The sequence below is a fragment of the Scardinius erythrophthalmus genome (assembly GCF_964197995.2).
Source record: "Scardinius erythrophthalmus genome assembly, chromosome: 24".
NCBI classification, from domain to species: domain Eukaryota; kingdom Metazoa; phylum Chordata; class Actinopteri; order Cypriniformes; family Leuciscidae; genus Scardinius; species Scardinius erythrophthalmus.
This window is the reverse complement of record NC_138244.1, coordinates 20,479,651-21,046,912: the sequence shown is the minus strand read 5'-3', so window position 1 is coordinate 21,046,912 and position 567,262 is coordinate 20,479,651. Positions and strand designations below refer to the sequence as shown.

Genomic DNA, 567,262 nt, shown 5'->3' with positions numbered 1-567,262 from the left:
AGACTATCTGTATCTCCTTGACTGCTTAATCTACAAAATAAATATTAATGTCCAAAATAATATAAGAATATATAGAAATTTCTATATATATAATAAAAAACTATATTTTACCAGAGTGGTAAAACATTTGTACTGCTAAGCCCTGCTGCCAGCAAGAACAAACATAAGCAGCAACCAGTCTATTCGAGAGCAGTTTGTGTGTGTGTGTGTGTGTGTGTGTGTGTGTGTGTGTGTGTGTGTGTGTGTGTGTGTGTGTGTGTGTGTGTGTGTGTGTGTGTGTGTGTGTGTGTGTGTGTGTGTGTGTGTGTGTGTGTGTGTGTGTGTGTGTGTGTGTGTGTGTGTGTGTGTGTGTGTGTGTGTGAATCACAACAAACAGTAGGCTACACAGCAAAGTGTAGTTCGATTCTCGAATAACCGACTCTTCTGAAATGTTTTTTTTAATGAACCGTTTAAAATGCCTACGAACTCACGACCAGTTTGAATCATTCTGAGGAATTTTTCAAAGAATAAAAACGCTGCATTATGGGAACTTGTTTAGCTACGCCACGGAATCAAAAATGAAAAAGATAATTGCAACGTTTTATCTCACAATTGGGAGTTTAGATCTTGCAATTCTGACTTCTTTTCTCAGAATTGTGAGATATAGCCTAATATAGAGTTTAGGCTATATCACAATTCTGATTTTATAACTTGTTGTCATTATAATTATGTGATAAAGTCGCAATTGCGTGTTATAAAGTCAGAATTGCGAGAAAAAGATCTGAAGATTTCATGATTTCTATTTCATGATTTCGAGATCATGCAATTATGAGAATTTATATCACGCAATTCTGAGGAAAAAAGTCTTAATTGCAAGATATAAACTCGCAATTGTGAGTTATAAAGTCAGAATTGTATCATATAAAGTCGCAATTGCATGTTATAAACTCAGAATTGCGTGATATAAAGTCGCAATTGTGAGTTAAAGTCAGAATTGCTGATATAAAGAAGCAATTGCGAGTTATAAAGTCAGAATTACGTGATATAAAGAAGCAATTGCGAGTTGTAAAGTCAGAATTCCGTGATATAAAGTCAGAATTGCGTGATATAAAGTCAGAATTGCGTGATATAAAGTCAGAATTGCGTGATACAAAGTCAGAATTGCGTGATATAAAGTCAGAATTGCGAGCTGTAAAGTCAGAATTGCGTGATATAAAGTCGCAATTGTGAGTTAAAGTCAGAATTGCGTGATATAGCCTAAAGCAAATGTGAGTTATAAAGTCAAAATTACGTGATATAAAGAAGCAATTGCGAGTTATAAAGTCAAAATTGCGTGATATAAAGTCAGAATTGCGAGATATAAAGTCAGAATTGCGTGATATAAAGTCAGAATTGCGTGATATAAAGTCAGAATTGCGAGTTGTAAAGTCAGAATTGCGTGATATAAAGTCAGAATTGCGTGATGTAAAGTCAGAATTGGGTGATGTAAAGTCAGAATTGCGTGATACAAAGTCAGAATTGCGTGATATAAAGTCAGAATTGCGAGCTGTAAAGTCAGAATTGCGTGATATAAAGTCGCAATTGTGAGTTAAAGTCAGAATTGCGTGATATAGCCTAAAGCAAATGTGAGTTATAAAGTCAAAATTACGTGATATAAAGAAGCAATTGCGAGTTATAAAGTCAAAATTGCGTGATATAAAGTCAGAATTGCGAGATATAAAGTCAGAATTGCGTGATATAAAGTCAGAATTGCGTGATATAAAGTCAGAATTGCGAGTTGTAAAGTCAGAATTGCGTGATATAAAGTCAGAATTGCGTGATATAAAGTCAGAATTGCGTGATATAAAGTCAGAATTGCGTGATACAAAGTCAGAATTGCGTGATATAAAGTCAGAATTGCGAGCTGTAAAGTCAGAATTGCGTGATATAAAGTCGCAATTGTGAGTTAAAGTCAGAATTGCGTGATATAGCCTAAAGCAAATGTGAGTTATAAAGTCAAAATTACGTGATATAAAGAAGCAATTGCGAGTTATAAAGTCAAAATTGCGTGATATAAAGTCAGAATTGCGAGATATAAAGTCAGAATTGCGTGATATAAAGTCAGAATTGCGTGATATAAAGTCAGAATTGCGAGTTGTAAAGTCAGAATTGCGTGATATAAAGTCAGAATTGCGTGATGTAAAGTCAGAATTGGGTGATGTAAAGTCAGAATTGCGTGATGTAAAGTCAGAATTGGGTGATGTAAAGTCAGAATTGCGTGATGTAAAGTCAGAATTGCGTGATGTAAAGTCAGAATTGCATGATAAATTCGCAATGCGTGATATAAAGTCAGAATTATTGCGTGATATAAAGTCAGAATTGGGTGATGTAAAGTCAGAATTGCATGATAAATTCGCAATGCTTGATATAAAGTCGCAATTGCGAGTTGTAAAGTCAGAATTGCGTGATATAAAGTCAGAATTGCGTGATGTAAAGTCAAAATTGCGTGATATGTGCAATTGCAAGTTGTAAAGTCAGAATTGCGTGATGTAGCCTAAAGCCTGTGGGTAAAAGGGCCATAAATTAATATTCCCATTCAATGCAATGTACACTGTGTCTAATTTGCACATTAATGTGTTCTTGGAGCAACATTTAATGAAAAAAGAAGTGTAATAATTGGCAACATTTTAATAATAATATCTAATATTTCATAGGAATATTGATGTATAATTTATTTCCATATTCTCTTGTTGTGTCTCCCAAAATGCCTGATAAACATGATTTAAGTCCTGGTGTCCTCTACAGTGGACATGTATGAAATCAATGCCCTGTTCTGAAACAGAAAGTAATTTTTTTTTTTTTTTTTGAAACCCCATAACATTTTCCTGAGATGTTGGTTTATGAAATACAATTTGAAAAGTAGTCATAATTACAATATATTATCATATTTCCTACATTTGATCACTACATTAATGTCAGACATTTTTAAAGACCAAGGAGAAGTTGTTTTCATGGTAAAACCTCCAAACATTTGGTATCTCTGAAAAGCCCTGAATGTGCTCTTTACAAGACACTCAAGTTGGGACATGGGACATGTACAGTGTCAGAGAAATTCACTAAAATATAATGTCCACTACAGTGGACAAAAGTCTATTCCTGGGTCCCAGGAGCATAAGCCTATACTGCATCATCCATATAGGTGTGGTTACTGAATCAACATCTGACTCACTTGAAAGCCTAGTTATATATACCCTACTTTGGAAATAAAGCAAGTTTCTGCTCTTGCCAAATCGGTATCATGACTATTTATATGACAGCGTGGAAAGATGCAGCTTTTTAATTATAGGTAGCCTATTTTAATAAAGCAAAAGCTGATTCGCCTGATGCTGTGCCGCTCCGCAGCGCGAGGCGGCGGCGGGTGACAGTAACACACTGAATGTTGAAACACACACCAGTTACAGAACAATACAGCTGTGTGCTGCTGGCGGGAAGCACATACACTCACATTTCACTTTTTAATTACGTAATTTCAAACATCTTTTATAAGTGTCCATGTAATGCTAAATTACATGCAGGTTTGTTTTGTTTTTGTTGACGTTACGGTCGTAAGATTTTCTTCACTTCCGCATCTGTTAACGTAGGCGAAGGACGTATGTTTTGAAGGGAATGGAGGATAACAAGGTAAAGTCAGAAGTTAACACACTGTCCGCTAGTGAGAGCTGCAGTAATCGACGTAACTTCATAATGCGCTTAATTTACACTAACTCATGGCTTAATCTACTCTGTTTCTACAGATTTGCACAGGTCCTCTTATGATTGCGCTGCAATATAATGACCTATTTGACTTGAACAAACTCTCAACGTCCACTAACACAGATGCACTACCCAAAGGCGGAGCATTCACGTTTATTAAGGTATTTAATAATAATACAGTAATTGGATACTGTACATGGCCATACTCAGATGAGATTTATCATGATTTTGAAATGTTTGCTGTAAATAGGCTGTGCAAACAGTGAATGAGAGACTTGTGGACCAGAACGAGACTGAATCTTTGCTTTTTGAAGTGATTCTCATTGCAAAGGAGTGTTCAGAAGAATTCAAAATTAAGATAGTTGAGAGTGTAAAGCATTATGGTAAGTTCACTTTGGCAATGCAATTTTAATATGGCACTTACATAGGCCTATAAAATTATTCTATTTTCCCTGTTTCCTAATTTTTGGTGGAACTAAACATGTGTAATATTTAATATTACTCAGCCTTGCTATTTGTACGGGAAAAAAATATGAGATGGGAGAAAAAAATATTTGTCAATGCTTTTGCGTTCTTGTAAATGTTGTGCGTTCCCCTGAGAATTGAGAAACTTCGCTCGCAAAAAAGAAATTATTATCACATTTTCATGCTATTTTTATGTTGTGTAATTTATCGGCATATCTAAGATGTCTCATAAAATAATAATAAAAACATGGGATTTGTGCAGTTAATACTTTAAAAATGTATATTTTTACACCCTCTTATGCAATTTCTGTTCAAATATATGCTTATTTCTTATGCTATATGCTAATATTGCCTTGCTTTTTTCTATCACTAGGTCTAGAAATAGGCAAATTTTACTTTTGCAAAAAGGAAGAACTCATAAATACTCTTCAATCAAACAAAGTAAAGCTGTTCGTCTCTACTGACAGGGATGATGTCTATAATGCTCTGCATACTGGTAGATCACCTCGTGATGCATGAACATTTAACACATTATTTTTTAAAGTTATTGCAGGATTATTTACATTAATGTTTGCACATTGTGTTGAGTTTAGGAATTCCAGCTGCTTTGCTGTATGATCAGGCTGATCATCACATCCTCAATAAGCTGAAAGTCATTTTCTCAGGTGATGTTATCGGTTTCTCTGAGGACACACTTGATAGTCTTTCAGATTTTGGAATCAGTGAAACCCAAATAGAGACCTTCAAAGCAGCAAAGGTAAATCGTGTAATTTTTGTATTTCTACAACGTAATATGTCATATTTTTTGCTCTAATACTATGTTGACCATTAGTCTTATTAACCTAGTCTTATGTTATCAGATCTGTATGGAGGAGTTTGCCGTTCTGATTGGTCATATGAGGAGGAGGTTCGGGCATGAGAACAGCCCTCTCTGCACCTGTGTCTTAACCGTGTGGGGCTCTCGAAACATCTGTGCCACTGCCCTAAAAACTCTTCGTGAATGGGGTCTTGATGCGGACGAGGCGTTTTGTCTTGCTGGAGCTCCTTGCAGCCCCATTTTGGCTGTAGTTAAACCTCACATACTGTTGGACGGTGGCCTTCACAAAATGTGGGACTTTTCCTCCCATTCCTGAGAGTTCAGTAGCACTAGGCTGGACACACAAGTGTGGCTTTCCTTTTTATTTTAATCAGGTGCCAATTCTGTTCTCTTGCTGTTACACTTGACTTTGTATTTATTACTCAAAAGGATTATGTTGTAAAATAAGGAGCATTCATACGAGGTGATTTGGCTTTAATAGTGATTCACATCGCTATATATAGATGTTCAGGGGTTTATATCAACTGTTTACAAAAAATATATATAGTAAATGGTTGACAATTAGCAAACTCCACATACTGTAGGAAACAATTTAAAACAAGTTTAGATACCCCCAAACTCTACTGAAATCAAATGCAGCCATAAGTACAAGACAACATGTAAGCAAAATTTGAGCATTAAACATAACAGATTTTATATATATATATACTGAAAATACCAAAATCTAATTCACAGATTTAACATGCTTGCACCATCATTAAACATGATCCTAACATGGCTTCGGTTGAATTTCAGTAAGGCACTACGGTCAGCTAAATAGCTGTGATTTCATTTTTTGGCTGAAACAAATTATGTAAAACATATGTAATAATAGATATAGTTGACTCAAAATGAAGTCTCAAAACACTGATACATATATTTCTAAATGTCTCCTTTTGTGTTCGACAGATGACAGAAAGTCATATAAGTTTGGAATGACACTAGGGTGAGAATTTTCATTTTGGGCCAACTATCCCTTTAAGAGTAAAAGTACATTTCAAGCAATAATACTTGTGCATTTCTCAACATCAGTAACATTTTATGCATATGAAGAGTTCAGATGCAAAAGCCTCTAAGTGCCATCTGAAATTTTCTTCTAGAATGATCATTTTTATTAAGCTCGTTAATTTAAGTTCAGTAATTTCACTTAAATGACAATAAATAGGTAATTTTCATTGCCATTTAAGTGAAATTACTGATCTTAAATATACGAGCTTGATAAAAATGATCATTCTAGAAGAAAATTTCAGATGGCACTTAGAGGCTTTTGCATCTGAACTCTTCATATATTGACAATAATGACATTGGTTAAAGTAAAACAAGGAGTATGAAATTTTGCAGTAACATATTGCAACTAAAATAGGTGATTGTTCTTTGGCTCAACATAGTAAAACACAGATTGATAAACATACAAATCAACCACAGTATGAAATGTATAAAAACAAAACAATAAATGTAAATATCACAGGTTTGAAATCATAGATCTCTACTACTTAACAGTAAACACAATTGTGAAAGTTGCACATTCATACAAACATTTTCAGAGGCTAAAATAATAATACAAAAATATATTTAAGCTTCCAAAGTAATTCATCCTTCATCTGATAGTTTCTGTGTGACAAGGCTACAAGTACCACTTTCAAATAGTAGACACTGCAGTGATCAGAATACTTTTGTTTGTATTTGCACTGGTATACAGTTCTTTGTGATCAAGTATTGAAAAACTACTTGAAAGGGGTTTTACCACTGGTTCTCCTTTATGCTGAGAATATCTGCTGTAGCTAAGAATAAAAATAATTCAGCCGAAAACATATAGGGAGAGGTTTTTAAAAATCTGAAGTGATTTATGGTGCTCAAACGTAGATGCCTTCAGGATTCAAACCTGAGGAGACTGGACTATGCAGACCACGGATGCTGCCAACCACAGGATAAGATAAACCCGGTCGTTTCAGCGAGCCAGTTAATGCAGCGAAGTCTGGGAAATGAAATAAATTACATATTATTAAAGAATGTTGTCTAATATCTCATTTCACTAACAGGGATCTTAAGAATATTAAGTATAATCAAGGTCAAATGGGAAATTTGAAGAATGGACTAACTAAAAAAAATATATATAGTGCCCCTTTTCTGAGTACATGAAATATGCAAATACAACAGGGCACATTGAGTGAAATACAGTACCCCACAATGCAATGTACTTGATACATTTCCAGTGTGACAAATGACTCATCGTTTGATCAGATAGCAAAAAGGAGTATGCAGGCTAATATTTCATTCCTATGTAGCCAAGCCTTTGGATAGTGTAAACCAATGGTGTCCAATCCGGTTCCTGGAGATCTACCTATCTGCAGAGTTCAGATCCAACTGTATTTATCAAGTGCTCCTGGAGATATTAATTTGCTGGTTCAGTTGTGTTAGAGCTGGGTAACTCTACAGGAACAGGATTGGGCACCATTGATGTAAACTGTTTGGCCATGACTGAAGGAATAACACTTACAATACAATCTTCAACCACAAGGGGGCACTTTGGATTAGTAATATAAACAAAACAAAAAGGAATCACTTTGAACTTAGTGACATCTACAAACAGAAAGCTTGCAACTTTAATGTTTTTCCCTCCGTCCAGGATTGACGTCATTAAAGTTAAAAAGAAATAACCGTTTTTTTGTACTAGACAGAGTAAATAACAGAGGTAGGACTGTTGAGTCAATCATTGCAACTATAATCTGTCACGGCACAACTCTCAGCAGTGCTTTTGAATCGCCCTCAGCCTTATACGGTTTACAGGGAAAAAAAACATTTAGCTGTCCTACCCACAAAACCCATTATTTTTTTATTTTTTTAAAAGCAGATATCACAAGGGCCTGCAGTTTTGCCACTGCACTAAATTGAAACCAGATGTGGTCTTGCTATTAATGACACTTGTAAAACGCACTCATTACTCATTATGGTTGAGGTATTGTCGTCATTCATGCTGAAAACTAACAGTATCCATTCTGTATGGTATGGAAGCTTGTTTCCGCCACAAAATAAAACATTTTAAAGGATAATTGCGACTTTTTATCTCACAATTGCGAGTTTACATCTCGCAATTCTGACTTTATTTCTCAGAATTTCGAGATATAAAGTCAGAATTGCGTGTTATAAAGTCAGAATTCTGACTTTTTTTCTCGCAATTGCGACTTCATATCTCGCAATTCTGACATCTTTTCTCACAATTGTGAGATACAGTATAAAGTCCAATTCTAAGGAAAAAAAATACTTTTATATCTCCCAATTGCGACTTTATTTCTCAGAATTGTGACTTTATATCTCCCAATTGCGACTTTATTTCTCAGAATTGCGACTCTATATCGAGCAATTCTGACTTTATATCTCGCAATTGCGACTTTATTTCTCAGAATTGCAACTTTATATCTCCCAATTGCGACTTTATTTCTCAGAATTGCGACTTTATATCTCCCAATTGCGACTTTATTTCTCAGAATTGCGACTCTATATCAAGCAATTCTGACTTTATATCTCCCAATTGCGACTTTATTTCTCAGAATTGCGACTTTATATCTCCCAATTGCGACTTTAATTCTCAGAATTGTGACTTTATTTCTCACAATTCTGACTTCATATCTCGCAATTCTGAGAAAAAAAAGTCACAATTCTGACTTGATATATCGCAATTGTGAGAAAAAAAAGTCAGAATTGTGACATAAAAAGTTGCAATTATTATTAATTATTTATTATTCAGTGGCGGAAACAAGCTTCCAAATGGAGCAATTCTGAACCACAGACTATTTGGTTCTGATACGGGGCTTTGGATATGTTGTCAGTAAAACAGATACCTTTATCTTCTCTTGTGTTGCTAGAGTCCTCATCGCCAGGCTCCACGGGCAGAACCGTGACTTTGGTGCCTGTTTGTTGAATAAACTGCTGTAGGTTTACCTGCCTCAACTCTTTAGTCAGCTGCTCCAGCTCATAGTGACTCTCCTGGTGGAAAGAGGGAGGAGAGGGTACTAATGAAATGTCTGTGTAGTGTTGCAACTGGCATTCAGCCTGCAGCAATGCAATAACAACTGGCTAGTAACAATTCTCCAATGCACTTCCACAAAATTATCTCAAGAATCCAAACACATGCGTCATTTTTGTATTTACAGCAATCACAATTTTAGACAGAACCCTGCTGATAAGAGCAGCTAAGACCAGCATGCATTTCTATGCTAGTTAGTACCAGATTGGTGTTAGTCTAGCTCACCATTTATTGAAGCCAGTCAACCAGCATGAATATTTAGCTGGTTTAATTACTTGTGAAGCCTGATGGGGGACACTAATAAGTCAAGGTTTGGCTGGTTAGCCTGGTCCAGTTAGTCCCTGCTGGTAGATGCAGATATTTTTTTGGATGGCTCTTAAAAGTGTTAAGTAGAAATGTTCCCTGCTGCCTTTGACATCACAGCTCAGGCTAGTCGCTAATGAAAGACTTTGTTTGCGTGTTCTTGTGGAGCCTTCAGATAATGCTATGAAACACCATTGTTAACATGTTTAAAGGGTTATTTCACCCAAAATTGAAAATTCTGTCATCATTTACTCACTCTCATGTCGTTCCAAACCCGTAAGTCTTTCGTTCATCTTCGGAACACAAATTAAGATATTCTTTATGAAATCTAAGCGATTTCTGTCCCTCCATTGACAGCTACGCAACTACCACTTTGACTCTTTAAAAAGTTCATAAAGAGATCGTAGAAATAATATGAGTTGAGCGATTTAGTCAAACTTTTCTGCAGAGATCCGATCACTTATAAGATTAACAGATTAATTTTAGGCTTTTATTCACATATAAACAGCGAACATAAACATCTCGCAGAAGCTCAAATGTGCTGTGTAACGAGAATGAACCTCATTGGTGTGTGTGAGTTGTTGAATGTTTATATGGGAATAAAAGCCTAAATTCAATATGTTCATCATATAAAGCGATCGTTTCTCTTCAGAAAATTTGGACTAAGCAGCTCAATTCATATGGATTAGTTTTACAAACTGTATGAACTTTTTGAGCAATCTAAGTGGTAGTTGCGTAGCTGTCAATGGAGGGACAGAAATATCTCAGATTTCATAAAAATATCTTCATTTGTGTTCCGAAGATGAATGAAAGTCTTACGGGTTTGAACAACATGAGGGTGAGTAAAATTATGACCGAATTAAAAATTTTTACTGAACTAAATACATCACCTGACTTTTAAAACCGAGATTTTAAAATACAAGGCATCATACACTTGCTGACTTGGTAAATGGTTACAGAGAAAAACTACACTAATAACTTACTCTCTAATACACTAAACAAGGTGAGATTCACACACTACCAGACTTTCGGGTCATTCCAACACAACAAACTCACACAGAAAATGCACTTCATTGCTATGCTTCATACGCATGATAAATGAAAAAAAATGTGTTCTAAAATTGGCTAAAAACATGTTTGATATCCTCCGATTGGATGGATTCATAGTCTGGAGCTAAAAAATCAGCAAAATCTGACATTCGGCAGCTAGCATCGACTCAGCCAGACTGCAAATTGAGGTAAAACTCTGGGCAAAAGTTGTGTAGTGAATTCCAGCTTTTGTGCCCATGAGCAAAGATGGCTGGGGGATCCTGCCCCAGCTGAACAACTGTCACTAACCCGAACGGAAATCAAAAATAGTTTAATCCAGGTATTGTAGACTTCCTTGCAGCCAGAATGCAACGTACACTAATGAAAAGCAATGCTAATCTTTATAGCAGAAATCAGAAGCACAAGACCATTGATTACCATTGCGCTCTTCAACTTTATATTTAAAATTTCATATGGATTACTACATTATTTTGAGTTAACCTTGACGTACCTGCATTCTCTTGCACGACTCAGCCAGTGAGCGGTCCACAGCTCTTGAGCTGTTTTCAAGCTGGGCCGTGTGTTGAGCCTGAGCCTTGAGTTCTGCTTTCACTCTCTGAAGTCTAGCCTTCACTTCCCCTTCACTGGCCTGCTGGGTCTCTCTGGTCTCCTTACGCTGCCTTTGAGCCTCTATCCCTGCCTGTACACCCTGCAGAGACACCAGCCGCTGATCCAGATCCAACTCACAACTGCGCAGCCGACTGCTCAACTCCTGGATTCGTTCCTGCAGCTGCCTCTCGCTCTCCCGCTCAATCTGGAGCTCAGTTGCCCAGAATTCCTCTTCCTCGATCTCTACCTTGTTCCTTCGCACCTGCTTTTCCAACCTTGAAACCTCCTCTGTCATCTTCACATACAATTCACCATCCTGTAGTCCAACTCTTTTCTCAGTCAACATCCGAAGCTCTCCCTCGTATGCATCCATCCTGCTGTCTAGAACGGAAAGAGTCTCCCTTTGCAGCCTCACCAGTTGGGAAAGATCCTCCATTCGGTTGCCTGATAAGCGAGGGGACATTGACGGCGAATTGTGGGCACTTCTCACTAAAACCTCTCGTTGTTTGGCACTACTGTCGCCGAGCCTGCCTCCACTCAGGATGTCCCTCAGACTGCGGGGCACGCCGGTGAAGGTCAGAGATTTGCGCCGTGGCTCGCGCCGACGGAGGGAACGGTCACCTGGAGCTCGGAGCTTGGCCATCAGTGGAAGGCTCTGCCGATGCAAGCCTCGCTCTGGGCCCCGAGGAGTCAGACCTTCAGTTGTGGGGTACTCGTTGAGAGAGGGGCCCGTGCGGTGTAGGATAAACTGCACGTCACCGGCATACTGCCCCCACGTGTTCAGAGAGGCCACCGGACTCTCGTGAGGAACAAGATGCCGCTCGGTGTCCCTCCATTTTTCAATCAGTGTGTAGCGTCCTGTGCGACCTATAAAAAAATAATAAAGTTTGCATTGCTGAGTAAGACTAAGATTGGAACCACAGATATGAAAGTTGCACTCAGTAATTTGTTGCGCTGACTAATGACTTATTTTATTATCTAGTGGTGTCAGTGTTGTTATTGTACAAAATAGTAACGTATAGCTCAAAAGTCGGAAAATTCCTCTTTATTTTATCTGCTGTCAGACATACTGAGACTTTGTTGCCATAATGCTTTGCTACAGATTTGCATCTTGCTTCAGGCTTGACTGACAGATGGGCATTCTGACAACGCTTGTTTGCTAACCACAATTCACTCTTTTTTTGTTGTTGTTGTAATTAATCTGCTCACTGTAAAAGTAAAATAGGCTACAAGGAGTTTATGTCAGTAGTTGCATGTTCAAAACTGTGACCACACAGTCTATTTACAAAAGCGATCGAGAACCGTGCAACCATTTATGGCTCTCTCAGGGTTTGCTAGTGTGTCGATTCAATTAAAAATCCACATTTTACATATTTACAAATATTACATAATTCATTGATGCCCATTTGTCATGTATAATACAACCAATCGTGATGTGGAAAAACAAGCTAAAATTTCATTGGACAATATGAAGGGGGGTCATTTCTTGGTCTTATTTATAGATCGGTTAAAAACTACATAGACACCGTCTTTTTTCAGTTTTTTTTTTTAAAGGGGACATATCATTAAAATCTGACTTTTTCTGTGTTTAAGTGCTATAATCGGGTCCCCGGTGCATCTACCAACCCAGGAAACGTGAAAAGTGACTACCCAGTAACTTTGTTTTGGTAAGCTTTTCTCTGCAAGCATGTAAAAAAATAAGACGATCAGATTTTGCTCCCCTTCTGATGTAGGAAGGGGATCTTATTATAATATTACCTATAATATTATATGACGGGACATGCAAGTTGATGACGCGATGAGATGAATCAATGTAACTCCACAACTACATAAATATATCCACTAACCATTCAGAAACGTCTCTCTGTAAGGCTGCACTCCGCTACTGTTATTTTTTAAATTTGCGTGTTTTGTTATTGCCGGAGTATCCGAAGCTTGTGTAAAGGATCGCCCGTCTCCTGAACAGGGGCGGGGAGCAGCAGCTCATTTGCATTTAAAGAGACACAGACACACACAAAATCGGCGCGTTTTTGCTCACAAAGGGGCAACTTTGACAAGCTATAATAAATGATCTGGGGGGTATTTTGAGCTGAATTTTCACAGACACATTCTGGGGACACCATAGATTTATATTACATCTTGTGAAAAGGAGCATAATATGTCACCTTTAAACAAAGGTGAAATAGCTAAAAGAAACAAAAAGACAAGAAAGGAACTATTTGCATTTGTGGAGCAATCTGGATCTGCGGTTTATCTCTTTTTACAATTTACAGTGCTATGCATAAGTTTAGACACCCATGCTAAAGTTGACTAAAAACAGGAATAAAAAAATCATCTTTTGGAAATTGAACTTAATGCCTTAATTAAAAAAATTAGGAAAAATCCAACCTTTAAGGACACCAATTTTCTTTGTGAATGAATAATGTATCGTAAATAAATAAATGTTCTTCCTTAAAATACAGGGTGCATAAGTTTGGACACCCCTATGTTAAATTCCCATAGAGGCAGGCAGATTTTTATTTTTTAAGGCCAGTTACTTCATGGATCCAGGATACTATGCATCCTGATAAAGTTCCCTTGGCCTCTGGAATTAAAATAGCCCCACATCATCACATAGCCTTCACCGTACCTAGAGATTGGCATGGTTTTATTTCAGTTAGCCTAAATAGCTGGTTTGATTTGCATTGAGAGATGATCTTATGGAAAGTACCCCATGCCAATCTCTAGGTATGGTGAAGGCTATGTGATGATGTGGGACTATTTTAATTCCAGAGGCCAAGGGAACTTTATCAGGATGCATAGTATCCTGGATCCATGAAGTAACTGGCCTTAAAAAATAAAAATCTGCCTGCCTCTATGGGAATTTAACATAGGGGTGTCCAAACTTATGCACCCTGTATTTTAAGGAAGAACATTTATTTATTTACGATACATTATTCATTCACAAAGAAAATTGGTGTCCTTAAAGGTTGGACTTTTCCTAATTTTTTTAATTAAGGCATTAAGTTCAATTTCCAAAAGATGATTTTTTATTCCTCTTTTTAGTCAACTTTAGCATGGGTGTCTAAACTTATGCATAGCACTGTAAATTGCGTCGCTTAAAAATCGGATGTAAATTGACTACAAAGCACTTCGCAAAACCTTGCAGAACTAGAAGTCACATTTATTTTAACCAGTGTTCATTTACTCTTATTTATGTGCTGAATATTGATTTACTATTTGATGAAACTATCCTAGTTGGTAATATTAAATCAAAGTGCCATCTACAGGCCTATTATGTGAAAAGTAGGCCGTTAGGTCAAGAACACAAAATGGTGACGCAGAATTACGTATAAATATATAATTATACTGATAGATTCCCCCTTTTTATATCTGAGCCCCTGAACTCTCTGCACGTCTCTGCTCCACTACCATATAATTTGCTACTTGGCAAAACAACCAAATCATTTATCTTAATATGGTTAGAGCACTTTATTTGAATATATACTGTGTTTGAAATAGTGAGCAATTCATTTTTGTACTATTTACCCCCTGTAAAAACATTATTCCCAAAACTGTGAAAGAGGATCGAGGTGTTCTTGAGAGTTTTTTCTTTCAGTAGAATGAGTCAGATTTTCCATGTCAGCGGGCACTTTGGTTGCGCCAGCGCGTTTCACACTAATACAAGAGGGGGCCCTTAGATTATACCAGTCTGAGTGCAGCTGAAAATAGAATCAAATGGTGACGTCGACTAGACAGGTTTAAATCAAAAACAAATTGCTTTGGGTCCCACTGGTGATGTAATTAACTGAAATCAACATTTGTGCCTCTCCTTAAACTCCTTAAAATATGTCTGATGTCTTTAGACAAGCTGTTCAACTAGTCTCAAGCCAATACAAATCTCCTATACTTAATCTTCTTTTCAATTATAAAATGGATGATGATCAACCTGGATGCCAGATGGTTTCAGCATCACTGAGAATTTATGGCATCTGTGTCAGCAATATAGTCTTCCATTCCACTGTTGGGGAGTAGTTTTTTTGGTAGTAAAAGCTCTTTTCCAGTAATGACCTATTTTTTCAACAAATAGCAGTAGCATGACAGAATTCTTTATCACTCTTTTAATGTCATATTGTGCTACTCCTGTGTTTTGGGAAGCCTTATTCATTTTGGTGAATCAGTTTTTTCAGATGATTCATTTCATTGAACTATTCGTTTGAAGGCTTGTCACATTTGGCACTCTAAGCCATCACTTTAGTCCACACTTCAGTGATGTAAGGCCGCTTTTGACTGTTAGGTAGACGTCTGCTTAGCAGAAGTGTGCAGACTTTCAAGAGTACTTATTTGTTGCAAAATAAATATTTAGTTAAATACTGCTTCTTTTAACTATGGCTTCCATTACCTTTCAAATTGTGCAAATTGAAATTACGAATTGAAAATACGAATTGTAAATCAAAATTGAAGAAGTCAATTTTGCAAAAACTCCATATATTGAAAATTTTTTATTCTCGCATGAGGTGGTTTTTCAAGCAATTTGAAAAAGGAATGTTTCGCAAAACTACAATGGAAACAGTTTTTACGCATTTACAGGTCATCTGGCGTACGTAACAGTCGATCATTCTTTAAAGATGACGTGGTACAGAGATCTTCATTAAACTCATTAAAAACAAAAGACTTGGGGCTTTCCTTGCCATTAATGCTTGGATAACACGTCTACGTCTCCATTGATTAAAAATTATTGGCTAGTGCGGTGCCATGTTTTTTGGAATGACATCGGTAAATGGAAATGCCGTCATTTCAGTCAATAGTTTATCGACATTTAGAAGAAGAAAAAATAAATAAATCGCTAAAGTTTTGTGCAAATCTGTAATGAAACCAGGCTTATGTTTCCAATCATGAATATCAATTAGGTTAAATCAGTTTTATTATTTGTTTCATGTAACTTTAAGTGTTCAAGTTTGATAATGTCCAGTTTGTTAAGCCATACAAGTTTGGAACGACAATGAGGGTGAATAAATGATGAAAGTTCTCAATCAATGATACTACTATTGGGTTTTTTTAGAGATTAGAGCAGATTTGAATTTTGTTTGCATCGTTGATGCTAATTTTCCTGTTTATCACTGTAAAAGCCGCTTTGAAACAATCTGTATAGTAAAAAGCGCTAAATATATATAATGCTTTGAATGTTCCATACAACTTCTTAAAACATGAAAGACTATATTAAAGGAGCAATTGAGGCTCCTTACCGATGGCTTGAGCCAGAGCAATGACCACTTCCTGGCACGTTGTGGTCTCTGTGACCCCACAGACCACGCGCTGAACTCCATCGACCCACACCTTCAGCTCCATCCCGGGTCAAACTCTGCAGGGTCTGGGGTTGCTGGTCTGTGAGGTCATTCCGTTCTGCTCCAAGGGTCCAGCGCTACAGCTGTCAGCCCCTCACGGCAACTCTGCAAATGTACAACAAGGGTTAGGAAACACCTGGTAAGATATGTATACCTCACTGCCTTAGGGGTTGTTTACACGACACCGTTTTCAACTAAAAACAGAAGACTTTTTATGCGTTTTGGTGGCCTGAAAATGGGTTTCAAAGTTTTTGAAAATGACACCCTTATCATCGTGTAAACTACAAAAATGTGAATCTGTTAAAACGATGACGTCATCCACGTCTATTACGTGTTTAGTCTATAGGCTTTTTTTTTTCTTTTTTGCAAATGAAAGTATACAGAATTACACAAATCAAAACAATACAACATTTTGTCATGAAAAATTAAAAGTTCCTTACAACAGACTCAAGGATGTGATATGTTTTCGAAGCCTTCGAGTTCAAAGGTTTTGTTTAAGATTTTCTTAAAGAAATTAAAAAGGGACTTTATATCAGAGGAGGACATTCTAAAATTGGGATTGCAGAGAATGGTTCTGGCTTTGTGAAGATGAAATCTGTTCATTTTTAAACAGGATCTAATATGCTTTTTTTTTTACATTCTCAGCTTTCTTTAGTGTGTAATGTTGCTGTCTGCAAAAAGATCTGAAAAGTTACAAAGCACAAAGTCACTCCAAAGGGAGTTATTTCCTATATCAGTGCGCGCTGGTTCTGAACTCCCTGAAACGCCTCCATTGCAATCTTGAGTTTTCCTCTGGGAACGAACGCATCAAAATAGGCCTATCCCTCATAAATAATTCCCACCCAAGGCATACACAAAAATAGAGGTGAGGCTTGGTTGAGTTGCGTTAGTAGTGTGTTGAAACTTGTGGTTATGGTCAGGGGGGTGACATTTCCCAAACACACACAAAACACTTGGCCAATCACAACCAAGGGCCGATCCAGCCGACCAATAAGAGCGCATTGTGCTTTTCGGAAGAAGGGGCTTCATAGAGACAAGAACTAAACAAAGCATTACTGACAGACTGGGAAGAGAGGAACTGCAACAATGTAAAATGTGTGGAAAATTATGTTTTTTTTTTAACATTCAAGCATGAAAACCTATTCTAGTAGACCCCAAAACCAAAATCAAGACTTTGTAAAAGGGCACAATATGGCCTCTTCAAGTCAAAGACACCATGTTGACTGGTATTTCATCATTAGCAAGTCTGTTCATCACACAAATCTTTTGTAAGGCACCAGAGTACTTGAAAAACACAACACATATTGTATACTTATATAGTGTAATTTCTTTTAACATAACAGCAAAAGAAATTCAAATGGGTTTGGAACGACATGAGGGTAAATAAATGATGACAAAACAATCATTTTTGGGTGAGCTACCACTTTAACGCTATTCTTTTGCTGATTATTTTCTTTTACGATTGATTCCCAACAAAAGTTCAGTAGGCTACTTACTCTCTGTTCTCAACTGAATGTTTACTTTTAATAAAGTATCAAAGTGGCATTTTGTGGTTAGAAAGAAATGGAAAGAACTTTCACAATTTTCTAACCTTTTTTGTTTACTAAAATATATAATATCCATTAACTTTACAAATCTGAAAAGCATCTGGCTAGGAACAAAGATGAGTTTTATAAAGAGAGCCTTTCCTAATCAGGAAACCTTTGTAAAAGGAAACGACTGTGCTGTTAGCAGGAGACCTCTGTGCTTCCAGATGGACACATTTCCTTCCTCAGATTTTGGACTAGTTTTCATCAGCTCTTTTTTTTTTTTTTTTTTTTTTACAAGAGACTGCTGTCTACAAAATGATTCAGTCTTTTTGAAACAACAACTCACACGTTCCTAAAATAGCATATTTTCCAAGAAATGAATTGGCCATGAATCCGCGTTTTTTGTGGAGGTGTGCCGAGGGTGCGAAAAGAAGGAGGAGGATAGCATGAAAAACAGTTGGCCGCAGTGTGGACGTCCCGCTGGATACAGTGAGACCAGCTGGACCTGACATTATGTTCCTCCTACTTCTGCGAACAGGTACAATTTTAGGACGATGGATTGGCAAACATGCACGCCTGAGCAGATCTTCAGCTTTGCAGAGAAAATTCAGTTTATTTTCTTAGCAAAGAAAACGTTTCACATCTGGGACTGGCGTAAGATCCATTTGGAGATTTACTGAAGCAGTGCTGTTAATAAGACAAGGCAAACAGTTACAAAGTCGTTCAATGTAAATCAAGCTTCACAAATCAGAAAGGCACAAGAAGAGTGGAATCAAAAGAATGAATTGAGAGGACACACCAATAGTGCAATAACACAACTAGAATATATTAGCCCAATTTGTCTCCAAATGAAAAATAAATTGAGACACACAATCTCAGTGCAGGCAAGGGAAGAGGAGTAGAGGATCAAAATCACAGAGATTTACAAAACCCAAAAAATGCAGTCAAGGCGGCAAGAATCAACGTAGCTTCATTTAATCAAAGACAATAGAGTGGTGCTGTTACACCTACCGAAGCCTCAAAGCTTTTGTTGAGAACATCGACAATAAGATGTGTCAAACCCCCTCTCGAACTCGAGGGTTGCCAGTAGTTGGAGACAGTGAGTTGGAGTGTTCGGTTTGCTATAGTTCACGAACTACACTACAACAACTACAGTAGACATGGAGCCAGCTAGAAAGAGAAGGTGTTCACCCTTTTGGGAGTTTTTTAATTGTTCTCTAAGGTACGAGTTTGTAGGTTGACTTCTCTGTCATGTCATTAGCCTAATTACTGTGTTATTTCATGGTGTCAAAGCTGGAGAGATCATATTAAAAAAGAGGAATCGATTCAGCCCGATGACAGTGGAACAAATATCGTTTTTTAAACACAAATTAAGGTTTTCCCTCTCGTGTTACACAAACACTTCCACTGCCCTCTGTTCAGTCCACTTTCATCTTTTATCCAGTCTAAAGAACTTCATCTCGCCACCACTACTACAAAGAACTACTACACTACTACTTGCTATAACCCAAGGTCACTTACAGAAACAGTAGCTAGTGATTAAATAATTATAATAAAAAAAAAATATATATATATATATTTTTTTAACACTGTAACACATAAAATTAATGTTAAATCGACAGCACCAGATTTATAGGCTATTAGAATTGGAAAAATATAAAAATCTAATAAAATTCACCAGCTGTTTCATTTGGTGCCACTAGGTGCAGATATACTTTTTTTGCATTTAGTCTATTTGTTTGAAAAGCTGCTGCTTTGTTTTTTAACTCCCCTTATTAATATTTTAAAAAACCTGTTATACATCTCAAGCAATTCTTTTGTTAACATGCCAAAATGGCAAGATTACACAGTCTACTTTCAAACAATTATGTCTTTCGCTCTCCCTATTTCTTTGAAGAAGTTCTAAAATCAATACAAATCTGTTTTTTTTTTTTTTCATTCGTTCATTATGTTTATAGAGCTTTGAGTTTGGCTCCAGAGGAGGGACAGGGACGATTTACAGACTCTATGGGGCACTGCACTGGAAAGTAAAGCACTGCAGTAGCCAAAAACCACAGTTTCAAGACAGAGCAACTCTCTGAATGAAATACTACACCCGTCCTGCACTAATAAAATCTGCAAGCACACAAAATTTTTTTTTTGCACACAAACTTAAGTCTTCAGTTGAAGATTCTTTGTAATTGAAAAATCGAATTTTTTTGTTTGTTTATAGTTTAAAGGGGGGGTGAAATGCTCATTTTAACTCAATCTCCTGTTAATCTTGACTACCTATAGAGTAGTATTGCATCCTTCATATCTCCAAAAAGTCTTTAGTTTTATTATATTTATAAAAGAAAGATAGGCTGTAACGAGTCTTTCCGGAAAAACCCGAGAGGCTGGAGGCGTGCTGTGTGGGCGGAGCTAAAGCTGTGCTGACGCGCCGAGCTAACAACACAGAGACATTTGAAGCAGTTTTACTCACCGCCCGGTTCCAACCACGACCGCGAACCTTTATCATTGTGATTGCTCCATCCTTAAGCATTAGACGATCTGCAAATCCGTCGATCTGGGCTTTGTTTATAAAACAATCATCGTCGAAATGCAGGGAACAACAGTCTTACACAACTCCGTTGATGATGCTCTGAAAAAACAAACTCCATCCACGGGTTCCTTAACGCTGGGTTCTTTGGGAATCTGTGCAGGGTTGTCTTGCCCTGGCAACCAAAAACCCACTTCTTTGGTGACATTGACTTCCTAAAGCCGAGCATAGAGCTTTGATGGCGAACTGCTTTCGCTCCCTTGCTCTGGTCTACGAGTGCGCGCGCACGTGGCTTTCCGGCAGAAGTGCCCTTAGGACCCATATAAGGAAATTCCGCCCCAACTGACCCATACGCGAAAAAAACTTTCCAAAACTTGTGACAAACCGGAAGGACAATTTTGGGCACAGAAATACTCCTTCAAACATACAATTTAATTTTTGAAACTTTGTCCATGTTTAGCATGGGAATCCAACTCTTTAACAGTGTAAAAAACTCAGTATGCATGAAATAGCATTTCACCCCCCCTTTAACGCCATGCCATCTACCCCAGTTATATTCATGGAGAGAAAGATAATTTAAAAAAAGAATGATTAAAATATTGTTAATATAATAAAATAAATGAATTTAATGGTTTGCAATTACGAGGTTAAAAGGTGTTTTTGGAGTGGGATACATTTCTTTTTTATGAGATTACTTCCTCTTCTTGGCCGGGTTATGTTTCTCCATGTCGTAAACTCTAGGGGTGATGCTTCATAACCTGATATGACATTTATTAACGTACGGTCATTCGTACAATGGGATTGGCAGCATACGAATGTTTCATGAAACACATGTGAACCTTGCCGTAAGGTGATTTCTGCACATTTAAACTTTGGTTTAGTTCTGTTCCTGTTTCCCTGTGTTCCCAATCCTTGTTTCTTTATGTATTTCAGCCCTTAGTTATCTTTGTTCAGTGTTCAGTCACTTCTATATTGAACATAGTTTTGGTATGCATCTCCTGAGTTTCTCCTACGTGTTATCAATTGGATTTATGATTAAGGAACTGTCTGTTTCTCTGAATCTCTATTGTCTTGCTTTGACTATGACCAAACCTGACAATGACATTTGTCTTTTTTTAAAGGTTTGTATAACTTGAACATATAATTCATAATTAATCTTAAAAATAGCTAATTTAGCTTGAGATTGAAAAACAAAACTGCTTTTATCCAAAGCAGCTTACAGTTTTTATCATCAGTATACATTTTATCACTACGTGTTTCCTAGGAATCAAACCTATGACCTTGCTATCGCCATGCTCTACCATTTCTGCTACAGTAACCCGATCATTTACATACAAGATATAATAATTTTGTGTTACTTTGCATTAAAATAATCAAGCCAATATTATATATGCACAAATACATGCACTACCCAAAAGACAACAAAGTGCCTTCTCAAGTAAAAGAGGCAGTACATTGAATGTCTCTGGTTTAGTGAAGAGACATATGGTGCGGTGGAACCCCCATAAGAGCTCTTCTGTCTGAGCCAAAATGTAAAAAATATGTTTTATTACAACTGGAGCCATGGGGTTCTTGCCAAATTTCTAATTTTTGATTTATACAGGGCTTGGAATAGTTCCGAATCCAGACTGCCAAATGCGAGGACGTTCAAATCACATTTTATATTGGGCCATAAATTTATACAAAAATGTCCCACTTGGAATTGTCATGTAGAATTTGCCATTTCTTCATCACTATTTAGGAGTGAGATACTCAACAAATGTCAAAGATGCAACATTTGTTGCATGCTGCATATAATTTTCCTTCCATTTTGCCCTTCGGTGAGCAGATAAGTACTTTGTCCTTCATTTTTACTGCCCTTTAGCGTCCACGACAACAGATGGAGTCCTGCAGCCAATAGTCAGATGCATTGTGGGGCCATTTTGTGTTATTTTCCTGCTAATGCAAAAGTGGCCTGCAGCCCGCTGTATTTTGACATTTTTCCAGGAGCGATCACTGAGGCAAGGAAGCCCAGTTAACAGATGACTTCACGTCTGCTGCATATATGTTTGACTACAAAATCACAAGGGAACCGAGGTCGTCAGTACAAGATGTGACATCAAAATGTGTGTCATTTAAAAATTGACCTCTGTAACAATGACACCTCAGTAACAATAAATGAGATCACAAGACCACATGAGATCATGTGTTGTCTTTTTCACAGTACAAGATCAGAATAAAAAGAAAAAGCCAAGAACCTGAAACACAGAGCTTGGTAAGGCTAAGAGCCACAGTCGTCCAATGAAGCAGATGTCTGAACAGACAAAGTTTGTCTGTTAAAAGTGACAAATTATGATAAATTATAACCCAATCTCTGCCCTAAATTCTAGGAGATGTCATGAAAACACAAGCATGTGTCTACGTCAAGTGTTGAAATTGAGAACTACACTGGGCATTTTGAACTGTTTTGTTCAGGTCACCGATCTTAATCAAGAGACTGTGTTAAATTTGATTGCCGCCCCACCACAAGCACTCCATTCAAACATCTGCACATCAAGCTGAGCACAAGTGATCACTTAGTCGGTCTAAAATGAGCCCTGCAGAAGTCAATCAAGCACCATTTGTGAACGTCATAATGAAGCACTAGAGTAAACGACTGTCCATTTGGTGACTGCACTGCTCGATCCAACTCTGACTTCATCATGATGACAACATCCCACATGAAGGCTAAACTGAGCTTGACTGATACAATGCCAAAACAGCATATATTTATAGTGTTCAATAGGACAAAGAATTGTGAACATCTCAGGATATCACAATAATAAACCACTAATGTCTATTTCTTTTATCTATACTGTAGTTGCTTTCAGACCATTAGTACGGAGTGAAGGAAACGCTGGCAGTGATTTTGTATGGTCTCTAAGGCTAACTGAACTGCACATCTCAAATTAACTCAACTGAGTAATATCCTCTTATCATTGCTCATACTTTCAGGAATTTTCATATGATTCAGGCATTCACATTTTCCCAAGGGGAATCACTCAAGTAAGATACCCAATGGTTTCCTGCCAATTTAACTATAATCCTTGTCCAATTTTGTGTGTAAATATAAACAACACACTTCATTTCAACCTGCTTATTAAAAGCATTTGGCAAGCATTTTTCTCTTCAGCTTTGTCCATGATTTAGAGAATAATTTGAGGTGCTTGCTAATAAAAACAGAACTTATTATAGCTCATATGTGTTAGTGATTTGAACAAACTTGTAACCCAAAACTAAATTTAGGATTGGATATTTTGTACGGGAGCTCACATTTTCTTCTTCAACTGCATAAAGGCTAATAAAGAAATATACCCTCCAAATATTCCTTCATATGGGAAGTTAACTTTACATACGTGTTATGAAACCTTACTTTTGGTTGTTAGGAATCAATTGAGCTAAACCATAAGGTGAGGAAAGGATCAAATTAAAAACAAATGACACAAGATTCAAGCATCAGTATTAGTGTCTATCCAAAACCAGAGAGAATGAGCTAAATTCTCGAGGAATGATAGTGTATCACTACTATTGCTGAGCTATTTTGGATTAACCTTTTATTCTGCTTGTGCTTGCATTAGCTGCCATGCTACATGTAATTACTAGCAATTTATGCACTCTCCCATAATTAGTTGCAGGCCTCGGCTGAAACCATTCAAAGAGTGAAAACACTCGGAGAAATATCGACAGGGATGCCTGGACGGAGATAGAGAAGGATGGATGGTATGAAAAAGGGATGGATGGATGGATGGATGGATGGATGGATGGATGGATGGATGGATGGATGGATGGATGGATGGATGGATGGATGGATGGATGGATGGATGGATGGATGGATGGATGGATGGATGGATGGATGGATGGATGGATGGATGGATGGATGGATGGATGGATGGATGGATGGATGGATGGATGGATGGATGGATGGATGGATGGATGGATGGATGGATGGATGGATGGATGGATGGATGGATGGATGGATGGATGGATGGATGGATGGATGGATGGATGGATGGATGGAAAAGAGAAAAATGAGAAGAAAGAGAAGGCATGGATGGATGGCATGAGAAAAGATTAGCTGGATGGATGGAATGAGAAAGCGATGGATGAATGCTTGGATAGATGGATGGAGAAAGAGAAGGAGGAATGGCATGAGAAAGGAATGGATGGATGGCATGAGTAAAGGATGGATGGATGGATGGATGGATGGATGGATGGATGGATGGATGGATGGATGGATGGAGAAAACAAAGGATGGATGTATGGAGAAAGAGAAAAATGAGAAGAATGAGAAGGCATGAGAAAGGAGTGGATGGATGGCATGAGAAAAGATCAGCTGGATGGATGGATGGATGGAATGAGAAAGCGATGGATGAATGGCTTGGATAGATGGATGGAGAAAGAGGAGGAATGGCATGAGAAAGGAATGGATGGATGGCATGAGGAAGGGATGGATGGATGGATGGATGGATGGATGGATGGATGGATGGATGGATGGATGGATGGATGGATGGATGGATGGATGGCACGAGAAAGGATTGGATGGATGGATGGATGGATGGATGGATGGCACGAGAAAGGAATGGATGGATGGATGGCATGAGACATGGATGGATGGATGGATGGATGATGGATGGAATGAGAAAGCGATGGATGAATGCTTGGATAGATGGATGGAGAAAGAGAAGGAGGAATGGCATGAGAAAAGAATGGATGGATGGCATGAGAAAAGGATGGACGGATGGATGGATGGATGGCACGAGAAAGGAATGGATGGATGGATGGATGCACGAGAAAAGGATGGATGGATGGATGGATGGCATGAGAAAAGGATAGATAGATAGATAGATAGATAGATAGATAGATAGATAGATAGATAGATAGATAGACAGACAGACAGACAGACAGACAGACAGACAGACAGACAGACAGACAGACAGACAGACAGACAGACAGATAGATAGATAGATAGATAGATAGATAGATAGATAGCATCTAAGATAGATGAAAACTTTCAAGGTCCAAAAAGGACATACAAGTAGCATGAAATTAATCCAGACTTGATACTCAAATTGTTCTGAAGTTACACAATCACTTAATATGATTGAACAGATCAAATTGAATGTCAAACCTCAACGTACGTGACCAAAGAAGACATTTAGGTATGAGGTTGATCAATGTTTTGATTTGATGTGTGAGTGATTTAAGCCTTACATTTTGATCTGTTCTTCATAGAAAGGGATCATGCTGCTTTCAACTAAGTATATCTCAGCCGAGTCCTTCGGATTACCTTCATCCTACCTTTGAGCCATTATTGAAGCTTGGAGGTTTTTGGGTCCAATTGACTTTCAAAATATGTACATAAACAGCTGAAACATTCTTCAAAATATCTTCCATTACGTTCCAGAGACGAATGAAAGTCATAAAGGGTTGGAATGACATGAGGTGAGTAAATAATGACAGAGTTTTCTATTTGTGGGTGAACTAGGCTATCCCTTTAAGCGTCTAATACTGTATAGTGAAGTTACTAAAAAGATTGGCAAGTGACTAAGCCATTGTGGAGCATTGAAGGCATGCAGGTGGTTATCTGAAGACTTGGGCCTTGATTTGACACCATGGAAACTGATAAGAGTGAGGTTACACATTCCACACAGCTGGCCACTGAAGGAGATAAGACGTTTCTAGTTCCCTCTCGCTCTCTCTAATACACACATGAAGTTATGTTCATCTTACATAAGTTATATGGCTAAGACATTTTGATACTAAAGGTATAGTTGTTTTTCCCCCTGGTATTCTCTTATATGAGCTACAACAGAGTATGGATACATATTTAAACCTCGTGTTTTGAATCTTGTTGCTTCCCGAGGGAAAAAAAAGGTGCAAAACAAACCCAAAGTAGAGAAACAACACAATCAAACTGGACCTTGAAAGACCTCCAATCTGCCAAACACAGAGGAGAACTGTGTCCTCACTGAATCTCCCATCTGGGACGACGGAGGAAGAAAAACAAACCTTTTTCCCCACCCCAGTAAAACAATAACCTGAGGGTTTAGAAGAAAGTGAGAGAATTCACAGTGAAATCTCCAAATCTTACTCCTAAATCCCACGGGTTTCCTAAAGTATACTTCGCTATGCTCGATTCCTTCATGTAGTTTGGCACATTTAGCCTGTAAGAGTAAAAACAATGAGGTGCTTTCATGGAAGGTAACAGGAAAACAAAGCTTTCGAAGGGAATAAACCATGCCAGGTTTTAAACAAAGTGCTTCTCTAAGGACGTTAGATGGCAAGAAAAGTCCACCAAGTGTGGTATTTAACTACAAACCAGCAAGAGTTTGTTGAGTCTCAGCTGAGACTGCTTTAATAAACTTGAGAATATCCATCGACCCCCCTCCGCACCCACAGCTAGGACGTCGAGAATCGCTAACATCTGGATGGCACGTTTAGCTGGATATAATACTGCCTTTGTTCTTTTGCCATGCTTGTGATCAGCAGGCTAGCTTTGAAGGACCAGCCAAAAACTGAGTTACGGGGTACTAGATGAAGTGTCAACGTGACTAAGTGGTTTATTAATAATCTCTCATCGTACCACTTTCAATAAAGTAGTTACACACTGTGAAGCATTTGCATACTTGAGGGAAACATAAAAAGTGCACTAAAGAAACTGAATGAGTATTTTGCGGTCAATATATAAGACAAATAACCAAATGATGAATGAACCATTGAACTTTCAATATACTAAGGATATTACATGTTTAATTAGCTAGATTACAGGCTGATTTGGTCCAGAAATAATATTGTCAAATAAACAAGGTGAAAAAGTCCTACAAATATTGATGTTCTGAAGCAGACTGATTCTTCAAATATTAATAATCAGACATAATTATGTGGCAAAAAGCTGAAAACAACAAAAGTAGGTAAATAATATAACCACATGTATGTAGGTATACTGGTTAACAAACCACTGAATCCACATATAAAGGACTTATAAATACTAAATAGGATGTCTTGCAGTATTAAAACCTGAGCTCATAATGTAAACTCGCGTTTTGTGTTTATGTTAATGGATATGATGCTTTTGTATCGAGAATACTAAAGACGTGCTGTTTTAATACTGTTTTTAGTTAAATAACAACGAATTTACAATACAAGCCATAATCCGCTGATAAAAATTTAGATCAAATTTAATACTTCAGCTGTACACTGTAAATATTTAAGGTTGTGATGCTGAATGCGCATGATGGACAGACCACAAACTAGGCTATAACTACTATATTTTCATTCACATTTATTAATATTAAATTGTTCCGCATGCGAAATCTTCTTACCTTTTTTTGCCTAAATGTAGAAAAATATTATCCACTTTTTGTCCGAGACGATTACATTGACCAAAGTTTGTGCAATAATTTAAAGGACACTAATGTTCAGGTTTTTGTCCTGTGTTAAGTCTTACTATAAAGCTCTGTGAATATAAATGAAATGCTCTTGTATTTTGTCTTTGTTCACAGCGCAAAAGTCTGAGAAAAAAAGCGGATTTCATCCGTTGGGATCGCCGCCCCACAGGAAAAAGTTTCCTCGCTGTGCTTCAGCTCCATCCGTGCTAGTATGTGGAAAACACGACCATCTGATCTCACTCGCCGTATTCTCTCAAGTCCCGCCCTCAATTTGATCATTGTTTGCTATGATTGGTACGTCTTGCTAATGTCCCATTATCTGTCCAATCAGAGACAGCTATTGAGGGGCTCCTATTGGCTCATTCTGTCGCAGGAGGTGGGACTTGTGTGAATACTGGTGGGCGGCTGCTCTTCCTCAAGAGGGCGCCTGACGTCCGACGATCTGATTTAAACTTTTTTTGTTTAATTGTATTTATTTGCATACTAATCTACATAATTTAAATTCAAATAATTCCAAACGGAAATAGAAATAGAAATCAACCCACGGAACCTCCATTTAAAAGAATTCCTTAATATCACGCGGTGATTGGGCCATTCTGCAGTGCTGAGAAAAGTATTTTGCAACACGTGACAATGACGTCAACGAGTTGCTTTTTTTAAACTCTTTTTTTTAGCTTTAATAGAAGTATATATTAATGCCACGAACCAGAACAATACAATGATACATAATCATTCAAAGTAAAAATACAAAGTAACTAAAGTAATATAAAACAGTGCCAGAGGACGTGTACAAGATTATAACAAACAACAGAAAAAGGATGCTACTTTATACAACATCATACCTGCTTACAATGCTATAAGCTCTAATTGCCTTTTTACTTGTGCAATTACACAAAACAGAACAATAAAGCTTGAAATCATTTTTAAAGCAAGAGTCAATGAGTTTCAGAAGCGGGTTGAATAATAATTTACAGCTTTAAAATAATAATAATAATAATAATAATTTACAGCTTTTCTTTTTCTGTTATTATTATTATTATTATTATTATTATTATTATTATTATTATTCCTTTTAGTTTTTTTTACTTTCATTATTTATTTTAAATTTAATACTGCATATTTTCTTTTTCTACTTGTCTGAATTTGTTCAATATTGTAAACGACTATTGTCATGTTCATTGTTTGTAATGTGACTGGCATTTAAATAATTCATTAAATAAACAAATAAATAATTGTAGTAATAATTTACAGCAGAATAATGAAACAAAATCTATTTAAAAGTTTGGATACAGCTAAAACAACTTTATACAAACAAATCCATAGATATACTGACCCCTTGTGTCTTTTGTTTTAATTGTTTCACCTAAAATAAAAATTCCTAAAACTAAAACATTTCTTTGTAAGCTGTAAATACACCAATATTTTGCTCTTCGCATTTTTTTATTTTATTTTTTATTATAAAATAAGTGAATCATTGATCATTATATAAATACAATACGTGTTTTGTTGTTGGATCCCCCCCCATACCTTACTTTGAGTTTTATTTTCCAATTTTGTGTATCAGTGGACTATATTTTCATTAAAGTTATTGAAGAAGAAAAAATGTATAGAGTGAAGTATCGAGTCAAACAATAAATAGGCGGGTAATTTGTATTATTCGATAATCATAGACGATTGGCTCTTGCACGCCGTATGCAAATAATCTAATCGTGACTGACAAGTGATACATCCAATAAGAATGCAGATACGCGCTGACGTAAGCACGTACACGTTCCGGTTATATTTAGGGCCTATATAAGCACCAAGCCAGTCCATACCAATACTGCCCTAGAGCTTGTTGTCAAAAGCCGGTCATTGCCTAGTATCGAATATGTGATAGCACATTCTCGTGTGCTATTACACTAAAATTAAAGTGCATTAATTATCCGTCGTATAACCATATTTAGACTGGACTCGTCAGTGTTGATTATCGGCTAGTTATTGATCAAGCCCTACACAACATCTCACTGAAACAAGGACACCGATGTGGATTATTTGTATCTACAGATGTTTCGTCTACTATAATGCAAGATGCATGCTGGTGCTCGGAAAAGGCTGCTCGACTGCTTAATACTTGTCCTTTTAACCGCCTCCACCTACTGAAAATAACCGTAAACCGCTGAAAATCGTTGATATTTTGTGGTAAGTGATGATTTAGCAACAGTGTGTCCGCCCATATTTGTGTATAACAGCCTCCGAGCGCAGGCCATGTCGCCCAGAAAAAGCATAATTTATCTGTTTAACGTGTGGTATTGTTGGGTTTCAATCCTTTAAACACTTTGACGGGATTGTCAATGGACATTTGAGGCTTTATACACGTTTTTTAAATGGATAATAGCATTATTGCAAGGTCATGATAAACGTTGAGAGTCAATAGAGGCTTTTCAGACGCGGAACTTACTGCAAACCCAGAGGTAAAACATAATAGAAAAGCTGTTAACATGTATGTTTACCGTGGCGATTAATTATACAAAAGTACGTGAGCGAATTTGTTTAATGTGAGCTTTGTGTATATTTATTTATTCCATTGTATTTGTATTATTTGTCATATCACGCCCAAGTGAAATTCGGGCCCTGCGATATTATGGCGCTTAACTATAACTTACTTCTTAACACTGAACTTGTCTTAACTTGATTTAAAATCTAAATCACTTTGTTTTGTTGGCTTAAGTCCCTCTAAACTGAAATGTTGCGTTTAAGGTTTAACGGATTCAGGTTCGTGGTAACGTTAGCCTGCTTTTGAATCGACTCGTCTTAAATTAAACGAACACGATTTTTTACAAATATTTGGTTAAGTTTGTTTTTTGTGGACCGGGTGTTGTTAAAATATATTGTGCATTTACTAATCCCCTATTCACTATAACTTACAGATATTGCTACAATCTCGAATGATGCCAGATAGTTGTATTCTAGTCAGTTTCAGGTAATCTGTTTAAGTTACCGAGTAATTTATATGAGTTATAAATACTACAACAAAAAAAGTTGATGTAAAAAGCTTTGTAACATTTTAGATGGTACTAGCATATAGATGAATAACTTGAAATTGTTACATTTGTGGACTCTGCTATAGTGTAATGTCTGTTGAATTGATTCTGTTTACTGTAGATTAATCGGTTATGAGTTAAAGTAACGAAAATTAATTCAAAACTGTTATTCTATAATCAGTTGAATTAGTTTAATTGGTTTCTTTTAGTTGTATTAACAAAGTGATTGAACAAAAATATACTGTAAAAATAATACAGCATGAGGTAACATTAAAGATGACATAGAGTAATAATATATAGGTATGTAACTTCTATAGGTGTTAACAAAATTTATATATACTTATGTATTTAGGGGTGTGTGTGTGTATATATATATATATATTTATTTATTTATATTTGCAAACTGTAGTGAATTGTGGTTTTCTGTTGTGGATCTATTGATTCAGTTACATATTATTGATTAATCTGTTTTAGTTATATTTTTAGCTTTAGGGTTGTTTACACGACACCGCTTTCAACTGGAAACGGAAGACTTTCTATGCGTTTTGGCCGTTCATTTGCACGACATCTCTGTTTTGGGGTCCTGACAACGCAAACTTTTGAAAACGGGTCTCTAAGTGCACGTTTTTGAAAAACGATTTCTTCTCCTTGTAAACGAAATAGGCCCTGTCCCAAATGGCACCCTAAAGTAAATACTCGTGATCTTCCTACGAGTCTGCACTTTCGTGACGTAATGCCGCTATGACTGTCGGGAAGAAGTCTACTGCGGATGCGGGCTCCCAAAAGTGCGCATCGAGGGCGCATATCGGCCATAAACGGGGCGCTCGCAAGCACCCTTCTGAAACCTAAAATGACAAATGGGACACCCTACGGTCTAGTGGACTAAATGGACACGTGCACGAGGCTGCCATTGTAAGTCCACAAGATCGAAAGTGCATATGAAGTGTGCCATTTGGGACGGGGCCATATAGGTGAATTTGTGAAATTGGTGATGGGCGTATTATGTGTTCGCGGGGTATTTCTTGAAAAAGTGACACTGCCAACTACTGGCCTGGCATGCATAATACAGCCTTTTTGAGTAATTTTCGCATGTGAATTGGGATTGCTTTGACAATGTTGTCATCTGTTTTTAGTACATCGTTGTCGTGTAAACATACCCATAGTTATTAATATGGTAATGCCGAAAGAAGAGAGTATAGCTTATGCTTTTATAATAGTGTTTAAATTCTCTCGTTATGTTGGGTCAGTTCAGTAGACCTGACCTTTTAAGTGTAAATGAGATGTAAACCTTTAGTCTTGCCTAATTGTATGATGTTGTAGTTTAAGGTTGAACAGAAAGGTTGTAGGTTCAAATCCTAAATGGCTTTATTAACGAACTATCACTGTTGTGCCCTTGCGCAAAGATTGTTAGACTAACACAGGGTTATTATATGTGCAAGCTATACTAAGAAAGACATTTTGGCTAAATTAACTGCTCATTGATTTTCACCATGTTGTTTTCCTGCTGCAGGTGAAGAATGACAGAATATAAGCTTGTGGTGGTGGGTGCTGGAGGCGTGGGCAAGAGCGCTCTCACCATCCAACTCATCCAGAACCACTTTGTGGATGAATACGACCCAACCATAGAGGTGAGCCATGGGTACCGCTGTCAGGACGCTCACTTTCTACTGCCACACAAAGCTGTGAAACTCACCCTTATGTTACTTTGCATCCACAAAAAAAAGTACTGTTAAATGTTCAAGAGTGCTATCCGGTTATTCTGGTTTTAAAAGAAGGTGGTTACCAGGTGGAATGCCTTTGTGTTTCTTCCTTTTTAGTTTTCTGGCATAGCGTCATTTTTAAACCTCTGGCCAAAGTGTAGTTTGTATGGTTTGTAGATGTTAGTTTTAGTTGTAATTTTGGATATTTTGTTTTGTAGAGACATATCCTTTGGAATAATGAACGAATTGGCCAAAATAAGACCAGGTGCATGCATTTCGTTCACCTATACACCCATTTTGCTAGAATAAATGAACACTTTAAGGGGCCGTTTACACAAGACCGTTTTCAACAAAAAACTGAAAACTTTGTACTTTTTACAAAAAAGTTTTTTGAAGTGATATCATGCATATTGTGTGTTCAGTCTATAGGTGCATAGTTTTTCTTCACACAGTGACATCGCCATCTACTGGCCAGGTGTAATTAATACAGCGTTTGTCATTTGTTTGTCAGACGGACTCTGGGCGGTCCTTGGCCAATCACAGTTTGTTTTGTTCCGCGTCATGTTTAGGGGCGAAAAGATGTAACAATGTCCCTACAATAACAGACCGGTGTGTAAAACTTCTTTTAAACAGTCTATGCTGTGAACTTCACATACTTTTGATAATCCAGCATTTAGTTGATCCTAATAAGCGCTCCTTGTCGCAGTTGGAAACACGACAGCATTCTTCTTCCATGAGGGGGTTTGGCATCACGATGACGTTTTTTCCCAGGTTAAAGAACGCGACACAATTTCACCCTGAAATCCTGTAGAATTCAGATAACTTTGAAACGCTTGAGTCATTTCCAATTGTATGTGTCATACGCATCAGACGTTCAGCTCAGGGTCATGGGCTTGACGCCTGAGGCTGAGACTAGAGTTTGGCAGTGTTATATTGCTCAACATGCTCGATGTCATGTCACTTGTGCAGGACTCCTACAGGAAGCAGGTGGTGATTGACGGGGAGACGTGTCTTCTGGACATCTTGGACACTGCAGGTCAGGAGGAGTACAGTGCCATGAGGGACCAGTACATGAGGACAGGGGAGGGATTTCTTTGTGTCTTTGCCATCAATAACACCAAGTCCTTCGAGGACATTCACCACTACAGGTGAGCTAGAAACTGAATACTGTGCAGATTCAGGTCTGTAAAGCACTAAAACACCTCACGAAGTTGTAGATGTGTAATATTCTCGGTGTGCTTTTGCAGAGAGCAGATAAAGCGAGTAAAGGACTCTGAGGACGTCCCAATGGTCCTGGTGGGGAATAAGTGTGATCTTCCTTCCCGCAGTGTGGACACCAAGCAGGCTCAGGATTTAGCACGTAGCTACGGCATTCCATTCATAGAGACCTCAGCAAAAACGAGACAGGTATGGAAAACATGGACGGATGTGTATTGAATACAAGCGTGTTGGACAAATCGATGAAAATAAAACTGAAGTTTTGACAGTGACTTGGTTTACATGTGCACCAATAATGTATTATTTCAAAATAATGCGTGTTTCAATGTTATGAATATGCGCTAAGAATTTGTTATTAGCCATTATTCGCATTCCCCAGTGCACAGCACAAATAATGAAATTGCATACAGTAGGTGTTACTGGCCACAAAATGCATTTATATGGACATATTGGATTTTTTTTTTTCTGGGTGACCCACCTAAAAATGTCTTCATGCCAACTTTTTCGACAATATACTAATTAATATATTAATATACATTATATTCACGTCACGCAACGTTGTCTATTTGCCAGTTTTTTTTTTTTCATCACCCCATAAATGTAATGCTTTCTTTAATGCTATGTTTACATAGCTGCGCATGACAAAGTCATCACTGATTAAAGTGCTTTCAATGCATGTTTATTGCAATTTTAAAATTTGCATATGCCACAGTTCACTATGATTATGAGCTTGATCACATCAGTTTGATTTGGAGCTGCACGATTCTGGATAAAATGAAAATCACAAAGAAATATTCAAATGGATCACGATTCTCCCACGATTCTGAATGGGCAACTAAACAAAATAACATGTAATTTACTAGAGGTTCTGACAAAATGTTAATTGCTATTTAAAATGTTTAATTAATCTGAATGGGGGGGGGGAAGTTTGAATGATTCAATGACTCACTCACACATACTTCACTTGTTTCATTACTCGATGAATCTGTTTTTGAACGTATCCCTTGAATGAGTGATTTCATGACAAAAATATTTTTTTAATCATTACTTGTCGCCATCATTTTTTAAGCGCCAAGTTACTTTCAAAAAGATGATTTACTCCATTTTGATCACTTCCATAGACATCAGTGTTTATCGAACTATAAACTTCAATCCCAGAACTTGTTTTTTTTTATTTAATTTTTTTTTTATATGAATATTTGTAATATAAATATTGACACTGTGTGGTTGGAAAGACTGTTTGTGAAGCAGTTTCAACCCTGCACATGAGACCTGCTCTCTGGGTAAACGACAGCGGCAACACGGCTAACAATGTTCTGGTGTGATTTGTCAAAGGTTTAATAGACACCGGTGAATCGTTTACTTTTAGGAGATTGTGATCTTTTAACGATAATTGTGCAGCTCTAGTGTGATTTGAAATATTGTTTACATAAGTAAAGTTAAATCGCAATATTGCCTAAATCTCATAATCGCATTACGAGGGTGCATGTAAACCTGGCCATTGCAAGACTTTTTTTTTTTTTTACCAATTTAAAGCTGTTTTAAAGACAACATGAAATCAAAATCAACAAATGTCTGTGATCGTATTGTGCACCATTCATCATCATTATTAAAAAAAATTAAAATTATATAATCAATTTCCTCATCTTTTCTCCACCTCTACTACAACCTTTATGCTGATGCAACCAAGGCCACAATTAAAATGAACCTATAATTTGACAGTACAACGTGCTATTCGATCAAATTCCGATGGATAAAATTACTCAGCCCTACATCTATATTACTTTGCTCAGAAATGCATCATAATGGAAGTTAAATGAATTTTGAAAGCTATTTCATGCTGTCTTTAATACCATGTTAATATATTGTGGTGTCAAATGTGATTTGAAATCTCATTTATAATCAAATCTATAATCGGTCGACAAAAACAATATAGAATGAGTTTCTCTTTCAAGAACATGTCTGGGTCCCATTTCACCCGCAATGAAAGGGAAGAAATTAGCTTTTTTTTTTTTTTTTTTTAGCACATTTAATGTACTTTGATTTAAATACATCTAGATGTAGGCCTATACTGTACATCATTGTAGCATTTCTTGTACTACTACCTTTTTTCTTTTTTTTTTTTTCTTTTTTTTAAGGTAACTATGACCTGGACTTTGTTTTGTTACATTCACACATCAGATTTGCAGTTTGAATGTGTAGAATTGTAGGAAAGTTGTTAAAATGGGGTGTGTGCTGTTGTTTTACACTGGCTTCATGCATGAGTTTCTGACTAGCTTTATGAATAATTAATCAGGTGCACACATCACAGAACACAACTGATCTGGCTCTGGGTTTGTGCCTGGTCTCTCTCGTGCATTTATTATCATTTGTCTGTGTTTGATTTCACCTTAAGATAAATTAATCCTTTAATGACTAAGAATGCAGATTGGATTGATTTGATCAAGGGTTCAATCACTATAAATCAACTGGGGATATTGAACTGCTCTGTCTGTCGTGTTTAAAAATCAGGGCAGACGCTCTGTTCCTCCCTCTGCAGTGCTCAAATCACAACTCCTTGTGGTGCTGGGGAATAATAAAGGCTTCTGAATTCATTTTTCTCTCTGTTTCGAGCCACACATGCTACCCGCTGGTACCATACTGCATAATTCTTTATTTTAAATCCAGTGGTGTTCAGGGACACAACTAAGGGTACGTTTACACGACAACAATAGCCGCTTTCCGACCGGAGGAACCTTTTCACAGTTCCTAGAACTATTGGCTATAGCACCCGGATGTCGGCGTGTTCGCACCGCAGGAACTAGGAACGATTTTAGTTCTAGGAACTCCATTTGTAGGAACTAATTTAGGTCCTACTTCAGAGTAGGGTCTAAACCAGCACTATAGGAATTATCCGTGACGTTAGTGTACGCTGATTGACCGAACGCACGCAGAACACCAGCACCCGCCATTTTTAAAACCGCTAGAATGTAAACACACAGATTATAGCCTATATTTACTCCATAAACTAACTATACAAACATGGAAAACAGTGATAGGTGGGTCTCTAAACCTTAAATGCTGAAGAGAAAATCCAACGCAATTTTGAGGGGACCAAGCCAAACATGATTATGTAGGCTAATAACCTTTTTTCATATACTGTCTACTTTCTATAACAGTTATATCTAATAAGATATTAAACAGTACTGTTAGACAGATCGCTAACTAATAAACACAGAGAATGCGAGCATTGTTTGCTCTGGCGTTCTCAGCGCCGCCAAAATAAAGGTCCGTCGCGCCGTCAAAATAAGTCGCCGTGCTTGCGTCACTCCCTTACGCCTCCTACCAGTTCCTATGGCCACTTGGCCAGTGCGAACGCAAACAGCAAAACCGAGTTTGGGGGAGAGTAGTTCTTAGAACTGTTTAGAAGTGGACAGTTCCTGTAACTAAGTTCCTAGAACTACTTGGTCGGAAAGCGGCTAATGAACTTAATGTACTACGTAAGGTTTTTTGTTTTTTTTTGCATTTATGAAGTCTCATGTATAGACGATAACGTTGTCAAAACGGTCCCAGTTCACACGGATCCGCGAGAACGACTAAACGTTATTCACATCAGGCCAGTAGATGGCGATGTCACTTTGTAAAGAAACACTACCTGCCTATAGACTGAACACGTAATACGCATGTCACGGTTTTCACAAATTTGCGTTTTTGTAGTTTAAATGGAGACGATACAGGTTTATTTACTTTTTCAGGCCCCCAAAATGCTATTTTCATAACTGACCAGAAAAACGCATAGTGTTCTGGTTTTATTTGAAAACTGTCGTGTAAACGTCCCCTAATTGAGTAACTCTTCTACAATAGTGCGACGATGCTGCATGCCATCAAATAACCTGGCTTTTTTTTGTGGAAAGTTGATCTAAAAACCTAACTATGCCAGATTCCCTTTAAATTTCCAGAAATATGGGGTAAAAATGATGCCAGCACTATGTGGGAAAACTTTTTATAGTTTCAGTGGATTCCTGAAATCCAGTCCCGTCTCAGCAATGATGGCTGTGCGTTCCTTAACACTGAAGGGAGTTGTGTTTTGCACTGCAGAGAGTGGAAGATGCCTTTTATACTCTGGTACGGGAGATCAGGCAATACCGGCTAAGAAAACTCTGTAAAGAAGAAAAGACGACACAATGCATCAAGCTTAAAAAATGTGTTTTGATGTGAGGGGTAAGTTTGAAGCGCTGCCCATCTGCAGTCCAGGTGTTGGGTTCGACATCTGCTGTACACTTTTCACTTGTTCTTGGGTGAATCTCACGAAAACGGTCAGAGAAATAGCCAGGTCATATTTTACCCCAAAATTATGCCATTTCATTAGGGGCATTTTGCCTGAAAATTTAAATGGTCATTTACTTGCACTCATGTCGTTCCAAACCCATAAGTTTCATTTTCGAAACACAAATTCATTTTTTTTTTTTATGAAATCTGAGAAGATTTTTGTCCTTCCATTGACGGTCTATGCAACTACCAATTTGATGCTGCAAAAAGTTCATAAATAGATCGTAAAACTAATCCACATGAATTGAGCGGTTTAGTGAAATTTCTGAAGAGACTCTGCTTTTATTCACATTTATTTACTGATTGATTGGAATTGTTGCACTGAATTTAATGCAAATTTTAAATACATTTCCAGATTTATAAAAAATATTTGGTCCTGAATTGAATTTAAAATTTTCAGGAATTTATTCATTTGCATTATCTATTTATTTTTTGACCCGAATTTAATGAAAGCAAATTAATACATTCCTGACAATTTTATCTGTATTATTTTGTACTGAATTTAATTTAAATTTTAAAATGTAATTATTCAGAGGAATTTCAATTGTATATATTCATTTGTACTGCGCTGAATTTTATTTATGCTATTTGTAATATTTATTTAAATGATTATTTGAGGGCAATGTGTGCTTGACTGACTATCATAAATGTCACAATGCAAAAAAAGAAAATCCTCTAAACGTATTTTTTTATCAAAATATAATGTATCATTTTTGGGATGAAATATGACAGTTTCTTTGAGATTCACACTCTTTATTTAAAACCATCACTTAATTTCTTTTACTTTTTTCACTGTTCTTTCAGGAAGGGTTCGGTGAACACGGTCTTATTAACACTGACATGAGACCAGTTTTAATATTGTTATTGTGTCTAATGTGTGAAATATGGCTGCACAAAGTTGGGCATAGATCTGTGAAATCTCTTTGCTGTAATTCTTTACATAATCACCTGAAGTTCTCGTTTTCCCTTTTGTTTTGAAGGGCGTGGACGACGCGTTTTATACTTTAGTCCGAGAAATCCGGAAACACAAGGAGAAGATGAGCAAAGAGGGCAAGAAGAAAAAGAAGAAATCCAAAACAAAATGTGTATTAATGTGAAACAAGCCTTTCCTGTCATTATAGACTCAAAAAGAAAGAAAACAAAACAAGTTCCACAACTGCATTTTGTACATTACACTAAATTATTAGCCTCTTCTGAATACAGAATGGATCCATATTCTACTGGCTTTCTTAAATGAAATAAGCTTTACTTCTCGTTCGGTGCCAGTTGCCCCAAAGTGTTGGTCCCTTGACACCTTGAATGGCTTATTTTATCGGGTGGGCTGTCAGAACTGGTTTTTATTTTGCAGTTGGTTTTTCTAGAGTAGTTTTATAAAGGTGTGGATTTCAAAGCACTCTTTTTGGTGTGCTGAACAAGAACTAGCCGTGTAGCGGTTTAGACAGGAACTTTGCATGTGAGTCGCTTGATTTTACAGGAACTGAAACTTTGAGGAATTATTTTTGAGGACCAACACTTCCTGGGTGGTGTTTTGATACATTATCACTGTGTATGACCCTGCCTTTGGATGTCCCAAACTTCCAAAAAAAAAAACACCTGCATGTGAACTTCCATTTTAGTCGGATTAACGCCCTCTCTAAAGCCATGGTAATGTGTATATATGGTGAAATCTTAACCACGTTAACCTTATTTCCCTGTTTGCATGCTGTGTTCTGTTCTTTAAACTTCCAGGGAACGGTAATGCGTTGAATACTGTATAATAACCACTGTTGTGCAGAGAGGATTCTCTCAGCTGGTCCGAACTGGCCATTATTAATTTTTCTGATATTTTCCATTCTTAAAATCTTCTTTAAATAAAATGACCTCAGTTGGTTTAGAGACCATGTGGTGATAGCAAATCAATCTAAAATCTACAATAATTTCTCATTTTGGTGCACAAGATTGTGTTAAGGGATGATGTAAAGTAACAAAAAAAATGGTGATTTAGGCTCTAGATGCCAAATATGTAAGAAGAAAGAAATTGCAGCAAAATAAGACATGAAATTGTTAATTACACTATCAATCACTACAGAAATGCAAAGCTGCAGTTGACCAATCAGAATCAAGTATTCCAGAGAGTGCGTAATAATGATTCGAACCTTTCTTTTCTGTAAAGATCTACACTAGTGAAAGCCTCACTTCTGCATTCAGAGGAGGATTTTTATTATGTATGAACATTTCCCCTCTTGTGCCCAGCCAAACTGCGCCTTAGAAGTCTGAATCATTACATTGAAATGTTTTTTTTTTGCTAAGGGGGCCGTTTACACGACACTTTTTATGCGTTTCGGACAACGACAGTGGCGTTTTGGGAACACATTTTTGAAAACGATACCGTTATAGTCTCCGTGTAAACTACGAAAACGCAAATTTGTAAAATCGGTGACGTCGTTCGCATGCGTATTACGTGTTCCGTCTATAAGTGCGTGGTTTTTCTTTACAAAGTGGCATCGCCATCTACTGGCCTGGCATGAATAATACAGCGTTTTCAGTCGAATTCGCGGATCCTTGTGAACGGGGATCGTTTTGACAACTTTTCTTGCCTGTAAGGAAAAACGTTTCTCAGTTTGTAGTGCGTTGTCGTGTAAACGTACCCTAATTTGAGATCGGCGAACATCACTCCGTATTAGTTATTCTGATGCAAATGTATGTGGAAAAATGATTCAAACAAATGCCTTGTTGGTTTCTGCTGCCATCAACCATCATTACTCTGTTGGTTCTACAAGCCCAGTTATAATTGATTCAAAGCTTTCCGTTTCAAAGAGGCAGTCGTGGTCCAGTTTACCATGGTAACATGTGGTTATAGCTAGGAGGGCATATTTTCAGCCATCACTCAAACCAAAGAGAGTGATATAAAGACTTCTTTTCTGTGGCAATACTTGTGATGTCATTTATAGGAGATTTACAATACACAAGCAGAATCTTGCTTTGAAACCTTTTACCATGCGTTCTTAACCGTCACTAGTTTTGCTTTTCTGATAATTTGACTGTATGACTAATACCGAGAAATCGAAATGCTCAGTAAATCAGGATGTCCGCTTTTATGCAAAGTTCAAAGGATTTGAAGTGATTTCTGTTCCCTTTAAGTCATTCATTTTTAATAGCAGCCTGTAACGCAAGTAGCAAAGTCATTAGATATTTTTTGAATCATTTCTGAAATGTTCTCTGTCTGTTTCTGTGCCAATTGCAAATGTTGATAAAATGGTTCATGTATATACTGTATGGACCTTGTTTTAACAGCCTTTGTACGGTTGTGATAAAGATGAATATTTTGTAAAGTGTGCTTATTTTTCGGTTTAATGAATTGAATGACGCTTAATTGTAATTAAGGGTCACGTGCTAACGGTTGAGAAAGTGCCGGTCTAAGGTCATCTTCTGGCTCTCCTGTTTTCAGTGAATGTGATTATTAGGAAGGAAGAAGCTGTTCTCAGATCAGCACAGTTTTATAAATACAAACCCAATCTTGTTTTCCCCCATTAATCTTACCAGTCTTATTTAATGTGTAATTAAAAGAAGTACATCAAACCCACAAGAGAGTCTCTGTGTTTTTTTTTTTGGTTTTTGTTTAATAATTAATGCTTTATAAAATGATACAGAATACCGACTATGCTAATAGTCTGAAATGGATTTAAAAGTTAATTTGGCTGTGTAACTTTTTTTTCTTTTTGTGGGCAAATCTCATAAAACCTCATTTAAAAACGTCCAAATAATATTTCACCATAAATTAAATTTTGTTTAGCAATTTTGATTGCACTTTATCTTGAGGTAACAGTACAGTGGCTATTTTAGTAAATGCAATGTAACTTGAGTACTTACTATATAGAGTTACGGTCAGGGTTTGGTTTAGTGTTAGTTACTTGTAATAATGCATAATTTACTCTTTATTACTATTAAGTACATATCGTAATGTGTAAACCGTGAAGTCTTACCGCAATTTATTTTCTGCATTATAACGTTTTCTTGTCAATCAACTATTTCCTTTTCCACCCAAATTCTCAGTAACTGTTGGAATGTATTATATATATTTTTTTTAATAAGTCTCTTATGCTCTCCAAACTGGCATTTATTTTATATATAAAAAATACAGTAAAAATAGTAATACTGTGAAATATTTTTACAATTTAAAATAACAGCTTTCTATTTGAATATATTTTAAAATGTAATTTATTCCTGTGATAGCAAAGCTGAATTTTCAGCATCATTCCTCCAGTCTTCAGTGTCACATGATCCTTCAGAAATCACTCTAATATGATGCTTTGCTGCTCAAGAAACATTTATTATTATTAATGTATAAAACAATTGTGCTGCTTTGATCAATGTAAAGTTAAAAGAACAATCGAAACCCTTTCTAACACTGTAGATGTCTTTGTCACCTTTGACCAATTTATTGCATGCTTGATGAGTAAAAGTATCCATATCTTTCAAAAATGTTACTGATTCTAAACCATTGAACAGCAGTGTATATATTTAGTTGAAGCATTCTTCATGAGGTTCGCTCATATAGCTCTGTGTGCATGTCTCTTCTGTGCCACAAAGTGGCAGTATTCTCTCATGCTATACCATATAATAGTTTCTCAGAAGGTTCTTCTGTAATGTCATCCTAACAGAATTAAAATTACAGGCACTCTCAATAACTCCCTGATTTAATCCAGGGCACGATATCATTCCTTCGGCGTAATTACATTCACCACGTGAAATTAAATATCGAGCTTGCTGTGGATTGGAAACCTACCTTTGTCTCTGGTGCCAAGATGAATAGGTTGTTCCATATTAGTTTAGCTGCAGGCGAAAAGGACACGTTTCATAGGATAAGCCATTAATAATGCAATTTTTAAATGTGATTGCAGTGTTCGGACGTCATCTCTGGTGTCTTGGACACAGTTTTACAAGGAGAACCAAATTATACATGAATGTGCAGAAAACCTATAGAAATCTCAATAAAACTGCATAGCTGGACAGTCAATTAATTTTTGTTTTTTAAAATGTTGTTTTTGACCCTGTTAATCCTGTCACTGCAAGTTTTCGTTCATATTAATAGATAATGATTTTTGGCAACGCTTTATTAGGTTTCATTTGTTAACTGTATTAACTAATAATAAACATTTTTACAGCATTTATTCATCTTAAATCAATGGTAATTTTAAAATCCAAATTTGTATATTTGTACGTGAACAAACAATAAACAATTATATTTTTTCTGATGTTAAAAAATATTAATAAATGCTTTAATATATATATATATATATATATATATATATATATATATATATATATATATATATATATATATATATATATATATATATATATATATTGGCTCATTGTCAGTTCTTGTTAGCTAAAATTTATGACTTTATTGTAAAGAAGATTCCATTTTCATGTCAGGTACTATTATTTTGAATTTAGATATTTTAATGATTTTACTTATTAGTATGGAATTCCATTTCTGTCATATAAGAAAAAAAAACAAAGTTATAGTTATAGCTATAAACAGTAATAGTTCTGACATAAAAATTCAAGATTATGACATACTGTCATAATTATGAGACAGTTATTGACATAAAATGTTTAAATTATGAGAATATTATGACAATTTTCACTTTTTATGACATCGTGACATTATGAATTTGTGATTTTTATCTCAGTTCTGACTTAATGTCATAATTCTGACTTTTTTTATATCATAATTTTAACTGACTACTTGTGTCATATTTCTTTTGTCATAATTCTGACTTTTTATCTTATAGCCTAATTATTTCTAAGTATGTCATATTTCTTTTTTCATAATTTTGACTTTTAATCTCATAATTATGACTTAGTATGTCATTGATTTTGTCATCATTTGGACTTTTAATCTCATAATTATGATTTTTGTCAAATTGCTTTTGTCATCATTTTGACTTCTTATCTCATATGACTTGCTATCTCATAAACATGTCATAATTATGACTTTATCTTATGATTTACTAAAGCCTGATTTTTCTTATGGCAGAAATGGGCTTCAAAATATTTGTGAACAAATGTCTCCAAAAAGGCCATTGATGGATGGAATGATGACTGACAACACAAGCACTCGCAGCTGATGAAATCTTTTTTTCTTTCTAGAAATTTTCACAAAGAGAAAAACTTTTAGCGAAAAGCGCTACAAATTGTGTTGGCTTTGGAGTGTATTAGTGTTTGTCCAAATGTTTTGGGGCCAAAATGGCAAAGCCCAAGTATATAATTCAGTCCACAGCTAAATGTTGATCGTCCCTCCCCTTCAACTCTGAACTAATCGTGTCCCGACTCCTGAAAAATGTGTCTGTGACCACAGTTGTTCATTTTACATCCTTGTCTTAGTGGACAAGCAGGTCACCTTAATACTCAATCACTGTCTTCTGGCTCTCAGGGTCTCAGAGACGGTTTTCAACCAAGGACCACTTTGTTTTCATTCAGTTCCAAACTCTCTCCGAAACCCAATTTATGTTTGTTAAGGAAAGAATACGTCTTGTTAACCTTTAATATAGGAACAACGATGGCACCACCATTCTAGCAAAGAGCACAAATAGTAAGAGAAAATGGGAGACTCCATTAAATTATGCAGAAACGGGCTATTTCTACACTGTATCATAGACTTGAGCCCTGACAGGAGAGAATGGAGAGGAAAATACTCGCTGAAGCAGTCACTGTAAATTCTCCTCTTGATTCTCCTGGGTGCACCTTAGGCCAGTTTCTGTCAGTCAAACCTCCTCCACAACTGTAATCTCTGGCCAACAATGAGGGTCGGTGTGTCTGATAAAACTGCTGAAACTGAGCGATCCTCATTCTCACTACCTCTGTTGGGCTGAGAGGACAGTGAAACGGTGGATGTTCAAAAGCTGACAGATTCATAACTCCCTAACACATATCTGTAACCACCCCGCCCCCCCCCAAACTGGGACAAAGATATCTGTTAACGTTGCGAAATGTTCCTGGATACAAAGTGAATTTTGAACGGTCTCTTCAGAAGTCGTTACCTTCTCGCATTGTTGAGTAGACAGTAATGAGTCCAGTAAGGAGATAGTAAGAATAGTAAGGACCAGAACACACACACACACATGTCTGGTTCACTATCTTTGTGGGGACTCTCCATAGACTTAATGCTTTTTATACTGTACAAACTGTATATTCTATCTCCTTACACTAAACCTACCCATCACAGAAAACTTTCTGCATTTTTACATTTTCAAAAAAATATAATGTAGTTTGTTTATTAACCCATTTCCCTCATGGGGACCGCTGGCTGGTCCCCACAATGGATGTGATCTCTGGTTTTACTATCCTTGTGGGGACATTTGGTTCCCACAATGTAATATAAACCAAACGCACACATTACACACACACACAGATATGTTGGGTTTCCATGTTTTATGGGGACTTATATAGACGTAATAATTTTTATACTGTACAAACTGTATATTCTGTCCCCTAACCCTAAACTTACCCATTACAGAAAACTTTCTGCATTTTTATATGTCCAAAAATACCAATCTGTCAAATTTATAACCTATTTTCTTAATGGAGAAATGTCTCCACAAGGTCAAAAATGACTGCTATTAGCCTACTATGTTTGTGGACACACACACACACACACACACACACATATATAGTATACAATATCAAAAAAACATTTTAGGGTCAGTAAGACTTATGCTCACTAAGGCTGTCTTTATTTGATAATAAAAAGATACACACTCTCTCTCACACACACACACAGTATATAGCCTACCTACAATATCATTAAAACATTTTAGGGTCAGTAATATGTTCACTAAAGGCCTGTTCACACCGGGACGAATTTCGCGCGCGATATTCGCCGACGTTTAACGCCTCGTAACTAAACAAAGGGCGCCAATGTGAGTGTGCACACCGACGCGAAAAACGCCACGCGTAAAAGTGTCATTTTTTTAAAAAACGCCTCGGGTTCGTTTTTTTTTGGTTTGACGCGCCACGTCAAAAACTGTCCGACCAATGAGATTGGCGCTTTTGCTCACGTGTCTGGAGCTTCTGAAGTTACAGTAAAACACAACTTGGGGGCGCTCAAACACAAAACGGTCTTGCCGAGCACACATACGTAACGGCGAAGAAGATATACGCCGAGTAGCGTCTAAACACTGCCGGGAAGAAATAAGACGAGGAAGATGCAAGGCAAGATGAATGTAGAGCTGCTGCTCTCGTTGGTGTCGGAACAAAAAGAACTATGACAAACGCGACGGCGACTACAAAAATCTTGATAAAAGAGAACTGTTATGGAGTGGTATTAAGCGCCATCTAATGTCAGGGAATGAATTTGCATGTTCACTCGGCTCATCGTCAGCGAAAATCGCTTGGGTGTGAACACAAAAAACGCGTTGAAAAACGCTGGCGAATAACGCGCGCCGATATTCGTCCCGGTGTGTACGGGCCTTAAGGCTGTCTTTATTTGATTTTAAAAAAAAAAACACTCTCACACACACACGCGCGCACACACACTATATAGGCTACTGTATAAATACATACCTAGTACTTTTTTACAGACATATTTTTTCTTATGTTTTTAGCATGTTATGTTTGGCAACAGTTCTTCTAACCCTAAATGACGGAGTGTGTAGCTTTTCATTTCTTAAACAAGCATGTAGGAAGACACATCATGGCCATATTCCAGCATGGCAATGTCAAGATTCATCATACTCAAACTGTGAAAGAATGGTTGGGAGGAGCATGAAGAGTCACTTTCACACGTGATTTGGCACCTGTGAGTCCAGACCTTAAATTCATTGAACGTCTTTGGGTTGTGCTGGAGGAGACTTTACAGAGTGCTGGACTCTTGCATTCTATCACAACTGAAATATCTGAAATATCATCACAACATTTATTTCCATCAATAGGTGCATACATTTTTTTGGCCTATTATTAGTGAGCATAAGTATAAATAGTCCGTGCGAAGCCAGTTCTTTGGCATCAGAGGCTTTTAACCCTTTCACGCATAGTGGTCACTACAGTGGACAGCTATTAAAAATGCATTTTCTTGAATTTGCACGGGTTTTTATGGCAAAGTTGCACATCAATCTCTTCATTGGACCCTTGTGCATCATCCTATAAATTGCAATCAAGTGGCAAGCCTTTGTGTTTCGATTTCCCCCCCCTCCAAACTAAGATGGCCAAGGGTCAGTCAGACATGCCAAGTTGCTCCGGAATATCCACCCATTCCTTCTAATCTAGGAGACTCTTGTAGGTAAAAAAAATATTGCAGCATCAAGCAATATCTAATGAGTCATATCACAGTAAAATTTTCCAAGTTTTGATTTTTTAGATTGAGAGAAAACTCTGATTAATCACATGTCCACTGTAGTGGACGTCATGCATCAACTGCTATATTTCAGCTACAATTCATAATTATAATGTGAATATTGTTTTTGAAATTTAAAACTTAAAAACTTAATCTGCAATGACTTTTTTACTGTAAATAAATGTACTTGTATTATTAGAGAGTAATTTTCATTGACATTGAAAAAAGTCATGTGATTACATATGTATGACACTTGTAATGCATTACTTTATTTGTTAGATCAAAAAGTAATCTGATTTCATAATGCACGTTATTGTAATGTGTTTTTTTACTCATAACATCAAAAAGTAATCTGATTACATAATGCATGTTACTTGTAATGCGTTTCCTTACTCATAACATCAAAAAGTAATCTGATTATGTAATATGCATTATTCTAATGCGTTTCTTTACTCATAACATCACAAAGTAATCTGATTACGTAATGCATGTTACTTGTAATGTGTTTCTTTACTTGTTACATAAAAAAGTAATCTGATTAGGTAATGCACATTACTTGTAGTTAATTACCTGTTAGATCAAAAAGTAATCTGATTAGGTAATGCATGTTACTTGTAACACATTACTTTACTTGTAACATGAAAAAAGTTATCTGAATGCGTTATGCATGTTAGTTGTAGTGCGTTACCCTCAACACTGATCATTTCAGATGAGATTGAAAAAACGTATCGCTAGGTTTTCTCAGAGGAGGGCTATGATAGAAATGTCTTGAACATAATCAGAATTATCAGCTAATAAGGGTAAATCTCCATACTCTGGTGCACTGGAGGGAGCATCTGAGTGGTTTCCACAGTTGTACCTTGACAGACTGTAGAAAAATCTGATGGAATCACGTCCTCATGTTCTGATATCAAAGATACGCGAAGTGCAACTTGTATGAAGCTGTATGAAGCCTTTGCAATATTTTGCATTTCGATTTTTTGTATATATTTTATAGTTTTCACATGATTTGATATAATTGTATTGATTAGTTCGTTAAATTCACATACTTTATGTGTTTGATTATTGTCTTATATTAAATCTAGTATATCTTAAGTTTAAACCAAACGCATGCTGTCCACTCAGGTGGACATCTGAAGATCTCTTTGAAAATTTTGTAAAAAAATAAAATAAAAATCAATTCTTGTTTTTCATGCCCTAAGAGCAATAAAAACACATAGGAAAAAAATCCTGACTGAGGATATCATAATTCATGCATGAAAGGGTTAATTCAGTTCCCATCACTGAAGGTTGTACAGGTCTCTGAGTTTAATGGATAGTGATAATATTTCCAGAGGCAAAAAAGTATTGACAAATGGAGTGTTTTGAGTGTTCTCGAGGGGACGTATGGAAGGTAGAACAAAAATATACTAGTAGTTTAGCTGTTAAACAACTAGAAGAGTAGAGGAGCAGAGTTGTGGATGAGGGAGAGCATACATTTTATCATAGAGCATAAAGCAGCAGGACAGGGCAGTCATCAGAACAGGATCCACAACAAAAACACCAGAGGTGGACAAAGTACACAACTCCATTACTTGAGAGAACGTATAGATACCCCTGCTGGTTCATATGAATCCAGCATTACTGGTAAGCAGCATATGGTATGTTTTGCATGCTGGGTCCCAGCATGGGATGCTGATTGCTGGTTTGCTGGTCCCCAACATGAGAACTGTGTACTGGTGGACCAGCATAAGGTATGTTTTGCACGCTGGGATACTGGTTGCGGGTGGACCAGCATATGTTGTCTTTTGGGTGCTGATATGATTCCAGCAAGACCACAACAAATCGTGTGTATGTGTTAAAAGTTGTTGAAGTCTGTTTGAAGTCACCATTATGGTGATTGGTGTTTCACTGTGTGACTTTTAGTTGAGCACTTGGCCCTTTACTCTGGTTGAATTCATTTTCTTTCAGCAATTGTCGAAAGTGCATGCTATTACTATTGACTGCAATATTCTCTTGACTGCAATGACATACCTTTTTTTATGTACACTTTTTGTGATCAGTGAACAGCTGGATTTTGACATGGGAGTTCTGAAATAACCATTAAAGTCTTTAAAGTCCATCTTGATGGACAAAAAGTGTATGAATTTTGAAGCCTAAATGCAGTCGCTAGAAGTAAAAAGCTAAAGGGAGGCTTTAAACTAACGTAAACCATGATCCCACGACTTCAACAGCACAATCATTAAGCTTATGAAATCTAAAAAACATTTTCCGTAATATTGATGTATTTTGTTGAAGAATAACAAGTATTGAAAGTGAAAGTATATGAAAGTATATTGAGCTTGTGTTCACCAGAGACCTTATTTCAGCCATTTAACCAAAAACCCATTGACTGGGACGATGGAACCGGAAGAGCTAAAATGACAACTCGGTTCCGTGTTTTGGCCTGCAAATTTACATCATACCTGCACCACTGATTTGCGATCGTGCTGTGCTTATTACATTCAATCGTGTATCATATCGTACAATGTTTCAATTATTTAAATATATATATCAAATAGTATAGAACGTGTGTAAGTTACTCTTACAAGCTCTGATTTCTTAGAGACTGACGGAGAGCCAACAGCAATGCAGTTTTTTCTCCTCTCCACCTAAAGCTGGTGTGTGGTGAGCGCACTGGTGGTGGTTGAGGAGAGATTCCCTGATGCAGTTGTAAAGCGCTTTGGGTGTACACTGTACAGTAGGACATATGAAAGTGCTATAAAAATAATAAGTAAGTTCCAGTGAAATATCTTCATAATCCCCTATGATGTCTTTACGTCCTTCATTATGTGTGTATCCAGAGCAGTTTCTCTCTGCAGATGATGAGGTTATGATACGTGACAACATCTGAAATACACAATCGAGTTTAGACTTACATTGTGTCTCTTCCACTTGATTATGTAAAAACAAATGTTCATGAAGGCCAAAATTAGCAAAAATAGACAGCATGAGCCCTTCACTGTGTTAGAAGAAAAAAGTGAAATAAAGTCATGGGATAGCTTTAATGTTTTTCTTAGGCATAACGTAATAATAATAAATAAATAATATATATATATATATATATATATATATATATATATATATATATATGGATCATAAATTCCATATCTCTGTTACTTTTTGGAGAAGAAATGATGAGTATCCTTAACTGAACAGATTTGCTCACACTTACAGGTTCAGTTAAACTAAAAAGAGAAAGTTGGTAGGAAACCAGTAACAATTTTTAAAGTTATAATTTATAGACATTTTAAGAAAATAATAATTTACCTGTTGAGAGTATGTTGACAGTCTGTGTATAGTTGTATTGTATAGTTCTGGAGCTGAGCTCCAGTAATGAGGAGTCTTACAGATTTGAAAAACAAAAAGGCAGGGGTAAAGAACCCTAAACTCCAACACAAAGAACCATTTCAGCATATAAATGGTTCTTCAGGACGCTACGGTTCTAAATGACAGTATCCAGTTGAAAAGAAATCCAAAGCAATTTCATCACAGAGGGAACAGAGAAATAGCATGAGAGAAATTAAAATCAATGATGACTCAGCTCACTTTAAGAAGTTTTTATTAAAACTGCATCAGAAATAACAAATGTGTTATTCAAAACAGTAAGCCTGAAACATTATAGACTTGTACTATGTTTGTACTGTAAAGACTTCTAAAGTTTATTGAGTAATGGGAGCTGCTTTGTGATTGAAGGGATCAGGACTTATTTTATTCAGATCCTCTATGACGGTTTCATACTCTTTTTTTCCATTCCTCTGGTGTCAGTGCAGATGGGCTGGTCTCCAGGAACTTATACGCATCTTTAGTCTGCAAGCTAAAGATTCTCCTTGCATTCAGACAGGATTCACCGAAGGCCTTCCAATGCTGAAAGATTTGAGGTACAAAATCAATCACAGAAAAAAGAATACAGTCAAGGTGAAAACAATTTATGTAATCCTGCAACTGAACATTTTCTCAATGTCTAAGTTAACCCTTGTGCTGTAGTAATAGAGTCCAGAAAGATCTCCTTCAATTCAATCTCCTCGATGAAGTGTTCATTAGCAAAAGTCTCGTCTTTGAGAGCCTCCAGTATTACACCCACTGATTCCCAGAACTTCTGAAGCTTAACCAGAATCGTTTGGATTTGGGAAAGGCATTTTTGGACGTCATTCAGATGAACAGGGTCGGGTATTGAACCTTTAGAAATAATATGAAGCAGACATTAATTATGAGAGATCACTCTGAGGCTTCTGGTGTAAATCCAACACAGTCTCACCCCCAAACGTCACATACTGACGCGTCTTGACCAAACGGCAATATACGACGAAAAGGGTACCCCTAAAACGTCCGTATGTGACTATTCGGGTTATGGGTAGGTTTAGGTATGCGTTAGGGTACCGCTAAGAGGCGCTGCTGGTGCGCTTATGTCTTCGTCTCATATGGACGTTTTAGGGGTACCCTTTTCGTCGTATGTTGCCGTTTGGTCAAGACGTGTCAGTATGTGACGTTTTGGGGTGAGACCGGGCTGGTAAATCAGGGAATGTTTCAAGCACAGTTGGAAACTCCTTAAGTGAAAGAATCTTACCATTTTCTATTTTTTTACTTGCCAACTTCAGCTGCATATCCGTCAACCTGACATCGGTGCTCCACTCAATATTTTTCAGGCTTGACTTCTCAATGGAGAGTTGAGTCAATTCGCAGAGAGAAGTTGGGTTTTCGCAGCTGCTTCAGGGCCAGTTTTAGCATCATGAATTGATTTAACAATGGGTCCAACAAATGGTATAAGGGCATAAGATTCTCAGACCATTACTTTTGCTAGAAGAATCTTTGACATGATTATAGAGCTCTTGGTTTTTCTGTGCAATCTTTGCCTCAATTTGTCCAACTTCTTCATTGTTTTTCTTCAGTTTATCAGTGAGCTCTGCCACCGCCTTCTCCTGGGCCTCTATCTCCTTAGAAGTGCGTTGCTGCTTTTTTTCTGTCTCAGCCTTTTCAAGAATGACATCACTTGTGCAGGAAGCCACACTGCAAAATAATAAAAAAAAGAAATTGCGGTACCTGGACAGATTTCTTTACTGGTATTTCAATTTATTTTATAAGTTAGTTTCATATCTTTTGTAATCTGTATGATGATTATCTTTCGGTCAAGTGGTAGTACACTCTTAAAAATAAAGGTTCTTTATTGGCATTTATGGTTCCATGAAGAACCTTACATACATGGAAACTTCCCACATTGCACAAAAGGTTATTTTTAGTGGAAACAGATTCAATAGATTTTTTTAAATGTTCTTTACATGTTTCTGTTTACTCAAAGGTTCTTTGGGGAACCAAATAAGGTTCTTCAGTGGCAAAGCCTTTCAAAAGCCTTTTGAAACCTTTATTTTTAAGAGTGTCATTGGATGCAGGTTGCAACAACAGAAGTGCCTGAAAAACATTGACTTTACCTTCAGCAGAAGAGCCTCAGAAGATACAAAGAGAAGCTGAGTTTCAACAGCACGCTCTCGGAGAACCCTCTCCAACTTGGGGAACTTAGCCAAACAGAGGTAAGAGAGATGGTAGAGCAGAGCTGTCCGCTGAGCAGATGGAAGAAGCTCCGTGACAAAGTCAGGGCTACTTGTGACCTCAATTTCTGTAGAGTTACAAATGTGAAAGATGCTACAAGATTGTTTTGCACAGACTTGTGTCAATTATTAACATCATTTGTTAGATTTTAAAAATGTATTTTTAATGTTTACTACCTTTGCTGTTTGACATTTTTGTCTGTGAAGGAATTACCTCTAAGTGCCTGAAAAAAAACACTGAAAAACAACAACAAAATCACCATAATGAGACAAGAATCATTAAACACATTGATGAGAGAGGAAGGCAAAAGTTACCTGTAAGATGAATGAACCTCTAATCAATTTAGTTGACTGCATCAGCATGAGGATATTTATACTCTACACCTAAAACTGATAACAACTGCCATGAAACAGGAGTGTCAGATAACAACTTCCACAGAACCTTTAGAAGGGCTTTGTGTTCACAAAATTTGTCTAGCAAAATCATAAAAGTGTGAGATAAACTGTAAGTATGAGTAGATAAAAATGTAATATTTGACACATGGTTTTATGATAGAAATGTTTTAAAGACCAACAGAAACAATCAGGGATGTAAACATCATAAACCTTTTTTTGTCTAATTTGGCCATATGAATTAAAAATACATCATTTACGTGATTCATGTAATCTAATATTGTAACTGTCAATGTGACGAGACAAGAAACATTGACAAAGCGGTTTTCATCATATTAGGCATAAGATCAAAAAGGAATGTGCACATATTGTAAATGAAGTTACTTATTTGCCTATCTTTCCTGGTAGCCTTCAGTAAATTTATTTGCCTAAGAATGATTGATAAAACATGCATATCAGTTCACCTTATGTTTACTTTCTTCACTGACAGGTGAACTGGAGGGTGATATATTTTTTTGCAGTGCTGTTTTATAGAGGAAATTACCTCATTTAATAGTTGATGGTCTTTACAATGAAACTGTTTCAAGTCAAGTCACCTTTATTTATATAGCGCTTTTTACAATACAGATTGTTTCAAAGCAGCTTTACAGGAAAATAATGCAACAAAGTTTGTTTCCAGAGGGAAATAGCATCACAGTCCAGCTTAAGTAAGCTCAGTGATGTTTTTAATTTTTGTTTTAAAAAAGTTATTCATTTAGTTCAAAACTGTGAAAACCGTGATGTCATCGTTTTCAACCCTGTTTTGTTTTTAGGCAGTTATATAAACCTTATATAAAGTTTTATATATAAAGTAGCCTAGCCTACAGTACAAATGTTACTGCCACTTGTCACAACGAAACCAGACCGTCCCATTGAATAGCTCCTGGTACACAGCTAGCAACAATTTGTTAATGTGACAAATGTGAAATACATTTTTGTTACTTTCATTTTCTAAATAACCAGTGGTGGAATGTAACAACATACATTTACTCTGAATTAAAGTATAATTTTGAAGTAGACTGTTATTCAACTCCACTTCATCTCAGAGACAAATATTGTACTTTTTATGAAAAACTGACTTTTTACACATGGATATTAGATATTGTTTAAAAAACTATGAACAGTATATAATAGAAACACTAAAAATATGTCCTGGAGGGCTGCTGTCTTTTGAGTATGTGAGTTGATTTATTTTATTCCTCCTCTTTCTGAGAAGATCTCAGTGACTGGCAGCCGTCGACTGAGTCAGCCCTGCAAACCTGTTGGTGGACAGTGGAAATATGCACTGATCCCAGATGATGTCCCTCCAGCAGAGGCTTTACCAGCATCTCTATTGTGCAGCTCATCCAGGATCTCCTGCTCAGCTCAATAAGAGTCTACAGAAAAAATATTTTCTTACAATCTGTTTTATGTATACTGTTAATTTAAACTTTTATTTTGTTTTTCGTATTTTAAATGTAACTTATCTTGTAAAAAGTACTGTAAGTAAAAATGTATAGAACAATTTATTTTCTATCAAAAGTACAAATTCATTCATTGACAAGAAAATTACAGAATCATTTCTTTATTACATTTACAAGTCATAATTTGCATTACAAAAATAAACAATGCACATAAAATATTTTAATAAAAATATAGTACATAAAAATAATGCATACGATTTACAATAAGCAAAAGTTTATTTAATCTGTCAAGAAGAGAAAACAATCTGTGCATTCTCTCCCTGCTCTCCTGTGATCTCTCCCTGCTCTCCTGTGCAACAAAAGTAGCCCAAAAAAACAGGGGGGTAATCTTTCAGAAAAAACTGAAGCTTCCCTGGGGGCTGCCATTGATTAGCAGACCATCACCTGCTGTTAGCATTCCATTGATTCATTTTGCCGTCACTTTGACAGCAAATAACTTTACATCTGAGGCATTTAAAGACTCAATTTGTCCATTATTTATTTCTAAAGAAACACGACAATGTATAAAAGGCTCCATTACCTTGTATCTTACGTTATGGCCCCGTAGAATCTGTTTTTGTAAAAATAGGCTAATGATTGCGCCATAGAGAGATTACCGTATGGACGGGAGGAGAAGCTCGCGTGCAATCGGGGGGACGAGGAGGCAAAATGATAAAATAATTCATCAGAATACTTCGCAAAAGTTGCTCCTAGCTCATGGACACCTCCTACTCACACTCTCCGTCTCTGCAAGTTTCGGAAGGGAATGATTCAGATTTCTCTTGGCACAGCTACTAGAAGACAGACAGGTTGCTCACATCACATCTACGTCGTCAAGCTCAGTTTGAGTCTGCGCAGTACGCTCAGCTATCAGGAAGTGAATGCTTCTAATTGACTTCACTTTTCTCCGATGAATCCAATGGGGTCGATGTGTCCATTTCTTTTACTGTCTATGCAAAAAACCTTACTTACAGGGGTGGAAATCACCCCTACTGCGGCAACAACTTAAAAGTATCCCAATTCCGTAGGAAAACCTCTGACTTGGAAACACTGACGGTTTCCCGCATTAGAATGATCCTTCGAATTGGGACAGTCTTCATCGCGCCGCTGTGACGCAATCGGCCTTCAAATGTGGCCTTAGGAGGATGCAGCCCCTGAATTGGGACAGCTAGTAGGCTTGTTCGACTTCATGTAGCTCTGCGCAGACCAATTGGCAGCTGACTTGAAGTAGTGCATGCCGGTTAGAAATTTTGTCCAACTTGATACAGCGCTGACGCCACGTGACTGTGACGTATGCCATCAAAGTACCGCGAGAGCGATTCGAGAGTAGCTGGAGAACGTCTCGGTTACGTATGTAACCCGTACGTATGTAATGTTACGTATGGGGTTTCGCTTAGAAATCCTATCATCTTCGAGTATATAAAACGAGCCAATGGCAATGAAATGCCATGGGTCTGCGGAATTTGCATAGCGTAACTCCGCCCCACCCTGGGGGTATATAAGGAAGTGCGCTGGCAACATGCAGATATGTCTTCGCTGAGGAGCCGAGACTGAACTCAGGCGTTCCAGCGGTACAGCGGAAGTGGCAGGGAGACGTAACGTCTCCGTTCCCTACTCAGGGAATGAGGGTTACCTACGTAACCGAGACATTCCCTTTCGTTGTCACTCCGAGTTACATCAGATGACGACGAATGGGGTTCCCAGTGTAATCACGCCACCTCTCGACTGTCTTCCAGTGCCCTGCGTAAGTCTGAGCTCCCTGTCGTGAGACTAGCACGGACGAAGGAGTCCTACTTAACACAGGAATACCAAGGTACACTGGGAAGCATATCCAGTGGAAATATGCAATCATGCCCAACCCGAAGGGGGGGACTTGGAATACACATATGACCCCGAAGGGCTGCATACGGAATAACACTGGGGGTTTCCAGCCGCAGGTGGAATATTTGAACCCCAGGGGTGGCAAGGTGGCTTGCCAAGGGAAAGACAAATGCTCAAAGAGGTTTACAGTGGAAATACACATGTGGGGGTCGCCCAGAGGGGAACCATGCACATGGAGGCACCTAGCCAAGCGCGAAAGCTGCCGGTGGCATAACTCTGGCGTTGACGTCGTCAGTGCTGGAGGAGACTCAGGGCTTATTAGGCTCATCTGAGGAAAATATCGCACGTATCCCGTCCGTGGAGAGGAATGGCGAGCAAGCGAAGACACCTGAGTAGAATCTCTTACCGGCTAGTTGAAGCGAGTACATGAGAAGAAACTGGCTCCACTCGGAGATTATAGAATCTCGCGAATGTGTTAGGTGTCACCCAGCCTGCAGCTCTGCAGATGTCTGTTAGCGAGGCGCCATGCGCTTGAGCCCAAGAGGATGCCACACTCCGGGTGGAGTGGGCCGTCACACCAAGGGGGCATGGTCAACCTTGCTGCTGGTATGCCAAAGCAATGGCGTCCACTATCCAGTGAGACAACCTTTGCTTGGAGAGAGCCTTTCCCTTCAGCTTCCCACCATGACAGACAAAGAGCTGGTCTGAGGTCCTGAAACACTGCGTTCTGTCTACGTAAGCACGGAGTGCACGTACTGGACAGAGCAGTGCCAAGGCTGGGTCTGCCTCCTCCAAAGGCAGCGCTTGCAGGTTCACCACCTGGTCTCGAAAGGGTGTGGTGGGAACCTTGGGCACATATCCAGGCTGGGGTCTCAGAATCACGTGAGAGTTAGCCGGTCCGAATTCCAGGCACGCTTCGTCAACCGAAAATGCCTGCAGGTCCCCTACCCTCTTGATGGAGGCCAATGCAACCAGGAGCGCATTTCCTGTCTTCATTGACAGGAACTTAAGCTCCACTGATTGCAGAGGCTCAAAGGGAGCACTCTGCAGGGCAGTTAAAACCACTGAGAGGTCCCAAGAGGGTACGAGGGGAGGACGAGGAGGATTCAGTCTCCTGGCTCCCCTCAGGAACCTGACGATCAGGTCGTGCTTCCCTAAGGACTTACCATCAACTGCGTCGTGATGTGCGGCAATGGCGGCAACATACACTTTCAGGGTGGAGGGAGACAGCCTTCGCTCCAACCCTTCTTGCAGGAAGGAAAGCACGACACTGATGGGGCATTTCGTGGGTTCTAGATTTTTAGAAGAACACCAGTTGACGAAGAGGTTCCACTTCAACGCATAGGCATGTCTCGTGGACAATGCTCTTGCGGAAGTGATGGTAGCCACCACCGCTGGTGGTAGGGTACTCAAACCTGCCTCATCCCGTCCAGGAGCCACACGTGGAGGTTCCAAAGATCGGGACGAGGGTGCCATAAGGTGCCCCGTTACTGAGAAAGCAGGTCCTTCCTCAGAGGAATTGGCCAGGGAGGTGCTGTTGCGAGGAGTACTAGTTCTGAGAACCAGGTGCGGTTGGGCCAATACGGGGCAACCAAAATTACCTGCTCCTCATCCTCCCTGATCTTGCGCAAGGTCTGCGCAAGAAGGCTCACTGGGGGAAACGCATACTTGCGGAGGCCCCGCGGCCAGCTGTGCGCCAGTGCATCCGTGCCGAGGGTGCCCTCGGTCAGGGAATAATACAGGTCGCAGTGGGACGAGTCGTGGGAGGCAAACAGGTTTACCTGTGCGTCCCCAAACTGATCCCAAACCAGCTGAACCGTCTGGGGATGGAGTCGCCAATCTCCAGCGAGAGGCTGAAGCCGAGACAGCTCGTCGGCCGCCTGGTTCAGGTCTCCCGGGATATAAATGGCACGAAGCGACCTCAGATGCTTCTGACTCCATATGAGGAGGTGGCGGGCGAGTTGTGACATACGGCGGGAGCGCAGACCACCTTGACGGTTGATGTACGCTACAGTCGCGGTATTGTCCGATCGGACTAGTAGGTGTTGACCCCTGAGCAATGCATGGAAGCGGTGCAGGGCAAGACGTACAGCCAACAACTCGAGGCAATTGACATGCCAAAGGTGTCCAGGAGCCCGCGGCAGCATGTCCATTGCACATGGCACCCCAACCCGTGGTGGAGGCATCTGTTGACACAACAACATGCCTGGACACTCGTTCCAAGGGCACTCCGGCCCGAAGAAAACTGAGGTTCGCCCACGGGGTGAAGGTCTGACGGCAGGTCGGAGTCACTGGAACTCGGAGCGTACCGTGGTGCCATGCCCACCTCGGGACTCGATCGCAAAGCCAAAGCTGAAGTGGTCTCATATGAAGCAACCCGAGCGGCGTGACAGCCGCTGCGGATGCCATATGCCCCAGGAGCCTCTGAAATAGTTTCAGTGGGACCACACTCTTGCCCTCGAACTGACGAAGACAAGTCAGCAGTGATTGCGCGCGCTCGCTCGTAAGCTGTGCGCACATGGCAACCGAGTCGTTCTCCATACCGAGAAAGAGATCCTCTGCACGGGGCAGAGTTTGCTCTTCTCCCAGTTGACCCGAAGGCCCAGACGAGCTAGGTGCCGGAGCACAAGGTCCCTGTGTTCGCAAACCTGGTCTCGAGAGTGAGCTAGGATCAGCCAGTCGTCGAGATAGTTCAGGATGCGAACCCCGTGTTCCCGAAGGGGAACAAGGGCTGCCTCGACGACCTTCGTAAAGACGCGAGGAGACAGGGCTAGTCTGAAAGGGAGAACCGCGTACTGGTATGCCTGCCCCTCGAAAGCAAACCGTAGAAACGGTCTGTGTCGAGGAAGAATGGAGACATGAAAGTAGGTGTCCTTCAGGTCGATCGCTGCAAACCAATCCTGCGGCCATATGCACTCGAAAATGCACTTGGCCGTTAGCATCTTGAACGGCATCCTGTGAAGGGAGCGGTTCAAGACTCGCAAGTCGAGGATTGGCCGTAACCCACCGGATTTCTTCGGTACAATGAAGTAAGGGCTGTAAAAGCCGGACCTCATTTTGGCTGGAGCGACAGTCTCGATCGCACCCTTTGCCAGTAAGGTAGCGACCTCCGCTCTCATAACCGGGGCATTGCCACCGACCATAGTGAAGCGGACTCCCTTGAAGCGGGGAGGAGAGCGCGCGAACTGAATCGCGTAGCCGAGCCTGATGGAAGAGAACCTACAGGCTTTGGAGGGGTGCTTTGGGTCGCCACGGGAAGAAGCACTCTGAGGACACAATTGCATCGCAACAGAGCGTTCAACCTGGGGAACCCCAGTGTACCCTTTGGCGGCCGCCTGATCGAGAGGAGGCAGGGCGGAGGAGGTCGCCGAGCTGACGAGGATCAGCGGCGGCACCCAAAAACCAATCATCCAGCCGCGAGCGCACCGGACCAGGTGGCGGGGACCACTCAAGCCCAATGGCCGCGGCTGCCCGGGAAAGCATGGCAGTCATCTCGGGATCCGACTCGGGCAATGCTGGCACACCCGAAGGTGGCAGCACAGCCGAATCCTCACTTCCCAAGGACTCTTGCCCACCCTGTGATGCAGCGATCGACATCGAATCTTCCTCTGGAGCGCCAAATGAGACCCGCGGCAAGTCAGAGGACTGTACTGCGGGCTCATTTGAACCACTCGTGGGTTGCACGGCGCTAGAGGACGGTGTGGAGCGTGGAATAGTCGCCGCTTTGTCCCACACCGTAATCCTCAGGTCACCCTGGCCGCCAACCGAAGTACTAGCTCTCGCGGAGCCCGTAGATCGGGGTGCGGATGAGGGGACTCTACCATGAAGGCCATTGAGTCTAGACCGCAACCGTGCGATGGGCATGTTCCCGCAATGGGAACATGACTCATCCACAAACGCTGCCTTAGCGTGCTCGATACCCAGACACACAAGACAGCGATTGTGCCCATCAGAGTCAGAAACGAGAAGACCGCAACCAGAAGTGCACGGGCGAGGCATCTTTAAAAAGACGTGCCGCGTGCAAGCTCTTTTAGAAAGGAGATTTCTCCACAAATGCTGAAGCGACCAGGGAGAGAACACACAAACACTGGCAAATGACTGCACAGATAAGCAGGGAATGTGCACTCGCTGGAACTCGCTGTCACACCAACACTTGGAGAGAGGCTCATCTCGAAGAGAAGTGAAGAGATGAATCTCAGGATTGGCTGTGGAGTGAAGTACATCAACTTGGCTCCGAAGCGAAAACATATCTGCATGTTGCCAGCGCACTTCCTTATATACCCCCAGGGTGGGGCGGAGTTACGCTATGCAAATTCCGCAGACCCATGGCATTTCATTGCCATTGGCTCGTTTTATATACTCGAAGATGATAGGATTTCTAAGCAAAACCCCATTCGTCGTCATCCGACGTAACTCGGAGTGACAATGAAAGGGAACTCAGCCAGCAAGGCTGCACTGGGCTGCACGAGCTCTGATGATGACACAGCTGTTCCACGATTGGCCGGATTCACCGCATGACAACGATAACGTGTGTTTCGTGTTTATTCGAACACCTTTAGTTCCTCTAAAGCTCACAAATCAGTTTTTTTTATGACAGTAAACACTCTTTTCATGTAGTTGCGATGTTATATTGTGTCATGTTTATCAAAATAAAACTGATTTAAAAAAACGTAGACTGCACTTCATTGATAGCAGCTTATTTTGAACTTTATTCTTGTTCAAACAGACGCTGTGTATGAAGCAGTACATAAAGTATTGAATGAAAATGTCTCTGAAACATCTGTGTATTATTTGGCAAATATTGCATTTATTTCACTTCAGCTGTGGTAAAGTATGCAAACACCACGTGAGCGGTCACTACGGGAACCAGAAAGTGTCCGACTTCCCGTCCCCAGCAGCCGATGTCGAACCATAAACAGTAAAAGAAATGGACACAGCGACCCCATTGGATTCAACGGAGACAAAGTGAAGTCAATTAGAAACTCTTACTTCCTGGGGGTCGAGCGTACTCATAGACAGTAAAAGAAATGGACACAGCGACCCCATTGGAACTCAATTGGAGACAAGTGAAGCCCATTTTTAGCGATTTCTTAGCACTTCCTTTCCTGACGCGCAGACTCAAACCGAGCAAAGCGTTACACGGACCACGTGAGCAACCCGTCTGTCTTCTAGTAGCTGTGCCAAGAGAAATCTGAATCATTCCCTTCCGAATCTTGCAGAGACGGAGAGTGTGAGTAGGAATTGTCCATGAGCTTGGAGCAGGAGCAACTTTTGCTAGGTATTCTGATTAATTATATTGTCATTTTGCCTCTACTTCCCCCCGATTGCCCGCGAGCTTCTCCTCCCGTCCATACGGTAATTTCTCTACTGTGCGACAGAGAGTCGCTTGGTTATGACGCAATCGTTAGCCTACTTTTACAAAAACTGCTTCTATGTGGCCATAACATAAGCTACAAGGTAATGGAGCATTTTATACATTGTCGTGTTTCTTTAGAAATAAATAATGGACAAATGGAGTCTTCAAACGCCTCAGATGTAAAGTTATTTGCTGTCAAAGTGACGCCAAAATGAATGGGAGTCAATGGGATGCTAACTGCAGGTGAAGTTCTGCTACAAGATGGTGGCACGCGGTCGGCTTCAACTTCCGGTCGACTTCCTTCCCGCCTGAGCGTACTGCACAGACTCAAACTGAGCTTGACGATGTAGATGTGACCTGAGCAACCTGTCTGTCTTCTAGTAGCTGTGCCAAGAGAAATCTGAATCATTTCCTTCCGAAACTTGCAGAGACAGAGAGTGTGAGTAGGAGCTGTCCATGAGCTAGGAGCAGGAGCAACGTTTGCTATGTATTCTGATTAATTATTTTGTCACTTTGCCTCCACGTCCCCCCGATTGCGCGCGAGCTTCTCCTCCTGCCCATACGGTAATTCTCTCTAATGACGCCTTTTATGCATTTTCGTGTTTCTTTAGAAATAAATAATGGACAAATGGAGTCTTTAAACGCCTCAGATGTGAAGTTATTCGCTGTCAAAGTGACGCCAAAATGAATGGGAGTCAATGGGATGCTAACAGCAGGTGGGGGTCCGCTAGCCAATGGCGGGATCAAAATAATAGAAAACCCTGCCCCCCTGTGTCAACACACCTAATATCTTATCTCATCTCCTCCAGAACAACCACTCACGTTACACAAAACACCAGTGAGGGCGGGACTTAATTCACATAAACCAATAAAATAATGAAACACCTAACTGTTTGTTAATGCCACGTTTTTCAGATGTAGCCTACAGCAATCAAACTTGAAATAGGAGCGACGTTCTTAAAGGTCGAACCATAGACGCCCCTTTGCTCTCTTCCATTGGTGAGAACTGAAGCCGCCAGAGTCCCGATATGACGCTGACATATTGGAACTTGAGTCTGCGCAGTAGCGATTTCGGGACCAGACCTGCGCAGTAGCGAGCAGGAAGTAAAGCCGCGAAATCAAGGCTCCACCAGAGCTCCACCCTCACTCTCGCAGGGAAAGTGCATTCTGCACAAGCGTGCCGCACAAGCCCTGAAAAGTGAAGCCAAAACGTCTCGATCGCCCCCCAGTGACTGGTCCTAGTATAGGTCATAAGTCCCGCCTCCCCGTGTTATTCAATGGGACGTGAGACCAACTAAACAATTAAATTACACTTCAAATATCTTTTTTCCAAATGCGGTTTCTTTCATTTGCTGTCGTTTTTATCACGCTGATGTAAGTTCAAGTGTCTGTTTCAAAAATAAGTTGTTTTTTAGTTAGTTACGTGATGCGGTGGTGTAACGTCATGATTGACAGCTGTGATTGACAGGTTCTCTGAGCGTAGTAGTCACTGAAGCACCAACGGACATTTTTTTCGGGATCTTCGGAGGACTGAGGAGATTGTATTTAATTTATTTTAACAAGCCTCTTGTCGTACTGCAATCAATTTTTAAAAAAGTGTGCAGAATCCACTCTCCCTGAGTGTATTCTGCGAGAGTGAGGGCGGAGCGCTGATTTCGCGGCCTTACTTCCTGCTCGCCACGGCGCAGGTCTGGTCCCGAGATCGCTAGTGCGCAGACTCAAGTTCCAATATGTCAGCGCCATATCGGGACGCTGGCGGCTTCAGTTCTCATCAATGGAAGAGAGCGAAGGGGCGTCGTCCATCTTTTTTTACAGTCTATGATTCTGCACACTTTTTAAAAAGTTGATTGCAGTACGACAAGAGGTTTGTTAAAATAAAGTAAATACAATCTCCTCAGTCCTCCGAAGATCCCGAAAAAAATGTCCGTTGGTGCTTCAGTGACGTTACACCACCTCATCACGTAACTAACTAAAAACCAACTTATTTTGGAAACAGACACTTGAACTTACATCAGCGTGATAAAAACGACAGCAAATGAAAGAAACCACCTTTGGAAAAAAGATATTTGAAGTGTAATTTAATTGTTTAGTTGGTCTCGCGTCCCGTTGAATAGCATGGGGAGGCGGGGCTTATGACCTATACTAGGACCAGTCACTGGGGGGCGATCGAGACGTTTTGGCTTCACTTTTCAGGGCTTGTGCGAGAAGGGTCTGACTGCAGAGCAGCAGAGCCACAGTTTCACCCCAGCAGTTTCACCCCAGCAGTTTTACCCCGCTCATGCGCAGTTTTGGTTTATATTGATATTCAAATATATTAAAAAAGACCTATATTTTTGTGAATTGGTGAATTTCGTGGCCACGAATTAATAATACCTCAACAGGTTATACTAATTTGTTCCCTCGTTTTACTATATTGTGGCCACGTTGTAATTCGTTAAATCAAAATGAGGGAGGGATTTAGTTGAACGTGTCCACGATTTATTAAAACGAGGGAACAAATAAGTCAGGGCACATAAAAGAACAAGCAGAGAGAGGATTTTTTTCCCCAGGATGGTAGGGGAAGACTCATGAATATTCATTACCCCTAACCCCACCCCTAAACCTACCCATCACTGGGGTCTATGTGATGACCTACCCCAACCCCGCCCCTAAACCTACCCGTCACTGGGGTTAAGACCAATCAGGGATGACTTTCCTAATGAATATCATGAGTATTCCCCTACCATCCTGGGAAAAAAAAAATATCGCGCCCCGGACGCGCGCGCGCAGCCCGCGCACTGCCTTCAAACAACCATAGACAGTATAAACAAACAACACGAGCGCTGTATTGCTCTCTCCCTCGCGCTGTCGCTCATATAGTAAAAGGTCGGAAGACCGATTATGTTTTATAGATTAGTAGTTTGTTCATAAAGTGTTTGGTCATAAAGTGTTTGATTAGAAGTTCAGGAAATCTGAAACTGCGCATGCGCGGGTAAAACTGCTGGGGTGAAACTGCTGGGGTAAAACTGTGGCTCTGCGGCTCTGCAGACAGATATTATTGGCTTGTGCGGCACGCTTGGGTCGAACACACATACAACACCACCCCACTATATTGAGATGTTTCATTCACATGATTCACATTTTAGCTCTGGATTAACCAAAAAAAAAATTATAATAATAATAATTGAGATAACCCATTACCTGAAGAATTGTATTCTACTGGGTTACATACAGTATGTTTCTTTTTCACTTTCAGAGATTTTTTTGCACTAATGTATCATAACTGAGGCAAAGTAGGCTATTATGTAATTTAATCAATGCAATTTCTGTGTATTTTATATTTCGGAGAATGAGAATGATGGGAAATGTAGTTTGGTGGCGCAACATCACCCCATAAAACATCTAAATGAGTATTGTGTTTGTGTCAAGCTTTATCGTTATTCTTTACCTACAGTATCCTGAACAAATGCATACAAACTAAACTGTACTGTTTAGCTTTAAAAAATTTCCTTCATGATTCTGCAATTGACACGCCCGCTTCCCACCAATCATCATTCAAACAACGCACGAGGCAGCCGTGAGAGAAAAAGATACACACAAGCACTGACGTTAGACGTGCTTTGTGTTCATAACAGGGTTAATGTGCCATAAATAATGTATATTACAGTGAATGAGTTCGTGAAAAGAAGTTTTGGTAAGTTGAAACGCAAACCCAAACTATGTTAACCGCTGTTTTGGTCTTTTCATGCGATAAATGTGCTGCATTTTACGTTCATTCGTTATGTTTAGAATTTAATACGCCGATTTTGTTGTGGATAAAAGAGAGTACTAGCTAAGTTGTTGTTGCTTTTCATTCTGAGAATATGTGTGCATGTAGTAGATATAAAATAGCATTGATATAAGAGAAATTGTTGCTGAGAGTGTGATATAATCAGTATTTCTGTTAATGTTATTGCCTGGTAAGATCCTGACCTGAGCAGCCTCTGTCTTATGAATGCAGGTCAGGTTTTATGGTAACCCCATCCATTTTGAGAAGAAGTTATTCAGTTCACGGATGTTTTATTGATGTCGAGCCACCCAACTAAGCCTGAAGATGCTTCACATTGAGAAAAGAAGATTCATAGCTCTGGAATAACACCTGCATCTCAAGACCTGTGGTAAGGTAGGACTTTATCATCCTCTCATTATGCAACTCTCTTGTTGTTTATCTTGACAGATATAAAGCTCTTGTGAAAAAGATTGCAAATAAGCATTGTTTTTTTTTTCTTTCTTTTTTTTCTTCTATTTCTACAAGGCTTTAGCCTTGAGAGAGGGCAGAGAGATTACCAGTAGTTGATGGATTTTTAGCATTGTTTGAGTATTGCATATTGAGTATGGTTTTGCTGCCTATATGAATACCTTTCAGCTTTTCAAAGTCCTTTCACTTTTTTGCTGAATTGGCAATATTGCAAAACCAGTGGCGTTTAAGTCTTGATTCTGACTGATTCACATTCAAAAATGTTGATTAATTTTTGTAACTGCAGTTGATATCACATTCACAATATCACTTTGTCATGTTCTTTTCTAATTGCAACAAAAGTTAAAATGAACTTCAAAGAGATATGCCTATAGCAAATAAACCAGACACTGGGCAAGCAAATCTGATAAAATTGACAAATTGGGCAAAAGCTGAAAGGGGCGACTGTCTAGCCAAAAATTGAATGTACATATTTAATATGTACACATTTAATAACCTGCATCAGTGCATGTGTGAATTGAATATAAGAACAGTCGGGGAGACTGGAGTTGGTTTGGAACAGGGTTCATTTCATGTTTATAATTGGATGCTGTCACAAAAATATGAATTTTTGCCCTCTTGATCAACACTTACTGATTCTATCATGATATTAGAAGATTAAAACCTGTCAAGCTCAAGACAACTTTTCAAATTTGTAATGTCAAAACAAAAATGAACCCCCCTCGGCTAAAAATCTTAGATAGTGTGTGAAATTATGGAGATAGGTACCAGTGATAAGTGTGTGTCTTACATAATTTATGAATTATGTCTAATATAAGACTATTCACATTAGCACAATATTCACTTTTTTAAAATATTATTTTTGGTCCATAATGTGGATGATGTGGTGAGAAATTCAACTGGAGGAACAAAAAATATCTGAAGTGTCCCTATTGGCTATTTAATGGGAAAAAGGGCTAAAACATTAGAAATATTCATTAGCATTGTATTAAAAAAAAAAAAAAAAAAAAATGATACATTCAACTTGTGTTTTATTTCAGTTAGTTACCAAACAATATTTCTAATTGTCATTTAGCCTACTTTTTTTAAGTTAAAGTTTTGGTAACACTTTACGATAAGGTTTCATTACTACTTTAGTTAACATGAACTACTAATGAACCACTTCTACAGCATTTATTAATCTTTGTTCATGTTAATTTCAACATTTACTAATACATTATTCAAATCAAATGATGTATTTGTTAACATTAGTTAATGCACTAACATGAACAAACAATGAACAGCTGTTAACAAAGATGAACAAATACAGTAACACATGTATTGCCCATGGTTAATTCATGTTAGTTAATATATTATCTAATTTTAACAAATACTTATTGTAAAGTGTTACCAAAGTTTTTAATCTCATACTTGCATTTCATTTCATTATGTTAGCTTTATACAGTATCAATCAACAGAATTATTTTGATAGATTTAATTTTATTTAACAATAGCAACACTAGTCAAGATAATAGCTTTGTGTGAGAAACAGAATTAGTTTCAATTATTCCTTTTTTTAATCATTTATTCATAAACTTTTTTTAAAGCATTAACAGAAAGTTTCATACAATTTAAGTTATAGCTTTTCCCCCCTTTATAACCCTTTCCACCAAAATAATTAACCATACATTACATAAAGGTTAAGACAATAATAATACTAATAATATCAATTTAAAAAAAAAAATATATATATATATATATAATAACAATTGGAAATCAACATTTTGTGTAGTAGGCACGATGGAGGACTTTAAGTTGTATAAGGCTGAGGCGTGCACAAGAGGTTGATCCATTTACTCTATTAAGAGCCTCATCCCAAATTTCATCAGGTATTTCATTTCCTATGTCTTTTACCCACTCACCTCTTATTCTGTAAATTAAAACATCATTTGAGGACTTAACCATCTTATATATTGCTGCAATTTGACCTTTAAGAAAAGTAGGAGATTAGAATTTTATCCAATAGTGAAGTAGGTGGCAAGTCAGGAAAAGCTAAGCTCTGAGATTGAACAAAATGTCGGACTTGAAAGTAACGGAATAGGTTGGACTGTGACAATTGGAATTTCTCTGAGAGGTCATTAAAACTGGCAAATGTGTTGTTTATATAAAAATCACTACACCTGGCCAAGCCTACCCTCTGCCATTGTGCATACGTGAGATCTATTTTACCAGCAGGAAACAAATGGTTATTACAGAGAGGGAGTTATTACAGAATAGAAGAGTTGCTGAGTTCATGCCTTTGTCTAAACTGTGACCATATTTTAAGTGTAGAACGTACAACTGGATTCTGAGTATTTAGAGGGAGGGAATGGTAGCTTCATTGTTATTAGAGCAGAAAGCGATGTAGAAATACAAGTATTTGCCTCCGCCTTACACCAACCAACCTCAGGGGAAGTATACCATCAAATAATTTTTTGAATATTTGCAGCCCAGTAGTAGCCCATACAATTAGGAAGAGCTAAGCTTCCCTAGGGCCTTTGCCTTTCGAGGAGCTCCTTACGAATTCTAGGTTTCCTTCCCCGCCACAAGAATGATAGTATGGGTTTATTTACGGAACGGAAAAATGTTTTCGGGAGAAAAACTGGAAGTGACTGAAATAAGTATAAGAATCTAGGTAAGATATTCATTTTTGTACAATTTACTCTGCCTGCTAGAGACAAGTGCAATGCATCCCATCTCTGAAGATCAGACTTAATATCACTAATGAGTGGTAGAACATTTTTTGCATATAAACCTGAGAAAGTACGAGTAATATGAACTCCCAAATATGTAAAACCAAATTGAGAGATGCGAAATGGGAGGGATGCAGCATTAATTTGTAAAGCAAGAGGGTTAATAAGTTTGTATCCTGAAAAACTGCCAAAAATGGATAGTTTCCGCACTATTTTTGGGACGTTTTCAACTGGATTTGAAATGTATAACAAAAGGTCATCTGCATATAAAGAAACCTTGTGTTCCATCCCCATTCGATCAATGCCCTATATAGACTGCAAGGATTTAAGCATAATGGAAAGTGGCTCTATCGCTAATGCAAAAAGAAGAGGGCTTAAAGGGCAACCCTGTCTTGTGCCCCTTAGTATTGGAAAAAATTGTGAACGTATTTTGTTTGTTATAACAGATACTTTAGGGTTAAAATACAGCAATTGGACCCAGAATATACATTTTGGGCCAAAACCAAATTTTTCCAATACTGTGAATAGATAGCTCCACTCCACTCCACTCTATCAAATGCCTTCTCTGCAACCAGGGATACCACCACCTATGGGACCTCCCTGGATGCAGGAGAATACAAAATACCAAGAAGCCTCCTTAAGTTGGTAAATGAGTGGCGACCGCTAATAAAGCCTGTCTGATCTGGGGATATTATTTCTGGTATAACAGTATCTATTCTAGAGGCCAACAATTTGGCAAGAATTTTAACATCAACATTTAGCAAAGAGATTGGCCTGTAGGAATTCTAGGCACTCTAGTGGATCTTTTCCAGGCTTCAGAATGAGTGTAAGAAATGCTTTTGTGAGAGACTGTGGCAATTCTGTATTATTTAAAGAATTCTCAAACATTCTCAGGAGAAGCAGGGCTAATTTGGGAGCAAAAGCTTTTAAAATTCGACAAGATAACCGTCGGGGCCAGGGGTTTTGCCATTTTGCATTGCATTAATAGAATCTAAAATCTCTGGCAACTCAATTGGTTGTTCTAATCTTTCTTTATGATCTGGATTAATAGTCTGGATATTCAGGTCATTCAAAAAGGTTGACATGCCTGATATATCCCCACAAAATTCTGAAGTATATAAATTTGAATAAAATGTTTTAAAAGTTTCATTAATTTCTCTAGGATCCACTGTCAGTTGTTGTGATGTGTTGCGAATCTGTGGAATTAACCTGGAAGCTGATCGACACTTTATCTGATGCGATAATAAACTGCCCACTTTTTCCCCATGTTCATAAAAATTCCCTTTAGACCAAAGCAGATTTTGCAAAGCAGAGTTTTTTCAATTGATATCTGATCATATTGTGCTTTAATTTCCACTCTCTTTTTAAGCAGTTCTTCAGAAGGGGATAGAGAGAGTTGTTGATCTAATTTTTCTACCGATTCAATTAGTTGTTGTAGTTTTGCATTTCTCTTTTTATCACTGGATACAGAATAAGATATAATTTCACCTCTGATGACAACTTTAAATGTCTCCCATAAAGTCAGTGGTGATACCATTTCTGAATCATTTGTGAGCAAGAAGTTATCTATCGCCACTGATATATATATCTGTGGAAATTTTTATCTGCCAACAGTGTAGAGTTTCACGAGTTCACATGTTAATGAAATCTGATGTAATATTATAATGCGTATTTGGCTTGCTGTCTGGGGGGAGGGCTCCGAGCTTGGATTTCGCCCCGTCCCGAGTACTCCCCCCTATGAATGTATAGGTCATATATCTATGAGCAGACCCAGCCGAGTGCGAGGTGATGGGGTGGTGGCGGGATGCTGAGAAATTTGTCATGAGACAGGAGGTAAGGGAAGGCTTTATTTACACTGGCTTCTTCTTGTGCTGATTGGATGATTACCTGAACATGCTCCTCCCGAACTTTGTTACATAAAACTTCATTTAATCGCCAAGTAGGGCGCTGTGTACAATGCTGAATAAAACGTAGGTCAAGAAGTAATGGTGTGTGATCTGATATTATAATTGCTGAATATTGAGTATTTTCCACTGAAGGAAGTATTGTTTTATCTATAAAAAAATATATATATTCTTGAGTATGAAGAATGGACAGGGGGAAAATAAGAGAAGCCCGTTTGTGCCATGAAAGTAGAGAGAGCTTGGGACATTTTAGACTGGAGCATGGTTTTTGGATTCGAACGATCTAGAATTGGGTTAATAACACAATTCAGATCCCCGCCAAAAATTAATCGATGTGAGTTTAAGTTGGGTAAAAGTGAGATCATTTTATAAATGAAATTATAACATCATTAACATCATCCCAATTGGGGGCGTAGACACATACCAGGGCAACAGGGGTGTGAAACAAATCACCTGTTACAATAACAAAACGACCCTGAGGATCTGAAACACATTTGGAAGGATAAAACTGTACTTTCTTATGTATTAAAATCGCTGTTCCTCTTGCTTTACTGTTGAAGTGGGAATGAAAGACTTGACTAATCAATGTTTTTTTGAGACTCATATGATCTGCTACCTGTAAATGCGTTTCTTGCAGAAATGCTATTTCAGTATTCAATTTGTTAAGATGAGCAAATATACAAGCTCTTTTATTTGGCCCTTTCATACCTTTAATGTTCCAGCTTGTGAACCGAATGGTAGACCCTCCTGTACTATTTGAATCACACATTAATCAATCGTTAGGTTATAAAAGAATAATGAATAAGACCACGTCTCCGATGCATGACGGGCAAGTAAAGAGAGAGAGAGAGAGAAAAAAGAGAAAAAAAAGAGAAAAAAACTTTGGCGGTTATCATCCCAACCTAGAAGAAACTGAACTTTTCCTATATTTGCCTCAAGAACAAAGACAAATTGCAGGCCCCTATTATCAAACCCCCAGTAATCCCTCAACTGACTTAAAACCATTCCAACCTCTAGGGAGCAACCCAACCTTTACCCTTATGAAACATTCTCAGTGTTTAAAACGCTTTTGTGAATAAAGTCTTAACTCAGTGGAGTATCAGTCTGTCACAGAACCATCAGCTTGTTTGAGTTAGGTTTAGAACAACAAACTATTTTCGAAGCCACAAAAAATGAAAGTGTTTATACCTTTTTCAACCGTATCAAGAAAAAATAAAATAATTATCCGTCATCCTTCACTCAAAAGGGAGACATTGAACGTGAAATAAATAAATAAATGATCCAAATCCTAAACATTGATACGTTGATTGTAGAACTGTTTCGCCTCCTCCGGTAAGTTGAATATGAAAGTTTCTTCATTAAAAGTCACTCTCAGACGAGCCGGGTAGAGCAATTGAAATCGAATGCTCCTCTGGTAGAGTGATTGCTTAATGCCATTGTAAGACGCGCGTTTCCTTGACAGGATAGCGCTGAGATCTGGGTAGATTCTGACTGGATTCCCCTTGTATTTCGCCTCATGCCGCCTTGCCCATCGTAGTAATTGCTCCTTTTCTTGGAACCTGTGAAAGCACACCACAAATGGACGTGGTTTATGGCCATCAGCAGGCTTTTGACCGGGTGATCGATGCGCTCTCTCAAGTGCTGGTGGCTTGTCGAAGACCTCCGTGCCCGTCATCTCTAGCAGCATCTCGGCAATGAACGTAAAGGGATCTTGACCGCTTTCGCTCCCTTCCGGAACGTTCACAATCAGGGTCCGAAATTAACACCCGCCAAGCGCCAAATGCGGGTAGATTTTCCGTTTGGCGAGTATATCTCAAAAGGCTATCCGCCACAGTGGCGGGTGAATGTTCATACCAAAATAATAAAATTGTCAGCGCGCACGCGCTCTTCTGCCTCCGAGCAGAGAGAGAGAGAGAGAGAGAGCGCGCGCGAGTGAATGAGCCCCGGCCGCGTGCGCGCACTCACTATTCAGAGCGGACAAGCGTCAAGCTTTCCTGTACTTTTTGACAGAGCTTCTTTGCAGCTCAAGTCGGCGGTGGTGTGTACGTACAGTTAACGCTCTATCTGTTGACGGCGCTGAGGAAAAAGGATATGTGAAGCTGCCGCCACTGGAAGAAGCGGTCGCCCCAAAAAAGCCGTGCAGAGCGTCTTCAGCACTCGCGGATCGTGCATACTCCGCCGCTGGCCAGGCTGCTTCTGCTTTAAGTTACATTTTGGCCGTTCTTTTCTCGATAAAATTAGTTTTCTCATAGCGTTTGCAACGCAATACTCGTTCCCTTATCTCTCATGGAACCGAGGTTACGTAAGTAACTTAACCGAGGACGTTCTGCCTTCCCTTCCACATGAGTCAGGAAACAAAACTGACAAAAAAAAAAAATAATAATTATTTTACCCCAATGATAGTAATATTTCATATATTTTGATCAATATATATAGTTTTTTTATTTTTTTATTATACATTTCAAATTTTGCTCTGGACAATTTTTTACGTTTGTATTCAACATAATTTGCCTACCTTATAATCTCAATTAAAAGTACTTGAATGAATGTATATGTGACAAAAAAAAAAGGCTGTTTATTATTTTGGCCGGTAAAAAATATGCTTGGCTGGTGGATTTTTTCATCTACCAGTCCCCGTGGCAGGTGAGCCAAAAAGTTAATTTCGGACCCTGTTCACAATCCTCAGGTTAGACCTTCGCGATCTATTCTCCAAATCTTCAATGCGGTCAAGGAGAGATGTGTTCTGCGCTTGCAAAGTTTTTATTGTATTTTTGGCCACTGTCAGCTTTTCGAAATTCTCCCCAACCAGGGATTCTGTCGTGGCCAAACGGCTTTGAAAGCCATCCACAGTCTCTCTCAGTGCATTTACAGAGCTTTGTAAAGGACCGATAGATTCCCGAATCAAGTCAGAAATGTCTTCCCTGATACTAATGCGCTGATTAGTTAATTCAGAAATCAACTGGTCCATGGAGACAGATTCAAAAGTTTCTGTCATGGCCTGTTTTTCGAGATTGGAGGTAGAGGCAATGGCTGCCAACTTACCGGCAATGCTAGCAGTAGCTCTCGTGGTCGGTGGGGCTGAGGGGTGCGGTTGCTTCTGCTTAGTGTGACTCATAATTCACCAAGAGATGTTCTAAACGCGTATATCAACGATGACTGACGCTATATGGCGTGTAACAAGTTTAGTTTGAAAATGTAGGTCGGGAGCCTTTCTTCCTTCGATCTCACACCTTCATGACTATACCGGAAGTCCCCAATTATTCCTTTTTAATAATCTACCACAGTACTCATATCTCATTGATGTATATTTAAACATAACACATCGAGATGCGTCACAGCAGGCTTGACGGCAGCGATGCCAAACATTATAGGATCAAATTTTGTATTATGTACGCACCTATGGTGGAAACAAATTTCCTCTCGAGGACAAATAAAAAGAAATCAATCAATCAAATTAATCTGTCGTAAGCACTTGAAATTTGTATATTTTAATCCTGCAAATCAGACTTGAGAGTTACAGTGAAATTAAATTTTGGTCATGTTGTTCACACTTTGTGTGAATATATTAAGCCTGGTGCACACGGGACGATTTTCCAAACCTGAGAGACCCCACACACGGCGATAAAAAATCACGGGTCTAACAGTTTTGGTCGTACAGTGTGTGGTGCGCAGCCACACGGCAAAATCAACACATCACACATGAACCGATCTGACTCCCGAGCATTCCCAGGTCAGACGGGAAATCTCGCAAAATCCCTCGAGATCAAACGTAATTTAATACTGTGCTTACGAGGATACTTGACAAAGTGAACATTTTGGCATACTTTTGTGTGTTTTTGTCCGTTCAAGCGTGAAAGAGAACTCAATGCGGCAGCGCACTGTCTGAATTGCGGCATTCTGTGCGCCTGAGTCCTGTGTGTGTGTGTGTGTTCATCACACAGAGAGGAGATTTACAGACAGCACGCCGCCAGTACAGATTTAAATTCTTTTTTGCGTTTTATCGCGCTTGAATTGTTTCTTAGCACTTGAATGAATGATAGCGTGATAAAATACTATAGTATAGAGCAGCCAATGGATGAAAGAAAAATCTACACGCCACAGTCCACAGGCTGCGTGCTCGTTTGTCCCCGGGGGAAACCACACACAAGGAGAAATCGGGCCAAAACAATCCAACATGTTGGATATCCCTGATTTGAGATCGGAGCGGTCCCGAAGTCCTTCCGAGCAGACGAGAGCTGTCTTAACACACCACACACGGCAGGAATATCTGATCAGATTATTTCACGATATCGGAGCATCCTTAAGATTGTCGGAAGGGGCCTAAATCGGCCTAATTATCCTGCCGTGTGAACCAGGCTTTAGTCATATGGACCACTTTTATTGTGCTTTTTTGATCAAATTTGTATAGTTAGCCCTATTCACCATTACCTTTCATTGTATGGAAGAGTACACTATTCGCACTCTAGCAAACATTTCCTTTTATGGTCCACAGAAGAAAGAAGAAAATCACACTTGCTTGGAAAACTGTGAGGGTGAATAAACGATGAGATGAACCATTTCTTTACGCGGTCATTTGCACTTTGTTGGATTGTCGTAATGTTTGTTCCACCAGAGAAGAATGAAAATTGTGCCAGCCAATTCCAGTCTCCCCTACAGATATTGCCTTAAAAATACAGCATTGCTTTCCCCCATGTTTGCCGTCTGTTTAGAGTAGTCAATCATGACTAATGTCAAAACACTTCAAAACAAAACCAACATAACTAGAAGTCCCATCACCATCATTTCACACAGACCAGAATGATGATTGTCTGGTTGTTGGTGTCTTCTCTTTTAAACCTCATTGTTTTGTATGACAGTTCTGCTCTGCTGCTTTGTGGAAGTCATGACAAGTTTGTGTGTGCGTTTCATTGTATTTGTGTGCCCGAGGGGGGCAGGGCTGGCCTCTGCATCTTTCTCTTGCTCCGTACAGCCTCAGATGGGTGATTCATACTGGTTCCTGGCTTGTAACAGGAGGGACATCCAGCTCTTTATTACCCTCATCCGTCACCATCAGTTCATCAATCCAAAGACCGGCGACTCTGACCGGTGGCTGTTCGTCCTCAGTCCCTCGTCGCCTCTTTCTGCGATGAATGGGAAATTTATGCTGCCTTAGATGCACACAAACATGGAGGCAGAGACCAGTCAGTCTCAAGACTGTGTCAGGGATGAGGTCCCTCGAGATTTGAGTGTGAAGATGCTGCCTGTTTCTTGCTCTCTTGTTTTCAATGTCCCTATTTCCTCCCACGTCAATTTGTTATCTTTGGGTTTAGTTTTAGAAGTATCACTGTTGCCAAATATTGCAAACTTGAGTAATTTTGTACACCACCATTTAGAAGTTTAGGAAGGTGTTTTTTATTAAAGAAAGTAATCGCGATTTTAAAATGTGATGACATTTCTCGTCGAGGTGAAAAGCTATCTCGCAATATCGCCATGACTGAGGGTGAAATAAGCATAGAAGATGCCACCGCTACGTTTACATCCACTGTCGGTTTGCTTTTTTTTTTATAGAAATAAAAACAATTTATTTTAGTTGGATAACGTTTTGTAAACTATTGTAACCATCTGCTCTGCTCATCCAGCACTAGCTGCAGAGTCGCACATAGTGCAGCAGGGATCACAGTTCACTGATCACGTGACGAGTTAAGTGAGATGACTGACAAGACCATGCCGGAGGATTCGTCTTAACTTGGAGAACGTGCAATCGCAAATTCGAGAGTAAAACGCGCTCGCCCTGATGCGCGCAAATTAGGCTACATACAAATAGTCTCCCAGTATGAATCCTATTTTAGGCTGGGCTGTGTAGTTGTAACCACCTCTTAGCTCTGGTCTCTGTTTTGGTCTCTTTTTGCACTTTGAATATTGAGAGTGTACTTTAATTATGATTTTATCTCTTTTTGTATCTCTTTATGATCTCTTAAGACTAATAAAATAGTTATTAACTGTTTTTTTTTGTTGTTAGATATACTATGTTCAATTTGTGGAAAGGAGTTCAGTTAGGAGGTAACACAAGTTCTGGAAGCTCATAAATCATGCACAGTAAGTTCTGAAGAAGCTCATGTGAAATCATACAGGAGAGAAGCCAGTCAGTTGAGTTTGTGGCAAAACCTTTTTCAGTGCTTGTATATTGTTGTCTTTCAATGCATATGATAATTCATACTCAGAAAGTAATCTATCCTGATTATATAACAGTTCAGTTTCAGCAGCGAAAATAGTTCCAAACATCTCACAGGAACACTAACCACGTTTTTATTACTTCATGATTCAATTGCCTATTCATAAACAACTGCCTCATCATGTATCATGTAGGCCTACATGAAAAGTATCATTCTTTTCAAAAATTCTTATTCGTATATTATTATTATTTTCCAAACATCTCATAATCTCATTTAATACGGTTTAATTGTTCAGTGTAAATTATTTAATTTGATTGGTTACAGCCATATAGTGCCTTATTATTCTAATTGAATTTCAGATTTAAGAATTTGAAATAAAATATAAAGCATACATTTAATAAAATTAGGGGGGAAATGCCCTTTGTAAGGGTAAAAAAAAAAAAAAAAAACTAAAAATCTAAAAATGGAGTGTTTTCCAACAGTGATGTAATGAAACAGTGACAATTTAAGTTTGAAGGGAGTAAAGCCTCTGTTTAGGCTATTAAGGATATGTAATTTTGCCAAAAGAATTAATTTTAACCATATCATATCCATGTTACCATATCATATCCGTGTTACCATATCATATCCGTGTTACCATAACATCATGCTTAACACTTGAGAATTTGAATAATTGTAATGTGATGATCAGGTGCAGATATCTAAATTAGAGAATATCATGTTTGAGAGGTTGGCGTGTGGATGATTAATTTTTAACAGTGGATTCAGGTGAAGTTACATCTGATCTGCACATCTCTAGCGCACAAGCCCTAGAGCCCCCATTTAGTTCAGGTACAAGTCAATAAACAGACTTCCTTTGTTCAATTTGCGCACTGAGCATGGGTTGGAGCTCTTAATTTTGAACTCTCAAAGTGCTCTAGATTAATGAATTTATCTTTAAAATGTACAAAATTTTCTTTCAGAGGGGCTTGACCACCCCCCGCCCCCCTAGAGGTACCACGGTCCACCAACGCAAATAATGTGGGAAAGACAATATGAAAGTCATCCAAAATTAAAAATCGAACTACTACAGTATCTCACAAAAGTGAGTACACCCCTCACATTTCAGCAAACATTTAGTATATCTACTCAAGGGACAATACTATATAAATGAAACTTGGATATATTTTAGAGTAGTCAATGCGCTTCTTGTATAGCAGTATATATTTACTGTCTCCTGAAAATAACTCAACATACAGCCATTAGTGTCAAAATAGCTGGCAACAAAAGTGAGTACACCCTAAGTGAACATGTCAAAACTGTGTCCAAAGTGTCAATATTTTGTGTCAGCACCATTGTTATCTAGCACTGCCTTAATCCTCCTGGGCATGGAGTTCACCAGAGCTGCACAGGTTGTTGCTGGGATCCTCATACACTCCTCCATAATGACATCATGGAGCTGCTGGATGTCAGACACATGGCGCCTCTCCACCTTCTGCTTGAGGATCACCACAGGTGCTCAATAGGTTTCAGGTCTGGAGAAATATTTGGCCACTCCATCACTTTCATCTTCAGCTTCCTCAGCAATGCAGTTGTCATCTTGGCGGTGTGTTTGGGGTCGTTATCATGCAGTTTGGCCCAGTTTCTGAAGGGAGGGCATCATGTTCTGCTTCAGAATGTCACAGTACATGTTGGAATCCATGTTTCCCTCAATGAAGCGCAGCTCCCCAGTACCAGCAGCACTCATGCAGCCCCAGACCATGATGCTACCAACAACATGCGCGACTGTAGGCAAGACACAGTTTTCTTGGTACTCCTCACCAGGACGTTGCACGCCAACCGCTCAAACATGATATTCTCTGATTTAGATATCTGCACCTGGGGTGCGTTTCCCGAAAGCATCGTTGGCCAACTATGGTCGCAAGTTCATCGCAATGTCCATTGAACTCTATTGGTAACGACGGAACTTGCGACCATAGTTGGCCAACGATGCTTTCGGGAAACGCACCCCAGATCATCACATTACAATTATTCAAATTCTCAGTGTTAAGCATGATGTTATGGTAACACATCACACTGAAGTAGGCTGCTTTAAAATTAAAATTTATTTAAAATAAAGGTTCTTTTGGCAAAATTACGTTTCCTTAATAGCCTAAACAGAGGCTTTACTCCCTTCAAACATAAGTTGTCACTGTTTCATTACATCACTGTTGGAAAACACTCTTATCGCAGTTTTACCACCTCCGCCTTGTTTTGAGCCAGGAAAACCCCTGATACGTATCACGATACAGGGGTTATGATACTATACATTGTGATACTGTAAGAAAGGCGATATATTGCTTTTTCTTTAGGAAGAGAATCTATTTTTAGAAAAACTGCCATATAAAATTCACCACAATATGCATATGGGATCTGCATTTGCATTTAAATCACTTATCACTATTTTGTGCAATCCAAGTAAAGGGAAAATGGTGCTTGCAGGATTCTTTAGGTATACCTAAACATGAGAGTGCTTTATATTTATAGGCACTTCAAACAAAAGCATTAGCATTACTGCATCTTGCACTGTCGTGCTTAGACAGATGGGTGTGCTATTTAAAGGGGTCCAATTATGATTTTATTATGTTTTAATATTTAGACCACTTCTAATATTGATTGCTATCAGAATGTGAAGAGAGTTTCAATCGGGATGTCAATTAACACAAATTCCATGATCTAAAACCTGACAACTAAACCAAAATTTGTTCACAACAATTTTATTACTATAGTGTTCTCCTTATAATGTTATGTAATATGACAGTCCCAATCATAGTCTGTATATATCAATCATGCTGTATGAGCAGCACGCTGAATGAACACCATGGTAAACTGAAGCCCTTTGCTAGCACGTTATTTAACTCAATGAAACACATCCTATACAAGATTAATCAGATATATACAAATTATATCTGCACAAAATGAGGCGACTGCACAAGTGAACTTGAACTAGTTACCTGCTAGTCAGAATGTCTAGTGGATGTGCTCTTCCTGGAGCAACGTGCTTAAACCCAAAGATTTAACAACATTTTATTACAATACAGTTCTGTTTACAATGTTATGTAATATGACAGTCCCAAGTATAATTATTATTAGTCGTGCATTGCTGTTCGAGGTACATGCACTGAAGATGATCGCCGGCGCGCTTTATACAGTGTTAATTCTTGCATCCTATATGAGATAAATCATATATAGGCCTACACAAAATAAAAACCATATTACAACTTAAATTTGCACAAAACAAAATTCTACGAATGCACATGCAAACTTATAGTCATGAAGATGTAGGCTAACTCTAGCCTTTTAACGTAAAATGGTCCCAAACATAACATATCGCTTCATTTTTGCTTGTGTCTGCTTTATGTGTTTCGCGGTTGAGCAGCACGCATGCGCATGACCTTGCTTAATCAACGCTTAATAAGCTTTATCGATTAAATGATCACACTCAATTAATCGATCATCGATTAATTTTAACCAGAATGACAAAAAACAGTAAAACAAACCCTACTTTTAACACTTAAAGGTTGGTTTCTGAAGGACTACACGCCTGCGCACACATATATATTCAAAACACGTCCTATAGACTACACATGTGATGCGCATGTCCACGCCGTCTGCGTTTTCGTGGGTTCACGTTTTTTGAGGTTTGCGCAGATAACGTTTTTTTCAAAAAATTTCAAGGCTTGCACCTTGGAATCTATTTCAGGGTTTGCGTTCTCGAGCCACCAGGCACTGTTTTGTACGGATGAGCAGGCCAGAGCGCATTGAGTGTTTTCTGTTAGAACGGTGTCGTGTTAGTGGCCCTAAGTTAATAACTAATGATCTTTGCAACGGAAGTAAATCAATCAATCAAAACTAACTTTAGCTGGACAATAACTTTATTCTAGAGCTGCTGTAAAGCCAAAACAATCTCTGTTTCTGTAATTTTCTTATCACTGTAAAGCTGCTTTGAAATAATCTTGTTAAAAGCGCTATAGACTTGACTTAAATTAACACGTAATTACATTAAAGATGATTGCAAATGTATGTATAAACTGAGCTGTCAGACTAATTGGGTATCTGAATGCTAAGCTAGCACATAAGCTAACTTAGGGCGCTTTCACACTGGCAGTTTAGTGCGGACCGGGGAACGGTTCGCATGAAAAATCGCTAATGTGAACGCTGTCATCGGACCCGGGTGCGCACTAGAGTACCGAACCCGAGACTACCTGGAGGAGGTGGTCTGAGCTCGGTTGCTCCCGAACCGTGGTGTGGTTCGCGTTAATGTGCAAGCAACACGGACTCGGGTGCGCGCTTGTTCAGGAAGTATAGTATCCCGCGCATGCGTATCACTGTCAATATCATTGTTTCCTCACACAAGACAACCAAAATAAAATAATTTAAATCGCGTTCATGTTTGAATGCCTTCTATTTGTGATGCAAAAGACTATGCGCGCTAACCGTTACCATAGTAAACATAGTAAACGCTTGAAGATACACATATTAAAAAAAAACATAGCGAACGCTTGAAGAAATCAGACCAATCTTAAAGGCTATCACAGTCATGTTTTTATTTTTTAAATGAGTGGCAGGGGAACGTTGTGGGACACTGAAGAGGTGAGGTGCCTCATTCAAATTCATACAAATCTCATTAAAAAAACATTCCTCATTCAAAAAAATCTTCTACGAGCAGCAGAAACACGGCGTCCCCTGGATATATGCTGAATTACACCATGTAATGCACATAAACGTAGTTGTCTCTCACTATGTTGTGCATAATAGCACCAAAAAAACCCGACAAATAACAGCTATGCTCAGTCGAGTTGTATTCTCCATGCGTTTTCCGTGTGCGTTTGCGATGACGTAAGATCACTGCAAACGCACCTGGGTTCGATACAACTAATTGAGTGTGAAACCAGACCAACGCTGCGGGGGGCGCCGGGAACTAGCGCACTCGGGTTCGGACCGCAGCAAACGAACCCAGTGGAAAAACGCCCTAATACAGACATTAAAGAGTTTGTTGTAAAGAGAGTAGCTATTAAAAGTAATTTGAGCCAATGGGATAGCTTTGACTCCTAACAGAGACCCAATTTCGAGTGAGAACCTGATTTGTCATCCCATCAGCATAATTCTATTGTCTTGTGAGCTGGGTTTGCTCATGCTAATGCTAAAGAGGCACCCTTGGGCTTCTCCATGTCAGTTTAGGTTCTGAGGTAACACTGCCATCTAGCAGTCAGGTTTAAACCGAAGACAAAGCCACTGGCATGAATCTTGGATGTCAACAAATAAATAAATATCGATGTAGTGTTTTTGAGAATCAATATTTACGTGCATCGATATTTTCTTACACCCCTAAAAAATACTGTAATTCATGATATCAGATATATTTTCATCAGCCAGTTTCTGAAACCACTGATGCAACTAATTATGCATTTGGTAAGACAAGAGCTAATAAGATAAATCAGCTGCAGTTACTGAGGTAAATACCTGAAGGACACCAAATCCTTGAGACAAATTAGTTCTTCACAAACATTTCCATCATCTTGTGACATTCTTGTGACCTGAGCTAACTGACTGGAATAATGCAAACATTGTTTCTATAAAACATGTTCTGTGTTAGAGAATCCAACATACTACTCTGTTTTATTGTTTCCTCCTGGTCAATTTTAAGAAGTTCTGGTTTTCTCAAAACAATATGCACATTATCATAAATTGCATAGCCACAATGTTTCGTTTTTGCAATGCAATTTTTTTTTTCCCAATGCAGGATATGGTAATGAGTTCCCACTACAGGTTCAGCCTCAAAAAAAGGTTAGTGGAAATATAAACATTTATTTTAATGTGTAAATTGTGGATGGTGCTGCTGACTACTGCATAAATCCAGATAAAATTGTCACCAACAATGCATCAAGGACTTTGAAAACAAGTCTGAATTTGAACATTGAGCCAATCTCACCAGATAAAGCTCATTGCAGGCATTCATTTCAGAAAAAGAAATGTTAAAGATCATGAAAACAATAGGCAAGTAAGCTGATTTTGTTTTTGTTTCACCATTTTGTTTTTGTCCTGTAAAATGCCAACAGGCTACTTTAAATTCACATTCGTTTCTATTGCTCTCAACTGATTGACTCAAGTGAACACAAATTAAATAGGTAAAATGAGGATACAAATCACGGGACCCAAAGTTTCAATCATTAGCTTCTGAATTTGTAATTCATAAGCTCCTATAAATGGATGGATTCTGCCACAGTTTTGCCACTAATTGTTCATAAGGGGATCTATCCATGGAGACCACCGTGTAGCAGCGCACTAGACTGAATGTATAAATTAGTAGCTGCATCATGTTTACTCAACTGAAAGGCTAGTGGGGGCAGAGCCAGAGTGTGTATCCGCCAATGTTCCCTCATGAGGAAAAAATATGCTTTTAAAGCAAGTGACAGCGAGAGGAGAGTGTATTTGTGGGTACTGGTGGTTACCTTAGCGACAACACTGACTGCAAACACACGTATAGACTATTGCTCAACTGTGGTCTAAAAGGTTGTTTTTGGAAGAGCTATCAATTTAGTGTTCATTTAGTGCAATTAATTTTCTATTTAAAAAGCAGGCTAAATGAACACATTTAACTATGACCTGTACACTATTACAGGTAGTTCGACTCACCAAAGCACACATACCGAGATCAGGCATCACATAATGAGTAGAGCTGTTCACACAAGATCGGTTTTAACAGTTGAACTGTTTTATAAAGACACACGTCTTAATGCTGCTGTGCCCATTATGCGAGATGCTTGAAAAAAATGCAAAACGTCAAACTAGCATAGAATACAGTGTTTTCCACAGGATTTTTGTTAAACTGTGGTGGGTGGTCCTCTGTCCCTCGGGGAATCTCCAACCCATATTCACTGTGCATTGCAACTTGAACAAAGCCAGTGCATTGACTTGTACCTGAACTTTAACGGGGACTCAAACCAGGGCTGGACTGGGACAAAAAATCGGCCCGGGCATTTTGGCCCAGACCGGCCCACTATATGATCATAAACACCACCCATCTTTGCACACCCTTAATTATATGCATACCAACTCCTATTCATTAAAACCACTAATGCCATGTAATGAGTGAGTATAGGAACGAGTGAGAGTTAACAGATGAAATAAGTAAAAATTTGACATTTATTAATACAGTTGAACTATACAACACAGTGATGAATCCTGAAACAAGCTATAAGCTGCATTGGCATAGCAATACAAGTGTTTCTTACAGGATTTTTGTTAAAACTATGGTGGTGGGACCTCGGTCCTTCTAGGGGGGTTTGGGGGCATGCCCCCCCTGTGATAAAATCTTGTGCATTTTAATGTTAAATTCATCAATCTGGTGCACTTTGAGAGTTCAAAATTAAAAGCTCCAACCCATATTCAGTGTGCAAATTAAACAAAGAAAAATTCAAACCTTTTTTAGTTACAGTGTCTATTTACATTACACCTACTACATAATAATAGTTATAATATGAATCCAATGACAGTAATAGCCATATTTTGTAAAACAAATGCACTAAAAAATAATGGAAACTTTCATTGGTGTTGTACCAATTTCTATACTTGAAAGAGATAAGCACATGATCTTTTATTTTGACTCAAACTGCATCAAGCTTTTATTTTGGCAGAAAACATGGTTTACAAACGCCTCTCATTAAATTTCTAGTGAATTGCGGTAATCGTCAACTATGCAGATGTGGAAATAATCTGTAACTGGGTTATGGGTTCCTACACTCATGACATAGCCTAAGTGTTTTGAAAGTAGTTCTGCTTACCGCAGGCTCTACACTTTCTCATCTCTCTCCTGATCCTCCGCACTATCCTTATCTGCCACAGGAGCTGATGAAGGTCAGAAAACATATATTTTGACACAGTTTACAGTGTCTGCTTTAAGGGCCTGTTTCTATTTTTTCACGCTATTTCTCTGCACATTCCTTGCGTTTCTTCTCCATCTCGCTGACTATTTTGACAGATACACACTGACACTGCTGCACGCTCGCTCACTCGTTTAAAGTTGTGATTGGGCCAGCCCAATGTCAATCAAGAAAAGAGCCAATGGGCCGCTGATCTACGTGTTTCAGGGGCTGGTCTGTCAGAAAAAAAAAAAAAAAACTAACACTGACTTTTTTTGACCAATGCATTACACCGGCACAAACCCAGCGCCGCCAATTAAGCAAAACAAAATAAAACGAATGGGCCGCCTATGTAAAAAAAATAAAATAATAAAAAGTATGTATGAGTATGAGATGTATCGGCCCAAAAAGCACGTCGGCCCACCGGGAAAATGCCCGGTATGCCCAATAGCCAGTCCAGCCATGACTCAAACCTCTTTTTAGTTGTGATATAGTGTCTCAGCCTACATTAAACTACATACTACTACTACTACTACTACTACTATTACTACTACTAATACTACTACTACTAATATAATATTATTAATCAGCGTCGGCGCTGTGGTGGGGCATTCGAGGGGCGTGCCCCCCCTAGCGGTTATTGATGCCCCTCCTACCCATACCTGTCAACCCTACTGTTTTTCCCGGGATTCTCCCGTATTATACCTTACTATCCCGCTATCATCCCGTTTAAATATTTCCCTGAATTTCTCCCGTATTTTTAATCTTTCTATAAAAATATTTTTAAAAAATCCCACTGGGCGCAAACCAGTTAAGCAGAAATCCCGCCCTGCAGCTTATTTCATTGGTTAAGGTTACAATGACGGGTAGTTTTAGGGATCAGTGTTTGGTGTATTCAAACAGCAGTTTGTTTGACAGGCGATCTGACCAATCATAGTAGATTAACATGAGGATTTGAACTTGAAAAACGGAGGGTAGGCAACAAACGTCGTTCCATGGTCAAAACAACATTCCTTTTTATATTCATTCATGTTTATTTGACGCTATAAATATAAATTAACTAGAAGGTAGAGATGGTTGGTTCACGAGCAGCTTTAACTGAGGCTCTACTGCGATCTGTCCGACACATTCAAGAGCCACAAAACGGTTTACTTTTCTTTAAAAAATTACCAAATTTGAAAGTTGAAGTGTTTGAAATTACCAAATGAGACTTTGTTTCATATCAAAAGCTGGTCTGTCTTGTCTGCCAGCGAGTTGTTAACGTTAGTGTCCTCTGAAGTAGTTTTGGGGAATAAAAAAATTTGCACGAAGAAGAACAGCAGAGATGGTATTGGAGACTATGTATGTAATGTAGTATGTATGTAATACAGAGATTATGTATTTATTTATGTTAATATCTGCGCAATTAATGTGTAGTAATATCTGCATTTGTGTATCCTTGGCTGCCTTTAAGAAGATATGTAAGGGATCATGTAGAGCGAGGCGGTTGTATTACATGGCTACCAACAAAATAAATCAATAATTTGACACAAAATATTGATTTAAAAAGGAGTTTATTTATTTAAAAACTATTGTATTGCTTCCGCTAAAGAAAATAATCCGTTCCGTCTCTACGGTTAAGTCCTGCGTCCATAGCAACGCTCTGTTTTTCATGGCAATGGTGTGTTAACGTTATACTTAGCAGCGGCTGTTATCAAGAAATAACAGACCGCGTTATATATTAGAATTCAACCAAGCCATGTAATTGTAATAATAATAATAATTATAATAAACGTGTTTAGTTTTATATAGCATTTGTGCTGTGTTGGACTATGATGTCGCCACTGCGTCATAATATTTGTCAAACGTCAGTGCCCCCCCGCCGATGACCCAATGCCCCTCCAGTAGATCTGCCCTGGCGCCGACTCTGTTATTAATTCATATGACCATAATAGCCATGTATTGTAAAACAAATCCACTGAAAAATAAATTAAACTTTCATAATTCGTTATTTCTGTACATAAGGGTATAGGGTAGCAATGGGATAAACCCGTGAGCTTTTTTTTTGACGAAAAATGCAGTCAAGCTCTTATTTTGGCCGAAAACAAGTTTACAAATGCGTCTCATTACAAATCTAGTGAAATGCTGTAATCGCCAACTATGCAAATGTGAAAGTAATGCGTAACTGCGTTGCCAAATGCACACTAAACTCAGCACATGCACAGATGGAGTTCACTGCATTTAGTCACTGTGAACGGAGACGCGGAGCTGATCTTGTGCTGATGGAGTGATCGAAATGCGCACTTCTCTTTGTGCAGCGCAAACAGACAGTCTTTTGAGAAGGACACAGCCTTATCGCGCTTTCGATTTTAGTTTGTTTGACAGCAATAGTGCAAAACATGACATTAAAGAGGTTTATGTTATTATGAGAAGTTTAAATATATTTTCGCGCCGCCACAGTTAATGAATGGGAAGCACTAAAATCTATTTGGGGTGGTCAGTGTTGGACAGTGTTTCTTTTTTCACTTTCTTTTATTCTCGTAATTATAACTTTATTCTCAATCTTAGTCGAGTCTGAGGATGAAGTGGCGGGGGAAACAACTCTCCAATATGTAGAATTTGGACCGCAGTACAAACTTCAACCACTAGCTGTCAATATTATATGCACCTTTAGGCTAATATTTGAATTATTTGTGACTGCTTTGACAGATTATTCAGCAGATGTAATTCAATTATTTATTTCATTTTTTGTCAATTTGACAGTCCTAGTGTTTGTACTCTCATTTTGTATGCCTTAAAAATGGAGGATTTTATCATTTTTTTTAGCCATACCAATGACATTTTGTGATCTACCTCAAATTACAGCACATGTCTTTTGGTATGCAGTGCAGCCTCATTCTTAATGCAGGGAATGGTAATGGATTTTATTTCTCAAGTGTATTCCCACAGACTTCTCTCAACAACTGTACTGTGGGCAATTTATTTTATTTCACGTGTGTTGGGTTTTTGTGTGTTCGTACCCGTGTATGTGCACAGCAATCTCTTCCTCATTCAAGTCATGTCACAGGCTAGACACTCCATTGTCAAAAGATGCTTTCATCTGTTGGCTTCAAATATGGCTGTCATCCAGTCCAATTATACACAGAGAAATAGGTACCGTTACGCCTAAAGGATTGATTGAAGACAGAATAGAAGGGAAGAAAGAAATGCCGACATTGATTCAAGGACACACACAGCTAAGGAAAATCAAGTGCTCTACAAAAGTCCTAATTTGTTTGGGAATTTAGGGCGTATCTGCATTTCAGATAGCTGATATGATGATCAATTGAAGGACTTCACTATGGCTAATTTCCAGAACCTTTAATGCAATGAATCCACAGGCGTTACAGATGGCAATAAGCCATAGTGTAACTATGTTTGAAAGCAAATAGTGTGTAGTATGATTGGTATGCTAATACTGGATCACCTACTGCTACATTTGCCAGAGTATATTTTGTAGAGTACTGCATTTCACAATGAAAAGCTCTTAATTTGACCTTTATGACAGCTTACTTATTTCATCTTAAAAGAAATTTTTACATAAAATAAAAAATACAAAACCAAGATGACTTTATTCACTGAATTAAACATTACATTTAGTGATCGGACATGTAACAACATTGTAGTATACAGCAGTTTGAAACCTTTATAATTTTAGACTAGCTAGGGGAGGGTGATATAGCCTACTGGTAAAGACGATGATAAACTAGTAGAAATTTGTCAGCTGTTCGAGATTTTTGGATTATTTGGCTCTATCGCACACACTACGGAAACGCGTACATAAAGCTGTTGCTCATAGTACTGAATGACCGTGAGTACTGAACAGTTCTTTTTGGCGTCTTATTGGGCTTGAACAGTCAAATACACACACTTATGTGCCAAAATGACTGTCTGTGATTATCCTCATACACAGTCATTTATGTCTTAAAGGTGGTATCAGCGATTTCAGGCCCAAACATAAATGATCACATTCATCTAATATTTCGCTAGCTGCACGCCCCATAAGCATGCTGTCAAAAAACCGCGTCTCTCTAGGTAGCCTAGGCTCTGAGATCTGCACACATAAACAGTTGGTATCAACATCACTCAAAACCAAAATAAATAGTGTTCCAACCAATCATCGACAGGGGCGGGTGTTGTGAGGTTTTGCGTTCGTGCACGGCTGCCTATGACGGCTGCACGCGAAAATCTCACAACACCCGCCCCTGTCGATGATTGGTTGGAACACTATTTGTTTGGGTTTTGATTGTTTGGCCAAACAGACTGAAAACAGCTGTTTTTGTGTGCAGATCTCAGAGCCTAGGCTACCTAGAGAGACGCGTTTTTTTGACAGCATGCTTATGGGGCGTGCAGCTAGCGAAATATTAGATGAATGTGATCATTTATGTTTGGGCCTGAAATCGCTGATACCACCTTTAAGTGGACGTAAACAGTTGAGAAAGAAAACACGTGTAACAGTATATTAGATCCGTGCATTTGACAGCGTCCTAATAATCCTGCTGCAGTCTGTCAATGTTAAACAACAAAAGACAACGAGAAAATCACAGGCTCTTGACTCAATAACTTTTGTAACTTTAATAAATTAAGACTATGACCAGATTTCAGCAACACACCAGCATGAGAACCAGCACCATTTTGGTGGAAAGAAATGTCAATCTCATTCTCAAAGAGAATTTCAATTCAAACACCCCCACACTTTTATTCCTAAATGAAAACGATTCGGCTGTCTATTTAACCTTTGACAAGTACAATCGCTGTGAACATTCAAATAAGCGTTTGTCCTGCTGCTGAGAGAGTAGTTAGTATGAAACAGCTTGTCATTTCAGCATATGTATTATTATTTCTGTTGCAGTAATTCAAATGATCACAGAAGTACTGGGAATAAAACTTTATAATTCAGATGAAAACACTGATAAAGTAATTTGACGCCTCAAATAATGATTGTATCGATTTCATCGTTACTCCTCAAGGTGGCGACAAGTGACTGTTAACCCTCAGAGGTCGGAGATCACGCCGGCGTGATCTGCTCGCTTTTTTCCTTATGAGTTGAATTGAGACCCCAAATACTCTTTTGACTTTGATTTTATAAAACAAGTTTCATACATCAATCGATTCTGTTAAATGTGTATTATTTTTGTGTATACTCACAATAAAAACAAAATGTTGTGCTTTTTGCCAAATAAAGAAAAATAATCACGAAGCGAGTTCTGCCTTCTCTCTGTCCGTGTAGTCCATTCTGAAACGCGTCCGAAAATGAATCATAACTCAGCGAATACTTCTCACACAGGCACGTGAGATATGTCTTTATGAAGCTTGAAATCTCCTCTTTTAAATGAAGTAATTTATATAAAAAACAAATGTTTTTAACTCATGTAATCCCTTTGAAAGCAAGGAGAGGTACCGTTTTTCCTTCTCCCTTCATTATCTCTAAATGAGCTGCAGCCGCCCCGCCCCCGGCGCGATTCACATGTAAATAGTTTACCTGATCTAGTATGCATCGCATACGCCCCCCGATCAATGCCATAAAAACACAGTTTGTTCATCAGACTTCAGACTGATAGTTCATCGCGTTTTGAGTATGACACGCTTCTCCGGTAATAAAGACTCCCTTCAGATGATTCTGGACAGCGAGGAAGAATGCACCTTTTCCTCAGAGGACGAACGGCAGCATTTTGAAGAGCGAATTCCGCCGAGAACACAATTTCAGAGTAAGTTTTACTTAAAAGTCTTTTGTCTTTTATTTTTCGTGTTCGCATTTATGAGGAAAAAACAATATTACGTGACAGTTCTCCATTATGGACGCGAGCGCTCTAAAAAAAGCACTAAAAGACTTTCAAACTTTCACAGAGACCTCAAAACAGAAAGTACAAATCCTTTCTTTAAAACGAATTTCGTTTTGTATCAATTGTATCTTAATTTTAATAATTTTTTCATTAACAAATTTCCTGGATTTAAAGTAAATATAGGCTAGCAATCACAACATAAGGTGCTTGAACTGGAGATCATCATGAACCAGACCGTAGCCTATACTCGCCTCACATGTCTAAAAAATGTGAAATATATTTACAGAAAGCTGGTTCTAAACAAACCATCCAAAACACTAGCCTACTGCGAAGATCGCGAGTCAATAGCCTATCGTCAACTTCATCTTTGCCAGAAGTTAAATTTAAATCGCGTGTGTGAATGAATGATGATGTTTTAGCAAACTGAATTGCTACTGAGATGAGTAAAAATCGACTGAAATATGAATACATAGATAAAATGTAGGCCTATAATCTTTTTTTTTTTTTACAAAGAAAGAGTACACTTGAAATATTGTTGAAATTGTAATTATTGTTGTAATTGTAACCTTTTTAATAAAATAGCAAAACATATTTACAAGATAGATGTAAGCAAAATCTTAAATGGTCAATATAAGTCTTCTAAATATATCTGTTGTTCTTGTATTGTGGCTCAGTCAGTTTCACACCTGAGTGAATGGCTCATCATTATGCAAAGTGGGTGGGACACTGTAATCTAAGGTGTAAACTACTCCTCCCCCTCGCATATTGGCTTTCCAAGCAAAACCTGTTTTACATCAATTTAAATCAATGTATGGTTTTATGTGAACGATAAAGCAAGACTATTTTCACATAATTTTGAAGAAAAAACACTAGGCGAGGACATCCATTTGTCAAAAGTCTTATTGACACTTATTTACTATGTGTTTTGTGGCCTTATTTCAGAATTTTTATTTTTTATTTTTTTCAATAACCACGCATAAACATTATTCTCTCAAAAATGAAAACATGTACATACACATGGCTCACATATTATGGTAGCCCTGTTTGTGCTTTATAGAGTGAATTTACACCTTTGCCATTAATATGTTTATAAGCAACTGAAAAAAGCACAAATGTCAGGGCATGTCAGAACATCTCAAGGGCCCCAAAAACAGCCCAGACCCCAGAGGGTTAAATGTATTTGTTATTGAATCATTCATTCAAGAGATTTGTTCAAAAACACTGATTCATCCAGTAGTGAAAAAAGGGAAGTCTTTATGAGTCACTGAATCATTCATTCAAACTGGCTTTTTAAAATAGACTGCAGCAATTAACATTTTGTCAGAACCTCAAATAAATTACCTTATTTTGTTTAGTTGTCTATTCAAAATCGTGATCTCTATTAAAAACAAAAAACAAAAACGTGATTATCAATTTATCCAGAATCATGCAGCTCTACTAATATGAGGTAAATAATAAGCTAGTATTCCTTTAAAAATTCACTAGCATTAATCAACCTATTATGCTGGGTTAAATAAACAACCCAGCATATTGGCCAAAATAACCCACGTTAGGTTTGTCCATATACTGTATGACCCAGCAGTTATTTTATTTTCAACCCAATGGATTTTAGAGTGTAGGCTAGCACTTTTTTTTCTTTTTGTGATGTTGAAATTGGTAATTATGAAATGATATAAAAAATGTTGATATCATAAAAACATTATTTAAAGCAAAACAAACTATTGTGATATTGTTATCAATGCAAACAGACGGGAAATAAAATTACTCGTATTGTGATAGGATTTTGATCATATCACCCACCGGCCTGTACTAGCTATGTTTGAAACCGAATACTGTTATTCTGCACTTATTTCTGTGGTAAATAGTATGCATACTGTGCACGTAATGGGAAATTGTTGGATGACATTCTGCGCTTCGGAAAACAGTATCCCGCAATGCCCTTAGACATTTTTTTGGACTTGTTGACTGGAATGTTCACAGATTTTTTTCACCAAATAGATCAAACTGGACATCACTTGCTGAATTAAGCAATGTACAAAGTCATCTTGCAACATCGTACAATACTTTTAATACTTACTTTACTTTTTTTGATATATTTAATGAAACATTACCTAATGTGTTCTGTTTCACATACTACTAATAGTACTATGTCTACAGTATGTGCTGTGCAGTATTCAGCAAGTAAATATAACCAGCTTTAGAGAGTTCCTTATTTAACTCTGAACTAAAGATGTTGTTACAAATCATTTAATGACACCAGAAGATACACTATACTCATCACTTGTGGCCATTTATAATCATCCCAGACCTGTCACTCGCTGGATTTAGCGTGTAATTGGCATGAAACAAACCCATTTGAGCTGATTTAGTGGCTTGGCATGAAAGAACAAATCCATTCATAAAGTCTCCATCAAAACCCCAGTGTTTTTATCCCTGACATCCTTAGACCTCCTTGTTTGTCTTGCAGTGATCGAGTACTTCCATCTACCACCCACTAGTCTGGATAGCAGACACTTTTGGGTTTGTAATAGGTTCACATTTTCTGCTGAGATCTGCATTGATTGCAGACGTGGGGGACTCAGGTTACGACTTGAGTTGCGAATTAAAGGGATACTTCAGGATTTAGCATTAAGCTTTGTATTAGTAGAAAACCTGTAGTATTTTCGAATTACCGTGCTTTCCTCCCTCATATCCCCCTGAGATGAGAGATTTATGTATTTTTTGTCTGGAAAAAATTCTCCGATGACGCAAAAATCGTCATTTCGTCATCAATCGTCAGGCTAGAGACTACAGCCAGTAGGAGGAGCTGTCCCGCATGTGTTCAACCCGCCCATAGGAGGTGGGATCTCACTCACAGAATGTACACATAGTATCAGCCGTCTTTCTTTGGAAGCTAAGCTAGCAGGCTCTTGTTCTGTGGAGAAAGCTGAGTAGTAGAGGTTACCATCCTCTTTTTCCCGGACATGTCCGGCCGTCGAGATCGTCCAAAATGTCCGGGATTCGGCTTTTGCGTTCTGCAGTCGCCATTCATTGTTTACATGCACACCTTTTGTTTCAATCTAACTGAATTCATTCTGATTGGTGAATCTGAATGTAGTGTTTACATGAACACTAAAAAAGTGATCGGTTGATGTGCGTTTTAACATTGCTAAGAAAATTCCCGCTCCTCCGTGAGAGATACGAGACCGGCGCGTCTCAGTAATGACGCCACCGGCCTCGCGCCGTTCTCCCGCGGCCCTCAGCCTCGTCCTGCTCGCCACAGTAAACATAATGAATGAATGGCGACTGTAGAACGCAAAAGCCGAATCCCGGACATTTTGGTGATCTCGAAATCCTGGGCAAACTCGTCACGGAGTCTCACTAGTAGCCTAGCCTTGTTGTTTTCAACTGCACTCTCTTACCGGTAGGCGTGGCCTCGTAGGGCAGCGAAGCAAGTGCATTCTGGGAGTTGTTGTCTTTCATCCACATAAGCCAAAAATACATTTTCTGGATTTTCTCAGTCTAGAAAGCTCCAAATTCAAAAATAATTTCACATTTCTTCTACATAAATGACCTATTTTAAATACACATTCATCTTTCCAGAGGTGAAGTACCCCTTTAAAGGGCTTGTGACTTGATTGACTAAATAAAGAAAAAGACTTTGGTACCAATGACTCGAGACTTGACTTGGACTTGAACTGCATGACTCGACAATGACTTCATAACTACAGTAATTATTATTTTATGATGGATAGATGCACTTTTATGGACTTCAAAACAGAGACGGCCATTCACTGCCATTATAAAGCTTGGAAGAGCAGGACATTTTTTTAATATTACTCCGATTGTATTCGTCTGAAAGAAGAGTGTCATATACACCTAGGATGACTTGAGGGGGAGTAAATCATGGGCTAATTTTAATTTTTGGGTGAACTAACACTTTAAATTCAGCATCAGACATGACTGTCACAACTTTAAACTGCATTCACCAATTTAAAAAAGGAAAGGTTTATGTCTCTGCAAGAGGTAGAAATGTGCAAACAAAATTATATTTTAAATGTTTAGCAATTTTGTGGACATCTCCTTTGCCATCATTGAATTATATACAGTATGTTGGCATTACATTGGCCATCGGCCATTCTGCTTTCTAGATATAGTCAGTGGTGTAAAATAGTAACAGCCAACACAGACTACCGTTTCATTTTAATTGGATGTCAGATGTAACATGAGCCCAGGTTTTTACAGATTTTTTTTACTTTTAAGTTGTTTAGCATTTCCCCGCTCAGATCTTTTTAGCACAGCACATTAATAATGAATTGAGTTTTACCCCCAGGCTTTACACTTTTCAGCTGATCTTTTTATGAGAACAATTTAAGAGCTCATCATTAGACCTCCTTGTTTGACTGAGGTGATCGAGCACCTCCATCTACCACCCACTGGTCTGGGAAGCAGATAATAGGTTTGCAGTTTCCACTGAGAGAGGAAGTTGAAGTTACTCTGTGCTTTGTTTCTTTATACTACAGTATTTCATGCTGTAATGCTCTACAGATTTAAATTGTTTGGTGGATGGTGTTTAAAAGTGTGCATTTCCCTCTTTTTTTTGATGTGGCTTTTTTCAGTCAGATTGTAATCATGCAGATTTTACAGGGTGATTTAATTATGCCCCAAGATGAAAAATAATAGTAACAGCCTGTTAATGAACTGCGTTTAATTGTACACACAGTAATTAACACCAGCGAACGCTCCTCGCTGCGAAACGTCTATCCACGGCGACGCATAGTGCACATGCTTATACAAAGGAGGAAAAAGTGTCACTATGGAAACAAGAGAAGGAATTCTGAATGCAAGTCTCCTGAGAAACTGAAGTGGAGATAAAAACACAACCAAAAAAAAAAACAGGCCAAGCTTAGTAGTGTCTGCCACACTGGCAGTGTAATTTACAATGTCATCTTCATTTCTGGCTCTGTCTACGGCATAAACAACTGGAGAAAACACACCTAACCGGCTGTCATATTTTTCTCCGTTTAATTCCTTTCGGGGAATACTGATGCTCCATATGTTTATAGCACATGAGTCCATATTTACAGTATACAAATTCAGGCAGCCATATATGCGGCTCTCAACGCAACCCGCATTATGCCGTTTTAGCAGAGGCAATCTATTTTAATAACAGCTGCCACAGTCTTACCTTACAATGATAAATGAAAATCTAAATGACTTGGGACAGGAAAATTCCAGCGGGAGGGAGAGGTGATAGAGATAAGTGCGTGTTCGCGTGTGCTTGCGCATTGACAAACGTGGCTCTCGAGCGAGTTCCTCTCTGTAAGAGTGTCTCCTGGTCACCGGTCTCTAATAACCTATGGCAGAAGCGTGGACAAGCACGCTTGTGACCGCCTCACACTTTGAGTTCTCAAACCTGTGGCTGCAGGGAATGCTAATGCTACTTGATCCCACAGCACACACCGTGTTAGGAGACTTTGAATATAAAGCAGATTTGCTGCGCAAACAGCCGAGGCGAGTGAAATCGCTCCTTATTTTCTGTAACCAATGTATTTCGTTTATGAGGAAGGGCTCGGGGAAGTGGGGAAGTGGGGGCATGGGGAGGGGGGGAAATGGAGAGCGAGCGAGAGAGAGAGAGAGAGAGAGAGAGAGAGAGAGACTACGGGAGGGGTAAACGTGCGGTCTTGTAAGGATGATGTCAGTTTCTGCAGCTGAGCCCCAATCTGTACCTCACTGAGCCGAAGACTCACCAACTCATTCCTTATCTCAGATGGAGAGAGAGAGAGCGAGTAAGGGAGAGAGAGAGAGTGCGAGAGGGGGGATGAAAGACAGAGGAAAGACACAGATGGAAGGCGAGTGGTGATGGTGGATGGCACAGGTGTGTATCAAAGGTCCCTTTTTTACTTCTCAGTGAGTTGATGCTGTAATGTAAATCAGTGACTAGATGTAGTTCATCTGTGTTGTCTATTCTGAATCATGTATGTCTGCAGGTGGTTGAGGTCCTTAATATTTATTTCAAAATATGAAAAGGTTGTTTATTTAATTTTATTGCTAAATATATTCTATGTCTGTATATATGTATATATATATATATATGTCTGTAGTTTCAGTGGTGTGTTTAGTGAGTACTGTCTTTGTGTATGTGTGAAACTAAAAGTGATGTAATATGGTTTTGGTAAGTTTCTGTGGCTGTTTTTGGTATAGTTAATCGTAAAATAGTGATACTACATCTGATACTAATGGTTGAACAGAAAGGCCTGGTTTTAATAGGTATTATTATTATTATTATTATAATACAACTCTTGAATATATATGTAATGTAAATACAATGCTATATATACACGCAAAACTGTTCATAGTCGGTCTCCAGGTATGTCCAGCAGTGCCTTAGAGAATTGTGCACTCCAGTAATCTCACTGGAGTATAGAGACGAGATCAACACGCAAACAATGAATTTAATACATTGGTAACTGTGAGCTGGGTGTTACATTTCAATATTTTATATACAGCCTTGACTAGCCCCAGTGTGCTAACAGGATTTAACATTTAAAAGAAAAAATGTAAAAACATGAATTTGGGGATATATATATATATATATATATATATATATATATATATATATATATATATATATATATATTTATATATTTATATTTATATATTTAAATTTTAATATTTTGAATATTTATAAAGTACATTTGAAATAAATGTTATAATCTTTTCATATATTCATGTATTTATATGTATATATTTATATATTTGTAAGATTTATAATAAAACTGTGTATCATACGTATTATATATACATTAAAAAATCATATATACGTATATGATATATTATTATTCATTTTTACATACCGGTATTTACAATTTTTACATAATATATTTGTTATATTATATTTAAGTCTAGAAAAAGTGAAAAGATTGATGTGAATCAATGGATGCATGTTGTTGTTGTTTTTTACCTCCAGTTATGGACTGTTTATCTAGCATGTCGAATTTGTTGCTAATCTGAGCCGGCGGTGTTTGTTCATCAGAAGCTGCTCATTCACTCTAGAATTCTCAATTTTGTAATTGATGTAATTAAAAGTCAGCCTGTCTTCAGTAGTTTGGCGTGTACCCTGAATCACATCGCTAATCTGAGTGAGTCACAACCAGCACTGGGATTTACCGTCAAATATGCCACCGCCACGGCCGTGTCACTTCTGAGCTGCCTGACAGTTGGATTTCCTGACATTTTAAGTTGTCTATTAGTGGGCTATACCCTTGTCAATTGCGATCTCACACATGCGCACACACACACACACACACACATGTTCACGCTCAGACACATGCAATGCTAGTGCAAACCGCTCTAGAGGGGGGAGGGGGGACGCCTAAGGGGAATGACAGTTAAGGAGAGGATGTAGCAGTGTTGAAACATGAATAGTTGCACTGTTTCAGGCTATGTCTATTAAGAATTAATGAAGTATGACATATTACCTCTGGGAAGAGAATAAACCGCACTGCTAACAAGCCAAAAATGTCTGATGGCCCTAAACGGCCATTTTTCCAATTGCAAATTAATCTTGTGCCGCTATAACTCAAACCTTTCAAATTGAGTTTTTAATTGTATTCCAAATCACCGAGAACCCAAGCGGAGGTATTATTTTAGCTTTGAGGTGTTTAGCATTTCCCTTTGAGTCTTATCCTGTTCTTTATGACACACCACATTAATAATTAATTGAGTTTTACCCCCAGGCTTAAGACTTGTTTTCCACTGAACTTTTCACAGGAACAATTTGAGAGCTCATCAACTCGTACCTTGGCCAATCTAAATGTGCAACCGATGCTGGATGATGGTGTCAGGGGCGGCAGCTCATTACAGAGACGGTGCTCGCTGTCTACTTTGCAGTCACCCCAATCTCAGAGGTCACGCGGCCTGATACACACCGCAATCATTTGAAAATCTATGTAGAACTTTAAACCAAGACCTTGAGTGAACTGTGTGCCACTGCATGGTCTCTTCAACTGCATGTTTTGAAATGAAAGACATGCATTCAAGTTCTCTTGCTCTGCTTCAAGAGGATCAAGGACTCTGTTTACCTTGGTTTGTTGCAGCGAGTGCTGACAGCAGGTCTAATGCGACCTGCGAGACTACTCAAGATGTGCCTTTCAAAGCCCTGTGATGCATACGCAGCTTCTCAAAGCTTCAAGGAAACATTGAGGAATAGTTTGACTGCGCAGTCTGTTGAGGGGCCGTCTCTTTTGTTGTCTTTACCACAGTCGTGTCTTTAAAGTGTTCTCCTCATGATGACAGGTGAATCTAAAACTCATGAAGCCTGGAGGATCAGATTGGTAGAGCTGTGACATGGAGCTTTGAAAACAATCTTTGGTCATACTTTCTATGAAGACTGCTTATGTTTTGAAGCATTATACTGTTTTAAGTAGAAATTATACTGTTTTCATACTGATAAGTACCATAATAACACAAGTGGTAAAGCAATTCATCTTAAGTGGCCTGTCAATAAAACACGGCCAATACTCGCATATAGATGGTGCACATGGTCAAAACTTGATGTAAAAAACCTTTCATTGTAAATTATGTGGTAATTATTTTTTTTTTTTACTTGCAAAATCCACATAATGTTATAATGGATGATTAAAAGTTTTACTGTAGCATTTTTACAGTTTAAAAATTAGTTTGTAATTTTCAAAAAATGTTATATTGAATTAACACATGAAGACTTTTTAATGAAACTGACAGCAGTGTAATGTAAAATGCATTACTTGCTACTAATTATGCACTACTTATCGTATGCACTAATTATAATGGTCTGTTTTGAATTTTGAAGTGAGTATTGCATTCAAATGTTATATTAGTTTCAGGAATTTTGTTTCACTTACCATTAAATTATTAGATATAAATATTTATATTATACCATTATCCATTGGAAAAATATAATATGGGTTATCTGGGTTAATTTACCAGAACATGCAAATGATTAAGTACATTATTAGGCATTATTAAGCATTACGAATAGTTTTCTATGCAGTCGTCATAAAAAGTGTTATCCAATTCTTTTTTTTGTTCCATATTCATAAAACAGTAATGGGTTGGAAATAAAACCCACTTAAATGCTGAAGTAGGACTGATTTAGATTTTTAAGGCTGTCCTTTGTTTGGTATTATGATGAAGTGCTGGGGGCCTGCGGTGATGGCTTTTCATTCATGCCTTTATCCTGACAATCATAACTCATGCTGGTTTACACATGGGCATCCTCCATTGAAGGCATTACCTGTGTTGCATTTCCTGTTTTCCAGCACTGGGGAACCATCTCATCACATCATCTTTACTCGTTATGATGTAAATGGATGACAGCCTGGTATTATCCCCCAAATGAGTCATAAATTAACAGCAAAATGACTCACCCCATCCCCATCCCCCCCACCATGATTAAATATTGTGTTGTGGCAATAGGGAGCTGAAAGCTCTCCCCGAACCAAATAGTCACATTTATCATTTTTCCTCCCGCTGTCACTCTCCATCTCTGACATTGGGGCAATGTGATGGAATTCCTAGTAATTTTCCATCAGTGCCAAAGCCGTGAGTGGCACTATACGCTGCTGAATGGGGACTGAGGGTTGCTGGGATTGAAAGGTGAGATTGAAGATGGCCTCTGTTCCCTTTAGACTCCATGTCATTACCGCTGACCAGTCGCCCATTTCTATCTGGCCCTGATCTTCAGCCCTCTGTGAGTGGCAGTATGGCGAAACTGATGCTATTTTCAGGGCCAGCCAGTGATAATGTCACTCCACTTCAAAGAGCAAAGCTGTGCTGTCTCCCAGGAGATTTTGCTCAAAGATGAAATGATCAGAACAGCCATGACAAGGAGATGTACAATTATTGCTTGGCACCAACAAACAGCACTGGGAGAAAATGCAATAAAGTTTTTTTTTTTTCCTTGAGTGATTGTCAATCATGCAAATCATCTGCCCTGACCATTTGCGATTTCTTTTTTTTAATTATTTTTTTTTATTCTGCATATAAATTCACCCATTAGTAATCAGTTACTGTAGTTTAATGAGCACCTTGCATTGTGGTAAAATTTGCTCAGAATAATTGAACTAATCACTGTTTGCATAATTAAATTAACATTTAATCATGATTTTCGCTGCATTTTTGTTTAAACCCAAAAGAGTAATCAGTGGCAATTACAAGATTCACGGCTACAGAAGCTTTTTTGTGTATCACATGGTATGATTGATTGATTAATGCATTAGACCTCACTGAAATATAGCTGTCTTGGAAATGCTTCGCTTTTGACGCTTACTGAGACACATTATGAATGCCTCTATGATAGCTAAGATCATAATATCAATTTCACACTATAATATCTATCTTTCTGCCTGCTTAGCTTTGTCATCTCCTTTTTAAAGTTATCAATCCTTTTCCTTCCTCTCTTTCTTCTACCAGGTGCCTCCAATACGGCCCCTACATCTTTGTTGAAAGCCAGGGAGTTCCCTCACTGCGGCGCTCCCATTACAGCTGTTGTGTCTTATGGCTTTTTATTCCTATGTGAAGGTGAATAAGGCTCATGTAGGGATACAAGCCACTAAACACACAGTGATAAATCAGCTTGAAAGGACTTGTCTGTTAGTCCTTTTCTGACCAACAAATAAGTTCATTAAACAGCCAAACTTTATTCCCTGTTGTTTGTGATGTGCGTTTGCTTAAACAGTAGAAAATCGTATTTGGGTAATTATTGTGCATAAATGATTATGGAATGATGTGCCATTGTTTTTGAGCAAAGTCAGTAATGTTTACTCTAATTCTGAATAACTGGGTTTTTTACTGTCTAGAGTTATTGTCAGGGAATTTTTTTTTTTTTTTTTACGAATTAATAGATTTAGGAATACAAATTTGCATAAAAACAGTGGGGTTCAAAAGTCAGACCATACTGAAAAATTAGGATTCAAAATCTAATTTAAACTTGGAAATAATCAAGGTTTAGGATTTTGAGATACTTTACAAAAAAAAAAAAAAAAATGAGTGAAACAATATTAACAATTTGAGATACTAAGATACTATTCTCAACATTCTCAAATCATGCTGGATAACATGATCATCAGGTGTTACAACAAACTTACGCAGTTCACATAAGCTTGAGTTTTTCACTCTAATTGTTATGCTTATGGTATCATTTGAAATGGAAAAGAAGCATTTTTACTAGTGGTCTTTGTTTTGGACCCCACTATCCACTTTATTTTTCAGGTAAGAGATTTGTTACACAATTGCTTTTGAAAACGTCTCGTCTTTGTCCGGATCAAAGCTGTCATTCTCCCTACTAAAAACAGGTTGTCAACCCTTGATGGCTCTATGATCTTCACATTTTCATTGTGAATGTCAATTTAAAGTGATCATTAAATGTGAATTCAAAGGATACATTGCAGTTCTTGACTGGTTAAAAAAAAAATTTGTACTCGCCTATTGCACACTTCACACAGTTCATTCTTTCACATTGCATTGTGATAAGTTATAAGCACACTTTCATTTTGACAGATCCACAGCATGAAATAAGGAAATCACCAGAATGACAAAGAAACAAAAGACTTGATGCAAAAAAATTTAATAACCAAGTTTATATGATGCACTTTGATCCACTCATAAGCCTTTAGTAGGCTTTGTATTTTGCTTTCTTTTTTTTTTCTCTTCATCTTTTGCACATTATTAAAATAGAACTTTGACATTATGCATTGCACTGGAAATAATCAACCTACAATATTATACAATATAAGATACATATAAACATGACAAAGCACCGATGATCGTGTGGGGTTTGTGTATGGTAACATCAGTGCATGGGAAGAATTCTTAAGGGTTTCATGCGCAATAATAGCACCTGAGTTCATATTATAGATGAAATCAAACTAAATACAGTTTTGGAAAAGGCTTTTCCCTTGCCCTCCTCTGAACAGATCAAATTAGGACACAACTAAACCCTTTCTTTTTGATTGATCTTACACAGTATGTTTGTGTAATTTCCTCTAAAACTTAGTACCAGCAATGATTGAATGAGTGTAATTGCTACATGTTCCCTTCAGTTATAAGACATTGTGTTCACATTACACAAAATATAATAATAAAATAACATAGCACCAATTAGTGATGATACAAAAGCTAATACTAATGAGTGTCTCCGCAATACAGTAAAGTAAAAGAGTATGAAGGAGTAATTCTCTGAAGCATATAAAATAAAGCACATTGACATGATTCAGACTTAGGATGTCTTTTGGTCCTGTTGCTAGGAAAACATCTAAGACCATGTAATGTTAAAGTGTCATGCATTATTTGGAAAACAAATATTCTCAGTTCATTTTCAAGTAAATTCTTTCCCAAAAACCTTTACTTTGTTGCTGCTGAAATACAGTCTCTTAGAGATAATGCTCCGCTATAAAATAGAGAAAATAAATTTGTAACCAACATATTCATCCTATATTCATACATTTTGTTGTTGGTCTTCACATATATGTAAATACACATTTACAAGAGGAATGCAATAAAGTGACTAAACAAGGAGTTAAATTATTTCACAGAGGAGGGCCATACAATCCAAGTATCATGAATACACTGCCTTAACTTAATCACATGCCTAGTGGATCACTTAATTACCTCCTCGTTAATAGCATTCATTTAATCCTTAATTGATTCAGAAGTGTCCTTCCTTAAAGGAATTTTAAAGCTAGTTAGTCTTTGGCCAAACAGCTGGCTGAGGAGGTTGTTCTGTGACTCTGCAGTACGGTATGAGTGAGTCTCTATGGATCTGACCCCTGGCTTGGACCGTGATTTGTTAAATGAATTGTTCATGGTGGAGATCCTGGAAGAAGGGGAATGGATGGGTCTCCTAGGAATGTTCTTTTTCCCTTTGCAATCTCCGGTGAAGTGACGTACAATCTCAACCTTTTTTGGTGAGAAACTATCTACAGAACCTTTCTTCAGGTGAAGGCCCAGATTAGATGACCCTATTTTATGCTTGGAGATTATTTTGTTACTGACTGTGTCATCCTTTACTGATGTAAGCACTGGATAGTCATTGGGAAGTTCATTTTTCCTTTGTCCATCAATATTTTCAAACCTGCTGGGTCTGAACTTCTTTTTGGCCCTTGGGTCAATCCCCAAATTTTCCCTTGCAGTTGGAGATTGCGTTCTCTGAGAGCTGAGAGGTGTCTTAAGATCTTTCCTCTTCTTCTGTTGCCTGGTTGAATCCTTGTCTTCACATGTATTAGAGCTGTTGGTGTGATGTGCAGAATCAGTGGTACTTAGGTTATTTTCAAGACTTTGTTTCATAGTTTCCTCAGATTTGACCATAGTTATGTGCTTAGTCAGAGCAGTAGTCAGCTGTTCACTGTGGTGAGTCTGAAAATCTTGTTTATTTTGATCCTGCTTCACAGATGCGAGTTCAAAGCCATTACAAGATGAGAGCCCTTGCATGCCTTGTTTTGGTAAATTTATGTCTGTTTGACCGCTCAATTGAATGGTGCATTGACTTGAGTGCCTTATTTCCCCTTGTTCACTTGCATTTTCAAGACTTAATGAAGTGTTTGTCTCCACCGTGTCTTCGTTAAGTTTGGTAATGCTCGAAATGTCAATCTCGGAAACTAACAATGTTGTTGGAATGGTGCAACAGTCATCTTCTATTTTGACATCACAAATCTCTGTCAGAGCTCCTTTGTCTGTTGCAATGACCTCCCTGGGCTCATCTGCTTGTATTTCATAAGATGGAGAAGGGCTTTCATTTTCTTCCTTCAGCTCTGTTGATGGAAGACTCTGTTCCACAGAATCTGTTTGCACTGTACACTCAATAATATCCCTGGCAGGGAAGTCCTCAGCCTCATCTTCAATTTTCACACTGGTATTGTTTGTTTGCGTTGAATGTTCCTCAGTACAGTTCTTTACAGTGTCATCTATGATGGGCAACACTGATTTGATGCCTTGCATATGTGACACTGTGATGTCTAAGCTGCTCTCAGTTGCTTTCCTTTTCTTGCTTGATGGTGTGTCAGATTTATCATCTTTTGAATTAAAAGGCTTGCAAGGTCTCACAACTCCCTTGAACTTGAAGATCTTGTTCCCTCCAGTTAGGTGTTTCTCCATGTGACGATCAAATTGTTCCTTTTTTGAAAAAGTGTAGTTGCAGGTACTGCAGATGAACGACTTCTTGATTACATGCATGACATCAGCACAGAGTTCACAAGTATATAGTGTGGTGTGCTTTGAGTCTGGCTCATCTGTCTCGTCATGTTCATTTTTAAGGTGGTCTTTAAGCTCCTTTGCCTCTTGGTAGGACACTGGGCATTTGTGACAAAGATAAATCTTTTGCAAGCTGTGGACCACTAAATGGCGCTGGAGCTTGAAAGGCTTTGGAAACTGCTTGCCACAGTGGTGACAGTCCCTTGAAGGGTCCTTGCAGTTAGGATGCATCTCAGCATTTTTAGAAGAAGTCTCTGCTTTAGATAGAACCTCAAGCGTTGTCAGTGCGCAGTGCTTATTTCCTCCCCCAATACTCGTTTTAGTCTTCAGAATTGTGGAAGACTCCTCTGGAACCTTTGGCTCTTGTCCATTAACATCAAAAGATGTCCTTCTCTCTTCCTTAGATGATGGTTTAACATTGTCTCTTGCAGGTCTGCTGTGCCGATGCTGCATTATTGAAGATATGAAGTTCTTCACAGCATTTTCTTGCATGAAACACCCAGGCATGTCCAAGAGGGAACTCTGAGACTGCCCTCTTCGCGCAAACTGTGTGGCATGCTCACGCAAGTGTTCATTGTACATCCAGACATCTGAAATTTCTTTCAAACACATCCCACAGGTCCAAACACCTGCTTTGTTTTTGGCGTGTTTCTCCCTGAGATGGTCCCTAAGCTGTTCCCGGGAGGTAAACTTGCGCTGGACACACATATAGCAAGTTGGGGGAGGTGATGGATTGTGAGAGAGCTTGTGAAAGTCGAGCTCACCTAAGGTGAGAAACCATGTGAAACACACCTTGCATTTGTACTGCTTATCCTTTGGTTTGAGTCCAGGTTCTATGCGTTTCCTACACTTCCTCTCCATAGGTTTTTTGCAAGGTCTTACAGGGTCTTTCAGTTCTGTGCTTGCAATTGTCGCAACCAAAGGCACATCTTTCTCAGGCTCAAAAAAGGATACAGGAATCTGAATTGTAGTGTCATGGTTTGGTATCTCAATGCTTGGTGAACAAGAGTCATTTTCTTGAACACAGACTAGTTGGAGAGGGCAAGCTGTATCAGGAACCTCTGGTTTACAATCTTCCTGAGGAACTGATGACACTGTGTTTTCTGGCACAGCGCAATCATGTGAATCATCCTGGTGCTCTAAGGATTGTCTAATTGTGCCATCATTCTCACATAAGAATTCTTTAATGCCAGTTGCTGCATTTTCCTCGTAATCAGCCTGGTGATCCATTAGGCCATCTTTTGAATGACAAGCGTTCTCTGTAGAGCTGTTTACTAAGCTTTTGGGAGTCGCTGCATGCATGTTATCATTGTCGATTGATATGGTTTCATATTCACATGGGTCATTTGTGCCGTTGGTGAACATATGTCCCAACTTGTTTTCTTTAGACTCTGCATACTTGTCAATAAAGGCACCAGTGGGAGGACAGTCTAAAACTAAACAGGACAGTTGTTTTTGCTTTTTGTTGCTTTTACCATAGACCCTTGCACATTTCTTTCTTTTCCTGTCATCATTTCTTGGGAATAACTGAGAAAAAGTATTTTCATCATCAAAGAAAGTCTTAAGATCAGGTCCCATTCCTAAAGTACCAGTAAGCATATGACTGTCTTCTGTGGGAGAAGAGGTGTTCTCACGCTTAATATCCACAGAAGAATCCCCAAGTGGATAGTGGATATCTTCTGTCAGAGCATATTTTGGGTTATCACAATACTTAACAACATCGTCAATGTCATGTGTGTTCCCTTTCTTATGCAAATTGGAAGTCTCTGTGGAAGAAATTGTTTCTTCCTTTTGCTCTTCAGTGCTGATAGTTATCATGCTGTTCTGTTCCTCTCTCACATTGACTTCATGATAGCTGTGACTGCTACCCGGAATCTGTTTTTCAGGTGACTTAGGAGAGTTTTGTTGCACCATTGAGGGGGAATCTAGAGATATAGCCTGCAACATATCTGTTTTAAGAGTACTGAGTATTTCATCTGAAAAAGTGTCTTGCTTTACCAATTTTGAAGAAAACATTTCACTGCGTGTGTCCATGGTATTGATACCGTTATTTGCCCTTTCATTAGCAAGAGTTGTCTGATCAGTATCACAACTTTCTGGGATCTTTGACATATCAGAATCACTTGCAATCCCTTCGAAGATCAAATGTGCATCTGTTTTCTGTCCTTGTCCATCTGAGATTTCATTTCTGTTTAAATGTGAGAGAACTGCTGGACCCATAACATCCATGTTATCTTTCAGTGCTTTTTCTGTTGGGTGTGACATATTATAAATGGGCTTAGACACTTGACTACTCATATTTACATTTTCATTAGGTGAAATCCCTTCAGTCTTTACTACATGCTTGATGGCTTTATGTCTTTTAAGTCCAGGATGTGTACGAAAGAACATTGCACATATTTCACACTGAAATTTCCCATGAATTGCATTCTGTGTACCACCCTTTTTAGGTGAGGATTTTGTCTCACTTGACTTTAGACTCTGTCCTTCATTTTGGACAGATGTGCATGCAAGACCCACAGATACTGCTTTTTCACAAGGTATCAGAGGTTTAGATGTCTCCTTAACATCTAACAATGACCTTTGCATTGCATCATGCTCATTGGTGATCATCTGATTGTCCATCTTCTCAGAATCTACTTTCTTCAGAAGTGTGAGTTGCAGATCCGTGTAATCAACAGTTTCACGTGGAACATGAGTACCATTAACATGAGTACCATTCATGTAACTCTGGTTAAGGTTTGAGACTTGTTCAGAGTGAATTGTAGTGACATCCTCAACATAATTACTGCAGGAAGCTGATACATTTGAATATTTAATATCATTTTGGATGTTTTCATTTATAGAGTTTTTGGCTATTTCAAGTCCAATCAGGTGGCCCTGGATATTTGGCTCTGGTTCATTTGCATTATACGGTATTATACTGGATGACAAAGGTTTATCAAGAGAGAAAGCACAGGCATTGAGGATGTAATTGTCTGTGGAGTTTGATTTTACATCAGACTGGTCATTTCCTTTGTTTAAACATTTAGAGGTGAAGTTGTAGTCATTGAAGCATGTTTCACTGTAATTCAGGGGGCTGAGTTTCAAATCATATAGTGCACCTGTATCCTGAGAGCCATCCAATGGCCTAGAATGCAGAGAAGTCTCACCAAAAATTTGTTTTGAGATTATGTCCTCCACAGCAGAGCTAGAAGTTTTACTCTCTGTGATTTTTACTAAATCCTGATGGGGAACAAGTGAATTATCTAATTCTGGTGTTGCGGAATCAGAAGTATCTACTGACCCACCAATATTTTTGTGATCTGAGTTTTTGTCTTCCAGGTCTTGTCCATTTTTGCTCAGTACAGGGGTAACTGTGCCTGGTAGTGAACCATTATCTCTCAGTTCACAAGGGCTTTGGATAGAGTTGTGAGAAAACTGTGGTGCTTGAGTCACAGTATAAAGTTGAGGACTTTGCTCAATGTTCTTCTGTTGATTCTCTTCACATTCTGATTGCACAGGAAATGTCATATCAGGCATGGCTCTCTCCACACTCTCTGTACAGTCATGTTCATTTTGAACTACAGGACGATGTTTAGGAGAAACCACCCTTTGTCTATTATTTAATTGTGAATGGGTTGACAAAGTGGCTTGACAAAGAGGAGACTTGATGTTTGAAAGGGGTGGTTGGACGTTTATATGAGAGGGACAGTCTGTTGCTCCACCTGTTTTGTCAGATGCCTGCCTGTTGCCTTTAGAAATGAGTTCTGGCTTCGCAATTAGAGCTGAATCTTCATCACATTTCTGTGTTTTTTCAACACACAGCATGTTTTTGTCTTTTGGTATGGCTGGGGATGTTGAAAAGTGTGATATTTTGGAGAAGTCTGGACTATTGGTAATATACAGTGAGTCTTTAAAGTCAAACTGTGCATCACACTCAGCATTCTCGGTTTGGCTGACAGATGACTCACGCTTGTGCTCATATCTAGACACTGAAGACTTCACTGATTCAATTTCATTTGAGTTCACACAACATTCAGTTTGTGGACTCGTAAAGGAGCTCTCAGCAAACTGTTGTTCATTAGCTACTAAATCTTCATTATGAAGTGTGTCATTACTACTCTCATTTAGGCTGGCTTTTGTTTCATTTTCTGACTCTGAAATGTCACTGGTTTTCTCTTCTAGTTTATCTGAAAATGCAGTTGTCTCCACTGAGAACTTTGTGAGCTCTGCTTCTGTGTTTCTAAATTCTACATATTCAGACTCAATGTGTTCTGAGTATTCATTGTCTTGTTTTTCATGTTCCTCAGGAACCACACACTCTTGATTAGGAGATGACTGAGGTGATGTAAAACCTGAAGACAAAGAATCTGAGATTACTTCCAGGCTCTTCATCAGATTTTCTGTGTAGATTTCATGTTCAAGCATCTCTTCTGACTTATCCAAGCACTCATTATTTTCTGTTTTGTCTTCTTGGTGCAGAGGTGAACTGTTTTCTGTGTTCAAATCAGTGAGCCCCATGCTGCCCTTTATATCCAAATGTTCATGTCCTGAATCAGTTGGTGTGTTGATAGTAGATGAATGTGTTGGTGTATGAAGACCTTGCTGTCCACACATCAATCCAAATGAGAGTGGACTAGACCATGGTAAGTCAGGTTCTGAGAACAGTGCTGAATTTGAGTCTACTGGTCTGGCAATATCCAGGTTCTCTGAGGAACAGTTTATCTGTAAGCGACTGCCCTCATCTTCACTTTCAGGGTCAAGTCTCAGTGGAGAGAATTTGCTCATAGTAAGCTGTTTTGTTAGCTCACTGTCTAATGGTGGAGGGCTGCTGAGCTTGGCTGTTTGCAGCTGACTCTCAAGCTCTGTAACAATTCTTTTTATTTCCAGATCATCAACTGACACGCTGTTGAGATTAGGAGTGTAGTCTGTTAATTTCTCTGACAAAGCAAATGGGACATAGTTAAAATTGGTCTTATTCTCATTTGAGTCAGAGTCCTCTTTGTACTGAGAAATCTCATCTGGTAGTACAGGACTAACATTAACCATCAGATTCCAGTCTCTCTGTTCTAAGAATGGTGAGAATGACGACTCAAAAAGTTCCTTCTTATCTGTTGTGGTTTCCAGAGGACTGAAGCTCTCTTTGGCAAGCTGAATATCTGGATAAAGATTGTTCTCAAAACCTCCCACAGAAAGGTCGCCAAACATTGACGTTGTGTCAAAAGAAAGAGGTGATTTTATAAGACTTTGATCATGTTCCGAAGGATAGGGAATGAGACATTGCACATCCTTTTGAGCTGCATCATGGACTTTTGAAGGTGATAAGCAGACTTTGTCCACAAGTGAAGTGCAAAAAGGTGGGGGTTCAGAGAATAGATAATTTGAGCTTCTGTTAGCTTCTTCACTTGATGTGGTGTTATTGATGGCTTTCTCAAAAATGGGTGCTGAAAATTCAGAACGGTTTGTTCTCTTGTGGGATTTACCCTTTGATGCAACAGCATCTTTTGTAAAAACATGGCTAGAATCTCTATTGTTTGTCGTTTCCATTGGACTCAGTGTTATGCCAGACCCTCTTGGTGATGTGATATTTTTTGGGTAATCTTTTTTGAATGGCTCTTCCGTGGTTGCAAGAATTCCTGCCTCAAAACCATAGTGGTCCCCTTTTCCCTCTATTTCCACTCTGGTGGTTTTGAATCTTGCGAGGCTGACAGTACTTTTAGTCATTGTACGCTCAGATGCAGTCTCTTCAGTCTTACAGATAATGCTTGCACATTTTGAAGTAGTGAATTGATCCTTGTGCTCAGTGAGTAGTATCTTATCAGTGCTGTACCTTTTGGTATTTTTTGTGAAGGTCAAAGCAAGTGATGTGCTAGACTCTTTTATCCTTGGTGGGGATTCCTTGTACAGATTCTGCTCAAGCGTGTCTTGATCTTTCCTCTGTACTTCTGTTCTTTTCTCAGAGTCTGAATCTGTATGATCAATACTTTTTGGGCTGCCAATACTATCGCTACAAATACTTATTGATGTGCTGAGTTCACTGCTTGTGGAAGACCTACTGCTCCGTCTTCGTAGCCTTTTGTGACCAGGATTGTCTTTCATCAAGGATGGAGAGACGTCAAAATCTTTCTTGGCATCAAAGGACTCATTTTTGTTTTGTTTCCATGAACTTTCCCGGCTCTTGTCAGCACAAATCCTCCCCTTACACTCTTTAGTGTATGTGTACTTGCAGCGAATGCTCTGGCTGAGACGTCCTTGACTGGCTATCTTTACAGGCTCACAGTCGTCATCTGAGTCAGAAACGTAATCATATTCCCTGAAAGTAGGGTTCTGCACTGCGGGAGTCACTCTCTCCATCACAAGTGAAAACTGCATGTTTTTAGTGCCCTTTACATGGAGTTTATGCAACTTGTTCTTTTGTTGAACAATTTTGTGAATAAGCTCTTTACTCCAGCTTCCACCTGTCCTTTTCCTTTTTCCTTCTGTTGCTATTGGTTTCTGAGCCGTTGGAATTTTGTTACCACAGGTGGATCTGGGACATGTTGTTTTAACTAAAGCTGTGCTGCTTTGCAGGCTTTTAAGCCCACATCTTGTAGAAAAATTGCTTGATAAAAGAAACTTAGAACTGTAATCATTTTTGTGTTCTGTTTGTTCTGACTTTCTTGCTTCCCACTCCATTTGTGTGCAATTTGACTCCTGTGACTCTGTTGGAGAGGATTCTGCTTTAAGGCCTTCCTTTTGTATCAACTCGTGTTGGTTTTCTTTGTAAGGGATATCTGTGTGTTTGCTGTCTAAACTAAGGCTGTCTAAGTCTGAGTCAAAAGGATATTTGCAGTGAGTTTGAGATCTCTCACTAGATGTTGATTCATTGTTAGTTCTACCTTCAAATATCGTGGAGTCTTTGGTAGTCAAAGCCTGTCTTGTTGATGTACATTTAGTAGTGGTGAGGTCATCATCAACAAATGCATCAATAAAGCTGCTATCAATTTCTGCGTTGTCTGACTGATAGCCTAGTCCATTCAAAGCCTCTGTGATAAGGCTATCCAATTTGGGATCCTCCATTTCTAAATCTGGCAAGGGTGCAGATGGTAGCATCAGTTTCATTGAATCATCTTTTATATCTCCTTTGGTTTCATTATCTGGCACTATTTCCCCATTCTTGTTCAGTCCAAGCAGAGACAGATGCAAATCTGAAGAACTTCGCAAAATTGCATAACTGGATCCAGATGACATGGCTTTTGTGTGGTCCGTCTGAAACTTCCTTATTTCTTCCACTTTTGGCACATCTTTTAAGTCATTTTGTGCAAATGTATGCTGTCCACAGTATTGCTTATGGTCAAGAAAAGAGACAAGGTTATTAAAATTTTGATCACATTGCTTGCATGTCAGAAGCACATCCAGTTGATCAAGGTTTGCTGAGACTAACGATGTGGCGAGTTGGTGGGCAGAGTATGGAGGTGGGGGATGGTTTTCTGTTCTGTAGGTCTCCAAACAACCTTTTCCATTGTCCATGTTGGACTTTGAATGCCTGTTATGTGGCATGAAACTTGTCGTGTTTTCTTTGGTTCGCTCTTGTTTATAGTGCAAGTCTCTGGAAGCTTCTGAATGGTAAAGATGCTGGTTAGTGTTCATGTTATTAGATGATATCAATACCTTATCCTGTTGCTGCTGAAAAAACTGAGGGGACAGAACCTTTGAAATTTGACTGTCATCAGAGTTACTGTTGACAGAGTTTGTAGAGGCTGGGGAGAGTGATGAACATGTACTGCTAGATGCTGGATTTTGAGTGGGTGAACGTGAAGGAGAGTCATATGGTGACACCATCTTCAGCCCTAAGGGTGCTACATGTAATGGATGGTAGCTACAGTTTCTTGATGTCACTGGCACTGGGTGATTAATACCAAAGTATAATGACTTATTCTTGGCATCACCCACCTGGCCTTGATTTGTATCCACCTTATTTGTAAAATGACTGGGTGGAATTGTGTTGCAGCCTTGTTTGACACTGTCCTGCTTTTGGTTTGAGAAACCATCATTTATCTTTTTGTTGAGAAAATTGTTAGAATCTTTATGGTTGATGTTTTTGTGTGGCTTATTGTCATCTTGCCAATCTGATGGGCCTATCAAAAAAGTAAGCTGCTGATTGCTCAACTGCCTGGAGAGATCAATCCTATTTTGGTTTGGCATTGCAGTTGTGAAGCGTATCTGCTGCCAAGGCATACGGCCATTGATGCCAGTGTTTTGTCTTTGTTCTGGTGCAGTTTGGTACTGAAAGGGGTAAGGCGTGGAGGTCTGGTCTATGAGTGGTGGTGGAAAGGTTTTGTTTGTGCCTTCCCATGGGTGTGATACCCTGACGTGGTGTTTACTGGCACTTTTGTCAAGAGGCCCTGGGCTGATGTGAATACCATTATGTGGGGGGCTAATTACGTGTACTTGTGAACTTGAACCTTGTGCAATATTTCTAATATGATGAACACTGCCTTGAATAAGAACTCTCTGGCTGGGAGTGCCATTTTTAAGATGACAGCCTCTCTTGCCCACTACTGTGAAACCTGTGTCCCTGCTGTCTATTGGACTAAAAGACTCAGATTTATCTGAAACACTCTTACTCTGCTCTGTTTGCCGAGTACTTGATGCTGAGCTCTCGTCATTGCTGGGAACAGAAGATGACATACCATGTGGCGTCTGCATGTACTGGGGTGGTTTATGGTGTAACTTGTATGACTGCCTGTCCTCTACCTGGTCATTACCAAACTGTGCACTAGTTTGCATGGCCTCATGGCCCTCTGAAGAGGACGGAAAGGAGAATGAATTATGGGAAACCTGGTTAGGGACAAGAGAAATATCATTGTAATCTTGAGACGGTGTATTCCGATCACTGGGAAAGGAATCAGAGGCTGACTCCTCTAACAATGGGTATCCATACTGAAATGGCACAGGCATAAAATTTCCATTGGTCTTGTTCAAGTCCACAAGGTTGTTTGGCTTTTGTGAAGTAAGGGAAAAATTTGTGTTTCTGAAAGTCCTATCTGGAGACTGCCACGTGTCTGTTTTACTCAGCTGAAAGTCAGGGAATAAAGTTTCATTGGCAGGTTGTGTACTGTTGCTCTCGATTGGGCTGGGCTTCTTTTGCGGAATAGATGGTGGATTCTGGTGAGCAGGTCCTCCAGAGGTGGCACCAACAGCCTGTGAGGTAAAACTTTGGGAAGTAAGGTTAGGTGAGCCCTCATGGAAGCATCTGAACTGTAGTTCTTCCTGCTGCAATTCGGCCTCTCGCTCTGGAATACTTGGCACATGGAAGCGGTAGCTGCCTGAGACAGGACCTCTGTTGGACTCAAGCTTCTTTGGAAGTGAGACTTTCTGCTGGGGATAGGCTATCCCAATTGTGGGATTTGAACGTGGGTTAGTAATACTCAATCTGTACAACTGCTGTGGGTTGCCACGCTCTTTCCCCGGCTTTCTACTCTTGTCTTTATTGCGACTCTTTCCACTTGGCGACTGAGGGCTGTCCTTGCCGCTGGGCCATGTCCTGTTGCTATTGAATGAATGATTCTGCAGTGACTTAAAATCAATCTTTCCAGCCTGCTGTGGGCGAATTACAGCCTCACGTTGCTGCGTGTTGTCCCTCTCTTTTTCGGAAAACTTAGCAATATTGTTCACAGCCTGTGGCTCCAGACTCACATTTTGAAAGTGCTCAGGGGACTCTATTAAGCTTTTGTGCTCCACAGCCCCCTTATCCTGTTTTTTGGACTCATTATCCAGCTCTTTGGCAGCCAAGGACTGTTTAGTCTCTTCAGTCATGATGCCAATGTGGCTAGTTCAGCACGCTGGTCCTTATCTGCACAGGCTGTGACATGGACACATTGTGTTTCAGTCAGAATCAATAGATCTGCAGGAACAGAAGCTTGATGTACAGGATTATATCCTCTCTCTCTTATTTCTTCATTTCCCCAATGATGGAATGTTCATGTCATTTTTGTGATCTGAAAATAGAAGAGAAAGGATAAGAAAATGTTATTCTCACTTTAATTTTCACATTAGGTAATACTGCTTTACAAATATGTAATACACGTAATGCTACAGAGAAATGTTATATTAACAAAAATACTATACAATTCAATCATTATAAATAATTGTGAACTGTAATTGCATTTGAATGCAGAAATTTCACTCAGGTGGTAAAATGTTTATTTTTTAGCATCGGGATATAAACTGAGACAAGCAATTCCACTTCTCACCTGAAGAGGGCAGAATTGCATCAGTTTTTGCATGTGGTCTACATCTCATTCACATAAATCAACAAGAATAGCAATTTAAAACATGAAACTGTAAACAAAATGTACTGCACTAGAAACTACTTCATAAAAGATTCAGTTCAAATACTTTTAATTGTGTATGACCTTCTTTGGGTGCTCCAGACTTTGCTTATATTCAGGTTTACTTTGGCTAAGAGTGTTTTGGTAGTGGCCAGACTATAAGCAGCTGAGAGTTTGGCAGAAAATTGTAATTTCTCTGCTTGGAAAATCTGTACATACGGTGCTTTTCAACTGCGCACTTTCAGCATCTGACACTATAAAAAAAGTTACAAGTCCAGGGAGACTAGAAGTGCTTTTTGCTTTAAGACCATTTGGGGATGGAGGAATAGATAATCACAGGTCAATACTTTGCTTTCTTTCCCTCGGTTACACATATCCACAAAAGTAAAAGTAGTCAAAAATAAGTTTATTTTTTATTGGATTTTTTTTCTTCTGTAATGTCCTAGAGGCGACAAATTCTGAAATAAAACTCACAACATGATTGTTTGATTCTTTTCCCTGTGCACCCAGCATTCATAATTGCATGGTACAGGCTAGGGATGTCACGGTGAGGAAATTTTCACACCGGTATATCATATGTTAAATCACTTTTCACTTTCGCTGTTGAATTTGCAATCATGCCTACTCTGTCCACGCCTATAACTTGTGGACATCAGGGAGCTGCTATCTATATGCGGGGTATTGAATCACTTTTGAATGCACACTTGCTTTTCACTTTCGAATTCGTGATCATGAGTAATCTGGATACAGGGAGCAGTGGTACTGACCGCACATTTTACAAGATGTCAATGATGCTCTGCAGCTCGTGCTGATAAGTGCACAAATAAGTGCACTGCTGTATGCAATTCAGAGATGGTTTGTACGAACATTTGCATGTGACAAAAAAGGCTTTAGGGAACTGTGTAAAACTTCTTGACATCTATTTACTTCCATCATTTTAGATGTCAGTACATTACCTTTAGCCTCTCACACAGTTTTTTGAAACTCTTTCAATTTTATTCAAATTGAATATGCTCTGTGTATGCAGTGCAATCAGCTTGTGTTTCCTTGACATGGCCACGGGCTACAGAGCTGGACTCATCTCTCATTAAAATGGCCAGAATTGCGCATGCATATATATATATATATATATATATATATATATATATATATATATATATATATATATATATATATATATATATATTTGCATGCATATACCCGCACACACCACACTTATTGACTCCCAAGAGCAACTGATCTTAGTATCCCGTTGGCAGAAAGACCTGGAAATGACAGACCATGTAAACCAGTCAATCTCCACTGATTCACCACTGAGAAAGGACATTTAGAGAAGGTTGCTCTTGTCTAAGTATGTCAGTCTCTGACATAGCATAAATAATAAGCCCATTTAAGAATATTGAAGATGGTAAAGGAGTGAAGCTTGTAACGAACACCTAATGTTACATACTGTTCATGACATGAATGTTGATGTGCCTGTAAGATGACGACTTCTATGATTTACATTATTTTATGCATGCTGTTATCCTTTTCTTTTCCTGTTTTATACTCGCTCTTTTACATGTATGTGAGGAGTGTGCAAACCATCTATAAAGACTCATGGGGCTACCAATTTATTTGCTTCTGGTTTTCCTTCTCGCCTCGCCTTGTAGCCTATTTCATCTGGGCAGACTTCAAACCCTCTGAAAGAAGTCACAAGCTGTCCAAATAAGCACCTGCAAATTTCTGAAACAACTGGAACTGTGACTATTCTGTGATTTTGGCTGCTTCAGGACTATCCTTACCTTATGCACCAGAAAACTTGAGGCTTAATATCTCAAAATTAACATACCTGTTTCTTTCTTTTTTCTTTGCTCAAGAAAGGATTAATGTCCGTCTTAATATTTCAAGCAGTAACTTAGCTGAACCCAAGGTTGATTTTGGAAGGAATGCATTTTAGGATTCAGCTAAATTCTGATCTGATCTTATCTAAACTCTGAAAATGATAGAATCAGTTCAAAACCTTGTTTCAGATGTGTTTTGTGACAGTGCATCAAGGTAGAGTAAAAAAAAAAAAACCGTTGAAAGAATGATTCTCTGAACTATTCATATGACCTATTCCTTTAAGGCTGCTGTTAAGCTCAACAGCTACGTTTTCTTCAGTGAATCGCTCTGCATTCAGTGTCACGCTTCTCAAAGGCTTTATCTCTTCCATCCTGTCGTCCACCTCGCTCAGGTATTTAGCAGGTTGGTCTGGAGTCCAAGCCCTGCCTGGGTTTGGATAGGACTGTGAAAAGTCACATCCCCCCTTCAGCTCCTGTCATAGTCAAAGCTAGTGTGTCTGTTCGTTTCCCTGCAGCCTGAGGGATGACTCAACTCCACTCAACTGCTGGGAGCACCCTGCAGAGGCTAAGCTTGATCTGGCTGGGAGCCATACATCACGTCTCCCTTGGTGTTTGCCCAGGCCGGCCAGCCCCCTGGAACGGCCACAGAGGGAAACACAAGCTGACTGTGACAACAAAGACCACAGTTGCAGGAATCGCGGGGGCCTACTAGAAGTATCACCAAAGCCAGAGCTGTCAGCGTACAAAGAATGCAGGGTCATTTATATCCTCACAACTGTTAGTTTGACTTCCCAACTCTATCTACACTATTCCTGTAGGCAGTCTTCACCACACGCAGGCCATGGATTAATGCCCTTATCCATATGCTATTTAAAGTGCATATTTAGTGACACTTTATCTCTCTGGTTAGCCAACTTTTTTTTTTTTTTTAAGTTTATGAGAACTTGGCCAGGAAAATAAAGTGTGCCCATCACACATTTCATTACAAACTATGACTTGATATGAAATCCCGTGAGAGTTGTCTGAAAATGGCTCCATAAAACAGCATTTTAGGCACTTTTATAAGTCAATTAAGGCAAGCTTGTGTGTTCCACAGCCCTGGTGTCAAATCAGCCTGCCCACACACTACCAAAAGCTCCATATGGTTGAATCACATGCAGCTCAGGGCAGAGGGAGGGTTCATTTTTGTTTGTGCATCAAATTATATGCATAAATATTTCTTGGCACGTGAACACAATCTCAAATATTAACATTTTGGTGTGTCTTAGCTAAACAGGTTAAATGTCTGTGAGAGGACCTTAATTTCCTGGGATATCTTTTTTCCTCCCATGCAGGATATACTGGTCTGAGCCACAATAAAACATTACATTTATACCTCTGAGAAAATATCCTGTCAGTTATCATCTCCAATTAAACCTCCATTAGTTCTCTTCTGTCTTTTTCCCCTGGCCATCCTTCTATTTATTACGGCATATGGCGCCCAAGCAATTACCTGTCCATTACTTCGACGTAAATTAATTATAAATCATATCTATAACCTTCAAGTGTGAACTCCAGGGACCTGGAATGATTTGTTTGTTACTAATGGTATTGATTTTACTCCTGTGTGTAACTAAATTCTGATAAATGTACACATGATTCACACCTGATTGCACCCTGATTTCCTAGCCAGCACTTATGAACAATATGTTACAGGAAGCCAAAACTATCATTTCCTTTCCACTGAGAAGGAAAACACTGGCTTTAGCTAAAGTCTCACACAAAAGACAAAGACATGTTTAACAAAATTAAAAGCTTGTAATAACAACGTCCATCTTTTATGCTGTCACACAATCACATTCTAGACTTATTTCCGCACATAAGTACCTCCACACACACTCCATTCCAAAACCTGGTGTGCTGCCTACATAGACAGGTTTGACTTTGGTTTGATTTGAAATGCTCTAAAAAGGTAGGAAATCTGTGCATCATACTTGACATAAATGGCTCTCTTCACGTGAAGCACATGATCGACTCAACACTGCTATGCTAATGATGCAGCACTTTAATAATTCAGCATGCCATTTCATTCACTGAGCTCTGTGCATTGCATTATGGGATTGCTGTTATTCTGTGAAGGATATATGAGTGAATTTGATCAGGTGGTTGTGGCTACCTTCTGAAACAGCTTTTACAGTGGGATTGTGCCCATGATGCCTTAAAATGCCCCATATATAGGTAGCTCCTTGGTTTTGGATCCGAGCCATACACTCTAAGTATGTCTTTGCCATTTACAGGGAGCTCTACATGGGTTCAACTGGCATTTGTAGGAATGGTGAGCAAGATTCCAGACAAAGCTCCAAAAACAAAGAAGGGTCCATCTGGGACAGCTCTGTTAAAGATGGCACATCCTCTAGATCCCTGCACCTTTAAACACAAAGGCTCCTTGTATCTCCCTGTAAGCCAATAAGGAGTGTTGGTTGGCCTCCCTGACACTGCTGGCTTTTTCCAGATGCTCACTGTGGCAAAAGATCTTCTCAAAGACAAGAGAAGGAGAGAGACAAAGACAACAGAAAGAGAGAATCTGAAGGGCTTGGAGGATTATGATAGACCCGCATGGGATAATGGGACTGCCTCTCTTCTCTCAGGTAGCAGTTAAATCGCTTTAAAGGGCATATTGCAGGTTAAGAGCACCCAGTGAGTCAATGTATAGAAAAATAATGTAGGAACTAGATTTAAATATAAATATATACTTATAAAACGCTATTAAGGCTTCTAGAGTCGTTTTTGTGAGAATTTTACTTCCGCATCTGAAAACTGCTAGAGAAAGAGGAACTTTATAAATACTTTGAATGACCCCGTTTTGGTGACAATGAATAAAAACATAATCAAAATCACAACTGTCTTACTGTATAAAAACTTTTTATGTAGAAACAGCCAACACAAACATTAAAGTGGTTTTGTACAGATTGAAAATGATTATAGAACTATTTATGATAATAATACGTTTCGGCTGCAGACTAATAACATACACATAAATGCATTACATTACAAGTTTATGTAGGATATGTTCATGAATTAAATTAAGACAAGGCACATTTTGTAAAACAGATGTACAATGAGTGATCTCTGACGGATCCGTGACCATCATGTTTCCTGGAGGCGCCCGAACCACATTCTGACGACGGCTGTGACAGTCTGCACATATCGCCGTCATCATATAACTCCATCATATCGCAGGGATTATAATCATCCGGTCTATAGTGAACGCTACACACTACTGTGTTTTTCGAAGCAGATGCAGAACTGAAGTCCTGTCTGTAAGCTGGCTATGATTAAACCGCTTGTTAAAAAAATGCAACTTGATCCTACAGAATCAGCCAATTACAGGCCAATCTCGAATCTACCTTTTCTGTCAAAGATATTAGAAAAAGCAGTGTCTTCACAACTGTGTTCCTTTCTTGAAAGAAAAGATATCTGCGAGGATTTTCAGTCCGGATTTAGACCGTACCATAGTACTGAGACAGCTCTCGTTAGAGTCACAAATGATTTGCTCTTATCATCCGATCGTGGTTGTATATCGCTATTAGTGTTACTTGATCTTAGTGCTGCATTTGACACTATTGACCACAACTATTTTTAAATAGACTAGAAAACTATGTTGGCATTAGTGGAATTGCATTAGCATGGTTTAAATCATACTTATCTGACCGTTATCAGTTTGTAGCAGTAAATGAAGAGATGTCTTATCGATCACAAGTTCAGTATGGCGTACCACAAGGCTCAGTACTAGGACGATTGCTGTTCACTCTGTACATGCTACCATTAGGAGATATCATTAGGAAACATGGAATTAGTTTTCACTGTTATGCTGACGATACTCAGCTGTATATTTCTTCAAAACCTAACGAAACTTACCAATTCACAAAATTAACGGAATGCATAGCTGATATAAAAAATTGGATGACTCGTAATTTCCTACTTCTAAATTCTGAAAAAACAGAGATTCTAATTATTGGACAAAAAACTTCCTCACGTAATAACCTAGAATACTGTCTAACACTTGATGGCTGCTCTGTTAAGTCTTCGTCGTCGGTTAGGAACCTGGGTGTGCTCTTTGATACCAACCTTTCATTTGAAAGTCACGTGTCTAGTATTTGTAAAACCACATTTTTCCATCTTAAAAATATATCTAAATTACGCCATATGCTCTCAATGACAAATGCAGAACAGTTAGTTCATGCGTTCATGACCTCAAGGCTAGATTATTGTAATGCTCTAATGGGTGGTCGCCCTGCACACTTAATAAACAAACTACAGCTAGTTCAAAACCCAGCAGCTCGAGTTCTTACCAGAACCAGGAAGTATGACCATATTAGCCCAGTTGTGTCAACACTGCACTAGCTGCCTATTAAACATCGTATAAATTTTAAAATATTGCTGAATACTTACAAAGCACTAAATGGTTTAGCTCCGCAGTACTTGAGCGAGCTCTTAACGCATTATAGTCCTTCACGTCTATTGCGATCTCAAAATTCCGGCCAGTTGATAATACCTAGAATATCAAAATCGACCGCTAGCGGTAGATCCTTTTCCTATTTAGCACCAAAACTTTGGAACAGTCTTCCTACCATTGTCCGGGAAGCAGACACACTCTGTCAGTTCAAAGCAAGATCAAAGACACATCTCTTTGACCTAGCATTCACATAATACATTATAGACTTCTATAATTCAATGTTAGTCTGCATAGATTAGGTCAGCCGGAACCGGGAACACTTCCCATAAATCCTGATGTACTCGTTACATCATAAGAAGAATGGCATCTACGCTAATTTTAGTGTCTGTGTTTATCCCGGGGTTTTCCCGCAGCCTGCCAGATCCAGGCCATATCCAGATCTGACGAAGGACCTTCGCCTGGACCCGATCCAACGCAGTGCTGAAGTGCCAACTAGTCTCTCCCTATGGAGGATCCCTTTACCACTCTACAGAAAGCGTTTTCGGGAAATTCGTTTCGTGTTCCTACCCCGAAGTGATAAAATAAAATAAAATTCTGTATCAAAATTTATAAGGAAAGACCAGTACTTTGTTTAGGCTTGGTTTGTAGAGAATTACAAACCTGCGCACATATATTCAAACGCACATAACTATAGAACCAATTCTTAATGCGCATGTGAACGCCATCAGCGTTTCTCACAGGTTCGCGTTTAAAGTCTGTGTAGAGAGAATGGTGTCGTCTTAGCGGCTCCTAATTTACTAACAAATGATCGTTGCGATGGAAGCGAATCAATCAAAACTAACCTTAGCTGGAAAATACCTTTATTAAGGAACCAGTATAAAGCCAAAACAAATCTCTGTTACCTTAAATTATACGTTTATTTCTGTAAAGCTACTTTGAAACAATCTACATTGTTAAAAGCGCTATATAAATGAAGATGACTTGACATGACGTGATGATGAAAAAAAGAAGTGGTTTTTCAACACAGTCAAGGAAACTGTCACCTACCAAATTTGTGCCCTTATGTCTTGCAAAACAATTTTAAATCATGCATTAACTTTTCATATGGTATTTTCATATAAGTTTATATATTAATAAAAAATAAATAAAAAAAACCTGCAATATGCCCTTTTAAGTCTGCACTGTTCACGCCAAAAACACAGCGACTGGCTAACGGAGTGCCAGCTTTTACGCCCACACACCTGGTGTTCTGCCAGAGAAGGGGACTATTAGCCAGACCAACCTTCAAAAGAATCAGCTCTTTTTATATTATTTAAATATATCTATTATTTAAGCAATTTGCTTGAGTTTTTAGACACAAGCTAAAGTCAACAATGAGAGACTGCACTTTTCAGTGATCTGAATTAACCAATAATTTGTTGTGACATTTAAAAATAACTCCCATTTTATCAAATTGATGTGTGTGATTTGCAGATATTTAAGAACGTTAATAGTAGCTTGGAAAGTAAACACAGCTGCAGTAGCTCGCAAAACCATTTATTTTTAGCTTTTGCCATGCACAATAGCTAACGGGTACCAGAAGGAAGTATGCAAGATTTTGTTCCGCTCTCAATTCAGGGAGGGTTTTTAAAGGTTATATTTCAGGATGCTCCAAGATTGCTGACATTTGTGCTAGACGGTTACCTCATAACCGTCCTTTCCAGAAATGTGCTGAGCAGTGTGGTGAAGAATTTTAGATAGGATGCATTTGTGCATGTCTGTGTTGTGGGGGTAGACCAGAGCATAATACCAGAAGCTCCCCCTATTGCCCCCCTCCAAACTTTCCCTTTCCACCCCAGACCAGACCATTTTTACTATGTAATTTCTGACCTAGTCTGTTTCCATATTGCTAACCACAGCATTCCATAAACATGATGGAATCTTTGTTGCAGGCAGTTTAAAAAGAGATTTTCCCCATTTTTGACACAATTTCCCGTAGGCCTACAAGGATATGGAACATTACTCATGAGTCGTGCAGCAAGCTAGTGAAAAAATGTCTTGCGTGAACAATAGATGTTTAAACTAACGGGACATTAATAAGTTGAGAAGGGGGTCAGGCTCCTGTTCCCTTATGAACCTGTTAACCTTGAACATTATTAGCACTAATTAAGCTCTTTAAAATATCAACCTCCACTGCTCTTTCCTCTTCCAGACTGGAGGAGTTTGTCACTGTTCAGAATCAGCTTTATTTTATTAACCGTAAAATGAACTTCATCAAGGACAAAGGAAGAAAGTGATACATGATCGCCGCTAATGACCAAAATGTCCCCAAATGCTCTGAACTGGATACAATAACTTCACTTAGTTCAGTCACAAAGGTATAAAGGCATCCATTTGCGCCTTGCGTGAGATTATATTTATTCATTAATATGTTACAGCTATTTCATTCATATATAGTGTGTATATTCTCCACCTCTTCAACTCCACTTCTTAATAGACCTTTGTTTTCAGAGGAAATTCTCTTAATAGTTGATCATTTATTACACCGAAACCCTCTTCAAATAAAGCTAAAATCAGACTTATCCATTGTGATGATTGGCTTTCAGCCTAAGATCTTGCTTAGAGAGATTGAGGTAAAACACTGGCCAGTGGACATGATTCTAGAAGCTTCGCTGAAGCCAAAGATAAGTGAGTTCTAGAAGTTTGGCAATGATTGCCGTTTACTTCCACTTTTCTTTCATATCCTCTCAGCAGCTCTCAAAGACGTAGGACAACCCAGCGCCACATGAGCTTAACTCCCTTACTCTTCGGCTCAGTGCCTGTATCAACTGAAACGCTGTATGTTCAACTGACGTTGAGGTTCAGTTAGGGCCAAACGGAGGGAGAGTGGCAGGGCAAATCACTCAGCACCTAAAAGGGGAATTACCTTTCCTCAAAATAAAACCACAATTATAAGCAGTCACATTACATCACTGTAAAGGATGTAAAAAAAAAAAAAAAATCAGACCCTTTATTTGAGCTTTTCTCTCTTTATTGGACGGGTTCTATTAGACAAGGAGGAACGGGATTGAAGGGAAGAGTGGAGGAAGGGGATTGATATATGTCAACGGCCAGATTTAAACCCGTGTTTTCCCACATGAACACCACAGCTCAACACATCAAGTGAACAGCTTAAATGCTACACTATGGCTTCAACAGTTTTTATCTTTTAGCACATATTTCAGCCTTACTATCATGAGAGCAATAAAATATGATTGTCAAAGTTTACAACTGAGTTTTGTGGCTTGTTGCTTTGTGGTTGCTAAGGTGTTCTAAAGGGCTTTAACCTGTTGCTATGTGGTTGCTTAGTGGGTTTTAGCATTGTTATGAACTAGCTAAGGTGTTTGGGGTTGCTGCTGAAAAAAAATATTTTAATATTGTTAATATTGTAGCGTTATGTTTGAACTTGTATGCAATCACAAATGTATTGTATAGAGCAGGGGTAGGCAACGTAGGTCCTGGAGAGCCACTGTCCTGCAGAGTTTAGCCTCCAACCATAATCAAAACACCTGAACGAGCTAATTAGTGTCTTCAGGATTATTGAGGCTACAGGCAGGTGATTTTATTTTAGGGTTGGACTTAAACTCTGCAGGACAGTGCCTCTCAAGGACCTGCCTACCCCTGGTATAGAGATACAAGGTAAAGGGCTCCAGTGAAGAATGTAGAAATTTCACTGTTCCAAACCCGTAAGACTTTCGTTCATCTTCGAAACACAAATTAAGATATTTTAAATGAAATCTGAGAGATTTCTGTCTCTCAATTGACAGTCTATGCAACTGCCATTTTGTAACATCAAAAAGTTCTGAAGAGACATGATCACTTTATATGATGAACAAATTTAGGCTTTTTATCACATAAACATTTATCAGTGAAAATAAACAGAAGCTCAACCGTACTTGTTTAACATGCAAGGTTCATTGGTTCTTGCAGAAGTGCTGTGTAACACAAGAATGAACCTCATTGGTTCTCGAACATCAGGCAAGCATGGTTGAGCTTCCGCTTACCACAACTGTGTGCGTTGATCAATGTTTATATGTGAATAAAAGCCTAAATTCAATCTGTTCATCATACAAAGCGATCGTGTCTCTTCATAAAATTGGGACAAAAGCGCAATTCACATTTAGTTTTACGATCTGTACAATCTCTATAACTTTTTTTAAGCGTCAAAGTGGTAGTTGCGTAGCTGTCAATGGAGGGACAGAAATCTCTCAGATTTCATAAAAATGGTATGAGGGTGAATAAATGATCACAGAAATGTAATTTTTGGGTGAACCTACACCTATATAGTTAGACAGGACAGATGTCTAGTGAATGACTATCTGTAGTCTGTATGTGCCTTTGATTTTCACAATTTTCTCAATATCCGGCGCATCAGTGCATATATTTTTGTTGGAAAGAGTGTAAGCATGAGATCTTTGTTCTCTGAGTTTTAATAGATGCATGTTTACAGTATTGGCTAAATTATTCTGATGCATATATGGCTTAATCCTTCACAATTGTTATTTAGTGAAGTCTGAAATTAAACAAAACAACTCAACATATTACAATGCACATAACACAGCTCCTCAACACACATACAGTACGCATGCATGTAAACGCAGCATAATGAGTAATGCATTCAGATTTGATGCCTTTCCTATAGTACCTGAAAGGATTGATGAACAGGAAGTCAGACATTTCCTATAAAGTCAGCACCAACAACTCTGATTAATGATGTGGGAAGAGGGGACAGGTAGTGAAAAAAAGTCTCTTTCAATAATCCTAAAGTATACATAGTATTTCCATATTATGGCTTCTGTTGAAAGTTACAATCCTTCATGTCAGCTGTTGACAATATAAAAGAGTGCTACCTAATTACTGTACAACTTTGCTAAACACCATCTCTCCTTATCAGAATATTGGCTGATATTTTAAAGCACAATTTACAAGCAACAAAAGTGTAAAGACATTTTAATTAGCTCAGCAGTGGCTTTCTATTAAACTTTCATACTTTTTCCATCTAAAAGCAGTAATTCCTACCCCAGGAGGTAGTATGCAGGTCTCAGAGTGGATACATGGAAAGATTTTGAATTTACTTTAATAACAATAGATTAAAACTAAAAAGACTAATCTTCTTTCTTTAAGTCAAGAAAACAAAATACATTTCATACATTTGCATGGATGACAGTTGTTTTATCTAAAATGAAATTTCAGCGACTTTAATTGTTAATCATAATGCTAATCAATATTGAATATAAATTTGAGTTTGTAGAAACACATTTCTAGTTTGTGTAGATGTAAGGGTTTGAGCTCTACTGATCGGGCCGTGGGGATGCAAAAAGGTTGTGAAACACTGATCGAACTTTGTGAAAATAACACCACATGTTAGTTTTATGTGGATTGGCTACTTTTGTGTTTACTTTTAAATAAAGAATGGCACCTTTTAGGGCCTTTTGATTGAATTAAAAAAATTCCCAGACTCACTAGATGTTACAAAAGGATTTCTTTCAATTCTGTGAGACTTAGCTCAGTAAAGGTGGTCTTGAGTGTATGGGTCTTGGGAGGGGGAAGGGGTGGGGTGTTTGTGGCTTTAGGCAGGTCAAGTTCATTATTTCCTCACAGGACAGTTTAAGTACAATTCAGTATCAAAACTATGGCATGCAGCAATGTACTTGCTGTTAAAAGTTTAAATGAAAGGGGAAGGGAGTGAAGTTTAAGGTGAGGCCTGAAGGTGAATGCTTGAAAAATATGGGCCGTTAGGGAGAGGGATTTAATTTTGTAATTTTGTAAAAATTCCAGGCCTGCCACTAAAGCAGCTTCTGACTCCTTAAAATAAAGGATGGGCGTCAGTGTGACGAGAGCCTCATTTAACCACTTGTCATTATTCAATTTTTGTTGTTCCTACAGGCCAAAGAACATTAGTCGACTAGCCAACAGTAGAAGGGAATTCCAGGCAATGAATGGGTGAGTCAGTTTGTACCCACATTTTCCTTAAGCATGCCTCCTTTAAATAGTCTAAGGAAATGTCCAAATGACCTAATTACAGCTCAGCCTTTTCTAAGTATACCAGTCAGTGTGTGATGCTTTATAGGAAGAAGATGACAAAAAAAGTGCTATGCAGCCACCTAATACAATTTATTATAGTTAATTTTGGAACGACGGATCACTGAAAAGTTTATGAGTGCTTTTCTGTCTGAAACAGTGTCTTATAGTGGTGAAAGCTTTGACTTTTTGAAAGCTTTGGTGGTCTTTGAACTGTGAGAGCTGCTGAATTGAATAGCAAATCTCAATTTGGGCACAGACAAACATGTAATATGTGAATATACGCACAAACCCACATGTACATATTCGATAAAAGAAGCACAAAGCACCTCAGACGAATGTTGTTGGCCACTACTAGAAACAATAACATGCTTTAAACGGCTTAGTCATACTGCAACTATGGAATTTTGCAAAGTGTTGAGCTGGGGACCATTTTTATACATTCATAGCTGCACAGCTTTCCAGTCTGGATAAATACAAAGAGGCAATGGAGAAACACAGTTATGAGACTTTCAAACCTATACGTCTAGTCTGAGTAAAAGACAAACATTCAGCTTGTGACAATGTCATTTCTTTCTCAAAAAAGTGGTAGTTATGCTGTATACTTCGAAGACTGAGTTTGCCAGCTCTACTGCTGAATGGCTCTCTCTCACATGTTGAGTCTTTTGAGGCTGGCGGTGGGGTGCTGGTGCATGCTGGGATGTCCCTGGTGTGAGCTGCTGTTTATGTGGCCTGAGGACTGCCTGATGTGTCGCTGCGATGGAGTGAGAGACCACTGTTGAAAAGAGTCTCTGTGCAGTGCTGCAAGATCACCTTACACAGCCACTTCCTGCTTCCGCCCCCTTTCCTCACAAGCAGCCCAGTGTACCCACTTGGCCAGTGAGAAAAAAAAAGTCAAAACAGAGGGGTTCAGTACGCCCGGCAGTGCAGCACAGGACCCCATTCATCTTCCTCCACTGCTCCAGGATGACTTTATTTTTCAAATTCACAAATATTTCCCTGTGAAAGCCCCTGAGGTTCAGGAGCAAGCATGTGCTTGACTTTCCTCTGTCTCTGATCTGAGGCCTCTGAGGCACCGCTTGGCTCCTCAGTGTGCGTGTTATAAAAATCCTGTCATGAGGGTGATGTGCAGTGTCAGTCACTGTGAGGGGTCTTGAAGGGACTATGAAGGTCTATCAAGATGTCGCCTTTCCCAACAAAGTGGATACTTCAATCAAGTCACTCCAGACCTGTTGGTCTTTTGGGGTGAATGGGTGGTCACTAAAAAGTGGGGGTGGTAGGATAGGTATGGTAACAGAGTTTGGTAGAAGGGGTATTGCTATTTCTGGAATTACAGAGCACCATCTGGGCCCAACCACAGTTTCAGAGACAAGACTGTGATAGTGGGGCACACCTTATTTATGCAGAGGCCCTTGTCCAGGTGGAACAGGGAGTCAGGGGTGTTTAAGATTCCTGGGGAAATGGCAAAGTGGGTGAATAACTGGGAACATAAACAAACCTAGGGGCATTAATGACGAGGCTGGCGAGAGCCTGGATGTTTTTCCTTCTCTACTTAGCTCATCTAATGAGAGTAAGAGAGAAAGTGGGAGCTTTGAGAAAGAACTGATTTTTTTTTCTCCTTCACTACAGTTGCCATACTTTCCGTCAATGGACACAGCTTAGATTTCTTAAAGCTTAAGACACATTTACACAAAACAGCACCCGATACGGCTGCTCCTGATGGGGGGGATAGGAAAATATTCACCCGGCACTGCTGGCTTCCTCCCTGGGCTACCCCTTGGATGTCAGCCCCACATCACTGAGAGAAGAATGACGCTCTGTACAGTGGCTGCATGGGGCCATTCATAGCTGTGAGTCTGGCCACAGACAGCATGTACGACCAACTGAGATCTTCTGGAACAGAACTGGTACTGATCCACTCTCTGTAGCACAGAACTGGTATTGATGGTCCACTTAACACAGACAGACCCAGTAGTCATTCTCACACGCTGGTCTAGGGTCAGCAGGGTCCAAGTTTGCTGGCAGAGGCCTCATTCAGGTGGGCTGTTCTGGGGTCAGTCATGAGTGGACCTGTTTATTGACAGAGTGACTGGATTGATCAGATCCCATTAAAACTCCCATCATTCTCAGTTCTCTGTTTGGCTTAACCAAATATTTATCCCCATTATGCTAATAGCATAAAGTACTATGAATATAAAAATACTCTCTTTTGGAGAAGTCCAAGGTAGCAATAATCTCATGTAATGAGGAGATGTGTTGTGGTTCAAAAATGAAGCAAACAAAATAGATCAGTGAATCAAAACAGAATTTTCAAATGCTAATCACCCCAGCCATGGGACCAGGGATGAGCAACTTCTCACTGGAGGGCCACTTTCTTGCAGAGTTTAGCTCCATACTAATGGGGTGAACATGGCACGTTCCGAACCGTAACGAAACCGTGACCCTAAAACCGTGATAAAAAACCAAACTGTGAGTAATTTGAACCGTTACACCCCTAATACCTATTCAAACACACCTGCCTGCAATATTCAAGTAATCCTGACGACTTTGGTTAGATTGATTAGGTATGGAGCTAAACTCTATAGAATAGTGGCCTTCAGTTGCGTCTTCCTGGGTTAGACACAATACAATGGGCTAGTTAAGCATAGACGCTAATGATCAAGACTAGTCAGCTGAAGGCTGACATAAGCTATTACCATGGTTCCTTGATCAAGACACTTCAGGAGGATGATCCTTTTAATAGGTGTACTGTATGTGGTTTCAGATAAAAGCTTCTTGTAAAGAGGTACTCACTTAACATGTCTAACGTCAAAGAAATGTTGCACTAATTCACCAGATCTGTGTTACTTTTCCTTCCCATATTAGAACAAATTTCAGGCAGCATTACTTGTCCGAGCCTAGGTGCCCAGAGGTGAGTCTATGTCTGTGCCCCCCCCTCCTGCGTGGGCAGCTTTGGCTCATTTTAGGTATAGTGAGTATGAACATGATGCCCAGCTGCAACAAGTGTCCTCTGTCTATTAGACCACTGTAGACTTTTGGTGGTTCAAGAAAAGCAGCCAAACCAAAGCAAGGCCTGGAGCTAGATTGAACGTAGAAATAGTTACTAATTCATAGTTTTAATGTTATGCATGCCACAAATAGTGCACAGTCTTAAGCATCACATGGTCTAGTGGCCTGTAGGGGTTGGAGAGAAAAAAAAACGATTCTCCAATGCATCGCAATCCAGAATCGATTATGAGTTTAGTTAACAGCAGATACACAATGGCACTTTGTGTGCTTTAGAAACAGCCGTAGTCTGCTTGCTTTCAATTCCACACACAAACACAAAAACCCTCGAACCATCCATAAAATAGTGTTCCATTAAGTTAAGCGAATTACAAGGGTAATCGCGGGATTTATTGCAGTTTTCCAGTATTTTCTTTTTTCAAATGCTCTACAAAGGCATTGTTTTTATCGTTTGGAATGCAGTAAGCCTATTTCTATACATGCAACTCACTTACTGACAGCTGCTTTCGCGAAGAGCGCACGCGGCTTTGTGCTCTAAGTAGTTAAGTGCACTTGCATCTCAAAATGCTTTTATGATGCTTAATTAATGTAAACACAGTAAGTTATGTCTTAAGGGATTAAACAGACAGGACAAAACATCTGAATTCAGCCTATTAGATCTGCCGCTGTATATGATGTCATCAGTAATAGTCAAACTACTCTTGACTGGAAAGTGTTCAGAAACTTGAAGCACTCTTTGTTTATTACTTGTAATTTCTTTGTTCTGCTTTATTATTTACTTTTTGCTTGTCTTTTTTAAAGCTATTTAGTCTGAAGCCAGGAAGCTCTTTACAATAAAATTTTTAATTATTTTTTAAAAAGCTCTTAAAATGAGTAGTTAAATAAGAAAAGTACAGAAACATGTAACATTTAAAGTCTAATTAAACTAATTCATAAGAAAAAAAAAATATTGATCAAGAATTGTTTTGGAATTGGATCGTGACTCGAAATCGGATTAGATCGTGAGGTGCTTAAAGATTCACACCCCTAATGGTCTAGGCTGGTAACTGAAAGTTACTGAAACCTCACAAAGCGCCATCTGGGAAATGTGCACTGGAGCAAGGCACTTTATTACAGGTTTCTACAAAACTGTCTCTGTAATAGATTACTGTAAATTGTAAAATAATTTGTGTAAATTTGTGTTTAGTTGCTTCCCAAATACCCATACATATAGTCAACCCTTACAAGGCATTATTTTTTACCATTCCAGAAAACAATGAACAAAGCACACAATAGTATTCTTAATAAACACTGTGACCAATTGATTAATTCTGCCACAATTACAAAACCTACTTTTTCACAAGCCTGGAAGTAACATTTAGTTTCCATGCAGGAGTGAGTAGTAGTCCAGGCAGCTGTTTGCTGATAAGGACTCTAGGGCCTCAGGTGAGAGTCAAGAGACCCTTCTTACAACAAAAATGTCTGCACAGCAGGTTGTAATCCTGTTCCACTGGACATTATTCATACTAGATACTTTCCCTTTCTTTTTATGCCTGTTTTTATAGCTGGACACTACACTAATCTGTTCAAGCCCTTGACTCCAGTGGATATCAACGGATGTTTCATAACTTCCCATTTTCTTCCCTCATAGTCCAGACCAGCTGCCCACGATGACAAAATCAAAGTTCCTCCTACCTACACCTACAGCTGGTTAAATGCTTCCATATATGGCAGTGTGAAAACAATCAGTCAATCTGGGGAAAAACCTCTACAACTCAAATAAAAATACAAGGTCTCAAGTCAAGATATTTACAGCCGGTACTGATATGTTGATGAACTTTTGGATAAAGGTTGCCTGTCGGGCTGCCAAGCTCCAAGCCCTGCTCCAACCCCAAATCTTTACCAGCCTGTATATATTTAAAATCTATTGAAAGACATTTTATATAGAAAGTATCCTGTTAATCAACAACACATACTCATTTTTTTAATGTGGCATACTAGGAGCTAATGTTTATAATCAGGCAGTATTATCCTTACATTCTTTCTCAATCTCTCCATCTACTGCATAGCACCAGAACAAAGGAAAAGAAAGATATAAGGGAAAGTGAGCATGCTGAAAATGTTATCCAATGCGAAAGATGAACAGTCAGGATGGGGTCATAAGGTTAAAGGGCTGGCATAAAAAACACAAATGGTCAACCCAGTAAAAAATGCTGTAAACATCGCAAAGACATATGGATCTCATCAAGTTAGTTGACAATCTTTATTACTCTATTTATAAAATCATTATTGCAGCTAGTTATGGTCAGGATCAACTTTGTTATTAGAATTCTGCAATGTTCTTGCAAGTCTCAAGAGTCGTTATGTTAAGGTTTATGTGCAGGTTCCTTACGAAATAAATCTTCTGAAAGACAAACAGATCAGCTATCCATCCAATCAAAAGTGAGAAGTGAGGAATGCAGGGCATAAATTATGTATCACCTCTCCATGTGAGCAAAGCACGCAGCGATTGCACCCTGGAGCGCCTCTGATGAATAAACCATTTGCCTTGAGGGCCACTGAGGAAACGCTGTCACAGGCCATTACAGGGCTCAGCAGCAAGGACAAACTAGGGTCTGTGATTACACTGCTCTCACTTTCCCTTCTTTCATTTTGTGTATCCCTACCTCTCCATCCAGGTCAAGAAGTCACCCTTGTCCCGCAGCTGCTTTTGTGCCTCTCTTTTTTGCTTCTACCCACGTTCTGCCATTCCCGAAGTCTGCTATAGCGTTGGCAGGATCGGAATCCCACGGCAATAAAGTTGTATACCAACTACAGTTAATTGGTTGAGGGTGGGGCCAGTGCTGGGCCAGCTAAAGGCCAACAGTCAGGCCCAAATCCAGAATAGATCCTTTTCATGTCTCTGCCCCTCAAATTTTCTACATTTTTCCTTACCTCAGTTGGACAAACAGCTTTAACTTCACATGCAAATATAGTTGCAGTCTGGGTACAGTAAGAAGTACACTACAAATTCAAACCTCTTGTTCAAAGCTAATTTGACTTGAAAATGTGCAGAACAAGTTTGTCTATTTCTGTACTCTTTTTAAGAAGGGAGTAATATGAGTGGAAAAAAGGCTTTTAAGAATCCAATTTCTAGGGGAGTGACCCAACTAAAGTCTCAGTTGTCTATCAGGCACTCTGACTCCAAATGGGAAGGTGATTAAAATGATATACTAGCTCGTAACATTTTTTGAGAAGTTTCTGAAATGTTAAAAGTGTCCAGCCACCCTGCAGTAAGAATAAGAGTACCTTCCCCAAAGGCTCCTAAAAAAGGGACAGGAAAAACTGCTTCATAAGATACTGGTATGAGCTTTTATCTCTGCTGTGGGGTTTGGGTGGTTTGCAGGGGGTTGTTTATATTCTGTAAAAAAATATTTCACTTTGGTTTGATGAATGTTACAACATATAGTCTTTTAAAAGCTGGGCCTGGATCTGTTCTCTGCAACTTTGTCAAGGAATTTGTGAAACCGCGTCTGAGCAAGTCATTCACTGCCAGTCAGCTCTGTAATTCCTCCCCACCTGTGATGCGGTTGATCCGTTCGGATGGTATTCCGTTTTCAAAAAAACCCACATTCTTATGGTGGGAAGAATTACACTCCACCGTTATGAAAGTGCCACCTATGACCTGCGCGTCTGGAAGGCAAGGAGTGTTAGCATAGCACACGTACTTTGCGTTAATGCCATTAAACACATTTATCAGCTAAGCAATGCTATGTTAGGCTAAGTCAGGCTATGCACGGTAATTGCATCCTCTGTAATCGAGTCCTTGGCAGGCGATGCACTGCTCTTTAAGTCTAAGCAGACGTCTGAGGCCAATGTAATTGCTGGCAATTGCAGCACCACACAGAGGACAGTGAGGAGGGGGAAGAGAGAGAGAGAGTGAGGAAATGAGGAGTCCTCACCTCAGCAGCTCCTGTTGAGGCTGGAATGTTGGGCTTGGTGCAAGAGAGGCTGCCAGCACTGCTATGCAGGTCAGTGGGAAGGAGAGGGAGGGAGGGAGAGACCTGGGTAGATCCAGTGTTCCTTCTCTCAAAATTTCTTTCCACTCTCTGTCTTTATCTGTGTCCCTCTCAAAATAGAGTCAAAAAAGTTTTATTGGTGTATTGCTGGAATATAGTGCCAAGCCATTTAAGGTACTTATGAAATACAAATTTACTAAATAAATAAAATAAAATAAAAAAGTTAAAGAGTTAAATGATGGGGATATTACAAAAATATTCTTTTATTTTTTGTACATTTTCAAGAAAAAAAAAATTGTTTTGTGCTTCACCACAAATAGTTTTTGGATTGCTTAGTCTGTAAATGGTCATGGTTTGTCTTGCCCTGGTATTTCCAATTGTAATGAGATACTTTGCCAATTAATCTTCTCATTTTAGGCTCCAGCAGAACTTAACATTTCTTTGGTTTAAACTGTCTTGGTTTTATTTCCCGTGTTCCATGTGCTTCTAGGTAGTTTCAGGGCGTCAGACTGTGACTAAATGGTATAGTATTAACAACTTTTGTTATATTATTAGTTTAGACGTGCATTAAATGTATCAAAAGATTTTTTGCACATTTGTATTCATACTACTTTTTTTTCATAACAAATAACAGAATCCATATACAGTGCAATGCATAAGTGAATACACCCATGCTAAAGTTGACTAAAAAGAGGAATAAAAAATCATATTTTGGAAATTGAACTTAATGCCTTAATTTAAAAAATTAGGAAAAATCCAACCTTTAAGGACACCAATTTTCTTTGTGAATGAATAATGTATCGTAAATAAATAAATGTTCTTCCTTAAAATACATGGTGCATAAGTGAGTACACCCCTATGTTAAATTCCCATAGACGAAGGCAGATTTTTATTTTTAAGTATTTTTTTTTAGGATACTATGCATCCTGATAAAGTTCCCTTGGCCTTTGGAATTAAAATAGCCCCACATCATCACATAGCCTTCACCATACCTAGAGATTGGCATGGGGTACTTTCCATAAGATCATCTCTCAATGCAAATCAAACCAGCTATTAGGCTTACTGAAATAAAACCATGCCAATCTCTAGGTATGGTGTATGCTATGTGATGATGTGGGGCTATTTTAATTCAAAAGGCCAAGGGAACTTTATCAGGATGCATAGTATCCTAAAATAAAATAAAAAAAATACTTAAAAATAAAAATCTGCCTGCCTCTATGGGAATTTAACATAGGGGTGTACTCACTTATGCACCATGTATTTTAAGGAAGAACATTTATTTATTTACGATACATTATTCATTCACAAAGAAAATTGGTGTCCTTAAAGGTTGGATTTTTCCTAATTTTTTAAATTAAGGCATTAAGTTCAATTTCCAAAATATGATTTTTTATTCCTCTTTTTAGTCAACTTTAGCATGGGTGTATTCACTTATGCATTGCACTGTAGTTTTTACCATGGCATTGAGGTGCCATGCATGGTTTTACATGTGGTTATCATGATCTACAAATGTATGATGCAATGGAAGACTAATTTTAATAAGAAATTTCATTAACAATTTCAATTTTGTTAATGAAAAATACATTTACATCTACATCCCAGCTCAAGCTACTGGTAGTGTCAATTTAAGTTACTGTAAAACGTGCATTTCCAAGAGACAAAACATGTTATATTATTAACAACTCTGCTACCCCAGTGCTACCAAATCAGGTGCTGTTGCCACCATCTGTAGAACACTAGTGCCACTGCTCTCAAATGTTGTAGCAGTGTGACTTAAGGGTCTCTTTCTATTCTCCCTAGTTTCTTTTCATTCTATTGAAACATTTTGAATAGGCTGGCAAAATGAGCTCTTGACTCCTACAGAGGTCAGGGCATTTGCTAGATTTCAAAACCCAAATTAATCATCATCTATGGTGTGCTATTTTTAACCATATCATTTTTGATATCATTGGGGCCATTGGCTTCTTCAGAATTTAAAGTTTTGTGATAGTTGTTGATGGGTAACGGGAAATTTACTCAGTTCTGGCTGAGTATTCAAAGTTACAGAATACTTACAGAGTATTCTGAGGAGCTTTAGTTTTTGTGTGATGTGGTCATGGTTTGAATTCAGGTCTTTCATGGGATCTGTGTAAATTGATTTTCAAAGTGCCTTTTTAAGATATCATTTTTTTGGATCAACAAGTCTTGTAGTGCATTTATGTCCCCTCCAGGCTTCTCTAACTAGCCTGACCAGAAGGACTTTCATAGTCAACCAGCTTCATAAGAAAGACAATGCTGGCTGATCATGGCTATTACAACATGATCAGCACCTAACCAGGACTAACTAGCCTAAACCAGCATGAGAATTAGTTTCTGTTTCACTTTACAGCTGATAGGTGAAGGTCTTCTCTCTTTTACTCACCACAATTCAATGTCACCATCTGTGCTTATAGTTTCTGGTTTTCTTCTGGAACTTTTCTCAGGACTTTTGAGTAGTTTGTTGACAGAGTTGGTCTCCCTCTATAATAGGGTTGCACGGTATACTGACACTTTATAAAAAAAAAAATAAAAAAGAAAGAAAGAAAAGGACTGTATAACGTCAAAGGGTTGGTATCGATCCAACCCTACTCTAAATCATCTCTGAGCTACTGGACAGAAGTGGAGGTGGTGAGAAGTTTAGGCTTGGGGAAGAAGATCAGATTACCTTTCATTTTTTTGCCATCTATGTACATAGTGTGCAAAAAGAATATCTCTGGATTTGCAATTACATATTCATTATGCCTGCTTGCTCTTGCTGGAAACTCAACTTCCTGGATTTATTCTAAGGCCCTCGTCGTAGCGGCAAAATGCTTTTTTTCATGAGAGAGTTTCAATGCATATGCTAGATAAAACTAGGCCCAACTAACCTAATTCATAACTTACAAATCCAAAACTTAGAGGTTTTCTGGCTTAATTCAGGCCATTAAACTTTGTAGATGCTGATGGTTGCTGCTTGGCAGCTGCTAGTTTATTAGCAATTCAAGTGTAATAAAATCGTTGTGATCTTTAATCAAAATGTAATAATTTGCTATTTCTCTAAAATAATGTTTATTTTCTGTTAAGACTGTGCTGGCTTATCATGTAGCCACTGTTCTAGCAGATATCCTGTATCATTGCAAATACGTCATATTGTGGAAAAAATTACGCAAAGTTCGCAATTCAACAGAAATTCACAATGACCTTACAGTTAATTAGTCAACTAATCATTTAGCCAACCCACTGACTAGTTGATTTTAAGTCTGAAGTCTATTATTGTGCTTCAATAAGCTACAATCAAGGTAGCACTTCGTCTCACTTTACGGTCAAAATGTCATCCAGATCATTATCTTGTTGTCTGCTATTTTTCTTCTCCTGTCTCTGTTTTTCTTTCTATCTGTCTTTATCTTCCTCCAGATACTAGCCCTGGGGGCCGGCCATGTTTATGCCTGTACAGGGTCCTGAGCTTTTGGATGTGTGACCTCAGATTTTCACAAAGGTCTATGAGCCAATTCAATGCTTAAAATGCTTGGCTAGAGGGCAGAAACAATGTGACATGTATTCCAAAGGTGTTCTTCAGTATCTTAAAGATAGGTGAAAATTGTTGGTGGGGAGTGAAAGAAAAAGTAAACAAGAGAGGAGAGAGAAAAGAGACACATGGCTTGTAGTAAATTAAACAGACGGAGGGAAAACCGAGTGGCCTAAGATTCATAGCTACTTAGGGATGTACGAAATGGGAGGTTGAGGGAGATAGAGAGAAAAATGGTTATGCCATTGGGTCTAATAAAACTGTGTCTGTTATTGCATGTTTCTAAGCACTAGGTGCTTTTACAAGAGTATAAAGACTCACAAAAATCAGGTCAAAAGAAATGGTGTAATGGTGACTAATAATGATATTGGTTACAAACTATCAAGCTTTGACTCTACACTACCCGAAAAATGATCTTACTATTATTTGTATATTATAAAGAGATGAACATGTTTGATTATTGCATGCTGTAAATGTGTGGAAAAATAATGCAAAAATTGCTTGTTGGAGAAAGTAGCAATGCTACTAGAATAGGTAGACTGTTTTGAAAACAGCTGAGCCACTGTCATGCTAATGAAAAATGTTTAGTTGGCTTCTCCCCTACACTGGCACACAGACACCATACAGACGCTTGATCAGAGAGACCAGACTTTAATAGGCATGCCAGTGGGCAGCTGGCACAGAGCAGGGTGGCTATTTTTAGACTGAATGGAGATTAATTTACGCAGAAAAATAACTTTCTTTCTTTTTCTCATTCACTCTGTCTGTTTCTGCCTTTGCGATCAGGGCCTCTGTGGTGGTTCTCACGTTTCCCTTTCCCTTTCTTTCTGCCTCTGTCTCTTATCCACTTTCTTTCCATATTTTCCACACATTCCTGTTTTCCTCCCTCTCTCTCCTTACTCAGCCCCTTTAAATCTGATGTAATGCTTACCCCCAGATACCCTCATACTCCGCTCGGCGCGAACCAGCTGCCAAGACCCCTGCTTGCATCTGTCGAGTGATCTGTATCCCTTCTTCGTCACACATAACACGAACGAGAGAGAAAATAATCTCTAAGGTGGTCAGAATATGCATAATGTTCTGGCCGGTTGCCAGGGAATTGCTATGGTTTTCTGGGTGGCTGCTAGGTGATTACTTGCTAACCCCCGGCAAATTTCTACTCTGTTGTTACCCTTAGGTAGGGGTGGGCAATATGACCCAAATTCTTATTTCACGATAATGATATATTTCACAATATAGTTATTTTTGCTTTAAATAATAATAATCAAAATTTTTGAGATCATTAGGCTTGCTGCGATAGTCAGTGTTACCGTTGTTCAGCCGCAACATCGGTTACATCATTCGCCCACTATGGCACCACCCCCCACTGTCCTTTTGATTATTTATAGTAATAAAAATAAATTAGTTCAGTTAGAGAACAGACACTACAACTGAACGTGTCTGCTCAATACAGCGTGAGTCGCAGCACAGATCAGTAGCAGATGTCAGGTTTCATTTATCATTCATTTATATCAAAGCGAAATGTAATAGTGCCTATTTGGCAATATATTGGATTTAAACCCAATGCTAATAGGGAACCTGCAAAAAATGTGTTGTGTTTTTCTAGTTCTTCATTAAAAATTATAATAAATCCATCATTCAAGCAATTGCCACACGAATTGGCGCTAATTTAAAACGGGTGTCCACTGGCATGGAGCGTTTTCGGTTGATTCCTACGGAAGCTCAACTTTCATAGGAATTAATTGAAAACGCTTGCTCTGCTCCGCACCGCTATGAATACCCGTGTGGCATTTCGAATTAGCGATTTAAAAGCGAAGTGCAAAAGAGGCTGGGTTCAGTACTCATGCACTCTATGAGCAGAAGCATGCTCTTAGACAGCGATGAGTTCTCTTTTGCTGCTTATTGCATTTCAACGGTTTAAAATCAATGCTTAAACGCATGCAAATGATAACGTCACATTAGCGTAACCGTGGTAGAGTCAATAGTTCGATTTCTACCGGTTAACCGTGCCTACTGGTATATCGCGCCCAACCCCTACGCATGGCTTTACATTTGTAATAATAATAATACGGTAATACATTTCTTCTCTACTTTGGCCTCAAATTATCTATCGTAAAAACAGTGTACTAATCAAAACATACGGGACCCTGTTAACAGGACCAGTACAATTTTAACACTATAGAACTTTATACTTTGTGTTTGTGCAAGCTTAGGCCTGCTCATATTGCCATTTGCCACACTAAGAACAGAAAGTGATGACGAAGCTGACTTCTGCATTCGCACACACATGCCATCATCTCACAAAACTCCTGTCCCAGGTGCTGCAACAGGGGAAACACGCTCCTTTGCCTTTTACAGGGCTCTTTCGCCCTGACCCGTGACACTTTATTGGGACACAGACTGCAGCTACTGTAGCAGTGCTTACTGGCTCAGTAGAGCCGAGCGAGCTGCCCTATGATTCACAACCGCCAACGATAACCTGCCAATCACAATCAACTTCTGCACGAAAAGTAGGGGTCGAAACTCAACTCAATGCAAATAATTGAAAGCACATGTTGTCTTTTTTTTTTTACCACTGCAATTATTTGGGAATGAGCCGCAATATTTTGCTGAGTGCAACACACAGAGCTCCCCACTCCCCGGGAGAGAGTGGAAAACTCCGCCTCAGCAGTACCGGTGAATATCTCTTATAATGATAGGGGCAGGATAAAATAGACGACTGCTAGCATGCTATTTAATAACCAGAGGGAGGATAGAGTCAGGGGCGTAACAGCCATTATAATGGCCCCCCACCCCCCACATTTTGGGAGATAACAGCTGAGTTTTGCTTTGCTGCAGTGCAAATAATAAACTAGGTGGCCACTTAAATGACAGCTTTAAGACTAAGCAGACGTCTGATACACCCAGACTGCAGTGGCAGTCGATCAAGCAAATAATCAGTAAGCGATAATTCTAATGGCCACTTACTTGGCCAACACTGTGCAAAAGTTATGTCATCAAAATAACATTAATGTGTCATGCTGAGAAGTTTTATAATGTATCCCCCTATATAAAGTCTAATATGGGTTCCTGAAGCATGTTCTGAAGGAACTGGCTTTGTCATAGCAAGCAGCAGTAGAGAAACCAATAATGACCCTTTTTTTCTGTCACCACCATCTTTTAGTCTGTCACAGAGACTGAGTATTGTGTGGATTCAAAGTAATGGAGGGCAGAAGAGACAGATAACGGGAGATTTCTCTGTGTAATGAATCCGATCTTCAAGCAAAATTAACTGGATGAATATTTTAATGCTACCGATCCTAAGCTGAATTTTGACTCACACCATGTTCGTTCGTCGGCCAGAGAAGGACTGGCACCCCGATTGAGCCTGGTTTCTCCATAAGTTTTTTTCTACATTCTCTCACCTGATGGAGTTTGGGTTCCTTGCCACTGTCACCTCTGGCTTGCTTAGTTGGGGACTCTTAATATTCAACAATATCATTGATCTGACAGAACTGCTTTATAGATTAAATAATTGATGATCTTTACAATGAAACTGAATCAACAACACTGAACTGACTTCAGCCGAAATGCATCATTTTCCATTTATCACTGTAAAGCTTTTTTGAAACAATCTGTTTTGTATAAAGCACTATATAAATAAAGGTGCCTTGACTTTCTAACATACTCGGCGTGTGTAAGAGTATACTGTGTACGTGTTAGATATAACCGAATAACACACCCCTGCTCAGGTGCATCATGGCAGCTGACACAACACAAAACCTTTTAAGCATGCTTAAGCATTCCTATTAGAGGTGTCACATATAGAGCCGTTTGTGAACAAAACAATTCCATTGTCGAGGGAACTATGTCTAAGGTGTTTCACCTTTCTGGCTGTGTTTAAGGCACTTATGTAGTTAGCATTCTTGGAGATCTGTTTCCCACATAGCATATGCTACCTTAAAGAAGTTTTGAGGACTTCTTGTATGCCTTTTTTCCCCTTTGATGTAAATTGACAAATATAGCTGTAACTATAAACTAGCCTAAATTGCATTAGGCCTATACCTCTATGGATCCTGGAAAAAATTCAAAGGTCAACAAATATATGATTATGCTGTTCAAATGAGATGATTTAATTATAGTAGGTAAACATCTTCCCTTCCTAGGTTACCATAAATGGTCATCTTAGCAATGTGTCTTTGGGACTAATCTTAATGTCCCGTCTCAGAGAACAGCTAAAGGCAAACACACTCCACTCACATGGACACCCACATACACAAGACTGTGGGACAACCGCAATCATCAACTCATCACTTTGGACTGTCAAAAGACCTAAGTGTAGATTGATGTCTGATCAGATGTTGAGGGTTCACAAATTAAAGTGTTTATTCGGTGGCAGAAGCCTCTAGACAGCTATTAAGTTTTCATACCAACATCACATGATGGGGAAGTTTTGATGCCCATGTGTGTCCGGAAGAATCCCGTTCTTTTATCCTGAGCCATCTGTGTTGAGAAGTCACAGATGGTTCATATAACAAAGGCTTTTCCCCTCATATCCTTGGTTATTTAAAGCCACACATTTGATAGGAAATCAGACTTCTAGGGATTGTATGGAGATTGAACATTAAAAGGTCTTGACCTTAACAAGAACCAAGATTATGCTAAATGTTAAATATTTTCAATACAGATCACAGATAGAGTCTTGGTATGGGATGTACAAGAATGTACAGCCTAAAAAGAATGGGAAGCCTAAAGTTTTAACTTTGAAAGTTTGAATGAACGTTGAGGCCAGAAAGATACTCTACACAAGTATGCAAAGTTCTTTGCAAAGTTATTTGCCATGGCAATAGTTGACCTAAAAGCGAACTGACCATAGAGAAAGATGCACACTATATCTCCACTTGCGGCAGAGCAGAGAATGTAATGTTATTCTGTGACTTTTGTTCAATGTTATGGTAACATTGTATTCCAGAATTACTATCCTTAATAAGTCGCCTTGGAAAACAGAAACTGCCCCATGAATGAAAGTAAACAGAAAAAAGCCAACAGAAACTGTTCATCTCATCTTCCCTATTGCGATGTACATCCAAGTTAAACAAAAATGTATGGCGGCACTTTATTTTATCCATCGGGAATTGATTGGATTGTCACTCACTGCAATCTCATGTGAGTGACAGGATAAAAGAAAGGGATTATTGTCTAACTGGCGAACACGTCATCAGTGAAGAGATGTTGCAGGGGGAAGAAAGTTATTTTTATTAAAGTTTATAAGGGCATGTGATGATTTTTTTTAAACGATGATGTGCACAGCTAAATAATTTATAATAACCACTGCTTTATTCCATAAAATGTGTCCATTTTGATTTCATTGTGAGCAAGAAGTAGAAGAGTGAAGAATCACACTCCTTGACCTTATGACCTGGTCAGTCTACCTCAGGACATTCCACATATGGGACTTTAATATGTGGGCTTTTCCAAAGAAGAACCTGTTAGTACTGGTCATAAAAGCATCTAGGGGTGCACATTAGCCTGAGGTAAAAGAGAAAGTGGCACGTGTGGCCGCCACTCCCTCCCTCTGCTGTTAACCTTCCCTCTTACAATTTCACCCCTCCCTCCCCTAGGATTCTACCCATCAGACCTGTTCACTTTGTCCCTCTCCTCTTTTTTTCTCTTGCTCCCACCACCTGTTCCTCCTTTTCTACACCTGCAATGTCATAAAAACAGGCATGGAAAGAAAACGAGTTTACATAGCTATTTATTTCAGCTTGCACACAGCTGGAGCATCTCCAGTCGCATCTTCATGTCGTTAATGTCCTTAACACATTCCAGATCCTGTATCTGTTCCATCCATTGGGCGGCAAATACTGTTGACCAGTAACTGTTTTCTATAACCTCAAGTGGGTCATTGGTGTCTTACAAATCCCAAGACATTCATTTTGATATGTCAATATGTATATGTCAATATACAAGTGTGGTGAGCAGGACGAGGCAGAGGGCCGTGAGGCCGGTGGCGTGATTGATAATGAGCGACACCTGCGCGACGCACCGGTCTCGTATCTCTCACGGAGGAGCGACGACAGTGAAGATTGAGAGAGGCTAGGCCTGGATTTTGTTTGTGTTTTGCTATATGTGACAGCAGTGGTCTGTGAGGTTTGTATTTATTTATTTTATTATTAAAATCTGTTGAATGTTCGCCGGTTCCCGCCGCCTCCTTCCCACAATAACGAACTTTGCTACAATAAGTAACTTACATACCTGAGAAAGAATATAGTAAGAAAGAAACTTCTTGCCATGAAATTGAAAATAAGCAATGAAGCTGCTGGAAGCAATTTCTGCAGCACTAGTGGGATGAAAAGGTAATCCAAAAACCCTAATCAAACAATTTAACCAGTTAATCAAAGTCTTAAGAATTACTGGAAAATTCCAGGCAGGTGTGTTGGAGCAGGATTGGTGTACAGCAACTCTCAGGCACTCAGGTAGGACACACACAGGACAGGTGGATGCATGAATAAAAGTAGTGATGGACAGATGAAACAGCATTGAGATGGAGGTGCAAAAACAGAGTTGAAAAGAGAGGGAAGTCCGGGCTTGAGTCTTTCCCGCAAAATCACTGGCGCTGATGTATGAAGCATGCTACACTGACGCTCCAAATTTACCACCTAAGTCATAGACGCATGATTCACTTCAGCCAAGAATCTGCATTTATGAATGATTGAATTGTGTGTGACTGTTAGAATATACCTCTTTGCATACTTGTATCTCAGAAAGCCTCTGATAGTCTGCTCTCATGTGAGTGAGTCTTTTGAAAAATTAGCTTTAAGTGGGCAGTCCACATTAAAGTGTATTCTGGCCAGGGAAAACCTACTTACACACAAAGTGACAATCACATTTTGTTTATTTCTGCAATATCTACTCTGGTATATCTGACATTGGCAATTCCTCAAACAATGAATCTACATTTGTGCTCAAGGACATCTCATTAACTTGCTACTGAATGTCTCGAATGACATTTGGACAACTCTGTGTCAAAATTCGGTGTGTAACTTGTCCTGCACATCAAACCATGAGGCTTGTTGAGGAGTCTGCAATTACTTTTCTAAGCAATCAGACTTACCATTTCAATCGGCAAACAATGTAATAGCAAAAAAACAAAAATCTAGAGGAATATCAAAGACTTGGGGATGGGCTTGTTTTGACTTGAGCAGGTAAGTAAAGCACCAAAATAGCACTCAGAATACCCTAGCAACCACTCAGACCACCTTAGCAACTGCATGTGGCTGTGTTTTCTTTACAGGCAAATTTCACTGTTTTCTTCCAAAAATGTGAAAATCTAATTCGAATTATTCTATAATACAGTTACTGACCTTTGTAGATGTGAGACATTGTATAATGCCTTTTACTCGCCTTTGATTCCTTGTGGGAAGAGAATCAAAGTGGTGGTTCGCTATGCATCAAGGGACGTTTTCAAAGATTTTCTCTTCACACAACCCCTTGCTTCCTCACGGACTGTGTGAATGTTTATGAATGAGAGCTGCTCGAGGGTGTGTACAGGATTTGCCAAAATGGCTATGTGGTGCACATTTGTCTTGTTTGGTGTGTGCCAGTGTTTACACAGCCTCATAAACAAAGACGACCATCCGGAAGTGCTCAGCATAGATATGCCTGACCTCTTTCACCAGCTAACTAAGCCGTTAAGAGCCACATGCTATCTTTAACCCTTACTGATGCCTGTGTGTGTGTGTGTGTGTGGCAAAAAAAAAAAAAGTGCAGTGCCTCGGACACAACCAGCTGTCTGATACATTTAAGCACCGGTAACATCAAGAAGACCACATACATAGTGCACATCAGATAAACCAACATGTTTATCTAAACTAGACACACTCCATTTGCTTTTGACAGACAATATACACAGACGTATTACAATTCTTGCAATTCAATTCAAGCACACTTTGAAAAAGACACGCAAATAGAAACTGATGACATAGCACTACTAGTACTGTGAAACCAGACATATTAGCTTTTTCTGAAGCTCAAGGTCAAGAACGTGACGTGGGCTTCTGGATCACAGACAGTAAGCTAACTAGCTATCAATATTGTATCTAATTTAGCTAATTTTTTTAGATGTTTCTCACTACAACTTCCTTTTCCAAGCACTTAACAGTCCTCTGAATAACCATATTGATCTTTGCATAGAAAAAAGTCTCATTTCCCACGAATCACTCCTGAATAAGCCGTTTGAACCGGTTATGCTTACTCTGACCCAGCAAACATGGGTGTTTGAGGCACAAACACTGCAGCGTCTGGGCGCACCCATGGGGAATGTGACATCAGGGCCTGACTATAGCAGCTGGGCTCCATGCAGCATTTACAGGTTAAAACAGTGCCACAGTGGTTTCCCCACATCTAAGAACTGCCCTGGTGGCACAGACAAGGCCAGATTCAGGTCACTGAACAGGACAGAGGCACTATAATGGATTCAAGTGTGGATACAGGCAAAACCCTGTTCCAAAACCTAGTGACCTCAAGTGACCAGTACATAGACAGCTTGCTTCTATATCACCATCTAAATGAAACCTCTTATGTCACTGATTTAAAAAGCCTCTTCATCAACAGCAACTCATTCATCCAGAAATGGAAATTGTCATCATTTGTCATTGTCAACATGGAGATATATTTTCTTAAATGACTTTTTTTTTTTTGGTGTGTGTGTGTGTGTGTGTGTGTGTGTGTGTGTTCCACAGAGGTCATTCAGGTTTGTAATGACATGAGGGTGTAAATGATGACAGTTTTCATTTTTGGGAAGCAAAAAGCCCTTCCACAAAGCTATTAGCAAAGTGTACAGATGATGGTCATTTAAAGCAAGTCATTTTGCCATCTTTAATCATATTATCCTGGGATATATTTTCTCAAAATCTTATGTGGGATTTTAAAACGTTTAATTGTACATCCAAGGAATATCAGCAGACAATATTCCTTAAATATTTATGTTCAGTTATGTTCAGTATTCCACACAGACACAGTATGCAAGTTGAAATAAGTAGGGCTGATAGGTGATGCCCATCTTCATATAGAATTTGCCAAAGTGTGTTTGTCACAATACATGAAGGATACATGTCATTTTGTCCAAAATTGAAGGCAGCATCACAAGACAAAAGTTAACTACAGCTAAGAGAGAGAAAGAGAGATAGATGTTAAAAAGTAGCTACAAACAATGAAGTTGGTAGCAAAAAAGAATGCCAAAGATTTGTTTAGACTAAATATAAATTACGCTTATGCAATCTAACAAACAAGTGCTCTCCAAGAAATATGAAAGAATGTGCAAACACATCATTGAATAGTGAATTAAGTGTTTGCATAGTCTGTACAAACACAAACATCCATTCAAACTAAACCACATTCCTCTGAAGTGTGAGGTGTTGGGCTCAGTACAGTACAGTAGTTTGAGACAGGCAAAGTGTCTCAAAGTACAGTTATTACAGTTAAAATCCTTATGGAATAGCCATACGTTAACTCCTTCCCCGCCATTGACGGAAATTTCCGGTTTTCTGTGTTTTCACTGTTATACTGTAGGGTGTGTTATTACGCATCTTCTGAAAGAGTAACTGAATCTCCTGATCAAAATACATGTGAAGAAGAACCAGAAACAAGAGATAGCATATGTAAGCAGATGCATATGTAAAATAACACAATCATCAACATTAAACAGCAAAAGTGCCTAACGTTACCGAATGAAATGTCGACCCAGGACGAGGTCTCGATGGACTCGATCTACTCCATCTCCATCGTTCTGAATCCGATCTGGATATAGTCTTTGACAAAACACGCTTTTCTCAGCTTTTTGCTCAAAATGTTGCTTTTTTATGAAACTTAACCAAATTCAAGTGTTGATAAAATAAAGAATGCATTAAGCTAGAATAAGCTAAAAAATAAAATAAAATTAAAAGCAGAGGGTCTGTTCTTTCTTTTGATATATATTGCATGTTTAGATATTAATACAACTAAATAATTTGGGGGCCATGAAAATTTGGTGAAAATGCTAGCGGTGGCAGGCAACTTAAAAAATAAATACAAATTAAAAATCAAATAAAAACCCTGGCGGGCAAAGAGGCTCATGGATTTGCTCCTTTTGGGGTTGGATCTTTAACATTCCAGTTACCAGCTCAGATCTATTCCACATATTCTTTTAGCCAATCAGAATCGCTCATCAGCCATTTCCACAGGTCTGCTGGTCTTGAAAAAGAAAATCTATTTTCCCCCACGAAAGACATGACAGTGAGTCCTCTAAAGAGCTCATGGTTTTCTTCTTTGAATAGATCATGACATCAGCTTTGGGCAGGTCAGCTGTCTGCCTGAGCAAAACAAACGTGTCTAAACAATGCCACATCTGGAGATGGAGAAGGGTGATTGAGAGAGAGGAAAGAGTATGGAAAAGAAAAAAAAAACAGGGGGAGGGAGAGAAAGTAGAGGAGGAATGTGGCGGAAGAGAGTGGAAATGAAAAAAAGGGGAAGCAGCCAGCTGTTTTGGACATGTGCCAGAGTGTCTGGGGATGTGCAAAGCTCTAGTTTACGGGAGATTCCCTCACACAGACCTTTCTGAACGTTTAAACCCCCAGCCATGTGCATGAGCGAAAGAAATAGCATCTTGTCTACCTCACTCTCTAAGTCATCATTGACACACTGCAAATAGTAACACACACACACACACACACACACACACACACACACACACACACACACACACACACACACACACACACACACACACACACACACACACACACACACACACACACACACACACACACACACACACACACACACACACACACACACTAAATTACCTCAAACAGTTCAGATTTTGACAATTCTACTGTTCTGGTACTGGTATAAATCTACACACTCGCACTTCATTTATCCATCTAAATTAATTATTTAATCCCAATCTGAATTTTAAGGCACTATAATCTTTTTGCACAGAATAACCTCTTGTCATGAGTTGCTAGCAGGTCCTGAATGGTTGCTAGGGCATTGCTAGATGGTTGAAAGTACACCTCCAAGTCTAGATATTGCTCAGGTCCATTTTTATTCTGTTTACGGAATTCTTTAAACTATTTATCATTCACCATTTTGAATGCTTAGAAAAGTAATAAAACACTCCTCAATAAGCGACACCATTTTAAATTGAATTCATGTCTGTAGCACAAACTTTATATCTTAGCAAACACTACTAATTAATTACCAATTATTCATGAAGCTGACACATTTTCAAAGCAGTCCTATCTGACGTAAAAATGTGATTGTGTGTTTGTATTTCTGCTTGGGTTTAAATGTGGCAGCATATGTGTTTAACTGACTGCAGACACAATTCTCTCTCTCTCTCTCTCTCTCTCTCTGTGGCTCGGTAAACCCTACATTATGGGGACAAAATGTCCCCACAGAGATGGCAATATACGAAATCCTTTTCCTTGTGGGGACATTTTTTGGTCATAATGAGGAAAACTGCTTATAAATCATTATAAGTGGTGTTTTTTGAAAATGTAAAAATGCAGAAAGTTTTCTGTGATGGGTAGGTTTAGAGAGAGAGAGAGAGAGAGAGAGAGAGAGAGAGAGAGAGAGAGAGAGAGAGAGAGAGAGAGAGAGAGAGAGAGAGAGAGAGAGAGAGAGAGAGAGAGAGAGAGAGAGAGAGAGAGAGAGAGAGAGAGAGAGAGAGAGAGAGAGAGAGAGAGAGAGAGAGAGAGAGAGAGAGAGAGAGAGAGAGAGAGAGAGAGAGAGAGAGAGAGAGAGAGAGAGAGAGAGAGAGAGAGAGAGAGAGAGAGAGAGAGAGAGAGAGAGAGAGAGAGAGAGAGAGAGAGAGAGAGAGAGAGAGAGAGAGAGAGAGAGAGAGAGAGAGAGAGAGAGAGAGAGAGAGATCCTTTATTCTACATTTATTCTACATACTTTTTACAACCCCTTTATTCTACATAAAAAATGTGAATATACATTATTCCTTCACATTCACATTAAACGCACATTTAAAAAAATAAAAATAAACATGTATTCCATGTTCTTAACACATTCAATTATAATTCACCCATTAAAAAATTTCATTACCAATTAAAACCCAACCCCCCATACTCATTCACTGTAACCAGTGCTTCCTTAACACCCCATCTCCATTTAAAGAAAATAACATTATTAATATGCTTATGTAATATGTATATTCTATAACCACTCGTGCTTCCACTAAGGATTTGAATAAAGCCACCATACAAATGTCTCTTCCTGCATTTTTTTCCTGATGAGATTTCAAAATTGCTAATTCAGCTTGACCTATGACAAAATTAGCAATTACACATTGTACTTGTAAACATTTCCTATAACAACAGCCCAATATAAATAACAGAGAGAGAGAGAGAGAGAGAGAGAGAGAGAGAGAGAGAGAGAGAGAGAGAGAGAGAGATCTTTGTGCTTAAATCTTTGGCATAACTGAGCAAAACTGGTACCACAACTTTCACACGTCCACACATAAACACACTCAGCAAGAGGCCAAATCCCTAAACTGTCATTTCATGTGCACACTACTCTAAACACACATCCCTGATTATAATGCCATGTTAAACATTTAGAAAGCAGATTTCCCACAATGCTTTTCTACTATAGTCATGCTCTACCATATCTCTTGTCACAACAAATATCTTGGCCAAAATCATCTACAAAACAAAATACACTTCAAAGGCCTATATCAGGAATCGGTCAACTTCAGACATTTATCCAAGGAATACTCTTTCCTGTATAACCCTTCATTTGCTTTATCAATTTTACTGTCTCTCTGACATACTCAATCAACATTACTTCAATTGATTCTGAAGAGGTGGATTTCTCTCAGGTCACCCTCAAGTCTATTGGATTATTTTGCTCACTTTATCATCCGACAGTTGAAAAGGATAAGTTTGATCACTTGCAAAAAGTTACTTTGTGAAGCATAATACTTAGGAGTTAAGAATTTGTTCAAATGACTAACTGCAAGTTTGAACAATCGTAATGATAATAATGCTTGCCTTCATGACACAAGCCTAATCCGCAAATTGTTTCTTTGGAAGGTTTTCTAATCACATTAAATCAAGACCGGTTTTATAAGGCTCACCACTTGAGTTAATAGAGGATAAAATACTATTAGAGCCTAATGTTTTCCAAATTCGAATAGGGAGCATGCAATTTTTATTTGTTTTAAGGGAATGATGCATTGGTAACTGCGGATCTCCTGAGCAGTTAAAGTTAAGAGCTCTGCTGCTGGTTCCATTACGGCTCAGAGTTTGTATGTGTTTGCACGTGCACAAATGCAATGGCTTCAGGAATCCTCACGGGATAGGGTTAGAGTTACAAATCGTTAGGCAGTGGTCAAAAGGTTGACTAGATTGTTACGCCTCACCCAACTGTAGACCCCCGGTAGCAGTGTTAACAAGGAATGTGTGAAACAAACAATCATATGCACCAGGAATACAGACAGAGAACAGTAGACACTGTTGGACAGGGGTCTCCCTAACCCCCCGTTGTTTTGTTTGGGATGATACTCTATATAGATTTCAACAAAACAGAACAGGAGACAAAGAATCTCTGTTGGATGTAGCCCAAGAGACTGCTTGGCATTTTGCAGTTAAGATACCACAAATCCTATATAAGCCTATGGAAGACGGTGGACCATGTCTGGACAGGCTGGATTGACTCTGGTATGTTCTGCATTGCAGTGACCTGGCGTTTGGGGCCATTGGGAAGTCGGAAATGCTTAATGGTTTGGTTTGGATGGGCGGATTGACTCCAGAAAAAATTTACTACAGTTTTTACTGGTATCTAGTGGGGCTTAGTAACCAAATACCACTTCTTCTCTCCAGTGTTCTGGACAGGAACTTCTTTACTTGATGAAGACACATTATCCAGACTATAGTGAGTTTCTCTCAGCTGCTGTCAGTAATACAGTTAGGCAGGAGACACTGGGACAGGAAGAACCAGCTATGGTTAAAGCTTTCATGATGCATCCCTTGGTCCATATGTACCTTTATCTCACAGTCCTTCTATTATGTCCATACATCCCTTTATCCTTGCATCTCTATGTCCCTGTGTCCCTCAAGTGAAACTACCAAAACTTTACCAGCCAAACACAACCATGAATCTCCCCCTCTTTCTCTCCACCTCCACTGCCAGCTCTGGAAAGTTCATTTGTGACAGTAGGTCCGTCTCCTTCGCTCTGCACGTGTTTTTTCAATTAGCCAAGGCTCCTGTACACTATTCAGAAGAACATTTGGGAAACCATAATTCTCATGGCCCTGCACAAAAAACTAATGGAAACTCGCTTAAGATTTTTCCGGGGGTGGTTTCAAAAAGAGCCATTACCCCAAGAGGGGAGCGGGGGGTTTGTTGTATTCATCCCAGAGATGAAGGGATGAACTGGCCAGAAGATTAGACAGACGAACGGATGGGTGGAGTGATGGACGGATGCATTACGAGTGAGAGGTCAAGCTGGCCTTTCTAAAGGTAAAAAGAAGTCAGACAGACGTAGAGATACTCAGAACGGAGGTGAACGAGTGCACGGATGGAGAGATTTTCCTCAGAATGCGGATGAAAGCTGGCCGGTCCGGATCTGGAGCGGGCCGCAGGGAGAAGGGACATGTCCAGAGGACTCAGATCAAAGGAGAGAGGCGGCTGAGAGACAGATGACGGGCCATCCCCTCCCCTCCATCCCAGAGTCTCTATTTACACAGATGAGTTTGAAAAGCCTTCAGCAAGATTCTGACCTTCAGCACAGCAAATAAACACACACACACGCACTCATATAAACATGCTAATGCAAATTCATTCACACACACCTGACGGTGTATCAATACTCACAAATGTTTACATGTGCACGTGTGTTAAGCCACACTCACACTCACATGAACATTCTCCACATTTTGTGTACACACATACCTAAAATATACATATCATCTTTGTACTTCAAGTTAGCTAAAACTCCTACAATTGCACACTTAACATACTTCTGTCTACTAAAGTCCTTTACATAAAGTAAACCTCAGCATTGATACATGGAAATCAATTTCTTCTCTAGGCTGTCACAACCATAAATAAAGTCATTAGTATTGCTCCTATTTTCATAGATCTTGACATGAAATGGTTTTGTAGGAAGAAAATAGTTTAAAAGGCTGCCTAAAAGTGCACAGTAAGTGTGTGTGTTAGTATGTGTCAGTGTGTGAGGACACAGACCCCCCATGCTGACAGACAGACAGACAGACAGACAGTCAGACAGTCAGACAGCCAGACAGACAAATGTCTACTTTCAATAATAACATTAGCATTGGCATTACAATGACAGCAGCAACTCTTACCTACATGCTTGTGAAGTCTGGGAAAGTGAGAGGTTCATATCTGCCGCTGCAGTTCCTGTGCTGCACGTTTAGACCCAGAGGAGAGGGAGAGAGAGAGATAGGAGAGAGAAAAAGAGAGAGAGAAAGAGAGAGAGTGCAATGGAGCAGCGCAGCCCCCAGTCCCGGCACTCCAATTCTACGTTCTGAGGATGAAAAGAGAAGTCTTCATTACCAGCTGGAGACCACGCCTCCACCTCTCCCCTCTTCCCTCCCCGCCGCTTCCCTCTCCCTCCCAGCCAGTAGCAGGACGCAAAGTTTGTCCCAGCCAAGAGAAGGCCAGTGATCTGCCAAAGCAAACCTTCAACCACAACCAACTGCCAGTACAGTGAGAGAGAAGGCTATGACAGATCCAGTCGAAGGGAGCACAGTAAAGGGGCTAGACGCACTTTTTGATCAGTGTTGTTGAACTCATTTTAATTAAGGCTTGCTGTAGGAAACGGGACATCAAACAGACTGTCGGTTTATGGGAAGGCACAGCTCGGAGCGCATACACATTTGTGCGTGTGCCAATGTCCTCTTTCATGCAGCACTGGTGCAAAAAAAGAGGATATTTTGCATTACTTATGAGTCAACTTTGAGTTTCCCCTCTCCCTCTTGTCATCTGTCTCTTGCTTTCCACCGTTGCCAAAGTGAATGTTATCCATGGCAGTCAAGAAAATCACTCTTTTTAGGAGAGCTGCATGCCGTCTGTAATTATAAGTGGGGTTGGGCATGAAGTCTGCCTACAATCCCAGCTCCGATGCCACAACACACACACACATTTATACACGCCCTAATGGGAGTGTGAGCCAAACCAAGCCAGTGTGCTCGCACTCCTCCACTCTGAAGCACAGCATGACAGTTGAGACTATATTTTTAGCATATCCAAAACCTTTTTTATTCATATTGAAATTTTCATAGGAGAAATTATGTTTGCCTTGAAAAGACACAATCAATGGAAGCATTCATGGCAAACGGAATAAAAAAAAAACCCTCATAGACGCTCCTTTTCCCAATTATTTCTGTGTGCATGCATTACAGGGCTATTTTAAAGTGAACGTTTAAACTTCTGGGATTGTCCTAATTGAGTTACCGGTATGTAAATGAAGTCTGGGGTTGAAATGAAAGCTAATGTTCTGCTACCGTGATGTGTCAGTTCTGTGGCTGTGCCTTGCAAAACGCTCTTTTCATCCTACAGTAAATACACGCAACTGTTTGTTTGCATCGCTGTCATGGAAATGAAAATTAAATCAAGTCGTATAACTTTTTAGAATAAAAGAGAGACATGAATTCAGAGCCAATTTGAAGGGAGAGATATAATTATGATTTATGTTCTGTTTTATTATCTGAAAGATTTGTCAGTGTTCTGTTTATAGTTGTTGCACATACAGTGAAATTTGAATGAGATGAACAAAACCCGAGAATGGTGAGAAAACATGGAGAGAATTAAAGGACCAGTTTAACAAAGCTTTACAATATAAAATTGTTCTTCACAAATAAGGCTTCAAGCGGAATCACATCTTATGTCTGTACTTCCTTTAATAAAGCAAGAATCCTGCATGTAATTCCTCTCCTCACCACAAGAGGACCACTTGAGCAGCTTGTACATTTATAATCCTGCAGGAAAGACTTTCAGTCAAACTGTTTGCAGTGCAAGTTTCAGGGATGGCAGTGAAAGATAAAACAAAGCGAATACACAAAAAGATTAAAGATTACCAAACCACCTTAGTCTTGACCAAAAAAGTCTGCATAATGAAAAACCTATATATACTTATCACATTTATGTTTCATAGTTTATGTTTACATAATAAATACTGCAAAATAACTTGCAGAGATAAGATTCTGCCAGGGATTGATGATTATTTTATACCTACCAGTATCTGAATAGCTGATTCTGGCTGTAACTTTAAGTGTGAAGTCTGGGGACAGTTGCAAAAACTGCAAAAAAAAAAAAAAAACTCTTTAAGACTGGACATAACTTTATGTCAGTCAGGTATACATAAAAACGTAGACTGGTCAAATTTGATACCGAAAAGTAAGACTGAATACCCCTAACTGACTGCTAGTTGTTTTTACTAGTTCTTAAGCCACAGTCTTAACATAATGGCTATGTTCATGCAACTGGCCCCATGTCTTCAAATTAATTCCCTTGATTTTGCTTGGATCTGCCTTTTTGAGTATAATAATATGCTAACTGACAGTGTTGGGTGTAGTAATGCAGTTATGTAATCAGAGTACTTTTTTTTTAACTAGTAAAGTAACAGATTTAAATTTACAGCAAAATATCTGAGATACTTTTTCAAATAACACAAGTTACTTAGTTTTCCCATTTATTGACCGACAGCTCTCCTGTCCCCATGTTGAGAGAAATGGGGAGTAAGTGCAGAGGCGTTGTGTGTGAACATGATGGTTATTGTAGTCCTAGACTAAATGTGAGCAGGCATTTACTCACCTCACTTGCACTAAAGATTCAGTATTCCTCAAAATGAACAAAATGCAAACTGTGAATATTACGAAAACCTGCAATAATTAAAGGTTAAATTACACAAATATACTTTATGCATTTAATCTCACTTTATTAACCAGTGTCTTAGCTGCTGACCTTCGATGACAATTCAATCATACTAATAAGCTAGAAATGACTTTTGATAAACATTTTTTTTTTATTATTATTGTTGATGTAAGAGTGTAGAACTAACTCCTTCTGCGATATAGAACAGCAGAACAGATGAAAGGTTTGTTTTGAGCTGCGCCATCTACTGTACAGGAGCGAATTTCCATTTCCTTCAGCCTGAGGCTTATTCATTTCACTTTTGTGTCAAAGGGCCTTCAAATTTCCCAAAATGTTTTTTTTTTTTTATATAAAAAAAAAAACAAGCAAGCCAAGCCCAGATTAGAAAGTAATGCAAAAGTAACGTAACACATTACTTTCATTAAAATGTAACTAAGTAACAATTAGGGAGTAATTTTTTAAAGTAACATTCCCTAGCACTGCTAACTGATATGAGAGCTGGGGTTGAGTTATGGTATGTCTTTCTGAAACAGACGGATGTAGACAGAAAAACTAGTGGTTGATTTATGCTGTTATAAACTGTGATTGAGGTGAATTGTGACATTTTTCCCTCTAACGCCACTGAGTTTTAAGAGAATGATGATTTGACCATGTGTGCTGCATGACTCATGCCAGATTACTAGCAGTGTGCACGTGTGTATAGAGTGTAAAAGATAAAAGAAAAAAAAAGATAAGTAGATAAGTCCAGCAAGGCTCACGTGTGACAAAAAGCTATCAATACATTTGGATTCGCAGTCTACAAATTTCTGCAGTTTTATCAACATCTGGGCCAGTTCTTCAAAGAAGAATATGTGTGTGCGTCATGTGACTTATTTCCTGTGCGTTATTCTCAAAGGTCTGTTATAGTGTGTATAAACAGATGATAGTAAGTTATGGATGGTTTTGGAGGTATTGAGATTAAACTAAGGCCCTGTCCCAAAAGGCTTCACTTACGGTCATGTGGACTTAAAATGGCCGCCGCGTGTGCGTGATTGTGAAGTCCACAAGATCGTAGGGTGTCCCATTTGTCATTTCAGGTTTCAAGACAAGTCACCTTTATTTATATAGTGCTTTGTCCAATACAGATTGTTTCAAAGCAGCTTTGCAGTGATAACAGGAAAATAATGCAACAAAGTTTGTTTTGGCTGTACAGATATACATGTACAGTAGAAGAAAATACTGTCATTGTCCAGCTCAAGTATGTTCAGTGTTCCTCAAAATTCAGAAGGGTCGATATTCACCCTCAAAAGCGCACTTTTGCTGAGCCCGCACTGGAGCAAGCTTCGCAGCAGACTTCTACTCAACAGTCAAAGCGGAGCTACGTCACGAAAGTAGGAAGACCGCTAGTGTTTAGGGTGCCATTTGGGACTGGGCCTAAGTGTTACGGTAGACTGAGCTATGCCCTGAGGAAAGCCATAACTAAGCTGTCATTTTTGAGGTGTTTCAGAGTCAGGAAGGCCACTGGCCAAGTGGGGAATAGATTGCCCATTTCACCCAGTAGTCCCATTTCTGTTCCCTGAGGGGATTTATTTTCCTGCAAGCATGCTCAAGGGGTGGTATAAGACATGCGAAGTGTAAAAAACTGGGGAGTTGTGTCAAAACAAACATTTTAGTTAGTTTTTCAGCTGACACTTTTATTCATGTAACCAAGTACAGTCACTCTGTAGGTTGGACACATAAACTTTTAGTTACCAGCCATGATCTTTAACCACTAGCGTTCACCAAGATCAGTTATTAGCTTGAAATACACAGATGAAGGGCACTTAGTTGACCTGGTCTTGACTGTAGCGAGCTGCAACTAGACTAACAACTAAACAACTAAAAACTGCTGCGCATCACATTACAGAGACCTAGCAAAAGCAACGCTGAACACTGGGGACAATACTAGAGCAAATTTGGCAGTTTCTATAAAGGGACTGCAGACAAATGCTATACAAATATTTTTGAAAAAAATGTATATGTCGTACAAGTTTAAAAGCCAGGCTCATTTCAAGATTGTTGCTTGTGCACTGTGCGACATCAAGTATCTTTTATACCAGACTATACGATTCACATAATTGCCTTGATTATGATCCCAAGTTTCCTGTTGAAATCTTGTAGGAGGAGTCACACTGCAGTGTTCCGCTCCATCTCGCACAGCACCTTGGATGGACATGTTCGACACATGCATAGTACAGTTGCTTTTTTTACTCTACCAGATGTCAGAGGGCAGCACTGAGTTATTTCATTTACAGGACATTCGCTGGGATGGACAAAACTAGACAAGTAGTGGATCCGCCATTGCATGCAAAGTTTAGAACAAAAACACACTCTCTTTGACTACTGCGCAGTACATCACACCTAGTCGTGGGTTTTCAAACCTGTCTTGGAGGACCCCCAGTATGTATCCCTTATCTAACACACCTGATTCAACTCATCAGTTGAGTCAACTCATTAGTAGAGACTGCAAGACCTGAGTTGGGTGTGTCAGATAGGGGAGACATTCAAACTGTGCAGAGCTGGAGGTTCTCCAGGACAGGTTTGAAAACTCAAGACCTAGTAGACTCTTCTTTCTCAACATTAACATTAACAATCGTCCACGTGGTAACACAAATCGGCCTGTTGAAGGGCAAAATCTGCAGTCTTAGTGTGACGTTCACCAACTGTTGCAATCAACCTTTGCCATTAAATTATACTTTAGCTGTTCACATTCTGCAACAATCCACGTGCTGTCCGTGTGATGTAATTTTCGTCAACGGGAGGGTCTGTGGACGGTGTCTTTAATAAGGTAACTTCTTAAGTGTGGCATTTTCATACTGAATCCACTATTAAATGTGTTGCTATGCTTCTCAGAAGAATGCAGCACATTACTTCATTATTCCTTAATTGCCTTTAGTCTCTAGGCTTTGGAAAGTGAACAAAAGCTGTAGGGGATCCCAACAAACAAGCCCATGACCATTGTTAGTAGTAGGTACTTCTGTCTTGCAAGGGGAAAAAATATGATATTTGCCCAAAACCCCTTAAATCAATGCAAGTTGTAACCAGTATAATGTCAGGAGAAAAGAATCTCTCTCAGCAGGTCATTACTCTCTGTGTGAATAAATCTAACAGGACACTCATGACATCAACAGAGACACCCTGATGTGAGAGAGATTACGAGCACAATCAGTCAAGATCTTTTTCAGATACCAGTGTGTCAGAAAAGAACAAATTGTCAGGAGTCTCGGATAGACTGTAACGCTTTGTTGGTGGATATTCTTTTGAATTTCTTGTATAAGCTAAAGTTCAAAATGTTATTTCACAAGTACAATATTGAGCCCATCTTGATGACACTACACTGGCTGCCTATACAAGCTTGTATAAACGACACAATTCTTTCGCTTGTTAACAAAACTCGAAAGACCTAGTGTCACAACATCTGAAAGATCTCTCAACACTTTTTTGTCCATAATATCATCTACGCCCACGGGATCCAAGTATATTATTCCAAGTACAAATTTAGGAATGACAATTGAATTCCAATGAGCAGAAATCAGAAACACTCTGAAAATTTAAGCCAAATGAATAACTTTTCCTGCATTTGGTTAATGTGACTCTTGCACAACCGTAATTACTCTCTACACTCAGAGAAGAACAGCTGTATTAGTATCCAAAGAAACAATCTGTCAACCTGACTCTGACTCGAGTTTGTTAACCGTGTTATGGTGGGTTGCTATGGTCTCAGGGAGTTGCCCCCTGCCTCAAATATTTGCCAGCTTGACATAATTAGGTCTGCTGGAGTTGTCCTGGTGCACGGCTGGAGACCCAAACTAATTAATTGTCTTGCAGTGTAATTACCTAAATATCTCATCAAATCTCCTCCCTTGCCTTTGGGAAACTTGCCCTTGAGGCCTATCCAACCTCACACAGCTGGCTGCGCCAGTAACATCAAGTGTGTTTGAGTTTACTTCTTTATGCCAGCACCCCACACATGAACTTTCTAGCTAGTTTACTCGATACTTGCACCATCTGGAGCTACCAAACTCCACACAAATAGACTAAATAGCAAATGGCTCAACAGAGTTATTCATACAATGAAATGTAAATAAACCCCAAATCCAATTACTATAACCAATGACCCTTAAACTAGCTATAACTAAAACGCAACAAATACTGAACACTCCACTACCTATGATACTTACTGTGATTTTACATATACTTTAGTGTGTGAAATATATCTGGAAACAATATCTGGAAAGTTACAAAGCACAAAGACCACGACAAAGGGAGTGAATCGCTCCAACAGATTGCCTGAGAAATGGCTGCCATTCATTTCTGTGACGTAGCTACGTCACCGTGTAACACTTTACACAGCCTAATGGCTGCCTGCTGGCTACTTTGGCTCGCCCTCAAACAAAGGTAATTATAAGGCAGGTCAGTGTGTATTGCAGAGGCATAAACTAGCTTATTCGCTAAACCATTTGACTGCATCTTTTGTGAAAAAGAATAACAATATCAGATTCCAAGAAATCATCCCTCCTAAAAAAAAACAGCATTGCTGGTCACCAGCATAAAGTATGTTTTGCATGCTGGGACCAGCATGGGATGCTTGTTTGTTGGTCCCCAGAATGGGAAGCGGAAAAGCTGGTGGATTATCAAGCCAGCTCAGTTTTGCTTGAGAACAGCATGACTGCTAGTCCACCAGGACTACACCAGCTCTAATCAACATAAACCAGCCTGGACCAACATGGAATTAATGCTGGATTTTTCAGAATGGATATTCCTATTGTAGATGATCATTACCCCAAAAGTACATTACCACATAATACAGGTGACCTCCAGGCTAACAGACATGAGATAAAAATATCTAATTTTGCTTTCCTGTTGTTTTTAAGAATACCTTAGATATTATTCTCACATGCCTCATTAAATACAAATGAGTAATAGTATAAGGAAAGGTGAAGCTTTATTGACATTCTAGAGGCTCTTCGTAGGCGTGAAAAAAATCAAAACAAGATTGAAGAGAGAATGATCCTGTGCATATACACATACTGAAATTCCACCTTAATCTCCAGCTAAAGTTTGAGAAGGTTTTACCTAACCCACTAAAACAAACATGTTTTTCTAATGAAAATAAGAATTAAGAGCTGACATAGAATTCAATGATCATGCGGCTGAAGTGCAGGTACAACAATTCTGCACATTTTACTTTCTCACACTAATGGAACTCTGACACTTCAGTTTAATTAAAATTTTGCACATTTGAGTGGAAAACCAGGACCTTTAATACAAAGTAATGATTTGGTTTGGCCAGTGCCAAAACTGCCCAGCTTGTTTTGGCAAGAGTTGATGCAAACCAAATGCATTATTGATGCAGTCCAAGTAAAATCAATATTAAAGTTAATAAGCCATGAATTTTGCTCTATTAGAGAGATTACTCTGGATTTTCATTTTTTCAAGTATTAGAGGGTATAAACCACTGGACGTCTTGACATGCATCATTTAAACTTAACCAGGGCATTTCCATTCCACAACAGTACAGTGTTTTTTAGGGTAATTTACATGTTAGCATATTGAGAGAGAGAGAGAGAGAGAGAGAGAGAGAGAGAGAGAGAGAGAGAGAGAGAGAGAGAGAGAGAGAGAGAGCTAGGAAAGAGTGTTGAGTCAACACTGCCCCCTCTAAAAGAGCCCATTCATGACAGACCATCTTGCATTCTGCTGCTATTTACAACAGTCCGGGGTTTCTTTTAACTCCTGTCTTCACTGGCGTTTTCATAGTAACCTCACCCGACAGCAAACTCACTCCAGAGCATTCTGCACACACACACACACACACACACACACACACACACACACACACACACACACACACACACACACACACACACACACACACACACACTGCACTATTTCCATACAGGATCAGTTTAGTCTCAGTAGTGTGGATATTAGACTTAACCAAACCGTAATGTCAATAATGCTTAGAGGAGACAGACCCACTCTCTTTACTACCCATAATTCCATCGCATTATTGGAAAAATTTCACTCAAGCGTGACTCAAATAGAAACACTCTCTACGAAGCCTGTATATTTAATGCATTCTAAAGGTTGTATTCACCAAGGTCTTGGTGATGGACATTGCAGTCTGCTCATGGATAAACACTTAAGATAGATTAATTATTTGTTAACGTTACATAAAGCAAATAGTTTGTCGCAGCTAGGAACCAAGATTTGCTAACTGCTACTACTAATCGGCAGCTGAGTTATTAGGGGGAGGGACTCCCCTAGGTTATTAGGATTTCATTCTTGGCAGCATTTGGTTGGACGGCAATTTGGACATACCCATGAGTGCAGAATGAGTCAACCTACCATTTAAATACATATAAATGCTAAAATACATTTCAAGTTTTAGGAGTACACTAGCATACAGACCTCAAAGCTACTACACATGGACAAAAACCCACAAAAGTCAATGCATTATATATACAGTACTTGCTCTAAAAAAGTGCTTCCTATTTCCACTTGCAAATGAAAAAGATGATATGGAAAGGTGGATATAATTCATTGTCATAATTCTGAAGGCATTTCACGTTTCCAATACCCCAAAAAGATCAAGCTACAGCAGTATCTACAGTGGCTCGCAGGTCAAGCATTGTAACCAATCATTCAGAGTTCAAATCATTTCAACTTTGACCCAGTTGTTGCTATGCTTTGCTGTGACCTTTCAAAGCACAACAATTACTGGATAATTTACTTGATGTAACAATTTGTGAGCAGTAAATAATGGAAAATTTTATTTTTGAATTGGATTATTTTCATTCATGCTGGTCTGTAACATTATTACATCAACTGGATGGGGATCTGGGAGTGCAAAACATACATCCATACATTGTTCTCCTTACTAAAGTTCTGTCCATGACAATGATAATGAACAACGATGCATTCTTTAACTCCTTCAGTCTCGTTTAGTGGAGTCAAGGCTGCATCATCTGTGTGAAACAATTACTACTTGAGATTTCAGGATAATTTTAAGCAGTTTGGTTCTTATTTTGGGCTTGTAAAAGCTGCTAATCTTAGCTCTGTAAACTGCAGATGTGTGTGTGGCCTAACATGCAAAGAGAAAGAAAGGGATTTGTGAGCAATAAGCCAGGAGCCTGTTAACCTTTGGATCTGTTTCAAGTTTTCTTGGATTTATTAGAGCCCACGGAAATAATAGACACACAGTGTGTCTTTGAATACCACCACACCCACTGCAGTCAAATCAAGAGTGTGCCTTCACAAGAGGAAAAAAATTTCTGAATGACAGACAAGTACACATACACACCCAAATATACATACCCCAAAAATGTATTGAGCCAATTTGGCATCTGTTGTACTCACAAGTCAGTGGGTGAAAAGAAACAGCCTGTTGTTGGGAGTGAGCTTATGGACAAGACAACAGATCCATTCAACAATTACACACTGAGTGGAAGAGCTGCAAATGTGTACTTAGGTCTGATATTTTTTTATTGCAAAAAGATTGTTTTTTGTAAGATTTTTTAAACTCTAGATAAATATGTTCAACTTACTTATAAAATAGTGCATTTGCTCCAAGTCTTGTCGACAATATGTGAGTAATACTGTGACATCACACCTGGTAATGTCAGAGTGATTGACAGATTCATTGTGACCTCATGCTCCCGAAAAACTTCATAAAGTATATAGATGTGAATCCTACAGGATGTGTATGAACTCACACACACCGCCTCCAGTAGGTCTGTGTGTGGGTATGTGGTAACAATGGTCTGTGGGTTACTGCCGGCAGCTTTACCTCGTCATCCATATAAACCTTTAATATGAGACCTTTAAGCTGCAATCTACCATCTGAAGTCACTGCACCCTGTAATTGACCTTAAAATACTTTCTGAAGAGGTCGGAGGCAATGTCATTGGCCAAAGGCCCATGCAGTGGCTGCCTTGCCAGAGCCCAGAGGAGCCTGGGAAGGCATAGGAGTGTATATTTAGTGCCCTGTCCTTTGAATGGGAACAAGAGACGTACAAATAATGCCCGTTTGTGCATAAAACCGCCGTGTTCTTCCTGAATTGTCCCGTATGAGACACACTTGTGTTTCTCCCAGGGGGCACCACGTCTGTAGTTAAATTCATCAAACCGTTGAAAATGGCCTTGAGTTATCATAAGTCAACCCTTCATTTCAATAGACGACTATTCATTTCTCACGGGCACTGGAGGCAATGTAAAGGTCAGTTCAAGTCTCATATCTCTTTCGCGGCATGTGTGAACGAGACACCTCATATTTGTGAGAGACAAAATGGTCTTTAACTTTCCATCGCGCAAGAAAGGCCTTAAACCGCACCTTAAATTCCACAGCTTCTCTGTCAGGCCGTTATATTATTCTCCATTACATAATTTGTGGAACAGCTTATAAATTTAAAATTGGAAGCACATCACTATGTAAAAGTAGGATTTAATAACTGGGTGAATCTCATGCAACCTGTCAAGTAAGCAGGCCTGGGTCATATTTCACACCAAAATTAAATTCACACTTAAATATATTTTTTAAAGAAAATGAAGCCCCTTTACAGCCCCTAAGACAAGACACTACTGGCAACACAGTTGTAGTTTATTTTTCATTCCTGTTCGCCATTGTACATACTATGTACTTATAGTAATTACAATAAACTATGTACTAACCCTGAACCTACCCCTATACCTAACCTTAACCCATGTAGTTAACTTAAATTACTCAGTACTTTCAAAGGGTAAGCACTGTAAGTGTGTGCCAACCATTGGGGTTGTTTTATGCTCTGGTCAATTTTGTGCCATTTTTCTTGTATAACATCTTTCAGACCTGTCTAAAGAAAACATTCAAAATACACATTTAAGTGTTTATTTTATTGATATCTATTAGTTTAAAGTTTTGCCCTATTCACCTGTGGTCCCAACTTTAGATGAAGTGGCTTTAACTACTATGTACTAAGATTTAAATAAAAAATTGGGTTACACTTTATTTTAAGGTGTGATTGTTACAGTGTAATTATATATTTAAGTACTGAGTAATATTAATTAACTACATGTACTTACTATAGGGTTAGGGTAGGATTAGGGTTTGGTTGAGGGTTAGTTGCATGTAATTATGCATAATTTACTGTTATTACTATGGTTAGTACATGTAACATATGTAACAAGGACAGTGTAAAATAAAGTGTTACCAAAAATTGTATACAATGCACTTAGCATGTTTTTATGTTGTGCTTATATTTTTAAAAAGCCTACATGTAATTATATGTCTAAGTAATTTCTGTAATGACATCTATAATTACATTGTTGACCCTTCCCTTACACCTCAACCCACCATTAAACCTACCCATACCACCAAACCTTTCCCTAAACTTACCTGTAATCCCACCTTGATGGCAGAAAAGTGTTTTGCAATACAGCATGAAGACAATAAGTACATTGTACCTAACAATTGTTTTTATGCAAGTACATAATAGTTAAAGACATCTAATATAAAAAGTTACCTTTTTCATTACATTAAACATACTGTATTCCCCCATTTGATTATCTTTATGCCAGGATAAACCAGACTCAAAGACAAAACAGTTGTTTATTGAACAGATGGATGAATGGCACAATTCAGGTGAGTAAATGGCACATAAACAGTTCCTGAATGAATGCTGGTGGATAACTTGCTTTTTTTTTTTCTTTTTTTTTTGTAGGTTGTGAACATGGATGATGATGGGGGAACTGGATAAAGTGCACAATTCATTACGAGAGTAGTGAGTATACAGGTAAACTAAATCCACAGCTTTCAGGCACGAAGACGAAGGAGATTATTGGAGAGATAAAAAAGACTCACAAAGGAGTCAACAAAGGAGTTAATGGGATAGTTCACCCAAAAAAATGAAAATTCTGTCATTTTTTACTCACCCTCAACTTGTTCCAAACCTATATGAACTTCTTTCCTCTTTTGAACACAAAGGAAGAACCAAACATTTGATGGACCCCATAGTATTTTTTTTTCATACTATGAAAGTCAATGTAATATTATTATTAATTAATTATTAATATTGTAAAATTATGGTGGGCCCATAAACTGTTTGGTTACCGACATTCTTCAAAATATATTATTTTGTCTACAGCACAATAATTACAATGAATCAGTGCCATTATAGTGTTTCTATAGTACTTCCTTTAATTCATACTAATTTTTTATATTTATTTTTTATATTAAAATTATTTTCATTTAGTGACATAAAGGTGAAATTTTTTTGAGATTCATCCACACATACTCTCGAATGTCATAATAAATAACTGACATCATGTGTAATTACTGCTCATAACAATGCCATCATTTGATTGGGTTAAAATAACACCTCTAGTGTTGACACAACATGAAAAGTGATAGCAGATATTATTTACTTGCGAGAAATTTTGTGAAATCATCTGGAAAATGCCCAAGTTACACTACCCTTAAGGCCACATGAAACGACAACAACCGAAACGTTCTTTTCTTTGACTTCGATCCTTTCCAAACGGGGAAAGAATCCCAGCATTTCCCAAAGCATTGCTGCAGGTTTTCCACGCTCTCTGGCGACAGTTTCAGTGGACGGCACATCCTTGCCCAGATGGGCCGAATGAGGCTGTCTGCCCGTTCGTAGAGGACACCGAGTTCAACTCTATAATTTGGTTCAGATGAGGTAAAGCAATATTTCTAGATTAATACAAGCCATATCCCTGTAGAAACTATTCCCTTTTTCTCCCCTCTTCCCTGTTTTTTTCCTCTTCTCCCCCTTCATCTTACATGTCCAAAGACTTTCTTTGGCTCAGGATGAAAGGTAGGACAGAGATTGCGACCAAGAGAGAAAGAAAAGAGACGAACACTGGTCTTTTTGAAGGTTACACAACACATCCTGGTCACAACTATTACTGCTCTCATCAAAATACTCTAACCGTGATTATTCTAATATCTCAGTTGGCAGCTAGCATTATGACAGCATGCATCAATGTTAAACCACTTAAATGCAATCATGTTTTGCACATTATCACTTTGCACTGCACCCTTGTGCGGTTATCACACAAGAAACCCATTATCTGCACTGTTTTACTCTACTAACATGTTCTGTTTAGAGACTCCAATGCCTTTTCTTTCAGTAGCTCAAACACATACATCACTGGAGTTACTGGCTCCTCAAAAGTGAAATTCATCAGCGCATGAGGGTTAGTTAGCCTCATATTTGTAACTCACTGTTAACTTGTTTACTGTTTAATCTAGAGGCAGATGCTATTGATGTAGTTCAGAAACTATTTGTTGTGGTTTACATTACATTTGGCCCGTAATGAAAGCGTGAATGCGAGCAGTGTTGAGAATCAATTGGCCAGACTAAAGTAATAATTGAATCCACTGCTTAGCTTGACATGATCCTTCCTGACTGATACAGCATGTGAAGTTTTCTCAGATTGTGTGTCAATTATATCTGATGAGCTATTGAAAGGACAAAAGGCAGACAAAATATGCAACATAAATCATTTTTTGAGAATATAAGCTTGACGGAGCTGTGGTCTAGCAGTTAATGCAAGCAAAACACACTGAACTCATGTGGGTCATGCGATTTTGAATAGTTCCCAGATCCTGCACCTTTCTGCAAAGATTTGTCTCTTGTGTTGAAAAAAGAACAGTGGTGGGGTTGGGAAAGACATGAGGGTGAGTAAATAGCATCAGAGTTTTCTCATTGGGTGATGTATCATCTTAAAGGGGTGATATAATGCCCTTTTCACAAGATGTCAAGTAAGTCTTTGATGTGTGTATGTTTAGTTTTAGCTCAAAATACCCTACAGATATTTTTATATAGCTTGTTAAAATCGTCCATTTTTGAGGGTGAGCAAAAACGCACCATTTTGTGTCTGTACCTTTAAACGCAAATGAGCTGCTGCTCCCGGCACAGAGGGCAGAGCTTCAAGAGCTTGTGTGTTAGCAGCTCCAATTACTTCACACAGACATGCACTGAAAATTTCAAAAACTTTTAGCCTTTTATGTTCAAAGCATATTCAGACAATAATGGAGAGACTCGAGAAGAAGTGACAACATGTAGAAGCAAGCAACAGGACATTTCTAAATGGTTAGTTGATGAATTTATGTAGCTTATGTGTAGTTATCTTCTAGTCACTGATTAGCATATTCTGTCTTGATAATTTATAAATCGTGTTCGGGGGCGGAGTTTATGTAAATTTTAGGGTTGGTGATGTCACTAACCCTGGAGGAATGCCATGTAGTCCCTACCAGCCGTTTGTTGTAGTCCTTAAAAAGCGATTTCTTTAAAAGCAAATATCTCCCTTTGCTTTGAACTTTGAGCGTTGTAACTTTGCAGATGTTGTTTATGCTCAAACAGCAACATTACACACTAACTAATGTTAGACAAGTTAAATCATAATCAACCACCCCTTTAAATGGCGTCCACCTTATACCTTTGAGGACAAAATAGCTCTTTGTGCCATGTGAAATAGTCCTTAAAAATCCATTTTCCCTGAAGATCTGCCATGTTGAGCTAACTGGCGAGAGCGTCTTTTCTTCTGCCCTTTCAGCACGGTCTCGGGCCAGACCCGAGCTGTCGATTCATCTGCCCGTGATAAACGAATATAACAAGAACTTTCCTATGGCCCTTCATATTTTCACTAGTGCTCCATCAACTTGTAGCACATTTTTTGTAGCTCCGTCCGACCCCATAGCAGGGCTGTGACATCAGGTTTGGGTCTCCTCATTGGATAAGGTCTCTCACCCACAACTCGAACTGCAACCAAAAGAACTTTGTCTTTTAAATGGGAACATGAAATTAGAGGTGAATCAGCGCTGGCAACCATGTTATTATATACTTTTCTTCCCCCTTTTCACCAAAATGATTTCAATTGATCTACATTTCCATGAAATCAAACCAAAGTCTGGAATATATGGCTCCACATCTTAAAGACAGGATATCTAACTTACCATCTAACAAAATTTGAGGCCTCAGATTTTTTTCCCTCAGTCTGTCTCTCTTTGGTGGTAAAGCTGTAATTTTTCAGATGCACATCCCACAAAATTGCATGGAGAGATGTTCCCATTTTTTGGTCCGCTGGAAAGACATATTAAGCATTAGACATCTAAAAACATCTTCTAAAAGACAGCCATAGTGTTCATGCTGACTTGTACATTAGATGTGACCTAGAAGATGTAACATTTGTCCACTTCGGCTTATACCAGCTGAGGTTTGAAAACAATAAAGTATTTGTTCACGCTAAATTTGCGGAGCCCTATCATCATACTGTAGATAATATTTTACAGATGGCTAGCAGACTTGTTCATTCATCTGAACCTCATCTCCTGCCAAAACAACAATTACGTTTCTGACTTAAATGTTCATAAGCTTTCAAAATTATTAAAAAATATTTCACGTTGGAGAACATAATTTGTTGTGTCATTGACTTTCAGTTACTGCGAACAAAACATTGTTTTATAGTTTATTTCATTTGAATCCTCAATAGACATTGCCTAACTACAGACTCCAGATGGAAAATCTCTCCATGTCATTTAACTTTGGGTATTAATGATTTAAAAGTTGAATCTCAGTGGCAGTTTCCTGGTTGGCGCAGGACCACACAGTATAAAATTTGAAAGTTTTTGAATCAATCAACTAAATCAAAAATGCCATGTGACTAATCACTCCAAAAGCACAGGAAAATGACTTAATGACATCTCCCGATTCTCCAAAGAATGCCAGAAATCCTTTACTACATCAACGGCCCCAATAACTACATTTCACACTTTTAAGAGGCCTACACAAAAAGCAGGAGCTTGTAAATATCTTTGATAATTAAATGAATTACTTGCAAACAGATAGAGATTTCTGAAAATCCATCAAAGGCATTTGCGTGGATCATTTTTGTGAATATGGTATACTATCAATGTACACCTGCTTCAACACAGAGACTATTGGGTTGCAAAGGCAAATGGTTTTCAGAATATAAGGAGTAAGAAAAGGCCTGGAATGAATCAGACCTGTTAGGAGATAAAGGCAGCATCATTGGCAGGAATGAAGACTCATGTTAACTGTTGACTCAGTGTACTAACATAATGCTTTCACTTAATCCTCGTTTAAACTGCATAATCGCTGCTTAATCTCATCAGGAATCAAACCCAGAAACTGCTTCGGCTTGTTTGATTGTATCAGGTTTTATTACAAACATTGTATCAAACAATCTAGTTTTCTTTTCTTCTCTGCAAATGTCTGCAGTTAATTCAGATATTAATAAAGCGCTTAAACTTGGTTTTGTAATAAAATTTCAGCATCACACCATGTACTAACCACTAGGGCAGGAAGCGATTCTTTGAGACGTTCAGGGGATTTAAGGGCCTGTTTACAGGACACTGTTTTTAACTAAAAACGGAAACTTTTTTTTTGCATTTTGGTCGTTCACTTACACAACAACAGCGTTTTGGGGGCGTGAAAATGCCAACTTTTGAAAATGAGTTTCAAAGTGAACGTTTTTTGAAACTGATACAGTAAAAAAGCAAATTTGTGAAAACGGTGACATCATATGCATGCATATTGCGTGTTCAGTCTATAGGTGTGTAGTTTTTCTTTACAAAATGTCATCACCAACTACTGGCCTGGCAACATAATACAGTGTTTTTAAGTATTAGATCACTATAACATACAGATAGAGACTTTTTGGAGAAAATGAACACACGATTGCGACAATGTATGGTTGAGTTAATATAGTTAGTGAGTTATTTAAAACACTCTACTTACAGTAGGTTAAAAAGTAAGTTTGGAGCAAAAACATGGTTTTAATCTCATGAATTGTCGTGTATTGATGGTGTGGTAGGCTAACATGCTAGCTAGCCCTAAGATGCACCTGAGCAAATATGTTATTTTTATGAATATGTTTGAATAATAAAGCTTTTTACTATTACTAGCAACTATTACTATTTTACTAGCAAGAAGAGCATTTGATACAGTTTCAAAGAAGTGAGAAGTTTGATTAAAGAAATAAGGGATTAAAATAGTGTGAATAGAAAGTCGTCAGTGATTATAATGAAGACAAAAAAGAATAATTAGAGCCATAACCAGACCGGAGAGGTGTGTATGTGTGCAGGAAAGACTGAAACTGAATGTGGACTGAATTTGCACCACAAAACAATAGAGACAATTCACTGAACGGATATGCTTAGAAGATTACGTAAACATCTGATAGCATTTTAGAGTCTTCTCAAAATAAAATCACATGACATGACCTTGAAACTCAAGAGTTTTAGACTTATCATCTTCCGATTTGAAATACAACATGGTCAGGCATGTGGCTTTAGCTGCAGTGCATTTCTAGATTAAAACAATGGCAACTTCAATTTTATTTTCATAAATATATATATTTTTTAAAAATCTAATAACTTCACAAAGCTTTGAAGCTATATATTAGAATTTTTTTCATTATGACAATAATTAATTCTGATTTTACAATAAACTGCCATGTGTCTGCTTTCAAATGAGAAAACATTTGTGCTTTTAGTGCAAAGGGTTCATGAACTGTCTCTGTTTTAGTTTGGGTATGCCATTTCATGGGATTTTTTCAAAAGATGGGGTTGCAGACTAACAGGTTAAAAATCTTTAAAAACCATATATTTCCTATGGTAAATTGCCTGAATTGGCTGTAAATGGTCTTTTCCTTCTAAGATTTAAGCGGTTACATGCTTTCTAAAAAAAAAAAAAAAAATGGATGCATGTGCTTAAAGGCTTTAATACGCTTGAACCTCGATAATTGCTGCCCGCAGCTAGGCTATATTTATAATTGTCTCTGCGTTATAAACTAGAAGAAAAGCTATTTGAAAAACTTTAACACAGTTTTTTTTTCCCCTCAGGAAAGAGCTGTTAAGTTGGAAAGGAAAAGTTGCAGGATGTGGAACACGGCCAGTGTGTCTATTTCAATTAACCGATTACAATCACCAACACAGATCCATCTTAAGATACAGATATCACCTAACCGTATACATAGAAGAGTTGTACTGATACTGATCTACAATACAAAAGTAATGGGAAACCACAGCACAAAAAAGCTCAGGCGTGATTTGTGGCCAGCACAACAGGAGACGGTTGATGCACAGACACATATGTGCGCACATGCTCTCAGGAATCCGCTGGCACGCTGTCATTATGGCTGGATATGTGTGTAAACATGTGGCAGCGGGGAGAGTGTCAGTACCGACAGGAACATCTGAGCTGTCAACAGAGGCTCCCGATCACTGAGAGCGAGATAGAGAGAGAAACAAAACAGCTGGCATTATTACGCCATTGTCAAAACAGAAGTGCTCGCGGGAGGACTGCCAGCAGCCATCAGTGCGCTGCAGGAAAACCCAAATCATCCGCACACTCTCGCTGGAGGAAAGGGTGATGACCGGTGACCCCCCGGTGTGTGTGTGGTTGAGGAGGAGGGTGAATGGTGTGGCAGAGCAGCAGAGGGTTTGGCTGGGTGTGGGGTGTGTGTGTGTGTGTGGGGGGGGGGGGGGGGGGATAAAGAAATTAAATTTAAACCAAGGATGGGTTTAAGAATCATTTGATGTTCCACAAAGAACTTTTTTTATTCTCTAGTTTTTCAGAAATAGAAATAACCCAAATACTCTGATACACAATAGTCCAAAACACTGATCTGAAGAAACGATCATGTGACCTAGAATAGACAACTTCTAAACTGGAAAAACAAAGAAAAAAATTACACTCAAGAACCCTACAAAGTATAATAAATAAAAAAAACTGATCTTATTTTAAATGATTCCATGGTCTTTGTGCAGGAAAGCAAGACCAGACTAGGGATGCTAACGATTAATCAACGATCGATCAATTTTCGATTATAATTGAATCGAAAAAACGTATCGATCATCGATTAAGCAAGGTCATGTGCATGCTTGCTCCTCAACCGGGAAACTAAAAACCCTTTTCATTCATTTAGTGAGGAACATGGGTTTTGAGCAGCATTTACACACCCTGTCATGCAGTAATACTGTGAAATGATATTAGAATTGAAATTAACTGTTTTCTATTTGAATATATTTTAAAATTTATTCCTGGGATGTCAAAGCTGAATTTTCAGCATCATAACTTAACATGATCCTTCAGAAATCATTCTAATATGATGATTTGCTGCTCAAGAAACATTTATTAATATTATTAATGTTGAAAACAGTTGTGCTGCTTAATATTTTAAGACCATTTGATGAATAGAAAGTTCAAAAGAACAGAATTTATTTTAAATAGAAATCTTTTGTAACATTATAAATGTATTTACTGTCCCTTTTGATCAATATCCTTAAAAAAAAAAAAAAACATTAAAAAACTCATCTAAACTAAACTTCATATATTAATATCAATCTACAATACAAAAGTAAAGGGAAATAGCTTTTAGTATACAGAGCACATTATATTATTATTTTATTCGTTTATATTTATTGTCTGATCTTATTGCATAAGTGGGTATATTGGTAAACCAGAGCACAGTCTGAGACATTGAGATCTCTTCTGAAACTCTAGAGGAGACACGTGTGAGATGACCTGAGCATTTTCTCAGGAGAAAAATCTAAGTAGACAACTCCATTAAAGATCTAATTAGTGATTTTTCAGTGCTATGAGTACAAACGAGTAAAGCACATTTGTGGTGAGGGATCCTCGCACGTTCAGACCAGCGGAATGTGACCTTGCATTGTTGAGCGCATCTGAGATTTATGGATCTGCTGCAGGGGTTTGCATGTGGCAAACAGATGGGGGCATCGTGATCTTCTTTTCTCCTCTCTTTCTCACACAGTGTCTCTTTTTGGCAACTGACTGATTCTAAGTCACCGGTTCACCTCCCCCAACAAAACATGTCACTCAGCTACAGTATCAACACACACACTTGATCCAGCACTCCTCACTCAACCCTCCTTTTGTCTATTAAACAGCATCTTCCATAAGCACTACCCTCAGTGAACTCCTCAAACAATCCCTGTCACCTTCTCGCTCTCCTGTGGCTCATCCAACCACGCCACACACTGTGTAACCTTTCAGTCAACCTCTCAACGAAGTCAATTTCTCACTGATCCCTGCGTCGGTTTCCAGCTTTCTTGCCCATTTCAAACAAACGATCTGTGATCTACAGAAAACAGCGTAAATTTGACGGCGACTGTCTAAAACGCTTTCCTTCCTGTACACATCTCCCGTAATTGTCTGTGAAAGGGTTTGACATTTGTTTAATGACAAAAAGTGAGACGAGTCGTTTGTGGTCGTGCAAATCAGGCTGTTCAGGCTTCAATGCTTTTGGTTACTTAAATATCTGTTATCTTTACAGTGAGTCTAAGTGCTGAAGATGGACAGACCCACCCAAACGCATTCAGAGCACCTTCTGATTCCAATTTAGCGCCGTTCTTTTCCCATTAGACACGGCGACCTAAAGGCTAAGACATGCGGCACGCACCCAGGCACGCATGAGCGCGCGCACACACATTATGAAATGGTCCAGCATATTTACATTCCTTTTATTAGTTTGGTCATTTCTCAAGATATTTCACTTGAAAAGATTTTCAATTGTTTTTGGAACTGGGGGTTCATTGAAGTGAAACCAAAATTGCAATATGTTTTTAACATTAACATTTTAAAATTAAGACAGCTAGATTTGTCAAAATACTGACTTCGGTACCAAGTCAGTACTGAAAGTTTTCAAAATGTGACAATACCAGTATTTCCCTCTAGCATTTTGAAGGCTCTTGAATAGATTCTTAAACACTTCTGATTGGCCATTGTGTCGAAGCACTCAACATATATGTCTGTGATTGACTACAATGATCAACGCTTCAAAAACATGTTGTCTTTGACGCTCTTCACAGATACAAGCGGATCTGTCTATCAACGGATATATTAGGGATCCGCTGATAGACGCCTGCTTTTAAACGCTCCCGTGTGTATCTGTGTAAGCGCTCGGTTAAGAGCGTCAAAGATGTCATTGATATACATATATGTTCAATCAGATACATATATGTTGAGCGCATCGAAAAGTTTTGGCGAAATTGTGCAGCCCTACAGAAAAATCCCAATTCATAACATAACATAAAACACTGAATTTAAGATGAAGTGCAATGCTCTTCTAGGTGACCAGATTTACAATTTTCAACTGCAAGGCAATAAAACGGCCAGAGAAAAACATTCATTCATTAACACATTCAAGCCCCGGCCATATCTAGAGGTCAAAATGTCATGGAGACTTACTTTTTTGTACCTTAGCGCTCATGTTACCTTCAGAAAAGATAAAGATCTGGTTTGTTATTACTTAAACTTCACACACACATAGCCTATATTTAAACTAAATATGGTTCCAACCAGAGACTCTCAAACACACATACACAACGATTTTGAAAAAAGTAAGGATGAAGACAGACAAAACAGCACAATCTCCCTTCTCAACCAAGCATCACAGAATTACGGAGGGTCACTCAGGCCAGACCAAAATGGAAACAAGACCGGTACAGGCTGGAAAACATTACATTAGCCATTCTCCATGGCGACCGCACTCAGCCGAGTGAAGCTGTCCGTCCATCAAAGGTAAAGTCGTGGGATCAGGGTACAGTATTCTATACGTCTAAACCTCACAGGTCCTTGACATGTTTACAAGCGTGCAGATTCAATCTGGGTTTAATTCAGATAAAGACACAATGTTCCTCATGAGTGCACATGGAAAGCACATCCCAGATGGAACCAGGAGCCATTTCCATTTTCTCTCATAACAAAAGCGTCAGGGAGGTTAGTGTGTGGTGGACCATGGTGAAAGAGAGTGGACCTCAATGCCTACTCTCAAATGTGTGATTTATTGTCAGCCATAGTTTCATGAAAACAACTAAATTCACTTATAAATAAAATAACCAATGAACAAACTATGAAAGCAAGCAAGCAACTTTATGTATAGCACATTTACAAACAACAGACGTTGTCCCAAAATGCAAAACTAAGATTTAAAATTACATGATACATGACAAACACAACTAGTTCAAAAAGCTAAATAAAATAAATACATTTTTAAATAAGACTTAAAAGTGGCAATTGATGAAGCTGACCTCACGTGGAATGGGAGACTATTCCAGAGTTTGGGAGCTACCACAGAAAAAACACAATCTCCTTTCGATTTAAAAGTACAGCGAGGGACCTTTAAAAGCAGTTGATCCGAACACCTGGGAGCTCTAGAAGGAGAGAGTAGGGAGTAAGAGGATCACTAATACACCGGGGGCAAGATCTAATAGTGCCTTGTAAACATACAGGAGAATTATGAAATCAATCCTGAATTTAACAGGATGCCAGTACAGGGGTAACATGGTCCCTCTTTCTTGCTCCCGTTAAAAACCTTGCGGCTGCATTTTGCACCAACTGCAGGCGGGCTAATGCAGTCTGGGGGAGATCAATATATAAAGAATTACAGTAATCTATCCTTGATGAAATAAGGGAATGAACCACAATTTACAAATCCTCCCTGGAAAGAAAGTGCTTAACTTTAGCAATTGATCTCAGGTTAAACAAGCTACCTCTAATAATGGCAGTTAAGTGATGAGTCCATAATTACCCCTATACATGTTCTTCAGGCTTTAAGGACAGGGAACCTAGCTGACCAGCAAAGGTAGGTGACATGGGAGAACCTACAATAAAACCTAAGTTTTACTCTCATTTAATTGGAGAAAGTTGTTAGAGAGCCAGAGCTTAATGTAACTGTGACATTCATGTACTTTGTCCAGAAAACATGTTTTATCGAGGAAAATAACATCACATCATCGGCATAACAATTGTATAACAAAACAAAAAAACTATACTTAGCTCGGAGGAAGCACTATCATTCTTAGTGAATCCCCCTCAGTGTCTGGAATATGGGATGTGTGTGTGTGTGTGACACACTGGGCGTGCAGCCATGGGGAATCACCTTGGGGTGATGGAGGGGGGGACCTGCTCTGTCTAGATACATCACACAAGCACACAAGACGTTTATGGCCGTTCGCAGGACCATCACTGCCAAGCCTCTGCACCATGACATCTCATTTTCCATACTGTAATGCCTTCGATATAACAGACCTGAAATGTGCTTTGCATTTTCTATTCAAGTGGATTTAGAAGTGGGAAAACTGGACTCTTGATCACAGTGAAAGGGCAAAGATTCACTTATTATGCCTGATTTGAGAGTGCGTGAATAACTGTTTGGCTGACCGTTTGAGTGTTCTGGATGAAACCCAGATTAACTGTTCATATTAAAGACTCCAAGAGCGAGTCATTAATCATTATTCTGGCTGTATTAATAGCAGTACTTGCTAAGTCAAGCAACATTATTATTGCTTGTACTCTCAGGGTTAGAGGTTTCATTCTAAATTATCTGAATTATGATGCTTATGCATGCAGGGTCCAATAATTTTTATTATTTTTTATTTTGGGCTAGCAGTTCCCAGTTTTTATAAAAAATATTTTTAGATTTTAAAAATATAAACATACAGTGATGCTTGAAAGTTTGTGAACCCCTTGCAGAATGTGTGAAAATGTGAATAATGTAAACAAAATAAGAGGGATCATACAAAATGCATGTTATTTTTTATTTAAAACTGTCCTAAATAAGATATTGTACATAAAATATGTTTACATACAGTATAGTCCACAACACACACACATACACAAAAAAAGCTGAATTTATAAAAAATTACCCCGTTTAAAAGTTTATAAACCATTGATTCCTAATACTGTGTCGTTACCTGGATGATCCACGACAATCCATGATTTTTTTGTTGTTTTTTGTGATGGTTGTTCTTGAGTCCTTTGTTTGTCCTGAGCAGTTGTAAAATGCCCAATGTTCTTCAGAAAAAAATCCTCCAGGTCCTGCAAATTCTTCAGTTTTCCAGCATCTTTTGCACATTTGAACCCCTTCCAGCAGGGACTGTATGATTTTGAGATCCATCTTTTTACACTATGGACTACTGAGGGACTCAAACACAAATATTCAAAAAGGTTCAAACATTCAATGATGCTCCAGAAGGAAACACAATGCAATAAAAGCCGGGGGTGAAAACTTTTTGAATTTAAAGATCAAGGTAAATTGTACTTAATTTGTCTTCCTGGAAACATGCAAGTATCCTTTGTTGCTTCCGAAGGGCTGTACTAAAAGAAATTTGGACATCTTCACCCTGTTCAAAAGTTTTCACCCCCCGGCTCTAAATGCATCAGTCGGCTCAGTCGCTACTGGAAGGGGTTTTGAAATTGAAGATTTTTTGGGACCTGGAGGATTTTTCTGAAGAACATTGGGCAGTTTAACTGCTCAGGACAAACAAGGGACTCAAGAGCAACCATCAAATAAACAAAAAAGACAAACCCGGAATGTTTTTTGCATTCTGGGCTAGCAGTTCTTGCTTTATATACATATATATTAATGTAATTAATTTAAATTTAGTTAGGGTTCTCTTTGAAGCTTTCAAGTCCAAAAAAAGTAATTTTTGCAAGTTCAACAAAACCTCATCTATTCTAACTAGTGCTGTAGTGGTGCGGTTACGTCGACGTCATATTTTTTGCGTCGACGCTTCTCTATTTTTTTATTTTTTATTTTTTTGCACCATTTACGGAGGTACAGCTCGCCACACACACACCGCCCGCCGTGTTATTCTGTCATGTTTTCTCCCTTTCTTTCCAAACCGGGACAAACGCCAGTCTCCTTTCTCTGCAGAATGCGATAAATCCGCTCAACCAATCACAGCGCACCATTCCACGCATTGTAAACAGTAACGGTGGCGCTTTGAATACACCCGGCATCCTAGTTTTCCTTATCTACTTTGCACTCTTTGATCATCAAACAAACAAAAAAATGTATACATTTAAAGGCATTGATGAACCTGTGGTGGATTCTGCTGTAGGGAAGAAACGTAAGCCATCGAAATCTAATCATTTACGCGAGGAGATTAAGAAGATGAGGCACGCGGGAGGAGGAAAAATGCCGACTGTTGCTTGTTCTCACACGACAGCATACGACAGCAAACTTCTGTCACTCACGCTGACACGTTAACCCCAGGGGATCTTTTAAAAAAACTTTCAATTCTTGTACTCAAAGTCAACGAAAACCGAGCAGGACCTAAGCCATTTTACAGCTGATCGCCGTCAAAAAAGTTCAGAAGGTATTTCTTAGCGATGGCTGATTGAATGTAGCCTATGTTTAGTCCAGTGCGTGCCTGTAGTATATAAGATTAGTATTGACCGAGTTCAGAGGCTGTCATATGTGGATCAACTTACTTTGTTGTGTATTTTCAACAGTTTCAATATGAAAAACAACTTTTATATTGATTCAATGGATTAATTGCATAAAAATAAAATAAAAAAACGTGTCATGAATTTATTGCATTTTTGGGAAAACATCATCTGTTTTTATAATAAATCTTTGAAAATCAAAATCTGGATTTGAATTATTTATGTTATTATAACCTAAAGATGCTATGTGAAAGTTTGAAACTTGGTAAAGAAAACAAATTAATTAATCAAAATGGATTTATCACGTTTATACTATTATTTAGAAGTAAACATTGTAGCTGACAGTGTGTTTATGTCAGAATGTTTATTTTTAAACCACAACCTTCTAAGTGCTTCTTTTACCGATATATTTATTTATTTATTTATTTATTTTTATTTTATTAGGATCCCCATTAGCTGATGCAACAAAATGCATCCGCTACTCTTCCTGGGGTCCACACACAACACATAACACAAATAAATAAAAAAACGCACTACATAATCAATACACAATTGAACATATTACCAACATACACAACAAATGCACAATCATCCACTGAAACAACAAATTCTCATGAAATACATATATACATACATACACACACATACTGTATATACATATACACTTATACATACACATATACATATACATACACACAAACTCATACAATATACTCTATCTACTAAAATAAGCTAACATAAAAAATTCCTTTATTTGTTTTTTAAAACCAATATTATTTTGAGTTTTAACAATATGACCTGGAAGAGAGTTCCATTCAACCATAGCTCTATACAACACTGTACGTTGTTTTGAGTTTGTTCTGGATTTTGGAATAATATATTTACCAATGATGGCATGCCTCGTGAGATATGTATGTACATTAGAACTCAGAGTAAGTTGCCTATACAGACAATCAGGAGTTTTCCATACATTAATTTTATTTATAAAGCCAAGAAGTGATGCTTTTAACCTCCCATCAACCGTTAACCAGAAAAGTTTGCCGTGCATTTTGTTAACATTAGCCCTTATTGTACAACAAAGGGCTAAACGGGCAGCTCTATTCTGAACCCTCTGTAGTTTCCCTATATTCTTCTTTGTAGTTCCTGACCAAACCACAGAGCAATCATCTAAGTGTGATAACACTAGGGTCTGCAAAACATGTTTAATTAAATATGGATTTAAAAACGAATAACACCTTTTAACTACAGATATATTTCTCCCCATCTTTTTCACCACTTCTTCTATATGTCTTGACCACGACAAGGTACAGTCTAAGGTTACCCCAAGAAGCTTTATTTCATGTACCTGCTCAACAGCAACATTATTTAGTGATAAATCCAACATGGGCCTTGTTTTTAATGAACATTTAGTTCCAAATAAGATACTTTTAGTCTTAGCTAAATTTAAAACAAGTTTATTATCAATAACCCAATTAAATACCATCTGCAACTCATTGTTGAGAGCTGCAGTAATATTTTCTAAAGCTGGTTCAGGCATATAAAGCGTTACATCATCCGCATACATAGACACAGAAGCTCTTTTACAGACCAGTGGGAGATCATTCGTAAAGATAGAAAAAAGCAATGGTCCTAATGAAGACCCTTGTGGAATCCCACATGCTACAGACCTCACCTCAGAGAAGCTTCCATTGAAATACACCTTCTGTGTTCTATCTGTCAAGTAGCTCTCTACCCATGCTAATGCAGATGGTGTAAAACCATAACATTTGAGTTTCCCTAATAACAAACTATGGTCGATTATGTCAAAAGCAGCACTAAAATCTAATAATACTGCTCCGACAGTATTTTGGTGATCAATATAATGCAACCAATCATCTGTCATTTGTGTAAGAGCTGTACAAGTTGAATGTCCTTCTCTATAAGCATGCTGGTATTTGCTTAACAATTCATTCATAGTGAAATAACCTTGTATCTGGTTAAATACAATTTTTTCTAAAAGTTTACTTATAACAGGTAACAAACTAATTGGTCGACTATTAGAGCCAGAAAAAACAGCACGAGCATTTTTCGCTAAGGGAATTACCTTTGCCTCTTTCCACACTTGTGGGCACACTTTCCTCTCAAGACTCAAATTAAAAATATAACATATGGGAGTGGCAATATGGTCTGCTACCATCCTCAATAGCTTTCCATCCAGGTTATCCGTACCGGGTGGCTTGTCATTATTAATAGACAATAATAGTTGTTTTACTTCTTCTCTTGTCACTTCTCGAAATTTAAATGAACAATTCTTATCATTCATTATTTCTTCTGATATACATAAATAAGTTGACTCACAGTATGATGTTGGCATTTTCTGCCTTAGTTTACAAACTTTATCAATGAAGTAATATTTAAAATAATTTGCAATGTCTACAGGTTTAGTTATAAACGATCCTTCCACTTCAATCCATGATGGGGTCAAATTACTCTTTCTACCCATGATATTATTTAAGGTGCTCCAGAGCTTTTTTCCATCATGTTTTATACAATTAATCCTGGATTCATAGTACAGTTTCTTCTTCTTTCTATTCAGGTTGGTAACATAATTCCTCAATTTACAATATATTTGCCAATCGTATAATAATCCAGACTTCTTTGCCACTTCTCTTGCATTTTCTCTTTGACCCATGTATCCTTTTAATTCCTCATCAACCCAAGGAGTCCCAGTAGCTCTAACAGTCTGCCTCCTAACAGGTGCATGCTTATCCATAACTGGGGCCAGCAATTTCATGAATACATTAAGTGCAGTATCTGGGTCTTTCTGTTGAAGGACATCAGACCAACAGATATTTCCAACATCTTCCACATATGAATTACAGTCAAAACCCTTGTACATTCTTTTGTATACAATTTTTGGCCCCACCTTTGGAACTTTAGTTTTCCTGGATAAGCCCACCAAATTATGATCACTAAAGCCGATCGAAATTGATACAGCTTTAGAACAGAGTTCAGCTACATTAGTATAAATATGATCTATACATGTGGATGATATAAGTCCTGTCTTATTAACAAATTCCCTGGTTGGCTGATTAATAACCTGAACCAGATTACAGGCCCCAATTATAGTAAGAATTTTCTTTTTCAGCGAACATTTTGATGCAAGAAAATCAATGTTAAGATCTCCCAGGACATAAATTTCCCTATTTTCATCACATGCTCGCTCAAACATTTCTCCCAAATCGTCAAGATACTGATTGCCAGACCCTGGTGGCCTATAACAGCATCCCATCAACATAGGCTTTAAATGGGGTAGGTGAACTTGTAACCATAACATTTCAACATCACATGACATTAGATCTTCTCTGATTTTAACTGGGATGTGGCTCTGAATGTACATGGCAACTCCTCCCCCATAAACATCCCTATCCCTTCTATAAATACTATATTCCTGTATTTCTACTGCAGCATCATCAAACGTATTGTCTAAATGAGTTTCAGAAATAGCTAAAATATTAATATTATGAGATGTTAACATGTTACTTATGTCTGGAATTTTGTTTCTTAAACTACAAATATTTATATGAGCTATTTTTAGGCCTTTCTTGGGAAATGACATTAATATAGTATCTAAAAATTAACACACGTTCAATACAAATGTATGTAGTCCTATAATCCATGTGAGTACTCACTCAAACCCACATTCTTAGCTGATCTTTCCATTTGGACCTATCATCCTCTGGGAGGGAGAATGAACAATAAGTCTGTCATAGCGAATGTAGGCAATGTTTCCCTTTGCTCGTTCAGCCTTCATGACCGGAACTAGTTCCCTTCGCTTTATCCTTACGGCTTCAGAATAGTCTTCATTAAAGTAAATGTTCGTACCTCTCAGTTTGTTTACCCTGGTCATCACAGCTGCCTTGTCTTTCCATCTTAAAAACTTGACAATTATCGATCTGTGTCGGTTTCCTGCTGTTGTAGGATCACCCATACGACGGGCTCGTTCCACCTCGATCCGTTCTTCATTCATTTCTAACTTTTCGGCTATTATGCGGTGGACTTTGTTCTCGGTTTCTTCCTCACTCTCGCGTTGCGATTCAGGAATCCCGTCAATAATAATGTTGTTCCTTTTTGACCTCGCCTCAAGATTGTCGATTTTCCCATCCAGTAATGGCGTCAATTCGCACACTTTGTTTATATCCCCACGTGCTTCTCGGCACATTTTAACAATCTCCTCGGTGTTCTTCTCTTGATTATCCACCTGCGCTTGTGTGTAATCCAAACTCCGTTTGTATTCTGTGACGTCTTTTACAAGATCATCAACTCGCTTGTTTGTTGTTTCCATAAAGAGTTGTAAAAACGTTTTAAAGTTTTTTTCCTGAAGATCCATCATGTCCTTAAAAAAGATTTTCTGTGTTTCTAACATTTCTGTTAGAACATTCACAGTAACATACTCCTCCTCAACAGCAGACTCTTTCTGAGACTTCTTAGGAGCCATAATATCTTGACATTTATTTAACATATCTTTTGCATTTCTCATCCAAACAACGTGAAACTTGGCACTGCACTTACTCGTGCCCAGACAGCTGTCGAGTTTGAAATCCATGGAGTAACGGTTCGAGAGATATGCGAATAACAGACAGGATAATTAATTCCAATTAGTCGTTAGATTAGTCGAGTAATCGATAAAATAATCGCCCGACTAATCGTTTAATTAATAATCGTTTACCCCAGCCCTAATTCTAACCATATAAATACCATAACCATGGTCACAAATCAGTAGAATCTTCAACAACGTATAAGTAAATGGACTTACAAAGTCAGTGAATTGCAATGCAGAACTGGCCCAAAAGGATCAGTGACTGTTGCGTCCACTGGCTCAGCCAGCGGGTCATTCTGTTGGTCTCAGTGTGAGGACATTAGGAAGAGGCGTAACGTAACTACATGTGTGTCTTTGTTGATGTTCTGCAATCTCAAAAACTACAAAGGTAATGCATAACCAGAAGTTCTTCCACCTAAAATAGCAGTCCCACCTCAAAAGGACGATTTAGTCAACTACCGCATACTACTCATTTTTAGTGATTCATGAAACAGCTTAACATAAATACAAGCTTCACATTTCTGCTTTTAATCCTTTTGGCCCATTTGCCTCCTAAGCTTCCATTATGAGTCTATTTACTGTAAACACGTCGCCTCTTCTGAGAGTAATCAGCAGCACGCCACAGATACAGTACATAAACATCGAGTTGATAAAACCCTGAGATATTTCTTCAACAACTTCAGGATTTTGCACCAAAAAGATCATTTTGAAAAGGCACCAAATCCACATTACTCCTCTTAGAAAGTCAGTGATTTCTCAATTATAACCTCCCCAAAACACAAACAAATACTTGCACACAGCTGCATTTAGGCCTAAAGCGTGTATAAGTGTGTATGTAACGGTGTTCGAATTTGTGCTTTTTTCACATGCCCTCCCCGCTGCGCCTTAAGATCTTGGCAGGAGGGCGTCTAATTTGGGTGAGGATGCAGTCTGGAGCCAATCTAGCAGCTCTCTCTTTCCTTATTTCTCCTTCCTCTCGCTCCCCTCGGAGCAGGGTGGGGCTCGTATAGTTTTACTGCTATCATAATAAACATACAATTGATACAGGAGGTGGGCCGGACGAAGCTTGATGCTGTAAAGTCAAGAGCCTACAGCGAGCAACAACCGTAGCAATCACACAACCCCTCCATCCCTCCCCCAACATCCTCTTCTTCTCTGGTATAGAAGGAACGAATGTCTGAGCATATAGACAAACCAGACGTGAGCTTTATGTTTATCACCCTCCCCCTGGAGCGGACGGGGCAAAAAAGCGATTAAACATTTCAGTTATCAGCCAGGCGTGGCCAAACAAACCTACACGCAAACACTCACACGTCACGAAACGTATACCTGCAGGCAACATGGAAACCAGAGACACTCAAAGGCCGTCATTTACGAAACATGAGTAATGTGCAAACTGGTTCAGAAAACGTTCTTACATAAACTGATACGTTGAATTTTGTAACTATTTATGTAACATTGGTTTTAAAAATGATTTAGAAAGAAATTTGCTCTGTTGTGTTGCATTAATGAGACCCCCAAAAAGCAATTTGCATACCATATATGAAAAGGACAAGGCGTTGTTTAAAATTGTTACTTGTCAAATGTTACTAAAATGTGAAAGTATTAAAGCTATGAACTACTCTAGTATTGTGAAATACTACCATACCTCCACCATATGAGCAGAACAAATGAGCAGAACAAATTTCGGAGAAAATTGTTCGCAAAAAAATTGTGCGTCAATTAACGAAAGAATGGTTTTGCAAAGAATTTATTCAGAAATTTGTTCTGCTCATATGGAGGTCCCAAGGACTGCAACTGCACGCTAATTTGCACACTTTGAAAATTGGACGAAAAGAACATACTGTATTGTGTTGCTGGTGGTAAATGTATTGTTAGATAATTGTTACAAAAGTTGTTTAAGTATTTTATCTTGGGACACACTAGCTATGTTTCCATCCACCTATTTTATGTGTATTTTCATCATTCACAAAAAACACTGTATGGAAACGCCAAAATGCGCATAAATTCTAAAAATGTGCATAAAAACGTATGCGCTCAATTGAGTCGGATAAACTTTTTATCCGATAAAAAAAACGTGCATAAACTAAGGAGGAAACACATTTACCAAATTAATTCCACGATGCACATCAAAAAGGTCATCTGAAATGCTGTTTTGGTTGTTCTGAAATACCTGTCGTCAAAGTGGTTCAGTACAATTACCTCCCAGGACGGTCTTACACGTCTGTTCCCAAACAGCAGGCATCCACCTCCGAAAGCAAGATCATTTTATTGCGTTTCGTCTGCATGCTCTGAGGCACATGTCATTTATTATACACAAAATGATCAGTGTTGGACAAGCTACTTGGAAAATGTAGTGAGCTAAGCTAGCAGTTACTCCATATTAAATGAAGCTTCACTGCACCCCTGGGAAATGTAGCAAGCTAAGCTACAGCAACATGGCAAAAGTAGTTTTCTACATCTAAGCTATTTTTTTGTTTTAAATTTCATTTTTATATTGAACCAATTTAATTCCAAGTCAATGTCTCAGTGATCAATAAAACTGTCTGTCAAACAGATGGGCAGGCATAATTACTCAGTTCAATTGTTTATTCAACAACTGTTCCAAACCAATTTGGCAACAATAACAAAACCATAACTATATAAAACCATAACCATAATAACTATAACCAGGTGTCGAGAGTGTGTGCATCTTTCCATCAAGTAAATTTTTCACGCGTCAAGCCCAAGGATTGGTACGCGATGTCACTGCCCAGTTGTCCATAAAAAGGTGGTGGCAATGCATCAAAAAGCTGGTTGCCAAACGGCGTAAAACATGAAGTAGTAGTCACCATCATACGGAAGTACTTATGTCGGCTTCACAGGTCTATGTTATCCAGGATTAGTGATCCTCAGCAGTTGTGTTTCCGATTTGAGATTGAGCTTCAGAAATACTTGGGAAAATGTAGCTTTGTGGACGCAACCGCACTACTTGATCAACAAAAGAGCTTCGCTACTGAAAAGCTATTTGATTCAGAAAACAAAACAAACCTCTCCATTGAGAAATTTAGTTAAACTAGTAATGTATACTTGTAGCGATGCTACTGCCCAACACTAGAAATTATTATGGCTTCTCCTACTGCAGCAATTTCCGTTTTTATTACTGATATTTAGGGCCAGTTTAACAGGAAGTGGCGATATTGTTCTATTCAGCTCACTGGATGAAAACGTTGCTTTATTCTCAAATGTTTTTAATGCAATATTTAAATTTTGCACCTTTGTATGGAAACATAGCTACTAATCAAAACAAATTTCAGTGTAAATTGTTCGCAAAACCATTCTTACATAAATCAGTTTTTTTATGTAACAATTTATATAAGAATGGTTTTGCAAACGTTTTATGTATAAATTTGTTCTGCTCGTAATGGGGACGAAAGACTGTGGTTGCATGCTAGTTTGCATACATGATATGTTTGAAAAACATTCATTGCATTCCTGGTGGTAAAGTTGTTACTTTAAAGTTAGTTTTAAATAAGAACACTAGTAATGGGACTTACTACCATGAACAAAGCAAATTTCGGTGTAAATTGTTTGAATTCTTATGTAAATCACCATTCACTGAGAATTTGATCTGCTTGAGCCTCGATAATGAGCTCCAAACATATGCCAATTGTCTTGCATCTATGACATACAGTGTTCTCAGTTGCTAATTGTTAGTAGGGCTGGTACGAATACCATTTTTTGAGCTTCGAAGCTTCGGAGAGAGGGGGCTGAACATATTCTTCTCTCTAATAAAGGCAGGAATCTCTATGTGTCTGTCTGTCCGTTTGCATTATTATTATTTCGAGAACCGTTCATCCAATCGACTACACACGGAAGTGCAGTGTCGCATTTGGTGCAATATAGATGGACACGCAAGACGTGACACATTCAGAATTGAAACTTTTAGTAAACTACAGAACAGCGCGAGCGGTAAGCGGCGCGCCTCACGCGGGCAGGGCTTATATTCTCCGAAAACGGACACTGCACTAGTGATATAAAACGCACACACACAGGCCTGTTAAATTAAGCAATACTTTTAAGGTAGTATAATATTTTTCTGACTAACAAATTACTGACACAGTAAAGGGTAGATAAAAAAAAAAACGAAATTTAAATAAAGAAAACCAATTTAAACAAAGAAAAAACTAAATTTAAATAAAGAAAAACGAAATTTAAATAAAGAAAAAACGAAATTAAGTTAAATTAAAAACGAGATTAATTTAGATTGATAATAACGGGTAAAAAGGCTAATACATTTTGTTTTTATTATTCTATTTTCCACAATGTCAAAGCAACGCAGCTTAACCCAAAACACAAGCTCAGGCATGCACTTCGGTCCATACGAACTCCGCTGTTCTGCGCTCTAGCCAGAGAACACTCCCATTGCTGGAACACAATTTACGGTTCTATTTCTAGCATGCACGTTTTCCGCGTGTCTCAAACTCCAACCTGTTAACATGGGAGCCGAAATAAAAACAGACACGCCTTGCAGCCAGTGAGTCGCCGGCCTTATTCAAGCACGAATGAGAACCGTTTCGCGGGGATCCCAGGTGTGCAAAAAAACGTCAAATCTTGAAGAATGTCAAATTTTCAAATCGAATACCAACCCACCGAACGATTATTCGAATATTCGGGTCCAGCCCTAATTGTTAGTGTTGCTAATTGTTAAAGTATGGTTTAAATCTATATAGTAGTAGTGGTCCACCACCTGGACACCTTTGATGTCTTGTTTTCTATGTACTATGATTTTGGACTCACATATCCTAATCTAACCCATACTTTAGTGCAGAGAGTATGCAGGATTCAGCCTGGGTCTGGTAAAGCATTATATAGGATTTAAGCAATGGCTGAAGCTAACATGCAAAACAAGAATGCAATCAATTTACCATCAACTATACAATTACAAGGACAATCTACAATATTCACAAAGGAAAGCAACAGGGAACAACAACAGCCCAGACACATGAATGACAGAAACATTTTACATTCAGACTAAAAACTTGACTATGCTGGTCCATTCAGCTCTGTTACCACAACAAATCTAAAATTACTGGACTCCAACTGAGCGTGCATGTGCTTACTGTTGAGCTTTAAAACAAAAAAACATCTAAAAATAAAGTCTGTATATAGTCCATACAACACTGAAATATGAACCACATAAAAGAGAGCTCACAGACTGGCTGTCTTGGAAATGGTTTAAAGGATGGACGGCAAAAGCAAAAATTTCAAAGCCCTGCTGATATTGAGCTTTGTTATTTATTAGGCTTTGTTACCTCAAAAAAATCTGTGGACAAACGCCGAACTCTGGCATCATCTGTGTGCTAATTGATATGGGAAACTCATCTGCGTACAATTTAAGTGGTTTACGATGTTTGGTTGTTGGTGCAACATTGCAATCGGCGGGCCTGATAACAACCACTTCCGATTCCCCTGAAAGAATCCAACTTCGTTCGAAACAATCTATCAGTCTAATTGCTGTGCTTATCATTGATGAAAAAAGGTATGCAATTGATGAGTGGCTTTGGTCTGGAAATTGAGCCAAGAAATCAGCTTTAGATGACCCAGAACTAGCGATGAAATCTCCCCAAAAACACTTTCTTTATTCCTACTTATGTTAAGTCCTGAGGGCTATTAAAGTTTATTGGCCAATGTTAATTCAATTTTCCATAAATAACATGTGACAAGAGCAGACTGCTCTTCTTTGAAAGCCATTGAGTTCATTAACGTTCAAAAATGGAGCACAAAGAATAAATAAATACATAATCCAAGTTAAAAATGAATACGAATCTGAACACTCAAGTCAAATGAGGTGATAGCAGCATGTTAACCTTTGGAGGGGACGGTCTATAATAGATTATAAAAGAAGTTTGAACAACACAGCCTCTGTATGTCACACACCTCATTTATTTTGGTGGTACCTAAACGCCAAGTGGATTATCTTAACTACATGTTCTGACATCATGTGGATGGGCCATCAGCCATTTGCTTGACACAAAAATGTGCAAGGAAGCTCGGTTTTGCCTTAAGCCTAACTTCAGTCGTAGGCATGCTGATGGAAATATCACCCCCACAAGACACATCATGCCAAGTTAAACACTGGTTAATGTGTCTTGACTGATCACGATGTATTGGCATGTTTTTAAGTTAATATATGATGTACATTATATAAGAATGGAATGAGAGCAAGAATAAATGCCAATATTTCTGCGAATAACAAAAATGTTGTTCTGTTCGTCACACAGAGCTATAGTATTGTATGACTTCAAAAGATTTGTAATACAGCACATCAGTCATATGGACTATTTTTTACGATAGTTAAGTAGATTTTTGTGGAGATAAATAGTATGATTACAATTTTCATTGTATGAAAAAGAGCAGCTTAAACTAAATATGTCCTTTTGTGTTCTTTGAAAGGAAGAAGAAAAAGAAAGTTGATGTCAGAATGCCAGAGTGTTGCTATGTGGTTGCTAAGGTGTTCTGGCTGGTTAGTACATTGATCTGCCGTTGTCACTGGCCCAAATTAATAGAACGAAAACAATATTCCCGCTCTACAAATGGCTTGGGTTTCCTCCTTAAATGTATACAATAACTAGCCTAGAAATCTAGATGCACCCTAGTGGCAGCAAAATGTATTTTGCAGCCAGGGCAGTCTAGCAACTCTCCATTGACTTTCGAGCTGCAAAAACCTAAATTGGGTCAGGCCAATCACGTCGTGTATAGAGTAGGCAGGGCGGGCTTAACATAATGACGACAGAGTTGCGATGGTTACCTGCCAGCTGCCACTTGAAAACAAAGAAATGGCTGCTGCTGCTGGCGAACATCTTTCGAATCGGCTTTGGCCGCGACTCTGGAGGACTTGGAGTTAGGTTTTTCCTTTGAGAAAAGAGCATAGAACAGCACTTAAGTCATTCTTAAAAAAAGGAAGATGTGTTCGTAGTTTTGCCGGCCAGATATGGCAAAAGTTGAATCTATCAACTAGCTCCGCTGTTGGGAAAACGCTCTGGTTGGGTGAAGCGATGTCCTATTGCGTGCAGAGGGAATTTGAAAGACAGCCGTTTATCCCGCCCCTCGGATTGAGCCGTGTCTATGGTGAGTTGCCAGACCCAACATCTTGATGTAGGTCTGGCTTGCCAGGCTATACAATAACGGGATTTCTCACACATTTTTTCGTCCACCTTGAAAATATCACAAGACCCATCACTCCTAATACAAGCCACATGACTTGAGATATAATTTCTGCAGAATTATTTATTTTATTTTCAAAGTTGTACATATTAAGATAGATACAATTATTGGAGTACTTTTTACAGGAAAATAGTATACAATTTCAGTCTTTGGGCCAGATTTACTAAACAGGGCAAATTAGTGTAAGAGCGCAATTCTATAAAAGCACAGATGAGAGTGGAAAGTTCGGCATGCGATGTACTGAAAACACGGCAGCCGGATCATTTCCATAATGACCAACACAATCTACAAAGAGCAGGGCAAATTAGCGTCTGGTTTAAGACATGCTTTTTCGGGGTGTAAAATAATGGCGCAAACACCAGCAGATTAACTAGCGCAAACCTTAGTAAATCACCTTGCATGATTCATTTAAATACTCTCCTCCCATAAATTTTGCATCTGAAAGGGAAACTCCCATATGCATATGTAACAAGGTCAGCCGCAAAAATCATTGTGTGTTTGTGAGAGAGAGAGTTTAAAAGGACTGCAGTGAAGACAGAAAGGAAACAAGCAAAAAATCTGAGTGGGCAGGAGACACGCTGTGATGAGTTCAGTCCAGAGCCGTTATTAGAGTAATGAGAACTACACAGGGGAAATATTGGCATGGACCCAGACAGCTGAATGAGAGAGAGAGAGAGAGAGAGAGAGAGAGAGAGAGAGAGAGAGAGAGAGAGAGAGAGAGAGAGAGAGAGGGAGAGCTGAGGTGAGTGAGGTGAGAGGTTACATAAGGAAACAGGACTGTCTGGACACAGATTTCATTCCATACGCTATTTAAAAGGCCATCTGGTGGCCACAATCTCAAACTCCTCTCCACATCTGCTCTTCATTCCCCATCCTCATTCTTTTATCCTTTCCTTCCTCATTTATTCCTACAGTATATTATCTCTAAACACTCTTTACATGTAGTAGCAATCCAAATCATCAAATAATACTTGCAATATCCCAGCACCATCCTCGTTCAAACACGGAATGATCACACTTGATCAGTAATTAACTTCAGCCTCTGATGTGACACTTCCAACTTTTATGCCATCAGATATTATTATAGGATGTGCTCCAAGACTCATCTCAATGTGGATTTGTTTAGTAATGCCTATTTTTTTCTTTTATTCTAGGCCTATTTGTTCACGTTCCATGGCTCAGAGAAGCTGTTTATATAAATCTGTTTACATATGCATAACCACTGTAGACAAGACACACACAAACATGTCTTTGATGGGATTTTCACTAGTATGATGTATGTGTAATTGCAAGCAAAAATGCATACATCCATATAAGTTCAAAATAGTCTACACGTTGGTGTGACTTTAAACATGGGAAAACATCCAGACAAAGTGCTATGTTAGGTTTGAGAGTTTACGGTCTTGATGCTGGAAATTTATTACTCATATAAAAGTTCAGCAATTAACTGCCTTCTATTTATGCAATTATGGATTACAGCAAAATATGTAATTATACACTACTGTACAACTTCTGCAGCCACAAAAGTCATGTATGTTTTGCAGGAGGGGTTTCAATATGCACCATCTGGTTTGATTAAAAGAACTGCTTGAGAAAATATACAGTACTACAATAACAGTTAAAGTTATAATAAATCTTATAGAAATATTGAACCCCCCATTTTAAGGCTGTGCATCATATAGAGGAAGGAATAAAACCTCTTAAATATTACATCAAGAATAGTCCACATAACTCATGAAGTGAAATAACAGAGATGTCTAGATATACACACACACATAAGACCTCAGAGTTAAAAATCTGCAAGCTGCTGGTGAACAGTAGCCTTCCCAAAGAAACCCAGACACTGATAAACAAACACACAGTGTAACCTGGTTGTAACTGTAACTGTACATGGTTGTAACCTGGCACTGCCAACTCTTTACTTTCCTGGAATATCCACACTAGCTTTCAGTGACAGGACTGAGCATGCAATAATGGAAATTGCCAAAGGAGAGAGCAGAGGAAAAGACGGGAGGTGTGGATGCAGGTTGCCAGCGAAGAATATCTGAGATTCCAGTACCTGACCTGACCTCTGTAAGTGACCTCCCAACGTGACTTACCTGGGAGGCTTCCTTTATGAGCAACCAGAGGACAGTAAATCTATGAATAAAAGCTTAAAACTGGCTCAGTGTCATGTACAGGAATTATGTACAGGAATATATATATATATATATATATATATATATATATATATATATATAACATTAAAAATAAATTAAAACATGTTACCTAAATTTGGCAGTATAAAAAAACAACAAAAATGTAGTTACCAAATACATTAAAAAAATACTGAAGCAGCAAGAAATTTCTCACACTTTTATGAAGTACCAATATAACCACCTGATATGTAACTCAAACTATACTCTACTAGTGATATCATCCCAATACCACACTTGTGCACTATGCAAAATAAAGAAACTTAAAACTTGCATTTGTAACAGTACATACACACAGTTTATTGCACTTCTCTCTGACAGCAAATGTCAGCCCTTTAGTGATGTATGCATGGATAGAAGTGCTAACATCACATAAAATCTAGTTGCAACTGTACAGACATCTTCAGACACAACTGTAAGCTGTTTGTGTAAATTGTGATTAAGTACAACAGCCAAGTCCACAATAATTCATGCACAGAAGCATCAAGTGGATAGATTGAACCCTCACCTTGCAAGCAGCGCTGAAACTCCCAGCAGCTCAGTGTGTGTGTGTGTGTGTGTTCCTGTCCCGCTCCTCTCACTCTCACTCTCACTCTCAAACTGACGCCTCATCCACAACTCAACGCACGGCTCTCATTACACTCATATGCAAGGAGAGGGCGAAAGAGAGAAGAAAACTAGTGTAGAGAGAGAGAGAACTTAGCCCAGCCCAAAAAGATAAGTGAAGCTGGCAAGACTGTCCCAAGCTTGAGGAACCTTTTTTGGGTTACTCATTTCTACCTTCATTTCAGACTCTCTGCTGACAATTCCATTAATGACTTTTTCCCTCCAAAGCCTCAAAACATCTAGTGCTTCCACCTCTCAATCTATCAGCTCTCTGGAGCTCTCTTTTCCTCTGCAAACTTTGTTTGTGTTTAGGCTTCACTCTCCACTCCTTTACACACGTTCTCTCTCTCTCTCAGCAGCTGGAAAAGGGAAACACACCTGCCCGATTCTTATTAAAGGAGGTGATGACTCCCTATGAGGAGAACTTGCTGAAATCCTCTTCCTTTTTTCCCTTTGCTTTTCACGAAAACTGATGACAGATTCTCATTTGCTTGTACTAGGGAAAATTGTTCTCTCTATATCACTGTTGTTCATCTTCCTTTAGTTTCTTTTTGGATTTTTATCACATTTAATTTAATTTGGGATTGGGACACAAAGCAAACTGGATTTGAGGACTGTGCCTAAATGATTATTATCCTACAGATAAGCGTTACATTAACTGACAGTAGATATTAAGAATCTTGGAACTATTTTATCTGACGTTTCCAAGATTAGCACTTTTGCACTTTCAACAAATCCTCATCGATTTCTTTCAGCTAAAACGTTACCTTGCTTGGTGGCATATATCAGTAAACAGAATTTGCAGCAATGTTTATTACACCATAGCAAGTCAAATCTTTGTCAACAAGTCATAAAATCAATATTTGTATGATCAACAAATGCAATATGCAATGTTACAACTAAAGAGGGCCAATAACTGAACCCTGGGGGACACCTTGATTTGGGGAGCAGTAGATTTGTAATTCTGAGGCCCCATCCACACTACTGCGTTTTCGTTTAAAAACGGAGACCTTTTGCTACGTTTGCACCTCCCGTCCACACTAAAACGGCAAAAACGGAGACCCAAAACGGAGAAGTTTAGAAACGCTGCCGACCCGTTTTTCGTTTTGAATCTCCGGAGGGCGTTTTAGTGTGGACGGGTCAAACCGGAGGACTTTAGAAACGATGACGTAGTAGAGGCTCACGCTCGGCTCTATGATTGGGTGTCATCATGGCGTATATCTTTGCTAGCAGCTGTTGTCCAAGTAAATTCTGCATTTTACAATGCTATAACTGCCTACATGCGCCAGAGGCAAGCTATTATTCGAGCGATCTGTGACAATTCCCATGTGCAGCGGCGGTATCAACCGTACATGGAGCGTCGGTTTTGGGTTAATTGGGAAGAACCAGCGCATGGTGGGATAATTTTATCAATGAAGTTGTGTTTACACCGGCACGCGCATGCCCAGTGTTGGTGAATGGTCACGTGATCCGCGTTTTCAGTCGTTTTAATGTGGACGGAGATCAATTCTAATACGCAGCTAAAACGCTGGTGTGGACGGAGATCGTATTCGTTTTAATTCTCCGTTTCTAAACGAAAACGCAGTAGTGTGGACGGGGCCTGAATAGGGATAAATACATTCTGCCAATTAGCTAGGACGTAAATCAGGAGAGAGCTGTACCAGTGGTTCCAATTCGCTCCGTGCACAACATGGCAACCACTGACGTTCGAACTTGAGTGTGTGGGCCAGTACTTTCGGTGAAAACTTCCGGTGATCTGACAGCGGGAGCGAGAGACAACAGCGACCGAGTTCCATTACCAGAGAGATCATTTTTCACAATGAGTGTTTTTAGGATTCAAGAGAGGCGACTTGCCTTTCAGAGGGTGACAGCCTCAGCACTTCATTGTTGTGTGCTGTTATGTACCGTTTCGTCACATTACAACAAAGTACGGGCTGAGTGGAGGCAGAAGATCCGGAGGGATGACTTCAACCCGACCACATTTTTAAATGCATATAATTTTCAGTGTATTTCACCTGTGCGTTTCTATGCTTTTATTACTACATTTATTTTGTGCAAGTGAGTTGAGTAAAGACCATCTGTTTCATAAATCATTATCTGTCTGGTGTTTATAAGCAGCAAATACAGTATTTTACTATGTGTAAAATATACACAAACTTAGCTATATTAAATTTGTTGTGGTACCTACAGTTAAAAATGTAAATGTAAAATATGTGATGATAATATTGAACGAGCAATTGATGCAAGTAAGTGAAAATATATGCGCAGAATTGAGAAAAGAGTATTTATGGAGATAAATTGTAGCCTATCACAGGACAAACGAGTGAATGTTCACGGTGCATTTTATGCAAACAACTCTAATCGTAGTTGTAACTCTACATTTACAGTAGGCATAATTGTCATTGCGTATGCGTATGTAGCATGAATCAAATACAATCTTCTGTTTGTGAACAGTTGTATTTCATTCATTAATCTGACTATGCATCCGTGCATTTAATTGCCATTGGCTCGTGTGATAGTAATATGGATCTTAGTAGTATTTTAAGTGATATAATTGGTTCTATAAACAACTATAAGCGATTGTTTTCGGCTTTCTCCGGTTCCCTGCACCGGCCGTAATGAGAAACCCGAAGTGTCTACCCCCACACTCGCTGATCGGAAATCCAACATGGCGGCCACGTGCAACTAGCCTATAACAAAATAGAGCAGTATTATACTACTAGAGGTACCAGAATAGACAGAGAGGAGATCATTGACAACCAAGAGGAGAGCCATCTCAGTACTGTGCATTTGACTAGAAATAGGAGTAAGTGTATATATATGAAGCAAAAACTCTTTCCTGGGGGTATAAACAGGTGGGAGAGATCATGTATTGGTCTATAATTACAGAAATTGAATGGGTCTAAGCAAGATTTCTTAAGAAATGCAAGCATTTTCTTTTTAAATTATACTGAAAGTGTAACAAAAGCAAGACAGCTTTTTAAGTGAAAAGTAATAACAGACACTTCGACAGAAACAAAGCATTTGGCAAGAGATTTAATGTGAACGAACTTTGCAGAAAAGTTCGATAAAATGTATTCTGAGGAAAAGAGTGTTCATGTTTTTCAGAGGCAGATATAGCATGAACAGGGGTCTGGGTGAGCCTACGGAGGGTAAGGCAACTGTAGGAGTTTCCTGCAGATGTTTAATGACCAGAGGTTATCATGACTCAGATATTTCCATGGTGAATAGTAAGAGTATTGAGCGCATCAGAACTGACATCTGTACTGTAGCTGGATAGATGTTGCAATAGGATTTTAGAGAATGGAGACTTACTGAACAACTGTACTAGATAGATGGTGAGCAGATAAGGTGATCCTTTGGCAATATGTAAAATCCAAGTCTGGCTAATGATTAGTTCCAGAAAATGTAATCATTCACACCAACCAAGTAGAAGGTACAAATTCAAAAACAAAACACTATGCAAACCAACAGCACCATGTGAGCAGCAGCTGCCACTTCGGGATGCTCCAGGGAATAACTGGCATCATATCTCATCACATAAATGAGTGTTTCTTCAACTATCTTCGATGGGCACTTATGGTCTTTTAGACTTTAAAATACTTTTCACTAATGTAATTTGTCCACCGATAATGACAATTTTACTGAAACATCATTAACATTTCCACCACATTGTAATTTGCATCGTATTACAAACCATGTTTAAAACCATTCTTAGGTGGAAATTATATTTTAAATGAGTTTGGAAGAAAATGTCCAACTCCTTTGTGTTAGAAAGGCTCATTTCATAGCTTAGCATTTTATGTACAGTTTATGAAATAGATACAGTTGCACACTTCTTTCAAAATACAGCTATTTTTCAACATGGAAATGAGGCCACAAATGAACTGCAAACTTTCATAAAAGTATAAATAAATAATTTTCAATAAATATTGTAATGGTTTACATAGTTTAAATACAGGGTGGGCCATTTATATGGATACACCGTAATAACATGGGAATGGTTGGTGATATTAAAGTCCTGTTTGTGGCACATTAGTATATGTGAGGGGGCAAACTCCTCAAGATGGGTGGTGACCATGACATATACTAATGTGCCACAAACAGGACTTTAATATCACCAACCATTCCCATGTTATTACGGTGTATCCATATAAATGGCCCACCCTGTATTTATCATGGATAGATAAATCGGAGAGTAGACTGGAAGCAAAGTAGGTGAAAGAGAGAGGGGTGGAATCAGAAAGGTCCATGAAGCGCAACCACACCATGCATACGGGCTCGTTCACACAGAACGCATTTTTGCGAGGTCTCGAGTTTTTTTCAAAAGTTAAACTGATTTTAACTTGAGCGCCACGTTTTTAGGACGCTGTGTCATGCGCGAGACGCAAGACGTGCCCCACAGCGGTTATACATGTCCAGCGTGTGTTTACATAGAAAAACAATGGAAAAGTAGTGCATTTGAATGGAAAAACGTGTTCTGTGAGCGGCCCATGAGGCTACTACTCGAGCAAGACACTTACTTCATGTTGTAACTTCAAGTTCTTCATGGGAACAATAAGTTTGTTGTAAGTTGCTTTGGATAAAAGTGTCAGCTAAACTACAACTGGATGGGCTCATGCATTGGGGAGCAAGGCCAGCCGGTCATCATCCAGAGGTACACTCAGCTTCCTGGAACATGCATGTGTGATCCAGGTTAAGCAAGTGAGAGATGCAATGGTGGGCTCATGGCAGCGGTGACTGGTGTGCAATAAGCTCCAAATGTGCCTAAGCACACGCTGCCAAAAGATCTGTTTTCTCGCGGTCACATGCTGAGATATTGGACGAGGGCCATTGATAAGAGGGACGGGGCTACAATAATTGAAATGTGCACAGGCCCTACTATCAGACAAAGAAGTGTTTAAAAAAATGTTTGAATTGGTTATCACATGCATTAACAATGCACAAAGTGGTAAAATAAGTGTTTATAGACACTTTATGAGTGATCTGAGGTATGGGTAAAAAAAATTAAAATGTAGCACATCATTGCCACATAGGTAAATATGCTTTTGGGAAATGCTAACTTGAATAAAAAGTTTCTTTCATTTAACTCAAGTTGAACTTGTTTCAGGAACAGGGGGTCTGTTTTTGATCTCAATTTCGATCTCTTTTTTTTTTTTTCAAGCTAAATGCTCAATTTTTATCCAGTGTTTTTCTCATTTCATTCGTTCCAATGTTTTGAACTTTGTGGAGTGTTAAAACATAAATGGATGAGATACTGTCAAATGGCAGACACATGGCGTAGTTCTGGAAAACAAATTAACAAATGTTTTACAAATCCGAAGCCAGGTTGGTAAAACTCAATCAGATGCAATTCTGCTTGGCTGCCCATAAGAGATTTCTTGGTTAAATCCACATAATCCAGTTTTAACATCCATTACGGAGCCAGCTGTTATCAGTCGATTTCCACTCACTATCTTGACTATTTTTGCTGGAATCAAAGTAGCAGTTATTGTTCAAGAAACAAAGCCATGACATAAACTAAAGCAGAACTTGCAGTGGTTTTGGCCGTGAGAGAGGCTTCATGATCACACAGTCATAGAATGTTAATAACAGGAATCTAGAATACTTTTTACTGTTTCATTGTATAATGTCTTTGAAAAGTCCTTAATTACAATTCAACTTTATTTTACACAAAGTAGTATGCGATTTTGGTTGAACTTCCCAATGAATTTCAAGTTCATGACATCATTAAAGGTAACATTTACTTACAATATTTTCACCGATCTAGTTTTTTTATGTAAATATAATTAGGAGTATAACAGACTATAGAGGAATATAGAAATGGTCAGCAAGTAATCTTTTCAGTAAAAACACACATATTGTTTACATGGCTATAATACTGAAATAACTAATTGTGACTCTAGGCCTTCCTTCCTGCAAAACTGTGGTTCTCATGCATAGCTTGAGACTGAAGACTGACTGGATATGGTTGGATATACAGTAGAGTGATTAACCCTTTAGCAGGTGTACATGTAGATGTTACCCAACAATCTGAACTCAAGCAATAGTGTTACGGAAGAAGAATCTGCTCTGATGCATAAGGAATGTGACAGATGAAGTCTGGTTTTCAGCTGTGATTGTGCAGCACTATACTGTTCCCTGAGGACACTTGCAATGAATGCAGCATTATTTATTGTGTGAATCCCTCCTCTGATTGTGTTCACCATCAGTCAAAGCTGTCACTAATGGGAATGGACGTGATATGACAAGATGTGGAAAGATAAGTCTTATTTGGCCCTCACATCCAGATATAATGCTTGAACACCTCAAACTCCCAGCAGAGGAAGTTTAAGATGCATAAAATACGTGATTTGGCTAAATCTAAATGCATCTGGCTGTACAGGCCACATATAAAAACGTTACTCCTGCCAAGTGGAATTATGTCAGCATAGAGAAGTTTAGGAGTCCTACAGAACTAAGCAAGCCACCACAGATGAGACACATGAACAAAGAAACCTCAAAAGCCAAACACTAATTACCATATTTGATGTACAGATAGACACAAAGTCAGATAGATAGATAGATAGATAGATAGATAGATAGATAGATAGATAGATAGATAGATAGATAGATAGATAGATAGATAGATAGATAGATAGATAGATAGATAGATAGATACACACTAATTACCATATCAGATGGATGGATGGATGGATGGATGGATGGATGGATAAAAAAAAACCTCAAAAGCCAAACTCTAATTACCATATTGGATGGACAAATAGATGGATGGATGGATGGATGTATGGATAAAAAACACTCAAAAGTTAAACACTAATTACCATATGGGATGGACAGATAAACACAGCAAGTCAGATAGATAGATAGATAGATAGATAGATAGATAGATAGATAGATAGATAGATAGATAGATAGATAGATAGATAGATAGATAGATAGAGTCTATCTTTGCTAGTAAAAACAAGTGGCACAATTTACCCCACTCTTCTCCACTTTATGGAAGCATTTGCTCATTTCAGTAGCGGCGCCTTGAGTTATAACCAATTCATGATGCGATTGCTGTGGTTGGTAATCAAAGGCGAGATGGTCGTTATTGTTTATTAAGGCCTTTGACTTATGGACTGTGGCTTCATATGGTGGGTTCCTGCACAGTTCAGCTCTCACAATCAGTCTTGTGCCCCCGGTCCTCGACATCACCACAGATCCTAATTAAAAGCAGACAGAGGGCTGCATTGTCTGCTGTACAAAACAGTGGCTCTAGCACAAGACGTGAAGAGCGCAGTGGGGCCTTTATACTGTTTATTGCCCTTTATAGAGCTAAATATCTGGACTTATTCTCTCCTACATACTGGTTCTCTCTCTCTTTTCTGAAGAAACATGTGCTGTCCATGTGCACACACACACACACAGCATACAGTCTGCTGTGCATTAGACAGGCAGATGGGACAGTTAGTCAGCCAGGTGGGTATTAAAGGTGTTTGTCGGAATGTCAGAGCGTATCAAAGCCCAGCACATTCCAGCAGTGCACATTAAACACAGACAGCGCTTATCTTACACAGGAATAGAAAAAGGCTAGGAATCCATCAGTGCAAAAAAAAAAAAAAAAAAAAAAAAAAAAAACATTTAGGGTTCTGGCCACTCTGAAAACATAATGAAAAGTAAAAGTGTAATGTTTAAAGATATCCTATCATGAGAAATCAAATCCTTTGAAAGGAAATATATTAACATTATATGAAAACGTACTGTAACTTTCAGAATAAATACCATCAATCTACACTCCACACACCTTAATGACAAAGCAAAAAACAAACCAAAACAGATTTGTGATAAATTCTGATAAATTTATTACAAATAAAAAAACTGGAAAAATTACATTGCATAAGTATTCATACCCTTTTCTGGGACACTTGAAATTTAGCTCAAGAGCATTCCAATCCCACTTGCAGATGTTACTACACTTCAAGTGGAGTTAACCTGTGGAAAATTCAATTGAATGGGTATGATTTGGAAAAGGCACACACCTCTCAATAAAAGGTCATGCATATAAAAAGAACTGCCTGAGAGACAGGTTTATATCAAGACACAGATCTGGGGAAGACTACAAAGAAAAGTCTGTTGTATTGAAGGTTAACAAAAGCATGTAGCCTCCAGTTTGGAACAACCAATACTCTTCCTCCTGGCCAAACTGAGCAAGGGCATTGGTTAGAGTGGTGACCAAGAAGCTGATGGTCACTCTGCTTGAGCTTCATAGTCATATATGGAGATGTGAGAAATGTACAGAAGGACAAACATCACTGCAACATTACACTGATCTTGGCTTTATGGCAGAGTGGCCAGACTCAAGCCTCTCCTCAGTTAAGAGACATGAAAACCCACTTGGAATTTGCAACAACAACAAAAAAGCATCTAAAGGACTCTCAGACTGTAAGAAACAATCTTTTCTGGTCTGATGAACCTCAGTTCCAAGCATCATGTATGGAGGAAACCAGGCACTGCTCATCACCTGCCCAATACCATCCCAACAGTAAAGTATGGTGGTGGTGGCAGCATCATGCTGTGGGGGGTGTTTTACAGAGAAGGGGACTGGGGGACTCGTCAGGGTAGAAAGAAAGTTCAACACAGCAAAAGATAGAGATAGCCTTAATGAAAACCTAGTCCATTAACCTAAGACTGGGCAGAAGGTTCACCTTCCAACAGGACAATGACACTAGAACACTAGACAAAATGTAAGTTCCATGCCAAATAAGTAGGACATTGACTTCAGGTTACAGCTTGAGCCAAATATTAACTGTGTGAATAAAGCTTAACTGACATGTCAAAATTGTATTAGTATTATGTTAAAAAGTCAGCTTCATATGTGTAGATTTCCCTTAAAAGGGCCCCACAATGTAAGTTTGACTGACAGGTTGAAGATTAGATCAATGATTGGTTGAAAAGAGGGTTCTCCTAAGGGTCAATGTTTCAAATCACACCTGCTTCCCTTATATTCTAGCTCTCGGCAAAAGCAAGCCAGTCCAGACAAGCAATAAATGAACCTGAATTGTTATTCACAGCCCTCTGCACATTCACAGAAATACTTTTTTAGGTAAGCGAAGACTTATTTACATTTTGCTCTATTCCTTTGGAAAAAAAAAATGGTAGAGAAGAAAAAGAGAATTAAAAGGCTTCTAGTCCATATTGGCAAATAACTGCCAGGGCTTCCTTTCAAAGAAACGCAGCAATGTTAGACTTGCAATGAACATCCACGGCTGGTGTTTTTCAAGTACAACAAGAGCTGACTTGGTTAACATGTTGACTAATAGCTTTGTCCTTGATGCATATCACGTTTTGAACTTTCTTTTAGGGGTTTTGAGGATCAAGAACTCGAAGATGGGGCACCAGGAGGGGTTGAGAGTGGAAAGCCATGCATGAATCTTCATTCTAATGTCACTCGTAGCATGCATCAGTTCATCAGTTCAACGCAAGTGTCACTTATGAGGTTACAGCATGCTTTTGTAATGCAGGACAACATGCTTTAGATGTATTACGAATCCAGAGGTATTTGAATTTCATGTTTAAACCAGTTCTAGACGGGCCTTGACCTTTATCAGTCATATATTGGCAGATTTTAAGCAAAACAGCCAGAAAACAATTCAAAACATCTCATTTTTTTGCAGCTGTAGGGATTGAGTTTCAGGCAGATTATGGGTATCATCTGTCCTGACCTTTTGGCAACGGCAAAAAGGAAATAGGCTGTTGTCGGCCACTTTGGTTTGTTTGCAGTCTAAAATGAAACTTGCGATAATGAACTTCAGATGCCATTGGAAAGCTAGGTGTGCTAGCTGGCACTGCCAGGATGCTGAGGTGGCGCTTTGAGTCAGAGCAACACATATATACTTACTGAATTATGCTTTCCACGGCCTGTTTGGGAAACCAGAGAGAAAAACCATCATCTGCATCTCAGTATGCCTCGGCATCAGGCACGACGAGAACAATAAAACAGAGACATGTGACCAATCTGCTTCCATTTAGAAGAGAGCATTTGGCCTGGAGATAAAGCACTCCCATATGACTTGTTCTCCTCTGCTTTAAAGTTATTAATTGGAAGCGAGTCAATTGATTGTGATGTTCCAAGCGCTGATGTTAGAGTGAGTGAGGAGAGGAGAGAACTGCTGCGCTAAGGCCTGCTGACACCTATTTTTCAGAATTTTCCACACAAAAAAACACTAGCGTTATTTAACAAAACAATGAGTTCTCAGTGAGTTTGAAATATTGTATTTTTTTTAATTAGCGATTTACAAAAAGTGATTCAACTCAATGAGGCAAAAATATGAGAAGTACTATTTGACATCTAGCTAAACATGAACGGTTTTTGTTTACAAGAATTTGGTTGAATTATGCAATAATATATACACTCACCTAAAGGATTATTAGGAACACCATACCAATACTGTATTTGACCCCCTTTCGCCTTCAGAACTGCCTTAATTCTACGTGGCATTGATTCAACAAGGTGCTGAAAGCATTCTTTAGAAATGTTGGCCCATATTGATAGGATAGCATCTTGCAGTTGATGGAGATTTGTGGGATGCACATCCAGGGCACGAAGCTCCCGTTCCACCACATCCCAAAGATGCTCTATTGGGTTGAGATCTGGTGACTGTGGGGGCCATTTTAGTACAGTGAACTCATTGTCATGTTCAAGAAACCAATTTGAAATGATTCGAGCTTTGTGACATGGTGCATTATCCTGCTGGAAGTAGCCATCAGAGGATGGGTACATGGTGGTCATAAAGAGATGGACTATGGCGTTACTTTTTAGTCAAATGTCATGAGCGTGTAAGACATGCTCACGAGCACATTATGTTATTTCACACGCGCAAAAATGAACCTTCAGCTGGCATGATAAAAGTACTCGCGCACAAATTCAACAACCGAGAGGTGTACAAGTAGCTGCGAGCGAGCGCCTGGCATACTCTCATGGGTTAACTCTGCTTGTACAGTGGAATCCTGCTTGCGCGCAGCGGGCTTCTGCTCGCGGAGTGCTGTTTTGCTCGTGCAGTGGATTTCTGCTCGCTCAGCTGATTTCTGCTCGCTCGAGTCTACAGGACTTTTGACAATTTGGGGGCGGAAACCAAGGAGGGCACTGACCCTCTTATGATTGGTCACTTTCATCATGGAAAATCTTGGGAAATCCTAACCCCGCCCACCTTCTGACGCAGCGCGCGTCACTCAGCTACTCCGGCTATCTCTGTGTATATTTTAGACAACGAAATATGTGATAAAACACCATACTAACTCTTTTCGTTTTCATTTAAAGAAATCTTAAACATGATAGCTACACAAATGTGGTTCAGGCAACGCGTATTGATTATATTCACTGCACATTGCCTATTTATAAAAAACAAAACAAAATATAAAACACAAACCTGCCTCTTTTCGTTTTAAATATAAAAACATTAAACATTTTAATATGGTCCAGGCAATATGTGCATTTGTACTAAACAACAGATTTTGCAGTAAACAACATTACAGTTTTTAAAGTTTTTACATACAATTATTACAATTTAAAATGACAAAACTCAACCCAGTCTCTTTTTGTTAAATTTCAGTTTTTATCAATATTAGCCATTATAAAAGTATAAGTAAAGGTATAAGAAGCTATACAAATAAAGCTATACATAAGCTATTTAACTTTACCGTTGTATGGTTAGACTAGAGCGCTGACTTTGTATGTTTGACTGAATTGTTTGCTTTATTTGTATAGCTTCTTATACCTTTTACTTATCCACCTTATTCTGCTCTAAACAATGCGCGCTGCCATAACGACGACTCCGGTTGCCTACTTCCGGTTCGTAGCACTTGACCTGTACTAGCAGCGAGAGAATAAGTTCAAGCTCCTCATGTGCAGTTGTTGGTTGTTTTAACAATTCAAAGAAGATTTCAAACTTTTTAGAAACTGAGTGTTTCGAGCATAAGATAAGAAGGAGATAATGCCCATGTCCGGTTCCGTATCAGATACATTCAATAAAGTAAACGTTTAGAGTGGGGTTAGCGTTAAAACTGAAGCATAAGAAAACAAGTAATAAAAACTCAGTGAGTGTTTTAGTGCAATTTTCTGACGTCATGGGATCACAACACTAAGAGATAGTAAATCTTTTTTAGGGGTTTTTTTTTTTTTTTTTTTTTTTGTGCGTTCCCGAGATTAGACCTTCCTTAACATAATGCCGAAAACCCGAAGTCTCTAGGTGGTCTGGTTGAGGAGGAGATAGAAGTGCAAGATTGGTGCGCACAGACAGAACAGAAATCATGAGTTAACAATCGCAATTTTGTCCGTTGGAAAATTGCGCTAAAAAGTCGGAAAACTTTGCCCATTAATTAGATGTGCAAGGCAAGCAGGCAAGTTTTCGGGTTGTTATGGACAAGTAAAAATTACATTATTTTATATTATATGAAATGCAATTATAATTTAATTCTAAGTTATGACTACTGTATAGCCTACTGTAGGCTACTGTTTTTATTTTTAAAAGGATGTGATGTTGTTGTGAGATTGTCTTTTGTCCATGTTAACATGACAGATGTGAAAAACATTTTGGCTCGTTTGACTCAGCTCACTGAAAAGAGCTGGTTCTTTTGACTCACGGCTCTTTAGAAAATAAATTCTTATCTCCTTCTTATCTTATGCTCGAAACACTCAGTTTCTAAAAAGTTTGAAATCTTCTTTGAATTGTTAAAACAAACAACAACTGCACATGAGGAGCTTGAACTCATTCTCTCGCTGCTAGTACAGGTCAAGCTACGAACCGGAAGTAGGCAACCGGAGTCGTCGTCATGGCAGCGCGCATTGTTTGGACTGAGCAGAAAAAGGTGGATACTTTTATAATGGCTAATATTGATAAAAACTGAAATTTAACAAAAAGAGACTGGGTTGAGTTTTGTCATTTTAAATTGTAATAATTGTATGTAAAAATTTTAAAAACTGTAATGTTGTTTACTGCAAAATCTGTTGTTTAGTACAAATGCACATATTGCCTGGACCATATTAAAATGTTTAATGTTTTTATATTTAAAACGAAAAGAGGCAGGTTTGTGTTTTATATTTTGTTTTGTTTTTTATAAATAGGCAATGTGCAGTGAATATAATCAATACGCGTTGCCTGAACCACATTTGTGTGGCTATCATGTTTAAGATTTCTTTAAATGAAAACGAAAAGAGTTAGTAAGGTGTTTTATCACATATTTCGTTGTCTAAAATATACACAGAGATAGCCGGAGTAACTGAGTGACGCGCGCTGCGTCAGAAGGTGGGCGGGGTTAGGATTTCCCAAGATTTTCCATGATGAAAGTGACCAATCATAAGAGGGTCAGTGCCCTCCTTGGTTTCCGCCCCCAAATTGTCAAAAGTCCTGTAGACTCGAGCGAGCAGAAATCAGCTGAGCGAGCAGAAATCCACTGCACGAGCAAAACAGCACTCCGCGAGCAGAAGCCCGCTGCGCGCAAGCAGGATTCCACTGTACAAGCAGAGTTAACCCATGAGAGTATGCCAGGCGCTCGCTCGCAGCTACTTGTACACCTCTCGGTTGTTGAATTTGTGCGCGAGTACTTTTATCATGCCAGCTGAAGGTTCATCTGAAGGTTCAGCCTCAAGGTTGTGCGTGTTGTGGCTTCACAAATGCTTTGCTGCATACCTCGGTTGTAACGAGTGGTTATTTCAGTCAAAGTTGCTCTTCTATCAGCTTGAATCAGTCGGCCCATTCTCCTCTGACCTCTAGCATCAACAAGGCATTTTCACCCACAGGACTGCCACATACTGGATGTTTTTCCCTTTTCACACCATTCTTTGTAAACCCTAGAAATGGTTGTGCGTGAAAATCCCAGTAACTGAGCAGATTGTGAAATACTCAGACCGGCCCGTCTTGGTTGATTAGATAATTGCATTAATGAGAAATTGAACAGGTGTTCCTAATAATCCTTTAGGTGAGTGTATTATTGCATAAGTCTAACATTTCAGATATGAGATTCAGCTGAAGAATTGTGGTATTGCAAACTTTTTATTTTATTTTTTAAATTTGGTGCCTTACTTCCTAACATTGCAACAAATTAAAAGGATGGAAATAATGAATATTGTTTGTTTAACTATTCAGTCAAAAATGCCAAATAGGAATTCTGTTTTTCAGAGAATGTCAAAAATGTGCTGCTGTGGACGCCAATTTAGTTATCGTTAGAGTAATTGTTCTTGGAGTAAATGGGCCTTAAAACTTGATATTAAAATACCTTTAGAATTGTAATTAGAATGTAAAAGCCTCACCTATACATAATACAAGAAAAATAAATGTTGACAGGTTAACTGTACAGTCCGAAATGTCAGATAAACGATTCAGATTCTTACACAACAACAACAACAACAACAACAACAACAACAACAACAACAACAACAACAACAAAAAAAAAAAGCACAATAAATAATTCATAACGTTTGTTCATTGCAATTCTTTTGAAAAGACTCCACGACGCCTTGGCTTCACTTGTTCACACTCTCCTGCGTAAATCACTTGATCTGGTCCCTTTCAGTGATCAGATGATCCATTCATCACACAGCTCAACTCCTGAAACACACACACACACACACACACACACACACACACACACACACACACACACACACACACACACACACACACCACAATAGCTGATTTATTATTTCTGTTAAGCCCCCTTCAGTAAATTAAATAATTCATGAATTAACCAACTTTGGAATATATTGTCCAGCTCTAATAGACATAGAAGACCCCAAGAAACCTACTGCATATGAAACTAGATTTTAATTTTGCCGAATACACTGGGTATTATATTGGTAAAGTGCAAGCAATTCTATAGGAATAGCGAAGGAGTGGGACAGATTTGGACAGTGGAGACAGTGCTCCTAAATGTGGATCCTGCCACATAGATACCCTGGCCACATAGAGACAGAGAATGGACCACAGACCACAGAAACATGCAATTATCCCAAACAAGGAGGACTGGCCAAGCTCTTCCCACTGTGATGGACAACAACAGCACATATACATGAGCATGAGCGCAAACACACTGAACATACAAGACCAGCCACATGACTCTAAATCATCACCTCTATAAATGCCTTTCATAATTATAAACAAACAAACGCACGAGTTAAAACAGATTTCGGGTGGTGACCCAACACAGTACCAAAATTATCATCCAAAAGTACACACAATTGTAAGCAATGAAAGGTATTTGAATACATAATATGTTTTATGTTTCATTCTGCAATTAATCACATTGAACTAAATAATTAGACATTAAATAGATTTTTTTTTATTATTCTCATTTGATTGAACTTAAATCTATCACTGACCTCTAGTCTACAACAATCATATTTGGCAATTGAGTTTGTCAATTTGAGAGACTTGCATCTTTGACTCAAGATGGAATGTTGAAACCTAAACTACTTCATATTAAATCCCTCAAAATGTTCATACAGTCACGTTCAGTGTTGTAATGTAACGGAGTACAAATACTTCGTTACTGTACTTAAGTAGAAATTTCACGTATCTGTACTTTACTTCGCTATTTCAATTTGTCAACTTTCACTTTTACTCCACTACATTTCCTAGATAAAATGTATACTTTTACTCCGCTATATTTCCACTAAGCATCTTCGTTACTCGTTACTACAAAATAAAATCAGAAGAAATGTGTGCGACTACAATAAGGGAGGTTTGGCGAATCACTGCTCCTAGATTGCAGTACGCACGGCGCGCGCTCTATTTCAGCGTAATGCTTGTTTGTTGCCATGCCAAAGGAGGAGGAAGCACAACTGAAACCGCCATGGAAGCACGAGAACCTGCCGGAGGACCTGGAGCACGTTTAACTTACAGAGCTGCCAACTCTCACGCATTCACCGTGAGACACACGCAATTGACTTTTTCCACACGCTCTCACGCCTCACATCAATTTTCTCACGCACAGAAAAATCGCGAAGCAAAGAGGACGACCGACAGACTAGACAGAGCAGGTTACATTATGATATAAAACATTTTTTTTTGTTTTTAAACTCAGATTATGTCAATTTTATTACGAAATTCAAAAAATAAATACTGTTTTGGCGCTTGTAAATGTTACGTGACAGATGACAGATCCCTAGCTCAAGTGAACCGATCATCTGTACTAGCTAATAGTAAAAAAAACATGAATACTGTTGAAAGATACAGTAGGCCTATAACTTACCGAAATGTTCCTCATACATAATATCGATCAATAAGTGTTTTTCATCAGCGTGAAGAGGTCAATAACATAGCTGGAGGACAATTATGTCACATTTACCTCAGGAAAGCCATTTAATAGGCTATAGCACAGTTGGCAAGACAAAAAATAGCTATAGAGAGTATTTTGCTAAATATGTGTTCTATATTACATATTTATTATATTTTTACTTATATCATTAAAGTTTTTATTATAAAAAAAACCGCATTCTATTTAATTATTTTTAACCTTAAATAATAGCCTACTACAAGCTAGGGCTCTCTGTATGTTTACAGCATTAGGGGAGTTTTTTTTTTTTTTTTTTAGAAAAATGAACGCAGATCTTGCGTAGCCTACCTAATATTTATACAAATGAGTCAATATTAAATCAAATCACAATTGAATTGAATTGAAATAATAAAAAAGCGTAGCTTACCAGAAATTATAAACATTGTAACATGTCACTAAACCTAATAAAATTCAGTTTAATTACAAAAATGTTAGTGACAATCACAATACACTTATTGTGATGCAATTTTTTTTTACAGCTAAAGGTACATGCAGTGGGAGATAAACGATAACACAAGTAGCCTACAGTACAGGCTACACAGTCCCTCCAGTTTTTCGCGATTCTGTGATCGCTGAATTCAACGCATAATCAAAAAAAAAAAAACTTTTACTTTTACTTCAATTACTTAAGTACATTAAATATCAGAAAATTACTTTTGATACTTAAGCACAGTATATATCAGATACTTTAAGACTTTTACTTAAGTAATATTCTAAAAGATAACTTTCACTTCTACCAAAGTCTTTTTCTAGTACAATACTTGTACTTTTACTTAAGTATTGCTTTCTAGTACTTTATACAACACTGGTCACGTTTAAGTTCAATGATGAAGATGCCAAAAGGATCAAATAGCAATACAATTATTTAATAAAACAAACTAATTCCACAAGAGAGAAACAAAACGAAAAGGCGTGCAAGACACGAACAGTACAGAATTAAGAATTAAAAGAACTGATCAAACTGAGGGACCAAGTTTGAAAACGCATATTTTTCTCTCCGCTTTGGCCTTCTGTGACGCACACCGAGACGGCGTTTTTGTCCTACAAAAACTGAGCCTTTTGAAAACACTTTCCCAAGTGGATACATTTTTAAACTCTGCTTTCGCGTTATAGTGTGGGCTGTGAAAACGATGGCGCATGTTTAGTCACGTGACACACATTGAACTGATAAATATCTATGTTTATACCACTATTGTGCCTGTTGTGTGCTATTCACTTTCACACTGTTGCCAAAGATATGCTTCTTTGTACACTCTTCATATCACCTGGACGCATCAGTGAATGTGAGATACTTTTGCTAAATAAAATGATCCTTAGCAAACTTCGGCAACACCTCCTGCAGCAGACATGCAGAAACTACACATCAGCCTGTGAGCATATGTAGTCATTCCTGACATTTCTGCAGCGGTAACTGAGTGTGTCACGTTTGCGCTCCGGCACGACACACTGTGCGCTTAGGTGCTGAGGATTACCAAGGTATGTTTCATCAGCCCTGGATGACGTCCAACAATATCTGCTGCAGCTGCTTTTTTCAAGGACTCGCCGAGAGAGAAGGGGAGTTAAGTGATCAAAGACGAGAGAGAAGCTTTGGGTTTTTTACCAAGGCCCACATGTTTTAAATAAGAGCGTCTGCCCACAAGCTGGACACTAGCACATTAGCCGAAGAGGCCAAACAAGTTCCATCATGCTCTCCTTTCTTTATATATTTATATCCATCAATGTATGATTTTGTCTTTATTTCAACATCCTATCAGTGCTGTATTACCATGTCATAGGTTGGTGTACTGGTGCTTTTTACTGTACATTTTATTGTTACAGCATGGAAGTATGATGTATTTCACTGAAAAGTTGGTCTAAAAATAAATCAGGGCTATGATAAGTTAACTGAAACCAATAAAAATAATTACTTGAATTAAAACCTATTGTAAGAAAACTTATTTTATTTCAGCTTCAAAATGAATAAAAACTATATATCCATTTTTAAAAATCTAAAACTAATAATTACTAATAATTAAACAACCAAATTAATAAAACTTTAAAATGAAACATTTAAAACCAAAATCTATTTCAAAATAATAATAAAAAATATATTATCTTAATGATACTACAATAACACTAAAGTAAATTAAATGAACCCAAGAAAAAAAAAAAAAAAAAAATCAACCTGCAATATAATTAATATACTATACTATACTATACTATACTATACTATACTATACTATACTATACTATAATATAATATAATTAAAATATGGATATGTGGAGCAGGATTTTGGACCAGTGAGATTTCCCTGTGGATGAAATTACGAAGTCAAACAACAAAAAATAATAAAGGCAAGGCAAGGCATGTTGTGTTGTGTTGGTGACAGGTTGCTGACACATTTTTTTAAACCAAAAATAAAAACACAATAAAATTGAACATACAAGTACTGGCTTGCAACTGATGTCTTTTCAACTAAAGCTGTCGTCATCACCTTCTTCCATTCCAGGTAGATTTATTAAATGTATGAGTCATTGACACTGCAAAGCCATAATAAAACAAAATTGAACTATTTTAAGCCACTTTTACTACGGTATCACAGCTCTTCTCACAAGGACATAGTGTCCGGAGGTGTGGTAGACAGCCAGTTCTGTCCAGAATCACAATTGCTCAACTATTTCAATTGAGTTGAAGACTTCAATTCCATCTTTGAGGAAAACAGTGTTAGAACATGCTGATGAGTAGAAGCAGAAATGTTTGGTTTATGGTGAAAGTTCATGCTGTAATACTATAAAAGTAAAACTATCCACAAGGACTAAATACATTTTACTGGCACTCTAGTTATGTTTTATATAAAGCGTGTTGAACCAAAGTTGAACCATTGGTCAAAGTGTTGGCCATCTCTCATTTAAATGCAGTATAATCATCAGCAGACAATGAAAGTCAATAGACAGATCAGAAGTCTGCTTGTGGTGAGGAGGGCAGGGGCCGAGAGGCGTGGGAATGGAACGAGTCGTGCAAGGGTTAATAAGCATTACCTGTGTGACACACCGAGTCCCACAGAGGAGCTCCGGAAGGATAAAAGGAGAAGTGACGACAGCTGAAGATGAGAGAGGACCAGGCCTCGACTTCATGTTGTGGTTTTGTTTTAGTTTATGCGGCAGTCTTCAGAAGGGGCTGCTGCTTTACTTTCATTTTATAGTTTACGTTTGGTTTGTGTGAATAAAGTTGCGTTTCTCGTTTCCTGTCTCCTCCTTCCCTGAGTCTTTAACTTTGTTACAATGCTCAAATGAAAATTTTAGGAATAACATAAAGCAACCTAAAAATGTATGGATAGACTTATACATTTTATATTTCAATGTTTTGATATTTGTACTTTAGACATTTTGACAAATAAGTAACTAAATTGTCATGTTTTTTTTTTTTTAGCAAACACCATTTTTTTATGCTTTGGGAAACAAGGGGCTGATGAGGGACAGGTGTGGGTGATTTGTTGTCATGGGAAACAATGAGGGTAACTATAGCGACAAATAAGGTAAAAGGCAAAACAGTAGCCAAACACAGGAAGTGAACACAGAAACAACGGGAACTGAGAATACACTTCAACATAAAATACTTTATAGAACACAAGACACAGCACAGGGACCGTGACATCGCACCGTGATTGCATCGACATCAACAGTGTATCCACCAAACAGGAAGCCTATCTCCAATGCCTAGGAATCCCCTTGGTATCTTCAAATACAACGTTCATAACAGCCGTAAAAACTGGCGTTGTATCCATGATAGCTGGAGACTCTGGCGTGGCATCCATGACGGCTGGAGACTCTGGCGTGGCATCCATGACGGCTGGAGACTCTGGCGTGGCATCCATGACGGCTGGAGACTCTAGTGTGGCATCCATGAGGGCTGGAGACTCTGATGTGGCTTCCATGACGGCTGGAGACTCTGGCGTGGCATCCATGACGGCTGGAGACTCTAGTGTGGCATCCATGACGGCTGGAGACTCTGATGTGGCTTCCATGATGGCCGGAGACTCTGGCGAGGCGGCCATGACTGCTGGAGGCTCTAGTGTGGCATCCATGATGGCTGGAGACTCTGGCTTGGCGGCCATGACGGCTAGAGACTCTGGCTTGGCGGCCATGACGGCTGGAGACTCTGGCTTGGCGGCCATGACGGCTGGAGACTCTGGCTTGGCGGCCATGACGGCTGGAGACTCTGGCTTGGCGGCCATGACGGCTGGAGGCTCTGGCTTGGCGGCCATGACGGCTGGAGACTCTGGCTTGGCGGCCATGACGGCTGGAGACTCTGGCTTGGCGGCCATGACGGCTGGAGACTCTGGCTTGGCGGCCATGATGGCTGGAGACTCTGGCTTGGCGGCCATGACGGCTGGAGACTCTGGCTTGGAGGCTGGAGACTCTGGCTTGGAGGCCATGACGGCTGGAGACTCTGGCTTGGCGGCCATGACGGCTGGAGACTCTGGCTTGGCATCCATGACTGCTGGAGACTCTAGTGTGGCATCCATGAAGGCTGGAGACTCTGATGTGGCTTCCATGATGGCTGGAGACTCTGGTGAGGCGGCCATGACTGCTGGAGGCTCTAGTGGGGCATCCATGACGGCTGGAGACTCTGGCTTGGCGGCCATGACGGCTGGAGACTCTGGCTTGGCGGCCATGACGGCTGGAGACTCTGGCTTGGCGGCCATGATGGCTGGAGACTCTGGCTTGGCGGCCATGACGGCTGGAGACTCTGGCTTGGAGGCCATGATGGCTGGAGACTCTGGCTTGGCGGCCGTGACGGCTGGAGACTCTGGCTTGGCGGCCATGACGGCTGGAGACTCTGGCTTGGTGGCCATGACGGCTGGAGACTCTGGCGTGGCATCCATGACGGCAGGAGACTCTGGCGTGGCATCCATGACGGCTGGAGACTCTGGCTTGGTGGCCATCACAGTCATGTTGAAAGTGGTACATTCATCCTCTGCGACTCCCACAGTAAATGCAGAGCCGCTCAGCTGTAATGTTAAGTCAAAATAATGTTCAATAGTCCAGCTAGGGTCATGCAATGGCATAAGTGAGCCATTTGGTATTGGCATACCTTGTCCATACATGTCAAGTGAGCCAGGTCCACAAAGTCCTCAATTGGTCGGTCTCCTTGACGGAGACGCTTAATATGTGCTGCTGGATTCATTTTTGGTCAGTCGTTCTGTAACGTGTGAGCAGGGACGAGGCAGAGAGAGAGAGAATCCAGATGCAAGCACAAAGTTTATTAGCAGAATAATCCAAGAACAAGAGTATAATCCACAAAGAGAAGGCAGGGGAGCAACGACAGGAACACACATACAAGGAGCAACGACCAACAAAAAACAACAACCTGAAGCACAGAGGTTTAAATAGACAGGTTAACAAGGGGCTAATGAGGTACAGATGTGGGTGATTTGTTGTCATGGGAACTAATGAGGGTAACTATAGTGACAAACAAGGTGCAAAGCAAAACAGGAGCCAAACACAAGGTGAACACAGAAACAAAGGTAAAGGAGAATTCACTTCAACATAAAAGTCCTTACAGAACTCAAGACAGCACAGGGATCATGACACTAATGCAGAGTTCACACTGCACGATTTTCAAAGTAGTCGGGTCACTGTTCTTTTCACACTGCGTGACTATCTGGGGTAACATTCAGTTGCTGCTGTGTTCACACTGCACGATGGATCGGCGACAGGGGTTTTCACATTGCATGACTTAACAAAAGAAAGAATCGCAAACTACGTTTCACATCCAAACAGACGCGAGAAGTGATAAGGAAATAACGCAAGATCACGTGTGTGTGAGAACTGCGTGACAACCAGAGTTCTCACGCAAGACTGAAATTGTTACTAAAAATTATAGCCTGCAAGAAGATTGCGATCCAAATTGTCCGCGCTGATTTGCAGCGAAAAGGAGAAAAAGAAAAACAGCTTATGCAGGAGGAAATGGTTGGGGAGACACAGGGAACAAGGATTGTGTGTTCTGCAAAGAGAGTTGGGGGTAAATAAATAATTTTGCTGTTGCTGCTGGTCAAGCAAATGTTTGTGCTTTGTTTCTGTTTGATATAATTGTAAATATATCTACTTAAATGGGGGGATGGGGGGGTTTCACCCAAAAAGTATTCTCGTTGCTTGATAAACTTAAGGTTGAGCCACTGTAGTCATTATTTTAATGTCTTTACTGACTTTTCTGGGCCGTCAGATGCAAATTACCTAGCAGCCTATCAAGGAGTGAGACAGCTCTCAGATTTCATCAAAAATATCTTAATTTGTGTTCCGAAGATGAACGAAAGTCTTAAGGGGTTGGAACAACATGAGGTTGAGTAATTACTGACAGAATTTTCATTTTTGGGTGAACTAACCCTTTCATGAAGAACTGTCTCGTCTTCTGTCCAAACATATCGTGCCATCTATGTCAGGTGACCTGTAAAATGTGCACAAACTGTTTCCATTGCAGTTTTGCGAAATATTCCTTTTTCTAATTGCCTGAAAACCCCCACCTCATGTGAGTGTAAAAAACTTTTTTCTGATATATGGGAGTTTTTGCTAAATTTACATGTTTCCATTGGCCGTATTTTCAATTCGAAATTTCAATTTGCGTAATTTGAAGGGTAATGGAAACGTGGCTTATGTCACATTAAAATGAAGCGTTACCAAATAAAGTTTCCCAAAAAATCTTACCAACCCCATTTTTTCCCTCCTTAACAATTAATTTGGTATACACTATTTCAGAAAAAAGCCACCCTTGAATTAAAACAACAACAAAAAACTTTGATTGGTTGCATTACATGTCAGTAAAACAATCTTTTCCTGTCTAAATTGGTGGTTCTTTGCCAGAATATGCTAAAATTTGGACCAGACTAGATTCTGCTAGTCAAAGTCTCAATGCATGACACTACTCTGTGCTAATAAAAACACCCTTTAGCACTGACCTTATTCAATATAGAGCGTGTCCACTCTTAGCTTATCATGTAAATATACGTACATTAGGTAAAATAACTGAAAACAGATAGGCCTAAATCTCTTACTGATAGAATCCGTCAAACCTGAATAATACATACTAGCTGCAGTGACAGACACAATCAGGTCACTGTCAGTTATTCCACTGATCTAATATCAGACCCTTTAGTTCTGCATGAATACCTGTATTAAACAGCATGTCTGAAGTATATGAGTTTTCCGCTGACATTCTTCCTGCGGAATAATACAGAGTCATGTTTCAAGTGCTGCATGCATGCCTTCCACGGAGAACTAATGACAAGATCTATCTGTCAGTGGATGCAATAACTGTAGGCTGTCACTCAATACTAGGGTCCCGCCCCCTACATGCCCCTCCACTCACCCTGAAGCCTTCTAGACCTGTCAATAACCCTTAAGAAGGGGAGGAGGGGAGGGATTTTAAGAGGTGAAAGACAAATATCTCACTCAGCATGACATTGAGTGGTGGGGTTTCCCTCATGTACTGCATGACTAGATTAAACCTCAAGACAGCATATATAATGGAGGAGTCAATAACTACAGCAGATCAGAATACAGGCCTCCAGGTGGTTGTCACAAATACAAATAAACGCCTATGAGTCTGTTTATACAAGACTGGAATGACGAAGGTTAAAGTTCTGTAATTTGAACATGGTTGTATGTCTATCAACCACTTAGGCATAAAGGACAAAGTGAGAATCAATTTAGAAAAGAGTCTGAGGTGCTTTAAAGCCTATATGAACTCAACCGGCAGCCGAAAAGCACAAAAACTTTTTCTGCATCATATCATGGCGATCATGGCGCCATTTTAAGTGAATTCACCTGAAGACTTCTCTCAAATCCCATACCAGCACAAATCTCTGCCCTTGAAGTTCCAATAATTTAACCTCTAACCCTCATTTAAAAATTTCTCAGACTGTCAACAAGAATATACATGCTCTCTCAAGCCTCTTCACCTCCCCCCCAAAAACAGCACACATTTTATTTTCTTCCCAAGCCACAAGAGTGCGTGAATGATGTGCCTAGCAGAAAGCCTGTTTTCTTAAGTTTGATGCTGATGTCCTGCTTTGAAGCCTGTTTTCTCACAGACAAGTCAGCGACACCCTAACTAGACATGACATATTTTTTGCTGAAATAGGGTCCCCAACAGGGCACGGCTTATTAATAGACATTTTTCACTTCAGCCAGTGCATTCCTCAAACACAAAGCTTCACTTTGAAGAGAAGATGGATCGCAGCAGATAACTTAACATATCTGACATGTGGGAGACAGATTGTGCTTTAGGAGCGTGAAGATGTGAATGCAATTATTTGATTCCATATGATTTCAGACGTATGTCTGACTAAGATCTACAAACATTCAATTACACAACAAAAAGGTCATTTTTGCAGACAGTGATGTGTGATGTTAATACATAGTAATAATGCTGTAATAATACAGTAATAACAGTCCTGTCACTGACTGTCGCCGTCGGTCTGTCAGCAGAGTCTCTGTTAGTTGTGCATTTCAGATTAACCTTTGGCCTTGCTCTTTGATGAACTTACGAGGGTGTGTACACAGTATCTCTCAACTACTCTTTATTAAGAACTACGGAACATTTTTTACCCCAAGGCTTTTAAAGGGGGAAAAAAAGGTTGCCTATTTAAGGCTTAATCAACCCAAATTAAACTTTTTAGCGACACAACGATGACAACTTTAAACTGAACCCTAAATATTGTTCTACAATAAAAAAATTATAAAAAAAGTGGATCTTTTATATGCCACTTCGGATAGGGTTTCTTCATATGGATTTGTCAATTAAAAAAACAATGTGTTTGGTTTCATTTAACTTAGCTTGTAGACATGACTTACATTGTTTTAAATGTCTATTAATTTGTCAAATGATTCGTTATTATTTTACTGTTACATTGAACTAAACCTATTTATTTTTTTTAGGGTAAGGGTTAAATTGGTTATTTATTCCTTAATTATACTTTTAAGTAGCACACCTAGTTCTTCATACTGCTGAATTCCTCCTGAAGCCAAAAAAAAATTATATTGAGCTACATGCAGGACATTTCATGGCAGCAGCTTGAAGGGTTAATTCCTACAGTGGCTGCAGTCTGCATCATAAAATGAGATCCTTTGAACTTGCCATGGCCGGAACAAAATATGTAAATAAATGTAAAACACATAATCTTTATTTATCAGACCAATGCCAGACAGATGGATCGGCCCACCTGGGAATCCTGCCGGCTCTCCAGATGTCCAGTCCGTTGCGATCTGCAGGCCAGATCCGAATGAAAAGGAACATGAGTGTCTCCTTAAACACACACAAAAAGAACTAAATTAATATTTTCTACCATTAATCACTCGGACATTATAACAGCAGTGAGACAGATTGCCAAAAATGGAAAAGATTACAACTCTGATCTGTAAATCTTTGTTTGTATTTACAGATCAAATGCTCTATAGGCGCCACCATTGGGCCACACTGGCCAAGCCGGTACGGATACGGTATCATTTTCCACTCAGGGGCTGAAAATGAAGTTCATTGCAATGTAATATAAATGCTTAAGTCGTTGCATTGGAAATGCAGTGTATAAAGCGCTATATAAATAAATGTGACTTGAATCATCCTTTATGAGACTATAAACAAAGTTTTACGGAAGCTATTTCTAGACGCACCTGGACAATATTAACATTTTATTCATAGCTGTAACCTAGCGTTTTAAAGTTTATATTAGTTTGACGGTGACTGCTTAAACGGTGTTTACCCATTTAATATTTCCTTTATGTACAAGCTGTTGTAGATTATAAAAGACAATAATGTTTCTACCTCATTCATTAATTAAAGTATAATTTTAGACCGTAAGTTATGCATTATGAAGCCAATGTTTGTCTTTTACGCCATAATGTTTTGAAACAGTAGAAGTCAGAATGTCCTTTCTGGCTCTGAAGTTTTTCAAAGTCCCTTTGTGGCTTCCAAACCCCATGTCTCTGACCTATACTCACACTCTATTTATGCAGGAAAATGAAGTTGAACACTTGGCCCCTCCTAAATCTGTAAACTACAATTAAGCTAAATTCCAAGTTTATTTCCAAACGCCGTCCTTGTTCCAGACCATGTGAGAGGCTCGAGTCTAAAATTATAACACTTTGGGTCAGGCAGGCTTTGGGTCAGCCAATTCCTCTACGTCTGTCTCTGAGCATGAGAAGTGGTTAAACATACTTGTGACATCCGTCATGGGCAGACACATTCAAGAACTTGATTTAAAATATGTATATACAGATGATGTGATTACGTCTGCCGTCAATCCATACTGTTTTCTTTTATCAGTACGTCTTCGGGTTTTGATTGACAGGCATGTAATTGGAAATCAGTGTCACCTTGTCATTTCACAGGATTGTTGTCTTTCTTACGGCGACCCATAGTCAAAAAGGAGAAAACAAAATGTACATCTGACAGGGGTGGAAGGGAGAGTGAGGCCTACATTATACCTTCATTGCTGTGGTTGGAGAGAACAGTTGTGTAAAGACAACGTACATATGCCGTCACACAGTCACACTGTCTGGCAAAGTAAACTATATGGATTTTAGCACACAATACTCTTGCAATTCTGGCTAAATAATATTTTACAATACATATATTATATATTCTGGCTATTTAATAAATAAATATTCAATATTTTCTTTTATTAATTATTTTATTTCACACATATATACAAAATATTATATATACATATACAGTATAGTATAATATGTGTGTGTGTGTGTGTGTGTGTATATATGTATACAGTGAGGAAAATAAGTATTTGAACACCCTGCTATTTTGCAAGTTCTCCCACTTAGAAATCATGGAGGGGTCTGAAATGGTCATCGTAGGTGCATGTCCACTGTGACAGCTGCAAATAAGTATTTGAACACCTGAGAAAATCAATGTTAATATTTGGTACAGTAGCCTTTGTTTGCAATTACAGAGGTCAAACGTTTCCTGTAGTTTTTCACCAGGTTTGCACACACTGCAGGAGGGGTTTTGGCCCACTCCTCCACACAGATCTTCTCTAGATCAGTCAGGTTTCTGGGCTGTCGCTGAGAAACACGGAGTTTGAGCTCCCTCCAAAGATTCTCTATTGGGTTTAGGTCTGGAGACTGGCTAGGCCACACCAGAACCTTGATATGCTTCTTACAGAGCCACTCCTTGGTTATCCTGGCTGTATGCTTCGGGTCATTGTCATGTTGGAAGACCCAGCCTCGACCCATCTTCAATGCTCTAACTGAGGGAAGGAGGTTGTTCCCCAAAATCTCGCAATACATGGCCCCGGTCATCCTCTCCTTAATACAGTGCAGTCACCCTGTCCCATGTGCAGAAAAACACCCCCAAAGCATGATGCTACCACCCCCATGCTTCACAGTAGGGATGGTGTTCTTGGGATGGTACTCATCATTCTTCTTCCTCCAAACACGTTTAGTGGAATTATGACCAAAAAGTTCTATTTTGGTCTCATCTGACCACATGACTTTCTCCCATGACTCCTCTGGATCATCCAAATGGTCATTGGCAAACTTAAGACGGGCCTTGACATGTGCTGGTTTAAGCAGGGGAACCTTCCGTGCCATGCATGATTTCAAACCATGACGTCTTAGTGTATTACCAACAGTAACCTTGGAAATGGTGGTCCCAGCTCTTTTCAGGTCATTGACCAGCTCCTCCCGTGTAGTTCTGGGCTGATTTCTCACCTTTCTTAGGATCATTGAGACCCCACGAGGTGAGATCTTGCATGGAGCCCCAGTCCGAGGGAGATTGACAGTCATGTTTAGCTTCTTCCATTTGGACCTTTTTTCACCAAGCTGCTTGGCAATTTCCCCGTAGCCCTTTCCAGCCTTGTGGAGGTGTACAATTTTGTCTCTAGTGTCTTTGGACAGCTCTTTGGTCTTGGCCATGTTAGTAGTTGGATTCTTACTGATTGTATGGGGTGGACAGGTGTCTTTATGCAGCTAACGACCTCAAACAGGTGCATCTAATTTAGGATAATAAATGGAGTGGAGGTGGACATTTTAAAGGCAGACTAACAGGTCTTTGAGGGTCAGAATTCTAGCTGATAGACAGGTGTTCAAATACTTATTTGCAGCTGTATCATACAAATAAATAGTTAAAAAATCATATATTGTGATTTTTTTTTTTTAGATTATGTCTCTCACAGTGGACATGCACCTACGATGTCCTAATGTCGCCGGGGGGCTGTGCAAGCCAGCATAGTCCCCTGCCGGTCCCAAGCCCGGGTAAAGACAGAGGGTTGGGCGTCAGGAAGAGCATCCGGCCCATAAAAACCTATGCCACATAGAAATCATGCCAGATTTTCGACAACAACCAGACCATGCTAGGGCGTTCCCCATGTTAAGCGACGGGCAGCGGCAAAATGGCCTTGACGCTGTGAGAAGAAAGCGAGCGAGGCAGACAACACTGAGAGTGGCAACCTTGAATATCGGGACGCTCACTGGAAAGAGCAGAGAGATAGCAGATATGATGCAGAGGAGGAACATCGATATCCTCTGCCTTCAAGAGACGAGATGGAAAGGAGGGAAGTCAGGAGGAAAAGCGATTAATCTAGGAGAAGGGTACGAATTGTACTACAGCGGAGGGCTAAAACCACGGAACGGCGTGGGAATATGCTTGAGTGAGGAATGGCAGGATAAAGTGATAGAAACAACCAGGAAATCAGACAGAATAATGGCAATGAGGCTGGTAATACAGGACAAGATGTATAATATAGTAACATCGTATGCACCACAACAGGGCTGTGAGGAAGAAGAGAAACAGAGATTCTGGAACCAACTGGCACAGGCTATCAACAACATCCCACACACAGAAGAACTAATCCTGGCAGGTGACCTAAATGGACATGTCGGCACAGATAGAGAGGAGTATGTAAGATGGCATGGAGGAAAGACAAGAGGGAAGAGAAATGAAGAGGGAAAGACAATATTGGACTTTATGAGAACAACAGACCTTGCATTGGTGAACACCTTCTTCGTCCATGGAGAAGAGCAGACCTACACATTCAAGAGCGGACCAAATCAAACCGTGATTGACTACATCACTGTGAGAAGAGAAAACCTGAGCACCATTAAAAACTGCAAAGTGATACCCGGGGAGCCAATAGCACCACAACACCGACTGCTAGTCATGGACATGTATGTACAGCAGAGAAAAAGCAAAAGGAGGAAAAGAACAAAGAAAACGAACTGGTGGAAACTAAAGACAGAGAAGGGCGGCGAACTGATAGGGAAGTTATCGAAGATGCTAGAGGAGAAGATGACCAGTGGTGACATGAGATGGGAGGATACGTATCCCAAGGTAATGGAAATGGCAAAGGAGGTACTTGGAGAGAGCCGAGGAGGGCAGTACCTGGAGAAAGAGTCATGGTGGTGGAATGTAGAGGTACAAGTAGCTGTAAAAAACAAAAAGGAAGCATTCAAGCTGTGGAAAAGAACTAGAGATGAGCATGATAGGGAGGAGTATACCAATCTGAATCAGATATCAAAATCAGAAGTAGCTAAGGCAAAAGACAAAGCATACGAACAGCTTTATAGAGATATGGAAAAGAACGGGCCGAAGAAGATCTACAAACTGGCAAAGACTAGACAGAGGAGGGCAAAGGATATTGATCGGCTAAACTTAGTTAAGGATAAGGAGGGAAAAATCATTTGTGAAGATGTCAAGATCAAGGAGAGGTGGAGAGAGTATTTCAACACCCTACTGAATACAAAGAACAACAGAAAAGAACTGTCACAGACAGATCCTGTTCAGGGACCGATCGAGAACATCACAGACGCAGAGATTAGGTTACAACTAGAAAAGATGGCAACTAACAAGGCACGAGGACCAGATGAACTCCCGATAGAGCTAGTAAAAATGCTGAAAGAAACAGGGATTAAATGGATGACATCTTGTTTGAGGGAATTTGGAAAGACAGGCATACCATCTGAATGGAGGAAAAGCAAGATCACACCCATATACAAGGAGAAAGGAGACCCCCTAAACTGTGGAAACTACAGAGGAATTAAGCTTCTTAGCCACTCTCTCAAGCTATGGGAGAGGGTGATAGAAGCAAGAATAAGATGTGTAGTCCAGATCAGCGACAACCAATATGGATTCCAGAAAGGAAAATCGACCACCGAGCCCATGTTCTGCCTGAGGATGTTGCAGGAGAAATATAGAGAATTTAGCAAGGAGCTACACATGGTGTTCATAGATCTGGAAAAAGCATATGACACTATACCAAGAGAGCTGATTTGGCACTGCCTAAGGTTAAGACAGGTCCCAGAGATATACATTGACATAATCAAAGATATGTACAAGGACTGTACGACGCAGGTTATTACCAATGTTGGAGAGACAGAGGAGATGGAGATTGAGGTTGGACTACATCAAGGCTCAGCACTGAGCCCACTACTATTTATAATAATCATGGATGTGATCTCGGAGGATAGAGAGGAGTTGGAGAAGAGACTGGAGATTTGGAGGGAAAAACTAGAAGGAGCTGGACTGAAGTTGAGCAGAAGCAAGACCGAACACCTGCCACCTACGGGGAAAAAAGAGCGAATAAGACTGAGAGAGTACGGCAGCACAGAGCACGCAAATCTTCCCCTACAAACAGCCTTCAAATACCTGGGAACTACCATCCACCAAGATGGAGGCTGCGGGAAAGAGGTAGAGTCGAGAATAAGCAAAGCATGGAATAGATGGAGGGAGCTGACAGGAGTTCTGTGCGATAAGAAAATACCAACAAAGTTAAAAACACTCATCTATAGGACAGCTATAAGACCGACACTATTATACGGAAGTGAGACATGGCCCATAACAGGAAACCTGGCAGACAAGATTGGATCCTGTGAGATGCGGATGCTGAGGTACTGTCTTGGAATAAGTCTAGAGGAACATCAAACTAATGAAGAGATAACAAAGCAAGCACAAGTAATGCCAATACAAGATCTCATGAGGAAAAGAAGGTTACAGTGGTTTGGACACGTGTGTCGGAAAGATGAAGAGGCGGACATAAGGAGAGCCATGGAGATGCAAGTAGGAGGAAAGAGAAAGAGGGGAAGGCCGAAGCACCGTTGGAAAGACACCATAAAGACAGACATGGAGTGGTGTGGCCTAGAGAAGGAAGATACAGACGATCGCGACAGATGGAGGTGTCTGGTTGAGATGAAGATCAGGCAGAAACCCGCTACCCGAAAGGATAGAAGCGGCGAAAGGTGAGAAAGGTGAGGTGAGTGGACATGCACCTACGATGGCAATTTCAGACCCCTCCATGATTTCCAAGTGGGAGAACTTGCAAAATAGCAGGGTGTTCAAATACTTATTTTCCTCACTGCATATATATATATATATATATATATATATATAGTCTATATATGCACAAAAAGTGAACAAACAACTGCAAATAATACAATTCATATATGTGATCTCATATCTAAATTTCAAAGAACTCCCGATTCAAAGGCTTTTGAGCAACAATAGAAAACACTTTTACACTTTTTTAAAATACCACAAAAGAGTGCAAGTTTTTACAGTTTCCATTCAATTGTGTGGTTTTATTGCTTTATTCTTTCTTTTACGATGTTTACTGTTTATTCTGCATTGGCATTAAGGCTCTGAACACAAGCTCTCTTACGCCTTCCGGAAGGAATTTATGAGACCAGAGGTTCATGTGAGGCACTGTCATTCCTACAGATGCGAGACTGGGACGACAGTTGCCCTAGAGATTAATTATACCTAACCTGGCAATCCAAGAGGGCAAAACTTCACAGTGGAGGTCTGCTTCACTAGTGCTGTAATCCCCTCGAAATCAAAGAGCTCTGAGATAAAAAATGAGACACAATACTTCTGTTTCGTGCTGTAATCCACACAGTCTGCAGAAAGACCCAAGCAGGTTCATATGACGTAAACCACATGTGGTGCAAACCTGCACAGATCTGATGTAGGCATGATGGAGAGTGATGGAGTGACAAGTGAGACAGATAAAAGGACAGACAGGCAAAAAGACAGAAAAGAGGAACAGAAAGCCAGAAAGATCAATAGACTGATAAGTAGACAGACAGATGGACGGAAAGAAGTGTCTGTCTGTTTTTGTTTACCTGTATGTTTTTTTTTTTTCAAAGGAAAAGAACAGAAACTGAGACAGACGGATGAATGGATGGATGGATGAATGGATGGATGGATAGATAAAACAGACAGAAGAACAGCCAGACAGATAGAGATAATGCTAGATAAGTAAATAGACAGACAGTTTCATTACAAACTGCTGGTTGGGAATTCCTGTCCTAAAATAGGGCAGAAAACAAACATATTGAAACATCTATTAGTCATGGACGTGTGGTACATGACTCTTTTGCAGAAAAAAAAGAACAGAAGATCAAGGGGCATGTTTTTTCAATGTTGGGAACAATCTGAATCAAATTATCCAGCTAAGATGACTAGACAATTGCTTGGACTGAAACAACCGCTTCAAACAAAAGAGTGCAAACAGGTTACAGGTTTTCAGACATGAATGATTTGAATCATTCATTCAGTGCTTTCCTGCCAAAAATGAACACCATGCATCTCTCAACGCTTTCTGCAGGCAATTCAAGCCACACAGATGCGGTTAGATAAACTCAGCTTAATAAAAAACATACAACTGAAATTGATTGGTCCTGATATATAACCTTGTGGTACTCCACTGACTGAAGGAACACGTGTGTCATGCTGTCTGGAACCCCCCCACCCCCCCCCCACCCCCCCTCACCCCCCCCCCTCTCTCTGGGATGAGAATGAAATGGAATGATGAGTCATTCCCAGAGTAATTCCCACAAACACAGCTCATGCGCAATACTGTGTGTGGAAGCATGAGAATTCCCAGAATTATTTTGTAATCTCAATGTTTTAGCTCGGTTTTCTTGTTCCGTTTTTTTTTTTTTTTTACAAACTGATAGTGGCACATAGGCTTCATTCATGGACGGCGGGTTAAAAACCATGTTAGATATCATGTATACAAACTTAGTATCCATGAGTCCACCACACAACACAATGACACCCATGGGGTGTAGAAAAAGATAAAACACATTCAATAAACGCACTAACTTGTGCTTTTCCATTCAGGAACATTCATATGCATTGTTGTGTTTCTACTTGTGTGTTGAGTCAGCATCAAACAGCCTTCTCCTATTCAGTCTGAATGAAAATGCCGAGGCAGGAGACATGTGAAAGTAAACACAAAGCTCTTGTGTTCAGCAGCGTTGTTACACAGTAAAGGTCTAATGGTTCCACACAAAATCTAAATGTATCCACAGATAAACAGCTCAGTTTGGCCAACAATCACTGGGACGAGAAGAATCAACATATTTGTCAGGTCCTGACATTTATATTACGGTCAATTTAATGCATATACATATTACGGCTGTCAAGAGATTAAAAGTTGTAATCTAATTATTACATGTGCCGCCAATTATTCAATTAATCAATCGCAAATTAATCGTACATCAAATTTGGCTGGAAATGACCCCCAAAAGATAATTTAAAGTCATTATTGTGTTAAATGAGAAAAAGCGTCAAATAGACATTACAAAAAGTAGCTTTAGAATGAAATATTTTATTTGATTCAACATAGAATTCATCACACATAAAATTGCTACAAAAGGCCTTATTTTTTTCTGAATTGGTATTTAGATATATTTACAGACCAGTTCCGCAAAAGAAAGAAAGTCACACAGGTTTGAAATGACACGAGGGTGAGTAAATGTAAATAAACAGAATAAAAAATGTTCCCCATTATATTTTTAATGAAATGATACTCTAATTAAGAAACTAAAACTGCCAGTAGGGGGTGGTAACTGTCTAAATAAGTAATTGAGTCATTCATTGATTTGATTCGTTAAAATGGCTGATTCGTTCAGGAACTAAGTAAATGGCTCTCTTTCTGAATGGGCCATTGAACCATTGGTTAATCTGACTGATTCACTCAAAACACAGATTTGTCAGTAATGAAACACCACTGAGTGTTGCTCTGAGACGCACAACGATTCTGCTCTGGGATTATAGGTAACATTTTCGTTGGCAAAATCAAGCAAAAAAAGACAATATTGTGTCTAAAATATAATACAATATTAACTTCTCATTTATTGAGCTGTTGTATGAAATCATTATCACATTTGCACTTGTGCTAATCGAGACAAAAACAGCACTAGTGTGATATTGTTTAACTATATCATATGATATAAATATGAGACAATCTCATATAGGGGCATTTTTGCCCTGATATCTTGGATTTTAGGGTCATTCTAACAGCATTCGATAGGCTTCATCACGCAGTGAGTTGTTGCCCTGCCTCATGATCTTCACCAATCAACTGTATGAAATGTAACACTTGTTACACTTTCTGTTAACACTGTCCTTGTTACATATGTTACAGGTACTTACCATAGTAAAAAAACAGTAAATGATGCATAATTACATGCAACTAACCCTCATCCAAACCCTAATCCTACCCTAACCCTATAGTAAGTACATGTTGTTAATTAATATTACTCAGTGCTTAAATATATAATTACACTGTAACAATCACACCTTAAAATAAAGTGTAACCCACTTTATTTTAAGGTGACATAGTTACATTGTACTTATATAAGTACTGAGTAACAAATTAATTACATTTAATTACTAGAGTTATGTTAGGGTTAGATAGTTACTTGTAATTGTGCATCATTTACTGTTATTACTAGAGTAAGTACATTTAGCAACGTGTAACTGTCACCTTAAAATAAAGTGTTACCAAAACTTTTTACATTGCTAAAAATTATTTCTTTAAATAAATAAAAGCAGTTATTTTGAACTTTTTTTACAGTTACCATAAAGGATTCTGGAGGATCATGTGACACTGAAGACTGGAGTAATGATGCTGAAAATCCAGCATTGCATCGCACAAAGAAATTACATTTCAAAATGTATTAAAATAGAAAACAATTATTACTCTTTTTTTTTTCACAGTATTACTTTTTTCTGCATTTTTAATCAAACAAATGGAGCCTTGGTGAGCATAATAGATTTCTTTTAAAAACATTATTTATTTATTTTTGTTTAAAACATACTAACTCCAAAGTGACAGTATATATAGGGGTTGTTATTTGACCAAACCATGACTTTACAGGTTTTACACTTTATAAATAGTAAATTCACTCAACCCTAGGGAGAAAATTGAATCATAAACGTCAAATGAAAAACATGAATATAATAAAACATCAGGCGACAAGTGCATAAAAGCACTAGTATGTGAGTGAATGTGCCTTTTTGAAAGCAAAAGAGGCACTGATGGATTGAACCAATTCTTTAAAGAGGCTCTAGCATGTTTTAAACAGAAAAGACTGAATTACAGAGAGAGAGAATTACATTTTTGAGACAGAAACAAACAAAAAAAGAGAAAGGAGATGAGAGGACTGGGAAACAGATGAATAAAAGATGTCTGAATCCATTTTCGGCCACAGACATAAACAAACTGAGAATAGTTGACTGTTGCCATCCTCTCAGAGCCCTAGTTCGGTTAAACAAAGACCGAATCTACCTGGACAGCCATGCTTTCTCGCCCCATGCTAACTCAGTAGAGAAATCCCTCATAGTCTGTGGTTAGATGTTACTCACCGTACAATTATGATTCTGCACAGATCAAATGAGGCAACTGTAGATCTACAGACCCATTCCAAGTGTTTACAGATATGAGTAAGGCTTCAGACATCTCTGCTGATTCACTGTCTGAGAACATTGAGCTATCAAGCGACAGACTTTTTCCACCCGTTTGGTACTTTGTGTGTCAGTATGTCAGGGGAGGTTGGATAAAGACTGGGAAAAAAAGTACAGAACATCCAGTAAGAGATGACTGGAACAAAAACTAATAGTTGGCCAGCTTTCCAAATAGAGATCCATTATGGATTACGCTCGTATAAACATCTGTCTGGAAACGGAAAGGTCAGTTGAATAACTCCATATTGTACGACTTGGATACAGCTTGTAAATTGTTGGTTACAGGAAGTGACACTGATAAATTATCCTTGCTTTTAAAAATCAACATATATTGCAGTTTGCAACCCATTTTACTTTTATAATAGGTCAAGACTTGAATTTATCCTTTGGGAATTCATTGGATTGGGGAAAGTGGGTGTTACGTAATGCAGCCAGGTGATTGGAAGGAAAAAGTTGGATTGGTGACATCAACCATCATGCTTGATGTCATGCTCCTGTTAAAACAAATTGCTGAAATTCTGTTTAAAACCAACAGGGTGTTTCAAGTTGCATAACGCAATTCTCAAGAAAACCCGGTGAAAACAGTTGGAACGGGTTGTGAGTATCTGCATGTTTTGGACACATTTCCTCCTGTACTGCGCACACGTGGGCTGACAATCATACGGCAAATCAAAAACGTCAGACGCTGATTCTTTTCCAGATCACGCTTAAGGCCCATTCATCAGCGCAGCTTTTATATGTGCCAATCTGAAAGCATAAAGGCTGAAAAATGTTTCCACTTATTGTTTAAAGGACGGAGGATTCCGTTGGATTCCAGAAGGGTCTTAAATACCCTCTGAATTGCTTTGACTTCCTTAATCTCGCTTAACTCACTGCAGTGCCTCTGAACACCATCATCCAGCCGTGTCACTTTGAGAGACCTGCTTTATCCCTCACACTGTCAGCCGCTCAACCCCTCAGCTTTCAGAGGCTTTTTCCAAGGTCATGTCCCAAGAACTCAAACGTTTGCACTAAACCGTTTTGTTTATTCATGGTCCAAGGTCCCTAGATGAAGAACGACAGGTTCTTGGTCAACAACCTGAGATTGGTCAACATGATAATCTTGGACCTGGTTTTGATTAACAAGCTGCCTACAAAGGCATCTCGGGTCGTTTTTCATGTGCAAATGAAAACAGCGCTTTGAGGGATAGATGTACAGCCCATTCAAAAGCTAGTACTGTCTTAAGGCCCTAATTTTCACTGGAAAAACGAATTTGCAATGTTGTGGGGGCTGAATGATGGACAACAATGTAGATAACAATACAGGCCATTGAATGGACTGCATGTCTATGCCTCATTTTCTCACTCATTTGCATATTTTATTAAATATACTGATTAAGGTTAATAGTCCCATTCTCGACATGAAGCCTGTTCCAAAAGTGTAGGCAACAAAATTACCTTGCTTTCTAAAGGTATGGCCACACTTACCATTGTTCTGTGAAACTTCCTGAGCAAAATCCAGTAATTTCAATTGGTTTCATTCATTCTGTGGCATCACTGGAAAATTCAGAATGCATTGCAAAAACCACAGACATATGGCCAAAATGGCCAAGAAGTCAAGAAAAATGTGTATTAAAATGGTCAATAAGAGTGCTGCATGTATTTTTGTAGGCCAAAACCCAAAAAACAAGTAAACATTTTAACTCTTTACCAGTCCAATCATCCTTAAGATTATCATGATTAACAAAACATTTAAGAATCATAAACTGTTGTTGGTCTCAAAGCTTATTTTCTGCAACAATCAGAATCTTTTTCAGAATAAACAATCACAATAATTGTGTGTGTGTGTGTGTGTGTGTGTGTGTGTGTGTGTGTGTGTGTGTGTGTGTGTGTGTGTGTGTGTGTGTGTGTGTGTGTGTGTGTGTGTTTTTCAAGGGAACCAGGGTGATGCTAATTCTGGGTTCATTCACTGACACGATGTTCCCTTTTTTAAAAGATCAATAAGTCTCTTACACTTTCAGATAATGTGACATCACAAGAAGAGGTTAGTTCAGGTTGTAAAATGTCATGTGGTGCGCCTTCCCTTAAACTTGAATAAATGAATGAATAATTAGTCAAATTGTTAAAAAGATGTGTACAATCATATGTATTCAAGGTGTAAGTATAATATATTATTAATTTTTACATGATGGTTGTAATATGTTACTTAGATTTGGAGATCTGGATCCAGGGGGTGGGTGGGTTATACCTGGGGTTTTAAATATGTTTATATATATATATATATATATATATATATATATATATATATATATATATATATATATATATATTAGTTGTTAATCATACGTGTCTGTATATATGCATATGTATAGGTATGTATGTGAATATATATTTTATGCTCTATTTTTGTGGTGTGTATATACCTGCATGTATTGTCTCTTTAAAATAAAATAAAGATTTGATCACAAAAAAAATGTACATGATGGTTTTACCACATGACATTTTTAGCCATTAAACAAACTTTTCTTGAAAATGGTATAAAGATGTTTCAAAACCACATGGAAACAACAGAAATACAAAGAGGACATTTTCCTTTTCTTAATTTTTGAGATGCATAAAAATTTGTTGACAAAAGTATGTCTAACATTGTGGGTCACATCACAAAGCCAATATGGCAGATTGTATTCACACTACACACCTGCATACTTCTAGAACTTACTTTTTTAACAGCTGAGTTCTTCAAATTTAGTGTGATTTTGGACGCAGCTACTCTAGGTGTTCCACTAGGTTCTGGAACACCTCTTAAATCTGAGATGAAGACAATTGCAGGAAGATCAAGTGTAATTCACTGCAAGAGAGTCTGTATTCCGTAAATGACAGAAGAGAATAAAAATCCTGATTAACAATAAAAAGAAACCTTTTTTTAATGGCAGATCCTGCCTCGCTGACTACGCACTGACCTACTAGTCACTCAAATCTCTGTGACCCAGATTCCCTGTTGTTGTCAAAACACTTCGTTCTCATGTAACTCCGCAAGACTGTGAGAAAGCCGGACGTGTTCTGAAGGACAGCACAGATCCAGAGACTCTCACACACTTAGTGTTTAAAAAAACTGCTTCTTAATCTTGAGCCAAACAGACAGTCTGTCCAAAAATGTGCACAAGGGCAAAATTAAACATCATTGCCAGGAACTAAGTCGGAAGAGCAGCATTTTTTTGAGTGAATGAGTGAATGAAGCAACTCCGCTGGGTAAAGACAGTCACTAAACACACACGACCTCCCTTGTGCCGTCTGACTCACACCATTAATGATAAAAACACATAGGCGTGACAGAATGTAGTACACACTTGCGGTCTGGGCTCACCAATTACTGATTTACTCACACTTCCCTATGGGGCTCTTCACGTGTCAGTCAAAAATGACAGATTTTTTTTTTTTAATGACATGAATGTACTATATTTTAGTTTGATAATGTTTTATATTTAATATTTTTAGGGGATTTTTTTATAGTAAATTATATTTACGCTGTATTTATAATCCATTTATTCACTTTTTGAGCACAGACCTGAAAATTTCATTTCCAACTTAAACTGGTAAATCTTGCATGCTTTAGAGCACAGACTTCAGTTTGATCTCTTTTCAAAGACGACACTTGGCAGATTATTGCTGAAGTGAAATAAAAAAAAAGTAACAGAATTTTACGTGTATTGTTATGAAAAATGCACAAAAATAGTATTTTCAATTTTATATGAAATATATATTTTCAAAAACACATTTTACTCTAAAACGGAAAGAAAATCAAAGCCATAAATCTAAACAAATTGTGTTCCAAATTTGAGCTTGATGAGCTTTCAGTAAGATTTCGTTTAGGCCGCAGTACCAAAAGTTTTCACTAGATGAAATTCGCCTCCCATTCATTTCCTATGTGGTCATTTTTGACTGTGAAGAGGACAAGTGTGACAATTTTTTACAAGACCATTTAACCTTTTCGAATCATGTACATGATTTTTTTTGTGTGTGTGTGTTTGTGTTCACATAGCAAGTACCAAAACCTTTACCAAGTTTCTTACCATTCCAATGAAGTAAAAAAAAAAAAAAAAAAAGGTTTATATTTTCCAGAAAAAAAAATTAACCGAAGGGCACCAGAGGGTTAGTAGTGTGGACAAAAACATTGATTGTGGATGGGTTTCATAGTGGTTCAGGATCTGAACAGCTAACTGAAAGGTTGTAGGATTGAACTTCTGTTACACTATTAATGTTCATTTATCAGCAAAGGATCTGGAGGGCTTGCTCATCCTATCTGTCTGACATCTGCACAACTGGCTTGAACTGACTTGCTCTCCTTAAAGTTGACTCTTATTTATGCTATCATTTATTAAGGTTTGGCAGATTAACTGGAAAAAGTTACATTTTCTTCCCTATGAAGTTCCTCAACTATTCAGGTCATCAGAGAATGTCATATAAAACATATTCAGTAATTAGAATTTATTTAGTTGTTTATTTAGTACATTTATTAAGTAGTAGTTGAACACACCTACTCATTTGTCTAATTATTACAAAACAGTTTCGCAACCTCTAGGCATTCATGCGGACAAACAAAACAAAAACAACACAAAACACCAACTTGTTTTATATAGTTAAGATCCAAGCACTGAAGGTGATTGAGCATCTGTTATAACCGTTAGTGTTCTGCTGCTTCTTCCGCTCGAGTCTATGGCAGCCCATAGAACTGTATGGTAAAAAGTTGTGAAATTTGGCACACAGATAGAGGACAGTCTGAACATTAACCACAGCAATTTTGAAGTCTCTAACTCTATCTGTCTAGCGCCACCAATAGTGTTGTCACGGTACCAAAATTTCAGTATTCGGTACCAATACCAGTGAAAATCCACGGTTCTCGGTACCAATTTCGGTACCAAAGCTTAATTTAGATTAAATTTACAATTATATTAAAGTGTATATCACAGTTACAAAGATGGAAACTGTAGTATTAAAAACACTTTACAATAAGATTCCATTTGTTAGATAACATTAGATAAAATGACCTAACAATAAACAATAGTTATATACTGTCGCAATTATTCTCCTTTAGGGGTTAATTTAAAAATACATTTTTAAAATCAAAAGTTAACATTATTTCTGTTAACATTATTTAATGCACAATGAATGAAGTGAACAAACATGACCAATCAAGTGTTTGTATTAAATAACATTCACAAACATTAATTAATGTTGTAAAAATACATTGTTCACTCAATGTGTTATGTTAGATAACGCATTAAGTGATGTTAATGAATGGTATCTTATTGTAGCGTTACCAAACTATACAGGAGATAAAGCGTGTTTTATTTGACTTGACTGTACTTTTATTTAATCCAAAACTGCATGCATATTTAATTTTAAAAGGGCTTTTTAAACCTGCTAGGAGTTATCCAGCCAAGAATAAGACTAGAACTGCTTTTCTGACGGACTGATATTAATGACGGCTTTTTATTTCTCATCTCCATAAATATATCTAGTAGTAAAGCTACTGCAAGGGCTAGAAATCAATTAATTCTTTGCTAATACTTCCTCGTCATCATGGAGAGCGCAGTTCGCACCGCTTTCTCCTTTCCACAAGCGCTTGTTCTCCCGTGGCGTCTGTCGTTGCTATGCATCCATGAACATAGGCGCGCATGGAAAATCGAGCGCGCCGCGCGCCATTTGAAATAACGAATCTGCACGCGCAAAAACATCAGCACTACATCAGCAGCACCGCCGGTCGCCATGTCTCAGCGCTTTTATGAAGAGGACGCAACTGCACGCGCTTCAGGCATGCACGCTCATCAAGTACCGGGTTTGAGAAAACCTGGTACCGTGACGTTTAAAAAAAATTTAGTACCGACTTGGTACCGAAGGACCGGGTCTTTTGACAACACTAGCCACCAACTGTCCAAATTTGCACTCATGTTTAAGCTAATAACTTTTGAACCGTAAGGGCTAGACACATTCCTTGGCAGAAGATGATTCGATTGCATTTGATTGACGATTCCACGTCATTTTCCATCATGAAAATTCTTTCTGCATTTAGAATTTCCGAAAAACTTTTTCTAACTCCTTCAAGACCATTTGTCTGATTCTCATGTAAATCAAACCAGATCATCTCCAGACCACGCAGACAAAAACAAAACAAAACAAGTAACAAAGTAATTACAAAGTAGTTCTACGAAGTGCATGCCAAAGTGGACGTGAGGCTATGGCTGTCTCAAATGGCACACTTTATTGCACCTTCTAACTTGTGGACTTACAATGGCTGCCGCGTGCACATGTCCGTTAAGTCTATGAGACCATAGGGTGTCCCATTTGTCATTTTAGTTTTCAGAAGGGTGCTCGCGAGCGCCCCCTTTGCGGTCGATATTGCTTCCCGACAGTCAAAGCAGCGTTACGTCACGAAAGTGCGGACTCAAAGGAAGACCGCAAAATGTCTAGGGTGCCATTTGGGACAGGGCCTATATCTATGAAACAAAACTTGGTGTGTGTTATGACAACCATGACTTAAAGGTACCTGCACAGTTTCGGCACAGTGCCACCTAGTGGTCAGGAGACATGAAAAATGGTTATTTTGTGAATAACTTATAAACAGTTTGAGCAAAAATCAAAAAAAGATGGTCTCTTTAGATTCAACATACAGAGTCAAACGATTCCCAATTTTCCCATGACATGTAAAAACAAATGTCCCCTTCGGACATCACTGTTGGCCACTACTATGCATCAGCATCCCATGCCTGACTATATGCTTATATTTTCAGCAGGGAAGGGACAACATAGACTTAGTGTCAAAACCACACAGTGTCTCCTTTCTAGAATATTTAAAGGAATACCACTTTGTCTTCTAATAAAGCATTAAGCTCTTTACACATTTAATTCCTGATGTATTCATGAAAAGGTTAGCTATGTCAGTTGATTTGGCCATGTCTCTTCAGAGTTAAAATATAGAATTAGTGAGTGTGACAGTAAAGTGAGAAGATCCACAGTAATGAGCTCATCCATTTAGATAAAATGTTATTATTAAAACACTGAACCATAAGCCAAAACAGTTAACTGCCATTAGCTTTGGAAAAACCAACATTTACACGTCTAATCAATTCAAATGAATCATACATTCACACAAAACATGCAAAAATAATGTAAAAAAAATATATTTAATTGAATTTTTTAAAAGTTAAGTCTGCAAATAATAAAAACAAATGATAAGGCATGGAGAAAACTTCTCAAAGGCTTTCAAAATAAATAAAATAAAGTTAAATTAAAACAAAGTTAATTTTAAATGTAACTGAATTTATTAAGTAAATTTTCATTTCAAAGTTAATTTTTAAGTTAAAGAAATATAATTTTAGGTTTAATAAATAAATTAAAAAGAATTCCTGGCACATAAGTGTCTTACACTTTTATTAGAATGTTCTTTTTCTCTCAGCAAGTTTAAGCAAGGATAGACAGACACTTCACAGGACAGTAGGTGAATGGCACAAAAGTGCAGCCTCAGGATTTACCACAGGTTTGAATCAGCACCTCTCTGACACAGTCTCAACAAATACTGAGCGCCATGGACATCACAAACCTGGAATTTTTTGGCGGGGCTGTCCTTTGGAAACCGCCTGTATCCAAAGGCTAACCCGCAAAGATGTATCACCTGGTGCACGGGGAAAAAAACGTAGATCCCTGAGCAATGGAAAAAGTAATGCTGTCTAATGAGTCATCGCTCATGCTATTTCCTTTCCTAGACAGGTTTGTGCTTGGAGACTTGCAAAGAATACCTTTGACATAAAATGTCTTTTGCTAGCTGTTGGCAGACTGAATTCAACCTCCTTTCTCTTTCAGTGTACCATGGAGTGATAACACACTCAGTTCAAGTTCAAAACATGAATGACAAGCTTCCAGGTGCATAGAAGCTGCTGCAAGAAAAAGTGAGGCCTGCTGTATTATTTAGTCCAAAGGCACTTTAGACCGATCAGTGTATTACATCAAAGTACCGTGAGAGTGATCAGAGAGCAGCACACCTGTTGACTTAATTCCTGAATGAAGCAGCCATGTGAATGAATTAAATGAAACAAAACTAAATGAAATGTAATGAAATTCTCATGTTGGTGCTAAAATGATGCACAAAACAGAAAATCCGCTTTATTTACATTTACTCATCCTGTCGTTTCAACCCTGTGTGACTGTCTTTCTATTATTATGTATTATTTATAGATATTTTGAAGAATGTTGGTACTGTTTTGGTCTGTAAATATACAGACGCAGCTTCTGAAAAAAAAAAAAAAAAAAAAAAACATGTAGCCTAATTTTTTATCATTTAACACAAAAATGACTTTAAATTATCTTTTAGGGTTAATTTCTCAGTCAAATCTGAATTATTTCATTAATCATCATTAAATAATGAATTGGCACAATTAATTTGATTTTTTTTTATTATTATTATCGCTTGACAGCCCTAATACATATTTATCATGGTCCCCAGGATGAAAACCGCTCATGCATCATACTAAATGATGTTTGTTGGAAATATAAAAATGCAGAAAGATTTCTGTGATGGGTTTAGGGTTATGGGATAGAACACAGTTTGTACAGCATACAAATCCTTATGTCTATGGAAAGTCCCCATAAAACATGGAAACCCAAACGTGTGTGTGCGTAGTACATGAACCACAATTTCTATATGTGAAACACACAAACCAGTCAAGAGTTTGGATCACCAAGGCTGCATTTATTTGATAAAACGCGGTTAAAACGATAATATTTAATATTGTGAAATATTATTATAATTTAAAATAATGTTTTCAATGTTTATATTGTTTACAATGTATATATTTTAAAACGTAATTTAATGTAAAATGTAAGCTGAATTTATCATCATTATTCCTTTCTTCAGTGTCACATGATCCTTCAGAACTCATTCTAATATGATGATTTGCTGCATAGAGAAATCGTTTGTAACATTATACATCTAATTATTTTTCCCTGTTAAAAATATGTCATTTTCGATCACTTTAATGCATCCTTGCTCAATAAAAGCATTAATATTATTATTGATTTTTTTATTTTAGCCCAAAATTTTGAATGATAAATAACTATATTATATATTTACTTGTGGCTGCCATCTTCATGTAAATTCGATTTCATGATAATCATGTTTATAATAGTTCTCAGTGGCTCATTTCAGATCGCCATATTACAATTTATGACCGTTGTTAAAGAAAACACTTACCAACCCAGAGATCACTTGCAGTTACGCTGCTGTGCGAGCGATGTGCAACAGGCCTCACTGATAGACTACGCACTGCCCAAACCCTGACCTCAAAATCCTGCCGCTCTACCATCCAGCTCTGCGCAGCATGAGCACCGTCTCTGCTTAAAGCCTGCGAGGCTCTTTTATTCGGCTATCAACGCCTCAGAAGCTCTGACCTTTTCAAAAAGAGTCTCCGCTTACACCATAACCTCAAACAACCATCAGGCCTTCAGAGTCTGGAGAGCTTTTTCTCAGTTGTCTGCACCTCTTGAGTAATGTCTGATAGTAGAAGATAGTAACAGGCTTAAATGAGTGTTAACAGTCTCACAGTTCAAGCACACTTCCCTGCGGACTTGCATCAGGGCCTGAGAGTTAGAACGAATGTGTTCGGTGGAATAATATGCCTGCAGAGGTTAAGCTTGTTGGGGATTGTGAGAGTTCGAAAGAAAGTGTGTTTGTGATAGATTAACAAAGAAAGACAAAAAGGGTAGAGAGAGAAAGAAAATAAGTTGATTTGTGCATGCTTAGCCTATGTGAAACACAGGAGGCTACTGAGTTACTGTAACAGCACTCTGAAAGAGTGAGTGTGGAAGCTACACTAAAAGCTACGCTACTCATAATTTAAAGGAGTTTGCTACTTTGATAACAAAACTACATATCAGATTACATTTTTGTACAATCACAGCAACTTATACCCAGCATAAAAACTACAAGGATGTATAGGTACATTTAGAAAAATTCTAAAAACTAAACACACAAGAAACACATCTAGAGTGACAAATAACAGAATCTAACTAAATATTCAACTAAAAAAATAATAATATGGATTTGAAGGATGTTGGGAACCAAACATCAGAGCCCATTGACTTTTATTGTATGGACACAAACTGCTGAAACATTCTTCAAAAAGTTAGTCATACCGATTTTCAATGACACAGGCAATTAAATAATGACAATTTTTATGTTAGAGTGAACAATCCCTTTAAATGGATCACTGAATCATTCTGAACAGATTCCTTATACAGTATGAACTGTCAAAATGAATTACTAAAATGAATCGGACTTCTCAATTAGATATAAACCAGTGAATTTGTTTTTGGACCAAATAAACTGATTCATATCTGTAAACTAGAGTATGTTCACTACACGTGTTTACAATGTGAGAATATCAGACATGTTATATGTTGCCCATCCAGATTTGCAGAGGGGAACTGTCAGGGTAAAAACGTAAAAACTTTTTAAAGAAAAAGTAACCAGTTCTAATGTTATTTTAGTAATTTATAATTTGACAATAAACATCTAAATCTTTTTGAGTAAATAAACCCACAAATTTGCCTATTTAGTGTGTTGCATAGACTAGGGGTTCTCAAACTATCTGGAGATAGGGACCCCTCATAGGGTAGAAAAAATTCCAAGGACCCCCTCATAACTGCAACACAAATGTAATAGCTAAATCGTGTGCGTGCGTGTGTATGTGTATGTGTGTGTGTGTGTGTGTGTGTTCGTGTGTGTGAGAGAGAGAGAGAATATGGAAGCTTGTTTCCGCCACAGAATAAAACATTTTAAAAGATAATTGCGACTTTTTATCTCACAATTGCGAGTTTATATCTCACAATTCTGACTTTAGTTCTCACAGTTGCGAGATATAAAGTCAGAATCGCATGAAAAAGTCGCAATTGCATGTTATAAAGTCAGAATTGTGTGAAATATAGTCACAATTGCGTGATATAAAGTCCGAATTCGGATTTTTTTCTCGCAATTGCGACTTTATATCACGCAATTCTGACTTTATAATACGCAATTGGGAGATATAAAGTCAGAATTGCATGATATTATAGTCGCAATTGCGTGTTATAAAGTCAGAATTGTGAGATATGAACTAGCCTATTCTGAGGCTAAAAAAGGTATTTTTTCCCTTAGAATTGGACTTTATATCTCACAATTCTGAGAAAAGATGTCAGAATTGCGAGATATAAACTCGCAATTATGTGTTTAAAAGTCAGAATAAGTGGTTTGCAGTCACGTGATTGTGATGACGCGCGAAATTCAGATGGAGGGCAGGAAGTGAAGAGCGGAATGGACGAGATGGAGGAAAGTCCGAACGTACTACTTTTGGCGCATTTCCACTGCATGGTACGGTACGGTACGGTACGGCTCGCTTCGGCTCGCTTTAAATGGTACCACCTCTGTTGAGGTTCCAAGCGTACCGTACCAATACTAAAATGTGACGTGAAAACACTGCAGATCACTGATTGGTCAGACAGAATCATCTCTACCAGCGTCATTGTATTTACAACACGAGACACTAAACCCGCTAGATTTAAATAGCCAGTAGACAACAGCCAACCTGTTTTAAAAGTATTTGCTTCAAAAAAAGAGTATAAACTTCAAAAAAAGAAATGGCTGAATCGTGGTCAGTGGACGAGGTGCAGACGTTCCTCTCGTCAGTTGCCGAGGAGTGGATGGGGAAACACGGAATGAAAAATTCGCATTTAATATGATGTCATGGTAGTAGAGACGGCAACTATATAACGATCAGTCCCACCCACTTTGAAGCGGTACTAACTGCAGTGGAAAAGCAAACGAGCTAAAGCGAGCCGAACCGTGCCGTAACGAGTCGAGTCGTACCACGCAGTGGAAAAGCGAAGCGAGCCGAACCGTTCCGCGCCGAGTCGAACCGTACCGAGCCAAACCGAGCCGCACCATGCAGTGGAAAAGCGCCATTTTAGACGCTATTACAAGAGAAAGATATAACAAAAATTGAAACATATGTTGGACGTGATCCTTACGTTATGAAGAGGAGCGATTTTTCAACTGAATTGAAAGATTTGCCTGTAACATTACGTTTGTCTTCAGTTACAGGGGTAAACTTACAAACTCAAAGAAAAGAATTAACAATTACTTTGACTTTACAAAGTTCGGAAACTGGTACGTTACACAAACATAGCCCCATAACTTGTATTAACTCACCTTTGACAAAGTGAAAATACTGCACACACGGGCACTTTCCGATTCGGCTCCTCCCGACCGCAGGCTTAGGTTTGCAAGCCATTTTTTTCGGTCAATTTCTTGCATTTTCCCCCCTTATGAACAACAACTTTTGGCACAAGATAAAAACTCCTCGTGGTTTCTCGGTTTGAGCAACCATAAACGACGCAAAACATAGGCATTTTGAGTTTGTTATAGTGCTTCCTAAATGTAGCACCTTACTTCTTGCCCTCCATCTGCATTTCACGCCATGGCAACGCAGTGATGTGACGTCATATGCAAACAAGCTATTGCGTGATATAAAGTCGCAATTGCGAGAAAAAAAGTCAGAATTCTGACTTTATAAGACGCAATTGCGACTTTATTTCACGCAATTGCAACTTTATTTCATGCAATTATGACTTTATATCTCGCAAATCTGACTTTAAAACACGTAATTGCGACTTTATTTCACGCAATTCTGACTTTATATCTCGCAATTCTGAGAAATAAAGTCAGAATTGCGAGATGTAAACTCGCAATTGTGAGATAAAAAGTTGCAATTATTTTTTAAAAAACAGCAAAATTTCAAAGTGGCTTGTTTGGTGCATTTTTTTTTTCATGTAGCTCCATGTAGCTCTCTCGGTCTCGGCCCCCCATCGCTATCAGATGGCTCTGATCCAACAAAAATCCAGGTTGGCGCAGTTTGACAGTGCGCGCGCGCTTCGAGCATACATGCTCAGAAAAAGTGCATCATGTCAGAACAGAATGCCAATTAAATGTTTACCTGACAAAGCTTTAAAGCACGAGCAAATAATGAAGTTTTGTGATTGCGAATAAGTGCAGTGTCCTGTGAATAATTCTATCGCTGCATTAACATGTGATGTGAATGTAAGCTACGTCAAGTTTTACAGTATTGGGACTGCAGGCGTCAGAACTGCAGCTGATAGAATGTGCGCTGTTGCACGATACTACCATATTTTAGTTTCCATTCTTATTGTGTTTCCACAACAATGTTAGTGAATAAATCTACTGAAATGGCCACCATAACAGTGGAGTGTGATGTGTAAGATGTAGGGCTACAACATCTTTAAATTAGCTTACTATTAGTATTATTTGAAGTTAACATAATAAAATATGTAGACCTACACCAAAAAAACTAGTTGAGGAAAAATTATTTAAAATTGGGCAATTCCAGCGTTAGGGACGTGACATTTGCAGTCGAAACTTGAAATATAAATTATCAGAAAATGCATTTAATATTGAAACGTCTGTTTATATACTCCCTTAATAAAGGAGTCCAAACATTAGAAAAATATCAGTCTACACATGCGTTTTATATTTAATATGAGGGAAATAAAAATGTGACGTGACACAATTTTTTTTTTCTTTTAGGCAAAATATATTTTTTTGTAATTCTATGAAATACACTGCGCAAAACAAAAGTAGCCAAATATTACTCACCAGATGAAGAAGGGTCGGCCTCCACAGAACATAAAATATTCTTTTTTTTTTCGTGATCGCATTTATGAGGAAAAAAACAATGTAGCCTACGGACGTGACAGTTCTCCATTAAGGACGTGACCGCTCTGAAAGCGACTTTAAAATTTTCACAGAGACCTCAAACAGAACGCACAAAGCCTTTCTTTAAAGTGAATTTCGTTTTTTATTAATTATATCTTAATTTTTAACAATGTTTCATCAACCAATTGCCTGGATTTCATATATAAATATAGTAGAAAATAGATAATCATGACACAGAGGTGTCGGCGAGTGAACTGGACTCTTGTTTCATAAATGAACCGAAACTCAGCGTATAAGGTACTTTCCTCACAGACCTGAGAAATATGTGACCCGTCACGGAAACCAAGGACACAAGTCGGCAGCACAACTTTCGAGCAAAATGAGAAAGAAGCGGTTTTTTTTTCAAAATAGGTGATTTTCGTTTTTTTGCAGAATCTGTAAGTTGAGATCACGAAGAAGCCTCTCCATGTTTGAGATAGCAGTATTGGTATATTTAAAAGCGTACATTTTGATGTTGAAATCGCCTTGTTTTTCGGAGATTCTAGCACGCAGTAGGGGCGTGTCATTGTCGGTGTGTATTTCCATACTGAATTGCCGGCGTGGCTACTTATTATGCAGCGCTCGGGCCGGCTCTATCTGATTTCAAAATTCAATGAAGATGGACGCCAATAACATTACGATGTCCAGCAATCGATTTAAATAGTAGCTTACATGGGGTTAAAATGGGGTTTAATTTGTCGTTTAATGAGATGTAGCCTAATACATGTTGTCAGTGTGAACACATAGATCCGCCGATGTAGTCAACGTGCATATGAATGGTACAGTGGTAGAGCGTTCGCCAGCCGTGTCAGAGGTTGAGAGTTCAAATCTGCCCTTGAATAAGTTTTTTTTTTTTTTCTCGTATAGTTTTTTTTCTCTCTTCAAAACGATTATGTTCATCAGTGGTTGTATATCAAGCAGGGACATGCAAACGTTTGAATTATTTTGTTATTTCAACAGAACAAATAGAGAGTATCCGCAACGGATTGAAGCGCGCGTCGAGTGAATACAATGCAGTGTGCGCGCGAGCCACACGAGTAAACACTGTATCTGCGCCACTGATCGCAGCAGCAACGAGCACTTTGATCACTTGATTAAAAAAAAAACGCATTTCAGCGCTAGTATCTTATTTAAAAAACGAACTAAATGAATGCTCTGCCAGTTAACTGGAGATGTTTTATTTAGAGAATTTGTAGAATTGGGACATTCAGGGGGGAGGGGGAGACGGGGGAGCTTTACAGGGGGTGTGACTTATCTAAATGAGATGTAAATGAGCCCTATTGTCATTCCCAGAAGCGTGAGAACTTGCCAATCTTTAGAAGCAGATTTCTACCATTTCAGTTTTTTTGAGTGCCTACCTTCAAATGGCCACAACTTCTCCAAATATTATCAGATTTCCATGTGTTATACATCGTTGGAAAGCTTGAATACTACACTTTCAGAATATGTGAATAACTCAAAATGCCCCAGAACCGACTTGTGTCCCTACTTTCCGTGACTGGTCACATATATAGAAATCTTGACATGTCTTCTTTTAAACCGAACAATTAAAAACGAAAGAAAACACTGTTCTCTGCACATACTGTTCTCTGCTTATGTAATCGGTATGAAAAGTGCATTTCTCTCTGGCACGTTCACTACTGCGAAGATCGCGAGTCAGCATCGTCAAGATCTCAAAAACTCCTCCGGTAGCCTCTTAAATAAAAAAGTCCCTAATGTAAAAGCCGAATGTTCATTGGTCTAACGTTACACATGCGGGAGTAATGACAATGGGCCCTGCATTTTCTCCGGGTATGTTTATATTTTATAGCAAACTTTCCACGGACCCCACTTTGAGAACCACTGGTATAGACGTCCGGTTTCTCCATATTAGGATTGTCCTAATGCTTTCAGCCTAATGTCCAAATAGTGGTCCAGCTGTGAAATTACAGAGGGTCAAGCCATAGCCATTTCAAATGACCAATCATATCGTCCCTTTTAATGGGTGGTGCTTGTTATCAATAAGTTTATGTCGCGTTTCGCCCGCTGTGAGGAAATCAATTATAAAAAAATGCTGATAAAATAGCAAGCACTTTTTGCTATGGAAACCACAAGCAACATTAATGAGGACATCGTTGCTAATTTACTATCCACACTGTTTTCTAGATTAACTTTTAAAGAAAAGTTCATCGGCAAAGGAAGACCTACACTAGAGCTTCATTTTGTGCAGAAAGCCAAAGCTTCTGAAAGCATTTCAACCCCAGCAATATTAAGTGATACCCCTGGATGAAAGCTTCAATCAAGAAGCAGAAAGGTCAAGTGAGTGATTTTGTTCTGTCCACCGCTGCCACTGTTTTATATGTTCAGCTTGAGAAAACTGTTATTTTGCAGAATTACTAGTCAGTCTGTAAACTGAATAACTTCGCGACATTTCAGCCACATTTGCTGTAAATCTGCATAATAGTAAAATTTTTCCCAAATCATAAGTTTAAGACATAAATAAATATATTTAATCGGCTGCTGTGCCAGTCTAATGATATGATTTATCATCAACATATGCAGAAATGTCTGTAGCTAATGTGCTTTGGTCTGAGCGCTGTCATGATGCGTTGGCTTACATTAAATTATGTTTGTTTTGTGGCCAGTTGTCACCATATTCCGCTGAGATGACTCAGTGATTGTGTGATGATGCAATTCTTTGTAATGATGATTTGCATTTTATAACTTTTAGTTTAAAAAGTTATAAAATGATATATATAAAATATATATATATAAAAATATATATATATATTGGAAACTGACAATTAAATATTGACTCAACCAATTGCTTCCAACTAATTATCCCCAAACAAAAAGATGCATTGTGGTCATTTTAGCTTAAGGTCTGAAGGCAACATTAAAAATATATATCTACTGAACATATTAAATTGTGTTCAGCCAATCCATCAAGTAGAAGTGAAAAATCTGTGTTTGCTGAACAAGCCTTGCAAAAGAAAGCGTATAGGCATAAGTCGATGCTGAGGACGACGACAGAACATCATTTCCAGAACAGATTTTCCATCACTTAAGTTATGGTGAGTACTGAACTCTGTATTTATTAAGTCTTATGTACATTAATTTGAGTGCAGGTCTCAATTTCAACATAAAACCGAAAAACATTGGTAGGCTATTACATTACCACGCCAGAAAAGCATTCGCTAAACGAATTAGAACGATTATCCGAATGTTTTCCTTTAGGACAGTATATTTTACATACATAACATTGTATTTTGCAGAATAACAGTGAATTCATGATAGCATTTTAAAACCTAATTTAGCCCATACTAATCTCTCAGTTATTTATTAAACGAAATAATTTTATCAAACTTTATTATGATTATATTAAATGTATGAGACTGTTATAACTTTGTATGTGTTCTAAAACTTTTTTTTTTTCCTCAATGTAACCCAGCATCGTTAGGTCTGACTCACCAGGGATCATTTAGTGAAGGAAACGGAACCACTACGACTTTCACAGTGAGTACAAGAGTTGTATTGCATATTTGTGTCAAATAATGTTAGCTCTTATGATAAGTAATTTGTGTTAAGTTGGTTTATTGAGAGCCGCCATGAGACCGCTAAAACATGTGACAGTGTAATTCAGGCTGCATAAGTTACGAAGTTGATGTCTGCCATTTTGTGTTAGTCTGGGGGGAACTCCTAGTAATAGCTTGTTGAGGACACAACATGGCCATGATATTATTTTAGGTAACCTGACATCCTCAGTTGGTTCTGGCTTACGTGCCTTAGGCAAGATTAGATATGGAGCCTTTAAATACGTTTTTTTTTTTTTTTTTACTATTATTGTTATTAATACAGAACTATAAACCGAAATTTTCAAAATATTTTTATTTTACTGAATAAATGTTATTTCAGGCCAAATACAATAAGAATATCAATAAAAATAAAAGTGGTGTTTGGGTTAATGCTAATGTTACTTCAAAACGTAGTATTATTTGATGATACTGCATTGACATTATTAATTAATTGACTAATTTAATGAATTTAATGAACGAGGACCAAATTTGTTTGCTGTAATCGAGTAATGTATCCACCTTATTATCAATGCAGAAGTAAGCTATATTAGGTGAATATGCAATGTGACTTCCAATTCATTTGCTGCCCAGAGTGTTACCGCCAGGATCCGCCACGTCCTCATGAATTTAAAATTCATTAAGATGTTTTAAGGTTAAAAATATCGCTGAATGTTAAAGACATAAATTACTCAAATTTGGCAGTGTTATGTAAAATAACTTCTGTTCTGTCACTTGTCGTCAGCTATTTGATGCAAGGAGGCTTTGTCATTTATTTATTTTGCAGGTTTTCAGCATAAGAAGTCCATGCAGTGCCACTTCTACAAGTTTTCATCACATCACCAAGACATCCTTTTCAAGCACTACAGAACTAGCCATTGGTCAGTTTTACACCTTTAAAAAACACATCAGTGGAGGGTACATCCAAAGACTGGCATTAAGGAGAATGCCACATTTTCGTGTGACAACTGTGATTTTAAGGACATCTGCTCTCAATCAACATTTCTTCACCATTTTACCAGTGAGAATACTAAAATTCAGATGAAATTACAGTAAACCCTGAGTGAAGTAACCCTGAAATACTTCCCATTTTTCCTTTTTTGTGTGTGACTTTTGCAGTCTTTCAAATATTTGTAAATATTTTAGATGTTTAATGTTTATAAATTGTTAAGATGCAGTTTCATGAGCTCAAAGTACCTCTTGTGAGATTACAAACATTCAAGTGAAGTTACACTGAACATTTGAAGTAACCCTCTCCAGTTACTTTTTTACTTTATGGTATTTTTGACCTTTTTGCACTTTAGCAAATATTTGTAGATGACGTTTAATGTTTAAACTGTTAAGCTGCAGTTTCATGAACTCAAAAGTACCTAAATACTAAAATGTAAGTGACATTTCTCTAAACACTGGGTGAAGTACACTCCCCAGATACTTACATTTTATAGTATTTTGTGATGTTTTTGCAGATATTTGAAGTTTTTTTTTAAATAATTGTGTTTTGTTAATGTAAGGTGCATTAATTCATCAGCTTTGTGTATCTTATCAGAATCCTGAATTTAAAGTCATGATTTTTAAGGTCTACTGTATTTACCATTTTAAGGTATTTTCACGAAACTGTTGTAGATTTAATAAAATGTATTAAATAAACTATTATATTATTAAATAAACTGGTAGAATGGCTTGAGTGTTTAATATATAATGATGTAAAAAAAATTTTTATTTTTTTTCGGGTAACGGGGAATAAACAATACAGTAAAGTTGCTTTACTAATATAAATTTATAACTCTTTTTTTTTCAATTGGTTCAACGTATTAATTCTCATTGAGCCAATGTTAACAGACTATTGCAACAATTGATACAATTAAATTTACAGAATTTCACTTGAGCCAATTGAAAAATTTAGATGTGACCAGTCACTAGAAAATTTTGAGTTGGGGAGGTTAGAATTTTTGCAGCATTATAACAGAGGACACAGTAAGCTAGGCTGATTATAGGCTGAGTTTACTTTTTTCCCGAAGAAAAATTGGTTTAAAAAAGCAACCGGCAATTTACTTTTACTAACGCATTTTGGTCCCTGAGGTTTCCAAAGTTGAGTAGTCCTGTTCTAAAACATTAAATTCTGCTTCTATTAACAGGTTGTTTATTATTTTAATAGGTTATAGGTAACTACTAAAAATGAGTCCAAAGTTCAGCATAAAACATAATGGAAGAGTTAGGCTCAGTTGCAGTCTTGCATGGCAACAGTATGCACTATTAAAATGAATCAGGGATTTTCAGACCGATATCTCTGACATCTGATTGCCCTGGAATAGTTGAGCTGACAGGGAAGTTCACGCCTCTCAAACTAAACACTGTTCTGCTGCAGACCCACGTCTTCATATTACCAATCTCACTCCAGACACACACACACAGCTCCTCATTAATATTGGATCAACAGAAAGAAGTGTATTTCTGTTACACAAGAATGTGAGGCCAGACAAGGTGAAGGAAAATATAAGACCGAAGAAAAGATACTGGCACCGGAAATTGTGAATATTTATGTTACCAACAAACAAGTAAGAAAGAATTAAGAGTCATTTTTACTTCTTCATTTTTAAAGATGCTTTTATCAAAAGTGACAAAGCGCATTAAATGGCAGTACATGTGCTCCCTGAGAATTGAACCCATGACCTTTGCATTTTGAGAACACCATTCTCTACCAATTGAGATAAAAGTAGTAAAAACTAGAAAGAGAGAAAAAAAAAAAAACAAGCACCATGGAAATAACATACAAATAAATCTTAAAAACAATAGTGACTGTTTTCAACTGTAAGCAGCTCAAGCTTATTTTCAGCCAATTTGTTTTCCCTTTCTGTCAAAGATAAAATTATATTATTTACAAATTTTACAAATACAAATGTTTTCGCAAATGTTTTGCATCAAAAGCAGCCTGTGAAATAAAAAAAGATTTGAATGACTTTAGATGTTTGGTTGTGTTCAAAACCATAACACTCATAAACAAAGACTGCTTTGATAAATGAGCTTTGTTCCTATTGTATCACAGTGAACTTTCCCAGCACAGCATTTTATGTATTTATTTTGTAGTCAAGTTCAGCAGTTCATAATGTTTTCAACTCAAATTTAGAAATCTTTGAGTTCAAACTTTAAAAGTATATGTTCCTCTTCGTCAGCTCACTATGACGTGAGTCAGAAGTGATTCTGATGAATTGGGATCGCTTGCGAGAGCCTATCTACTTCGAGTGAAACTAAACGAGCCAAAGCACATTGGCATGCGATAACTGGACCAGCTGCCGTGCATTGGCACTAGCATATAATGAGCAGCAGGTGCGTTGCACCCTTGTCTTTCGCTTCGGAGCCAGACGGTGTATGCTGTTCTTATCTTCTGCAAAGATCTTCTGAGTGTCTTCCGAGTCTCTGCCAAGAAGAATCTATGGTTCGTGGTGTTGGAGTGATGGCGCTGACAGTGAGGGTCGCGATCTCTCTGCGTCTTCTCTCTCAGCATAAACAACTGTTTTCACAGCTTTGGCGATTCGGTGGGTGTGACGATTGAGAGCGAGTGCTCACACTGGGTTGCATTCCTGGTGTGTAGCCACGGCTATCTCCCTGCGAGTTTCAGCACCTCAGAGCACTTCTAAAAGAGCTAACACGATCTTGTCTGCGTTTTTATCAAGATTTCATTCAGAGCGTGTGTTTCTGGAAGCGGTCAATGTTTGACTCCGGCTGACGGACATGATCGCTGTATCACGTGCTTGGGCTATAGGCACGCTGAAATGGCGCTCATGGATGACTCATGTTCTCATTGCAGGAACATGACCATTGCGGCTTTACGGTCGTTACCTCGAAAGAGGTGGAGCCCCTTCGCTTATTCCCCCATCTAGCGCTTCTTCTGCCCAGCAGAAGAGGCCTACTTCGGTTAATAGCCTTGGTGACCTGAGGATCACAGTGAGAGGTAATCGCCGAGCCAGCCTCCTCGGGCCCCTCACTCCACGGCGGTCCGAGTCATTTCTTTTGGAGCTCCACCGGTTGATCAAATGTCGGTCGCTGCATCGGAGGGTGAGCTAATGTCCTCTGGGGATGAAGATTCGGCTGCGCTGCCTCCTTCGGGTGTGCCAGCGTTGTCCGAGTCAGACCCAGAGCTCACGGCTATGCTTTCCCGGGCCGACGCAAGTGTCGGGCTCGAGTGGAGCACTCCACCGTGTCCCGAACCTTCGCGGCTGGACGATTGGTATCTCGGGGCGGCCATATGTGTTTTCCTCCACGATCAGCTCCTCTGCGGACGAGCCCGTGTCTTTCCCTAGACAGAGCCCACTCTGTCGGTGTTCTTTCCCCCCATAACTAGGCTGGAACCACCCGAGACTGCCATATGTAGTCCTACCCTGCTTGGCTAGTCCATATGTGTAACCATCACAGTGCCTCCCTCCGGGGTAGGATGTGGCTTCCGCAGCGTTCCCTTCCCCAAGGGCACACTTTCCCAGCGTTATCCAATAAGTCACACTGAGTGGGTCTTGCGGAACAGCAGTGACAGACTCTCTGGTCAGGCCAGGAGGCACAAGCGGAGCGCTGGAAGGGCCAGCAGCAGTGGCGTTTTGGTAGATATCCGTCATAGACTCACGTCATAGTGAGCTGACGAAGGGGGAACGTTTTCGTCTACGTATGGTAACCCTCGTTCCCAGAGGAGGGAACGGAGACTTGAGTCCCCTCGCCACAGTTGCTAAGCTTCCGCTATACGGCCGAGTCACAGGTCCGGCTCCTCAGCGGAAAAACAAGGATGTGACGCACCTGCTGCTCATCATATGCTCGCGCCGCGATGCACAGCAGCTGGTGCAATTATCGCATGCCAATGTGCATTGGCTTGTTTTATTTCACTCGAAGTAGATTCACTACTCGTCAGAATCACTTCTGACTCACGTCTCCGTTCCCTCCTCGAGGAACGAGGCTTACCATACGTAACCGAGATGTTATTTACTATTATTATTTGTTTTTGTGGAAAAACAAAATACTGCATTGATTACTACAAATCTAAGATAAGATAAGATAAGATAAGATAAGATAAGATAAGCCTCAGTGATACCTAATAATATTTTTAGGTTATTAGGTATCACTGAGGCTGTGTACAGCTGTTTGCCAGTAAACAAAGAATGAATTACAACAGAGCAGTTCTGCTCTTGAACAGAACTATCGTGCTGTATGTAATGAGATCCGTTGATAAATAGTGCAATTATTGTGCAGTATGTACCTTGTGATGGATTTTTTAAATTAATCATAACTAACATTTATTTTTATTGCAGGATTAACAGTTATGTGCTTTTTAAACCTAAATGTCCCCAAATATTGGGCCATGTCCGAATATACTGTAACAAAAGGAGAAATGAAACTAGACAGTTGTCTAAATATATAAACTCATGAAGTAATCAAGATATCCAGATTTGCTTTTACCTAGTAACAGAAGGGTTTGCTGAATTATACATATGAAGAAGATCCAATCACATCGTAGAAAAATTATGTAATGAGTCATTTCATCTTTGTCATGGTACTATTCTATAAAAAAAAAAACTGGTGGGAAAAAAACTGTTTTTTTTTTCCTGGTGGGATTCTCTTTGAAATTGGTCTGAGGTCCTCTGGCCATGATTAAAGCATAGCCTATTCAAAGGCATTTCTGGATTATTGCTGCGCAGCAGACTAGACACTAGAGATCTTAACTCTATTCTCAAGTGAACGTGTTTAGTGGAGCAGGTTAGTGGAACATTACATATGTGCGTTAATAAGCAGTTGAAAAGGTGTACCTAAAAAAATGGCAGGTGAGCATGTAATATTTTATATTAAACTAAATAATGAGATAAAAGATTGTCTAGCAACTGACTGGACAACCATCGTGACCTTCGAATGTAATTGAGCATGTGTGAGAAATGTTGGTTAATGTGAGTATTAATGAATGTGTGGATGGCCGTGTGTCTGAGCTGAGTCCACAATATAACTGAGCGTAGACAGCAGGCTACTTGTTATCATTTCAAATATTTTTCTTCCACATACCCAGGTCTAACTCAAACAAACGGCTATAAATTAGATTAAATGAGGCTAATGACATTGATAGCTCACGGACAAGAGGAGAACAGTGATGCCGTCCAGCACTGGAAAAGTGTGAGGTCAAAGATTTTATAACAGCACTGAGTCATCACATTTAATACAATACAAAACCCTCAATAAGATACAGAAACTCTAATAGTGATGAGGACTAGATTTGAACTCTGTCCTAATGGAAAAAGGACACTATGCAGCGATGAATCATGCACAATATAATGACCCAGGCTCATTGGAAAAACATGCCTGTGGCGACATTTCAGCAAAATGATATTACGTTGCCTTTCAATTCGCAGCACTTTCAAAGCAAAATTTTCACTGAGAAGCGCTAAAAAGTGTTCAGCTGGCAACGTTTAATTACGTTGGTAATTGTACGTATCATGGCAGTTTGGAAATTAAAGGTTAATAATCTATCATGTACCACTTACACTAAACCTAACCGATTGTGTTAACCTGTTAAGCTGCAACCCCACTTTTGAAAAATCCCAAGAAATGACATACCCAAACTGAAACAGATACAGTTCATGAACCCTTTGTACTAAAAGCACAAGTATGATCTCATTTGAAAGCTGACACCTGGCAGTTTATTGTAATGTAGAATTAATTATTGTCATAATGACAAAAATTGTTATAAATAGCTTCAAAGTTTTGTAAAGTTATTAGAAATTATTTTTTATGAAACATCCTCATGAAAATAAAATTGAAGTTGGCCCTGGAGCAGTCTAGAAATGCACTACAGCTAATGCCACATGTCTAAACATTTTATGTTTAAAATCTTAAGATAATAAGTCCAAAACTCTGTATTTAGTGAAATGTTTTTCAAGACCATGTCATGTGACTTTATTTTGATTTGATGCTAAAATGCTACTGATATTTAGTGTCATCTTCTTACCATCTATGCAGTATATTGTCTTTATTGTTTTGTGGTGCAAACGAGCCCCATTCAGTCTCAGTCTCCCCCTGCACACATTCACACCTCTCCAGCCAGGTTATGGCTCTAAATATGCATTTCTTTTGTCTGCATTAGTTACTAACGACTGGCTATTCACATGCTATTCATATGGTTTCAGTCACTAATTTATTTTCTCAAAGTTCACCCTTACATTCTAAACTGTTTTAAATGCATTTCTTGAATAAAGAAACATTTCAGTAAGCATTCAAAAAATAATAAAAATATAACTTCTAGGTGGCAGGTGCACCTAGGGCTAGCTAGCATGTTAGCTTAGCACACCATCAATACACGACAATTTATGAGATTAAAACCATGTTTGTGCTTATAAACTTACTTTATAAAGCAAATCGAGTATTTTAAATAATTTTCTGTGATCTAATTTGGCTTCAGATAAAAAAATCAGACAGAAAATATACTATTGTATACTGTTCTGCACAATGATAGTCTATATAGATTAGCATTACATTATAAATATAATCTATTATTATGGAAATACCTGGCATGGATTGAAAAACACAGGTAACTCAAATATCATAGCAAACATGTTTATTGTCTTCAAAACGACTGTTTCTCCATGTTACAGCGCGATCTGTTGTTAGCTGTGTGTGTGTTCGAGGCTTCCTGGATTGTCACATGATTATGGCACTTCTTCATGTTCTAATACTGTGCACAGGGCGGCGAGGGCGCCCTCATGCTATTGGTATGAATTGAAAACGCATTAACAGAGTATACAAACGCTCATAATGATTACATCGACGCATTTGGGTATAAATTCAATAAATATTATTCCTGTCTATAGAAATCTGATGTAAACCTATGAGAATATATCAATATTTCTCCAAATCTGCACATTTTTTAGCTAAAAGCCCGGAAGGACGTTGTTTTGTGTATCGCTGTCATGACGACAGCACAGAGTTTTTTTATGAATGAAAGCGGCTGACGCGCATAATTCATATCAAAGGTATCGACTCATTTTTTCATTTCATAACTCCTGACACAAATTAAGAAATAACTGTCGCTATAAGTTTCTCAGAATACAATAGTGGTCAAATTCTGAAACTTGAGTCTTATATCTTTGTAATGATGTATAGTTTGTCAAGGTATAACATTAAATCTGATAGTAACTTTGAACTATTTATAAAAAAAACCGCTTCAGTGCGCCCGCGCTCTGGCAACGGTTAACAGGTTAACAGAAGCAAACGTGAGATAAAAACACATGCTATTTTAGCTTTCTTCTACAAGTCTTTGAGCTCTTTACTATAACCCGTGTTTTAATGGGACTCATACCCAAGCAAATGCATCGCAAGTGCAATGCTGTACCAGGTGAGCTACCGAGCAAGTTTACCACATTAGAAAAGCCATTCATGTGGAGCTGATTATATGATGCAAATGCTAAAGATATATTCATTTATAAATCATGCACTATGGTAAAAGTGTTTTGTGGTCATATCTTTATTCATAAATAATCTGCCCTTGTGATCATCATTTGTGAGAAAAGGAATAAAAGTTGTTGGTGTTTTACTGCTTCTAGTATTCATTTCAGCTGGAAACTGCAGTGGTTTTTGTGTATTGGTACGTGTTTGGAGATTTTGGCACGTTTGGCCAATGAGCCTATGTTGCAAAATAACCAGGAGCTTCAAATAAAGTCTATCTTGATTCCATGATGACTATACTTGTTATTCAGCAACAGTTGTGAGTTAGGTTTGAATGTTACTCTGAGAAGATTGATTCAAGATGGTGGACGGTGCAGGTGCAGGGGCCCCATTAAAACAGTGCTTTTTTTGTTTCCTTTTGGGACTACTGTATCTTTGCTCAGAATCTTGAAACACTGCGGGATGCTAGCAAAGAATGCAGTGGATAGCAACAAGTTACGGTAATGGATATTTCTGGGATATTTTTAGTACACCAGACAACAGTCAAAAGAGACTTCGTCAGGCTTGACTGACAACTACAGCATCTTAACTCTATATGGCTACTTCTTGGATCCAAAATTTTCATCTAAATTACTTGAAATTGTGATATGGCTTAGTGTAGTGCTCCCCCTCCCCCCATGTATCTGCCAAAATATAAGCCTGAATGAATGTGAAGAAATTTATAGAAATATATTAGAAAACACTGTACTGTAAATTTAAAAAAATAATATTTAACAATGGTTTTATTTTACAATACAATGGTAAAATTACAATAGAAATATATTGTGTCTTCTAACAATAAAAATAATAATAGCAATAAAACTGGGATTTTTTATTTCACTACAAACATGGTTTTACAATTGTAATGATAATAATAAATATTACATTTTACAATAAAATCACAATTGCAATAGTAATATATTTTATATTGAGAATTAAACTAACAAAACATCAAAAATTATTAATATATCATTACTATATTTATAAATTTGATTTTTATTTTACAATGCAATAGTAATATTACAATAGTAATTGTCTATTATCAATCATATTATTATTATTATCAAAAAGGAGTGTGAATGTAAAGCGGTTTCAGACACAATTGCAACTGAAGCAGACTAAAAGATTTGAGTCCATTTTTAAGTCCAGGTTTTGTGTGAATGAAAAGAGAACAGACGTTCACTTCCATTAATCAATATAGATATGTATCATTCTTCATATGCCTGCAGCCACCAGATTTCCACTATGCCAGTCTGAGGCCCTGGCTGAAAAATATGATCCACACACTGTTCATATTCTCAGTGCTGATTACCCATCCATTAGTGTAGCCAAGACTAACCATCAAAAACACCAGTGCCTTCTGCACCCTTTAAAATCAAGGATCACTTCAACAACAATAATCCGTGACACGTGGAACGGCATTCTTGATATAATTCTTCCCAAAGTCCCTGGATCGGACGGCGTCCCCCGTCGTGTGCTCCAGAGACATTCTCACCATCTTGCACATGTTTTCACTGACAAATTCAGCGTTTTCCCCGATCCAGGCTGTTGACCCAACGTGCTTTCAATCTACCTTCATTTTCCCCAAAATCTTCAAAAATGAACTTCAATGAATACCACACATACTCACTTTACCAAGTCAGTCACCATGAATTGCTTTTCGAGGTCAGTTCTGGTTCATAAAGAGTCTTTCATTCCAGGAATGAACTCTATAACCAAGACGAACATGGTCTTTGGTGAGGAGAATAACTAAAGAACTATAGTTGACCACCATTTAAAGCGTATATTTGCATACATAACAGGCATCATTTCCAACCAAATCAGCCCCATATGATCATCAAGTCTAATAGCATCTGACATGTACAGTAGCACGCAAAACCAACATATTACACCCTTGCAAATGAAAGGGTTAAGCTTTCTCTTATTGAATTACTTCTACAGGATCATCTAATATCCCTGCAGAGAGAAAGAGGAACTCAGGAAGCTCAAGTTTTGAATTCAATAATGTGGCCTCAGAGCAAACGTGCCATACAGTTTATACTTCTTACTAATAAAACGTCATCAGAGACTTTCCTGTTTTGTCTTCATGTCACTATTAGCGCGGACGTTCACTGTGACCGGCTCGGTTCCTCCCTATGTTTTCTTTACCAGGTAATAATGTGGAACATTCATTCTGTGCCCCTCAATTCTGTACGTTTTTCATCGCGATAGGAAATACCAGGCACAAACTCTGACCCCACAGTCTGAATTTTAAATGCCAGCTACTGTGAGTGAATTATGATGATGAACAGAAAGCTATTTCCACAGTTTTAGTCATACTTGACCCAAACCCAACCAAAAGGAATTCATTTTTTACTCCTAACCGTAAGTATTACACAGTGACTTGATTGTCCCTTGAATGATTCTCAAATCATGCGGCTTTGGTGTTGAATGAAGATGTGCAATTACTTTTGAAAAACAATTGGACTTTTTCCTCAGTGGACGAAAAGTCAGAAATAGCCATTTCTACAGACCACAACATCAATAGGCCACATACACAGTCACACTGTAGCTAATTTCGGTTGTCAGTTCAGCTTTTAGTGCTTAATCATGTTCTGTGATTTAGTTCAGTAATTTACGGGAGTGACAACCACATTAAAACTGCAGGTAGTGACAACCGCATTTACAAAAATTCTAAGCATTGTGTACGGAACCGAACTGAACGGCTAGTTGTTGATGTACAACGAGAGATATGAGAGATGACAGATGATAAATACATCTCTGATGCACGTTAAAATACGTATTTTAATTCGCATCATAGATTTATCTCTCGTCTGTATGTGAGGTAAAATCACAGGGAAAGCGGCACAAGCCTTTAAAGGGTTAGTTCACACAAAAATAAAAATTGTCAACATTCACTCACCCTCATGCCGTTCCAAACCCGTAAGACTTTCGTTCATCTTCAGAACACAATGATATAAAGCGACCGTGTCTCTTCAGAAAATTTGGACTAAACCACTCAATTCATGTGGATTAGTTTTCTGATCTATTTATGAACTTTTTGAAGCATCAAAGTGGTAGTTGCTTAGACTGTCAATTGAAAGGTTTGAAATCTAGACTCACCCTAGCGGCAGCAAAACTTATTTTGCAGCCAGGGTAGTCTAGCAACTCTCCGTCGACTTTCGGAGCTGTAAAAACCTAAATTGGGTCAGGCCAATCACATCGTGTATACAGGCGGGGGCGGGCTTAACATAATGACGACAGAGTTGCGACGGTTCCCTGCTACTTGAAAACAAAGAAATGGCTGCTGCTTCTGGCGAACAGTCTTTCGAATCGACTTCGGCCGCGACTCTGGAAGACTTGGAGTTCAAAGAACGGCACTTAAGTCATTCTTAAAGGTCCCGTTGCATGCGATTCCATGTTTCAAACTTTAGTTAGTGTGTAATGTTGCTGTTAGAGCATAAATAATATCTGTAAAATTATAAAGGTCAAAGTTCAATGCCAAGCGAGATATTTTATTTAACAGAAGTTGACTACAAAAAAACGGCTCGATTGGACTACATCCCTCTACATCCTGCATTAGTGACATCACCAGAACCGTTTCTTGACTAACCTCCGCCCACAGGAATGCTCCCTCAACTCTACTGGCTACTTGCGCACTTCTTATAACTTAGCCTACTGTGTTTACTCATCTCTTACGGTGATTTTCTGAAGTAAAACTGACGCTTCATCTTTTGTGTGATGTACAATAAACTTTATTAAACTCATCAGTACATGTTTGATCATCATTCAGACAGCAGACTTGTAGGCTATTAATAAATAATGGATACATAGCCTACAAGCAGATGACAAATACGTTATAATAACTGTAATTAAACCATACCTGTTTCATCTCTATACAGCACTCTGACTCTGTAGGCATTATTGTCCGACTCGAAATGAACGCCGTTACTGAGAGTTTCTGATATTATCATCATTCCGTGAGATGAATTTTTCCTGACAGACTGAGCACGAGCTCATGAAGCTCCGCCCCCTGTGTCGTCCAGCAGCACCTCATTTGCATTTAAAGGGGACACACTGAAACGGCTCGTTTTTCTGAGCCCCAAAAAATGTCAATTTAAACATGCTGTAAAAAATGATCTGTTGGGTATTTTGAGCTCAAACTTCACATACACACTCTGGGGACATCAGAGACTTATTTTACATCTTGTGAAAAGGGGCATAGAACGGGACCTTTAAAAAAGGAAGATGTGTTCGTAGTTTTGCCGGCCAGATTCAAAAGTTGAATCTATCAACTAACGGTAGCTCCACTGTTGGGAAAACGCTCTGGTTGGTTGAAGCGCTGTCCTATTGTGTGCAGAGTGAATTTGAAAGACAGCCGTTTATCCCGCCCCTCGGATTGAGCCGTGTCTATGATGAGTTGGCTTGCCAGGCTAGGATGATGAGTGAATGATGACAGAATTTTCATTTTTGGGTGACTCATTCCTGTTGCCAGATCTTGCTAGCAAACAGCGAACAAGAACAAGCCCATAAAAACTATTAACTGAAAATAAGACATGCACCTTATATAAATATCGCGACATGCACCTAATCACTTTAATAACTCCATAAACTCGATAGCCAAGCTTAAAAAACAACCCCAAAATTGCTTATAATAAGTAGACATGGTAACACGGCAAGAGTTAGGCTACCTAGTGCTTCACATAGCAGCCTTTATTAGTATTACCTAAACAACATAAGCAACCCAATTTATTTTAAAAGAATCAAATTCCAATGCAGTCTAAACCGAAAACTTTGCAGGCCCGCACGCGCACTGCCACATGAGAAAGCAGGCGAGAGCAGAGGCCTCTTCACGAAGATTAAAAGGCCTTTTTTCCATTCTGCAATGGAGCGCAGGGGTAGAAGGGCCACAGAGACGATCTCATTACAGACTAACACGCAGCAGCTGCCCTCCTCTCACCATTTCCTTTTATTTTCCAGACATTCTCAATGCTTGGTTAAAGTGTTTTAAATCAGACACTTCTCTGGAGGCAATATGATTTATTTTATTGTCCCTCAAGTGTTCCACTGACTGTCTGACCCTCGATGACCTTTTCGGCTCCCCCGTCGCTAAGGCAACACTCTTTGTTCCTGGCCATTACCCTGGGTGTGTGATCCCGGGCGTATGGAGGACTGTTAATGTAACAACACAAAAACATCTGAGGGAAAATAGTATTAGCTGCTTCTATAAACAATTTTTTCCCGTTCTTCGTCTCGTTTTTTTTTTTTTTGGCTCTCGCGGATTCTTTCTGGGATAAACAACCCAGCTAGATGTGGAGGAAGTACTTTGAGACTGGTCCAATGAGATAATATATCTTTTTTTTTGGAAGGTGCCAGAGGTACAGATGACATACGAGGCGTTAAACACTGCAGATATGCTGAATGGGTCAGGTATTTCTGTGTGGGAAACAGCAGCAGGCATAGCTTCATTCTCAGAGGGATGGACTGGGATACAGAGGGGATGAAAGTCTCTGCTGGTTGAGTTACTACTCGTGGTGGAATCCAAATAATTCTTGACACGAAATCAAAACTGATCCTATGTGCTTTCTTAATAAATGCCCCTAGTGAATGATTCAACAGTTATGCAAAAGAAAGAAAAAAAAGGTTTAGTCTAATGTGATAACTTCCTCTACCTCTCTACTGTACAGTAAGAAATTAAAATCGTTGCAACCCATATTAATTTCCTTTCTTCCATGAAACACAAAATGACAAGTTTACAGAAAATCTAATCTTCTTTTCCATAAAAAAAAAAAAATACACTACTGTTCGACATAAAAATATTGTAAAGTCACAAAATCTGTAATATTGGTAAAAACACTGTCTGGCCAAAAAAAGGTATCTGTTTGGATTTAAATAGGCAAATGCTTAAGAGCATGGTTCGAATTACGTGGGAGCCAGTGGGAGCTGAGCTCCCATAGAGAGAGGTTGAGCTCCCATGAAAGCAGTAAAATCATACACCTGTGGGGGTCTCTAAAAATCATCAGCACCATTATTTTAAATTACAAATAAAGCACTTTTTCCTTCAGACTACTGTAGCATGACTTGAAGATAGGACAAGATGCCAAACACATGGATCTCACGGGATCTCAGATCGTCATCACACTACATCCTTATGCTTAAATCAAGTGATCAAAGTGCTCGTTGCCGCTGCGATCAGTGGCGCGGATACTGTGTTTGTTTGTGGCTCGCGCACAGTCTTCACTCGGACGCGCGCTTCAATCCGTTGTGTAGACTCTCTATTCGTTCCAGTGAAATAAAACAAAATGCTCACAAACGTGTCTCTGCCTGATATACAACCACTGATAAACATAATCGGATTTGATAAAACAAACAAAAAAAAAAACTATATGAGTAGCCTACGGATTCGAACCCAGAACCTCTGACACGCTTGGCAAAAGTTCTACCACTGGACCACTGAAGTACATATTTAGTTTTGTCGGATCGACAAATTAAACCAAATGTAGGCTACTATTTTAATTGAATTGTGTTACCAACGCTTTTTTTAATTAAATATGTATTATATTTACCAATTTTCATATTTTTATATTACATTATTAAGCTACGCCGCGCCTGCTCATAGGCTACTTTTTTTTTTTTTTTTTTTTTTTAAGAGACCCCCACAAAGATGAAATCATAATTCGAACCCTGCTTAAGAGTCTATGACTGGATCAATATTGCAGTGATAATTTTTATGTTTCTAGCTTGTTATGTTTGGATTACCAAATATTGATGCACCTCTTGATGGAAATAAATGTTGTGATGTTCTTTCCATCAAGAGGTGCATACTTTTTTGGTCAAGATCTTATATTGTCAATGAGTCCAGCACTCTGTAAAGTCTCCTCCAGCACATCCCAAAGACTTTCAGTGAATTTAAGGTCTGGACTCAGAGGTGCCAAATCATGTGTGAAAATGATTCTTCATGCTCCTCCAAACCATTCTTTCACAATTTGAGCTTGATAAATCTTGACATTGTTATCCTGGAATATGGCCATGCTGTGTCTTCCTACATTGATGTTTAAGATATGAAAAGCTACACACTCCATCAGTGGGTTAGAAGAACTGTTGCCAAATATATAACATGCTAGAAACATAATAATCACTGCAATAATGATCCAATCACAGACTGCATGACTATTTAAATCCAAACATTTGTTATTTGTTTTTTGTATTTTTTGGGCTGGACAGTGTATTATCACAATTTAACTGTTTTCTATAGTAATATATTTTAAATATACAGTGTCTTCAGTGTCACATTATCCTTCTAATATGCTGATTTGCTGCTCAAGTAACATTTGTTATTATTATCAATGCTGAAAACAGTTGTGCTGCTTAATATTTTTGTAGAAACTGACTATTTCTTTTTCAATATTCTTTGAAAGTTCAAAAGAACAGCATTTATTTGAAATAGAAATCTTTTGTAACATTATAAATATATTTTACTGTAACGTATGATCAATTCAATGCATCCCAGCAGAATAAAAAAATAATTTCTTAAAAAAAAAAAAATCTTACTGACCCCAATCCCCGAACAATTGTTACAGTATGGCCATGTGTCCACCAAAGCGTTTTTTTCACGTGGCTGGCATTTTTTTTTTTCAATTGTTTTCAATGGGAGCACCGCGTATTTAAAACGGCATGAGCGTAACGAGGCGCTGGGCGTTTTTTACAAGTCGCCGAGAGTTGAAGAATGTTCAACTTTGGGTAAAACGCAGTGTCACTTTTCACCCAACCGTCCAATCACAGTGGAGGAGGGGCGGGACTAATACCACACCGACCAACCGCCACATTCTGCTTGTACAACGTCAACAGATGACAACAACACGGATAATAACGGAACAAAATCATTTAAAACAAGAGCCAGAGAAAATATGTTACATTGTATCGACATTTTAATCAACAGAAACAAAATGTGTGTGAAATGAGATACTAGTAACACTTCCGCGGATATTACGTATCTGAAAAAAATGCTGCGCTGCCAAAACGCTCTCAAGCGCCCATAGCTAGGCGTTTTCAGCTGGCTAAATACGCTTTAGTGGACACACGGCCTATGTGTCTTAACCAGTCTGTTTTTTCCCCCCAAAATTGGCTCTAAATCATGATTTTAAAACCAATGATTTCTTAACACTTTCAAGGTGGAAAAAGTTGGAAGAAAGCTCTTTCATGGCGAATAAAGGAATCACATTTACTGAAAATGTCTTAAACCCAAAAGCACATTTATTTTTCTCTGTGCTAATGACTAAAGACTTACTCACTGGTCAACATTTTCCTATTTTACTCACACAATGGAGTCTATTCAGTGAAATCAAAAATATAGGTACAATTCCAAATGATTTTCAACATTAATAAATACTGATGGCCGTGCTGAAATAAGCATATGAAGTTTCAACCTTCTAGTCTTTGGAAAGGTCAAACTAATTTGCTGTAAGCTTCTGAATGTGCATTTTCAGCTACTGCAAAACAAAAATAGGCTGACAAACCATGATTTTTATAACTAGTTATTTCTTAAAAACACATTTTAAAGGTAAAAGAGTTCAAGAAGAGACTTTCATGTTGATATTATACTGATCAAACTGAAATGTGCTCAGTACAAAATCAGGGTTTCTTATTTTCAACCACTGTGTGCTAACGGAGAACTTGAATAACTCTTGGTCAATGACACAAAGTACTCATAAGAGTCTGGAAATTAGGAAATGGCCAGTATGACTTAAGACATGAAAGAATTCAAAGGAGCCAATGACGTACTGTCCCATAATACACGTCTCAACACTTACTTTATACTGCTATTAATTACATGGAAAATTCACTGCTTGACCCTTTGGGATTTCCCACTTGTTTTACATTTGTATTTATTATGTTACATTTGGTCCATATTATGTTTGGATTTTAAGTAATTGATTAGACATTTTATCTAAAGTTTGAACCTACAACCTTTCGGTTACCAGTCCAGATCTATAACGGCTATGCCTGTTAACCATGACCTGCTGAAAATATGGCGAGGAAATTATACCAACTCCCGACAACTGACGCTAGTGGTTCCTGGTTCAACACCAGTTGGTATAAGGGTCCAATTTTTCCAGCCTTGTCTTCGGTGGAAACATCCGGAATAAGCCCAGACTGGGCACTGCCTCCGGTACCATGCCGGGGGAGAGGGGGCACATTATTCATCATGAATGGAACAGCATCCATGTTTAGTCCAATTAAAGGTACAGTTCACCCAAAAATGAATATTGTCATAATTGATTCACCCTCATGTCATTTCAAACCTGTATGACTTTCCTCCTTTTACAAAACACAAAAAGAAGATATTGTGAAGAAAGTTTCAGCTGATGTTCAGTGGAAGTCAATGAGATCCAAAAGTTTCAAGCTCCAAAAAGTATATAGCGTAAAAGTAATCCAAACTCCAATGGTTTAATACAAGTTTTCTGAAACAATACAATCACTTTGCACAATGAAAAGAGCTAAATTTAATTGGCTATTCACACACAAATCAATTAAAATCACTAATCATCAACTAATGTACACAGATCCCAAAACCAATATGACGACACCACAACAATATTAAACCTCACCTGTGTCACTTAATGTAACATTATGACACAAGAACCAATGAGGTGTGGCGTTATTGACATTTCACCATATTTGATTTGGTACTTGAGAGTGGATAAACACTTAAACCTCTGCACTGTTCATCAAAGTCATCATATCACTTATCAATCATAAGACTTTGGTTAAACGGATCACTTTTACACTACTTTTACCTGTATGTCCTTTTTGGAGTTAGAAACTTTTGGGAACAGGAAAAGTTATCAGTTCCCAACTGTTACCAACTTTTCCTCAAAATTACTTTTGGAAATGACAAATAGTGATAGGATTATAGATAACAGATATATATTAGAGATAACTACCCTTTTAAGACATTGTATAGCGACAGAAGCAACCCTGGAAAGGGAAGCAAGCGTAATTCCAAAAAATTCAAGACCATAGAGACATCATAAATATATGTAGGTTTACATGTTCTCTTTCCAGAAGCAGTAGTTCTGGAACATAAAGTGCTATGACTTCCCATGTCTTTCGTGATTTGTCAGGGTCTGCTGATTGCCTTTGGAAGAGCTTCCTGAAAATCCACCTTAAACTTATTTCTGGAACTGCTTTTTTTCCATCAGGGGTTGAGTGAAGTCTTTTCAGTTTGTGTCATGGGTTATTTAGATTTCCATTGCCCCTCTATGTGATTTGAAGTAGAAAGCAGGGAACACGCAGTACCCCACACTGAAATTTAACGGCACACGGAGAGATGATGGTTTCTCCAGATGGAACATTCATTTGAGAACCTGTGAGAGATGTACACCGAAATAAATCTAAACACTATTACAAATGACCAATACAGAAAGAGGGGTAACCCAATGCCGCTACTTGCACCCAACACGGGAAAAGTGCTGGCGTGTTGTTAGATAATACATGGAAACATGTAGCTCACGATAAAATGCGCCAGTGATGAAAGCAATGCAAATTTTGACAGTATTACTGTGTTCTCAATCTTTCTAATGGCGGCTTTCCAAATCCAGCGCAAATGTTCCGGGGAAATAGGATTGGAGAAAGCATTTCACATTCGTCTGCGGCAAACGAACTCCAGCTGAACGGCAATCAAGGGGAGCGCACTTTAAAATACAAGAGGGACAAGCCGTGCCATTTTTGCTCTGACCGCACAGAAATCGAGTGGGCAAGTTCGCCGACAATGTGTCCAGCACTTAACACGCATGGTGTGTGGCGCGTTCCTTGTCCGCAGATGTGTTTGTGTTGGGCCTGAGACTTGCACTTTCTGGTTTGCCTTTCTTCAGCTGTGCCATTGTGTGATGGGGAAGCTCCAGTCGGTGCAATGCGATGAGCTTACACATGGACTCTTCCAGGCATGTCTTACCGCAAAGCAGTTGATCTGATATTCCCCGTGATGTCGGGTTTGGAGGCCACTTTGTTTGGGGTTAATGTAACACCCTCTTCCCGGAAAAAAGAGCATTGTGGGCCAATCGTTTGAGTCACTAGTTGATTATGGGAAGACCACTTTTGGTCATTCAGTTCCAGGAACCTGCCACTGCGATATGGACGCATTGGATTCACTGCATAACGTTTGGAGCTTTCAATGCCAGGTCGTGTGATGCGTTAAGGTCATAATGCTCTGCAAGTTGTCCAACAGCCAGCCAATCAGTAAGGTTGTGAAGTTGCAGACAGTGTTCTTAGCTTTAGCTGTTACTTTTGTTAAAAACCTTCTTGGAAAAATTGTCTTTAAATTAATCTCCAAACTGATTTAAATGCTAAAGATGCACTGAAGTTTCAGCTGCCAAAAAATGTCTAAAAAATTTCACAAGAGACCAAAGACCTTGGCTGAAAATGTGCACAGAAACTGTTTAACATCCAATAAAAGAATATTTGACATGGACAATAAGAAGTGCGCTCAGGAAACAATCCAGGACTAAAGATGATACATCCAAATCCAAACATCGTCTGCACATCATAGACATCTATTCTTTTGGGACAAGAGTTTAACAGTAATATTAAATTGAGCAGCACATACAGACTACATACTGACTATTGGCCTTTAGGGGGTCTCAAGAAACTCGTAAGCGGGCCTGAAGATGACTAAAATAATTTAAAATAGGACAAAATAAGCACTAAAATAAAATAAAAATATATAATTTAAATGTTATAGATTTTTTTCTAATGAATATACCTTTTATTTAGTTATGCCAAGCTCTAAAATATTTTATTGGGCAAACATTTTTTTAAAAGAAATCCTTATACTCATCACTTATCTAGTAAATCACGTACGACTGAAAAAATTATTCATTGGTTAAAAAAAGAGTGGGAACCTTGAAGAACTTTCAGCCCTAAAAACTTCTGAAATCCTCAAACCATAACTTTTACCAAAACCATAGATTAAAATAAGTTTTGAAAACAAAATATTGCCTTTGAATATTGTTGTGGACAATGAAGGACAATGGATTCAAAAAGATTGAGAACCACTTAGAACCACTAGATTGTTGAAGTTTAGATCTTCAACAAAGGATAATTATTTATCATAAAATAATTTTATTTTTACATAATTATTTTAAAGGTGGACAACTGCGTATGTTTAGCGGCACGCTGTTGTTGTTTCGTTCAAACATTATGGACCATGGCAAGCAGACTTAGAGACAAAGGGAGAAATAAAACGAGGATCAATATCGGTGGGGCGTTTTCGAGAAAATTTGACTTGACAAGAGATGCTGCTCTTGTGTGTACTTTATTAGACAGGTGAGCAAATGTACATAAAACAAATCAATGTTATATAGCTCAACATAATGAAATGTTAGAATATGATCAGTATGTTATTCTAATGTTGATCTAGCTTACTGCTAGTCTCATATAGCCAACAAACTAACACATAGAATAAAATTATTGAACTTTCAACACACTCAAATGCTGTTAAGTATGATAGTGTAATGTTAGACCAAGTAAAACAGCGCTGCGTTACCTCACAAGTTTATTTCGTCAAATAAACTAACCTGTATGAGTAGTAATTCAGCATTTGCGGGCAGTTCGGTAGAATGAAATGTCCTCATTCCTTTATATCCGCGGGACTTGCGTGTGACGCTGATATTTGTCTCTTATTAGCATTCGTGACCTGCTTCATACCACAGTCATGTTAAAAAACATGAATGTTTTCACTCATTCATAAACATTATTAGATCCATCAGCATGACGACAAGTTCCATGATTCCGCTTATCACTGCGTCATCAATCTATGTCTTTTGTTATTGTAAGAGGTTAGCGACCCCTAGCAGCGAAAAAAAAAATACATATTGTAGCTTTAACTATAGTTTTATAACTATAGTTATATAGCTACTATATAAAATACACTAAAATATACTTTTGCTATTCCAAGACAATAAAAAAATATATATACAAAATAATTTTACAAGTAAAATATATTTTAAAATGTTATTCCAAACAAAAGCCATTTTATAATTATATCTTCAGTGTTGGTTCGAGTGTGTCCATAATTTTCATTCCAAAACTGCATGCAAAATACGGCACTATGGCAAAACAAGTCCTTGATACTGAACAAGCATAGCAAACACTTACTGAATCCTGAAACTCACTAGAGAGACTAGAAACAACAAATATCACACAGTCCCGAACACATAATAAAGTAATATTCTGCAACACGACAGAATGAAGAGAAAAGCAGGTGTGCACAATAAACAAGGGGAAAACACTTCCTGGAGTGCCGCCAATTCGGTAGTGGTCATCGTTACAACCTACTCTCTGGAAAGAGAAAACTCCTATAGGGATTCAGGGAATAGGAATCTCAAATTGCTGTGGTTTGGCAATCACTCTCATCTTCATCATCATCCAGATTTCCACTGAAGGAGGGAGATGAAATTTCACAATGTTTTTATTAGTATCCATTCACTTTTTTGTTGCTTCATTGTTGTATAATTTATGTAAACAGTTCCTAGATCATAGTCTGTGAAGACAATCACAGTGTTTGTTTGACTTTAGAAAAGTTTCCAGTGCCTTTACCATGCGGTAAGTTCAAATTTGTCATTCAAGTTAAGCACAGGCACTATAAAAACATTTGCATCTTTATTTCACGGAACTCAAAAGGTGTCCAATTTAATGGCCGACTGAGCTCTACAGGAAGGTCTATGAGAAGGTAATGCCAAGGGATGAAAGAAGGGGTATGTGTGAGGGTTTAACCAGGTCTCTATCTGTATGGCCAGATGCCAGTGCATGAGGTGACTGGCAGCAGGAGGAAGTTGGCGTATCTCCAGCCTATAACATGAACAGCTGGCTGTGCTCCAATACAGCTGGGAAGAAAAGTGAGTCAAATGGTCCCGTAACAGGGTCACCACTGGCCACTGCAACCTTCTGAAAGATTTATCAAAATGGCTTCCTGTTTGATACACATCACTTCCTTCTCTTAAATTCATGCCACTAGTTTGCAAACCTTCTTTACACAATATAGAGTGTTGCTGTAATGATGCATTTTTTGTGTTTTTGATACCCTGGATCCCTCAACAAATACCCGATAGGATTTTTCTATTGGCTTTTGGATTATTACAGAAAATGAGCTCTGTGACCAACAAAAGTTTATGATTTTTACACGTTTTGTTCTTCATGATGATCTTCACACATGGATATTTTGAAGCATTAATACAATCGCCAGACGTCAAAAGCTAAACGTAGGCTGCAAACGAACTACATTACGATAGTATGACTTCACAGTCACCATCACTAAGCTTCAGACATTTCTTTCAGTCTTTGTTTTAAAAGACATTTTCCCTGAAAGTTTGAATAGTTTGCAAGAGCGATTATAAACACGGAGGCTGTAGAAACGGTATAGTGAGTAGAATAGTTTTCCTGTTCGCTGATGACGTTTAATGTCCTCTGCAACCTCCAGTCCCATTTAGTCCCTTGATAGCAAACAACTTTTTTAAATATATATAAAAAAAAAAAAATCACAACTGTAAATATTACTGTTTAAATAACTAGTTTATAACTGTTTAGAACTATAACAGAGAAACCATGCCTTGATCATTTTTAATAAGATTTTTTGTTCATTTCTTAAAAAATTGGATTGAATATATTGTGTTGCTGTATAATGATAGTTGTAGGGAAACAAGACCATTTTAAGCCATAAATACATAAATATTGAGATATATATTAAATATTTTGTGATAACTCCACCATTCTACCCACAATAATATTCACTGTTTAAAAATTATTGGACCCTTTTTACGGACTGTGATGAAGTGTTTGCACAGTTATTAACACTGTAAATTTAAAGTTTGTAATGTTTTAATTAAAAAAAATGGTTTTGGTATTGTTACAGTGTAATTATATATTTAAGTACAGAGTAATATTAATTAACAACATGTACTTACTATAGGGTTAGGGTAGGTTTAGGATTTGGTTGAGGGTTAGTTGCATGTAATTATGCATAATTTACTGTTATTACTATGGTAAGTACATGTAACATACATATAAATACACACACATATATATATATATATATATATATATATATATATATATATATATATATATATATATATAAAACAAGGACACTGTAAAATAAAGTGTTACCAAAAACAAAAAAACAAACAAACAAAAAAACAAAAAAAAAAAAAAAAAAAAAATATATATATATATATATATATATATATATATATGTGTGTGTATCTTTATAACGCTATTCTTTGTGATATATTGCCTTGGCATTACATTTCAGAAAACTGGTTAATGATGCTGTGTGCATTTTTCTAACAACATCTTGACATCTAATACAATACACTGACATCTTTCTCTCTTCTGACTTAAGTTAGCAAATTCTCATTTTTCCATTGTTTGTAAAGTCATAGAAATGCGATCATGTATTGTTTTTCTTTTGCTATTGGAGCAAATGGGAAAACAAAAAAAATATATATTTTGTTTTAGTTTCCATTCACCACTAAGTTTACCCAACTATGATGACTTCTGCTTCTGAGATTCCTGGAAATGTGAAAACTGACCTTTATTTTCACGTTAAAACAATAATAAAACCATTTTTGCGATTGCAACTGGGTGGGCAAACTCTGCCTTTGCGCAAACGGCCTTGTGCCACTGTGGAAAAAGAAACCATACTGGTTTCGCTCCACAAGCCAGAGTACTTCTCCAATAATTTGAGATGTTTCCCCTCATTTTGAGTCTGCTCTGCATACCTTTCAAAAGCAATAACTCGAAAGCAACTTAGCATATGCTACTGTAGGCAGCCACCACAAGACATAACCAACTAATTACATGACATCTCACATAGCCTGATCATCTAAAGCACCGTGATTACTCTACAGGAAATATACACACAACGCAATGACACAGATGTCAACCGACTCACTGGAATGGAAAGAATGGAAGCATAGTATCATGCTAATAGTAGTATGCTAGTGAACGGTGACTGTAACAAATCCAGCTGCATAATCAAACCAATTTGTCGTCATAAATCAAAAGGGGTGGCCAGGGCTTCAGAGTGAAAGCACTTCACTCCATTTACGACTGCAAATGCGGAAAATTATTTCGTCACACCAGTGACACTGAATTCTGATCAAAGCTCAAGAAGTTTTATAATACCATCAGAATTGGTGATTGGCGCCTTTGTTGCTTTATGAGTCCACATGTGTTCGCTCAGCCTGAATTTAACGCTAATATGAATTAATATCCAGAAGTATAATCTGTAGCTTTTACGGGCTGTCAAAAACGCATAATCCAGCAGACTTTTGCTGATCGTCATCGGTGAAGTTTCACTTTAAGTTATGCAGACATTGTTTGGTAACCTTCTGAAAATTTCTAGTCAAGTAAAGGCCTGTTTACACCAACACCAATGTTTGGCATGAAAATGTCATACAACAATTAACAGATCACCAGTCAAAATGCATTAAATAGTTATGAATGTCATGAATCTTTGACTCACAAATTTGCATACAGTACATATTCACATTTGAATATTCATAAACTACTGACCTGTTAAGCATTATTGACAGATAGGGTTATTATAAAGTGTTATATATTTGTGTTAGTCAGATGTTCATTGAAAATGTTAAACATTAAAAGTGAGACAGTTTCTAAAGTATATCTTAGGTTTCTGAATTCTGTAGTCATTTTTATTCCTTTTTAATGCAGTTTTGATTCAAAAGTCTACTCATGACTGTATGTGTTGTATTGAGACACATATCCCATTTCATATTTTTCCACAACACATACTTGTTTTACACTGATCTATTCCTGGTTTTACATCAAATAGCACACTGGTTACTATGCCAGAACTCCGGGACATTCTCAAGGGTATTTCTTTGCATGCATTGAGAAACTCTGAGAGTTATGTTAAATGAGGCCTGAGACGAGACGAGATAAAGCAAACGAGAGACACGGAGGCAGGAGCGCTGGCGTGTACCATTAGGCTCTGTGAGGGTGAACAGTGCACCTGTCCCGCTGTCTACAAAGTCCTCATTGTTCCTCGTCGCTCACCTGTCCGTGGGTAAAGGGGCCAAGTGACAGACCTGATTTACCCTGGATTCCAGCACCCCGCCTCGGCTGACCCTCCCTCTCCGGCCCCGTAACCTCTCCCATAATCCCACCAGAACAACATCTCAGTGCTAATGCTTTTGTTCTTCACTGCACCCTCACTGTAAAAAGAAAAGTTGCTGCCTTAAATTTTTAAGTACAATCAACTTGGATGTTTAAGTCATTTCAACTTAACCCTAAAACTGGCAATGTGATCTGGGTGTAACATAGTTTTTGTCGTCTTTTTTGGGGCGTAAGAATGATTTTTTTCATCAAATCCTTTTATCATTTATCGCAGCCTGGTCTGTCTTGAGTAGGCTGGTCACATGATTTGTTTAAAAAAATGTTGATTAATTAGTCAGCCTGACCTAAATCCAACATGGCTGCCAGTGGTGCAGGACATTCAGATTTTGAGATAAGTAAATATATATTAAACTTACTTTTCTTTTGAAAAAAATAATACTAACACTGGTAACATTAATTATGAACATTGTCTTAAAGTGCTGAAAAAGAAAATTTATAAAAATGTTGTTCATGTTGTTATTTAGCACGTTTTGAAATATATGTTACACCTGAGTCACATTGCCACTTTTGGGTATAAAAAAGGGATTAACTTTGTATTCATTTTTGTAACAATCTTTGTATTCTGAGGTTTTTTTTTTTTTTTATATATAAAATTTACAGATTAAACTGATACAGCCTGTCTGTCTTGAGTATGCTGGTCACATGATTTGCTTCAAGTTATCTGTGATCAATTAGTCAGCCTGACCTAAATCCAAAAATTTATATCATTTTACCATTTTTTTTTTAACCATTTTTATGGTAAGGCAAGGTCCGATTTCAAAACGGTGTAAGCTTTCCAATGATATATAATGTGTCAACATTATATGAGTTGAAGTATAGGATATAATTGTTTTAAACGTGCAATGGCAGTTACAGTTATAGATTTGGTCCTTTTTTTATACCCTAAACAGGCAATGTGATCTGGGAGTCACAACTCATAAAATCCAAAATACATAACATTTTTCAAAAATTCTTTTGAATATGATTTGCTTAAGTCCAGATGATATAAAAAATGACATGAAATTATTTGTTGCTTATCATTTTCTACTCTTGCCTGTTTAAGGGTTAAATTACATTTAACTGACTTAAAAAAAAGAAAAAAGAACTGAGTCTTTTAATTGCTTTAACTCATCAAAATAGGTTAAGCAATGTTCAACTATTTTTTTAATACATTATTGTTATACAATGTAAAAACATATGTTGTCATAAATAATTGATCATATCATTTTCTCCTCTAATCAATGGCTTCTTATTATTACTAATAATTTGGTAACACTTTAGTTTAGGGTCCAATTCTCACTATTAACTAGTTGCTTATTATCATGCATATTACTAGGATATTGGCTGTTTATTAGTACCTATAAAGCACATATTAATGCCCTATTCCTAATCCTACCCAATTTTAAACCAATACCTAAACGTAACAACTACTTTACTAACTATTAATAAGCAGTAATTAGGAGTTTATTGAGGCAAAAGTCATAGTTAATAATTAATAGTGAGAATTGGACCCTAATCTAAAGTTTGACCAATGATTTTATAATTTTGATTTGATGTATTTACAATGCAGGTCAAATAGTATTTGATCTAATGTAAGTGTTTATGGAGAAATCTTACAAAATATGCCCTGAAAATTTCACCCCATATTCCAAATTTAGAAAAGAAATTTCTAGCAGAAAACAAACAAAAAAATAATAATTTCAGAAATGTTTTGTTCATGTTTGGGTCATGATTTCAACACATAATAAAAAAACAAGAAATAATAAATGATATTCTGCTTTAAGAAGCTAAAACTTATTTATAGATTTTTTTTTAGATGTTTTGTTTTTGCAGTTCTCATTACTGACATAAAAATCATGTTTTCATTGTAATATAGTGTACATGCATTTTCTGTAAAGCTGCTTTGAAATATGTACTGTGAAAAGTGCAATTATACAAATAAATTTGAATTGAATATATATGTGTGTGTGTGTTTGTGTGTGTGGGTGTATATTTAATTGACATTAACATGCAAAAAAATATGCAAAAACATCTAAAATATTCTACAAACAAGTTTAATTTTCTTGAAGCAAAATATAATTTCTTTGTTTTGATTTATAGAGACCCAAAACATCATCTTCAGAGGTTTTGTGAAATTTACCCATAGAAATTATGAAAGATATCCCTGAAAACAAACATGCGTTGCTAATTTAGAATTACAATCAGAACTTAATTTAGAATGACATTCAACTGATGGTTTCTCAAGGATTAACATTATAATATACACAAATCTATCTTTTTGTGATGATTTTCAGATATTTAAAAAAAGAAAACGACGCTTTCCAGATGGTATGCATCATACTCAAAATGTCTAATCATATATATTCAAATGGCAACTTACTGTATTTGTGTGTGTGTGTGTGTGTGTATATATATATACACACATATACACACACACACACATATATATATATAGTATAGCTAGAAAGACCCTCTTTAACTTGAGCAGAGGTGTGTACTCCTGTTAACCATCTACTATCTTGACAGACATGTGAAAATGCATTCATGCCAGGATCCGTGTGCTCATACAAGCGCACACCTCATGTCCACCCAACCACAACACCCTCCCTACTCCCTCCTGCATCCGTACCCAGCGCCAAGCTCCACATCCTAGGGTTCCCAAGATCCCCTCAGACCCATAACACCGTGCTCCAGGCAACAAGCCAGCAGCGATCCATCAGCTTTAACTACTACTTGAGCACGGTGCCAGGCTTAGTGCTGTTTTATTTTTACCGTGAACTACTGGGGACCTGAAGATACAGGAAAGGAAAGGGGGAGAGATCGAGAATAGGACAGGATTCCGGCTCCGTACTCAACATCAGCCAAAGTTAACAAAAGCACCCTGCTTTTATCCACTGCTCCTGAGCTGATTCCAGAGCCCAGCCCCCAACTGACGAAAAAATTCAGGACCCTGGATAGTGAGGTTTCAGGGTATATGGAAAAGCCTTGGAATAACGCCCATACTTAACAATTAATATTTCATCTGACAGCGAAACTTCATATTTCTGTAGATATTTCAATTTGTGGAGATACAGTGGAGTGAGAAAGACATTCAAAGGCATTGAATGATTTAGAAAATCAAGTAAGTTAATACACAGCATCCAGATTTCTTCATTTTCAGATATTATCACGTTCCCACGAGTTTATATGTTGTGGCCACGACAAAAATAAGTGAACCGAACATGTCCCCTCCCGGTCACCGTAATATTCAGTCACATGCAGTCATACTGCCAGAAATAGTCATAATTGTAAGAAATTAAGTTAAAAGTGTGAGATATTAAGACATATTTTGAGAAATAAACAACATTCACAACACACATTTACATTTACATAATGTAATCAACATTTACGTCAAAATGTGTATTTCCAACAATGTAGCCTATTTCAAATGTAAGCCAAATATTTCACAAGAACATCATTGTTTTTGGGATAACTGACATAAAATTGCATTTAAAATTTGGTGGATAGCAACCGTTGCTAAGGTTGGATTTGTCAGTATTTTTGAGGTGCTATTTTGAATGCAGTAGCATCAATCCAGCATTTAGCCTTGAGACTAAAGAAACACTTTTGGTTGAATTTTTTCACATCGTCTCAACTTAGAGATTCTTTTATGGGTCAAACTCAACCACGATCCATTATAAAAGTTTTTCAATAGCATGTGCTTCTGCACATATTGGCAAGAGAACAAAAAATTACACACTTATGACCCATAGACATTTGTCAGAAAAGATCTGTCACGATTTTCCAGCGGTATTGTTAAAAACCGACTTTAAAATAAAAATAAAATAAAAAATTCACCAGCTGTGCCCCTGACCGCCGTCCAGCGTTTTTAAAAGGGTCCCACTGTCCTTGTTTAATTTTAAACCAATCTACCACCTTAAAATTATACAGACCCACAATAACTTATCACATATAGGGTGGAAAAAAACTATATGAGGCTGGAATAAATGAATGCTGGAGCCAGATGGAGAGATGGAGAAAACAATTCTTTCCCACAGGATGGTGATACAAACTCTGGCTCTATTCGAACAGTTGGGAACGAAAAGAACAAAGTGTGTTATTTTAGTGCTCTGCGTGCCTGCCATGTTTTTGGATACAAAATGTAGCATATGCGTCTCAAATAAATAAATGATTAATGAGAAACAGTCATATCTCACTGATGTGGTGAAAGCTTGCCACACTTACGGGAAGTTACCACCCATATGTGACTTCTTTAATGGTGCCAAATCATTTGTGGCATTAGTTTGGCTAAAGACACAGTGGCTCATGTGACACTTCTGAAACAGAAGTCAAACTTTATAATTTCAATTTGGATTTACAAGCAGATATACCGTGTCACACAACTACAGTACTCTCGCCAAAAACTGCAAGTGAAACAGTATGTGGTACGCAATTACATTATTGGCATGTGACCTCACTGCATGGCATGTTTAATTCAGCATAAGCAAACACTGATATTTAGTTTGAGCAACATCTGTGTTATTTAAAAATGCACTATTTATTTAATTTTTTCTTAATGATCACTCTGTTTCATGTGATTTTGTCACTGAAAGGGGCTGTTCACAAAGTGAGGTTTTTTTGTGTGTGTTTAAAAACGCGAAAGCCATGGCAGTGCAATGGAAAATGAATCCAAATACATGTTGTTGTTTTTTTTTTTAAGTATAACTCTGTTTTAACTTGAACGCAACGTTTTTAGAACACTTTGTCATGTGAGATGCTTGACATGAGACTTGAGCGAAACGGTCAATGACGTCCATCTTGGTATTATTGGATATTGGAAAAAACTGACATTTCGATATTTCGTTTTTCTGCGATATATATTGAAATGTTAAAACAATTTCACCAGATGATTTGAATAGCTCAATTTGTAGAGAAAAACAAAAAGAAACTGCATAGAAAACCAACAAATTACAAGCATAGCTAATACCAATAGAACAAAGATACAAATTAAATAAACAGTGCTTTATGTTTTTCAGGTAAATTTAAGGTACATACAGTACATTGAATAATCAAATGTCACTGGTGACACAAACAGCTGCGGGTATGTCACTTTAAAGGCCCCCTGAAATCAAAATTTAAGTTTTTAGCCTTAAAGGAGAACTTCGGTCAATTTTAACATTAAGCTAATTTTTTTGTAAATTTGGAGTGCTGTCAATACAGAGAACAACGACAAAAATCAGTGTTGCCTACACCATGTTATCCTCTTTTTAAAATTTGCACCCTGTTGACTTCAATGGGGCAAGTTTTAAACCTGCTTTTAGCCTCTTAACATCCTTGATGTGTCATTACAAGTGCACAGGTCGTGAGTGATTCCTTCAGAGTGATCACGGGTGAATCTGACTGCAGTAGATGTGAAAGATATTAATAAAAATTATGTTATTTCAGCCAGCGCACATACCTGTATTTTCTTCCTGTTTTCGGTTGAAGCCCATAGTAATCGATTGTCGAGTTCACGTGCATGATCATAGGTAACTAAACCTATGCGTGTGAACTCGACAATCGATTACTATGGGCTTCGACCGAAAACAGGAAGAAAATACAGGTATGTGCACCGCGGACTTCATCTTCTCATCACATCTTCTGTCCAATCAAATACTCTCTAGAATCTAAATCTCCGCCCCCTATGCTATAATACCACCCGGCCAAAGCACCGTTGACACGCCACAGAGCAATATGGGTTGGAGATTCGGTTGCTCAAACGCCCAAGTTTTATTCCATTTTCCAACTGTACGTTGGTTAAGAATGAAATGGCTAGAATTTATTCACAACTCTACTATCATTGGCGCTCGGATTAAACTAAACTCTATTGGCTATTTGAGAAGGGGGAGGAGCCATTCAATATGTCCCGCCTTAGCTTCCTGTTTCAGTGGAAATTACATCAAAGCATCATACAAAGCTGTGCATTCCAAGGCACTTCAGTGGGCTAATGCACGGATCCAATGCAATGATACGCATCCGTTTTCTTTCTTAATTGTTTACAACACACAACCGACTTTGTTTACGAGGATACTCACCGAGATGAGCATTTTGACTTAATTTGCGTGCTTGTGTCCGTTCAAGCTCAAAAAGAGAAAGAGAACTGAATTCAGAGTTCACGTGTTGTCTGCTCTGTGTCAGACATCAATTTTTACTTGTAAACAAAAATGACTTAAAAAATAAGAAATTTAATGTAATGCTGCCATGCAAACTCATTAAAAACGAGTAGTATGGCAGTTTGTCACAGTGAACATGCCCACATCTTTCCTTTCTTCAAAGTGAAGAATACGACTCTGGCTTTTAAAGGCTTTGGCAGCAGCATTGCTGGTCATGGTCAGACTCAGAGAAACATACCTGACTTCAGATGCATATCAGTTCTCTGCTAATAAATCTCTTTAAATGACCTTTGAGGATTTAGTGCTTACGTGAACGTTCACCACAAAGCCTCCGTCACTCATAAAGTCCCACAGACTCTTATGTCACCAAAGGCACTAACAACTGTTGCAGATGGCGGGTCATCCATCATAACATGACAGCAAACTGTGCTCCTGTACACTTTCATGAGGACTTTCCCACATATATTCAAGCACAACGGTTTATGCTAAGTCCTGGTCTGACAGCGGTGCTCTCTAGCAGGTATGAACTGAAGACGCAAAGATGAATTACATCAGAAGGCTTTAAGAATTTCAGAGGGTGATCCATTGGTCACTAAAGAGACTGTAATGTCAGTTTTTGACTGTACTAAAGCATAACAATATGATAATATGTTTGCAAATATTTAGGAAACATGAAGAGTTCACATATGTGTTTTATCTGAAATGTGCGTTTCGTGTCGGAATGTCTGTTTTTGTTTTGGTCTGTGTGATATCGCACATTGCCAATTAACCCAATAGTATTTGGCCACCACAGGTTGCCAGTTGGCGGAAAACACATCATATTGCAGCCATGGAAGCCAGTGAACAAACTGGGTCAGAGATCGCGGAATCTATCCGACCTAAAAAGCCTCCGAACCCATCTAAAAATCTCTATGAACAGGAGCATATTAAAATGCGATATCAACTCATCATAAATCAATAAATTAACTCATAACTTACAGTGTGTAATACGCCTCACATTCCATTGTCAATTGCGCTCGTTCCTGCTGCGTGTCCTCAATCTGGCAACCCGTGTGAGCGTCGAGTCTGATGATATATTTTGATATATTATGATATCCAATATTTTGAATTTGGACTGCAGTACCCATTTCAATCGCTAGCTGTCAATCATACATAATGCATCTTTAACTCTATTGTCACCATCTATGCATAATCATAAGAACATATTATATATATATATATATATATATATATATATATATATATTTTTTTTTTTTTAAACAGAACATAAAAAAAAAGTATTTATACTATTCTACTTGCCTAAACCTCAAAATGTACCATTAAAATTAAATATTTATTTTTACATACTTTGCTACAATAATAATAAAATATATATAAAAAAAAATATTAAAATAAATTAAATTAAATGATAGATAATTACTGGTACAGTGATGTTGACATGGCCATTTCGGTGCATGTCTCTTTAAATGATAATCAGCAACAGCTCACCCCACCCCTCTCTTTAGTGGGGCGTGTCGACACAAGACTGTGCTACCTTGGTGGACAGTATACAAATCGCTGAGGGCGGAAATATGCTAATACAGGACACTCCGTCAGCGGTTGTGGGCGGAGCATGAACAATATGACATCATAGTGCTCCAAAAATCTAAACGGCTTGATTATTGAGTGTGTTTAGGCTTTTTGAGGATTAAAAAGAAAGGAGTGAACGGATTCTTTTCAATGTATGGTGGTTGTGCCCACACACTGCAAACGCACATTTATATTCAAACACCATATAAAAGTGAATTTTGGATCCGATGACCCTTTTAAGCCTACATGAATCCTATAGACTACAGGAGTTTCAGACCGATTTATGCCCGATTTAACCCTTCTAAAATTCGGAGGGAAAAAAAATAATAAAAAATAATAAAAATCACGTCCAGAGCATCGATCGGTTCCGATGTTCGCCCCAGTACATAAATGTGAGGCATTTACACGGTAGGGGTTGAACAACTTCAGATTTTTTTAAAGTCGATGTTTATGAGATAAAAGTCGACGTCGACTTGATGAACAAATAAGCCTGAACCTCGAGCTAAGACTCGAACACGGGTTGCCTTTGTGCACGATAAATCACAGAACAGAGTTTACAATACATTTCTGCCCTACTGAATGATTCTGTGTATGTGTGATCTTCACGCGCTACTGTTGGTGTGTGTGTGTGTGTGTGTGTGTGTGTGTGCATAATGAAGCAGCAGTTTAGAACAGCGATTATCTTCCGTGTACAATAAGCTGTGTAAAATGTGCATTCAGCCGATCAATTTTGAGCATCCAGATGGTATAATCAAACATATCTTGAGGAGCGCTCTCTGAATATGCAACTGTTTGGAAACGGCGCTTAAAAAAGGACTTCAAAGATTTATTATCCTGCTGCGCCCTCTATAGGCCATGAATGATCAGCGACTAGTCGACGTCAAGCTTAAAGCGTCATGGAAGAGCATTAAAGTCGACTAGTCAATTCAACCCCTATTGCACGGCTGTTTTTTCTCACCACAAAGAATACAAAGTATTGATACAGCAAGTTGCCACGGCACAGTATCCATGATGTTAACATCAGCTTCCCTGTGAGAACATGTGAGGTGCTAATCTGGCATGATAATCTTTAGGATAACTTGTAGTGTATGATGCACCAGGATTTTCAAATGTGTGCAGGTTTGAGATTTGAAAGAAGAATATCTGTGAAGATTCTGCTTATGTAAGTGATGCAACCAGATTTCACAATCGGTTAAGATTTAAAATCTCCTGTAGCCTAAGAATTTTTTTTTTTAAATCGCACAGTGCGCACTCGGCTTAAGACCGTTGCTTAAGAAGTTGAGGTACTAGTTGATGGTAGCCATTGACTTCCATAGTAGGAAAAAATATATACTATGGAAGTCAATGGTTATCGTCAACTGTCTGGTTACCAACATTCTTTAAAATACCTTCTTTTCTGTTCAACAGAAGAAAGAAACTCATACAGGTTTGAAACAGCTTGAGGGTGAGTAAATGATGACAATTTTCATTTAGGGTGAACTATCCCTTTAAATAAGATGTATTTAGTTCATACAGTAATGCAGTAGGATATCATGATTGCTTATACAGAAAAAACATATGGGAAATATATAACAATTTGGTAAAGGGAACACAGTGGTCAGGCAGACGCGGCAGAAAATGAAACAAAGTTAATAATGAGAGAACAATCTGCGTCACAGACAAGAGGTGTTGAGTGAGTGCAGGTGATTCAGGCTGAAGATGGAGCCCAGAATCAGTCACATTGTGATCTGCTGGCCTGCTGTGAATGCTATTAACACCTTGAGGAACAAACACGGGACACCAGATCATCAACCCCTCGGCCAGTCATTTAAACCCCAGAGACCGGGGCGGAGAGGAACGACTCATTTTAGCCTGAAGGTTTGTCAGTGTGTGCTCACACATGGATGAAAATTAGGTGGAGCTCAATTCTCACCTCACATCCAAGCACAACACTCCACTAAACAGTCACGCTTAAAGCTCACTGTGGAAAAGCTGAAATAGAGGTTCTAAAAACCCAAAAGCCCATTTGCATGTGTTTGGTACACAGCTGCTTTGTGTGCATATGTTGGCTATTTCGGTTAAATAGAGCTTGGACAATATACTGTATAAAACCATTGTCCTGAAAAGAACTTGGCCGTGGGTAAACAAAGAAAATATTTGTCCATTGTCAAAAATCACATAACGTAAAGTTGACTGCCAATTCACACAGAAAAGGAACGAGATACAGTTCTGGACAACAGATGGATGTTTAAAACGGTTCTCCATTGGCTGACGTGCTCCACGATTAAGATTCCAAAAAAGTCTGATTCATTTCCACAAATTGGTTCTTTTGAACTGATTCAGTGTTTTTTTTTACATCATCACATGGTCTCCGACATCCCAGTGTGGGATATTACATGTTCCACAACTTTCCAAAAAAGCCACACGTAGGGACTTATTTCTATTTATTATTATGGTATTTTAATTAAATGTTATTAATAAGGGTGTTTATTTAATTCCATGTGTTTTTTTTATATATATATTTTTTATATATATAAAAAACATCATCTAAATATAATTTGCATTTACAATAACCAATAATACAATTAATTTTGATCCTGACTGGAGAAGATTTTGAATCTTTTAATAATAATTATTATATAATTTTTAATACATTTTAAAGTTTTAAAGAATTTATTATTAACATTTTAGCCAATCACATACTGAAGATATTTTTCATTCCATCAGCCAAATCCACAGATCACTTCAAATACTCTTGATATATTGAAATATCAGCTTGGTTTTTTGAGTCACTAATACCATAATATCATTGGTTTGTTGCTAAATAGGAGTCAGACATGTCTTAAAGAGTTATTGGTTCAGTGAGTCTAACTCGAGAATTCTCGAGTCCAATTAGTGAACATATCTTTCAGACTGGCTCTGTAAAACTGTTCAAATAGCTCACTGACAAGATCCAACTCAAAAGAATAATTAGTTGTTGTAAAAAAAAAAAAAAGTTAATTTAACAAAAGTTGTCGCAGAACCAGACTAAATAACAGCTTGGCTTAATATATGCTAACTAACCATCGCTAGAATGTTTTGCTGAACTGTATTGTTTTACAATGTTCACACTGTATCCAAGATGCCTGAAGCATTTTGTGTCATGGCAAAGGCTTAATGTGAAGTCTTATTTCACCAAATGTCCTTAATGTTAAAATTTAAAACCATTCAGGGCAAAGTCCAAAAGATCTGAATGAGCTTATTACTCAAGAAACCTTTTAGGAAAAATCATTTGGCCAAAAGTCTCACATCATTACAATTCGTCAAATAAAACAAAAATGATATGGAGTAATATAAATTATTTCTGGACGCATTCAACATGCCTAAAACTGTAGCAGCAGAAAGCTAAGAGTCTACTTCACCCTTCAGCGTTTCAAACTCTTGAACACATGGAGCGTGTTCTCACGACCGGAGTCATCAGATACAAGCCAACTACAGTTTTTTGAAGCCAAGTGTTTTGTTTGTGATATGCAAGATCTGAAAACAAAGATGATGGCAGGCTGTCTCCATCTGAAGGCCTTGTCGACTCGATCTAAGTGCTCCTGAAGCATGTGAAAATAAATACAGAAAGCAAGGAGCACATTCATTAACCCTCTGAGGTCGGCAAACGCGCGAGCGCGTTTTGCTGGATTTTCTCCACATTGTAGCACAATAAACTTAAATTACTCCGTCATTTATGGTCATACAGAAAAAAGAAATATAGAAAAAGAATCTGTGATATTTCTACTTTTGAATGTGTCCACTTACAATCAAATCAAAACATTGTGCTTTTGTAAAATAAAGAAAATAAACAGGGTGTGCGTTCTGCCTCTCCGTCACGGTGAACTTTTTTTTCTTGAGCACGTCTATAAACTGAAACAAAACTCAGCGAATACTTGTCACACATTTATGAGCCATACACCTTTATAAACATATAAGTGTGTACTTTTAAATGATCGGGTTCAAAACGAAAACAAATATTTTATGTTTAAGTAATTTGTATAAAACCAACAAGATGTCCAGCTTCTCAAACGCTTGCTCATTAAAGTTAATTTGGCCACGCCCACTCGCGCAAAAGATATTCACATGCAAATCTCCACATGGAACGCGAACGCGCTCGTTACCTCAACAACAAAACACCAAAACACTTCACTTCACTTTTCGTCGAGTTTGAAAGACGTGCCTGAGCTTACATTGGATTTAGGCTACCTCAGAAGAAGAAGAACGCGATTTGAAGACAAGAAAGATTTAAGGTAAGAAATTCTTACATGTTTGTTATTGTTGCATAAATGTCACATTGCAGTTTAACTGTTGCTAAATATATGGGGAATATTATAATATTTAGACGCGTGTTTACTGTTACTGAATGAATGCATAGCGGATATAAAAAATTGGATGACTTGTAATTTCCTACTTCTAAATTCTGAAAAAACAGAGTTTCTAATTATTGGACAAAAAACTTCCTCACGTAATAATCTAGAATACTGTCTAACACTTGATGGCTGCTCTGTTAAGTCTTCGTCGTCGGTTAGGAACCTGGGTGTGCTCTTTGATACCAATCTTTCATTTGAAAGTCACGTGTCTAGTATCTGTAAAACTGCATTTTTCCATCTTAAAAATATATCTAAATTACGTCATATGCTCTCATTGACAAATGCGGAACAATTAGTTCATGCGTTCATGACCTCAAGGCTAGATTATTGTAATGCTCTACTGGGTGGTTGCCCTGCACGCTTAATAAACAAACTACAGCTGGTCCAAAACGCAGCAGCTCGAGTTCTTACCAGAACCAGGAAGTATGACCATATTAGCCCGGTTCTGTCAAAACTGCACTGGCTCCCTATTAAACATCGCATAAATTTTAAAATATTGCTGATTACTTACAAAGCACTGAATGGTTTAGCTCCGCAGTACTTGAGCGAGCTCTTAACGCATTATAGTCCGTCACGTCTATTACGATCTCAAAATTCCGGCCAGTTGATTATACCTAGAATATCAAAATCGACTGCTGGCGGTAGATCCTTTTCCTATTTAGCACCAAAACTCTGGAACAGTCTTCCTACCATTGTCCGGGAAGCAGACACACTCTGTCAGTTCAAAGCCAGATTAAAGACACATCTCTTTGACCTAGCTTTCACATAATACATTATAGACTTCTATAATTTAATGTTATGCTGCATAGATTAGGTCAGCCGGAACCGGGAACACTTCCCAAAAATCCTGATGTACTCGTTACATCACGAGAAGAATGGCATCTACGCTAATTTTAGTGTCTGTGTTTATCCCAAGGTTTTTCCTGCAGCCTGCCGGATCCAGGCCGTATCCAGATCTGACGAAGGACCTTCACCTGGACCGATGACAACGCAGTGCTGAAGTGCCAACTAGTCTCTCCCTATGGAGGATCCCACTACCACTCTACAGATAAGGCGTTGTCGGGAAAATTCGTCTTGCGGTCCTACCCCAAAGCAACTAATAAAATAAAATTCCTTATCAAAATTTATAAGGAAAGACAAGTATTTTGTTTAGGCTTGGCTTGTAGGGAATTCCAAACCTGCGTATATTCTTACGCACATAACTATAGAACCCATTCTAAATGCGCATGTGAACGCCATCAGCGTTTCTCACAGGTTCGCGTTTAAAGTCTGTGTAGAGAGAATGGTGTCGTCTTAGCGGCCCCTAATTTAATAACAAATGATCATTGCGACGGAACCAAATCAATTAAAACTAACTTTAGATGGAAATAACTTAACTCTGCTGTAAAGCCGAAACAATCTCTGTTACCTTAAATTATACGCTTATCTCTGTAAAGCTGCTTTGAGACAATCTACATTGTTAAAAGCGCTATATAAATGAAGATGACTTGACTTGACTACTGTGTTTGTGGATATTTGGTCAAACGTAGATATGTATATGGTAACCATAATGTTTTATATTTGAGCGCGATCGCGTTTAAATGTATCAGATTTTGCAGCGCGATCGCGTTTGAATGTATCATTTGAAAATCTGAAAAGCAAAACACACCAAACGGCTTCATTTTTTACTATTATCTCATTTCATATCATCATAACGAATGGAAACATTTGAAGTAACATGATAATCAATATATTTTTCTCTAGCTTGGTTGTTACTGAAATATTTTGGAAGATTTATACTGCTATCTATTGTTATTATTATTTTACCCAGCACTGCGCATAGCCTATGCCTACAAGGCACAACAGACCTGGTGTTCATTATATTATATATTGTTGGAAACATTTGTGTATGTGTGTGTGTGTGTGTTTTGTGAATTTTAAAAAGCAATTTTAACCAGAAAAATCTAATATTTATTTCCAAAATCGTGCAGGCCTTTCTCTTGATATCAGTATGTTCACTTTTTTTTCAGGGCCCAGATGCCACTGAGTCCTGCTGACTTCAACATTCACATGAGTCTCTGGAACATGAACATGGTGAAGTGAAAATCAAACACCTTGGAAATGAAAGGTATGTACAATGTTTTTTAGAAATGGCACAAAGGTCTCTGTCTTTCAATAAGTGCTTTTTTGCCATTTGTTGTGTCTATTTGAATTATGTTGTGTAAATAAATCCAAACAATCTAAAAGCCATTCTTTTTTAAATCTCCTCATTTACAGTATTGTGCAAGGTTGCTCAGAATGAAAGGGGCCTGATAGCTCCTAATAGGGCCGTTAGGGGAGGTTCTTTGTCTTTCTCAGGTGAGAAAAGCCATACATATTAATGAGCTCTCGCATAAGGCTTATTCACACAAAACACGTCGTAAAATTTTTAAATCAATATATTGTCTTCTCTGAATGAGCAGTCAGGGTGATTTTCACATAGTTTTGCAGCAAATATTCTAGGCTACGTCATACAATTTTCAAAAGTCTTGTGAAGAAATAATCAGTATGGGTTTCATTGCCTTATTTCAGTGAGAATTTTTTTTTGTATTTTCACAAACCACGCATAAATGTCATTATCTCAAAACTACAAACTTTTACATACATGCTGTTGATATATTATTGTAGCAGAGTTTGTGCTGAATACAGTGTAATTAGACTTTAGCCATGAAAATGTCACAAGTAACAGAAATAACCAGAAATGTCAGAGCATGTCAGAACACCTCCAGGGCCCAGAAAACAGCTCAGACCTCAGAGGGTTAAAGGGATAGCTCACCCAAAAAAGAAAATTCTGTCATCATTTACTCACCCTCATGTCTTTCCAAACCCGTAAGACTTTTGTTCATCTTCGAAACACAAATGAAGATCTTTTTGATGAAATCTAAAGGATTTCTGTCCCTCCATTGACAGCTACGCAACTACCACTTTGACGCTTCAAAAAGTTCACAAAGAGATCATAAAACTAATCCATATGATTTGAGCGGTTTAGTCCAAACTTTCTGAAGAGCGTCAATCGCTTTATATGATGAACAGATTGAATTTAGTCTTTTATTTACCTATAAACATTCATCAACGCACACATGAGATATGATAAATGAAAGATCAAGCAACTTCGTTTAGTTTTATGAATCCATATGAAGCGTCATTAAAATATCTTTATTTGAGATATTAAAATTCCAATGGAAAACCTGAAAATTATTTTTAAATCTTCATCAATACATACACCAGTGAAACATGACGTCAGTTAATGAAAGCGAAGGTCCTGAGGTGAACTTACAGTAATAATGCGTACACACGCTTGGACATGTGGATCCGCTTGTGAAGTCTTCATAGCGTCTATCCTGGAGACATTGGCTAAAATTACAGGAGAGGATCTGAAAAGTTTTCACTTCAATCCTTGTGAGTCGCATGAGCAGCATCTCCAATGATGTGATGGACATCTAATGATCCTCCCACTGTTTGTTCCAACTAATATCATTGGGTTTTTGACAGGCCTCTAATATCTCAAATAAAGATATTTTAATGTCGCTTTTTGACGCAAAAAAAAGCCTGCTTAAAACTAATCCATATGAAGCGTCAAAAAGCATACTGAGATATTAGAGCCCTGTTAAAAACACAATGAATTTTAGTTGGAATAAACAGTGGGAGGATCATTAGATATCCATCACATCATTGGAGATGCTGCTCATGGGACGCTATGAAGACTTCACAAGCGGATCCACATGTCCAAGCGTGTGAACTGTAAGTCATTATTACTGTAAGTTCACCTCAGGACCTTCGCTTTCATTATCTGACGTCATGTTTCACAGGTGTAGGTATTGATGAAGATTTGAAAATAACTGTATTATAAAAATAATACTTTCAGGTTTTCCATTGGAATTGTAAAAGATCTGTCGTGAGAGAGCTAGAAAGTGATGCCATGCTGTTTCCACGCATTCTTACATGTAATTCATACAACTAATATAACGTTTCAGTATTTATGAACACAGTATTTATATTTATTTGTCCATTTTTGCAGAATCAAAATTTTAAAGTTGTCATGAAAAGGAAAGTTGCAATATTCTTTTCTTATCTACTGTGTTTGAGAAGCTGATTCACAAGACAAAATGTATGGCGGGACTTGATTTTGTCCATGGAGAAATGATTGGCTGGTTAAATGGTTGAGGATTGCTATTGGTGGATTTCTTGTGAGTGACAGGTTGTCCCGCCCCCGCACCAGTAAACATCCACAGAGAAGAGAAGAGATGTCGCTGACAGAAGGAGGGGAAGGTATTTTGATTGTACATAACGAGGGCAGATGATTTTTTAACCCTCTGGAGTCTGAGGTGTTTTCTGGGCACTGGAGGTGTTCTGACATGCTCTGACATTTGTGCTTTTTTCAGTTATTTATAAACATGTTAATGGCAAAGGTGTAAATTCACTCTATATAGCACAAACAGGGCTACCAAAATATGTGATCACCATGCATGTATATTTTTTTATTTTTAAGAGAATAATGCTTATGCGTGGTTATTGAAAAAATTAAAAATGAAAGTTGCTGAAAGAAGACCTCAAAACTCATAATAAATATGCATGAATAAGACTTTTGAGAAATGGATGTTCTTCCTTCGAGTTCTGGCTTCAAAATTATGTGAAAATAGTCTTGCTTTATCGTTCAGATAAAACAATACATTGATTTAAATTGATGTAAAACAGGTTTTGCTTGGAAAGCCATTATGCGAGTGGGCGTGAACGAGGAGTGGTTTACACCTTGGAATACAAAATGTCCCACCCATTATGCATAATGACTCTGCATAATTAGCCATTCATTCAGGTGTGACACTGACTGAGCCACAATGCAAGGACAAAAAATTAGAAGAAGACTTATATTGACCATTTAAGATTTTGCTTACATCTATCTTGTAAATATGTTTTGCTATTTTATTAAAAAGGTTACAATTACAACAATAATTAAAATTTCAACAATATTTCAAGTGTACTCTTTCTTTGTAAAAAAAAAAAGATTATAGGCCTACATTTTAGGCCTATCTATGTATTCATTAGTTTGAATATAGCCAAAATTGGAACAGCTAACATCTTAGTTGATGACTTTATTTTATATATATATATAAAAATTGCTAAACAAAAGCTTATTTGATATATATATTCAGTATATTCTACAGTAAAAACTGTACTCAAATCTAGTCAACAAAATGTTGTCTTTCATATTTCGCCTGACTGTAACGTTGTTTTTATGAAATATTAGGGCATATAAATGTTAATTTGCAGTTTAATATGTATTGCTTATACAAATAGCCTACATTTTATTTCAACATATTTCAGTCGATTTTTACTCATCTCATTATAGTAATACAGTTTGCTAAAACATCATCATTCATTCACACACGCGATTTAAATTTAAACTGTCTTTTTGCGAGCTGTGGTAATCAGCGCGCATCTCTGCCGTTCATTCATCAAAAACAGAAACCCGATTCACGTGAGAAGAAAAAAAAACTTACAGTATTCCTCAGCTCGCTCCTCGATATACCTGCACTTAGGCTACTTTTTTCATCAAAAGCTTATGTGGCAGTATATTCTACAGTAAAAACTGTACTCAAATCTAGTCAACAAAATGTTGTCTTTCATATTTCGCCTGACTGTAACGTTGTTTTTATGAAATATTAGGGCATATAAAATTGCAGTTTAATACGTATTGCTACGTACAAATACGTACAAATAGCCTACATTTTATTTCAACATATTTCAGTCGATTTTTACTCATAGTAATACAGTTTGCTAAAACATCCTCATTCATTCACACACGCGATTTAAATTTAAACTGTCTTTTTGCGAGCTGTGGTAAACAGCGCGCACCTCTGCCGTTCATTCATCAAAAACAGAAACCCGATTCACGTGAGAAGAAAAAAAACTTACAGTATTCCTCAGCTCGCTCCTCGATATACCCGCACTTCTGAGGTACTTTTTTCATTATTGTTATTGCTCACAGCGCTGCTGAGACGGTGTTAAAGTAATGATCTGAATAAACTGATATGTGGGCGTTCACAGGTTTGCTTGGATTGCCTCATTCATTTGCGTTTGAATAGTGCGCGCTCTCCGTAGGCGGAGTCACATTACATTTGAATTAGCTCTAATGAGGTCGACTTGAATCGCTCTCTTTTAATACAGATTTCATAACATGAGAATATTTGTTTTTTATATAAATTACTTCATTTAAGAGAAGAGAATTCAAGCTTCATGCCTGTATGTCTGTTTGCCTGTTTGACTGAGTATTCGCTGAGTTATTGTTCATTTTCGGACGCGTTTCAGAATGGACGACACTGGCAGATAGAAGGCAGAACTCGCATCACGTTTATTTTTCTTTATTTGGCAAAAAGCACAACACTTTGTTTTTATTGTGAGTATACACAAAAATAATACACATTTAACAGAATCGATTGATGTATGAAACTTGTTTTGTAAAATCAAAGTCAAAAGAGTATTTTGGGTCTCAATTCAACTCATAAGGAAAAAAGTGAGCAGATCACGCCGGCGTGATCTCCGACCTCTGAGGGTTAAAGAAATAATGATATAAACAGATAAGTTTATAATAAACACTGCAATATTTCATTAAAAAAATAAGAATTGTTCACTTTGATTTCATGGTGACTAAGCTGATTATTGACCACAACAAACAATTCACGATTCAAAAATCATATTTCAAGATGGATGGATGCATAAGAATTGGCAAGATTTCCTTAAGATTTCTTTAAAGTGATGCATTAGGAAAACAAGTGAATCATTACAACCTTACATCCAACAGTACTGGCTATTTTTGTAAGAACACAGTGATTTTGCCACACAAGAGGCGTTCCGAAATTAGTGAAATTAAAGATGCAACATTTCCGAGAGGGTTTAACGCACGTTAAAGCACAACATACTAAAGCATAACACACTAAAACTCTGAAATGCTGCATCATTAAAGTAACAGCACCAAAAATGCCAGTTATAGGACAACTCGTTGACCATTCAGCCCATTTCTATCAGTGAACATGAGGATTATAAGAGCACACCAGGTGACACTGTCCTGGGGCAGCAGAACAGTAGCTGTTTGCGATCCATGGTCCAATTTGGATACGGTTCCAAGAAACGGCTGCTCCATCCATGAGGTCGCACAAGTCCATACCTGTCTTCTCTTTGACAAAACAAGTATCTCTTGCACTACAAATCTTCAGTCCCATCCAGGTCTTGAGCCTAAGGGGTGGGAGATGCGCTGTGTTCGGTTGCAGTGGGATATTTAGATTCGTACATCTTCAGAACAGCATTCCAACTGTTCCAGGTGAGCCGTTCGCCTTCAAAATGTTGTGGCCAGTGGCTATATCAGGTGTACGTGACTGTCGGATCAGCCAAAGCGAGGGAAAGTGCGTCAGGCTGAAAGAATGTAGACGGGGATACAGGTGAGGAGAGGCTAGGCCATGTGTGTTGGTGATACAGCATCTCAGGCGTACTTCAATCTAGCTTTATTCGTAGATGACAATGGCCCTTTCATGACATCTGTCACCCCTGGCCAGACTGAAATTGCTATTGCGGTTCCATTCTTCAAAGAGCTTGTTATTAGCTTGCCCTAGGAGCACAAACCAGTTAGCCAACAGCCCTTGCTCTCAGAGAAGGATATTAAAGAAGCTAAACGCTGGGATACTCGACAAGATGCCCTGTGGGACTAAAGCCAAAAACCTTCAGAATGATGGTCAAATTAACAGGATGTGGAAACCAAGAACAAGTCGGACACAAAAAAAACATGGAGGAGTGACAATGGACAGTGAGGAAAAAATGTATAAAGTGTTTGGAATGGAACACTGGTTTAATATGTACTGGAAACTGTGCACTACATACTGTCTACTGCATACTAAACTACTTTACTCTAGTTGTTTACACCTAGGGAAACGGGACAAGGCGGAGAGTTAGCTCTTATTTTTAAAAATAACCTTTTATGCCGGACTCTACCCACGAATGCCTTCCACTGCTTTGAACTGCAATCATATCAGTTTAATTCCTCTAATCCACTGGTGGTGGCTTTGATCTACCGTCCTCCTAAACCTTCCAAGGATTTTCTTGAGGAATTTGCAGTCCTTCTAAGTTAACTTTTTATTAAATATGACCGACTGATCATTCTTGGGGATTTAAATATTCACATTTTTTGTGGATCTGACTCTCTGTCTAAGGACTTTTTAATGGCCGCACGTGTTTAATTGTAATACTATCAATAATTTCAGAGAAAGCTGGATGATGGATGATCATCTTGCGCTTTTTAATTCCACTTGTCTTAACATCTTAGAATCTGCTGCCCCATTGATATCTAAACCTACTAAAGTTAAAACAATGCCCTGGTTAAATGAAAATACTCACTCTCTTCGGCAGAAATGCCGACAAGCAGAACGTACATGTCTCAATGGAGAAAGTTCAAAGTCAAGTTAACTATGAAGCCTTGCAGGTTGGATGGTCTAATTTCCAAAAAGCAGGAAAGATTGCTAAAATGGATTATTACTCAGACATTATTAATCAAAATAGCCATAAGCCAAAGGCTCTTTTTTCTATTATTGATTCGGTTCTCAATCCACATGCAAAAGGTCAAATGGTGTCATCCTTCACACCTGAATTGCTGATCAGAGACCTTAGACTGTCAAAATTGACATTAACACTCCTGAATCTCTTCCCTGCACTCTCACCTGGAGTTGTTTTGAACCCATCTCACTGCCTGCCCTACAAGAAATCATTTCTCAACTAAAACCTACTTTTTGCTCGTTTGATATCATTCCCTCTCATAAAAAAAAAAAAAAAAAAAACCTGTTTGATACCTTGGGGCCTAGTCTTCTGGAGATTGTCACCAAATCACTTAGTTTGGGTACAATACCAGCAGATCTTAAACAGGCTTCGGTGGTTCCATCTCTAAAGAAGCCAAATCTTGACCCTGCTGATCTTTCAAATTATAGGCCCATTTCTAATCTGCCATTTCTTTCTAAAATTCTTGAAAAAGTTGTTCGACTCCACTTACACTCTTTTTTTGCTTCAAAATTCTATCTGTGAAACATTTCACTCAGGTTTTAGGACATTTCACAGTACTGAGTCGGCTTAAAGGTTTCAAACGATATCTATATGGTAACTGACCAGGGTGATAGTGTAGAATTGGTGATGTTAGATCTTACTGCTGCATTTGACATAATTGATCATGAGATTCTCAATGCCCGTCTCGAGAACTATGTGGGCATGACGGGAACTGTTTTAAGCTGGTTCAGTTCCTATTTAAAGGACAGGAGATTCTCTGTTCGTCTTGGCACTCTCATGTCATCAGCTGCCAATCCCTCATGGGGGGGTCCCGCAGGGATCTATATTATCTCCTACCCATTTTTCTCTATATGCTCCCTCTGGGCTCTATTTTCCAAAAGCATGGTGTTTCTTTTCATTGCTATGCTGCTGAAACCCAGATTTATTTGCCCCTTAAGGGGAAACACCCCAAGTGAATAGGAAAAAAAGATGATAGCAGCATGAAACTTCCCCAGTTGATTACTGACATTAAGACAAATATCTTTTGTATTACAAGTTTGTAGAATATTTATGTTTAAATATGCAAATTAGGTATTATCTCATTAAATATGATTTCCAGAAGAGAAATCTGAACATTGGATAAAGCCAGATTCAAAATTCTTGTTTCATTTTGTTGACATATTTGAGTCAAAGGTTTTTACAGAGGGGATTTTGGATATCTCTTATCACTCCATTAATCAGAAAAAACTGTCAACAGCCATAAAAAATCTATTTTCGCCCCGTTTTTAGGTATAAAATGTTGTATAAATCAGAATCTGAATGATATATGAACAAACCCCTGAGTAAAAACCTTAAGAATAGAGATAGAAATACAACTGGAAAGTCTGAGTATCAGAAAAAAAACATTTTGAGAAAACGGCCTTTAAAATTGACATCAGCCAATGAGATTTCGCTTTTAGAGTTAAATGCCCCATTCTACTTTCACGATTGGTTGCTGATAAAAAAGGAAATGGCCATATTTGGATCCGACAACATTGTACAGGAGAGAGAGCTTTCTAACGGTGTATGTGATGGCAGGGTGCAGAAAGCGATCGCGGAGTATCGATTAATAAATATTGATTTAGAACGCAAACTTTTGTTGAATTTAGGAGAAATCTACAGACGCAAATAGAGAAAGTGTAGTAAAATAAAGACCTAAATGTGTATTTTGGACTTTTTTTCACCACAAGTCTGAAAGAAGACATGTTATTGATGACAAATAGCCCAAAATCTCAAAATTGACCACTGAAAAAAAAACAAAAAAAAAACATGTTTTTGCGTGTCATGTCTCCCCTTAAACGCTCAGGCAACATCATCCTGGGCCCTTTGATGGAGTGTTTGAAGGATGTAAAAATCTGGATGTCATCAAATTCTCTCAATCTAAACGAAAAGAAAACCGAAATTATATTCTTTGGTCCCCCTAGTGGCATTCCCACAGAGTTTGTTAACGATCATCATGTCACATCTCAAGCATCTCAAGCCAAAACTCTTGTTAAAAACTTAGGCGTTTGGCTTGACAGACAAGTGAACTCAGTGGTTAGATCTAGTTTCTTTCATCTCTGTCTTCTTTCCAAAAGTAAGCCTTTTCTCTCTTTTCAAGACTTTGAAAGAGTAATTCATATTTTTATATCATCACGTTTAGACCACTGTAAGTCACTGCATGATGGAATGAACGCTACTTCCTTGGCCCGTCTCCAGTTGGTCCAAAATGCGTCAGCAAGACTTTTATTGGGCCTCCGTAAATTCACTCACACTACTCATGTGTTAGCATCATTGCATTGGCTGCCTGTGCCGTTCAGAGTGGAGTTTAAAGTCCCTAAACAACTCAGCCCCCTCATATCTATCTGAACTTCTATCTCTACAGAACCCCTCTCGAGCTCTTCATGAACCCTAAACTCTTGAACAGGTTACCAGTTAACATTAGATTTGCTCCTACATTACAGATTTTTTAAATCTTGGCTTAAAAGTCATTATTTTTCCATTGATTTTAATGTTCCTTGATCATTATTTTTGTATTTGACTTCTGTTAGTATTTTGATTTTCTTTTGATATTTAGTTTGAAATTTGTCTCTGATTTAATTTGTGAAATAAGTTTTCTACTGCTTTTGCTTGTATTAATTTTATCCGATGTTGTAAAGCACACTGGTCAGCTGCTGCTGTTTTAATGGTGCTATATAAATAAACCAATCTTAAACTTTAGTAATAATCATAAAATATTATGTATATTATATTTTTATAATTGAAATGTAACAACAACTATTATTATTATTATTATTATTATTATACAATAGTATTACATTTAAATAAAAAACAACAGTTGTATATTTTAGTAATAATAATAATAATAATAATAATAATTGATTTCTTAATTTAAATATAACCACAACAATTATTAATATCATTATTATTATTATTATTATAATACAATATTTTTACATGTAAATTTAAAAATGAAAACAACAAAAACAGTTGTAGCTTAATTTCTTGATTTAATAAATATAACTATTATTATTATTATTATACAAGAACATTTTACAATAAAATATAAATTAAAGCAAAAACAATAAGTTATTTAGTAATAATAATAGAATAGTTATCTGTAATATTTAAATGTATAATAATAATAATAATAATAATAATAATTTATTATTATTATTATACTTATTATCAAAACATAGACAGCAATATAAACATAAATATGGTAGTTTCATGTTACAAATGTGCCACAATAATGTTCTTGTCAAAAGAAGTTAACTTTATTCAATTCAAAGGTTTTACTTTTCTGCAGTCTGTTTGAATAACCATTAAAAAAGAGATCTAACATAAAAAATCTAAATAAAAAGATCTAAAAGTAAAAAAAGAATCAGGGAATAAACATATATCCAATATATCCTATAATAGTCAACGCCTCTGAGAGCAATCGTTCATGAGCGATCATCATAGCTTATAAATAAAACTCCATGTGCTGATCTATTGTCATAACTCTCCGACCGTTTGTATCAAATAACAGGAACATGAAGGCGGATAGCTTTATGGCCTATTTTTAAAACCTCAGATGTGCGACTAACTTTCGTACATCACAGCAGCCTCGCACCACAGATTCTGAGCTCATCCTTCAGTGTGGAGATCTAAACAGTGGAAAAGAAAAGCGGATCGGCCAGTTATAACATAGATCCTGTAGGCACTAATTCAGGAAAAGCCACACTCCAAACAGGCTTCAGTTTCAGCATAATAAACAGAAGGATTGTTGGTAACTCCACACAGATGGGACAGTTTTCCACACCTAGTGCTGGATTTGGTGTTTGCTCACCACACCCCGTCCCACCATAAAATGGACACAGTTCCCATACTGAGAGCTTTAAAGGGCGCAAGTTAAGCTTTCCATTTTTTGAAACATACTGCACTTTATGACCTTGGCCTAGAGGCACAATGTATACTCTAAGGCAAAACTGTGTGTGCGTGTGTGTGTGTGTGTGTGTGTGTGTGTGTGTGTGTGTCTAAGCCCTATATATTTCTACACACATATTTCTGACATTGTGACAGACATCACATGAACATGCAGTGGTATATAACCTCATATACAAATATGCACACATACATGCACAAAAACACACAAATAAACCAATAATCTTTTAAATAACACAGCCCACATCCATGGTATGGCCTAAAATATAAAATCTCATTCAAAAACCTTAAACAAACAGTGTATGTATTGAAACATGGTAGATTAATACATGTATTTATGCATGCTAACTATATCTATGTTTCCATAACTGTAGATGTGTGAAAGCAAAAACATTATGCACATTCAAATTCTATTTTAACTATATATAAATATATGATAAATAATGGTAAAATAATTATATATACACAAGATTATCCCTTTTGTACTGATGTTGAAGTGAAATTTCATAAATTGATAGATTTATTGCCATTTATTGGTAGTTTTATTTATTTATATATCATATATTTTAAAATAATTAGTATATTGCAATAATTATAAAAAAAATGTAAAGGTTAACATTATTATTTAATAATTTAAATATTAACAAAAATAAACAACAACAAACAACAAATCCATCTTATTTTAGTGGATTTTACATCTTCAACGGAAATGGTGTCTGTTGATAATGATAATCTGTTTTTTAACCCCATTCCGTCTGGCTTACTTAGATTTGAGCATTTGCGGAGATTTGTTTCTACCTGTACCACAGGTGTCAGGCACGTTAGACAAAGTTTGTTATACAACCCTTACACAACATTTCCAGCAGAGAGCACAGCCCAGAGGGTGTTCAACGGTTCCCCCGAGGCCCGAACATTCACACGGTACATCTGAACTGACAGATTCAAGACTGTAATGATGTGTAAATGAGTGCAGGAATGAAGGCTGCCTTGCATCTGCTGTTGCTTTCTATAGATGTCAAGGGGGTCATTAGGTGGGAGGAACTCACTGACCCTCCTCTAGCTTCAAATACAACTGATATACTAGCTGAAGTATACAAATAAAAAAAAGTCAAAATATACAATATCAAAATAGTTACACACACACACTTTATGTGGACATTCCATAGAATTTTTATTAATATTTATAGAATTAAAACTGTATATTCTATCCCCTAACCCCACCCGTCACAGAAAACTTTCTGCATTTTTACACATTTAAAAAAAAACATTACAGTGTGATTTATAAGCTTTACTTAAGATATGCACACACGGTCAAGGATTTCAGATATTGCCATCTTTGTGGAGACATTTTGTTCCATTAACATAAGGTTTACCTGAACCACACACACACACACTCGTTTACTTATCTAAATGTGGACATTGCATAGACTTCTAGTTTTTATATGCAGCTAGTTACAAATATTATAACCTAACCCACACCCAAACCCTACCTGAGTTTGGAATAGTTTTTTCATGCTTTTGAAAGAAGTATTTTATGCTCACCAAGGCTGTATTTATTTGATTAAAAACCCAGTTAAACAGTAATATTGTGAAATAACATTATAATTTAAAACAAAGTTTTCTATTTCAGTATATTTTAAATTGTAATTTATTCCTGTAATTGTAAAGCTGAATTTCCATCACCATTCCTCCAGTCTTCAGTGTCACATGATCCTACAGAAATCATTCAAATATGATGATTTGCTGCTCAATTATCATCAATTATTATTGTTACTCCATTAATAATGCTTCTTATTAATGTTGAAAGTTTTGCTGATTACATTTTTCAGGATTCTTTGATGAATATAAAGTTTAAAAGAACTTTTTTTTTATAGAAATCTTTATGACATTAAAATGCCTTTACTGTAACTTTTGATCAATACTTGCCGAAAAAAAGTATTGATTACTTTTTTTGTTCTTTTTTTGGTAATCTTATTTACCCCACATGAATTGGATTTGAATTGTAGTGCATTACTGTTTCCACAAAAATATTAAGCAACAAAACTGTTTTCAACATTGATAATAAAAAAAAATGTTTCTTGAGGACCTGGTTATTTTTAATTTACTATCAATGGACATCTTTTGTCCCATGCCATCAATTAACAATAATTGCAGCAAAATCATAAGCGAGTAACCGCCTCGCTCACACAACAGTGCCACCCATTCTAACTTGTGCCAAAAAAACAAACAAAAAAAAACAAGAGGCTGTGAGTCTTTACGTGTGCGCAGCGGATACGGAGTGTGTGTGGCGGAGCTCCAGGAGTGAAATAGCTGTGGGGGAGGCGATATTGTGAGATTAAACGCATGGCCTGCGCTACACATGAAGAGTTTGCCACATTCAGTGTGAAAGCTTGCAGTGCTGATGAGGTCATAGACGTGTTGGGGAAACATCAGAGATTTACTGCAAGTCATCAATCAACTCGCCGCCTGCCATGACCAGCCAAACTGAGTTTAAGAAGGCAAAAGTCACACATTCATTTGACTTAAATAGCATCTCAATTACAATCACACATAATAGGGCTTTTAAGCAAAACTGACATTATAAGCTCTGTCAACCCTGTGGCGCCTTGCATCTTGGTGGTGTTAAAATCTTCAGATTTGGCTCCTGCTGTTCAGTTGATGTCTTTAATTAGTGTCTGTCCAGCCCCAGGGAAATGAGAATCCTGCCGGCATTAATAATGTATGCCATATTGCAGTTCATCACGTACTTAACCCTTTAAAACCGGATGTGTCGTCGACGACACAGCCAACCAAGCTGTATTCATGTTACCGTAACTCTTCAACCGTTTGCACTATCAAAATAATTCAAATAGTTCCTGAAAGTAGACATCATGCGCTTTTCGCCAACATACGGCTTATTGCGGCAATGTCAGCATCAGCAAATGACAGGCTGACCGTGGCTTTCGGCGAGAGCAGGAAGGAAGGATTTGAACGGATATACGGAGCGTGGCAGGTTAGAGAGTTTTAGAGAGTTAGAGTTTTAGACGATTTTTAGATTACAAAACAATTAAAAATGGACAAAAACATGGCGAAACAGAGTATACAAGAGAGGAGGCGATTGAGTTTATTTTTGATGACGCTTGGAAGGAGGCTGAGCGGGACTCGTCAGACCCAGAGTCTGCATATTCAGATGTTGAGGAGGCATGTGCTGCTGGTATTGATCCATACATGGATTGGTAAGTGAAGCTTGTCTTTTTTCTGATGAAGCTGTGAGAAATGTCAGTAAAATAGGCATAGATTCAGTGTTTCAGATCAAAATACCACCGTTTCACACATCTTAGAATGTGTGTGGTGTGTGCGTGTGCTAGTGATGGGGACGAGACCGCCTATGCCGAGTCCGAGTCAAGACCGAGTCTCTGAAGGGTCGAGTCCGAGTCGAGACAGAGTCTTTAGGAGTCGAGACCAAGACCATAAAAACATGTCAGTTTTCATATTCATGATTTAATATCACCCCAGTAAATAATCAACAGTTAGGCCTACAGACTAAGCTAGATTGGGAATTGTTTAGAGGAGCAGTCTTAACGTCTTAATATGGACTATGCTTTTACTATCATTAAAAAAATCCCTACCACATGCATCATCTTCTGCCTATTTTTCTAAACTGCTTCCACAGTGCTGCTCTGTCATCAACATGTTAACCCCACCCTGACTTTTTTAATCATAGTTAAGACATGCAGAGCAAATTAAAATTTTCTAGTGGTATGTATTCTAATGGACTAGTGATGGGGACGAGACCGCCTATGTCGAGTCCGAGTCAAGACCGAGTCTTTGAAGGGTCGAGTCCGAGTCAAGACCGAGTCTTTGAAGGGTCGAGTCCGAGTCAAGACCGAGTCTTTGAAGGAACAAGTCCGACTCGAGTCCTACATCACTAGCGTGTGCGTTCATGTGTTTGCATGCATGTGTGTGTGTGTGCGCGTTCTTTCGTGTGTGTGCAAGCATTATCGTTACATTTTTTGGACGCATTCATGTGAATGCATGCATGCATGTGTGCGTTCATGTGTGTGTGTGTGCATTCATTTGTATTCATGCATGCATGTGTGAAGGCTGCATGCATGTGTGTGATATGCGTATATATAAATGTGTTGGCATGCGTGTGTGTAAGTAACTGCAGGTTTTATTTTTATTATTATTTCATTGTTATATTTATAAAAAAATTTTTTTTTTTTTTTTTTACAATTTTGCTTTTACTAATGTATTGTTTCATAATGGAAAATACATTTATAAATACAGTGAGTTTGTAACACAAGCTTGTTGTGGCGAGCAGGACGAGGCCGAGGGCCGTGAGAGAGCGGCGCGAGGCCGGTGGCGTGATTACTGATGAGCGACACCTGCGCGACGCACCAATCTCGTATCTCTCACAGAGGAGCGGACGCATAAAAGGAGGAGCGACGACAGTGGAGATCGAAAGAGGAATAGGCCTGGCCTTATGTTGTGTTTTGTTTTATTATATGTGACAGCAGTCGTCCGTAAGGGGTTGCTGTCTTTTACTTTCGTTTTGTATTTGTTTTTGGAATTAAAATGTGTGTTAACCTTCGCCGGTTCCCGCCTCCTCCTTCCCACAACATCTAACCTCGTTACACTTGTATTTTTTTTTCAGTGTGGCTTCTACTTCTGAAGAAGCAAATGGGCCATCCACAACATCACCTCAGAGGGGCCGTGGTCACAGTCGTAGTCGTGGTCACAGTCGTAGTCGTGGCCGCGGTCGTAGCCATGGCCAAGGTTGCAGTCGTGGCCGTGAGGTATCGCGTAGCCTCTCACCAGTGACGCAAGGTGAAAGATGGAAGACAGAGGCAGACCTCGATATAGTGCCCAATATCCCAAGGTTTACTCCCAGAAGAACACCTGGAGTGCAGCCCCCACTCATATTTGGAAAAATGTCTCCACTTGACATTTTCAGTCAATGTTTTGATGAAGAGGTTATGAATATCTTGTGTGAAAACACTAACAAGAATGTGGTGAGAAATCTGGAGAGTGGTAGGAAATTCCCATGGACTGATATATGCCCTGAAGAAATGAATAAGTACATAGGTCTGCTTCTCTACATGGGTGTAATGGATCTGCCCAAAGTGAGGGACTTCTGGAGGAAGAAGACTTTGCTTCATGCTCCGTTTCCCGCTACTGTGATGTCGAGAGATCGTTTTCTAACAATCTCCTGCAATCTGCATATCAGCAATCCAATGGAAGATGCAGAGAATGACAAGAAACGGGGCACATGGGCGTATGACAGTCTCCACAGAGTGCAACCACTCTTGGACATTATGAGGAACAGGTGCATGTCTATTTACCAGCCTAAACAGCACATTTCTGTAGATGAAAGGATGGTTGCCACTAAAGCCAGGATATCCTTCAAACAATATATGAAGGCCAAGACCACTAAGTGGGGTATAAAACGTTTTGTGATGGCAGATGTCAACGGTTACACCATTGACTTCAAAATTTACACCGGTAAGTCAAAATGTTCATCTGGGAAAGGCCTGTCTTTTGATGTTGTTGCATCACTGGTTAACCGAGACTACCTGGGATCAGGCTATGTAGTTTACTGTGACAATTTCTACACAAGCCCTCTCCTCTTTCGACACCTGCACCAGCAGGGATTTGATGCATGTGGGACCTACCGAGAAGGAACAAAATGCCTTGAACAAAAGGTCACCACCAAGAGGCTCCATTCGCTGGATCAGAGATGATGACCTTTTGTTTGTGAAGTGGATGGACACAAGAGAGATCTCCATGTGCACAACTGTCCACACAGTGTACAGTGGGGAGACAGTGCTGAAGTGCAGACAACAGAGGATGGGCAAAAACAGAGGGTCCCTGTTCCCAGGCCAACAGCAGTTCAACAGTACAATAAGTACATGGGGGGAGTTGACACCTCTGACCAGATGCTGGGAACACAGTCGGTGCACCGTAAAACAAAGAAGTGGTACATGACCATTTTTCAGCACTTCCTGGATATTGCAGTGACCAACAGCTTCATTTTACACAAAGAGCTGTGCGCCATTTCCCAGGACAAGCCCATGACACGGCAAAACTTTCAGGAGCTTCTGGCTGCTCAGCTCACAGGCGTTCCCCTAGATGGCAGCCCCAAAGAGTGATGCGATCATCTGCCAGTTTCTGTGAGTGACATTCAGGACCAATCACAGAGGGCCAGCATCATTGCATTCGATGCAGAAAGAGCACCCCATGGAAGTGCCAAGAGTGTGATGTAGGCCTATGCTTGCAACTTGAAAGGAACTGCTTTAGAGAGCACCACATTTGAATGACTAGGTGAAGGATCAAAAACGCCTGGAGAACTGGGGTAAAGAAAAAGCAGGGTTTCTGCAGGGTTTGGTCAGTCAAATTTAAGACTTTTTAAGACCTTTTTATGACCATTATGATTGAAATTTATGACCTACACGAATTACGAAAAATTCATTAAAATTCCTTTCAACATTTTTTTTAATTGACTTTCATTGAAAGTAACAAGATGTATTATTTAAATGCCTAAAGACAGCTCCAACGCCTTCTTGCAGTGTGCAATATGCTTGATACTGATTATTTGCAACGGGCTTCAGCCAACTAAACACACCATCTTTGAGCCATGGCTCGTTAAATGTACACTTTCCCATTTTGATAGACCAGGAGATTTCAGTTAGGGCTGGGCAATATGGCCAAAAACAATTATCACGATAATTGTTTTATATTAGTCAATAGCGATAATTATCACGATAAATGTCAAATCTTTATTTCTTTCAAGTTTAAAGGCAGACTGTTGCTTCTAAGTGAAAGTTGTAGAAACCAGAGCATTAATTGTGGTTTTAAACTAACTTTACTCTTTACTGTCAGAAAATATAATGACAAACACTTGCTAAAACAGGTGAACATTTCACAAATCTGAGGTAGGACATTCAAACATTTGTCCTTAACAAAATAAATATCTTTATTGGGAAAATAATTACTTAGTTTCTGCATGTGTTATAGGGGTCAAGTCTTGAAACAGGTTTGTGTTGCCTAACTTTGATGGCACGTATCTTCAGGAAATGTATGAAAAACAGTAGCCTAAATACATTATTAAATACTGTAAATATTCCATTAGTCCTTTAATACATTATCAGCACTAATAATATAATAAAATTCAATATGTATATCCCACATGGTGCAGTTAATTTTACTAGGCTAACGTTACAGTATATCCATGATAAATGATTGGAGATTGTAGACGGAAAAGCCTTCTGACTGTATCGTTCTGCAGAGTTTCTCCTGTTGGTCAGCGCGGTTTCATCTGCCTTTAAACTGGTTTAAATCACTGAGACACTTGTGTTCCTCGCTGAATTCAAGCACTTCTCACTGGATCTTGAGACCGAGACCGATCAGAGTAAACGCGTCTGCTCTATTGAGCTCGCGCTGCGCTGCCGTTTGGACTTGGAGCCGAGCGGGTAAATGGTCCGTGTGGCGCGCGTTTCAAATGAGCGTTCCGCTTTTGGCGCATTTAACCTGTGCATTTAACATTATGCCGCCAGCGCATTTTCAAGAGGAAAAGGCAATGGTAGAACCAACGAATGAATGAGCATATCAATTTATGACGTGGCTAAATTAAATTTATGACCTTGTATGGAAAATCCGGACGTTTTTATGACTTTTTATGGCCTAAAATTCTTATTATTAAATTTAAGACGTTTTATGACTTTTTATGACTCCGCGGAAACCCTGAAAAAGGCTTCTGAGTGAAAACTCTGCAACCCTAACACAGAAAAACTTCTGTTTTTTTTTTTCACACAAAAAAAAACTTGTATATATGTACTATAGTTTATTCTTCAAGTTTAAAGTGTTAGATTCTTTCGTTCAGGGGTCTTTGATTTTTTCTCAATAAAAAGCAGTAAAATGTATTCCCAATTTTTTTTTAAAAAATTGTCTATCTATTTTCAAACTCACAATACACAAAGGGAAATAATTGTAATTTATTGAAAGCCAGATGTTTTCTAAAAAAAAAAAAAAAAAACGATTACACCTTGCATTTTAGGATAACACATTGTGTTATTATCCTACAGTCAAAAAAAAAAAAAATGTGAAAATGCCCTTTTTAGCTTCAGGTTCTAAAGGGTTAAAGGAATAGTTGACCAAAAAATGGCACTTCTGTCAACTACACAGCATCAAGTTGTTCCACTTTCTTCTGTAACATGAAATTAAGATTTTTTAAAGAATTGTCACACGCGTTTTTACCAAACAATGGCACTAAATAGTGAAATTATGACTAAACTGACTAAAAACACCAAGAAAGCATAAAAGTGGCTCTGTACATACCGTATATAAACTCATATGATAATGATTGTGAGGAACAGACTGAAATTCAAATTATACACCAGTTCATTGAGTCAGATGAACTGAGATTTATGAATGATTCAGTCCAATCTGTGAACAAATCAGTTTGATACATGAACGATCCATTGAGTCAAATTTGTGAATTGGATTAACCCCCTGAGGTCGGCTGTCGCGCCGGCGCGATAGGCTCGTTTTTTTTCTTTATCAGTGCAAACAAAATCAAAATTCTAATATTAATTTTTATCTTATATGCTTGTGTTGTACATCAATCGATCCTGTTAAGTGTGTATTTTTTTTTGTGCATACTCATAATAAAAACAAAGTGTTGTGCTTTTCGCCAAATAAAGAAAAATAAACATGATGCGCGTTCTGCCGTCTCTCTCAATGTGAAACTCATTCTGAAACGCGACAGAAAATGACCTGTAACTCAGCGAATGTTTGTCACACAGACTTAAAACACATGTCTATACAACGCTTGGAGTCTCTATTTTTAAAATATGTAAATTATATAAAAAACAAATATTCTCTGTTTAAGTAATCCGTAAGAAAGCAGCGACATGTACAGTTTCTCAAACACATCCTAATTAACTATAATGTGACCACACCCACGCGCGCACGAGCGATTGACATGCAAATGATCCACGCGGCAGAACGCAGACCTGTAAACGCCCTCATCACCTCAAAACAAAGAATAAGAGACTTCGGTAACTTACTCCTCTCTGCTTTTCATCGAGTTTGAAGATGTGCTGTGCTGTGCTGTTTACCTTGTGCTGTGCTGTGCTAAGGGATTTACCTCAGAAGAACGCGATTTGAAGATTAGAAGATTTTTAAGGTAAGACATGTTAAACTGGTCATGCCAGATTAAAATGTATGTTATGAAATGAGTTTGGAGTAAAAACATGAACTAAGCCTAATATCGTACATGTATATGCATCTATAAATAGACAGAAACATGTTAAAATGTGAACTAGACTGGTAGGCAACCTTTCAGTGCTAAATTTATATACTTCATATATATTTCACTCAGTTTTGATTAGCTTATGACACTGAAATAATGCTAAAATACTTCTTTATGCGTAATGTAGCTTGTTTGCGAATATCTACTAATGTGATTTAGTGCAAATATGTTTCAGCCTCCGGTAAAATATGTGATATAGCCTACTGTCTACATTATATTTTTATATAAATGCTCGATTTTGGTTAGCCTAAGACACGCTTCAATACTGCCTTATGCACAGATGTTTGTGAATACAGGTGTAAATGTTTGAAATGTAGTGATGTGTGTCGTTCGCGAACGATCCGTTCATTGCGTGTGTCACTAAATGCGTGCGGATACCCATCAACAGATACTCGCGGTGACGCGGTCTATGGCCCATAAATAGATATTTCTCCGTTCTATGGCCCATCAACTATACATTGTTTGTCCATAACCATCACTTGCTCAGCAGTTTACTTTGTATAATGTATGCTAAAAGTTTTATTTTGATGTTGTTTTTTAGGAATGTGAACCTTCAGTTCTCAGTGCGATCGAGAAATCATACAGAGTAAGTGCATAGACGTAATATTTTACAGATGAAATGTAGCCTAATTGTGTTTACATCGTCATAATATAAAAGTAGCCTACCTATTCTTGTGTGAAATGACAAAAACCATCCATTCTGCTTATACAGGAGACACTGCGCAGAGGAGGGTGAAAACACAAGATACATGGAGGACAAAGACATTTCCATGTCCTGCACCTGTGACTGCATACAACAAACTCATGGGGGGTGTTGACCTGTCTGATCAGCTGATACAGTACTACACAACACAGCACATAACCATGAAGTGGTACAGTAAGATTTTTCTACACTTCTTGAACATTGCTTCCACCAACTCTTTCATTGTGCACAAAGAGCTACATGGTAACTTGTCACATAAAGAGTTTATGGAGCAACTTATAACAGAGCTCTGTGGTGTGTCACAGAAAACGGCAATGAGTTTTAAATCAGTGTTGGAAACCGTTGTGCTGCTTAATATATATTTTTTATAATCTGTAATAGTTTTTTCAGGATTCTTTGAATAAAAATATTTTTTTATAAAAAAACAAAAGTTTGGTCTTTTTTTCTTTCTTTTTTGGAAAGGATGTAAGTGATAGTAATAACTTTAAGTCTTTCCATTGTTAGAAAAGATTTCTATTTTGAATAAATGCTGTTCTTTTTAACTGTTTATTCATCAGTGAATCATTCTTAGGTCATCATTCTTTGTTCAGGCTGCCTCACAGCACCTTGATGGCCCATTAGCCATGGGGGGAGTGTCTTTAGTCACACCCCTGGTGTGAATCACATTAATATTCATGGCCCACGCATACAGCAGTGCTGACACAAAAACTGACATGCAAAATTAAAATCGTTATATTGTTGTTTGTGAAAGAGTGGTCAGAATGATTTTCACCTCATTTTGTAGAAAAAATTCTAGCCTACAAGAATAGTAATTCCAAAGTCTTATGGAAAACTATTCAGTATGTGTTAAATGGCCTTATTGCAGTGACAATGTTTTTCCCAAAACATACTAACCACGCATAATATTTTTTTTCTATAAAATGCAAACATGTACATCCATTTTGCTCACATATTATTGTAGCAGAGTTTGTGCTGAATACAACAAAATTACATGTTGGCCAATAGTATGTTGTAAGTAGCTGAAATAAGCACAAATGTCAGGTCATGTCAAAACATCTCAAGGGCCCCAAAAACACCTCAGACTCCAGAGGGTTAACTAGGCTGGCTCAAAGGAATGATTTTCACTGATCCGGTTCACGTGTTAAAAGATCACTGGATGGTCTATTTTCACACTGTTTCCTATGCAAACCCATTGTATGATTCAGAAGATGTGGAATACACTGCATGAGACATAGGCTATAGACCACTTTGTGGAACAGACTTAAACTTTATTTAAGATTCATGAATGAATCAGTCTAATCCAGGGGTTCTCAACTCAGGCCCACTTTCCAGCAGATTTTTGCTCCAACCCTAATCAAACACACCTGAACAAGCTAATCAAGGTCCTCAGGATTTGGAGAAAGTTATAAGCAAGTGTTTGATCAAGGTTGGAGCTAAACTTTGAATGAAAGTAGACCTTGAAGGCCAGAGCTGAGAACCCCTGGTCGAATCTGTGAAAGAATCAGTCTAAACCATGAACAAATCAGTCCAATTCATAAATGAATCATTAAATCAGATTTGTGAACTGGACAAATCGGGTTCATTGAAAAGCAATGACTTAAAATAATGAATCATTCACTGATCCTGCTCACAAGTTTAACTTAGTTATTAAATGATCTGGTTATTATGTTAACAGCTCACTGGAGGTGAACATTCTCAGAAGGAACAACTTTTGCTATTGTATGATTTCAGGAGATGTGAAATAAGTTGCACGAGACAGGCCGCTTATGAAGTCATATGATAACGATTATGTGAGGAACATACTAATATTTAGGTCACTGACCGGTTCACTGAATCAGCTGACCTCAGATTCATGAATGAATCACTGTAGATTAAATTGGTTCTTCGAAATTCATTCACTGATATGATTCACAAGTTAAAAGCTCACTGGAGGGGAAGATTACCAGTAAATAATGACTTATTTTTTCATCTGTTTTTCAAGCAAATCTAACGTACGACTTCAGAATATGTTGTACGAGACATATAAACCACTTTTGTGTGGCTTTATGTCTTCTGAAGTCTTTTGATGATTATGTGTGGAACAGACTAAGGCTGTGTCCGAAATTGCCCCCTATACCCATAAACAAGTCACTATTGGAGGGAACAGCCATTTGTAGAGGTGCCCGAAACCATAGTGGACGTTACTCATTCAATCCCACAATGCACCGCAATGACGAGTGTAGAACCGATGTACACTCAATGGCTAGAGAAAACCCATAATGCACTGTGAGAGTCAAGTGCAGAATGAATATCCGCATCTGATCAGATGGCGGGGCCTGCAACGAAATATTAAGTTTGATCCATGAACACAAATAAATCTCTAAGTTAGATGTGTCAATCTGATTAACCAGGTTAATCACTGATCCGTAGATCAAGTTCACAAATTCGACTCAATGATTCAGTTCTCAAATTAACAGCTCACTGGAGAGGAAGATTCTCAATAAAATGGTGCTTTTTGTGTAGTTTTGGAGCTTAAAAATGCTGTGGTTGCAATGAACTGTTATTGTATGGAAAAGACCTGGTGAAGATTCATTTTTAAAAAGTCCTGCTTTGTGCTCCACAGAAAAACAAGAGCATTTGGGTTTGGGAAGACACAATGATGACTCAATAATGAAAGAACGTTCATTTTTAAACTATTCCTTTAAGTTTGAAGGGAAGCAGCATCGCAGTGTTGACTGTTGTGTCGTAGTTTGGCTTGGATGCAGATCTGTGGCTGAATATCTGGCAGGAACAAGACTGATCTGTTAAGTACATGGAGAGAACTTCGGTGGCTACGGGCTTTACGGGCTTTCAAGAGCAGGGGAGACGGAGGACGACTGGGTCTCTAAAGCTCTGAACATTACTCACGCTAAGCACGCTGTCAGACACCAGGACATTCCTGTTTGTTTGGGGCATTGTGGGAAAATGACAGTGGTTTTCAAATGCTATGTTCACAGCTCCTGAAAACTGAACTGTTTTCCAGCTTGTGTGAAAGTTTATTTCTCGTAAAGGTGTCAGAGAAGGCCATTAATGCTGTGAAAGAGCTTAAAGCTAAGTGCACACTTTATACACTGTAAAAATTGCCTGGATTTTACAAGGTTTCAAAGTAATGCCTTACAATAAAATGTTGTGTACTGTGAATACTGTGAATTTTACTGTGAAATGCAGGCCAGGTCATTTTCAGTCACTATTCAGCTCATAACTCAAAGCTACACCTCCATGTCTGCAAGCACAACTGCAGTGTTACTGACGGTTTATTCACCACCAAGAAGAAAATAATAGCTTTATCAGAGTTGGTAGCTGCCTTCATTAAAACGGCTCTTTATTAAAGTGATAGTTCACTCTAAAATAAAACTTCTGTCATCATTTACTCACCCTCGTTTCATTCCAAACCTTTTTTTAATTGTATGTAACATAAAGGGAGATGGAAACTCACAGGGAAACTCACAGGCATTCCCCTAAATGGCAGCCCCAAAGAGAGATGCGATCATCTGCCTGTTTCTGTGAGTGACATTCAGGACCAATCACAGAGGGCCAGCATGGGTCGGCATCGTTGCATACGATGCAGAAAGAGCACCCCATGGAGGGGCCAAGAGTGTGATGTAGGCCTATGTTTGCATCTTGAAAGGAACTGCTTTAGAGAGCACCACATTTGAATGACTAGGTGAAGGATAACATAAGGGAGAAGTTCTGAAGAATGTTCACGCTGTTCTCTTCCACAATGAAATTGGGCTGCCAATCTCCGATTAGGACAAAAAGCACATAAAAGTATCATAAAAGTAACGCCCACGGACCGTTGGCTGAACGTCTGATGCATATGGCACACTTTTCTGGAAACACTTCAGGAGTTTCAAAGTCGCGACCTGATTGGTTGAATTCAACAGGATGTCCGCGAGACGTGTGTGTCGCGTTCTTTAACGGTCCGTCTGGAAACAAATGCCGTGACGCCAAAACCCCTCGTGGAAGAAGAAAGCCGTTGTGTTTACAACTGAGACAAATGAGCGCTTACCAGGATCAACTAAACGCTGGATTTTCAAAAGTATGTGAAGTTTGCGGCTCCATTGTTGCCAGTGAACTTACACAACGTTCTTGAATGAATCATTTATTTAATGCACGCCGGTCTGTTATTGTAGGGACATTGACATTATATTGGCACGCCCCTAAACATGACGCGTAATAAAACGAACTGTGATTGGTTGCGTTATATGTCAGTCAAACGTCCTCTTGGCCAAGAAAAGCTGCGATAGAGTCCAGACCTTCTGCCGTCAGTCTGAAGGTCTGGCTACGCTAGACTATTCATCACTCACCAATCACTTACATCTTTTTTGTGTTCCACTGGAGAAAGAAACGTACATAGGGTTTAAAAGACATGAAAATGTTTAAACAATGGCTGAATATACATTTAGGGGTGTCTTTAAAATAAGAAAAATAGAATATATTTGTGTTGCATTTTCTGTGCTAGGTTGTGGGTTACAATATACTTTAAAACATCTTGTGACATTGAGAAAAAAAAAAAAAAAAAAAACACTTATCAAGATTGCATATACCAAGTAAAAGTTCTACTTTTTTAAAACGTAATAAAAATACAATAATAAAAAGGTAACTGACAACTCACAGTCAGCACAGCAACAGCCACCATTACAGATAGAAATATTTTTTTTGTTCTTGCACAGCCAGATTAGTTTATAAAGTCTGAGATGGAAAAGTCAAAGTAGATTTTAGTGCGGTAAATGGGTGCTAACAACGTCTCTTTGCAGGCACGTCTTTAATTTCCAGCACATTAACCCTTCTAATAAACGTCAGCGTCAAATACGGCTGGCACATACACACACACAACCATTTCCACCAGAAATGTTATACTTTTAGGCCAGCTAATATGAGGGGGGAAGAAAAAGAAAAAAGAAAAAAATTGCAGTGACACAACAAAACCACCAGAACTCAAAATTTTCCATCAACAGAACTCCACAGGATGGATGGTCAAAATGAATATGTTAAATAGGGGCTTTATTATGTGGTACGCTGAACCAAATAAAGTGTCTTCCACAACAAATATGTGAAGATTTTAAGTAAACACGGAATGCATGTTTTTTAAGAAAGCAATCTAGAGGAAAAACAAGCAGGCCAAATATGATATGAATGAATATTTCCCATAATTCACTCCAGAGATAAAGAAAGACAGGGTTAATGCCCCTTTCTGTCAAGTCTGAGAAAGTCTTCATTACAATGAAGTGGGAAAATAGCTTGGACCACCATGAAACAAAAATCATATGTACTGTAGACATGGCAGACAAACTGAATGGCCTGGAATAACAGAGTTCATAAAACTCGCAAACTAATTGAAAGCCTATAAAGAATGAAACAATCACACACACACACACACAAGTATAGCAAAACCAACACACACACACTCATTCTCACACTAACACACACAGACACACACATACTGTGAGCTGATGAGAGTAAAGCATTTTCGTATGGACACATATGTCTTTGCATATCTGTTTTTATGTTTATGTGTTGTTGACGGGGCAGTCTGTCTCGGGGGGTTTGTTGTCGAATCTGGTTTGGTTTATGACTCACTTTAAAGATTAGCCTCGTTATAAAACTGCCCTCACAAGCTAGATTTTACTGCTTCCAATTCCCGCATGGAACAGTGGTATATTATATAATTCAACATAATATTGGGGCTCACAGAGAAAAATGGAAAGTACAAAATAAAATAGAAATTAATCGAAGCAAGGAGCAAAAGGAATGCCAGGCCAGCAAAGCGAGCCGTAGGGTGTAATTGCAAGCCACAAACAGCTGACAGCAAAGACAGATAAAGAAAATAAGAGTTAGAAGCCCATTCATTCATTAATGATGGCAATTATTATGTTACTGAATAATATGGACACTCGTAATGTCATGAAATAAGTATGCAAACATCTACAACCGTTAAAAGACGAAGGTCTGGACCACTCATCTTGATTTGGCTGAAGTATTTGGCGTAACTAGGGCATTGACCAATATGGAAATAATCAGCAAATTTACGAAGAAAAAAAAAAAACATTTACTATTCGTCGGTTTCTCCCAATGGTACAGATGTGAGGTTCATAAAATTGCAGACGGGTGCTGTGCCCTGGGCAAAGAGACAGACAGAAAGATGGATTGAGAGAAACAAGGTAACCACAATGAAAACAGTAACAGCCGGGCCGTCAGTGTGACAGTTCGGCTGATATATCAACACCTTCTTTGTTACGATTTCACATAGCTGACTCTGGATATTTGATATGCAATTATGCATCATTTCAAGAAGATATAAACTCAGAAACAATGGACTAACTCAACAAAACCAAACTCGACTGGAGAAAGCAACACCTGAGGCAACATCTACTTTATCAAACAATTAACCATGAGCCAAACATTCTCAGTTGCCACATTTACTAGACACTGAGGTGTGTTTACAGCATAACCTGAAAGTGATTATGCTTAAGTAAACAATACACTTTGTTGACATGCTATATTAATTTTGTCAATTTTGCTTTGCATGCAAGTACATAAGATTCAATGCAACAGACAATGTTTACATTTTATGTAATGCAGATGCAGGGAGAACTTTTTTGCATTGTTAGTTGATTTGTATGTACATGCTTATAATGAGCAGATTTTTGGTAGAAGTACTGTACTTAGCAATTCAAGAACAAACTAACACAAATAATAGTGGAGTATGGAGTGCAACAAGGCTCTGTGCTGGTTCCTTTGTTGTTATTCTTGTTGATGCTTGCTTTAGGTCAGGAATTTCAAAGTCATGACACAAAGACAAAAAATTATTCAAGGAAACTTAAAAGTAAAATATACAAACAACTTGAGAATCCGTGTGATATGCATAATATAATTTTTTTCTGCTACAGTAGGAAAGATGGAGTTGTTCATTTGTTTTGTTAACCCTCTGAGGTCGACAAACGCGCGGGCGCGTTTTGCTGGATTTTCTCCACATTGTAGCACTATAAACTTAAATTACTCCGTCATTTATAGTCATACAGAAAAAAGAAATATAAAAAAAGAATCTGTGATATTTCTCCTTTTGTATGTGTCCACTTACAATCAAACCAAAACATTGTGCTTTTGTAAAATAAAGAAAATAAACAGGGTGTGCGTTCTGCCTCTCCGTCGCGGTGAACTTTTTTTTCTTGAGCACGTCTATAAACTGAAATAAAACTCAGCGAATACTTGTCACACATTTATGAGCCATATACCTTTATAAACATTTAAGTGTGTACTTTTAAATGATCGGATTCAAAACGAAAACAAATATTTTCTGTTTAAGTAATTTGTATAAAACCAACAAGACGTCCAGCTTCTCAAACGCTTCCTCATTACAGTTAATTTGGCCACGCCCACTCGCGCAAAAGAGATTCACATGCAAATCTCCACATGGAACGCGGACTCGCTCATTACCTCAACAACAAAACACTTCACTTCACTTTTCGTCGAGTTTGAAAGACGTGCCTGAGCTTACATTGGATTTAGGCTACCTCAGAAGAAGAAGAACGCGATTTGAAGACAAGAAAGATAAGGTAAGAAAATCTTACATATTAGTTTGTTATTATTGCATAAATGTCACGTTGCAGTTGAACTGTTGCTAGATATATGGGGAATATTATAATATTTAGACCCGTGTTTACTGTTACTGTGTTTGTGGATATCTGCTCAAACGTAGATATGTATATGGTAACCATAATGTTTTATATTTGAGCGCGATCGCGTTTGAATGTATTTTGATAGTGATCGCGTTTGAATGTATCATATTTTTGATAGCGATCGCGTTTGAATGTTTAATATTTTGCTGCGCGATCGCGTTTGATTGTAGCCTACTGTATCATATTTTGGATGAAAGCAAAACGCACCAAACGGCTTCATGTTTTTATTATTATCTCATTTCATATCATCATAACGGATGGAAACATTTGAAGTAACATGATAATCAATATATTTTTCTCTAGCTTAGTTGTTACTGAAATCTTTTGGAAGATTTATACTGCTATAGGTTATTTATTGTTATTATTATTTTATCCAGCACTGCGCATATACCTTATGCCTACAAGGCACAACAAACCTGGTGTTCATTATATTATATATTGTTGGAAACATTTGTGTGTGTGTATTCTGTGAATTTTAAAAAGGAATTTTAAAAAGCAATTTTAACCAGAAAAATCTAATATTTATTTCCAAAATCGTGCAGGCCTTTCTCTTGATATCAGTATGTTCACTTTTTTTTTTTTCAGGGCCCAGATGCCACTGAGGACTTCAACATTCACATGAGTCTCTGTACGTGAACACGGTAAAGTGAAAATCTTGGAAATGAAAGGTATGTACAATGTTTTTAGGAATGGCACAAAGGTGTATCTTTGGATTATGTTGTGTTGTAAATAAATCCAAACAATTTAAAAGCCATTCTTTTTTAAATCTCCTCATTTACAGTATTGTGCAAGGTTGCTCAGAATGAAAGGGCCCTGATAGCTCCTAATAGGGCCGTTAAGGGAGTGTCTTTGTCTTTCTCAGGTGAGAAAAGCTTACATATTAATGAGCTCTCGCATAGAGCTTTCTAACACAAAACACGTCGTAAAATTTTTAAATCAATAGTCAAAAATAGTCAATCAATAATCAAAATTTTTAAATCAAAATTTTAAGACAAAATCAATTGTCTTATCTGAATGAGCAGTCAGGGTGATTTTCACATAGTTTTGCAGCAAATATTCTAGGCTACGTCATACAATTTTCAAAAGACTTGTGAAGAAATAATCAGTATGGGTTTCATTGCCTTATTTCAGTGAGAATTTTTTTTGTATTTTCACAAACCACGCATAAATGTCATTATCTCAAAACTACAAACTTTTACATACATGCTGCTGATATATTATTGTAGCAGAGTTTGTGCTGAATACAGTGTAATTAGACTTTAGCCATGAAAATGTCACAAGTAACAGAAATAACCAGAAATGTCAGAGCATGTCAGAACACCTCCAGGGCCCAGAAAACAGCTCAGACCTCAGAGGGTTAAATCAGTAAATCTTTTCTTATTCACAGCATTCGGCACGCATGCATACCTGCAAATTCTTGCTTTTCATGTGAAATTTGATCTCTTAATGATACAACTGTTCAAGAGCAACCCTGTTAATTTTCCCTTTGTGGGGTTTTCATGAGACTTTCATGCCAATAATGTTAGCATGGACAGGTACATGGAAAAATATTAGAAGTAAACAGAATTTCCACTGAATGATTAAAAAATGTACTTAAACTAATGCAAGTTTCCAGCGGCGGTTTCTTCATTAGGGCGAACGGGCGACGCACCACCAAAGTGTGAAAGGGACTTTTTCAATCATACAATCTCATTCAACCACAGAGTTATGCTAGCAGTCACTCACTGTTGTTCTGCCTCTGGATATAGTCCAATCAGCGCCAAGTCACGTTCTGTGGAGTACCGCCTCTTTTTGGGCGATTTCACTATGGCTGAAAATCGCCCAGAGTGTTCCCATAGACTTACATTCAAAGATTATTTTTTTCGAACTGCAGGCACTGCAATGCATTCTCTATGGGTTCCGGGAGGGCTCGCACTAACGTGCTTTCGTCATCATACGTAAACTTCACTTGTGCAGCGATTGGTGGAAACAAATATACCTCTAATAATATTTAGCCATAAGCTGAAGTGACATCCAATAATCTCCTCAGTGCATAACTTACATTTCACGGACAAATTCTCCATCTGTAAATGTTAGAAAGTCAATATTTCCAGTTTTCTCTTATTCTAGTCAATATTATAGTTAATAAATATTTACTAATAGATCACTATTCATTTAAAGTAATCAATCAATACAAATCTACATTATTAAGAAAATCAATACATTTCATATTTTAATAGAAGCATGAGGTTGATTCTGAACTTAATAAACTCAAGAAGTGCATGTTTTGTGAATTCACACTCCATGGATACACCAAGGTTTATAAAGAAAAAAGAAATAAAAATTGGCTGATTTATCATAATGTTGATTCCAAACCAGGTCTCAACCTAAATGAGTTTGACAACCCTGCTTTAGGCAATATTATAAGGAAGCATAAAAAAAAATCATTGTTATGCTGAGTTGTTTCTTCTCCAGACCAGATGTTATTATTTTCCTGTCTTCTTAATCTCAAAGTAGAAATATCTTAAATCTCTGTAGAAGTGCTTGGTTCCTCTCAAGGTGTCTTCATCATCTACTTAAACATCCTAAGGAGGTTTCCTTGACACTATCATCTGTTTTTTTTTTTTTTAAGGAATTAAAGTGTAACATGTTTTGAATGATGTTTTCTAAAAAGTGACACACAAATTGACCAATCAATAACTGGAAGCCATGCTTTACTATAACCTCCGAACACTTCTTGCGCAAGCCGTAGGAACTGTTGAACAAAACCCTGTGCTGATAGATGATTTTGACTCCTATTCTGTGGTTAAAATAATTTACTAACCCATCTCCACAACTGGACGAGGTGTGAGGTTGATGATTAAAAGTCCATGGGCTGAGGAGAGTTTAACGACGGACTACCAAACCGATGAAATGTGGTGTGTTAAAGACCAGTGTTATTATGGCAATAATTCAGCATAGACTGAACTTCTAATGGATTGGAGGCCCCTGTAAAATACAGCTCTGGAAAAAAATAAGAGACCACTTCAAAATTATCAGTTTCTCTGGTTTGACTATTTACAGGTATGCGTTTGGGTAAAATTAACATTGTTCTTTTATTCTATAAACTACTGACAACATTTCTCCCAAATTCCAAATAAAAATATTGTCATTTAGAGCATTTATTTGCAGAAAACGACAACTGGACAAAATAACAAATAAGATGCAGTGTTGTCAGACCTCGAAATAATGGAAGGAAAATAAGTTAATATTCATTTTTAAACAACACAATACTAATGTTTTAACTTAGCAAGAGTTCAGAAAAGAGTTAAATATAATCAAGTGTGTTGAAAAGGAAAGTTTTGAGTGAGGAAAAGAAGGGTTCAATTCTGGCTTTACTGGCATAGGGATACAGTGAGCGGCGGTTCATAAGAACAAGGTCAAGCAGCAGACATTGGGGACAACAAAGCTACAAACCAGCAAAGACGACTCTCCACTGACCGGGATGACCGCCAACTCATTCGAATGTAGGCTGAAGTCGTGCAAAGCTAGAAAAAAGCCCTTCATCAATGAGAAGCAAAGAAGAGCCAGGCTGAGGTTTGCAAAAGGCCATAAGGATTGGACTGTAGAGGACTGAAGTAAGGTCATCTTCTCTGATGAGTCCAATTTTCAGCTTTGTCCAAAACCTGGTGGTTAGACGGAGACCTGGAGAGGCCTACAAGCCACAGTCTCTCGCACCCACTGTGAAATTTGGTGGAGGATCGGTGATGATCTGGGGGTGCTTCAGCAAGGCTGGAATCGGGCAGATTTGTCTTTGTGAAGGACGCATGAATCAAGCCACGTAGAAGGTTCTCCTGGAAGAACACTTGCTTCTTTCTGCTCTGACAATGCTCCCCAACTCTGAGGATTGGTTTTTCCAGCAGGACAATGCTCCATGCCACACAGCCAGGTCAATCAAGGTGTGGATGGAGGACCACCAGATCAAGACCCTATCATGGCCAGCCCAATCTCCAGACCTGAACCCCATTGAAAACCTCTGGAATGTGATCAAGAGGAAGATGGATGGTCACAAGCCATCAAACAAAGCCAAGCTGCTTAATGTTTTGCACCAGGAGTGGCATAAAGTCAACATCAATGTGAAAGACTGGTGGAGAGCATGCCAAGACGCATGAAAGCTGTGATTGAAAATCAGGGTTATTCCACCAAATATTGATTTCTGAACTCTTCTAAGTTAAAACATTAGTATTGTGTTGTTTAAAAATGAATATGAACTTATTTTCTTTCCATTATTCGAGGTCTGACAACACTGCATTTTTTTTGTTGTTTTGTCCAGTTGTCGTTTTCTGCAAATAAATGCTCTAAATGACAATATTTTTATTTGGAATTTGGTAGAAATGTTGTCAGTAGTTTATAGAATAAAAGAAAAATTGTAATTTTACCCAAACACATACCTATAAATAGTAAAACCAGAGAAACTGATCATTTTGCAGGGGTCTCTTAATTTTTTCCAAAGCTGTATGTGAACACACACATACACACTCATTCCCCGTCACACAAATAGAACAACTAATCATCACTTCAAAATTTCATCCATATTTTTGGGATGGAAAAATACTGCAAATAAAAAGAAATGTTTTCGAACGCAGCACAATCTGGCCTGGTTCGACTGATTCCATCCTCAAATAGGCAGCTCGGGTTGATTTCTAAACTTTTCCTTTGCTCTGATCTTGCCTGAAGTCAGAGTCTGTGGTCACTTGGACTCTCGTCCACACAGTTACGATGTTATCACACACCGTTCCATTCAGTATAAACAGAAACATAAGCTAATTGGGATGACAGAGTAACATTACAAGCAGATAGAGGGGAGAGGAGTAAGTTATAAATAAAATTACAACAACAACAAAAAAACATCCATCAAACCAACAAAAAAAAGTCATATATTCTCTTTTAGCAGTTGACATTTGGCTTACTCTAGAGGCTTTGAGAACCAAAGCAAACTGTAGACTGTTTAGCTCTTTTTAAATGACTTGATCAACCAAAACAACTGGCAGAGGATGTCGTCTCAGCAGGGATGTTCTGCTGTTGCCCTACACTGACACAAAACAACCATAAAATACAGAGCCATAAAACTTCCACAAGCCACATAAAACTTGATATCAGCACTAAAAGGTTGTTATTATTATTCAGCTCTGTGTTCTGAATGTTTGGTGGTGAACTTTTACACCGCAAAAGACTGCAGTTGTGAGAATGACGTTTCAAATAGAAAATACCCCATGAAACTACTTGAACACAGGTTCCTTTCCTGAAACAGGAAGTTGGGGTTGGACATACAGAACATCCCTGTTTTAAAAGGCTATACCCACAAACACGATTTGCTATTCGCTATTAGGGCTTCATGATTAATCAAAATAAAGGAAAGACATCATTAAAGTAATCCATGAGACTCCAGAGGTTTAACCTCAATTTTATGAAGCGATGCGAGTGCTTATTTACATATGTGCATATACAGACAGTAGCGTAATATATAGCACCTACTGCTGTATATTAGGCATGGGCATTTTTGTCAATTTCTCATTTTGATCATTGACAGGTCTTAAAAAAGTACTCGATAACTCAGGTGTGGGGCATATGCAGGGGGGCAGGCCTTGTCAGTCATGAAAATATGTAACTGTTATCGAAAATTAATGTTGACAAATAAAAATATGAATCGTATGAAAAAAAACCTGCTAGATTATGATGCATCAATGTTGTCAAAAAAGAAACATCTATCAGGAATCAGGTAAAGCTGAAGAGTAAATTATCTCCAGTAATCTGAATCCCATTCTATGACACTTCCTATGAAATTAATAATTAGGGTTGGGTACCGTTCACATTTTAACGTGTACCAGTACCTGAAATTCGGTGCCGGTCCCCAACGGTACTTTTTTTTCAATACTTTAGGCATGTTTACCTCAATAACTGTAAAGAAACTAAGTCATTATTGTGACTCATATAAGTGCAATTTACATTATGCCAGAGCTGCCTTGGTTGCTGACTGACATTGTCTGTGATGCTTGAATATTAATAAAAACAACCATTTTAGTAAAAAAAAAAAAATTCTATGAAATGTTTTGTTTTCCACAAATTCTGTGTTGTGAATTTTCTAGTAATCGATTAAACATTAGTTTAATTGATATTTTATATGAAATTAATCTTTTTTTGTCAAACAACATGCGGCACAACTGAGCTTTATACTGTTAAAATTACAACATAGAAGAAAAAGTGTGATTATTCCTTAAAAAAATAAATGTTTACATAACATAAACAGTAACATTACATCTTGCATCTGCACAAAAGGAAGTGAATGTGAACTTGAGTGCTAGTTTTTTAGTCTATGGTTTGAAAGGGAAACTCTGGATGTGCTCTTCCTTTAGCAGTGCGCTGATACACAGACAACTAAAGCACTTTAGCTAAAGAATTTACAACATTCTATCTAACACAATCCTGTTCTCATTATAATGCTGAATATGGCATGTATATTAGCGCTGCACATCTTGCATATAATTTTATTTTTCATGATAGAAAGTGATTACAGTCATCATTGCGTGTCTTCGCAGCCTTAACGAGAAACAACTTTAAATATAACATAGATTTACTGTTAAAATTAAAACAAAATAACACTGCTGCATTATTAATATCATCAATGATTTTAAAAAAGAAATAGCCTATCTGAAAGGAATATGACCATCTCAAATAACCCAATTATAGTAAATAATGTCAGTGTCAGGGTCCTTCCCTGACAGTCTTGTCTGTCTTGTCACTGTTTAATGTTTCCTTGTTTGTCTTGTGCCTGAGCACATGGCTCTGTCTTAGTTTGTGTTGGTCATGTGCTCCTCTTGTTTAGTCCTTGTCTAGTTCTCGTTTACTTGAGTGTGGTCACTTGTTCCTCATGAGCTCTGTTTCCTTTATACCGGGCCTCTTTCCCTCATATCTTTGCTGGTTTGTTGTGTGCTTTGTGGTGTGTTCCTGTTTGCTTGCGGTTAAACATTGTTCTTGTTCTAGTTGTGTATTTGATCTTGTTTCTAGCTCTAGTGAATCATTTTTGTTTTGTTTTTCCTTCCAGTCTTGTTCTAGTTAGGTTTTGCCCTTGTGCATCCAAGTCTTTTTTTTTTTTCAACTCTAGACTTTCATCTCCAGTATCTAGTCTCTAGTTCCCTGCAAGTTTTTGCAAGTTCCAGTCATTTCATTCCTTTTTTTCTGCTTCTCTAGTCATAGTTCTCTCTTTCAGTTTTTATTTAGCCTTTTAATTATTTACTCTCTTGTGCCTTGCCTGTTTATCTTGTGTCTTATCTTGTTTATTTATAAAAGAATCATCTGGTCCTTGGCAGGTCTTAAAATTAGGTAAATACAACCTTCAGCTGAACAACAAGACATGACATATTACACTGTGTCATTATTTATTTAACAAAAACTAGACCAAAATGGAGAATCCATGGGTGACAGTAAGTAAACCCTTACTGCTTCCATAGGATTTAAGAGGGTAAGTAGCAGTCAGGTGCTGCTAATCAAATGTCTTTGATTAATTGATCAAAGTGTTCACCTCTATAAAAATGTGTTTTGGTAGTTCGCTGGTCTGGAGTGTTCAGGTGTGTTTTAACAATACCAAGGAGAAAAGACATCAACAATGATCTTAGAGAAGCAATTTACAGTTCGCAAAAGCCACGCCCCCTAGTTATTGCTACTACGCCCGTCAAACAATTGAGAAACAGACACATGGCTAGGTTGAGCTCCATACCGGTATAAGTGATTGGTTTTGGAGTAATGCAGCAGACATATCCTCCAGGGCACGACAGAAAGGGCTGCAATATGCAGTGGAGGGTTATGTTCAAAATGTTAAAATAAGCAAAGACAGGAATATTAGAACAACCGAGGCCAGTGCTTGAAGTGGGGGAAAAAAGGTGCCAGTAGGCTAACTGTTACTCCCTTGCATTGGCAAATCATGACATTTGAGATTAATACAGTGAAAAACAAAACTTGAAGATATTGCTGGTACAACAAAAATTTATTGTTATTTATTAACAATATAAATGTATTTAAACAAGTCGTGTGTGTGCTTGTGTGCAAACAGAACTCCTCCAAGTCTGAAAGTCCAAAAATACATTTAGGCTATGGTGAGTTTACTACATTTCATTTTATTAAATGCATTTATGGTGAGATTATTATATTTTCATGTCAATCTGTGTTCGTTTTGACCAAGAACCATATGCTGTCACTTTAATTCAACGCGTACAGCACAGCAAAAATAGACTCGGTGCAGAAACGATTGCAGCATCCGCGTGCAGTGTGAAAGCTTTACCTGTTAACATGGGTGCGAGAAAAAAAAAAGCACTGTAAACGCACTGTAAACGGACTATGGAGTAACGTTATATGTGAAACGGGCGTGACTGACGCTTATATATTATATACGCCGACGTATGCTTATTAATCTTCGAGGCATTTAGCTGTGAGTGAGGTCTCCCACACTGCTTAATCCATTGTCGGCATCTTTCCGCTTGGGTCTTGGGTTTTGGAAAGGCGAAAAAACGACCCCTCCCTCTAAACTTTTGGGGTACCTAGTGTCAGACTTGCAGGTGCCATAGGTGCATCGTTTCACCATGTGCTGAAATCGCAATGTTTGACGGAGGTCCTTCTCCTTAGTTACAGTTGCTGAGCTAGGATTGGACGAGGACCGTTCGAGGGCGGGGTTTTGCGAATGGTCAATTGTTGTTGCCATTAATCTGGGAAGGGTTACAAGGCCATTTCCAAACAATCTGAAGTGCGTTATTCTACAGTGAGGAAGATTATTCACAAGTGGAAAACATTCAATACAGTTGCCAATCTGTGGAGTGGACGTCCCAGCAAATTCACCCCAAGGACAGATTGTGCAATGCTCAGGGAAATCGCAAAACACCCAAGAACTACACCTTAGACTCTACAGGCCTCAGTTTACATGTTAAATGTTAAAGTTCATGACAGAACAATTAGAAAAGGACAGGACAAGTATGGCATGTTTGGAAGGGTTGCCAGGAGAAAGCTTCTTCTCTCTAGAAAGAGCATGGCAGCACGGCTTAGGTTTGCAAAGTTGCATCTGAACAAACCTCAAGACTTCTGGAACAATGTCCTTTGGACAGACAAGACCAAAGAGCACCAAGTTAGGCAAAAACTAAACAGCATATTAGCACAAACACCTCATACCATCTGTCCATCAATGACACTGATGGAGGGTTGAGGATTTTTGGCTTGTTTTGCAGCCACAGGACCTGGGCACCTTGCAGTCATTGAATCGACCATGAACTCCTCTGTCTACCAAAGTATTCTAGAGTCAAATGTGAGGCCATCTGTCCGACATCTAAAGCTTGGCCAAAATCGGGTCATGCAACAGGACAATGATCCCAAGAACACTAGCAAATCTACAACAGAATGGCTGAAAAAGAAAAATAATCCAGGTGTTGCACTGGCCTAGTCAAAGTCCAAACCTCAATCCAACAGAAATGTTGCGGCGGGACCTTAAGTCCTGCAAACAAATGCCAGCAAACCTCAATGAAATGAAGCAACGTTGTAAAGAGCAGGCCAAAATTCCTCCAAAACGATGCGAGAGACTGATACGGTCCTACAGAAAACAATTCCTTCAACTTATTGCTGCTAAAAGTGGCTCTACACACTGTGAAAAGTGTTCTAAAGGGTGTCCTTATGTGATTGCTGCTAATATCTCGTTGTTTCACTCATCATATTTTATAAATATATAAAAAACGTGATGAATGAAACAACAAGATATTTATCAGCAATCGTTCAAGGCAATGATAGGTTCACAAAAAGTAAGCATTGTTGAAACCAGGCTGTGAAAGATGGAATAAGAAAGAAGGTTGTTTCGGTTAAAGAATCATGCCCAATAAGACCAGGAACATGTATTAAGAAACATGAACATGGTCAACTTTAATTGATAAATCAATTCCGTATTGACTTGAAAACTGTCCTGTAAGGAGATTTTTATCTTCATATTCTTAAAATAGCTCTTTTCATTTATAACTCCTCAACCCTGTAGTTCTTTTATAACCTCTCCAACTTTATAGAAAATTATATTTACAGTAGTCATGTCTATCATACTAACAGACACGACCTAGAGAGGCCTTTCTCAGGCATGTGAGTCATCACGAGCGTATGTGCTTGAGTCTGTGAGGGAAAGACAAGACGTCTTTTCTGAAAGAAGAGGGGAAAAGGTCATTGCGCAAGTACTTGTCCGCACTTCTTTGATCGCTCCGTGACTAGTTTGATTGACAGAAGACGCTGTCAGAGGCCTCTCTCTATATTGAACACAGCATTCCTTCAGCAGAAAGACAGAGTCCCTCTGTCAAGGACCATTACTGTCCGTGAGACTACCTACATATTAGTTGAAGTAGGGTGTGCACATCTTTCTGGGTCCTAGTCGATGATGGATGCCCAGACAATTACAGCAGACTGCAGCCTTGTTCTTCAGACTTATTTAAGTAATAAAAGATGTCTGTTAGCCATTGGTTTATAGAGATGATGATCTAATTGGCTGGTGAAAAAGAGGTTTCATTACAGATGTCTCTTTAACAGGTTCATTTGTGCAATTAATTATACAATTTAAAAAACAATTCAATACAAATGTTATTAATCATGCCTTACATCAATACTGGAACTTGTCTACAATCATGCAGATTAATTAAAGTTTGAAGCACAAGCACCAACCGATACTACAAGATACGTATCAGCTGAGAATTAGTAAAAAGCTGCCCGAAGAAAGGACAGACAAACGGATGGACAGATAGGATAAACGGATGGACAGAGAGACCACATAGATGGATACATTGGACAGACACATCAGTAGAATTCAAAAAAAGCAATTTCACAGGTGGATAAATAGGATGGGATATGCAGAAAGATTGACAGTAGATTGACGGATGAGAGGAAGAGACAGAAAGTCAGATAGACTGACTGAAGAGAGGAACAGACAGACGGATACAAGATAAATAGACGGACAGATAAACAGACAAAAAAAATCAATATCGACAGACAGACAGACAGACAGACAGACAGACAGACAGACAGACAGATAGATAGATAGATAGATAGATAGATAGATAGATAGATAGATAGATAGATAGATAGATAGATAGATAGATAGATAGATAGCCTGGTTGTTATTCATCAGTGGAGACATTTTTTTTTTTTAATTATCCAGTCCTTATCCACCTTATTTTCGAACGCGGAAGTAAACATGGGTCCAATATCCGGTTTTTGTGCGGCACTTCCGTTTCCTCGCTTCCCTGGGCTAAATAACATATCGATCGCGAAGGATTATGCAGAGTTGATAGAAAAATGTTACACATGCCGTAGCAGATGAATACTACAAAGAACTAAAGCCCCGCCTCACTCAGTTAGGGTACCGGACCTGGTTGAAAACACTCATGCATCTAGCTGGCAGAGTGCCAAAACTTCACCGGCTCCTTCAGCCCCGCCCTAAACATAGTCGAGCCAACGCTGGACTAATATGGAGGTATTTTGTTATGTCAAATGTATTAATAATGCCATAAGAATGCAACCAAAGCATAGGATGGATAGCAATAAGTAGATGGCTATAAATAGTTGTAAATCATACAAAATAAATGCCATGATCATGCCATTATGCCATGATCACTAGATTTTATACAGGGGTTACTATAATGATTTTGTTTCTCCTTGGAGTTTTTATCATGGTTTTTATTGAGACTTCATAGCCCAGCCACTTTTCTGGTATCGGGTGGTCTTCTATAGGTGCTCACGAAATGAAAAGAACAAACATACGGTCGTTTCGATGGTTTCTTCAAATGTAAAGCTTTTAACCACAGGCGAAGGGATTCCTCAGGCCGGCGACACACTGCGTGTCCGTTTTTATTTCGGCTCCCATGTTAACAGGTTAGAACGTGCACACCATAGACATAATAAATACATAGACGCCCTATTGGCCGCTGGATCGTACGTCAACGGCGCCGCCATACTGCGGAGGGCAACTTTCCCATACCTCTCATAACGAGAATTGAGAAAAATGCCTATTTCTTGTGCTGCTTGGGGATTTACAAATCGCCACACAATTGAAAACAGGTCTCAGGGAATTACCTTTCACAAGCAAAACTGAAAATTTGTTTCTGGTTGTATTTCATTTACTATTTTTATTTTCAGAGGAGAAAGGCCGCGAAATTTAAAAATACTACTGTTACTGTGTCACGAAATGTAGTTTTAAGAGTTTTCCAGTCGACAATGAAGTTGTTTAAAGCTCAAATCTGTGGTTTATTTATAAAGATAGCGCCTTTTTAAAAATGTTATCTGACGGTTTCGGAGTTGTGAGATCCAGGGATCACCGGGCGCTCAGCGCTCACGTACCCCGCAGAGAACAGCTTTGCCTCGGCTAGTGCCGTTCTGACGTTCGCTCCTGTCAGGCTAGTGAGAATAATTCGTCTTGTGTATATCTAACGGGCAATCTTTGGTTTAATTAATCTATAATTTGTTCCTTGGCAGATTGTTGTGGCTGAGGGCAAAGTGAAGTTTCATAACTTTATTTAGGCTTATTTAACTTTAACGGTGTAGCCTGCTGTATGTTTGACTGAATCGTTTACTTTATTTCTTGACTTGTATAGCTTCTTTTACCTTTTAAAAACTGAAATTTAACAAAAAGAGACAGGGTTGCGTCATTTTATTTTATATAGCCTATGTAATAATATTTTAAAATGTATAAATTTACATTATTTATTATTGTTATTATAATAATATACCACTTGCGATTATCAATCTATTATAGTTATGCTGTTAAATTATTTTACTATTCATTGTATCATTATTTTTTATATTCTGTAATTGATATTTCATATTCTAGTGCTATTATTATAGTATTATACATAAACTATATGCTATTATCAATATATTATTATTATTATTATATTAGTACTTATGATATTATATAATTATACTTTTCTTTACTATTTTATTTGCTGTATACTGTTTGTTTATTTTATTGACTAAACTATTTACTATTAGCCTACCTCTCACTTTAGCTTATATTTACTTTGCATTGCACTGTAGTTGTACCATGTGTATTACCATAAAGGATCCATCAGTTATCTTTGTTATTGCTAAAATCGGGTCAATGACAGAATATGCTTTTCCCACAATAAGAAAAATTTATTTAATTTAATGTGAAAATTAAATTATATCTCAGTATGGGGGTGTTCACAATTCTTATCCAAGAATGAAAAGCCAAATACATGACAAGCCTGAGCTTTGGCCATTCCTTATTAAAAAAAAATATATATTATAAGTCTAACTATCGAGAGTTTAAATAACTACAGATGGAACTTTTTTGTACACCACATACAAACCACGCGAAATCGGTTGATAAATGTAATTTTTTTTTTTTTTTTTTTATACAGAAAAACCGCAGCTCACCTGTTTACTTGCATTTGATTACAGCGCAGTCTTGCCCTCCGCAAAATGGCGGACGCGTTGACGTATCGCAGCAACGTTCCAAAGCGGTCAGTAGGGCGTCTATGTATTTATTATGTCTATGGTGCACACTGCCTGCGTGACATGCGCGTCTCACAGGCGCGGAAAACGCGTGCATGCTATAAATAGAATCGATGCCTATTTTTCACGCGACACGCAAGCGTTTTGGAAGCGTTTCCAGACAAAATAGAATAGGAAAAGATCTTTGTATTTAATTTTACATGAATACATATTAATAAATTACATTTTGATGTTTGAAATTTTAGGTTTTGACAAATGCAGATATAAATGCAATGAAAAAAAAATCGATTTTCTAATATTGCACCTGTCAATACAGAACGAAATATTCTGTAGCCTGTTTTGCCGTCAATACTGCCGACGTTGTCTTTGCTGCTATATATATGTTTAACATTAAAGGCCTTCCACAACTCTCTCCCCATTATGTCGAATATAATCACCAATGAATGAGGCTTATCATATGTCACCTAGCAGTGCCGCGTCAGACACGTTTCTGGTGTGCAAAGACATGTAAAACGCCACGCAACAGAAACGCCACGCAGCCAGTGTGTCTCTGGTCGTAGGGCGCCTGATTAAAATGTAAATGATTTCGATGATTAAAACACTCCTGCTCCAAGTAAACCTTTCTTTTGTATCAGTTTATGACAACCTCTAACTGCACAAACAATCCCGGTCTTCCCCGAAGCCATGACGATGAGTTAGTTGTTAGGAACACTTGTTTAATTAACCGATATGGTGAAAAGTGATCAGCGCGCCAGTGACCGGAAGTGCCTGACCGGAAGTCTCGCACAAAATACCGTCAACTGGCTGCGTCCGTATTTCCGTTAAAAATAAGGTGAATATTTGGATAGTTAGCCGATGCTAGGCTAGCGCGAGTCAAGGGTAGATGTTAGCCAGCCATTAAAAACCGTTTTACCCACTCCACTGTGCACCAAACGCAAATCAATTATAACACTAGACTATCGATGCAAATGTCCGTTGAGAGAATAATGTTAGAAATCAAACTTACCTTTCATCACATTGCATTAGTTATAATTTGTTCCCTGTAATCATAAGCCTTGTCTACAGCAGCAGCGGAGTGATATTGATTACCTAGGCAACCGAGTGAGCCGGTACACACATGTACTGCACACACTGTAGTGCGCTTCTTTTCTGTGTTTACTTTTTGCCGCATTACTAACTGGAGCAAAGTAAAATTCCGCAGCTGCTGAGAAACTAGTTCCTTTGGGATCATTGAGATGAAAGGTAAGTTTGATTTCTAACATTATTCTCTCAACGTACATTTGCATCGATAGTCTAGTGTTATAATTGATTTGCGTTTGGTGCACTGTGGAGTGAGTAAAACGGTTTTTAATGGCTGGCTAACATCTACCCTTGACTCGCGCTAGCCTAGCATCGGCTAACTATCCAAATATAAGGACTGGATAATTTTTTTTTTAAAATGTCTCCACTGATGAATAACAACCAGGCTGACTTAAAAATGAGGTCTGATGTCAAAAATCCCGAACCACCCCTTTAAAACTGTATTCATAAATAATTTACATTATAAAATTAGCATGTTAGGGTACATTTTTTCTTCATTGTACACCACAGAACACTATTACATGTGGAAGTGATATATTTTCAGCTCAAATAAGCCTTTTCAAAGTTATTTTTGTTAAATGATGCTGCAGAGTGCTGTCAGAAACTCACCAATGCCACAGAATGTACCATCAGAGTGGAAACTATTTCTCTCCTTCAACAACATAACAGACAAGCTTATGCAATAGGCAAAAACAAGAGAGAAAAACAAAAATACAATTCATAAATGTATCACAAAATGTGCATGGTAAAAAAAAAAAACAGTGCTATAGTAAAGGTCTCAGAGTTACCTACAGACTCTAATTATTCTTTTATAGATTTATTTATTTATTTTTTTTATTTTTTTTAAGGGGATTTTATTGATAGCACAAGACAGAGACCAAATTCATACCATATTCTTTTTGAATTAAGGTGAAACGGTCACATTCACTAATAATTGCATACGAATGTTCTTTTACTGTCTGTGCACAAAAGGTTCTCATGCTCAATTTCAGAGGGATTCACATACATGCATTTTATATTTCAATTAATAATAATAATAATAATAATAATAATAATATGTATACTTAATTCAATTCTATTACATTTAAAAATATATATTGAAATAATACTAGTAGATTGAGACTAGTAGATGAATTATTTAAACTATTGAGATGTAATAAAAAAATATAATATTATTCTCATAATATAATTACAATAATAAGGTATATTATTATTAATATTATTTAAACATTATTTAATAATAAATAAATAGATAAAAATAAAACAAACAAACCATTCTTTACAATACAGATTATGGTATACCATAATGGGGAAAAACTACACAGGAGAGTGTCTAGCCAAGCCAAGCACACTGCTGGTCTCCACACACACACACACACACACACACACACACACACACACACACACACACACACACACACACACACACAAGCTTCTTATACAGGTTCCAGCAGATCTATAAATATACAGGAAATCCCAATAAATACATAAATAATAAGCAGTTGTTGCCCTTGGCATACGGGTTTGTTTGAGAATATCTCTGTATATTTAAACTGCCATTAGAAGCTCCTGGACGGCTGGTTATTTGAGGAGAACTCTATACTCTCCATTCATGGACGCAGACCTCAGCCACACAAGCGGGAATGAATCAGGGTCTTTGACAGGGTAAATCAAATCAGCTGTAATATTGATTTATGTATCGCCATGATTCAGACTCTTTTTCGCAATGACGGACCCAAATCCCAAGTTCCAGAAGTAATTATCTCAAGATTTCTTTGGAACATTAAAGAAACATTACAAACTAGTGGAGGGTCAGTGGTCACCTCAGTTTGCTTTGGGCCTCTACGGCAGCCAATCAGAAAACAGCACAATGATCGAGCAATGAGTGTTGGTGCTTTATGACTGCTAATATTAATAATCTATTAAAACTTTTTGGGGTTTTTTTTTCTGTTTGGGCCAAAGCACGACGAAGAGAGAGAAAAATCCCAATCCAACGACAAAGTCCAAGGACATGTTTTGAATTAGATTGGTGCGTTTTTGGACAGCGAGAATTAAAATTGGATCGTATTTATGGAGTCGAGAAGCTGACGGTGACATAACACTGAAGCCAAAGCTAGATGAGTTCTCTCAAACCATCTTGTAGTAGTTAGTAAGCAAAATAAATCCTTGATGTTGGAACCTTGAAAAGAATATGAACTCCTCTGCAGCATTTAGATTGTATTTGAAACCGTTATTTACTTAAAGCGATAGTGCACCTGAGGATGGTGATTTATAATGTTAAGCTTAAAGCATAAAGATAGACCATTTAATTCATGCTCTCTGTTTTTTTTCCAGTAGTGCAACAGCTTCATGTGAGAAACAATGAAATCTCAGTCATTATCTGCTGAAAATCTTCCCCTACACATGAAGCTCTGAAAAACCAGCACATCAGCAAAAGCCATTGGTTCTCTCCAATGTTATTTTATTAACTAAAACTAATATAAAACTAATATAAACATTTTTTATTTAAGTTGAAGTAAAATAACTAAAATGAAATGAACTAAAAACTAAAACTTTATAATAAAAAAAAACTATATAGTCAAAAAAATCTATATAGACAAAAAACAAACAAACTTTTTAATTAAATTAAAAAGGAAACAGAAAATATAAAAATAAAGTCTAATTCAAAATATTGACAAAAACTTTAATAGTACATCAATGATATTAAAATAAAACTCTTGTGACTGGCATCCAAATTAGTTATGCACCGATATGAAAATCCGGTAGATATCAAATAAGTCGATAATTACTGTCATGTGGCCGATAGCCAATAAATGTCCAAAACTAAACTTCTATACCATTTTGTCTACATACATAATACACTAAAATCTAAGCTCAATGGTTTTAGGCATCAAAACATCAGTGTCATGGAAATGAAATAATGAAATGTGAAATTAAATGAAATCATTAAATGAAATACTGAAATGATTAAATGAAATAATGAAATGAAATGTGAAAATAAAATCTTCATTTTTGAATACAAGCGCACATCATATTTATGTGAACATCGACCCTAAACGAGTCGAGTCGCCAACATTTAAAAGCTTTTCTTTCATTTGGAAAATAACATCTGCACGAAATTACATAATGGCCACTATTTGCCAGTTGCATCTTTTATCATCAGTGTTTTCATCATCAGAGATGAATTACAGTTTATTGAAGCCACCACTCATAAAAGACACAAAGAACCCGAAATTCACAGGCCGATCTGAAACCGGCTCCAGCTTTGACTCTGATACAACATGAAGTATCTGACAAGGGATATGCTTCAACTGGAGTCTGGATAATACCACAGTGAAGCAAAACCTGTAAGGATTCCTGAAGTGTGAGGAGGTCCTGGATTAATACCGAACACATGTCCGAAGGAAAGCAGCTTCTTCCAGTGGTTGCGCTTCAGGATTAGGAGAAGCGCTCTCATGGAAACAGAAACAGTTCTTCTTTCCACTCACACTTAAGCCCCTTCCACTTCGTCACATATTTCAACTGCTATTTTTCTTTCAGCGGGAACCATTGAGACTGAATGATAAACAAGGCGTAATGTACGAAGTGGGAGAAGACGTCGTTTTTCTGGCTCTGCTGTTCAGAACGAACTTTCCAAAACAATCCTGACGCACCGCTGCCGTCTCCACCGAATGGTGTCTGGGGTGCACAAATGTGTATGAACACACACGGGTGGCCCTGAAGAGATGTGCAGTCCCATTCGTAATGTTTTCAGGTGTTTGTTGCGCTGTGGTCGATCTGTTGAAGTGATCACATTTCTCTCTCTGATGAGACTCAATCTGTCTGAGCTTCTGGACATTGTGTTTCCATTCCAAGATGTGTCTGGAGACTGGGACTGCATGTATTTGTATTGGAAAAAAAATCATTACATAATACACTAACTTCTGAGAAAGCGATACATACACAGTCAGAGCGCTTATGGACGCGTCTTGTCCAAGACACGTCAGGGAAACAAGAACACAACAAAAGATCTGGTATTTCTTCTGGAGTGATGATAGATTGAGACCATGATCCTTTTGTGGTATTCCATTACATTATGTCTTAAACAGCACAGACCATGACAACTCTGGTCCACTTGGTATCCATTTCTGATTTGTTGGGTAGTCCCGCCTAGACTGCAATTTCATTGGACCGTTCCTCACACATATTAATGAAAAACATGGACGAGGACAGACTGATCGTGGAAGTTGGATAAGAAATACTGGATATTATATCACTAGAAATGCACAATATATCTGTACTTTTTCAGTTATCAGCTGATATTAGAGTTAGTTTTTTACCAACAACAATTAATATTGGATGTTTAATTGTTGAAGCTCATTTCCTCTGTTTATACATTTAGACTACATTTGCAGACATCCACGCTTAAATTAGTCTTTAAAAAATCTTAATTTAATAACTTCGTTAAATGTAATCTTCAGCAAATTGCTGTCTAAATTAGCATGTGGCATTTAAATGACTAATTTTATATTTTAGCGTTTTATTTTACATTTGATTAATTATTTTAAACAAATAGTACTGAATTTTAATATCGGCCATAACATAATAAATAAAATAATTACCGGCTTATGCAACAGTGCCCATGCATTTTCAGCCAGGTTGGTTGCAGAACAATTTTTTAACCTCCTGTTTTCCCATGGGGAAAGTTATCAGTTATCAATGAATTAAGTCAGTCTCTCAACAGTGTTCGGCAGCAGCGTCTCTACTTATAGCGAAACTGTACATTTATCTGCTCCAAGAACAGAGCAGTTATTACATCGCTAGTGAGAAATGTCATATAGCTTTTCAGTTAAACTATTTTACTGATAAAATCGTTAGAGCAGTGCCACGTTCCTGTGTACGCGTGTGTCCGTACTGTATGTGTGTGTGCGTTTGGGTGAGAGACAGAGCGGGAGAAAGAGAGCGTGTGCTTTCCATACATAAAAAATGTTGTGGCAAAAAACATCAAAATAGTTTGTTTTTGTCCTGTTGTTTACTATATTTGGTCAGTGTCATTGAGGGTTTTGGGTTATTTTGCTGTTGTAAGCTGTAAGGACCTTTGAAATAACTCAAGTCATTTTGGCGAAGTGATATATAACTGTAATGCGGTCAAAACCTGGAACTACTTTAACCGTGTGTTTCCCTGAAAATAATTGCACTCTTTAGAACGTTCATCAAACCAATCAGATTCAAGCATTCAACAGCTCCGTAGAATAATATCAATTAACAACCTCATAGCTCACAGCATGTCTGTCTTTATGGTTAAAATTAAATTCCCCTATGGAGAAAATGAATGACATTTTTACTTCAAGAATCTGACTGTTATTATCAGTCCGATTATCCAGAAAAAAAAATATCTGTGCATTACTGTACACAACAATTCTCTTAAGTTCCACAAGGAAAACCATAAAAAGTTGCCAGCCGAGGAAGCATCATGAAGTCATGAATGGGTGCCATTTGGGACTTTAAAGGCATAATCAATGCAGGATTTGTTTTCCCTTTATGGTATGTTTTCCATTGAGGTGAAGGAGGGAAGAAACGCTTCATTTCCATCCATCCACGGCACATCTTTGCTCAGCAGGCCTTCCTGTCCACAGAAGTCAGAGCCGAGGGATGAGTGCATCTATTGCTTGCCCTCAACATCTCCAGCTCCAGAAAACACTGGTTTCTTTTCTCTTTCCACAGCTGCTGGCACCTCTTTGTGTCTCATTGAGATGGGAATAGGATATGTGACCTGTTTCCCAGCCTTGACATTTGTTTGCCATTTGAATGACATTCAGGATTCATCAAAAGCCAAGGATACCTTACGTACGATTAGCAGAGAAAAAGTCACAGCAGGAGGCAAGACTTCAAATGGAAGTTTTCTTTGTTTTCTTCTAGCTCTCGAACTCATATTTATCTTGGTCTGCATGAAATGAAAATGTACCCATATGGATGTATCTCGAGCATGTCCAATATCACTTCCATTCATTCACTATAGAACCCACAAATCCAGGAGCCAAAATGCTGCAAAAACTTTCCACACGCTCTTTTTTTATTTACTGAATCCCCAGTCTGACTAATAGTCACTGTATCAAATATTATTCCAAATCATTTTTATTATATTTTTTATTTTTTTTGCAAACAATCTCCCAATTTTCCCCTTGCATAATATCCCTCAATAATATGTTCTCTTCCCACAGTACACCCCGAATATCCCACAACACACTTAATTCCGGAGACAGTTCCAAATACTCCATAGTATTTACATGACTCGACTGCGGAGATTTCGGTTTGCTTCTTTTACCCCAATTTTATGTCCCGAGGCGAGTCAGTCATTTCAAATACCAAAACATCGGCCCAACACATCTGATGTCACTACATGTCAGCACTTCTTGTAATGTAAAAAATTGAGTTTTTCCACATCCCCAGAGCTCCATTAATAAACGCAGTTGTAAAGTTTTAAAGCGTACTGAAACCGCAGCAGGGCACCGTTATGGACCAGAAGGGTAATGGAAAAAAATCGACATTCTCTTCTCCTACAAAAAACGCCGGTCATATCAGAAATATTCCACACTTCAATAGCTCCATATGTTCTACATAAAATCCCATTCCAGAGACGTGCTAACCAAGCACCACCTCCCGACATAAGCGCTCGTCTCAAAAGTGCTGTTTTTCATCTGACATCCCATGTAGGTTATTAACGTTTAATGGCTGCAGGCTAGCCAGTGATGTATTATTTCAGATGACACATCCATAGCTCCAATCGCACCTGTGGGAGGTTTTCGAGAACACGAGGAGTCGTTGTATTCCTGTGCACATCTGTGTAGGTTCTCGAATATGTGGAGATGTTCGGTCAAACACTGGAAATGGTGTGATTCATCATTAATTGGATGTTGGAGATTCCTCTGCTTTAAAACCTCACCAAACCACAACATCCAGAGATGTGCAAACCGTTGTGGGAATTGCTTCCCTGACGACGTGAATCACAGCTCTTGGGATGAGCTGAGCAGACATGGACACCAGCTGCAACCTCAGCTGGAGCAACCGGTGAATTGGGGAGGGAAAACCATATGGCAGAAAAAGAGGGAGAACCAGACGAGTGCAAAACAAAACAACTAGTAAAATACAATATCTACTCACACAGATCATAAATAAATTTCATTCCTAACACACTAAACCTTCAGAAATTTAGATTTGCAACAGACAGGGCCTCTCTGGATCCTATTATGTCCCAAGAGACTGCGGCTTTTTCGTGTACCACAGTTAGGATTCATTTTGGGTTATTGATTACAAGTACCCATTCCCTATGAGATAATTTGCAAAGAATACATTTACATGTGTCTCAAACCTATCCGATATGGATTGCAGTGTGCCCTCCCAAATATTGGTAAAAAGCTTGTAAAAACAGGATTTACAAGCATCTAATCGTTTTAAAACTTACTTAAAACATTTCTCCAATTATACAGTAAAACAAACTCTCTAACGATCAACACCATCAGGTAAAAATGAGCATCGCAAATCCTCCGATTAATCTATTGTGTTTCTATTATGGATGCAATATGACCATTCTTCTATTAGAAAGACTTCTTGAGGAGAGAAACGGAGCGAGAGAGTGAAGGCAGCCCTCCTGCCTGATATACAGCAGCTTTACTGCTCTTGGCTTGTGTTCTACTTTACACACACAGTCTATCAGTCATCCACCTCAGCCCTCCACTCTGGCACTTCTGAAGTCACAGAGCTCCAGACTGCGAACAAATGGTTGCATTTTGCAACCTTTTTTCCTGCCGATGTGACTACATTTAGTTAGAGGTCGCACTGGTGCCACCACCACGTTGGCCAACTGATAAGAGCTGCCATTTCTGCAAAACGAAACATCAAAACGAAAGTGGAACGAAATCGCGCTACTCGTTTGAGCTGCGTGGACCGTTTATCAAGCTCTGTGACTTTTATTTAATACTGTGAAGCTGCTTTGATACAATCTGTATTGTGAAAAGCGCTATATAAATAAAGTTGACTTGACTTGACTTGGCTTTTCAATCCACAACATTAACCATGGATTTAATGTAGCAATGCTAACTGTAACCATGGTATTGTGGCAGAAATAGTTGAATGTTTTTTTACATTATTCATCCAAGGGTTCATACTACCTTTTTAGGGTGAATTTCAAGCACTTTTCAAAGGGCTTTCAAATGCTTCACACTTTTTCCAGCACTTCAAAGCTCTAAATATTATACAATTTTAATGTGATGATTTGTAAAATTAACAGTTTGTGGCAAACAATCACTTTTATTTAAAAAAAAGACATGAAATTACTACTATAACAAGTAGATGGCAACAGAGGAGTACAAATTAGTTATTTCCACTTCCTAATATAAGGAAAAAAAGTAGGAAGTCACAAAGTATTCTTCACATTCTGACTAAAAGCAAGTAAAGAGCGCTCATTTTATAATAAGAAAGCGCTCACCTTTACCAAATCAGGTACTAGCGCCACCATCTGTAGAACTTAGTGGCTCTGGTGCTCTCAAATGTTAGGAGCCCTGAGTCACCCATGCCACAGCAACAAAATACTTGAAGGAATAGCTCACACACACAAAAAAAGACAATTCTGTCATTATTTAGGCTACTCACCCTCATGTTGTTCCAAACCTGTATGACTTACATTCTTCTGTGATTACAAAAAAATATATATTTTGAAGAATACCTCAGTGCCCTAATGTTGTTTTACACCCCACCGACTTTCTTTATATGGACAAAACAGATCAAACTTTTTTTTAAATGTCTTCTTTTGCCTTCCACAAAAGAAATAGTTATAGTTATAGAAATAGAATAGTTAAGCCAAACCAGTCAGACAGATCGTAATACAAGTAGAATTTTGACAACTTGTAGCTACCAAGCTTGTATCGAAGCAAATTGCTTACTTTAACACAAAATTATTTTATATACTGTAGGTCTCCAAAACCACTGTAAAGTCATTATACTGTAGAGTTAAACACAGTCAGTATAGCTTTCAGGGACACTGCAAACATTCCACAATGAAGATATGCTAACAACTTTCAAGCTTAGTACTCAATTGGCTAGCCTAGAAATCTAGACTATAAATCTAAAATTTATTTTGCAGCTAGGGTAGTCTAGCAACTCTCCCTTTGTCAGGGGTTACAGATGAAGCAGACAAGATGGTAAGTTTAAAGGTTTAATTGCAGAATGAATCGGAGATGAAGACAATTGGTGAGTAACAGCAACACAGATAATCTTGAATGGTCTTAGCTGAATGGTAAAGTGTCTCTTTCTTTCTTTCTTGCAGATGGTGATGACGGAGGATCGATGAAGAAGGTAGGCAGACAGATGAAGGATGATAGCGTCTCAGGTAAGGAACCAGGTGAGTGTTCGGGGAGTCTGAGTGTCAAGAATTGACAAGACCAGACGATGACTGAAGGGTGAGTGCTGAATATAAAGGGGTGAGATGACGAGGTACAGGTGATGATGATTACTCAGGGGAGAGTGAGTGCAGGTGTGAAGACACGAGGGATGCTGGGAAGTGTAGTGAAGAGAAGACAGACGGTGAATGTGACACCGTTGACTTTCGGAGCTGTAAAAACCTAAATTGGGTCAGGCCAATCACATCGTGTATAGAGTAGGCGGGGCGGGCTTAACATAATGACGACAGAGTTGCAACGGTTTCCTGCTCCTTGAAAACAAAGGGTGTTTCTCAATATGCGTTCTTCAGCGATCTTGCGTCCTTGTGTTCTCGTTTTACGTCATCATAACCGTCGAAGTTCAGACCCAATTCTCAAGAACGCAAGTACAGAGGACGCATGAAAGAACCCGGATGTGTTCTTGATACCGAGGATGCATCGAATGCAGACTTGAGCTAGTACTCGCCTGGTGTCCCAGAAGTCATTGCGGCCGGTTCCAAGTTCGTTCTTCAAAGGAAGCTTGGCAAGACCGGTCTCCACAAGAACACAAGTCCGTTCTCTGCGTTCTTGGAATTGAGAAACAGCCAAAGAACTGCTGCTGCTGCCGAACAGTCTTTCGAATCGGCTTTGGCCGTGACTCTGGAGGACATGGAGTTAAGTTTTTCTTTGAGAAAAGAGCAAAGAACGGCACTTAAGTCATTCTTAAAAAAGGAAGATGTGTTTGTAGTTTTGCCGGCCAGATTCAAAAGTTGAATCTATCAACTAGCTCCACTGTTGGGAAAACGCTCTGGTTGGTTGAAGTGCTGTCCTATTGCGTGCAGAGTGAATTTGAAAGACAGCCGTTTATCCTGCCCCTCAGAATGAGCCGTGTCTATGGTGAGTTGCCAGACCTAACATCTTGATGTAGGTCTGGTTTACCAGGCTATCAATTGGCTGCAACAGGCTAAAAACTAAACTCAAGTAAACTGCCCATTTAGCATTTATCCAAATTAATTCATACTTATTTGGATTCCTTAATAGCCTAATGGATAGTCCTATGTATATGGATTCATATTTCATATCTACACCATCATAAATAGCCTAACCACTAGCTAGCCAGTTAGCGAAAGTGAAAAGTATTATGATATAGTAATATTTCAGTTTAATATACAGAGACAACTATAAGTATTCATAATTTCTGTAATTCTGTTTGGTGCCACTAGTGGTGCAAAAATCACACCCATCTTCTTTAGCAAACCATAAAAGCCCCAGATGTCACCCATTAAACTGTGTAATCCACATTTAAAGATGTTTAATCCAAGATGCAGTTTTCCCAGAGGGTTCGAGCATACATTAGGCCCAATTTGCCGCTTCAGTGGCGACGTCTGTCCCTAACCAAATAAGATCAATTCAAACCGGATATACATGCAAAGCAGCTGAACAAACAGACGATACATTACAGTGCAGTTCTATAAAGCTGACTGCTCTGCACATTGAGAGCTGAGTAAGGGATAATGTACATCCGACCGGTTGTTATCTCAGAATATACCCTGACAGGGTGATCAGGACCCCAACTCGAAGCGAATATTTACTATTTACTAATAATTAGACACGAAATATTGATCGGAGTCAAAATATTTGAAAATATGCAAAGCTTCCACGGAGAGAGCAGTTGCTAGAGCTAGTGCTAGTTGCTAGTTCAAACTAGACGGACATTTAAGGTATAAAGTACAGTCATATTACTTGCATAGCATTTCGCCACATAATTATGGGGATCAGAGATATTCAGGGCTCCAGACTTACTTTTTTTTTACAAGGAGCGCTGTAGACCCTGACTGAAAATTTTAGGAGTGTTACTACATTAGCCTAAATCCATGGTGAATGTTGCTGATTTGTGGACTGAAAGCCTTCTATAAGTGTTTTTCCTGGTTTCCAAGTCAGCGCTGTTTGATCTGATATCTATGGTTTGCAACAGAGAACTCTGCGCCGAATCAGCATGTTTCTAACTGGATCTCGCAGCGATGATGTTATTAATTCTGAGGCGAATTCAATGGATTTCTTCACTGGATCTCCAGAGTCTGGATCTCCTAGTAACAATGTCGCGTGGTCGAGATCAGCCCGCGACTGGCAAGTTCGGGGTGTTGCGCTGTCTATTATTGGTCCGAATTAATAAACAGTCCGTGAAGCATAAATGAGTATCGCATTTTCGTTCCGATTTCATTTTGTTTGCATTCACTGCACGACAATGTTGTTGCTAAATGAATATTTGGTCACACCGGCAGGAAAAATGGTCGCAAAATGCGACCAATTGGTCGTAGGCTGGAGCCCTGGATATTAATTTGAGAAACTGTTTTAAAATCGTACCATGTGTACAAAACAATAGTTGCAAAATGGCAGCAGCTGCATTTGTATAAAACAAGAGAGCAAGTCCATGATACTTGATGACATAATTAAATAACTGTAAACAAAATATTGATTTGACTGTTTTAATATTTTATTAGCTCACCAAACGCAAAACTTCCACAAAGAAAAAACGTTCTGACGCTGAATTTAGTAACCCAGATGAGCCTGTTTTATCTGTTTTCAGCGGTTGTTGAGAATAACATACCGCTGAATGGCGTGACTGACCAATGACAATCAAGTATTCCACAGAGCCATGTAATGATGTCATTTAAACCAACCGCATAATATGCACAACAAAAAACTAGTTATCTGCTGATGAATAAAAACTTGGGACTATAGGAACAGGGGCAGTCCTTTTTCCACAGCCTCTGAGATTTGCCAGAGTTCCATTCGCTTTCTTGGCTTTTCCACTGACTGGTCTGTTTTGTTTCTCGATTTTTAGTGTGGACATATCAGGTTTTGACCCAAACCGAAGTCATGGCCCATTAGGGCATATTAACAACATCGCACCTTCCAATCCTGTGATAATCCCAGGCAACTTTATACAACGCAAAGCTTATAGCCCTCAATAACCCTCCCACACAAGCTAGCAGCCTCTGCATCTGTTACTCAAACTCGAGCAGGCCGCAATTGCACCCCAGTTGCCAATAGATGTACATGTGCCCCATATGTCAGCCTGCAGACATGCACACCAGAGAGTTCCCACCACACAGCTTGTATTTTTAGTTTTGGGCTGAGGGAATTGAGTATTGCTAAAAATTAATGTGCATGTCTATACAGCACACCGTTTCAGCAAATGTGTTTGTTTACCCATTGTAAATCTGCTTAGCATATCGTATAACTTGTTGAAATGGGCCCAGCTCTGTGTCAACATGAGCCACTATTTGATACAGTGTGCGCTAAGTGACCCTTTTACACACTTCTAGAATAAGCATACCTGGTACGAACCCTAACATTTTCTGTGTGAGACCATAAAACTCAACTCAAATTGAGAAACATCAGCATCCCATTTGACTTCCGTAATCTGACATATTTCTGAGTAAAACAGAATTTTTTCTTTGGGGTACATACCAAAATGAAGCCATTGTTTGGAATGGAAGTGTTAAAAATGGGGGCAAGGGGTCAACGTTTCCCTGGTTAACGGTCTCCTTACTCGGATTCATACAGAACTCTGACTATATAGCAAATCTTAAGTTCGAGTGTGCTCAAGTTTAGGCTCTAGTTTTTGTTTGTTATGTATCTGGTTCATGTTTGTCAATAAAACTGCACATGGGTTCTCAACTTTGACTAGCCTTCAATGAACTTGGTAACATATTTTGCCAGAGTACTTATTTTTAAGTCCTCTTAAATGCATTTTACCCCTGTCTGGTGCCTTTCACAGTAGAAGAATGTAAATTGAAGTAAAGGCCACTGTATCTGCTTTCCATCTTGCTTGAGACACGGTATAGTCTGGTATGTGAAGAAAGTTTAAAAAAATGTGTGGGACAAGTTGCGTCCTTGTTTGCTTCTCGGGGGGGTGAAGGATGGAGAAAACAAAGAACAACAAGAGGGTCATCTACTCGAACTCTTTTACGTAACTCCTTAAAAACAACTTCAGAACACTGGAAATCAGCCTAGATCACTGTATTTGATTAGCACGATGCTAAAGAATTGGGCTAGAAAGTTAAGTAGCATCCCAAATGACTACACTATGTACTTGGGACTACACTATGTACTTAAACTACACACTATGTAGTCTAATCTTTAATGTATGGCATTTAGAAAGCTAGTTTGTCATCCAGCATTGAGTCTAATAGCCAGCTTACCTCCGCTACATATGGAAAGCAGCAACAAGTTAAGTCCATGAAGTGTCAACATTCTGTTTCCTTTTTTTCAGTTAATTAAGTGCATCATTTGGATACTTGAAGTGCACTTGTGTAACGGACGTAGGCCAGTAAGAGTTGTGCGTGTAAAGGTAGAGTAGTAGTGTAGGTCTGGTTACACTTGTTTGAATCTTATACTACAAAACGGCCTAGAATAGTGCATAAGTATGTGATTTGGGAAGCAGACATATAATAGCCATAATAACCAAGTGAACTCCATTCATAAACAGCATCCACCGAAATGAAATCTCTTAAGTAACTGATTTGGACATTCAACATAGGTAGCAACAATGTATGCCACACAATATGCTCACTCACTGTAAGTCTAAACTCACAATTGATTCCAAAAGTTTAACATTAGCATGTTGCTAAGCTAACAAAACAATACTGTTAATAAGGCTAAAAACACAAAGCACACAAATATTGTGCGAAATTACTAAGGAAATTATTCAGACTGAAAACTTTTCAGTACCAAATGAAATATTTATAGTCACATTTTTCTCAACTCTTGCTAATTTTAATTTATTGTATTCATTCTGGGATTGCTTTCCCATTGCTTTCTCCACAAAAGATATGTGAGATGTTGCCTTGAATTTGACCATAAGAGGTGTCTCAAAGGGCAGCATAATGTTGCTGTCTAGCTTTTGGAAAGTCTTCGATTCAGCAGTGTACTTGGATGCCTTGAAATGCTCTCTAGAAAGGCAGCTCACTAGGTTTTGAGACAGAGCTAATATCTCTTATGTAAATGTCTAGACCTCTGGCCAGTAATAGAGGAACCACGAGTTGGGAAATGATTAAAATATCAGATCCAATACATCAATGTGACAACTAGTAAGCTAATAAACGAGTTCAAAATACCCATCAATAGGGCAAATGCATAATAAACAGATGTACATACACATTACCCAGCAGGAACAGAAGTTTAAGAGATATATCAAGTCACCATGGGGATGTTCCAGAGCTGTTTCCACACAAGAATCAGATGAAATAAGGATCCACAGAGGCTGGGTGAATGTGAATTTGGGGGAACGGGTTAGGGCGAGTGCAGCAGTCCACAATTGACTAGAAAAAATCCTCAATGTCCATCGCTGTGGCTGACCACTAAAGAGTCTCTTCTTTCTTCTGGAAACATAAACAATGAAGCTTTAAAGCCTAAATGGTTTTACCAGCTCTGCTACCGACTACGCCAAGCCTGGGGGTGTTTTCCTGCCTGCACTGTAGCAGCAGAGGTGGAGGTAAGTCACACATGTTCAAGTCACAAGTAAGTCTCAAGTCCCTACCATCAAGTCTCAAGCAAGTCTAAGTCGCAGTACACACAAACCAAGCAAGTCAAGTCAAGTCAGTGGTTCACTTCAAGCAAGTCAAGTCAGTGGTTCACTTCAAGCAAGTCAAGTCAGTGGTTCACTTCAAGCAAGTCAAGTCCTGCTAAGGGTCAAATCAAGTCAAGTCAAGTTAAGTCAAGTTACAATACCAAACAGAAAAAAGTAGAGTTTATATTGGCCACAACCTTATTAATTTTTCCCTAAGAAATGATTACCTTTCTTATACATTTATATCTTAATATTAATAATAATCATAATTTATTATTGCATGTCTTTTTGATTATCAAAATTTTGCATTATTATTATTATTATAATAACAATTATACAAACAATTCTGAAGCATTTGAACATTTGAAGGTAAATGCACAAGCGTGATGCATTCATTATATTGGTTTTATAGCAAATGTCATGTTTAACTTTGCTTGTATATTTTTTTATGGAATATCACCGGCAGAAATGAACTTTCCCATTAAGGGCCAATATTATATCCAGGGGCATTTTTTTTTTCTAACTATGTTCTAACCATTTTTTTTCTAACCATGCATTTACACTGCAATTACAACAGCATAAATAATTGTATATGAGATTAATGGAAAAAAAATAGATGCAAAAAAATTATAACTCCCCGGATTCACTCAGTAGCCTAACTCTTAACTCTTTCTCTGTGGCTTGTTTGAAACTATTGCCGTTGGAGAAATAGAGCAAAAACAGGGAATATTGACAATATTATGTCTAAAATGTCACTCTGTTTACTGACCTGTTGTATAAAATCATTATCACATTTGCAATCCCGCCAATATTCTGAAAATATTTTTTAATATCATACATTATAAATACAAAAATAACTCATACTAGGGCCATTTTTTCCACCATCTCTTGAATTTTGGGTGCATTATAAATCTGCTGGCATTTTGCCCCCCAACCCCATGAAACCTGACCCTGCTTCAAAACATCATTAACAGTTTTGAATGTTGTTTTTCGTCATTGGAAAGAGCGACATATTTGGCATTAAAGCACTATGATTTGAAAGAAACTGTGGCACATGTCTGCGAATTTATGCACATTATATACAAAACCAATGCCATCATTAATTATCATTTGAATCTATTGATAGCCTTAAGCTACATTTGAAAGAAATTTGTATAAAGAGGCATGCTATTTTGACCACTATTCTCTCTAGATTTAACATTAGTCAAATGAACTATAACAAACAGGTTAATAAACAAGCCATAGCTTACTTTTAGAGGTGGTGAATGAAGTTCGAGGTTGTGATGGTCATGTCCGATATCCCTTGCCAGTTATTATGCGTACAGCAAATCTCCTTTTATGAATATGGTCAATTTCGAAGTGTTTAAATCCAAAAAGAAACAATGCTCGAGTCAGACTAGAGTCAAGTTATGTGACTCGAGTCCCCATCTCTCCACCATAGACACAAAACAAACAATGCTAAACTCAAAGAGTTTGTGAGAAAATGTGACTAGCTGATTTAACTCTCATCTGAGATTAAAACGATAATGCAGTCATATGCATAACTTACATGGACCTTAATTGTCAAGTTCTGGGAGGAGAATCGTAAGGGGAATGCAGTTCGAAAATGGTTAGACTGTAGTGGCGTACCTACAGCAGGATGTCAGCCTGTAGACATCTAGATATATGCGGCAAGCATTTAAGTTATGAGAAGAAATAAGCAAACAGCAGAATATTGTTTGTGCTTGACCATGTATGTTTGTTTTTTGATGTAGTAACATATCTGGCATCGCGGTCATTCATTTGGAGCTGTACGTCTCATAGTAGGGAGGTTAAGCCCAAAAAATAGGCCTTTGACTTCAAGTCATGATGCAAAGGTCGTCTTTGGTATGGAAGTACCTTAGGGTCATACAAATAAATTTATCCTAAGACACAAGTGAGATCACACTTTGTATCAGAAATAAACAGGTTTTTTCAAAAATGGCCGCCAATGCGCCGAAAATACTCTAGAGCCCATATCTTTGCTTTTGTTATCACTATAATGACAAATTTGGTGTCAAAGTGTACATTTTTGGGGTCAAGGAATCCAATAAAATTGGTTTCAAGTTTAAAACAACTAAAATTTTCCCCATACCATGACAATTGGGGGTAAATATGCACATTTCACATAAAAATTGTGTCATCAGAGTGACTTTACTTATCTTTTCCTTCAAAAACTTTAATTTTGTATTTAAGCAGTGCAGCTACTTCTTTACATTACATTTGTCCTAAGTAGCATGAGATTTCGACCAGTCAGTTGTAGCCTATAGCAAATCAGTTCCTGCAACAACACATCCCATCTGCACCAGGAGCTGTGACAGCTGTTGAAGGTCAGAGGTGACAGGTTAACACTTTGAGGTTCGTATGACTTCCTCATTAAATAGAAAAATGCTTTTAATGTTAGATAACTAGTAACTAGCTAGCTAGTAACTAGTTAGCTTCATTATAACTAGGTTGCTAGTAACTAGTTAGCTTCATCATAACTAGCTAGTGACTAGTTAGTGTCATTTTTATTGAAGCAAGCACATAGCCTACATGTTGCTAGCTAGTTAGCTAGCTTCATTATTTGATATTTTTTACTTTTGCGAATGCTTGTTAATGCTCATATTATCTCTCTTATGATGTTAAAGCAACTTAATTTCTTTTTTCATATTAGCCATAATGGAATGCCGTGACTGGAGTTTATGCTTCCTATGTCAGTCCGCCCTAAAGATTGAAAAAAGATCCCTCTTAAACCGAGGACCGTAACGTCGCACGGTATGGCGCAGCCGGGGCCCCACCCTGGAGCCAGGCCCGGGGTTGGGGCTCGTATGCGAGCGCCTGGTGGCCGGGCCTCCCCCCACGGGGTCCGGCCGGGCTCAACCCGAAGGAGTGACGTGGGGCCGCCTTCCCATGGGCTCACCACCTGCAGGAGGGACCGTAAGGGGGTCAGTGCTGAGAGGATCGGGCGGCAGTCGAAGGCGGGGGCCTCGACTACCCGATCCCTGGACATGGAAGCTAGCTCTAGGGACGTGAAACGTCACCTCACTGGCGGGGAAGGAGCCTGAGATTGTGCGTGAGGTTGAGAGGTTCCGACTAGAGATAGTCGGGATCACCTCTACGCACGGCTTGGGCTCTGGAACCACACTCCTCGAGAGAGGATGGACTCTTCACCACTCTGGAGTTGCCCATGGTGAGAGGTGGCGGGCTGGTGTAGGTTTGCTTATAGACCCCCAGCTCAGCCGCCATGTGTTGGAGTTCACCCCGGTGAACGAGAGGGTCGTTTCCCTGCGCCTTCGGGTCGGGGATAGGTCTCTCACTGTCGTGTGTGCCTACGGGCCAAACGGCAGTGCAGAGTACCCGGCCTTCTTTGGGTCTCTGGGAGGGGTGCTGGAAAGTGCTCCAACTGGGGACTCCGTCGTTCTACTGGGGGACTTCAATGCCCACGTGGGCAGTGGCAGTGACACCTGGAGTGGCGTGATTGGGAGGAACGGCCCCCCTGATCTGAACCCGAGCAGTGTTCAGTTATTGGACTTCTGTGCTAGTTACAGTTTGTCCATAACGAACACCATGTTCAAGCATAAGGGTGTCCATCAGTGCATGTGGCACCAGGACACCCTAGGCCGTAGGTCGATGATCGACTTTGTGGTCATTTCATCTGACATGCGGCCGTATGTTTTGGACACTCCAAGAGAGGGTAAAGAGAGGGGTGGAGCTGTCAACTGATCACCACCTGGTGGTGAGTTGGATCCGATGGCGGGGGAAGAAGGTGGACAGACTCGACAGACCCAAGCGTACTGTCTGCTGGGAACGTTTGACCGAGTCTCCTGTCAGAGAGATCTTCAACTCCCACCTCCGGTGGAGCTTTAACCGGATCCCGAGGGAGGCTGGAGATATTGAGTCCGAGTGGACCATGTTCTCCACCTCCATTGTCGAAGCGGCCGCTCGGAGCTGTGGCCGTAAGGTCTCAGGTGCCTGTCGAGGAGGCAATCCCCGAACCCGGTGGTGGACACCGGAAGTAAGGGATGCCGTCAAGCTGAAGAAGGAGTCCTATCGGGCATGAAAAGCATGAAGAGTCTGTGAGTCCAGTAAAAACATGGCGCATGAGTGACAAGTCCACCACACTCGCTTTACCCAGACCCTCAACATCATCATGTGAACCATTTGATAAACTGTGTCTCTTCTGTGGTGAAGTGGGCAAAAAAAAAGGAACTGAGGAGGGCTGCCACCCTTGGCTTGGATAGAAAAGTGAAAGAATGTGCTCAGGTGGTGGGTGACAGGCATCTATTGGCTGAACTAGCTGCTGGTGACATGGTTGCTATTAATGCTGTTTATCATCGTCCATGCCTGACTAGGCTCTATAGAAAAGCAGAAACTGTTGGATGTGACTCAACTGAAAGTAATGCAACTCAGGTCATCAGAGCACATGTCCTCAATGAGTTGCTCGAATACATCATGGACTATCGTTGCTCAGGGGAATCACTGGCAATGTCTGACTTGACAGCCCTCTATGACGAGCGCATTGCTGATCTTGGATTTCCAAACATCAAATGCAACACCACACGCCTTCGGAAGGATATTGAACGCCTGATTCCTGACATCAGATCAGTACAAATAAATCGTGTCTGGTCCATTGTATTTGATGATGACCTGAGCAAAGCTGTTGCTAACATGAAAAACAACACTTCTACCGATGTCTCCATCATCTTCAAAGCAGCCAAAATCCTTCGGCAAGAGTATCTCCCCATGAAGCATGCTTTTACAGGTGCCTTCTCAACTTCCTGTGAAGCTGATTCTATCCCTCCCATGCTGAGATCGTTCTTACACATGCTTCTTGATGGATCAGGTATTGATCAGCCACCTCCTGGACCTGAGAAGTTCCAGGCTGCAACATCCATTGGGCAGCAAATAATTTTCAACTCTGTAAGATGCAGATCCAAGAAACATGGCAGTGTTCCTCGTCACATAAGAGAGAGGGAAACACCAGCTTCGCTATATCTGGCAATGAAACTACACCAGCAAAGTGGTAGTAGATATCTGGTGGAGGCCATGCATAAAAGAGGAATGTGTGTCATATGACCACTTGAAAACATTTAGCATAGATATAGCGAATTCAGTGATCAGTCACTAGGAGCAGATTGGTGTCGTGGTCCCACCTCAGGCAGTCCACTGAATAAAACGGCCGATTTTGTCAAATAGGGTGTCAAATTTCGTTCAACCTACCCTCCATTAGATGGCAGACATGTCATACTTCATCCGCGACTCAAAAAAACGTCATGCTTCTATACAAAATCTTCGAGCTAGAGTGCATTGAATCAGTGCGAACAAAAGCGGAGCTAGTGTGCGAGTGAACCATTTTATCAGAGCAATATTGTCAACGTCAGCGAGTATTTGCATTATATTATTATTATTATTATTATTATTATTATTATTATTATTATATCTAATGGCATCAATAAAGCTTACCCGCAATGAAGTGTTGGGTCTTCTATTCGTGGACCCTGATTATGAAGGGGAATATCTGCCTGATTCTGAAAGTGAAAGTATAGCCCTACACCAAGCACAAACGGTGAATCCTTTGCCCAATTTAGATGGTCCTTTACCCAATGTCAGTGGTGGGAACAATGTTTCTCGGGGTCGGAGTGTTCATCGCGAAGTTAGCAGGCGTGTTAGTGTTGTGGGGAACGAGGCGGGAGATTTTTACCGTGTGTGCCTCTCCACAATCGTGGCGACAGTATTGTGGTGGAGACTTTGTTTGTCTAATGCCACTGGGTATGTTAGACGAGGTCGAAGTATTCATAGGACAGTTAGGGGGCAAGGTGGAGGCAGGGTGGGGAGTCGCAATGACAATGACAGTAGTCTGAGCTGTGCACACTCGGCGCGTGCGCGAGGCAGATCTGGCCGTGCTGCTCCCAGCAGGAGCAGAGACGGTGTGACACTGGGCAGAGGGGCTATTATGCATAGTCTATCGCAAGCTGATGGGAATGCCGGCTTTTGAGTACTTGGCCAATGAGGATGATTTACTATATGTAGTAAATAGAAAATCTCTACAGCAAAAGGCCAACCGCTACTTGCATTCGGTTTGTTTCTACCATTTATTAGTAATGATTTACACAGTTTGTTTACTACTTACTATTTACCTGAGCATTCAGTATTGTGCAATATAGCATACAGAAGGTGAGGGACATTTTGGGGGGAAAGAAGTGCTGCATTTGATCATTTTATCATTTAAACGTGACTTTTCATGAGAATTCTATAATCCAAGATGGCCGCCACCATAATGACGTCATAATATGCAAATTAGATGGGGAAATGTAATCCCTACATAAACTTTAGGTCTTCCTTAATATTTCTCTAATTTACAGAAAGTCTCTATCTTTTATCACTTTTAAGATATAGCCTTTTGAAATTAAGATGTCAAAATCGAACATTTTAGGAAAAAACCTCCCACCTCCCACGAAACACTGTGTGTTTGGCATGTGTTTTTTAATAAAAAATTGCATACTTCACCTCCAATTGTCATGGTAAGGACAACATTATTGTTTTTTAGTCTTGGAACCTATTTTATTGGACTCCTTGACCCCAAAAATGTACACGTTGATACCAAATTTGTCATTATAGCTATAACAGAAGCAAAGATATGGGCCTCTCAAGTATGGTCGGCGGCCATTTTTAAAAAATTTGCGTATATAAGATACAAAATGTGATCTCACGTGTGTCTTAGGATAAATTTATTTCTATGGCCCTAAGGTACTTCCATACCAAAGGGGACCTTTGCATCATGACTTGAAGTCAAAAGTCACTTAACCTCCCTACTATCATATCATTTGCTTTTTCCCTGTTCATGTTGCTAATAATCCCAGGGTAGGTCCTTAGATTTATTATGTGTTTACTATGTACTGAATGTGTATTATGTTTTGGCAGATTCATCTGGGAGCTGATTGTGTACTAGACCACTGTTTTTTCCCAGTATTTAAAGTTTAATTACAATTGTGTGTTTTGTTTTGGTTGGTTTTGTCATGTGAATATTGTGTAGTTTGTTATTGCTTGCTTTTTCATTTGGCTGATTTTTGTTAGGTACATATTGTATAGTTCATTTGTTTTTCTTTCTTTTATTTATTTTAGCTTTGACGGCTTTAGGGGGCCTAGTACTGGACGAGACCATATCTCAGCTACTAGGGGGTGGTGTGATGCAGTCATAACACTATCATTTGATTTGTTTGATGGTTGTATATTATATTGCATGTGCATTACAAGTTTTCAGGGTTGTACTAGAAATAGCTGAGACATCCAGTCCAAGACTTTGTCTAACTAAATGAATCTGGTCCCCCTTACTGCTGCCATTTTTCTTGCTTATTCTCTGTAGGGTTATTTTATTATTGTTTTGTATTGTCAATATTCTGACTGTTGTTTATTTATTTGTGTAGTTTTCTTTTAAAGAAATAAAGAGACCGTGTACTGCACCAGTGCCCATACATTCATTTAATTGAACTTCAGCGGGTCTACTCCCCCTATTGATTATAGATGACCGGGTGTACACCCTGTTTCATATATTCAGGGGTTAAAGTGAAAAAATTTCCTGAGCCTGAACTTTTTTGGGGGGGGGGGGGGGGGGGGGCGGCGCAGACGGACTAGACGCACCATTTATTTTCAAGTATTACAGCTGTATCTTAATGGCATCTTTTTATGAATGAAAGACACTATCACTAATATTATAGCTACTGATATCTCGATGAAAATGATTTCCCCCAAAATTTTAAACGTTAGCCTTAAAAAAAAATTAAACTTTTAAGTGAACTTAAGACAATCGTCATTAGACCCATAATACATGTCATATTTATCTGTACCATACAGAAATTGAATAAGGTTATAAAACAGTCCGCACTGCATAAATTATAAATTAAATATAGATTAATCCTTATCAAAGCTACAAGCGTTCTTTAGTCAAGAGCAGTGCGTAATTTTCTCTGCTCCCTCTGTTCTTTAGGTCAACTTTACTGACAGACAGAATTAATGGCTCCTGTCACTTTAAGATCGGCCGCTGTTGACAGGATCTCACATCTCATTCTCTCTACCATTTACTTCCATTTAAGAATTTACTTAACTCATTTAAGACTGTTCTTGTGAGGATACTCGACAAAGAGGACATTCTGGCATAAATGTGTGTGTTATTGTTCGTTCAAGCGCGAAAGAGAACTCGATACTGGCGCGCATCTTTCTGTGCGTCGTACGTGTCAGGACATACACTAAAAGCGCGTTCTCTTTTGTCCTGTCGCGCAGGAATGGTTAAAGCATTTGCGTGAATAAGAGCGTGATCATAACCCTAGCTAAAGGATGTCAGAAAGAAAAAAAGAACGGATGGATGCTGCGTTAATTGCGTTAAATATTTTAAAACGTTAAAGCTGGACAAAAATGAATCGCATGCGTTGACGTTGACAGCACTTTTCATACATTGCTGACAGAAAATACTGCGGTTTGAAGTGGACTCGTTTTCATGGTAGGTAGTGTTGCTTTCGTCAACGAAAATTATGACGAAATAGACTAGACGTAAATGCATGGTCATGTGACGATGACTAAAATACATGTATAATGCAATATCGTTGACGAATAAAAACGAGACTAAATGTGGTTTAAAAAAATAAAAACTATACTAAAATGTCTCTTCATTTTCGTTGACCAAAACGAGACGAGACGAAATGTTAACGTCACGACGAATGAGAGATTTGTGCGTGAACCCATAGCTTTGTCGGCTTTAAATTCTGGATTGCGATCTGGTCACCCGATTATCAGCGAATTTAACAATATATTACTCCATTAGTTATTCTATTAAAATGTCTCATTGATGTATTTGACACATTCATAATCATTACTTTTGCCGGTTCTTTGTGACAGCTGCATGTCTCTGGTTACATGAACACGTCACCGCATCAGCGCCAGAACATGGAGATTTTATTTTAGAGAATAATCGCAAAACCTATTCGATATCCTATAATTAAATAAACTAATCGAATATCCAAAAATCGTGACTCATCCCTGCATGGAATCTCTTGTTTCTTTTCCCAAATCTTCACTCACGTCACGTCTCACCCATTTTCTAAAGGTATTATAACGTTTCTTGGTTCGCTTTTAATTAGGCCTATTATATTCGTATTCTTTACTGTGGTAACGTAGAAAAACGCTGTAGGACAGATGGCCTACATTTGTACTTGCATGTCAAATTCTTTTTAACACAGTTTGTGCTTGTTATATAGACATAGGGCGCGTCAAGTTTAGTTGTAAAGCGCGCTTCACACGCGCGGGTGATTTTTAGTTTCACTTTCTCTGGCAGCGCAATCTCAAACATTGCCTAAATATTTCGGCCTTGTGGAGGATAAAATTCGCTCTTCAAACCAATTTACATCAAGTAGAAAAAACAAAGATATCATAAAGAGATCGATAGAGATCGATATCTTCGTGTTTTCCTGCGTCCCACATCCCTCTCAAAGCGCAGAGTGTATATCACGCGTCTTTGTGTGGAAATATAAAACGATTTTTTTTTTAAATAACCCCCCAACCACCGCCGGTAGTTGGTCCATTACCGCGGTGGTAAAAAAAAACCTGCCACCGTCACAGCCCTAAATATAGGCCTACTAAATAGCCTATAATAAGATAGCCTTGTTTGAAATTCTATATTGACTGGGTTAAATAGAATCACATTACTAAAAAGAGACTAAAATACAATTTTCATTGACTAAAACTAGACTAAAATGTCATCAGTTTTCGTCGACTAAAACTAGACTAAAATGTCATCAGTTTTCGTTGACTAAAACTAGACTAAAATGTCATCAGTTTTCGTCGACTAAAACTAGACTAGACTAAAAAGAGTATGAATGTGACTAAAACTAATAAAAACTAAAATGACAGCCTGACACAAAGACTAGACTAAAACTAAAATTAAAACAGGCTGCCAAAAACAACACTAATGGTAGGCCTACACACAGAATGTTTTTTTTATTAAGCTACACAGAATGTTCTACATTTAATATTTATCTAACAGTCTGAAGTTACCCATTATCCTGACCTGAGCTAATTTCCTGAATCAACCAACTCACATCTCCTTTCTTTCTTTTCATCCATAATGACATTCGCCTGTTGTTGTTTCTCGCGTTTCATCACTAACTGTGTCGCAATCTATTTTTTTATAGTCTATGGTCGCAACCGCTATACCTGCGCATTAGAACTTTCAGTGAACTATTTTACAGGCTCGGTCCTGCTCCTCTGTGGCAATGACGGCGTGCGGTTAAAAATCACAACAAACGAATTTGAAAGTGGGGGGACATGCCCCCCGTCCGCATAGGAAATTATACCCGTGGCCGTGGACATCATCCCCGGGCTTTATGAACTTGCGCTCCATGCTTTCACCGACGACGCTAACGTATGGATCTCAATCACACTGTGTGTTGCCAGGACCCGCCCTGCTCTGCTTCTGATAGGCTTGTAACGTTAGTTAGAGCAGCGATCCTCTCATATGATTGGTAGGTGAAATCAATTGACTCGAAAATATTAAACCGCATGCAAGTTCCCAATTTTTTTTCCCCTCACGGCCGCACGCCGGAGATCCGGCATGGTGCCGGAATACTTTAAGCCCTGTATATTATGTCTACAAATGCATTTTATATACACACATAGGCCACTTTATTATGACCGCCGCTAGCGTAGCTAGCGAAAGCGGTCATATAGGGATTGTCAAATTTTTTTTTTTTTTTTTTTCCGTCACCTTACTGAATTTTTCGTCAACGATACCAGGGACACCGAAGCACCGGGGAACATGAAATTTGGTGGGCATGTAGCCCCACTAGACTTCTAAGGAAAAATTTCGTTTGGTCCCCGTGGGCCACTCCCCCCCCGCGCTGGGCCCCCCCAAACCCCAAAAAATGCAGTTTTTCCTAAATAACTACCTGAACCGTGGCACCGAGGATGAAGAAATTTTTATGGTATGTTGGTCTACTAGACTTTTACGGAAAAATTTCGTTTGGTCCCCGGGGGCCACTTCCCCCCCCGCGCTGGGGCCCCCGTAAATTTTTCGTCAACGATACCAGGGACACCGAAGCACCGGGGAACATGAAATTTGGTGGGCATGTAGCCCCACTAGACTTCTAAGGAAAAATTTCGTTTGGTCCCCGGGGGCCACTCCCCCCCCGCGCTGGGCCCCCCCAAACCCCAAAAAATGCAGTTTTTCCTAAATAACTACCTGAACCGTGGCACCGAGGATGAAGAAATTTTTATGGTATGTTGGTCTACTAGACTTTTACGGAAAAATTTCGTTTGGTCCCCGGGGGCCACTTCCCCCCCCCCCCCCCGCGCTGGGGCCCCCGTAAATTTTTCGTCAACGATACCAGGGACACCGAAACACCGGGGAACATGAAATTTGGTGGGCATGTAGCCCCACTAGACTTCTAAGGAAAAATTTCGTTTGGTCCCCGGGGGCCACTCCCCCCCCCGCGCTGGGCCCCCCCAAACCCCAAAAAATGCAGTTTTTCCTAAATAACTACCTGAACCGTGGCACAGAGGATGAAGAAATTTTTATGGTATGTTGGTCTACTAGACTTTTACGGAAAAATTTCGTTTGGTCCCCGGGGGCCACTTCCCCCCCCGCGCTGGGGCCCCCGTAAATTTTTCGTCAACGATACCAGGGACAGCGAAGCACCGGGGAACATGAAATTTGGTGGGCATGTAGCCCCACTAGACTTCTACGGAAAAATTCCGTTTGGTCCCCGGGGGCCACTCCCCCCCAGCACTGGGCCCCCCCAAACCCCAAAAAATTCAGTTTTTCCTAAATAACTACCTGAACCGTGGCACCGAGGATGAAGAAATTTTTATGGTATGTTGATCTACTAGACTTTTACGGAAAAATTGCGTTTGGTCCCCGGAGGCCACTTCCCCCCCCGCGCTGGGGCCCCCGTAAATTTTTCGTCAACGATACCAGGGACACCGAAACACCGGGGAACATGAAATTTGGTGGGCATGTAGCCCCACTAGACTTCTACGGAAAAATTTCGTTTGGTCCCCGGGGGCCACTCCCCCCCCCGCGCTGGGCACCCCTTAACCCAAAAAAAATGCAGTTTTTCCTAAATAACTACCTGAACCGTGGCACCGAGGATGAAGAAATTTTTATGGTATGTTTGTCTACTAGACTTTTACGGAAAAATTTCGTTTGGTCCCCTGGGGCCCCCGTAAATTTTTCGTCAACGATACCAGGGACACCGAAGCACCGGGGAACATGAAATTTGGTGGGCATGTAGCCCCACTAGACTTCTAAGGAAAAATTTCGTTTGGTCCCCGGGGGCCACTCCCCCCCCGCGCTGGGCCCCCCTTAACCCAAAAAAATGCAGTTTTTCCTAAATAACTACCTGAACCGTGGCACCGAGGATGAAGAAATTTTTATGGTATGTTCGTCTACTAGACTTTTACGGAAAAATTTCGTTTGGTCCCCGGGGGCCACTCCCCCCCCCGCGCTGGGGCCCCCGTAAATTTTTCGTCAACGATACCAGGGACACCGAAGCACCGGGGAACATGAAATTTGGTGGGCATGTAGCCCCACTAGACTTCTACGGAAAAATTTCGTTTGGTCCCCGGGGGCCACTCCCCCCCCGCGCTGGGCCCCCCCAAAACCCAAAAAATGCAGTTTTTCCTAAATAACTACCTGAACCGTGGCACAGAGGATGAAGAAATTTTTATGGTATGTTGGTCTACTAGACTTTTACGGAAAAATTTCGTTTGGTCCCCGGGGGCCACTTCCCCCCCCGCGCTGGGGCCCCCGTAAATTTTTCGTCAACGATACCAGGGACAGCGAAGCACCGGGGAACATGAAATTTGGTGGGCATGTAGCCCCACTAGACTTCTACGGAAAAATTCCGTTTGGTCCCCGGGGGCCACTCCCCCCCAGCGCTGGGCCCCCCCAAACCCCAAAAAATTCAGTTTTTCCTAAATAACTACCTGAACCGTGGCACCGAGGATGAAGAAATTTTTATGGTATGTTGGTCTACTAGACTTTTACGGAAAAATTTCGTTTGGTCCCCGGAGGCCACTTCCCCCCCCGCGCTGGGGCCCCCGTAAATTTTTCGTCAACGATACCAGGGACACCGAAACACCGGGGAACATGAAATTTGGTGGGCATGTAGCCCCACTAGACTTCTACGGAAAAATTTCGTTTGGTCCCCGGGGGCCACTCCCCCCCCCGCGCTGGGCCCCCCTTAACCCAAAAAAAATGCAGTTTTTCCTAAATAACTACCTGAACCGTGGCACCGAGGATGAAGAAATTTTTATGGTATGTTTGTCTACTAGACTTTTACGGAAAAATTTCGTTTGGTCCCCTGGGGCCCCCGTAAATTTTTCGTCAACGATACCAGGGACACCGAAGCACCGGGGAACATGAAATTTGGTGGGCATGTAGCCCCACTAGACTTCTAAGGAAAAATTTCGTTTGGTCCCCGGGGGCCACTCCCCCCCCCCGCGCTGGGCCCCCCTTAACCCAAAAAAATGCAGTTTTTCCTAAATAACTACCTGAACCGTGGCACCGAGGATGAAGAAATTTTTATGGTATGTTCGTCTACTAGACTTTTACGGAAAAATTTCGTTTGGTCCCCGGGGGCCACTCCCCCCCCCGCGCTGGGGCCCCCGTAAATTTTTCGTCAACGATACCAGGGACACCGAAGCACCGGGGAACATGAAATTTGGTGGGCATGTAGCCCCACTAGACTTCTACGGAAAAATTTCGTTTGGTCCCCGGGGGCCACTCCCCCCCCGCGCTGGGCCCCCCCAAAACCAAAAAAATGCAGTTTTTCCTAAATAACTACCTGAACCGTGGCACCGAGGATGAAGACATTTTTATGGTATGTTGGTCTACTAGACTTTTACGGAAAATTTTTGTTTGGTCCCCGGGGGCCACTTCCCCCCCCCCCGCGCTGGGGCCCCCGTAAATTTTTCGTCAACGATACCAGGGACACCGAAGCACCGGGGAATATGAAATTTGGTGGGCATGTAGCCCCACTACAATTCTACGGAAAAATTTCGTTTGGTCCCCGGGGGCCACTCCCCCCCCGCGCCCCCCCAAACCCCAAAAAATTCAGTTTTTCCTAAATAACTACCTGAACCGTGGCACCGAGGATGAAGAAATTTTTATGGTATGTTGGTCTACTAGACTTTTATGGAAAAATTTCGTTTGGTCCCCGGGGGCCACTTCCCCCCCCCTGCGCTGGGGCCCCCGTAAATTTTTCGTCAACGATACCAGGGACACCGAAACACCGGGGAACATGAAATTTGGTGAGCATGTAGCCCCACTAGACTTCTACGGAAAAATTTCGTTTGGTCCCCGGGGGCCACTCACCCCCCCCCCCCCCCCCCCCCCGCGCTGGGCCCCCCCAAACCCAAAAAAATGCATTTGTTATGGCTTTGTAATTTGTAATTGTAAACATTTGTAATTGTTATGGTATGTTGCTCTTAAGGGCCCACATCAACCTAGCCCATAATCACTCATTTGTGATTTGCGCCCCACCCATAAAAAATGAAAATGCAATATTATTCTGCTTTAATCGCCCCTATCTTCAGTGGAGATGTTCAGAACTGCACCATATTTCATGTGTATGATTAACTTGACATCCTCTGGGGGTATCCTCTGCTAAGTTTTGTAGAATTTCATCCATGGGGGGGTATAAAATAAATTCATTTATGTGCACATTTAGTGACTGTACACTCATCGGCCTGTAGATGGTGCTGTTGAGCGAAGGGTTGCTGGTTTAGGATGATACTGTCACACACACACATGCAGGAATACAAACAAACGCAAGCATGCACACACACTGACATCCACACGCACAGACACACACCCATACACACACATACAAATCCACATGCACAGACACACACACACAAACACACACGCGCACACATGTACGCACACATACATACACGCACAGACACACACACACACACACACACAGACACACACATACACACACACACACACACACACACACACACACACAGACAGACATGCACATACTATTACTTTTTTTAGGTATATACATAAACACGCAATACAGCCAAATTACTCCACGTCATTTATTTTTGTGGAAAGCCAGTGCAGGCCTGAGCGGCGGTCATATTTTGTACCGCGATGCGGTACATCTAGTTAGGTACACCTTGCTAGTACTGGGTTGGACCCTCTTTTGCGTTCAGAGTTGCCTTAATTCTTTGTGGCACAGATTCAACAAGGTGTTGGACACATTCCTCAGATATTTTGTTTCATACTGACAGGATAGCATCATGCAATTGCTGCAGATTTGTCAGCTGCACATCCAAAGATGCTCTATTGGATTGAGATCTGGTGACTGGAGTCAGTTTCATTACAGTGAACTCATTTTCATGTTCAATAATCCAGTTTTAGATGTGACGTGGCGTCTTATCCTGTTGCAAGTAGCTATCAGAAGATACATTGTGGTCATAAAGGGATGGACATGGTCAGCAACAATACTCAGGTAGGCTGTGGCTTTTCTAAATGTTGCTTAATTGGTACTAAGAGGCCCAAAGTGCGCCAGGAAAATATCCAACACACCATTACACCAGCAACAGCCTGAACCTCTGATACAAGGGAGGATGGATCCATCCTTTCATGTTGTTTATGTCTAATTCTGACCCTACCATCTGAATGTCGCAGCAGGAATCGAGACCCATCAGACCAGTCAGGACAGGCACCCCGTGTGGTCTTCTGCTGCTGTAGCTCATCTGCTTCAAGGTTTGACGTGTTGCTCTTCTGCAGACCTCGCTTGTAACGACTGGTTATTTGAGTTATTGTTGTCTTTCTATCAGCTGGAACCAGTCTGGTCATTCTCCTCTGACCTCTGGCATCAGCAAAGCACTTTCACCTACAGAACTGCCACTCACTGGATATTTTTTTTTTTCAGACCATTCTCTGTAAACCCTAGAGATGGTTCTGCGTGAAAATCCCAGTAGATCAGCAGTTTTTAAAATACTCCCAATTTGACCAAAAAAAAAAGTAATCTAATAAGTAATCCAAGTTATTCATGAGATCTTGCTCAATTTGGTACTCATTGTTTTCAACATCAATTGATGTTAAAGAAAATGAACTGTGATTTCATTGTTGGAGAGGGTGTATTGCATTTCCATGTGAGAGAAACCTTAGGTTTCAAAAGTATTTGAAAAGTGAATTTGAATCGGCATGCATCGCAACAATGTCCTTCCCTGGAGTCGATACTGGTAGAAGCTATTTAGAAATAAGCTAGGTAGAAGCGATTTGCTTCATATGGCTTTACTTTCCCTGTAAGCTCTTACCGAAACACAATATCTGGCAACTGCACCCGAAAACAAGGGGACTTATTTCCCTTGATTTTTCAGGATTCTGGCTCAAAGCAAAGGCCGAATCTGTGCGAATCCCCGTCTGTTGAGCGCACAAGGGGAATGTAGCACTTTGGTGCAAGCTCTGATACCTGATTGCTCTGGCAGGGATTATGTGGATCTGCACAATGGACGCTATCCCAGTTTCCACACAAATCCCAAGCTTCCAGCCTCGAAAGAGCTCTCAGACAGACATGCTCTTCAGTCCTGAGCTTAGGACACATCCTGCAGTGCTTACACTCTTAATCTCTTGTTCTTTCACGCATTTCTCCACTTCACTGTGTAATTGGTTCTGGTTTAAACCTGGGCTGTCAACCTAAAGATTGCAGATAATGAGATGATCTGGGGGAATCTCATGAAAAAGAAAATACCACACACAACAATTCTCAGTAGCTAACTGCCAGGATATCTACATTTTCTTGACTCAGAATCAGGGTTAGGAACTGAACACTGGGCCTTCAAAACTGGTTCCATAAAAAAACAAAAAACAGAACCAAATCAAGTCCAATTCCTTTATGATCTTTTCAGCCAGTTCTGTAAAGACATACAGATGCAGCCATTGTAGTCAGGTCGCAGAACAAATTTTATGAGCAGGTTCTTTTAGTGAATCAAAAACATACAGTGTGACCATTGTAGTCCAATTATTGTGAATTGTGAATTGAAAAGTGAACTGAACACATACAGCACAACCAGAGTAGTCCAATTCTCAAAGGAATTAACATTTTGAGTTAATCAGAAACACACAGTGCAACCATTGTAGTCAGAATCTTGAACAAATGAATCTTATGAGCAGGTTCTTAGTGAATCAAACACGTACAGCATAACCAGTGTAGTACAAATCCCAACAAATAAATATTTTGAGTGGGTTATTTTTTAGAAAAAACAAACATATATAGCACAAGTAGAGTAGTCAAATTCCCCAACGAATGAATCTTATGAACTGGATCATTTTAGTGAATCAAACACATCCAACAACCAGAGTAGTTCAATTCCTGAATTAATGAATCTTATGAGGCGGTTCTTTTTAGTGAATAAAAAACATACATCATGCAATTTACTGTATTACGCTGTACTTGTAGAATAAAAAATCCTCAATCAAAGGTTAAGGAAGCAAAATCTTCAAGAGGAGTCAGAACCAGAATCAATAACTTACAATTCCCATCCCTGGCAAATTGTATTCCCACCTCTAAAAATAAATTTTTTTAGATAAAATTGGGAAATTAAATATTTAAAAATGTATTCTGTCCCAACAGGGCTGTCAGTCAATTAAAAAGTTTGAATCAAATCCATTAAATGCTATGCAGATTAACTTTAAAATAAAAATAAAAAATAACAAATCACATTTTTAATATAATACGAATCACATCCATATTTTAATTTTTTTTCCCTTGTTTTAGGGGGAAACATGACCCGGCCATTTCTCTGTGAGATTCACTCATCCTATCCTCGTTACACCTTTGAGCGGACTGTTTAACCTGAGGTTCCCCCAGTACGTTTTTTTTAGATAAAAGCTTCTGCTGAAAGACAAATAACTCAAACTAATCCTTTTGCTTTCTTTGTCTCCAAGAGATGAAATCGTACATCATTCACACAAGAGGATATTTGGATGTTCTAACATGCTTACACTTTGTAAGAACACTCATTTATTTGTCTTTTCTCTGTGTATTTGGGGAAAGACATACGTTTCTTTTGTGCTGACACTGGGTAGTCAAATTTGTTTTTCTGTCTTCTCATCTTCTAGCTGTTGGTTTATTTTGTCTTAACTAATTCGTACACTCTGTCTCTCTTGAATTTCTCTTTCTCTGTATTTGTCTAACTGATCGTTCACACAGGACACAGATTTTTTTTTCACCTTTAGCTTTGTCTGATGGCAATAAAATGGTATATATTACAGGTTCTCTTTTTTTATTTTACTGTATACTAATCAGTCACGTTTAAAATTTTCTGTCATTGTAATTCCTTACATGTTTTAGCTCAACATATTTTGTATGCTTAAACTGACAAGCTTATGTAGTTACACTGTCCATCATGCTGTCTTGAGCTCTGGCTTTCAAATGGTTTAAATGAATATAAATAAATATTAGGATTATTATAATCATCAACAAATTTATATAGTACTACAAAAAGCTTTTAGCATCAGAAGTTAAATTGCAGATGGTTTTATACAGATATGACCTTGTTGATTGTAATTATGACAATCTCTTAACCCAGGATCGTTAGAAAAAGTGCATGTGGTAACATTTCTGCAAAATGAAATTACATCGTGCCTTGCACATTTTGCGAAACTTTCAAAGTGAAATGGCCAGCATGTTCAGTTTTATCAGAAACAGAAGAATGTGAATCTGGCTACGTTTTATTACGTTCACAGCAGTTCTGGATTGAAATACCCGCTAAGTGGTGCTAAAAGGTTAATTCTCCATCATGTTTTAAAGGGCACCTATTATGCCCCTTTTTAGAAGATGTAATATTGGTCTTGGGTGTCCACAGAATGCATTTGTGAAGTTTCAGCACAAAATACGCCACAGTTAATTTATTATAACCATTTGAAAATGTCATTTTTGGGGCCTGTTTTAAAAAGAGCTGTTTTGGCGTCTACCACTTTAAATGTAAATGAGCTGCATATCCCCGCCCTGCTGCTGGACCTAGATGATGACAGAATAATGACAGAACTCCGGCACAGAATAAACACGAATGAGAATGGACTAAACGTCTCGGAATGGTTATTTGATACATTTCTGTACTTACAAAGTTTTAATCGCGTCCCTTTTGCCATTATGGATGTGCAACACACACACACACACACACACACACGAACTGTGATAACGTTCGCGCAATTTTTTGAAACTACACACACACACACACTACTGTGAAGTACAAACGAATTTTTTTATTTATTTCTTAAGGGGAGGGAGATAGACGTTTAGCACTATATAGCCTACTGTCTATGGAGATAGAGCAGACCTTAATTTATTTACATTTGTAAATGCTGCAAAAAAAATGCCTACGTGACATAAAACTGTCTGACGTTGTTTGTTGAGACATCCTATGACGAGTTGACGACGACAATAAATAGCTTTAGACGCATTTGTTGTTGAACTTGCTGACATCGATTGAAATGACTATTTGCTCAAAAATCATAAAATACACTTACTTTTTCTGGATCGCGAACTGTAGGCAACGATCCACACTCTAGGATTAACTCGTTCACTAAACAGTCAGTCAGAAAATGATTCTTGTATTTAGGAAGTTTAAGTGGTGCCTTTTCTTCATAAATAAAATCCATCCGCTGCGTTTTCAGTGGCTCTGATGTCAGTGAAGACTAGTATGTCCATTCTTACATCCCACAACACACTTCTTAGGAGACATTACCGGCTGTCGCTGAGGATGCAGATCACCGAGGGCGGGGTCTATGCCAAAACCAGATGTCAATCAAATCACGTCGGTGGGGCTTAGCGCATTTCTACGTCACAATGAGGAAAATCTAGAACAGGGTGTTCTAAGACAGTGCTTATGATTTATTGAGATAGTAAAAAAACTACTGGGTGGATTTTTATCATTCTAGGGTGGTTTTGCTCACACACTGCCAACACACATTTATGTTCAAACACCATGTAAAAGTGAATTTTGCATAATAGGTGCCCTTTAAATCAAGTACCACCTAAATTAAACCCTAAACCTCAAGTCTTAAGTCTCCTAAATTCCTTCAAGGCGCAGCGCCGCTGCAAAATCTTCACATGATCAGTAATATCACGACATTCACTTCATTCACTTACACACCTAAAAACACTGAGACATGGCGACCGCCGGCGCTACTAATGCGGTAGCTCTGAATCCACTTGTTGACAAGAAAGGAGGAAAGAGTCACATACGGAAATATTTTCGATTAGGCTAATGTCACGTTGCCATAAGGGGCCGTTCACGTAGCGGGTTTTTTGCGCGGGCAAAGTCGTTACTTCAAATGTAGGTGCGTGGCAAGCGCGCTCATAATAAAAGTGACGCGGTGTGCTCGTTTTTCCTGGCGCGCCTCTATTCATGGTTGCATAGAAACGACAGACGCCACAGGAGAGCAAGCGCTTGTGGATAGGAGAAAGCGGTACGAACTGCGAAATTTGTACCGAGAACCGTAGATTTTCACTGGTATTGGTACCAAATACTTACATTTTGGTACTGTGACAACACTATTAGGTAGTTATAAATAGGCTAATCACAAACAGACCTTTTCTACGTTTAAGGCATTAAACATACTGTAGGCCATGGGCGAGTCTAGCCCCTCAGCACCCCTAAAACTTGGAGTAAGAAATGTTGTTATTCTAAAAATATATATATATTTTTTTTTTGTCTTTGACAAGGTTAAATAATGTTCTTCATCTTCAGTCCGCAGCAGCGCCAAGCAGAGCGCAGGTCAGAAACAGAGGGGCGCGTGTGTGTTTGTTCATCTGAGCCTCATTGGTCTTTCACTTCTCGTCAATGTCAGAATATTTGAGATGACCAATCAAATCAAAGTAGGCGGGCTTTATGTTCACAGAAGCTGCTGAGCGCGAATTTTACATGGAATTTTAGCAGCACGACTGACGCTTCAGTTTACGGTCAAGTGCGAGTTAAGGAGATGTAAGTAGCTAAACTAAACATTTTATATTTGACAGTTTTTTAGGTCATAAATGTTAAACGAATGACAAAAATAATTAGAAAACATAAACTTTTGTCTAATTTCGCCATTTTGAGCTGAAAATAGGCCTATATAACGTGTAATTATGTCATTGTGAGGGGACAAGAAACATTAACAAAGCCGTTTTCATAGGCACAAGATTAATAATGCATGTGTACATGTTGAGAATTAATATAATACAATTTGTAGCCTTCAGTAAATTAAAAAAGTTCAGCTTTAGGAGGGGAAGAGACAGGGCAAGATCAGGAGACTGAGAGAAAAAGACAGAGTGATGGAGATGAGGAGAGAGCAGGTTTTAAATCTATTTCTTATCCTTTTTTGGCCTTCAAACGTCTTGAAATGCACATATCAGAGAAATAAAAATGTTTAACCCCATAACAACCTCAAATTTATGACCTCTTTGATTATAAAGCCCTGTCTACGGCCATGTATTAGGCCTAGATCAATAATGAATGTGTACATATTGTGAACAGTGTTTCCCCTACAATGTATTCAGCATTTTCAGCGCCGCTGCAAAATCTTCACATGAGTAATATCACGGCATTCACTTCATTCACTTACACACCTAAAAACACTGAGATATGACGATCGGCGGCGCTGCTAATGCGGTGGCTCTGAATCCACTTGTTGACAAGAAAGGAGGAAAGAGCCACATATGGAAATATTTTCGATTAGGCTAATGTCACGTTGCAATAAGAGGCCGTTCACATAGCGCGTTTTTTGCGGGTGCAAATTTAAAATGTAGACGCGGCGCGCTCGTTTTTCCAGGCGCGCCTCTCTGTTCATGGTTGCATAGCAACGACAGACGCAGAGAGAGAGAGAGAGAGGGAGGCGTGTAAAGTGTTTACTTATATGTGTGTGCGCGCGTGTGTGTGTGTGTGAGAGGCGCGGGCGCGATCGAACAGTGGAAACAAAAACATACTCCGTCATTTTGTTTATACAGGACATCATTCAAACTGCAAAGTGTTTAAGTTACTGTTAATTAAAATTTTAAGGAAAACAAATATATTAATCTGAAATGTAGCAAATTAATTTTCAATTCATTCAGGTACAATTACCAAACATATCTCAAGGTCTTTTATTAATTTAATTAATAAACTAATTATATAAAACTATTGCCTTAGAGATCTTCTATGAAAAGCCCAGAAAAATTAAGTGCTCACAGATTGGGTGTGGCCTTTGCCATTAAGATAATATTTTCAGTAAATTGTAAATAATCTTTCTCTGGGTTGTTCTGTTTCATTTTTCCCCTATCAATTTCTACCTTATAGCTGAAAATTAACACAAAAGAAAAACATGAATAATCCTGTTAACATGAATTATAAAATGACGGTTTCTGTTTGTGACCAGTTCAAGGTACGTGCTGCAATAATCATGCCTTGAATCTGTTGATGGTATATTTGTATGTCTCAAAATGTCCATTTCTATCCACAAAACTTGCCAGAAGTCATGGTTTAAGGGATTATTTTAAAAAAAATCTTCCGGAGGTGCATGCCCACGTGACAAAATGTAACAGCACCGCTGCTGGAAAAATTTCTAGGGGAAACACTGGTGAATGAATATAATAAACTTAGTTACCTAGCTTTCCTGGTAGCTTTGTCTGAGAAAATTGGGGGGGGGGGGGGGGTATGTAATTGTGATTGTCAAAACATTTGGTAACTAAATAGAATTTTATGAAGTTTAGTGACAACATGTTACAATGTTAACATTGTACAATGACTGGTAGGATACAGTTTTTATTATTGCTTGACAAAAATTTCAAGATTTCAATTCCATTCTTGTGATTTGATTCCGATTTTGATTCAATATTGACTAATTTGGATACATGTTTATTTAAAATTTTATTTAAAAAAATAATCTCACCTAATGCTGTTTACATAGAGGGCCCAATCTGCTGGTATTATTAAAGGTTAAAAATAACAAATTAAATTAAATATAATATAAAGTTTTTGTTATAATAACAATTATTTAATGACATAAGTAAAAATATAATAAATGTGTAATATAGTGCTCAGCAAAATCTCCTCTCTAGCTATTTTTTCTATTCAGTTAACATGCTATGGTCATTAAATGGCTTTTCTGAGGTAAATGTAACGTTATGTGACATAATTGTTCTCCTGCTGTTATATTGACCTCTTTCCGTGGTTGAAAAACACTAATTGGTCGATATTATGTATACTTTCGGTAAGTTGTACTGCATCAATAATGTTTTGCTAATGTTACACAAACTATGTTCCTGTTCGCCATCTCAGTCTGCCTTCTAACAATCATCAGAAACGCTTTGAACAACTCAGAACGTCAGTGAAGAAGAGCATACGGTTCATCATAACATCGTAATATACATCATACACTTGCTATATTACTAAATCTACCTGATTTTCCATATCAACAAAACATACAGGATAACCAGGCTTTCTTTCGCAACGCCCCTGCTAGTTTCGCAGTCAATGATATGCTAAAGCCCGCCGGCACGTTGACCTGATTGGTGACAATATAATTTGTGACGTCAGAAACGAAAGCGATTTCAAAACGCGTTTTTTCACTGCAGTTTTAAGAAGAAAATACTCAGCAATGGTGTTGACTTATGAATTTGCACATTTTTTGTCTTAAGAGCCCATTACAAACACCACATAGACATATAAACAAAATTAAAAACTTGATTTTCACCACAGGGGGACTTTAAGTCTGATTATTTGCTCCTCATTCTCTTTTCTGCACGCCCCTTAAACTTGGGCAACTCCTTCCTAAACTGTGAGCTCTCCGTGACCCCAGCGACTGCCGCCAAAACAAAACTGAGAAGTTGTGCGACCCAGACCATAACCGCCAACATTACGCCATTGTGGCCTCTGTGCGTCGGGCTTTAACTGGACTAAGAGGAGAGTAAATTGATTGGGACTGACTGGCTCATAAGATTATAGCAGCTTACAGCCAGATCTTTACATCATCAGCACTGGGGTTTTACTGAAGATGACGCCAACCGCTCTGGAACACATTTGCCAATCAGCATTACAAGCAACTGAAATTAGCCCAAACTTATATAGACAGAGTTGAAAAGCATGTGAGTGGTTGAAAGTCAATGGTCTTAAAGGACAGGTAAGGAATGATCAGAATGCAACTTTTGTTTCCAATTCATTTTTGATAACTAATTTCTTCCACCTAATTTGCAGATTTTTCGTGATTCAATATCAAACTGCTTAAAAATTACCACAAGCTAGGGCTGGGCGATATGGCTGAAAACTGTATCACGATATAAGTGTTTCATATCGGTCGATATCGATAATTATTGAATTTTTTTTATAACATATTTAAAATAAGGACCAGTCCAGGAGACAAATATATTACATTTAAAGATTTTTTATTTTTAACTTAACCTACCTCTGATTATAATCCCATCAGTTATAAAGGCAGAAATGTCAACACGACCATGGAAAACTCAAAAGTCTAAAATCACAATGAACACTTAACAATTATCTCTTAACATTAAGGTGCAAAATGAAAGAATACGTAAGAAATGCTTTATAAAGGGGTGGGCGATATGGCAAAAATATAATATTACGATTTCTTTCTATAAATTCTATAAATCTATTTCTTTCTATTTTCTATAAATTATACATTGATACTTATTAAAGCTATTAATAAAGTTATTAGTCAAGAGCAGTGAGTGATTTTCTCTTTACATTTTGTTGTTTTATTAACATTAAAGGGATAGTTCTCCTAAAAATTCTAATTTTCATAATTTACTCTCTCACATTGTTTTAAACTCGAATAAGTTTCTTTCTTCTGTTGAAAATAAAAGTTATTTGGAAGAATGTGGGTAACCAAACAGTTGATGTACCCCAGTGACTTCCATAGTATATTTTTCTCCTATGGAAGTCAATGGAGACCAGCTACTGTTTGGATACCCACATTCTTCAAAATATTAATATTAGAAAATATTAGAAGGCAATTAATACAGGTTTGGAACAACATTAGAGTGCGTACATAATGAGATCATTTTTATTTTTGGGTGAACTATCCCTTTAAGGACAAGCGGCAGCGTGTTTACTATTACTACTGTCTCTTTAAGAGCTGCGCGCGACGCGCCTATACACGCATTTAATTTTGACAAGCAGATTTTCTTTCAATTTTCTCAAGTTTGCTTTCACTTTAGACATATCCGACTAGTTTATGTAAACCTTGTGTGTATATAACAGTATAAGCAAAATAAGACTCGAAAGATAACTTAGTATTCAGGCGCTGGTAGACAGGCTTTTAGTGCATGTGAGCTTCACATGTACGCGCTGAGAAACGCACACGATAGAACAGCGCATCAGCACGCGAATAACAGAGAAACTGACGACGGTCTTGCATAATCTGCAGACGACATTGGTCTGACTACGGTCAGACTTTAAGTCAGGCGAGCTGACTTTTTCTGTTTTATCTAGTTACTAGAGAGTGAGTGCCTTTGTATATGCAATCAAACTTGCTTTGCTGGTTTCTTCCAACGAAAAAAAAAAAATAATTATCGAACGTTTTATCGAACGCATTTTTTATTGATATTGATTACGTGTCTATCGCGATACATATCGTTATCGTTTTATCGCCAAAAGAATAAAAGATCTGTACTCAAACTGAAGTTTAAAACCACACAACTTTGGAAAGGATAGATACATTCAGATATACAAATAGCGTTCAATTGTAGAGGCTTGAAATTTTATTAAAAATATAGGGATGCACCGATGTGAAAATTGTGGCCGATACCGATAACCGATATTAATATTGCTGTTATGGCCGATACCGATATTTACCGATGTCGATATCTCTGTATAGAAAACAAATTTTAATGATTATCAAATAAAGAGCTATTTTCCAAAACACTTTTTTTTTTTTTACTTTAGAAATTACTGATATTGGGCACCTTTACCTGTATGCAAAATATGTCACACATACGACACACATGCATTATATTGCATTGCATATAATGTGTGCTAGTCAACTTGTCTAAAATTAAGAAACCCTTAGAAAACAGAAAAAAAAAAAAACAGGAACATTGTGTACAATTAAGATAGGCTACTTAATTTATTATTCCAATATCCAAAAATGATACTAAATACCACAGGGAAAAGGGCTTATATTTGTGACGTGCTGTCTTTGCGTTTGAACACTGCGCATTTTAAACAGGACACGCATTAGCTGAATAAATGTTAGCCAATACAAACATATTTATAGAAAACAGTTGACAATGAATAGACAGGAGTCCAATAATAGCATAACGAATCACTTATTCTAAAAATAATAACAAGTAGGCTATAAGACGAATCCGACATATGGGCTGTGTTAACAGTAAAATGTCCGTCATTTAACGAATTTTAAAAACACGGATGGATAATACAAAATGCTTTCTGACATTTTGATAGAAAAAAAAACAAGCAAGAACAAAATTTAAACTTAGCCCGTCAATTTTTCATTTTACAATTGTCTTCTCTCTCTGTGTGCGCGCATCCGTGTTTGTGAGGGAGAGCTCACGCAGCACTGATACAATAGCCTTCTTTTTAATCCATAAGTAACGAACGCGCTAGTTTTCATACAAAATAAATATGTAACATAATTAGGTAGGCTACTTTAGTTATTATTAACACAATACCGTAACACATGAAGGCTACGTTTCTCAACACTGAGAATGAATAAATAAACGCCTGTTTCTCCACTCGCGCTTATCAGTAATCCACAAATCACACATGCTGTCACTTTTGAGAAAAATCAAATTCGAACGGGTATCAAATATCAAGCAATATATCTACGAGTCAAAAAACGATCAATCAAAAATGTGTCATGAAGAGGGAAAAAACATAACTGCGTTAACAATGTTACTGACGGGACAGTTCTCTGTTACGCACGTCTGAACGCGGCACTAAAGACCACTTTAAAACTTTGACAGAGACCTCAAACAGAAAGCACAAAGCCTGTCTTTAAATTTAATTTCGTTTTGTATTAATTGTTTCTTCATTTTGATCAATGTTTCATCAAAAATAAATAAGAAGTAAATATTAGAAAATATTTAATCAGGACATGGAGGCGACGGCGCCTGAACTGAAGCGCGTCTCAAATTAACCGAAACCTACCTGCCTCACAGACCTGAGACATAGAAAGCTTGAAACATCTATTTTTAAACAGAACAATTCAAAACGAAAGAAAACAGACTGTTCTCTGCTTATGTCATCTGTATGAAATGTGTATTTCTCTCAGCCTCGTTAAAGATCGCTAGTCAGCATCGTCAACTTCATCTTCAACTTCACACGTCAAATATCGGCCTGTTCACATCGGCCCTATTTTGACATCGGAACGATACCGATGTGTAAAAAAAATGACCATATCGGCCGATATTATATCGGCGGCCGATATATCGTGCACCCCTATAAAAATATGATATCATAGCTTTCTTCTAGAATCACAGAGTCACTCTCTTCACATTTAAGTGATGACAAATATTTACGGAATGGTTTATAAATCTAAACCACAGTGCTAATTTACTGTAGATTAGCTGTAGCCCACCAGATATAGACTTTCTATAGGAATCTAGAAAGATGATCAGACAATGGGAGAAAAAGAGAAATACAAAAAAAAACTTGTTTACAAAGAGTCAAAAAAGAAAAAAGCACAGCCTACCTATTGATGTATCTTTAATTTAAGGATCCCACACCAGAAAAATCCACGAACCTGGAGATAAACAGAACAAAACGAGGTCAGTGATGCACTAATTACTAATACTTCACTCTGTATACATGATATGCATATTTGACATTCATGTTTTAGATGCATTAGACCTCATGAGAACAGACATTAGCATGTTTGTTTGTTTTTGTTGAGATTTTTAGACATTGGCATTTTCACCACATATCAGACTTGATACTTTATCAAACTATCAAAAAAATCAACAATAATAATGAAATCAAATTATTAAATTAATGCATTATAAATTACTCTTAAATAAATTATTTAAAAATACTATTTCATTTAATGAGTTCACCTAAAAGATTTGTTCACTCACAAGATCCATTCACTTGCATTATACATTTACCTACAAGTTACGTCATTCATCTAACGTTCAGATTGTCAGTCCCAATCAGATTCTTCTTTTTTTTTGCAAGTTATGTTTTGGGTCTTTTTGTGCCTTTATTTTGACAGTAGAGATTTTGACAGGAAAGCGTGGGGTGGAGAGAGAGGGGAAGGGGATCGGCAAAGGAGCCCGAGCCGGGAATCGAACTCGGGTCGTCGGAGGCGCAGTTGCGCTATATGTCGGCGCGTTAACCATGGGGCTATTGGTGCCGACCCAATCAGATTCTTGTGCATATCTGATTGAAATCCAATCAGTGTGAACGGCAAAAAATAAATAAAAGAAATGCGATTTTTACAAATCAGTTTCGTGCTAAATTCATACGTGGTTTAAAATCCTATTCAAATCACATTTCTGGAAATCCGTTTCAGTCTGACAGCTCAGGTCGGATTTCACGTGGTTTATGTGACTTTCTGACACCACGTAAAACATAGAACGTCAGAAATTGTTATAGGAAACATGCTGAAAGTCACTGCAAAAACCGATCGAGCATAAAATGACAATGGAGACATGTTTTGAGACCAGCGGAGACGACCGCACGGAATAAAGCCGCTCATACCAGCCTCCTACGGTTCTGCCGCTGCCTCAGAAGACGCAGTAGTTTACACACAGTCGGATCAACAATATTTGGATTTGGACTGACAGTGTGAAAGTAGGCTAAGAGATCTTCTCACTTACAAGATTCGTTCTTTTACAAGATTTCTTCACTTTGCTCAAAAACAATGATTCCTTCATAACCAAAACACTACTTGTCTGGTTTTATATGTCCATATGAACACTAAAAACACTTCAGCGTTTCTATTTAAAACCATTTCTTTGGCTTTTATAAACCATATGTGCTGGACTCACACTGAAACACCTGCTGATATGCTCTACAAACATCCATCAATGTCTCATTGTTATTACTGATTAGCATATGGCAGAGCCTCAGAAGGTTACTCCATTGTGCGTTCTTGGCGGAATCGGCAGGATTGGGAGAATAAAGTGCCGTGATAAGTTTCAGCTGAACCTAAGCATGAGACACCGCAAATGGCAAAAATTGGGTTATGACATACACATACATCCCTTACCTCTAACCGCTCTTCCTTATGCAAACGTCTGATACAGACACTCAGCTGGACTTGAAAGCCAAGCCAGCATGACCCTTGGAAAGAACAAGTGGAACACATAGGCTAATTGAATGAGCAACAGCTTCTCCTCAGACCAAGACACTTTTTTGGCGGGAAATTAGAGAGTCAAATTGGACAAGGGTTCTGGTTTTTCTGGGGCCTTTTATTCCTGTTGCGCTCGTTTGGTGAGGCTCTCACCATTCTTTAAGTATTCCCCCAACGCCACGGCACGTGTAATGTCATGAACCTTCATTATTCACCGCTCAACAGAGGAAAACAACTTTCAGATATAATAGAAATGGAAAGATTTGCTCCACTAAGCCCCCGCTGGCTTCAGCAAGACTATTTGCTTCCACTCTTAACTTCTGCCAAATTCTGGAGAGCTGTTGACTTGTCTGGTATCGCTCCCAAGCCCACGTGAACATGTAAGGTCTCTAGAATCAGAGTGAGAACCACTGATATGAATACTAATGTGGTTTGTACATGCCCTAGCATTTTGAAGATCAATGTTGCCTGCAGATGCCAACGTATGGTGCGTTTCATTTGCAGTACGTCAATCAAAACAGCATAGCGTATTAAAGTAGAGAAATAGGATTAATCTGTGTGTAAACTGGCCATATTTTTTACAAGCGAGTTATTTGCAAACACAAAAAAAATTACATTGGTGGAATTGGCTAGGCTAACTAAAACAGAAGGCAGAGTGTCAGTTGTTGGCAACTTATCAAACAATGTTGCAATCAAGTTCAACAAGTGTACTCTGATAAGAGCAAACAAGTCATGAAATAAAAATTAATTTAAAGTAACAAAACACAAAACAAAAAAACGACACAAACCACAACAAAAACAAAAGCACCACAAAGCAAAACAAAATCCCAAAACAAAACCACAACAAAAACACAAAACAAAAACACCACAAAGCAAAACAAAATCCCAAAACAAAACCACAACAAAAACAAACCACAACAAACAAACAAACAAAAACTTTTCTTTTTTTTTATTGAGCCGCTCCTAGTTTTTCCTTCTTGATGCTCAACGGACAGCTAATTATAAAACATTAACCAACGCAAGGCAAACATATAAAATGCTCTGTGTTGTTTCTGTACACAAACTTTTTTAAACTGGAAACACAACCCGTATCATTTATATCTCACTGAGCCCTTGATTTTGTGCATTTGAAAAGGAGACGACCACCAGTAAGAAAAGCAATGGTGCAGCTTAAGACGGATCAGGCTCAAAATGAGCACAGCCTTTTATATGTGAGATTAAACTGTGTTTACACAACCCCAGATTTCCCTCTCTGTCCTCTATAGTTACTCAAAGGTTTGTGTTTCAGCCATGTCCCTTATAAATCACTGTCATGTGTTCAAAGTGCAGAGAGTCTGAATTAAAATCAATCTCCTTTAAAATGACTACCAATAAATGTATTTGTCAGTTTCAGTCTGCTTTTATGATCATAGCCCTTTGGTATTGCCTAACCTGTTTTAATATATAAATATACTTGACTAGTTATTTTTCCATTTAAAAGATCAAAATACATTTAAAAAAAAAAGAAAAGAAAAAAAGAAAATATGTATTTCCTATATTAGGATGTATTATTAATGTGAGAAAGTCCAAGTCCAGTGCAATTTATTAAAATAAATTAATAATAAAAAAATGAAATGCATTTACATTTCTAAAGGATCATGTGACACTGAACACTAGATTAATGGCTGCTGACAATTCAGTTTTGATCACAGGAATAAATTACAATTTCTGACACCTGTCACCAAATTAATCTGCAAAATAATAACACATAATGCCAAAAGGAAATTACTCCTCCCACATCTTACAACAGAGCTCTTAACATCTCTGCACATTAACTTCAGCATCAAATGAAGTTCTGAACATTATCCAAAAAAAAAGGACATGACTCAATAATTTGGCACATATCTCCACGCCAAATCACCATACCTGTATAATTTCCAAAAATGCATCTTCCTGAATCACTTTGATCACTTTGATTCTGACTCTATACATCTGTTATTTCATACCACTATAGACATCTAAAAAGATCTTCATCTGTGAGAAAGCACTTTTGCTTCAAGCAACATTTCTTAGAATAATACAGATGAAGAAGAGTTTGACAGCTTCCAAACAGCATCTCCAATGCAAACAAGCAGCATGAATCAGCTCTGGCCAATGACATTAATCTCACTGACAAAAGCAGAATCCCCCAAAAACCAAATTGTGGAGCTTTCTGCGGTAAACCCGACATATCTCCAAGAAGCCAGCAGACCAAGCTAAAATCCAGACGCAAATGACACCACACTTTCCAAACCTGAGGGCCGGACCAAGACACATGCAAAATTAATCATAAATAATCAAAGTAAACAGACTGAAACAATAAACTCCCCTTTCTTGCTGCTTTTAATGCAGTCGTAAAGAAAACCCAACGAGCCAAAAGATTTCAAACTGCAGCGTATTAACAAAAGGATAGCTGTGGAAAGGTGAAAGTGTTTTTTCCTGCTGGCTTTATACCTTCCAAACAGATTTCTTATGCGAATGGCTGAATAAGAAGAGGGCCAAACAGCCAGGACTAAAAACAGAAAGAGGAAAAGGAAACTAATGAAAGAATAGCCACTTTTTTTTAACTACTTAATCGACTGAATACAAAAGCTGCCAGACTTATGGAAGAACTACAATAACACATAAAAACAGAACTGCCCTCCAGCGAACGGATCACAAAGTCACAGGAAAGGGTTCAGCGGTTCTGGTTTTGGACAATGATTTAAGACGACTGGCTTCAGCACAAAGCTTAAAGCCGTGTCCAAAGAGAGCTCATAAGTCTTTTTTTTTACAGTATTTTACAGTATGTGCACTTACCTAAGAAAGTACTGGGTAATATAAGGTAACCACTACATGGGTTAAGGTTAGGTTTAGGTGTAGGTTCAGGCCAGGGTTAGAACCTAGTTATTACCCAGTTATTGTAATTACTATAAGTACATAGTATGTACAAGGGGAACATGACTGTAAAATAAACTGCTACCAGGATGAATTTATAAAATTAATTAGCTAGTACTAGAAGTCTAGTGAATTTCAATTAAATAAGAACAAAACAGCCGTCTGGTAAAATTATGCTTTGGTATCAGGTGGCTTTGCCAATTTTTTTGTGGTAATGTCACTATAAAAAGTTTGAGAACTGCTGACTTTGGTCAACAAAACAATGTTAATGAATACATTCGACCAACAGGTCAGGTTACTGAAAAAAGGTCTACAATGACACCCTGACAAACGTTCAGTATTATGTCTGGTGAAATTTGGGTCAAGATTTGCCAGATTTGGGCTTCAACTTAATGCAGGCCTCTGTCTGATAATGTCTATGCGAAATGTTAATGGAAGTTCACACAAGAGGTTTACAGAGCCAGTATTAAAAGGGAGATGAACTGCCAAATGAATGTTCACCAAACATATTTGTAGATGTAGTCAAAGTCAATTAAAAGATAGTAAGTAAGCGCTCCCCCCTTATTATTAGCGCCACCTTGTCCCTTCAATTAGTGGTTCTCAAACCTGTCCTGGGGACCCACCACCACATGACCTTTTGTACGTCTCCCTCATCACACACACCCAATTCAAGTATTGCATTCTCTAATGAGCTAATAAGTTCTGGGTTTCCGACAGGTGTGGGTATGAAAGAGAGGAGGGGTGCAGTAACCAGGACTGGCGGCGCCTGATGAGGCACACCTGAATCGAATGGAGCCTCGTCACTGCTGCTTTACTTCCACTGTTCCAGGGAAGCAGAACTGCTATGAAGAAGCCGCCATCCCTCGAGTCCCAGACAGAAGAGGGGAGTGTGTGCCTCCTCTTACCTGGGGCGAAACTCCTCGACACTCCCTGCCTTCATGACTCCCAGTCACAGCGAGGACACTAGATAAGCTGTAAATTTGGAAACTTGTATGTCCATGGACACTTCATTCCCCTTTTTGGACATTTTATGTGAAATAAAAGCCTCTCAAACAAACACAAATAAATAAATGTCTGTTAACTTAGTAAACACAACTGTCCTTGCATTCTTCAAGTTTAAATTCAACTTTGAACAATATGGCAAATCTGTACCTATTCTCTAGAAGAATTACCTGCGTTTTACATTTTTGAAGTTTCTTGAAGAAACTGACAAGTAGACGGCTGGGAGGAAAAAAAGGTTTTGCTTCCAAGTTTATTTTTTTGTCAAAAGCACCCAATAAATCTGTCTAGTGTTGAGGCAAGTGTTCAGAGAAGTAACAACAGCCCTATGAAGACTTGAACACAACATCACACACCAGGAGTTGAACGGCCAAGCCCTGCGTGTGGACCTCTCAGCCATAAACCGCATCCTAAACCCCTGACTCAAAAGCCCGCAAGAACATCTGCCCCCGTGGCAGGAAGATGCTGCGATCTTCTACTCCAATGTCCACTGGTGAATGAGGACAAGAGAGTTGAATACAGCAAGTGTGTGATTTCCACTACAACCAAATGTTTGCTTTGGAATACTGGAAACCACAAAAATCCTAAGCCCTATTATTGTGTGAAGTGTGGATCAAAGTTATGGATCCCTGTTGGAGCCATTAATAATAAAAGAAACGTGATAGGCCAGCACATCCTTTGGAGTTTAACATGGATCTCCTACACACAGATCTACTGTTTTCAGAGTCTCCTACAGAAGCCCTTCGTGATTCATGTTCTCTAATGTGCATGTGTGTCTTGCTGCCATTTTGTGTTTGTAAAGTGTAAGGCCCTATGATATCCGTTTTAGTTTTTCCCAAATTCAGTTTTATTTATGGTCCAAATTCTGTTTAAATCTAACCAGACCAAACTTTCGTTGATGAGTTGTCGTGAAGACCTATGAGTTTCTGCATATCTATGATATAATGGTAGTTTTTAATAAAAAAAAATGGTAAAATGTTCATAAAGTGACTTTCAGAGCAACTCTAGAGATAAAGTCTGGCATCATAGGGCCCTAAAAGTGGCTTGAAGGTTACAAGTTGAGGTAGACTAAGCCTTTGAGGTCTCAGTCTGGTAGGAGCCGGTTCTTTCAGGTGGTTGTCACTAAGAGCGGGTGTAAGAGCGGGGCCGGGGGCCTCAGCCCATCAGCTGGAAGACAAAGAAGGCCACTGTCTCTGTAGGGATGGCCTACCCCTAGTAGGATTGATGGGGTGGTGTTGAAGGATGGAGATAGCAACCAAACAGACCATCTTTCACAGCCTGACCAGTGCCAGGGGCTTGTTTGGGGGCTGTGGCCCCCGTCAACACCTCTAAGCCCTGGCGAGGACAGTGGGGCTCTCCAAACTGGCCCAACCGTGGCCTTTATAAGACAGACAGGGATAATCCAGCCACCTCCCCCCCAAAAAAAAACATTCAACAATTGCGCGTGTGTCCAGACTGTAAGACATCTGTTATATTTGGATGAGAAAGAAAATAGCTGTACTTACATTTGAGGAACTGGATGGATCAAATGTGATTATTTTCCAGTGTGTGACAGAGGAGGGTCTCTGGAACACTACCTTATTCTCTTCTCTCACAAAGAAAATCATCCTTCACTTCCAATAATGGCTGAATAGCAGCCAAACCATATTTGATAGACTTAAAAGCAACTCTTTAAATGCCTAATTGTGGTATTTAAGAGCCAATGATGAATAACGGTGTCCAAAGTAAAGATAATGAAACATCCTTTTAAAAAATATAGTTTAAATGCTTATACCAAGTTGTCGGTTTCATATGGATTCGAAAAACGTTTATACAATTTTCAAGAAAGGTTTCAGTTTGTGGGAGTCAATAGCCTCGTGGGCAGCGCTTCGAGATATGGTCATGGTACTTTCGGATCCCGCATCCCTGTCTCTCTCCCATATTTCTCTCCCGCTTTCTGTCAAAGGTCTACAACCATATATGAAAAATGCCCTCTATAAAATGTTAATATATATATATATACACATATATATATAATGATTTAATGACAAAAAATTAGCATTAGACGAAAAGTTTAGTACTGTAAACGTTAGGGCTGTAATGACATGCGATATGAAACCGAAATCGCACACTCAGATCCACGAACCTGTGTCGCGGTGTGAGAAGGCAGAATCGCGACACACCCCTTCCAACTCCCAGAGTTATCCTTCCCGTCAAGATCCAATGCTACCACATCTTTAAATTACTATTAGTATTATTTTAAGTTAACATTATAAAATACGTTGAAATATAAATTCTCAGAAAATGCATTTAATACCAATATATTGAAACGTATTTTTACTCCCTTAATAAAGGAGTCCAGACATTAGAAAAATATCAGTTGCGTTTTATATTTAATATGAGGGAAATCCGCATGCGTACGGACGTGACACAAAAAAATCTTTAACTTTTAGGTGGCACAAAAAGACTGCTTTAAAACTTTCACAGAAACCTCAAACAGAAAGCACAAAGCCTTTTTTTAAGTGAATTTCATTTTGTATTAATTGTATGTTAATTTTAATCAATGTTTCATCAACCAATTGCCTGGAAACTGGAGCTCGTCTCATAAATGAACCGAAACTCAGCGTATAAGGTAGCCTACTTGCCTCATAGACCTGAGAAATATATCTATAGAAAGCTTGAAATGTCTACTTTTAAACAGAACAATTCAAAACGAAAGAAAACAGACTGCTCTCTGCTTATGTAATCCGTATGAAATGTGCATTTCTCTCTGGTGCGTTCACTACAGCGAAGATCGCGTGTCAGCATCGTCAACTTCATCTTTGCAGCCGACACTGACACTTCATAATCTATCTTTGACATATTCATAATCATTACTTTTGCTGGTTCTTTGACCGCTTTTAGGTGCTTTATTGGCAGCGCCACCCTTACATGTTACATGAATGCGTCACCACCGCATCACTGACTGCCAGGGTTATTGTGGGGGGGGGGGGGGGAGATATGTTTGTATTGAACTGTTTGTTATGTTCTTTTGTTAAATGTGTTATAAAATTCAATAAAAATATGTTTGCAAAAAAGTGTGGAAAGATGAGGTACAAGATAAATTGCTCATTGTTTCGGAAGCATTTGGCAAATAGGTCAGGGAACGGAGACACCACATTCCCCCCAGGGAAACTCAAAAAGCAAAGCACATGAAGCCCCCCTTTTCCATCTTCCAGCTTTCAGAAACAAGTTTCCCTTTCATAGGAATTTATCTGCAATGCAAAGCAAAGAAATGAACACCACAGTGTCAAACATAAGCAAATATGTCATGAATTATATGATGGTAGATAGATATTATGCAGGATAAAATTGTAGGTCTGTATAATCAGGATTTCAAATGATCTCTGGATGATTGACGGCGACGTCATGAGGTTTTGATAAAAGCTTTGAGAAATTCTGAGAAGCTCTGGTTTGTGGACAGGAAACGAACCCTGAGGTTGAGTACAGTCTTAAATGTTTTTTTTTTTCTGGTGAACATTACCAATTATATGCTTTAATTTGAGCCCTTAGGCAACCCTAATGCTAACCTTTACCCTACAAACTTGAGCAGCCGATCATCTCATTAACTCTCATTTACCAGTGGAAATATGACGCAGGAGTCACAGACAGCCAAGACATTTGCTCCAGATAAAAAAATGTCAATAAGCAGTGATATCCTCCAGACCAGAACGCATTTGGAACAAAATACTATAGAAACGATCAACTGCAATCTAAATCCCTGTCAGCTTTGAAGATCTCAGGCTGACGGAATAAAGCGACCAGAGGGCAAGAACTCGCTTTTAATGAAGAGTTGTTTTTGACATATTAAAAGTGAAGTAATTTCGGAATATTAAAAAAAACTACACAGACAACCATAAATCAGTCAAGTAGATTATTTTCCAACGATTAGTGTATACACTATGGCTCATATGGCGCTTTCAAAATATTGTTTTGTTTGTTTGAGCAGCTCAACATGTCATACCAGTATGAGTGGCTAAACCAATGGTATGAGTGTGGGACGGGATGAATCGAACTAAAACAATACTTTATTTTAAATGCAGAATTTGACAAATTTGACACTGTGCAAAACATTATTTCCATAAGTGATATTTACCTAAACTTTTTTTTTTTTCATATTCTTTCACACAGGTGTCATTTCACGATTTTAGATAAAAAATCTAAGATTGAAAGTCTGGATCTTGGATCAGGGTAGAAACAACTAAATATATAGAAGTAATTTAGCAAAGTAACGAAAAGAAATGAAAAAGTTTTCATGACAGTTTTAATGTGACCTACATTTATCAAAAAGTTCAAATCTGCTAGTTAAAAAAAAATAAAAAATAAACCTCTGAGTTTAAACTGCCAGTCATCCACTTTTTTCCTATGCCCCATTACACTTTGCAGGAATTATGGGAGTAACTTCTATTAAACTCTAAACAATCAGTGAAAGGTTCACTCTATGAATGACTGCAATAAGCATTTTCTAAACCTGGATACAATGAGATTCTACTCACCTTCAAACATTAAAAGGACATTTACAAGTGTAAAAGCATTAACAAATTACTACAACAAACCAGTTGCAAGTTATTTCCAAGCAATATTACGGATGTGTTAAATATCGCTGTATAATATTAATATATGTCTGTATTGTTACATATAACATAACTTTAATCAAAATTGTTCATTAACTGGAACACTAAGTGATTTCTGTCATTTTGACAGACAATAAATATTGTATTTACCTGCTTTAGAAACACTGGGATTGGGTTAATAGGGATTAGAAGTGACAATTACATTTTAAAGCATCCATATGAAAACAAACTTGTGAAGAGACGTGAGGATTTGGGGGAAGAAAACGAGGGATTCTTTGTGCACTCCAGTGAATTATTCATAGAATATATCGTAAATTAAAATCGGTAGAGCAGACCACAAATGCGCAGTATATGTTGTCTTTTTTCATACTGTTACAGCAGAAAACAAGGAGAAAAAATTATAATCCAGAGGAAAAGAATGTAGCTCTTGCCATAGATATTCTTGTAATACCACACTACGTTACATTTACCTCACATCTGAAAATGGAACAAATTTTACAGCTCATTCAGTCAAACTGACGGATGATTATGATTTTGAGTGGAAATCCCCTAACCTGAAAGTGTCTCCCATTATCTAAATCACAGTAAGCTTGTTAGGAAAAAGGTGAATACAATATTGTAAAACTTATATATTATTATGTATTATATATATAGACTTGCAGTTCAATGCGGGAATCACTTGTGACATTAGCAATGGCTCTAAATGATTCATTTACTGATTCAAACTATTTATTCATTCATGAGTCTGATTAAAGCCACTAACACACAGGCTAGATTGAGAACTCAAAACGAACCATTCATTAATTCGTTTGCAAATTGGCCATGACGCAGATTTTATTTTTTTTGGGTAGCATTTTACTCACTGTGTGGAGTTCAGAAAGGCCCAATGAATTGCCTTGAAACGTGCAGCATTATTCAATGCGTTGACGTAATTTCCACTGAAACAGGAAAACAGGGCGGGGCATATCGAGCAGCTCCTCCCCTTTTAAAAATAGCCAATAGCAACAGAGTCGTTGAGCTCAGCATTTGACAGCTTATGACAGCCACAGTCTAATAGATTCCAATTTAGATTTAATATGAAACTGTTACTAAAGCACAACAGTTAGCATATTCATGCGGAGGATTTGTAGTTTAAAAACTGTAATTTATGTTGGCGCATGGCATCGGTATGATCTCTTCTACTTGTCAGTGCTGTTTCTAATGCCGAGTCTGTCTAACCATTTCTCTTTCTAATCTCCTCCATATCACTTTAAAATATAGCATTTTGTGCAGAATTCAAATGGGTCAGATATGTTTTGTGATCTGCGGTGACTCGTGCATATCTGTGCTTTCGTGTCTCTGGACCGGAGCAAGCTGTGTGCGCGCTGCGGCAGTTCGTGTGATATAGGGGTGGAGCCGAACCCGAATACGGTATTCGGAAAGCACAAATAATGTGTTTTTTACGAATACTTATTTCGAACAAATACTTTTAAAAATATTTGTATTCGGGAACAAGAAACAATTTATATCAAAAAGCTGCGTTTCCTCATGAGACATGGCGACCGGCGGTGCTGCTAATGTGGTGGCTGAAATATTTTGGATTAGGCTAATGTCACGTTGTCATAAGGGGTAGTTCACATAGCGCGTTTTTTGCGCGTGCAGATTTCAAATGTAGGCGCGCGGCAAGCGCCCTTATAATAGAAGCGAGCGGCGCGCTGCATAGCAACGACAGACGCCACGGGAGGGCAAGCGCTTGTGGAAAGGAGAAAACGGTGCGAACTGCGCTCTTCATGATGACGAGGAAGTATCAGCAAGAATTAATTGATTTCTAGCCCTTGCATTAGCTTTAGATATATTTATGGAGATGTGAAATGAAATAAAAAGCCGTCATTAATATCAGTCCGTCAGAAAAGCAGTTCTAGGCTTATTCTTGGCTGGATAACTCTTAGCAGGTTTAAAAAGCTCTTTTAAAATTAAATATGAATGCAGTTTTGTATTAAATAAAAGTACAGTCAAGTCAAATAAAACATGTTTTATCTCCTGTTTGGTAACACTACAATAAGATACCATTCATTAACGTTACTTAATGCGTTTTCTAACATCAACACATTGAGTGAACAATATTTTTACAACATTAATTAATGTTTGTGAATGTTATTTAATACAAATACTTGATTGGTCATTTTTGTTCACTTCATTCATTGTGCATTAAATAATGTTAACATAAATAATGTTAACTTTTGATTTTAAAAATGTATTTTTAAATGAACCCCAAGGAGAATAATTGCGACAGTATATAGCCTAACTATTGTTTATTGTTAGGTCATTTTATCTAATGTTATCTAACAAATGGAATCTTATTGTAAAGTGTTTTTAATACTACAGTTTCCATCTTTGTAACCGCGATATACACTTTAATATATGTAAATTTAATCTAAATTAAGCTTTGGTACCGAAATTGTTACCGAGAACCGTGGATTTTCACTGGTATTGGTAGCGATTACTGAAATTTTGGTACCGTGACAACACTAGTAGCTCTGTTAGCTCGGTAATTTAGACAATAGGCGGTTGACAGAGTAACGTTAGCGTAGGTAATGGCTGTTATGTTATTTTCTTTTCAATGACGTTCCTTGTTACATGTTCATTGCTGGATTTATGAAAAAACATCAACCAATATTGCATATCCATAATTATTATAATGGATATAAATAAAGAATACTTACACTATAACGTAAATTAGAAGTGTAACGCAAAAAAAATAGATTTTTACACCTATTTTGAATTTTACTCGAATACAAATACAAATACAAATACTTTTCCCCTCTCAACAAATACAAATACAGATACAAATACCGGCTGCTTTGCACACCCCTACACTGTGATACTAACATGAAACCAAACTTCATTCTCCCCAATGGAAAGCATCGTTCCCTATCCCCTATATAGTGCATATGTGCCATTCGCCATATAGAAAATGGTAATTGTGTGGACAAGTGACCGATTTATAATGTAGGGGGCGGGACGCTTCAGATTCTAGAGTATTTGATTGGACAGAAAATCTGATGAGAAGCTGAAGTGCAGAGTGATGTCATCAAAATCATTGATCCATATTGGCAGAAGTGAGAGACTACGTTTTGAACGCTTAAATCTTCTAAATGCGAATTGTGTCATTGTTTTGGAGCACACTAGCTTATAGATAATCTGAAGGTTAACATATTCATACTAAAAGCCTAAAACCTTCCATTTTGATTTCATGGGGACTTTCAGAAGAAGCAGGAGAAGTTTGTGGGCCAATATTACAACTATTGCTTAAAATTGTGGTTGATTTGAACAATCTTAATCGCTAAAAATTCAACTTCGCCGTCCAAATCTTTACAAAACATGAATACCATCTCAAACCATCTGGCTTGTTTCATTTACAGCTGAACAATTCATTTACCGAGGTAGGGCTGGGCGATTTGGCCTAAAATCAAAATCTCGATTAATTGAACATTTTAACTCGATTACGATTAATGAGCGATTATTTTATTTATTTTTTATTTTTTTGCCCTCATGGTTCACTGACAAGTTTTTTACAGTAAATATGCTCACATATTACAAGTGAGAGATTTTTGAATGAAGGGTGCATTACTTGATTTTAAAATAATTGAAGGAAACACACACTATCTACCATCTATGATTATTTATTGAACATCAATGTTAAACAACTTAAATTAAAGCACACATTGCCTAAAACGAACAGTCACTTTGTTCTTATAAAAAAGTAAAAATAAATAACTTGAAAATTTATTTCAATGTTGTTCTTATTAAAAGTAGAAAATAAGCAGTATATCTTTTCTAAATAAAATAACTCTTGTATATCCTGTAAATAATATTTTAAACAGTGCATTTCTTGCATATACTGTAAACAAATATTTTAATGTGCAATGTATCAATGTAAACAACAGATTGTTGTAATGAAAATACACTGTTGCATGAGGTAATCTTAGCGATCTTGTTATGTCACTATATGAACATGAATTTACTCTAAGTTCTTACTAAGAAACACGGGCATGTTAATCTTTTCAGGTTTCAGGCAGGACCTGAGGCATGTAACAATGTTTCCGCCCGAACTGAAAACCCGTTCTGATGGGGAGCTAGTAGCTGGTATGCACTTGTTGCTCAGTTGTCTCAGTGATTAAGCTCTCCATGCTCGACATGTCGGCGGAATAACGTAATGTAAGGGAGCGGGGTCACGTGACTCCACACGCGGTAGTGTTTTAAAGGGAAAGTAATCGAAATAATCGACCTTGGAAAATTTGATCGATTATAGGTTCTGAATGTCGATTTCGATTACTTTTCGATTAATCGCCCAGCCCTATACCGAGGGAATCTGATTCAAACCACTAAGACACAGGCCAGATCGAGATTGTGAATCTTTTTAACTGGTCATTTGTTTGCAAATTGACAGATTTTATTCAGTTTTATTTTTCCAACTCATCCTAAATCATTTGTGCTAGGAACATGAATACCAACATCAAATCACATGGCTTAGAGAAGCTCCTGGTCAGGATCAGATCCTTTATTTAAAAAGACATATCTTTCCACAAACCTCTGATCCACCGAACATGCATATTGCAAGTCAGATCTGATCTAGTCTGCTCTGGTCTCGAATGTAGTGGCGTGGGGCTCTTCCCCCTACAAAAGCTCTCCAGAACTATTCTTCTCAAAGTAACAGTGTGTGACAGCTAAAAGATTGCTCTGTCCTGTCCAAATCTCCCATGGCTCTTAACCGAACACAGAGCTGCTTTGCAGATAGGAGCACTGCAAAATGTATCCATTTGAAGAAGGCTGTTGTCCAAACGTCCACGTGTATAAAAGAAAAACACAATCATTATTACTCACATTTCCATATGCAACTGACCGGGCCGTGACCGCTCAGCTGCGAATTGGTCCCATAAATCTTTGACTAAAAAAGGGACCGAAAGCAGTTTACGACTTTATGGCCTTATTTTCCATTCCAAAATCCTCAGGCGAAATGCAAACATTGCAAATGATGAAACACTCAAATTTAGGGTACTTAATATCCTCCGTTTCTGTTCTGAAGGACAGAAATACCTTTCCATTGATCAAATGTGAAATAATGAAAAGCATGAGCCAAAGGAAACCACTAGATTGATGCAGAGCTGCTGTTCGGGGTCACGCTATTGGACTGGACAAGATCTTAAAAGACCTGGAACAAGATGTTGGATTGAGTTGAGCCGATTTATTGGAGCAGGCAAGGACAGGTCTAAAGATGCAGTGCCGAAGGAGCAAAGGTGTTGTTTTTGAGACTCCAGCCCAGTTGATGGATGTTGAAGCAAGTAGGAACTTGCTTTGAGGAGATAAGAATCAAATTCTCAACCCAAAACAGCCCAGGGCAGCATCTGAAGCAGGACCGAAGACCTTCAGATGAGCATCCAAGCTCTCAATCAAAGATAAAAAGTAGTAAAAAGCATCCTTTTATGTCATTGAGTTCATTAGTAAATAAATTAGTACATTTCTGTCACACATCTGTCATACATCAAACATTTCTACCAAAGCATTAAACTGCACACCTGGTGTGACATCTTTCTCTACTTGTGTAGTACAAAAATCGATCAAAAATAAAAATCATTTATTTTATGCAAAATGCAGTTTTATATTATTTATATTATATTTTATGTTGTATTTAACATTCATTATCACTGCTGACTCCGCCTATTGCACTTAAACATTTTAATTGTCTAAAAATAATAATAATAATAGTTGTGGCCCAGCTAACAGGGAAGGTTCTCAGAACATTAGGTAACGTTCTGGCAAGGTTTTCTCAAAGTTATGAGCAAACAAGCACAAAAACGCTATTTATATATCATTCATAGAGTGATTTTTTTTTTTTTTTTTTTTCTGAAATGTTTTAGTTCGGACGTTTATCTAACATTTGAAATGTTACTACTTGCTTTATAACATTCAGAAAACATTCAGAAGTAACGTTCCCTTAATGTTTGAAGAATGATGAAATGGAATGTTTCCTTAACGTTCGCATAAACCAACATTCAGAAATAACATTTTCATAACTTAATGGGAACATTAGCAAAACGTTTTTAGAACATATTTTTGTTAGTTCAAAAACAGAATTTTTTGACATGCAAACAAAAGGTTTCTTTTTGATACTGAAAAAAAGTCCTCCATTTTGTTAGCTAAACAACCCCCATGCCTCCAAAGATACCTTCTTTTGGTCAAATTCTAAAGCATCCTTCATTACATTCTGGTATTGCCTTTTTAATGTATTGCGATAGGCACTGTGAACAATACATACAATATGGCAGACAAAATGGCAATTTTAAATATAATTTAATACCAATACAAAAAGCATTAAAAAACAGCGGTAAAAATTACAATTGCAGTCATTATCTATGCTTAAAGCATCATGATGATTCCTGAAAGATGCCCCACTTTGTGCTTGATCTGCTGATCGTTAGCATTGCAATGCGCTAATTCTAAACTCTATTGGAATTTATTGTGAATCAAGCTATTTGTGTTACAGAGTTGAAGCGTTTCAGTTAATTATAAAGTTCCAATGCTGTTAGAAAACTACCTACTTAGTTTTCCATGTACCTTTTCACTGGTCTTGTTTCTACAACTAAAAGTGCTAACAATAATGGTAATCGTAATAATAATATAATCCTAGGTGGCAGGAAACTAATAAAAGTTAAACGTGACACCCACAGTTGCCTTTGAGCATTGAAACTGCAGACGTGTGAGCTTTCAAAAATCTCTGTCAATCACACAGATACTCGACTCTCAGTGTAATATGAGAGAAATCTTATATAGAGAGAGAAACTAAGAGTGAATGAAAAAAGAACAGCAAGAAAAAAACTGCACCAATTACTAATCAAACATGACAACATGATCAGATATATTTAAAAAAATTAAAAATAAAATACAGTCCACCAGACAACCGTGTAAAAATGGCATACCCAAAAAAATTGCCTGTGAGTTTGACACAAAAGCGGATTATGAAAACTACCAGTTCTTATTTTGCAAACAGATTGTAACATGCAGCCTTTTTGCTCTCACAGTAAAATGAAATACTACCCATGTGGCACTGGGAATGGTGGCCACTGCACAAAAGTTTTGGTCCGTGTATCATAGGTCATTCAATAATTCCATTCAAACAAACAAAAAAATGGAACAAACTGTCAATATTTTGTCATTCTGTATGCACTAAAAAATGAAAGCTTGTGTTCTGTGCACATTTTGACCATTTCATTTCCCACTGAAAAAAAAAAATTGTCTTGTTTTGAAATCTCTTTTTTTTTTGTGATTAACAAATCATTTTCTAGCTTCAATATTTCATTTACATGTGGGCGGTACCGAAACACTGATTTCATCTTATTGGTCAAATCAGACCTTCGTCTGTACAGCATTAATTATGACGCTTTAAGCTTGACGTTGACTAGTCGCTGATCATGGCCTATAGAGGGCGCAAAAGGATAAGAAATCTTTGAAGTCCACTTTTACGCTCCTTTTCCAACAGTTAAAATGATAAATCTGAGAGTGCTCCTCAAAATATGTTTGATTATATCATCTGAATGCTCAAAATTGATTGGGTGAATGCACATTTTAGTTAATCGCCGTTCTAAACTAATGTGCAGCTGACTTGAAACGCACACATACAAACAGTAGCTCGCAGATCACAAGCACACAAACATTCAGTAGTGCAGAAATGTATTGTCAACACTGTTCTGTGATTTATCAGTAAAATAGCTTAGAAACGGAAAAATTCTAGCATATATTTCTTAGTTACTAAAAGCCACATCTTCATTATAAGAAGAGAGACGCTGCCAGGTAGAATTAATTCATACGCAATCGGTTTCTGACTAATGCACTCGTATTTATGGAATCTTCACTGTGCAACTTTATCTGTATCTGATTTAGAACGATCAGAAATCTGTGAGAAATATAACGACCCAAAGACAAAAGAACTGAGAGAAATAAGCTTTTATGTAGATGTGCTGTGTCGTATGCCATAGCTGTGCACAAGGCAACCCGCGTTCGAGTCTCAGCTCGAAGTTCAGGCTTATTTGTTCACTAATGACATCATCAGTGACTAGTTGATGTCGACTTGATTTTAATCACATAAATGTTGACTCTGAAAAAAAAAACTGAAGTCGTTCAACCCCTAGTCCCTACTTGTTTTTCCATGTGCCATTGATCAATGCAGTATTTCCCTAAAAAGTGAAATGTTTGGTTATTACCTTACTGTACTGCCACTATATTGCAGTGATATCTATTCTGAAGTGATCAGGAAAGGATCGGAGCACTTGCTCGAATCGAAGGATTGAATTGCCCGGCAAATTTATATAGGTACAAAAGTTTAAAAAGGACCAAACTTTATGAATTAAAACCATTCATCATCATCCAATCAGATGATAGGGGAACTTCAGTGCCGCCCACATCCCGCCCCCCTAACACAATCTGAATTTGAGAATAAGCCTAAAATGTATAAAGCAAAAATACACCGACATTTGGCTATGTTATAAAGGAACAGGCTCTACCGTTTGAAAGTTATTAAACATTATTACATGGCTTGGTTGAATTCCAATGTGGAATGCGGTCTGTTATTTCTTGATATCAGACCGCTGAAGCACTAGCGGCGCCAGGATTTTGATTGTAGGTGGGCCTCCAGAAAACTGGATGGGCCAGTTAAAATAAGCCAAAAAATAAATAAAAACGGGTTGCCCTTCATCTCCGTTTCAGCGCTTTTCTGGGCACTGAGGACAGCGACTCAGTAGCCTACCTGAATTTAATGCGAAAAAAAAAAAAACTTGAACAGGATTTTTTTTTTAATACAATTACAATTTCATTGAATATATTTTTAATAAAATTATAGGCCTATTATTTTTAGTTTATTAACAGCAACAACAGCTGTAAAGATGAAGTTGACGATCGCCATCTCCATGAACGCGCCTATAGAGAGAAATGCACATCATGGATTAGGCTACATAATCAGAGAGTAGCCTATTTCTTTTCGTTTTAAATTGTTTAAAAGACGTTTCAAGCTTTCTTAAGATATATTTCATGTCTGTGAGGCCTACGCTGAGTTTCGTTCAATTACGATGAGATGCGCTCCAGTTCACGAGCAATGCAAGTGACCGCGCGGGCGCCTCCATGATTAGGCCAATCGTCTGCTATATTTGCTGCTTAGCTATATATTAAATACAGGCAATTGGTTGATAAAAAATTATTAAAATTAAGATACAATTTATACAAAACGAAATTCACTTCAAAAAAGTCTTTCTACAAAACCAAACTTAATTAAGTGGTCAAAATCATGTCTGACCCGCTCCATGTCTCTCGATATTGCGCATACTATCTTACTCGTGCTGTTCACTTTTCATAATCAACATAAATTAAAAAATAACATTATAATATTTTAACAAATATTAAACTAAATGAGCTTATTTAATGGCTACAACACTTATAGTAGACAGACTCTCTATTTGTACAAATTGCTGCACATTCATTTTATTCTGAATTTTGCACACATAAGTTGAAAGGCATTTGTTTGTGCATGCATAGCAAAACATATCTGCAACATTTATCAAGTTCACTGATAATTATGCGCGCATTTATTAGGCTAATTATTATCTTAATGAATAATGAAACAAGGACGAAGCATATAAACTGCGTTGTTTGTTTAGAATGGAATGGATCGCAAATAGATCCGAATGAAGAAACGTAGAAAATGGGTCTCGGGTGTTCCTGCAGAGAGGGGGTTCTCGCAGCAGAATCGGATCAAGACGAAGCAGTAAAGTCGCCTTGCAGAGAACAAGGTTACGCGACTTATGCGCACTGCAAGTTGTAGAGAGACACTGGGAAGTTCGCTTGAGTAAAAACAATAGGCTTCAGATATTTTATGTGGAGAAGGGGGATTGGTTTGTTAAACTATGAATTTGAAACCCTAACAATTGGCGTTGATTGACGCCAAACGGACGTTCGTGTTTTTTTTTTCGTTTTTTTTATTTTTTTTTTTAAAGTTAGGCTAATAAACATGTTGCATTCGGCCTGATTATGTCATTTTTTAAGTTACATAGCCTGCCTCCAGTTTTCCTCAACTTGACTAATTAAGAGGCGATATTTGACCGGCATATCATTGAAATGTCCGGAAAACGAAACCTCTGCCGGTCACTTTGACCGGCACCATTTTTTTCTAGCGGAAACTCTGATATATATATATATATATATATATATATATATATCTCGATTCATAAACCACAAATAAAAAAGGAGATCCAAAATCTCATTGTTCGTCCGTTACATAAAAGTTATTCCTTTTCAAATAGAAAATAAAATGGACAAAATGTACGCACAGACCTTTTTTCAAAGACCAGCATATAGAAATATTGACTCTTTTTTCATTTGCTAGATTGAATAGAATAATTGAAGACCAGTTTTGATGCATCTTCTAAATCATGCTTTCATTGTCCACATTGTATAATAAAAAGTCAACAAAACTCAGACCCAAATGGAAGTATGGAAATTATGTATGACCATAAATATGAAACAAATCAAAACTCGAAAACTAGCACGAACTAATCTAAATTGCTAATATGATTGTGCATTCAAACTTTTGACTGGTGGTGTTTGTAAAGGAGAAAAGATACTAGGCTTGACTGGACAGTAGTAGAAAAAAACCTTTGAGATCTGATTGGCTGATGAATGAAATCCAAGGAAAAATGAGCAAAACGAGAGCGCCGTAAGCCAAGGAGCCGCAGAAGGACTCAGGAAGGTAATGAGCGTTCCTCAGGGGCAGTTTGAAATCGACGCTCTCAAAGACAAACACAAGGACAGCATGCATAATCGCAGCAATCAGCTGACGGCAAGTGCTCGGGAATTGGCCACACGGCGTACTTTGCAATCAGCACGTCCCCCAAAGCAGTAGCTCCAGATGCTTCTAGTCAGCTGGGTGCTGTAGACTCGTGACCTGGACCCCTTCAGATCCTGCCGGGGGGGATGGGGCGACATCACGGTTTGGTAATGTAACCATGAATACCCGGCCTCAAAGGAAGCACGGGGTGTTTGGGAAAGTACTTGGGTAAGGAAGCCAGATTCAATCTTTTTTTTTCTTGAAAACACACCTCCCTCTGTGCATAATCACTTCCATCTGCAGAGGCCAGATGGAAAAAAAACAATAGTCCGGGAAAAATGATACATGCCATTATGATACGTATCGTAATTTCGAAAGCATTCAGAGTCTCGATCAAGCTACAAAACAGTTATGTGTATGTGAAATCGTTTGAGAGATCGGTAATGCAACTGGTATAATCTCTGGGATGTCCCCGATCCCGCGCTCAAGAGACGAGATCAGGACTCTCTAAAAACAATGCAGCAAAATGCCAGACCTCAAATACTGTGGTGTGATAAGTAGTATGCTATTTTATCATCACCTGGAGGATGATAAAATGGGGGAAGGCATAAAGTTTCCAAAAGGGAGTTTTCGCAGAAATGCCGTAAAACCATTTTTGGTTCTTCAAAGAACCTTTCAGCAAACAGTTCTTAAAATAATCATTTATTCTTAGTGTTAAGAACATTTAAAAGATCTAAATAACTTTTTTCCACTATAAAGAAACTTATGTGGAATGGAAACATTCTATGGATGTGAAACATTCTTTATGGAACTTTCAGTGACCTGTTCTTAAAATAATAATAAAACATTCATACTGTGAAGAACATTTCAATAACTGAAACTTTTGGGTTATAATTGTTCATGTCATTGTTACTGAAAGTGGTTTTAGTTTGAAAAAAGTCACAAAAATTTAATTTATTAAATTGTATTTTCTATGCAGAAGCAGTCCTATAGAAAATCACCCCAATCATTCTAAAATGATAAAAGTGCCCCTATTATGTTTTTTCGAATATTCCCTTTCATGTAGTGTGTAATATAGCTGTCTGTGAATGTAAACGGTCTGCAAAGTTGTAAAGTCGAAAGTGCACGATAAATAAAGTTATTGTTTCTCAAAAGAAAGAACCGGCTCTGAACCGCCTTTACAAGTCGTCAGGAATTCGAATCCCAATCAATTACAGTTACATGTCACTAGCTAATACATCTGCATAATGCCTGCCTATGTTCTATGTTGTCCACTCAGGAACAACTTTACCTGCCCTTCAACGTGGGATTTGCAAAATGCTTGCTCTTGAAAGATGGGTCAGTACCCAGTTTATTTGGACCAGCTCCTCAGAATCACAACCTGTAAGTATGATTAATAATCGATGTACATTTTATACCGGGTGTTCAAAATATGTAGTTTTGTGTTTTATTTTTGGTAGGTCTTAGGCTAACCGGCTAACTCACGTTATTACTGGCTTACTCAAATAGTTAGTGCTAATCAGTTGTGGGCCTATTACCTAAAATTGTGTCTATTAATGCAGATTGTCTGTCACTCTTACTACTTTGAGTAATGATGAAGTATTGAGCAAGATTTGTTTTACAAACATTCACCTTAGTGCTCGGCTAATGTATGAGCTGTTATTGATACAGTTCCCGCATGTGCACCGCAAAAATTAGAAATATAGGCTACACATCAGTTTGTTGATGGACGAACACTCGTTAATGCCTATGGTGAGGCATTAACATCTCATAATATACCTCAAATTGAATAGCGTATCACTGAGAAACATCCTGCTCAAGTAGTCCTTGCTATGGAGGTTACTAGTTCTTCCAATGTTTCATCATCAGACTCTGCGCTTTTATTGATATGGTTAAATCGATGCAATCGTTAGTGTGTACAATCGCTGAGCTTTAGGAAGCCTCCGGAGCTGAAATTCAATCATGGTAATTGCAGTTTAGCTTTCGACACGCACTGTAAGAGGTAGACCAATCACAACTGACTGGACCATCTGACCAATCAGAGCAGAGTAGGGACTGAATCATCTGACGAGTTGTTTGAGAAAGATTGAAAAATGTGGTGATGTGCATGTGTATTATGAGATTTTGAGATCTTTGATGCATGTAAACATGTTGTAGAAGACTTCCAAAACAAAATTAGGAACCTTTAAAATAGCATAATAGGGGCACTTTAATTCTTTCCAAATAGAGCTATTCATGTCATCTGGTGAAATTTCTTCTTTTTTTCACAATATATATTGTAGAAATACAAAAAAAAATTTACAATGACAGTTTTTTTTTTTTTATATATATATATATCGTGCAGCCAAGAAAGAAAAGAAAGTCTAAATGTAAAAAAGGGGCAAATAAAAAAGAAAAATTAAATAGCCTATTCAATTTCAATCCATATAATTACCTAATCTCTAATATCGGCTGATAATCAATATAATACCATAATATTGTGCATCTCTACATATTTTTATGAAAAATTTGGGATATCGCATAACGAAATACTGCAGGGCTCAGCATTAAGCCTTGTCATGTGCTTGTCCTTCGGACAAGTAAATCGGTCATTCACTTAGTAAAAAAATTAAAATAGTTTTTTTGTGGTGTAAATACAATTTATTCTGAAGCCATATTTTCATCATTGTTCTATCAGCTTTGACATTTAAATCTGCATATTTGTGATTTTTTGTGTTTGTTACCTTTTTAAAGGGCTTTTGCTTAATGTGAGGGACAGATGAATATATATGCCATTATATTCCTCCGCTGTGTCTGTCAGTCATTCATTATTCAGTACATTCAGCATTCAAACAGTGCGTCACGTTCGGTTACGACAGTCAGTATGGAAAACTCTCTCCAAGATTATTCGATGTCCCCATGTACATGAGCAAGCGCATACAGAATGATGCGTCTGAATTATGAATTCTCACTATTAACTAACTATTAACTACGACTTTTGCCTCAAACTCCTAATTTTTGCTTAATAATCTTTAGTAAGGTAATTAAGTTTAGGTACTGGGTAGGATTAAGGAATGTAGAATATGGTCATGTAAAATAAGGCATTAATATGTGCTTTATAAGTACTAATAAACAACCAAAGTCCTAGTAATATGCATGCTAATAAGCAACTAGTTCATAGTGAGAATTGGACCCTAAAGTCCAACCAAAAGGTTAATAGCACATAATCACAAAAACACTAAGGACTGGAACGTTATTATGTGAGAAAATGATTCAAACCTTGGAAACGTGAGTCAGCTGGGCATTTCCTCAGATTGATCAGTGGCTTGTTAAGAGTAAAACATGTTCATGGCCACCTCTGAACAATTATTGAGACAGACTTCTGGGAATGAATACTGAGTGCACGATGTATGCTTTGGAGGTCTACAAAGTTAGCTGTGAACTCAGTAAAATCCCCAAAACTCACTGCTATTATGCTTTAGATAGCCTGAGTCTGTTTCTACAGATCAATCATTCAACAATAACTCTACAATCCTGGCCAATCAGATATTATTTTAAAACACAGTTGTATATTTTCTTTAGTGTGTTGATTGCTTAAAGGTAAGAAGGTGAGGATGTTTCGAAAGAGTCCTGCGTGCTAAAGTCAAATTCTAATGATGATAAAAGAGCAGAGGACTCATTGTGAGTCACTTGCAAATTGGTGTCAAACAGTAAAAGCTTCATTAGCGAACAGCTGGACAATGAGTTCAAACATTTTCCAGAAAAACTGCAATGGATACATTTAATGCTAGCAGGGAACATTAAGGTATGGGAAACAGATTGCTAAAAACCTCTATTTTGATAAGGACAGCATGTCAACTGCATAAGACAAGACGATACAATCTTATGCGAATGTATAATAATTATTTCCATGAATATTTTTTAACAACGATGTGCATTTAAACTGAACTGCAGTTCAATGAGTAAAGGAAAAAGTCGTCTAAAGCTCAAACTCTCAAACTGTGAGAGCAGATTTTCAGAGCTCCTTTTATGAGGCCCCAAAGGACAAAAAAGAAGCCAAACCAAGGAAGGTCATCTCAATGACTGCTGTTCGGCTGGCAAAGGACCACCCAGACGTATGCAATTCAAAACCACAAAAGTATTATTCAGAATTAATAAAGAATTAACTGAGAATTAAATACCATGTGACAAATCAATCTAGCAATAGAGAATAATATTTAAAGTGCCCCTATTATGCTATTTTAAAGGTTCCTAATTTTGTTTTTAAGGTCTCCTGCAAAAGGTTAACATGCACCAAAGGTCAAAAACACTTTAATTTTCTCATAGATTGCAGCATCACCTCTTTTTTCACAATGTCTGAAACGAATCAAATAAAGTTTTCTCTCTAAACTCATCCTACCACCTACAGGTGGTCTACCACCTACAGCACGTGTCAAACCAAATACCCATTTCCATATCTGAATGTCAGCTCTGGATCTTCCTCAGCACTTGATACAGTGATAAGAACAGCAACCATGGTATTGGTTTTACCGTATCAATCAAGCCCAAGTCCTCATCCTTTTGAAGTGCATGCAAAGTGGATTTACTTTCACAGTGCAGAAAACAGCATTTTCTCGACATGTCGACAACTTGAACCAAACTCTTCCAGTCTCAGCAACAACTCCAGTGTTTCAAAGCAGGCGTTGTTCGAGAGCAGCCAATGAAGACCATAGACTGGCATTATACCAAATTTGGTTAGAAACCTACATGGTTTCAAGCTGTAAGACTGGAATTACTGACGAATAGTTTCAGGCAGTTCAGAATCGGTTCGTTCTTTTATATAATACCTCCATTTATCCTGCACTTTGATCTTTGAAACTTTGCAGACCTTTCACATTCACAAACAGCTATTTCGCACACTACATGAAAGGTAATATCCGAAAAAGCATAATGGGGCACTTTAATTACTTATTTAGCTTAATATGAAATTATGGAATTATTTAGCGGTTTTCTCCTTGCATATTTACAGCAAACAACATAGGTCAACCGCGTCACACAGTATGAAATGCTGCCTCTCGTAAAAACATTTAAAAGTAAAAACATTAATTGAAAAGTGGACATCCTTTACAGCCGCCATACTGAGAGTTGTTATTCCTCCAATTCCTTTGACATATTTCCAACTAAATAATCCATCCTTGTGAGAGTGATCTGTCCATTGGGTACCAGTGGACCAATCAAATTGTAACAGCAGACTGAACTTCAAGAGGTTCATTAAATGGCTGCCTTTGGGGCGCATAATTCTAAAGTCTCTCAAGCGTGCTGAGGACTCTTTCTGGACAATGTAATACCCTCCAAACATGCTCTAATAGCATCTGTTCGCTATAAAAACACAATCCCACACTCCATTCTAAGCAAATGATGCAGGAATACACAACAAACAGTGGATTATTTCATGTGGTTAATGACTCCACCAACTGACTGAAACTGACTGAAACCAACAGGCGAGGTGCAAACAAAGGCACATATGTCGAAAATAAGAGTAAAGAACTCATGCAAGAGGGAAAATCCAACAAAATACATTATGTAGAGCTATATTTATGAACAAAAACGCCTTTTATGGTTCTGGAAGTGTATTAATAAGACCATGCATCTCTTGCAAGGTCAGTCAGTCAGTAGTTTTCAAGGTACCTCAGAACTTTAATTGCCTGTTAAAGACAACTATAGTACAGAAATAATCCACGCTGAGTGAAAATGGCATATGTTCCAGCACATGAGTTTCATTTTGAGCGATGCCTTGGAATCGTCACAATCCATCTCTTGCGCTGTCACAACGGGGAAAAAAAACAACCTCAATCATTCTTGTCTGCGTGAACCTAGAGCAAACGCAATGGCGCAATATACGCACATGCACGCTGGGACGTGAAGTCTGAGCGTCGTCCAGGACCGGAGGAGGGATCACAACTTACAACCCTGAGAATCAAAAAGCATGGCATACTTTAATGAGGCAAACGAACATTTATGGGAGACTGCTTTTCCAGCCAGCTGGATCCTGGAACTCAGAGGCGCCACGTTAAAGTGACATATTCATGAGAGGAGAGAGTTACTCAACGCCCATGCATCTGCACGTGTTAGCGTCCTTTAATAGCAAATCCCGCTATAAACAGCGCTCCCTGTGGTGACCAATCTCTGTCAGAAAGTAAGGGATACTAATGTAATTAAATTTAAAATTTCATCCCATTTTCGTTTGGGACCATATTCTACATTGGCTTGTACTATAAGTTTAAGACTTACTTTATTTAAATTACCTCTGTTATGACTGACTAACCATTATGACATTCAACAGCACACACCAAGTCGCTGAATACACATTGATATGTAACATGAACTGTAGAGCTGCACGATTCTGGATAAATTGAGAATCATGAATTTTTTTCCCCACAATTCTGAATAGACATATATAAATAAACTAAACAGAATAACAATTTACTAGAGGTTCTGAATTTTTTTATTTATTGCTGCAGTCTATTTAAAAACACTTTATTAGACTTTTTTTAATTAGATTTTTTTTATCGGTTTGAGTGAATAATTTAATGACTCAATCATCAAGAATGATTCAATGATAAATATATATTTTAAGTCACCTGTCACCACCTACTGGTGTAACAATGTAATTGATTACATTTTTATTTGACGCGTCACGTTTTTGATCATATTTTGATCATTATTCCAATACTTCTGTGATAATTTGAATTATTGTATAAATACCTAGGCCTATACATGACCACTGCTCTCTCTGGTTCAGCAGCACCGCCAATAGAACTAAATGTACTGCTGTGATCGTACTTGGCAAAGGTTTAATTGACAGCTGAATCATTTTCATTTAGGAATAAGATCGTGTGGGTGTTTGAATCGAGATCACAATCTTTTATCGATTAATCAGAATTTTTCATGATATGTTTTGTCCAAGATTCTGGAACAATTTACCTGGAAATCATTAGAATCAGATTCAGGGCAATATACCGGTAGGGCTGCACGATAATGGCTAAATTGATAATCACGATTATTTTGCTCAAAATTATAATCGCGATAATTAATCACGATTATTCTCATTTGAGAAACTACAGAGAAAGAGAAGAGACAGTTAACGGTTTTGCACGAGTATTTGCGCAAAATCCGAGCAGATTTGGTTTACACGAATTTCCCCAGCAAAGTGAGTGAACATAATAACATGCAAAATTGGCCAGTGATTTGACAGCAATACCCGCAAAAGTTCATTTTTAGCCGCATTTGGCGGGTTGGCGGGTGTTAATTTCAAACCATCAGACTTCATTTAACCAACTACAACTTCCTCAGACAGCAAGTCAATACAAATGGCATGATTTATTTAACGTTAGATGAGCGCTTTGTGATGTGTCTTCACATTAGATCTTCTAAGCGACATATTTCGGTTGAAAATGAGACAAAGTACAGATCCAGATCACTCAGCAAATTCGTACTGCAAAGAAAAATAGTCTAACTTACTTGTTGATACACTGAAAACGGGCAGTGGCTGTCGTTTTCAACTGATTCACGACACATCATGAAAACTGGTAAAAACTTAAACTTCAAAAAATAGAACAGTGAAACTCATTTATGAACAGATTTAGTCACACAAACAGCACAAGTGGCTTGTGAAGAAACAGACTGGCTGTATAACAATTTCATGCAAACAGAATATCGCTGTGGAGATCAGTGCTTTTTCCGCAGTGTAGAGCGCTCGCAGGGTTGCCAGATTGCACCGACTAAGTAAAACACGGGGCATAAAATGTAAGAGAAAAGCTCTGTTTGGGTAATTTGGGAGATTTAAGCTATTCAGATCTGGCAACCACAAACATCAGCGCTAATGGGGACTTGTTTACAATGCAAGATAATGCAAATGTCTAATAAAAAAGCGTTTTCAGGATTAAAAACGAGCGGCAAAATATCGCGACGATTTTTTAAAATTAATCGAGAGAGGCAGATATCGTTATCGCGATTAAAATACGATTAATCGTGCAGCCCTATAATACCGGTATAAATTTGATAACTGGTAACGTAGCAACGCTAACTGTAACCATAGTATTGTGGCAGAAATAGTCAAATGTTTTTTTACATTATTCATCTCAGGGTTCGTACAACCTTTTGAGAGTGAAATTCAATCAAATGCTTTTTCCAACACTTCAAAGCTCTAAATATTTACCAATTTTAATGTAATTTTTAATGTGATGGTTAGTAAAACTAAAAGTTTAAAGATTTAAGAAAACTAACACTTAACCCCCTGAGGTCGGCTGTCGCGCCGGCGCGATAGGCTCGTTTTTTTCCGTATGAGTGCAAAACAAAAAAAATAATAATTTTTATCTTATATGCTTGTGTTATACATCAATCGATCCTGTTTAGTGTGTATTTTTTTTGTGTATGCTCATAATAAAAACAAAGTGTTGTGCTTTTTGCCAAATAAAGAAAAATAAACATGATGCGAGTTCTGCCTACTCTCCGTCAGTGAAGTCAATTCTGAAACGCGTCCGAAAATGAACTGTAACTCAGCGAATACTCAGTCAAACAGGCATACAGTCACACAGGCATGAAGCTTGAATTTTCTTCTTTTAAATGAAGTAATTTTTATGAAAAACAAATATTCACAGTTTATGTAATATGTATGCAAAGAGAGAGATGTCAGTCGTTCTCATCTCAGCTAATTAAGTTTTAATGTGCTCCGCCCACGGAGACCGCGCGCTATTCAAACGCAAATGTGAGGCGATCCAAACAAACCTGTGAAACGCCCACATCAGCTGGATAACACACACCGCGAGTTCACTTTCAGACTTATGTACTTTACGATGCTGTGAGGAATACTACTATCTTGATAATAATCCTGCAAAAATTTACCTCAGAAGTTCTGGAAGTATCATTTCGAGGAGCAAACGGATCCCGCTGAGGAATTAGGTCAGTTCTGTTTGCTTTGTTCTAATCTGAATGAATGAACGCACAGATGCGTGCTGTTGTGGAGCTACAGCTGGCAAAAATACTGTTTAAATATGAATTGCGTTTCTGTGTATGAATGAATGAACGAACGAACGCACAGATGCGTGCTGTTGTGGAGCTACTACAGCTGGCAAAAATACTGTTTAAATAATATGTATCGCGTTTGAATGAATGAACGCACAGATGCGCGCTGTTGTGGAGCTACTACAGCTGGCAAAAATACTGTTTAAATAATATGAATCGCGTTTGAATGAATGAACGCAAAGATGCGTGCTGTTGTGGAGCTACTACAGCTGGCAAAAATACTGTTTAAATATGAATTGCGTTTCTGTGTATGAATGAATGAACGAACGAACGCACAGATGCGTGCTGTTGTGGAGCTACTACAGCTGGCAAAAATACTGTTTAAATAATATGAATCGCGTTTGAATGAATGAACGCACAGATGCGCGCTGTTGTGGAGCTACTACAGCTGGCAAAAATACTGTTTAAATAATATGAATCGCGTTTGAATGAATGAACGCAGAGATGCGTGCTGTTGTGGAGCTACTACAGCTGGCAAAAATACTGTTTAAATATGAATTGCGTTTCTGTGTATGAATGAATGAACGAACGAATGCACAGATGCGCGCTGTTGTGGAGCTACTACAGCTGGCAAAAATACTGTTTTAATATGAATCGCGAATACAAAGAAAGAGTACACTGGAAATATTGTTACAATTTTAAATGTTGTTGTAATTGTATAACCTTAATTGTATATATAAAAAAAAAAATATATATATATATATAAGGATAGATGTAAACAAAATCTTAAAAGGTCATTATAAGCCTTCTCTTTAAATAATTTTATTATGCTTTATTAGTGACACATTTGGGAAGAGAATATATTCCAAATCTGAAAATACAGTATGAGAACAATTAACTGCACAATTACTAGAAGTGTTTACCTTGGATATTGTACAATTTGCAAGCAAAATTTGTGGAAAAAAACAACAAACCAGTTATATATTGTCCTTGCATTTTTGTGGCTCATTCACACACCTGAATGAAAGGCTCATTACGTATGCAGCCTCATTATGCGGGCCCCATTGACTCCACAGGTGTGAATCACGCCCACCCTCATATGGCCTTTCCAAACAAAAAGTGTTTTACAAGATTTAAATCAATGTATTGTGTTATGTGAATGATTAGGCAGGATGATTTTCACATAATTTTGAAGAAAAAATTCTAGGCAACGTCATCCATTTGTCAAAAGTCTTATTTACATATATTTAGAATGTGTTTTATGGCCTTATTTCAGAAACTTTAGTTTTTTGTTTTTGAAAAAACCATGCATAAACATTATTCTATCAAAAATACAAACATGTACATGCAAGTTGTTCATATATTATGGTAGCCCTGTTTGTGCTAAATAGAGTGAATTTACACCTTTGCCATTAATATGTTTATAAGCAACTGAAAAAAGCACAAATGTCAGGGCATGTCAGAACATCTCAAGGACCCCAAAAACCCCTCAGACCCCAGAGGGTTAAAGATCACTTTATCACTTTTATTAAAAAAAGACATGAAATTACCACTATAACCAAACAAAAACTTTTCATTTCTGTCCCAGCGGTACCAAATCAGGTGCTGGCGCCACCATCTTTAGAACTTTGTGGCACCGGTGGAGCCCTTGCCATTGACAATTTACCCAATAATACTATTTTGACACCCTGGGTTGCCAGTTGGCAGAAAACACAGCACATTGCAACCATGGAAGCCAGCAAACAAACTGGGCCAGAGATCACAGTTACATGTCTTCAATCTGGCAACACGCATGAGGGTTGAATCTGAGGTGAAGGGGGAAGGGGAAACAACTCTCTCCAATAATTTTAATTTGGACTGCAGTACCCATTTCAACCGCTAGCAGTCAATACTGTTGCATACTGCACCTTAAATACAGCTTGTGTTTTCTTTTTCATGGCTTACTGCACCTAAACTGTTATAGTCAAAATGCCAGTCAGGGTGAGCATACAAAAGTCTGTTAGGTCTTAAGTGAGCATAAACCACTAGGAGAAAATCAGGATGAGAAAAAAATTAGGATGCATTAGGTCTAACTGTGATGAAAGAATGAAAAAAAAAAAGATGCATTAGGTCTATTTTATACCTACACCAATTCAGAGTATGTGTAAAGCTGAACACATAGCCTTTCAAAGTGTACTCCATTTGATAGAGTGCACGAACACAGGCACTCGACTCATGCACACTAGAAAGTTGGGATTAGTGTGTAGGGACATCTCTCTACGTGAGCTTTGACCCAGCCAGTATCCCAATGACAACCACATTCCAGTCATTCTAAAAATCAAGTGTGGAATTCTTGGATTTCCAAAGATTCCAATCTCACTCCAAATTGCACTTTTACTGTATAAGAAAAGTGGAAATCCACTGTCCTCTCCTTTTTTCTTTAATTCTCTCTCGATTTCTGACCTCATTGAACGGTTTGTTTCTCGCCACCCCTCATTTCTCCAACCAAAACAGCACAGCATCTGTGAATGGTTTAACACACCCCAGTCAAGGGCAAACAGCATCCACCATGTGTCCCTGACCCCAGCTACCGTGGCATATGTGAGCAGTTTAACACACGGCTGGGGTCACACCTCCACTGACCGCTCCACCCGAGACCCCCGGCCACACACACAAACACAACCCGACGACAGCAAAGATGAGCCTGTGTGAGGAAGGCAAGAATAAGATGGATGAACTTCCCTCAAATACATACACGCACTCAGTGTCAACCTGTCAAGGCTGGATACATGAACTGGGTGCTCGGTAAGATATAAAAACATGGAGTGTTTTCCTATCTAACTCAGATCACATTAAAACAGCAGCTTTAGATGAGGGCTGCGAGTGGAAACGTTGAGTGATGTGAAGATGGCAACGGTCCAGCACCCTTTGACGTGAACCGTCAGACACCTCAGCAGGAACTCAACAAAGCTGTACGAACAAGAAAACGGATTAACTTCCTAACTCAATAATCGTCATGTGCTTTTATGACCGCATACATGGTCGTATTATGTGAAATCCACATTCAAACGCATTATGCTACATCTGTACAAAGCTACACTGATATACTTTGCAAAAAGGCCCACGTGGATTTTTTTTTTTTTTTTTTTTTTTTTTTTTGCATTTTCCAGAATAAAAAAAAGTCTCTCATGGAATTTCAGTCTTTAATCTCTTTAAAATATTTCAACTTGACTTTTTCGTAAAGTGGCCTTTTTTAAAGAGTAAACTCTATTGCAAACAAATGTCTCAACGGAAATCATTAATTTCCATTAGAGAGTAGTACGGGAGCTGTGTGGAATTCCAATCATATGCAAAATTTTGGGATCAGACTTTTGTGGCTAGACTTTATGCGACAGGATATGATGCATTTTAATCAAAACTATGAGCATGAAGTGAGAATTACCAACATTTATGCACTAAAATGTTCATCTTTAAACACTATTTCTGTAAAACGGGTGGTTAAGAATAATCGTTTGAAATAACCATTTTATAATTATTTATTACATAATTATGTTAACCCTAGAAAATCTACTATGCTTTTCTTTCAAATGTATTGCCGCTTATTAGTGTATGTGAATATATTCATACATTCGATTAGTCATTCACTTCATGACCCTTTTGAAAGTTCTGTGCAACTGCCACTAGGGGTGAAATGCCAAGCAAATGTCGGAGATAGTGGAAACTGGAAAGACAGCTTAACAGGATTTAAACAGTAATTAAATGCATTTATAACATTTACTTGTAAACAATTCTTAAACATTGATAAAACATTTAAAAGACAATTTCTTTAATTTGGAATAATGTGAATGCTTACAAAAAAACATGAATGTGAATTAGGAAAGTAGTGTCAATTTTGATTTGAAGTTGACAAATGCAAAAAGGGTGTGGGATATATATGTCACGGGCGTGCAACAAGATGAACCCAAGCGCAGACAGTACACAATACAAACGGGATTTATTGATATAAAACAGAAAACAAAACCCACGAGGGGGCAAAACAACACAGGTAACGGGTGACTAGACTGACAAGGCTTAACTATATAAAGACAATAAACTTCACTAACAAAAACTCTAGACAAAGTATTCACAGCAACAACAATTCACAGATACACATTTCACAATGAACCGACAAAGGACAGCAAACACAAGGGGATTAAATAGGGACAAACTAATGAGGGAAACAGGTGAATATTAGGAGGAGATAATTACTAAATGAGGGTAACAAGGAGGGCGGGGCTGGGAAACGAGACAACACAAGCACATGGCCAAACTAATGACCAAGCGCTTGTACACAAAACATGGGTCTGTCATGATCCTGCCACAAGACTAGAGAACTACTAAAACACAAGGCAGAATCATGACAGAACCCCCCCCCCTTAAGGAGCAGCTACCAGACGCTCCTCAAGAGGACATTAAACACGAGACATGACCGACTGAGACAAAGACACAAACCAGCAAAACATGACGAACAACAACAGTGGCAAACAAGAATAAACGATAACAGGATTGGGGTGAAAAATAAGAAAAAACAAACAAGGAAGGGGAGGTGGGGGAAACACAGTGTCCTTGGGGAAAAGTCCGGGGTGGATAGGTGAACTGGGGGTCTTGGGTTCACGGGAAGGGGGCTTAGGACGGGGAATGCGGGATGACTGGGAACCATGAGGAGGGGTCCTGGAGGGAACAGTCCAGGGCTTAGTTGTGACAGGGGTGGCTGAGGAAACACACAGGGTCTTGGGAACAGGGGAAGTCACAACAGGGGCGGCAACAGGGGGAACAGGAGGAACAGGGGGTCTCTCCGCTGCCGACTTGGACACGGCGCTCTCCGCTGCAGCCTGGGGCACGGCGCTCTCCGCTGCAGCCTGGGGCACGGCGCTCTCCGCTGCAGCCTGGGGCACGGCGCTCTCCGCTGCAGCCTGGGGCACGGCGCTCTCCGCTGCAGCCTGGGGCACGGCGCTCTCCGCTGCAGCCTGGGGCACGGCGCTCTCCGCTGCAGCCTTGACAGGGGCCTCCAAGATCCGGACTAGGCTCTCGAGGTACTTAGATAAAGTATCAGCAGAAACAGACCGCAAAACCTCTTTGGCAGCTGAATCGGCCACGGACCTCTCTGCCGCACTCACCACAGTCTGTTTCCCCACTGCTGCAGCGGGTTCTGGGACAGCGCTCACGGCTGCAGCGGGCTCAGGACCAGGCAAGGACGACGGTTGGGAGGTTCCTCTCCTCCTCTTCTTCCTTCTGGGCCGTGGTACCGAGGCTGTAGCTGGACTGGTGACTCTGGAGTTCCACGGGAATTGGAACAGGCGCTGGGAAGACAGTCCCGGGAGGTGTAGACTCCGTCGATGAGGCCTCTGATGCGGACTCCCAGGACAGCCGTCTTCCCCGCTTGCCGCGAAGAGTAGCCACTTTGGGAGTAGTGGAGAAAACAGTCTGGTCCCCCAGCGTAGCCACGGCAAGAACACGACCCTCCGGGATCACGGGCAGCATGCCAGGTGGAAGTGGGCTAGTGGCACTGGGCGGGTCTCTCCGTGACAGGTGGGCCACCATCTCCTGGAAAGGACGACAGACCAGCCTCTCCCGTTTAGCCAGAGGGGGGATATCATTAAGGCCCGCAATGAGGTAGCGATTAAGGAGGCTCTCAGGTAAAAAACACCTCCTCTCCTCCACGACCCGGACATACTCATTTAGAGATCGTTCTTCCTGGGGAGGAATTGGCAGTTTTCCCATCTTGGAGTCGGAGATGGCCTTGAGCCACCAATCCTCCAGAGGGTCTGCTGGAGACTGAAGGGACGAGGACAGACTGTCTGCTGGGTTCAGTTGTGGTCGGTTCATTCTGTCACGGGCGTGCAACAAGATGAACCCAAGCGCAGACAGTACACAATACAAACGGGATTTATTGATATAAAACAGAAAACAAAACCCACGAGGGGGCAAAACAACACAGGTAACGGGTGACTAGACTGACAAGGCTTAACTATATAAAGACAATAAACTTCACTAACAAAAACTCTAGACAAAGTATTCACAGCAACAACAATTCACAGATACACATTTCACAATGAACCGACAAAGGACAGCAAACACAAGGGGATTAAATAGGGACAAACTAATGAGGGAAACAGGTGAATATTAGGAGGAGATAATTACTAAATGAGGGTAACAAGGAGGGCGGGGCTGGGAAACGAGACAACACAAGCACATGGCCAAACTAATGACCAAGCGCTTGTACACAAAACATGGGTCTGTCATGATCCTGCCACAAGACTAGAGAACTACTAAAACACAAGGCAGAATCATGACAATATATATATATATATATATATATATATATATATATATATATATATATATATATATATATATATATATATATATATATATAAAAGAGTGTCAAGACAGCATTTATTGTTTATATTTCATGATAAAATGGACAATTTAAAGGGGTCATATAATGTCATTTTTGTACAAGCTAATATGATTCTTTAGGGTCTAAATTAAAAGTTTGTAATATACTTTAATTAAAAATTCTTATTAGTATTGTAAGAAAACACTCATTTTACCTGGTCAAAAACAGCTCTGTTTTCAGCACGCCGTTTAAGTGCATGTGTCTTTAAATGATAATGAGCTCTGCTCACCCCGCCCCTCTGTTCTGTGCGTACACCGTTTGTAACACAATTTAACACAATAACCATAACGCGTTGTTTATTATAAACATGGGATTATGAATTATATTGATAACGTCATACATAGAAAACATGCCGTAATGTACCCTGAGTGTAAAAATAGCCGCATTCATCGTGAAGCGTGCAGCAAGCGATTTGCAAAGATTAATATAAAGGTTAATAAAACGTTACACTCACTTCAGTTCTTCTGGAGGTTCAGCAGGAACACGAATAGTTGCCGATCCTTTTTTCAGGAGCAGCTTCTTAGCAAAACCAGCTTTATACTGACCTCGTTTGTAAAGGAGTCTGGTGAAATGATTCGCGCAAACATGAAAGCATTGACGTTAATCGTGGGGAATTCCCTTCGAAAACAAACTCAGCCACTGCGTCTTCAGCGGTTCGGATTTAGGAACATCAAAATGATGCTGTGTTCCTTATGACACCCAAGAACACCACAATTGTTTAGACGCCATTCTACTCATAGATAGTGCTCCAGCTATCAGCAATGAACGCGCCGGTTGGCGCGGGATATGATTGACAGCTCGCTCACGAGGGCGTGTCTGTGTTGAAACGCTGCTGTCAATCAACCATTGTGGGAGGGGCGTCGATTTTGTGACGTCACAAAATCGAACAGCTTGATTCAGGAGAAGGGGAAACATATAAGAAGATTTAAAAACAAAAAAACACTGGATGGATTTTTAGCATTTTATGATGGTTGTGTTCAGGCACTGCCAACACACATTTCAGTACAATCAACTTGTAAAAGTGCATGTACCATTATATGACCCCTTTAAAAAATTACTCTGTTTCTTATCAAAAGTAACAAAACGCAGAGCTTATTGCGATTATTTTATGGTTAATGGAAGTGGTTAATGTTGGTTAGGCTACAACGTTGTATTCGTCTTACACACAAGACACGTAAATTCGCTGGACGAATACGTGTACCGCTACATCCCTAATTACTATTTAATCAAATGTCAAGGAAGAAAAATTTGTTTTGTGACAAGGTAAAGTGAGGTCAACCTCAACAATGGGCCAGGGCTGGGCGGGGCGGCAGGGCGCGGGGCACGTTCGGTACGCCATGAGAGTTTTTCGGTTCGGTTTGAATATCGTTACACCCCTAATAAACACTATAGTGGAGAGAGCATTAAAAAGACAAAGGGAGGCGATTTGGGATCAGTAAATGTTCCGAGCTCGATTCAAACCCATATTTCCCACATGAGCATTGTACTAGCCACAAAATAAACGGACACTCTGACTCCTCCCTTAGATCATGTTCAAGACCATAAACAACAACCCAAGAAACCTGGCAAAGAAACCTCAGACGGCAATGGAAAGTCTGCAGAAATAAGCAGGATTTGTCCACAGGTCGATAAGGAGGGGATTCCATTGTGTCATTATGCCGAACGTCTGCGAGGGTGAAAAAGGCACATGGTCTAAGATTATTAGAAGGACGGCCGGAGCACGAGGACTAACTGTAGGGTCTCGTAAATCATCTGCCACATCCTGAAAACATCATACGGGCCCTCATACTCCACACATCTCCAAAACACACAGGATATTGGAAGTCACGTTCACAGAGCTTTATTTGGCAAAATCGGGGGAGAAAATAATGAAAATTTACAGACATCTGCCTTATTCTCCACTTTTCATCCTAAATTCATGCAGCACATGACAGTTACAGAATGTTTGGAAACTTTGATGTAATATTGTCAGGGCTGAATTATGGACCGGGCCAGTGGGGCCAATGCCCCAGTGGGACCTGTGACCTCCAAGCCTCAACACGTGCAGTCTGAGATTGCCAAAAGTAGGAAGACCACTAGGCTCCCCAGTCATGTAATACATGTCCTGTTATCCAGAACTACAATCCAATCCAATCCAATCAATTTAATTTCTCAAATATCATTCAAAGTTTTACAGCAGATTTATATAGGCTATATATATATATAGCAGATTTATATGTGTATCTGTATATATATATACATACACACACACACACACACACAAATATACATGCACAGATATAATGTATAAATGTTTATCAGAGTAGTATCTGAAGTTTCTCCACATATGGTTTGAGCTTTCTCAACTCAATAACTCAACTTGAATTTTATCACTCCCTAGCTGGGGAGAAACAACTAAGAATGCTAATATAATAATCTACATATTTGAACTACTGATTCAAATGTCTAACAACAACATCCAAGACTCTGTTTTTCCTTGCCTTGAAAAATGTTCTGAAAATTAAGTGAAATAATTACTTTGGCTTTGGCTCTTGATAGCTTCATGAAATGTTACGTCTGGCACAGAGTTTGGCACTGACTTATGGACACTGGAAAAAGAGTAAAAAACTGCTAAAAACCGTATTTATGTCTAGAAAGACAAAGATGGAAAACTGACAAGAGTAGAGTGAAGACGATGCAGTGATATATTAAGGGAACCTTTGGATGTTTGCAGTTGACTACATTGGTGTTTCCCAAACTTTTAGGTCTTGTGTAACAACAAAGCCCCATCTGTAAGTCTCTTAATATACCTTTACTAACACCAAATCAGACATGGGTTCCAATTTAAGACTAGAGTGAAATTTACCAGCTGTCTGTTAGGCTTGAAATGAAACGAAACACAAAACAAAAAACAGGAAAAATGGTGCAAAAGTTGACATCCTGGACTATGCAGATTTTTATCCAATCAAATACTTGATTGAGATTGAGAATGAGAATGAGAATGAGAATAAGAATGAGAATGAGAATGAGAATGAGAATGAGAATGTCCCTCCCCCTAATACCACATGTACACTGTATAAATAAATGTAAAAAACTATAAAATTACAGTCTGGTGAAAACAGAGCAAGCTGTTGACTGATCCTGCACTATGAAGTTTTTTGTCCAATCAAATACTTTCTAGAATCATAATGTCTGTCCTCCTAATGCCACATGAACACTGATAAAAATAAATGTATCATGTTTTTCATTTATTACAATTATTTTTAGATTTATAAATTAAATTCTCATTTAGAATATTTTAAAAGAAAAATATGAACTGAACATTTTTATTAAATCACGATTTTTTATCATGTTAAAAAATTGGGAAATAGACCTAAATAAAACAATAAAATCCTGATTAGTCATTTATATATTATAATTACAATTTATATACAATTATTTACATAATATAATAACTGTTATACATTTTCAAAAATATTTAAACAAATGTAAATTATTTTATTTATTATGTGCTTTTGTTTTAACCCTATAATGCAGGAACCCCCAAAAAAATACATGAATGCATATAGGGGTTTTAATGGTTTTAATGGTTTTCTTCATAAAATCCAGATTATCTACATCAGGGTTTCTCAAACTCGGTCACTTCTCAAACTCGGCCACTGTCCTACACAGTTTAGCACCAACCCTGATCAAACTGTGCAGGACAGTGGCCCTCCAGGACCGAGTTTGAGAAACCCTGTTCTACATGTTAGCAGTGATGTGACCTACAGTATCTGGGTGCTTTATGCCTACTGAACACTGTGAATTCAGATAGAAATTAGGGGTGTAATGGTTCTCCGTAAAAAGAAAGAAAAAAAAACCTTGAACATTCTCCACCCACGGTTCGTCAGGCACTTGCACCGCGGTTCATCTCAAATCTGACGACGCATACACATCTATAATATGGTTTGTTGAAAATAACATAAAACAGACAGACAGAGTTAGGCTAATGTATGTTTCTGTCAATGGATACGCATTCTGGCTTCCTCTAAACTTTGATCGATAGGAGTGCCGTATGCTCTCATATGACCGGTAATTTACACCGTCATCACCCAGGTGTTGACACACAAGCGCAGGCGATACCTAAACAGCGCACGTTGCTACCTGTGTTTAAACTAAAGTAATTTAAGCCTTGCCAATTAAAATATTCAAGCACAAGATGACGCGAAAGAAATCTCTGGTGCGCCGTAAGAAGATATGTGTGAACTTATCCGAAGTGTGCACACGGAAAGCCACATCTCAGACAGCGCGCAAATATTGAGTTCTCTTTCAAGACTCGCGCTTGAACGGACAAACTCACACAAAAATGATGTCAAAATGTCCGTCTTGGACCGTATCCTAGCAAACATAGTTGGTTATGTCTTAAGTGAATGCAAACATTTTAGAAAAACAATGCATGTGCATCAGTATCAGTGTACTGGATCGGTGCATTATGTCTTAAAGTGACAGCAGCCTAATATTCCTGCTGTCTGTTTTTAATGTTAATCAAACAACTAAAGAAATGAAAACCACTCACTGCTCTTGACAGAATAGCCTTTATAACTTTAATAATGATTACTCTTTATTTAATTTACAGTGTTGATTATATGCAATGTTTTACATTTGATTAGTTCTCAGGTACAGAAATTGAATAAAGCCCTGTTAGACACATGAAAAACCTGAATAACACTTTTTTTATTTGTACCTTTTCTCTATTGTATTTATTTGTGGTGTTGCTTGTAGTTTGAGTATTTGTTCTTATGTTCTTTATTTTTATTTGACCGTCTCAACCCTAATAGAAATATAGAAGGGAAGTAGGCATATTAGGACATGTGGCTGGTGTCTGAGGCAATTCTTTTTTAATGTAACCAAGAAATATAAAACAAAACAGTGACGGGGGTCAGAAACAAGTTTGAGGAATTCATTGAATATCAAATAAGTATTTTTTTTTTGATAAATCGCACCCTGTCGGGTCAATTTGACCCCCTTTATGCATTCTAGGGTTAAGTAACCCTGCTGTACACATACCCACGGTTGGGAATCACTAGCTTAGATGATTTATGACAAAAACAAGGCCATGTATTTAAATCACAGAGATGAAAGGCGCACATAAACATCTCTCTTATAAGCTAACTGCTCGCTCTCATGGATTTGACAGCAGTGTTCATCAGCGTTTCATCTCTGTAATGTCTGTGATGTCATCTTCAATCACAGCAGGAACGGTTATTCTTTAAGCCCCTATCTGTGGCGCCAAAAAAAATGATCATTTCTTTAGCCTATTTATTATTTCCAGCTTTCAGGTCATATTTCTGTCATATCTGATATCGCTTGATACTACATAATAAGACGCCTTGATCAGCAGTGAGCAAGAATTCTCCAAGAAACTCCACAAACATTAAACGCTGCCTGCTCCTTTCCAGTGTGTAAATAACCTAGTTCAAGCTCCAGAAACTGCATCCATCCAGCAAGATGCCCTTTCAGTCGCTCCAACCGTGCTTATGGCCTCCCCCCTAGTGGCAGGAAGCAGTATTGGTTGAAGGAAAAAGGGATAAATACAGTTCCCATGGCTGGCGATTCTATAAATACACACACAAACTGCGTAAAGATCAAACCGATCGGTAGTAAACACATAAACACACGACCCAGTAAATGTCAACCATTTGAAAGTCTCGCATTGGGCCACCTTACAAACTTCTGTCAGGGTGAAATACTTTCCTTCAGGAGATAAATCAGCTCAGATTTAGGTGTTGGAGCATGTTCAAGGTTCAGAAGATGCATTATTATCAGACGGCTCATCTTGGAACATGTTTTTTGCACTGGAAGAGCGGAGAAAGACGGGGGAAAGGAGGTCGTAGTGGAAACCAAACTGACGCTAAACTGTAATTTTCCTGTCGGTTGATGTGAAGACTTTGTCATTGAGCAGATTCAATGCTTTGAAGCAGGTGTTGAAACGGTTTCCATCACAGACTGTCTGAAGATGCGGAAATATGGATTCAGACTCAATCAAGCTCGTGAATCATTCATAAATCGTACACAAACTAATCTTCCTCCAAGCTGCCACTCATTTCATGACGCTCATCTACTGGTGTTTATTATTGTAACAAGGTGAAACACCATGATGGAAAACCTTCACTGGTATTTTAACCCGGGAAAACATTCATTTAGGCGTCACAGTGTGCTATTCTCTGAACAAAATAACTATTTGTCATTTAAACAGCCTTGTTTTTCTGATGGGGGTTCACAGGGGTAGAATTTAGGATTAGACAGGCCGACAGGCCGACAAGCCAACGCAAGAAGGATGTGAAAATGCATCAATAATAGATGTTTTGACCATCATCAACGTAATAATAAGGATCATTCTGTCTACCTCAACGACATATATTTAAGACAGGGGGTGGATGGGGGACAGCAGCGCTCTGTTTTTACATTCACTGCCTGAAAACTCAATTGAAAGACAAATTACATTTGATTTACAAGTAGGTATCAATTGAATTTTAATGATTCCAATTCTGCTCATCAATTCCTAATTTAGATTCCAATAAGGTTAAAAACAAAAACAAAAAAAACTTAGATATTCACATTTATTGTGTACAAGTCTTATTGCAAAACATTTCATTGTAGCCGAATACCATGAACAAAAATCAGCAGGCTTAAGAACACTTACACAAGGAACTTTTGCCTATGGTTTAAAAATAACATACCAAAAACAACGAGCCTAACTAATCTAAATGTATTTATAATCAAGCATAATCAAAAGACAACACTAGGGATGGGACTTTTTCTCGACAAAACGACCGACATTCGACACATGCTCCACTCGACAAAAAAAATAGAGTGTCGACATGTCGAGGGGGCGGGGCTTGTGGGATTTCCAAATTGCATTTTTTTTTTTTTTGGCTTTTAATTTATTACATTTCCTATTCAAATACACATCATAAAGTGCCACTTTTCCCATAATGAAATAAAACATTTTAAATAAAACAATCCATTTTTTCTAAATGGGATCGCCACTTGACCGTTGACCCCACTTCTCCCGGAAAGACGCGCAGTTTCCCAAAGAACCCAGCGTTAAGTGGACCAGTGGATGGAGTTTGTTTTTTCAGAGCATCAACGGAGCTGTGTAAGACTGTTTGTTCCCTGCATTTTGACGATGATTGTTTTATAAACAAAGCCCAGATCGACGGATCTGCAGATCGTCTAATGCGGATCGAGCAGTCACAATGATAAAGGTTCGCGATCGCATTCGGTGAGTAAACTGCTTAAAAAAATGTCTCTGTGTGTTGTTAGCTCGGTTAGCACAGCTATAGCATACCGCCCACACGGCCCGCCTCCAGACGCTCGTTTTTTTGCGGAAAGACTCGGGACAGTCTTTTATAAATATAATAAAATTAAAGACTTTTTGGAGATATGAAGGATGCAATACTACTCTATAGGTACTCAAGATTAACAGGAGATTGAGTGAAAATGAGCATTTCACCCCCCCTTTAAAAAAAAAGAAAAGAAAGGCCGACAATCCGACAAAAAGTCGACACATGGGCCTCGACAGTCGATTTCCCAAATCCCGTGTCGTTCCCATCCCTAGACAACACTCAGTAATTAAAAAAGAACAAATACTTTTTTTTTTTCAATCGCACAAATAAATACAACTGAACAAAGATGCAATTGAAAATTAGTGTTTTAAGATTTTCAGGTACAGAAACTAATTAAATGTAAAATAACACTGCACTTTATAAAAAAAAAAATGTACATTACAAAAATAGTTACAAAATTTATTCAGTCAAGAACAACAACTGAATTTTCTCTGTCCTCTGTTTTTTTGATTAACGCTATTCTAGTGCGTCAGCAGGAATTTTAAAGGAATAGTTCACCCAAAAATGAAAATTCTGTCATCATTTACTCTCCCTCAAGTTGTTCCAAACCTGTATGACTTTTTCTTCTGCTGAACACAAAAGAAGATATTTTGAAGAAAGTCGGTAACCAAACGACTGATGGACCCCATTGACTTCCATAGTAGGAAAAAAAAAATACTATGGATGTCAATGGGGACCAGCAACTGTTTAATTACCAACCTTCTTTAAAATATCTTCTTTTGTGTTCAGCAGAAGAAAGGAAATCATACAGGTTTGGAACAACTTGAGGGAGAGTAAATGATGACAGAATTTTCATTTTTGGGTGAACTATCCCTTCATAAGAGCTGCACGGATCCAATATACTGTTTATCATATTAAAATGTTAAGTCATATTAAAATGCACACAAAGGAATCGATAAGAGGAATCTATTTTTTTATTTTATAACAAGATTCCAGAATTGGATTAAATTTTTTATTCCAAACCCTATTCACAAGCACTGAATCACAAATGATTTCATTTTCTTTTTAGTGAATCAAAAAACAAACGCAGTCAAGTTCAAATTACTCTTACGGAGAGGTTCTTTTAATGAATTATTCACAAATACACTAGATACTCATTTTTCACCGAACAAACTCACTTAATCGACACCCCCAAAGCTTGCACAGTTAAATACCTCTCCGTGGGCTCTACGTTTTTCTCTGTAAAAATAATGAAAACATGGATTGCCTGAAAAAAACTCGTCAATGGCAGGGAAGCGTTGTCATAAATTAAGGAAAATCTCGCCAATGGCAAGGAAAGAGTTAAAGACAAGTAAACAGTCATAATAAAATAAGAACAAATAAACAAAATGGTAATAGCTCAAATAAATACAATAGAACAAAGATCCAAATCAAATAAATAGAGCGATTAGACAGAAAGAGAACTCAATTCAGAAACAACAGTGCACAAGTAACGGAATTTCTCCTTCGTGTCTTGAGCTCAAACTAGGGTTAGTAAATTCGCTTAAACGTTTAAATTGCCAAGACCTAAAAACACGTGCAAACTTTCATGACGACACGGCTCTGTCCTGATCTAATCAGTGACCATTCCGTCAACCGTCCCGAGTCTTTCACGCTGGCCTCGGGCCATCAGACAGTCTATCATTTGTGAAGCCCTGAAAGGAAAGCTTTTTTTGTCCCCTTGACATGTGCAGATGATCACTTCTTAACCTCTCAAGCTGACACTCACCTCATCCAGAAAATGACTGCAATATCAAACTGTCAATCAGACGCCTTTGAGTTCATCTCTGCACTGCTGTCAATTAACATTTATCATCAAACACTACGTCTAGACAGAATGGGGTAAAAGAGGTTTCCATGGTATAAATAATGTGCTATCGCTCTCAAGCACACCACAAAGGAAAAACACAACTATCATTAAGCGCAATAAATCTTTCATAAGTAGCACGCTAACAAAATTGTTAACAGAGTGCAACGTCGGATATACCTTGAGCTATATTCTCATGTGTGAAGGTTCAACCGTGGGGATTTTCCATCATTCTAATGGCTTTTTCTCTCACCAGCAGTGATGATTGTTGTGTAATCTTGCATACATGTCAAACTGCACTACAGCCTGGAGTCAGTACACAACTATAAATTAGACTAGACAGACAAAAAATGTGAACGCCAAATGTCTCCGGATACCATATAAATGTATGTTTACAACATTTAAAGCTACCTTTTTACCCCCTAGACAGAAAATTACTTATTTTACATAACACAATCCAGCCACATATCAGCCATGCTAATTATTCGGCTGATGCTTAGCCATTTTCAGATCTAATAACTGATCACGTGACAAACAGAATCGGTCTGGTTTCAACAACAGAAAATAAAATCAAAAAGCTTTATCAATGAATATATATTTTCAATTTTAAGATACACTGAAAAAAGGTAGGCCTAATTAAAAAATGGTAACAATTAAATTAGTCAAGTAAAAAATATATATATATTTAACATCACTGAACCAACTAGGGGCTGCACGATATTGAAAAAACTTACACTGCAATATTTAGTTTTTCTGCGATATATTGCAATATATAAAAAAAAAAATCCCCAGATGACTTTAATTGCTCGATTTGGTAAGAATTAATCATTCTAAAACAATTGGGGTGATTTTGTAGGAGAGTGATTCTGCATAGAAAATAATAAACAAATTACAAGCATAGAAAAACACAATAGAACAAAGATACTAATGAAATAAACAGTGCTTTATGTTTTACAGTATTCAGATACAGAAATTGAATAATCAAATGAAATATAAAACTGCATAAATTAAATACAACTATCAGCTATTCATTACAGCTACAAAAGTGATTTTCTCTTTGTATTTTTTGTTTGATTAACATTGACACAGACAGGTTTATTAGGCTACTGTCGCTTTAAGACCAAATGCATGAATCCAATGTACAGATACTATAGGTATCGTTTTCTTTCTCAATTGTTTCTGTTCACGTTAGCCATAAGCGGCTGTTTACATGGATACTCACCGAGACGGGCATTTTGACATAATTTTTGCGAGTGTGTGTCCATTCAAGTGGAAATAGACGAGAAAGAGATCAGAATTCGGTGTTAGCGTGCTACCTGCGGGTTGAAAACATGCGGGACAGCCCCTTCTACTGGCTGTAGTCTTTAGCCTCTGGCCAAAAAATCCTCCATGACGCAAAATGACGATTTTTGCGTCATCGGAGGATTTTTTCCAGACAAAGAATACATAAATCTCTCGTCTCAGGGGATATGAGGGTGGAAAGCACTGTAATTCGAAAATACTACAGGTTTTTTACTAATACAAAGCTTAATGTTAAATCCTGAAGTATCCCTTTAAGGAAACAATTGCAGGTTACCACTTATTACAGTGTATTTTTTGTGAATATTTTGTAAATATTGTGGTCATGAGTGTTAATTTATATTAAAATTGTATCTTTTTTTATACTCTTGTTATCATATTTTACTGTAACTTGCTTGCCATAATTAATTTAAGTATATGCATTAACAGATATTAGTCAAAAGAAAACCTTTCTCAGTTGACCACTAATATCTGTTGTTTCCCTTCATTTTGCCAAGTATGCCATGTTTCAGGATCAAAGCCCTTATTGGTTTGTGAATAATGATCCTATCAACCAAAAAATTTGTAAAAAAATAGCACGGTTAAGGGCTTATACAACAACAACCATTAATTTCCCTTCATTTCACTTTAGCATATGGTAAATTAAAATGTAATTTTTAAAAAGAGAAAGTAACTGGCAAAATTGTTTGTCAATAATAATTAAGACAAAAATATTATTTAATTAAATAGATAAATAAATATTGATAACGATTACTTGATTAACAATTAAATGTTAAAACCAATGAAAAACGGCATGACAATAAATATAATGAACACTGCAAGATGTTAATAAAATACTGTTTTAGTAAGGAAAAAAATAGAAGTAATTCTAATATTTATATTTTACTTCATAATTTAGAAGTAAAATATGAAAACAATAATTCAAATAATCCAATATACAAAGGATTTTTCTCTTCTTTTATTCAGATTTATTGATCAAAAGTTTTACAAAAGTTTTCTATTTCAAATAAATGCTGTTCTTTTGAACTTTCTATCAAAGAATCAAAGAAAAATAAATTGCCAACGTTTCCACCAAAATAGTAACTGTTTTCAACACTGATAATAAGAAATGTTTGTTGACCAACTTGATGCATTTAAACAAATTTAAAAGACATTTCCAACGACAATATCTGAACACTGTCCAGGAACACGTCTTGGCAAAGTCACTGTAAGCGATATCCATAATAAGCTCTAGATAGGCAGAAAACGATGTATACATTTAGAGCATTAACACTGTATCAAAACTTTGTTATAATGACAGTTTAGAGCCAGATTAGTGTGTTTAGGTTACACGAGTGAGGAGGAAGTTTTTGACATTTAGGCTTGACTAGTTGTTTCCTAAACAGAGGGGGCTGTTTCTCTGACATGGACAAGAGTTGACTGATCCAGCCTGTCCTGCCGATTCCCTCAGCCGTAACCGTAGCGTTATCAGAGATAGGAAGTGGAAGTGTTATTGTTATGAACCGCCGTCTGGGTGGTCGGCCGACACATGAATACATTGAGCTCGTTCAAACAAAAGAGACTTGTAGAGATACTGTACACTGCAGACGAACACTAACAAAGCTACAGAGGGTTTATATCGTGTTGTTGAACATAAAGACGACATTCAAAGCTTCGCATGGCCGTTTTTACGCAAAAGAGGCCAAAACAAACAATGCATGCCTGCGCAATATTGCCACAAGTGCAAACACAAATAAGCCTATAGATCTTCACGATTTGCTTTAGGATGTACACTTTAGACGCACCCAACAGAACAAGAACATGTGCGTTGAGACATATGTACATGCTTCAGGCCTGATCAGACCTGTCCAAACTGCAGGAATGCTTCACTCCACCCAAGATAAGCAGGTAGCGGCTAAAAATGACCTGAAAACAGAGCGCTAGCCAGAAAGGATGAGCCCAGTCTGTAGGGTTGTTTTTTGGAGTCTGGAGTCCAGAACGTCTCTGCCCAGACCCACTTGTTGATTCTTCGCTGCATTTCTGAAATTATTCGGCTAGCCATTTGTTTTAGTCACAAGATCTGTTTTAGGTTGGTCATCCAAAAGAATTTAAATGGTAAGTTCACCAAAAAAAAAAATATTATTTTTTTTCTTCATGAAATAGACTTTCTGAGTAATGTGCTGGTCACTCTTTTACATGCAACTATAATGAATGGGGACTGGAGCTTTAAACAAAACATTAAAGCATTATAAAAATGATTCATAAGACTCGTGTGCTATATTTGAAGTCTTCTAAAGTCATATGACAATTATTATGTGACAAACCATCCAAAATGTAACCAATTATTCACTGAAACCTCGATTTCTGCTTTAGCTCTCCTTGGCAAGTTCATAATGAAAAGTAACAATGTCAGATTTCCAGTGAATCAGTTGCTCCCGTTCATAAAACCTGAATGATTCAATGATTTGGTCAAAATTATTCTAATGTCAGATTTGTGAAAAAAGCATTCTTCAGAAATGGATCTTTTCAATGAATCAATTGACCCTTCGCAGGATTTTGATTGACAGGCGATCTGACCAATCATAATCATCATGATTCATCATATGACCATCCGCCATTTTTGTCCGACAAATCAGTCAGGAGAGTTAGTAGATTAACGTTGGAGGATTTGAACTTGAAAAACGGAGTGCATTGACATCTTTCCGCGGTTCCTTCCTTCTTATGCAACATTCCTTCTTATGTTCATTCATGTTTATTTAATGCTATAAATTAACTAGAAGGAAGAGATGATCGGTTCACGAGAAGCTTTAACTGAGGCGCCACAGCGATATGTCAGACGCATTAAACAGCATTAAAGAGCCACAAAACGGTATTTATTGTTCCCTTTCGTCAGCAGGGAACTCCGACGCCTCGTCGGGGGAGTTCCCCTGATGAATTGGGATCACGCTAGGGAGACCAATTGCCTTCGAGTGAATTAAAACGAGCCAATGAACATTGGCATGCAATATTTGCATTCCGTAGCCCGCCTACCAGCGCGGGTATAAAGCCTGGAAGCAAACATTGCATCATTGCTTTTTGCTTCGGAGCCGACCGGTTGTGTTCTCTCTGAGTGAATGAGCTTAAGATTGTATCTTTCTTACGCTCTACGAGTCTGCTGTTTCAGGAGGGGGTCTCTCTGTGTTGGTGAGACGGCGCTTCAGCGACCACGCGATTCCTGTCTGCCGGCTGCGTCTACACTGTTAATTCAAAAGCTGCTTTCACAGCTGGTAAACGGTTGAGTGCGCACAGCGGGCTTGCAGTTTCCCCGCTGTGTCGCCGCGTTGGATCCCTGTGTGCTTCAGCACAATAAAGAGTACTTTCTTCCTGAAAGAGCAACACGAGTGAAGATCGCGTCCTTTTCAGGATGACGTTTCACTCATGTGTTTCTGGATGCGATCGTTTCCTGTCCTCATTGACGGCCGCGATCGCTGTTTCACATGCCTAATCAGTATGTTGAAGCTGCGTTCGTGGGTGGTTCATGTTCTCTCATGAGTGCATGACCACGTCGGCACGTTGTTCGTCTCCCCTTTTTGAAGGATCGAGCCGTTCAGCGTGCCGTGTGCCGTCGAGCGCCGGCTGACAGCGCGGGTTGTCACGGCAACTCAGCGCGCGTCATTCGGCGCTCTAGATGCGCGGCCGAGACTCGTGTGCCTCTACGAGGTTGAGTCCCATTTGCTTGTTCCCCAATTTAGTTCCTTTTCTAAAAACAGGACTACTTTGGTTAATGAGCATTTGGTGGTCTGAGGGTTACAGTGCGGAATGTCTCGCCAGGTGAAAGACCCTCACGAGCTTCCTACTCCTCTAGCGCATCGCAAACATGCTGAGTCTGTGTTCGTGGGTGGTTTATGCTTTCTTATGAGAGCATGACCACGTCGGCGCGTTGTTCGCCTTGCCTACAGGCTTGAGCGCTCAGCGTGCCGTGTGTCATCGAGGCGATGGCCACGTTCACTGTCTTGCATGCCTGGTTGACGGCCACGATCACTGTTTCACATGCCTAATCAGTGTGTTGAGACTGTGTTCGTGGGTGGTTCATGTTCTCTCATGAGTGCATGTCCACGTCGGCACGTTGTTCGTCTCGTCTTTCTCGTAAAGACTTCAGCCGCTCAGCGTGCCGTGTGCCGTCGAGGCTTTCGGATGGGGTTCTGGTCCTTCTCATGAGGGACCGAGCATTTCATTCGGGGCTCCAGGAAGGACAGATGTCGATTGCTACATCGGAGAGAGGGCTGTTATACTCTGAAAATGATGCTGAGTTCCTACTATAATGGTGTGTTCTCATGCTGAAGGTTCAGACTTGACAGCCACACTTTCCTGGGCTATTCTAAAGTGCCTGGATGTGTGTGAAAAATTTTGGCAGTACGGAAGCTTTTTGGTGCCAATATGGCAAGCCAAACATGCCTAAATCTGCAAAAGTTTTTCCTCTCTCACTACCCCTGCACTTTCACTGCACGTGGGTAGTTCTGACTCGGGGTGGAGCTGCGCTTAGTGACTGACCGTGATTAGTCACAACGCTGGCCCTCGGTCAGACGATGTCCACACTAGTGGTCCAGGAGCGCCTCAAAACCAGCCCGCTCAGAGTTGTTTCCCCCTAGCAAAAGGTAGGGAAATAACTCTGAGAGAAGCGACCAGAGTATGTGACGTTCTGCTCTTCCGGAGTGCGTGTCATCACCACTCCTTCCCCCGGGGGAGGGCCGGGTGGAGAATTTTGTTCTGTTCCGCCGCTGGTCATCCAGTCAGCGGTGCCCAGTTTGAGCAGTCCACTTCCTCTAAGTCGCTCACGGGCCCCAGCGCTCAGATGGCAGTGAGGGCTTCGGCCTTGTCACTCTCGTCTCTCGCTGGGTGAGGCGGAAACCAGGACTCGATGCCCCCGGGCCTCGCTCCTCGTTTCCCCTCATGGTCGAGACTGGCAGTAAAATAAGACCAGTCTCCTCCGTCCGAGAGGGCAGAATGGCAGTGCGCGCTGCCCCTGAGCTGCGCCGCTCTCATTCCCCTCTCCCCAGCTCTCAGATAGCAGTGGCGCCACCCCGGTCACGTCACTCCTGTCTGCCGCTGGGCGGGAAGGTACGGAGACCAGCAGCTGCCCTTGGGCCTCGCTCCTCGTCTCCTCCCCTTCTCTCGCCAGGCGACAGCCCGCAGCAGAACACTCTAGGGTTTTCTCTGCCGTCTGTCCCCGGGTGGAAGCAGGTAGGTGTTGTCCAAGCACACACCCAGGCCCCGCTCTCGGCCACTACAATGCCACCGGAGCCGTGTCCCTGCTTTCCGCCTCGCTGCCCCTCCGCGGGTACGCCGGCAGTGCGGGTGGGCTCGTTGCGGCAGTTTCTCGGAGCCTGGCTAGCGCTCCCGAGGCCGTCGCACTGGCTCATCCGCACCATCCGGCTCGGCTATGCTTCTGCCAAGGGTTGGGGGGCCACGTACAAAGGGCACGTAGTCTCGGGTCTGTGGACGGGGACCCAGCTGCATTGGCACATCAACTGCCTAGAGTTGCAAGCAGTACGCTTGGCCTTGTGTCGCCTCAAGGGGTTTCTCAGACACAAGCACGTACTGGTCCGTACGGACAGCACTGCGACCGTTGCGTACATCGACCGACAAGGTGGTCTGCGCTCCCGTCGTACGTCGCGACTCGCCTCCCACCTCCTCCTATGGAGTCAGAAGCATCTGAGGTCGCTTCGTGCCGTTCATGTCCCAGGGGAATTCAATTGTGTGGCCGACGAGCTTTCATGTCAGCCTCCCCTTCCGGGAGAATGGCGACTCCATCCCCAGGTGGTCCAGCTGATCTGGCGAATCTTCGGAGCCGTACAGGTAGACCTGTTTGCCTCTCCGGACACGACCCATTGCCAGTGGTATTACTCCCTGACCGAAGGAACTCTCGGCACGGATGCCCTGGCACTCAGCTGGCCCCGGGACTTACGCAAATATGCGTTCCCCCCAGTGAGCCTTCTTGCACAGACACTGTGCAAGGTCAGGGAGGACGAGGAGCAGGTCCTTTTGGTAGCATGCTCCTCGCGACAGCCCCTCCTTGGCCGATTCCTCTGAGGAACGACCTTCTTTCTCAGAGACGGGGCACTCTATGGCACCCGCGTCCAGACCTCTGGAAACTCCATGTCTGGTCCCTGGACGGGACGCGGAGGTTCTAGATGGCCAGCCACAGGCAGTGGTAGATACCATCTCTTCAGCTAGAGCCCCCTCTACGAGGCGCCTCTACGCTCTGAAGTGGAACCTGTTCGTCGGCTGGTGTTCTTCCCACGGGGAGAACCCACGAACTTGCCCGGTCAGAGTCGTGCTCTCCTTCCTACAAGAGGGGTTGGAGCGAAGGCTGTCTCCCTCCACTCTCAAAGTGTATGTTGCGGCAATAGCCGGACATCACGATGTAGTTGACGGTAAGTCCGTGGGGAAGCACGACCTGGTCATCAGATTCCTCAAGGGTGCTAGGAGGCTAAATCCACCTCGCGATTTGCACCCTGTACCCTCTTGGGACTTAACTTTAGTGCTTAGAGCGCTCCAAAGTCCTCCTTTTGAGCCTTTGACGACAGTTGAGCTTAATATCCTGTCCATTAAGACAGCGCTCCTGTTAGCATTGGCTTCCTTCAAGAGGGTAGGGGATCTGCAGGCTTTTTCGGTCGACGAATCGTGCCTAGAGTTCGGGCCTGGCCTTTCTCATGTTACATCGAGACCCCGGCTCGGATATGTGCCCAAGGTTCCTACCACTCCCTTCGCGGACCAGGTAGTGAACCTGCAAGCGCTGCCCCAGGAGGAGGCAGACCCAGCCCTAGCTTTTCTCTGTCCCGTCCGGGCCCTCCGGGTTTATATAGACAGAACGCAAAGCTTCAGGACCTCAGATCAGCTCCTTGTTTGTTATGGAGGCCAGCAGAAGGGGAAGGCTGTCTCCAAGCAGAGGTTAGCCCACAGGCTAGTGGATGCTATCACCAGGGTTTATGAGTCCCAGGGTGAGCCCTGCCCACCCAGGTTGCGGGCTCACTCCACTAGGAGTGTTGCCGCTTCCTGGGCTCTGGCACGAGGCACCTCGCTAACAGACATTTGTAGAGCTGCGGGCTGGGCGACACCGAACACGTTCGCTAGGTTTTATAGCCTACGTGTGGAACCTGTTTCCTCCCGAGTACTTGCTATGGCCAGTAATTAGAGGGAATAGGTGTGTCGGCTTGCGACGCCATTCCGTGAGCGGATACGTGCGTCTTTTTGCTCCGTTGGTTACCCAACAAACGGCTAACCTCGTGAGTTCCTCCATCACCCCCTCCGGTGCCAGGCGTTGCGGACCGCCGGCACCAGGTCTGCTACCTTCAGTAAGGAGTTGCTAGTAGACTGGGTGCCTTTTCCAGTGGTCCCTGCGGTGACCCATGATTGCCACGTGCAGTTCAGCCGTGTCTTCCCCTTGACAGACTCATTCTGTCGTCCCTGTTGAGTACGCTCCTCACTCCTCCGGACTGGGACTACCTTCAAGGACTGCCATATGTTTCACTACCCTACGTGGTTAGTACATGTGTGTATTTGAGGGCCTTCCTCTAGGCTGCCTCAGCTTCCGCAGCGTTCCCCCCCATTATTATTTTCCTTGGGGATGGGCACGCTTTCCCAGTGTTAACCAATATCCACTGATTGGGTCTTGCGGAACAGCAGTGTGATTCCCTAGCTAGCTCCCGCAAAATTTCTTGAAACTGCTGCAGGGCTGTAGCTTTGCTGGGCGCTGGAAGGGGCCAGCACCATGGCGTTTTGGTAGGGATCCCAATTCGTCAGGGGAACTCCCCCGACGAGGCGTCGGAGTTCCCTGCTGACGAAAGGGAACGTCTCGGTTACGTATGGTAACCCTCGTTCCCTGAGTCCAGGGAACGGAGACGCCTCGTCCCGTCGCCTGTACCTTCGCGGAGGGCTGGACACTGTTCGGCTCCTCAGCGAAAAGCGATGATGCAATGTTTGCTTCCGGGCTTTATACCCGCGCTGGTAGGCGGGCTGCGGAATGCAAATATTGCATGCCAATGTTCATTGGCTCGTTTTAATTCACTCGAAGGCAATTGGTCTCCCTAGCGTGATCCCAATTCGTCAGGGGAACTCCCCCGACGAGGCGTCTCCGTTCCCTGGACTCAGGGAACGAGGGTTACCATACGTAACGGAGACGTTTACATTTCTTTAAAAAAAATCAACAACAACAAAAAAAAAAATCACTCACTGGCACTGCTAATGGCTGAATAAATTTTGTAACTTTAATAAGGTCTATTTTGAATTTATACAGTGAAGACTATGCAGTGTTATTTTAAATTTGATTACTTTATTCAATCTCTAATCTACCAAATCTTTATCTAGCAACTGTTAGATCTACCTGAAAAACACAGTTTGCTTAGTTTGCATCTTTGTTCTATTGTATTTATTTGTGCTGTTGCTCGTAGTTTTAATTATTTGCTCTTATTTAATTACAGACTGTTTACTCTTATTTAAAGGGATACTTCAGGATTTAGCATTAAGCTTTGTATTAGTAGAAAACCTGTAATATTTTTGAATTACCGTGGTTTTCACCCTCATATTCCCATGAGATGAGAGATTTATGTATTTTTTGTCTGGAAAAAATCCTCCGATGACGCGAAAATCGTCATTTCATTTCAAAAGATCGTCCAAAATGTCCGGGATTCAGCTTTTGCTTTCTGCGGTCGCCATTCATTGTTTACATGCACACCTTTTGGTTCAATCTAACTGAATTCATTCCGACTGGTGAATCTGAATGTAAAGTTTACATGAAAGCTAAACAAGTAATCGGTTGATGTGCGTTTTAACATTGCTTAGAAAATTCCCGCTCCTCAGTAATCACGCCACTGGCCTCGCGCCGTTCTCCCGCGGCCGTCAGCCTCATCCTGCTCGCCACAGTAAACATGATGAATGGCGACTGTAGAACGCAAAAGCCGAATCCCGGACATTTTGGGCGATCTCGAAATCCCGGGCAAACACGTCACGGAGACTGACTAGTAGCCTAACCCTGCGCTCTCTAACCGGTAGGCGTGGCTTGGGAGTGGCCTCCTAGGGCAGCGAAGCAAGTGCATTCTGGGAGTTGTTGTCTTTCATCCACATAAGCCAAAAATACATTTTCTGGCTTTTCTCAGTCTAGAAAGCTCCAAATTCAAAAATTTCTTCATATTTCTTCTACATAAATGACCTATTTTAAATATACATTCATCTTTCCAGAGGTGAAGTATCCCTTTAATAGTGTTTGAAATTGATATTTCATATTTGTATTTTATATTACATTTATGTCGTTTTTTGTTTTGTTTTGTTTTTTCATATGCATTGTTCTTGCATTTCATGTAAAAAGTCTGGCAAATAAAATAAATTTACTAGCCAATGGCGACTCGAGCTTCAGTGTGTCTGTAGAGGGTTTATGGGAGATTTTGTAAACAGACTCTGTGTTCACAATTATGAACATGGGACTACTGATAAACTTTTTGTTTTATATATATAGGCAGAATAACTGCATCAAAAATACTAAAAAGTGGAGATAAGGTTAGAAAGCATGAAGCACTCAGTCCGAAAGCAATGCTTTATGGCTACAATGTCTCATGACAGAAGATGAAAATAAACCGTAAATAAATTACAAAAGTGGGCATCAAATATGCAAAACACGGCAACTCGAACGTGTGTGTGACGCGATACAACAGAACTCATTGGTTTTCGAGTATCGCGCACGTATAACAAGCTTCTTCTTTTCCTTTTAATTCGGAATAGCAAACTCACTTGAAAGTGCATACTGCCACCTACTGCACAACACTTGCATGACAGCTGACATAAAATAAAGGATTGGGCTTGGAATAGCCAATAAATGCTTAATCGGCCACGGACATCCCTAATCCTGATCATAAAAACTGAATGATTATTAATGATTCTGAATGATTCAATGATTGTGTCTGAAAGTCTCCAATATTAGATCTGTGAATGAATCGTTCTTTACAGATGGACCTTTTCAAGTTATCAATTGCTCCTGTTCATAAGACCCAAATTACTATGAATGATTAAAAATGATTCAGTCCGAATGATTCACTTTTTGATTAAATAAAAAAAAGTACATGAGAAGCTGTTTGTTTACTTACTGAAAGAGCTTTGTATATTAAATATATTTGGTTTTTATCTTTAATACTGAATAAAAAAAACACTGTCGATAAGCAGCGCAGACATTTTCCCATGGAGTCATCAGAAAATTGTATCAAATTTATTGCTCAGCTATCATTTTGGATAAGAGCTAGAAGTCTGGATTTGCTCTGGTCTCAAAACACAAATGAAAACCAAATCCATCCACATCAGACTGGATCTGATAGCAGCCTGCGTTCACCTCTCATTCTCAAGAGGCCCGTCCCAATGAAGGAAGACAAAACTACAGCCAGACACGAATAAACAGATGCAAACAAACATGACTAACCAGAAAGGCAGTCGATGACACAATAAAACCGGGAGATTGATTACTTAAGAGGAACATTTAGGTTTCTATTAAGTTTTTAAGAACAGTCAATAAATCATGATTCAGTTAATGATTCAGAGAATGCCCTTATGACCATTTTAGCCCGGATCTGTCAACACTGCATTGGCTCCCTATTAGACATCGTATAAATTTTAAAATATTGCTGATCACTTATAAAGCACTAAATGGTTTAGCTCCGCAGTACTTGAGCGAGCTCTTAACGCATTATAGTCCTTCACGTCTATTACGATCTCAAAATTCCGGCCAGTTGATAATACCTAGAATATCCAAATCAACTGCTGGCGGTAGATCCTTTTCCTATTTAGCACCAAAACTTTGGAACAGTCTTCCTAACATTGTCCGGGAAGCAGACACACTCTGTCAGTTCAAAGCTAGACTAAAGACACATCTCGTTGACCTAGCATACACAACACATTATAGACTTCTATAATCCAATGTTAGGCTGCATAGATTAGTAGGGCCCTATAAAATCCGTTTTATTTTTTCCCAAATTCCGTTTAATTTTTTCCCAAATTCCGTTTTTTCCGTTTTAATTTTTGCAAATTCCATTTTTTCCGTTTTAATTTTTGGGAATTCAGTTTTTTTTTACCCTTTACTGTTATTTTAGTCGTAAAAAGAGTGTTTTTAATGTTAATGATTCAAAGTTACACAAATAAAATAAGAATGACCCTAAATTTATTGAGGTAACAAACAAAATTCTCATTTTAAGAGGTGTTAAATGTGGTTTGGTTTGTTTACATTAGTGAATGTATTAGGCTAACTAACATGAACCACGAGCAATACATTTGTTACTGTATTTATTAATCTTTGTTAATCTTAGTTAACCCTAACCCTGTATTTTTATCATGTTACTTCACACAGTGCATTAAGCTAACTAATGTTAACAAATACAACTTTTCATTTAAATAATGTAGGCTACTAAATGGTGAAATTAACATTAATAAAGATTAATAAATGCTGTAGAAGTGCAGTTTATTAATAGTTAATGTTAACTGATCTAGTTAACTAGAGTTTAATAAATGGAACCTTATTGTAAAGTGTTACCGATTTTGTTATACACCGAACCGATTCAGTGTTGGACAGATCAGTTGTTTTAACCATTCATTAAAGTGAATCGGTTCAAAGGAGTCATTAGTTCGCGAATCGGACGTATCATTAGCAGACTTGCACGCGTTGTGTGATTATCCCGGCAGTTAGAACATCACACAAGATTTGTCAGCACAGAAAACATTTCATCATTGGATAGGTTTTGTTTAGTTTATTGAAAGTGTTTTTATGTCAGCTGAATGGGCGGAACTCTTTTCAGAGAAGAAGGCAAGGTAAAAAAGTTTTTTTTTTTGCACAATTCACACCCAGCGGTAGCCTAATTCAGGAAAAAAAAATATCCGAATACTCCACGTGAAACTTCGTTCTTCCGATTTTTTACCATTGTGTCAATTCTCTCAATTGATTTAGATTAATAAGCGCGAGGGAGTGAGAGAGAGCAAGACAGATTGAAGACGCACGCGCGACCGGTGTAGCAGTCGATTCTGTCCCCCCCCCAGAGCATGCGTCAAAGCCTTAATAAACCTTAATAAATCAAAGCCTTAATAAACATTACATTGAAATCTGTAATAACGTTTTAAATTTGAAAAGAAATAATCTGGATTGAATTGACAGATGGGGAAAAACTCGCTTCTAATAAAAAACAATAAAAAAAAAAAACAATAAAAAAAACGCTTACATTTCGAGAAAAAATACAATCTTTTTTAACCTTTTGGCTTCCTGTACATCCAGTTGTGCTTCTCGCTCGTATTCAGTTCTGATGGTACGCATGGTAACTCGGCAACTACGCATTATTTGTAGTATGACCGCGTAAAGGGAACAGGAATTCCGATAGGGAACAGAATCGACTGCTTCACCGGGCCTCTCTCTCTGCTCGTTCTTTCAGTAATATGCGATTTTCCTCAGACATACGTTTTTCTCCCACACAAAAACAGAATTTTATTCCAAATATCTAAAATTCCGCGAAATTCCGCGTTGACACTAGATTCCGCGTTAATTTGCCAATTCCGTGATCGCGGAAATTATAGGGCCCTAGATTAGGTCAGCCGGAACCGGGAACACTTCCCATAAATCCTTATGTACTTGTTACATCATAGTCTCTCTGTTTATCCCGAGGTTTACCGCAGTCCGCCGGATCCAGGCCGTGTCCAGATCTGATGAAGGACCTGCGCCTGGACGCGACGACAGCACAGTCTTGAAGTGTCAACTAGTCTCTCCCCTGTGAAGGCCTCCTTCCCTTCCTTTACCTCGGGACAGATAAAACGTTGTCGGGATAATTCCGGTTCACGTGGCTACACGGAAGCGATAACAAATTCTGTATTATAAATTTTTCAAGGCTTGTACCTTGGAACTTATTTCATGGTTTGCGTTCTCGAGCCATCAGGCACTGTTTTGTGTAAATGAGTGACTCTTATTCCTGGAAGCTGAAAACATCCCAGTTCTTGCATGGCCAGCATACTCACCGGATGTGTCACCCATTGAGCATGTTTGGGATGCTCTGGATCGGCGAATACGACAGTGTGCTCCAGGTCCTGCCAATATCCAGCAACTTCGCACAGCCATTGAAGAGGAGTGAACATTCCACAGGCCACAATCAACAACCTTTTTTTTTTTTGGGTAGGATGCGTTTATAATTTTGTTCAGTGTATATTGTTAAAAGCGCTATATAAATGAAGGTGACTTGGCTATCCATGCAATGGATAAATTAACAGCTTAAGCATGTAAAGGCAACTTCACTACTTTAATATTAATAAAAAATAAAGTGACTCTTACAATAAATCTCCTTGTTTGTTTCTGTATGAGTGTTAACAATTCAGCAGCAAGTCAAAATCAATGCAAACAAAGCCCAGCCAGGACGCGAATTTCCAAAAATGTTTACTCCAATTTCAATTTAATAAGAAACAACTGAAATCACATAACTACAAATAAATATTTACGCTACTTGCTCTGGCCAGCGTAGCGCAAATCGCTTTTGAATCTGAAGGGCTACATTTTATTTCTCCACTTAATAAACAAACTATTCCGTCAGATAAATATTTGTTGTGAAAGAAATATAGTTAAATTTCCAAGCATTTTATCCAAAATTTAAGCACTTTTCAAACCTTAAACACATCAAAATTCAAGCACTTTCAAGGATTTCAAGCACCCGTACGAACCCAGCACATTACTCACTATTTACACTACTCACTATTATTACACTGCTTACATCACATTACTCGCTTAATACACTGCTTACTTATACTGAAATTTTGCTCTTCTCTCTTTCAAAGTAGCAAAGTGATCAAAAATTTAATGACACAATAGAATTAACTGCGTTCGCCATGACGTTGTTCAAGTTCAACTGGCCTCAACTCGCGAGATGTCCCAACAGTCTCTCTCGCTCTTGTTCTCTTTTTTATGTTTATTTTTTTAATCACATTTGATAAAGATATTAAAGTAGTGTTTCATTTTTTCTTGTTGTTCAAATTCAAAATTGTTTTCAAATATTATTTGTCACTTAATCTTAAAGATTTTTAATAGTGTATGTTTGTTCCCACCAATCGCTGCACAAGTTAAGGATACGTATCATACATATGATGAGCACGTTAGTGCGAGCCCTCCCCGAACCCATAGAGAATGCATTGCAGTGCCTGCAGTTCGGAAAAAAAACATCTTTGAATGTAAGTCTATGGGAACACATTCTCAGCCAGAGTGAAATCGCCCAAAAAGAGGCGGTACTCCACAGAACGTGACATGACGCTGATTGGACTAGGCTATATCCAGAGGCAGAACATACAGTGACGGCTAGCGTAACTCTGTGGTTGAATGAGATTGTGAATGTGATTGAAAAAGTCCCTTTCAAACTTTGGCGGTGCGTCGCCAAATCGCCCTAATGGAGAAACCGCCCCTGGTTATCATATTTACATACATACATACAGTAACGTCTTGATATTGTGTTACTATCTTTTTACTATATTTTGCTCCTCAAAAGAAATCTTGATTTAAGAATGTTTACTGTATTTTTACTGCAAAACCAAGCAAAAGTACTCATTAAGACGACGATTTCTTGCATTTTAGATTTCAATCCCAGTTCAAGCCAGTGTTATTCTTAACTAAAACATTACAAATAATTTTCAATAATTGAAATAAAGTTGAAAAATACAAATGTTAGATGTAAAATACTAAAACTGAAATCAAAATAAATTGATGCTAAATAAAAATGTTAAATCAGGGGTTAAATTTAACTAATTAAAAAAAACATGGTATGTAAATTATACTAAAATAACACTCAAACTAAAAAAAATGGTTTGTAAAAAGATTATTAGAGAAAATTTTACAAGAAACTGCTATTTTAGTCTTTCTACTTCAAAAAGTCCCATTTAATTCAATGTGTTACTTGCCGATTTGTTGCAATTTTGCATTTACTATCAACGTTTAAGTGACAGACAGTAACTCTTTTTCAGTGCTGGTTCAAGCGTGCCTTAGGCAGTTAAATGAAACCTTAGAATAAATAAGAAATGGCCATTTATTTATGGTATTTTATGGGACCACACTAATGGACGGCCTTATCTGGAAATGTTACCTGCTCCACTATAGACAGCAGATTCTACGGTATATCAACACAGATTACAGATGACACTCAGCATGCCTGTGGGTGATAGAAGACAGAAGAACAGTACATGAGCGAAGTTGAGTCCTTGACAGTGCATTAACGCACCTGCTGCTCCATGCCAAAAACAGCATTTGTAATCCTATTTTCGAATGTTTCAGTACTTTTCCCAGGAGTGACTCACAACACTTTCCCCTTGTCACTAGCCCACATAGTGAAGACAGGTACACAAAGAGCACAAAATACCACATTTTATCTCCAATGCATTATGCCTATACAATGAATCACTGATTCAACATGGCTGTCCGCCAGCTTCCTCAGCTCTGCCTTGGCTTGTGTCGAACCAACAAGGATGTGAATGTGTGACTGTTGAATTCTGGTACCGTTTATATGTACCTTTCACTGAAGCGCTGGCAGCTTTTTTCTCCATTCAGCAGACAGTTGCATCTAAATTCACCTCAGCTTTGCGTTTTCAGACTGCTTAATTGACTCCAGAAGTCCTGAGAAAGCGAGTTTAATCTCCAAGCGGAGCAGGTGGACTGCACAGCAGTACTGGGCCAAGAAACCAGGAAGTCCAGGAAATGCGTGATGAACTATCATGAACACAACAAGCCAGAGGAAAGGAAAAGTCACAAATGAGAACAATTGGGTCTCCCAGAGAGCCATGTGATTATATGGAGAAGAAATGGAGACTTGGAATCAAAATATACTGTGTTTCTTTCCTTGATAGACATTCCTGTGGCCTGATTTATGCATGTTACGTACAAGATTTCCCAGAAGCACACAGTGGGATTTACAGAAAATAAACTTTCCGTAGACAGCAATGAAAATGGTGAGGAATTTTGGTCCCGATTCCTTGTAATTGTTCCATTTACGATTTTAGTACTTTTGAGGTGTAAATATTTGGAAAAAAAACAATTGAATTTTGTTGCCAATTGATGACAATTTCAGATTTCAACAAATCTAAGTGTAAAACAATTCTTGTGAAAGACATTTACAAAGACTTAATGACTTTTCCCATTCTTTTATAAGCGCCGTAAATGTAATCCAATAACTGATTCTAACTATATATTAAATAAAACTACTAAATTATTTAAAATGTGGTACCATATGTCATTCATTCATTGAACCAGCTTATCGAGAATCAGACTACACTGGTCATGCTGTGTGTTTTTGATTCACTAAAAAGAACCAGCTCATAGGAGTCATTTGATCAGGATTTGTACTAAACTGGTACAAATGTAGAGTTCATACTGAGTGTTTTGATTCACTAAAAAGAACCAGCTCACTATTTGTTCAGGATTTGTACTATACTGGTCATGCTGTGTGTTTTTAATTCACTAAAAAGAAAGGGCTCATACGGTAAGAGTAATTTTTTTCAGGATTCATGCTAGGGATGTGCACGAGTCCTTGAGTACTCGGACGTGACAGTGATTGATTTTTTTCTGATTGGTTATTGCGCCATTTTGGGCGTTACCTGAAGTCTGATTGATTAGCGTTAAGACCCCACCAGCGAAATAAACTATGATTTAAAAGCACACAGTGATGCCTGGAAACACTTTGATATGAAAATACAGCTAGTGCAAGATGTGAAGCACCAATCTGCCATACACAACATTATAATAAGAATACTATGTAATAGAATGTTGTAAATTCTTTGTGCCTTAGTTGCCCGTTTCAGCGTTGTTATTACAGGAAGAGTGCTTCCAAAACGGCAGTTACTCATTCAGACAAGCACGGTCAATTTCACAAGTGCATTTGTGTCCTTGAGCAGATGTAAGTTGTAAGATTACTTTTATGTTGAACATATCTGATTAATCTCATATGGGATGCATTTGGTTGAGTTTATTAACCAGCAAACAAAGCCCTTCAGTTTACCCGTGTTCATTCATTCTTTAGTTTCAGCGCAAATGCAATATCATGCATTACTGACTATAATTGGGCATCCCTTGGCGTTACCAATGAAGTATGAATTAGGGATGGGCATTAGAGATGTGACGGTGATAATATTCTCCCACCGGTTAATCGACTTGTGACAACACCGGTATTACCGGTTTCATCGTGGGGGTGGGGGGTGTTAGAGTGATGTAATTTTTTTTTTTGCATGGCGTCAATTCATCATTCGTATTGAGTTTGATTGACATGCGAATGTCATGCGAATTCATGGTGAATTTGACACCAATCAAATTCCACCATTTTAGTGCGACAAAGCAGTCAGAAGAGTTACTGATTAACTTCGGTGGATTTGAACTTGGCTTTAACTGAGGCAATCTGTCACAACACATTAAAGAGCCAAAAAACAGTAGGCCTATTTTATGTTTGTTTGACTGACCAAATTTGAAAGTTGAGACTTTGTTTCATATTAAATATTACCTGCTTGGTCCTGTCTTTCAGCGCGTTGTCAGTGTCCTCTATTTTTCACTGCTTGAGATCATGTTGAGAACAATAACGCTCTATTTGAGGGTATAGGGCGCGATTTCGTATTCAACCAGTGTTTGAATGGTGGGTTCGTTATTATTCTTGAAAAACGCAAACGCTTATATTAAACATAAAACGTTTATTAAAAAGGATAAGAATACACCATGTAAGGTTACATTTTAGCACTTCGCGAATGGACAGCGACTCTTAAGTAGCAGGAACGCGTTCTCGCGCATTAAGTGCATTTTTGGGAAACGCACGTGGAATTGCGGCGTGTGACGAGCGTAACCTTGCACATAGAGAACGCTCTTAAGAGCTTAGATACATCGTTATCGGGAAACCCGGCCTTGGTCTCCGCACTACCCTAACTGTAAACTATGAAAGCCGTGTGAACGGCCAACCGGTAAAAAAATACATTAAAGAAACTATTCCCTCTGATTTTGTTTCATTAATAAATTTTGACTAATCGCAGCAGTCTCGCATTCGTTTAGAGCTCGTGTGAATTTAACGAACAACCTCGTTCCAACAGGATACGCCACATGAATTTCACTGTGCTTTATGAAGAGTTTTTCTTTTGCGTGAAAAGTTTGCCGGAAATGTGTTAAAAGATTCATTCACGCACACAAGAGAGTGCATTCATGATTATTAGGCTACCGGTATACCAATCCTTGTTCAAGGCCGAAAAGAGAACTCGATACTGACGCGCGTCTTTTTCGTGTGTGTGGTATGTGTGCGTGTGTAATAGGCAGGACTTACAGCGCGGTCTCTTGTTCTGTCACGCTTGAATGGTTGAGCATGATCATACAACGCTAGTCAACTGGTGACAGAAAATATGGATACTGCGTAATTGCTTTAAAAAAAAAATTTGCGGTGCTGCGGTGGGCAAGTGATGAAACCGGTGTTGCGACTGAACACCGTGTAACACCGGTAACACCGACTATCGCGCCAAGCCTAATGGGCATTTTCATTTTCAGCACTGATAGATCTCAAAATTGAGTACTCGAGTACTCTGTTTGATTTTTATTCACTTAAAAAGTAGAAGCCGATATCTCTTTTTTTCTGTTTGGCAGATGCGGGACTTTTATTTTGATGGTGCTGAGAAAGGCAGAGCCTGAGCAAATAGTTGCCCATTAAGTCAAATTCATGTAATTTTCACTGTGTGCTGTATGTAAAATTGGTGTAACCTTTTCTTTATTAGAGAAAATAAGAATCCCAGTGTGCGCAAGCTTACCACATTACTGAGTGCCCTGTTGGTTACCGTGTTTACTTCCTTTTTATTCATATTTTTTTAAACAGTTACTTTATTTGTGAAAAATACTGTAATTATGAGAACGAACGAACCGAAGCTAGATAGATAGAAACGAATGACTGAACGAACGATAGATAGAAACAAATGAACGAACGACCGAACGAAAGACAGATAGATAGATGCCATCCTGCTCTCTATAGCCCCTTTCACACAGAGATTCCGGAAAATACACGGATAATCGATTGATTTTGGTTCATTCACACTGCCAGTGATTTTCCGGAATCTGTGAGTGCGTTCACACACATCCCGTAAAGACACATGATGTGTAATATACGCGTCGAAAACACTGATTCGGTCGTATACTAACGCATCTCGTACCGTTCCACAAAGCTGGCGAACGATCTAAGCTTCAGCATGGATAATAAGGAGCTCATGGTCTCTGCTTCATTCCAGTTTGCAGACATTTTTTCATTCTTTCTTTGTTGATAACGAACACAAACTTTCTTCTAAGAGCAACTGAGTCGTAATTGAGATGGCACATGCGTCATCACTACGACACACCCCTTACGGCATTGGTCCTGGCTTTTGTTCACACAGGGCACGTTCCGGGACTGATCCCAGCAATCTTAGTAGGTCCCCATCCCGGCATCGATCCCGGCTCAGGGCTTGACATTAACTTTTTGAGGCACTTGTCCTTCGGACAAGTAAATTTATGTTTTACTTGTCCATGCACAAAAGTCACTTGTCCGGGTAAAGATTTATAATTTTATCATTTATCTATTTTTTGTGTTTTGCTAATGCAGAATTCGAACAAACTATTGAAAGCATCCAAACACTATCAATATTAATAAAATTCAGTTGGAACAGTAGAAAGGAACGTGTCCCAAGGACAGAGTTCCCCTTCAACAAGAAATAAGGATCTCCAGACTCCAGACTCCATAATACAAATTAATACTTTGCACGCTGGTGTGTAGTGTATCACCAGAGGAAGTGGTGACTCTTGTAGGTATCCTCAGTATTTGCAAGCTAGCTAGACTTACTGTATACTATATCTAAAATAATTTTGTAGACATAGAGATGCACCAATTACAATTTTCTAGGCCGATTTCGTTTTTTCATTGAGTTTGACCTGCCGATTCCGATTAATTTTTTTTCTAACCACTTTACAGCACACACAAATATTTATTTTCGATCTTTTCTTTAACCCTTTGACGCGTAAGTTTAAAATATTCTAACTGACACCCCCAGAGTGAGTTTTTTCAAGGCGAACGTTCCCTTTAATGTTTCCATGGCGACGCGTCACGCGATACACCGCAGCCACAATAATACTGTATGACAGATGTGTTGCTTTTATTTCGCTTTTCCTTTTTTATTCAAAATATTCACAAACTTGCTTACCATGTCATAAACATCCTATCTGATATTCCGATTCTCAAATACGTGTGAGTGAGTGTGTTTGGCTGTTTAAAAACCTTTATAAATAATCTTGATCTATAAATGAGATGGGCGCCACAATGTTGTCCTGTCAGTCGGATTTACAGCACGTGAATTCATCAGTTTCTCCCGAAATAAATGCAAGAATGTGGCCTGTGAACTGAGAAGAATAGAGTAAACTTTATAGTTACTTCCACTATGTTTGTCTGATATGAATAACACATTTCGGCAAATTATATTTGAATAGATTGTTACTGCTGCTTGTATATACAGACATCAGTGTGTATTTTACAAACTCCAAATTTATTGTTTTACTCGTGTTTATGAGTATTTAAATATCTGAAACCTAAAATAAACATTATGAGGTTGAAACTGCTAATTTGTGATATATGACAGCGCTGAACGCGTCCGACTGGCTCAGCGCCAGCCAACGCGCGAAAGCAGTTTGAATCTGGCAGTTATGCGATGTCTCAAATCGGTAAAATTAAATCTGTAAAATTATAGACGTAATGAGCGGCACATAACGTGAAGTAACATGGCATTTTATTTTGTTTGAAATTTAACTTGTCCAGTGGGACAACTAATTTTCTCTTCCACTTGTCCTACAAAAAAATCCACTTGTCCCGGACAAGCGGACAAGCCTTAATGTCGAGCCCTGCGGCATCAATCCCGGTACGTGTTTGCGTTCACACTGAAGGCACTCTAGCAATTTTACGGCAATTTCCCGGGATCAACGCGCTGTGTGAAAGGGGCTTAAGACATCGGCATCGCCCATCAAGAAAACAATATTGGTCAACCACTATTAAAAAGAACCAGCTCATAATAAGAGTAATTTAATCAGGATTCAGACTACACTGGTCATGCTGTATGTTTCTGCTTCCCTTTAAAAGAACCAGCTCATAAGAGCCATTTGTTCACTTACATTTACATTTACATTTAGTCATTTAGCAGACGCTTTTATCCAAAGCGACTTACAAAGTAGGACTAGATTAAGCGAGTCATCATGAAGAGGCAAAAACAAAAAGCAGCGCAAGAAGTGCTCCAGATACAAAGTTCAGGCATTATTCAGGGTAGCATAAGCCCGATAAGCGAGGTTTAGAGGGAAAGGGGAGGTTTTTTTTTTTTTTTTTTTTTTATGAGGTTAAGTGCTCCCGGAAGAGATGGGTTTTCAGCTGTCTTCTGAATGTTGTCAGGGATTCTGCATTCCGGATGAGGGTGGGGAGAGCGTTCCACCAGCATGGAACTGTGAATGAGAATGTTCTGGAAAGTGATTTTGTGGCTTTCTGGGATGGAACCACGAGACGTCGCTCGTTGGCCGATCGTAGGTTTCTGGTAGGGATGTAGACTCGTAGGAGTGAGTGAAAGTAGGAGGGAGCTGAGCCTGTGATAGATCTGTAAGCAAGCGTCAATGCCTTGAACTTGATGCGAGCAGCGAGAGGTAGCCAGTGCAGTGAGCTGAACAGAGGAGTGACGTGGGTTCTCTTTGGCTCGTTGAAGACAAGACGGGCTGCGGCGTTCTGAATCATCTGTAGGGGTTTAGTTGCACATGCTGGAAGTCCGGCCAGAAGAGCATTACAGTAGTCAAGCCTAGAAAGGACCAGGGCCTGGACGAGAAGTTGTGTTGCATGCTCAGTTAGGAAAGGCCTGATCTTCCTGATGTTGTGTAGAGCAAACCTGCATGATCGAGCTGTCTTTGAAATGTGATCTGTGAAGGTCAGCTGGTCATCAAACGTTACTCCAAGATTTCTCACCGACTTTGATGGGGTGATTGATGATGACTCTAGCTGGATAGTGAAGTTGTGCTGTAGAGACGGATTGGCAGGGAGGACGAGAAGCTCAGTCTTTGCCAAGTTGAGCTGCAGGTGATGTTCCTTCATCCACGTCGAGATGTCCGCCAGGCAGCTTGAGATCCGTGCAGCTACTGTGGGATCATCTGGTTGAAACGAGAGGAAGAGCTGTGTGTCATCAGCATAGCAGTGGTAGGAGAAGCCGTGTGCTTGTATGATGTGTCCCAGTGATGTGGTGTAGATGGAGAAGAGGAGGGGACCAAGAACTGAACCCTGGGGAACCCCTGTGGTCAGTTGATGTGCTCCGGATACCTCGCCTCTCCATGCGACCTTGAAGGACCTACCTGTGAGATAGGACTTGAACCAGTGGAGTGAAGTTCCTGTGATGCCCAGTGCTGAGAGGCTGGACAGAAGGATTTGATGATTCACAGTGTCGAAGGCAGCAGACAGATCCAGGAGGATGAGGACTGAGGATTTGGAAGCAGCTTTTACGATCCGTAAGGCTTCTGTGACAGACAGTAATGCAGTCTCAGTAGAATGCCCTTTCTTGAAGCCGGATTGGTTGACATCCAGCTGGTTGTTGAGAGACAGAAAGGATGTTACTTGGTTGAAAACAGCTCTTTCAAGTGTCTTCGCAATGAATGGTAGGAGAGAGATAGGTCTGTAATGTTCTACAAATGATGTGTTTAGCGTTGTTTTTTTAAGCAGTGGAGTAACCCGAGCCTGCTTGAATGCTGTAGGGAAAATGCCAGTATGGAGGGATGAGTTGATGATGTGTGTGAGTGCTGGTAGAAGTGTGGGAGCGATGGCTTGTAGAAGGTGTGAGGGGATGGGGTCAAGAGGGCAGGTGGTAGGGTGACTGGAGAGGAGAAGTATAGATACTTCTTCCTCGGTTAGTGGAGAAAAAGAGGGCAGAGGGATGTTGGCTGTGGAAGGGGTCGGTCTGGGTTCCTGCGTGTGTGGAGCTGCTAACTGACTGCTGATAGATGTTGTTTTGTTGGTGAAGAAGATCGCAAAATCGTCAGCAGTTAAGGAGGTGGTGGGTGGTGGTGGAGGTGGACAGAGGAGAGAGTTGAATGTCTTGAAGAGTAAACGTGTGTTGGAGGAGTTGTTGATCTTGTTGTGGAAGTATGAAGATTTTGCAGCATGAACATCAACAGAGAAGGAAGCGAGGAGAGATTGATACGTACTCAGGTCTGATGCGTCTTTTGATTTGTGCCATTTCCTCTCCGCTGCCCTGAGTTCGGTCCGGTGTTCCCTAAGAACCTCAGATAACCAGGGGTTAGAGGGAGTAGCGCGTGCTGGCCTGGAGGAGAGAGGGCAGATATTGTCTAGGGAAGAGGTTAGAATGGAGCATAGGGTATCCGTTGCGGTATTCACATCCAGAGATGTGAATTGTGAGGGTGGGGGAAGAGAAGATGAGACGGCAGAGGAAAGATGGGAGGGGGAAAGTGAGCGCAGGTTTCGCCTCAAAGTGACTGGTGGTGGGGTTGGTGGTGCAGGGGTAGAGAGTTGTAGACTGAAGGTAATGAGGAAATGATCTGAGACATGGAGAGGTCTCACCAAGATGTTGTCTGTGGTGCAGTTGCGTGTGTAAACCAGGTCCAGTTGGTTGCCTGATTTGTGAGTACCTGTGGTGATGAGTTGTGTGAGATCGAAAGAGGCTAGGAGAGAGATGAAGTCTGCTGCATACGGCTTGTCGAGATGGATGTTGAAGTCACCAAAGACTAGAAGTGGGGTGCCATCCTCAGGGAAGGAGGACAGCAGCACATCCAGCTCATCCACAAAGTTACCCAGCTGACCTGGGGGACGATAAATGACTACAATATGGATCTTAATGGGAGTTGTGAGTGTAATAGCATGATATTCAAATGAGTTGTTGTTGCATATAGACGAGAGCGCAGCGTATTTGAAATAGTTAGAAACGAGGAGCCCTGTACCCCCGCCTCTCCCAGACTGGCGAGGGGAGTGAGAGAAGGAGAAATTGCTAGAGAGAGCAGCGGGGGTTGCTGAGTCTTCTGGACGAATCCAGGTCTCAGTCAGGCCCAAGATATTTAGAGTAGAATGAGATGCAAAGGCTGGAATGAAGTCAGCTTTATTGACTGCTGACTGGCAATTCCATAGGCCCACGGAAAGAGAGAGAGGAGTGTGTGCGGATGGGAGAATGGGACGCAGATTGGCAGTATTGCGCTGCCTTTTGAGCCTGATGAATGGGCGTTGCCCAGTGATAACACGAATGTGTTGAAAGCACATGTTGTTTAAGGTAAACTATAAGATAAAAAGAGTGAAGGAAGAGGGAAAAGGAGATACTTAAGTGCCTTTCTGGTGTCCTTGCTCGGTGGAGTCGCGCAGGTAGAGTCGACGGTCTTTACCCGAGTCGGTCTTCACACGAGGAGGCTGAACACGAGAGCTGAACGCTTCCGCTGACGCTTCCGCGACAGCGCGCAAATTACACAGATATACAGATAATGCTTTCACCGCTTGAGTGAGTACAGCTGTTTCGGTCGGGCAATTAAGTCTGAATAACGCGAAAATGTGCCAAGACGAAACTGCAATAAGAGCAACGGCTCAGTCTAAAGTGCAAATTAGACTGCAATAATAATCAATATCACTCGCGGCTTTATGTTAAATAAAGCAGCGCGTCTAACTGAAATACAGAATTATGTGAAGTTAAAAATTCAAAGTAAGCTGAGAATCGAAGATGGCCTTACCTCGATTAAAATACAGCACTGAAATAACAGAAGAACAGAGTATTCCAGAAAAAACCACTTGCGCGCTCTTGTTGTGTCTCTAGCGTGCTTCTCGCTGGTCCTTATGGAGTTATCTGAGACTTCACTATTTAAATCTATTCTTACATAAGCTGTTTCGGTCGGGCAATTAAGTCTGAATAACGCGAAAATGTGCCAAGACGAAACTGCAATAAGAGCAACGGCTTAAGTGCAAATTAGACTGCAATAATAATCAATATCTTAGCATTTGATGGGTAGCAGTTCTACAGAGGAATGCACGTTTGAAAACCACTAATGAAACCGGAAGTCATGAAAATCATACAGTTTGGAAGACGGAAAAAGTTCTGAATCTCAGTTTGCACCAGTAAATACGTTCACACCACCTGCACACACTTTTGACTATGCAAATGAACTCTTCTGGGAGTGTGAGCAAACAGGCGCCACAAGTGGCCTAGCAATGAACTAAGGAGAATGATTCAAAGCCATGCTTTTATTTAACTCACCCTTAGAGTTAAGCATTCAAATCAGACATAATAATCATCCAAAGGTTATAAATGTGAATTTAAGCAAAAGCTCACTTGTCTGTGGAAACATCTTTTTACAGCTGTCTGTACGAGACAGATGACAGTGTACAGCCACATGTGCTGTAGCACTGCACAACATTACACAGAAATGGGCCGTCTGTCCCACTTAACCCTGACCCCCATCGAAATGATAACCCCGTCTCTGGCCTTCCCAAGTCTGTGTTTAGACTAAATAAGTTGGATACGATCTGAACAAGGCTATGAAGATGCAAGAGCAACAATAATGAGAAGTTTTCTTTATAAAACTGTCCTCTGAAAAGTCGTGAGACTGTGTAAAAAGCGGGGCCACGGGGAAACAATTGAAGAATAGCTACAAGTAAGCAGTCTGAGGGGCTTCCAATAATGAATAAAGAGCACTAAGCCCAAAAATAGACACATCTGTCCCATTATAGGACCCAGAACTGAGCAGATCTTTGGGTTGATCAAGGTCAGAGTAAGGAAGCGTGTTTTTATTTATTCACTCATTTATAGACACCATACACCCAGAGGGATGTGATATCGGATGCCAAAGTTTTACTGCACTCGATAAACAGCAACACATTTGCAGCATCCAGTCGGGAATAGGGCACAACACCTGGAGAGGATCAGGGCACTAATGCTGGCACCCGACCCACAGGGGAAAAAAAACTGGCAAAAACTTTGCAATTCCACTTTGTGCCACTACAAGTATTCTGAGCTAGGCAGTATGACCAAACTTCTGTTTCACGGTTTGGCTAATTTTATTTCACGGTAACGATATATTTCACAATATAGTAGAAAAATCGACAAAAAAGGGCTTTGTATAATAAATAAACCCAAATACTTTAGAAATGAAAAGTAATTCACCTTGTTTGATTTTTCTTTTTCTTTTATTTGGTCAATTATTTCTTTGGTAAACTATTTTAATATATAAATAAAGTAAACAAAACATACTCATCAACTTTTAGATGAACTGCCCCAACTGATTGATATTAAATACAACTCATAGGTGCAATTAAACTTCAAATAAAGTGTTGCTGAATAATTTTTCAATCTCATGTTATTGCTTTACTTCATCAATCAGTTATATAATATCTGAATATTTTACATTGAACTATTCTATTCATAATAAATTAGTTACTTCCTAACTTTAAAATTTAGTAGGATATTAGTAATACTAGTTATGTTTAAATGTGTTCCCCGGTACATTTTTGCCATGTCTGCTTATGTTTCTATGTTCTGGACGAAGGACCACCACTTTCAACTCAACCTTGCTAAGACAGAACTGCTTGTGGTCCCAGCCAACCCAACACTTCATCACAACTTCTCCATTCAGATAGGCTCGTCATCCATAACTCCATCGAGGTCAGCCAGGAACCTTGGAGTTGTGGTTGATGATCAATTGAACTTCACAGACCACATTGCTAGAACTGCCCGGTCCTGCAGATTTGCTTTATACAACATTAGGAGGATCAGGCCCTTCCTATCAGAGCATGCTACACAACTCCTTGTCCAACAGCTTGTTCTATCCAGACTGGTCTATTGTAATGCTCTCCTGGCTGATCTTCCAGCTTGCTCTGTCTAACCTCTGCAACTGATCCAGAATGCTGCAGTCAGAGTGGTCTTCAACGAGCCGAAGAAAGCACACGTCACACCTCTCCTCACAAAATTGCACGGGTTGCCAGTTGCCGCTTGCATCAAATTCAAGTCACTGACATTTGCCTACAGAACAACCATTGGCTCTGTTCCCTTTTACCCAAACTCATTACTTCAGACTAACGTGCCATCAAGAAACTTGCACTCTGCAGGTGAACGTCATCTTGTGGGGCCATCTCAAAGAGGCACTAAATCTCTTTCTCTGACCTTTACCTGTCGTGGACTGCTCCCTTCTGGTGGAATGATCGGCCTAACTCAACCAGGGGTGCGTTTCCCGAAAGCATCGTTGGCCAACTATGGTCGCAAGTTCCGTCGTTACCAATAGAGTTCAATGGACATTGCGATGAAATTGCGACCATAGTTGGCCAACGATGCTTTCGGGAAACGCACCCCAGAGCGGCTGAGTCCGTAGCCATTTTCAAGAAACGGAAGACGACGCCTCTTTTTCGGCAGCACTTGATCCAGTAATACTAACACTTTATCTTCTATTCTATTTATAAAAAAATAAAATAAAATGTACATGTACTGCGTTAGATTAAACTGAGAAGGATCATAGCACTTGCATATTGTTGTCCTACTGTTAGTTTAACTGCTTCTATTGTTCTCATTTGTAAGTCGCTTTGGATAAAAGCGTCTGCTAAATGAATCAATGTAAAGGTAATGTAATGCTTATTAAACTGCGTTTTTAAGGGGCTTGTTATGCTCCTTTTGTGATATCTGGCAACCCGTCACCTGGAGCTTTAATCAAGAGAAAATCAGAAGTGTCTAGTTCATCAAGTTCAGAAGTGACTAGAAGGAGAGCAGTATGAAGTATGAAAACTGAACAGCAGCTACTGTTAGTGTTGACTAAGTAGTTTAAATTACTGAACACTGACACACCACGCTCCCTCTCAGTGTGTGTGCACTAGGGTGTGCCATATCATACAGTCCACGACAACACCAGTATAAATTTGTACATGATAAAAAAGTGTCATATCGCGATATCAATGATTGATTTACATTTACATTCCCTAGTGCGCACAACAACAACAGCTGTCTGAGAGTAGGAGCAGCAAGTCAGCCTCCGATTACGATTTGGGACCTAAAAACGTAGCAACTTTTTAATAATTAATAATTTAATAATTTTAATAATTCCCGCAGGTCTACCACTTATAATGGGGGAAATTGCCCCACAAACATTGATTCACTTAAACATGTAGATTGTATGAGAAGGCTAAATGAATCCACACAGATTATAAAGTCAAATAAATCATTTTAAAACTTTCTCTGTTGTGTTCCACAGTGCTGCGTCTTCTCTCTCTGTCTCTCAAAATGGGTTGCTCAAGGCAGGCGTTGATACTACACTCTCTCGTTTAGGAGTCGGGACATGACGGAATTGTCACTTGAACAATCGGGCCAGCATTGCATAGTAACTAAAGTTTATCATTTACACTTCTTTTTAAGTCTTATCAGTTTTAACATTCAAGCGATTTTAAACTATCCAGTACTCGCGCGCTCTCAGAGAGAATTTTACTCTGCATAAATTTATATAGTAAAGCCGCCTCACAAACAAGTTATTTTTCTCGGATATCATCACTTTAATGGGGGAAAAAACATGCAAAATTGTGTCAAAATTCCGGTCTTGGTTTGTATACTCATAAACACAGTCGGTTATGTCTTTAATAAGCATAAAACGCGTGTGACAGACAGTATAATGAACAGCAATGGATCCATGCACTAGCTCTAAAAGTGACAGCAGCCATATGAGTCTGTCATTGCTGTCGTCAAAACAACAAAAGATATATTTAATTGTAATAAATCAGAATTAATAGCCTATGTATTTAATTTAGTCAGGACTAAAATACTATCAGTGTTATTTTACATTTGATTAGCCTACCTTATTCAGTTTCTGTAGTATCTCTGACTAATAGTGTTAGGCCTACCCAAAAACTTTTCTCTTTATTTCTCTTTATTTGTATCTTTTTTATAGCGTCAAGTTGTATTTATGTATCAAATCAAAGGAAGATTTTATCAGCTGGTTCAGTGGCCAATTGTTTGAAATATATAACTCGCACTGCATATTTAGTCATTTTGCCTCAGATACAGGATTATACATTCGCTTTAACAAGCAGGTTGTTCATTACCACAGCAACCACTTGCGTGTCATGCTAATGCGATTTTTGTGTTTAAAAAGTAACTATACATAAGAGACGGAAAGATGTAGATAATACATTAAGGTTATTTCTATTCGTTACGATATTGATATATGAACTGTTGTTGTCAAGTAAGCTTCATGCTTTCCCCGTTGCGAACGTGCACACCTCTAAACTGTAGCCTACGGGTGCTTCACTGCTAGTTGACTGCTGCGCCTTTTTTTCCAGAAAATATCACGTTAACAACACTGCGGTAACGATATATACCGTCATACCGCCCAGCCCTATTCTGAGCTATGAAAGATCAACTCATATGAGCAACAAAACTTTCCTGTGGGAAGGTGGACGACCAAGTGATGAAGAGTGTTGAGAGGGAAAAGGAGACAACCTGAGATATAGGCAGCGGCAGACAGTCAGCGCATGTTTTGAGGTCAGTTCTGGCCAGAAGGGTTTTGTCAGAGGCTTGTATCTGGGCACCAGTGTATCATCAGTCAGGGCAGACATTACTGCTAAAAGTCCTTATTACAGCCAGGCTGCAAATCCCATGTTCCTCAGCTGTTTGATTCCATCTGGAAAGAAACCAGCTGGACAGTCCACATCATTTTTCAATCGTCTAGTCTGCTGAAGAGGAAGTTCTGCTGTGCACTTTGGACTGGCTCTAGAGCATGCAACAGTGTTATCAAAGAAAAACAGTGAGAAAAGAGACGAAGATACAACAAGAAGAGGGGCAAAAGAGGACAAACTAAAGTAAGAATCCCATAGTAACAATGGAGGGGCTAGAGTCATATCTTGAGAGCATAGATCTGAATATCTTGACAGTGATAATAATAATAATAATAATAATAATAATAATAAAATTATTATCAATAACCTAGCAACAATCCTGAACACCCTAGCAGCAGGGAACGAGGGTTACATATGTAACCGAGACATTCCCTTTCGTTCAGTCACTCCGAGTTACGTCAGTTACTGACGAATGGGGTTCCCAGTCTAATCACGCCACCTCGGCTGTCTTCCAGTGCCCTGCGTAAGTCTGAGCTCCCTGTCGTGAGACTAGCACGGACGAAGGACTCCTACTTAACACAGGAATGTCAAGGTACACTGGGAAGCATATCTCAGTGGAAGTATGCAACACAATGCCTGCCCGAAGGGAGGACTTACAAAATACACATATGATCCACGAGCGGGCTGCATATGGAGAACACTGGGGTATCCAGCCCACAGGGTGGAATCTTTCCACCCCAGGGCTGGCAAGGTGGCTTGCCAAGGGAAAGACACACGCTCAGAGAGGCTTACAGTGGAAATACACATGTGGAGGTCACCCAAGGGGGGAACCATGTTCTAGGCCCAAATTCTAGGCACGCTTCGTCAACCGAAAATGCCTGCAGGTCCCTTACCCTCTTGATGAAGGCCAATGCAAGCAGGAGCGCTGTCCTCATAGTCAGAAAGCTCAACTGATTGCAAAGGCTCAAAGAGAGCTCTCTGCAGGGCACTGCGAGGTCCCAAGAGGGTACGAGGGGAGCGCAAGGAGGATTTAATCTCCAGGTTCCCCTCAGGAACCTGATGACCAGGTCGTGCTGACCCACTGTTTTTGCCTCCAGGAGGTCGTGGTGAGCTTAGATAGCGGCCACGTAAACCTTGAGGGTGGAGGGAGATAGCCTTCGTTCCAACCCTTCTTGGAGGAAAGAGAGAACGGACCCGATCAGGTATTTTCGGGCAACCAAAATGACCAGCTCCTTGTTCTCCCTGATCTTGCACAGGGTCTGTGCAAGAAGGCTCACTGGGGGAACGCATACTTGCGGAGGCCCCGCGGCCAGCTGTGCAGCAGTGCATCCGTGCCGAGGGTCCCCTCGTTCAGGGAGTAAAACAGGCGGCAATGGGAAGAGTCGTGGGAGACAAACAGATCTACTTGTGCGTCGCCGAACTGTTCCCATACCAGCTGAACCATACATTTCCCTGGAAGTGGATGAGACCGTGAGAGCTCGTCGGCTGCACGGTTCAGTTCTCCCGGAATGTGAACGGCACGAAACAACCTCAAGAGATGACTCCATATGAGGAGATGGTGGGCGAGTTGCGACATACGGAGGGAGCATAGACCACCTTGTCGGTTGATGTACGCTACTGTGGCCGCGTTGTCTGTCCGGACTAGTACATGTTGGCCCTTGTGCAACGCCAGGAAGCGGTGCACAGCAAACCATACTGCCAGCAACTCAAGGCAACTGACATGCAGGAGGCCGCTGGGGTCCTGTCCAGGAGCCCACGGCAGCATGTCCATTGCACATGGCACCCCAACCCGTGACAGAGGCATCTATACAACAATATGCCTGGAAACTCATTCTAAGGGTACTCCGGCCCGTAGAAAGCTGAGGGTCGACCAACAGAGTGAAGGTCTGATGGCAGGCCCGAGTAACTGGTGCCCGCGTACCCTGTTGCCATGCCCATCTCGGGACTCGATCGCAAAGCCAGTGCTAAAGCGGTCTCATATGAAGCAGTCCAAGCGGTGTGGCTGCCGCTGCGGATGCTATATGCCCCAGGAGCCTCTGAAATAACTTCAGTGGAACCGCACTCTTGCCCTCGAATTGTCTCAGGCAAGTCAGCAGTGACTACGCGCGCTCGCTCGTGAGCTGTGCATACATGGCGACCGAGTCGATTTCCATACCGAATAAAGAGATCCTCTGCACGGGGGAGAGTTTGCTCTTTTCCCAGTTGACCTGAAGGCCCAAGCGGGCTAGGTGCCGGAGCACTAGGTCCCTGTGTTCACACACCTGGTCTAGAGAGTGAGCTAGAATCAGCCAGTCGTCGAGATAGTTCAGGATGCGAACCCCGTGTTGCTGTAGTGGCACAAGGGCTGCCTCGACGGCTTTCATGTAGACACAAGGAGACAGGGAGAACCCGAATGGGAGACTGATATGCCTGCCCCTCGAAAGCAAACCGTAGGAATGGTCTGGTCAGGTCGATCGCTGCAAACCAATCCTGTGGCTGAATGCATTGAACGGAAGCCTGTGAAGGGATCGGTTCAAGACGCACAGGTCCAGGATTGGCCATAACCCACCGGTTTTATTCGGTACAATGAAGTAGGGGCTGTAGAACCCAGACTTCATTTTGGTTGGAGGGACATTCTCGACCGCACCTTTCGCCAGTAAGGTAGCGACCTCCGCACGCATGACAGGGGCATTGCTGAGCCTGATGGTTCTCGCGACCCAGCGGGACAGGTTGGGAGGCTCTAGCCAGGCTCCCAAGAACTAAACCAGTGGGGTCATGCGAACCACAGACGTACCCTCGGTGGGGCAGCGAAGTGGAATGACCGGCCCGGACGTGGGAAGCGGAGCGTCCCGGTGTGGGGGCACGGTCGTAAGTGACAGAGGAGACCAGGGAAGGAAATGCGTTCCACTGGGGCATGCTCTGACAGACCCCAATCTATCCTCTCCACGAGAGGCAATACTTTGGCTGGTGTTACTGACCTGAGGGTTACGGTGAATCTGAGCGCTGATGATACGTTGGATTCAATAGTAGAGGTGTGAATAAATTCTAGCCATTTCATTCCTAACCAATTTACAGTAGGAAAACGGAATAAAACTCAAGCAACTGAACACACATCTCCAACCAGTGGCTTAATTTTGTTTTAAAAAGTGGGTAGGACAATGCTAAGATATATACACAATACAATAACTATTTTCTATAGTACATTGGGTTTAATATGCCATTTAATGAGATCTACTAATATTGTTAGGAATGAAGCTTGTGTACTTTAATGGTCTAGTGGCAGAACTTTTGCCAAGCGTGTCAGAGGTTCTGGGTTCTAATCCGCACTCATATATTTGTTTTTTTTTCCTCATCAAAACCGAATATGTTTATCAGTGGTTGTATATCAAGCAGGAACATGTTTGTGTGCATTTTGCTTTGTGATATTGAGAGTCTCCGTAACAGGAATAGACTGAAGTGCGCATCCGAGTGAAGATCACAAGAGAACACTGTATCCACGCCACTGATAGCAGCGGCAACAAGCTCAACAGCTTGATTTAAAAAACACATTTCAGCACTAGAATGGCTCTTATTTGACAAACAAACAAAATGAATGCCCTGCTAGTTAACTGGAGATGTTTTATTTATTTGTATTAGGTACATCTGTGCAGCAAGTTGTTTCAAAAAGTGGTGGGGACAATATCGACCCTGGCAAAAACCCATATTGCTCTGTGTCAACGATGGTAGCTTTGGCCAGGTGGTATTTATAGCATAGGGGGCGGAGCTTTAGATTCTAGAGAGCATTTGATTTGACAGAAGATGTGATGAGAAGCTGAAGTCTGCGGTGACGTCATAAAAATCTGTGATCCATTTTAGCGGAAGTGTGGGACTGTAAGTTTTGAATGCTTATATCTCCTAAATGCGAATTTTGTCATTGGTTTGGAACACACCAGCTTATTCATAACCTTAAAGGGGTCATAGGATGCCCATTTTCCACAAGTTAATATGATTCTTTAGGGTCTTCAAGTTTGTAACATACTTTGGTTAAAATTCCTCAATGGTTGTGTAAAACAACACCCTTTTTACCTCCTCAAAAACAGCTCTGTTAAAAGCGACCCGTTTCGGTGCATGTCTCTTTAAATGATAATGATCAACAGCTCACCCCACCCCTCTCTTCAGGCGGGCGTGTCGACACAAGACACGTAAAGTGCTGCCTTGGTGGACCGTATACAAATGGCTGAGGGCGGAAATATGCTAACACGGGACACTCCGTCAGCGGTTGTGGGTGGAGCAAGAGCAATATGACATTATAGGCTAGTGCTCAGAAATTCCAAACGGCTTGATTATTGAGAGTGTTTAGGCTTATTGAGGATTAAAAAGTAAGGAGTGAATGGATTTTTTCATTGTATGGTGGTTGTGTCCACACACTGCAAACACCATATAAAAACTTTGCATCCGATGACCCCTTTAAGCTAAACATAGGATTTTCATACTAAAAGCTAAAAAACATTGCCTCATTTAGTATACGTGGTTCTATAAATATGCAAATTAGCCCCGCTCACTCACAGCAGTTCAGAGATCCACTCGTTGACGTGATTGGTTACAAGTAGTTTGTGACATCAGAAACATCAGTGATTTCAAACCGCGATTTAAACACTGTCCTTGGCAATGGTGCTGACTTATGAATTAGCACATGGTTTGTCTCAAGGTCTTAAAAAAATACCACATAGACATAAACAACATTAAAAGCTTGATTTTCACCACAGGGAGACTTTAAGAACTGCATCTTAACATCCTGTACGAGCCAGCGGTACACAAAATGCAAAAATATAGTTATATCAGCACAGGTGTGCAATATGTGTATGATAATAACATAAATGTTGATGATGTGGAAGCTGACATTATCGACCATGTCACTCAATGTGTAAAAAAAAACAAATAGAGTAAGATTGCACACTTTCACAGCATGATATAGCAAGGTAGAATGCAGTGAGAATGACCCCCAAATTGAATTCATGGAAGCAAAAATGCCCCTGTATGAGTTTTTGTCCAATATGTATGATATAATTAAGCAATAGGCCTATTAGACAAGAAAGCACTGTATGATAGCACAATTACCGAATATCAGCACAATTGCAAATGTGATAGGCCTACTGATTTTAAACATTTAAATTGCAGTTAAATAAATAAGATGCTAATAGTGTTACATTTTAGTCCAAACGGTCATTTTTTTGCTCTAATTCACCAATGAACCGCTGTGCATCTCTAAGCAACACCTAGGTGTTTTGTCCTGAATGAATCAGCATTTTTAAACAAATCAGTTGAATAAATGATTCAATGACTTCATTAAGACAATGATTTTGCCGCCACCTACTGGTAGTTTTAGCTTCATGTGTGTAAGAATTGATAAATTAGGAAATTTTGGACAGTCTGTTTCGGGGGTGACCAGACCCTGAGAGGACAAAAGGACCTCTCTGGAGATTACCATTTGAACTGGCTCTCATGCACCATAAAGACGAAAGTCTCACCTCCGAGTCATCTTAATCTACATCTCTTTCCCTCTCCCCTCACCCCCTCTCTCTCATGTTCAGATGATCACCTGAATTCACTCAAGAAAATGTATAGTTTAATGTGAATGATTATCACAGAGAATTTTCATGTGTGGTATCATTGAAAATGTCACAGTGCGACTGGTACAAATGTCTCATTTCAGAATAAGTAAAACAAAAGGTAATAAGGTTTATAGAAAACTGGTTCAGAGATAAGGCCAGATAATGCCACCCCCCTTTTGTTGGATAGAAGGCATTTGAGGGTGGTCTCCCCCATCCCCCATGTCACCTGGTAAAACAGGATAAAGGAAGGTGTTTGCGCTCTCTCTGGTCTCTTTTTGGCTGGACAGGAATTGAATAGAGAGCCTAAGTCCCTCCCCTTCCGGTCGACCACCATGGGACCTTATTTCGGAAAAATATTGTATGGTAGTCAATGGCGAGAGACAACAAATATTTTGATCTCGTTTGAATTGTGCCCTGATTTACACATATGATGTTTGTCAATTTAAAAGATACATTTTAAAGTCAAGAAAGTCGCAGCTTGATGTAAAACTGCTGAGGTATAAGACTGTGAAAATACGTAATTACAAAGACTACAAACCCAGAAGGCGCACATGCGACGTCATGCCTTTTCTCTCAATGAATGAAGCTAACTTTACTGAAGCTAACGTCTGTCATTTTATTCTATAGTCTTACATTATAATCGTAACGTTACGCCGTCATGCCTGAGTGTTTTGAGCCAGAATACACACATACGAGCAACGGATCTTGTGACGTACATAGTGCGAGACGAGAGATGTAGTTCATTGAGCGATTTTCACATAAAACTAAACGTTACTCTTCTGTTTTATGACAAACTGCGACTTTCTTGACTTTCATAATTACCTTTTAAATTGACAAACATCATATGTGTAGTTCAGGGCACAGTTCAGACGGAATAAAAAGATAAGTTATCTCTCGCCATTGACTTCCATACATATTTTTTCCGAAGTAAGGTCCCATGAGCCGGAAGCGGAGGGGCGGGACTTAGGCTCTCTATAGGTGGTCTCTCTCTCTCTCTCTCTCTCTCTCTCTCTCTCTCTCTCTCTCTCTCTCTCTCTCTCTCTCTCTCTCTCTCTCTCTCTCTCTCTCTCTCTCTCTCTCTCTCTCTCTCTCTCTCTCTCTCTCTCTCTCTCTCTCTCTCTCTCTCTCTCTCTCTCTCTCTCTCTCTCTCTCTCTCTCTCTCTCTCTCTCTCTCTCTCTCTCTCTCTCTCTCTCTCTCTCTCTCTCTCTCTCTCTCTCTCTCTCTCTCTCTCTCTCTCTCTCTCTCTCTCTCTCTCTCTCTCACACACACACACACACAAGCTGGGTAAGATCATTTGGTGTAACCAATGGATAACCATGCTCTAGATATTTGAATTGATTGTGGAATTGATATCTGAAATATTAAATTGTAACATGATTATTCTAACTGATTTTGACATTGTTCATTTAATGGTTAAAAGGAATAGTCAAACTTTCGCTCACTTTTAGTGAGGCACAGATATTATTAAAACCTTTCATTTATGGAGTCAGATGAAATAACGAGTAAATACATATTCAAATGTATTGCAAATTTAACCAACCAATACTTTGCATGAGTGAGGACAGAACACGTGATAACCTTCCGTGTAGTGTACATACCGTGTATTGGCGAACCGGCGTTGGACCAATATATCGGGCCTTACATGTGTAATGCATTTCATTTAAAAAAAATCCTATATCAATATTACAAAAATATATTAATCTCATAGCAATATTTATGGATTTGAAATTGCAGTGCAAACACATCTGAATGGTGCTTCAGATGCAGCTTCTGTGTCACCTCTGCAGTGCAAAAATTGATTTTGTTGATATTGATTCCATTTGATTATCAACAGCCTAAATTGTCTTATTCTAAATTAATTTATTGATTAAACTTAAGAATTTGACAAAAGATGATGCATACATCTAATAAGGGTAGAAAACTTCCCCTGGAAATCAGTTTAAAGTCCCCATGAAATCAAAATTGACCCTATTTACTTTGTTAGCGCATATTACTAGTCTTGTGGTGAACAATTAATCCGTGCAAGAAAATATTTTAAAAAAAAATTTTTTACCATGGTAATCTTTAATCAAAATCTGAAAATGCCCTCCCCTCTGCATTGGAGGACCTTCTCTGATGACGTAGGTTTGAGCAATTGGTTTGGGCAACGCTTAACCACTCCCCTCAAACCGTTAGTCTGCTATGAGCAGAGATGGAGAGGAGGAGCGCTAGAGTAAAACCCTGCCCTCTGTTCAATATTCCTTTTCACTGGGAAATACGTCATAACACTGGAGAAAAGTCGTTTGCAACTTCCGGTTCACGGGGACTTTAAGGGGGCAAATTTTGCCTAATAATAGGGATGCACCAAATTTTTAGCTACCAAAAATTGTTAGTTGCGTCCCTAAAGATTCTACAGGTGCAAAGGTGTTCCTTTGGAAAAAAGGCAACCGTCAAGCCCAGTTAAAGCAAAAATAACTATATTGTGATATATATTGTTATCGTGAAATAAAATTACTCACATCATGATTCATGATATAACATGCCACTGCTGTAAACTGACCAAAGTACAGATTATGAAGAATATGAAAAGCTTTGGAAGTCCAGCCAAGTTACCAGCAAAAAAACACTCTCAGCAAAATATTGTCTAATTATCGTGATTGACAAAATCCCAGAAAATATCTTAAACACTGTTTTTTGTCAATATCACACACCCCTACATCTATATTATGGTTTTGAAAAGTGATGAAATGTATTCCCACTTCCCGACATGATAATAAACGAGCAGAGGAGCAGGGGTTGAGCTGCGGGTTTTGTGTATGACAGAGTTTTGCGGGTAATCCGTCATAATGCCGTCATGTTGCATACTTTGAGGTGGCTGTATGGGGATGTATTTAGAGCTGTAAAACAAACCAGAGGCCAGATCTACAACAGCCTAATAGTAAAGCGGCAAGAAAAAAATGCTGGGAACAATTACAGTACGGTAGTTTGGTTCTATATGCCAGCATGTATACAGAGGAAACTCGTGCACAGCTTGAATCTATAAAGCCAGAAATGCTAACCATTTATATGAATGGATGATTCATCCAAAAATGTATACACTGTAATTTAATCACCCTCATGTTGTTTCAAAACCATTTGACTTTTCATGGAGCATAAAAGGTGTGTTCTGAAGAATACTTCATTTCAATATAATGAAAGTCAATGGGGAGCTGTCAAACTTCAAAATGACGCAAAAACAACCTAAAAGAGTACACTCTAAAAAATAATTATGTGGCTTAGTAAATATTACAGTAATATTTAACTTTATTAACTAAATAAAACCTCTGAATATTGTTTACTTGATTGTTTGAGTTAAACATAGCAAAATAATTGACTAAAAATCCAACAGTTAATTTTATCTAAAACTTAGTTACAGTGGGGAGGAACAAGTATTTGATACACTGCCGATTTTGCAGGTTTTCCTACTTACAAAGCATGTAGAGGTCTGTGGTTTTTATCATAGGTACACTTCAACTGTGAGTGATAGGGGTGTCAAAATGTATCATTTCTACGATGCATCGCGATGCAGACGAGGACGATTCGTTATCGGTTCAGTAATAGACCATAACCGATTATAATGTACTGACGCTTTTCTGACGTCATTTGTCGCGTACTTGTGTTGTGTCGCAGTAGCATACAGTAGCAGAGGGAGGTGAGACGCGAGTGCGAGAAAATTACAATTGCTCCAACTACTTTTAAAGCCTACATCTGGGCACATTTCAGCTTTTATGAACAACCTGGTAAGCACGACCTGCAGACGCGCTGTGTGCGCTCATGTCACGCAAAAATAGAATATGCAGGAGGTAATACCACTACGCCCCAATAATTTTCTCTGATTTAAGTATCCGCACCCGATGGTCAAATTACAATTATTCTGTGTTGTTATGCGTGATTATAAATGGATGATCGTCACCTTCAACAGCGGATTCGACGACGGTTGGTGCGCGCATCTTTAATGGTAACATAATACACTGATTAATGAGCGCTGCTTTTAAATGAACATTTCTTTAAAACAAAATTTATTTGACAGATTTTCCTTTTCTTAATGGCAAGAACAAGCTTTACTCCCTTGAAACTTAAACTGGAATGTCACTGTTTGAACAGGCAAGCACACATACGCGCGTGCACGCATTAAAGAAAAAAATTTATTGAGAATGCGGTGCATCGCGATGCATTGTGATATCGAATTGAACTGAATTGATGACATGATAATTGTAATCGAACCGAACCGAACCGAACCGTGAGACCAGTGTCGGTTCACACCCCTAGTGAGTGACGGAATCTAAAACAAAAATCCAGAAAAACACATTGTATGATTTTTAAATTATTAATTTTCATTTTATTGCATGACATAAGCATTTGATCACCTACCAACCAGTAAGAATTCCGGCTCTCACAGACCTGTTAGTTTTTCTTTAAGAAGCCCTCCTGTTCTCCACTCATTACCTGTATTAACTGCACCTGTTTGAACTCGTTACCTGTATAAAAGACACCTGTCCACACACTCAATCAAACAGACTCCAACCTCTCCACAATGGCCTAGACCAGAGAGCTGTGTAAGGACATCAGGGATAAAATTGTAGACCTGCAGAAGGCTGGGATGGGCTACAGGACAATAGGCAAGCAGCTTGGTGAGAAGGCAACAACTGTTGGCGCAATTATTAGAAAATGGAAGAAGTTCAAGATGACGGTCAATCTCCCTCGGTCTGGGGCACCATGCAAGATCTAACCTTGTGGGGCATCAATGATCATGAGGAAGGTGAGGTATCAGCCCAGAACTATACGGCAGGACCTGGTCAATGACCTGAAGAGAGCTGGGACCACAGTCTCAAAGAAAACCATTAGTAACACACTACGCCGTCATGGATTAAAATCCTGCAGCGCACACAAGGTCCCCCTGCTCAAGCCAGTGCATGTCCAGGCCCGTTTGAAGTTTGCCAATGACCATCTGGATGATCCAGAGGAGGAATGGGAGAAGGTCATGTGGTGAGACAAAAATAGAGCTTTTTGGTCTAAACTCCACTCGCCGTGTTTGGAGGAAGAAGAAGGATGAGTACAACCCCAAGTACACCATCCCAACCATGAAGCATGGAGGTGGAAACATCATTCTTTGGGGATGCTTTTCTGCAAAGGGGACAGACCGACTGCACCGTATTGAGGGGAGGATGGATGGGGCCATGTATCGCGAGATCTTGGCCAACAACCTCCTTCCCTCAGTAAGAGCATTGAAGATGGGTCGTGGCTGGGTCTTCCAGTATGACAACGACCCAAAACACACAGCCAGGGCAACTAAGGAGTGGCTCCGTAAGAAGCATCGCAAGGTCCTGGAGTGGCCTAGCCAGTCTCCAGACCTGAACCCAATAGAAAATCTTTGGAGGGAGCTGAAAGTCCGTATTGCCCAGTGACAGCCCCGAAACCTGAAGGATCTGGAGAAGGTCTGTATGGAGGAGTGGGCCAAAATTCCTGCTGCAGTGTGTGCAAACCTGGTTAAGAACTACAGGAAACATATGATCTCTGTAATTGCAAACAAAGGTTTCTGTACCAAATGTTAAGTTCTGCTTTTCTGATGTATCAAATACTTAGGCTATGTCATGCAATAAAATGCAAATGAATTACTTAAAAATCATACAATGTGATTTTCTGGATTTTTGTTTTAGATTCCGTCACTCACAGTTGAAGAGTAGCCTACCTGATAAAAATTACAGACTTCTACATGCTTTGTAAGTGGGAAAACCTGCAAAATCGGCAGTGAATCAAATACTTGTTCTCCCCACTGTATATTTAAGTTTTTTTCACTAAAAGAATTTAGTATTTGACTAACCAATTATTTATTTATAATATACTTAATATAGCCTATTTGTGAAATTTCTATCAAAATATTTGAGAATGGAGAATTAAACTCATCTGTTTCAAGAAACAAAAATATTACTTAATTCAAATCATTATTAATATATTTAAGACACTCTTAAGAAATCGAGTAAGTTTACTCAATTAAAACAATGCACCCCTCCCCCACCCTCTGACGTGACAACTCAACGGTTGAGTGAGCGCGGGCTGTTTGAATTCCAGAACAGTTCTCTCTTCTCAGCGTCGCAGAATTGGTGCATTTCCTCTTTGAAATTCAGGTTTGTGTATGTTTTATTTTATCTATAAAATCATTACTGTGCTTTAAATCACTTTTATTTATTGCAAAACAACATACAGAGGCGTAATGTGACACCAGTTAATATAAAAACAGTTAATATTACTCATAAATATTGTTTTTTAAATGTTTAAATGTTAAATTATTTCTACTCAATTTTATTTGTTAATGTACCAGATGCATTTACTCAGATTTACTCTTTTTTTTTTACTTGCATTTACTCAATTCATACAGTATATTTAATTGATTTCACAGCTTTAAAATGTATTTACTACATTTTTTTGAGTGTAAAAATGTTTCACCAAAAAAATTGAGTAAATCATAGTTAAACTTTGTAGAGAGTAATAAAAGAGGTCAGTGTGATTCGTGAACTATGAATATGACTGTGACTGGATCAGTGGGGTAACCGTGAGATTCATGAATGAATCACTCACGAAGTGATTCATTGGAATGTTCTGACATACGAAAATGATGCAGTGATGAATCAGACATCATTACTTTTCTCATGAAGTCCAACAGACAGTGCCAAGGCAAATAAGATTTTCATTAAATAGGTTTTTTTTTTTTTTTTACTTCTAAAAAACTTCTAAAGACGTTTAATATAGTGCAAACTCATCTGAAGCCCTTTTATGATGCTTTTATTGTAATTCATTAGGCTTGAGAGATCCAGTACCCTTTCATTGTAATCATATTGAATGTGGCCAATATAACATTCAAAAACTCATCTTTTGTATTTCACAGAAGAGTAGTTTGGATAAATAATGGCAATTTACATTTTTGGGGTGAACTATTCCTTTAAGGTCACATTTTTTCTGTCAACGGTTTAGAAGTTTAATGAATTTTAGCAAGCACATAAACAACCCCCATTCACTTTGATTTGTCCATTTCCACCCTTTTCCATTCTCGTTTGCTTTAAATCAATGTGCAATAGCAGCAAAAGGCTGTTTGCATTAGAAGTGTAGTTTAGATTTTCAGACAAGCCACTGACATCACCGGAACGAGGGTCTTGTGGCCACATTTTGGACTCTTTAAAACAATAGGAAACAGTCCGTTCTGTCGGTCATTTTGCGGCTTGCTTTAATGTGTTTGATGAAATGTTGACATGCTCATTTGCACTTAAGCTGTTCCTGATTTTGAAGACTTGCTCTGAGTCATATGAACATGGTGGATTGATTACTAAAATGCGGCAGACAATGATGTTTAAATTTTATACTCTAGCTCAATGACACTGCTTTTGTCTAGTCTAGCAACGCCTATTAACAAAGCCTGATGTAACGGTTGACTGTCCTAGAGGCAGCTGTACAGACTCCAAACTTTTGCTCTTGCTTGCACAAAGAGATTTATTGTAGAAATTCAAAAACACAACGCAGTAGTTGATTTGTTGGTTCATCTCATCTTTACTGACCTGATCTAGGGCTTTCACAGTGCCTGCACTGTAATTGCTGAAGAGCATCGTGTTTTTGGGGATCTTGAGGCCTAACCTTCGCACACATTAGTTTTATGATCTCTTAATGAACTTTTTGAAGCGATAAAATGTGTCAGTTGCGTAGACTGTCAATGGAGGGACAGAAATCAATCAGATTTTATCAAAAAGATCTTCATTTGTGTTCTGAAGATGAACGAAAGACTTCAGGGTTTGTAACGACATGAGGGTGAGTAATTCATGACAGAATTTTCATTTTTGAGTGAACTATCCCTTCAAAGTGGCAGACGACAAAAGCTGCAGCGTGCGCGATGAAAAAGATATTGCACGTTCATGTGGACGCTAATATAGTTATCATTATGGTTATCGTTCTTGCCGTGAACAGGCCTTAAGACAAACTAATTGTCTGAATCAATCATTCTAATGAGTCATCTATTAAATGAACTCACTGAATGAGTCAGAGCATTCCTGAATCAACATCTGACTCAAACCACAAGATTTCACTACTTTCAGTGAAATTATAAGTAGTAAAGTAAGAATTCATGAAACTTAAACCGATACATTATTGGCTGTTCAAATGACAATGCTTAAGTAATGCTTTTGCAACAAATGGTTTGGTGATAAATTAAGAATTTTTAATTTTTTATTTTTAAACAGATGCATGATTAATTGCACTTGTAAAACTGCATACTGCATTGGCAGCCTTAATTTCACATATATCATGTGTGTGTGTAAGCAAGCAGTGCATCTGTGTATTTATCACATAATGGTCCCCTGGCTAAAAGCATCCTTTAAATGCATCTGTTTTGCATCAGCACACATTAGCGGATATGCCAAGAAGCAGAGAAATGCTGTAGCTGCTTTCAATATTCTCTCCCTGAAGTCGAGCTGACAGATCTTCAGTCTCACACACTCTTTCGTCATCCCACCAAGAGAACACAACATCCAGAGCTCAACTACAATGACATCAAACTAGGTCAAACAAGAACATTTAGATCACTTATCAACATCTGTGCATTCATATAGAGGTTGCAGGACACAAACCATGCATGAAGCATGCTCGCATATTTTGCACATTTGTTCACGACAGAATGCAGAATGAAGACAGATTTACTCCTTATCGAGGTACACAAATAGGCCGCATAGATTGGATTGTGGATTTCCCATTTGGGAAGGAATGTGCGGGATATAAAATTGGGATTCTGCACTTTAAATGAAAAGACGATTTGTAGCAATGGGAATCACAATGAGAGACCACTTTCCTTTACAGAAACAATCTGCGTGCTTGAGAAATTCTCTCTTGTAAATATTTTGCTTTCCAAAAAAACAACCCTTTGAGAGAAAAAATGCTTGATATCAAGGGACTTTCCAACCCTGCAAGAACGCCATATGCTTTTGTTCGTAACACACAAATCGGGAAAAATATGAATATACACTATTCAAAAGTTTGTAATAATTCTGATTTTTTTAATGTTTTTGAAATCTGAAAAAGTAATAGTGAAATATGAATTACACTTACATAGTGTATATATATTGTATATAGCCTATATATAGTTTAAAAGTAAATATTTTATAATGTTACAAAAGATTTCTATAAAAAATAGCTGTTCTTTTGAACTTCAAAAGAATCCTGAAATGTATTTATTTTTAAATCAAAGAATCCTGAAAAAAAAAAAAGTTTCCACAGAAATATTAAATAGCAAAAACTGTTTTCAACATTGTTAATAATAAGAACTATTAATGATAAGCCGCTTGAAGCGATATGTCAACACATCACAAAACTGTATTGTTTGAATTTCTTTTTTTAAAGTCAAAATTTGAAAGCTATCGGCAAGTTGTCAGCAACCTCTTTTGCTCCGCAATGTATTTCCACTGCGAGAATGTCAATATTATAAAATATAAAGAAAACACTTCACACTTCAATTTTAATATTTCAATATTTCAATATTCAAGGCTTTTTTGACCGGTAGGGTATGTGCAAAAGCTAACCTCTTGTGATGACATCACATAAGAGGGAAAAATTGTAACGCACGCACAACTTCTCTCCATTGATGATGATTAGGCCTATATCATGTGACGTTTTCATCAAGATAGACTGAAAGTGGCCTTTGTGGAGTGACATGAGAGGAGACAGCTATTCGTTCCTGGTCCAACTTCAAGCCTCTACTTAACTGCTTACAGAACTGCAGACGTTTCCCACAAACATCCTCAGGTGTTGAAGCTACCTCATATTTTAACATGTGGCCTCCAAACAGCTTAATACCCTTCCACTTAGACCTAGTTAGAAACAGCTTTCTACAACCACGGCAACCACTGCAGATCTAAAATGTGGATTACGATCTAAATTGTTGTGTAAATCCAGTACTAGCAAAGGTATTTGCACAGCTTATTTGATTGCATATTGAGTGAGCTGGAGTGAACCTGCCACTGTCTATTTAGTTATTAATATTAAAGGGTTAGCCTAGTTCACCCAAAAATGAAAAATCTGTCATCATTTACTCACCTTCATGTTGTTCTTCGGAACACAAATTAAGATATTTTTAATGAAATCTGAGAGCTTTCTGTCCCTCAGTTGACAGCTACGCAACTTTAACACTTGGCGGCGTGTTTTTTTCACAAAAAATGGCGGCGCTTTTAACCGCCTACTTCCGGGATTTGAAGATCGGAATAGTTCCAAACACTGTCATTTGGGCGTTGGACACCATTCACTTACATTGCTGCGCGTCGAGTTGTTCCAGAGGTAAGTTGCTGAAATATCGACCTCTTTTGAATTGTCAACTGTCTATATTGTATCAGAGGCCCTTTGCGATGCTTATACTGGTCTTCATTTGTACATGCACAGTGTAATTATTTATATTTTATGTTGGTTGTTTCAACCAATTTTCAAGCACTGCCTGCTAGCTAGTTAGCTAGCGCGACTTCGTCAGCTAAGAGTTCGGTAATGAATCGCTGCCACCTTTATAGCAACTTTTATTTAATTAAATTTTTTGGGATATACTAACTTTTCATTATGTTTTATTGTCTTGAGTGAAGCGGCTTGTGAGAACAATGCTGGACCTTTAGGCAGGGGCACCGCCAACAATTTTGGGCCCTATGAAAGAATATGAGGTTGGGCCCCCTACCGCACCCATTCCGTTAATAAAATCAATCTGTGGGCCCCCCAAAAGTGCCTGGGCCCTTAGAATCATCCTAACTTTTACCCCCTTAGTGGCGCCCCTGCCTCTAGGATTGCTATGGCCATCACCAGTCCTGTCTGTTTCATGGATCACCTGCCCCTGGTTTTTGTTTTTCTTGTTCACACACACTCACACAAGCACACATTTTTGTTGTCTGTCATTGTTTAATAAAAAATATTTTATTTGAAAACCTTCATTTGTACCAGCCATGCTTAAACTCGTTTTTAATCTGTTATAGTTTTGATAATGTGTATGGCTTAATCTTAAAATTATATTCTTAGTCTTAAAATGATCATGTTTCACGTTGTGGTCCTGGGGGTGGCCACTTTCATCAGAAGAAGTGAGCTAGCTTCTAAGCGAATTCTGAACGGACCGCCACGGCAGACCTCTTTGCGTGATCACGAAGGTAGGCTAATGGCTGAATCAAAATTTATAAGTAAAATCACGGGAATCAATAGCCTAATACAGCCCAGTTGTGCTAAAATAAATATCATGAGACGTCCATCCAGGGGCGTATCTAGGTTTTAAAAACATCAGGGGCTGAGCCCCTTGTCGGGAAAATTCGTCTCGCGGTCCTACCCCAAAGCAACAAATAAAATAAAATTCCTTATCAAAATTTATAAGGAAAGACAAGTATTTTGTTTAGGCTTGGCTTGTAGGGAATTCCAAACCTGCGTATATTCTAACGCACATAACTATAGAACCCATTCTAAATGCGCATGTGAACGCCATCAGCGTTTCTCACAGGTTCGCGTTTAAAGTCTGTGTAGAGGGAATGGTGTCGTCTTAGCGGCCCCTAATTTAATAACAAATGATCATTGCGACGGAACCAAATCAATTAAAACTAACTTTAGATGGAAATAACTTAACTCTGCTGTAAAGCCGAAACAATCTCTGTTACCTTAAATTATACGCTTATCTCTGTAAAGCTGCTTTGAGACAATCTACATTGTTAAAAGCGCTATATAAATGAAGATGACTTGACTTGACTGAAACATCAGGGGCTGGGGTGGGGAATAAGATAACATGATTTGATACAGAGAATAATGTATATTTTAGGTCTATATGCAGGTGGCAGACTGGTTAAAAAATTCAGTCCATATTACCACACAGACACACACATTAAAATGTGAGGTAGTTAGGGGGGTTGGGGGGCATGCTCCCCCGAGAAAATTTGGATTTCTCGGACCTACATATGTGCATTTTAAGGTGTTTGAAGGCCAACATTTTTTGATAACAATAGCTTTAAAAGCATGTCAGTGGGCAGTATACATACATTATTTGTCAAGCAGATAACAGATTCTTAAACATGAGAATGAGGATAAATGTTGAAATGAATGATCCACACTAGAAAATGGAAATGCAAAATGTTTCTGCTTATAGTTGACAATACACAATCACATATTCCAAACAGAAATGGCCTTAAATGAGAAATCTTTCAAGGATTATTTTGCATAGATGTAAACGTTTTAGCATTAAAGTTTGGTTTCAGCAAATTGTTTCTTTCTTGAGTTAATCAATGTTTTTGGCACTATTAAATCAGTTAAATTAAATTTCAATTGTTCACTCATAAAGACAGTCACTTGTCGCCACTTACTGGCTTAATGATGCAAGTTGTGCAAACACAGACAAGCGGAGTGATACAAACTGTGAAAAGGCTGATGCTGGTGAAATATTCAAACACGAGGACCTTATATATATATAGGCTACATATCAGAGTTAAATAGGAATACATTGTAATAATGTTAATCAAGCAGACTAAATCACACGACTGCGCAGCAATATTTAAGCTCATTATACAAATGAAATAATACATATCTAGACAAATTGGGTTGCTTATAGTTTAAAGAATGTCATGAACGATCATTTAGGCTAGATGTAGGCCTATTTTTCACATTTTTGGTCACAAAATATTTAGTCAGTTTTGATGACTTTGGAAATATTGATAAAATATTAGAATATTAATAATGAAAAATGAGTAGGGCTACGCCAAAATGTGTAACTTATGTAGCCTACAAAGGAATACAAAAGCCCCGACATAGAGTTTTGACACAGCTTTAATCTCCCTTTTGGTTATTTCAATACTTAATTTACGACAGAACACGACATGCTAGTAGTTTATTTTACGTGATACAGGGATTTGCGCCGCATTTGCGCGTGATTGAAGAGTGCGCGCCGCGAGCAAACGGCTGACACGACAGTAAGTTCGTTTTTCTGAGTTTTTTACTGACATATAGTCTGACAACATCTGGTCTGACAGAAGACTGTGCGGCGGTGCTGCGTTATTTTTTATTTATTTTTTAATTGATGTGAGATGTTTGCTGTTGCGCGCAAATCCTGGAGATGAACTTCCGCATTTGCGCGTGATTGAAGAGTGCGCGCCGCGAGCAAACGGCTGACACGACAGTAAGTTAGTTTTTCTGAGTTTTTTACTGACATATAGTCTGACAACATCTGGTCTTACAGAAGACTGTGCGGCGGTGCTGCGTTATTTTTTATTTATTTTTTAATTGATGTGAGATGTTTGCTGTTGCGCGCAAATCCTGGAGATGAACTTGGATAGCTAAATGCTTCACGTGGTGCGTCTCTGTGTGAGAGTAACCATAGTAACTCAAGCAGATCAAAGTTACTATGGTTACTCTTTAATACATGATTGATTCCGAAGGATATATCAAAAGACCCGGTAATTTTTTTTTAAATAAATACAAAATTATTAAAAAATAATAATAATTATCAATAAATTAAATTTTTTGAGATCCGGGGCTATAAAAAAAACATCCGGGGCTGAAGCCCCGGATGCCCATGTCTAACGACGCGCCTGCGTCCATCATCAGATGAATGATATGGAAAAGTTAAGTTAGAGCCGCTAAAGCCAGTGCTACTACCCGAACATGAACACTAAGCTTTTCCCTCCAAAAATATAGCCTAAAACTTATCTCCAAATGCAAAACTGACATTAAAGCTAGGGTAGGTAATCCTGTTCAGAAACATTTTTTTTTATACTGGGTGAAATGGTCCTTCCATTCTGATAGCAGTCAATACATTATGACGTGTTCAGAAAAAGGAATGAAAAAAATCTGACCTCTGTAGCAGCTGTAGGACAGTAAAAACTCTGACCAATCACTGCCATTCGGTGTGAATGTAAATAACCAATCAGATGCCTTCATGTCTCGTGCCCGAGCACCACTGCGTGCACTAATCACATGTCACCGTTTCCGGAAACATTTAGCTCACTACACCGAGTAAGCAGGAGTTTGCATCATAATCAGGTTCTGATTAATTCGGTTCGAGAGTAGAGATAAAATCCCGAGGCACACGCACACTAGCGCACACACACAAGGTCTCTCGCTCCCTCTCTCAGCCTCTTGCTTCCGGGAGATTTTAACTGATTTGCGGGCATCAGGGAGCCGCTATTAATATACGGGAGACTCCCGGAACTTCCAGGAGACTTGGGATGTCTGCAAATAGTATCCGCGCCACTGATTGCAGCGGCAACGAGCACTTTGATCAGTTGATTTAAAAAACAACACATTTCAGTGCTAGATCGCCTCTTATTTAAAAAACAAACGAAATGAATGCTCTGCCAGTTAACTGGAGATGTTGTGTTAATTTGTATTGGTACATTCGTGCCGCGAGATGTTTCAAAAGTGGTGGGGACAATATCGACCTTAGAAAATAGTGGCGGGGACATGTCCCACCCGCAAATTACGCCTATGGGCACAATGGCAGATAAAATGCAGCCAAAACTACCAATACCAGCTTTGCTTGTAACTACTCGCCCTGACAAAAAGGCTAAAAAAAGAAAGTCTGAGGCAGAAAAGGCTGCAACGAAACTGGCACTTGATAAAGCAGAGGACAAACTCGGGTCAACATTGGATCAGTATTTGAACGGTGGAGACAACTAAGGAAGCTGAAGGGCCTAAAAAGCGATGCCGAGGTTGCGGTCTTTCTGCTGGACAGGTAATTATTTGTTTTGCTTCGGGGGGATTTGTTATTTCCATGATATATGTTACGTTAGGCAACTTAGTTACTGTTGTAGCTTGTATTAGCCCAATGCTAACATTAGCTTCTCTGTCGGTGGAAGCCAGTTGCTTTACAGGTTGTAGGTACATACAGCTTAGCTGACTTTTAGGACATGACATTTTGAATATATTGCACAGCCATAGTCGCAAGTGTTTCTGTATTATAAATGTGGATGCGCGTTCATGTTTGTGGGGGGGGCGTAGCTTTGGACGGAGCACTGACAGGAGGGGGCGGAGCTTAGAAGAGGTGCCACTTTCAAATCTGGCTAGCTCTCCAACATTACCTACTATAGCTTTAACAAAATGCAATAATGCAATAACAGCTGAAAAAGTACTTGGGTGTGTGTTTTATTTTATATTTATGCAATCGCTGCTGTCTGTCCCATAGAAGAACATGACAGCCAGCGTATGTTTTGGAACTATTGGGGCTTACATGAACCACGTGACAGCCATAGCGGCGACATCAAAGAGTGTCGCAACGTTTGAGCCAGAGCCGTTGAAAAACATATTTAACGGCTCTGGTTTGAGCTTTAGCAAGAACCAATGAGTTTCTGTTTACAACAACTGATGTGTGCGTTGATTAATGTGTGAATAAAAGCCTAAATTCAATCTGTTCGTCATATAAAGTGATCGTTTCTCTTCAGAAAATTTGGACTAAACCGCTCAATTCATGTGGATTAAATTAGTTTTACGATCTCTTCATTAACTTTTTGAAGCGTCAAAGTTGCGTTGCGTAGCTGTCAATGGAGGGACAGAAATCACTCAGATTTCATTAAAAATATCTTCATTTGTGTTCCGAAGATGAACGAAAGACTTACCGGGTTTGGAACAACATGAGAGTGAGTAAATGGTGACGGAATTTTCATTTTTCAATAACTAACGTTAACCCTTTAAGGCAGTGTATGTGCTTTCAGATCAGCCCACATTTATTCAAACTAAATACCTTTACAAATACAAATAGTATATCACTTCTATTTACAGTTTATTTTAAGGCATTTATCACTATTTACAACAATGACCCTGTTTGTTGATATTTACCGTACACTTTGATCAAACAGCCACTAGGCCCATTTACATTATGTGTAAAGTACAAATAATGGATTAGAAGCGAAATGTTTTTAATTCGGGTTATTTTTAAGCCTAACGTTGAGCGTGGCGACCTTTTCAACAGCTGAAAGATGGCGTTTATTAACGTACAGCAAGCCTTTTCTTTTTTAAATGAGAAAAGAACATGTGCTATCGTCCGCGACGTCATTAATCTCAGCACTTAAGAATGTTTTGACAAGAATAATGTATGATAAATAACTTTTTTTTTTACCTCAGTGCACTGCAGCCTCCACATACTGCGTCGGTGGCGTCATGCGAGTTCATCACTGCGTCCGTTAAGATAACAGCAGCAGGTGTGGGCTACTCGAATGAACTGCGGGTCATTTGATTCATCCAAGTGACTCGAATCTTCTTTCGGATTCGTTAACTGATTCGTTCAGCGATAATTATTTTCATGAGCACGCGAGCAATAAAATGATTTAAATGATTTAAACCATTATCCCTAATAGTCACTGCGTGATATGTCAAACAATAATATTGCCAAGAAACAAAGAAAAACACATTTATTTCTTTGTTTCTGACAGTTTGTTTACTACTTGAACAATTGAAGCAACGTCTACTTATTGAGAAATACTTCAAGGCTACATGCCATGTTTTAATTTGATGTGTAAATATTGTTTTGTTTTTTTTAATGATGGATTAACATTTCTATGTTTTTTTTTTTTTGTTTGTTTGTTTGTTTTCTGTGTAGAGAATAGTGAAATTTCACTGGAAGAGGGAGCTGAAATTTTGGTATTGTGACTGATGTAAAAATAAAGATGAGTTTTTTGTTTTGTTTTTCAACCACTGAGATCCTTAACTTTTTTTTTACATCAACCACTCCTTTTGATGAGCAACAGCTATAATTCTGAAGTGTGGACATACCAGCACGAATGAAAACTCCTTTGGCCAAAATACCTGGTGGTCTGATTGTCCACCCTGGCATCTGCGCTCCAAAATATATTTTTTTTAAATGTACCAGTGTGTAAAACGATCAGCTTTTTCTGCGTAATAGACGACAGAAGCACATGACATTGAAAGTAGAACTAGGCCTATATGCTCTTTACAAAAAAAAAGGATAGAACTCTCAAAACCAATTGTGGCAATCAACCACAGTTCTTATCGTTGTTTATTTAGGAATGAGTTTATCTAGTTTATGTGTTTGCCTGAAAACAAATTGAATATCTGTAAAGATGTGATTCAAAATTCAATGACTTCATCCTCAAAGGCTCTTGTTGTATCAACATCATAAACACGTTTCCAAGCAGACTGATAAAAACTGTGTGCCCTTACTCCCAGAAGATGCGTAAAGTCAGCCAATCAGATTAAGACTTGCCAGATTGAGAAAATACTTTTCAATTTTGTGAGAGATATGTAGCAGAATGTCATCGAGCTGTGTGCGGTCTGTGAATGTGCCGTCTGATGTCGTAGTTACGGCATCTACCAGCATTTTCAAGTGTTTTCCGAAAAGTTTCTCATCCATAGTACCGAAACATCGGAAAATGCTAAAATCAGTTGAAACGCAATAAAAGCTCATTACGGGGTTGAGGGATAGGGTTGTGGGTAGGGTTAGGGCAGTGGTTCTCAAACTTGTTTGGCCCTTTAAACCTTTAAAAAAATGGCTTCTTGTAGCTTCACCCATTTGGCCCAAATTACATTTGCTTCTTCTCGCTGGACGTCTACGTCATACATCATGGCGCATCAAATTTGAATATGTGCTTATTCAGATTTCCCAAATGAGATTTGAGGAATACAATGCCAAAGGAAGATTTCCAGTACATTCTTCCAGTTTTTTATTTTTGTGATTCCTAGATGAAAGAAAGGGGGTTTGGAAGGACATGAGGGTTGACAGAATTTCATTTTTTGGCCAATCTTAATAGCAAGCTGGACATCAGTATAATAAAGCACAAGTAATCTTTTTGTTTAGGCTTGATTGCTTGAGGGATTATTGACGCTTCAGACTGTCTTCCCAGATTAGACTTCTGGCTCCGGTTCCTTCGCTCTCTTACATAAGCATACATACTAATTAGACCTGATTGGACTTTTAAAGGTTTGAGCCAAACTGCATAATCTGTCATACAAAAAGAACAAAAATTCAGGTCTTAGTCGATTGACAGTATTGCATATGATTTATAGCCTTGCATAAGAGATAATCCTTTTCAAAACATGTCTTGAGGTGCATTACGCTCAGGATAAATGAATTGACAGGCCACGGTGGTTCCATGAAAATAGATTAGATCAGATTTCGTACTTGGATCTTACCCAAGGGCACTGGAGAGTGCATTTGCAAGTCAGCAACCGGTATGGAGTGTATTAAAAGCGTATTAGCAGGTTCTCAAGGGCTAAGCTGTGTTTCCGGCTAATCCATAAAACTGGATGCAAAGACTTCCTTCAAAACTGCTACTTTTTTATGACATGCTCTTTTTTATGACATTAATATACTTCCAGAAAAAATAGAAGACATAAATCAGAGTTAGCATCAATGGGACAAAAGCTAAGACTAGATCAAAACTCTACAAAAATAAAATGGCACAAATGATCCCCCTTTTGGTGGAAATCTCATAAATTTCCTTGAGAAACAACAAGATGTGCCATCGCTGCTGCCAGTGAAGCTTTTTGCATTAATTTACAGCTTTCTGAGATTCCAAACAGTTTTTGTAACTATAGTTCATTAAAAGAGGAGAAGCCCTCACACATGATGAGAGACATGAGTCTGGTTTGGCAGAGCTTCATGAGCTCGATTTGACAAAATATAGCCAGACTGAGAAAAATGAGGTCAGGACTCCCAAGTGGGAACTCGATTTGGCTCGGTTAATGCATAAAATTCACACTTTTTCTGTATATTCTTCTTCCACCAGCCCTTATCAATACTGTCAAGAGCAGAACACACATTTTGGTTATCATCAACTTAATCGTCTTGGTACGAGGAACGAATACGACCCAAAGAGAGAGCTGCCAGTATCTGCACATCTACTTTATATAGAAGAGAATTCATGCTAATATATTTCCTGACAATATTTAAGAAGCTTCATGAGAGCTGATTTTTAAAGGTATATTCGCCCAAAAATGTCATTCCATTACCCTCATGTCATTCCAAAACTGTATGACTTCTGCAGAACACAAAAGAAGATATTTTCATAAACGTCTCAGTTTATTGGCCATATAACGAAAGTCAAAGGAACCAGTGTTGTTGAGTTTCTTTCTTCTGTTGAACACAAAAGAAGATAGTTTTAAGAATGTCAGTAACCAAACCGTTTCTGGTCCCCACTGGCTTCCATAGTATTTTTTATTTAAATTTTTTATATACAATGGAAAATTGTTTGGTTACCAACATTCTTCGAAATATCTTCTTTTGTGTTCAACCACGCCCTGCTTGCCAAAATGGATTTTTTTCTTTTACAAAAACGCATCACATCGGCCTTTATTAACCCCTGAAGCCGTATGGATTACTTTTATGATGGATGGAAGTGGATGCGCTTTTTGGAGATTCAAAAACTCAGGATCTATCCACTTCCATTAGAAAGCTTGGAAGAGCCAGGATACTTTTTAATATAGCTCTTATTGTGTGTATTGATTGTGTTTGGCTGAAAGAACAAAGTCATATACACCTAGGATGGCTTGAGGGTGAGTAAATTAAAGGATCATTTTCATTTTTGAGTGAACTAACCCTTTAAATGACGTAGCTGTCGGATGTCTTGCGTCACATGAGAGTTGCCGGTACAAATGCAACCAGGAAATTGGCTCTAAAGGACAATTTAGTTCTTTGGAAGCATCTGCCAAATGCATAAATGAAACTCAAGATATTCTTCAGAAAATGTGAAGAATATCTTGAAGCACCAACCTGTTAACTCTCTCACAGCCAGCAGAAGTGAAACGAGGCTGGGAAAGGCGGAGTGGAGGGATCAGGAATAAGTGATCTGACTCAGATCAACACCCCCGGGGGTCGACCCTGCGTATCTGTCTGTCTATAACAAATGAGAGCGTGTAAGAAGCACACAAAAGCCAGTCAGAGAAATCACAAATATTTGGCCTACAAGACATTCCATTAATAATAATTAAATCAGCATACGGCTGGCAGCACACCGGCCACAACAAAACACACTCTCAAAGGAACCGTTCCCCCGACGTGAACTTTTGGCAGTTGCGCAAATTGGCGTAACAGAGAGTCAAAATTATGAAATGTTTTAAGTGAAGCATGTCTCCTCTGCCACATCTGGCATGATCATATTTGTAACTATAACACAGATAGGGGGAAAGAAAATTAAACACAGCTTTGCCAAGCTCAGTTGAATTTTTAGTTCAAAGAAATGTTCAAATGACAGTTCTTCCTGCATTCAACAAACAAGAGAACTTTTCCCATGGAATAGGAACATGATTCCTAACAGACATGATGCTGCAAGACCCACTCTGACAAAAAAAAAAAAAAAAAAAAAAAAAAAAACAACTGAGAGTTGTTCGTCTTGAAATTGTTCGTTTTTGGCATTCTAGTATTCTCCGAGGAAAAGACTGCCGTTCTTATGATCGAAATTGATTGCATCAAAAACTGCAGATTGCAGATTTTTTGGTCTGGACCGATTAATCTGTTCAAAGATGTAATAAAAACGCAATTTATACATACAATGGCTTATAAATACAACTTTTCTGTGATGAGCATGTTCTTAATTTCTGAACAAAAATTTGTTTTTATTTTATTAAATAAAAATTTCATACAAATAAATACAAAAATGTCAGGGTGTTACAACGATCCTGATGTCTTAATGAAGAAAAAAAGCCATTCAAGAATTTGCTGGAAAGAAAGACTTAAGTAATATGGCATATCATTTGTTTATTATTTCTTAGAACTTGTGTCTGCCAATCAAAGTCATGTGGTGCAACCGACAAGCAGAAATATGCAGGAAAATAAAATAATCAGGAAGTGACCTCAGCTGACCCAGCTGTGCCAAGGTCAATTAGTCTCAGAAAAAGTCAAATAATTAGACCTTTTTTAATGTCAAATTTAGTTCAGGATGTAAAATGTCATGTGGTGTGACTCCCCAAAATTGTAATGAATTAATAAATTGTGTGAAATGTTTTTTTTTATATATATATATTTTTTTATCATTAGTGATGGTTGCTACTTGCTAGACATACTAAAGGCTGATTACTTAGAACAGACGGGTTCACAAATATGACAGTAGTCCAATTACATACTGTCTAATATTTCATATTTATTGTCCTTTTGTGTTTATACAGTGTTTTTGGTTTTGTTGAATCCCAGTGATTTCATGTTTTCTTTTCCATTGGTTTGGCTCTCACGTCTGTTATTCATTCCCGATTAACTTTTTATCAGTATTGTCACATTGACAATCAAACAACAATAGATCTGTTGCTGCGTGCTGTTAAGAGCACGATTGGATCTGTTCTTCAGAAACGTCTCCCAAGACTTTCAAGAATGATTTAGCAGAATTCTTCCAAAAGTAACCCTATTGTCTTAAGTTGACCAGTGCCGTATCAATAAACCGCAGTAGGTTGGCGACTGATCTCATCCCAACTTTTCTTCTGTTCCAGAAGTAGCAGAGAGCCAAACAAGCTCTTCAATGTTTTCTGCAAATGAGGCATATAAGTACAGTTTTATACAGTGATCTGAAGATACAACTGCTGTACTTCTATCAAACTGTAACCCGAAGCATATACACTCCATTCATTTTTGCAGAGTATGTGTTTCCTGGGACTCAAACCCATGACCTTGGCGTTGCTAGCACCATATTGTACCAGTTCAGCTCTTTGAAATTCTTTGATTTGAACTAATTAGCCCTGAACGCCTCGACGCCTTGCCGTGATTATTTGTTTTGAAATGAATCGTATTAGTGTTGGCTTGAGTTTTATCTCTTTCTGTTCTGTTGCGGAAAGGCCATTACAAATTCAGGGAATGGGGCTATTTCTGACATTTGGAAAGCATCATGTGTCTACCATATGTTGTTTTCATGAATTTATGAATCAAAACATTAGTGGGACAAATAAGAATGTCTGCGATAAAGTATCCGTTTGTTCTTTGGAGAAGCGTTCAGTTTTTCTGCTTGCTCATTCCGTCATGTAAATAGCGAATGGCGCGAGAGCAATGGCTTTTAAAGGGAATGGGAGATGAGACTCTGATTGGTTTATTTCACGTTACGCCCAAAACACACCCATTACTCATTAAGAGAATAGGGACAACCCTTTTAGACCATGCGCCGGGAGCGCCGACCATTTTTCCAGTCATTAAACTAGCAAAAGTGGATTCGAACTTTCACCGTGCGCTTTAGACCATGCTCTTAGATCGTTAAAATAGGGCCCTTCATGTTGAATTTGATAAACTTATATGCTATCCACAAACGATTACATTTAATAACTCTAAAAATGTCAGGTGGTGTAACCATCAAGTAAAAAGTCAAATATTTTCCTTTCATTTCTTATTGTGTACACAACTTCTCCAAAAATAATTTAAAATATTAGGGATGTCAAGTGATTCAAATTTTTGATGTAATTAATTACATGATGTGGTGATTAATCGCAAATCAAATTCGGCTGAGAAATGACCCCCAAAAGATCATTTAAAGTCACTATTGTGTTAAATGAGAAAAGCATCAAATAGACATTACAAAAAGCTTTAGAGCGAAATATTTGATTTAATTGAACATAGAATTTATTACACATCAACTTTTAGGCTACAACAGCCATAATGTTTTTCAGAAGCTGCGTATGAATTGGTATTTAGATGTATTGACAGACCAAAACTCTTCAAAACCAATATTCTTCAAAATATCTTTTAAAGATATTCCGCAAAAGAAAGAAGGTCATATAGGTTTGAAACGACACAAGGGTGAGTAAATATAAGTTATAAAGTTACAGTTGTGTGGAAAAAAAGTCAGAATGGTCAGATAAAAAGGCGAATTACTTTTTTGTTCTGTGACAGAAAACAAGCTTCCATATACAAGAGTAAGCCAAACTATTCAAAAAGGTTTTCTTCTTCATTATGAAATCAGAACAAATGTATCACTTTTTAATTTATGCCCCCCCCCCATGCTTAGCAACTCCATGACAATACACTACCAAAAAACAGAAACAGAAAACATGTGAAATATTATTACAATTTAAAAGAACTGTTTTCTATTTGAATATTACTTTAAAAAGTAATTTATTCCTGTGATCAAAGCTGAATTTTCAGCATCATTACTCCAGTCTTCAGTATCACACGATCCTTCAGAAATCATTCTAATATGATGATTTGATGCTCAAGAAACATTTATGATTATTATCAATGTTGAAAACGGTTGTGCATCTTAATATTTGTGTTGAAACAGTAATGCTTTTGTTTTTCAGGATTCTTTGATGAATAAAAAGTTCAAAAGAACAGTTATTTGAAACAGATTCTTTGTAACATTAAAATGTCTTTAATGTCAGCTTTTGATCAACTGAATGCATTCTTGCTGAATAAAAGTAGAATTTTTTTTATTAATGACCCCAAACGTTTGAACAGTAGTGTAACAATGGATTATGTCTTCAGAAATAAGACTTACATTAGCAGTTCATTATTGTGCTCATCTTTCATCTGTCGGCTGTAACTGTGTACGATCATTGCTCAATATTACATGCTTTCAGATTAATTCAATTCTTAAGGAGGGTAAATTCGTTTTTTTTTTTTTTTTCAGTTCTGTTGATGATCTGCACAATTCGTACCCAACTATAGGGTGAGTCATTACACATCGCACATGCTTTTGGTTAGAAAACAAGTGTCAACTACAGGACATGCTGAGAGTTCTGAGGTTCAGGGCAGGTCTGGGAAAATCTTGAGACCAGCTACTCAAACCGGATTACAAAAATGCCAAGAAAAAGTCTGGGAGAAGTTTTATCATCTCTTTCTTCTCTTTTTTCATATATATATACACACACTTTTGATCAATTTAGTGCCTTATTTAGCAATTTAGCACCCTTGCTAATAAAAAAAAAAGAAGAAAAAAGATAAGTAAAATCTTACTGACCCCATGTGCGTGCATGCAGAACCTGATTTCACCAAGGGGAACAACATTCCAATCAACCAATCAGATTTGATTTCCCTCTTATTTTAGAGAGATAAGATATGGGTAGGGTTAGATTTAGGGGTTAGGACTACATTTTCAGACAGGAATGTTGTTCCAGGATCAACAAGAACGGGTCTAACTCGGCAAAATCAGGAAGTGCACAGTGCATTTGGAAGGTGGCTTGGTTAATTTTTTATCTGTTCTGGCAAAAAGGTTAACAACAGGACATTGTGTTCAGTGAAGGTTTGGGAAAGTCCCAGTCACTAAGCAATTATTTAGGTCTGGTAAAGTTTCTCAACATCCCATGGATCTCCATCGCTCCAGCTTTCATCCACCCACACAAACCAGTCCTGATGTTTTGGCTGCACTTTCTAGACATTAAATAATGCTTATTAAAAGGACGCTAATTAATTGTTGATTCTGCATACTTTGTCAGGGGAAACAATTTTCCGAAGTTCGCATGTGTACCACACTTGACAGATTGTTCCATGGACAAAAGCAATAAAACACTTTCAAGAATGAATCCAGCCACTTCCCGCATACCCAAAATACTGGAAGTCAAAAAAAAAAAAAGAAAATCCCATTTATTTGTCCATAAGAGGATTGTTTTACTAAAAGTAACTTATAAACCTTTAAAGACAAACCTTCCGTGAGCTCAGAGGTTATCAATATATGCTTCTGTTTGAGCCATCAGCGTTACTTCAACTTCATTTTTTAAAATTGATCAAATCAATTCCTGGTGCAGAACTACATTACCCATGATTCCTGAAGAGAAATATCAACCAATCAGGAACTGAAAAAAAGATATCTATAGATACCCACTCCCATAAAACACAGCAAATGTCTCTCAATCTCACTACACTCTCAAACTACAATATTTGAATGTGAATATTTTTCATTAACTTAAAATATATTGCTTCTATACATTGAACTTTAAATCAGTGGTTTATATTTTCCATTTTTATTTGATTAGTTAATTCGAAATGCAGCAAACCCGTGTAGTTCATGCCCGCATTAAACAATGATAAAATGCTTATTATTACATCTGTATTATTATTATTATTATAAATAATTATTTCTTCATGCTCTTATGGGGGGGTGGTTGTGAATGGTTATTAATGGTTGTGAATGGAAATAAAGTGATTTCATGGAGTCTTTACAGTGTTGACAAAATGACCAAACACTCATTGCGCTTTTCAAAAAAAGTTTGACTTCCTTTGCAAACATTTATCATGGTAACCGTTCAAAAAGTTATTAGGTTACAAGTTATTATTGTTACTGCTGTAAAATCAATAATCAATAGCTAGCCTACTAGATTACGATTTCATAACATTTCTGCCATTTTAATTCGCTGATTACTAAAACCAAGTTACTGAAGTAAGAACTGCATAGTAAATTACGGTTATCATGTTACTTTTGTAAATTTGAGTGGCTCTACATGCAGCAACATCAGTATGTTGACAAAATAATCAATCACTGAGTGTTTAAAATCAATTTTAACTTAGGCTACTCCTCTTCACACTTGCATTATAACTAAATGAACTCGTGGAGGACTACAATCAAACCTTCGGAGTTATTCACGCGCCTGACGCTGTTAAATGAACCTGTCATGTTATCATATAGACTACGCATGACGCTCGCACGCGCTTTACGTTGCTGTGACGTCTCATGCGTCACGCGCTGAATATGTCTGCGGAAGGAGCGGGACTCACCCGTGCATTAAAGTGTCGGCGCAGAAGAGTGGAGAAAGCCGGAGGAGGTTCAGCCGCGGGATCCTCTGGAGCAGAAGCGCGTCTCTGAGCTCTCCATCCCCGCGTCAGAGCTCAGCCCAACCAGCCCGAACCAGTTAACCTCTCCCTGACCACAACTTCACCACCACTTTCAGTCCACATCTACAAACGCTTGAGGATGCAGAAATCATATATTATTAGCCTACGTAATAATAAAACAGTGGCCTCAAAATGTACTTAAAGTGTATGAATGTCGCTGCACGTGATAACAGCACATCAGATAAGTGGGATTTATCGTAAATAGCACAAACAAATTGTAGGCTATATATTCATGATACAAAACATTAATATCCTCATATTATGAAGCTCTGGGTTTAGTAGTGAAATCAGACTATATATGTATTGGCAAGACAAACAATTTTAATGGAAAATACATATTTTAATATCCCTTTTTAACCCCAAAAAACACTTTTTTTTTTTACAAACAAAACAAATCTGCTAACATTAATTTAATACATTAATTTAATAATTTAGTAATTTTTTTATGGTCAAGAAATTTTCTTTGTTGCATTTTCTTTCATTTTTTGAAATATTTCTAAATCAGGGCCAAAATAAAAAAACATTTGTAAGTTTAGAAGAGATAACTGTTAAAAATGACAATAATAATATTTTAAGTAAAACATATTTACTTAACTCGCTCAAACTGCATTTATCACCTTTGCATCTTAAAAAAGGCACATACCTGCACTGTTAAAAAAAAAAATAATCATGATTTGTTATCACAGCATTTTTTCTTTTGTCAGATCAACTTAGATTGTTTATGTGGTTCAGATAACATAATATTTTGAGTTTCTGTTGATTAAACCAATCTCCTTAATTGTATTAACTCAATGTTTTAATTTCAATGAACTTAAAATTAAGGCAACCTTACTTACTTTTTTAAGCTTTTTTATTTTGAGTGTGGCAAACCATGACAAGTCACTTCATATAAAGTCACGTCATGTTAAATTGAAAATTAGTAATAAAATAAGCTATCTACAGCCCCCACAATCAGGTTACAAGAAATAGAGGTTATTTATAGCTAAAAATGTAAGATGTTGGAAAGGTTTTTCCATAATATGTAACCGAGATACAGATAAAATTCCCTCTTCCTCTCATAATTAAGCAGTAGAAATTTATGTCGTTTCTTTAAAAAGAATTGGATAAGCATCAGCGGAGTCTTTTGGGAGATTTGGGAGTGTTGCTTGTTGTCTTAAATGATGCAATGATCGTTTTTTAATTAGTTTTCAACACAAGGTCAAATCCCATATTAAAAGTTAATGTAATACAGTAAATGGCTTGAGAAATCAATCACTCATGTAGGTCATCGTCGTACCACGTAATTTGCGTTCTGCTGAGAAGACCCTGAAAATAAAAGAAACCTGTAAATTCACATCAGGCATGAGTCCACACACAAAAACATGAGCTCACTTGAATGATCATTACACAGAACTTGAACCCATGGAGTCAAAAACATAAAACACGCCTCTGGGAACATTAGGGTCATAAAAAGTCTGAACTTGTCTCCTGTTTGCTGTGCTCGTGCCAGACTGCTCCACGTCTTGCGCTTAGTTATCAGATCAATAAGTGTTGAATTATTTTCTTGGAGACTGACCACTTTCATGGTTTGGATTGGAAAAATAGTTACTCTGCATTAGATAAAGACTATAAACAAAAAATTCAGAGTGGACATGTAGGTCAAGCCAACAAAGATACAGTTCAGTACATGTCGTCTTTTCGTGGTTTACTTCTGTTATACAGAACTGGGACTTGAACTCTGTAACATTTTAAATAATGTGTTGTGGTTTAGAAATAATTCTATAAAAGGGTACAGCAGAGTTTCAGAAATACGTTCTGGTCAAGCTTAAACAAACTTTATTAATTATAATTTGATTGTTTCCATAAAATAATAATAATCCAGGACGAATCAAAGAGTGGAAATATTAAAATTAACAGAATGAAAGTAATAAAGATATTAACAAAATTCCTAACATGATGGAATGTAACATTATATTAAAAAAAAATAGGATTCCTATAAGAATGGAATGTTACAGGATAGAAATAAAGAAGTTAACACGATTTTTAACTTAATAGAAATAAATGAATGATCATAATTCCCAACAGGATGGAAATAAAAAAATAAGATTCCTATCAGGATGGAATGTTACAGGATGGAAATAAAAAGTTAAAATGATTTTTAGCAGGATGGGATAAAAAAAATTGAACAGAATTCCCAACCGTATGCAAACAAAAAACATTCCTATCAGGATGGAATGTTACAGGATGGATTAACAAAATGGATTCAAAATGATCTTTTGGAATGTTGTTGTTATCAAACCAATTATACAATTTACTCAAACAAGTTGGAAGGTTTTTGAGTAAAGCAAAATAATTCCACAATACTATGTACCATAAATCAATTGTGAATACTTACTAATGTAAGTGCTGTTGTTTTACAAATAAAAAATGATGTCACACCCTGTAGGGTGATGTCCCTAAGGACCCAGCTTGTTATTTAACCCTTTCATGCATGAATTATGATAACCTCAGGATTTTTTTCCTCTATGTGTTTTTATTGCTCTTGGGCATGGAAAACAAGATTTGAAAGTTTTTTTTTTTTTTTTTTTTCACATAGCCTATTTTTGAAAGAGATTTTCAGATGTCCACTTTTTTTCCCCCCAGGTTTAAACTGGAGAGATACTGTATTAAACATAATACAGTAATGACACAGCAATATTGTGTGTATTTAACAAACCAATCAATAAAATTATATAAAATCATGTGAAAACTATAAAATGTATACAAAAAATATAAATGCAAAATATTGCAAAGGCAATTTAACTTCATACAAGTTGAACTTTGCGTATCTTTGATATCAGAACATGAGGACGTGATTCCATTAGAGATCTATACAGCCTGTCAAGGCACAACTGTGGAAACCCAACTCCCTCCAGAGCACCAGAGTATCAATTTACCCTTATTAGCTGATAATGAGCAGTGTTGGGGGTAACGCATTACAAGTAACATACATAACGCAATCAGATTACTTTTTTGATGTTACGAGTAAAGTAATGTGTTACATGTAACGAGCATTACGTAATCAGATTTTTTTTATGTTACGAGTAAGGTAATGTTCACAAGTAACATGCATAACGCAATCAGATTACTTTTTTGATGTCACGAGTAATGTTTACAAGTAACTTGCATTACGTAATCAGATTACTTTTTGATCTAACAAAGTAATTAATTACAAGTAATGTGTGCATTACATAATCAAGATTACGAGTAAAGTAACGCATTACAAGTAACATGCATCACTCGTTAGATCAAAAAATAATCTGTTTACGTAATGCATGTTACTTGTAATGCGTTACTTTACTCGTTAGATCAAAAAGTAATCTGATTATGTAAAGTAATGCATTACAAGCAACATGCATTACGTAAACAGATTACTTTTTGATCTAACAAGTAATGCATTACAAGTAACGTGCATTAAGTAATCAGATTACTTTTTGATGTTTGCAAAATAATGCATTAAAAGTAATGTGCATTACTTAATCAGATTACTTTTTGATGTCACAAGTAATGTGTTACAAGTCACATGCATTGCGTAATTAGATTTTTTTGTTACGAGTTAAGTAATGTTTACAAGTAACATGCATTATGTAATCAGATTACTTTTTGATCTAACAAAGTAATTCATTACAAGTAATGTGCATTACGTAATCAGATTACTTTTTGATGTTACGAGTAAAGTAACGCATTACAAGTAACATGCATCACTCGTTAGATCAAAAAAGAATGTTTACGTAATGCATGTTACTTGTAATGCGTTACTTTACTCGTTAGATCAAAAAGTAATCTGATTATGTAAAGTAATGCATTACAAGCAACATACATTACGTAATCAGATTACTTTTTGATGTTACAAGTAATGCATTAAAAGTAATGTGCATTACGTAATCAGATTACTTTTTGATGTTACAAGTAATGCATTAAAAGTAATGTGCATTACTTAATCAGATTACGTTTTGATGTAATGAGTAAAGTAATGCATTACAAGTCACATACATTATGTAATCACATTACTTTTTTGATGTTGATGCAAATTACATTCTAATAACACAAATACATTTATTTGCAGTAAAAAAAAAAAGACAAAAAGTAATAGTATGAATTATAGCTGAAATATAGTCTCCTAGGATAGAAGGAATGGGTGGATATTCCGGAGAAACTTGGCATTTCTCATTTCATTACATTGGCCATCTTGGGGGGAAAGAATCGACACACAACAGCTTGCCACTTGTTGGCAATGTATAGGATGATGCACTTGTGTCCACTGTAGAGACTGATGTGCAACTATGCCATCAAACCCATGCAAATGCCAGAAAATGCTTTTTGAATAGTTGTCCACTGTAGTGACCACTATGCATGAAAGGGTTAAAGAATAATTGGAATAACAGAGTGGAAAGTGATGTTGAGCACATTGGGGAAAGGATAACTAATTAGTATTAAAAAAGAAAGCAACAATTAGAGAAAAGAAAAGAGGATTTTTTTCCCCATCCAGAGACGTTCACCCCACATCCTCCACTGACAATGGCATTTGTATTATGATAAAAGAAAACTGATATGATTTCATCATTATTAAAAAACTGTGAGTTTGACATTTTATCCAATATATAAAGACTAATATGACATGAAAACTGCCTAGTGGGAACTATCCCATGTATAAATAGAGGTTATCGGCACCCCAGAGAGAGGCAACCGAATCTGTGTTTTCGCCGATTGTCCACAGTCCTGGAGGTCCGACCCTCAGTATGGGTTCTGAAAGGCCTCCAGACCCTTAAATTCTGGGGTATTTCATCCATCTTCTGGAATGGGGGAGAAGCCAACTAGGCCCTATTAGAGAAAAGGGAGTCCAAGTTCTGACAAGGCCAATACAGAATGGTAGCGAAGAAGGAGGGAAGCTAAAAAAAACACCAGACACAAACCGAAAAAAGAGTGGGAGGATGAGAACAATCGGAAATCGGAGGAAAAAGAAAGCGATAGATTCCTTAAGAGAGACGGATGGATGGCGTACAGAAGACGGGTAATAGGAGACTTTGAGACTAAAAGAAAACAAAAGGAAATAGAGAGATGTTTTTATCAGCGTTAATACGAGCTGTTTCTGCACGCGATCCAAAATACACCATTGCGTTATAGTGTGCGTGGGAAAACTCAACAAAAGGTTTTTTTATTGTCCTCGCCCCTGCCCCAAAGAGACAAATAATCTGACGAAAACCCTCAACAGTGGGAAAGGATGAGTAAGAAACTTGCAAGTGAGTCGTGTACCTTGCCATGACAACGGCCTTAAAATTCAAGACTTTTACAATCTGGGATATTCCATCCGGAATGGGGGAGAGGTTGACTTAGTCCCATTAGAGACGAGGGAGTCAGAGTAGGAGTTTTTGGGGGGTCTCTAGAGAGAATATGGTGATCTAACAAACCAAAACATTTTCACACACTATGGTGTTCTGGTCAACTGAAGCAAATCACATAAATATAAAATAAACATAGCAACCAAGATCATCGCCGCTTGCTTCTAATCACTCCCACTCATTAGCTTGCGATCATTAAACCACAATGCATGTGATGACTGTTCAGTGGCGAAACACAAATCAACACCGACACTTAATTTGCAATAATGTTTGTGCTTAATGGCTTTGCTTGGAACGGATCTGTTTTGAATACTGTGCAGTAAATGGGCTGTTGTCAGGAACTAAACTTGTGTGCCAAGCTTGTCCTCATGACTTACCAGAAAACTTAATAATTATTTGATGTATTTGTTTAGTGTAATGCAAAATATCTTCAAAAATATATATATATATATTATTTATTATTTGCAGTCACATTAATCAATGTTACATTAAAAAAAACCTTGAAATTCAACTTTGTTTCTACCTAAATGTCGCCTTGATTGAAATTAATTTTTATTTTATTCTAAGTAACCCGGTTCAACCTTGTTATAAATATGACTTTATTGAATATTTTGCAACCCCAAAATATTTAGAATGTAACAGAGTTGACACAAAACATGTTTTAAAAGAGAAATATATTAGCATTTTAAAATATTTATATATAATTACAAGGAACACAGAATTTACAGTCTATGAATTCCAAACCTTCTGTCACAGGGTTGAAATAATGACTTTAACGTTAATAACAATAAATAACTACTGATACTTGGTAAGACTATTACCACATATTTATAATTTGAGGTAATTTTTAAATCGGCTATTGAAAAATCCACTAATCTGTTTTTTTTTTTTTTATTAAAACTTTAAAAAAAAAAGTTCAATCAAATGAGTGATTGCTTCCAGCTTCATTCATCCCACTGAAAATGCATAGGCAACTCGGGTAGTTGTGTGGTGCTCTAGGTCAATCCGGTATTTTATGGAAAATTTGCATACTGTCCCGTTTACTTACTGCACGCTGAAATAATAGTAGACATAGTATGAAATTCCACAGGTGAAATCCAGTCATTTCAATAGGAATCCACATGATCGGGAGTTTTGAATGAGGGCGTAACAAGTTCCCCATACAGATTTTGCTCGTGTTCAAGTGGGTTGCATTCATTCTTCACGATTCGTTGACCAACGGAAATCTGATGGTTTGAAAGTGACTTCTGTGTGAGCTTTGCTTCATACTACCGTTCTTACAACCGAAATTGAGCTGAAATATCACTAATGTCATCTGGCAGACTGAGGTAAAGCTGCTGTTATTGGTTACTCAGGACACTGTATGTGGAAACAACGCTCATTTATTCATTTTGAACAAATCCTTCATACATATATATATGTATGAAAAAGTACATATTTCATATACTACGTTAACACAGTTCACCGTCGTCATATTACTGTGTATTAGTAAACTGCCCTACAAAAGCTCCACAAAACTTTCAGTAGTTTTTTTTTTTCTCTGTACAATAAAGCTGTTTGAAACTAAAAATATTTAGACTAACCATTCTGAACACAAATTGATTATTGATGAATGAAGACGGGGCGGACCTCAAAACATACCCCAGTCTTTCACCAATACAAACACACACATACACACCAAAAAACATCACAAAAGGATAGCAAAACGGAAAAATGTTGGATTATGAAATATGAACTGAAGCTTTTTTACATAGCTGCTGATTCATAATATATATGATAGTCAAAGTCTACAAAGTGTGATGCTGAAATGACACGTGGGTAGTTTAAGTGACCGCTTTAAGCCCAGTAACTCAACCGTCTGCTTGAATCTTTAGTTAACCATGCTTGTTCCTTGCATATGAAGTACTTCAGATAGACCGAAGAGGAAAAGCCTTCTGTTCTTTTCTGTTTAGTTCAGTGCCAGATTGGATGAGCTGGAGATGAAGCCAGCATTGTTTATATGTTACTAAGCACACTGCGACTGTTATTGGTGGGAAACGGCCAGTAGTTTCCAAACCAGCTGACACCTTACAACAAATTGCATTTGCTTTACTTGGATTTAGTCAATAATTGTTGAATGACAGCGGTGGTTTCGGTTGAGAACTTGAGCTTGAGTGGCCACGCTTCTTGGTTTCGCCCTCTCCTTGACGCTCTAGCCGAATATCATTGTTTATGAACATATGTCAGAAGGTTTTTCAAGTGCCTGGCATCTGGATCTGAACCACCTCTCCGTTCTCGGCTTGCTGAAGCTGAATGGCCTCCTTTACGTCCATCTCCGCCTGCAGACCTGGAGTCAGAGCTTCAGCCTGAGGACAAAAAACAGTCAATGAGTTTTAAAGTGTTGAACAGTGTTGTGCTAGTAGAAACATGAAATGCAACTGGAAAAATAATGATTGTTTTAAACTGGTTTCCTGAACGTTCTTTTGGAAAACAGACAGTCCTACCTGTTACAACAGGTTATGTAACGCTATATATAATGTGTGTCTATATATAGAAACAAAAAATTCGCCTTTTTGGCAGCAAACACTTAATATGGGTTTGGTTCATACAGGGATAAAAAAAAGTACCCCATGTGTAAAATGAAATACTCTGCTGTATGTTTAATGCTGTGGGCCTAATTTTCTGCCAGAGGTCCTGGACATCTTGTTCAGATACATGGCATCATGGATTCGATCAAATACCAACAGATAAAAAATGAAAACCTGACAGCCTGTGCTAGAAATCTTATGACAGGCCATGTTTGGATCTTCCAACAGGACAGTGATCCATAAACAAACATCAAAATCAAAACAAAAATGGGTCACTGAGCACAAAACCAAGCATCTGCAATGGCCATCCGAGTCCCCAGACCTGAACCCTATAGAAAATGAGTGGGCTGAACTGAAGAGAAGAAGCGCCAACATGGATCTGGGAATCTGAAGGATCTGGAGAGATGCTGTATGGAGGAATGGTCTCTGATCTCTTGTCAGGTGTTCTCCAAACTCATCAGGCATTATTGGAGAAGACACAGAGCTGTTATCTTGGAAAAAGGAGGTTGCAAAAAGTATTTAATAAAAGGGGGCGAATAATTGTTCCCAATGTGTTTTTGGAGAAAAACATTTATTTCATAATGTGATTTTCCCCCCACTTTCAATTATTGTACTTCAATGAAAGGTTATATTTTTGCATTTAAAAAAAAAAAAAAAAAATATATATATATATATATATATATATATATATATATATATATATATATATTTTTTTTTTTTTTACAGCCATCTTTGATCATATTTATTACCAAGGGGGCAAATAATTCTGATATATATAAACTTATATATATATATATATAAAGCATATTAGAATGATTTCTGAAGGATCATGTGACACTGAAGACTGGAGTAATGGCTGATGAAAATACAGCTTTGCATCACAGAAATAAATTATATATTAAAGTATATTTAAATAGAAAACCATTATTTTAAATTGTAATAACATTTCACAATATTACAGTTTTTTCTGTATTTTTGTAATGGTTATGGTTCCAAACTTTTGACTGATGCTGTGTGTGTGTGTGTGTGTGTGTGTGTGTGTGTGTGTGTGTGTGTGTGTGTGTGTGTGTGTGTGTGTGTGTGTGTGTGTGTGTGTGTGTGTGTGTGTGTGTGTGTGTGTGTCAAATACTTCCAAAATGATTTTATTTATTTTTTAATAGATTTTTGGGGGAATTTGATTGACTTGAAGGCAATTAAATTAAACCAAGTCTGGCATAATTACAAAAAGCTTCACATTATGTTAAACTTGAGACAAGAACTTGACAAGACTCAAGTGAAAAACAATAGAAATATGAAGCCAGTACAGTATTATGACATTAGTGCACAGCTGACCGCACATCATCTGAATTCCACATTAATGCACCATATCAATAGTGTCAACACTGTCAAAAAGGAATCCACTGCATTAAAAACAAATCTACAACCGAAGTATCTGTCTGCAATACGGTTGTTCTATTAAAATACCGTGTGTATACATATCAATCGCCACACTGTACATCCCGCCATTCGCCCAGGCTTAACATGTCCCCTTTTACCATATTGATGAAGGCAGTGAAAGCAGACGAACACAACGCTGACAGGTGTACAGATTGATACAACAAAAACAAAGACCAATACAACAACAAGAGATGGAAAAAGAGAGGAAAAGTAAAGGGTCAGAAAAAGGCTACACTTTATCTCAGTCGTCGAAATAAAAACACTCCCTCGAAAAAAAGAAAGATGGAGGGAGTGATGCAGGGGGAGACATTGCAGGATGAGTCACTTCAGAGTATGTTGAGTGAGTCATTCCTTCCTCAACACACGCCAGGGGAACAGACCGCACACCTGGACGGTGCAAAGGCTCAAACTGTACTCAAGGGCACGGCCCAGAAGTGCCAAGACTCTTAAAACACAGCCCGTCTGATGCGAGACACTCGCGGGCTGTGCTTTTCATCTGAGGTGTTAAGTGCAAAGTCCTCAGGGGCCGATTTCCCGCGGCTCCACAAGAGGGCACTCATTAGGGCCAACGAGGGAGTTCACGACCGAATCGTTTAACAGAGTAAGTGAACTGACACTTCTATCAGACTCTACAGAGAACAGACCTTCCTGGCCGGAAACCTCTCTTTATTTTCAACCATATTTTTTTATCTGTGGTGATCAAATGTCTGATATGGAAACTATTAAATGAAGTAAAAAAACAAGAACAAAATGAAGGGGTGTGTACATAAAAAAATGTCCGTAAACACTACCACATGTTTTTGTGCAGCAGAGAGCGATTTCAATAATCCTGAAATTCACATGGCGCAGTGACCTCAGGATGGTGGTTGAGTGCCAGCAGAGCATCATCTATGTGAGGACAGCTGTCTGAAATCATTTCAGATGGAAATTAAATGATTGGACTGACTACAAGTTGCCCAATTATTAAGCTTTTCTAGAGTTGAAAAATCAACCTAGTAAAAAAGATATACTTTTGATATACTTTTGATAAAACCCTGTATCGTCTTTGATGTTCCTGGTCAAAAAATTACTGGCCTTTAAAAAATGCTTGTAAATCACATTTGTTATGCTATATTATCACTAAATATTGGATTCAATCTTTTTGTCAACTTGTTTTCTTTTAATTAGGACACAACAAGTGCAACAAGGTGTAAAAAAAAAAAAAAATCACGAAAATATAAGTTAACTAGGTTTTTCGGGAAAAAGAAAAACTTCTACAGGCCAAAATGACTGGACACAACCTGGAAGCTCATCAAATAGGTTTTAATAAATCAGTAAATTAAAAATAAATAGCTGAAATTGTTTTATTTGTTTAAATTTTACTTTCATTTTGCACTGGGGTCCAATAAGTTTCTTTATTTTTGGTAATCATTATTTATATATATATATATATATATATATATATATATATATATATATATATATATATATATATATATATATAAAATGTCCATGAATACAGTATTTCTTTATTATTTTACATATTTAATTTTACTTTTTTTTTTTTTTTTTACAATTTTTTTTAAAAATAACAGTTGCTACTGGTTAGGACGCATTCGAATGAAATTTTGAATAATTTTTTTTCCACTCTACCTAAAGTTTTGATGTAAAATGTAAAGTATATAAAATAAATAAGGCCTATATCCAGGAACTGATTTTTTTTTAACTTATTTAAGAGTTAAGAGCAAGCAAATTTGATTTTAAATATTACAACTGAAAAAGCTAGACAGCAAGATATAAACCATGAATAAATGTATGGTTTATTTTCATGGTCTCCTTGAGACACTGACAAGACTAAATAACGTTGCACCTACATGTCAACTACCTCTCATTAGAGTATTAGGACTGTTAGGTTAGGGATGGTAGAATAAGTTGACATGTAGTTGCAAAGTTACTTATAGTCAGTAGACTGTTGGTGGAGCATTAAAATAAAGAGTTAAGAGATATTAACAGTCTACTAATACTCTAAAAAGAGTTAGTTGACATGTAGCTACACAGTTACTTATAGTCAACTGAATGTCTAAAGGGACCATCAAAATAAAGTATTACAGAATGGATTTACATGTAAACAAATGTCCCACCGAATCATCTTCCCAAAAACAGCAGGTAGTTTTTCTACGAGCTCATGCCATAAACATTATTAATTTCCTCTGGCAGCTGTTTATATTTAATCCCTGTCACAATAACAGGTGGTTCGTCACAAAACGGCAGTAATCTATAACCGATTCGCAAAGATTTACTCGGTTGATTGCGACAAATGCTACGCATGCGCCGTTCTGCACAAGCATCAAATCCATTAACAACATTTTCCAACAGCTTTGTTGTGTACAGTATAATTGCAGAGACAATTTGGAAGGCGTCCAGACCACCAAGGCAAGCAACAAGAGAGGTTAGAGACCCTCTAATGAGGTCTGGGTACAGAGGAGATCATCAGGCGGTTCCCACAAACTACATGTTTTCCAGGGTTTGGTACAGACTGCTTAGATGAAGATGAGACACTACATATTTGAAGGTCGGCCAAAACGCAAGTGTGTAATATCCGTGAGACAGAGAAAGAGGAAAAGAAAGATGCAGGTCACTCAGATAACAAGGCATCGAGGCCACTATTAAGCTGTATAACAAATCTGGCCCAGTTACAGCACATCTGATGAAAGAATGTACTTCAAAGAGAGGAAGGGGAACATTTGTTTTTGTATGGGCTTTGTTTACAGCACATTACAGAAGGGGGGAGGGGCTGAAAAAGAAGAGGTCTTGGTGATGTCATCTGTGAAGGAGAGTCGTTTCAGAGGCGGAGCAAGGTGTTACATTTTAATGAAAGATTTTATTTGTTTTGAAATAACGTGTGCTGATGAATCATGCACAACAAGACCAGGAAAGTGTATTAGCAAAGCAAAATAGGAAAAAAGTACTGACTTTATGGAGGAAATGCCCTTTAAGAACATTTAAACCATAAGCGCCCAAAGGTCTCCGTCTAAAGAGGTTTTAGTTGTACCAGCCGAACCACTTTAAAGGGCAACTGTGGTAAAAGCCTTGTCCTCGTTCCTGTTACCAAATAGCTCACATTCTCTCACTCACAAAAGCCATACTGGGGGTGCGTGCCAGTGGCGTAAGTGTCTGTGGAGTGTTTGGGAATTTTTAATGTAAGAGGTATGGTCAACAACAAAGGGCACTGAAATGTCTGTTCTCAGTGTTCCTATTTACATAATTTTGTTTTGTTTTAGACATAAATTTTGTCTCTTAGGCCCTGTGTCCACCAAAGCTTTTTTTCCCAGTTGTTTTCAATGGGAGCTCAGCATTTTTAAAATGGCAGCAGCGTGACGAGGCGTCGAGTGTCTATTTCACGATTCTGCCTTTTTTTACCGGTCGCCGAGAGTTGTAGAATGTTCAACTTTGGGTAATAATGTGACATCACTGTCACTTACCCAGTCGTCCAATCACAGTGGAAGAGGGGCGGGACAAATACCACACAGCGACCAATCACCACATTCTGCTTGTACGACGATAACAAATGACAATAACAAGCGCATCTCTTCATCAAAAACTAGTGCCAGAGCAAGTACGATACATTGTGTTGACACTTTTATTTTCTGAAACAAACTATTTGCAAAATCAAATACTAGTACCAGTTCCGCAGATAATACGGATCATAGCAAGCATAGTGTCTCAACCATAGACTGTAAAAAATATGGACGTAGTGTCCGTGACGTCACCCGGAGGTTTCTGAAGAGCACTTTTGAAGCTCAAAGTGGGCGGAGCCGGCCGTCACCATCTTGGTAGCGTGTCACTCCCTGATATCCGAAAATTGGCAAAGACATGGGATTAGCTGAGGTGACGTGATCACTAACAGACAGCAGACAAACGGCTAAGTAGTGACAGCAGCGGCAATCCACCTGTCACTCAAGTGGCCACACCCTTAATTATGCAGAACTTTAACGCTAAATATAATATAAATGGATGAGTTATAAAAAAATCACCCCCCTCACAGTTGTCATGAAGGGCAAAATTAGCTATATAGACCAAAACCACTTTTTGTACCAGGCTGTAAACATATTTTGTTCTGCGGTAAAGTTGGGCTTGTTAACATTGGGTGTCTATGGGATTGACTCTCTTTTGGAGCCTGTCTCTAGTGGCCAGTTGACGAATTGCAGTTTAAGTCACTTCCGTGTTGGTTTCAAGAGAGAAATCGGAAAAAATGCTGCGCCTCCGAAGCATTAATGAAAACAATAACATTTTGTCAACATTTCATTATATTCATTAGTTTTAGTCCATTTAGGCAGTTTTAATTGATGGTATGCAAAATAACAAAAATGTTCAAAAGGTTACAGATCAAACTTAAAACACATTTTCCACTAGGTTACCAGTCTTTTCCATTCTTATTTGTATTTGAAAGTAAATTAAAGTATTTTTTGCCAATTAATTATTTTAGAGCTTAAAATAACTTAATTGTACAATATAGGCATTTTGCATGACTTTCCATGATTTAAAAAAAGTTTTTTTTTACAAATCTTTCTAGCCAATAAAATATTTTAGAGCTTTAGTAATTTTATAATGTACTTATTAATTTAATACATTTTATTATTTATATTTTTTCAGCCCTAGAAATCACACTATTTCTCTGATTTACAGGTTTTCCATGACCATCAGAACCTTGTTTGCAGCAATTTAAATATTTTATTTAAATGTATGACGATTATTTAAATAATTTTTTCTACATTGTTATTTTTCTTAACTAATAATAATAATAATAATAATTATTATTATTATTAGAGTTTTTCAATATCTTTTTTTGCCAACTGTATACATTAATCTACATCATTTTATTGTCATAGTTTTTTTTTACCTTACCAAGCAAAAAGTCTTGGCCAACCAAAATTTGTGTCACCAATTTCAATTAATCACAGATTGTTCTTTGTTTCAGATTTAAAACAGTTTGTTTCTCTAAAGACAGAAACATAAAAGCAGATGTGCAAGTATGCAAGTCAAATTGTGCCTGTGCTCCTCAACCCTAGCTTGAAGCCTCACATGAACCAAACACGTGAGAGCAGCTGGGTAAATGTGGTGACCTGTAATGACTGTCAAACCTCTAAATGTGTTTGAATATGAGCGCACGCCATATATGAGTGCATATATCCTGAAACGCGGTAAAGGCATCATAGGGAAGTGATTAGAGTAAAAACACATCAAGGAGGGCTTGAGCATGTCGAGAGCTTGATGCAGAGTGTAAGATGGAAACGGGGATAAAAATGAGAAAATAGACAGGGAGGAAAAGGACAACTTGAGGCTATTTATTATTCCGAGAAAAAAACAACTGATGTGGGTTGCTGATTAGCCGAAAGTGAGAGTGGGGAGCAGGTTAAGATCACTGGTGTGATTTCTTCAAAGAACACATTGTGAGAGAGCGAGTTAAAGACTTGAAATGCATAGATCACACATATTGGCCACTACGCCACCCTGCGGTGTTTGAGCAGAATTGCCGCCCACCACTGATTAGAATGGTGGAGATGACATTCATCGCAACACCCGTGCAACATCGGTGGTCGTTTTGCGACAGAAAACATTCCTCTGTGAAATAAAATGGTTATACGCCACAGATAACGTTGTTGATGAAAACGTTACTATGGTAAGTTGTGTTTGTGTGTGTTTTGGCTTATCTCACTTGTACTGCGCCAGTGTGGTCGGTCACCGTTCCCAGCTGGACGTATTGCACCTGAATATCGTTACCCTGGAGAGGCGATGCGTCAACCCCGCCGGCCCCATCGGTCGACGCCACAGCGATGAGCTGCGGTCCTCTTAGCACCTGGAGAAAGAAAAAAGAGAAACATTAGCACTATGGGAAACTACTAGGTAAAATATCTTAAATGTTTATTGTCAGTTGAAACGCGATCACCAGTCAGAGCTTTATACAAAACACACTGCTTGATGTTTCCAGCATGGCTTAATAGTTGTGGTAAGATTCATTCCTAAGTGACAATGTGACTAATTTCAGTGACTAAAGTTGTCTAACATGTGAATTGGGCGGCCGTCAAACTGGAATCAGACACCAATTTACTGCAGGCTGTTCTCTAAATTACCAACACAAATATCCGTCATATGGAGGATTGAAAACAACCAGCTGAGTTAAAAAAAAAATCACAGTCAGCAGAATAGCATTTAAATTTCATGGAGCTAATCATACTGGGTACTTTTTATCTAAAAGATGCATCAGTGTTGTTAACCAAAAACTATTAAAAACATTTTCGGTAACTGAAATGAAGTTGAAGTAAAATAAAAGTATTAGATGAGAAACTTAAAATATATATATGTATATATATTTGAAATGTTGCCTTGCCAACTAATGGAAAAAAAGTAAATAAGTACTGAAGTACTAAACTTACAAATACACTCACCTAAAGGATTATTAGGAACACCATACTAATACTGTGTTTGACCCCCTTTCGCCTTCAGAACTGCCTTAATTCTACGTGGCATTGATTCAACAAGGTGCTGAAAGCATTCTTTAGAAATGTTGGCCCATATTGATAGGATAGCATCTTGCAGTTGATGGAGATTTGTGGGATGCACATCCAGGGCACGAAGCTCCCGTTCCACCACATCCCAAAGATGCTCTATTGGGTTGAGATCTGGTGACTGTGGGGGCCATTTTAGTACAGTGAACTCATTGTCATGTTCAAGAAACCAATTTGAAATGATTCGAGCTTTGTGACATGGTGCATTATCCTGCTGGAAGTAGCCATCAGAGGATGGGTACATGGTGGTCATAAAGGGATGGACATGGTCAGAAGCAATGCTCAGGTAGGCCGTGGCATTTAAACGATGCCCAATTGGCACTAAGGGGCCTAAAGTGTGCCAAGAAAACATCCCCCACACCATTACACCACCACCACCAGCCTGCACAGTGGTAACAAGGCATGATGGATCCATGTTCTCATTCTGTTTACGCCAAATTCTGACTCTACCATCTGAATGTCTCAACAGAAATCGAGACTCATCAGACCAGGCAACATTTTTCCAGTCTTCAACTGTCCAATTTTGGCGAGCTTGTGCAAATTGTAGCCTCTTTTTCCTATTTGTAGTGAAGATGAGTGGTACCCGGTGGGGTCTTCTGCTGTTGTAGCCCATCCGCCTCAAGGTTGTGCGTGTTGTGGCTTCACAAATGCTTTGCTGCATACCTCGGTTGTAACAAGTGGTTATTTCAGTCAAAGTTGCTCTTCTATCAGCTTGAATCAGTCGGCCCATTCTCCTCTGACCTCTAGCCGCATACTGGATGTTTTTCCCTTTTCACACCATTCTTTGTAAACCCTAGAAATGGTTGTGCGTGAAAATCCCAGTAACTGAGCAGATTGTGAAATACTCAGACCGGCCCGTCTGGCACCAACAACCATGCCACGCTCAAAATTGCTTAAATCACCTTTCTTTCCCATTCTGACATTCAGTTTGGAGTTCAAGAGATTGTCTTGACCAGGACCACACCCCTAAATGCATTGAAGCAACTGCCATGTGATTGGTTGATAAGATAATTGCATTAATGAGAAATTGAACAGGTGTTCCTAATAATCCTTTAGGTGAGTGTATATATGCAATTATAAAAACTTGACCAAAAAAAAATATAATAATTTTACTCAAAAACAGGGATAAAATGCTTTTTTTTAACATGTATTTCAAAAGTATATGAAGTGCTGCAGGTGATGACTTACATCATTTTTGTTTTTTTGTAAAAAAACTTTTTTTTTTTATTCATTATAGAAATTCCCATGACTTTCCTAATTTATTCTTAATAACATTCTTCCTGTTTCTAACATTTTAAAACATACATATACAAATAGTAAATTTAACATGTATCAAGTATTTCTAAAAATATATGTCTGGATTATGATGCTTTGTGGAACGTGTTGACTTACAAAACCTTTTTTGTTAAAAATATGTAGTTACAGTAATAGCTACACAATACTGAAATATTTTGCAGAGTTTTCTGATTATCATATGGGTTTGGAATAGAGTGGGTGAATTATGACACAATTCATTTTTAGGAAAACTATCCATTTAACTAAGTAGCACTTCTAGTTAGTTATTCTCCAACACTGCTGCTAGAATAAAACATTTTCCTCAAAATACTACTTTCTTGGAAGTGGAAGGTCTCAAATGATATTCTGGTTTTTATATGGAAATGAAATGAAGTATGCTGCAATCTATTATGCAAATGAATCATTGTGCTTTCCTTTCTAAAGCTATTACCAATTTTTTCCTTTCAGTCCTTGATGATTGTTATTTTCTAACTTAATTTAGCATATCCATCACCTCACTGTTTAAACAAAATTAAAATTCTCACAGTTTACATTTTAATCTGCTAATGATTCACTTATTCTATAGTTTATGCAACTGCCTGCCAGTAAACCACAATAATGTGCACCTGTTTTACGCTTTTCTTTTCATATTGTAGGAAGTTCAAATGTCCAAACTTGCATACAGTTTGCAAACAGCATGTCACACGAGAGGGAAGTCCAGTACTAAGTATTTACAATAGGCCAACAACATCCGGCTAACGTACTACATCTGCTGAGATTCTGAAGTGAATGGTCTGCCGCTTACAGAACGTGTCGGAAATAAAATGGTAATTACCATTTCTGAATTTTAGCATTTAACAGTGATATGAACAGTAACGATGGTTTCGGTTTTACCGTATCAATACAAGTATCAAGTCTTCATCCTTTGTTGTCAGTTTTACCATAACCATTTCAGCGCGAGTCCTCATCTTTTGGCATCGGTTTTATAATAATAATACCTGCGTGAGTCCTCATTCTTTAGAAGTTCATACAAAGTGTTTTTTTTTTTTTCCACAGCATAGAAAACAGCGTCTTCTCGACAACACAGACCAAGCTCTTCAGGTCTCAGCTACAACTACAATGTCTGATGGTGGGTCAAAGTAGATGTTGTTCGTGACAGTGAATACCAATGAAGACCATATCTGGCATTATGCAAATTTGTAACAAACATTTGTAAATAAGTTACGGAAGTGAGACTGGAATCGGTGACAACTTGTTTCGGCAGTTCAGAATCAATTTCTTCTTTTGGGAGACAATACCTTTATTTGTCGTTCACTTCGATCTTTAAAACTTTGCAGTCCTTTCTTAAAAAAGCATAATAGGAGCACTTTACTTTCTTTTTTTTATCTAATTCAACGCACTATAATAGTACAGCAATTCGGACATAATCCAAGGGAGGAAATTGTCTAAATCAGGCTAATCAAATCAAAGGATTGTCAGCATGTATTTTTTGTTTCTTTGCAAGTCTTTAAACAATTGTCTACTTGCTGTTTCAGGGTTAAAAAAGTGCAAAACTATGTAACTACACTATAAAACTGACAGCTTGAATGCTTTTGCTTGATTGCCAAGTCTGAAGACACATTCAAGCGCTCATCATAACAGTCCGGTGGAAGGCCCAGTCTCCAGCTGTGCTCTCACAAACACATCTCCATCCGGTGCCAAGGTCCTACTCATCGCAAAACAAGCACATGCAAGCAAAAACACTTGCATGATCGTACATTGTGTTTGATTGCCCCAAAGCAAGCTCGCACACATCATTGATTATACATCATCTGACCACTAAATGTGCTTTGATGTGGTCACCATGGTTTTGGATCCTCTGACTTCTTTTCAATTACTGGTGCTAGTCTTCAACCTGAACTGTGAGTCAGTAATTTCTTTATTGCAGCAGTTGACCGTTTCCACATGCACAACGTTCATTCAAAAACAGCCATCCGGGATAGATGGCACGTTAAATGAAACTTGAACTTCAGACTAAACACTAATCGTTAATCATTACAGTTCTTTTGCGACTCCACGCGGTGACACCTCTACGGTTCATCTTGTCGACATCAGCGCCTATGTGGGCATAAACAATCAAATCTGAGTCTCCCCAAGTGGGAACAGAACTGTCATGCACTCCCAATTAGGAGACAGAAAATCTGCTTCACTGCACAAAAATCCCACAATAACCCCGATTTCAGATCCAGTTCGTCTCTGCCCCCTACCCCAGTTTCAAGTGCAGACGTTGACTTTGAAGTCATGAGTCAGTGGCATGCTTTAAGTTCATAGAAAACCCATGCGGTGCCCACCCTGTCTCCAATGGCATGGAGGAAGGATGCCAATTTTGCCACAATGACTCATTTTTTGATGCTGCCAGTCAAATCATGTGGAAATAATTAAGAGCGTACGATGTTGGGTTGGTTCAAACAGGATAACATATAATTCAAAAATGCATTTCATACATAAATTGACTTGAATACAACTCTTCTATGTTGAACATGTTTTTAATTTGTAAATTAAAATTAATTTAGATATTTTTGGTGAAAAAGTGAAAAAAAAATCAGGGTGATACAACTCTCTTATCATAATAAAGAAAAAGCCTCATTAAAAGAATGAAATTCTTGAGAAGAATAAGTAGTTTGTTATTATTATTTCTTTGGAGAAACTACTTTCACTACTTATTAACATTTGGATTTTTTTTTTTGCAAAATCACAGTCAAGTAGTATGGGCAAAATATAAACATTCAAAAAAAAAGATGTTTTATGAAAATACCAATGTTGTCCAGGTTGTAAATGAGGTAAATGATGGTATTTTTGAATTAATTTATGCTATTTAAAAAAAATATATATATATACTTTATAGCTTGAAAATACATTTGTATATAGTATAATGATGTGTACACTCACATGTATTCAAGATGTAAGGAAAATATGTCATTACTTTTTCCTTGATTGCTACACAACAGTTCATTTTTAGAGTCATTACATGTTTTGCTTTTTTGAAAATGGTATAAAAGTGTTTCAAAACCATATTAAACCAACATGAAAACAAAAAGTTAATTTATAAGAAATTAGACTCAAATTTTCTTTCCTTTTTGCATGTGTTTTAAAGAATTTTCCTTTTCTTTATCGTGGATATTCCTGTATGTCATTTACCCATATACTCTGGTAAACAAAGAATAGCATGAGAACAACTGAAGGATGGCCCAGCAGGTCTTAAACACAAACACATGCACAAGTACAGAGATATGCACATAAAGTTATTGGGAACAAGAGTAATTCACAGCTGAGGGACATCTTTTAAAACTTCCCCTTTTTCATTCCATCACTTATCTGAACCAGAAAACTGCAAAGACCCACACAGGGTGCACCAACTTGGATACTTTCTCATGCAGACAATCATAAAACCATCAAAATAAAGTTCACCGCTCGATGAGAATTCATATGCCATTTTGAAACCATCCGTCAGGCCTCATAAAATAAAAAAATGCACTTTTTCCACATTAAAAAATGCGTTTTGGGGATTTATCCATTGAATGATACTTGTCAAAGCAAACACGACTACAACAGCAGAAATTGTAAAACTGCAAGTGAGGATTGTTTGTATGCTCAGCTGTGCAACTTAACACAATGAGAATTTTATGAAGCTGGGAGAACGCGTAGCAATGAAAGCTCGTTCTCATCGGTTGACTTCCGGCCTCACAACTGTTCTCAAGACGACTCTCCAATCCACTGCTGATCAGGAGAGCATGAGGACGTGGTTCCAACACAATCAAATAAAGTAAAGCTAATTCAAAGCACACATCACATTGGATACGCACACTTTGGCTCTTGAAGTCATCCAACAGTTACTACAGGTCTTGCAGAATTGTTTATGAGGCTTATGTGTCACTTATCCTGGCCTCAAAAAGGTAAAATCCAAAGCAAAAAACAGTCATGATGTCACAACGTGTATTCCGAGTTAAACCGGTGTGTTCGCATGAGGTCTGCTGACTTTGACAGAAATGAAAGGGCTCGTTTGAGACATTAGTAATCAGTGTTCTGTTTGTCATTAGTGAGTAAATCAAACTCTCAGAGGAAACAGCTGGAAATAACCAAGCCAGTTCAGGGCTCGACATTAAGACTTGTTATGTGCTTGTAAATCGGTCATTCGCTTGTCCGAGTAAGTAAATCGGTCATTGGCTTGTCCAGAAATAATTATTTCCTTTTTTGTGTGTAAATGTATGCCATTTATTCTGAATCAATATTCTCATAAGTGTTCTATCAGCTCTTACTTACTTAAATCAGCATATTTGTGATATTTCTCCCCTTAAAGTGATTTCCAGGGCATTTTGTCTTATTATTAATGAATGTGTCGTCTTTCATGTGAAATTCTTAAATTTGTTCAATAAATTCAAGTAGAATAATAAGACACTATAAGACTGTTACAAATCAACTGAAATCCATCTTTCCACAGCAGAAGCAACACTGAAACTGCATCTAAAGTGGCATTTAGATGTATTTACACAGACTGTTTAATACAGCTCAGAGGTGGCATGAATGTATTTAAACTGAAAAATTACAACTGCATAAATAATGTTATGAGATTAATGTTTTACATAATTCTTAAATAAACAAATATGAAATTGTGGCAAATATACAATGATACTTCTAAATAGAAAACTAAACTGCCAGTAGGTTTAGTTATTGAGTCATTCACTCATCCGATTCGTTCAAACGGCTGAGTCATTCAAGAATGAAGCAAGTTACTGTCTTTATGAATGGGTCACTGAATCATTGACACACCCGATTTGTTCAAAAACACTGAATCACTTAGTAACTAAACACCACTGTGTGTTGCTCGGAGATGGCAGCTGTTCTGCTATGGCTTTGTTTGGAATAATTTTTGTTGGCTAAATACAGTCAGTATTTAGTCAGTTGTGTTAGTCACTAATTGTGTAAGTCAGTATTGTATCCACTTAATATTAACGATGTTGTTTATTGAACAGCTGTATAAAATTGATGTCACATTTGCAAATGTGCTGGTATAAATCCACTTGTCTCGGACAAGAGTTAATGTTGAGCACCGCATTTGTTTGCCTTCTCGTTAATGACTGGATTAAATTCACGTTAAAAGGTATTTGAAACTGAAATAGATAATGCCCTTTTCTCAAGGGTCTTCATGAGCTAACCTACCCTTGTGCCCAGCCTTGTTTCTTTCGAAATCAGCCAAACTTCAAATCTGCTATCTCTATACAGGCGAGCTGCCAAACAAAGGGTTTAAAAATTGGCAGAGCGAGTCAGGATCTGCTGTCAGCTTGGGTTGTTGGGACTAAAAGCTAACAGGAAAAAAAGGACCCAGAATAAATCTTTCTCTAATGTAGTAATGCTTTCAGCAGCAGAGTAGGACAGCAAACACATTGAGGAACTGGAGCAAAGACAACGAGGAACAAAACAACAGCAGCTTAATGCAAAAAACATTTAGTTTGGGACCTCTTCGATACATAACAACCAACTGTGCAAACATGCCATTGCTCCCAAGATCCATTTTTCTTTATTGGCTTTCCAGTGTCGTCTTCTGTGCATACGAATCTTAACTAGCTATAAATGATAAAGACATTCAAAATCATGAATTCCCCTGAAAAGAGTATGAAATTAGTTAAGCTGTAACAACAAGCTTGATGAAAACTGGATGCTTCTTTACGGCTGGATATGCAGGTAGCAAACAATTTTGGATGAAGAAATTCTTTTTTTTTTTTCTTTTTTTTTTTTTTGCACAGTTCAATAAGCTGTGTTATGAAAGAGGTTAGCTTCCCAGCAACATGTACAGTTCCCTCATACCCTCAAGAGTTGATGAGAAAAAAAAGTCTCTCTGGAAAGGTAAACACTTCCGCCCAATTTCTACATGATTCCAACAACTTGCATCTGGAGCGGGCCAGACCTAAGCCAGGACAGATGTGACGGCCTAACTGTTCTGAGAGAGAGAGACAGACAGAAAGAAAGACGACCGACAGGACGTTGGACAAACTGAGTGAACTCCTAAAACCATCTGAGAGTCCTACATCACTTCTGCTGCATCTGCTGCAAAACCTCCCACAGACCGACAAATGAACTTAATAATAATAAAAAAAACAGTTGTACATTAAAGATAGGTCTAAATTTGTATCCAAAAATTGTTTATTTTACCCCAACAATGAACACATGAGGACATCTGCAGTCATCTGAGCTTAAATACTAATTCCTGTTACATGAGTACGCATTTGATACATTATGAAAAAGTCTCCACACAAACAAGACAGTCTTATAAGATACAGAATTTGGCTTGTATGGATGGTGCCATAACTAATGTTTCTTAAACATCAAATTGTCTTTTTATTTCATAAATTGAAAAATTCTAATTTGGAGGGCTGCCATCATCAACCGTATTGTATCCACACAAATTTAACATAGCCTTGAGCCTGGAAGCAGATATAATTTCTAATGGATATGCAGTTCCAAATAATTAAACATTACATTACATCACTAATGTTGAAACAGTGCAGGGTTTAGCTTAGTCATCACCAAATTAGTTTGAAAGGAAACTCAAAAGGAAAGATATTTGGAATGAAACTCAGCTTGGGGCAGGAAGAAGATTCAAGGGCAGGAACAAAGTTCAGAAGGAAGATGAGGAAGTTTGAAAGGAAAGTAATAATGTTTGGAAGGAAGCTCAAAAAGAAGGATGCTTGGAAGGAAACTAAGGGGGCAAAAAAGAAGCTCAGAGGGAAGGAAGCTTCATGGCCAAGAAGGGAGATCAGCTTAGAAGGTAAAAAGGAAGGAAGTTTGGAGGGCAGAAATAAGGTTTGGAAAGGAAGATTAGGAAGTTTGGGAACAGGAAGGGAGGATGCTCTGAAGGAAACTCAAGAGGCAGAAAAGCAGCATGGAGGGAAGGAAGCTTTGAAGAAAGGAAGACAAGGAAGTTTGGGAGGAAGCTCAAAATGAAGGATGCTCGGAAGAAATCTCAGGCAGCAGAAAAGTAACTCTTAGGTAGGGAAGATTGGAGGGCAGAAAGGAAGATCAGTAGAAAGGTGAGGAAGCTTAGAAGGAAGGAAGGTCAGGGAGCTTGGAAGATAGCTTGAAATGGAGGTAAGGAAATTTGGAAGGAAGAAGTAAAGCCAGGAAGAAACAAGACTTGGAAGAAACAAAGGATGCTCAGATAGAAGCTTGGCAGTCAGGAAGCAAGCTCAGAAAAAAAGGATGCTGAAACAGAAGCATGAAGGAAAGCTCAGAAAGAAGCTTGGAAGTCAGGAAGCAAGCTCAGAAAAAAAGGATGCTGAAACAGAAGCATGAAGGAAAGCTCGGAAAGAAGGTATTGTTTTACAGTTTCTCTCCTGTAACTAATGGTTCAAAATTCAAATTAGAGATTCAAAATGAGCTTCGTTGTATAACATTGTACAAGTATGACTTCCATGGCCGGATTGGTTGACAACCAACTTAAGCTGCAATTTTAGTAAGCTTCAAATCCTAATGCTCACTAAATCAGTAACATCAACCTTAAATATGACCCCTGTGGCAGATTGAGATACTACTCCTCTTGCCAAAGCAATATTTTACAGTGTATCCAAAGCAAGGGATTAAACAGACACTGCACAATTCATACGACAGACACACATCTATAAGATTCCTGATTCAAAGAGCAGACGGAATCACATAAATAACAATTTTACAACAAATTTAACAACATGCAGATAAGCCGAGCTGCAAAGCTTGTTCTTGGGAACAAAGAAATAAAGCTTGCTTTAGTGTTGGTGTCAAAGTGTCACGTTTTTTTTTTTTGTGTGTGTGTGTCGTCTTTATTATGTTTCTAATTATACTGCAGAATTGACAGGCTATGGTGAATCACTCTATGTGTTGTAAACTTGTGAATTATCTGACCTTGGAACAACCTCTGTGAGGAGACGCACAGTCCAGTCCCGCCTCCAAAACTTCTGTTTTTCCTCAACGCTTTCAATGTTTCCAATGAAAAGCATCTCAGAGCAACATAAATTCTGATGACTTGATGATTTTATTGTCTCTTGTTCATCAGACGTTTTTCACTGCATCCAACTAGCGGTAAAACAAAAGGTGAAATGCTCACAAAGATGATTCCTTGTGTCACAACCGTTAATGAGGAAAGTCAAGCAATGTGACTTGTGTACATACCAGTGTCCACCGACAACAAATCTTGCATCAGCTCCATGAGAACTTCTCTCCATTGGATTACCAAGGGATTTTCTTGTGAATATTTGCGAGAAGACCTTTGTATCCCTGCCATGACCACATTAGCTTCCAGAACTCGCTAAAAGCCTTGGACCATTTTATTTAACATATTTTGTTTTATATCTTGGGGGAAAACATTGTTCCAATGGAGGTAAAAAGGGTAAATTCATTTAGGAGTCTGAATTGGGACTAAAGCCCCAAGGTTGTGACAACAACCTTGAATCCTAGAGAACTTAGATCCTACAGCAGGTACTTAATGGATGTGAGCTCTGCACACATCTGGTTTCAATACTGAGATAGAGGAAACTTGAAGTTCTGGATTGCAAATGGGCATAATTGCATACATACCAATATAAATATACACACATTTACAGAGGGAAAAAGTTACATCAATTGAACACACAGATGCAGCTTGTGAATGATATTTAAACTCCTGAGCTCATTTTTGTCTTGTCCAAATTCAATAAAACAACAAATCCAAAAAAGCAGATTAGAAACAGATCACAGTAGTCTTTCCTTACTCTTTTTACATTTGTTTGAATTGCAGACTTAGAATAAGTCTTTACTGGGTCTGTTTCTGGTGCAGTCTGAATTTGCAGTGCACTCTTTCAGATGTGCAAATAGTGCTGAAAGTCTATAGGTAAATGAAGCAGGTTCCTTTCAAAACATTGCTCTGTTTGCTTGAGAGGCCTGACATGTCAACTTCAGACTCTTTCAGGCCTGACTTTCATTTTGTGTAGCATTTTTATCAGCTAGCAGGGATACAAAATTGTTTCAAGGTACCAAGATACACATTTCCAAATCTAATTTGGAGTCAAAATCTTAAACTATGCGGTTTAATTGCTATTTATGTGCATTTTATGTTTAAAAGTGTTAAATTTTAGTGGGAAAAAAAAGAATTTTTAATCCTTTAGCCTTTATTCAGAGGCCATAAAAATACAAAAGTGCTCGGTGCATACCAAAAAAAAGTGCACAGCTCAAAAACGAAACATTTATTGTATAAAACTGTTAAAATTATCAATGCATTTAACTTGGATGAGGACAAATTCCGAGTATAGGTTGCCATACTTGGCTTTCACATCACTTTTTTTTTGGTTGCTCACTTTACATGTCAGTCCGACAGACCGTTCCTCTCCAAATGAAGGGTTTTTGGTTGCAAATAGCCTCTGTGAGACTATAGACTCACAAGCTACTGAGATACAACCACACTGCTACAGCGCTGTGCATATCTCTATTGTGCTTGCAGAAAGCTCCTGAATAATTCAGCACCGAAGGGGCTTCACAATCTGAACATCAAGTAATGCACCAAAAGTAGCTAAATCTCTCCCTTCCTTCTTCTAAACTGGTCAAGGTAGTGTCTTGCAGCACCGTACAGAACCCCAATTATGTGCACAACTGTGCACCATCTCCCTGTGGAAGTAGAAGTAAATAAAGAACTCTTGTAGATAGAAAACACAAGGACCGAGAAGTTTCAGTAATAAACATCTGCAATGTCTGGTCTGAAGAATTTGAGAGCACAATGTGGAACTAACCAATTGTACCAAGTAAAAACAAAATCTCCTTCTCACCCTCTTTTCGCTCTCTACCCTTAGCTTTCGATCTGTACCTCTATTAAATGTGGGGGTCAGATCAGAGGGCAGGAGAGGGGGCATCAGATAAGAGCATCCTAAGAGGTCGCTGACTGATTTAGCACACTGTTAACACTCCTTCACTTTCTCTCATGAAAGACTTTCCTGTGCCGACTGACTGTGTGTGTTTGTTTTAGATAGTGGAAGGAGGCTAAATGATAAGGCATGCTGTTATAGACCGACAGCCTGTAAATCATGGGCTCTTCCCCTTTACGGCAAAGAGAACATGGCGGGCAGATGGGGATGTAAAAACTTGAATACAATTCAGATACTCTTCTTAACCAGGCGAATCCCTTAGTAAGTAAGGAACTTCACACTGCTCTTTTTACGAGAAGGTCAGTACAGACTGTCTTTAAAGCTCAAAATAGAAAGAAAAACACCATGAAATTTTACAAGTTTCTGTGTGACAATTCAAACAGTAAATATTCTCTAATGTTTACTGTTAGACGTGTTGCATCACGTTTGATGTCAATGACGTCCAAACTTCAAAAAAAAAAAAAAAAATTCTACAAAAGAAAGTCATACGGATTTGGAAAGACATCAGGCTGTATAAACAATGTCAGAATTTTCCTTTTTGGGTGAACAATTCCAAGACATTCTGAAATAACGCCAACAAATATTAATTGCCTCGCCAAAAAGGGATCCATATGCACAAGAGACACTGTCCTGTATGCTTAACTGTACTCTTTTTGTCCTGATTCAAATCCTTCTTCTGAACTGTGACCCCAATCCAAATTGGAGTCATGGCACACCATTATGATTACTATACATCAAACCCTAGTCCATGAAACCATCTTAATTAGGCTGTGTGGCAATGTATCTCTCACGGAGGAGCTTCGGAAGCATAAAAGGAGAAGCAATGACAGTGAAGGACAAGAAAGGACCAGGCCTGTCTTAGGGTTAATGACATTTTCTTTTGCTCTTTTTTCTCTTCCTTTTAAGTGAGTTTAGACACAGATAGACATTGTCTTATCCATATTAGAAAGTATGTTGTCCACACGTACTTTGTCTATGTGCAAACTTTGGCACTGGGGACTGAATGCCCCCTTATATCTATGATCATCTGGGCTCCTTTTACACTATGGGCGATATGCCAGGAATAATTTAAAGAAAGGAAAACAAGGCAAACATTTTCTCATTGCTACTATACAGATGAAAACTATCATCATAATGAGGTATGTTATGGGTGCATGAGTGTGTGTAAAAAGATCTGAGCTGAGAAACAGGCTAGAAAAAGACTTGTGCTGATAAAAAATCAACTAGATCACAATTTCATTTTCTGGAGAAAAAGTGTGCAGCTTTTGCAGCCTATGTTCATCCACAATGTTAAATGTTGTTATATGGTTGCTAAGATTGGGGTTATTATAGTCACCTAAAACTAAAACCATAAAAATATTTTCGTTACTTGAAATAAAATAAATGTTTACTGAAATAACTAAATAACTAAAACTGAAATAAAAATGAAAAAAAAAAAAACTATACAGACATAAAAGAAATATAATAACAATGATAAAAACAACAGAATTACTAAAAGGAAAATGGAAAAACATGAAAAAATTATTCAAAATAAACTCATGGACGCACCAGTCTCTCAATACAAGGTGGTGTCACATGTTAGTAAGGAAGATAACAAACCATCTTCCGAGCGTAATTCCCGCTCATTTGCAGGGTCTGCTTGACACACACACATTTGATTTGGCTTCCTGACAAAACTGAGAGTGCTGGAACACATTCACACTCACACACACCAATTTGGCATTTCCAATCCACCTGCATGACTTTGGACTGTGGGGGGAAAGTGGAGGAAACCTACGCTGAAATGGGGAGAACATGCAAACTCTACACAGAAAGGACTGGCTCAAACCGGGGACCTTCTTGCTATGAGGCGACAGTGTTACCCATTGAGCCACTGCCACCCCAAGGAAGATAACAAACATGGATCCAAAAGAGTTTGTTTGTTTGTGTGTGTGAAATGAGCTCATTTCAACACGAGTCTCTGTTGCTTTTTAGCCCTGTTTGATCTAAAGACCCTCTTTGATGTGATGGAACTAAGCTGAGAAACAGGAAGTGCACACTGTCCCAGACATTACATTCTCAGAACAAACCAAATGAGAGAGGACACAAAAAGACACTGTCACATGGACACGGACCAATAAATGGAAGAGGCTACCTACATTTACCTGGCCATCTTGCCCAACATGCACTTGGTGGATCTGTAGGTTGCCCTGCAAGAGAGGAAAAACACAAACATATTCAAATTTCAGCAATTGAATGAGGTACAAATTAGTGTCCCATGTTTCTTTCAAAAAGCATTTAGGGTCTTTTACCGCTTTTTTAGAACGGACACTGTAAAAGTGTAGTGCATATTTACATAGAAAAACAATGTAAAAACGTGTTCTGGGTGAACAAATAACAACTTTTTGTTGTGATAATTATTAAATACAGCTTATCTAACATAAAATTAACTAGCAATGAAAGTAGCATCAAATGTATGTATCCTCATGCTTAAAATAGTCATTTTGGTCTATCCTTCTCAACTGTGCCCAACAACTAAAATGACCATGCCATATTTTTGACAAAATCAGTTGAATTTATATGCAACTAATTTGTAATTAAACTTTTTTTAAAAATAAAAACAAATTTTAAGTATCAAAATTGTAGTATTTAGCTATTCCGTAACCGTTACCACGTGATTTTCCATCATTATAAAAATTAAAGGCACACTATGCAGTTTCCGTTTTTCTCAAACAGCGACCCCTAGAGTCGCTGTAGAGTACTTGTATTTAACATTACTGTCGTAAATACCACTCACGCAGAGCCATCTCTGCACTCTTCCGACCACGCTTTCTTTGTTTTCGTTTTCTTCCTCAGCCATGATTCACATCTGAAATGCGTGCTAGTGTCTTCCATAGAGGCTGCTTCATATTGTTGATGTATGTGACGTCGTGCCGTAAAGCAAGTCGTGATTCTCGCGAGATTTGGCAGGGTGCCACCTCTCAAACTTGCATTGCTGGTTTTGCCAGCGGCGCATCCCCCCATTTGGCCCCAGTTTAGCTAGCCCCAACTGTGAGCTAATTTTTACGCTATTAATTGTGATAATTTTTTATTTTATTTTTTCTTCTAGAAAATAAGGAACCAAAGTTTGGTAACAGGGTTGAAAATATTGCAAACTGAAACAGCTCATGAATATTTCGTTTCATCACCAGAGACTGATGATTAACATCTTTGAAATTTTTTACTGACCATTTGTTGAAAAAGAAAACCGAGAAAAAAGAAAGAAAATTTTAGACCTTGTTTTGTATCTTATACATGAAAAGTATCAGTAACACAACACAAATTTTTTTAAATCAGTGATAAAATTACTACACAGCAAAGTTCCAATCATGTTCTCCATCTGACTCTAAAACACACACACCTGACAAATATCTGGATAAAGGGAAATGGTCTTACGACGGCTCATTTCCTTTCTCAGATAAATGGTTTTGATGAGGCAGGCCAAATGTATTACAAAGACGGTCTTTGTGAGTGGAGGTTGGATGAAGTGGCACGCTGTTGCTAAGCTCTGGACTCAAAAACAAACAATATCACTGGGAATATACCAAAAACATGAGCACTGAAGTCTATGGTCATCATCAATTTTTTGTAAACGAGGGCAGGAAACGCTCTACAATTTTTTTGCTCTTGCTCTCAGGGTGATGGATGGATTTGATCAAAACATTGTTTACATATTTGCGGATACCTTTAAATAATCCTGTTCAAATCTAGGACACTGAGTACAAACCAAGAGCCTTTGAAATCAGGGCTTAGGGAGATTTCTCAGCCAAAGATCATACTAAAATTGGTAGCTCAGAAATAATTATGGATTGGTGCTGAGGTTTGATGGCTCAATCCCCTGAGACCTTCATTTAGTAACCACAAATGAGGGGTGGAGTGACTCAGAGGAAGAAGAACGAATGTGTAAAGGAAAAACAAGAAACCTAAAGGAAATGATGTGTACCTCGCTGTCCTGTGTGATCTGCACCTGTTCCCCCTGTGGCACCTGAGCGATGTGGAGGTGTCCCTGCGGTATCTATGAACGAAAAAAAGACATTGAAACAAATGTCATTTCCAATAAAGCTGTTGTCAAATAATTATATTTGACAATTAAAAGTGTGACAATGTTATTCAACTGTGTGCATTTATGTGTGTATATATATAAACACTATGGGCCCTATCTTGCACCCAGCGCAATTGACTTTGTACACCGACGCATGTATCATTCCTATTTTGCACCTGCGCAAAGCGCGCTTTTCCCTCCACAGAAGCACGTCGCTAAACTAGGGAATGAACTTGCACTCCCTGGGCGGTTCAGCGCAAAAAAGGAGGCGTGTTCCAGCGCAAACGTTCCTTCATGCTATTTTGCAGGTTTAGAAAACAATTGCGCCACTAACCAGGAAAAAATAGTTTGAAGTCAGTGGCGCGTTGCGCATGTTATTAATATGCTATTTTAAGGGCGCATGCTTGGCCATAATCAATGTAGCGTGTGCACAACGCGCACTTTGATTCTCTCATCTACACAGAAGCAGCAGTTTTCATTTTTGCAAATCATACATTATTACGATAGATAGATAGATAGATAGATAGATAGATAGATAGATAGATAGATAGATAGATAGATAGATAGATAGATAGATAGATAGATAGATAGATAGATAGATAGATAGATGGACAATTTATTATAAAAGCATACATCTAGCTTACACATTTACCCAAATTATCATACGCATTTTTAACCGAAGTTAATTTGGGTGGGTTTCTCCATCCCCAACGTCCCTGACGAGAGCGTTGCTCTCCTCGGCTGTGAACCGCTCCTGGCGCGCGTCTGGCAAATCCGCCGTTACAATAGGAATCCGCTTTAGAACAAGCGCGTCTGCTCTTAAAGGGAATGTGAGATGACGCTCTGATTGGTTTATTTCACGTTACGCCCAAACCACACCTATGACTAATGACCCATTTTAGATTTGCGCCTGGCGCAAGAGTCATTTATCCCGCCGGGAAAATAGCAACAGCGCCAAGACCCGCCCACAAAGTTACTTGCGCTTTGCGCTTTGACACTTGCGTTTCAGATCGTTAAAATAGGGCCCTATATGGACTTGGGACACCTGACCATTACACCAACAGGAACTTTAATCGCATCGCATTTTAGTAAATACATAAACATTAATATGGAGTTGTTCCCACCCTTTGCAGCTGAGCTATTACAGCTTCCACTCTTCTGGGAAGACTTTATACAAGACTGTTCCCTGCAGGAATTTTTTCCCATTCATCCAGTAGAGCATTTTTTAGGTCAGGCCTTGATGTTGGACGAGAAGGCCTGGCTTGCAATCTCAGTTCCAGTGCATCAATACAGATTCCTAATTCGATTCTGATTCGCAAGATCTCAATTCGATTTGATTCTTAATTTGAAACGATTCTCGATTTTTTATTCAAATCAGTGAATAATTTTCACTGGCCCCTCCACAAAAAGTAATAAATTAATAATATAGTTTTAATTTTTGAACCATGCATCCTTGGGGAGCCTCAGGGATGAAATTTCACGAACTGACTTATTGCAAGGGTGGCATCCAATCACAGTGCCATGCTTGAATTCATTGACTCTTCAGAACGACCCTTTTTTTTTTCTCACAAATGTTTGTGATTGCAGACTGCATTGCTAGGTGCTGGATTGTATACAACTTTTATACCAAATTTTCCAACAATCAAAATGTAATTATGTTTTCTAATAATAATCATGACAAAATGACTGCTGTCTTTCAGTAAAATATTTATTTACAATAATAAGTTATTGTAACACAAAATGTATCATGGGTAACCCTGGAATACTTCTGTCTCATGTTGCTTGCTAGTTCATCATTGCGGTATGGAAACGATGCATTTTTCCACAATTAACGTGATGTGTTCCCAAACATTTGATATTATTGGTTTTGTTAATCAGTTTTTTTCCGCCACTGCTTTCCCAAAAAGTGCATTAAAAAGTCTAATTTAGGAAAGTTTATAACAAGCAACACAAGCGATCATTCAAAACCTAAAAAGAGCGTGTCATTGTTTGCCATATCTGACAGGCTTAAATGATCGAATATGTGCGAGTGACAAAAACTGAACATTTGTGAAGCCAAAGGGCTTGACAAAAACTGCCCATTGAGTGGTTGCTTCTGAGAGTACAACTCTTATGGTTCAGTTCAGGGAGATGTTACACAAACAACAGATGACAGATCCGTTCTTGAGTCCGCAGAAGCCAAGAACTCCTCCGCAGATTTAACTCTCTTGATTGTACATTGTGTATTCAGAGTTTTGATTGTGCTGTCACAATGCATGCAGATTATATTTCAGATGGTGTGTAGGGGTGGAGATGACCTCATGCAGCTGTGAAAGTCAGAGATCATGTTTAGGTTCTCAAAAGAGGCCGCATGATCGGGCACAGCGGAAATTCTGTTGCTAAAGCTCCATTAAATGCTTGCAGGGGATTGGCTTTTCCACGGAGTATTTGCACTCAAGCACACAGAGTTCAGGGAGTCCCAGACCTTCTTTTAAAAAGATGTTTGAGTGTGTTTATTTGTTTGTCTGCGCAGCAGACACAGATTTGAAATGAACGGGTATATATGTATTACGTTACAAGATGTGTGGTCTTGCAAATGCGTGAATTAAGCCAGATATTTGTGTTTTGTGAAGAAAAGTGGTGGTTGTCATTGCAAAATTTGGCAACCAGTGGTTGCAAGGTTGCTAGGGTGATCTGGGTGGTTGCTATGGCATTTTTTGTTATTTGCATACTGGCCAAAAGAGTCCACCCCAACTCAAGGTATATAGCCTTTTTTTAAGGCTAAGTACCTTAAAGGGATAGTTCACCCAAAGATGAAATTTCTGTCATTACTCACCCTCATGTCGTTCCAAACCCATAAGACCTTTGTTCATCTTCGTAACACAAATTAGGATATTTTTGATAAAATCCAAGACGTTAGAACGAAGGTCTTACGGGTTTGGAATGACATGAGGGTGAGCAATTAATGACAGACATTTCATTTTGGGTGAACTAACCCTTTAAACTGTGCTCACATTGTAAAGGTATTAAAAGAATTATTATAAAATAATAAAATGAAATAATTATTAAGTACAGAGTCATATGCTATATTAATTATAATTGAAAAAAATAACTTAATTGTATTAATAATGGCATTTTAGCAGAACTTCAGCTTTGGGTTAACTTTACGAAAGTTAAAAAAAAATGTTAAAAATTAAAAGCTAATGTCGGTTAATGAAGATTTGACGGATGAACTTGAGAGAGAGAGATAAAGATGGATGGATGGATGGATGGATGGATGGATATTTAATATATATTTTCATGTGGGTTGGCCTTTTGGATTACGACATAACTATACTCACAACTTGCACTTGTCCGTCTTCTCCAATACGGTGGATCTGGACTTGTTGTGTGGCTCCAGCCAGAGCGTAGTGCAAGGCCTGCTGGGTAGAGGTCTCGAGAGCCGACGTCTCTGCGGCCGAGACTCCATCTGTTCGAGGACACACATAAACAAGTTTATAACACAGTCCAACTATGTGGGTCAAACCAGAAAGTAGAGAGACTGGGTCAAATCGTGTCAAACAACTGGTTTCAATAACAGAAGATGCTCAACTGTAACTGCCAAACACACACACACACAAACACGCTTAAGTGAGACGAAGATAAAGAGAGAGAGATCACAGTCTGTTCCAGGTCATAGCGAATCTTGTATTTCGGTGTTATCAGACAAACGCCTTTTGGCATTCACATATTCTGCTGAATTTGTACGAATGTGAAATGTGCAAACCCAAACAAAAGTAGAAGAGAACACATGATAAACAAGGTTCTCACAGACAGAGAGAAGCGAAAAAGTTCACATACACACACCCTGAACTTGAGGAAAATCCCTTCCGACTGCTCTTGGATGTGATCCAGTGCATCTGCCAGATTAGAGCATGTTTATACGGCGTAAATGATCTCAAAATACACAACAAGGGCTCTCGACCTAGCAGCCCAAACACACTCATGCCCTAAAACTGTACGTAAACCCAACCCCTTAGTCTAAACAACGAGTATTGCTGACACGCTACAACAGCCTAGATGCTTAAAACACACGCTCACCGCATTTCTGATTAAAGGTCGTCAAATTGTCTCTGGAAAAATGGTGCGGGTATTCATTTACAAAGTTGAAGAGATTTTAAATCATAGCGAAGGGCATATTAGCAGGCTAACGTTACTTAGAGGAAAAAGCACAAAATGTGACACTGCCCTTCTGTTAGTTTCCCCAGACAAAATGTGATCAGAGACTATGTTGAGTCTTTCTTAGGTTGCGGCTGAAAAGTAAACCGGATTCAATTTTATGCATCTGAAAGATCTCCAGACCAATTTGTCCTTTAGCTTGCCAGTTTTTACTTCTTGGCTGCTATCAAATTGCAGTTTAGCAATGCCCAAATACAACAAAAACAACTGTGTTTGATGATTATTTTTTGCCAGTTAAACAAATGGTATGATTATGTATCTGAAGATGGTTTTTTGATAAAAATGCTGCAGCTTATTAAACAAAGCATTTTGTTGGATTTGTCAATATGTATAGATGCCTCATTAGTGTTTGTTTTCCAATGGGTAAGACGTCCGCCATATTGAAAAGGTCAAATCAGGTTCATAAACACTCGAGAACAAGTTGACTGTTCATCTGCAACCTAGTTATTCACATGTATGAATATCTATATTTGCATTAGACATTAGCAGATGATTTTCACAGCTTTTAGTTTATCATTAATGTAATAATTCTGCATTTGGATATTGCATATTGAGTTATACATAAAAACACAAACCCACACATTCTCACCTCTGAAAGGTGACCCCATTTTATCTGGAATTTATAGCTTGGTGGTTTTTACAGCCATGGGCTGCATTTGTTAGTGTGAGTGATGAACAGCATCATGTTAACCATTCCAAGATGGCCGACGCATCGACATGTCTGACTCAGGAGCGGTCGAATGTGGCATCTACGCATGCATTTCTATGGGATTTGTAGCCTGGCAGTTAGCAAACATGCTAACAAAAATGGTATGGTAATGTTAACGAATGTATTTTATTTTTTATTTTTTATAAACAGCTTTGATAATTCTACAACAACAATTATCGTACAGTGTGGGAATATTGTTGTTTGACAGAAACGATAGTTTAAATAAAATAAATACAGATTTGATCAGATCCATGGCTTAGCGGTTAACATACATGCTTAAGGCCTCATTATACTTCTGCGTCGGACCTACGCCGGAGCCTATACGCCGTAGGCAACGTGTTGGTTTTAATTTATACTTCTGTGTCGTTGTCCGCGTTGACGCGCACCTAGGGAGCATGTGAAACCCCGAGGGAGGGGTTCTGGCAGACCAATCACCGCGCTTGTGTCCGCGTAGAATTGACGCGTTGTTACATTTTGGAGAGGTGCACGTCAGGGTACGCCGTAGGGTACGCGCGCTACACAAAAGCCTACGACGTAGCTACGGCGGCAGTTCGACGCAGAAGTATAAAACAGGCTTTAGAAATTTGGTAAAGTCTGGAAACGAAAATGGTCATTTGACAAAAACACGGCTTCTAATTTGAATGTAGAGACGTTTTTCAAAAAATGTCATGTTCTAGCAGTCAGCATGGTATTGTAAAATGTGCAAACAAACAAAGACAGTAATTTTAACCAAACGTCGCTGCTTAATAAATAATAAATATTTCTTTCAGACTCATATTCTTGCAGTTAGCTACCATCTTTGAACACGTGGTATGGTAATGTCGGCGAACAAAAAAATGCAGCTACCCAATAAATATTCCGAATTTTGTAGAGTTCTTGTTTTTAGCAGTTAGCACACATAAAAAAATATGGTAATGTTTTCAAATGTAAATGGCCAAAAACATTACCGCTTATTCAAATAAAGAACTTTGTCAGATACATGGTCTAATGATTGGTGCACATTAGGGGTACCGCAATATACCGGTGTTGACGATAATCGTGATATTCAAAGCATGAAATATCGACATCATGTTAATTTAGAGTGTGATTCGGCGTCTGTCCGCAGCGCCCAGCAACGGCTCAAGGACCTAAATCCTGCCGCGACACAGAGCGGAATTTACATAGTTTTATATTAAATTTACATTATATTAGTCTCAAATCATTGTAAATGACTTCACCCTGTGCTGCAATATACATTTAAGTTTACATTTATTTACAGAAATCAGCTGCTTGAATGAGAATTGCTGATGTTATCGGATTTTCAGGTGATGTTCTCAATTCATTCAGTTAACGGATGCTCTGAGGTAAAGTGTTCAGATCACAGACTCAGCAACTATTGTATTTAATTGTACAGTACAATCATAACATAGTACAGACATTGGGCCCTATTTTAACGATCTGAAACGCAAGTATCAAGCGCGAAACGCAAGTAACTTTGTGGGTGGGTCTCGGGCGCTGTTGCTATTATACCGGCGAGACAAATGACTCTTGCGCCCGACGCAAATCTAAAATGTGTTGGTCTGAAGAGCTTCATTACTCATAGGTGTGGTTTGGGCGTAACGTGAAATAAACCAATCAGAGCGACATCTCACATTCCCTTTAAGAGCAGGCGCGCTTGTTCCATGGCGGATTGCTATTATAACGGCGGATTTGCCAGGAGCGGTTCACAGCCGAGGAGACCGACTTTCTCGTCAGGGCCGTAAAACACAGAGAAGTGACATTGTATGGGGATGGGAGAAACCCACCCAAATTAGCTTCAGTTAAACAGGCGTATAAAAATTTGGGTAAATGTGTAAGCTTGATTTATGCCTATTTTTTCACATCTTCATGGACACAACAATGATTTCCCTCATGTGTTAATATTTTTCCTTGTAATAATGTATTTTCTAAATACAATAATTTTGGTTTTCTAAAAATGAGAACTGCTGCGTCTGTGTAGATGAGATAAGCAAAGTGCATGGGCGTTGTGCACACGCTACATTGATTATGGCCAAGCATGCGCCCTTAAAATAGCATATGAATAAAATGCGCAACGCGCATTGTTTTCTAAACCTGCAAAATAGCATCAGGGAACGTTTGCGCCGGAACACGACCTCCTCTTTGCGCTGAACCGCCCCCGGGAGCGCAAGTTCATTCCTAATCTACCAACGTGCATCTGTGGAGGGAAAAGTCTGCTGTGCGCGGGTGCAAAATTGGAATGATACATGCGTCGGTGTACAAAGTCAATTGCGCTGGGTGCAAGATAGGGCCCATTATCTTAATTTCATAATGTCCTTAAACATAAGAATATTTCTGGCCATAAACTGAGAAAGTGCGCGTCCGGTGTGCGATACCTCGAGAATTTTCATTTTTGGGTGAAGCAACCCTTTAAAAATGCAAAAAGCAAAAGCATTTTTCAAAATATATACAGAATTTTGCAAGCTACAGCAGGGTTTGCAGCTTATTTTCTCCATGCCTGCACATTAAAACAGAGATATTTTACGGAAACACTTTGTTCCTTTCATAGTCCACATGTTCCTAACACTTCGATTTTGGTTTGAAAGAAGGCTGAGCACCAGTTGGCTTGTTCATAAGCTAAACACTTAATCAAACACAGGGAGGCCTATTCCAGCTGGACATGGACAACAGAAGGAGGTGAAGCAATCGTAAGTGTATGGACCATTGTGGAGAGAACCAATACAGGATATTTGTGTTAGTCCGAAATGTGTCAAAGGTGAAGGCCTGTGAATCTCTGAGAGGAAGGGACAGGACGTGAGGCGTTGTCCTGAGATTAGAACCATCTGTTAGTTGAGGAAACATCAGTCAGAGTTTTTCTCTCGCACACAAACATGAGTGTGCAAATAAACACATGGGGGTGCATGTGCGTGTAATGTACACGACGTTTGCACAAATGGACACGAGGTTATACACATAGCTAATTCGATGGCCAACTAGCACATGGTACGACAACTGCGTATTTTCTCTCGCACACACACTCACTCGCTCTCAGCATATGTTTATGTTCAATTGAACACAAACCAGCTGGGCCTAGACACTTAGCATCAAAATCAAAGAGAAACAGGGCTTGTAAGTTTCGCAAGAGACAAAATTGGCGGGGAAGGGTGCAGGGGTCCATACCTGAGCTGTTCTGCGAGGCGGGGGTCCGTCGTGAGAAACTCTTAACGGCCAAACTCTGTCCTCGCTGCTTCCGACGCCAAGCGGTTCGACACTTGGAATCAATGCTCTGCTTGATACGGTACCAGTCGGACTCGGTAATGGTGAACTTGTAGAACAGGTGACCTGGTTGCACATAGACAGAGACATTCACAACATTGATACCATGACAAAATCAGTCATGAAACAAAGTGCAAAACACTAGCTATGTTTCCATCCAAAGTTGTGAATTTAATTTATGAGCAAAAATGGAATATCGCATAAAACATTTGTGAATAAAGCAGCGTTTCCATACATGGGTTCATGTGGCGGTGCAAAATTCCGTTAATATAAATGGAAGTTGCAGCAATCGGGGAAGTCATTGTGGCTCTTTCTTTGCACATCATAAATATCTTGCATACTGTATGTAAATGAATATGGTCATTTGACTAAAACATTGCTGTTTATTAAATATAGGGAAGTTTTTCGAAATCACGTTCTAGCGGTTAACGCACGTGCACTTAGCATGGTATTGTAAAGTGTGCAAACAAAGACGAAACATCGCTGCTTGACAAATAAAAAAAAAATAAAAAAATCACATTCATATTCTATTCAACCATGTTTAAAAATGTTGTAATGTGTTGTGAACAAAGGTTGTTTGATGAAAACACAACTTTTTATTAAATATACAGAATTTTTTGAATTCTTGTTTTTAACAGTTAAAGGAACACTCCGACTTTTTGGGACTTTAGCTTATTCACAGTATCCCCCAGAGTTAGATAAGTCCATCCATACATACCTTTTTCATTTCTGTGCGTTCTGTAAGTGTTATTTGACGCACCCACCGCTAGCCTAGCTTAGCACAAAGACTGGATGTAAATGGATAATGGTAGCATACTAATCCCAATAAGTGACAAAATAATGCAAACATTTTCCTATTTACATGTTGTGATCTGTATAGTCACAGCGTGTACAAATAACAAGGCTATAATAGACAGAGACCATTTTTAATCGTATAAATACTGGGAACTATATTCTCACTAGGCGTAGGAGCACAGCTAAATCAACAACAGGGCGTCTCGTGTGCTGCGCTAATCACTCCGCCCAAGTAGCCACTCCGCCCAAGTAGCTGTGCTCCTACGCCTAGTGAGAATATAGTTCCCAGTATTTATACGATTAAAAATGGTCTCTGTCTATTATAGCCTTGTTATTTGTACACGCTGTGACTATACAGATCACAACATGTAAATAGGAAAATGTTTGCATTATTTTGTCACTTATTGGGATTAGTATGCTACCATTATCCATTTACATCCAGTCTTTGTGCTAAGCTAGGCTAGCGGTGGGTGCGTCAAATAACACTTACAGAACGCACAGAAATGAAAAGGGTATGTATGGACTTATCTAACTCTGGGGGATACTGTGAATAAGCTAAAGTTCCAAAAAGTCGGAGTGTTCCTTTAACACACATGCTTAAATACACTCACCTAAAGGATTATTAGGAACACCTGTTCAATTTCTCATTAAAGGAGAACTCGGCAACTCTAGCGAACTCTGGTCACTTCTTCGCTGATTTTCCCTTTTGTTGTCGCATGTTTTCCCCACGAGCTCCCCCTACAGCTGTGGGAGGGCGTTTATTTCACAACGCGGTCGTAAAAAACTCTTGCGGCGGCCTCCTTCCCCTCTCTACCGCTGCTCATGTGCGTTTGTTTTGATCGGAGCAAGCCAACTGTATCGTGTGGAGCTATGTCTACCGAGGTGGGTAATCTGGTAATACATCATACATGCGTGTGTGTTTATGTCGAATTGCCGTAAAGCAATTCGTGTTTCGCGCTCGTTCTCGTTCTCACTTCTCACGAGACCTTCCAATTTCTATTTTGCCGGGACGGTAGTCCCCAAGTTGCAAGGTTGGTTTTCCGCCTGGGAACGCTGGGGGGAGCGGGGAAAGTCACCAATATCACCAGAACTGGTTGTTTAACCATCCGAATGATTTCTAGACAGTTTTATTAAGTTAAAAAAGTTACCAAGTTCTCCTTTAATGCAATTATCTAATCAACCAATCACATGGCAGTTGCTTCAATGCATTTAGGGGTGTGGTCCTGGTCAAGACAATCTCCTGAACTCCAAACTGAATGTCAGGATGGGAAAGAAAGGTGATTTAAGCAATTTTGAGCGTGGCATGGTTGTTGGTGCCAGACGAGCCGGTCTGAGTATTTCACAATCTGCTCAGTTACTGGGATTTTCACGCACAACCATTTCTAGGGTTTACAAAGAATGGTGTGAAAAGGGAAAAACATCCAGTATGCGGCAGTCCTGTGGGCGAAAATGCCTTGTTGATGCTAGAGGTCAGAGGAGAATGGGCCGACTGATTCAAGCTGATAGAAGAGCAACTTTGACTGAAATAACCACTCGTTACAACCGAGGTATGCAGCAAAGCATTTGTGAAGCCACAACACGCACAACCTTGAGGCGGATGGGCTACAACAGCAGAAGACCCCACCGGGTACCAATCATCTCCACTACAAATAGGAAAAAGAGGCTACAATTTGCACGAGCTCACCAAAATTGGACAGTTGAAGACTGGAAAAATGTTGCCTGGTCTGATGAGTCTCGATTTCTGTTGAGACATTCAGATGGTAGAGTCAGAATTTGGCGTAAACAGAATGAGAACATGGATCCATCATGCCTTGTTACCACTGTGCAGGCTGGTGGTGGTGGTGTAATGGTGTGGGGGATGTTTTCTTGGCACACTTTAGGCCCCTTAGTGCCAATTGGGCATCGTTTAAATACCACGGCCTACCTGAGCATTGTTTCTGACCATGTCCATCCCTTTATGACCACCATGTACCCATCCTCTGATGGCTACTTCCAGCAGGATAATGCACCATGTCACAAAGCTCGAATCATTTCAAATTGGTTTCTTGAACATGACAATGAGTTCACTGTACTAAAATGGCCCCCACAGTCACCAGATCTCAACCCAATAGAGCATCTTTGGGATGTGGTGGAACGGGAGCTTCGTGCCCTGGATGAACATCCCACAAATCTCCATCAACTGCAAGATGCTATCCTATCAATATGGGCCAACATTTCTAAAGAATGCTTTCAGCACCTTGTTGAATCAATGCCACGTAGAATTAAGGCAGTTCTGAAGGCGAAAGGGGGTCAAACACAGTATTAGTATGTTGTTCCTAATAATCCTTTAGGTGAGTGTATATGACACAGTAATGTTTGCAAATGAAAATGGCCATTTGATCAAAACATTGATATTCAGAACATTGCAATCATGCTAAAATGTGTCAGGAAATAATGAAATGAAACACTGACGTAATTTTAGGATCCATGGTCTAGCAGTTAGCAAACATGATATGGTAACATATGCAAGTGAATAGTTGCTACTTATTAGAGAAGATTTTAAAATTCATGTTCTAAAAGTTAGCGCACATGTACTTAGCATGGCATTGTAAAGTACGCAAACAAAAAACTAAATGATACAGCTTAACAAATATTACAAGTTTGGTTGGTTGGTATTGCTTATTAAATATACATAATTTTGTCAAGATATTGTTCTTGGCAGTTAACACACATGCTTAAAAATAATGTTTGCTAATAAAAATGGCCAATTGACCAAAACATTGAGAACAGTAGTTTTTCTAATTCATGTTCTAACATTAGTGCATATGTGGTTAGCATAGTATTGTAAAGTATGCAAACAAACATGAAACTCTGCTGCTTAACAAATAAAAACAGTTCTGATTCATATTCTAGCAGTTAGCAACCATGTTTGAAAAGCTTGTAATGTGTTGTGAACAAAGCTGCTTATTAAATATACAGAATTTTGTCTAATTCTTGTTTTTAGCAATTAGCGCACATAAATAAGGTAGTAATGTTTGCAAAAGAAAATGGGCAATTGACCAAAACACTGAAATACAGAACATTGCAGCCATGATATAATCTGTGAGGAAATAAGGGAGGAAACACTGACGTAATATTTAGCCATGCGATTATGCTGCAAACAAATAAACTATTTGCACTTTGAAGGAGAAATGAACATGTAAACAAACAGCTCTAACCTAATTCACGTTAGCCGCTGTCAAATAGGGTTTGTTAGTGCAAAACTGCACGTAACATTCCTCGTATACATAATTTTACGATGTTACGGCTTGTTGCTGGAATTGACCAACATACTGATGTGACAGAGATTTGTTGTGAATGAGAGGAGCGGTTAGAGACCTTACTAATTAGCTCATGTGGGGAGAATACTTGTCTGGTGTCGAGGATGAGGCAGAACCGCAGATGAGCTACTTGAGTACTAAAATTATTTGAATTAGACAGGACAAAACTGAATTAAACTGACTCACATAAACTGAACTTATACGATCAAAGACCTGATTTGTCACAGACAGGGTTTGGAACAGATAGGCTTCAAAACTGGTTAATTACAAACAAAAAAACTGAATGATTTTCAATTCTTTTCATTGAATTACAAATATTCTGCAAAACCAGTGTGGTCCATATCCTAAACAAATCAATCTTATATGAGCCAGTTCTTTTAGCAAATCAAAACCATTCAGTGCTATTGGTGTAATCAGGTTCCCCAAAAATGACTCTTTTGAACTGGCTCTTTTTAGTGAATCAAAACCACACAGAGCAATCATTTTTAACCTTATTCTCAAATGAATTGACTCTTATTAGCCAGTTCTTTTTAGTGAATCAAAAACATACAGCACAACCAGTGTAGTCTGATTCCTAAACAAATTAATTGTATTATTAGCCAGGAATCGAAACCTTACAGCATCGACAAGTGTGGTCCGATACCCACACTAATGACTCTTATGAAGTGGTTCTTTTGAGTGAATCAAAACCACGCAGTGCAATCAGTGTAATTAGATTCCCAAATAAATGACTCTTATGAACTGATTCTTTTCAGTGATTCAAAAGCATACAATGCAATGTCTGCATCCGAAATCGCATAGTTCCCTACTATATAGACACACAAAATACCTAAATTAGTGTGTTTACTGACCGGCTGCTCATACAACAACATAAAGAATTGTTAATCAGTCGGTCAACAGATTGTAAATCACACTTAGTTGCTCTTTTATTGGACTTACACCGAATGCCGTAGATCATGAGGGGGTCCAGCTGTTTCTTGCCGTGCTTGCCCTGGCCGGAGAGGTTGGAGACGGCCTGCACCTCGCGGTGGAACAGGTAGTCCAGCAGCGTCAGGGCCATTTTCTCCGCCGTGCGACAGTTGGTGCTGATGTGCAACATGTCTGCTGGAGACACCGGGCAGCGCACGCGCATCTCAGGGTTGTTCTCGTCACCGAGCCACGTTCCTGTTGGATAGTCCTCTATGGAGGGAAGAGAAAGACGCATGTTGCCATTACAAAAATGTTTTTCCAAACGTACGCAGTATTCACTTGTTAACAGGTAACTTGCCACTGTAATTTATAGTCATGTAACTATGACGCTTTTTGATTAAATGAGAGGATGCTGAATATGAGTAACTCTATGTATAATACTAATCAGACTATATTTTAATGTGGACCAACAGCTCACTGGGGGCCTTAAATAGGATAAAACATGACAAAAGAAAAAAAAATACATAGAAGGGCTTACATTGTATTTATCTGGGCATGTACTTGTGAAGGAAAGTAGATGAGGGCTATTGAAACTGGGGTCCGGGGACCAACTGGGGCCACAAGGGGGTGCCAGAAGGCCCATACAATATTTGAGAATTGATTTGAGAATTGAATTGATAAACACTTATTTTATTCTATTGATCAAAATGTATTAGTGTATAAGTATTTTTGTGTCTAGTTTTTGTGCCTTTTAAGGTAAAATTTTTGTGAAATGTTACCTTGCCTTCAGCTTGCTAACTGAGGGTTTTATGGCATTATGGTCTGTAAAGCGGCTCTGGAAGAATATTAATGCTTATTATTTAAGCATTTTAACTGAAAATGTTTTTTTAATTATCTAACTGTAATCTAATAATCATTGTTGTTACAGTAAACTAAAAAAAAAAAAAAATGTTTTTACTTAAACGACAGATGGAATTGTTGCCTTGGCAATAACTGAAATAAAAGTGTTGAAGTACTAAAATTACTAAGACTAAAACAAAAAGAAATGAAAGCTAAAAAAATATATAAAAAAAAAATACTAAAAATACTAAAAACTAAAATAAAACTGAAAAAAAAGCAGAGAATTTAAAAGCAGATATATTAATAAAAGTAAAATAACACTGCTAATAATGGGTAAAAAGGATATGCAAAATTATACTTTTTCCAGATTATATTTTTAATTTTGTTAATTATATTTTAATTTGCATTAGTTTTAGTGCAGTTAGAATATAAATGCCAATTATTTAACTCTGGAAACATGTCGTCCTCATAATATTACTCTTACAATATTTCTCACACAGTATAAATGTCTTAACACATAAAAATATGTAGCTACTAGCTGCCTTTATATTTTAGGAAGGTGCACCCATGCAAATTTGCCTTAATTTGCCTAATTAAGGCAAATTAGTATTTTATTTAATAAGGTAGTATATTATATTACACCAAAAGTTTGATCTAGCCTGCTGATCACTGTGGTAGATATAATGAAACATCTATGTCAAAATACATGACTCTCACAAGGTCATAACAACATATTCAGGATTGGAGTGGGAACATATGTTATCAGCCATTGTTTTCAACATTAGCCGAGCACTAATCCCAAATATCTGTGGAGGGTGTGAGAACATGCCCCTCGACGCCTCGAAGCAAATGCAAGAGTGTCCCCTGCTGGCTCACCAAACAAACACTTCACAACAGCATTACTGGCCTACACCGCTGTCTTTATATGGACAAGAATTTGGCATGGTTAAAAATGTTGATTGAAGTTTAACAGTAAGACCATAACATTTCTTCTTCACACTAAGAATCGAAATATTACATATCCAGGAATGAGTTCAAGAAAAAATATTGTGGCATATTTCGTCTCAGAAACTATTTTAATTGGCATTTCTGTTAAATATTTGTATGTGTAATACATGCCAAACATTGCTTTGGCTATAGCTGGCAGGATTTATGGAGGGTCGGTTAAAGTTTATCATGGATTGTCAAAGCGTGAGTGTAAAAACGATGTTAGGGAGTAAATGATTTCAGGTCAAGAGGTAAGTTTAGGAATGCGTGGACGATTTACATTTATTTTATTTGCGGTTTACAAAATAAATAATATGAATGTAGATTATATATTTGCATTATAATGTTAATAATATATTTGCATTTCCGTAAACCCAAGATGGATGTAGTGAAACAATGATCAACTTTTTGTGTTTCTAATATTAATTTAATTTAATATTAATATATTGTTTATTTATTATCCATTTTCAAGCAAATACACATTTCTACCTTAACAAAATATTTTTTCCCATGTAAATCTTTCCATCACAGGCAGCTGTATAAGATGGCCACTTGTATTTCTTCTATTCTATTCTATTCTATTCTATTCTATTCTATTCTATTCTATTCTATTCTATTCTATTCTATTCAATTTAGTGCTGTCCAATCAATTACCGGTAATCGCGATTAATCGCATATAACATACTTTTTTTTTACGTGTGCATATATATTATTATATTTTATACATGTATAAATGTGTATGTGTGTGTGTGTGTGTGTGTATGTGTGTATACAGTATACACAGCACACATTATATATATATGGACACATATTAAGTAAACAAAAATGTTTATGTTAGATGAGATTAATCGCGATTACCGGTAATTGATGGAACAGAAAAGAATTGAAAAGAATAATCTACATAATTTATTTTACACCATGCACACAAAAAAAAAAACTTTTTTCCCATGTGAATCTCTCAATCACAGGCAGCTGTAAAAAATTTCCACTTTTTAAATAGATGGTCACGACAAAAATGATGCACAGTTCGCTAGTTTAAAGGGATGACACATTTTACCCCAGTCCCCTACATCAAAACCATGGATGAGGTTAAAGCCAGAGGAAAACAACACAACACAAACAAAAGCAATGCCTTTTAAGAACAAAATGTACCATTCGTCGACTAAATATCATCACAAACAGCTGAGAACGAGTGAATATTTGCAGAGGAACGTCTTTGAACTAACCAAGCTAACCCAGACTCCACTCCAAAACAACCCAGTCAAATAATAAGAAAAGCAAAAGCAGAAGTTAAGCAATCAAAACAAACCCTTTAAACCCAGACCTCCTCCAGACAAAAGATACATCCGTGAATCACTTACAGCCAGGCGGCTTACACAAGACACATTGTTGATGTAACACTTTTTTAATGTGTTGAGGGAGTACTAGTGGATAGTCAAAACACGTTTATATTATTAATCATCAAATGTTGCTTTAGTTGAGTACACTTTGATATCACTAACTAAGCCTGAAGTTTTTTTGCGCTACATTTCCATGCTTTAAAGTCACCCCACCACACACAGACAGAACACATGAAAACACACGTGATCATCTTATTTGTGCAGACGCATTTCAAAGATTTCCATGTCTTCAAACCTTTTCAATAATTGTTCAAATTGGTTGCTCTTCTTGTGAGGCCGTGTTTGTGCTGAACTCAGAACAAATGGTTCCCATTGGCTTCTAAAGATTATATCCTTTAAAAGACGCCATAAAATCAAAATTGGAATTTTTGGTGGCTTTTAGTTCAAGTGTGTTAGCTTTGAGGACGTTTATGTGCTAGTGCACTTCTTAACGTTGACAAAATTAGCTTTTAGTAGATTTCAAATTTACAGTCTTTCTCTTCTGGATAACAGACTCATAAGATCGATGACTCATCCTGCACTACACCAGTTTTTGTCCAATCAAATTCTCTATAAAATGCAGGGCTCCAGACTACCATTTGACCAGACTACCATTAGCACCGGTGCAACTAAGTTCAACAGATGGAGGCGCCAGCACCTGATTTGGTAGCACTGGAGGGATTTTACATTTATTTCTTGGAAATTAACATTTGACAGTAAAGTACTGCTTGAGTTGAGATACAGATTAAATGAACTTTTAACAACAGTATTGAGTAAACACCAAATTGTTCTAAGAATTCTTTTTTAATATTCTACTCTTGTTAAAGGGATAGTTCACCAAAAATTTCAATTCTTCCATTAATTGGTCACACTCATGTCATTCCAAACCCGTAAGACCCCCCCATAGACTGCAATGTTATAAAAACTTTTAAGGCCGAGAAAGGTAGTAAAGACATCGTTAAAATAGTCCATGTGACTAATAAGGCTATCAAATAAAAATGTGAATTTCGAATATTCGTCAAATAAAAATAAAAATACACATTCTAATTGTCAAGAGTGGTCAGGAGGCGCGCAAGACATGATGATGACGTAACTGGCACTGTTTGTTTTTGTTAGCTTATCCAGTATACAGCGCGCTGCGGCTGCGTTGTTAATTAGAAAAATGGTGGGAAAAGGCGAACTGCTGACGGAAACCCTCCCAGTTGGTGGCAAAAATCATGCAACGACACACTTGACCATACCTGCACATCGATCAGAGCTGAGCATGTGTTTTCATCAGCTGGAAACATTGTCCAAAAAAAAAAAAGCTCGCCACTAACTTCAGATCAAGTTGACCGTCTGGTTTTTGACGCCCTCTTGTGGGCATAGGAGACAATACAGTACTTTTTTCCTCTGACATTAAGAATTGCCTCAAGAATTCGAATATAATTCGAATTTTGATAATATTTAAGAAAGAAATTTAGCTTTTCAGCCATTTTGACAGCCCTGGTGACTACAGTGGTTCAACCTTAATGTTATGAAGCGACGTGAATACTTTTTGTGCGCAAAAACAAACAAAAATAATGACTTTATTCAACAATTTTTCTCTTCCATGTCAGTCTCTGACACTGTTCACGTGAGCACCGTGACACATGCGTGTGATGCTGACGCAGGAGCCGACCAATAATGAAATTCTGCTAAATTTACCTTCAATATGTCTTGCCTAAACATCTTGTACAAACCAATCTCAAAACACAACGCATTTGTGAATCTTACCCTCTGAGTTGAGAGTGATGAGCGTTACGTTGTTGGTATTCTGATTCTGGCCGCTGTTGGACACCGAATCGCTCGTTTCAGAACCGCTTTCCTGATCATCCTGAATCTCTTCATGGACTGGAACCTTCAGCACTATGGTTTTCTGCCTTCCTCGCCCAACGGTACTGCAACAAAAAAATAAAGCGCCATTACACCGGGAGCTTGTCCTCACTGTGAGAAGCTGTGCGACAGATCCAGAAATCAGCTTCTTAGTATATTTGCATGCATAATGCATAGATTTGCATACACAGGAGACATTTCTATTTCATGCATGCATAAAAAACACAATCTGTTCTCACTTGCTGAGTAGGTTCTCTAAAGAGTCCGATGCACGTGGTGAAGTTTCCTCCCGCGTCTTCGGCCTGTCTCCACTCACTATAACGTTTGTCTGGGGAACAACACTGAGAGCAAAGACTCACTGTTACCATCTTCATAATCCCTGAACACTTCATATCAGTGGTTCTCAACTGGTGGGTGGCGACACAAATATAATATATATGCTCAATATATTGATATATAGCATATATGAGAATCCGGCATGACAAGGGAAAAAAAAAGAAAGATCAGCTTTTCAGTATTGGACAGAATACTAAAGTATGTGCATCCCTAATAATAAATAATAAAATAAAACATAATAAAATGCACCTAACCATAAAATTGTATAGAGTTAGGAAAGAAAAAATAACTGTGCTCATTAACTTTTAATAGGGAGTAGAAAAAGCTTCCAATATCCTTTGTTGATGATCTTAAAGGCATTTGTTACATTATTTTGGCATTCATTTCTAGTGTTCTCATTTGATGTGAATTATTCTGAACTGGATTCAACAACGTTTTGATATTGTGGAAGAAATGTTATCTTTAAGATGTGTGTGGATTTGTATTGGAATGGTAAACGAGAGACAGGAGGGCCTCCACTCAAGGATAAAATATGACGAACAAGTCTGAGAATGTTCCAAGTATGGTTGAAAACACCATCATTGGCCTAGAAAGATAACATTCTGGGAGTCAAAACTATTAAAGAGGGAGGATGCCCTCCCCTCACTGTCACACTCTGCAGCCACTCTGTGTGACTAGCCGTGTTTCCATTACCATTCAAATTGCGCAAATTGAAATTGCGAATTGAAAATACGCCCAACGGAAACACGTCAATTTCGCAAAAACTCACATTTATCTCAAAAACGTTTTTACGCTCGCATGAGGTGGGGGGTTTTCAGGCAATTCGGAAAATAAATATTTCACAAAACTGCAATGGAAACAGTTTTTGCGCATTTACAGGTCACCTGACGTATAGATGACGCGGTATGTTTGGACAGAAGACGAGACAGAGTTCTTTATTAAATTCATAAAAGACAAAAGAATTACAGGAATACTGGATTCTAAACCTCAAAGAAATGCCACAATCAAGACCTCGAAGCAGAGAAACACCCAGAAACACCTCATATGTGCTGCTCTCAAGTATAAGGGTCTTTCCTTGCCATTAATGATTGGATAACACACATAAGTCTCATTCGATTAATAATAATGGCCAGTGCGGTGGCTGAGATATACATAAACCTACCAAAGTCTGTTGTCATGATTTTTGGAATGACTTATCGCAATAGTTTTTTGTCGACATTTAGAAGAAAAAATAAAGTTTTGTGCAAATCTGTAATGGGAACGAGCCTAGTGTACGACTGCTGGCCTTTTCTTGCAAGAAAATAAACCTCATCAAAGACTATTGGAAATCTTTGTCTCTTATTCAGTGATAGAATTTTGTTTGCCACCACAATATCAATCCCTAAAAAAGTCCACTAATGTTCTAATTTGCCATGATTATTATTGGGGAGATACAAAATGTTATAAAAAAATCTATCGATTTTCAAGGAAAGTTTTCATATAAGTGTTTATTTTAATCCATCACAAGATAAAATGCATGACTGAAAAAAGTTTCTAATAATTATATTCATTTAATAATAAACATTTATTTAAAATGGTAAAATAAAACGTATTTATGAATATATTTTTACATGAATACATATTCATATTAATAAATATTTATACATTCATATTTTTGTAGTTTACTTCAGCATGATATCTCATTTTTTCAAAGTACGGTCATGAAGAAAATCAGATGATAATTTATGAATTTTAGCTAACAAGTGCATTTGAAGCATTTTCAGTCACGCAGATCATCCTATAATCCCATATAAAGAGCAACTGTACTTGATTTCCCACTTTTTCTATGACATTTCACCACTAACTGTTTTCATCAGTTTATCGTTTGAATTAACCCCCCAAATGAAAGGCCAAACATCTTCAATAAATGGGAAAAAAACAGTCAGTTATAAAACACCCGGCATCCTCTACGGCCCACTTACCAGCGTACTTTGTCGCAGGTCTGAGTGGCTCCAAAAGGGGACCCTGACACCATGGGTACCTGGATGTTCAACTGGTTTTTCCCCATCACTATGTCCAGCTTCTCCACTAAACCTCGACAGGTGGCCTCAAGAACTTGCAGCTTCGCCTCCATGCTGTCCAGCCGCTGGCAGATCGCCTGACTGATGGATATCAGCATCGACTAGGAGCGCATGCATAGACAAATACAGAAAAAAACAAGATTTTTGCAAAGTCCATGCTTATATAAGCTGTTTATATTCTGTACCAGATGAATTGATCATCTCTATTGACAATGTTAAGACGCTACCTTAATAGTTGTTTCTTGACTAATTTCAATCCTTGCTCGTTTCCTTCCTGGTTGATCAGCGTCTTCATTATTCTCCAGGATATCTAGTTTCGTCAAAAAAGCACAGCAGAAAATCACAAACGGGATGCACCGATTTAGGTCAATACCGATAATCGAGGACTCCTTATATATGATAGCCGTTAACCGATATATTGGCCGATAAATCTAAATCCAAATTTGATATGACTTTTGAGCGCCGGATTACAAAAACAAAAGTCTCACCATTAAAAGTCATGTCCCAAGCACACAATTATAATGTGCTCATTATAATTTTATGTAGCTTATATAACAGACTTGCGCTGCACATGCCGCACTTAACTGTATTTTCCTTTTTTGAAGTGATTCCAATCATATTTCAAGCAAATCAAAACCATCATGGTGCATGTGAAGTGTCTCAGCTCAAGGAAATAATACATTATTCATCAGCTTTAAGATATCAGCCGAATTTTCTTATCGGGCCGATAACGATAACATTATAAATGAACATATATCGGCCGATACCGATATGGTGGTATATATACCACAAACACTACCAGCATGACCCATTACGCAGATGTTTCTCTGATTTCGAGGAGGACTGACCTGTTTGGTGTCCTTCATGATTCAAATCCGCCACTGCGATCTGGACTATCTCCACCAAATCCTGCTCTGACATCATTCAAACCTGCATTTCAGAAAGATGTCATTGGTAAACTTGGGGTGGCTTGTGTTGTATCAATTAGGGTTATTATAGCCAACTGAAACCATTAAAAAAAGTTTTATATATATATATATATACTCAAATATATAAAAACCTTTTTTTTCAGATATTTTCCTAAGCAACATTTCTTTTTTTAAAATTACGTTTAACTTGATGTATTAAAACAACTTAAACTAAAACTAAAATAAACATGAATAAAAACTATACAGACATATTTAAACTAATAAAAATGATAAAAACACACAACAAAATTACTAAAACTTGATTTAAAATTAAAATGAAAAAAAAATATTATCGATACTAAAATAACACTGATATCAATTATTTGCTAATTCGTTATTATTTTGGGAGGGAATATACATTTTTAAAGAAACTCTGCATTTTCAAAGAGAGTGTTTTTAATATATTTTATATTCAAGACACCACAAGATAAAATATTGGATTTTTGCAGGCACCATTGTGTCCTTGCAGAAAAAAAAAAAAATAATAAATCTGACAGCTGGGACCCCCTGAGGGGGGGTGTGGTACTGAAGGTGACCTCACTTGTTGTTTCCATTTTATTTTGTTGCATAGGCCTATTTCATTTCACAAAGGATTAATTGCAATTTTGTTGAAGACACTAAAAAAAACACTAAAAAAACTTTTTTTATAATTTAAATAGTTAATAATTAAATAAATATTTAAATAAAAAAGTACATTATTAAATAAATAATCTAACTAAAATAATATTTAACTAAAAAATTCTAATGGATACAATAATAAAATAATATTTAATAATAAATACTTAATACAAATGTTAATAATGATAATTGTTATATAACAAAAAACAGTAATAATTAAATATGATAAACTAGTGCCTGGTACACATTCTCTTTCAGATCTATTCCTACTAGTAGCATCTTTAAGATATGGATTTCATTTTTAAATAGTTCAGGGTCCCTACACTATGAATTTTTATTACTCCAATTTTTAGGCAATAAAATTTCGAGCAAAACTCCAAAAATGTATACTCACTAAATAGTTTAGATTCATAGAAATGTAAAATTTTGTCTATATATATATATATATATATATATATATATATATATATATATATATATATATAATAAATATATATATATAATATCTATGCGGGTGTGGGTGTGTATATTACGTATATATACTACATATTAGTATTGTAGTGAATAAAAAAAAGTTTATGTTTGTTTATATATATATAATGAATTAATATATAATATATAAATGAATTTAATAACTATTCTGAAAAGTCATTGCTGTAGTAAAAAAGTCCTGTGGTACCACTGCACAGTCGTGTTGATATCGTAGCATGATAGTATAGTAATACCATGGTACTTTGACTGAAATTCATGTCCCAGGGTATTTGATATTCATATATCCAAAATACAAGGTAGTACCATAGTACTTTTTTTTATAAGCATGGATTACCACATTTACTTGCAATATTTGCTCAACACACCATAGCATGAAGGCATGTCCATATCGTGGTACTTTTACGATGTAACTTCCATGCATGATTCTCGATTAATATGAAACTGCTGCTGAGATTATAACTAGGTTAATTTAGTTCAACTCTAGTTAAGCACTCAGTGTTTGGACAAACAAAAAACAAGCACGCTCCGGGATTTAAAAAAAAATCATAAAACATTAATTGTAAAGACGCAAATCGTTGACCAGTTTAATTATAGGGCCAGTGCTTTAATCCAGTTAGCACACTGCAGCTAACCTGCTCATGTAGCCTCGGCTAGCTAACGAACAGCTCAAAACAACAGCAGCGAAACGCATCTAGGCCTCATTTGTGCCCTTCATAGCACGCAAGACACAGCTGACAAGAAAACAGCAGAAAAATTGTTATTTCTTTAATGCACAGCGCCATATTTTGGACGCGCGCGGAGAGCTGGAGGTGTCGCGTGTCAGAATGGTTTATATTACCGTGTGAATGATGAATTCTCGTGTTGTTTGTGAGGATTCCGATAATGGCGTCCTTCCTCGCGAGAGAAAAACCCGAGCATTGAGCGCCGCTCGCCGATCTCACTGCGCATGCGCGTAGACTGTGGCCGTGTTCAGTACTGCAGCCGTTATGGGACGAACCAACACACAGGTTTGAAAGTTTATCATGATTTCTTTTTTTGAGCTCACATCTAAAGGTTTTCTGCCTCTGCATAAGTATTTGCGTCCAAATTATGTAAATCTTGTATTTATGTAAATTATGTAAAACGACATTATTTACATGTGCCATGACTTTTTGGACATGCACAGAAAAAAGCAAACATTGACTGCAACATTATCAATAAAAATTTCGTAGGTTTTCTCTTGTTTTTGCATGTTCATAATTTCTTTGTATAACAGCCCGACCAAAAATTATGTCCACACAATTTGGCATGTTTCATTGTGTTATTATTACGAATAAAACAATGGACTCCAACAGTAGTGCAGTGGTGCTTGGAGAAGTGGGTATACTCTTAATTTATGCCAATTTCTTTTTTAAAGCGGCCCAGCAAAGGATGAACGCCCTGTGTTATAAACAGTGACATGTAAGACGACTAGTCTTACATATTTAGTTCATGCCATAAAGATACAGGTGCAGCGAAAGGTGGAGGGTTCCTGAAAGCGTTCTGCAACTACAGAAAATGCACAAGTATTTGAAGGTTGAGCATGCCAGCTCATTGGGTACTGATACAGCAGAAACCAATCAGCTGTGTCCTAAAGAGAATGATGTGATTGCAAGCAGATTGTGTTAAAGGTGCAGTAAGCGATTTCTGAGAATTGCTGTTGATATTTGAAATCACCAAAACAAACACGCCCCTACCCAAAAGGATCACACCCTGATCTTGATAGCTCCACCCCCAAATTCACGTACACGCTATGCGTGAGTGGCGCATAGTGGACCTCCCCCCTCATGAGTGGACACGCCCCTTACTGCTGATTGGCTAGTAGTGTGTTTTGGTGCTCGGTCTGATCCACTTTCAACAGCGTTTCTCAGAATACGCTTAGTGCACCTTTACGCTATCAACCTGTGCCATCTAGAGTTTCATGACAGAATTTTTATTTGTTTTTGGGTATTATTCCTATAAGCTTCAAGATTAAATTTAAATCTAAATCTATAGTATACTTCACTTTTTACACATATGCGAGATTCAGCGTACTATGTCATCGGAAGAGTGCTTTGTACGCGCAGGTTGCACATGCACAATTAATTTATCCACAAGGTGGTAACCGTGCCTGGGGGGCGACGATTTACAAGGTAGTTGAAGAAAAACTGCATAAACAGAACAGACTGGAACGCATGCAAGCTACAGCGACAATGCAGGCCTACATAGACGAGAGATTGTGAGAAGAGGTTCAGTAAGTTGCCTTATTTGTACAACACTATAGCATGAAAGAATGCAAAGATATTTACATGGGTTGTAACTCATGGCAAGAGATTGCGCAAAGCTGCACGTGTTGAATGCCTGTGTAGCCTGCATGTACGAGTCAAAAGAAGTATACTTTGCAAGGCTGTGCGTTCCACTGTGCGTTTAAAAAATCGAAGTATACTTTCGGCTTAATAATACAATAATAGCTTCTTTAACCTAATTAACCAATAGGGGTGTCACACACCTAATTAAATTATTATTATTATTATCTAATTTTTTTAGTCTCATTTTGTCACAGTTGTGTTCTGTCTGAAGGCTTGTTCGACTTGAACTGGCGCTGCACAGACCGATCGGTGAATGACATCAAGGTACCGCGAGAGCGATTAGAAAGCAGCGATTAGGTCTGTGCATCGCTGGTTCAAGTCGAACAAGCCTTGAGTCTTGTTTTCATTAGTCACATGTCTTTTTCGTTTTCCCGCCACTACTTTGTTTCCACGGTAACCCTCATTAGTTCATCTGTCACACCTGTTTCCTCCTTAGTCTTGTCAGCTGTGTCTCGTTTCCCTGATCTGTTTCCCTATATGTATTTAAGCCCTTTGTGTTACCTTGTTCATTGGCTGATCTATGTTGTTAAGTGTGTGTACCTTATGTCTGTCTTTGATGTATAGTTGTACCAGTTTAATTTATATTGTGAGTAAAAGTTTGTATTGGAACTTTTGACTTGTCGTCTTCGGCACGTGACACATTTACTATAGTGTTATGTTTAATACAGGCTCTACAATGTACTGTAGTTTGCAACCAAGATAGAAATTCTAAATGGTTTTATTTCGGGAAGCTCAAAATTAGAACGTTTCAATTAAAAGCATTTCTTCTTTTGTATTCCTTGAAAGCATTTATTCAAAGGATATATACAGTACTGGAAGAGAAAGCCTCAGAAAGTGTCACCCAAAGTTATTAAGTGTGTTTGAGGAACGACCAGCAAGTTCGATTGTGAGGAGTGCAGTCTGCGATTAGGATTATAGGGATGTAACAGTTCTGTTAAACAATGTGGTGCCAGGCTGTGCAATGCCTTATATGTGAGAATCATCATAATCTTAAAATCAATTTGGATCTTGAGTGGGAGCCAATGCAAGGATTCCAAAACTGGAGTAATATGATCACATCTCCTGGACCCATAAGATCCTTGCGGCTGAATTTTGTACATATTGGAGCTTGTTTAGTGTGGCTTTAGAAACTCTGGCTAAAAGGGCGTAATAGTTTATTTTGATCAGCTTTTCTGCTACAGGAAAACTGAACATAGGACGCAATCTTGCAATGTTTCTGAACATCTGGCAACCATAAACATCAATGCTAGATAACACAAATGTCAAATTTTCAGGAAAATAACGAGCTGGGCACATATTGTGACGATTATTTAAAATGAATCGAGAGAGGCAGATATCGTTATCGCTATTAAAATACGATTAATCGTGCAGCCCTACTTCTTAGTGCGCAGATTGTCATTATCCCATCAAGGAGCAGAGCGAGCAAAAGTAACCTTGCTTGACCTCAGAGGAGCAAAAGAGTCTAGATTAGCAGCAAGAGTGTTATTTAACTGTGAGTATTGTATAAAGCGTTATATAAATGAAGGTGACTTGACTTGACTATAACAAGAACATTACAATGAACACAAATTTGAAAACCTCACTACAAATAATCCAGAACTGAAGATAAATGATAATAATCCTACTCTGTCTGTTACACTTCCTCACACCTGAAATCACTGATTGAGTGAATCTCCTGAACTTCTCCAGATCATTTTTAATCCATTCATGTTGTAACATCTGCTCTAACATTGGGCGTTTAGTTGGATCTAGGGGTGTCCATGGTTAACCGGTTAACCGATTAACCGTTAAAAATTGCGTAACCGAGTGAAACATTTTGCTCGGTTAATTTAGTTGTAATACATTTTTGCACCACCAGAGACCGCTAGACCAGTTTTCTAATATGAAGCAAAAGAAAGAAAGAAAGCGCGCGTCCGAGAGTGAAGGCTGTGCGCGAGCCAGAAACAAACATAGTATCCGCGCTACTGATCGCAGCACAATAATATCTGTCTGCAGAGCCACAGCTTTACCCCAGCAGTTACCCGCGCATGCGTTTACCGTTACATTAACCCATACATTTTGTATTATGCATTTCCTAAACATGTACTTGCTAATCAAACACTTTATATGAACAAACTACTAATCAATAAAACACAATCGGTCTTCCGACCTTTTACTATTGTGTTGATATGCGCGAGGGAGAGAGAGCAATACAGCGCTCGTGTTGTTTGAAGGCGGTGAGAGTGCGCGCGCGCGCGGCCTGGGCTCTCTCACTGCTTGTTCTTATGCGCCCTGTCCGCTGATCTTAATAATTAGTTGTTACGACGACTTATTTGTTCCCTCGTTTTAATAAATCGTGGACACGTTGAACTAATTCCCTCCCTCATTTTGATTAAACGAATTACAACGTGGCCAAAAAACAGACTTTGATATTATTAATTAGTGAATGCTAAAGACCTATTTTTTGTGAATTGGTGAATATTCAGGTGAATTATTTCGTGGCCACGAATTAATAATTATTAAACTGTTTTTCTCACTAGTGAAAATAGCTCTTCAGTGAAGGCCGACTATTCTCGTACATCTTTTTATTCCTTTTTTTTTTCGTGTGTGTGTGAATTGGTGAATATTCAGGTGAATTGTTTCGTGGCCACGAATTAATATTACCTCAGCACGTTTTACAAGACCCTTCTCGATCGCAGCGGTAACGAGCACTTTGATCACTTAAAAAACAAAATATTTCAGCGCTAGATCGCCTAAAAAAAAAACGAACGAAATGAATGCTCTGCTAGTTAACTGGAGATGTGTTTTTTTATTTGTATTGGTAACGTTATTCATCCCGCGAGATGTTTCAAAAGTGGTGGGGACAATATCGACCTTAGAAAATAGTGGTGCTGGGGACATTCCCACCCGCAAATTACGCCTATCTCGGGGTTGCGGCGCGCACACTGTGGTTAACCGAGTATTAACCGCTAAGGGCCTCGGTTAACGGTTAATGAAAAACTTGAAAACGTGCAGCCCTAGTTGGATCCCTAATCACATCACTGCATTCTGTACACGTTATTAAGGAGAGAGCTGGTTAGTCAAGACCATATGACACGAATGGTGGCATCTATGAAAACAGCATCTGAAACATGATTAAGGTAAAGTGTTCTTTATCTTTCTTTAAAGGTGAAGTATGTATTTTCTGTGGCACCAAGCGGAATTCCAAAAATATAGCATATTTTCAAACATCCAAAAGCCCCTTTCAATTGTCGCACCTCCCTCAACTCAAACATCACAAACGCAGCTCTTATGGTCCTTGTGAAGGCATGTTTCAGGTCCAACATATTAGGAATACTTTTAATTGTGTTGCATTTGTCTTTATGAACATTTGTCTTTCTGAATGAGTGCATGATGATTACATTACATTACATGATTACATCTCAATGCCCCATTCGTTTTGACGTGTTCATGACCTGTTTAATCTTTACTGCTAATTATTTGACTGTAAATTTACAGTTAATTGCAGGTTACCAGTTGCATGACTTTAACGGTAAGTTACTGTCACATTTATTACTCTATCACAGTAAATAATTGTGAAATGACAGCTGTATACTGTGACTTCACAGTAATTATGATATCCATCGTATTACTGTGATTTAACTGTGAAATTACAGTTAGTGTCTGTACATTACTGTGATTTAGCATAAATGATGGACCAAATAAAACTAATAAAACCAGTGGTTTAACTTTTATTTTTTTAGAAGAAAAATACAATTTAATAACATGAATGAACACTGGGTAACAGTCTCTTTTTTTTCTGTAGCCACTCCGAAGTCTTTTGCATTTTACAACGGGTGAATCTCCAGTTGCCATGGTGATAGTTGTTTGAACCACTGATCTATATAATGACTATAATCTATAATCATTCTATATAGATCAGGGGTTTGAACCTTTCTGGATCTGCCATTCAAAACGGTAAGCTTGTAATAATGTTTTTAATTCCAGTGGTACTGGTGGATTTCAGCGGGAAATTCGAGCATGTCTTTGCGTCATTACGTCACATCTGTACACATAAAGAAGGAGTCTCGGCTAGTAGGCTATATTGCTTGTGATAATGTTGGAGATTAAGATTTATAGCCTTTTCTCACAGCACTTGATATAATTAAACTTATCAATTTTGACGTGATATGATAAGCGATTGTTAGCTTTAATCAGTGCGATTTACTGCAACGCTTTTTCCCCCTTAGTTGGTCAGAACAAAAAAGTGGATGTTACTTACTTGTTCAGATTACATTTTCCGGTGAAAATTCTTGGTCATACTTCCAAAAAGTAGTATCTGTGATTGCAAATGACAGTATCCACACCGGTGCAACCGCACATTCTCCTCAAAACATTGGATTCTGTGCCGTGCCGGGGCACAACCCACGTAAAGTTGATAATTCCGCGAATAACTATATTGCAGATTTCGAACAAAGATGGCGACAAAGAGGAAAAACTACGGATTGCAGCTTTAAATGAATAGCCTAATTTAGTGATATTTTAAATGTAAATTAAGCTCATTAAAGTCAGTAATATTGTTTTCGAACATGTTGTCAGTTTGTGGCACATGTATTTGAGTAGCATGTGCCACTGAATGTTTTGTAATACCATTGCTATTGTACTAAATAAATATATACACTAAATAAATCTTGGGTTGCTATGAATTATGCGTTAACAGTCGCATTCGTTACTGTAAACCTTTAATTTGGCATGGTGCTGTACGAACGCATGCCGGTAGGATGCTTTACCTTTTTAAGCACAACTACGTAAAATGCTAATAAAACCTTCAAAAAAAATTTATTCATAATATTTGAATAGAGGGTGAAGATCTTTCAGCCACTACTGTATATATTAAATAATAAACCACAATGCAGGTCTATTAATAAATGATCTTTATTGGTGAAACATGATATCATTTAAAGAGCTTTTGGTCTGGATCAGGCTGGACAAAAAGAAATTCTTCCACTGGAACTGTTGATCCAGATTTCCAACAACTATTTCTGCAAGTGTACACCAGAACTGTTCCGAACTCCAATGGAGTGTCTGAGAAGACAAAAACAAATCACATCTTGCACTACATACACTAACAAGTAACAAGTAAGATGTAATGTACAGTAAGCCATTCATATTGCATAATACATCCTGAAAGTATCAGAGGGATAGTTTGAGATAATTACTGGCTGACTTTACATTGTTACAAGTGCTTACCAAAATAAATCAATAAACAGACATGAAATATTGATTTGAGTTCTAAAGGTCCTTGCACACTGAGTCTGAAATTCTCGTCTGAAATTTGCGCTTAAATACGGCCTTAACGTTATGTTTACACACTGCCTCCGAAACTTTCGTCCGGCATAAAAAAAATTCAGATCGGGTTACATTTTCAGCATGTCTCGCATCAGTAGCAAGCATTTTGAGAGGTGTTTTGACAATTCAGAGCCACCGAATGACGAATACGTCATTCCTATTTTTTATATATATTTTAAAAACATTTGACTTACCTGAATTTGTGCCTGCACTACTGAGCAAACTGACCAATGCAGGCATGAGCTGAAATTCGAAAACCCTCGGGCTGCCGCAGTGACCACAGAATGGCACCATCTCATTAACATTGAGAGGCGGCTTCGTCATAAATAGAGGTGATCCGGCCCAACTGTACCTATAAAGTGAGATGTAAAACATTTGATTAAAACATGAGTAAATAATAAAACTATTGGTTGTATAATACAATGAATTATCTCATTTTGTTATGCAGGAAACACTGGATGTCGTTTTTGCGTTCCACTGAGTTTTCTATTGTTTAAAAGTGCCTTTTCTATTGTTTTCTAAAGTGCCTTTAGACCTTACGTTTTTTCTTTCATTTCACCGCCCTGTGTCTCATGCGTTTGCACTAGCGTCTTTTGCAGTGTCTCACGCATTACACAGCGCTTTAAAAACACAGGGAAGAAACATTTTTGTAACTTAAAAAATAATGTAAACTGATTTTATTTTAAGTTGAAGTACTAAAATAACTAAAACTGAAATAATTTTTTTTAAAAACTATAAAGACGACTTTTTTTTAAAAGAAAAAAAAATTACTGAAACTTTAACAAACATTTGGATAAATGGCCCCTTACAATGCTCTAGGCTCCAGATTAAAACATTACGATGCTGCTTAAATTATACATTTTTCCTTTTATTTTTAAGTCTCACAAACCTAAGGTACAATAATGGTTCTAAGTTAATTTAGAATTGGACATAACCAAAAGAATGGCTCGTGGTTCAGTGAAAGAGTCCATATTGAACCGACAGAACTCCTCCCCCGACTGTAGGCGGCAAATCTCGACGATCGTTTAAATCCAGTCACAGCCGGAGTCGAACATACCTTTTAAGGCTGTTTTGTGAATCTTTCTGACTGACTCATTAAGAGTAATTTGTTCACGAATCAGACAACGTGGCTCGTGTTGCTGCTGTAGTAACCCAGACAGCAACATAGTGTCGGCCCAGATCCGGGCCACATCTGGTACTTGTGGATTCCACGCGTACCAGATGTTGCTGTAGGGAAGTGCTGGCACTTGATGTAATTTGACAATGTAATTTGATGAAAACACTTATGGACACACAAAGCTTTCCTGAATGGGAATTTTAAATTATTGTAGCACATTTGTAATTCTTTGCCCAATTTGCAAACATTTCAGTCACAGTCTGGGGCCTAATTCTTACTGAATATCAATACTAAAATATTCAATCACCGTAACACTTGTTCAGGACAAAGAGATATTTTCTTCATGAAACCGTTGAACACTTCATCTCCATGCTTGACTGTGGCTTTCTCATATTCCTCCTGAGCTTCCCCACTTCCACAACTAAAAAAAGTATAGAAAATGAGTTGTTACATGACTAATATACAATTTAAGGAGATGTTCATATACGTTTAGTCATGTAGCGCAATATACATAACACTTTTGTTCAGATTTTATGTTTGTTTCAGTGATTTTAAACTCTGAAAATACTGTTATAGACATTGCAGTGTTGGAGCATAACAAGTAACATGCATTATGTAATCAGATTACTTTTGATGTAACGAGTAAAGTAATGCATTACTTTATAAATTTACACATTAACATTTGAATTACTTTTTTAAGTAATGTACTTTTCACTCTAATTACATTTTTTTGTATAATACTGAAGTTAAAATTTAAAATATCGAAGTAAAATTCTCGGTTACACTTTATTTTAACGTGTCTTTGTTACAATGTAATTATATATTTAAGTACTGAGAAATATTAATTAACAGTATGTACTTACAGGTTAGGGTTAAGGTTTGGTTGAAGAGGGTTAGTTGCATGTAATTGTGCATAATTTACTGTTTTACTATGGTGCATGTAACATATGTCACACACAGACAGTGTAAAATAAAGTGTAACCAAATGTCTCTTTTTCAAAACGTTGTCACTTAGACAAGCACTCATGTGTGTGCAGGAAAAGTCAAGTATAAAAAGTGACAAAACACAACTTTAAACTTTCAATACAAAGAGTTCTACAGTAGGAGATATAACTAATAATATTGTTAAAAGATCTTTTGTATGGCACACATAGTTGTATGGCTCATGAATTATTCTAAGAGGTCAGAATATAATAATGTGTTTTTAAAAGAAAATGAAGATGTATGTTATATAGGCTATGTTGGTGAACACGTTACTGCGTTAAACACTCGCAAAAAAGAATTCCTCAGAAAAAAACGCCTGGAAGAGAGCGAGCCTCAGCAAGGTGAGAAAAAGTAACGTAACACTACTTTCCATAAAAAGTAACTAAGTAACATAATTAGTTACTTTTTCAGGGAGCAATGCAATATTGTAATGCATTACTTTTAAAAGGAACTTTCTTCAACACTGTTGTAAAATCAATCCTCCTCACCTTCGAATCTCACCGACAATCACTCCTTCCCTTTCCTCATACTCTCTAAGCAGTTCGTTTTCATGATCCGTGTCATGAAATCCATCCAAGTCTGTTTCCTCCATAACGCTTATGTAGAACGACTGAAAAACGTGCACATGGGTGGGTTGGAGGGCACTTTGCTGATCCACACCTCCATCAATGCACAGGCCCTGAAGCTTGCTGCTGACATCAGTTCCTTCATAAGCACTGTCATTTGGCACTTGTACGCCGCTTTCAGCCACATTCTCTTGCTCTTCTTCGTCCATCCCCCAATCATCTGCATCATCACACCAATCTGTTCTGGACATTGCAGATTCTGTACATGTCGTGGTTTTGTTTTCTTGTCTTCCTTTGATGTCGTCATCCAGGCACTGAGAGCGCAGGACAGTCCAACTAGGTATATATAGAAGCGACATGGTCAGAATGCCAGAACATAAAACGTTTCAAAGAATAGTTAAAGAAACACATTTGATATGAAAATAAAGGCCTAATCTAAATTGACAAGATGTTACCTTTCTGATTTGCCAGAGCACTGTGGATTGGTGCAGGCAAATACATTGATGGATCTGTGGTACGGAGACGCCGCAAGGGGGCAGTAGACTTGAACAACATGAGACAAGCCTCTCTGACACAGACTGCATATGGGATACTGGAGAGTGATTATTGGAAGCAGGTCCTGTTAAAATGAAAAATTCAATGAATATAATGTGTGTGTGTGATTATTGTATTTATTGTATATTTTTTTGTGTGTGTATATATATATATATATATATATATATATATATATATGATGTAATGTAATTGTGTGATGTCATTTCCATCAAGAGGTGCATTAATTATTGGTCAAGATCTTGTATTGTCAATGCATGAGTCCAGCACTCTGTAAAGTTTACTCTAGCACATCCCAAAGACTTTCAGTGAATTTAAGGTCTGGCTTCACAGGTGCCAATTCATGTGTGAAAATGATTCTTCATGCTCCTTCCAAGTTCCAACCATAAGTTCACAATTTGAGCTTGATGAATCTTGACATTGTTATCCTGGAATATGTCTTCCTACATGGTTGTTTGAGAAATGAAAAGCTACACACTCCATCAAGTAGGGTTAGAAGAACTGTTGCCAAACATAGGCTATAAAATGCAGAAATATAATCACTGCAGTAATGATCCAAATAATTATAGCATTTGCCTATTTAAATCCAAACCGCAATTATTTTTGGCTTGACAGTGTAGGCTATATTAATACTTTTTAAGGAATGCATGCATAAACTATAAAACTTTAATTATTTTTAGAGTTATTTATCAACATAGCAGCTGATAAACTGCATTACATATTCACAGCAGCGCAGCAGCCATCTTTGATTTTTAACGGGAATCAAGCGAGGTTGCAAGGGATAGATATTCATCTCTTCAGTGGGTTGTACTATTGTTTAATGTGTTTTTTGGGGTTATCCTGCAGACGAGACACTAAAAAACTCCATACAACATGAGCTGTAGAAAAGTATAATTGATCTAGATTTAAACTGCTTTTTACTACGGATACCATTGAAAACACGGCAAGTCCATCCCTCGCTTTCGTACCTGTCATGGCCCAGCTCTGAAAAGGTCTATTTAATGTCCATTTACCTATTATTTGATACATCATATCGTTTATAATTAATGTCTGTATTAAATATTTACTTTTTGGCTTAAAAACATTAAATCAGTTGAATCGCGACCATTTAGTAACCTGCATAGTGGAATATACAGTCAAGAGAATCAGTTCAAAAGAGGTTCAAAAGAACCGAGCCAGCCAGGAGTCGAACCTAGAATCTTCTGATCCGTAGTCAGACGCGTTATCCATTGCGCCACTGGCCCGATACGTGTAGCATGTGAACGTACGGGAACTCTCAGTATACCAGTGATTTGATTAAAAAACACGATTAAATGTGTTAAATGATATCTGTGTGTGAAATTTCAAATTACGTCGTTGTAAAACAAACATCGAATACCTAAATTAAACTAATTTGAAATAACCGAGATGTTTAGCCCCATAGTTAGCTAACTGGCTAGCTAGCAATTGCCTTCTTTTAAGCACTTTTATAAAGCTAGCGTTAAGCATTTCATGTTTACTTCAGCAAGTAAAGAAACTTGATTTATTTTCGCGTAGCTAGATCTCAAAGGTATTGACTGTCTACATGAGGAATTTTATTAACTACAAGATAACCAAGTAACGTTAGCTGTCAAGCTGTGTCTTTAGCCTTTAGTTAGCATGACACAATCCCCGAGTATATGTACAAATTACGTTTCCTTTACCGGTCTATCTCCGATTTTGTTCGTGCAATAAGATGTGTTTTTCTTCTTGTTAATAGCTCCATCACATATTCCTACGAGAACTGTCTCGTGTATCGATGTTGCCATGATTATTAAGCAGAAGTCTTCAGTCCATGTGGTTCTCTGAACACGTGGATTGACTAAAGTTGACACTCGTCGCCAATATTACCGAATCGTTTTGATATTAATAGTCTTGAACGTGTTTTATCAAATCGATATTGGTCTATAATTGATATTTAATCAGAAATTATCTGTTTAATTTAATACTTTTTTAGAAATGTTTGTCTGTAAGATTTATTCAAATGATTGCAAACGACATTTGATTCCGTTAAGTGAGCTGCATAAACAGTGCATACATTGTTTTGTACATGTGAATTTATTTAATTATTAATTCACGTGAAATGGACTGTTGGTTTTTGTTTGTTTTATTTTGGCAGTAATGTCGTATCGGGCCAGTGGCGCAATGGATAACGCGTCTGACTACGGATCAGAAGATTCTAGGTTCGACTCCTGGCTGGCTCGGTTCTTTTGAACTTTCGATTCTCGAACCTACATTGTGACGGCTCTAATCGAGTCTAGCATTTATCTTCACAGCAACCTGTCAGACGGCCTTATTTCTGGTAGTGACAACCAAAAATGAGCCAATCGCTGTTTGCAGCGCTTCGAGAATTCTTCGATGAATAGGGGTTATGCGGAACATACTTCCGGGTTCTACAAAACGGGTATAACCATAGACATCCGGTCGTCAGCTACTGAGGTAAACACAGCGTAGGAATGGCGAACTTTTATAGCCGGTGTTTACAGGAGCTACCCATTCTATCCATTTCAGATGTGCATCGTATTGCCAAACGGACGTCCAGAGCCCCGAGTACTCCGTTAGATAAAGGATTTAAGTTTTTACGCCTCCTCATTTATTCATGATTATGAAGGTATGTAAGTTAGTATGTAGCTTTTGCTAATGGCACCCGATGTAGAGTTAGCTAACTATCAGTAAGTTAAGTTTAGACTTGTTGTATGCTATCAGTAGTTTAACCCTTTATATTTGCTTGCAGACGATTAAAACAATCAAATGAAGACTGCATTTTTTTATATATATTTTTTTTCTGATACTTAAGCATTCGTGACATTTTAATTAAAACAGAAATAAGAATTGTATTCTAAAAAAGCGAAAAATAAGTTACCTCAGAGATCACCTACCGCTGCAGATGCGTACAGCAGTGCAAACCGGAAATGCTTATACCTGTTTTCCGGTTCGATCGTTGGGCGTTCCGCATAACCCCTATTGACCAATGAGAAAAATGCCGGTGATACGTCTGGTCAATCAAGTGTATGACCGTCGCTAAGGCCCAAAGTGATGCGTTGGCCAATCAGTGAATGACTCATGATATTGACCAATCAGGTTCTTGGCGGGTGTTATAATAAGATTGAATCCTCATCGCTACTCTAACACTAATATTACCCTTGTAAAAATACATAATTATTTTTGACTGGCACAGTTGCATTAACGATTAACCGTATTATTAATCTTCAGCGACTGTTATAATAAGTTTGTCGCCTGTTGCAGTTGCTGTTACAATAAGTTATTTCTTGTAAATAAACAGTTGTTTATTACCGGCACATTTGTTGACGCCGTAGAAACTGAGGTAAGTGTACATTTATATTTCATTATACAAAGGGCATTCGTTGTTTTTTCGCCCTAAATGTGTTTGCTTGTTGTGTATTTATTGTTTTGGGGGTATTTGTTTGCTTAAAATACAGTACTTAGCTATTATTCGTATTTTACAGTGTTTGAGAGGTGTAAGGTGATTTTGGTCTTTCAATCATTAGTTTTTTTAACCACTAAAAGTGTTACTTGAAGCCCACAAGTGAAACATTCACTACCTAATCTTCAGACCAACTGTACTTTACACCCAGTATGCAATTGTAAACAAACTTTTTTTTTTTTTTGCAAAACTAAAATAAAAATGATTTACTGTACGTTAGATACATCATTCAAAACTGGTAACGTCACTTCATTTGGTAATCACTGCAATTTAAATGTCTCACTCATTTACTGATAACCCACACCCCATTATCATGTGCGAAAACACTTATTTATTCAGTTAGAAATCAAACAAATAAAAACAAAATAAAATTAGCACCTTTGCATTTCTGTTTATTTTAGAAATTTACAGAATACTGAATATGCATAGGAGTCAAGTCACCTTTATTTCTATATTTCTTTATACAATACATGTTGTTTCAAAGCTTAACAATAGAAACACATTCATATTCTGCTGTAGGCAGGACAATAGTGTCAATAAACAGCCCATGTCAGTTCGATAACAGTGTAAAGTTAATCAATTGTGCATACACTATATATACAGTGTATTATTTGTGCACAAACAGGTACATGTCACTATCTGGGTTTAGTTTGCCATGTATAATAGCTATTTGTTGTATTTATTTGATGTTTGCGTGTAGAGATACTATGCAGTCACACCATTTGTAAAAGACTTAAAATAGTTTTGAATGAAGTGTTTGCTTTTGCTAGAGATGTGTGAAGTTTTGCGTGCAATGTGTGTTTTTTATGTTTATTTTATAGAATGGAGCCTAAATTCAGGAGGAAACCTGAAGGGAGTCTTAATATGTGTGACTCTTTAGTCGCTCTAAAGGTGAAGGAAGAGAACAAAAAGAAACCCTGGTCTCGGGCTCTCTCCCCAGAAAAGGTTTTGGAAACTGCAAGGCGAGCTGTAGTGTACCAAGGTGAAGACCCAGGCAGAAAATCGCATGTTCTTGGCCAACATACGATGCAGTTTGGGGTCTTCAAAGGTCAAACCTTTCAGTGGGTTGCCGAAAATGCTCTGGGATATGCTGGGTATCTGGTGGCAAGCATGAGGAGGGAATCAACTGAAGTGAAAGACTCAAAAAAACAACCATGCAAATAAAGCAGCCTTTGCGGACTACATTGGGCTTTTCCCAAAGGGTCGTGAGGCCATCCGTATTAAGGCCGAAAATATGGATTCCACAGGCTCCCGGCAGAAGCCTTCCAGTTCCCCACAGTCCATACCTTCAGTCTCATCTGTCCACTCCCTTCTGATTGGCAGATCACAAAATTCACAAAGCCTTGACAAAGCCATCAAAAATTTTTAAGATCATCTGTAGCCCAACCAGGTAAGCAGTCTTTAGAAATATCGGTCAGTGCATACAGTGTTTATTAGTATAGAGTAAAGTGCAGTACAATTGGCATAGTTTTATGAAAGATTTGAACGTTTTTCCAAAGAAGTCACTTATGTTCTGCAAGCTTGCATTTATTTGGTTTAAAAATACAGTGAAAACAGTACAATTGTGAAATATTTTTTTAACATTTAAAATAACTTTCTATTAAAGGTATAGCGGAGGATCTTTCCGAATTTTAGATAAGAACCGCCCTCTCCACTTTTTGAAAAAATGCACATGCGCAACACTCTACCTGCTCCCGAGAGGGAACGCCTATAAAACGTGTGCGCTGTTTACAAGTTGCTGTCGGCATCGCTCATACAAGATTACTTTCCAAAAGAAGATTTGCACTTTTTCTCCAAATAGCATGCCAAACTTTACCTGTCAAGTAGAAACTTCGCGACTGAGTGAGGCATCAGTGGGAAGCCCAACCTGTGTTTTCAGCGCACGCCATCGTGTGAAACAATCTCCCAAAACACTCTGATCTTGTTTCTCTCTTCTGAGGCCTTTCTCTTCTTCTCATACGCTTCGTACAAACTTTTTCTCTTGCGACCCTCAGACATTTTCAAAGGACCCGGTGAAACGGCGAGCTTCAATGAATGGCTTAAACCGTAGCTCTAGCGCACCACACATAAACACCTGAAAGTGCGCATGCGCAGAAAGCGAAAACTAAGGGACGAGCACGTACGACGGCCTTACGTAAACATATCACCAGAATGATTGACACTTAGGTGGACCAATAGTTTACACTACCCACCCGGAAAAAGAAAATCCTCCGCTATACCTTTAATATAAATGTATTTATATTCTAAATTACAGTGATTTAAGTACAGAGTAAAGTGCAGCAAAATTGTGTAGTATGTGTAATTTGTTGTAACTGTATTCTTCAGCTTTAATTGGAAGATCTACCAAGAGATCTCAACCAACTGTGCCTGTAGAATCTACAAGTGCATCATTTGCATCATCTGAGCAGGGTGACCATGAGATGGTTGAACAGGCAGACTTGCTGGAATCGCAAGTGTCCAGTAAGTCCCTGAACATCTGAAAGATATTTTGTTTTATTTTGTAAGGTCACGTATTAAAAGTTTATGGTTTTTTTTTTTCCTGTTAATTTTGCAAAGGTAAACAAATGTGCCTCCCAGTGGGCTGGACTCACACATTGCCACCCGCTGATCAGCTGTGGATATCAAAGGCTTTGTTTAAGTTTTCATCCCACTACCAACCTGAAATGGACTACGCCAGAGTGGACAGGATGTGGTGGTACCCACCACAACAGCACTTTGCAGTTACTGGAGTACCAGGGACAGAGCGCTACTTTGGCCACCTCTTCTTTCTTTGGATGCCAAGAAAGCTGTGGAGAGTTCGACTCACATGTCCACATTCAGACTGTGTTAAGAAGGAGCTCACATCAGCAGGACTGCACCAGAAAATCCGACAGGTAGTCGATGTTAAAACGTCCTACTTTATGGCATCGGAGTACCTGTCTTGTAGGAAATGCAAGAGGAAAGTCATCAGCTGGAGCTTTGACATCATATCACAGCTCGACATCAGTCATTGGCTTCACTTTCCCTGCATTCTTACCTCAAAGTTGGCATGTGACATGGCAGTGGTCTGCCTTCTGGATCAGAGAGGTCTGGGAAACAGCAGCAGTCAAGTGCAGAAGAAGCTTGAGGAGCAGCACTCTGAGATCTGGCTGCAGAAGGTTGTCCAGTTTCTGACAGATTGCCAGAGTTTTCACAAAGGGATCACCGCAGGTCTTGTTATGCCTGTGTCTTTCGAACACCCACCTGCTAAGCTCCCTGTACCCAAGCACCGGTGGCTGATGCAGGTGTATGCTCAGGATGTCCTTCAAAGACTGGATGAGGACAAAGCCAGTATAACATCACTGTTTGGACGTGTGCCGAAAATGGATTCCACCAAGAAAGTTGCACGCAAGCTTGCTGGTCACAGTGCTGGAACAGCCACCTGGGTCACAAATGTCGGAAATGAACATGGTCAGGTCATCATGTCTGTTCTTACAGCAAGTGAAGGCTTTGGATTGGCGCAGATGGTTGCTGGCATCATTAAAAGGTACAGGGATGCTGCAGAGCCTCCGCCTGTACTGCTGTATGTCGACAGAGACTGCTGTGGGGGTACTCACCTCAAAAAGATGTTTGCGGAATGGAAGGACATGGAAATCAGACTCGACATCTGGCATTTCATGAGACTGATTTCTGTGGGGTGCACAACAGATTCACATCAGCTGTATGCAACTTTCATGGCTCACCTCAGCCGCTGTATCTTCTCCTGGGACCAGGAGGACATGGACAGGCTTATAGCGGCAAAGCGTGCAGAGTTGGAAGCACAGCTCATGCAACCTTCAGATGCTGATGTTTTGCGGCGCCTCAGCAAGAGTGAACTGGCCCTTCACTGCAAAAGAACCACACGTGGCACAAGGGAGACTGTGGATCTCATCACCCAGCTGATCCAGTCCTTTGAAGGGAAGAGGGGACATGACACTTTGGGTGAGCCTCTCATCAATTCAGCTTGAATGGCTGAGATATTGAAGTCTCGTGGCCTGCATTCAAGATCCCCCTGGTGTACAGCTCTATGTGCAGACAGGAACCCTGAAAAAGGGAGGGCACACTCTGCCAACATTTAGGTGTGCCAGTGGTTCGACTTCATTGGAATCTTTCCACCTGCATCTAAACAGGTTCAGGTAAAATAACTGTCCTGTAAAGGCCTGTTCACACCGGGACGAATTTCGTGCGCGATATTCGCCAACGTTTAACGCCTCGTGACTAAACAAAGGGCGCCAATGTGAGTGTGCACACCGACGCGAAAAACGCCACGCGTAAAAGCGTCATTTTTTAAAAAACGCCTCGGGTTCGTTTTTTTGGTTTGACGCGCCGCGTTAAAAACTGTCCGACCAATGAGATTGGCGCTTTTGCTCACGTGTCTGGAGCTTCTGAAGTTACAGTAAAACACAACTTGGGGGCGCTCAAACACAAAACGTTCTTGCCGAGCACACATACGTAACGGCGAAGAAGATATACGCCAAGTAGCGTCTAAACACTGCCGGGAAGAAATAAGACGAGGAAGATGCAAGGCAAGATGAATGTAGAGCTGCTGCTCTCGTTGGTGTCGGAACATAAAGAACTATGACAAACGCGACAGCGACTACAAAAATCTTGATAAAAGAGAACTGTTATGGAGTGGTATTAAGCGCCATCTTATGTCAGGGAATGAATTTGCATGTTCACTCGGCTCATCGTCAGCGAAAATCGCTTGGTTGTGAACACAAAAAAAGCGTTGAAAAACGCTGGCGAATAACACACGCCGATATTCGTCCCGGTGTGTAGTCTTAAGTCTTTTAAAGTAAATGTATTATGGTTGTAAGTAACGTAATATTAAAGTGTTTTTTCCTTTAAATTTTAGGGATGTTGGCCAGTGATACAGTGATACAAGCCTACCTGTTGGATGGATTAGCCCGGTGGAATGAGGACAGAGCAGATGCTGCAACCTCTCAGGGCGTGCAGAAGCACCATTCATACAGTGGCCTCCTTCGTCATGCTGCTAATGTGCTGGGAGAAGATGTTCTTGGACAGAAGATAGTACCATATGTTAGTCCACATCAATATACTGGTACGTTCATTACAGTTGTCTCAACACCATCCACAACACCCTCAGAGGATCCACACACGTTGCCCTCTACACCATCCACACCACCCTCAGAGGATCCACACACGTTGCCCTCTACACCATCCACAACACCCTCAGAGGATCCACACACGTTGCCCTCTACACCATCCACAACACCCTCAGAGGATCCACACACGTTGCCCTCTACACCATCCACAACACCCTCAGAGGATCCACACACGTTGCCCTCTACACCATCCACAACACCCTCAGAGGATCCACACACGTTGCCCTCTACACCTTATGCAGTCACCTCACCTTCTTTTGGTCCCTTGCCAACTCCACCTGCCACACAGTCTGCGCCGCCTCTACAATGGACACACAGAAACCTGTCCAGTGAGGTGTCTTCCTGTGCAATGCCATCTACTTCTCCTGATGTAAGAATCCAGGCTTTTCATACATTTTATGTACTGGGTTGATGAAAAAAAGGTATAATTGAAGACTTCAGATGCAAAAGCCTCCAAGTCCGTCTGACGTTTTTTTGTCTAAAATTTTTTTTTTTTTATCAGACTTCTATGTTTATGTTCAGTTATTTCACTTTAATGGCAATGAAAAGCCCTTATTCTAATTATTATATTATATTCTTATTACCTATTGTCTCTTTTTATTCATTCATTAATTAATTCATTTATAAATTCCATGTATATAAAGTTTCTGTGTGTATATATGCGCTGATGGTCAAAATATGTTTATGTTTTTGAAAGAAGCTTGCATTTAATTACTCAAAAATACGGTAAAAATAAAAAAAGTTATTTTAATTTGAACATATTTTTCAAATATAATTTAATCAGAGCAATTGATCACACCCTCGTCTCGTGTATCATTGCTTTTGTAAAACGCCGCTGGTACTGTAGTTGTTCGTTTGTATGTGTGTTGGAAAGCTGTTAATGGAGATGGAACGTTGTACTGATTATGGATTCTTGCAGTCTTTTGAAGACCATGTCGTGAGCAATAAATCTTATCTTTCATAATGGAGAAGAAAGCAGAAGTTGGACTCTTGCTGATTTGTTTCTAGACCCGTCAAAGCAGCCATATCTACATTAAGTCAACCGCGTCAATTACTTGTTGTGGCCCTCAGCTGCTTTAAATTTAGGCTTAGCTGTAACAATGCTAATTTACTCACCATTGTGTGACTGTTGCAGCATTAACTTCTGGGAGCTGGATGGTGGTCCCGCTCATCACCTTAGCATTGGTGAGGATGCACTCTCGGATGTGCTTGTAAGCACGTACCACCATTGTGAAGCGGGACACCCTCACTCCATCACACCGCACCACGTTTGGGTTGAGGGCACAGAGCCTTGTGAAGATGGCCTCCACCACTCGGTTGCAGTCAGGCCACTGTGCAGGACTATGAGCCCCAACAAAACTCCTGCAAATTACAGCAGAATACATATTATTAATTTCAATTAGTGATCCTTACTCTGTTATTTGTATTGCTTTTTTCCCTTTTCTATTCTGTCTGTTTTGCTTTGTGTTGTCTAGATGTTAATTTTTAATATCTGTGCATAGTTATGTTGTCTTGTTTATTTTATACAAAACTTTTAAGACAATCAAGAACCTGTGTTTGCTAAATTTAACATACCTTTTGGTGCTCTCCACACCTGGTGCCACAATCTTCTTAGTGGCCCTGAATCGTCCCTGTTTTAGGGAGGTTTGGTTTCGTGGTGGTAAGTAAATGGTCATCCTCTTGTCATACTCCCCCAATGCCTGCCATAGGGTGATTATCTTGACGCACTCTTCTCCAGTCAAGGCCAGGCGGTGGTCTCTGAGGCTAACCGAAAACTCTGCCAAATCCTACACGGCTCCATACCCCTCAATATTATCAGGTCCAACAGAATCCTAAAATGAAAGATAATTTAGGAACTTTTGATAGCAGCGATGAATACAAATATTCACATGAAAGCACAGCCAACATAACCCATATTTTGTTTACACACGTTAATGTACATTAAAAACGAAACTGGGCCCTTACATCATGTGAAGTGTTCTCTTCAGATGTCGGAAGACCAGTTTCTGCCGATAATTGGTCCACTGGGACTACATGAAAAAGGTAAACATTTAGTTTAAATTTGTATTTTTGCCTTTCAATATGACATATATACATATAGAGTTAGTGTGACAACAATTACCGAAACCTCTATGAATACTTTGGTAAACTCACAGCTATGTGCTCCAGGAAAGAGTCCTGGCTTTGAATGACTGTGCGTTGAGCTGGTGACAGGAGATGTCACTGGTGATGGAGGGACCACAGACAGTGATGACATGGAGCTGGTGACAGGAGGGGTTGGAGATGATGCTGCAGACACTGATGCTTGTGAAGAGGCAGCAGGTGTCCGTTCTGTATCAAAGGTGGGGACAGTGATGTCCTGAAACTCCTCAAGTTCAGCATAACCTTCATCCACTTCTATACCAACCTCAGTGGTCTCTGACTCTTCAATGGCCAACTTGTAGTCCTGCAGAACTTTACCAGTTTGCTGGTAAAGGTATTCCAATCCAATAAGCTCACCTTTAAAGTATTGTGACGGCCCCAGGGCCTCGGACAGGGTATTTGTGTGTGTCTCTGTCTGTCTTTTGTTACAGGGTGAACTTCCGGGTGGAGTAGAGTTGAGGCCATCAGGTAGATTAGAGGCAGCTGGCCACTGTCTCTAGATGGAATAAATCCCGCCCCTTTCTGATTGTTGGCGGGCTTGGCTGTTTGCTTCCTCCTGATCCCCAGCACGATGGCGTTGTCCTTTGCTGTGTTTTGTTTGTTTAGTGTTTAGTTAATCTGGTATTATGTTTTGCTGGTTACGTTTGTTAAGTGTTAAAAAATATGAGTTGCTGTATTTTCATTCAATTAATTTACTTTTGTGAATAAACACCCTTTCCTGGTTATTTCTTGAGCATGGTTTCCTCTATTTGTTGTGGCTTTTGAGCTGGGCCATAACAGTATTAAAACAATGACAATTAGATAATATGCCAGGATATTATATTATAACTCAGTGGTTAAATGGTATGTGTACACGTGAATGAAATTGTCACCAAAAACAACAAACAGTTATCTACCTGTGTACTTTCTTGGCCCAACATAAGGGATGATTTTCTTGCCCATAACCTCCTCTGCAAGAGTATTGACAGCATGACGCAGAAGATGATTGTAGGAATGTGGCTGCTGCTCATCAGTTGTTTCTGCCACAGCCCGGTCCTCATTCCACCTTGCAAGTCCATCCAAAAGATACGCCTGGAAGAAGGTGTCACTTGCCAGCGTACCTGTATATTCAAAAAAAGAAAAATAAGACCACACAAAAATGTAATATGGATACACAAATAGCTGTTCTTGCAATTCTCATACTTATTTTAATATATAATTAAATCAAATCTTATTTTAATAATTCAGTGAAGTCAGTTATTTACCTGGGGTGATTCTGTTAAGGTGCAGGTGAAATGACTCAAGCGAAGTGGAACCTCTGGCACAGCGGTAGGTTGGCAGACGGTGCCCTCCCTTAACTAAAGTACCCGTCTGCATGTAGAGCTGCACACCTAGAGGATCCTGGATGCAGGCCACATGCTTCCGCTGGGACTTCAAGATCTCTCTCATCCGGGCTGAGTTTATAAGCGGGACTCACATGGTGTCATGACCAGCATCTCCATCAAATGCCTGAATATGGCTCTCAATCTGCGCCAGGGTCTCCTTGGTCCCACGAGGGGTTCTCCTGCAATGGAGGGCTAGCTCGCTATGGCTGATACAGCGCAGCACATCAGCCTTGGATGAAGGTTTCCAGTCATCTTCTAGCTCTGCACGTTTCGCCTTCTTCAGGGCTGTCAGGTCGACCTGGTCCCACATGAAAATACAGTGGCTGAGGCGACTCATAAATGTGGCATACAACTGGTGTGAGTCGGTGGTGCAACCCACAGCAAACCTCCGCATGAAGTGCCATAAATCTAACCGGATGGTCATTTGCTCCCACTCTTCAAACATCCTCCTTAGAAGAGTGTTGCCACAGCAGTCTCGGTCGACATCGGGAGGAGCCACCCCAGCCACTCTGTGTCACCTGATGAGGCCTTCAATCATTGGCCTGAGACCAAAACCTTCACTGGCTGTCAGCACGGACATGATCACCTGTCCATGCTCATTGCCAACATTGGTTGCCCAGGTAGCAGTGCCATAGCTGCGTCCTGCTAGTTTTCTGGCCACTTTTTTGGTAGAATCCATTTTTAAGATCCGACCATATTGTGATGTTATTGTGGCTTTGATCTCATCCAGCCTTTGCAGGACACCCTGGGCATACACCTGCATTAGCCACCAGGGACAGAAGGCATTGAAGGAGCAGGTTCAAATGTCACAGGCAGGATCAGGCTCAACGTGACAGCACTGGTAATCCCCTTGCAATCTGTCAGATACTGGACTGTCTTTTGCAACCACACCTCAGCATGACGCTCCTGTAGCTTGCGCTGGATCTGGCTGCTGCTGTTTCCCAGCCCTCGCTGACGCATCAAACTTACTACCTCAACGTCACATGCAAGTTTTGATGTAAGAATGCAAGGGAACTGCACCCTGTGGCCAATGTCGAGCTGGGAGACGATATCATGGCTCCAGCTGATGACCTTCCTCTTACATCTTCGGCAGGCCAGGTACTCAGATGCCACAGAGTATATCTTACCCAAGGCAAACTCCTGCCTGATCTTTTGATGCAAGCCAGCTGAGGTCAGAAGTTCTTTCTGACAGTCTGGATGTGGACAGGTCAGGTTCACTTGCCACAGTTTTTGTGCCATCCAGAGCAGCAGGGGATGACCAAAGTAATTCTCCAAGAGAGGACAATTACTGGTCTTCAGTGGAACCTGTGGAGGATACCACCAAAGTTTGATCACCCTGCTAAAGATCAGCTCAGGATGTCCCTGTGCTGTCCACCTGAACAGGGCCTTGGAAATCCACCTCTTGATCCACTTCAGGCAGAGTGTGTATCCATCCAGCTGGAAGACAGACTCGTCGTGCTGGGGAAAAAAACAAAAACAGACATAAATGCATAAAAAAACAAATGCAAATTCACATTGCGTCCCTTTACTTTTTTATCCCTGGAATGGAAATTTGAATATTTTGTTGTATGTTTTAAATAATTATAAACGTACATGCCAGATGTGCCTTCTCATACTTAGTTGCCTCTGCCAGCAGTGTGCTGTCATCTATCTCAATGGACACAGTCGGGCGGTTGAGGGTGGCTGAGGGCCGCGTACGTGCCTGGGCAAAGCTACAAATCAAAACACAGGACAAACAGATAGACATGACTACAGAACAATAAATCTTAAAATCCTACAAAGCGATAAATACTAAACAAACCAAAAAAGTGTTACACAATTAAATGTTTGCTTACAAGGTGTGGCTTTGACGGGGGAAACCAGCCTTTCTATGGTCTTGGTCAGGCTTTTCTGGTCAGGCAACTTCCTAAACAAGAGGGAGCGGAGAGAGGCGGTGGAAGTATGGGTGGAGGCAGCATGCTGGGTGGTGGTAGCGTGCTGGGTGGAGGCAGCGTGCTGGGTGGTGGTAGCGTGCTGGAAGTGTTAGCCTAATAACACTATGTTAGCCTTAGTGTTAAGTGTTAGCCTACTTAGCTAAAACAAGTAAGTTTAGCATCAAAATATACTAAAAGTACTAAAAGTAGAAGCATAATGTACACTATATTATTGGATTATAATTAGTGATGTCTTAATGTGTAACAATCATTTTTAGTGATGTCTTAATGTGTAACAATCATTTTAATGTTGCAGCTGATAAAGCTGTAACTGTAACGTTATATACTTTATTATGCTTGGTCTGCTAATCTATAAAATCTTTTTTTATATATATATTTTGTATTAATTACTTGAATTATTAGCTAGTCTGAGCCACAGGTTATTCATTTAAAACAACTATATATATATTTGGCACTTTATTTTTATTGACAAAAGACTTACTTTGCAAATGTTGGTCAGAAGTTAATCAATGAACGTTATCCTCTTCTCCAGCCGCAATCCGCAAGTCTCTTGGGCATGGCTTTTGACGTTGATTGGTCAATTCTTGGTTAGTTACTAGGCTGAATCATGGTAGCGATACGAGCCGTGATTGGCCATATCATACGAATCTTGGTTGCAGCCGGGAACGTGATTGGCTGTCATAACCAAGAATAATACGAATCTTGGTTGCAGCAAGGAACGTGATTGGCTGTCATAACCAAGAATAAAACGAATCTTGGTTGCAGCAAGGAACGTGATTGGCTGTCATAACCAAGAATAATACGAATCTTGGTTGCAGCAAGGAACGTGATTGGCTGGCATAACCAAGAATAGCCACGATTTACAGGTGGCATGAATGAATAACGCGCCTGACTACAGATCAGAAGATTCTAGGATCGACTCCTGGCTGGCTCGGTTCTTTTGAACTTTCGATTCTCGAACGTACATTGTGACGGCTCTAATCGAGTCTGGCATGGATGCTCGCATATACGTGAAATAGTGCACATTAACTCAATATCATATAAAATTAAGTCTGATGATTCTCTGAAAATTATGTGACGATTCATTGACTTAATACGTTTCGCTTCGTGTTAGTTATCTTCAATAAAAAGCATATAGGCCAACTTGAATTCTTTGCTAAACTGACACTGCTAAACTACACTGAAGAGAGGGGTAAAAGGTGACCTAAACCAATGTTTTGACCTAAGCCATTTATGGCATTTACGCGTTTATGAGTGCAAGTCTACTGCCCTCTCGCGGCATCTCCTCATAGATTAAATTCAGAAAGGTAAAAATAATATCTGTGAAATGCCTCTGTTTCATAGAATATCTCCCCTGCTGTAATGAGATGCACTATTGGCGCCTGAATAACGGGATTATAACATATCAACATGTAAAACACAAGATATTTCCTTTGTATTAGATCAGGTAAATAATTATGTACTTGCAAGCACATGCCGCGAGAGGGCAGTGCGGTTCACTGTCTTGAACAACAAGAGCGTTTTTACCATTATACGCTGTTAAATGGCCCTGGGATTTCAAATTGCAGTTTAAATGAGTCTCAGTGTGGGCATTTTTCCTGAGTGTAACTATTTTGTGTACCTAGTGTAAAATAGATTTATAAAGGATATGAGGGTGAAATATTAAAATTCTAATAAAATTCTAAATTCAAACAAAAATAAAAAAAGACAAATATGCCCTCAAGGACGCACAAGGGATAACTCTAATTTTTACTCATGGTGCTGGCTGTTAAATCCAAATTTAGTCTTTTTTAAACTTAAAAGCTTTGACGATTTTTATTTTCTTGAAGATAAACAAAACAGTGGCGAATTCGACGAAACGTATTTAAACAAAAAGGAATAATTTCAGTCGAGTTGTTAAGATTGATTTTATGACATACTGTAGTGAGCCAGATTAATATGAACCTTCACATACATTGTAGGTGCGTCCTGTATCCATTCACCTCACTGTTTGTTGCAACATCATGTTCAAAGCCGGCTTAAACGAACTCGAGAATCGAAGTTCAAAAGAACCGAGCCAGCCAGGAGTCGAACCTGGAATCTTCTGATCCGTAGTCAGACGCGTTATCCATTGCGCCACTGGCCCGATACGTAAATCACGTACACATAGAACTCTCAGAAAATTATTTTATTATTCATTTGTAAGGTATTCAAACCATTAAAACTTGCAGTTTCAAAACTTCAACTGTTGTGGTTCATGTACCGCGGCGAGTGAAGCTAATCATTGCTAAGTTTTAAAGCACATTAGAACTGACATTGTTCTGTTTGTAGGTTGAAATACACGTGTGATCTGTAAGTCTACAAGTCCATGTAAGGTAATTGACAAAACCCTTATCCTTCGTCATTATGAATAGGCACTGGGGTAAAGGGAATCTTTGATGAATTACAATCACTATTTGATAAAGCTCAGCGTGTTGCCAGATTGAAAGAAAACACACCGCTAAATAATGTTGCGTCTACTAGTTTACCTAAGGCCCTGTGACTTTTCCAGTTGTTCATTATTTACTGGAAAGGATTTAAAAAATATATTATTTTTTAAACAATAAAATATATTCACTAAACACCCATGGCGTTAGATTTTTATAAATTTACATTATTGTCTCAAAATCACACTTTAAAAATAAGGTTTCCTCATATATCCATGTTTTTGAAGACTTTTAATGCTTTTTTGTCTTGTTTTTTTTTACGTTTTTTTATTTATATATCACCATGGCATGAAATCGAAATGTAACTTTTAATGTAAACTCTAACTTTGTTGTATTTATTATAAATTATGTATCCGTGCACATCATATTTTTTTTATTTTTTTTGCCAATGTAATCTTTAATCAAAATAACTTCTCCCTCAATTAATTCCTGATGGACAAAATCAAGCCCCGCCATACATTTTTTTTCTTGTTTGAAAAGAGTTTCATTTGGATACACCAGGGCATAAGTCAAACTCTGTTTGCACGCTTTAACCTCGCGCACGAGCAGATCAGTTTCATCGCTAGAGAAGTGTTCGGTTTTTCCACTTGCAAATGTAAATAGAGAATCCGCAATGGCGCGAGAGCAACAGGCTTTTAAAGGGAATGGGAGTTGAGACTCTGATTGGTTTATTTTACGTTATGCCCAAAACACACCCATTACTCATTAAGAGACTATAGGGACAACCCTTTTAGACCATGCGCCGGGCGCACCGACCATTTTCCCTGACGATAAACTAGCAAAAGTGGATTAGGACACGCCCTAAGTGTGCTTAAGATCGTTAAAATAGGGCCCTAGACCAGGTTTGAGTTAGTCAATGGCGCAGTCTATTTCAGTGTCCTCAAAATAGCAATGCAACAACATTGCACCTGAACACACCTCGTTTTCAGACCAGAGCACAATGGCCGCAAATGCATTTGCTTTTTAAAGTGGCACAGACATTCAGTCTTTACATTTTAGACATAGCCTATTATATACAAACAAAAGTGTGCTTTTTTTAAATAAAATGTTATTTGAAAAAAGTTCAAGTGGATTACTTAGCAACTATAGGCTATAATTAGATCTAGAATTGCTTTTACCATTCTTATTTCTTCTTTATTCCCTTTTAATCCTTAAAAAATAATCCTTTAGATAAAAAAGACCACCACCAACTCAATTAAAATAGTTGTTTTTAATTAGAAAGTATCTGGCAACCACAGTTCCCAAAACAAAGGTCAAAGTATGGTCAGATCACGCAATTGTGTAAATAACCGTTCAGAGCGTGTGAACGCTCATTCTGCAACTGAGACTGACTGTACACGGCATGGGGATGAGGGAGTCTGTCGTGCTTTCACTCTGCATACTGATCGCACTGACTCTTCAAAACACTGTGAAAGCAGAGGATGGTAAGTCAGATTAATGTGTCATAATGAGTGCGTTTACTTACTCTTTTATTGTCAAGATAAGAAAACGACATTTACACGTGTTTTTACGCATTTTTTGACGTCAAAAAGTAAAGCAACAATGCTGTTGCTTTAGCAAAATGGGTTTACTAAATGGGACATTCCGTTGAAAGTGCATTCAGAAGTAGGTGTGTCGATCGGGTTTTGCTTTAAAAAACACTATTAAATGCGTGTACATGGTGCATAGTTTCAGATGGAGTACATCATATACAAATTAAATAAATATAAATGATAATGATCATGATAATGACAATTATAATAATTTTACACCTATTTAATTCTGCTACACTCAAAAGTTAAGATTTAAAGGATTGCATCATTACTTGGTTTTAACTGATAATAAATAAATGCACAAAAATAGAAAAAATCATTAAGCTGTCATTTATGTGTATTCATAAAGTCAAAGTTTAAATGTTAGAAAAATAAATCAATTTTAAGACATCTTGCCAAACCAAAAGTGGACGTTTCTGTAGAATGACCCATCTTCTGTTATAAAGATGAAGACTGACATTGTTAATTAAAAAAAATAAGCACATAATGTTGGAAAAAATAAACAACTTATATTCTGTTAGATGTCTTTTGACTACTTTTTGTATTTTGTATAATTATATCTCTAGGTAAGATTTAGGTATTAACAAAAAAATCTTAATATATTATATATAAAACTTATGTATAACATATATATTTTTAAAAGGGCCTCATTGATTAATTTTGCCTGGGGCCCCCACTCAGTGTAGGTTCACCTCACCCCATACCCACAACAATTGAGAATCTCTTTAAGCATGTGGACGCAGTTAATACACAATAAAACAATATACAATAAGATTTGTTAACAACGTACCGCTTGGTGTTCTTCTAAAATGAGGGCGGGCCACAAATCTGTGAGTACAGTTTACAAACCCTTGGGAACGGATTGGCATGGTTTACAAATCTGAGAGCGCGGATTAGGAACTCGTGGGTACGGTTTATTAATCCGTGGGCACGAATTGTTAAACCGAGGGAACATTTTAAGAATTCGTGAGTACGTTTTATAAACTGAGGGGACGGATTGTAAAACCATCGCCACGAATGGTTTTGTTTTTTCTCCACAGGTGACTTCCCGGGCTCCGTAGAAAATGAATTGCAAATCATACTGTGAAAAAAATGCTTTAAACTCTTTCTCTCTCTTTTTTAAAAAATGAATTACACAGGACCTGTCCTGCAAACCAAATCTGGGGCCCTGAAAGGATCACACATGAAAGCAAAGGGAAAGGACACAGTTGTCCATTCTTACCTGGGCATTCCGTTTGCCAAGCCACCCGTGGGTTCATTGAGACTCGCTCCACCCCAACCTGCAGAGAAATGGGTCGGAGTGAGAGATGCTACAAAACAGCCGCTCATGTGAGAATAAATCAAAGCTAATCCACCTGTAGATCAATGAATTTGCTTCAGGTCCTAGATTTTACACTGGAGATCAAGTGGTGAGACTTACTCTGTTACTCTGTGTCTGTCCCAGGTGTCTGCAGGATAAGCAGATAATTCAAGACTTGGTGGGCAATATTTCTATGAATATAGAGGTTCCTGATTCAGCAGAGGACTGTCTTTACCTCAACGTCTACACACCTTCTAAACCTGGAGCTAATGACAAGTTTCCTGTAAGTGTAAATGATTTGGTTGATGTTGATGTATTTTAATTTTATATGTATTTTATGCATTTTAATAGTATTTTAATGTTGCAAAAGGTTATGGTTTGGATCCATGGTGGAGGTTTGTCGATGGCCTCTGCTTCCATATTTGACGGACATGTTTTGGCTGCCTATCAAGATGTAGTTGTGGTCCTGATTCAATACAGGCTTGGTCTACTTGGATTTTTCAGGTAAAAACTAATTGTTACCAACATAAAGATCTAATAAAATCCAAAATAGTTTCAACTAAATCTAAAACATGCTAGAAATGTGTTAACAACCTTTAACTACATGATAGAAAATGAACATGCTAAAACATGAATGTAACTTCCATGAGTGCAAAGACTATATTTATAGAAAGACTGTACACTCATTACTATGAATGGGAGAAAGTTGACTGCGCAGTATTTTGGAATAAGTCCAGCCTTCTAAATAAAAGACTGATAGATTGATAAATTTATAAAGTTATTGTGTCACAGTTGCTGTAGAAACAGTCAGTGTTTTGAGATGCACCTTGGGACTGCACATGTGCACTGGCTGGTCCTGCCTGAAAAAATAAGCTTTTTTAGTGCTATTTGAGCTCAAGAAATTACATTTATGGGACAGTTCATGTCAGATTTTGTTGCTGATTTGAAATCTTTTTAAAATACTTCAGTCTTTAAAAATATTTAAAACCTTTAAACTTCAAGATTTTAAAAATGTTTCAGTCTTACAACTTACAACTTGTTAAACCATTTTAAACATTCAGACTAAGCTTTCTCAAGCACACATCAAAGTTTATCAACAAACCTTTATGTGTAGTTCTAAATAATATCACTGCCAATATATTGAAGTACTTTTTCTCGTTTTACCTGTCCAGGTGTTGGAGTAACATTAAAAGATGACACATCAAACATTATAAAGGTTTAGGTTTGGTTTGCATTCAGCAGGCCATGTGTTTTTGGACTTCCGACTTGAATGGCTATTAAGTCCTACTAGTTCATGATTGTGATGCTTTAGAATCTCTGATTGTTTAGTTTAATAGCTTCAGTGCAATTGAGGTCTAAGGTCTCTTGATGGAGTTGTATGATTATATTCTGCCCTTTAGCACAGGAGATGAACATGCGCCAGGAAACTATGGTCTTCTGGACCAGGTGGCTGCCCTTAATTGGGTTCAGGAGAACATCCACAGCTTTGGGGGCGACCCTGGATTGGTGACCATCTTTGGAGAGTCTGCTGGAGGAGTCAGTGTGTCTTTACATGTAAGGAAAAAAAAAAAAAAAAAAAATTATATATTTATATTATATATATATACTGAAAACTGAAAATGATCTTTTCAAAGAAGCCATATGAATATTGGCTTCTTTGAAAAGATCATTTTCAGTTTTCATTTATTGACTGAAAATGTCATGCAGTGTATTATAGTATTTATTAAAGAGGCCATATTATACCCTTTTACAAAGTCTTGATTTTGTTTTGGGGGTCTAAAAGAATAGGTTTTCATACTTTCTTACATATTTCACACAGTTGCAGCACCTCTCTTCCCAGTCTGTCAGTAACACTCTGTTTTGTTCCTGTCTCTATGAAGCCCCTCCTTTTGTAAGTCGAATTCGAGCATGTTTGGGAAATGTCACACCCCTTACCATAACCGCGAGTTCCCTTTCAAAGGAACTCCTCGCTGTGTCAGTTGCTGACGCTACGGAGACGTGTCCTGTGAAACCCTGTGTGTGAAGCACGTGAGAGTGCCCAGGCATACAGAAGGGTGTCTGCATTACACGTCATCAGCTTTTTTGTCTTCAGGAAGCTGCTTTGTTTGCATGTGGGTGTGAAGATAAGAGTCTGTTGGATCGCATTCATTTCTTGAGTGAGCTATATATGCTCTTTGCAACGCATTTGAAGTAAGAAGTTCTGTTCTTGCTTGATTCTCTTTAGAGCGATGAGAATCAAGCGTTTGCACAGAGCACGTTTGTCTTTTGAGGGAGTTGAATGCATTCATTCTGAAGCATTTGCTGTGAGAAGCTCCACCCTTGCTTGACTCTCTCTTGAGGGATGACAGTTGAGAGTCTGCACTTCGTCGTTCCGATCCCATTCCTGCCGAGGGCGGGATTGATCATGGGGAATGTAGGTGGAGCATGGGAAGGAGTATGACAGGAGTTTTCTTTTCTTTTTTGGCTTCTCCTGCTAGCTCTATTGTTCTCATGTCGGTTCAGGAAGCCGCTCTGCGGGCGCTTCTGACCTGGCTGAGAGCATTTTAATGTGGCGTGTCTAGTTGTGAGGAATTCGATGCAGAGAGAGATTTGAGGCAGGTGTTATTAATAATACGCCTCCTCCACTGCTCCACATATAAGTCTGTGAGCCTTTTATTTCTCACAGATCTTTTTTTTTTGAGTTGTCGAGATCATGGAGGAATCTGGTTCAGCTCGTATAGTGTGTCCCGTGTAGGTAAACTATTCACGTGAGGAGGGAGTGTGCATTGGTCATTCTGTGGTTGCTATAATTGCTACAGAGAGGCATCTGTGACAAGGAAAATGAGAAAAACTTTAATGTAATGCAACTTATAATGCAACTCCTTCCCTTTTAAAGGATGCCCTCCCTCCAGCTGGGGGTGTAATGCAGAATGTGGCCGCAAGGGAGAGGAGGTTTGATGGGTTTAAAAGCCGGTGTTTTTATAACACTTCCATCAGTTCCTCCTCCAGTGTATTCAGCTGGGAGGTGTTCGTGTAAACAATTTTCATGAGGACGGTTAAGGTTCCGATGGTCCTCCCTGACCTCAAAGCAATTGAACATCTGCTTAATATCAGCCGTTACAGCTACCTTCTTCTTCACGGAGCCACATGAGCACTCCCAGCAGGCTGTTGTTGAGATTCGGACCGGTAAGAAGGACGTCATTGAGGGACACTCCTTCATATCACGCGCTAGACTCGAAGACAACCCTTATTTGATCCAGCTTGTGGGGGTGATACACTCCGAAGAAGGGAAGGTACCAACACTCTTCTTGTCCAGTAAGGGGTGGCGCTATTTCCGCATGGCCGTTGTCAAACAGGGTTTGCATGAATTCCTGGAAGTGACTTTTCATGTGAGGACGTTTGTTCAGCATATGACGAACTGAAGCTAGGCACTGGACTGCTTGCTGCTTGTTATTGGAAAGGCGTGGCCTAGGTGAACGAAAGGGCAGTGGAGCAACCCAACT

At 38.6% G+C, this 567,262-nt stretch overlaps 8 protein-coding genes across 16 annotated transcripts; 4 read left to right on the top strand and 4 right to left on the bottom strand.

Moving 5' to 3' along the window:
• Window positions 1–3,384: 3,384 nt before the first annotated feature.
• LOC308684999 (cytosolic 5'-nucleotidase 1B) lies at window positions 3,385–6,837 on the top strand. The gene is made up of 6 exons (XM_081356412.1): window positions 3,385–3,639; window positions 3,753–3,872; window positions 3,962–4,094; window positions 4,550–4,672; window positions 4,770–4,933; window positions 5,037–6,837. Exons 1-6 carry the CDS (start codon window positions 3,625–3,627, stop codon window positions 5,307–5,309), a joined length of 828 nt encoding a protein of 275 aa, XP_081212538.1. The 5' UTR covers window positions 3,385–3,624; the 3' UTR covers window positions 5,310–6,837.
• On the bottom strand, window positions 5,452–28,016 carry rassf8a (Ras association domain family member 8a). The gene is made up of 5 exons (XM_081356411.1): window positions 27,709–28,016; window positions 16,223–16,426; window positions 10,900–11,864; window positions 8,872–9,016; window positions 5,452–7,007 (listed from the first exon to the last, which is right to left on the bottom strand). Exons 2-5 carry the CDS (start codon window positions 16,323–16,325, stop codon window positions 6,886–6,888), a joined length of 1,335 nt encoding a protein of 444 aa, XP_081212537.1. The 5' UTR covers window positions 16,326–16,426; window positions 27,709–28,016; the 3' UTR covers window positions 5,452–6,885.
• A 1,508-nt stretch (window positions 28,017–29,524) lies between these two features.
• On the top strand, window positions 29,525–41,586 carry kras (v-Ki-ras2 Kirsten rat sarcoma viral oncogene homolog). 2 transcript variants are annotated; one of them, XM_081356409.1, is made up of 5 exons: window positions 29,525–29,955; window positions 32,308–32,425; window positions 33,467–33,645; window positions 33,745–33,904; window positions 39,004–41,586. In XM_081356409.1, exons 2-5 carry the CDS (start codon window positions 32,315–32,317, stop codon window positions 39,118–39,120), a joined length of 567 nt encoding a protein of 188 aa, XP_081212535.1. In that variant the 5' UTR covers window positions 29,525–29,955; window positions 32,308–32,314; the 3' UTR covers window positions 39,121–41,586. The 2 variants fall into 2 exon arrangements, with proteins under 2 accessions (XP_081212535.1, XP_081212536.1); XM_081356410.1 differs by lacking the exon at window positions 39,004–41,586 and adding an exon at window positions 37,793–37,987 and having other exon boundaries at window positions 29,596–29,955.
• Window positions 41,587–102,196: 60,610 nt separating this feature from the next.
• On the bottom strand, window positions 102,197–479,700 carry znf469 (zinc finger protein 469). 6 transcript variants are annotated; one of them, XM_081356733.1, is made up of 5 exons: window positions 479,614–479,700; window positions 372,075–372,125; window positions 219,133–219,215; window positions 153,260–153,441; window positions 102,197–114,788 (listed from the first exon to the last, which is right to left on the bottom strand). In XM_081356733.1, the coding sequence occupies exon 5, from the start codon at window positions 114,604–114,606 to the stop codon at window positions 103,270–103,272; it is 11,337 nt and encodes a 3,778-aa protein (XP_081212859.1). In that variant the 5' UTR covers window positions 114,607–114,788; window positions 153,260–153,441; window positions 219,133–219,215; window positions 372,075–372,125; window positions 479,614–479,700; the 3' UTR covers window positions 102,197–103,269. The 6 variants fall into 6 exon arrangements, with proteins under 6 accessions (XP_081212859.1, XP_081212858.1, XP_081212862.1 ...); XM_081356732.1 differs by lacking the exon at window positions 479,614–479,700 and adding an exon at window positions 434,373–434,456; XM_081356736.1 differs by lacking the exon at window positions 479,614–479,700 and adding an exon at window positions 434,373–434,456 and having other exon boundaries at window positions 153,264–153,441.
• A 6,283-nt stretch (window positions 479,701–485,983) lies between these two features.
• On the bottom strand, window positions 485,984–534,524 carry banp (BTG3 associated nuclear protein). 2 transcript variants are annotated; one of them, XM_081356628.1, is made up of 13 exons: window positions 534,404–534,524; window positions 532,336–532,417; window positions 531,715–531,797; window positions 531,389–531,588; window positions 529,331–529,432; window positions 528,993–529,156; window positions 524,062–524,301; window positions 518,933–519,094; window positions 514,191–514,318; window positions 510,772–510,843; window positions 508,949–508,999; window positions 494,787–494,927; window positions 485,984–487,432 (listed from the first exon to the last, which is right to left on the bottom strand). In XM_081356628.1, the coding sequence occupies exons 2-13, from the start codon at window positions 532,409–532,411 to the stop codon at window positions 487,322–487,324; spliced, it is 1,530 nt and encodes a 509-aa protein (XP_081212754.1). In that variant the 5' UTR covers window positions 532,412–532,417; window positions 534,404–534,524; the 3' UTR covers window positions 485,984–487,321. The 2 variants fall into 2 exon arrangements, with proteins under 2 accessions (XP_081212754.1, XP_081212755.1); XM_081356629.1 differs by having other exon boundaries at window positions 486,453–487,432; window positions 508,955–508,999.
• Window positions 534,525–540,807: 6,283 nt separating this feature from the next.
• On the bottom strand, window positions 540,808–546,346 carry pdcd2l (programmed cell death 2-like). The gene is made up of 6 exons (XM_081356168.1): window positions 546,140–546,346; window positions 544,361–544,524; window positions 543,828–544,241; window positions 542,663–542,776; window positions 541,433–541,590; window positions 540,808–540,974 (listed from the first exon to the last, which is right to left on the bottom strand). The coding sequence occupies exons 1-6, from the start codon at window positions 546,242–546,244 to the stop codon at window positions 540,844–540,846; spliced, it is 1,086 nt and encodes a 361-aa protein (XP_081212294.1). The 5' UTR covers window positions 546,245–546,346; the 3' UTR covers window positions 540,808–540,843.
• Window positions 546,347–546,863: 517 nt separating this feature from the next.
• On the top strand, window positions 546,864–555,915 carry LOC308684836 (uncharacterized protein). 2 transcript variants are annotated; one of them, XM_081356167.1, is made up of 6 exons: window positions 546,902–547,086; window positions 548,742–549,310; window positions 550,246–550,380; window positions 550,477–552,053; window positions 552,773–553,413; window positions 554,179–555,915. In XM_081356167.1, the coding sequence occupies exons 3-4, from the start codon at window positions 550,341–550,343 to the stop codon at window positions 551,883–551,885; spliced, it is 1,449 nt and encodes a 482-aa protein (XP_081212293.1). In that variant the 5' UTR covers window positions 546,902–547,086; window positions 548,742–549,310; window positions 550,246–550,340; the 3' UTR covers window positions 551,886–552,053; window positions 552,773–553,413; window positions 554,179–555,915. The 2 variants fall into 2 exon arrangements, with proteins under 2 accessions (XP_081212292.1, XP_081212293.1); XM_081356166.1 differs by lacking the exon at window positions 554,179–555,915 and having other exon boundaries at window positions 546,864–547,086; window positions 552,773–554,022.
• Window positions 555,916–562,290: 6,375 nt separating this feature from the next.
• Window positions 562,291–566,049, top strand: LOC308684609 (cocaine esterase-like; the record flags this gene model as incomplete). The annotated part of the gene is made up of 6 exons (XM_081355874.1): window positions 562,291–562,372; window positions 563,620–563,809; window positions 563,925–564,063; window positions 564,151–564,284; window positions 565,181–565,334; window positions 566,005–566,049. The coding sequence occupies 6 exons, from the start codon at window positions 562,291–562,293 to the stop codon at window positions 566,047–566,049; spliced, it is 744 nt and encodes a 247-aa protein (XP_081212000.1).
• Between the last annotated feature and the right edge of the window lie 1,213 nt (window positions 566,050–567,262).

What these genes read in the sequence shown, in the direction of transcription:
- LOC308684999 (XM_081356412.1), top strand. An exon ending in GAGCATTCACGTTTATTAAG is followed by an intron (nt 3,873 to 3,961) that starts GTATTTAATAAT and finishes TGCTGTAAATAG; the next exon opens with GCTGTGCAAACAGTGAATGA. An exon ending in CTATAATGCTCTGCATACTG is followed by an intron (nt 4,673 to 4,769) that starts GTAGATCACCTC and finishes TGTTGAGTTTAG; the next exon opens with GAATTCCAGCTGCTTTGCTG.
- rassf8a (XM_081356411.1), bottom strand. Translation starts at nt 16,325, where the DNA reads ATGGAGCTGAAGGTGTGGGTCGATGGAGTTCAGCGCGTGGTCTGTGGG. An exon ending in TGCTCTGGCTCAAGCCATCG is followed by an intron (nt 11,865 to 16,222) that starts GTAAGGAGCCTC and finishes ATTTTTTTATAG; the next exon opens with GTCGCACAGGACGCTACACA. An exon ending in CAACACAAGAGAAGATAAAG is followed by an intron (nt 7,008 to 8,871) that starts GTATCTGTTTTA and finishes TTCATTTCCCAG; the next exon opens with ACTTCGCTGCATTAACTGGC.
- kras (XM_081356410.1), top strand. Translation starts at nt 32,315, where the DNA reads ATGACAGAATATAAGCTTGTGGTGGTGGGTGCTGGAGGCGTGGGCAAG. An exon ending in AATACGACCCAACCATAGAG is followed by an intron (nt 32,426 to 33,466) that starts GTGAGCCATGGG and finishes TCACTTGTGCAG; the next exon opens with GACTCCTACAGGAAGCAGGT. An exon ending in GAGGACATTCACCACTACAG is followed by an intron (nt 33,646 to 33,744) that starts GTGAGCTAGAAA and finishes GTGCTTTTGCAG; the next exon opens with AGAGCAGATAAAGCGAGTAA.
- znf469 (XM_081356733.1), bottom strand. Translation starts at nt 114,606, where the DNA reads ATGACTGAAGAGACTAAACAGTCCTTGGCTGCCAAAGAGCTGGATAAT.
- banp (XM_081356628.1), bottom strand. Translation starts at nt 532,411, where the DNA reads ATGATGTCAGAGCAGGATTTGGTGGAGATAGTCCAGATCGCAGTGGCG. An exon ending in CATCACTCTCAACTCAGAGG is followed by an intron (nt 524,302 to 528,992) that starts GTAAGATTCACA and finishes TTCCCTCCATAG; the next exon opens with AGGACTATCCAACAGGAACG. An exon ending in GGCAAGATGGCCAGGTAAAT is followed by an intron (nt 494,928 to 508,948) that starts GTAGGTAGCCTC and finishes TTCTTTCTCCAG; the next exon opens with GTGCTAAGAGGACCGCAGCT.
- pdcd2l (XM_081356168.1), bottom strand. Translation starts at nt 546,244, where the DNA reads ATGGCAACATCGATACACGAGACAGTTCTCGTAGGAATATGTGATGGA. An exon ending in ACAAAATCGGAGATAGACCG is followed by an intron (nt 544,525 to 546,139) that starts GTAAAGGAAACG and finishes TCATTTTAACAG; the next exon opens with GACCTGCTTCCAATAATCAC. An exon ending in TGTCCTGAACAAGTGTTACG is followed by an intron (nt 541,591 to 542,662) that starts GTGATTGAATAT and finishes CTCACTTTATAG; the next exon opens with GTACAGTTGGGCCGGATCAC.
- LOC308684836 (XM_081356167.1), top strand. Translation starts at nt 550,341, where the DNA reads ATGGTTGAACAGGCAGACTTGCTGGAATCGCAAGTGTCCA. An exon ending in GCTGGAATCGCAAGTGTCCA is followed by an intron (nt 550,381 to 550,476) that starts GTAAGTCCCTGA and finishes AATTTTGCAAAG; the next exon opens with GTAAACAAATGTGCCTCCCA.